The sequence below is a fragment of the Epinephelus fuscoguttatus genome, linkage group LG16 (assembly GCF_011397635.1).
Source record: "Epinephelus fuscoguttatus linkage group LG16, E.fuscoguttatus.final_Chr_v1".
Taxonomy (NCBI): domain Eukaryota; kingdom Metazoa; phylum Chordata; class Actinopteri; order Perciformes; family Serranidae; genus Epinephelus; species Epinephelus fuscoguttatus.
Genome location: NC_064767.1, coordinates 23,219,484 through 23,732,223, shown reverse-complemented (window position 1 = coordinate 23,732,223; position 512,740 = coordinate 23,219,484). Strand labels below are relative to the sequence as shown.

At 40.3% G+C, this 512,740-nt stretch overlaps 13 protein-coding genes and 1 long non-coding RNA gene across 30 annotated transcripts; 7 read left to right on the top strand and 7 right to left on the bottom strand.

Annotated features, from left to right (window-relative positions):
• Nucleotides 1–2,726: 2,726 nt before the first annotated feature.
• Nucleotides 2,727–10,327, bottom strand: si:dkey-103j14.5 (isoaspartyl peptidase/L-asparaginase). Its single transcript, XM_049600512.1, has 7 exons — nt 10,237–10,327; nt 9,132–9,328; nt 6,847–6,989; nt 6,484–6,647; nt 6,111–6,229; nt 4,715–4,825; nt 2,727–3,209 (listed from the first exon to the last, which is right to left on the bottom strand). The coding sequence occupies exons 1-7, from the start codon at nt 10,272–10,274 to the stop codon at nt 3,001–3,003; spliced, it is 981 nt and encodes a 326-aa protein (XP_049456469.1). The 5' UTR covers nt 10,275–10,327; the 3' UTR covers nt 2,727–3,000.
• A 7,060-nt stretch (nt 10,328–17,387) lies between these two features.
• On the top strand, nt 17,388–109,588 carry khdrbs2 (KH domain containing, RNA binding, signal transduction associated 2). Of its 5 annotated transcripts, XR_007451347.1 has the most exons (13): nt 17,388–17,748; nt 34,431–34,558; nt 52,062–52,178; nt 60,598–60,744; nt 76,301–76,428; nt 79,344–79,527; nt 94,216–94,298; nt 95,063–95,121; nt 97,718–97,801; nt 101,840–101,892; nt 105,279–105,372; nt 106,427–106,485; nt 109,431–109,588. XR_007451347.1 is itself a non-coding variant. In XM_049601137.1 (9 exons), the coding sequence occupies exons 1-9, from the start codon at nt 17,658–17,660 to the stop codon at nt 97,810–97,812; spliced, it is 1,032 nt and encodes a 343-aa protein (XP_049457094.1). In that variant the 5' UTR covers nt 17,536–17,657; the 3' UTR covers nt 97,813–98,830. The 5 variants fall into 5 exon arrangements, 1 of the variants encoding a protein (XP_049457094.1); XR_007451344.1 differs by lacking the exon at nt 109,431–109,588 and having other exon boundaries at nt 17,536–17,748; nt 106,427–106,770; XR_007451346.1 differs by lacking the exons at nt 106,427–106,485; nt 109,431–109,588 and having other exon boundaries at nt 17,536–17,748; nt 97,718–97,814; nt 105,284–105,348.
• A 21,933-nt stretch (nt 109,589–131,521) lies between these two features.
• prim2 (DNA primase subunit 2) lies at nt 131,522–171,422 on the bottom strand. Of its 2 annotated transcripts, none has more exons than XM_049601095.1 (14): nt 171,296–171,422; nt 170,119–170,271; nt 169,877–169,989; nt 169,467–169,561; nt 169,238–169,358; nt 167,954–168,049; nt 162,564–162,701; nt 157,371–157,438; nt 155,189–155,261; nt 154,715–154,900; nt 139,994–140,120; nt 139,648–139,730; nt 134,995–135,063; nt 131,522–132,214 (listed from the first exon to the last, which is right to left on the bottom strand). In XM_049601095.1, exons 2-14 carry the CDS (start codon nt 170,264–170,266, stop codon nt 131,981–131,983), a joined length of 1,551 nt encoding a protein of 516 aa, XP_049457052.1. In that variant the 5' UTR covers nt 170,267–170,271; nt 171,296–171,422; the 3' UTR covers nt 131,522–131,980. The 2 variants fall into 2 exon arrangements, with proteins under 2 accessions (XP_049457052.1, XP_049457054.1); XM_049601097.1 differs by having other exon boundaries at nt 171,291–171,331.
• Nucleotides 171,423–172,694: 1,272 nt separating this feature from the next.
• On the top strand, nt 172,695–179,990 carry rab23 (RAB23, member RAS oncogene family). 4 transcript variants are annotated; one of them, XM_049600782.1, is made up of 8 exons: nt 172,695–173,098; nt 173,446–173,501; nt 175,639–175,872; nt 175,957–176,042; nt 176,366–176,522; nt 177,209–177,291; nt 177,391–177,483; nt 177,579–179,990. In XM_049600782.1, exons 3-8 carry the CDS (start codon nt 175,718–175,720, stop codon nt 177,710–177,712), a joined length of 708 nt encoding a protein of 235 aa, XP_049456739.1. In that variant the 5' UTR covers nt 172,695–173,098; nt 173,446–173,501; nt 175,639–175,717; the 3' UTR covers nt 177,713–179,990. The 4 variants fall into 4 exon arrangements, with proteins under 4 accessions (XP_049456739.1, XP_049456741.1, XP_049456740.1 ...); XM_049600784.1 differs by lacking the exon at nt 173,446–173,501 and having other exon boundaries at nt 175,683–175,872; XM_049600783.1 differs by lacking the exon at nt 173,446–173,501 and having other exon boundaries at nt 175,679–175,872.
• Nucleotides 179,991–180,746: 756 nt separating this feature from the next.
• Nucleotides 180,747–184,973, bottom strand: bag2 (BCL2 associated athanogene 2). The gene is made up of 3 exons (XM_049601083.1): nt 184,483–184,973; nt 184,099–184,208; nt 180,747–181,717 (listed from the first exon to the last, which is right to left on the bottom strand). The coding sequence occupies exons 1-3, from the start codon at nt 184,602–184,604 to the stop codon at nt 181,323–181,325; spliced, it is 627 nt and encodes a 208-aa protein (XP_049457040.1). The 5' UTR covers nt 184,605–184,973; the 3' UTR covers nt 180,747–181,322.
• A 2,494-nt stretch (nt 184,974–187,467) lies between these two features.
• Nucleotides 187,468–196,407, bottom strand: znf451 (zinc finger protein 451). 3 transcript variants are annotated; one of them, XM_049600775.1, is made up of 14 exons: nt 196,295–196,407; nt 194,274–194,334; nt 193,973–194,056; nt 193,771–193,884; nt 192,860–192,971; nt 192,555–192,705; nt 192,329–192,455; nt 192,064–192,223; nt 191,739–191,886; nt 190,042–191,543; nt 189,887–189,958; nt 188,398–188,460; nt 187,731–187,799; nt 187,468–187,609 (listed from the first exon to the last, which is right to left on the bottom strand). In XM_049600775.1, the coding sequence occupies exons 2-13, from the start codon at nt 194,328–194,330 to the stop codon at nt 187,759–187,761; spliced, it is 2,631 nt and encodes an 876-aa protein (XP_049456732.1). In that variant the 5' UTR covers nt 194,331–194,334; nt 196,295–196,407; the 3' UTR covers nt 187,468–187,609; nt 187,731–187,758. The 3 variants fall into 3 exon arrangements, with proteins under 3 accessions (XP_049456732.1, XP_049456731.1, XP_049456733.1); XM_049600774.1 differs by lacking the exon at nt 187,731–187,799; XM_049600776.1 differs by lacking the exon at nt 187,731–187,799 and having other exon boundaries at nt 196,299–196,396.
• Nucleotides 196,408–199,431: 3,024 nt separating this feature from the next.
• On the top strand, nt 199,432–332,061 carry dst (dystonin). 4 transcript variants are annotated; one of them, XM_049600887.1, is made up of 105 exons: nt 199,432–199,752; nt 200,055–200,086; nt 201,365–201,553; nt 209,075–209,288; nt 227,710–227,771; nt 231,191–231,280; nt 234,593–234,628; nt 235,892–235,969; nt 238,329–238,421; nt 248,268–248,434; nt 248,784–248,896; nt 249,061–249,167; nt 249,266–249,385; nt 249,745–249,840; nt 249,943–250,070; nt 251,608–251,701; nt 252,632–252,786; nt 252,876–253,344; nt 253,447–253,575; nt 254,190–254,267; nt 254,354–254,515; nt 254,803–254,907; nt 255,070–255,165; nt 255,254–255,379; nt 255,471–255,623; nt 255,715–255,869; nt 256,460–256,586; nt 256,689–256,872; nt 257,561–257,718; nt 257,804–257,982; nt 258,092–258,230; nt 258,317–258,510; nt 258,627–258,789; nt 258,880–258,963; nt 259,101–259,208; nt 259,303–259,401; nt 266,250–266,396; nt 268,134–268,222; nt 268,309–268,417; nt 268,998–273,122; nt 273,592–273,738; nt 273,831–274,046; nt 274,122–274,265; nt 274,353–274,589; nt 275,357–275,509; nt 276,291–276,524; nt 276,635–276,919; nt 277,397–277,945; nt 278,183–278,359; nt 280,198–280,321; nt 280,955–281,163; nt 281,303–281,620; nt 281,710–281,876; nt 282,006–282,162; nt 283,540–283,666; nt 283,855–283,905; nt 285,202–285,437; nt 285,565–285,694; nt 286,093–286,292; nt 287,177–287,675; nt 288,029–289,497; nt 296,947–297,108; nt 297,314–297,484; nt 297,774–297,940; nt 299,550–299,709; nt 299,927–300,253; nt 300,414–300,498; nt 303,695–303,936; nt 304,070–304,276; nt 304,425–304,544; nt 304,700–304,807; nt 304,894–305,112; nt 305,195–305,398; nt 306,174–306,405; nt 306,910–307,136; nt 307,488–307,610; nt 307,722–307,823; nt 308,380–308,481; nt 308,778–308,951; nt 309,378–309,533; nt 309,685–309,882; nt 310,510–310,638; nt 312,507–312,677; nt 313,818–313,973; nt 315,450–315,656; nt 315,933–316,052; nt 316,677–316,846; nt 317,585–317,744; nt 318,312–318,506; nt 318,588–318,716; nt 319,009–319,152; nt 319,337–319,525; nt 320,038–320,167; nt 320,360–320,523; nt 320,637–320,799; nt 320,889–321,043; nt 321,133–321,207; nt 321,408–321,425; nt 322,855–322,971; nt 325,009–325,126; nt 326,520–326,633; nt 328,687–328,877; nt 329,084–329,194; nt 329,776–329,902; nt 330,976–332,061. In XM_049600887.1, exons 1-105 carry the CDS (start codon nt 199,569–199,571, stop codon nt 331,230–331,232), a joined length of 22,161 nt encoding a protein of 7,386 aa, XP_049456844.1. In that variant the 5' UTR covers nt 199,432–199,568; the 3' UTR covers nt 331,233–332,061. The 4 variants fall into 4 exon arrangements, with proteins under 4 accessions (XP_049456844.1, XP_049456843.1, XP_049456846.1 ...); XM_049600886.1 differs by having other exon boundaries at nt 234,593–234,691; XM_049600889.1 differs by lacking the exons at nt 268,998–273,122; nt 273,592–273,738; nt 273,831–274,046; nt 274,122–274,265; nt 274,353–274,589 and having other exon boundaries at nt 199,508–199,752; nt 234,593–234,691.
• A 2,129-nt stretch (nt 332,062–334,190) lies between these two features.
• zmp:0000000760 (collagen alpha-1(IX) chain) lies at nt 334,191–351,748 on the top strand. Its single transcript, XM_049600513.1, has 27 exons — nt 334,191–334,251; nt 334,763–334,874; nt 336,086–336,209; nt 337,689–338,082; nt 338,169–338,246; nt 338,329–338,424; nt 338,504–338,557; nt 342,470–342,523; nt 342,613–342,666; nt 342,749–342,802; nt 342,952–343,005; nt 343,088–343,141; nt 343,223–343,276; nt 343,657–343,710; nt 343,836–343,880; nt 343,967–344,020; nt 344,102–344,155; nt 344,249–344,302; nt 344,431–344,502; nt 344,588–344,623; nt 344,964–345,008; nt 345,108–345,140; nt 347,806–347,952; nt 348,401–348,577; nt 349,271–349,361; nt 350,832–350,909; nt 351,205–351,748. The coding sequence occupies exons 2-27, from the start codon at nt 334,796–334,798 to the stop codon at nt 351,405–351,407; spliced, it is 2,292 nt and encodes a 763-aa protein (XP_049456470.1). The 5' UTR covers nt 334,191–334,251; nt 334,763–334,795; the 3' UTR covers nt 351,408–351,748.
• A 7,443-nt stretch (nt 351,749–359,191) lies between these two features.
• On the top strand, nt 359,192–394,217 carry col21a1 (collagen, type XXI, alpha 1). 3 transcript variants are annotated; one of them, XM_049600787.1, is made up of 29 exons: nt 359,198–359,459; nt 365,903–366,030; nt 366,231–366,791; nt 366,991–367,156; nt 367,235–367,463; nt 369,494–369,664; nt 372,039–372,116; nt 374,007–374,090; nt 375,809–375,871; nt 376,279–376,332; nt 376,420–376,473; nt 376,572–376,625; nt 383,654–383,707; nt 383,801–383,854; nt 383,940–383,993; nt 384,372–384,425; nt 386,882–386,926; nt 387,023–387,076; nt 387,179–387,232; nt 388,279–388,332; nt 388,535–388,606; nt 389,117–389,152; nt 389,825–389,869; nt 390,801–390,833; nt 390,924–391,070; nt 391,187–391,241; nt 391,325–391,516; nt 391,597–391,674; nt 392,442–394,215. In XM_049600787.1, the coding sequence occupies exons 2-29, from the start codon at nt 365,934–365,936 to the stop codon at nt 392,627–392,629; spliced, it is 2,880 nt and encodes a 959-aa protein (XP_049456744.1). In that variant the 5' UTR covers nt 359,198–359,459; nt 365,903–365,933; the 3' UTR covers nt 392,630–394,215. The 3 variants fall into 3 exon arrangements, with proteins under 3 accessions (XP_049456746.1, XP_049456745.1, XP_049456744.1); XM_049600788.1 differs by lacking the exon at nt 365,903–366,030 and having other exon boundaries at nt 359,196–359,459; nt 392,442–394,217; XM_049600789.1 differs by lacking the exons at nt 391,597–391,674; nt 392,442–394,215 and having other exon boundaries at nt 359,192–359,459; nt 390,928–391,070; nt 391,325–391,488.
• Nucleotides 394,218–396,934: 2,717 nt separating this feature from the next.
• bmp5 (bone morphogenetic protein 5) lies at nt 396,935–408,333 on the top strand. Its single transcript, XM_049600908.1, has 7 exons — nt 396,935–398,105; nt 400,680–400,872; nt 404,797–404,945; nt 405,283–405,480; nt 406,086–406,162; nt 406,280–406,390; nt 406,535–408,333. Exons 1-7 carry the CDS (start codon nt 397,601–397,603, stop codon nt 406,682–406,684), a joined length of 1,383 nt encoding a protein of 460 aa, XP_049456865.1. The 5' UTR covers nt 396,935–397,600; the 3' UTR covers nt 406,685–408,333.
• LOC125903772 (uncharacterized) lies at nt 401,291–405,403 on the bottom strand. The gene is made up of 3 exons (XR_007451334.1): nt 405,267–405,403; nt 404,791–404,968; nt 401,291–401,534 (listed from the first exon to the last, which is right to left on the bottom strand). It is a non-coding gene; the product is annotated as an uncharacterized LOC125903772 (long non-coding RNA).
• Nucleotides 408,334–414,586: 6,253 nt separating the features above from the next.
• hmgcll1 (3-hydroxymethyl-3-methylglutaryl-CoA lyase-like 1) lies at nt 414,587–437,542 on the top strand. 2 transcript variants are annotated; one of them, XM_049601109.1, is made up of 10 exons: nt 414,587–414,640; nt 422,619–422,959; nt 424,786–424,863; nt 425,346–425,453; nt 425,831–425,926; nt 426,119–426,267; nt 427,520–427,583; nt 427,838–428,026; nt 436,086–436,211; nt 436,606–437,542. In XM_049601109.1, the coding sequence occupies exons 2-10, from the start codon at nt 422,864–422,866 to the stop codon at nt 436,708–436,710; spliced, it is 1,011 nt and encodes a 336-aa protein (XP_049457066.1). In that variant the 5' UTR covers nt 414,587–414,640; nt 422,619–422,863; the 3' UTR covers nt 436,711–437,542. The 2 variants fall into 2 exon arrangements, with proteins under 2 accessions (XP_049457066.1, XP_049457065.1); XM_049601108.1 differs by lacking the exon at nt 414,587–414,640 and having other exon boundaries at nt 422,618–422,959.
• A 6,932-nt stretch (nt 437,543–444,474) lies between these two features.
• gfral (GDNF family receptor alpha like) lies at nt 444,475–452,175 on the bottom strand. Its single transcript, XM_049600455.1, has 9 exons — nt 452,104–452,175; nt 451,706–451,837; nt 451,123–451,278; nt 450,890–450,949; nt 450,463–450,775; nt 448,101–448,360; nt 447,940–448,020; nt 447,479–447,560; nt 444,475–447,392 (listed from the first exon to the last, which is right to left on the bottom strand). The coding sequence occupies exons 1-9, from the start codon at nt 452,138–452,140 to the stop codon at nt 447,317–447,319; spliced, it is 1,197 nt and encodes a 398-aa protein (XP_049456412.1). The 5' UTR covers nt 452,141–452,175; the 3' UTR covers nt 444,475–447,316.
• Nucleotides 452,176–456,757: 4,582 nt separating this feature from the next.
• On the bottom strand, nt 456,758–496,989 carry hcrtr2 (hypocretin (orexin) receptor 2). The gene is made up of 7 exons (XM_049600585.1): nt 496,773–496,989; nt 472,300–472,478; nt 468,863–469,106; nt 458,461–458,576; nt 458,125–458,345; nt 457,770–457,891; nt 456,758–457,525 (listed from the first exon to the last, which is right to left on the bottom strand). The coding sequence occupies exons 1-7, from the start codon at nt 496,987–496,989 to the stop codon at nt 457,356–457,358; spliced, it is 1,269 nt and encodes a 422-aa protein (XP_049456542.1). The 3' UTR covers nt 456,758–457,355.
• Between the last annotated feature and the right edge of the window lie 15,751 nt (nt 496,990–512,740).

Here is a 512,740-nt window from a genome sequence, read left to right as displayed (position 1 = left end):
GATGTATCCAGTCTAGGAGGATACTGCTGTGCTATGAAAACATAAGTCTTCTCTGTCTCCACTTTTTAAATGTCAAACCACATGAATCAACCATTCAAAGCTGCCCCTGTGTCTTAAAGGGTAACCTGTATTTTTCAACCTGGATCCATTTTCCCTTGTTTTTGTGTCTAAGTGACTCATGAGAACAACAATTTTTAAAATTGTTGTTTTTTGGTCCAGTACTAAGCAAAAGGCTGCATTATGGAAAGGATCCCTACATAGGTAGACCTTTTGTTATATCCTGTATGTTTAAACCCACCAGACTCCATTTAAATAAACAGTCATTTTTTCCATCATAAAACTCAATTCATTCAAAGTCAGGAGAAGCAAATTACATCTCACAAATACAGGTTTTCTTCATCCCTCCACTGTTACAATAATCACTGACTCTGGTTTGGTTGAAAAAAACTCTTAACTCACCCAATTAGATGTGAAAATATAATGGCTCTATACGTGTAAAATTACTGTTTACTTAAATGGGGTCTGGTGGGTTTGGCGCTAGCGATTTTGGGGCTGTGTGTACAAAAATGATCTTATTCATTTAACCTCTATTTAACCGGGAAGTCCCATTGAGATTGAAAATCTTTTACTGGAGAGACCTGGCCAAGGTCGCAGCCAATCAAAACACATTAAAATGAAACAAATAAAACATATAATACAAAAATTCACCATAAAACAACAACTATTCAAACATAGTAGCCTCTCAAGAAAAACAAGCACGTGTCTCTGTCACCACATTCTTTATGATGCCCTTAAATTCCTTGATGGATGTAAGTGTTTCTAATTATAGATCTTTTTGGAGATTGTTCCATGTCCAAGGTGCAGAGTAGGAAAATTAAGTTTTCCCAGATCTGTTAAAACCTGGGGTACATTGAAAAGCAACCACCTGGAGGAGTGTAGCTGCTAACTACCAGAACTGACACACAGTGGGGTGCAATGGTACTGTAGGCTGGAAGTTTGCCTAAGGTCTATCTCTGTAGAGTCAGACACTTTTTAACAATTTGAGCCAGTAAGTGGCAAAACGAGCTCTTTTAGTAGACAAACTGGTGGTGGAAAATGCCATGATGTTTGAAGGGGCTCTCTCAAAACTGGGCCAATTTCAAAATTGTTGGTCCCATTGGTCACTTGTGTGTCCAGATTGAAAAAATACCAAAGTTACCCTTTAAATCACAGTGGGAGCACATATCATTAGAATTCAGGAACAGGTTTGTATAGAGTGGATGTCTCTGCTTGAGCAGCCATTGTTTCAAATGATGAAGCAAAGCCAACAACACTGCTGGCCAAATGAGGAGGCAGCTCATGAATGTGGCTTTTGTTATGTTAACAAGCCCCTAATAGTCCATTTTTACTAGAGGTGCTTGAAAAGCCCTGAAAACCAAACAACTTTTGGTGAAACTGAAAAAAGGAGTCAAATACATTTCAGAGACAAACGCTATTTATATCAATTCATTGTAAGAGCTCATTTTAGTAAATAACAACCAATCAAACATGATTCTTAAAATAGGAGCAGGATAGCTTGCCATCCTATCCACTAGTTCACAGATGGCAGCACTAAAAACCACTAATCATAGGTCTTTAAACTGAATTTAAAAGACACACTATGATTAGATGGAGCCATATAAAATGTCTATGAATACTAGTGTAACCTGACAGTCGATCAAAGTGGAGTGTTAACACATTTACACAGATACATCTTGAAATACTTTCACATTAGTTGTAGTTGTATTGTCCACGTTCTTTAGCTTTATTCTTGCAGCCACAATCTGGCAAAACAAGTCCATCCTATTACGGTCTCTAGTCCTGGAATGATCTGCAGGCCAAGCTCAAACTCAAAACCCTTATCTCTTTACATGACTCTAAACTTAGAATAAAGGAATCAGTCATGGCTAGCTGAAGCTGCTTCATTTAACAAAAAAATCTAGGTTAACTGTTGCTGTCTTTTGAACATACCTTTTGCCGCTGTTGTAATTTGTTGTTATTGTCTTGTTAGTTTTATTTCTGTCTTGACTAGGTCCCACTTGTGAAAGATGTTTTAATCTCAATGTGAATTCCTAGTCAAATAAAGGTTATATATATTTAAGGCAGTCTTTCAAAAACGAGATGTCCAGAGACCTCCTCAGAACAGGTTGTCCTTTGATCACCAAGGTTGGCGGTTCTATCTGCAGCTCCTCCTGTCCACATGTTGATGTGTCCTTGAGTGAGACATTGAACTCAAAGTTACTCCCTAAAGGCAGGCCTGCGCCTCGTATAGCAGCTTCACCACCATTGGAGTATGAATAAGAATGGGTGAATGAGAGGCAAAATGTAAAGCACATTGTCAAGCAAGGCAGAGAGGTGCCTTGGACAGTTTTGGGTGGAGAAACACACATGGAGAAATAAACTAACACAACCCCAGAGAGATTTAAAAAAAAAAATAAACCAGACATCCAATATGCTGGTGAAGATTCTCAGTCACCTAGGTCATGGCAATCCTAAGTGCTACATCATAGGCAGCTGGACTTCACTGGGTTTCTTGAAGACGTTTCACCTCTCATCCAAGAGGCTTCTTCAGTTCACTGAAGAGAAGAGAAGAGAACTGAAGAAGCCTCTTGGATGAGAGGTGAAACACATCTTCAAGAAACTCAAGCAAGTCCAGTTGCCTAAAATAAAGCACTTGGGACAAACATCCAACATTAGCTTATATAAAATACAATCCAGAGTTTAGGGAATAAGGCAAACTAGTTAAATGTATGCACTAGCTGCTCAAATTACAGAGATCTTGAAACTTCTATACTCATATATTTCCACCTTCTCCATCTTTACAGTTTAAATTTCACTGTACATTCATAAAATACATAACTGTGACATCACAGATTAGCAAGATAAAAAAAACACTATTCATTGAACAGTAAATTAGTAGAAATATAGTTTTCTATTATGTGGCTTCACACTATTCAAGGATTAAAAACAGTGTTAAAATGGTTATTGGGCTAACTGCTCTTTAAATCTTTCGCCTGGGTTTAATCCATAACACAGAACATCACCATCCACTGCTGCCCAAGCCATTCGCACTGTGGTAAAGGCGACTGCCCACTGTCCTGACGGAGAAACTGCAATAGCACCTCCTGCACCCTGAACACGGTCTCCCATGTACTTCAGAGACAACTGGGAAGAATCAGCCAGTGATTTACCTGCGTAGGAGAGGAGGAAACATGGACATAGATGGAAAGTAGTAATAAATGAAATCTACACTGAACAAAAATATAAACACAACACTTCTGTTTTTGCTCTCATTTTTCATGAACTGAACTCAAAGATCTAAAACATTTTCTATACACACAAAAGACCATTTCCTCACAAATATTGTTCACAAATCTGTCTAAATCTGTGTTAGTGAGCACTTCTCCTTTGCCGAGATAATCCATCCCACCTCACAGGTGTGGCATATCAAGATGTTGATTAGACAGCATGATTATTGCACAGGTGTGCCTTAGGCTGGCCACAATAAAAGGCCACTCTAAAATGTTCAGTTTTATCACACCGCACAATGCCACAGATGTCGCAAGTTTTGAGGGAGCGTGCAATTGGCATGCTGACTGCAGGAATGTCCACCAGAGATGTTGCCCGTGAATTGAATGTTCATTTCTCTACCATAAGCCATCTCCAAAGGCGTTTCAGACAATTTGGCAGTACATCCAACCGGCCTCACAACCGCAGACAACGTGTAACCACACCAGCCCAGGACCTCACATCCAGCATGTTCACCTCCAGGATTGTCTGAGACCAGCCACCCGGACAGCTGTTGCAACAATCGGTTTGCATAACCAAAGAATTTCTGCACGAACTGTCAGAAACGGTCTCAGGGAAGCTCATCTACGTGCTTGTCGTCCTCATCAGGGTCTCGACCTGACTGTAGTTCGTCGTCGTAACCAATTGAACATGTTTGGGATGCTCTGGGTCGGCGTATACGACAGCGTGTTCCAGTTCCTGCCAATATCCAGCAACTTCACACAGCCATTGAATAGGAGTGGACCAACATTCCACAGGCCACAATCAACAACCTGATCAACTCTATGTGAAGGAGGTGTGTTGCACTACGTGAGGCAAATGGTGGTCACACCAGATACTGACTGGTTTTCTGACCCCCCCAGACTCCCCCAGTAAAGCAAAACTGCACATTTCAGAGTGGCCTTTTATTGTGGCCAGCCTAAGGCACACCTGTGCAATAATCATGCTGTCTAATCAGCATCTTGATATGCCACACCTGTGAGGTGGGATGGATTATCTCGGCAAAGGAGAAGTGCTCACTAGCACAGATTTAGACAGATTTGTGAACAACATTTGTGAGGAAATGGTCTTTTGTGTATATAGAATATGTTTTAGATCTTTGAGTTCAGCTCATGAAAAATGAGAGCAAAAACGAAAGTGTTGCGTTTATATTTTTGTTCAGTGTATAAATGCTATTTTCAGATAAATAAGACCTAAAAACTTGTTTTAACTGCTAAATTTAAATCAAAGTGGGAACTTGGAGTAAACAGAAGCTCACATTTCATTCTATCTGTCCTAAAGTATCTAATTAATGTTATTATTTATTACAGCATGAAACAGACATAGTGACATCAAATTATATTCACTCGATAAAGTCAGATATATGCGGTTTGTCTTGATGTAGAGTATTCAAAGTGTGATACTTCACCTTGTGCAACGTGTGAAAGAATGAGTCTGGCCAGTGTGACTTTAAGGATAGACTCTCCATGACCGGTACAAGACACTGCACCAGTGAAGTTGTCTGCATATGCTCCAGAGCCTTATTTACATGAGGGAACGTTGAAAAACACAACATTAATCAACTTCTTTTCTTTCTTTCTTTTATTTTTCAGTTGCTCAATTTCACACATTGGTGTCCGTAAATACTAGAAAAATTTAATTATAATCAGGAAACAGAAGTGCTAAATAAACTGTAATTTTAGCGTGAATAGAGCCAGCATATCTTTACATCTAACTCTATGAATTCAGGGGTTTTTTTCAGCCGAACTAGAGTTGGTGAGTGTCAGAATAGTGGAAAGACAAACCAAGACTCTCCATTTAAACAAAAAGTAATTTTGTCATTGTAAAACCCACTTTATTCAAAGTCAACAGGAACAAAATGAAACTTAAAAAGCCATCTTGATTCGTCTTTCCACTGTTCCAACAATCACTACTCAGGTTTGGTTGAAATAAACCCTTAACTCAACCTCATCAGATGTGATAATATGCTGGCTCTAAACACACTAACATTACAGTTTATTTAAATTGAGTTTGTTGGGTTTGGTGATAAAAATTTCAGGGCTGTGTTTTATGAAACCAAAAGGATCGTATTCTAAAAAAGGTTGCTCTCTGTAGAGTTCTATCCGAAACGTTGTCAGATACTTAAAGTAACAAGCTAAACCTGTTAGTGACATGCACGCACTTTGAGATACATACATTGATGGTGTGTGATTGCCTCGAGGGATTACAATGAATCATGTTCCTTAATTAAAAATCTGTGCAAGAAAAGCTAAAACATGTTCGGTTTGAAATTCAGTAGGTCGTCATGAGCATGTCTGCATACCTAAATGCATTGAGTTGCTGCCACGTGATTGGCTGATGAGCTGTTTGTGTTGACTAGCAAGTCAAACAGCTGTACCTAATAAAGTGGCTGGTGAGTGTATGCTGGCTCTATACATGCTAATATTACTGTTTATTTAAATGGAGTCTTGGGGTTTGGCGATAGCAATTTCGGGGCTGCTTTTGGTTAAACAAAAAGGATCTTACTCTTTAAGAAAATGGTCTGTCTCTGTAAGGATCCTTTCCATAATGACACTTAAAATAACAATTTAACCTCATCAGTGGCAAAACAAGCACTTTTAGAAGACATACACTAACAGTGCATATGCCCTAAGAGGTTACATCAGAGCCTGTTTTGCTGCTACAGCTGCAGCCCTCTCAGTGGTCATGTAGACACAAAAATATGGGAAAACACGGTCTAGTTTGAAAACACTGAAGTTAGCCTTTGACTGCAGCTCACAGTGTAAAAAATGCTATTTGAGACAGAGCAAGAAATGAGGTCATACCGATGATCGGAGAGTCTCCCACTCTGCCAACCATTTTATGTCTGATCCCTCCAGTTGATGTTGCACATGCAACATTACCAGCACAGTCCAAAGCAACCGCCCCAACAGTATCATGGGCCCTAGGATGAGAACATAAGGTGATAAAGGTGAACATATTTCACTTTTTATGTAGCTAACATTTCCTCTCACTCTCCAATACACACACACACCCACATTCTCTACCAAGCAGGCCCCAGAGTTTCTGTTTATTTTATTTCAGGTTAGAGTCACACTGGGTTATTAAGCCTGAAAAGATGCTGTGAAGAGATGAATGAGGAAATCTGAGTCCAGACTTGAAGGGGTCAAAATAAAGTCAAACACTGCAGGTACTCACCACTGAGAGTTGAAATCCTCCATAACTCCAGTAACATAAGCCTTGCGCCTCTCCCACTCTTTCCTCTCATACACAGACACCAGTGTGTCAGTGGGAACTGTGGCCATGCCAATGCTCTCTGCAAACAGGTTTGCACCTCTGCTCGTCAAGACGACGTTGGTGGTCTGAAGTTTTCAGTGGCAGCGAACATGTAAGTAAAAATTCAGCGGGAAAATGGATTTTAAGACATTTTTATTGATAGGTAATATAAGTCAGTTTATTGCACACAGATGCTGCTTCACATTAGAGACATTTATAAACCAATCAGTGGTCTCTGACTGTTTCTTTTAAAGAGAGACAAAAACAAAGAATTTAAGACGACACCTTCTCCATCACTGCCCGTGCCAGTGACACAGGGTTGGTAATGTTCTTCACTGCGGACACGGCGCCACTGGAAAGCGTCTTTCCATCCATGATAATGGCATCCATCTCCACTTCTCCAGCGGCATTTAGCGTTGCTCCGTGCCCTACAATCACAACCAGTGACTTACTTATACAGCAGCTCTAGGGCTGGGAGACATGAAGAAAATCAAATATCACAATATTTTTGACCACATACCTCGATATTATTATTGCAACAATATTGTAGGGTTGACTATTGGTGTGTTCAGTGAGCGCCCGTGTAAACTGGACGGCCTTAACCAGCCCTGAGAAACTAAATTAAATCTAACAACAGCAGACAGAGGGAGTGCGAGAAGGACACACTGGAGATTTCCTTAGTGTGCACAGGTTTTATGCTGCCTGCTACATCATCACAAGTCCACAGGGTGGTGACAAAAGAGTGCAAAAGAGCACATTTTGGTTGTGGTTCGCTTTGTTTGGCACTTAAAATGCAGGCACCATAAGACCTTCAAGATTCACTAGGTGTTCATGTATAATTAAAAAGCTTTGAAAGGTTAAAAATCTAGTTTTAATGTAGCTTTATTGTAGAAAAACACTTGTCTATGTGTCCATGTGAGCCATGGCGCCAGTGAACAGACACCACCTCACATCACCATGAAGTTACAACACATTATACAGATTTACAGATTTTGGTTGCGATTCCATCTGTGATCAATGTCTGATCATGCAGATAAGCCCCATAATCAGAAAGCAACCTCACCTCCTCTAACCATCATTACTCTGACTCTGACTGTACATGTATGTCGGCATTGCCACCAGCAGATGGAGACAGTGAGCTTCAGACAAATCCAGCTGAATTAATAAAGAGGATAGTGATTATACGTGATGGGCTTCTGTGGGGACAGGTGGGAGTTGGCTTTTTAAACTGATGTATGAATGAATAAAAGCCAAGAGTTGTAGCTTTAAGACCTTTTTCTAAAATTTCACCACGTTTGAAACACCTTCCACCTACAATGCAGTTTGCTTCGTAAACATTTCCAGGCACTGGCTTTAATCATCATGAGTAATTGCTGTTATTCTTTTAAGCTTTTTGTCCTTTTTTTCCCATTTTTCATAGCTTGTAAGGTCTAAGTTTACTGATGCAGACTCATTGCGTGATCTAAGTGCATTGAAGGGACAAAAAAGGGGCCTTGCACACATACAGGTGTCGTGTCGAGGTCTGGTAAAATTGTCGAATAGTGTTTCCCTCCTGTTAAAATTATGTTTCCTATAGCACCAACACCAAAAATTACATTTGTGATGTGACTAAAAAAACAATTGAGACCCATGGCCACCCTGCTGTTTGGTCAATAAATGTTGGTAAGGATAACTGTATAGAGCAGGGACACTCAATTTCCTTTATCAGATGGCCAAGGGCCACTACATAAAGAAACAATGACAATATTTATCAGTATATTTAATTACTGACTTGGCCAATTTCAACCTTTGAACATTTGTTGTCGTCACTGAACTTTGCCAAGAGGTCAATCCAGTTGCAGCAGCCCTGCACACTTCAGGTGTATGCAGGGAAGTTTCTAGGCTTTGAGGACATTTGGGGCTGTTAGGGGGTCCCCAGGTTCCTCCCCTGGCACTTCTTTTTGATAAACAAACTCTATTTTGATGCTTATTTATGCACTCTGGCACCTTGTTTACAGTCAAAGCTTAAATCAGTGTGAATCCGTTTATTTTCATTGTGAATTTAATTCAATTTCAATTCAATTTTATTTATAAAGCCCAATATCACAAATCACAATTTGCCTCACAGGGCTTTACAGCATACGACATCCCTCTGTCCTTATGACCCTCACAGCAGATAAGGAAAAACTCCCCCCAAAAAAACCCTTTAACGGGGGAAAAAAACGGTAGAAACCTCAGGAAGAGCAACTGAGGAGGGATCCCTCTTCCAGGACGGACAGACGTGCAATAGATGTCGTACAGAACAGATCAGCATAACAAATTAACAGTAATCCACATGACACAATGAGACAGAGAAAGAGAGAGAGAGAGAGAGAGAGAGAGATGCAGGTAATGACAGTAGCTTACAACAACATTATTGAAAGTAATAATATTATAGTTATAGTTCTGGCTACTGTGGTACAATATGTTGAAAGTATGTATTAATATCTGGCAGTATACAAGTATACAAGTATACAATGAGAAAATAGTCTGTGAGCCACACAGCACTTAAGCATGAGCTGTTAGCTGAGTGTCCCTGGTGTAGAGTATACCTGCATTAAACTCAGTGTTATCCTCCATAGACCTCACAGCCGCCTCGACAGCATCAAGTGCACTTCCTCCTCCTTTCAGCACCTTAGACCCTTCACATGCTGCAAACTTGACTCCATCAACACTGGACTCAGCCAGCTCATCCGGTATGGCCCATGCTCCACCATGCACAACCATGATGGTTGACATCTTTGAGTCCCTGCAGGAAAAAGAAAAAAGAAAAGGAAGTGGTTTATGGAGTCTCAGAAAAGATATAGATGAGGAAATATATTATACATGAGAATCAATATGACTGTATCAAGTCATATATGTAAATACCTTTCAAGTGTTTTTCAGGTCTTTGTTTCATAATTTGTTGACATTTTTGGAAGATTTTCTGATGTTTTTATTGCTCTCTAACTGTTGTCTTATGATCTATGAATTAGTTGGGGGGGTTTTTTTTGCAATAAAAGGGGCCAAAGTGAATCAGTAAATGACGTTGAATAATTTTCAGCATGTGCCATCAAAATGTGTGCAGTAGAGGGATCTGATCATCAATATTATTGATGTTCTTCTCCAGTCCACATTAAGCTTTTATTGTTCATAATTTACCTGCCTGGGTAAATAAAATGCAAACATATACTTTACTTTGATGAATCACTGTACCCTGCTGTATTAGCTATCTTTGCATAACATATTTATTCAAGTGGCTGCAGCAACTACAAACTATAATAAATCAGTACAGCTGTAACTGCCCTCTGCTTTTTGCCATTTAAACCTGTGTGCTTGCGTGTATTGGGTGCAAATAAAAAATTAGATTATTTCTATGGTTGGATGATTCATTCATTCATTCATTCATTCATTTGATGCAGCCTTCAGCTGATCCATACATATTTTCAAGTGTTGATCTGAGTTAAGGACTAAACTGTAGGACACGTGTTGATCCCTCAGGCAGTGTGTGTGTGTGTGTGTGTGTGTGTGTGTGTGTGTGTGTGTGTGTGTGTGCGCACAGCCTCCTCGGACACACTGATTACTCTAAGCAGACAATAATTGTTTGACATAGTTTTGTGCATCCGGTTGAAAAACATGATGTAGCAACACTGAATTAAGTATTTGGACTTTTCTTACCTCTCCCGGTCTCCTGGCTTCAAGACACCGTCCGCCATGTTCACGTGACTCGTCGGATTTGTGAAGTGTTTTGCTCCTGTACATTCCCACCATAGACCAGCGCCTGCACACTGACGTCAAGTTTAGTACAAGTCAAGGTGAGACTTCCGGTGAAACCTTTCAAAATAAAACCCTAATAAAAGTTGTAAGAAAAACAATCTTAAAATAAAGTGGACAGATGAATGGACTTTCTGTTTCCTGCTGTTCTTTTGACAGCACACTTATTAAAGCATTCATATTCACACATTCAAAAAATCTCACCCAAACGTCACACAGGAGATTTTGCTTTAAAACAGAATGTCTTTTTATTTTTTGAATGCCTCTCTCAGGCCCCATCTTACCTTCTGGCTTGCACTAAAATATTGGAGTTTTGATGTTGTTGTTTGTTTCTGTTTATATTTTACATACCAAACATAAGAGCAATATACCTTTGGTGGTGAAATCTATAGCTATCTAAGTTTTTTTCTAGGTTTTTTCAAACCTGCTGTATCTACTGTCACATCACTGTGAGGGTATAACACATTTTACATGTTTACAGATTTTGCTTGAGACTCCATCTGGGATTTATGTTGGATTATGAGGATGAGCCCCATAATCAGACAGCAACCTCCCCTGCTAACCATCATCACTCTGTATGTCAGCTTTGCCACCAGCAGATGGAGACAGTGAGCTTCAGATAAACCCAGCTGAATTAATAAAGAAGACAGTGACTATAAGTGATGGGCTTCTGTGGGGACACGTGGGAGTTGGCTTTTTAAATTGATGTATGAATGAATAAAGGCCAAGAGTTGTGGCTTTAAGACCTTTTTCTAAAATGCATTTCAAATGATTACAGTGCAGATAGACACTCAGTTGCCAGTGTATTAGGTACTTGTGGCTAAAATGAATGCAGTCTAATACAACAGTCAACAACTGAGTGTATAACCCTGTTGTTCAATATAATGGAGAATTCAAATCTAGATTTTTGCATGTGGGGATGTGTCTATACAGGGTGTCTACAGGTATAAAGAAGTTAAATTTAAGACTTTTTAACACAACTTTTAATTAAATTAAAGACCAAACTTGTGATGGACATACACATCACAAGTTAAAGTATACTCCCACGAGTCATCCATCTACCATCTAGAAGAATGTACTGCCCTTTCTGAACAGTGTACAGGATCTTGTGTGTCCATAGTGCTCCTAATATCTCCCTCCTCCTCCTCCTCTGACTTGACTTTAGCGTAGATGCTACAGCTCTGTTACATGCATATTGTCTTGTGTAACACATGTACAGTTTATTGTACCCCCACTCTGTTTTGTATGTCAGGTTTACGTAGTTTTATTTTGAAAGCAAAGTTTGAATCCCTTTTGGGATTCTTGTGTTTGACTTGACGGAGGTGGAGCTAACAGGGGGCAGGGAGAGGACAGAATTTATCAACTGGCCAAGCAATCATAATAGGAATACAGGCATGTTTACAGCATTGCTGCCCACTTAGTAATCACTACCATCCTGTTAATAGATCAGTTATCTTTCATATTCTAGGGTGGGCAGATTTTAGAGGGATTGTTAATATTTGTGGCCTAAAACAAAAGATTGTTGGGTTTGTTAATTGTTGATCTGTGTCTGAAGCTTTAGGCAGGAAACTTAATTTGGGCAATAAACAGAAGTTTAACAGAGGAAACTTGGTGTTAGGAACAACACAACTAAACTCTGTGGGGTGTAGGAGAACCATAAGTAACAAAGTTCGACACTGAGAAGAATCTGCTGTTAATGTCAGTGCTGTTTCAAGGGCGCCATTTTGTTACATCTTGATGCATGTTTACCTGCCTCCCAATAACAAAGTCATCGTAGTTTGCTAACCTTCTCTCTGTCGTCCTTTAACCTGAACTGTATTTTCCCATAATATTCTGTGATACACAACAAACTCCTGCAAAGTCAAGCAGCACCGACCCTTTAAATGTGCCAAAAATGTATAAACAGGTAAAGTCAATGTTAGCATCATCTTTCCTGTCATATAAATCTTCATCTACACACAGATTAACACCAGTAAATAAAGTGTACTAGTGTAAAATATCCCTCAAAGACTTTTATTAAATGCACAAGGCAAACAAATATTGCAAATAAAAGACTCACATTGCATTGAGAGCAGGAAACCAAAACCAAGAAGCACGACCACATCACACCAGTTTTGGCCTTGGCTCCCTGTTTGTTTAAGCATCGATTTTGAAATCTTATCAATTACTTTAAAGGCTCTTCATGGCCTGGCTTCAGACTACATTTCAGACCTGTTAGTCCCTTATGAACCTCTGTGTAGTTTGAAGTCTTCTTCTTGTCCCAGAGTTCAGACTGAGGACCAAAGGGGACAGAGCTTTTGCCACCAGGGCCCTGAGGCTCTGAAATGACCTGCCTGAGGATATAAGGCTGTCTGAGTCACTGGCTTCGTTAAAGTCTCTCTGAAAAATATACTTCTACCAGAAAGCTTATCCTGACTCTGTCTGAGCTGTGTGTCTATTTAATTGCTATCTTACTGATTTTAATGACATTTTATTATTTTGATTTTAGTTTTGCCTTCCTTATTTTATCTTTTGCTAGACAACATTTTATGACATTATTTATTTTATTCTTTTTGTGTGCTAATTGTGTTTAGTTTGATTGTACAGCACATTTATGTTTTGAAAGGTACCATATAAATAAAGTTTATTATTATTATTATCATCTTCCGTCTCATGTACTTTTGTGTGGATGTAGTGACAGTTACTGCAAATATGACAAAAAGTTATGTTATTTTTTATAAAAGTAACCAACTGTATATATTAACAGATACTGAATAAAAGAGATTTGAACATGTATACACCTTCAGAGGCAATGCGGATATAGAAAATGAAAAGACAGGAAAAAAACACAACACTAGATGACAGCACAAAATAAAATGGCCTTAAGATCCTCTTTTAATTAAAGAAAAGATTATTACTTAACCTGTGGCCCCACTGTTTTAGAAAATATTTTAAAATAAAGAAATCCATGAATCTGCATTAGATGCAGCGGTGAAATATGCGATGTTGCACTCTGACCACTAGAGAGCTGCAAGAATGCATCAAATCCAAGTTGAAACACTTTGAATAGTTTCGGTGTTGGCACAGAGTGTTAAAGTTAAAATCAACTGTCCATCACTGCAGCAGTCTGATAAAAGTCTTCTCTCTGCACTGATAAACATCACCGTACAAACTGTTTCCCAATCCAGATTTCCTTTCCCTCTTTCCTGTAACGTCTTGGTGAAGGAGCACATTGTGCGTTTGTCTGGTTTTTTTTGACAAATCTCAGCCTTCCTGCTTTGGTCCAAATGCAAAATCATACTAAAGGATTACAAGATTAAACCACATTAACAGTCATAGTCATCATCACCATTAGTAGCCAGTGTAACAGCGGTGGGATTATCATCATTGTCATGAATCATTTCACTGAATTAAATTAAATCAGTAAAGGTTCAGCAAGCATGAAATACAGAGACAGTACTGGGCGACATGGGCCCAGTTACTGACTGTATTTTAGGATTTCAAGCAGAAAAATAAAATTGCGCCTCATTTCAGAGAGACATTAATCGTTAATTATAAAAAAAAGTAATGGTGAAGACATGCAAGTTGTGATCAACATTGGCTCCTTGGAGGACGGGTTGCCATTTCATAAATGAGCGGAAATAGCAATTAGCAAGAGCTGTAATGCCAAATAAGATCAAATTTAAAAGAAAAAAAGTCTAAATTCTCTGATTCCAGCTTCTTATATGTGAATATTTTCTGGTTTCTTTGCTCCTCTATGACAGTAAACTGAATATCTTTGGGTTGCGTACAAAACAGTGGAGGATGTTACCTTGTGCTTTGGGACACACTGATTGACATTTTTCACCCTTTTCTGACATTTAATAGACCGAACAACTAATCGATTTGTCAAGAAAATAAACAACAGATTAATCAACATGAAAATAATCATTAGTCGCAGCTCTTTTACTGTCTTATGATATTATTTCTGTTTTTAACAGTAACTAATTCATCAAAATCGGTGCCTATAAAGGGAAAAGAAACATGAATGACATAAAAATTAACTGTCTCTCTAGCCTTACACCAGTGTCTGTAGTTCCCCCCACAGTCCTTATGATTCTTATCAGTGCCTGAATCAACTCTAAAGGTCAAGTGGCGCTAAACTTGGACAATCACCAGCCTCTCCTGCTCAAATTGAATAGTGAGTAAGTAAAGCTGCCTGCATGCTGCGCCGCCGATGACTTTAGGATTCCAGTCAATATCACAGCTACGGGACAAGAGAGCTGTTTCATATGAGGTGCATTGCTGACACCGGCAGTGTAAGCATGCATGCTTCATAAAGACCTAATGAAGCATTCACTTGACATTGGATTTTTTTTTTTAAGTAGTGCCCTATAATTCACTTTAAGATGAGAAGACTCCTCTTGACCTGACTGCCTTGAGTCCCTGAAAGAATGTGAAGTGAAATCTTACTTTATTCTCACTCTTATTTTAGGATTGCAGCTCTGCTCTTTAAAAATATAGGGTGTTAAACATCTTATTGTATTGCTCTGTATAGCTAATATATATGCAGAGTGGAAAAACAAATGACTGATAATCTCAAATACAAAGTCAAATCCACATCAAACAGGAAACAAGACATTACAGCATTGATATCACTCCCTCCCCTTCCCATATGGCATATGCTGCAATTCAAAAACAAACTACTGGGCATAGTTTTGCAGAGCTTTACAAATAACATTCTACACAGTGATTTATTCCACATTAACACAGTCAAATTCAGATTTCAGTTCAGGTCTTGTACCCCATGAGGGTGAACAATGTTGTTCTCCAAAGGCCTCCACGACCCAAGAGCAGTAGTATTAAGGGAAGAGGGAGCCGTATGAATGACCCGTAGAGTGCCTAATTAAAGAAATAAATTGCTTTATGTTGTATACTCCCGTGGTATACTTTCATTTAGAGTACATGTAATGAAAATAATGGCTTCAGAAATTACCACATCTGCACAACCAGCCAGAGTTTCCAGCACCGCAGGCAGTGTTCAGCACCATGGACAGCAACACAGAGTGTTATGGTCCCTCAGGTTATTCTGTACACTGTTACAGTTTTCACACTTTACTACAGGTACAAGCTACGCCAGAGACTCTAACAGAAACTCACAGGCCACCATACATTAAGGTTTTCCTGGGCTGAATCCAAAAACGAATAAGTTAAGAAATGTTTTTCTTGGAGGTAAGGTGCTATCTCTTACTAGTATGACATTACTGGTTTAGCAGTAATTAAACTTATATCATAAGCTATGATTCAAGCAGTGTGACTGGCACTCACAGGTAGCTAATGAGACACTGGGCCCCTGCAGAGGGCCCCACCACGTCTACGAGCAAGATATGCTGACTTTAAAGAGTTTGCCTATTTTTTGCATGCATGTTTGTTTGTTTGTTTTGTTGTCGTTGTTGCCTCTCATTGTAGCCACTATGCTTTCCTCTGTGTTTTTTTCTTTCTCTGTAGTTATTCTCTGTCTCTTTGTAGTTGTTTTGTGTCTCTTTTGGGTAATTTGTTTTTCTTTGTAGTGGCTTTGCATCTCTTTGTAGTCATTTTGTGTTTCTTTTGTCTCTCTTTGTAGTCATTTTGCATCTCTTTGTAGTCATTTTGTGTCTCTTTGAAGTCATTTTGTGTCTCGTTGTAGTCATTTTGCTTCTCTTTGTAGTCATTTTGTGTCTTTGTAGTCATTTTGCATCTCTTTGTAGTCATTTTGCATCTTTTTGAAGTTATTTTGTGTCTCTTTGTAGTCATTTTGCTTCTCTTTTAAGTCATTTTGTGTCTCTTTGTAGTCATTTTGTCTCTTTGAAGTCATTTTGTGTCTCGTAGTCATTTTGCATCTCTTCGTAGTAATTTTGCATCGCTTTGAAGTCATTTTGTGTCTCTTTGTAGTCATTTTGTGTCTCTTTGTAGTCATTTTGCATCTCTTTGAAGTCATTTTGTGTCTCTTTGTAGTCATTTTGTGTCTCTTTGTAGTCATTTTGCATCTCTTTGAAGTCATTTTGTGTCTCTTTGTAGTCATTTTGTGTTTCTTTGTAGTTGTTGTACCCCTTTCCCCGGTCATTGTGAGTCTTTTTGTGTCTCTTCCCTGCTTGCTGGATGTCAAATTGACATCAGAAAGACATCAGACTCTTATGTCAGACAGACATCAAATAGTTAGAACTTCATGTAGTGTGGACGTTACCATAAGGACATTGTGCAGATGTTTTGTTCTCCATACCTTACAACTAAATGTGTATTCTATGTCAAGATGATGTTGGCGTGAGACATTTGGAGAATGTTGGGTTTTGATTACTCAACAACACAATTTAAAACCAACACAATATCAATGTCATCTGTCGCCAGTATTCTACTTTGATTAACACTGGCATTTAAACATTGTCCTGACATTGAATTTTGGTCGCCTGATGTCACAAACTAAATTCAACCACATATCAGTGTTTAAAGACGTTGGTGTCCAGCTGGATTTGCATAATTTTGCACCTCTTTCTCTGTCCCTTTGTGGTCACTCTGAGTCTATTTCAAGTCAGTGCATGTCTCTTTAGGTGACATTTTGCAGATGAAGGCAAGGAGGCCCTTGACTCTTACGGCCCCTGGGTCTGTGCCTGGTAAACCTGTTTAGTAATCTATCCATGCTGGCTCTGAATAACGAGTTTACAGTGGCCGGTGATGATGCACCTATAAGCCTATTTCTGTTTTAAACGAAGCCACACAACATTGATATTGCATTCCCAAATACATTTCTTACTTATTTTTCATAAGGGACTGTTTATAAGCTGCAGAAAACTTTCATCTCCTATATTGGAGTGAGATTATTGCAGGGACCAGTGTCAGCCCCGACCAAGTACAACCACAACTTTTTTTAATCCATTCCCTCCGAGCACATCGCCCAATTGGTATGCGCTCAGCGGGGACCGTCTTTGTTTTCCAGCAGCGCCAGTTCCAGAATATGGCCAATAATGATGCTGAGGGGCGGGGAGCAGCGCGGGCTGCAGACCCACTGAGTCTGAGAGTCTGGCGGGGTGCCGAGGAGAGGCAGCAGGCAGCGGTGGCGGAGATGGGCTCACACCTCTGAATCACAACTCAACCTCGAGTCGCTCACACCTCTGAATCACATCTCAACCTCCAGTCAAGCATCTCGGAGACCCGGGACGACAATTATTTTTTTTTTTTTTTTGGAGGGGGTTTTGCTTGTGGCGCTTATTATAAAGACTGGTAGACTGAAGCTACCAGAAAGCAGGAGCAGGAAGGTTTACAGTTGCATTCCGACGCTCAGCACTCCTGTCGCCTCACCTGCACGGCCGGTGAAGAGGTCCGCTGTGGTGATAATGCATCCAGATAAGTACTTACCTGAACTGGTGGCCGAGAAAAACAGCTTGGACCCCTCCTTCGTGCATGCGGTGCGTCTGCTTGCAGAAGGTAAGTCAGGTATTTTTCAAGTCTCATCTACTCTCAGCTTTGTGGACTTGTTTATCACAGGCATTCACCATGTTCCCCTGCAACTGGGAGCACCGTTGCATTGCATTCTGGTGGAGCAGAGTGACCTAATGGGAGCTTATTTGAACACATTGCCCTTGACTCTTAATGCCAGCTTAATGGCAGTGGATTCACTGTGCGGTGTGTTTAATGGAGGGAGCTCCTCTTTGGCTCCAGTGCAGAACTTTTCTGAGGGATTCTACCATCATGGGAGGAAATGCAGCGAGCACAGAAAGTAAAGTGTGTGCAAAGTCAGAGAGTCAGCACCTCTTATCGTAACCCACTGCCCTCCAAGGTCAAGCTCTGGCACACAACAAGCAGGAAACAAACTGAAAGTGTACACAGAGCAGTTATCCAGAATAAAAGGGACTAATTGCCTTAATTATATGACTGACTGGATTTAAACTGCTGTTAATCTTTGCACTGTGTAGCCCAGTGCCAGCATTTATTAGTTTAGTATAAAGTGAAATCAGAATTTATCAGACCTGAACGCTGCATGTTGTCAGAAAGGACCGAGTTTTCTTGATAAAAAAATAAGCACTCGGATCTAATATCTCAGTCTGATATTTTGAAGAACTCTACCTGAGTGCCTGAGGAGTCATAGATCATAATATGGCAAAGAAAACTGTTTAATACACCGTGTAGATGAATGTAGTTTAATAAGACATTCACCTCTTCTTTATATCACTATTTATACTAACTGATAACTGATAACTGCCATGAAGGTCACAGAAGGGACTCCATTCAATTGAGACAGATGTTCTACAGTTTCTCTTCTGATTTAATGTTACAGTATGTCTAACCGGGCGGCATAATCAGCTTCCACCTGCAGCATATAAAGTAGTCCTTCATACTGCAGGTAGCCTTGGTGTCATTCACATGCTGAGAATGTGTCACTTTTGATAGGAAGCTCACCGTCGCAAAGCAAACACCAGAAACTCAGCTCAGCTCATATCATTGGGTCTGCAGATGTAACTTTTGCATTCCTCCTGTGCAAATACGGACTGTGTGCTTTGAAGGTTTGAGTGAAGTGCTTTTGTGGATGAACGGACGAATGGATGTACTTTTATTCTGGTGTCATAGACCCAAAGGTGCTCGGAGTCCACATGGACTTGCAGGACACTACTCCCATTACATACAGAGCGAGAGGAAACAAACAGTGCTGTATCGTTGTAGAAAAACATAATATCAGATGTAAAATGACCACATTTAACACAGGATGCTTTCATATTGTGACTGTAAACCTGCTACATCATTGACTCAGTGCAAACATTTACTGTAATCTATATTAATCAGTCATTTTCAGTAACATTTTGCACACTTTGAAGGAACAATCTGAGCCCATTCAATCATTTTTGTTATGCGCACAAATTAAACACCAAAATCTTGCCTGAGCGATTATTTCTAACCGTTTCTGACATGTTTGCTAAAAGAGATTCAGTCAAACTGTGTGTTAGATTAATATGCTCTGATTGGACTGGGGGGAGGTTGTGCATTGGTGCTTTTTTGCCCCTTGAGCTTTCCTGTTGAAATGTGTTGATGAGACACCTGACAGTCCTGCTCTTGTCGCTAACTGTGATGCAGATGGGATCATCTGTCACACAGTACACTTTGCCAAATTTACTCAAGGCTGACTCACAAAGCCGGGGAACAAACAAAAAAAAAAATGTCATCTTTATCGCATCGGCAGCAACTCACTCGCATGTTAAAATGTGTTGTGTGTTTACCTTGTTGTTCATGTTTATTTTCTTATTTGCAATTCATTTGCAGCTCCCCATAGTATACAATACCGTAGAGTCTGCCTCAATACAGTATAATACTGTATACAAAAATTCAATAGGCTACAGTAGATAGTAATACATGGCAGTAGAATAGTATGTTTTCTGTTTGCAAGGTCAACTCAAAAGAGTATGCATGCATCATACACAATCAGTATAATAAACTGTCAGTTCAGACTGTCAACTCTGAAAATGTCCAACACAGTCATCCGTGGGCAGCATGTTTAATACTCGGCTCATAATTGTAACCACTTTCCAGCAGTTGTTATCAATTTTGTGAGTCCATGCTCATGGATAATGCAGAATCATACATATCAGTGGACACAGCCAGAAAAACAGCCAGATTTATAGATTCACAGCTATTTATCACTGAATAGGAAATCATGTATGTAATCCTGCATTATTCACATCGTGCACAATAAACAGCATAGCATGGAATTACCATGGTCCCAGCTGACGGCTCCATATTTACGAAGTGAGTCTGTGTTTAAATTATGATGCCGCCTAAAAAATCATTTGTCTTTCTTTGAGCGGATTTAAAGCTGTGTGGGACAAAGGGGGGTGGGTGGGGATAAGTCTCCTTTAGAGCGGGGTGTGAGCTCCTTGTTTCCTTTGATTGTAAAAGTAATGATAAAACAGAGAAGATAATTTGAAAAACTTTGAATTATATACATTAAAAAGAATGTGTATAAAACTTTGTGTATTAGTTGTCAAGCAGTCATGTGCAGGTAATGAGTTAGGATTAGGTTTGGCAGAGTCATATATATAAAAGCTGTAAGATGCCACCATTGTTGTCAATGTTAACTTGTCCTTTGTTCTTTTTTGGACATTAAAGTGGATCAAGTTACCCAGAGAAGCTGTCCCCTGTGCAACTTCACCCACAGCCATTTGATAGTTAATTCAGGCAGTAGTAAGTTTATAGGCAAGACAGGAGAGAGAAACCTGCCTTACAGTTGCTTATATTGCAGCCCTCTCCCACTAAAAAAAAATCGCAACGACATAGGTCAAATGTGCAGGCAGCTTATTACGACCCATACTTACATTTATTGTAAGCTGGCACCCTTAAATGGCTGTAGTAATTATTACAGGAGCAGAGGAGGAAGTGATGAGACGTAGCGTAAAAGCGATAAAGTCTATGTGATGTGCAAATATTAAGAAGCTGCTGTAGTCTGGGCAGGATGTGCAGTCGATGGGTCAGATGAACTTTCACCCAGGAGACTGGTGTTCATGTCCTGAAGTCATGGTTGACTTCTTTTGATGACAACATTGCCTAGTGTGCTAATATGTGTTGCATACTATGCTAGTGACCTATGTGACATGATGTGTGTGATGTATAACCATGTGCTGGAGAACATAATTTTGCTGAGGGGTGCTGCACAGTGTAAATGTGCATGCATGACTATGTATGTGCACCCCCTTACTGCTCAGACGTACTTACATGTGTGGTTCCATCAGCTGTTCTAAACCATTCACTCGCCTTCTTGGTGGGAGAAATGTTCCAGGCTGGCATCACCACTCCTTTCTCCACGACTTCTTTAAACTTAGATCGAGTCATTTTTGGCTCAAACAGAGGGACGGCCTCGGTCTTGTTGATGGCAGCTTTCATTATGGTCACCACGTGTTTGTTGGTGATCGCTTCGTGGATGATGTTTCGGGCGTTGACTGTGGTCAGGTTGTGCTGTTTAGACTTGGTCTCCAGGGATTGGTCCAGCTGCCTGTCAATCTCCACCTCTACCTCCGCCTACTCATTCTCCTCCTGTCGCTCTCTGAGGCCCCTGGTGTCAGACATCCAGTTGTCTCGTTGCTAACCGCACTATTGATTAGCTCCCCACTGCAAATCACTCCACAACTTTAGATGACCTCACCTGACGTGATGATGTTGGCATGTCAGATCTGGAGAAATTAATTAAAAAATATATACATTTTTACCATATCTTTTCTAACAGGGACCTTAAATGCTGTACAAAATTTAAAATAAATGTTCAGATGGACCATTAGTTATGGTAAAATAGCCAACTATTAACAGACTGTGTTGTTCCGCCCCTTGTCAACTGGGGGTGCTGCACATGTTATGTTAGGTTAGTAACAGAAGTACTTATTTACAACCAAACCATGATGTTTTTTCCTGAATCTTATCACCTAGCTTTGTCACCTATCCCTGACCAGGAGGCTTTATAGTGTAACTGTGACCATTTCATAAGATTAAGGACGTGTTTGAAACTGCGACGGTTATTTTGGGGATGATCTTAAAGGTTATTTTGGAAGTCAGTGGGAACCGTCCTGCTCTGTTGCTTTTAGGTATAAGAGAGTGTTATTTAAAAGTGAGTTGAAGTTCGAGTCAAGAAAAGGAAGCCTTTAATAGATCCCAGTGGTTTTTCCACATGCCACGTAGCCCAGCCCTGCCATGAAAACAAAATGGGATTCCTAATGAGGTGAAAAGAAAGAGAGGCAGAAGAGAAACAACAACACTGCTTGCTGAGAAAAACAAAAGGCAGGTGTGCGCCATGTTTCCATTTTTAGGGTGAAGGGGACATCTCTCCACGTTGCTAGTGCAATCACAGGATCTAGTTTATATTGTCACTAAGCATTTTGACAGGGTATGTTCTATATCAAATGCCCTCACAAATGCTGCTGGGCACAGTGACAATACAAACAAATCTGCATAGATTTGAAGGATGTGGGCTTCTCTGAATAAAAGATGAGTATAGATATGGAGGAGGACCAACACCGTGACTCATGTCAAGTAAGAGAGCAAGAACATAGGAAAATCCTTACATCTGTTGCCTGATCGTGCCAGTTTAATGCCTATGGAGTTAGATAATTGGAGCTTAAACTGCTTTTGTCTTGAAACCCCCCATTGTCTGAGCTCAAAACACCCTTAATCCACATAATATATTAGTTCTGTACATCATGTCCATATCCTCCTTGTGTTTGGCCCAACTGTTTGAGCCCAACTTGGGCACTGAGCTGCACTTTCTTGTGATTTTCATGTGTACACACAGGAGGAAGTACTCTCAGAAAGAGAGGAACCAGCAATTAATTACAGCACTGGTCAGTTTTGCTTCCTAACATTGTATATGTACAAGTAAATTCTGCGCCACATGCTCTAGGCTGATGAAAATGCTCAATCAAGACTACATTTTGGGCAATGACCCTTTAACTTTAATTAAAATGTATCAGAGAATGCATGAACCCCTGTGATGCACTGCAGCCGTTTTAGCCTTAGTTTCAGTCAGCCGGTAATAAGGAGCTATAATTAAATAAAGTAAGCTTCAATGAGTGACTGGTAAGAAGATATAAATCTTATAAACTATGAATATATGAGGCTTTACATGCAACAAGAGTCGCCGGTTTTGCATGGTGCAGAATAACACCAAGGCTTTCCTCACCACATGCATACACATGCTCAGTCCAGGAAGAAAACTTCTATTAAGTCTCATGTTCTTACAATTGATTCGGACGATACTTCACCTCAGAGTGCAGTTCTCTCTCTTGAAGAATTGATTTGCATTTAATCTCTCTCTCTCTCTTCTTTATAAATTGTTGCTCACACTTTCAGTGTATCCATTATGCCCCGCTCGGCATCCAGCAGTGACCCGCCTCATAGCGGCAGATAAACAACAGCCCATGTGGTATGACCTATCAAAAGGACACAAAAATTACATTTCGGGAAAGTGAGACATTGCATTAAATTTCGGGCATTTAGCCGACGCTCTTATCGAGAGTGACTTAAAATGAGTGCACGGGTCGAATAAGATTAGACTCCAAGGTCATGAGCATTTCAAGCGACTGAAATGAGTGGATGAGCCGAAGCAGCAGCACTCAGACAAAAGATATGAGGTATCAGATTATGTTACTGCGCCTCCTGAATTTTCACACATAAAAGAAATGGTCTAAATAAAGAAATAGAAATGGGATTTTTTTTTAAGTCAAAACAAGCAAAATCAAGGGGAAGTACAGGAGTAACACTGGCATGAGGTGTTTGGTAGAGAAGCTATATTACTGTCTTTATGGTGCTCATAAAACAAGTCCTTTCAGATACCGTGGTTACTTTGAAATGTGTTTGGTAAAATCACTTTCAATTCACTTGCAAGTCATGACTGATTTGAAGTAGCTGCCAGCTACTGGAGCAAGATATATCTGATCTTTTAATCACATTGTCACACAATATGTTAGTGTGGAGGACAAATGGAAGAAAAAACTACCAATTTATCAATTATTATGTTGTAAAATGTGATTGGTGGTTTGGTTTCATTCTTAGGGTTTGTCTCTTCAGGTGTGCTTCTACTCCGGCTCTGCTCAGGGTTTTTTTTCCGAATCATTAAAGAGCTACATGCTGATAGAGGCTAATGTGCTGTTTCATCCAACATACCAGTAATTAAATTTACACAGATTGTCCCTTCAGACAAGGAAATAAAGTGCTGCAGGGAGCAGGATGCCAAGCTAACACATTTAGGACTGGAAAAAGGAGAGATATACATACTGATCATGAAGCAGCAAATGAATGAACACATCAGTCAATCATTAGTGTACATTTTTTTGCACAAATATTCATCACAACTGTGCAATGATATACAGCGTTAACAGTTATTAATAATTATGTAGAATATGTGAATTTATTTATACCAAACAAAATAATACACTATAATAGACAGCTGAAATAAATCCAACAACGTACATGTCAAACATTCAAATACAGATATATCTCATTCATGTTTCTCTGCTGAAATTGGCAGCTAACATCAACAGGGCTGAAGAGAAAGCATGCACCACTCATCAGAATACTTTGCCATGCTCCATGCTGTCTTTCTTTCTGAATATTTTTACATTTTCTTTACCCAAATTCAACAGCACCAAGTGTTCATCCAAACAAAAATATATCGCCTTTGTCCCCTTCTCCACCGCCTACCTTATGTCCATTTGCTCCTTATCAAAGCCATACCTTCACTCTGCTCACCAAACAACTCCAACTGTAAGATAACGTGTAAAAGGAATAAATAAAACTTGTCAAATAACAGACAGCAGAGTGGCTGTGGTTGTTTATAATGCCCACAGGCCAAAAAACTTAGTCAAAGCAAGCATACAACATATAGAAATGTTAAAAAATGCACTCTATACCAACACAGTCACAAGCACACATTGGTGCAAATATACAACATGCACCTAGAGACTAAACCAACAGTATAAATATTAAAATAAAAATCAGAAACACAGTACAAAAAGTATAAAATATAAGGACATAATAGAATAGACTAAGATAAAATAAAAATGAAAAATAACAAAGTAAAATAAAATAAAAAATTAAATAATGATGAAATAATTATAATTATTATAGTAATAACAATATAAACTCAGTGCACAAGTATAAACATATAATAAAACAAAATAGAATAAAATGAAAATAATAATAAAGTAAAATAAAATAAAAATTAAATTAAATTAAATAATAATGATAATAATTATAGTAATAACAATATAAACTCAATGCAAAAGTATAAAGACACAATAGAATAAAATAAAATAATAATAATAAGAACAAGAATAAGAACTAAATAAATGAAATAAATAAAATATATGACATTATATGACAATGAAATTGCAAACTCTCTGTGATGCACAATATACAGAAATAAATACATACATTATAATAATAGAATAGGCACAATAATAATAACTCATATTAATTGTAAATAAATAAATAAAATATGTGTATAACAGCCAAAATGCTGCATGTTTAACACAAATACAACACTCTATTGAAGCAAACTGCAGCATTTGATGTGTCCTCAGATATAATAAAGCGTACTAGTTAAAGTATAAGTGTAGATCATATGTGTATTTAAGTAACACGACATATATCACAATGTATATACAAAATAGAAACAGACCCTATGCTGCACATATAATATTGCATATGAGAAAGAGAAACAGATCCTACATATATATATATATATAATAATGTATATCGTACCTATCAGATCATGGTCCATGTTGTCTACCAAAGCTGAATGTTGGGACTGTTTTCCATCCTGTCTGGCTTGTAAGTAGTTGTAATAAATACATGATTATTAAAACACCATCATGATTAAAATGTGTATAATTTGCTTGCTTTTTAATATGTAATTTGTATGAATAGTAATTAGTTTTTCACTTCACTGTCCATCGCACACTCAGCAGAGAATTTGAAGATGGCATTATAATTAGATTGAAGATTTAATACTTTATCACCATGTCAACGGGCTGAATGTAATTTTTGCTTTGGTACAGCTCCGTTAAAAACACATAAACAGCATGTGGCCAAGCAGTGGCACATATTTCCGACCCCGTGCATTTACACTCATGAGTCCGGAGTGGAATAAGGACAAAAGCTAATTGCACATCTTGTGGTCCATTCCCCCCACCAGGTCCACTCTGCGAAGCGCCACGTTATTACTTCCTCTTTATGTGTTTGATGTGAACAAGCAATTAGGTATTGGAGAGTAATTAGATTGATTCATTTTCGCTCCCATTGCGAGGTCGTTATTGTAGATATACCAGTCAGTAGGTAGAAGAAATCAGTGAATAATTTAGCTGTCTAAAGGCTAATGGCACTCAACAAGCCTTTGTGTTCTGACCTCTTACTGCAGTAACTGCCCGCAGCACAATAAAGCATATAAATGATAATCTCAATTCAGTATCGACTGCGTCAGCACTGCGTAAATCAAAACATTTTGGATGAGCATATTAATATCAACCAGCAATATAGAGACTCTCTAAATGTACAGTAATGAAATGCTTTCACAGATTCTTAGGGATTTTATTGGAAGCATAAAAACAAACAAGAGTACCTTATCAAAAACAGAAATGTACAGCCAAAATATAACTCCCCGCATCTAAACCTGACAGAAGTGAGGATTTTGTTTTTCCAGCAATTTACTATCTGCAGTTTTTCTTTAATGCTCATCCATCAGTTTGCGGGTTATTCGAGGTTTCCAGTCTTTCAGCCAGCTTTGCAAAATCAAAGGTGAGCAGAGTGAAAAGAAAGATGGGGAGGATGCTTACTGTGTGCATTATTTGTCTACACAGAGCACATGCCAGACATCGGGACATCCTGAGTTTGCTCTCTTGGGTGTGATAAGGTTCATCTTCATGCTCTGTTTTATCTCATCAAATCCCTCAGTGGCACGACAGCCCAACGGTGTGCGGATTAATCAAGCCTGTGTTGGAAGAATTAATTTTAATTGGATTTAATTATTATAGTGACCTGTTTTATCGCTGTACCACGTTCATTTAGTGTGTGAGTTTTCTCCACATCCACGTTCCTCCTTTGACCCGTCAAAAAAACCCACCAGCAGCGTTGCAGACAATTTGATCTCGCCAACATCATCTCAGTGTTGAAAGCACACATTTCACAAACAGCTCCTATTCAGCAACAAAGTGCATGCTTTAGCAGCATGGACTGTATGGCAAACAACAGCTGAAATCCAATAAAGCTACGATGTGAGGATAAACAGCCGAGCAGTAAACATATTATCTCCAACAAATGGTACAACTCCCATTCCCCCCTTCCTCTGATGTTACTATACTGCATACATGCTCTAGTATTTTGAAGTGAAAGTAGTTCAAATATTGTGGGGCATTCATGTTTTCTTTTTAGTAAACTATACTAGAGCTTTAAGTGAATTTTATATGGCTGGAATTATAGTCAGTGTAAGCAGTCAAAGACTTCACTCGATCAGTGCAACACAACCCATTATAATAAACCCCACAGCTTAAGGCAAGTTAGATTTAAGACTTTTTTAATGCCACTCGGAATCAAACTAAGGACTAATTTTGTAGAAGCCAAAACTAAACAGAAAAAAACCCAACCATGAATCGACATCAGTTACTCAGGGTCAAATCGCCTAAATGACCAGAAGTGGAAATACCTGGGCATTTTTTTGGCAGCTTTTCTTGGCGATTTTGTGTTTCTCACTCTGCATGTGGGAATCCACCACCTTGATTTCAATCACACTGAGACTGAAAAACATTTTGCATTAAATACACTGCATGCATTGCTTCATACCAGTTTGAGCCATGGCGGAAAATGCTGGTTAAATTGTTTTAGTTGAGTTTGCTCTTCCCCATGTTGTGCAGGGTACAGTGAAGGCCAGCTTGCAGACAGTGGATCACCTGTGCGGAGCATCCCAGTTGAAAAACAACACATTCTCACTCTGACCTCGTCACATATTGACGTTTGGTCATGGATTTTCCACGTCCACACACAATGTGCAAGGTGCTCTGGGTATGTTGGTTGTTGACGTTCTGGGACACCATGTCAAGTTCTGCCTGTTACATGCATTGTCTTCATGCATTGTCTTCTTTCAAAATACACAGGAAATTTACAGTTTACATACAGTCTCTTTCAAAATAAACGCACTACAACAGTACAACACTGTGAATTGACATTTTTTTCCCTTCAAGTTCAAATGCATGTGGTTAGGTTTGGGAAAAAAGAACAGGGTTTGGCTTTATAATCACGGGATGCAAACACCGCTCACTCGGATGAAAGACGGTGTTTGTTGGACCATCCTCCACTCCTCCTGCCCAGCCCAATCCAACTTTCACCACATTAACTTTTGTCCTTGTTCTGCTGCATTTCCCCCTGATGCTGCCAGGCTGTTAAACTATAATGGCAAAGTTAAAGGAAGCCTTTTTTGGTTGGTTTCTGGTGCCGCAAGTCATTGCCCAAGTGCCGGATTTCGACAACCTCAGAGTGAGAAAATAAAGTATGACCAGGCGGCTGTGGCTCAGAGATAGAGCGGGTCATCGTCCACCAATCGGAAGATTAGCAGTTCAATTGCCAGCTCCTCCAGTCTGCATGTCGAAGTATCCTTGAGCAAGACACTGAACCCCAAAAAGCTCCCGACGATACTTCCATTGGTGTATGTGTGTGTGTGTGTGAAAAACTGAGTAGCAGGTGGCACCTTGTGTGGTAGCCTCGGCCACCTGTGTATGAATGTGTGTGTGAATGGGTGAATGTTAGTGTAAAAGCACTTTGAGTGGTCAGATGACTAGAAAGGCGCTATACAAACACAGGTCCATTTACAATTCCATTACTGTTGATGGGTCCACCATCCTGATCTGCGTGACATTAATACAAGAGGAATTTTAAAAAATGAATATCGTATCATCACACAGTGCCAATTATAAATACAAATTAAACTTTAGGAAGCCTATTTGAAAACTGCTTTTTCCAGCCCTCAAACTACATTCCCTTCAAATAAAATGCTTTTAGTGAGATGAACAGACTGAGAACTTTACCTTATTAGAAAAAACAGATGCTGACAAGGTTTCCCTTCGGGGACATAATTTACCGTTTAAAAAAGGTTAATGAATCGCAATATATTTTATCACAATTCTCAGCATATTGCAACACGTTTAAAATTGCAATAATATTGTACCGTGGCTTAAGTATCGTGACAATAACGTATTGTGGATCCTCTGGTGATTCCCACCCCTAGTGTCAGCTGGGATAGGCTCCAGCCCCCGTGACCCCTAACAGGATAAGTGGTTATGGAACATGAATGATTTTAGGATTTCATAATGCAACTTCAGAAAAAGATTCATTAACTCCCACTTCTCATGTCTTAGTATTTTTAAGACTCTTGAAATATTGGTTTAAATCATTTTAATGCCAATTATTGCCTTATTTTTGGGTTAATTAAATCAGTGCTTTTTAAGACTTATTAAGGATCCACGGGAACCCTCAGAAATGTATTCATGGCAAATCTCAATGGCAAAATGATGAAGAATACCCTGTTTAGTATCTGAACATTTTGCGGTGGTGCAGCTGGTTTACTGACGACAGAAAGGAGCCTTATTTTTCCAAAGATCCCTCTTAAAAAATTAAATCAAAATGCTTCTGAATCTGATGTCTGGATTTCTCATAGAACCTAATTTACTGTAATTGAAAACCCTTTTGTGTATTTTTATTGACAACTTGCTGGAGTCGAGGATAAGTGAACTTCAAGCTGTTTCTCGGTCCGTGTTGAGGCTCTGTGTTGCTGCATACAGACCAAAGCAGATGTATTTAACCTTAAGCCATGGCAGGCTGACTGAGCACATTTTCTCTTTTTTCAGCAGAATTCATACAGTTGCACACATTTATCTGTTAGCTGCCCAGTTAAACCACAGTTGTTGTTTTTTTTTTTTTTTTTTTTTTTTCCCCCATTCTTGGCCGTTGAGCGGCTCCGCTGAAGCAGTTTGGCAGTGCAATAGAGGGGATCAAGAGCACCAGAATAGTCGCTGAGAGTGTTTTACTCATTCAATTCTCCCAATGAGATTTTTTTTCATCCTGTGTGAGGAATGAAACCAGTGACCTTCAAAGCAAATTCTCACTCCTCTGATGTTTAGGCTCACGTCGCTCGCTGCCACATATTTGACAACGATGGTATTGGTGTGAACGTTTCCAGAGATTTATACATTGTAAGCTCATTTTCCTCTTCTTCTCCCCCTTTCCCTGTCTCTCATCCTCCCTCTCTTCCTCACACAATCTTCTTCTGAGTTCACTGGCAGGCTGCAGACCAGAATAAAGGTGTTTCCCATTATGCACTGTTCCAGAGTATAATCATCTTCACGGGCTAGAAAAACATCATTACTCTATTCAAATGATATGAAAGTGAGGCACTCCACAATGGAAACATAGCCTAAAACAAATTCCCTCCCACATGCAGGAGACCGGAACTGATCTTTGAGGAAATCGAGAAACAAATGCTTCATGAAACCTGGAACTAAAATCAGTAAAAATCCAAATGAGCTTTTTTCGATGGCATGACTAACATCATATGCTGTGACTATAGGTGCACTCATGCAGTAATCCACATATAGGGTGATTCATCATGCATGCCTCATTTTGCACTGAGGACACACCGACTGAGACGTTTGCACTTTTGCACATTATTTTCCACTGTGTGTTCAGTTCTGATGTAAAAGAAGCATTTAAAATACAAACTCTAGTCTGAATCGCTTTTGTTGTTTAAGTGTGAGTCCTTTGCTGCACAATACATTCTGCCTGAATACAGCACCATAGAAGAAGACAAAGGACAGTTTTTAAAGGTGAAGCTGAACCTTTGTGAACCAAACGACTAACAAAACACACATGAAAATGTACTCAATGACCCAAACTTTAACAGGCAACAAGTCCTTGGAATCGAAGAACAAAACATGACTCACCCTCTAGAACTGAACAGAAGAAGTTGTCTACTGATTGATTCGTTTTTCTGCTCATTTTGTGTGCTTCTTGTTGTCACATATTTGTTGTATATTAATAAATGATGTGAGCTGATTTTCTTCTTCTTTTTTTATTTTTATTATTTGTTTTCTCCACAAGCTGAGGAGAGGTCAGTTGTATACTGCCACCAAGACCCTCTTGACCACTCCTGACATTTCTTGTATTTCATTATCTGGACTGTACGCAGTCTAATGTGGGTGCAAGTAAAATAAATTAAAATTAAATAGAATGATGCACAGAAGTGTTCTGATGTGAAGTCTCAGGTCCAGTGTTTGGTTGACCCATCAGTCCATCCAATGCTATTCTGGACATTGTGGCTCTATAACAAGGTCACTACTACTACTCCCACCTTGCTGCTAGTAGGCTTTGTCACTTGAACATGAAAATTGGGAGCGTGATGATACATTGATCAGTGATTAATGATGCAAAATGAAAACGCTGCAACAAATCATCATCTGTAAGATACACCTTTACTTAGACTATTCCCATGGCACGTCTGTGTTACCATTTCCATCCAAGTGCACCTACTTCCTAAATTCAAACAGTGCTAGTAGCTTAGCACCAGGCAGACAATGGCAAGCAGCCATGAAAGAGACAATAAGGACATTTACTCATATTATGTCACATTGATCACGGGGCCCTGAATTGAATTGAATCAAAGTTGCACTGCGTTAGATCAGTGGTTCCCAACTGGTTGGTCGTGGTCCATTCTGAATGGACCACAAGTGACTTGCGAATGTGTCAAGTTTGTAAAAACCACACTTTATTTTGAAGTGCAGTGAAATTCTGGCACAGAGCTTTTATTTTTAAGTGTGGTTTCCAGCTGTAGAGTGAGTAAGAGAATGGACAGCTTCTTGTCAGAGACAGCAAACTAGCTTGACGGCATAGCCAAATGACGCTGAATATATTAAATTGTGCAAACCTTGAACTAATGACTAAGGAGAAATCCGGACCCCTTGGCTGAACCAGTTGGGAACCACTGTGTAAGACTTTGTCATCGACAAAGATTGTATCGTTGTCCAAAGAATCGATATAATATTGTTTTGTGATTAAACTTGTGATTTAAACCCCTAATAAAAACATATTGTTCTGGGGTGTTTGCCAGAGATGACTGGGGCTGTCCTTCTCGGGGGGACAGTCTTGTCAATAGCCATGCTAACAGTTGAGGTTGATAAAAGAGTCAATAGCTTTGCAGGTATTAAGTCATAACCCAAAATATGGAGGAAAGGTCAGGGGATTTCCAAAGTTCTTACATTATATCCTCTGTGGACAACAAATGTCTGTACCAAATGTCATGGCAATCCATAATATAGTTGTAGAGAAATACAGTTTGTGATGGACCTATTGACAGACTTCGACATCCCCAGAGCCCCATCAGTGCCTTGCTGAATACACATTCTCTTTCTTATGTACATATACTGTTGTTATATTTTCAGCTACTCACCACAGAGTACCCCATCTACTGTATATAGAACAGAACGAGTTCAAAATATTCATGTGTTTGCACACCACAGGTTGTGTTTGATTTACCTCCTCAGGCAAGAATACATAAATACTATTTTTAAAAGCCGCATTTTGTAAGCTCCTGCTATCCTGGGACACCTGTCTTGTGTAAAGTGTCACATAAGCGAGTGTGAATCAGCATTGTTGATAGGAATAAAAGGTTGGAGGGGTCTCTCAATCTGTGATTCTGCAAGAGTTTTCAGGCACAGTCTGTACCCAGAGGCAGACGGTGGTGGTGTCAGAGTTCACCGAGTTTACCTGATATAGTCCTTTCTGTTACGGCCTCACTGTGGGGAGTTAAAATACACTTATTACGGTGTATTTTTGCAAGTAATGCACAAAACTTTCTAAAGTAAATGTTAGTTAAGGCTCTTCCATTTGGCACTGACTTTGACATACTTAAAAACTTAAAAGGCATTTTTAAACACGCACCCCCATTTTGACAAACTCATTTTTTGGCAGTTTTGCAGCTTTGGTGAAAGTCATCTCACAGAGAAGCTTCACAAAAAAAGCAGAGACAGAATGTTCCAATTTAAACCATCTTCCTCGGACAATCAGGCACAATCAGAGAGACTGTGTCACGCTGGAGGAAATCTGTGCATTTCAAGCTGTTGGAGTTTTGTCTTGGTGATTTCACAGATAATAGCAATATCAAACAAATGAACCTTAATGTATGGTGTAAAACTGAAACCACAGGCCATTAGGAAGTGTAGTGAGTGAATGCTGGAGCTGCCTGGAACAAAGGGATCATTAAGTTGGAGTTATGAACGTCCAGAAGGTCACGTCAAGGAAAAGTCTCAGAAGGACCCTTTGCTGCAGAATGCTGTTCCAACAAAGCAGCATCATTACCACAAACTGATAACTAGTCAAATTCTGAGACATGTGCCATGGATTTTAAGGTGGATTTAACCGCTTATAAGGACGTATTTCCATCCGTAGTCAATCTCCTGCTTTAGTGAACAGAAAACAGAGAAATGCATTCATTCAAATTTAATACGTTGTTCAGGGATAACACATTTAAGCCATCTATTTGTCCAAAGTTGTGCTCCGTAATGAAACGTCCGTTTGGTCGGGGATGTTTTTAACCTCACAGCTTTGTCCGCTGGTGGTTGACAGCTCAGATAAGGGTGAAGTGCTCCTCTCTAAATGAACTCTTGAGTTTCAATATAGCAGCTCAGGAGCGATCTGCGACTTGTTCTCGGTCTTGTTCGGTAACATCTTTTATTGTCCAGCCAGTGTGTTGCAGACTGATAATTGTAAATCCAGTGGGTATTAATTAGCGGCAGAGGAGGATCCCCGCTAGGTGGACAACAGATAGCTTAATTTCTAGAGCACTTAATGTATTGCCAGTAGTTGAGCACAAGTGCCATAAAATGCATCCATCAAGAAATAGCAGTGTCCAGGGTGTTCCTGTCGAGCTGAGCCGGACAGTTAATATCCACCTCTCATCTCTCATGTTATTGCATTAAGGCCGGGGACACAAGAGCACTATTGGCCCAATTTACACAAGCTTTGCCCATTTTTGCAAATTATTAGGAGAGGCTGCAGTTTGATTGGAATCAACGATCTGCAAATATGATCTTAATGTGAGAGTTCACAGATCCAATCTTTACCACCCCAGTTGACTTTTACCCGATAACATCAAGCGATTTTTTCATGTTTAATCCGCCGTCTGCGAGAGTCCCGTGCTGTGTGGGGACCAAAGACTGCTGACAGCTCTCAAGAGCTCAGTTTGCAGCGAAGTGAAGCACAGCGAGCTGAGTGTGACTGTTTGCCTCTGTTGTTGTTTTGATTGGAATTACTGGATCATGAGATTACAGGCCCCGATGTAAAAGGACGTATCAGGAGTCAGAGGGATAATCTCATATCATTAAAGTTTGCAGCGTGAGCATATTTACAGCTGAGACATAAAATAATCAGCAAAATATTTACTGTGTAATGCAAGGCATAGTTAAATTTCTCCGGATGTGTCCTCAGCCTGTTGGTTTGTCTGCTCCGCTGCAGACTGATGAAGATGTTGACTGATGTTTTTGCAATTACATTACAAACTAATAATCTTCTTATCTGTTTTTATCCATTTTGTTTTTCTGCAGAGATTGAAAAGAATGAAGGTGACGAATTGAGAAAAGATGGTGACATGAAGAAATACCTAGATATCATCAGCAATAAAAATATCAAGCTCTCCGAAAGAGTTCTCATCCCGATCCAGCAGTATCCAAAGGTAAGAGACACATCAGCCACGTCTTGCTCTGACAACAGCACATTATTAGCTCCTATTTAGGGTCCTATTTTTTGCCTCTGCGCCACTGACACCTGGAGGGATTATGTTTTTGGGTTGTTCGTTGTGATATCTCAAGAATGCCTTTAGGGAATTTCTTTAACTTTGGCACAAATGTCCACTTGGACTCAGTGATGTACAGATTAGAATTTGATGGTCAAAGGTCACTGTGCCCTCACAAACATGTTTTTGGCCATAGCTCAAGAATTCATACGCTAATTTTGACAAAATTTCACACACATTTAATAGGATGAAATGAAGTGACGACATATAATCTCCAAAAGGTCAAAGGTCAGTTTCACTGTAACATCATGATGTTTTGCAGGAACACTTCTCTGAGCATTATTCAACTCCATAACTCAGGAACAGGAAGGGGTAGAAATTTTGTAGGATACTGAATTGGTGACACTTCTGTTTGGTATCCACCTTGAAACTGTGCTTATTGCATGGGGGGATAATTAGACAATGGGCCCCTGAGCACAGATCTAAAAAAGGCCCCATTGCCTCAAGACACAAGGATCTTGTGGTTTTGTGTCTCTTTGAGGCCATTTTGTGTCTTGTTGTGCCCTTTTTGTACTTACTTTGTGTCCCTTTGCAGTTTATTTGCACCTCTTTGTGGTCATTTTGAGTCTCCTCCTGGTCGCTAAGTGAGTATGGTCAGTAAGTCCAGGCCCTGACATATGGCCCTTTCAGTAATACCTCCATGGGTGATTGTATAGATCTTTAGTGCTGCCGGGTTGAAGATGTGTGTGAAGCAACAACATTTTAGAAGTTGTAACTTCTTTGCAGCAGCATTTATATTTGAAGCATCATCTGTTCATTCATTCATTCATTTTCTGTAACTGCTATCCCGTTAGGGGTCGCGGGGGGTGGAGCTTGTCCCAGTGAGCGGCGGGGTACACCCTGGAAAGGTCGCCAGACTATCACAGGGCTAACACATAGACAGACAACTATTCACACTCACATTCACACCTACGGGCAATTTAGAGTCACCAGTTTATCTAACCTGCATGTCTTTGGACTGTGGGAGGAAGCCAGAGTACCCAGAGAAAACCCATGCTGGCACAGGGAGAACACGCAAACTCCACACAGAAGGGCTCCCCCACCCCAGGCTTACAACCATGTCCGGGTTCAAAGCAGGAACCCTCTTGCTGTGAGGTGATACTAACTACTGCACCACTGTGCCGTCTACTGTCATGGCTAAATATAAGTCTGGACAGACGTTGATGTAAACTGCAGCTGGTTGGCGGAGACATACAACCACGAGGCAGGAAATCTAGTTTATTTTCTGTAAAAAAAAAGAAATGGAAATTTACGGTATTTTTAAAATGACCAGAACTACAAACTGAAAGTCAAGGTACATTATGCAAGGGCCACATTTGAAAAACAGTGTGTGTGTGAAAATAATTCATCATTAATTTTAGTTGTCAATTGGGGAACGGGGCCTCTTAGTGTAATCTGGGCTCTCCTGCTTCACCTCTTTGCACAAATACTTTTGGCACTGAAAAATCCCACTGAGCTTCGAACAGGCTAATAGAAAGTCACTAGGCAGTGTCTGCTTATTTTCATGTAGTCATCAAAAAAACAAAGTTTTTAGTGCACTAAAGCACTCAAGGGCACAGTGAAGAACAATGACCATAAATCACCATGTGACACAGTACGCCTTATTCTGACTTATGAAATGTCAGTCGTGACAAAGTTTGAAACGCAGCCTAATGAGGCTGCTCCATCAGGCAGCTAAGCAACGACACGCAGCTGCTTGTGGGGAACCAAAAGGCTTTACTGCCACTGTAATCAAGGAAACCTGCTCCACTGAGTTTGAATTCACACAGTCATGCAACAGGCAGCTAAGAATAATGACATCAGTGTAGCAATATAGATTGCAACAAAACATATTTTGATATAGTGTATTGATTATTTGTCCCGCTCTGCAGGTACAGTTTATACTGCATTCACTTTGGAACTATAGGTACACAGACAGATCACGAGGGAGTAGTTTATTTCTGGGCTTTATTGTATGTATCATGTTTTTCTTTTAAATGCAGTATATCTGTGTCCAGCTTTTATACAATGTTACAAAATTATTTTTAAATCAAATCATTTTAAATCTCATCTGAAAATAATTTCTACTCACTGGTCACTTTATTAGGTACACCTTGCAAGTACCAGGTTGGACCCCCTTTTGCCTTCAGAACTGCCTTAATTCTTGGTGGCACAGATTCAACAAGATGCTCGAGACATTCCTCAGAGATTTTCTGCTGCTGTAGCCCATCTGCTTCAAGGTTCAACGTATTGTTCGTTCAGAGATGGTCTTCTGCATAGGCTATCTTGGTTGTAATGAGTGGTTATTTGAGTTACTGTTGCCTTTCTATCATCCTGAATCAATCTGGCCATTCTCCTCTGACCTCTGTCATCAACAAGGCATTTTCACCCAGAGAACTGCTGCTCACTGGATATTTATTTCTTTTTCGGACCATCCTCTGTAAACCTTAGAGATGGTTTACAGCCATGCCACGTTAAAAATCACTTAAATCACCTTTCTTCCCCATTCTGATGCTCGGTGTGAACTTCAGCAGTTTGTCTTGACCATGTCTACATGCCTAAATGCGTTGCTGCAACGTGATTGGCTAATTAGCTACTTGTGTTAATGAGCAGTTGAACAGGTGTACCTAATAAAGTGGCCGGTGAGTGTATCAGGATAGTTAACTGATGCTTGCTGCAGGTGCTTTTTATTACATGGTAGCCTAATGAAAATAAGGATATATGATTAAGGACACTTGGCATCCATGAGTAGCTTAGACTATTAATTTTAAGGTTCCATAAAACAATACTGCAACTCCCGTGTTGTTGCGTTGAGTCCCTGGGTAGTGTTTCACTGTCTATGCAACATTTTCTGTATGCCAAAAAAATCTTGTGCTGATGCATCTTGTTTTGGAGGATGCAAACTCTTTAAAACTTCTGTCTGCTGATCATAGGTTTTTGGTGTGACCTTGCCGGCGCCCCCATCATACCAAACCTACAGGATCTGTTCTTCGCGGTCAGTTTAAAATCTCAAACATATATGGCCGACTGTTGCTCAGCTCTCTGCTTCCACACTCTGACACTTTTTGTCTCCAAGCAGTCATTTGAAATGAATCACTTGTGGTCACTTTTCCTCTTGTTGTCGCTGCAGGTTTTGAGTGCTCAGTAAAGGAGTTATGGGGAAGAGATCGTCAACACAACACTGACCACATCCATTTTTCAGTCTTTGTCCTGCGAGTCACGTCCCTCTCCTTTCCCAAGTCTTACCCCCAATGTCTTGTTGCATGATCTCACAGCGATTTCATTTCAGTCATATGATGTTTTAAATGCTGATTACCAATTTTGTCTGTCTCATTAGAGACAAACCAGAGAAAAGACGATGTCATGAGGGCAGAGCAACATTTAACTGCACCTCAGGAGCACAGGCGGTGTGCTTTAGTCCAGTGAGCCCCTCAGGACACTCCATAGAAATCAATTTGCTGTTTCCTCCTCAGGATCAGTGTTGAGAAAGTAATTAAGCTGTGCTCAGGAACTCCTCACTCTATTAAATAGATTTTGAATCTATAAAAAAATGCCAATTGAGATAGTTTCTTGGGAACAGCAGACCCACAATGACTTAGGGATATCTTTCTGTCCTTGTGTTTCTGCCTCATTAAGTGCATTTGCTGAACAAAAAAATAAAACCATTTTTCATTCAGCAGTACTTTCTAAATGCAAACACTGAGTTTTCCTTGAACTGAACTGTCTTCAGAATAAATGTTGTATTATAAGTTTCTACAAACTACGGATATTTAACATTTGTACATTATTATGTCGCAGATACGTTGAGACCTTGCATTTCTTTACTCTTCATCAGTGCAGTGGTTAAAGTGTGGTTATGTTTAGGCACAAAAACCACTTAGTTATGGTCAGAAAAAGATCGTGTTTTGGCTTAAATACCCAGTTTTGATGGCACACTCACTGCTGGAAAAAACCTTGTGGTGGTACAGTCAATGCAGGAAATTGCTGCTGATATCTCGCTAAAAACACCTGCCTTTGCTGGCAAAGTTGCTGCTGGAAATGCCACCAATGTGTAGCAAAAAAAGGTGTCTCACCATCCACCACCCCCTCCACCTACTGTTGACAAAGTCAGCTCATATACTCACACTGGCCACTTCATTAGGTACACCTGCTCAACTGTTCATTAACACAAATAGCTAAATAGCCAAACACGCGCATGCAATGCATTTAGGCATGTCGACATGGTCAAGACGACCTGCTGAAGTTCAAACCGAGCATCAGAATGGGGAAATCAAATAACCGCTTGTTACAACCAAGGTATGCAGAAGAGGCCACAATTCACACGGGCTCACCAAAACTGGACAATAGAGTCTGACGAGTCTCAATTTCTGCTGCGACCTTCAGATGGTGGGGTTGGCGTAAACAACATGAAAGCATGGATCCATCCAGCCTTGTATCAACGGTTCAGGCTGGTGGTGGTGTAATGGTGTGAGGGATGTTTTCTTGGCACACTTTGGGCCCCTTAGTACCAACTGAGCATGGTGTAAACACCACAGCCTACCTGAGTGTTGTTGCTGACCGTGTCCATCCCTTTATGACCACAGTGTACCCATCTTCTGATGGCTACTTCCAGCAGGATAACGCACCACGTCACAAAGCTCAAATCATCTCAAACTGGTTTCTTGAACATGACAATGAGTTCACTGTACTCCAATGGCCTCCACAGTCACCAGATCTCAATCCTATAGAACACCTATGGGATGTGGTGGAATGGGAGATTCACGTCATGGATATGCAGTGGACAAATCAGCAGCAACTGTGTGATGCTATCATGTCAATATGGACCAAAATCTCTGAGAAATGTTTCCAGCACCTTGTTGAATCTACGCCACAAAGAATGAAGGCAGTTCAAAGGCAAAAGGGGTCCAACCCGGTACTAGCAAGTGTCCCTAATAAAGTGGCTGGTGAGTGTACATGTAATCAGAATGTGTCACTTTAGAAATGTTGATATGATATGTTTGAAACATACAAATGTAACACATCTGTGGTTTGCAGAAACGTACAATGCCAACACTGTCTTCTGGTGACTGGCTGGTATGTTTCATACTCTCAGAGGGTTAGGGTAAGGATAGATATGAAGTACAAGTGGTATACACACATACAGTCCCTGTACTTTAGGCAAATAGTCAGTATACTGATTTTGCAGAGACACCCATTTTCCTCTTAGAGATGACAAATTAGGACTAAAAGGAAATTATTGTGGAATAGTGGAGTACCCATTTTCTATCCTGCCTGCTGGTTTGTTGCACTCACCTGGTGTCCTGTTATAAGTGAGTCAGTTCCTGATTAGATGGTTAATGAAAACCAGTGGAGTCAAAAACAACCAACCCTGAGAACCACTGTGCTAGATAATGGAGATATAAAAAAATGTATTAAATAATATACTCATGATCATGAACAGAAAATTCACAGGCACAATCCTCAGGCTGAAAGTCCTGGTTCTTTGTAATGAACATAATGGTGTCGGCTCTGCAAAGTAAGCAAAGCAGTGCAGTCCAGAGGGACGGAGCAGTTGTCCAACAACAACTTCTGTGACCTAATTGCACAGTCAGCACCCCACAAGACACTGCAGTGTCACTATCTTAAACATCTTGGTAACACTGCACTTTCAGTTAATGGTAATTAGCCACATGAAGCAAGTCTTTGATCGAGTGCACGGCCCGCAAAGAGGATGGGAGGAAAGACAAGAAACGCAGAGCTTAGAAAGATGAGTGAGATGAAGCATGCAGCAAATAAAAGTTCAAAAGAGATTTACTTGACACAAATTGACACCGACAGATGTTTTCAGACAGAAACATTACCATATTTATATCTTGATTTTTTGATAATACTGTGTGAGAATGCATGTTAACATATTCATAAACACCTCCAAGACGTTTTTTAACAGCTACATGACAGATCAAAGATCACAAGTTACTTTTTCTATCAGTTTTCTCTAGCGCTTTAAAAAACATTTGTTCTTGAGCTAGAGCAGATAAACATTAATAGTGGGCTGCTGTGAAAAATGTTTGTACATTGTTGCCACACAGATATGAATTCACTGACTTATATATTTGATTTTTCACTCTGACAACATCTGTCCCCACTGAGAGGCACAAACACATTTTACTTCACTTTGTGTCACAGCTATTTTCCAACGCTGACTATTCAGTAATGTCCAGTCTGTCTTTCTGTCTCTTGTGACAAAGTATAAAATGTCATAAATCTGTCCTTTCACGTCTCAGCAGCTTAACAGTGCTTGTTTGTGCCTACAGCTGCCATCTTGCTGCAACGTAATTAAATGCAAAGTAATTAAATTATTACTTGTGAGAATTCTTCTGCATGGTTTCGGATTTGACGACATGACACAGGAAGATTGATGTCGTGCAGTGAAACAAACACTACTGATGAAATCATTCTTTATGGTACACGGACAGACGTATACTGTCGCCTGTAAAGACATGTCATAGCAGGAAAGGCGCAGGTGTGTTAATAACATTAATGAAGACTGCATTTAATTGGCCAGTTACAGGGCTATTAATATGCATGCTGGTTTACTGTCGCACCTTCATGTACGATCTTGTTAATGTCTTCAGTTCCTCCTGTGCTTCTACTGTAACGACACGTCAGAAAGTCTGCCCAATTTAGTCCTGTTCTGTGATGCTACGTAGTATCAGGCAGAATTTTATTGATGGTGATTTTCAACAAAACAAGCTCCAGGCCCATAAATATCTCAGTTGTGCTGAGAAGTTAATCAATGTTGTTACAAAACAACAAACTATGTGACTGAAACTTTTTTAAGCTTTGAGTCAGAGAAAGAGAAACTCTATGACATCACACAATATATGATACCATAGCCTCCTAACACCCGAACTTTTGTTTGGTATGCATTTTTAATTGTCAACGATAATAAAGTCCCAATGTCCTCAAATGAGACGATGATTAAGTCCTAATGCCTTCAAATGAGTACTTCCTAATTAACAGTGTCTTAGCTTGATACTGACACTAAAATTGGTCAAATCTGTTGCCATATCAAACTATAAACATTATTCATCATGAATAAACAACATAAACATTAAATGTGATCAGGTTTTGGTCTTGTCCATTTTTGTGTCAGGATCAGCTGCAGACTGACTTGGCACAGATGGCTGCCATCTTCTTTTCAGATTGGTGCATTGTGCTCTTACTACCACTAGATGGCACAAACAAATGTCCACGACCGAGGACAGCAGGTCTAAGTTAAGTAGAATTATAAGGTCAAGTATACCCAAAACGTAATGTCCTCAGATAACGACACAGGGTCTCAGGAGGACAGTGGCTCGGCGTCCTGAGCAGCTCAGGAGGTAGTGCAGGCTGTCCACTAATCAGAAGACTGGGGATTCAAACCCAGGCTCTGCTGGTCTGCATGTTTTAGTATCCTTGGGCAAGACACTGAACCCAAATTGCTCCTGATGGCTTTGCATTGGTGTGCAAATGCGTGTGAATGGTTAGCCTTGGCTACCAGTGTGTGAATGGATGAAGGTGACTCACAGTGTGAAAGCACTTTGAGATGTTGGAAGACTAGAAAAGTGCTACACAAGTGCAGTCCATTTACCATTTAAAAGCAGTTAAAATATTACTATTTGGCATCAGCAGACAAAACTATTAAGCATATGCCAACAAAGCATATTGTAAAAATATTTAATTTAACTTACTTAGCAGGGACAATTCAGACATTTATTGCATCAAATATAGCTAAAGACACAGTTTCATTTATGGCCTCTGCATGGGCAGGACCTGCCAGCAACACATGATGCAATAAAAGCTTAAACATTACTAACGGGCAGTTTTAGTGAATAATATTATTATTACAACAGGCATTAGAAATGGATATAAGTTCCTGTAGCTGACAGGGAAAATCAAATTAACCCTGACTACGAACCTCAGCGCACTCATTATCCTGTTTACTCAACACAAATGCAGAACTAAAAAAAGCATAATTAATCATTTTAATGTATAATTGAATATAAACTGTAGATATTGGAGCCTAAGCATACTGTAAAGTCAGTGTTAGGGTTTTCACTGTAATGTCATGATTGGCTTATTATATTTTTCTCTGTATTTTCTCAGAAAATCATCCCTCAATCAGCTGCAAAGCATTTGTAAACCAATATTAGATTGCACATGGCACACTACCCTCCCTTACAGAAGCCCTGAGAGGCCAGATAGATTTTTTTTTTCCAAGTAATGATTTTCACCTGTTTCCATCTGTGAAAACAGGTGAAATTTTGATGACTAGAAGAAAATTTCTCACATGCGGGCGTCCCTATTGCCTCGCTGAATAATAATAATTCAATTTCAGCTGTCATCTGAAATTCATCGTTAGCTACGTGCTTAGGAGTTGACAAGGAGCATTCAGGTGTGTTCTCAAAATAGGATCAATGCTTAACCTAACCTGCCAGTAAAACCATATTTAACTCCGTACGACAGTATTTCTCAAATTAAAGGTTAATAGTTTTATTATTTTGTGTTTCTAAAGTGTGTTTTGTTGTATGGAGTTGGTTGGGCTAGAATTGCAAAAGCTGCAGCTACTACGCCTCCGATCTATGTGGATAAAACCTGGAGGGATGATGCATCTTGTTACAGAGCGGCCCTAGCTGTATGCATTATTCACAGGGGACGACTTGTGTGTTTTGTGCACCATTCTCTGTAAAATCTACATTAGGTCTGTTGTCGTTTTATAGCCTGTCAAGATAAAGATAGTTGGCCTTGGCGTTTTGCTCCAGTGACCTTACCATCACTTTCTTTAATCTCCTCTGGAAAAAAAGGGGAATGAAACCTTGAAAAGAGGGTTGATCTTGGTTAACGGGGGAAGAGGCAGTACATCTGTACCTGTCCTCTTTTGACATCTGAACAAATGATACACTCACAGCGTGATTTTGGAAGCCTCGGAATTGTACGCTGAGATCACTATTTACTCTGCAAAAAATATGATTAAGCAGCATAGTCATTTTCATTATCGCTTAACTAGAATTTATCCTCTGCTGTTTAATGAGACAGCTTGATTAGCATCTCATAACCTTGGGGCATGAAATGGATTTTCAATGGCTGATACTGTCTGCATGTCTGAGTCCAGTGCTGGGACTTCTCTGTATGTCTGTGTATGAGAATGTAAAATGATTTCTGCCCTTTTAATTAGCAGCACTTTGATTTGGTTGGAAACAAAATGGACATATTTCCACTCTTGTCACATTTAAACAAGCTTGTTTCAATAGTATTACCTCTGTTGGGTACATGCTTTAACTATCCATTCTGCAGGTACATACAGTACACAGCCCACAACACATTAAATTGTATTTTGTCCTTGCGGGTGCCACAATTTTGAGCTTATCAGTCTTGGGTTATTGTGACCTTTAAATAGTGCGGCAGCTGTGCTCTCCCCAAAGAGGAATTCCATTTTTGTCCGCCCAGAGATGTCAGTGTCCCAAAGAAAGGCCTATCATGTGGAAAAGGTGTTTTGCTTAGATAAGTGCTGAATACAGTAGAGGCAGGACAGAGTGTGAATTAAAATTAAGTACGATAGCATCACAGCTCCACTCTGGGATTCCACTGAGTCAGTGTGTTTGTGTGATGACTTCGTCTGCCACAATGCTGCTCATGAGATATAATAATGATTAAAATGCTTCCCCATGTTAAAAATTGCCCCACATAAACAGTGACCCAGCTCTACACTGGATAATCATTCTAACAGGGTTTTCTGTATGGAGTCCATTCATTCTGGAAATGTGTCAGAGTCTTGTTAAATGTCAGCATGCGGCATATATTCACTTGATTTTTAAGTGTGCTGTTGACTGACACTATTGTCCTACGATGCAGTTTAAAACAGAAATGGAGGAGCTGCTCACAGCCGGAGAAAATTAAGCCAATTGTAATTCTTGGTGAGAGAGCTACAGGAGGACCTGAGGGAAACAAAAATAAAGGAATATATGTTTATATATATATATGTGTCTGCTTGGTTGGTCGTAACAACTTTATAATATAGGGTTTGACTACATTACGGTATTTACCAGGCGACGATAGAGATTTGGCAATACAGTTTCTACCATGGGAGCTATTTGATGCAGGCTATATGTGGCAAATCAGGGCTGTATTCTCATGTAATCTTGATCGTAATCGTGATTTTGCTATCTCATGATATCGCCAATTCAGCTGCCTCGCAATGTAATGTGATTTTGGACAGACATGGTGGAGAGTGAAGTTGTGAATACAGAAACCTGTTACACTTTACAAAACTTCCATTTTGAAAGAATTTTAATTTTACTGTCTTTTTTTTTCTTTCTTTTAGTGTTATTAACCTTAACCCTAACCCTTTTCATGAATTTTAGTGTGTACTTTAAATTATTTCTTTATAGCACTTATTTATTCATGGTGGAGGAAGCTGCATTTTATTTAAATATGAATTTAACTCTTGTTTTTTTTTAGATTATCTATCTGTTTATTAATTAATTATTTATTTACTCTATTCAATTATTATTTATTTCTTTAATTATTCTATTTATTTATTTTTTATTTATTAACTCATTCATTTTTTATCTGTTGCATTAGGATTTTATACCAGCTTTTTGCCCGCAGCTGGAGTCCCTACTAGCCTCTACTGTTTTAATAAACTTCCTTTGAAAATCTGGGGTGAGCTATTTTTATTCACAATATTTATCAACCAGAGCAAGTTTTATATTGGGGGTTGGAATTTTACACACATAAGTTACCCGACATTAAGAATTGCATGTTTTAAGATTACCTATTTATATTTTATGAATTTTCATGAACTTTTATTATTCCTTTTCCTGATTTTTATTGGTTTTATTGTTCTATGCATTATTATTGACTTTTTATAAGCACTTATTTTATGCACCTTATTTTAGCACTTACTAACCTTCCTTCTTTTATGTCGGCTTTCTTAATCCAATCCTAGCACTTATTTTATAATATTTTACCTTGCTCCTTTTAATTGATAGTAACCCCAAGATGTCAATTTAGAGACCCTGGGAAGCTGCAGTACTTTCTTTAAAACCTACTTCCTACTGCCAAACTGCCCAGTGGCCCAATCTACTTTGCATTTTACAAATTTTAGCAGGGCTTTTAAGGACCCATTTGGTTTTTAACAAAAAATCATTTTAAGTATCTAGTGGATACATATAGCCCCCCGGAGTGCTCCCTTCAGAGCACTGCGCTTTTATCCTAACCTAACTTTATGCTAAGACAATAATCCAGTGTGGTGATGATGCACCTACAGTTTGTCTAAGTATATATTTTTTAAACCATTTCTTAATTGAATTAATAGAACAATTACCATATTAGGATATATACTGTTACTGTGATATGTTCCAATGCCCAAACTGCCAAACATAAAAACTGGTACATTAGTATTGGTACTGATGTATACATTATAATATTATAGCATTATATAAAGCATGAACTTTAGATGCAGTAACAGTGTTGACTATATTCTTCTATTCCGTTGCATTTTCAGCAGGATGTATAAAGCTCTGTCTCTCCATTTGCTGTAAAAGCGGAAGAGATTTAATTTAAAAGGTGTTTGTCGTTAGTCATTTAAAGGCCATAGCTTGTTAGAGACTCGCAGGGAAAGATTGCATAAATTGATTTTTCTTTGCTCCAACAGGAAGGCTGTGTAGCTGCTGCTCTGACAGCAAAACACAGCTTGTCTGGAAGAGTTTCATGGTCTTAAACAGCTTTTGTAGCGTCGCGGCACTTTGGCATTTCTGGCTGCTCGTCTGTATTGATCTTGGCTCAAGTTGTTTGTCACCTGTTAAAATATACAGGGATCATGATATTTGTTGTGTTTACTCTGTGTGTGTGTGTGTGTGTGTGTGTGAGAGAGAGAGAGAGAGAGGAGGGGGGGACCATCTGGGTGACGGTACATATTAATGGGAATTGTTACATTTTTATCAGAACATTCTGCTCCTCTTTGTTGGGATGAAGATGTTGCATTAGGAAAGGGAAGACTGAGGTCAATTTGCCACCCAAATTGTAACAGGTTTCATTCTTTCATTCTCCTCCTCTTTCTTCAAAAAACTGATGTTTTGATGTTGTTTTTGTAATGTTTTGACCAAAGACAACATCCTCATATCCCAGTATCTGACACCACTGATGCAGGTGAACAGTAAATCTCCTCCCTCCCACTAAACAACCACTCATCTGCTTCCTTTAATGTTTGTGGAGCTGATAGAACACACTCTGACATGCTCACAGCCCGGTCATCCATAGCTGTCATTAAAGCATAAACCTCTACCTGAGGCTTTAATCCTCCTATCATACAGGACCTGGACTTCCCCAATAGCACAGCTCGCTAACCTGGCAGTAAGTGCCTCAGGACATCTGCAAATCTTGCCTGGCCCCAGTGCACTGCATTAAAGGGTACCACCATGCACATTTTCCAACTCAAAAGCCGAAAAGGTTTTTGTGTTATTAGCTCTGCAGTCCCACTTGACAAGTTGCAAAAATGTTCTATATTTCCATGCTTAACATGGAGCTGACCTCATACTGAAGCTGTGAAACACAGGCTAGTCTGGTGCATAAAATCACCCAGAGGTTGCTTTGATTTTTATTAATGCTCGTGCTTTTTTTGTTCTTTGCTTTTTTTGTTTAGCTTCTCTCATGTTATGACTTTTATTACTTGCTGCATTATAGAATCAGGGCCGCGAGAGTGTAAAATATTCACAAGTATCATTATTTTGAATGTATGGAAAAATATTCTTGTGTGCAGCTCTGACACCCAGCTGGGATGCTGGACTGTGTGTTCATGGAGATCTCGGGTCTTGTAGGGCAGAGAAGCGACGTGGTATGAAATAAAGATAAAATGCAACAGCCTGCAGCAGAAACTTCTTTCATCAAACAAATAAATCCTCTTGTAGACAACAGGGATTGTATTGTTTTTCCTAATGTTTGATAAGCTACATGTGGTCAGACTTCACTCACCAAAGCCCATATGAATATTAACTTCACACTCGCAGATTTTTTGGTGCATAAGGGGTGCAAAACTGTTTCATAAAAAGATTAGTCACTGTGCTTCTACATTTTTCTCAAACAAGCCTTAGAAGAGGGATGTTGTATACATGTAGTATCGTGCATGGTGGAGGAATGACATTATGTTACACTGCATTACTTGAGCTCAGTAGGGTCACCTGAGTGTGTGTCAGTCACCATGGTTTTCCAAACTGAGAAGAAGATGGTTTATGTGTTTTCATGGCAGCTATATCGAGTCCCATGTCAAGATTTAGAGACATTTGTGCCAAAATCTTTAAATATTTTGCCTCTACTCATTTCAAATTTAGCTATACAGAAGCCAGACACCAGCGTAGGAGGATACATATGGGTTACACATACTGACTCAGGACGTACCTGCCCACGTGTGAAAGCTGCACTCTGTTTCCAGTGCTCAAAGTAGGTCCTGTCTACAGTGGCTTTGAGACCTAAATGTACTACACCTTAAGAGAGTACTCATCCGATTTAGCACTGCACTCCTATAACACTGTGCCATAGTTGCCTCACAGGGAAAAGACTCTGGGTTTATACCTGCTGGCCAGCTGTGGCCTTTTAATGTGGAGTTTGCATTTTCTCCCTGTGGCGGCGTTTCTTTTCGCTGTGTGCTCTGGATTCCTCCCACATGCAAAAGATGCATGCAGATGAGGTCAATTAGCAACTCTAAATTGCCTGTAGGTGTAAGCATGAACAGTTTTGTGTAAATATTCACTTGTAGATCATGAGCATGGCATTTCTGTATGTTTTTTGTATTTGGTTGTGTTTTCTGCTTTGTGTTATATCCCATTGCATTCAAGTGTTGTCAGACTGATGAATGTGTTCCTCAGTTTTCTTGCATTTTGTCTATTTGCATGTGTTTTCTTGGAGGAATTCTTCACCCACAAATTGATAATTGTGTACCAAATATTCACCACGTTCTGTTCAAAGTGTTTTGCTCACATGCCTCCGCAGTGAACGAAGAATGCAAAATCAGAGAGAAGTCTTGATGAATTGACCTTTTGTTAAGCCCCACCTCTTTGTGATGGTCCGACAAGCTGTCGGAGTAAGCATGTAGCCCACACTGTAACTAACTGCACTCCCTGATGAAATATTATCATATTTTTGGAAAAATGAAATAGTGATTCCAGAGAGAAGCAGACAGAGGGGTCTACAGTCTGTGTTTGAATGATATATCCAGGATGTCAAACTGACTCAGCAGCAACAACAGGTTAAAAAGACAAAGATAGTTAGAAGCTAAAGCCGAACTATAGGCTACAGATCACAGTGTAAAAGTGAACCACCACATCACTGCTGATCGCCACAGAAGACAATGAATATAAAGGGAAACTTCGCCCATACTGAACCAGCTGTGTGGCATCACAGTGTGTGCAGATGAACAGTGTTTGGCTTCACTCCTGTGCTGCCACCAGCACCTGGACCTCTGCCACCGGACGGGCAGGGATCTCAAGAGGAAATCAAACAGCGTTCATCTGCGCACACTGCGATGACACACAGCTGGTTGAATATCAGCAAAGTTTCCCTGCTTCCCTTCACTGGTTCCTGTACAACAGGGTCGGTCTTTTTTTCACTGTTATAATCATTAAAAAGCAAAAGCAGCATGTGTATACATTCAGTAGGCTATATCTTCAGTAGCTAGCTAGCTAACCCTACACTTTTCAGGGTTTGATTTTGGTTTTGGAACAGGGAAGAAACGTATATCTTTTTCCAACCTCTCCAGGTAACCAGTATCGTTAATACACGACGTACCCCAGACACAACATTTAGCTCCAAATCCACAATACCAGCCTGAAAATGAAGGGAATCTGAAACGATTGCATTAGAGTCAATGGAGCACAGCTGTGTTGTTGTCAGACCCTGGTCTGAGCCATCCCGATGCTACATTATGATTGGCCTGTCTGCGTCTGAGGGCGGGACTTAGCAAAGGGTCAAGTGGAGTAAAGACAGCAAAACTATATCAACACAGCCATTTACAAACTCTTTCACAACTCTTGCTGTTTGATCTAAGTCTCATCGATCTCATATGCTCAGCCTGAACAGGCCTGCTACTTGTATGCAGAAGTGTTTTAAATAGAGAGGTTTTAGAAAAATGCATGTGTTTGGGAAGTACTGAGCATACCACTGGATTCAGGAGCCTTTGATTATACTGCACAAGTTGTGTGTGAGTTTGTAAACAGATGTTCTGATGTAGTTTTGATATTATTGAGTGCGGCCCCCATTTACTCCAATTCATCAAAAGTTTTCTTAGTTTTCGAATTCTTAGTTCACTGTGGAGGCGTGTGAGAAAAACAAAGTTTTATTCATGAATTCAGTAAAACATGGGGAGAGTAACTGATGTACAGATAATCATTTTGTGGGTGAACTGTTCCTATAAGTTGCAGTGCACTGAGTTTGTAAGGCCACTTTCTGTCAGTTGTGAGGAGATTTTTAAGAGATCATTGTAATCTTGATAATCTTGATCAGAAGTGCAATTAAGGGACAGGCCTCAGTCACTGAGGGTCTTGTGAAAAGTTCTTTGCTCAGCTTCATTAGCAGCTCTACAGACTCACATTAGTGTGACCTGACTCAACCTTCAACTCCTGCTTTAAAACCTGTAGACTTGTACGACACAGGACCTGACAAAAATGACTTTAAAGAATTCATACGGAGACTCACACATTAGAATTCATTCCGCACAAAAGCTCCCAATTAAGTATGTGCCCTTCATGTAGGAATTACACTTTTTTGAAATACAAAAAGAAAAGATCACTGCACCCACTTTATCACTATTTCTCCAACGTCTGAAACGTCTTTGTACGCAATTGTTGTATTCACAACACCCTTCCGTCTAATATCTGCATAGTTATCAGTGTTGAGACTGCAGGGGGCACATTGCATCATTTCAAACCTCATTTAACACCGAACCGTGCCCCTTTCTAAAGCCCAAATTGCTCGCCATGGAGCTGCAGAGTGGCTCCAGACATTCATTAGCTTAATGAAAACAGGCCACTCTTCTTCTACCGCCCAGCGAGCGCGTTCTCGACTTAGCCGCAACGACCATCTGCTCTCAAGCTCCCTGCCAGCTATAGGATAGTCCTGTCAAAGCAACCCCTGTGAAGAAAGGCATCCACAAAGGTGCCTTAATCATTCAGATCAGAGGACAGGCAAGGACAGTAGGGTTGCTTTTTTTTTTTTTTTTTTTTTAAAAGATAGTCTCATCTCTGCGTCCCCTGGCGCCTCCCTAACCTGAGATGTGGCGTTGACTCGTGATGTTAATGATGCTCATGAAATAAGCTGAGTGTGCAGTTGTCTGAGTTGAGTTGCAGCAGCCACACAGCTGGCACTGAAGTTATTATCCGCCCAGCCACAGTGGGAGAAGCTGCTTTGTGAAAAGGTTAATATCATTTTAGGGTTGGCCAGAGTGTGTTGTGGTGGGCGGCTGACCACCTGTTCAGCTCTGGAGGTGGTCTCTTATCATCTCATCCAGCAGCAAACATTTGAAGGTCGAACCATTTATTACAATTAAAAAAAGTAGTGTGCGAGATATTTTAAGCGGCCTTTATGTGCTTGTTTTAAGAAGCGGAAGATGCTCTTGTTTTCTAATTGATCTTCGGCTCATATTTTCTTCAGAAACAACCCATTCGACTACAGTTGTGAGTTTTACCTCATGGATTAATCACCACTAATCTCAGCTGTGTTGCGCCTTCAACAACCCAGAGCTACTTTTCTCAATATGAACACTAGCTGGTGCACAGCGAGAGGGAAATGATAGTCAGAGCCCCGAGGCTTGAATCTGATAGTTTGTCATCTGGATAGTATTACTTAATTTCCCACTGGGAAGAAACTCATTATTTCTGACTTTATCTCAGCACTGACCTCTGGAACAGTCTCAGGAACGTTATTGGTTTGAGCCCATGTTCCCTTTCCCTTCTTTTTTCTTTTTCTCGGCACGACATGGATGACCCTAAATGCCAATAAGACACATGACTAGGAAGGGCACAGTTCAAGCAAATGGATGGATGCGTAAGTTATGCCGGGCCGCAGCTGAGAGTCCCTTTCACCATTAATGTGCTACATACAGAGCACGATTCTATTGATTTATCACAGGCTACATTACAGCTTTTCCTCACATGATGAATGGTGAATGGAATGTGAGATTATATTGATAATAATGACTAACAGCCAGCCGACATCTTTCATGCTTAACCTTTTCTTCAAACGGATCAAATTCCTTAAACATCGAACACATAAAGACTGTCTTTAGAAACATTTCTCTTTACACATCAGAGCTTTTTCATTTTTTGTCCTCTTACATATGTTGGAAGCATTGATAAGGCATCTGATTGCTTTTTTCCCCCCTCCTGTGTCACAGTTTAATTTTGTCGGGAAGCTGCTGGGACCACGGGGAAATTCCATGAAACGATTACAAGAGGAGACAGGAGTGAAGATGTCCATCCTCGGCAAAGGGTCCATGAGGGACAAAGGCAAGGTAAGATATTGATTTGTGATGAAATACAGTCGTCGGCCTGGTCCAAGATATGGATCAAATGGAAATATTTACAGGAACGAAGTGCTTGAAATTCCACCAAAGCACAGAAGAATATTCTATTCATCAATATCAGAGCTGAAACTGAGATGAATAACACCAGAGTAGAATTAATAGCTTTCGGTTGACAAACATATGTAGCAGAAAATGGGAATGTTTTTCTGTGTGTTGTTTAATAGCATATTCTGTAATAGTCAATTATAAATGCCAAGTAATGAATCTCTTTGCCAAAGTCATTTATCCTGCTGACTTGTGGTCCCCTGGAGCCAAACTTATCCGAGCGTGTACACTGACAGTCTGCTGTTCACGCTTTTAACAGGTCTCAGTGTGCTGCTATAGAGTTACAATGCTATCATTACTGTAGCCTCCAATCCAGACATCTAGACATGACAGACAAGACTTGAAGTGTTACCACGTCTTTGGCGAAACTGGAGCTGCATTTCAATACATCGGGAAAATGATGGAAGGTAAAATAATGCAGAGGTTGTTACAACTTCTTTAAAGCGTCTGTAATAAATATTTTTATGATAAAAATATATCAGGCTGACAATGTGACAGAGTTCCCTCAGAGAATTATCACCCAAATCTGCAGCGTCCCTCAGCTTTACAGAGCTTTGCAGTGAGCTTCAGCTCACTACAGGGCCGGACTGGCAACAAAAAGCAGCTGGGAATTTGCTGTCAAGAGGCCCCAGTTTGATACAACAAACTTGAACTGACACAACATGTTTGTGGATCAACGAATCATTAATTTAAAAATCGCCTGGTGGCCCACAAGGAGCCAATGACTCGCCCACAGGGCATGTTCTAAAAATAACTTCGGTCAAGTCAGCTGTCACTTGCATCTCTGTGGTCAAATGAGCCAACGCTACAACTGTAGTGCACCCATATACTGACACTCATGGTAAATGCATTCATACGACCCAGACTGTAAGCGAAGGGATAGACGTGTGACTACAGTTTTCAAAATAAGGTCATAAGAAAATGTTTATGATGCCGGAGTTAGGGGAAAAAAGAGCCCAGAAACTTCCTGATGGCAAGTCCATGCCTGGCTCATTGTTCAGCAGCACGTCCTGCAACTATACTGTACACTACCTATTTAACACCAAACTGAAGACACACAGTTAACGACTAGCTAGTGAACACAGTGGAGCATTTAGCAGCTAAAGAGCCAGATATTTCCCTCAGGAGTTGGTAGAGACCAAAACCAGAGCGAAAAGAGAGTGGATATTGGTGTTACATTCGCCTGATTGACAGAAAGACAGCTCCAAATGAACCATAATGTTTCTGTGTTACTGTTGTGTTCATAATTTGTTTCAGCTGCCCTCGAGTGGCCACAAAAATCAGTTACTGCGTGTCAGTATATTGGTCATTTGTACCAATATACTTTGCTCAAGTTGAGCAAACAATCTCAATTTAAGCCTTTAAGCCCCGTTTCCACCAAAAACTTTAGGTATGGTACCTTTGAAATCAAGAGTAACCCTTCAGACAAGGTGCCTAGACCCTAGTGTTTCCACCGCAAACAGAACTCTTAAATGTGGGCAGGGTTGTCGTCACTCACTGCTCCGTCCAGCACTCACTGTATTTCCTCATTACCGGTGGCACAGATGGAAGTCTGCACCTCGTTTATCATCCACAGAATGAGGCTGCACACCGACATTTTCAGAACAAAATAAAACAGGCTGCAGTGAGAGTCTCTCTCAGTGAGATATTTGAAAATACCAGGTTTGTGTATTTAGTCCTTCTCAGGCAAGCTGGGGGGTTTAGTGTTGCCGGATCCCACAGAAACGACACTCTGCAACACTTTTTTGCTCTCTGAGGGAGGATTAGAACATATGCCGTTGACATAACCCTGCCAAAATTAATATACACTATCAATTTCGGCAAGCTTGAGGATCCACTCATTTCTAAAAGTGTCTGTCATAAAAACTAAAGTAATGGTCAAAGTTGTCAGTGAAATGTAAGGTGATTCACGTTGCCAACTCATGCATTGAGTAACATTACAAGTTAGCGTTCCACCTTAAAAGTCGCGGGCATTCGGCCCAGTGAATTAAGTTATTTTTCTCAGACTACAGCTGCTGCAAGAGGCAGCAAGACAAACTCTCCACAGTATGAACAGTGGTTACGTGAGCCTTAAAACCAGCCACAACTCAGCCCTGAGCAGAGTGACCGTTGTCACTGACCAATCAATGGAGTGCAGTGTTCACAGCTCCACCTTCTAGTACCAGATCTGTGTGCTCAGTACCAAAAGGGGTGACCAAAAATAGGTATGGTACAGAACGGTCCCAGCGGTAAAATCCACAACTTTTCACACTGGAGATGGAAAAATGCGTACCGAACTGAACCGTACTGAACTGCTCGGTGGAAACGAGGCTTTAATTGCTATTCTGGAGCTTTCAACCATATCACATGATTTTAATCAGCATACACAGTTTGTCCAGTTATTTCTATCTTTGACACTTCGTGAAACAAAATATAAGACAGTAAGAAACACCATTTTCATTAATAATTAAGTGAGACTGAGAGCTCATTCTTGAACTTCAACATCAGATGACAAAAACAATTTCAAGGTCCATTCAGTTGTTTTTCCGCAGCTTGTGATCACATAACAGGACTCTCCTCAGCAGATGGAGAAGTTCTCATAGAAGTATAAAGAAGGTGCAGTAGGCTAATGATGTATATGTACAGTGATAAAGTACAGTAGTTTATTACTATAATTGCTATGTACTGTGGTTATAAATCTGTTCCAGCATCCCATCATATTGGCCTGCAAAATGTTCAATTTTGAGCCATGTAATCTTCTGGATGACTAAGCTTTTGTATAAGTCAACTTAATAAAGCCCCCAATTCATCAACAACTGTACGGCTTTATAATTAGAAATTACTGGTAATACCTTTTTCACATGGATTTCCATCCAGGCCTAATTGTGAGGCTCTGACGAAGACGAAAGGCACTGAGACGTTTCTTTACCACCACATTTTTGAATGTGCCTTGGCTGGTGCTAGAGTTCATTTAAAACTTTGGCTTCCTGCCACTAAATCCATTCAGTTTACTCATGTGCTGCATTCACTTGTCTGCAGTGTGTAAAAATAAGTAAAGAGGTACTAAAATGTATGCAAAATTAATGGTTTATTTACCTGCATGCAGTGCTTCGGTTATGATACTGCACTGTACACTGCAGCATGACTTTTTAATATTTAATAAATCAATTACTAGGTACTTCTATCACTAACATGGTGTCTGTTTCACTTGGAGTGTCAGTCTGAGGGAGAATCATAGTGCTGTGTGCAGCACAAAGAAAAGCAAGAGACCCCTCACAGTTTCTTAAGAAATGCCGGCCATGTAACGATCTGCTTTAGCTCGGTGTTTTCTGTGTGCCATATTGATTTTGTGTACAGTCTGACCAAGTCTGAAGGACTCTGTGATGAGACTGACACCTAAAGGTCGTGACTGAAAGGCTGCCTGCCACTTGAGGCAGCTGGGCTGTACCAGTGAGGTACAGACATTGCACAAGTCCCATTACAAGCAAAAGTTGTCATCACACATTTCTGCCATCTCATCCAGTTCGTCAGCGGGGTGCATCTGTCTTGCCGTAGGGTGATATCTCAGGTTTGGAAATTTTATATCAGAGCAGCCCACCCACACGTATTAAACCATATGCTCAATATAACACCTTGTGCACAGATATTAGCCTGGTTAACATGGTGCTGAGTCATAGCGCTAAAGCAGAGAGTCCTTATTCCACCTCTCTGACTCTAGATTGTTTACCAAAGCAAACACCGCAAGGTTAGAGAGAATTTTATTTCTGAGTTCTTGAAGTCCTTACAGCAAAGTGAGCAAACCTAATATTGATCGATTAAACACAGGCATACTGCAGCCATGGAAACTGATGTATAGAACGGAAAACATGAAGGCTGTATCCCCTCTTTGTGGGATAGAAAACAGAGATCCCATAGATGTCAATACAATTTGACATGTGTTTGGATTATAATTTTAACATGTTTGTGTGCATTTCTTGTCTTTAACAAAGATTTGTTTTATTAGTTTTTCATTATTAGACATGTCTAAAAATTGTTTGGTTGATCGTAGTTATGTCCCTTTAGTCTTCCCTCATCCAGGTGGGTCAATGACCCAACACAGTGGCGGGATATTGCTTATCTGGACATCTGGACATATTTGTTAGAATCACCAGGTATTGTTGGGTCAAGTGTTGTAATAAGTAGTTAAAAACATCATGTTTTAGGTTAAAGAACGTAACGTAATGCAAATGTGTCACACACCTATGTAACGTTATGTTTAAACAGTGTTGACTTTTGGTTTCACATGGGACACAAACAGTGGTCTCCTGGGTGAAAGTCCATGTTTGTTTGACCCATCCAACACAATGTGGAGTTTTTCCACGCTATATATGGCATCTGTTGCTCTAAGTGGCAAATATTTGGGAAGGAGAACAGGTGACAGTCTGGTGACTGTACTGCAGCAGCCTCCTTTTCAAGCTAGCTATCCGTCAGTTGTAACTGTCGGCATCACCATTTAGTGATTAACCACACTGACAGTGAATATTCATATCCTTAAATGCCTCAAATCTCAGTGTGATAGCCTTGGTTACCCCAACACACAACAGCTTTCTGGCCTTTTTCTGTTTCTCTCCTGATGTGACAGCTGGTTTCTTTCACCCAAAAGGTGGCGACGCCTGTCTGGTCTAAAGCTCTGTGTGTGCTGCTCCTGCTGTCAAACTTTGCCAAACATCTCAGTAACAAACTATTGAAACAACTCAGAGACACAGTCGTCCACCCACATGGATGTTTTGATCTGATCCATAATGACTTAGGCTCCCTGACAGTGACTGTGAAGCCTGCTGAAATTTTCAGAGTGATTTTTTAATTAAAGCTGATTTCTCCTGGAGGGTGGAGAATGGCCCTGTGATGCAAGGACAAAAGTTTGAATTCCCAGATTGGCTGGGTGAGTGGCACTCTCGCCTGTCTTAACAGCCACCATTAAGGTGTCCTTGAGCAAAGCACTCAGCCCCCAACTGTTACAGCGCAGAGTAAATGAACGCACGTTAAAAGAATATATATATATATATACACACATATATATATATATGGAGATTATTAAATAATCAATACATTGTTAGACGGGTAGCAGCTGCATTTGTAATATAAGTAGAAAAAACGTCTTTACTGCAGGTCTGACATCACTTCCAATTTTTTGCTCAGTGTAGAATTGATTTTACAATGTAACTGGCTCATTTTAAAACACAGTTAGGACTGGCTTCGAGCTATATTACAGATCTTTTAAGCCTTTAAAGCCAGTGTGAAGCCTCAGGCGGGGGCCCCCTCAGGGCCTGGGTTAAGACTGAAGGGTGATTGGGCTTTTCTTGTCATCAGACTTTGGAAGAGTTTGCATGACTAGCTTGAATCGACATCTTTTGTTTACTTCAGTGGTTTCTTGTAGACTTGCTTTAACTCAATGCCCCCTATCCAGCATGAGCAGTCACCTCTTTGCATTCCTAATTTTTTGCTCTGTGTTTTAACCATTTATCCCGTGGAGCTGTCTGTGCACCACACAGTAATGTAAGGATGAACTCAGGAGCTGCACTAAAACAATAATCCAGCAGCGAGAGACGCTCAGCCAGTCAGAAACTCTTTTTTGACTGAAAATCTCTTTTGTTTTATTTTTGCAATTTTTATAGAGTGCTTTTGTTTTGTTTTGTTTAGCACCATCTGTGGGGATGATTAAGGAATTTCTAATCAGATAAAGAGAACCTGTAAACCTCGCCAAACTTTTTCTCAATGCTTTTGTTCCTGTGATGTAGAGAGAGTAGTTTTATAATTAATGTAGAAAGAGAAATCACACTGCACCTGCTGTTTGTTTCTGTCATGGTGACACCTGCATCATTTCCCTCTCCTTTCTCTTCTGTCTCCCACACAGACAGAAGGATCTCTGTGTATGTCAGCTGTTTTATCTATCAGACCTGTCATGCCTCACCTGTCCACCAGATGTCCTCAGTGTGTCTCCTTGCACACCTGTCCCTTATCTGCTAATTATTCTGCTGCCTCCCCAGCTGCACCTTGTTGGTCTTTTTTGAATGTATAGTTGATATTCTAGACTGCAGACTTCTCTTACCGTTTGCATGACTTGTTTGTGATACAGAACTTTAATTTTGTTGTCTATAGGATGTCCCTTTTAAGCCTTTTGAAAGGGCACTATTTTTGTCATTTTGTTGTTTGATATCTGCTCTTGTGGAACTTCAAATCCATTTGGCAAAGGCGGTCACCAATTCATTCACTGACCATCAAGATTACTTGAACTAGCCCATAGCTTACGCCATGTCTGGGTCACCAGATTTCAATCCATTTAAGCATTTCTGGGAGATGATTTGGAGCAGAGCCTGCAAGGCTTTCTTCACAACAAATCACAAAATGCAATTTCTGTCTGAAAATAAAAACATTCACTGGTGCCAAGCTCTACTATCTAGTCTGTTATTCTTATTTTTTTTCTGCGGTTGTCAGATGAGCGGTAATTATTCTGTAGAAGTTAAGTTATTCCTTACACAAGTGAGGGAAAGGCCACATATCATTCAGAAATGTTTTTGTGTGGTACAAGTGTCTTCCGGTGATGAATGTAGTGATCGCTCAAGTGTCTCCTTGTCTCGAAACTAAATCAAAAATGTTTCTGTTGTATTCTGCCTTTCCAAAAGATGTTTATGATGAAAGAGGGAAAAAAGGCAGTGTTGAGTATTACAGCAAAATGTCTTCATTCAGATTTTAGAGCAGGAATACTTACATCGGCTGAATGTAGGTGTTTAACCAAGCTAGCAGCATGGCTCTGACAGTGACGGTCTGTTTGTTGGGCAGTCAACCACTTTGGTCTAAACTCAAATACTTTGACAACTACTGAAGTGAAATTTGTGCAGACATCCATGGTAGAGGGTGAAACCTACTTTCCTAAGGTGATATTTTAAAATAAAATAACATTTAGTCCTTTTTAAGCTCAGGGGTTTAGTGTTGCCAGGGTTTAGTGTTGTTCTGAAACTTGAGTGGTATTCCTTCAAATTAAAGCTGTATTGTCTATTTAAGGAAAAGGACATCTAGCCAATTTCTTGGGCATTTTTCTTTTCTATTTGAGGGATGACAGTGAGGAGGCAGACTGGAAATGGGGGGAGAGGGGTATGACATGCAAGGTCCCCAGGTTAGAATCAAATCCAGCAACACCTCTACCTTCAGTAGGTAGAGCAAAGAACATTAGTCCAAACTGTCTAGGCATAATTAAACATTATATGGGCACATAATTAAAGCTACAGTCAGTAACTTTAAAAAAAAATAACTTTGGTTAATAATTTCTGGAAATGTTCCTTTGTTCTGAAATAAGTACATGAGACTGATAGTTCCTGAAAAAAAATCATGTCCTTTCTCCTCTTCCCACTGCCTCTTATGGTATTTGCTATAATCTGACCACAGACTGGCAGGACCAACCAATCAAATCCAAGGAGAGTCTCTAACGCAGCTGGCAATCATGTCAATTGCTCTGTGTTCTGCAAACTGTCAAACTAGACAGCGCTGATCAAATCTAAATCAAGATTCTGCTACTGCATTGTGTTTCTCACCTCAAATGTTTCCAGAAACATATTTTAGTGTACTGTTTAGCTGTAAAATGAGAACGTTGGTCCAGCTGGTGGAAGGTGCTTGGTACTCCAGTCGGTTGTATCCAACATGGTTACAAACGTTCTCATTTCTCAACAGTACACTAAAATATCTTTGTGAAATCATGTGAGGCAATGCATTTACAGATAATTATTTGATCAGTGCTGCCTAGTTTGTCAGTTTGACTGCAGTTTAATAGCAGTGACTGACATGATTGACAACTGCTTTAGAGACTACTCAGCTCTGATTGGTGGTTCCCTTTCACATGCATTAAGGCAATTAGAAGTGCTAACAGGCAACAGAGATGGCAAAAGAGAATGTATCTGTCTCATTTAGTGCTGTATGAAGATAGTGACAGTTTCGGCAAATGTTTTGTTTTAATTTTTTTTTTTTTTTCAATAAAAGTCATCAACTGTAGCTTTAAATGAAATAATCTATCATATGTTTAGCTTTTGTAGTAGAAATATTGAAGATAAAAAGTCATTAGCAAAGATAACCTACTTCATTCTGACAACCTGAAATTTACAAACAGATAAAACTGACTTCCAAATCAATACCTCATTGATATATCATTATGCATTACTGTACTTGCTACAAGTTATTCCAAACAAGTGTGAAATGTGCCGCTGTTAAAATTTGCATAATAATATCAAACAACATGCACCTTGGCTTCTCTTTTATGAATACAAGTCCTTCACTTGCTTTCTTTTCTTCACAGGAGGAAGAATTAAGGAAAAGCGGGGAGGCCAAATACGCCCATCTGAGTAACGATCTCCACGTTTTAATTGAAGTCTTTGCTCCACCTGGAGAAGCCTATTCCCGCATGAGTCACGCCTTGGAGGAGATAAAGAAATTCCTAGTTCCAGTAAGTTTAATACTTCACCTTATTTTTCCCCCTTATTTTCATTCCAGTGTGGTATATGAACATTAGACATTACCGCTGACTTGATCATTTCTCCACCAGGCTTATGAACACAAAGACTTTACAGTATCCAAGGTTTGTTAACATAAGAGTAAAATATAAGTGTGACATTTTTCTCTGCCCTACAACCACTACCCTGCACTACATCCTCTCACTTACAAACCAAAAATAATGTATTCAGCAATTAAAGTGCAGTATGGAAAAACTTGGAAGACTCCAGCAACTTAGAGCCTGGAGAACTTAGCAATAATTAATGTGTGTGTTGTGTACTCTTGCTGAGTCTAAGCTGTAAATATTAATCAAGCTTTGCAAATGTGACAAGCCTAATAGAGGAATTGTGCTGCATGAGTCTACTTTATGGAGTTCATGCTTCTTCCTAGTTCGCAACGATGTTCTCACAAGCATTGGCACTGAGCAGTTCATACCCTGCAAAATACAAATAACTTAACACTGTCTGCCAAAAAGCAAAAAGAAATACAGGGTTATTAATCTACTCCTGACATTTCTGTGTGTTAGATTTCAGGAGTATTACTCTATATAATCACTGCACGTCTCCAGAATCAGATTTTCTTCAATAAGATGGCAAATATTTCATAGAAAGGATAGTTATCATATTAGTTTCCCTGTTTGCAGGCTGTTAGACAGTTTAGATTTACTGTAGTAAAGTGAAAACAAGGATGAGGGCAATGTTGACACCATCAGACTCGCTCGAGTTTTCCCCATTCTTGTTTCCACCCCTCAGTGCCTTCATGCCTCTCCCAACATCAACTCATGATCGTCATTATCTGCTGGTGCAAACAATTATGGTGAGAAGTCAGGCCTGACAAACAGAACAAGCCCCTGCTGTACAATGATGCATGCATCCAGAGTGCATATTGGAACCGTTAACACGCTCATACAGTATGTTGAAGTAACTTTTGTGAAATCCTATGCTGAGGTAACATTCGGCAGATCAGTGGTGTAAATGCCCACCAGGTGTACATTTTCTCAGAAATGCTAATTTGCTTCGGCGTCCCATTTGCGCTCTGATGCGCTTTGCACTGTGCGATCCACACCAGCCTGTTCTAGTAATAAAAGGGTCAGATCAGCAGGGGCTTTTATGTATTGGCGGTGGTGGGAAAGTAACTGTATAAACTGCAGTAAATATGACGCTTTACTTGCACACACACAGTCTTTCCAAGAATATAAATATACTGCTGGCAGAGTCTCAGCTCTCGCCTCGCTGCAGTACCTTGAGAAAAGCTGAGGTATTGTGTATTCTGAATTATTCTAATAACAGTGCAAGGTTTTCTAATTAGTGAACACACAGGATTGGCTGTAATACATTTCTTTTTAAATAGGTCCACACAGTCAGTGAGCACAGACAGTTTAGGCTAGACAGTTTGAGTCTTTTGTGAAAATGTGCCAGCAGAACTAATGATGCAGGGTGACTAGGAAGGAAGAGATTCAGTGAGATTTAACTAAGTGACAAAAGGGCTGAAAATCATTACTGCGGATGAGAATGCACTGTCTGCCATATCTGGGGAGAAAACCAGTTAGTGACAGGTGGAAGTGGACCATAAACCCTCCAAATGCTGACATATTATTATAAATGCTAATCCCGACAGCGAGGATAGGTGCTGAATACTGGGGGGAAAAACATCACATTGATTTAACTTTTATCTTGCTGCTTAATCAGATCTTTTATCTCCTTTCTTACCTTGTCTTTCATAGTATGGATGAAATCCTAGAATATTTTAGAAAATGGGAAATGTGCCTTTGTCCCTAAATTCAGCCTATACCATGTCCACATCCATTAAAATACATAAAAAATAAAGACCATGCTGTCTATTTTATTGCTTGCTGCCGCAGGGATCTTATGGATTTGCAAATAAACTGCACATAATGTATCACAACAGGCATCTGTCAGTATCCATAGTGACAGATGTTTCCTGCCTCTGGTGGAGAGTGGCAAGTGCGTCCTGCTGTTTATTCTGTTTTTATTGCTGCAGTGTGTATTAGCAGAGATGGTTACTGTGCTGTCACAGCGCAACTTCAAGTGAATAGCTATTGGGAATTGGTTTGGTTGAAAATAATAATCAGCATGGGTTTAACAACTTGTAAATATTGTTAATTTAGCTGCTAATGTTTATATTTCCAAAAGGCAGAATAATGTTAAGTTGTTTTTCTTTGATTTTAATTAAAGGGGAACTCCACCATTTTTACACATCAAAGTCGGTTTGCTGGTGTTGAGGAGTACTACTGCATATATATATATTAAAAAAAATGTATAAAGCCTTTTGTGGCTCCAGAGGAAGATGTGTGAAGTAGGGTTGCACACAAAAAGTTGTTTTTTATCTTCACCGTGACATCAACTTGCGCGATAAACACGAATATTGAATATTGTGACAATGTGTTAAATCACATTTTGTGTGTAGGAGCTTTTTCTTTTGATGTACACCAAGCAGTTAACTCTCTGGCCAGTCAAACAGAGGCCAGAGGCATTAGGTATCATCTGATTGGTCAGAATCTGAACATGCAAGTGAGCTATTTTAGACAAGTGCTGTTGTACTACTTTGGATGTTTGAAGGAGGAAAGTGTGACAAGGTGTGTTTCTTAAAGTCAAAGAATGATCCTTAAAGGATAACTTCAATATTTTTCAACCTGGGCGTATGATTCATAGGTACAACTCGTTCTAAAATTGGTTCAGTATTGAGGGAAGCAGATGCAACCGGGAGCCGCGAAAACGAGCTAAAATGGTAACGGGGGCAAATGTGTCCCGTATAAGTTTGCGCATTAAAAGTGCTTTTTTTCGCCACTGACCGGTTCAGATCGCCAGTGCTATCTCTGTAAATAGCATAGTAAACGTTTCCCTTACCTCTGGGCTGTGTGACGTCATCTCGCGAGAGCTTTGCTCCACTGTGTCTGTAGCTCTCTCTACTCGTGGGACAGCTGTTTTCTTGAGGAAGAGGTGTTTCGGGATTGGATGTCTTCCCTTCTTCGGCTGGCAGTAGTCATCTTGGGAGAAGTGAGCACTGCAGACCCGATGGTCTGCAAGGCGCAGTGTCTGGACACAAGTGTTAACATCCATTTGTAGCACAACTAGCCACAACTTCAACATCTCGCCGTCCGACAAAGGCAGCCTATGAAAGCTGTATGGGGTGTTGCGTGACATCCTGTTCTTGTAATTCAGATAAGCACAAACACAAACCATTGTTTTCAATCAATGCAGTAAAACTCTCAGCTGTACTCTGGGACAAGGGGTGCGGTGTTTAAAAGAAGTAAACCAACCTGACTTCTGTAGCCCGCTCCTCATCTCTGTATCAGGCTAACACGCCGGCAGTGTTGGGCTTGTTACTCTAAAAATGTAATATATTATTTATTACTCGTTACTCTGTTCAAAAGTACTATTATTTTACCTGTTACTCCCGGCAAACAATAATTTGTTACACTACTTGTTATATTTCTTTTCCATTACACCCCATAAAACTGGTAACTGCATATCTCCCCAGAATGCAGATGTTTGCCTCTGTATGAATGTCAGGGTAGTTGCCGCTAAGTGCAGCTAAGGCTGCAAATTATTATTATTATTATTATTATTATTATTATCATCATTATTATTATTATTATTATTATTATTTTATTCTTTACCTGGAGGCCTTTAGTTGCCTGTGACAGGTATTTTTCCAAGGCTCTGCCTGAAAGACAGAGTCACTCATGGACAAACATTCCATCCACAAAATGTCCAGCCACAAGCTTAATTACTTCTTTGCAGCCTGCAGCTGTGTAGGTCTATGGCCAACGTCTGCTGCCAAGGCGAGCTCATTTTTGGTGGGGTATATTTCCTGGAGCTTCACGTTGCAGTGCTTTTGGTCGTAGTAGGTGTTTCAGACGGGAAGGATTTTGTCTTTCCACCCGACAAAATCAATGTATAAGGGGAATATTTGCAGCTGCTAAGATACGAGTTTCCATCCTCCTAATTAGCTTAATGCTTTGTGGTGTGCCTGTTGTAATATTGCAACGTGTTGTAACGAGTTGTCTGGTATTGGAGTAACTGTAATACTACGACTGAAATTCTGTTAGTAATTAGTTACCCTACTTGTTACTGGAAAAAGTAGAAATGTATTACTGCCACACACTGCACACCAAAACCTCCAGCAGTTGAGTTGCATGGTGGGAAATGCAGGCAAAAGGTATGACAAGGATGAAAGAATGTGTTTGATTAATCATGAGTTTGATAACGTTATAAGAGAGCAATTCTAAAGTGGTGCACCACTTTCTTTAATGTACAAGACATCAGTTTGCTGTCAGCTCGGCATATGAAATGTAGAATGCACCAAACAAAAGTGGCCCAGGAGGAAAGATGGACTGAATTTATGATCCAGATACAAACATGCCTGATTCAAGCCAGCTGGTGTGCAACACTATTGCTTCTCTCTGCCGGCCCACCAGGAAAACTAGCACTGTTCCTGTGGCCAGCCTACCCCTGCTGGTGTGACATTATGCTTCAGAAACCAAAGTGATGCGGTCGGCAGGATCACAGAGATGGGTAGCTGTCTCCCACAATGCCACATGTGTAGTTAAGTGACTTACGCTGCTGGTTGCAGCTGAAAATCTAAGTATGTACCAGAGCATGTGAGCTGAGGTGAGTGACTGTATACCGCTCTCATTTTTTCCCTTCACTTACACTCCTCTCTGTTCTCATCTATCCTTCACATCTCAAATGTGTTCCATCTCCCACCAAAGTAAAATCCATTTTAATGTGGCATCACGCCTGTGATGTCTGAAAATAAATGTCTTAGCCCTGTAATTTAACAAAACCTGCCTCCCACTGAGCCCATATCTGCAAAACAGGAAAAAATAATATTCATTTCTTTTCTTCTGTTATAAAAAACTCCCCGTATGTGGTGTGTGCACATCTCATCTAATATAATCACATTTATCAAAAAAAATCACAATCACACAAGCAGGCTTTGTGACCATTTCCAATTACAATTTCACATGCATAATTAGTGTATGTTGTGTTATTCATTTAGTCCTCCTGAGCAGAAACAGAACACACAGGCCGCCAAGAAGTACAGTTTGTCTGACTGTGGGCTTTATCAGACACTGAAGCGACTGAGGAGAGAAAGCTTGTCTGAACGGAAACCCTCAGATCTGCCGTGAAGCAAAATCTGACTACAGAAATACTGTCAGCGCTGTCAGCTCACAGTTATGCACCCTAGGAAAGAAATAAAAAGCTGCAAACAGGAACCTAATCAGTGGAATACTATACATGCAGGCTGAGAAGCTCTGGAGAAGGACACAAGCTCCTGCTTTTGGCTGGATGAGTTTGTGGCCTTCATCTCTGGCCAAACTGCATTGCATTTTGGCAGACAGAGGGTGACACAGATGCTCGAACAACATGTGGTGGTAATTTGTTTTTGCATAAAGTCAAACGTGAAGTCAAGCTGAAATATTCACGCCATTAAAACTGACTGTTTTGTGTTTGAATTTAATGTAAGCTATTTGATCCATGTGATCCCAAAGAATGAGTCTGAGCACTATCGCTGCAGATTAGCCTGGTGTTGCAGAGGTATGCACTTAGGTACAATCATCTGCATTATTAGCTTCAGCAAAGATCAAGACTGCGCAGGTGTTCTTAACAATGCAGGGCCAATTCAACTGTGGAAGTGACGGAGGTGCAATTTGTGTTGAGCTGAAAGAAGTCAACGAAAGAGCACATTTTTTTTTAGTATGAAATAGTTAATTTTTTTCTATAATAGTGCATCACACTGTACTTATATGCAGTTGTCAGGTGTAGGTAGTGATTTACTTATGCTTTGCTGCATCAGGACCTCGATAGTAGCATTTACTGTAGACCCCAATCAGACAGAGTGCATTTTAGCAGCTTGGGGCAGCTTTTTGTAATTGTTTTCAATAGTGAGGCATTTTGCCTTTTTGAGTGCCTCGCATGTTTGCAAGGGCACCTTGTGTTGAAAAAATTGTAACTCAGAGCAGAAAAGCGCTTGACGTCATCAGCTTTTTTCTCATTATCCAATTAGATGAATTGTGAGCCCTCTGTGGTGGCTATGATGACAAGTGTGAAGCTGACGTTAGTTCACTTTCAGCATGACTGTGGGCAAGCTGCAAGACATATCTGAACAAACTGTAGCCTCAACTAGGTTCTAATGTTTGACCAATTGTAATTAGGCCAGACGATTCACAGCAGATTGTCAAACTGTCCCCAACTCATCCTAAAATACCCCCAATTATCCAGGCGAAGCTCCTGGACCAGCAGGTGGTACTCTTGAGGATTTCTCCTCTTTCTGAGGGTCTCATGTTTCCACACAGATCTCTGTTTCCCTGTGTTCAGTCTCCAAGTGCCCTCTGCCTGTCCATGTTTTTAATACAGATTTTAAGGTACAGATCCATGCAGCAAAATAGAAGTTAAGCTAAGGACAGGTGATTTGATGGTTGCCTAGCAACAATAAAAAAAGACAGCAAACTGGAAAAAGCTCTGTGTATGATTGGTGCAGGCTTCAACAAAAAGCCAGTGTGGTGCGCCTTGTGTTTTGTAACCTACAAAACGCGCTCTGACTGACTGAGGCCTCAGTCTTCTCTGTATTCAGTACTAAGCCACCCATGGCCATGAAGCTGCACAATAAAGTGAAATGCATGGGCAGAGGCCCAAGTAATAACCATTTATAAATGTAAAAGTTTGGTAACACTAAATACAGAATTAAAGTCCTGATCTGCACCCAGGAACTGATGTGAGTAGCTCATGCTGAAATATGTTCAGTACAAAACTTGACAAACATTATATCAAGATGCAGATTAACAGCTGCTGCAGCTGCTTCTGTGCCTCTGGATCAACTGGCCTGATGTGCTTTGGGAGGAGAAGAACATCTTTCAGTAGGTTGTTATGCAGGACAGCATGTACTGTAATGGTTTTTCAAAAAAGAAAAATAGTGCTTAGACGCAGCATGTGCTGTAGGAATTTACATTGTTTTGAAGAGGTGTGAAGTGAAAAATCTGATTTTACCATCTGTCTTACACCTCATTCTAAAAGCAGTACACTCACCATGCACTGGTCTTCTGATAAATAATAAAATGTGGCCTGTTAGTCAGAACCATTTGTGTGTATTTGGAAGTTGACGCAGATTAAATATTTTTGGGTGGTTGTGAAATAAACTCATCGTCCAAGGGGCCCATTTCTGCAATATGAGTGCATGTTTGTAAAGCCATATGTCCCTGCAAATTGACCCGTGTGCCTGCTGTGTAAGGGAGCATGATGTATCACACACTTAAATTCTGCCCATCCAGCAGTGCGAACACGACACTTTGTGAGAGCTTTTTTTCTGAAACATCCCATTTATCAGATATGAAAGGGTTGTGAGGTCATCTAGACAGATGAAGATGGTGTGAGTCCTTTGCGTTTGCTGATCTAACACAAGATACATTTCAGCACACATTTTGTCAGCTCCTGGAAATTGAAATGGGTTCATTCACATCAGCAGGTGCCATAAATCAGAATCTCTGAGTATGCTGTGTGTTACCACTGAATTCTTAACTCTGAACTCCAAAGAAACCAACACATCTCCTGACACACATCCATCTGACATCCTCTCTAGTGATCTCAGTGTAGTGATTTTAATAGTTGGGGTCAAAAAGTAGCAGAAAACGTTTATTTTGACAAGCTAAAAGATATTTACACCACAAATTGCTGCATAAAAATTCACCGGAAAACAGGAAATTAAGTGATTGAGGGCCAAAATTCTCTGGCAGACGCTGTGTTTCATATGTGCCCCCTCAATTTTAAAAGCAAACCTATGTCCTTGCCCCTGCAGCTACCTTGAGTTAAGCATAATAGCAGTCCTACAAAGGCCATAAGACCGATTCAAAAACTGGGATGGATTTTTTTTGTCTTTGCTTATCTCCTTTATATTTTGTTTCCATTGGAAGATTTATTTACTCAGTAAAACCATGTCACTAGATGTCTGAAGGTCTCGGAGGAGATCAAGACGGGAGATTGATTTTCCAAAAATTCTGAACTCATTTTTATGTGGCACTGTGGCCAGAAAAAATGTCTGAGAATATAGAAGCAGTTCTTTCATAAATGGTCCTGCAGCCAACACACTCGTATCGCTGAGATAAATGAAAGATAAAATGCACAAGGCAAGAAATCAGTCAACGCAGCCGGCAACAGAGACGTGTAGCAGGTAGACCCAAACACAAGAATGATTGGTATCACCATGCTGCGTGTGCCGGCCCCTTAGAGTCTAACTTTAGCTCTGTGAAGGGCATCGTGTGTGTACAAGGTCATGCATGGTCAGAATTAATCTCAGTGAGTAAACAGCCTGACCCGAGAAGCCTCAGCGTGGGGTTTATCTCTGTATACTCATGTTAACGCCTCTGTCAACAGTCAACTTTTACAAGCTCTGGCAGATTTGTTGTGCTTTGGATAAGCTGCCAGCTTTCCAATTAAAAGCCCTGCCAGTCTCCTTCAAACCATCAGAACACTGTAGGCCTTATTAATTCATTTACAAGAGCTGCACATGTGTGCAATGTGTCAAGTGTTTTAGACATCTACCGTGGGGAGGTTTTTTTTTCGTCTTCTTCTTCTGTGACATGTGGGTGTCAAAATCTGTTCTTCATATGGTGCCTGCATGACACATATCCTATTACTGTAAATGGAGAGCTGCAACAATGTGACAGGAGAATGAGGAAAATGATGATGAAGTTTGGTGTTATGTGCATGGTGCACAAATATGCAGTTCTTGGAGCGTTGTGGTGGACTAGTGGTTAAGATGCAGATCACATACAGTATACTCTGATGTCCCAGGTTTGGTTCCAGCTGGGGACCTCTCATTTCCCCTCTCACGCCCAGCATTTCTTTTACATATCTACATTTCTACTGGATAAAAAACACTTTGGAATATATTCATGTGACAAAATATACTGTATTTTATGAAATGATACTTTAAGTGTTTTCCTTTATTAGTACCTGAATAATTTGGCTTTGTTGAACCATGATTCTGCTCTGTGTAGCAGAATATTAAACTGTCTGTGGCAATAAAATGAACTGAAACACATGTACAAATGTTTCTAAATGGCTAGTTGAAGTTCCAAAAATATGCCATTGTGGTATCATCTAGTCCACGATCAAAGCTGAGATCTTAAAAATCCCCTCCAGGCATGTTTTAGGACATATATCTGCTTGAAATGAATCTGTTTGCAGTAATTTGTCAGTTATAGTTCTTCCTCAGTGAACATTCTGAATCTAAAATATGGAAAATTTAAAGGTGCCCTGCAGAGATTTCTTGTAAACAAACAAAATTTCTGTTTACATTCAGCGTTAGTCACAACACACTGCGCGTCTCCTTGAGATTTAAACAAACATGTTGAGTGCATTGCCGTCCTCATAAAACATTTGCAAACCGTTGTGTGCATCCAGGCTTCTTTCTCACTGCCTTTTTTGCCACAGTGGACACACACACATAAAAACATTTCTCCATAGCATTCATAGTAGTCAAAAACTCCACAGGGAGCCTTTAACTGTTGGATACAAAATGTTTCCTACTTTACTGAAAAGTCCAATCTCACTCTATATCCATGGGGGGGCGAGTTTCCACATCGCACTCAGATGTTAAAACGTAATTGGCTACCCAACTAGTTTTGATGTCACAAAATCATCCTCTTATATACACAACTTACACTCAGGTTTAAAGAGAAAGTTCGGATGTTTTGAAGTGGGTTTGTATGGGGTACTTATCTATAGTCAGTTTATTCCATACAGTAGATGTCAATCAGCACGACTGCAGTTTGAAGAAGCAGGCAGGAGTCCAACACGGGAGCTGAGCAATGTACTGCTGTGGATGGGGTCAGCAATAAAACATACTTTAGCCTCCCTTTAGATTTTCATTGCTACGCAGACGATACGCAGCTGTACGTCCTGTTAAAGCCTGGCACCACCAATGTTTCTGGTTTTATGTCCTGCTTCAATAAAATGACTCTAAATCTGGAATAATTATAATTACCCCCTCTGGTCCCAGCGCAATGACCATTACCAGTATATCTCGTAGTCTTGGTGCCCTATCTAATAACATCAAATAAGAGGCCCATAACCTGGGAGTCATCTTTGACTCAGCACTTTCTTTTGATGCCCAGGTGATTTAAGTTGTGCAGTCCTGCTTTGCCCATCTGAGACATTTAATGAAGATCAGGGCATTTCTTTTCTCTGCAGATTTAGAAAAGGTGATCCAGGCCGTTATCTCCTCCAGACTTGATTACTGTAATGTACTTTATTCTGGCATCGGCAGGTGAAACATTCAGAGATTCCAACTCTTACAAAACCTTTAACTTGTTCTGAGAGACGCGACCACATCACACCAATCCCTGCTGCCCTTCACAGTCTGGCTTTGAAGAGAGCAATATAACAGCTTCATGTTCCTGTTAGAAATCACCGTCTGAGTGCAAGGTAAAGCGCTGAAAATATTCTCAAAATAGGGCACACTTATACTGATATTTATTTTTTTCAGTTGAACTCTTTCTAGGAAGCTAAAACACGTTTTATTGCTGACCCCTCCACAGCAGTAGATTGCTTAGTTTCTGTGTTGGACTCCTGCCTGCTCCTCCAAACTGTGGGCGTGCCGACTGACATCTACTGTATGTAATATACTGTCTGTATAAGTACCCCATACAACCCCACTATTCCTTTAAGGTAATCACAGAGGAGCTCTCCCTCTTCAGCACATGAATGTGAAAACAGCCTTCAAGTGTCAAACTGAAAATCATTTGGCACAGTTAAGGTCAAACATCCAAGTGAAGTAGCAAAAAAGCTAAATCATGTTTGAGTGGAGGGGGACTTTAACCTTTTTGACATACCGTGGCAAAAGTTGTAAATGAGCAGCTGATGCTGAAACAAGCCACCAACATTATCCAGCTGATGAATTATTACACTAAACGTGTGATTGCACATTTGGCTGCTAAAGTTGTCGCCTGATAATGAGTCGACAAGAATTTTATACTTTCCACATATTTAGGCAATAAATGAATTTCACACATTTTTGCTGCTCCCACTGAATAATTCAAATCTAATAATAGGCTTTTATTGAAGATCTGATTACATTCAATGTCAAAACTATGCAAATCACAGAGTGGGCAAACACTCTGCTGTGATATCCTTACGACTTAGTGGTGTGGTGTAGGTGGGCTTATAGATGTAACACAATGGAAATACTCAGAGAAGCATGAAAAGATGGTGTAAGGATAATACAAAGGTGACACAATTCACCAGATTAAGAGATTATACTGTATGTGTGAGTTGTAATCTGACTCATGCAGGGCCTGCACACCCATTAATGTTCTGTCCTTAATTAGCAATGCACTCTACACAGAGTCATATCTCATGGACAGTGATGATGATGAATTATTACACTGAGTGTGTGCGCCTAGTGGCACACTAGACAGATTGGGAGGAGCTTGCTATTTATCTTCTCTGGCTTGACTAACCCTAACATTGGCCGTTTGGAAAGCTGGTTATCAACTAGTTCAGTCAACTCTGTTTTTTCCTATCCTGACACAAGCGCGTTCATGTGAAATACAGACCCTTTCCAAAAAATTAGAATATCATGGAAAAGTTGTTTCATTTCCATAATTCCATTCAAAAAGTTAAACTTTCATAGATTATAGATTCAGGGCCCACAATTTAAATTTCAAGTATTTATTTGTTTATTTTTACATAATTTGGGCTTCCAGCTCATAAAACCCATGAAAACAGGAATTCAAAAAATTAGAATACTGTGAAGAAATCACCATTTACTTCTCAGTTTTTGGAGAAAAAAAAGAAAGAAATTAGGATCACATCAAATCAATCAAAATATGGTACTTTCAAAACGATATGTCAATCTTCAATACTTGGTTGGGAATCCCTTTGCCTTAATCACTGCCTCGATGCGCCGTGGCATTGAGGCAATCAGCCTGTGGCATTGCCTGGGAGTTATGGAAGCCCAGATTTCCTTGATGCTTGCTGTCAGCCCTTCTTTGTTTTTGGGTCTGGTGTCCCTCATTTTCCTCTTGATAATACCCCATAGATTCTCAATGGGGTTTAGGTCCGGCGAGTTGGCTGGCCAGTTAAGCACTGTGATGGCATGGGCATCAAACCAGGTTTTGGTGCTTCTGGTGGTATGGGCAGGGGCCAGGTCCTGCTGGAAGATGAAATCTGCATCTCCATACAGATCCTCAGCAGAAGGAATCATGAAGTCCTCTAAAACATTCTGGTAGACTGTTGCGGCGACCTTGGATTTAAGAAAGCAGAGTTTACCAACACCTGCACCGGACACTGCACCCCAAATCATGACTGACTGTGGATATTTCACACTGGACCTCAAGCAGCTTGGGTTCTGTTCCTCACCCGTCTTCCTCCAAACCCTTGGACCTTGATTCCCGAATGAAAGGCACACTTTACTTTCATCGGAAAAGAGGACCTTGGACCACTGGCCAACAGTCCAGTCCTTCTTCTCCTTGGCCCAGTTGAGACGCTTCAGGCTCAGAAGTGGCTTGACCCGAGGAACCCGACAGTTGTAGCCCATCTCCTGGATGCGTCTGAATGTGGTGGTTTTTGAAGCTGTGACTCCCGCCTCATTCCACTCTTTCTGGATCTCTGCCAGATTCTTGAATCTTCTCTGTTTGACAATCCGCTGAAGCCCACGGTCATCTCTTTTGCTGGTGCATCTTCTCCTGCCACATTTTGCTCTTCCACTAGACTTTCCATTGATATGCTTGGACACAGCACTCTGTGAACAGCCAGCCTCCTTAGCTATGAACTTTTGTGGCTTACCCATCCTATTGAGGGTATCAGTGATGGTCTTCTGGCCAGTTGTCAAGTCTGCAGTCTTCCCCATATTGAACCGAACTGAGACAATTGAACCAAACTGAAGCAATTTAATGACACCTGGGGAAACGTGTGCAGGTGCTTTGAGTTTAGTAGATGATTAGTGTGTGACACTCACTTTAAAACATTCATGCCCTGCAAAATTTGGGCTGATTTCTTCACAGTATTCTAATTTTTTGAATTCCTGTTTTCGTGGGTTTTATGAGCTGGAAGCCCAAATTATGTAAAAATAAACAAATAAATACTTGAAATTGTTTAAATTGTGGGCCCTGAATCTATAATCTATGAAAGTTTAACTTTTTGAATGGAATTATGGAAATGAAACAACTTTTCCATGATATTCTAATTTTTTAGAAAGGTTCTGTAAGTGAGGCCGGTCTCGCTCCATAGTTGTCGAAATCCGGTGCTTGGGCAGTGACTCACGGCATCAGACACTGACGGAAAAGCCGTCCTTTAACGTCTGCATGATACACGGCCAGTTGCCATTATAGTTTAACGACTTCACCCAGGAGAGAGGTGTTCGCGTCCCATAAGATTATAAAACCAAACCCAGTTCTTTTTTCCTAAACCCAACCACGTGCTTTTGTTGTTGGAGGGAGGAAAAAAAAAACAAAACATCAGTTTGCATTGTTGTACTGACGTAGTGTGTTTAAAGTTCCTGTGAAAACTGAAGTGTATCTTGAAAGAAGACAATGCATGTTACAGGCAGAGCTTGACACGGCGTCCCAGAATGTCAACAACCAACGCACCCAGGGTACCTTTCATGTTGTATGTGGACGTGGAAAGTCCATGACCAAACGTCAATATGTGACAAGGTCAGAGTGAGAATGTGTTGAAGAGGCGGGGGTGGTAATTACAAGCGACATCATCTCAACCATGAATGAAGGAGGCCACTTCATATGATAGGGAGTGTGAGACAGTAAAATGTCAATGGCGTGGGATGTAAAAGATACTCTGTAATCGTATATTGGAAAATGCAGAAACAGTGAAAATACCATCCAGAAATTCACCGTCAGCTGAGACTTAAATTACGTTTAGGTATCACTAGGCTATATTTGACATAGTATGCAGTATTTTTTGCTGTATAGTTGAATAATTATGAATATTTCACATAAAACACTTTAAAGTAATGCCACACTGTTTCTGCTACCGAAGTAAAGGCTGGAAAAGTAGCCAAGTTAAAGACTGATGAGGTCTATCTGACTGAAATGTTGTACTGATAATAGCGGGAGCCAGTTAACAGTGTGTGAATTATTTCTGCAATAAAGTATTACCTTGTTTTCCAGTTCTCACGACACAGGTGTCTCGTGTAATTTTGAGCTGCAGTGATGGAATCAGAGTGTAAAATAGCAACACTATCACTGTGGACTAAAATAAACTTTGCAAAAGTTAAATTGAAGCTAAAATAATTTGTTTAGTGTTGTAAATGATCTCTGCATTTGTTAGAAGCTGTTTTAAAACCAGTGGAAATACAGCCCTGGAACAATGAAATGCCTCTACTGACCGATAACAGTATATAGACTACACTCTTTTTCTTTTTTTACCTGAGACTTTTGTTAATGGATACTTTTTTCTTCAGTGATCAGCTTGATCAGAGGTCGGGGTGTTGCCAGACTGTGATCCGATGATAGCAAGTTACCATGGTGATTTACCCTGGTAAAAAGACAGCCAGCTTCATAGTGCTGAAAACCCAGAGTTAACCCTGATGTTACCTCGCTAACTCCAAATCCTGCATCGCAATACAGGCCTCTGGTCTAAGTTGAAATGATATGAACTTCTTTTTATTTGAAAATCTGTTCTGGATGACACAAGATTTTTGGGCTTTTTGCTCTCCTTTCAGTTCACTGACACCCAGTCATACAGTCAGAGAGAGAAAAGCCAAACAAAGTCACAAACTGTGGCTGTCACAAAACACAGACGATAACCAAAGAATTCAGTTTCTGCCTCTGTTGCTTTGTTGTCATTACAAAAACACTCTGCCCGGGGTACCAAATCTTCTGGGCTTTGCTCATGTGTTTCTGAGAAATAAGCCTGTTTATCTGTCAGCAATGACAAGATAATGAATACTGCTTTGTCCACTCCCTTATCTGCTTCGTAATGATCTATATCATGTTTGATAATGGGTTGAGGAAAAATGGTTTGTAATCACAAGATAACGATATTCCACACAAAGTTGTGGAAACTGTCAATTATGGGCCGTGTGTGCTGAAAAAGTAAGGAATTTTTTATGTTGCTTTAAAGTGAGAGGAAGGGTTTTTGATTTAGTTTTCCTTCTATGTCCTCTTTCTTCTCAGCATACAGGTTTGGGAAGTTATCTGGAAATCTTGTTCTGATCTTGTTAGTTATTTTGTCTTTTATCAGAAAAATAGTTTTTCTTCTTTTCCCTTTTTGTTATCACACAAACTGAATCCGCTGCTCTTTTCATAAATATTTTTGTATTTAATCTCTTCCCTGCATTTTTTTGTCTCAACATAAGCAAAACAAGATGTTCTTTATTGAGCATTCAACACTGAGCAATGCCGCACATTTCCTGGGGGCGTCAAGATAATTTTGATTAGATGACATTTACTGCTGTTCGGAGCATCTGTTGCAGTCAGAAGACAAATGTCCTTGTTTTTGAGACATGCTGTATTTTGTTTCCCACAGGACTACAATGACGAGATCAGACAGGAGCAACTGAGAGAGCTCTCCCTGCTGAATGGCTCTGACGAGTCGAGCAGAGGGAGGACTGCGCCGGGGAGGAGCGTACGACCAGCAACCACAATATCCACGAGGTAAAGTAGTAAATACAGCTGCGTGAAAGGAAAGGGCTCTGAAGAGGTCGAGTTTTTGTGTGAATATAATAATCAGGGCTTCTTGAAGTTGAATTCTGAAGGTTTTTTGAAAAAAAAAAGGAGATTTTGAAACTTTTGAATAATTTTTTTTGTCTTGCAGGTTAAGACAACTTACAGTTGTAATTGCAGTTTACATAATGGAAAAAAATCACCAGTGTTATTTTCTCAGACTTTAGAAAGCTCCTTTTTAAAATTGTTTTACTGCCGATAAAGAACAATTATGATGATAAACAGAAGCAACAATAAATGTATTTAATTAACTGAATCATAATATTGGCAAAATACTATATCCACAAATCTAAATGTGCAAACTCACAGCCTGGTCTCACTCCCAGTGCATCAAAAACTGCTATTGCTTGGCTTCATGCCCTCAGCTTCAGATATGGACGTGCAATGCACCCTTTAGCACTGTTTGCAATGCACCTGGCTTTCAACAAAGTCTAATGTAAATCCATCAGTGTGATTATTAGATGGTCACAGAAACTGAACGTAAAGAGCGGGAAAGTCCGCTTAGGACAAGGGTCGTAGTTGTGCTGCTGCCGTGGTCCTGCCTGATACCTACTACTACTACTGCTATTATTAGTCATACTTCTACTATTATACACATATGATTATTATTGTCACATACATATACTAACATACGTATATTTAAATAAACTTACAATATATGCTACCAAAATTACTGTTATCATTACAATATCATTACTAAATAAACGTTATTGTAGCTATTGTCATCACTGTTTGCCGTGCATCTCTCTCTTGATCTGTTCTGGCTGTGAGGCTCCAAGGACAGAAGAATGTCGTATGCTGTAAAGCTCTCTGAGGCCAATTGTGACATGTGATATTGGACTTTATACATAAAAATGAAATTTAAAATCAAATTGAAACTGAAATTAGGTTAGCGGGGAGGTAGATGGTTCCAACAAACACAGGACTTTTACCCAGAGGACCAGTGTATGTGTCCTGTGTGAAACAAAAACTCAGCAGTGTTATTTTGTTATGTCGTTTTGTGACTTTACTAGCATAAACAACAATCTTTTCCTATCATTTGATGCCTAAACCTAACCGCAGACCCCTTCTGCTTAAACATATAGCACAAAAAGCTGTCCCTGGTGTAATTATAGCGATGCCCAAGCTTCTATAGCACAACAAATCCTTACTTTTTCCACCTTACTTGCTAGGAAACTCAGTCTCCTTAAATGGACGCACTCCTCTCCTCCTGCTCATGATACTGTAGATGGATTCATGAGATACTGCAGTGGATTAGGCTTGAGAGCATCCGATTCTTTCTGAGGGGATCCCGTAAGACAAAATTTGGCAACCCTTCTCAATATATATTGACTATTTAGTCTCTTTAGTAGTGAAGTAACTGATAAATAACTGAATAAATTAATGAACAACCTTCATGTGTAAAACCAGTGGAATGTCCCTTTAATTGTGTTCTATAGTCAACTTTACACTCATTTGTGATTCACTGCAATGTGATGCATACTAAAGCTAAATCTTGGTGTGCAGTGGTGTGTTGTGAATTACAAATACATAATTTATTAATAAAGAAGGAAGTAGCCACTGTCATGGTGCATTTTCAGATTAATTGGTTCACTGGCAAACACTTCAATATTTCACATAAACTTATTCTAAGTTCTCTTCCTCAGGTTGAATTTAATAGTTTCGAACAGTGGTTCCTTTTCAATTTTTCCAGCTATGTCTTCTCCTTCATAACTCCAATATTAGTTGATTTCCATGTACTGTAGCTTAAGGGGATTTTGGGATGCAGGCTGGACAAGCTACAGAAAAAACTCACTGTTAGAGAGCATTTGATTGGCTTAGCCATGCGTGCAATTGCTGGTGTGAGACGCCTGCCTCTTCCACTCTCCTTTTAAGTTAGTTTTTAGAGCAAATTGTCTGTAATCTACCTGAGCCGTGGCGGTCCCTCGGGAGTAACCAGGTAGAGTTTTCCATGACAGCCTGGCCTAATTCAGGCACCACATGTATATGAGCTAAATCCTGCGGTAACATGGGACGCTCCCAATTTTAAGTCAACACCACCACCACTTCCCTACCTAGATTCTCTCCTTATGGCGCAACGATAAGCGATTATTGTAAATCTCCATGAAAAATATGCACCAGTAATTCCCCTTTGAGTGTCTGTATTTTTGGATCACAATGGGCTGCTACCTAGTGAAGGATGTGTCTGAGGAAGAAAGGGTATCCTAGCCCACCTACATCATGCTGCTGTTAAAATGCTAAGTTAGCAGACAATAGACGGCTTTATGATGCTAAATCCACCCCTCAATCCCTGTGGTGTTCATGTGGTTCTGCTACTGGACAGTCACACCTCCATAAAAGAAACAATCCATCTTAAATTCCTCGTGGCTGCCTGAGTCCTTTGGCCTTTAATGTGTCTCTGCTGGACAGTGGTGAATAAGTCTTTGTATCTCACTAACCTGAATGCACTCTGCAGCTTCAGGCAGATGGAGGTGTGATTCTGTACAAGCACAGGCTAGGCGCTGCTCCATCGTGCTATTGAAATATCCACGCTGTGTCCCACAGGCATGTTTGCAGAGCTGAGAAAGACACAAAGTGACACTCTTGAGCCCTGTGATCATTACAAGATCTACCTCAGTGCCAGCGGAGGTTATGCTTATCTTGCGTTTCACCCGAGCACACTGTACAACAACCACCAGCTGAGGCAGCCCGCACATATGCAGCGATAAGAGGGATTTAACACATTCCTTAATGTCTTGACTCCACTTTTTTCGCTGAAATCACTGCGGCTTATTCTGCAAATGTTGTGGAGTAAAGATTCTTGAGGCAAATTGACGCCATGTTTGTCTGCTTGTTTGCTTTGCCAGGGGCCACAGAGGCACAGGAAGGAGTGCAGCAGCGCCTCGGGGGACAGCGGCAGCGACACACAGCAAACTTCCCACGACTGTTTTAACACGGGAGGCACAAGCTCCCAGAGCCAGGGGGGCAGCGGGGAGCGCGGCGTACAGGCCCCCGCTGTTAGCAGTCACACATGAATCATACGACGACTATGTAAGTCCAATCCTCTTTGCTCAGACTGAAAAGTGTAGCTGATAATAATTTTACTTGAACTGTGTGTAAATATGACTTGGCTTAATCCCCTTTCATGTTATCTGGATGAGTCCTGCTCTACATGGAGAGGTAGGGCATTCAGGGACATGGGGCTGAAAATTAAAAAAAAGAAAATTACTACAATTTATTTTTATTGAATTAACTTCGATTTTATACTTTTTATAATCATTTTGAATCTTCTAGTCAGCCACTGGTTTCCAATTCTATCAGGTTAAATCAATTTACTTGACTTAAATGTTGCTCAGGATACATCATCTTCTTCTTTTGTTAGTATGTTTAGGGTATCATTGAGTCTAATGTACTTGCATGCAGGAATTAATTTCTCTTCCCCTTTTAAAACTTCCTAAAACCATAGTTGCCACTTTTGCCCCACAGATGAGGCACTTTGTTGTGGGACAGCTAGCTCTCACTTTCCACAAAAAGCTGAAAGCCAATATCTTCCAGTGTAGAGCCAGAGTTTAGTTTTATTGCTTGGCTCAGGTTCCTGTATCTGTGTCGATAGCAGTTTTTGTAACTGTGCAGAAACTCTTATTTTGGCACTGTCCTAATGCAGAATCTGCAGGTTTGACTACACTGAGGGCTGTGATGTATCAGCTCTGAGCTCTACTTGCTGTGGCAAATCTGTCCGTTATTTCCTCTGACAGCTGCCCACCTGAATACATGCAGTAAATGTGAATGTTACCTCACATTTTGATGTGGTGAAAACTTTTTGATACAGTAAAATACAACCATGGTGTGAAATGACGGTTGAAAAGCCAGTGGTTAATCTCAAAGCATTCACATTATGAAGTCTTAGAGTCAACTCCATAGGATGACTGACAAGCAAACATGTTTTGGTATGATGAGAATATGGTCACTTGTGCATTAAAATTGCACCTGCACCAGATGCCAGTGCCTGGGGGGAGCTTTAAAGTCCTTGCTCGTAGCTGGTAGATTTTCAGTCTGTGTTGAATTAAATGGATAAAAATGGCTGCCTGAAAAGTAGCAGCTGCAGTAAAGTGAATGTGGTTTGTAGTTTATTAAATCCTACAAAACGCCAGTGGGGACCATAGTTTGTAAGAACATTTCTGACAGTGTGGCCAAAAAACACAAATAAAGAAAATAATAAATTCCTGAGAGTCATTATAATAACAAGTTTCCTCAAATAAGTATAAAAAAAAATTAGTAAGTATCTCAAAATAATGAAAACCTTTTTAAAATAATGATTAACCTATCTCAAAATAATGACACATTTATCTAAAAGTAATGACTTACTAGAGTAAAAATAATGACTTGGTATCTAAAAATAATGACTGAATTACCTGAATTACAATAATGACTCAGAGAAATGACCGAGTATCTCAAAATAATGAGAAACATTCCAAAAATAATATCATAATCTCAAAATGAATTAGTATCTTTAAGATACAGTGACTTATCTCAAAATAATGACTTAATATCTTAAACAATGAGAAAGTTTTTCAAAATACTGACTTGTGTATCTTAAAATGACTTAGTATCTCAAAAAATGGTTACTCAATACTACTAGTCCTTCTAACAATATAATGACTAAACTTTCAAATAATGCATTAGTATCTCAAAAATAATGAAACACTTGCAAAAATAACATAATTAGCTCAAAATAATGACTTAGTATCTTGAAATATTAAAAAAAAATAAGAAACTTACCTAGTATCTCGGAGAAATGACCTAGTATCTCAAAATAATGAGAAACTTTCTCAAAATAATGACCTATTTACTTACCATATCAAAAACAGTGACTCACAAATGTTAAAATAATGACTTAGTATATCAAAATAATGACTTACTTACCTCAAAGTAATGTCTTAGGATCTCAGAGAAATACTGACTTATTTGTCTCAAAATGACTTAGGATCTCAAAATCATACTACTTAATACTACTAGTACCCAAAAAATAACTAAATATTAAAAATAATACATTAGTATCTTAAAAATAACTTCATAACTCATCTCAAAACAATGGTTAAGTATCTGAAAGTAATAAAAAACTCTCATAATAATGACTTAGCATTATTTCTCATTTCTTTGACGTATTACGTCATTATGTAAAAAAAATATATATATTAATTTACAGTTTATTTAATCACACTGACTGAAATGTGTTTCCATGGGGATTTGCAAAGAAAACAAATCTACTATAAACATAAAACATGTGCTGTGAGTAATGAGTAAAGGTCACCTTGAGGAAAAAAGTCATAAAAATATAAAGTTATTCTGTGTAATGGCACACCCACGAGGCTCCGCATTGTGAAGAGCTGCACTATTTACATGCAAAAAGAGAATACTCCACTTGTAAGAGTCATCAGCGCCTTGACCAGTGGTCTATAAAATCTTTGTTCACATCACTTTAAACAACGCTGGGATTCATATCAAAAAATATTCAAGGCCCTAGTTAAAAGTACGCCTGCACTCAGATCTTGGGAATTTCTCAAGGTCATTTTGAAAAGACTACACAAGGTGAGCTCTAAGTTTCATCAAAATGAAAAAAGCAACACTTTTACCAGTCTATTTCCTCAGAGCCTTCCTGCTAAGCAAAGCCCCCATGTGTGCTGGCAATTGAAGATTGGGCTGTCTGCATGGGGAAATGCACAAGCGCAGTCTCATTACCAAACCAAATTGAGTTCTGATGTAGAGCCTGTGTATTTCTGAGGAGTAAAAAGCGAGGCATTTCTTCTCTTTGTAATTGGAGGTTGGAAAGAAGGGTGGGAGCACAGAGACTAGGGGATTATGGAAAGATGAGTTTGTCCTGAACATTTTCTTCCCTCATATCTCACTTTGCTAGTTTTTTTCCTTCTACATTACACAATTTTCGTTGAGCATGTTTCCAGAATGTAGCACGGCCTCTTTATACAAAGGTCCAGGTATGTTTGTTTTTTTCAACACTGAGCATACAAGATGTTGTTATTCCGCTACAAGCATCCTGCACTGTACAATCTGCTGAAACACAATATTAGATCAGCGGTGGCTGATGGGTCTTTGTTGCTACATCCTGTATTTGTCTTTGGGAAAAAAGTACAGTAGCGTGGATGGGTATCATGTCGCTATCTCCAGAGACCGCTGATTGATGGACTCTGTCAAACTGTCAGCCCGTCTCATAAAAGTGATACTGTGAGAATGTCCATAATTGTATCTAATCGAGGGTGGTATTGATTTAAAAACTTCAATGGAAAGCTGCTAGTTATCATGTATCGTTTTTGCTTTATAATTTATGAATGGAACTTTTATCTTTCTCCCACAAATCTCACCTTGCTATATCCTTTACATCACCACTCTTTATTCTCAGTTTTATTCGTTCCCTTCAGAGTGAAGTTGTTTATGCAATGACTGAAGGTGGGCTTTACTATTCAGGTGCAGAATGCTGCGAGACTTCACTTGTCCAACACTGTTTAAACCATAAAGCAGCCCTGCCAAAAGCAAGGACAGATTCGCACTCCCAAGTCTTATTTGATATTAAACTGTAAGAAAAATCCAAGGCCAAACTGACTGAGATCTGATGGATGTTTAAGGATAAGGCTGTTTTATTTTTGTGTTGCTGTCAACAAATCCCATTGAAAAACCAAAACCAGAAATGAAATAATAATACCAACAAGTATCATCTGTGTAGCCAGAGCCTGAAATATACCATATTCACAAGTGGCAACCTCCAGGGCTAAAATGAAGCCAATGTCAAAGTGCCAAAAACTACAGTTCCTGGAACGGCCACTTGAGGCTGTCCCCAGAAGTGAGTCAATACCGACAGACCGCCATGTTAAAATCCCTAAATCTACAGCAGAAATAAACATGTTTACAGCCTGGTACAAAAAAGGTTTTGGTCTTTAAAGTCAAATTTCAACATTCATGACAAATGTATCAGGGGTTAGTATTTATATAATGCACCCATTTACATTTTATTAAGGCTTAAAGTTATGCGCAATTAAGGTCATAGTGGCCTGAGTCACAGGCTGTCTTTGAAGCGTCAACACCGTCTATGAGTCAGATCCACCCCTCACTTCTCCAAAGCTCCTTTCTTTTGGATTTGGGGCATCAGTAGCTCAGTCTCTAGGGACTTGGGTTGGGAACCATATATAGAGTGTGGACTGGTAGCTGAAAAGGTGCCAGTGTGCGTCCTAGGAACTGCCAAAGTGCCCTTGAGCAAGGCACAAAACACCTTACTGCTCAGGGTGCTTGTCCGTTGGCAGCCCCCTCATTCTGACGTCTCCTCATTTAATGCATGTTTAGGTCCTGTTTGTGCATGCGTGTGTGTATTTCCTGTGTGTATATGACAGAGTGAAAAAATTTACAGAGGAAATGCCAAACAAGGCATCCACAAACCAATGGGTGACATCAGGGTAGCTACGTCCTTAATTTTTTTACAGTCTATTTTGTTGTCCAAAAAGTAGTTAAACACATCGGTGAGCCACACTGTTGCAACTAGTGTTGTCACGATACCAAAATCTTTGTTTCGGTACCAATACCAATATGAATTTCGATACTTTTCGATACTCTTCGGTACTTTTCCTAAGGAAAAGTCCTTTTGGATACAAACCTTTAGAACAATAAATAGTAAGGGTGTAACGGTACCAAAAAAATCATGGTTCGGTAAGTACCTCGGTACGGACGTCACGGTTTGGTAACTCAAATGTCCCACCAAGTTTGTGTTGTCTCGTGTTGTCTCCCTTTGCGAGGCAGACTTTCTCTTGTCTTTTTTCACGTGCGCCAGCTGCAAATGTTGATACAGGTGTTGTCATACACACCACTTGTGCAATCTGTGCTCCAATAGGAACAAGAAAGGCGTTTGTGTAAACCCCCCCCCCCCGCCCCCAGAGCCATGCACACAGAGATCCATTCATCATTACGGCCGGACTCACACGTCACGTCAGCGTAGCGTTGCGGCGTATTCATTTAGGCTCCACTGACTGCGTACGGAAGCGACACGTAGAGAAGCCAGCGGGGTTGTTTACCGTTTGCTGAGCCGAGAGGCTGCATGTAGGCTGCATGAAATGTTAAAGCATTTTCCACCTAAGTTATTACATATATTTGAGTTATCTACAAGTTTACTGTACTGTTTGTCATCTGCTCGCTTTTAAATGTCCGCCACGGACATTTACACAATGTCACGGATAAACATGGGTAAATGCATGAAAAAAAATCATCACATATCACCTCTGATAATGGTTTATTCATTTAAAAACACATTGTGCACGTTTAGCACACTATTTCATGTAGTTTTTATCTGCTGGAGGGTCACGTAGGGGAGCGTAGCGCGACAAAAATAGAAGAGCCGCCTAAAATAGAGAGTTGTCGCGCGACAGACGGGGGTTGTCGTGCTGCTCCCGTTGCCGGTGGAGCTGCTGTAATTGATTAACAGGGGGGCGAGCTGCTACGGGACTCGTGCTGCAGACGTGTCACGCCGCTGAGCCTGACCGTACAGTCCCTCGCCGCCTCCTGCGTGCCTCACTCTCAAATGACTGTGCATACTTGTTGTAGACTTGTGATACGCAAGCTTTGCCTCACAGAGTTTGCACTGCACCTCATTTTTGTTTATTTTGTCGAAGTTGTTCCACACGGAACTTTTTGATGACTGTAGTAGTCTCTGCATGTTTCTCCTGTTTGTAGAAGAGCATCATACTAGCTGGTAGCCCATCTCACACCGCTGTGGCAATCATATACTGCCCTTGTACGGTTAGGAGCTGAATTGCATGTCAAATAAAGGGGGGAAATAAGACGGCGAATGGTAATAGTCGCGTTAAAAAAAAAATTGATTTTTCAAAATAAAACGACTATTCGAAAATTTGAAAATTGTGACCCATCCCTACCACAAACAGTACCTTTAAATGTGGGCGGGGTTGTTGTCACTCACTGCTCCGTCCAGCACTCACTGTATTTCCTCCTTTATTAGTCTGCGCCTCAAAGAACAGGCTGCACGCCAACATCTTCAGAATAAAATCTAAAAGGCTGCAGTGAGTCTCTCTCCATGGGATATTTAAAAATGCAGGTTTGTGCATTTAGTCCTTCTCAGGCAAGCTCAGGGGTTTAGTGTTGCCGGAGCCCACAGAAAGACATCCACGATGCTCTTTTTTTTTTCTCCAACTGAGGAGTAGAATATGCCATTCACATAACCCAGTAGAAATTAATATTTTTAAATGCTTGAAGAGCCACTCATTACTAAGTGTATGTCATCCAAGAGAGACAATAAAAACTAATGGAATGGTCAAAGTTGACACATTGAAATTTAAGGTGTGCTGATGGATTCACATTCAAGTAAATGTTCCACCGTAAACGTCGCCAGCAGTCGGTCCACTGAATTATTTTTCTCAGACTACAGCTGCTGCAAGAGGCAGCAAAACATTTTATAATTACAGCTAATAAAACTCTCCACAATATGAACAATGGTTACATGAGCCTCAAAACCAGCCACAACTCAGCCCTGAGCAGAGTGACCGTCCGCTATTGACCAATCAACAGACTGCAGTGTTCACAGCTCCACCTTTTAGTACCACATCTGTGTGCTAGGTACCCCAACAGAGGTGGGACCAAAAATGGAAACGGTACAGAACGGTTCCATTGGTACCATCCACAGTGGATACAGCAAAAAAAAAAAAAGTGTACTGAACTGAGCTGTTCTAATAAATTATTCAGCCTTTTCAAAAAAACAAAATATGAAGTTTTACATTTTCTGTAAAAACCAATAGACTCTGGGCCACGGGAGATTGTAGGAAATACACCAAGTACTGAGAAATGTGGACTTGTAAATTAATGGTTTTGGTCTCTCTTCTGGATTTCTTGACAATAAGAAGAAACACAACAGCCACATCCTTCAGTAGGTGACAACCAGTGTCTCACAGGCACTCATGGCACTCACTGTAAGCAGAGTTATTGAGAGGTAGGAATCAGGTAAATTAGGGTTTATTAAAATTCTGTGACAGCACACTAATTGGCAGTTTGTAAATAATTAATCACCAGTAATTAACAATAAGTAATTTTTTGCATGAACAATTTTCATTAGTCCATAATTAGTGGAGAATATCTTGCTTTTCCACCTTCTACTTATATGTATCTAAACACTGGTAGCTTTATGTAAATACATGTTTTAGGAAACACTTTTTATTTTTTCTTTATAAGGGTTTGAATAATGTTTTACTACGGGGTTTTATCAGTATATGGAACAGGGATTAACTTTATCAAATAAAATAATAAAAGAAACATCAGGCGCTGTTCAGCATTTTGGAGGTCCATTGTCCCACATCCTTTTATGCAGTCAACACAAGTTATTAACATCGCTGCACAATCTTCTGCCAGACTCCGATTTGCATAGGATTGCTTATCTTTAACCGGCGCATGCAGTAACGCATGCATCTTCGCAGTCATTGTGTTTAGTGAATGAATGACGGACTATTTATACGATTGAGGTGAGGTTCCCATAAACACTTCCTGTGTTTCTGCTGTGGAGCAGGTCATCATGTAACAGGGATTCCTCTGGAGACTGTGGTGATTAATGGACTCTGTCACACTGTCAGTGTTGTAAAACTAATACAGTGACAGTGACCATTACTGTACCTCTTAAAGGATAGCAGCGATTTGGAAGAGAAGTGGATTGCAGGATATAAATTTAGGTGTCACCTCCATGCAATGTGCTGCAAATATTTTTATAAGCTCAAGTCAGCATTATTGTGTTAGTTTCATTGTTTGGGGCTGATACACTTTTGTAAGAGATTCTTCACATGGTGTCATATAAAATCCACCTAATCTAGAATTTGATTGCTGTCAGGCTTTCAGTTGTGAGGAAAGATGTTAGTGGGCTTTTAGTATCATTTCAGATAATTTGATAAGCCTTTTGGTGATTTACTAATCCATAAAGGATCAATTGATTATAGGCTAATTTGAAAATGTGAATGAAAATAGAAAAATGCTCAATTCAGTCCTTTAAAGGACTTAATAATTTGAAACACATCATATTTTCACAAACACATGGTGGGCCACCTAAGCATGAGACTGTCTCTTAACTGTCTGACAGTGAAAGTGCTTGAAAAGCAGATCTGTCACCGAGTGAAAAGACATCTGTTTTCAAGTGATAAGTGAAATGCTAGCTCAGCAATCAGCCAGTTTCTTCTCTGTGAAATTGTATTTTTAATTGTTTTACATTTGCACAAGACTAAATTTCCTCTCATGTTGAACTCTCAAAGTACAGTATTCGATCTGATGTGGCATGACTTTTCAGAATGTGTGTATTTTATGCCTTCAAACACAGTTGGAATAGGTATAGTACTTACAGTTGTTGCAGGTCTTTAGCTTTGCACAGTTTGTGATGCTGCCAAGGTGCTAAAATTACCAGTGTTGACCAGGATTTTGTGACTTTTAAACAAGCTTTAATGATGGAATGTTGCTAATGCCCCAGAAAGAGCAGCACTGAGACATTTCACTGTAATCATCAGCATAAGTTCCTCCATGAGAGAAGTGCAAAGGGAGAGCAGAGGGAGATTAAAGATGTGATTGATGGCATTTTGTATAGACTGGGACCATGGCCTCAGTTTAATGTTAAAGATCAAATCCCATCTGGATCAAATCTTATCTTTTAATGTCAGGGCTGATGATAGAAGAGAGGAATCTGGGGAGTGATGCAGAACTCGGTCCCTGACGGCAGACCATGAATCGTACGAATTGCTGGTAAAAATTGAAACGCATAGCTTGGTTTTTAAACCTGAGCCCTGCAACCATACCGAGGCAGTGCGGGAAATGCCATAATGTGATTAAACACAGAGCTTTGGGAGGCTTTGAAGAAAAAAAAAGTCTAATCTATCTACTGTGGAAAAAGCAAAAGGACACCCTTTTGAAACGGGGGGGAAATTCTCCCTATATCATCTATTTCATGAACATAAAAGATGCGTGAGATTTGTGAGATTCTGTGTATTTCTTGAAGGAGAGCGGTTTCTCAGGCCACCTTTGTGCACATCTGCTGTAATTGCTTTGTAACAATGGGCTCAGACACTGCTGAGTTCACATTTGTTTGATTAATTATGGAAATTCTCCATGCAGAACTCTCCTGTTTATTAAAACAGATGTATGACATACACTTCCACTCGATTATTTAATAGAAGAAAAACTCAGGTAGAATGCATAATGGCCTCAGCCGTATCACCGGGGACTGGAGCCGTGTGTGAGGGACAAAGCAGATGCAGTTATATTTAATGCTAAACCAACGAGCACACCGAGTACAACAATAACATCTGGAGTTTATTTTATTCTTGAGCCTCCGTTCAGTCAATATGACAAACGTGATACTATTTAATGTCACATTCTTGAAAGCAATCAAGGTTCAATCTTGTCATTATGTCATGTGGTGAAATTTGTCCTTTTCTCATATTCAACCCTAACGCAAGTTGACTAAATGCTATATTCAAAAGTAAACTCATATTTTAAGTGTGTAACTGACAACAAAGGGCACCTGCTGATTGAATTTGCACAGGTAAAAGCAGTGAAGAGCAGCATCTATTCACTGAGACAAAGGGCTGCAAATCTCATTTTCCTCCCCATTCTGCAGCGTGGAGAGGCATTCACAGGCAGCTCCCTATGAAGATCAGTCACTGTCAGGGGACATACAGGTTGTCAATTGATAATGAAGCACAGTGCTAAGGGCCTTTAGGTTCTCGCTGTCCTAATTACACTGAGCGAGGACTCTCCACCCTTGTGTTAACATTTGATTTATTTCCTCTGCCTTGTTAAAAAGGACCAGTGTTAATTGTTTTTACAGATGAGAGTCAAACTGGAGGAATCAAGCCTCATTAATTAGGGGCTGGACTATTTACACACGACACCTTGTTGAATATGAATGCAGCCTGTGTTGTGGGTCAAACTAATACTGAGGCCAGCGGGGGAGATAAGCGAGAGTGTGATGAACGTTTGTTATGTTTTCTTTGAGCTGACATCGTATTAAAGGCTTCATTATTCATTACATATGTTGTATGGCTTCTCCCTAACCATGCTTATCTGTATTGTCCCTGTTAAACAATTTAACAAATAAATAAACAATTTCAAAATTAATTTTAACACAAATCCTGTCATCTAGAACCATACATATATAGTTTGAAAAATATAAATGTAACTCAAGGCCAACCTTTATAATAGCTTTTCTGAGTTTTCAGCTGCATTGTCTTCCTCAGTCTGACAGCTGCTTGGTTGTCATGGAGATAGCTCGGTTGTCATCACACATGCCACCACTTTAAAGGCGCTGTATGTAAGAATGTGGCCAAAACGGTTACTGCACTCATGTTCAAAATACTGCCTTATATTCTCTCCATTATAACATCAATATCCAGTAATGCTCCTATTACAGAGTCAGTTGATATTACAACATGTAACACTACAAACGTGCAGAACTGATAAGTAACTCATCTCGATAGGTAGCACATATTGACAGAGCACCGGTAGACCTATCAGTTGTTTCGCCGGGCGTGATAATGGCTTACAATAGACCAGATAAACACAGTTTAAATCGGTCCGTAAATTTTTGTTCTCATACTTTTGGTTTCGGAAAGACACCATCCTTCAAACTTTAGCTGTGCTCCTTCTACAGCTCTATAGGCCCACAGTCAATTGACCGTCACATATCCTGCAGTAAACTCAACAGTATGACACAAAGCTTCTTCAGAAGAACCTTTATTGTTACACGAATAATACTATTTAAAAAAAAAAAATAGTTTAACTTTAAACATTTTCTAGATGGGAAAGTAAAAACCAGACAGCTGCTGTGTTATAACATGTAAACAGCATCACAACACTGAGATAACTTTATCAATACTTTGCTCATGGTGAGCTGAGCACGCGCGCGCACACACACACACACACACACACACACACACACACACACACACACACACACACACACACACACACACACACAATTCCAGTAAACAAACAGCTACAAACAATATGCTGGAAAAACAGTAGGTTTAAATGAGTTCAGTGTCTCTATCGTTTATATAGTCGGTTTTTCTTTCACATCTAAGAACAACAACATCTTTATCCGCTTAAGGCAGCACAGAATGTTACTACAGGTCATTGGTCAAATTCATCCTCTTAATAAGTATACTGTGAGGAACTCAAGTTTTACATGACCTCTCATTGCTGTAATTCTTTATCATGACTGAAGGTTTATTTTTATAATACATGTGACTGAAATTAATCCAGTGATTGCTTTACATTTATGGTCCAGTGTGGAGCGATTTGTCATATGGGATTGCTAACAAAACAGTCAATTACTGAGATACGCAGGTCTCCGACTCAGCCTTTGTCGGGTAAGACTCATGCAAGAAAAGGAGAAGTATTGGATCCTCTGAACAACTTAATCCCTGACATAATCCCTAACTTTAATTTAGTCAAATTCATGTTCACACAAATAGAGGCACACAGAAACCAGAGCTGGTTGTATCGGTGTTACCCGACAAGAGAGGGAGAGTGCGCCTTAAATATAATTTCTTTTGTGTTGCTGCACTTGATGTCCTTCACACTGATGTGTCTGCCTAGGTGTCACAAAGCATTTCCAATAGCAGCCATACTAAAAGCAAGATGACATTACTCTATTGTTAGAGGCAGACAGGAATAACACACTGCTGAGGTCACTTCAGGCATGAACCAGCTTCACTGAAGCTTTCACACATTTCATTCGGCTGATTTCGATTTCGAACCAAACACTTGTATGCATCAGCTTGATTTGAAATAGCAAGCTCGCAGAGGATTAGAAGAGATTAGATCGTGATGAGACAGACGCATGAGCACTTTAAACTCCACTAAATATCTTTCAATGAGCGAGATCCAACAATTACAAGAGCAGAGAAAAGCTTACTGTTCTGCACACGTGTTGGCCTCACTCCAGTTAAGGTGTTATGCAGGTTAAGCTGTTTACGTGCACCTTTGGTCTGCTGAGATTGATTATCCCCGCTGTCATGAATAAACCATCTAACAGAATATTATGTGGAGTACCTTCTTGGGACGCATCAGTCCACACAAGGGCGTAGGTTTAGTTTCAGTGGGGCGAATCAAATGAAGTCAGGTGTTCACTGTTTTCTGCATTGATATTAATCTAGCAAAAACAAATTATGATGAAGCTGGTTATTGTGCTTTCCACACCTTATTTTTATTCTTTATTAAACCTTTATTTAATCAGAAAGTCTCTTAAAAACTCAAAGACAAAAAAAAACACACCGCAGCGCTCACTTCTGCTCATCAAACTTAATTGCTGTGAGTGTAATTGAAAGCAACTCTGACGAGCATATCACCTCCTCTCCTCTCTGATCTGGGTTTTGGCAGCTGGGCAGTCAAAGGATATTGGTCTGTTTACAGCGATTTTTGGAGTAAATCAACTCAAACTGAAAAAAAAGTGACAAGGACAAAAATAGATATTGAAAATCGAGCGGGACATGTCCTCCCTATATCCCCCGTGGAAACGACACCCTTGAGTCCACCAGTGATAAAAAGATGAAAAGAAGCAGCAACCTTCTCAGCATCTAATATGTGATGGGAAAGAGCTGATGATGATGAGATTATGTGAATATCTATGCAGGTGGCAAAACAAAGTGAAAGGAATGAGATGTTTACATGCATCTTGGTATCTATCCTTTATACAGCTGTGCAAGATGAAAAGGTGGACACTTCTCATGTAAGAGAGAAATGGTATTAGCCGCTCTAATACACTGTTATATAATGTGCCCTAAGACGACTTATCAACCATTTCCTTTTGTCAGCTAAGAAACGTTTGCTGATGTTGTGTAGGGGTAAAAAGATCCCTAATCTGAACATGTGGCTTGATGATGCTGTCAGTACTCTTGAGTTGGAGAGGATCAGATATATTAGAATTGAGCAGGTGAATGTATTTGACGCCATCTGGCAAACCTTTATCCAATATCTGGAGAAGATATCAGTGTAATGCCATTTGCAGACTCTTGTTAACAGTTTAATGTGTGTGTTTTTCTATATTCTAAAAGACTAGGCGTCATCAGTTTTGTAAATGCATTAATTATTTTGATATTGCATTTGTATATTACCAATAATTTCCTTATTTATTTTTATATATTTTCTTATGATCTGCGCAAACTGACACCACTCTCAATAAAATGCTTTAACTAGAATATTTGACCATCAGAGGTGGGCGTAAGTCACACATGTGCAAGTAGGACAGTAACATGCTCATGTTTAACCCAAGCAAAGATTGTAATGTGACTGCAGTTGGTTCGGATCGAGGTCGGAACACGTTCTCACCACAAACAAACTGCACCTGAGTTCCTTTGTAGAGAAGACCTCCTCAAGAAGGTCTCGGTCCAGTTGTTTTGGTGCGTACCCAGGTGCGATTGCTGTGTTCGCACCTGCCCAAATGAATTGCGCTTAGGGGGCAAATGAACTTGAGTTTGATTGAACTGAACCAAACAGGGCAGGTGTGAAAGCACCCTTCACCTTCCAAGTATCAAGCGAGTCCCAAGTTAGTGTATTGAGAATCAAGCAAATTGAGTTCCTCCTAGTCAAGCAAAACAAGTCATATGAAATTCTGATGATTTAATAAGCTAATAAGCTAGCTAAATATATACTGTAGATTCGTGTGCCTTTCTTTGTGGGTTTTAGTGATGAATAAAGCTGGATGTTGTGGTGGTCGTGTCAGTGATTTTAGAGCTGCAGACCTTGCACACTGCTGTCCTCTTCTTACTACCATCATCAGTGAATCATTGAACCCAAATTTTAGTGTTTTTTAGACTAGCCCCCTCCATGATAGCCACCTCATGCTTTGGCATCTACTGGTTTTGCTGCTGGTTGCCAGGTTTGCACTATAAATCATCCAATTATGTTTCAAAAAGAAAACATACATTTTTAATATCTAGAAAAATTCAAGTATTTACTAAAAAAAATGTCAAGTCCTCTCAAGCCAACTGTCTCAAGTGTCGAGTCCCTCACATCTGCTGATAACCGAAGTTTCTTAGAGTTATCATGTTTATTTGCACAGACAGTTCTGTCCCTGAAAGCTTATTGTCATTATTACAGTACACTGCAGAACTGATACCATCAAACACAATAAAGGATCTTCCTTCTGTGCTGGAAAAGGACAATAGTGCTTTGTGTTTATGAGAAATATACAAACAAGGGCAATAAATCGATGCTTCACCTGCCTCACAGCTGCACAGAATGGAGGCTTATTGTTTTAATGTGGTTACTAAAACTTACAGGAGGAAACGTCGGAGGAGAGACATTCTGCAAAGCATTTATTCAACTGTACATAAATCTCACAAGTCTTTACTGTGTGCTGCATGCTGCTTGGCCATTTTTATTTATCATGACTGTAGTTACTTGCTGGCTTTTTCTGCTTCATTCTCAAGCAGCGACTTATCAATAGTTGAGATCCATATTGCAGTTTAAGTCTGAGAAGGTGTCTATTAGGCTCCACTAGTGAGACATGCTCCCCTGCAAGCCTTAATCAATAATCTCTGTTGGACATGAATTTTTCCTGTTTCCTCTCCTATTATAGACACAAAGTAATGGACTTTGCCTGCGGAGCCGAGTATTGATTGTTTTTATATTCATCTGTAACCAGTTAGACGAAGAGACGAAGAGATGAGGAGACTTTAATGCTTCCTGCGTGTTTCCTCGCAGGGCTACGATGATGGGTATGGTGGGGAATATGATGACGAGAGTTACGAAGCTTATGAGGATAACTACAGCAATCAGTCAAAGAGGTAATGTTTATACACGTACACAAAAATGCTGGATAAACAAAAAGGGACTTTATTTTAATCACCATCTGTCTGCTGTCACCTAGAATACAGCATGTGAAGGGTCAACTGTGAGCAGCTGTCATATGGGCCATCCCTGCTATACATTTCAGCTTTACATATGTTCATTAATAAAAAGTTAAGATATCCACTTAACTTTATTTGTTTACTCACAACATTTAGCCTGAACCATGAATTAATACCTTTATCTCTAATTTGACAAAAGGACAAGTCTGATGATATTTCTATTTTTCTTACTGTCAACAAATCTCATAAAAAGACCAAACCAACACTGAACTGATCCCACTAACAAGTGTCATGTAACAAGCTGTGTATCCACAGCCTGATAGTGTATCATGATGTGACTATAAAGCTCCACTGTCATCCAAGAACTATTAAAAACACATCAGTGAGCAACATGGGCACTGAAGTTAATGCCACATACATCGTCCTGCTGCTGTAAATACTCACTAGAGCACCAAATGTGTATTCATCCGCAGCTAAAACTAGTCCCCAACAAATGTGCTATTTACACTGGTCTGAGCAATGTTTGCTATAAACCACAGTGCCCAGCTGCTACAGGAAAAAGTCCTTTCTCAAATAGTAAAAAAAAAACAAAAAAAAAACAAAAAAAAAACATACATGTGACCTCTTTTTAAACATGGTATTTGATAAGAAACATATAAACGTGCCAGCCTATTTTTACCCTTCCTCTCTGTCTGATTTAGCATTTCAGATTACTATGAATACGGACATGGAACCAGTGATGAATCCTACAACAACTACAGTAAGTACGACTTATTTTCTGTTTAGCAGAACATTGTTTTTGTGACCTGAACACTGATCCAAACATGAGTCGCACTCTTTTTCATTTGTCGTCCACCCTCTCTCTACCTGCTCACACTGTCAGTTGTCTATCGTAGCAGAAAAGTATTTGGCAGCTGGATAACCAATTCACCATTTTAAGTCTTACAAGCAAAAATGCCAAATATTCTCTGATTACAATTTCTTAATTGTGAGAGTAGCAGATTTTCTTTGTTTTACATCATTAGTCATTTTTGGACCAGAGAACCCCCTTTTCTCTTGTTTCTGCTCCGCAAGAACTATGAATTATTGTAGAGCGCCATTTTGAGGGAGTTTTTTCAGAGTAGGTACACTCCCAGCACATGTGCAACTGTGATTGACCCAAGTGTTCGATGATTGGTCAAACACAAGCCAATGCAGCACCAGCAAACACCATTTTTTAAAAACGCAAAACACAAACAACTGTTTGTTTGTGACAGGAAAAAAAAATGGGAGAAAACATGAACAAATGGACTGACAATGAAGTTAATGCTTTAGTAAAGGTGCTCACAGACTCGGGCGTATTATAAGCGGAATGGACTCCGCGAGGAATGTCCACAGTCATTCGGGCTTCCATAGTTGAGCGCACTTCCGCATTGTAGTTTCCTGTAAAAATGTCTGTGAAAAATGCCCGCGATGTGAAAAATACATGCCGAGCAGTCTTTTGTGTACACTGGTGCACGGAGCGGAGTCCGCGCGGTCGTAAAATTTAGAGTCACCAATTAATCTACATGTCTTTGTACTGTGGGAGGAAGCCGGAGTACCCGGAGAAAACCTATGCTGACACGGGGAGAACATGCAAACTCCACACAGAAGGCCATAGTTTGTATGATATCTTATGAATTAGTGGCCCTACCAGTTAGATCAGGTATAGGAAAAGAATTATGGTGATGTGACAACGTGATGAAGTGATTGTGTGACGTTATGGGTGTACGCAACTTAAAATAGCTCAATGCTAACTTCTGGTTTCACATGACACGCAGGCCCCGGTCTCCTGGGTCATAGTCTTGCTTTTGTTTGACCCATCCAACACCCCAAACTATAGACTATATCGCCTGTTCTTAGGGGAGCTCTCCAGAGGGCATTTCCTCTCAGGGAGTCCCCAGAACGTTTTGGTCTGAAAACACTTTTTATAAATTGAACATCTTTGGGGTTTTGAATGTTGGTCAGAAGGTTTTGCCATTGGCTTTCGGAAACAGTATTTTATTTTATTTTTTAACTTTATTTTAATGTTTTCACAAAATTAATCAAGGAGATAATTGTCAGGTTTTTCCAAAAATGAAAATAATGCTGGTTGCAGCTCTACACACTACTTAGAAAAGGACAGCACTGGTTGTACAATATGTAGTAGCAACAACTCCTCTCCTAAAACATTTCCCAGTGCCATCCTTGTACCAAACTTTAAACCAGTACTTTTACAAAAGCAACAGTAATGTGCCTCTTTCGCTGGAGGTAATTAGTCACATTCGTAGCGTGTATGATTTTAAAAGCAGACTTTTTTTTTTTTTAGAAAAAAAACAAAAACATCCTTGTATTTAAATTCAATCCTGACCAGAAAAAAAGTCTTGGCCGCACAATCCTGGCTGCTGCTGCACTGATATTTAAAAGATGTTGTGAAGCAGAGGAACAAAAGGAAAAGCCTTGTGGTTCCAACCCACTTCTAATCGTCCTCACCCAGGGGGCTGCTCCTGCATGCACCACATGACCTGCATGAGCTGCATTTGACTAGAGCAGTAAATGTGCCAGTGGAAGCTCAGGGGGCTAACCGATGCCCGTTGTAAAGGTGGAGTGTTTTGCCTTTTGGATATGTGCCCTCGTAGGCTTGTTCCAGAAAAGCTGTTACTATTGGCTTAGTAACCTCTGCTGTGCACACAACACTGCTGTCAGGTAAACACAATCTTGTATCTCCAAAAACACCAACTGTTTTGGAAGTTTTATTCAATCCTCCAAAGACTGTGTTAGGTTTCAAAAGAAAAAGGGTATTCAAATTGCATCTGACTATTGATTAAAACATTTAAAGCTTCAGTTGCAGCAAAAACATTGAAAATCACCATGAGTGGAGTTACAATGTTGTCACATGACGGCGGCGATAAGCTGGTTGCCACAGCCGGTTTGCAGGCTCATTCATTTTCAGCACAATGAACTGTGCACTGGGGTGTTGAGGTCGGACCAAACCAAAAACCAAGGGGGCAATGATTTGATTTTCTGCTCCATAAACACTTTCTTATTTGGAAGCAGTGCAATGTGCCATGCAGCAGAGGTGGCTATCTTTATGTAATTTGGCTCTAAGGAAAGAGCTGCTGACAGTCACATCTCCGTACTGGTCCAACAGAGGGCAAAGTGCTTATGAAAATCATTTTCTGTGGAGAGAAACCTCTATAGTCGCTGGGATAGAATTTGCTCGCTTGAGTTTTCTTGTCTTTGGTTAAATGGGTTGTGAGAGGGAAAGTATACGATACCCAAGCTCACAGTTTGACTTTGTGATAGCACAGGGGACGCAGCAGCTTTCTACAATGTGTTTTTTTTAACTGTCTTTGCAGAGGAGGAGTGGGCCGCTACCCGTCCCAGTCTCAAAGCCCCAGTTTTACGGCTGACAAGAGGGGGCTACAGAAAACATCCCTATGGTAGATACTGAAGGTGCTCCAGATATGTGACCTCCAATTTCAAACTTTTTATATATTTTTTAAATTCCTCATAAAATGTTGTAACGTTTGCTTCTTTTGTTCCGTCTCTTTCAGAAATTGAAATAAAAAATAACCCCATTAAAGCGCATAAAACCACAAACCTTAACATTACTGCAGTATTCAGATTGCTTTATTCATTCAGGAAAGAGTCATTTTTTTTTGAAAAATACAGAGAGGAAATGAAAAGTGACTTTCACCCATGCTCATCCATGTACAGGAAGGTTGTTCTTAAAATTGGCTGTTTAAATGCCTTTCATTCCCCCTCTGCCGCCCCACAAAAAAAGTAGTTATTTCAGATTTTTGACATTAAACTATAGATATTTTTCATATAAATTATGTATCAGACTTTGACAAACTAGTTTCCATTCATTGTCTTTAATGCAATGATTATCACAGCTTACTAGCCAAGCGCTGTAACGGCAGCAAGATGTTTGCCCTTCGACATGCTCAGATCAGGCATTCACAGTTTTAATTCGTTTGATCCTATGGGTCAGCGTCACAGAGCACATCTTTGCAGTTGTTAGATTGTGATTCTGACATGATTTTCTTTTTGTCAGGATATTGTGAGACATCCATGTCAGTCCTGTCCTACAAAGGCTAATGACAGTAACTACAGTGTTGGTCAGAAATGAGTAATGACTGAAATTAAACATTTGGATATCTGTTATGTCTTGTGGCCAAATTTCCTGGTTCATTCTTGTTCTGTTGTAGAGAAAATAGGACTCAAAAACTGCAGTAACTCCAAAATCCAACTAAAATCCAAGGTAAACCGCAGTAATTGGAGTTACAGCGCTCTGCCTTGGGTTCCCAGAGATTTGGGATTCTGTCATGCCAAGGAAAACCACAATGTATTAAGGCTAATGGTGACTGTGAGAATGTCAATGACGACAATGACCATAGCAAGATTAGCAATGAAAATGATGATTATGTAATCTTAATTTAGGTCAAATCCAATGAAATGAAGATAAAGACGAGAACAAAATGATAATTAAGGGTTGTTTAAAATGTTCTCCGTTATCTATAAATGAAACAAATACAAATTTGACTCTTGGAAAAAAAAAACAGTTTATCTAAAAAGATAAGACACTAAAACTTGCATTACCTAATTATCTGTTTAAAGTGAAACTGACAATTTTAGTGCATTTTGGGAATTATAGGTTACATCACTGATCCTAGATTTTAGACAAAAATATTACTCTATAAATACCTATTTAATAAATACATTACTGTATACCTATAACACATTTGACTGGACAGGCAAACAAATGTGTAGCCACTTTTTTCACTTTTAGTGTTAGCGTAGTTCCTGTAGTTAGCCTTTGTAGGGCAGAGCTGTCTTTCACGATGAACCTACAAGACCCACAAAACAAGCAAAATTATAATTTTTCTTACATTTGAGTTGCCCCTGCAGTTTGACAAACACCCTAGAGCAGTGGTTTTCAAACTTTTCGTGGCCAAGGCACACCAAAGGGAATGCCAAAATCCTAAGGCACACCTGTATTTATTTCTGTGCACAATAGCCTCCATAATGTGCGTCTAATCACGACATAAGTGTTTATTCACTAATATCAAAATACAATTGACAACCAACTACTACTTATGAAATATTCACAAATGAAATGATTCAAAATTACATCAAAGCATCAATAACCCATCCATTTAAACGGTAAAATAAGACAATGTAAGATAATGTGATGTGTCACACACTGATAATGCCCCCGTGCAAACGTCAAAAAATAGGTTCCCCTTGAAGGTTTTTTAAAAATTAAATTATATCTTTAGATTAGAGTTTGCCTCTTTATTAGAAAATTGGTGCGCATACCATACTGATACATACAGTCAATTAAAAATCAACTCATGGCTTTTTGTATAGGCCCAGTTTAATATTGCAATAATAATGTGTGGTTATCACAAAATCCCATGGCCACGGCACACCATTCGAGAACCACTGCCCTAGAGTGTGCCCTTGTGAGGGTGAAAAGCAGGTAGAAATGACTTTTATGAACTTGGGTTTTTTAATTGCTGTTTAAAACATATTGGCAGGTTTTTTTCCCTTATCTTTCATAGTTTAAGAAAATAGCGCACACACGGCTTGGCTCATTGTGGTTCACCCAAAATGACTTTCCAGGCAGGATGAGTCTTTAACCAGCCAGAGCCGCAGAGCAAATGTGACTTAAAATTTAAAATGAGCTTTTTTCAACCTGCACCGCCTTTCTCCACAGTTCACTGATTTGTGTGGCTGAGGGCTGACTGGTTTAAGTGGATCTTTGCCAGACTAACACTTATGGCGAAGATTTAACCTTGTGAGATTCAGACTGACTTCTTTAAGACAAAATTGTTTTCTGCAAATGTATTCATTATTTTGCTTAGTTAAGATAAATCAAGAGCAGTTTCGTGGTTGATAATTTGTCCCTCGGAGCATCTGCAGATCTGTTTTGGTCTGCAGAAGCTTCACATCCTGTTTAATTCCAATTGTGACTTTAACTTGCTGCATGATTTATGCCAACTGCTCTGAACACAAATGACCTAATACACTTTATTAAAGGCAACAAATGGAAACTTTTCCAGGATTGAAGACCTGAACACCAAGTGACTAAATGATCTGAACATTTCTTATAAAAAATAAAGTTTAATGTTCAGAAATCTAAATCGAGCCTCGAGTTTCCCCATAACTGACTGCTATATGAACCTCTGATGACTTCATGGTAAAACTGAGTTGATACCACAGACTAAAGTTAGCCTAAGTTATATTGTGACTTTAAATGATATAAGATGTGAGATCGTAATCGTGCAAAAATTTTCTTTGTTTGGGTTGAAAGCAATCAGCAATGTACAGTGTGTAATTTATAATGCGTGCTTTGTTCTGTGTGTAATCTGTATTTGTACATAAAGCATTTAATAAAAACAACATAAACCTCAACACAGTGTGTAAGACTCTCTAAATAGGAGGCTATGGAGCTATAAATTGGTCTTTGTTTGTTAACATTAACATCTGCTTGCAGGTAACAGCTAACTCGTTTCATAAAGAAAGCCCACCAACCGGTCCCTAATGACTCATTTGTTAAATAATTTATATTCCTGCTCAATCGTCCTTGAATCTTTGATCACGTTCTTATTTGGAAACTAATAAATTTCTTTCCTTAATCCATTCTGTGACGTTTTACATCATTAAACAGACACTGATTGACTCTGAGAATGATATGGAGTAAAAAGAGGTAAGAAGTCCTCATATATTATCATAATAATGCGCTCGGCGTTTGAAGCTGGCTCGTGAAGAGCATAATGGGCCATACAGGATGTACTAGATCTTGGTATTCACCCTCTGATAGTATGCACTCAGTGTGCTGTGTCTTTTATCTGCGACTCATCAATGTCTCTGCTAACCTCTTTCTGCATTTCTGTCATTTAACCTGAGAAAGTTGTATATATATATATATGCACTGCAACTTTCCGTGCTTTAAACATCAAAGCTGAAGTCCATTTTAGCCATTTGAATTCTCTTCTGTGATTAGTACACCTGAAGCCTGGCTCTCATTAAGAGTGTAGATCACGGGACTGAAAGGAAGACTAAACACTAAGCAGGTAACCCTAATAATAATGCTAATTTAATCGGACAATGCTAACTTCCACCTAAAAAAAAGTAAACCTGCCCTTTTTAACCCCAAATAAAATCCCTTCATGTCGCTAACTAAATAGCCCATAAGGAATTCAGCTAAACTGTGATAAAAGGAATAATAATAAAAGACACTAAAATAATGTCCGGCAAACTAAACATCACATCAGTGATATAAATAAATGCCAAAAATTTGCTCAAAACTTCTCATAAAATTTCATATTTATAACACCTTGAATTGGTTTACTTTTTTCACAGTGATGGAATGTAATGACTGTTGTGTGCTACGTGTTGCATGCAGTCTGTCAGTGTTGTTTATTATTGACGATACATCGGAGTGACATGTTGTTTTGTTTTCTCTGTAGTTAAAGAAACACACTATTGTGTGATTTGGTCAAAGCAGAGACGAATGGAGCAGGTGAGTGGAAACATTCACCAGAGATGTTCTTACATTGTCACACTTAATAATGTCACATTTACTTTTAACATTTAAATGAGACATTATTAACAGAAAATGAGCAAGTTTGGCTCATTCCACCTCCTTGATTGATTTCATTTTCCAACCAATTAGCAAAGACTCACAGCTAAGAGTTTAAAGCAGCCTGAAACTTCCTTTGTGTTAATGAGTATGAGTTTGTGTTATTACTAATCCTCCTTTACAGCTGAACTTGTCCATTTTATGTTTTGTGATTAAGAGTAATACTTTCTTGTGTCTCACTGTGTGCACACTGTCAAAGGAGTGAAATATAATTTCCACCTCGCTGCACAGTCTCATGAATCCACCATTAAAGCTCATTTACATCAACTACAAGTGTTACAGTGTGCAGTTTTCATAACTCTGACATCTCATTAAAAACATAATAAAGCACAGACATGCAATTAAAATAATGGAAACAAAAGGGATAAAGGAAAGGAAATCTTACTAAAACTGCAGTGCGTTTAGAAGTAATCAATCATCTGATTAACACAGGAGAGTAGGGACTATATGAGGCTGGGTTGCAGTGTGGAGGACTTTAAGATTAATCACACATAATGTAGAAAAACAAACTGCTAGTAAACATTAATGATATTTACTGTACCTACATTAGCTATTATTACAAACCTTCTTTTCTGTCAAACAAATGTGTTTTTCTTCTTTCGTCTGCACCACCTATTTGCATCTTTTCTTCCTGCTGTTTCCGCTATAAATCCTATTTGCGTGTATTTTTCCCCCCAACCTGTGTTTCATAGCTGTGCAAACACGGATACACTTAATCCCAAAGGACAGATACCATACCTGCTGGTCTATTCATAATTCATGCTCCTCTTCTGACATTGTTCCAAAGGTGCAATTCTTTTGGAAAATGTATTCAAAGGCGTAACACCTTAATTGCACACTTGTGCTGTTAATGCATGACAAGATTTATGAACAAAGCTGACCCAGAAGAGCAAGATACAGCACCAATAGTTGTTTATATTGGTGCTTAATTGTTAAGAGATAGATTTCTCCTACGAGGCAGCAATAAATCACGATTTTTCATTTGTTACACGCACAAATACGCTATGATTTTTCCCTAAGATAATTTATTTTTTACTCGTCGCTCTTAATGGGCTGTAGCAATGGCTGCAAAGCATATTAATAGGATTGACTGAGACAGGCAAGGCACCTCTAAAAGCTAAAGTAACTTCTTTCCAAACTATTTAACTTGAATAGCTTCTGATCCGTGTTTTTTTTTTTTTTTTTTTTGGTGCTGTATGTGACATTCATAAACTTTATATAGCAACAAACCACTGTTTGCTATGTAAAGATATAGTGGAGTCATGGCGTCTTGAGCAGAGAATGAAGTCACGCTACCTCTGTATGTGTTATAGTCTGAGCTATTCTGTTGTTTATTGTAGTGAACCTGTCCGGCCACGCGTGCATGCTTGTGCATGTGTATCCCACTGGATAGCTTGTCGCCACTACTCTGCACTGTGCTCATACGACTGTTACTTTTTATACAGCCTGCTCTCACTGAAAAAATGACCAAATAGGTGGACTGTGCAAGCAGCTTATTAAAACCAATACATCCATTTATTGTAAGGCTGTAGTAATTGTTACAGAAGCAAAGGAGGAAGTGGTGTGACATTGCATGAAAAGTGAAAAAAATCTGTACACTGTACAAATATTGAAGAGGCACCTAAAGTGACTGACACTAACTTCTTCAAATAACAACGTAGCCTAGTATGCTAGTAGGTGTAGCATCCTACGCTTGTGACATGTTGTATGTGACATACCGTAAAACTTCAATCAATAGCCCGGGCTCTTATTTTCTTAAATCACTGATATCAGCTGGCCTACATTAGGGACAGGCCTCTATATGGGACAGGCCTTTAACTCCTTTCACACAAAACTGTTTGCTCAGCAAAAATGGGAAATACAATCAAATTGTTTATTTAAACCAGCATGAATATTACTTGTATAAAATTAGGCCTCACAAGAAAGAGAGTGTTATAGCACTCGAGGATTACAGCACCCAGCATACTGACACAACACAACTTCATCCCATTAAAACAATACTCACACCTTGGATTAATTTCTATGAAGAACCCTTTTGATTCTCTTGATCTGAGGACCCTCAACGGACTAAAGGAATATGAATAACTTATAGGATAATCGAGGAATGGACATATAATTTGAGGTAGCCAACATCCCAAGAACTTCTATTAAAAAAATGAACTGCTTGGCAACCAGACCAGGCGTCTAAGACAGGTGTTTATTTGTCAATATGTGTAGCCACAGCGAGCTAGTAAAAAGGGTCTGGGTGTTTAATTGGGACTAGATTTTTAACTGAAGTTTTGCAGCATGTCCAGAGATGCATCACACTATGTAAGTGACAAAAATAATCAGGTAGTTTTGGAATCAAACTGCAGCAGTTTCATAATGGTAGCGTTTAAAACAGCGACTGTTAAGGTAAATTCTGTCATTGTGGGGCCTATTATACAAGTTATTTCGAAAGTTGTCATTTAGGTTAAAGTAGGAGAGTGTTGATACCAGGACGGCATCATCGCCACTACCCCATTCCGCCTGGTTGTTCAGCACTGTTTAGAGTTAACTGTTAGCCACTGACTCAGCCACCTCCATGTTGAGAACTGTGTCGAACTCAAATGACTCATGTGTTCTCAATTTCACATAGGGCCCCTTGCAAATGAAGAGCTGGGAACTTTTTTGTTTTCGAGCAGGTTTCACTGGAAATACTTCATTCAGTGACAAGAAATACTTCACAAAAAACAAAGAGTCAGTCAATAGTCAGCTGCAAACATGAACACATTACAGTCCCAAGTGTCTCATGAGAAAGCGTGTGTACTTTGGAGTTATTCTCAGCTTGGGAAACAAAAGAGATTACTTTCTGCAAAAGAAACAGAATTTTAATTAACGAACAAGTTCAGGAGGAACAATCTGTTTTTGTCTGAATCCACAAAACTTCAGATATAATGAAAGCACTTTTCTCCAAACTTTATAAAACAAATCGTGCTTTTAAACTGGGATGAAAGCATGGCAGCTCCCATTTATATCCAACAGACTTTTTCCTTATATTATTATATAATGATGGGCCAGTTGCTTTAACATGGTGGCCAAAATAATAGACACACATAGTGGGTTGAGGGTTTTTTTTTTTCCTCCACAGTAATGCTGAGATCGCACTGGCAGCTGGAGTGCTGTTCAGCTGTACGGTACAATTACTAGACAGCCTAACTCTGCAGCTCTGTAACACGACTCACATCATGCTCCCTTTGCCTTTCTGCAAAATAGCATTTTCTACTTGTACTTGTGCTTCTTTCCAGAGCAGAAGGCACGGGAATCTGCTCCCAGAGGACTGAAGATTGTGTTCAGCCATCAGACACGTTCGGGCCCTTCATCAGTCAGGAAAGCAGCTCGGTGCGTATTTCAAGTTGTTCTACATAAAGCATCTAACTATAAAGCTGTCTGCATTTTGCCTTGGTACTGAGTTGTGAAAGATTACTTGTTAAGGTTACATGAATAATTGCTGAGTCAAAGATGCAAAAAGAGTTTGCGCTTCATGAGAAATGTCACACTATCATGTACTATATTTTTCAGGGCAGTTTTCTCAGGTAGCTTTTTGTAAATCAACAATTTGATAAACAAATATGAAGAAAACAACATATTCAAGGAAAAACAAAGCAGCTCAGACGGCGAATTGGAGAGATTCGTGTCATTTAAGGATCATCAGTGATTCAATCCAAGTCCACTGCTATATTATAAAACTGCCAAGAATTAAAAGGATGGTGATTAAATAGCTGTAATTGAATAATTGTGAATAGTTGTAATTATAATTCCCTATTTTCAGTGTTCCCCCCACCCTTTCTCAAAACTAACTCCCATGTTTATTTGCACCTACGAGTTGGAAGTGATCAGTGTTGCTTGAAACTCAGTGTATGCCAGTGATGTTGTGCAGCCTTTGCCAGAAGCGCTCTCAGATCCATTTTCATAACAAGCCCGCCGCCAGCTCAAAACCAGCCAAGAGCCGAAATCCCAAAGCCTGCTGCGGATGTTGATGCGTTTCTTAAAGTGAATGCCACTGATAAAACTCTCACATTCAGATTACAAAAAGGGGATCCATTACTCATTGTGCCTTTCTCTTGTTTTCCACAAAGAATAGAGTCCGAGGTGCTTAAAGACTTTGCAGCTGTCTTCACATTTCTCTGCCATTAGTCCACACATGGATCCACTGTGATTCTTGTCCATTAGGCAGTCCTGGGCTGCAGCCTCGGGCGCAATAAAAAAACTGGCAGCTGTTTGTTTTTGTTGGTTTACCAAGTTTATCACCTCTGGCAACGTTGTTTATGCAGCCACAACACTCTTAATAGAATACACATTAGTTTATTTAGTGAATACTCTCTGCTTATGCATCTCTTCCTGTGGAAAATAAACATAAATTCTGGTTGTATTAACTTTTATGTATTGTATGCAGAGATGCGAGGAGAGATGATGGAACATGAAAATATGATGGCAAAGACAAATGACTCGCAGGTAAGGAGGTGATTGTGTGTATCAGCTCTTATTTTTCGCTGTTAGTCAGTGGGCGATTTGAGGGGGGATAATGAGGGATGCCATCCCTCTTGTTATTAAAATGACCAAAATGCATCCCCCCTGTTAACCTGCCATGTCCCTCGAGGTCACTAATAGATGGATCCACCTATAAATTACTGAGAATTATTAAACTTTGACATCTCACATGATGTGATTCAGCCAATTAAAACTGTGCATGGTGATAAACATTGTAACTCGAGTCAGTCAGTGTGTGGGATACAAACACACGGGAGAGACGAGACAAGAGACAACAGTCAGAGAATAAGTGAGTCACAGAAAAGTAATTTCACATGGCTCGCTCTAAAAAGAGAAAAGTAGACGTAATAACAGAGCTTTGAATCAAGAGTGGACCAATTCTTTCATGTTCATTCTTCCCACTGATACAAATTAACACATTGCTTACTGACTAGAACTGCCCCGACCAAAAATATTCCTGGTCAACTAACAGTCGTCATTTAGGGCCATTAGTCGACTAGTCGCCCACATGTTAATTTATATTTTATATATATATATATATATATATATATATATATATATATATATATATATATATATATATATATATATATATATATATATATATATATATTAATTTATTAAATTACACACACACACACACACACACACACACCAAATATTTGAGTTGAAGGTGTGAGAAAGAATAGTATCAATAACATTGTTAACACTGTGCTACATTACAGAGAAGTAAAGAAGTAATGATTGTGCTAAGTGGCTAATGGGCATGTAGCTACTCGCATGTTTCAGATGATACGTCATGTTTGTAGTCGACCAATGAAGATGAGTTTACATATCACCTTGGGTTCGTCCTTCACCTTCTCAAAATGATCCCGACATGTTATTTACCAGCCTGTGTAATAAACGCAGGTACCAGCCCTGGAAATTAACGTGACTCCTGTCTGACTGCTGAGCGTGGCCACTTCCTGTGTCTGTCCATTCAAATTAAATTCCCACATGGTCTAGTCATATAGGTTTTGATTTATTTATTTTTTCCTGCGACTTAGTGACCAGTGAAATCTTGCCTTTCTAATAATCTTTCTGGTTGACTGAGGTTTGGTCAACTATCAGGGGAAAGCCCTATTACTGACTATTAAAATAACATACATGCAGTTAATCTTTGCCTATGTATTATTAGAAAAAAGGTTGTACTTCAAGAGAATTTTTTTTTTGTTTGTTTCTTTTTTGGAAGAGAAGATCAATATTCACTGAAATGAAGGAAATTAAGTTTGACACTCAAATCTCCATCAGACTACACTATCATTAGTATTAGACTATTTGATTCCAGTAGTGGCAGCATAGGATTGTTTCTAATGTGATCTAAACATTTTCAATAACTCTAGACAATTGTGAAGTCCAAAAGCCAAATTTTTGAGAACAAAAGTAGATATAATCATTTCCAAAATTCACAACATGCTTTAATTTAATTAAATATTCTGCTTCAGTTCATATTTTTGGGTGTTTAGTCTTTCAAAATCATTTGCTCTCCCACTTGTTGCACACAAAGGGAAGCACAGACCTGTATTAACAGGACATCACCATAACTAACATTTATTCATTAAAGAATGTTGATTTGATTAAAAAGACTGACTCATACAATGTGATAAATTGCTTTATTTAAATTGAGGATTTTGTTGGAGGTTTTTTAAGGGTGATGACATAAAAAAAAGACATTCAAAGCTTTATTTGAAAATCTCAATAGAAGCTTTGAATGTTTAAAAAAACGAGAGAATAGAAGACATTCAGCCCAGCCCTGTCTTCTGGTGCTGTCACTGACTTAGTAATGAGACAAGAAAAATAGAAAAATAAATATGCATGATTGAGAAAAGAGGTTGCACAACTCGAGCTGATACGAACACATTCTGCAGTCATGTAATGATACCATCTGCTTGTGGGTTCACAGTGGCTGAGAGGAAGAGGGGGAGAGGCAAACTCAGATATTCAACGCGCTGTACTCGCTAATTCAGTCAACGGCTGTGTGAACAAATAAATGATGGCTGCCAACTCCCATGCTTAGTGCCTTATTTTCTCCAATAATTGCACCTATTTGTTCTTAACAAGACAATAAAAGCTCATTTGAAAAGGTGGAGGTGAGAGTGGGAAGGTCTATCTGCTTCCATCTCCATCTCAAGGACGAGCTGATTGTCTCTGGCTAAGAGCTGCATCTCCATACAGAACGTCACCCTGGATGTCAGATGAGTGTTGACAGATTATAACTGGGGGATTCATAAAGAGACAGCCGGTGGATCGAGGGGAATTACTGTACTGCATTTGATGCACACCCAGCCAAAATGTCAGACGCGGGGCTCAAAGGCTCGCTGCATATACAAACTACTGTGCATCAAGGACACACTGTCATTTGTCATACATCCTCAGAATCCATTCAGACAGATGACAACATGCCTGTCACATGAATATGTCTACAGATTATTATAAAGACTGAAAGGAACAGAAATAGAATTTTGAAATAAACATTTTGGATTTGCTTTCTCGCTAAGATTTAGATCTGACCTTCAAATATGGAGCTACAGCCTGGAGACAGTGAGCTTAACTTAGCATTTTTTTGTAGGACTTAAGCCCACTAATAATACATTGTTTTATTTGATTAAGAGGTGCTTGTAGGCAGTTTTTATTTTCTTTTGTACAGAGCTAAGCTATCTGTTTCCAGTCTTTATGCTAAGCTAAAGCAAGCATCTCCTGTATCTAGATTCATATTTAGCATGCAGTCACGAGAGTGGCGTCGATCTTCTCAATTAATCCATGACAAGAAGGAAGATAAGCATATTTCCCCAAAATGTCTCCCTATTCTTTAAAATATTTACATTTATGTTGCTCTAGTGTATGTTTCTCTTTTCTTTTTTGTGTTGCAGGTTTTTGAATGCTACGAAGACAACAACAAGTCGCATTCCTGGTGGACAATAAAAGTAAAAACTTGTGCTAAAGAATCTAAGTGTTATATTTTCTTGACTTGTAATAATGTCTTCAGGTTAGCAAATATTCAATAATGTCGTCACACCTGAGCTGACTGCGTTCCAGTACAAGAGGTCGAAAAACCAAGATGTTGTTAGCATTAGCAGTTCTAGCCATATTAGCTATTGTTAGCAATTCCAGTTGATAACACGATTAGCCTACGCTGTAATTTGTGCGTACAAACACTGCAGCAACATGTCCAGAGATAGAATTTGGATAGTACTGTGTGTATGACTGTTTAAATGAGACACAATTAAGGCAAAGGTGCTAATAAACAGTATTACTGCAGCTTTTACTACTGTTGATGCACCTTCTGTGTCATAACATCTGACTTCAGGGGGCGTTTCAGTTGAAATATCCATGTGGGAACTTGGAAATTTCAACTTCCCAGTGCAAATGGAGCACACAAATAGTCCATGCTGTCCTTGCAGCAGAAAAAAAAAATTCCTCTGATGTTTGAAATGTGTTTTTAGCATAATGTCACTTATGTTCACATTTATCACAACATTTTGTATCTTGTACGATGTTATGGCCTCAAGTAAAAGCACTTGACTCTGGAAATATACAAGCACATCTCAACACGACTGCACCTTATTCTAGCCGTGTTGTCATCTGGCGGCTGCTGTCATTACCAACCCGAGTGCACCCTGTGTCTGTTCCCAGCTCACTAATAAATGGTTCACTTAGTGCTGCCAACATGAACATGTTAGTTCATTAAGCAAGTCGAGCCCACTGCTGGCGTTCTGGCCAACTGTCACAGCTACTTTACGAGCCCAACCCGTCAGTGCCGCCGGAATATACTTCAGCAGCCAGACACAGCTCACACCTCGTGTCAGTTTCTGAGTGGTAGTCATAATGGATGGCGCCGTCTGCATCTCTACATATGGTACGCAGTGATTAACACTTGAGATTGATAGAAGCAATACAAGTATCCCACTGTTCAAATAAATGTTCACAAATCACGTCTTTCTGAATTTGTTTGTTCATATTCGATTTACAAAACAATAAATCGATGGCCTCGTAAACTGGGCACATCTCAGCTCCTCGCAACACGCTCAACTTGAACAGCTTGCAGGGCTAACGACTCAGATTTGAGGCAGAAGATCATCCATTGCTTATCTTTTTGGGTGGAAAGGGATTTCATGAATCTGCTCAATTGTATAGCAGAGTCATTTCATCAAAAACATCCCACCCCTGATTCTGGCATTTGTTTAATTCATTTGCTCCATGACATACACTCCACGCAGCCTGTCAGCCGGCGCAGCGTTTATCTTCCTCGATATCACTTGATCTAAGTATTGGAAACACAAAGACACCAAAGTGGGTCAGGATCTAGGCGAGTACCCAGAAATGTTCAATGATGCAAAACAGTGCATGGTTATAACTCTAACACACAGCATTTCCCCCCAGCCAGAGACGGGTACCTGAGCAAACTCAGCTCTGTTTAGACAGCTGCTTGATGAGCCAGAATAGAAAATGAGGGCTTATAATCACCCGAGTCGAAAAGGGCCTCTTCACCGGCGTAGCACTTGTGATGAAATGGTGTGCAGAGTCAGAGTCCTTGACGTGTTTTGATGATTCTCATGTTGTTCGCCTTGCGACAGCAGGCTGGGATCTAAGCCAGGTGACAGAAGGTGAGGATATATAGCTTGAGCTGCAGTTTTAAAGAAGTTGTGTGCTACTGTAGACAGGACTACTATATCTGATCTTAGCTCCCCTTTTTGTGCACAAAAACAGCCCCCTCCAGCTCATTAGAGCTTTTTTTTGGAGAGATGATGAGTTCTGACATGTTGTGCTGCTTTGTGCATGTGGATAAACAAAGCAGCAAGTGAATTGAGCTAACTATGTTTTCTACTGATGAGGTCATCGAGGACACAAAACGTCTCCAGAATTACAGAGCTGCTTTGACGCACAAGATTTTGTTTGGTTCAAAACATTGTGGGAAATGTTTTGCAGGATGTTGCTTTCCTTGAAACATTTGTAACAAGATTACATAGCCTGTTCTAAAAAAAAACATGTTCCCCAAGAAATACAATATTTCCACCCGAAAAGACAAAATCGACATCCATTATCATAACTGTTTGGGCTCAAGGTGTGACTTTGCATGAGTCCGTCTCAAGGAAAAGTAAACCATTTCTCTCTGAATAATGTCTTCTAACAAACACCAGAGTCTGAATCTTTTCCCAATGAGTGTTTTCATGCATAATGCAGATACAAGCTGCTAAATACATCTCCATATTCAGATTACAAATAGCTATTTATGAATAAACATAATATTTCCTTGGCAACTGAGCTTCTGTAGACCACAAAAGGCAGAAATAAACAGGATAAAATGTTTATGTGCCACAGTGTCCTTGATAATAATGGCAGACAATCCATTGCTTATGTATATTTACCACTAAATCAAACAGGATCAGACGTATATGTGTAACACCAAATCTGAACATGATTTGCTGTGACGTTAGTGTTACATGTCTGCTCTTTGCCCTACTAAATGTCCTTTGTGTGATCACTGAGTATACATAATTTAACTTGAGATTCAGTAGTTCTCTGTGTTTTATTCCTCATTTGTCAACATTATATATGAAATCATGTGTACTCAAAAAGCCTTCAATGGAACTGCATATGACTCATAACCAGCTGTCTACTTGAAGAAGTTTATTTTGGAGCAACAGCTGCTGTTTTATTTTATCTGCATGTTGTTTTTAAATCGTTAAAACTTCATTAACACAACTATGCACCATTGCAAGAGTGAAAATGAGCTCTAGTTTAAAAGGGACAATTCATCCCCAAATCAAAGGTACTTATATTCCCTCTCACATGTAGTGCTGTTTATCAATGTAGACAGTTTTGGTGTGAGTCGTCAAGTGTTAGAGATATCAGCCATAGAGATTTCTGCCCTCTTTCAAATATAATGGAACTAGATGGCTCTCGACTTGTGGTGCTCAAAACACCAAAGAAATGCATTTGAAAAACTCAACAGCAATGTCGCTTTTCAGAAATTTCTGCATTCTGCACAGAGATAATTCATCGCTGTGTCCTGTGTGCTCAGATTGGGTGGCTGTCCTAACAATTTTGTGGACTTTTTTTATTGGCATTCTCTTTTTTATAAAGCTATTCTTTGCCTACTTCCAGCATATTTATTTGTGTGCATGAAGCCAAAAATTGAAAGTGGCTGTGCTCTTCATTACATGCTTTTAATATAACCTTTAATATCAAGGAGCCATTTTGGCCAAAACAAAAATCTGTCTGGGGCTGCAAAACATATTAGAGCCTCATATTAAAAGAAAAAACAGCCTTTAAAGTCATATTTAACCTATCAACATTACTAATAGATCTAAATGGGCATTCATTATTTGTTTTAGCACAAGGAGGCTGTACTTTAACTTTGCAGCGTTGCTGATGAAAGCAAACAAATCTGTCCACGCACTATTAAATTCTCTAGTTTACCCAGAGACTTTCTACTTTTTGGATTTGGAATCCACAGCTAGCCTAGCAAGGAAGACTCAGGACTACTGTAGCCATCAATAATGATGTTTTTAGAGGAAAAAGCACCAGGCCATAGAGGTTGACAAAATGTGAAAACTTTTTTTAAATTTGTGTATGGGCAAAACATTTTTACAGTTGAAGAATCACTTTAGGCCTACAACAATAAATGAAACTTAAAATGTTAAAAAACCAAAACAAAACAGTTACTCCTTTCCATATAATTTTCTGTCAAAGCCACAGGGAGCCACTGGAGAGGGCCTACAGAGCTTCACACAGCTTTGGTACCGCAGGTTGCCAACCCCTGACCAAGAGTACCTGCGGAGTTTGGCAAATGAGCATTTATGTATGTAGCATCTTATGTGAAATCTTTTGCAGAGGGATTTAAAGTTGCAGTCATTAGTCCCTCTAACCCATTGCAAAGCACTGTTGTGGGAAATTTGTATTCAATCATCTATATGCCAATGTCGGTGTATTTTAACTGGTCTTTTTTTAATTATTTGTGATAGTTGCCCCTGTTTTTTTTGTTTTTTTTTTTTTTTAATTGTTCACTGTTATTATATACTGTATATATGTAAGCGTACTCTTTGGTTTTTCTTTGTAGTAATGCCATTTTGTGTTTCATACTGCTTGTTTTCGAGTTGCATATTTTATATTTTGCATTTTTGTCCTGTGTTTTGTCACTGTAACTTTATGTTGCTGCCTGTCTTGGCCTGGACACTGTTTAAAAAGAATTTTTTAATCTTGAGGTTTTCCAGGTTAAATAAAGGTTAAATAAAAAATAAATAATGACCCGATTGCTCAAAATAATCCATAGACCTTGTTGTGAGCAGTTTCACGAAGGAACTATTTCCTCTCTACAAAACAACACCTGCCAACTGTATCACTGTGCAGACAGAAGTGTAGCCTATATCCACTGTTACTAACCTAGCGCCACTGAGCCAGCTAACATTACAGCTTAGCTGAGGAGGACGCCATTAAATTTTACATCTTATGCTGTCACTAGAACAAGCCTCTCATCCATGAGTACATGCACACTCATTTATGCACGGTGATTCGGTTGGCAGGTAGAAAGTAAAATAGTTCTCACAATAATGGATTATCTTTAGTATCATGATTTTTAAAAAGAGACATTCCTGTTGAGTTTTTCAAATGTATTTTTTTGGTGCTTTGAGTTCCACAAACTGAGTGCCAGACATCTCTACAGCCAACATCTCCAGTGTGTGGCAATTCTCACCAGAACCATCTAGACTGATAGCTCTACAGGTAAGAGGAAAACATGTATTTTTGATTTTTTTGGGTGAACTGTCCCTTTAACAGCCAACATTTGTGACATCCTCTCATATTTTGTGTGCTTTTCCATCTCATTCACTGTTGTATGTTATGGCCTGAGTACACAACCAATTGATCTTTTTTCTTATGGTTTCACAATGCAGAGTAAATTCATGTTATTATTCCAAGTGAGCCACACCAATCATGGAAATCCAAAAGTCCAATCAGCTTACAAAATACATCTAAGATTGTTGTAAAAGATGAGGGCACCTCAGGTATCACTCTTTGGTTTTCCAGCTCTTTTCTGCTGCACATAGCCCCATGAGTTACAGCACAAGATGCTACGCTGGATAAATGTATCCGACAGGCGAGACTGTGATGTAGCTGTCAAGATTCAGAGTCACGGACATCCCCAATGAAGCCTTTTTGTTTTGCCTAGATTGTATTTCTTTTCACAGCCGAGGAAATGATACACAGTTGTTGAATTCGATCTGGATGACAAAAAGACCTACAGCAACTATTGCTCAGGGGGCAAGGTGATCCTTCTAGCCCACATGAAAACAGCGGGATATTGATTCAGCCGCCGGTTGTCAATCAAGGTCATGTTTGAGTCTTACTGTCTCTCTGTAGTTTAATGAAAGGCATATGACAAGAGTGTGAACTTCCTATAGGGAACTCTTTACAGCAGAACAAGGGAAACTCGTTAGACCTGACAAATCTCTGCAAAGGACACAGAGGGCTTTTCACAATAACTGACAGTCAACGACTAATGGGCACACCACACTCATACTATAGGCGAACATGCAGCATGCAATGAGAGCAGTGACAGCCAGATAATGACAAATTGCTTGAGCTATTTTCAAAAGACTTAATGTGTCAACTCTGTCACATTTAATGTGTGAGAGCATGTGACAAGAAGAAGCTGATATCCGCTTTACATTTCACAGACTGAATATGCAGGTTCAGCCATTACATCATCCATTACCATATTATTCATAAGTCATGCTGTCACTTGTTAAGTAAGGCTGGGCAATATATCGATAATATGTCGATATCATGATATGAGACTAGACATCATCTTAGATTTTGGATAATAAAATATAGAAAGTGTTGAGCTTTCCTGATTTTAAAGGCTGCATTAGAGTAAAGTGATGGAATTTTCTGAATTTACCAGACTGACTTCCAGTAATGCAAGCATCTGAGTAGGTCCTGCGACATTGCTTTTATTATCCTTGCTGGCGATAAATATAAAGCAGAGTGGAGTATTTACTCTAGGTAATGTCCTTGGATCAATTCTGGAGAAAACCTGTGGGCAAAATGCCTCTTGAACAACTTTCTAAAAAGAAAGAGTCACCAGCAGCCACCCCTCAAGACAACAATGCTATTCTAGCAGCTAACACAGCTAGCTCGGAAGCTGACCCGAGTCTGTCCAAAGCTCATGAGGTAATGACGGCTGATATAACTGCTATCATGGACAAAAAATTAGGGAAGATGTTACGTTACATGACATTAACATGAATATATCTCAGGGTTAAAAAGAAGTCTCTGAACTTACTAGACTGTTTTAGCTGTTTAATTATTTGCCTTTACCTACATAGTCATTACAGATGCAAATTTTGGGCACCCTGATCAAAATATCATTTACTTTTTATAGCTAAGTAAGTAAAAGATGACCCAATTTCCCAAAAGGTAAATTGTTTATGATGACACATTTCTCCAGTATTTTCAACAAAATTACTTTTTTTATGTCACTCTTACAATTTCAAAATAACAAAAATGAAAAGGACCTGAAGCAAAAGTTTGGGCACCCTGCATGGTCAGTACTTAGCAGTGCCCCCTTTGGCAAGTATCACAGCATCTGAACACTTTATGTAGTCAGCTAAGAGCCTTTCTGTTCTTGTTTGGAGGATTTCAACCCATTCTTCCTGTAAAAGGCTTCAAGATATGCAAGATTCTTGGGCCATCCTGCATGCACTGCTCTTCTGAGGTCAATCCACACATTTTTATTGATGTTTAGGACGGGGGACTGTGAGAACCATGGCAAACCTTCAGCTAGCACCTCTTGAGGTAATCCATTGTGGATCTTGAGGTGTGCTTAGGCTCACTGTCAGTTGTAGAATCCACCCTCTCTTGATCCTCAGCTTTTTTACAGATGATATGATGTTTGCTTCCAGAATTTGCTACAATTTAACTGAATCCATTCTTCGTGCTACCCGTGAAATGTGCCTCATGTCACTGGCTGCGAGACAAGCCCAAAGCATGATCAGTCCACAGGACTTTCCAAAAAGCATCAGGCTTGTTAAGATGTTCCTTTGCAAACTTCTGATGCCTAATTTTATGGTGAGGACGCCGGAAAGGTTTTCTTCTGATGACTCATCCATGAAGGTCATATTTGCACAGGTGTCACTACACAGTCGAACAGTGCACCACCACTTTAGAGTCTGGTAAATCTTCCTGTAGGTCTTCTGCAGTCAAACAGGGATATTAATTTGCCTTTCTAGCAAACCTAAGAGCAGCCCTCTCAGAAAGTTTTCTTGGTCTTCCAGACCTCAATTTTACTTCCAGTTCCTTTTAACCGCCATTTCTTAATTACATTATGAACTGAGGAAACAGGTACCTGAAAACACTTTGCTATCTTCTTATCGCCTTCTCCTGCATTGGGGACATCAGTTATTTCAGAGGGCTAGGCAGCTGTTTAGAGGAGCCCACTGCTGCTGATTGCTGGGACAAGGATTCAGGAGTGTTTATAAAGCTTTGATATTTGCATCACCTGGCCTTTCCTAACAAAGACTGAACAAGCCAGAGCCGTAACAAGCTAATTACAGTCTGAGACCCTGGTAACAGTTGTCTGGGAGCTCAAATGTCTTGGGGTGCGCAAACTCATGCATGGTGCGCCTTTCCTTTTTTTTTTTTTCACTCTAAAAAAATTGCACAAAACAAAAATACTCTTAATCTTGCTTGAAATGAAGAGAAGCATGTTTAATCTTTAACTTCATGCCTTTTGGAGATCAGTTCATCCTCTACTTACATAACTATTTACAGTAAAATACAGTTTTGACCAGGGATGCTCAAGCTTTTGCATGCCACTGTATATTCACATTACTAATAATTATTTATCAAACATGTCATTGTGTAAATATTCAGTGAAAACACCAATAGACAACCCTACAATATTGTTGCAATATCAACAGAGATATTTAGTTAAAAAATATTATGATATTTGATTTCCTCCAAATCGCCCAGCCCTACTATGAAGCTAGTCTCTTACACAGACACCGATGATGTCAGCACCGTGGCTGACTCTGTCATTTGTGGACATTCCCATAGGAAAGTTGTAATAGAACTAGCGCTGACTCCCAGCAGCAGTGATGTGACTGGATCCAAATCTGTGTACTTCCGTACTTCCTTGACCAATGGCTGATTAGCTTTGCCTTACACCCACCTACACCGGAATTGCTGTTCCCCGAATTGTTGTCCGTAGTACAACAGAAAAGGAAGTGTTCAGTGCATCGCAAGAAGAGATTAAAATGGATATGATTTCATTTGATTCAGCTATATTGCAGAGCTGCAACATCCACAAGATTGGAGAAATTAAGGATTTACAACAGACGTTTACGTGCCGTACCTATGGCAACGCTGTCACGTGGTCTGAATATCCCTGCCCATTTCTATTACAAAACGAATGTCCCCAGACTCCCATTCCGAAGTAAGGGAGGCTGGTCACGCAAGACTACTATGGAGCCAAAAAAGTAATATTGTTAATTAAATGATTAAACAGAGAAATAAAGTAAGTAAAAAAAATGTCAATAACTGACCAAAAGCTTTTTTTTTTCTTTTTACCCTTCACTACATCTTGTTAGTTTTTGGGCTCCACAGTAACTGTAATTTGGATGGAGTCATTAACAGCAACAATACTCCACAGCCACAGTTCAGACATAACTGAATTATTACTCCACTGCTGCTTTGTTTCTTTGCTAAAGTGCCTGAAGAGTTGCTGCAGTAAGCCGCTGAAGCCGATAACGAGCTTACATTGACCTCACCTTATCAGTGTGGCAACCCGTGGAGCTGTATTAGCGCTTTGTCTCAAGTGAAAGTAGTCCACATCATTTCCAGGATCAAATGAAAGCCAACTATTTAAGAACGGCATACAGAGCCACTCTGACACTTTCTAATTAACGCTCTTCTCAGTCCTGCATTTAAGACCTTTTCGACTATAATGCGTGAATGGGAAGAAAATGTTAATAGGCTTTGAAAAGGAAATATGTTGTGATGTCAGCGTAATTACTTGATTATTTTAAAATGTCAGTTTTGCAGGTTCTTGTTGCCTGATTTGATTGTCTTGAACACATTTTCTTCTTCTGCACAAAGGGCTGAAGCCAAAATAGATTCTGTTGCTCTGAGGCAACCCTATATAAAACACGATTACAAAAAAACAAGGAGTCATCAGTCAGTGTGTATACAATCTAAGCCCTGTGAGGTGTTGACATTATGCCAGGGGGTCACACTGATGTAATTCTGAAAGAAAGAAAAAAAATTCTCTTTGCAGCTCGCTCAGAAGTTGCTGGCTCAAATGTGCACACGTGTGCAGCCCACCACAGCTAAGACATCAAACTAAAGACAATTACGGGTCTTGGGAAAACTGCAGTTCTCTATAGTGAGTGCTGCTGTAGACCCTGTGAAGATGAAAAATGCATGTCAGTAGTGAAAACCCCCAGCTCCCCGAGGGGTGCTGAAGCTATGAACCACAAGAAAGAGATTAACCAATGCAGCGGTGAGAGGGAGAGGTGAGCTCCCTCTTCTCCCCTGCTCTCCCTCGCAAACAGATTGTTTCTAAAATGATTTGTTTTTTAATAAATGTTCAATGACAGGTCTGATTTAATGGAGCAAATAATTTGTGTCAGCTTGAAGGGCCCAATGAAAGGTTTGTTCTCACAATGGCAAATCCAGTGCTTTTGAAAGTACAAAAGCAGAGAATCTCAGAACCTGATGCATTAAAACAAAACACTAACGCTGCATTTTATGATACTGTTTTTGTCACCATGTCTCATGGTCATGCCCACAAGATGGAGCATTACATTCCTTTGTTATTGCATTTGGCAGAGTTTGCCTGATAATACTTTACAGAGATGATATGAAATTGAAGCAGCTACATGCTCTGGTTCTTGTAACAGCAACTTATGAGCTGTAACCAAAACAAGAGATCAGGAACACTATTCATCTAAATGTTGGTCTCAAATCAGAATGGATGGTGCGAGACAAAATGCACCTTTAAAGCCTTTTATCTGGCTAGAACTTAACAAGCTCTACCTTTTTAAGAAGGTGTCAACATTGAATATAAGAGCGGAAAAAAACTTCTTTTATCATTAATCTCAAGGGGGCAATCTGGTGAACCGCTGTGAGCTCCGGCTCATCAATCGATCAACGTCAAAGACGAAATCCAGGGGATTGCTCTTAACTCTGGTTCCCCAACACTCCCATCTTTTGAATTCTTATCTCTTGTCTGTTCAGAGCTGACACAGACCTAACTCTGTGTCAGCTCATGAAGCATCAACAAGCTCCAGCTCTCTGTCTCCGCCGACACTCCCTGCAGGGAAAAAGGACGGGCACTCAGCTGGTTGATTGTCAGGGCCATTATGTCCCCCCAACATCCCACAGTCCCTGCTTCCACAATTCCCTCCATTAACAAGGGGTTTGCTTTCCACTTCCCCTTTGATGTGTCACACTCTGCTGCAGATTTGTTTTTAATATGTGTGACTGAATCCACTTAACTGGTTGTGAGAGGAAGTGAGAAGACATTTTTTTCCTGCGGAGCAGCCATTCATTGCCAGTACTGCATCCACATTCTAGTTTGTGACTGAATGTTATGTTAAACCACATTTAATTAAATGAATCATCATCATCAGAGAGGCAGCCATTAATATGTATAAAATCAACAGTATGCTGCACACACAAGGGACAAATCTGACAATGACTTCTAACAGATAGTCTGTATTTTAACTTAAAGAGATAGACATTTTGGGAAACACACTTCTTTGCGTTATTGCCAAGGGTAAGATAAGAAGATCAGTACTGCTCTCATCTGTCAGCTAGATACGAAGCTACAGCCAGTAGACAGCAAGTTGCCTCAGATACTCTAAAGCTCACTAATAGACCCTTTTACTGTTAGTAAACAGCATGACTTTTATGGTGGGCGTGGCTTAACTGAAGGCAAAATAATTCTCCACAGACATTAACTAATGCTATTTAGCAAGTTCTGTTGGCTTGTTTTAGACAGTGGCAAAGATAATACGAGTAGTGCATTCAGAAATACTCATTCTGAGTGCCGGATTGCACTCTGGCACAAACTGGATCGTTGGTAAATTCGGAGTGCTGTGGGAATGTACCATTCAGTTATCCAGAGCACCACACTCTCAGAGTGGCAGAGCACACTCTGGGCACTCTGTCTGAGGAGATTCATTCAAGATTCATTTGTTAATTTATGTCGCAGAATGGCTACCGCTCCACCTGGCTCAGTCTTGGCAAGGTGCTGAAAAACATCAATGAGTCCAAAATGGTAAATAAAGATTTCCGCACACTTGCATCTATGCAGTGTCTCGCTTTATTTGTTAAGCTTTCAGTCTACTTGACCTCCATCACAGCATAGCAGAGTATGCATACCAGAGCATAGCAGAGTTTTTTTCGACCAACAGATCTCTCATTTTAGTGTAGAGCATCGGACTGAATTTACGAATGCACTATGTCAGGTCACTCACTCTCTGGGACAGCAAGTGTTTCTTGAATAAGTAAACATTGACCAGTATGACCAGACTGGCCAACCTGTATGCTCTCACTCAGTGGATGGATGATTGACAGGATTGCCAAAGGTGGGATGGTTGGCTTTGTGGTTGATTTCTATGACAATCTTATGACACCAGTTTGTTTTGTCATCGCAGCTACCATTAGCTAATGTGCTAAAAAGTTTACGTTACTGAGAAATCCAATATTCTTCTTAATACCTCCCCATTTCTGATGAGGTGGACATAATAACCCTTAAAACATAACATTATACATCCCTAAATAGGAAATACTTTTTCCCTAACCTGATATGAAGCGTGCGCTGCACATGGGAGCATCTTTGATGATGGCCTCCGTCCAGTCCTTACGTATTATCACATTTAAGCATAGCTGTTTCATTTTTGTTGACGGGCAGTGGTGGCTGGTCTGAGATAAAATGTAAGTTTTGAGCCATGACTCCTTCTATTCTGGCTCCCAATAACACAACAAGACGACATTTTAAGACTCCTACGTAGCCTTCAGCCCCGTGGTGGCGACTCATGTTTTGCCTACAGCTAAAAGGGTCTATAAACAAGTTATGTTTGTTTAACCTGTAGAAAACCCAATGTGTAATTACAAGTTGTGGATTTACTGGGGGATTGTGCGCTAGATGATTTCTTGGCTGGGCACAGTAACTTCCTGGAGACTTGTCCTCTCTTGTAAAGCCACAATTTTTAGAAGGAAAGAGTACTACAATATTGTATTCATGTAAAAGTAGCCAAAATGAATTTCAGTGAAAGTAAAAAGCAGGACGGCTAGCATTCTCTGTGTAAACATTGTTACAGTTTTAAAGGGGGTACTATGAAGCAAAGTACACTGTTAAATTAAACGTCTTTGGGCTACAAAATGTATTAGATTCAATATCAATCTTTACACTAGAGGAACAACATTAGCAACAAAGCAACAAGAGCCCTGATGTCCAAACCAACATTTTTTTTTTAAAGGGCACTTTACAGCTTGAGCATACGACTAATTATCAGTTATAGAAATATACAACTGTTTTTCTCCAGAATTAACCAGAAAAGAGACAAAATTCAAACTATTAAACTAAACTTAGCACAATAAATAAAATGCCTATGGATGCTGCGATGGGTGCACAATCCACTAAATAGTCAAGTCATCACCAAAGCAGACAATGTAGAGCCGTACAAACAATATAAACTTCACAGCTGCTGCAGCCACAAGCATACATACTAAAGCAAAAGAGAGACCCTGTAGCGTGTACACACAAGGTTGTTGACATTCTCATTTCAAGAGTGAGTTTAATGAGTGTGTTACTGTATTCATCTGTCTGTCTGAACTGCTTTGTGTGAGTTACGTTCACTGCAAAGTCCATAGTCTGCTCCAAGTTCAACCTCTCTGCTCGTCCACTCACATTATATACACAACTAGTCCACTGGGCCTCTCTGTCCCACTGTGCTCCTTAACGTTTTCAATTATTTTGAGCTGAATGAGACTCTGCAGTCACATTAAAAAATGTCCTGACAAAAAATGTCCTCACACACCTCACTGTGGAGAAATGTTCTTCAGTGAATGCAATAATCATCGCTGGAGGATCCACCATGAGCATTTAGTGTAGCACTGCAGGTATTAACAGATAGACAGGACCAGAGTCTAGGTCCAGAGAAAAGGTTTATAACAAGCACTCAGGAATTCTTTCACCTACAGTGACATCACGCACTACCCAAAATTCAGCACAAATAAGCTGCCAGTGTGTTTCAGGTGCAAACAAACAGGCTGTTGGCACTGAGATCACCAAGATTGATGATCACTCTTAAATACTGCTATTTTCTTTAGTGCCAGTGCATATCTATGGCGAAGTGGTGTAGTGCAGGACCTGCTGAACCCTTATTTCATGAAACTTTCATGAAACGTGAGGACGGGAGATCCAAATATTCTTTTTTAAATTCCTGAGCACTGAAAAATAGCCTGAGAGCAGAGCACTCTGGGTGAAGGGCTGTGCAGAAACACAGTGGAATATAGAACCCATTCTTTTTTTCTCACATCTGCCAAATTAGCCCCTTTCAGGACAAATAATCATAAGTGAGAAAGAGTAGGTGTAGGCTACTTAGTAGTTTGTCTAAAACAGGTCTAACTCTGATGTAATGTATTGTACAACATATTTTTAAAGGTCAGTAGAATTTTTTTTTTTTGTTCCAGGCTCACTATTTCCATTCTGTTTTTAAAATAGAGCTTCTAACAAATTGAGAGATCGTTTGAGCCAATAAACATCTACATTTTTAGCTGCATTTTAATTGTGTTAAGGTTTATTTCATCTCTAAAGTGAGAAACGAAAGCGTGGCTGATTTTACATTCTGTACAGAATTAGAACAACACAAGACATCTGTATGACAAAAGTTGGAATTAAAAACCAACAAAAAACAACACCACTTGGCTCCCGTGATTATAAATGCAACATTTCTGTCGTCTTGATCTCATCATTCACCAACTCCTTTTCCAAACTTTGCTTCCGCAGCAGAAACAGTCAGTGGCATAAGCCTACTCACAGTATTTTTATTGTGACAACATAATAACTTGCTTCGACTTGTATCAGGATATCTATCAGGAAAATGTAAATGTTTCCAAAATCAACTGGTGGCCTCTCATTTATTCATATATGATTCAACCCAACATCACCACGCAATCCGTACTGACAATCCTTCAGTCCACAAAGCTTCAGCTTCTGTTTATTTATAGCTCGCTGAAGCACTTGGTATGAGCTGAGAAATGTGATCAGATGATACTTACACTACCAAAGGAAAAAAAAAAAAACCAGCACTTAAAAAATGCCTTTTTATATCCACATCAAACAGTTTGCAATTTGCACCTTCGTCACCAGTGTTTGCAACTCCGAAAGCATAGTTGGTTGGTTGCCACCTCCAAATGCCCATACGTGTGTATGAAAGAATAGTAGTACACCAGAGAATATGTTTTAACAGCCAGCTTATTATTGTATGAAAATTTGTAGTAGCTAGAGGCATAAATTGGTACCAAAATATCACATCTCACACTCAGAAAAACCGGGCATTAAAATCCCTTGAAACAATCCAGAGTAAAACCCAAATCTTGCAAAAAAAAAAGAAAAAAAATCTCACTTTGGTTTCATTTAAAGTCTTTGAAGTGGTTATTTAGTTTCTCATTTCTCTTTGAGTTCACTCAGTCCTAACTCCACCTTTTAGCTTAGTTGGGCCAATTTAGGCCTTTCGACTCCCTTGTGATCTTAGATCCTCAAGCCTATCCTTGTTAGTCATCCCTGGGTCAAGGCTGGTAACTAAAGGTGACAGGGCTTTTGCCCTCAGGGCCCTTACAGGCTCCCGAATTCTCTGCCTGAGGAGATGAGGCAGGCTTTTTTTTTTTCAGTCATTGCTTAACACATATTTTTATAGAAAAACTTTTCCTTTTAATGCCTGATTTGTAATGTTTGTGTTTCATTTCCTTTTGTTCTGTTTTTGCCTTTCTATTATTTTGTGTTTTATTTTCATGCACTCTGTGAAGCACTTTGTGACCTTGTTCAGACACGTGTGTTATGTTATACAAATAAAGTTACTATTAATATTATTTAAATAATTTATTTCTACCTTCTCTTTAGTTTACTGAACCAATACAAAAGTTTTAAGTTTACAATGACACCACCTGTTAGCATTACCCACTGGGCGAAAAACAAATGGAAAATAAAATACAATTTAAGTCAGAATCAAGACTTAAATTTCACATACCAATAAACTTAAATTTCATAACTCGGTGTAAGTACCACTGCATACTGCAGCAATATACTGAAATGAAAGTTTAGTCCTACCATGACTCAGGTGTATCAGTGTCCTTATCCTCAGAGCGGTGGTCGGTTCTGCAGAAGCAAACACCTATCCAACATGATGTCTCCCATGGGTGGCTCCCATCTTCCTTCTCCATGCTTGTTGTGTGCCATCACCAAACGATGCTCACAACTAAAACCTGGCCTGTTTAATAACAGTGTAAAATACATAGGCTACAAATGTTTTAGTCGCACATATGTCGTAATAAAATAAAGTACTTGAGGACTAGCACCACACTGAGGCACCACTCACCTTACTAATGAGGCTAAACATGACCATGTCCGTCACAAATAGCTTCTCAATTCGCGTTACACAAATAAAAACAAAAACTTCATAATATAGGCTAAACGTATTCACACTGTCTTGGCTTAGCTACAGGCGACAGACCTTCCTCACGGCAGACATTTTGACACATCAGAGTAGGAGCAGCACAGGTGTGTTCAATAACACTAATGACAGCTGTGTTCCATTTAGCACAGACCCTGGTATTGTCCATGTTAGCTATCTGTGCTTACTGGCACACTGAATGGAACGCAGCCATCCTTAATGTTATCAATTTCACCTGTACTTTTCCTACTGACACAAGTCAAAATGTCTGCTGTTTCCTTCCCTCATTTATTGGCATCTTCTCTCACTCTTCTGCTGTCTGATATTCTCTGTTTTCCCAGCATGCACCTGAAATGGGTGTGTTTGATTTGGGTGACTTGGGGTGCTAACTGGTGGTGCATTATAATAGTGATTAGTTATGGTAGATGCAACCTTTTCTTTTAACTATGGTAAGCTACAGTGATGGTAGTCTGTTAATTACAGTGTTTTTACCATTGTACACACATTACACATGCCTGTATCCTTGTGATACATATTTAAAAAAAAAAAAAAAAAAAATCTTTATGACTTTATTAATTTTAAATAAATTAATACGCTTTTAACATAAACCTAAAATTTATTTGCTTTTGACACATAAATGAATTAAATTTTGACATATACCACATTAAGATTATTACACCCCTTCAAATCATGAGGGCTTTGCATAGATATGTTTGAAAAATACTAAGCAAGTGGGGCATAAATATGTGTGGGAACCCTGTTTGAAACAAAAGCTAATTTTAGGCCTAAGTGTTGAGGTGATCGAAGGCATCCAAGTTAAGATGTGAACTGGCAATAGGCTTTTGATCTTTAAAATGTTACATATTTAAAACATCTCTTCCTCGCATTTTAAGGAAGGAGGGTAAAAGCGCAAACAACCAAATGGGTGATTAACCTTAAACAAAGATCCAAAATGAAAATGTTAACTAAAACTCTAAGGTGTTACTTATTTTTTTTTACCAACTACTTTGCTGTCAAAGGGATGTGTATTTAAAGATAATGGCAAGGGGTGACATTTAGTTCCTCTTTTCTGCAGATTCTCCCAAATGTCATCCGTGAGTATTTTCCCATCTACAACCCAAAGTCCCATTGGGATGTATTAAACACACAGCTCTTGGATGTTTACTTGGCTGGCAAAGACAGCAGAACAAAAACTATTTACCATAACAAACATTGCTGGTATCTGCTAACAACAGCCTGAAGATTGTATTTGCAAAATTATGTAAAATAAAAACTTGACCTTTCACTTTGAACAATTTCAATTTCCCCCCAAGGACTCATATGACTCAGTAGAAATTGTGACATTTGTTAAAGAAATTGTGCGGGCAGATTACTTTGCAAAGGTGAAGATGAGAGTAGCACAAGTCGTTGCAAGACTGATGATAGGAATTGTGTTAAAAGCACATTTCCTGCTACAAAGCACTTTGTTTCAAAGATTAAGAGCCTTGATTACCATTTATATTTAATTTCCTCTTCATAATGGCTTTCAAGTAAAGTAGCGTGATGGCATTTTATTGTGTCACAAACACTGGAAATCCATTACTGAAAAGTATGTGCAGTAGATGCATTAAGAAAGTGAACACAGGTATTCACTCAGTTTGGTGCCCAACTATTAGCTGTCTTTCTTTAATTATCTGGTTAATAATAACATGTCTAAATACATGATTATTGTTGGTGCAGAGAAGAACCAAATTCAGAGCTCTTCAGTTCACTTGCTTGTTCATTTCCATCTTAACTGGTGGCTAGATTTTCTCCCCAGCTCACAGACAGCAGAGTTTCCTTCTATTTGACTTGCATGCTTTTGGGATGCAGAGGAAAACCAGTGCAAACACAAGGTGAGCATGCAAACTCTACATGTGGCAGGGGATTGATTTTTTTGTTCTTGCTGGGAGGCAGCATTGATGCCGCCATTGGCTTGAAATATAAAAGAGAATTTAGCAAGAAAGTCAGCCACTACAAGGTGGTTTCAGAGAAGCTGTGTGGGCATGTGTCCTTCCTACAAGGGTTTACACAGTACGGCAAGGATGCACCTGTTGGCGCCATTCCATCGGTCTAAATATGGAGATCCACCAGTGTCCATTACTGTCTCTTGATGATGTTGTTGTTTGGTATTGATCGTAACAACAGATGGAAGCATCGGTTACACTCCCATCAGCCTTTTTGTCCAGTTCTTCTGAAACCTGGCAGTTGTTATGATGCAGAGTGTGATGTTGGTCTGCTCATGTTAAAGAAAAATTGTCAAACAATACATCTATCATTAAGCCTTCTCTCCGAACACAAAATTAGCGAGGATATGTGACAACCCAGTTGATTGTAAAATTGGAAGCAAACGTCCTGCAGCTGTATGTAAACTCATCATAATTTCCCCGGGCGTTGTCTCATTAACCTGACAGATGTGTGAGCCGCTGCTCGTGTGATTAACTTTGCTCACAAACTCTTCACTCTTTCTAAGCTTCACCTGCAGCCATGCTGTCACTTCATGTTAGACTTTACCTTGGACAAAACCTGTGGAAGAGGAGAATTAGTTGCTAAAAACATCCCCGATCCTGCTTTGCTTTTGGTAAACAGGTTTTAATCACTGCACCACACATGCAAGTTGTTGTTTTTCACCCTTCTGCACATTGTTGTGGATCAGACTGCTTAGTAAACACTGACCATCTATTTGATCCCCATAAAGTTTGTCTGACTGAGGAGGGAGCTTATGTTTTCATCTTCCTCTCTGCAGTTGTTTTTCCCATGAGTTATTTGAGCTTTGAAGACAGAATTTAATGAGATCACACTGTTGTATATCCACATTTGACTTGAAAAATAACTTGGCTATATTTATCCATGCCTGTGTTTACATTGCTCTCCTTCTTTATTGCCTGTCTGGACATCGTGGCAAATCATCCCAGTGTGAGTTTAAATACTTAAACTCATTTCTGACTGAATCTATAAGATAAGTCACACGTAGGCTCCTATCACAGCCAGAGAAGGCAAAGTAAATAACATCTAAAAATAGGGGAGTTTGAGCCTTGGAAAGTTGGAGCATGAGATGGATCAGCAGTTTGGTGCTTCGTCCACAGTGATGTGGGCGCTGCGCCGGACCGTTGTTGTGAAGAGCGAGCTGAGCCTGAAGGCGAAGCTTTCTATTTACTGCTCCATCTACGTCCCAACCCTCACCTATGGTCATGAGCTCTGGGTAGTGACTGAAAGAATGAGCTCATGGATAGTGGTCTAAATGAGTTTCCTCCATGGGGTGGGTGGGCTCAGCCTTAAGGCCTGTTTCCACTGAAGAAGTTCCTGGTACTATTTGGGGGGCAGGAACTACTACAGGAACGTCCTCTCGCTCAGCCCTCTCAACCACCGTGTCTCCACTGAGAGAGCGGAGTACGAGGAAGGTTCCTGTAAAGTTACGTGCTGCCTCTGGATGTGACGTAATCGTTGCGCGACCATTTTGGGCAATGTAGGGACGCCGTTAGCTGATAGCGATGTCTCTAATAACTCACTAAATGGCCCGTGAAGAAAATATTTTTTCCAGTGGATGTCTTAGTTACAACATGACTGAGCTAACTGGAGTAGTTTCATGTCGTATCCGACAACGGGAGGCTTTTAACAGATGACGTCCTGATGTTAGCTTTGCTGCTAGTGTTAGCTGTCCCTGTCAGCTGCAGCCACTGATGCTTTCTAGACATCGTGATTTCCCAAAACTGAATAAATACCACACATAGCAACACAAAACTGCTTTGCTAGCTCAATCATGTTGTAACTAAGATATCCGCTGGAAAAAATATTTTTTTCACAGGCCATTTAGTGAGTTTTTTTTTTTAGATGGCAGCGGAAGCTATATGAACGAGCTAACCCTCGTCTGCTGAGTTTTAAAAATGCCGGCTATTTTGTTGCTTTCTGTTGACATCACATGGTTCCTGCGGTGGAGACACGCACCAACGGCCCCGGCCCCGTAAAATTACCCCGAAGTTCCTGCAGTGGAAACAGGCCTTTAGAGATAGGGTAAGGAGGAAAGACATCCGGAGGGAGCTCGGAGTAGAGCCGCTGCTCCTTCACATCAAAAGGGGTTAGTTGAGGTGGTTCAGGTATCTGATCAGGATGCCTCCTGGGTGCCCCCTGCTGGAGGTGTTTCAGGCACGTCCCACTGGTAGGAGGCCCCGGGGCAGACCCAGAACACACTGGAGGGATTACATATCTCATTTGGCCTGGGAACACCTTTGGTCACTACCCTGGAAAGCGTTGCTGGGGAGAGGGACGTCTGGGGTGCTTTGCTTGGCCTGCTGCCCACACGACCCGGCCCCGGATGAAAATGGATGGCTGAATGGAGTTTCATTATATTTGAGAGAAGGTAGATATCTACGGCCAATATCTTTAAGATGCAGCAACTCACATCAAAACAATCTAGACTGATAAATAGCTCTACAGGTAAGAGGAAAAATGTTTTTGATTTGGGGGTGAACTGTCCCTTTAAGCTCTGTCCTCCACACTCGAGCTTAACCCAAGATGTTACTAATTTAACCTCAATCAGGCTTTACTTCGGATCTGCTCAAACTTTTATTGCCCTGTAAAAAAAATAGCATTTCCTAAAAGTGTGGCAGCGACTCGGGCGCAGTGAGGATAAAGTTTGTGACTGCAGTGCAGCTAATTTGACAAGAATCCACTAAAACCCTCAAAATAATCTGCTCTTCCTCCCACTGAAAGCTAATACTCCATCATGCCTGCACAACCTTTTATGAGATCTGAAATGAGGAATGAGACAGTTATCAAATAAATTGTGCTCATTTTTGTAATGCTCGAGGGCAAGATGTACAAGTGTACGTTATGGGATGTATGAATCGCTAAAAATAAACAGAAAACAAAATGCACACAAATTCCAATATTAAGCAGAGCTGTTTCTGGTGAAGCATATTGAATAACAAATCAAACTGCTGCACATTTGGTCCCCAGGGTGAAATTATATTAGGGAAAGGACAAAGAGAAACATCATGCTGTGAATAGAAATGTACAATGGAATCAATGTTGAGTATTCAATACTACTGACAGACAACCTTACAATTGGTTCTGGTGCATTTTCACCAGCCAGGTGATAATTGTATTCTGTAACTCTCCTTTAAAATACCTTAAGTTTTGCTTTCTATTATTTGAATTGATATAACTCGTCTACGGATACGATGCAAATGAACCAGAGGTTGTTGTGTTTGCAGCATTTACAAGCTCAAGATTGCAACACACTCACAAAGCTTCACTCCAGCTACACGGCACATCCCTGCATACAGATTCACCCTGCATGTCAGCTTCCATACGAGATTCATGGAACAAATGTTGCGGTTCAGTCTTGGATTAAATTTCTTGCCCTTTCGGATAATGCACCATCCCCAGAACACCTCTCTCCCATGTAATGAGCAAGGGGAGAGAACAAATTGCACGACGAAAAAGCAAGCAAGTTCATGACTAATGATTGTAAATCCATTCGGAGGAGATAAACACCGTCCTAGTCAACTGCCTGCCCACAGTCTAAGAAAGTGCCAGCTTTGTCAAATGTAGTCATGCACGACCAAATATTAAACATCAAGGGTGTCTTGCTGACAGCAGCCCAGCTGCGCTCTGTTATCCAGTTGCCTTATTATGCTGGATAAATCCTCTCTGTGTCAAGCACCATGCCTGGATTTTAAGACCTAATTTAATTCAAGCTATGTGTAGCTCTGGTGCAGGCCATGTGTTTGCGCTCTGACGTTACAGGCTTGAGACAGTGATGAACTGTGGTGTGAGTGTCACAAAGTCTTAAAAGAAAAGCCTGCGGAGCAAATGTGCATAACTGGTATGAATTTTTTTTTTCATTTGGCACTCTCAGGGAGACCAAATTTGATTTTTCTAATCATTAAATTACAGGAGGTTTTCATTCATACATTCAACATTTCCCTGACCTCCTGGAAAACACATTTGTATTCATGCAATTCAGGGCTGCCTGTTCGCTTCCTCTAATTGGATCTAAAGTTAGTAATCTTATAAAATGCATATAGTAATAGTGGAGATAAGGGCGCACCACTGTACCTCCTAAAGAACAAAGAAGAGCAGCCTGTGTCACCACTCTAGTGCGAAAGGTTCCTGACTTTCAGACAGCCATTTCTCACAAATTACTGCAGACAGAAGTTGGAGAGAAGAAGGAGGAAATATCTCCTGACCACGTATGCTTTGAATAAATTGCATTGTGCATTATGAGGCAATATTCCAAGGCGACATAATACAACTGTGGAAATTGTTTATTTTCATCCGTCCTCCTGCCACCATTCATCCATACTCCTGCCAGCAAATACAATGACATTGTTTCTGAGACAGCTGGGAAATGTTCTAGTCATCACCCCCACAACCACGTCCCTGCCAAAACTCTGTGCACTGAGACTGGGCATAAGCCATCTGAGTTCAGACCAGAGGGAAAACAAAGAAAGAAAAACTGAGAGACCGCTTTTAACACTCGACTGCAGCAGCGAAATGTCACTAACATAACGAGGAATTTTAAGGTGGAAAACTCTGCTTTGGTCTCAAGTTTATAATAATGTCAAGTCAAGGTTAACACAAAGTCTGCTGTGTTGAGATAGACACTAGACAAATCGGGGAGAAATAACTGATATGCAACTTTAATACTCAAAAAGTCATGTACATTTAGATTCCACCCCAATCTCCAGTCCTCATATGAAAAAATGTATAAAATTACATCAGGCATCTTGAAAGTAAGAGTCTAGGTCCTCCGTGTTTTCAGCCAAACCCTGAGAGGCGTTTGCTGCTGCTGCTGCTTCACGAGTTGCGCCGGATCCTCTGGCGGCTGAGTTTTCCTGCGACCTCTGTGGAACGTCCATCTCTCGCTTTATGTCCTTGCCTCCTCCCAGAAGTCTCTGGCTCTCTATAAAGTACTGGTTGGGGTGATTGAGCGAGAAATTGGAGTCCTCGATCTGCTCAATAAAATAAAGGAAACACAGGAGAATGTAACAGTCTTTGTTGTCACAGAAGTCGCAGCTTGGTAAAATACTGACTGACTGATTCAATGCTTTGTCACCTTTTATGAGATGGTGGTGTAACATCTGCTTGGTTTACTAATTTACCAACAATTTACTAATTTATTAACAATAATGAGGACAGCAGGCTTTCATGGACAAATTAGCGAGCTAATTCTGTGAAAAGATGAAATGCCCTTTCAGGAAATAAAATGTCAAAATCACTCACGAGGAGTAAAAACCTATGAATCAATTAACAGATGGGGTTTGAGCTCTTTCCATGACCTTTTCATCGTTTTTAAACCATTATGTGATTGTGATTGATATTTTCAAAACCATTGAATGGGAGTAAATGTTTTAAATGACAGTGACAGATCTGTACACAACAGTATCAGCGTCCTCCATGTGCCAAATGAAGGTCGGACATTTCACTTTGCTGTTTTCATTTGTTGAAGCACGAGAGTGAAGAAACTTATTGTATAAAAAAATGTTTTGGTCCCATTTAAGGGCAGTTATAATAGGGATTTCACTGCTTCTTCGAAAAGCTGAAAGGGTTGTTTATCAAAACTGACAAAACATAATACACGACATACTTCAGCTGAAAGTTAGCTTTAATCACCTTGTAGCTTCACAAGAATTCTGCACAACACATATTTGGGTTTTTCGTCAGTGAGCAAACATGCGACCCCAACATTTTCCATTCTAGTCAACAACCAGCGTTGTTGTTGTGTTTACTCACCACCGAACTGAAAGGTTAAAAGGAACTAAAGGAATACTTTAACATTTTGAGGAAAACTCTTACTTGCTTGCTTTTGTGTTGAAAGTTACTGTGGACATTAAGCTGGAGCCCAGAGTGTATTAGCTTTGTTTATGTCCTTGTCATTTTTACTCTTACATGTGTATGTTTGCGTACAAAACCAACAAGAGGGTTTGTCAATTAGTGACCTTTAGAGGTGCTGGCACTGTAGGTGGATTTTTTATTTTTTTTTCCCACTATGGAAAGAGCCAAGCTGTTGTTTTCCCTGTTTCCAGTCTTTATGCTATGTACAGGGTTTCCACACAAATGTTGTATGGATGACATTTCTAAACTTTTACATGACTTTTCCCCTCTTGCCCAATGTTTTTCATACATCAAACACTATTGAAAATACATAATTTCAGATAGCTGGCATACATGAAGGGAGAGATGACACATTGACACATATTAGTGCTACATTTTGTCGACAGCTACAGAAAATAAATTCGCTGTTACGTTACATTATGTGGAAGGTTATCCACAAAGGATTACTGTAGCAATGTAAGTACACACAACAAAGTTCCATGACTCTCCCAGGCCTGGAAAACGTGATTGTGAAATTCCATGACTTTTCCAGGTTTTCCATGACTATGGGAGTCCTGTACATAGGGCTGGGTATCGTTTAAAAAAAAATGACAATACCAGTACCTTTAAAGTGATAGCAATACCAATAGAGTACTTCTTTTGTAATCCATAATATAAATGGGGTGGTGTGTAGTGTAGCCATACTTTCAAATGTTTTGTTGGCATCTTGGCAAGCTGAACTGCCAACTCCACCCAGCCACACGCACACAGTGAAAGGGCTAAAACACATCTACCGTTAGTTACAGTTATTAACGGGTTTAATGACATAGTCGAGCTGTTTGGGCGTCAGTGTGAGTTTGATCCTACTGTTTAATGGTTCGGATTTGGATGTTAGCTGCTGCTGTTGTGTTAGCTCGTGCTAACCAGGCAGACTTTGAACTAGCAGCGGCTACAGAGACGGCAGCAACAGAAAGTTTGCTGATCCAACGGGGAGTCGAGACCGTCCAGAATCACAATCAGCGGGAAAAGGATCGAATGCAGATATTCCTTTACTGCAGACATTTTTATACTATTTAATACTGGGTTATTTCAGTCAATACCTTACTGCTCTTGAGTACCAATACCTGGCCCTGACGCTATGCCAAGTGTCATCTAGTTTCATACTTTGTGTATAGACATGATACTGAATCAATCTTCTCATCCAGCTCTCAGTGAATAAGTGTAGTTCAGTGCACATATGACAGTAAAAATGTAATGATACACAAAGCAAGCCTGTTTCGTGACTGTAGTTTCTGTAGATTGACCTCCCCACCCTCACCCTAAAACACGTTTAATGCTGTGCTTTAAAAGCGTGTATTATTTGCAATTGATTTTTCTGAACCTGACTTGTAACAGCAAAGGCACTTCTTTCCAGACAATCACAGTAGTTACAAAATGGTGCTTTCAAGTGATTCATGGTTTTTACACTGCTTTAATACTATGGAGGAACATTATCAACTGATGCTCACTTCACCCTTGAATTTATATAACCCCATCCAACATCTTGACTGTACCAAACTCTGCTGAATGTCAAGCATTTGAAGTCACAAATATGTTTTGGGTTCAAGACCTTGTTCTTTTCTTCCCCAATCCCTGCTTTTCTCTAAAACAAGGTCATTGAGTGTGACTGAAAGGGATGATGACTCAAGCATCCAAACTAAAACAGATTAAATTAAATAAGTAACCACGGGGGACAAAACAGATCTAAATGCTATAATAAACCTAAAAAAATTAAGTGGCTATGACAGCCAGCTAATGATGGAGCCAGTGACAGTTCTGGGTCTCCTGAGCCTTCATGCATGAGATGTGAGGACCAAGCCACTGCGTCTGACACAGGTAGCCCCAGTTACTACATGCTTCAAATTAAATCTGCACTTACATTGTGTGTCAGCTCAAAGTACTTCTGGCACGCCAGCTGATAGTGCATCCCTTTAACCAGCTCCAGGATCTGCAACAAAAACGGTAGAGGATAGAAAAAGAGAAGACAGCAGGTTAGGCTTTAATTTGACTTTTCCTCTACTGTTCAACTGTTACACCTCAGATACGGACACAGTACATTTACAGGGGGTAATGTCAACATTCTGGGTTGAGCAGCCCCATATTCAAAATTGTTTTAACTGGCTTTCGGTCAGTTACCTACACAAACATTCCTCATGAATCATAATGTCAGCAGTGAAAACATCCTTCAAGACATCTTTGCAAATGCAGTGAAAACAGATCACAGGCTTATTTGGGCTAATTTAAATATTTACGCCCTGAGTCAACTCTGCTGCTAACTGCTGGCACCTCTAACACCTTCTGAAACACCTCGGTGGTGGGATCCCCTGTTTTCTCTTATTTTCTGAAGCTAAGTTAAAAAGAGAGGATGTGAGTAGATATTTTCAAGCCCAGGCTTTGGTTGGGTCACATAAGAACTCTCCCATTCTTGCACTAAAAGCGCTGTGGTGTTGGCGTGACTGCATACTCAGGGTGACTGACCTGCTAAAAAATAAATCCAAGTTCTTCTGCAGCACTCACTAAGAGAGAGACTCTTCTGAGGAATCCGCCTGTATTCGGCTCCTTCATTATTCTCTATATTCCTGAAGGCTGCCTGCAGCGTGATACTGCCACTAGCATGCTCAACACTGGAGCTGCTATTAGATCAGTGATGAGCTGTTCTTAGTCTCTACCGGATATTGCAGTCTTTATTATTTTGTTTAGGGGAATACCAGGAACGTTTGCAAAAATGCAAAGAAAACACTGATTAGAATGGGCAAACACTTGCTGTGCTGCAACTAATTATTTTTTCTCTCATGAAAAAGGGCAAATATCACACTGATGTGATATTAGTACTTCACATCCAATTAGTGAGCTTTACTCTGGACTGGAAGGTTGTTAGGGATTTAAATAAACAACATGTCAAACATCCAAAAGACACTTGGTTGTACTATTACACTCTTAACTGTTTCTACATTTCAGGTCTTATTAGAAATAAACCACTACTGTAGGAAGTAAATTGTGGGTTTTACTGTGGAAACAGTATCTTTATTTTAATTTTTAATACTTGTGTGTCTGTGGATTGCTGCAGACATTCATGAATGAGTCCTAATCACTTTGGTGATCCTGAGTTTTCAACTAGCACCACCAACAGGTCAAAGTTTCACAGATCATGTGAAATATAACCTCCTGTTTATTCTTTATACTGTAGATACGGTGAATACAAAGACAATGGGCTCTAGTTTCCCAGCGCGGTTCAGGGTGGTGAACCCCGCGCAGAGCTAGTTTTGAGCAGCACAACCCGAGGTGCGCTCAGTTCGGTAGTTTGGCAGACCGAGGTGCGCTGAGATGGGTGTGGCGACGCAGCAGGGGGAGGTGTCGACAGATCCAGCTTGGCACAGTGACAGTTTCGTGCCAAAAGGCTTCGCCGAAGGTGCGCTAAAAGCTCGCCAGCTGAAACCAGGTCTACTGTCAGCGCAGGCGGAGCACAGCCGGTGTAAGTACAAGTTTGGCTGACCGGCGGGCAGTGCGCACGTCACCAAAACCTCACAGGCAGGTTTCCAGAATGTCAGGCACATTAATGATGCAATAAATAGCCACAAAACCACTATTCAATGCAACTATCTGCAATCAGCACACAAATGTACAGTGGTGGAAAAAAGTTTTCGGACACCCTTAAAATTTTTCACACAATCTCAAATATTATCATGAAATATTTGTGGAAAAATCTTTTTTGTGTTTCAAAAGGTGTGGCCGCATTAGACAGATACAAACAAATACGAATTATATTTTTTTGTTTATTGTTTACAAGAAAAACTAACAAAACTAAATTCTTGACAGTTTCAATATGTCAGTTCTCAACATTGTCGGTATCAAAGTCAACAAATAACAGAGAATGTGTTCAAAACTGAACAAAAAATAAATAAACCATCACATCATCAAATTAATATTTAGTAGTCCTGCCATTGGCACGTAGTAGAGCTCTAATCCTGGCTGGCATGTTCCCCACGAACCTTTCACACTGTTGAGGGGTAATCTTGTCCCATTCTTCTTGAATTACTGCTTTTAATTCTTCTAAATTCTTTGGTTTATGCTTTGAAACAGACCTTTTGATAATCCACCACAGATTTTCAATGGGGCTCATGTCCGGGGATTGAGCTGGCCACTCTAAGACCTGGATACTGTGCTCCTGCAGCCAAGTTCTACTGGCCTTGGATGTGTGGCAAGGGGCATTATCTTGTTGAAACATCCAGTTTTTACCTCGACGGAACAGTGCACGCGCAGAAGGGAGCACGTGGGTTTCGAGAATGGTACAATACTTGGTAGAGTTCAATGTGCCATCACAGACAGTGAGATGACCAACACCAGCAGCACTCATGCATCCCCAAACCATGATACTGCCTCCACCATGCTTGACAGTAGGTACTGTACATGCTGGAGATAATGCCTGGCCTTCTGCACCCTCACATTAGTAGGAGGAAGATAAAGCTGGAAACTGGACTCATCTGACCACAAAATCTTCTTCCAATTCCTGGCTGTCCAGTTCTCGTGTGCCTGGGCCCAACAACGCCGGGCTAACCTCTGTCTCTCATTGATCAGGGGCTTCTTGATAGCCTTGTAGGACCTTAAGCCATGATCTAAAAGTCGGCCATGTACAGTGCGGGTGGAACACTGGACACCAGTTTGGTTTGACTGCTGCTGCTGAAGCTCCTGTGATGTCATTCAGCGGTTTTGCCTGCACATGCGGATCAGGATGCGGTCATTTCTTGCTGAAGAAACCCTTGGACGCCCAGATCTTGGTTTGTCTTCCAAGCTGTTGGTTTGTCTGTATTTCTGCAGAGTGTATCCAACTGCTGAAGGACTGCATCTGCACTTCCTGGCTATCTGGCGGCAGCTGTACCTTTCCTGGCTGAGAATCTTTATCTTCAGGCGTGTTTCCTGCGTTAGGTTCGGTAATAAAAAGAACGACCTTCATCACTGGTACCAAAATGACCCACTCAAAATTTCTTATGTATTTTTATGGAACCAATCAATTTTAAGTTTTTAATGGCTTTTTTAGGATTTATTTAGTATTTTGGCTGTGACTGTACTAAAAGAAATTGCACTTGAAGACCTAAGAGTGATTCTTAATGCAACATTTCACAAATGCATGGGGTGTCCGAAAACTTTTTTCCCCACCACTGTATATCTATATCGACTGTCCCGACTGTGACTGTCCCGTCACATCTGATGTCAGATCAAAGGGGATTGGCACCGTTTGGCACCGTTTGGCACGGGTAATGGAAACCCAACCTGATTTGATTAAACAGCTGCAAACTAATGAGTTCATATCCCTCTCAGGCAACCACAAACAGCCACAGCATCAGATAGGGAGTATATATTCAGCATCTGTCATCTTAGAAAAGCCAAAAGAAAAGAAACAGAGCAAGACTGCGAGAGAAAAAGAGAGAGCGCACGCGCGCACGAGAGAGACGCAACATTGATTTACGATTGTGGTGACCTCCTCCCGGGCTACCTTTGCATCATCAGCCCGTGGAGGTCTGCTCACAGTTCTGTATATTCGGACACTGCGAGCTTGGACCTCCCGGACCAAAACATCAGTTTCCTCCTGGGAGAAGTTTGGCTGTCTGACGCTGCTGCTCTCTTCTGCCACGGCGAATTGAGTAAACTCTCATTACGCCTTCGCATGGCGCATTTAAGGGCGAGGAGAGGGGCTCATTTGATTGGTGTGATGTGTGTAAAACCCACTCCACGCCTTCTCTCCTCCCTCTTTCTGACTTGCATAGGTAGGAGGGACGGAGGTGGGAAAGAGGAGTTGCTGCGCCAGCGCGCACGGTGTGCCAAACTTGCAAAATCTGTCTGACCACACCCAGTTGGCGAAGCGCAGGTGCGCTGCGCCTCCGCCTTGCCCGGTCTACAAAACTAGAGTTCTATGTCTGAAGGCCCAGACACACCAAGCCGACAGTCAGCTGGCAGCTGTTGGTGAGCATCTGCCAGCCTTTTTAGTGCAGTGTGTCCTGCACTGTTAGCTCTAGTTAGCGCTAGATGTTTTTTTTTTTTTTTTTTTTTCATAGATTCAGCATGTTGATACGGTGTTGGCAACAGTGGATCCCGCTGGTGAATGAAATCACTGTGATTGGCAGTTCAGCTCAGCGCAGAAGTAGAGAAATGGAAGTGAGGAACGTGAACAAAAAACTAACATCCAGAGGGAGTAAGGTTGAAACAAACTTGTTATGAGGTAAGACTGTCTCATCAAAAAAGGAAAACAAACACTGCTGAGATGGCTACTATGATCTAACTTAGGTTGCGTGGCCGAATGGAGCTATTTCGTCTCACCGTAACTCGTCAGGGCACAATAAACGAAATTTTGCCATAATTTTTTATGTCAATTTAAAAAAAAATAAATAAATTTTAGTTATAAAATAAAATAATGCAGTGAGTAGTTATTGGCACAATTGTCTTGCCAAAACAACACTGCCCCGTTAGAAGCAGATAATGGTAGCTAGAGAGCTTTCCGACCATTCGGGAGGGCTACAGAAGACAGGAGGGCACCCACCTGACTGATCCCGTTGGGAGACACCTTGTAGAACTGAAGCTTCTGCTTCAGCAGCTCTGGGTCACTGTGGCGGAAAGGACACCCTACAAACACAAAATTAAAGTTAATTAGAATAAATGGATATATAAGTAAGCAATTAACACAGCACATTAGTTGTTCCACTGATGGGAGGAGACGGAAATACTCAGCATGTTAAACTACATATGCAAAGATGTTTGTAATGACAATGTCTACAGTCAGCTGTGTCACGATTTCCGGGCAAAGTACTTTAACTAAAAAGCCTGATAATGACAGTAGAGTGGCTCATCACATGGGTAATGGCTTCTCTCAACAGCCATCAACTCACCATGATGGTCGCCTTGGCTGGGTGCGTTTGATAAAATCACCTTCATGCAACTGTAGGGGGTGTAGTCTGTTCGCTTGCCTTCTTTGCCAAACATGTGGCGGATGCTGTATGCGTATGCTTTGTCAAACTACAGAGAGATGGAGAGAGGAGAGGGGAGAGGAAGCATTAGCGAGGATGAGAGTGTAAGAGGGACAAGGTTGGGGTGAAAAGAGACATCGTCATACATCATGTCAGTTTTGACAGGGTGTTTTCCTCTATGAAATATAGAGCTATTAGAGAGAACCTGCTGTAGAGGTGTCGTCACACTCGAGATAGCTGAATTATTCTAGAATAGCCATCTTTTCCTCTCATTTCTTTTGCCCCTTGTCCTGCAGAGTCCCTTAGTACAATAATATCAAGAGTGGGCTTTAAATTAAATAATAAATGTAGGAAATCCCAATACAACATACCAGTAGTCACTGCAATGTGCCCACTGTTCCTACCTAACCAGCCAGCAATTCCAATCCCAATTCCACTTTTATAATACTTCATAATTCTACTCTACTTCTTTGCAGGGGAGTGGGGGATGTGGTGGGGGGCTGCAGGCTGGAATTGAACCTGCGGCCGCCGCAGCAAAGACGTTGCCTTCGTGTATGGGATGCCTACTCTACCCGCTAAATCGCCAGGCACCTCATGTTGAACAATATAAAACAGATGGTTGTGGTTCTTTATTGATTGGCTGTGCCGTGTTCTAAGCCATCGCAAAATACTCTATAAACAGTATTACTGCACCAATTAGTCATGTATTGTCAAATGGGACGCAGAGCTAAAGAGGGCAACCGCCAACTGGAGACCGAACCATTCATCATCCACCAGGACGAGAAAGGTCAGAGGTACGCAACGCTGTCTTTCAATGAATGCACAAAAAAAACCATTAAGATGCAGCGACAGAAACAAAGGCTAATGATACATATACTAGAGCACACAGAGGTGAACTTTTTTGGCTCCACATTGCCACAGATTTGTAAAGCACCTGGTAATTTTTGGTATTTAATAATTTCTGGTAATCTGTGTGTTGCTTGGCAAACTTTGCCGAATTCTGTAATAACATGACAGCACAATATTTTCTGAGACAGTTACGATACCGTGAAAATATCACACCGTTGGATCCCTAATATGTAGTAACGGCTAAGGGGCGTTCTTAGTAGGGATGAGCGAGTACACCATTATCTGTATCTGTTCAACCAACTACACTATCAGTATCTGTACTAAAAGTGGGTGGAGTTTAATTTGAAAGTGGGTTAAGCCTAATCAGAAGTTGCTTTTTTAAGCCTGAAATTTATGAATTGATCAGAAGTTGCAATACTTACTGATGAGAAAAGTATTTACAGAGCAGCCTCTGAACAGAGCTTCAGATCATCTTTTAATCACAAGAATAAAGATTAAAAAACACTACCAAAATGAGTATTTTCCGTACAGATAACGACACATTTTACTCTCATGATACCTACAATTGTAAAAAGTACATCATCTATACCAGACACTTTCACCCAAGTATTCAGCTCAACCTCACACAAAGCGAGTCACTATAAACCATGGCTTCTCGTGGCTCATTGCTTAAAGGGATAGTGCACCCAAAAATGAAAATTCAGCCATTATCTACTCAACCATATACCGACGGAGGCCCTGGTGAAGTTTTAGAGTGCTCACATCCCTTGCAGAGATCAGCGGGTGGAGCGGCTAGCACACCTAATGGTAGACGGAGCCCCAGACTAACGTCCAAGAACACAAAATTGAATCCACAAAGTATCTCCATACTGCTCATCCATAGTGATCCAAGTGTCCTGAAGCCCCGACATAAAAAGTTGTTTCGAAAAACGTCATGTGAACTCTGTTTTTAGCCTCACTGTAGCCTGTAGCTCTGACTGCTTCTCTGTACTCCGCGCTCACGTGTGTGCGCCTGCACAAGACCAGCGAAAGCATGAGCTTTGCTCACCCGTGTTTACATCACGTGACACGCGCACCGCAGGGAGAGACAACGTAACCACAGTAGCTAAAAGATAATTTGCACTACGGTCTTTTAGCAAAGGACAGCCCAACATGTCTGAAGACTTTGAAACTGAGGAGGAACAGCATTTCTTTGTTGAGCCGTATTTGTTTGAGCGAGCCGAGTCGAGCACTGGAAACCTGGTGGTGTAGTTGTTTCAAATGCAAAGCAATGCCAATGGATGAGGAAAGTCTTTGCTGCTCAGACTGGGAATTGGCGATGCCTGCACTTGAGAATCTAGAAATCAGTACTGACAAGACTGCTACTTTTCAGAGATCACCGATCACCCTGAGCACGCACACGTGAGCGCAAAGCACAGAGAAGCAGTCAGAGCTACAGGCTACAGTGAGGCTAAAAACAGAGTTCACATGACGTTTTTCGAAACAACTTTTTATGTCGGGGCTGCAGCACACTTGGATCACTACGGATGAGCAGTATGAAGATACTTTGTGGATTCAATTTTGTGTTCTTGGACGTTAGTCTGGGGCACCGTCTACCATTAGGTATGCTAGCTGCTCCACCCGCCGATCTCCGCAAGGGATGTGAGCACTCTAAAACTTCACCAGGGCCTCCGTCGGCATATGGGTGAGTAGATAATGGCTGAATTTTCATTTTTGGGTGCACTATCCCTTTAATTTTACTCTACTACAACTATAGTTACAGGTTACAAAAAGAAGCTGTGTAAAGCCGAGGTTGTCAGTAATTTCATCAAAGAGATATTTCTCATCTAAATGTCTTTGATGATGTAATTTAATTACAGTAAAAGGTAAGAGGTAAAATTATCCAACATTTCTCAAAGACAGAGGCTCCAAAACATGATTTCAGAATTTCGTTTTTTTTTTTTTTCTTCTTCTTCTTTCTTTTCCCATCTGACAACCCTTCAGATTCATTTTAAAACTCACAGGAGGGGGGCTGACCTTTCAGTTGGACTTGAATTCAGTTAAACTATGCGAGTCTCTGATTTAATATCTGGAAAAATCGTTATATGGTCTCTCAAAAAAGCAAAATATCAAAGTCAAGGACACAAGTGAACTCTTTCAATAAAATGTCAAGTGCTAAACATCTGCAGACCTTCACATTTTCCTCTGTCCAGTTTGTTCCAAACCTAAAAACCCTCATACTTTCTTTGATGGGGGTCATTCCACACAATCTTCACAGTGAGCTCTTTTTATATGTACAGAGCTCATGTGCAACCGTTAAAAATGATTTACAGGGACCCTGCCTCTGAAAATCAAACGGTAAAATACACACAGCGTGCTTCAGCAGTGGCAGAACACAATCACCGCGACTGCTCCCGTCATAACACGTTAATGTTGCAATAAAACCCTTGAACTTGCTAATGTGACAAGTTGCAGCGGCAATTCACAAATCCATAAAATCTTCTTTAAGTACAATAAATCAAATATTAATTATGTAGAGCTTCGAAGGATTCAAGAGGCAGTTTTCTGATTTAAGACCCCCCTACTCTATTAAAACGGATCTTGGAACTCCGCTGGCACTAAAGTGTGTTTAATATGTATTATGTGAAATAATTAGGGCATAAAAAGATCCTATGTGGTCCAAAAGAAGTGATACTAAGACTGTGAAATGATATATTAAACTTTCTTCCTTCAGGTAAGCCAGAGGGGGTCTGACTTTTATTTGCTAAAAATGGAGACTGAAGATAGAATTTAACAAGAACAGATTATAAAACTCTTTCTTGAATTCTGAGATTAAACACAAACAGGTTTTTGACTTGCCATTTTCTAAAGACATTTCATTTGTGTCCTCAAAAACAGTATTCAGATTCCCCTAAATGCAGCTCGCAGTTTGTTCACAACTCGTCCTATTTTTACTTGTACTGAATGCAACTCCTCTAAATATAATATGATATTTTCGGCATTCCTTTTAATCACCAACTGTGTTCCTACACTTCAGCCCACACTTCAGATAATCCTGGATATACTCTAACACAGCTGACCTCCAAACTGAGGGAATTCAGAAAAATCACAGTCGAGAGTCTGAGCACAAGCACAAAAGCTGCATTAAAGGAGCAGAGCCACAGCTCTTCTAGTGCACAGCTTGGCTCATGGGGCTACATCACTGTAACATCCCCCCACACTCTAGGACACATTCACAAAAACCTGCGGCGATGGAGACAGAGAAATAGGACACAATCAAAGGGATTACGTACGTGTGTGCGCGTCTATGTGTGTAAACTTGGCATGGCTTCTTAGGCTCAGTCCATAGTGACTGATGTGCCTGCAGCTCCAATTTCTCTTATATGTAATACCATTAAAATACTTCCCATTTTAAGCGGCACTACAGGCATTTTCAGAGCCTAAAAACAATAAAAAGGTGAGGGAACTATAAAAGACTGCAAGTGTGCACAAGTTAAGAGGTTTGATGTTGCAGACAGAAAAAAGGGACGGCTTTTTAAAAAGGTCATTTACACCCAGTGCACAAATAGAATTCTAAATTAAAAGGCAGTGGAGACAAATTAGAACTGCAAAGGCCCTAAAATGCTGTCACAAGCCTGCTGCACACGTTAAAAGCTGCACTGTGCATCACACCCAATAAAAGAGCCACAACGTCGCTGAAAAAAATTAACATTCTGTCGTTTGGTCTTATAAATCATACTTGTTGTTACGCAATTACACATCAACAGCAAAAACAAGTCAGTGCTTTCCGGTGCATGTAAAAACACTGTTTCTAAATTACCTTAAGCATGTCGTTGATATTTCTGTAGTAAAATCTCTTCATACTAATCAGCCAACATGTGGCGATACAGATATATCTATATGATAAGCTATACCATCAGTTATATAATTACCTGGTGTTAGTGTGTATCTCTCAGTGAAAGTAAATGGCACTTGTACAAGTAGCATGAGTAGTAAAAATTAAGCTTGGTTACATCCTCTGTACGATTTGAGCCCATTTTAGAAATTATTTCTGTGTTATTCCAACTCCTACTGTGTGAGCAAATCATCTGCGATGTTAAATCAAAGCTCACGAGTTATCTGCTCATACTGTATGATCTAATTATCAGGCTACGACCTGAGTGCTCACACTGTACATGTAAAATTGAAAATAAAAGAAACCTGTTAGCTCCTGCTGACCGTTGCAGCTATTGACATGTTTTGATTAGGCTGGTTTGAAAAGGTGGCACGGTGATACAGTGGTTAGCACTGTTCCTTGTACAAACCCTGGGTGGGGGAGCCCTTCTGTGCAGAGTCTGGGTACTCCAGCTTCCTCCCACAGTCCAAAGACATGCAGGTTAATTGGTGACTCTAAATTGTCCGTAGGTGTGAATGCAAGTGTGAATGGTTGTCTGTCTCTATGTGTCAGCCCTGTGATAGTCTGGCGACCTGTCCAGGGTGTACCCCACCCCTCGCCCAGTGTCAGCAGGGATAAGCTCCAGCCCCCCGTGACCTCCAACAGGATAAGCAGTTACGGAAAATGAATGAATGAAAGCTCTGAGGTAGGTAGGAGTTTGTTAGCTAGTGGAGGTCTCTAACGTTACACCTGTACAGTTCACAATAATACACCAACATTTCTCTCCTTCATATCGGTCTTGATATGAGGAGGAAACATCAAAGAATCAAAGAGGAACATATGCTGTTGCCACAGCTTGACCAACCTGGTCTCCATATTTTACGTCCATATGACGCATCGTGTTGCTATGGTACTTTCAGGCACAGTGAGAGTAAAAAGGCATCGAAATGTGGCTCTGGTTCAAGTGTGCAAGAGCCTGGTGACAGCCAAACAAAATTTCTTATGTGTGAGAAAATGATTTGAACATTGGATAGTCAGTCGGGAGCACCTAATGGACCATGATCAGTTCTTGCCCCCCAGTACACTGCATGACCAACAATGCCAGATGAAGCTGAAATTCTGGCCAACTCTAAAATGAGTCATGTGGCTTAAAGAATTTGGGTCAGAAATGGGCTCAAATCGTAAAGCGTATGCCCAGCTTAAGCACAATTCTCTACACATTTCAGTTTTAATCATTTATGTCAGATAAATAGTGTATTTGGCGATTTTCTGTTTAATTAGGGACATGGATCATGTGTGTCAAATGTTGAAACAGTAGCACAACTCCGCAAGCAACTCAGTGTAGAAGATAAATGACACAAAGCCTTGGTAAGAGTCTCAATGAATTCCTAGATCTTAATGAAAGAATGACCCTTCTTTCTAATTACCACCAAACTGCCTCTGTTGTATCTCTTTAAGAAGAAAAAAAAAACTTGTATTCTGAAGGGGAAAAATCAGGATATATTTTTATACAGGGTCACAGAAGGCACTCTGGGCTATTTTCAAAATGTGCTGGAAGGACCAGTAATAAAACAATAACATGGTATACCTCTGTAAGCAAACTTCCAGAGCAGTTAATATAAAGTGTCGTCCCATAAAAATCTGCCATTGTTGGAAAAGACCCCAGAGCAAACCAAAACTATAATGTGAAAAATGATGTCAGTTAGTGGAAATTAATTAACCTGAAGTTAACATCTGTAAAACAAGCAGTTCAAAAGCAGCCCGACCCCCAAGGCAATACAACACACTCAATGTGGTTCAAATAGACACTCCTCCAAATGAATAGGCTAACTTCTGTGGCAAGAAAAATGGATAGATCAAGTTGATTTCATCAATTTTCTCTCTCCCTCTAGTCTAATATTACATCGCCTCTTCCTCCAGGCCTCCCTCTCGGCATCGCTGCCTCCCATCTTTTTCCTCTGTGCCTGTCGCATACTAATGAGCAGGCTTTGTGCAGCATGCCACAAAGTGCAGTCCCTGACTTAACACATACATCATTGTGAGAGCTGCGATCTGGTCAGCACCATTCTGCTGCCTCTGCTGAGGAACAAGAGCTGGGCTTTGTGCAGAACCCATCACACTTTCTCAGAGAGCTTGTACATGGGAACCAAGCCACCTCGGAAATGGGGCATCGAAGAGGGCTGTAACACGAATCTACTGCACTGTAGTTGCCACGAGGCTTACTGAGGGCCAACAGCAGATACTGGGACAGCAGAGACTGAAGGCAGAGTGGTTGGACACTGCTTCATTAGTCTAACAACATGCTTTAAAAGGTGTCAGTGGCAAGGCTGCACAAAAGATAGGAAATCTTTAGATGCTTCAACTAAATGTAGGCACACACACAAACATTTTTTAACAAATCTTTAGAGAGTAAAGAAAACCACAACTCAAAAATAACCATCCTGACTTTTAACATATTTTTGCTGCAGTGCGAAACCATTTCAAAGAGCTCCTCCACAAATTACTGGTGATATTTTTGTTTACGTTTCATCTCAGATTAGTAATGCAACCTTATTAGTTCTCTGTATCATTTCCCCTTCCAGTATTTTCCCCCAGTCTTAAACACAGGTGCTCACTGCATTTAACAGCTAACGCAGCAGGATACTTGTTTTTTATAAATATAGAAGGATATATTTGCATTTTACGGTTTGATTTTTTAGAGGCAGGGTACCTGTGAATCATTTCTAATGGTTGCACATGAGCTCTGTACACATAAAAGTTCACTGTGAAGATTGTGCAAAATGACTCCCATCAAGAAAGTATGTTTTTTTTTTTTGGTTCAGAGCAAATCGTCGACCAAACGTTAGTTGACCAGAAAGGTCATTAGTCGGCAAGATTTCATTGGTCTCTCAGTCTCAGAGAAAAAAATAAATAAATAAGAAAACATGAAACTCTATTAGGAGCTGCAAGTTGTCAAAATAAATCAAAACCTATATGACTGGACCATGTGGGAATTTAATTTGAAAGGACAGACACAGGAAGAGGCCATGCTCAGCAGTCAGACAGGAGTCACGTTACAAACCAATCACAGCCGACATATATCTTTCCCTTCTTCTGTAAATTTTCAGTCTGATAAACCGAGAAATGTTGATCATGTTAGTCAGCGCTCGACAGTGCGAGCGTTTCACTCGCATTTGCGACTAAAAATAGGTGTGTGCGAACTGTAAAAAAATATTTAGGGGCACATGTGCGCATAAAAAAAAAAATCAGCCGAAGTAGCCTGTATTTTTGTCAATAAAAAAATATGATAATCTAACCGCAAATGTTGGAGGAACTCCAGCCGCCTTCCCTCTTCCCTATTCCCTGTGTGACACGGTTATGGGCGGTTTTCAAAGCCACTGTCGGCACAATGAATATAAGTCCCACTGTCGGCTGGGTGGAAATAAGTCAAAGTGTGGCGGAGGAGACGGACCAGGTTAAGCGGCGGACCTCCGGGGAAGCCCTCTCCCCTCTCCCCGCAGTGATGGACCGTTCTCCAAGCTACCACTGCTGGGCAGCGTGGAAATAAGTCAAAGTGTGGAGGAGACAGACCGGGTTAAGCGGCAGACCTCCGGGGAGGCCTGCTGCGTTCTCCCCGCAGTTAGGGACTGTTCTCCACGGTACCGCTGCTGGGGAGGGTGGAAATAAGTCCTGCAGAGTTTCAGAGGACCTGGAGAATGTTTTAGGATAGTAATAACATTATATAAGATAATCAAATTGCAAAGATAACATATATAAGAAAATAACATTAAAGACAAAATTAAATTGCAATACTTTTTCAAAACTTGATGATTTTACCTTTCTGTACATTTTGTATACAAATTCATTAAATAATTTTGCTTGTAAATGTCTATTTGCATCACGTTTATTACTGAAAACACATTATTTGATCAATTTACATTGTGCCCCTAAAGTTCTTTATGCGCTCCTTACTTTTTCAACTTAGGAGCACATGTGCTCCTTGGGAAAAAAGCGTAAAGCCCTGTTAGTGCAGGGCTACCCAGAGCTTTACATCTGTCCTGTGGATGATAGGCCTACACACTTATAAACAGCACCTGGAAGGAGATCAGCTCTGCACTCAAGATTTCAAAATAGGCTATATGGTGCTTGTTAAGGTTGCTTAGCAACCTCAGACGCAACTTCCCACCATGCTCTTAAAAGTTGGCACAGAAAAGGGACAAGAGTAGCACCCAGTGCCCGACCTCATGTTTTCCAGGGTGTTAAAGATGCAACGCTGGTACCTGCTGTTATTCCACAGGTTAGTTGATAACATGTTGGGCATGAAATCCAAAGTGTGGGATCATTTTGAGAAGGTGAAGGACAAACCCAAGGTGATATGTAAACTCATCTTCATTGGTCGACTACAAACATGACATATCATCTGAAGCATGTAAGTAGCTACTAGGGATGGGCAAACGATCAAAATTCATTATTCGATCATCAAAAAATTAACGATCAATTATCAATTAATTGATAAGCGAGTATTTCAAAAGAGAGACAACAAAAGAGTGGCGGGGGGTCTCGTTTGCACGGCGGCTCGCCAGACCTATGCCAGGCATTGTAGGGGAAATACTGCGACTATCGATCAAAATTATTTGTGATCGATCAAAAGCCTTAACAATCAATCATCGATAATCTAAAACTGATGCCCATCCCTAGCAGCTACATGCCCATTAGCCACTTAGCACAAACACTACTGCTTTGCCGACAGCTTCATTAACAGGCGGCTCGCTCAGTATGTGACGTACACTTGTAGATAAAATATAGGCCTATATTAATGAAGGTTCATTGATACGGTTTGTATTTCTCTGTAATGTAGCACAGTGTTAACAATGTTACTGATACTATTCTTTCTCACACCTTCAACTCAAACCATTGTGTTGCCCCGCCCAAAATATGATTTAATAATTAAATTAATATGGTAAACATGCGGGCAACTAGTGGACTAATGGCTCTAAATGACGACTACTGGTCGACAAGGAAAATTCTTCGTCAGGGGCAGCCTTAGACTGGACAGAAGATGGTGAGCGTTTGCAGCCTTCTGGCTCTTATTGATACACTTCACTCATGTCCTTGAATTTGATGTTTTGCTTTCTGGGAGATTTTTCTATTAGGTACATTTTTTATTTGATTGAAAACTGAAAAAGTTTTGAACACATTTTAGATTTTTTTGTGGCTTTTATGGTTTAATTTTCCACAATTAGCGACACAGCACAGTTCAGGTCAACATTGTCTGCTCAATTAATGTTAGACATCAGACTTGCTAATTTCATTTTCTATTCACACCACGTTCACTGAGGATTTTGGGCATGGTTTAATGCTTTAACCTCTTGTCACTCACATTATTCCTGTATAAAAAATCTGCTTCGCACTAATTGTGTATTAGTACACTCTTTTCCCTCCTCTCTACACACTTATTCTTTTGCACTGAGCAAAAAGATGTGAAAACCTCACAAGCGACACTGTATCAGATTTTTGAACAGTTAAAACATGAAGGACTCTCCGTGTAACATTGTGCATCAGAGACTAGTCAGAATTCTTTGATGTGTGCTCTCATTACATCTGAAACTGAGGCACCAGCAGGAAACAGAGGCTCAAGATATGCCCACAACATGCCAGGATACTTTGTCTGGCTGATGCAACACGTGTTTCCGCACTGGAAAGAGTGCAGACAACCTGGAGTGATGTGCCAGCCATGTGATCTGCTACCACAAATTATTATCTGAGGACAACACAGCCCGGGGATCAAGGCCCACTATGCGTACATACTTTGCCAGACTGCTGCACAGGGTGTCCATTCAGCTCACAGTGAAATTATTTCTTGGCACTCACCTTGCACCCTGTTAATACTGCAGCTTCTGATGAGCACCCAAAAATGAAGCACACTTATGTGTGAGATTAGTATGTGTTTATCGGTGTGGGTCTGATGGAACATTTTTCTTGCGCTTGTACTTTTCAAATATAAATTACAAAATGAAAATTATTATTAAAACAGCTTACGTGGCTGATAACTGTGTCACAGTGCAGTCAGATCATGCTGATTTGATGAGTGTCAAATACTCCTAACCAGAGCTGGGCAGTAAACACTCACTCACACTCACACACAAATACAAAACTACATGATGACAACCAGATGAGAACGATAGATATCTGAATAAAGACCAAACAGTTTCCCTACCAAGAAAAGACTTAAGCGACACATCTAATTCAGTCCCTTCAGGATTTTGCGGGCTGTTTTTGGGATTGTTGCAGCCTAATTTCAGGGCAGCTTTTCAAAAAAGTTGCAGTGCATGTTGCGATGTTTATAGGCGTTTTTTGTGATACATTGCAGGGGCAAGTAAAATCTGCAAAAATAGTTGCGATACCATCTAGGATTCAGAGCATAGTATTATGAGCATTCAGTGTTTCTCACAGAATTAGAATCTATTTGTGATGGCAGTGACAGCTGCTCCTGCTTTTTGACACGGCGCTGAAGGACTGTCCCCATGTGACGTTCTCCTCCTGCTCTCTCTGCCTGGTTCACACAAGCTAACACACCCCAACATGATCTCATCACTACTCATCACATTTTGCTGCTTGGGCAGATGCCCAAATAGCAGGTGTTAATATCAGTCACCAAGCCGTTAATCTCACACTGACATCAAAATGGATTGGGTAACATTAGCTTTGTGATGCTAACAGTTAGCCCTGTCACTGTGCGTGTGTGTGTGAGAATATGTCCCAAGCACAGAACTCTAGTCCTGCAGCAGAAGTCTCGTGATAAACAGAGAGAAAGTGAGGGGCTGAGTGAATCCTACATTGCGCGCAGCTCTACAATGAAATGAGATTTTAGCCCTTTAAATAGTCAAATTTTCTGTATAGTTGCAGTGACTTAACAAAAGTGCAAGGTCGTACACAATTCATGGAGACTGGCTGAATTTGCGTTAATTGTAGCGATCACAGCATCGCAAAATCCTGGAGACACATTAGAAATGTAAGTTTTCAAAGTAAAAATCTGATACTTATACCTTTAAAATTAAGAAATATACCACGATATATTTCACAAATCTATTAGACATGTCAAGCAAATTATGCTGTTTCAGAAAGAAAGAAAAAAAAAATCCTGGAATGTGTGTGTGTTGCGTTCAGGGAACCTTTGAGAACAAAGTTACTGTTTTGCTGAGAAGGGAAAACATAAACCGTTGTAAGTCAGAGCTGAAACTGCCACGATTTTACTTGTCAAAATCCTTAAAGTTTAACATTAAAATTTATTTTTTTAATGCCTGGATTTAGTTTTTACTGCTGCAGATGATGTCAGAGAATTAAGTTAACTCACTTAAATTCAAAGTTCATTTTCACATTTCATGAGCTTAGAGTGCATGATATCTTGACAACATATTCCTAAGTGGCTGCAGAGAGGATAAAAACTACTCAAAAACCTCAGTGAACTTTGAATCCTCCATATCTCTTAGATAGGCCAGCCGAGGCGAGGAGGCATACAGGGATGTTCTAACAGCCTTTAGTGGATACGATACACTCATATCTGTAAAAGCAAATCAATATGAGCCGAGCAATTATCTATTTAACAGGCAGTTATTTTCATGACAGCTTTGCTTGAGTACATGGTTCAGAAGTCTGACCTTATAAATGTTAATGCATTTCCTTATTGACTAAGGCTGTGTAACAACATATCTGCAGCTATCTAATGACCTGAGAGAGGAAACAAAACCTAATGCTTCTGAATGTTAACAACATCCTGTCAGAGCTGTTAAATAAATGTTGCTGTAGTCCAGGCTCGTTTAAAATGCATTTATATTAAAATCGTTACAGCAAGAATCCGCAGCATGAAATCCTGTCTGTTCTAGCCGAACTGTTCCATCACGCAGAGTCTCCTGTCACTATCGTCTGTGACTCACATAAAGAGTAGTGGCTCTCCTCATGCAGAACAAATGTTAATGTCTTTACTGTGTCTCTGTCTTCTATTGAGAGACACAATATCTGAACCCACAACCACTTAAGTCTTCATTAGCCTCAACACAGTGCTGCGTGCAAATAATGATACCAGTGAACTTTCTTTTAATCAATACAGCTTTGATGGGGTCACTCTGTCATGAATGAAACAGCACCACCCATTTAAGTGTTGAATAGCACTCTGGAGAGGGAGACGCATTCAGACATAAAGACTGCTGTCCTATTGTCCACGGATCTTATGTTCAAGGATAAACTTTCAAAAAAATTAACAATAAAACTTGCTGGGTATTTTGTCAGGTTGTATATCATTTAGAAAAGCTGTTAAAGGTCTAGTGTGGAGGATTTAGTGGTGATGTTGCAGATTGCAACCGACTGAGATACTTCAGCCCCGTTTCCACCGAGCAGCACAGTACGGTTCGGTTCAGTTTGGTACACTACTGAGAAAAGTTGTAGATGGTAGCAATGAAACCGTTCTGTACCATTTCCATTTTTGGTCCCCCCTCTGTTGGGGTACCTAGCACACAGATCTGGTCCTAAAAGGTGGAGCTGTGAACACTGCAGTCTGTTGATTGGTCAGTAGTGGACGGTCACTCTGCTCAGGGCTGAGTTGTGGCTGGTTTTGAAACTCATATAACCACTGTTCATATCATGGAGTTTTACACATATTAGTAAACTGTAACTATAAAAAGAAAGGATGTTTTGCTGCCTCTTGCAGCAGCTGTAGTCTGAGAAAAATGATTCAGTAGGCCGACTGCCGGCAACTTTTAAATAGGAACGTTTACTTGTAATGATACTTAATGCATGAGTTGACAACGTGAATCCATCAACACAGCTTAAATTTCAATGTGACAACTTGACCTTTACTTTAGTTCTTATTCTCTCTCTTGGGTGAAATAGACTTTTAGTAATAAGTGGATCTTCAAGCGTTTATATATATTCATTTCAACTGTGGGAAGTGCATATATTCTAATCTGAGAAGAAAAAAAAAGGCGGAGCCCACAGGCTTCGTTCCTGTGGGCTCCAGAAACACTAAACCCCCAAGCTTGCCTTAGAAGAACTAAATGCACAAACCTGGTATTTTAAAATATCACATCAAGAGACACTTTTTCTGCAGCCTGTTTTATTTGGTTCTGAAAACCTTGTTGTGTGGACAATAACTGGGGACCAGACTTCCATCTGTGAGTGCTGGACGGAGCAGTGAGTGACAACAACCCCGCCCACATTTAAGAGGACTGCCTGAGGTGGAAACGCTAGGATCTAGGTACTGAAGGGTTACTTTGGCTTCCAACGGTAGCACGCCAAAAGTGTCTGATGGAAGTAAAGAAAACAAGCGAGTTTAAACTAATAAAAACATAGTCAGAAATATTTTATTTCATTTCTGCCAATACACTTGCCTAATCCAACACACTGGACTTTTACAAATAAATGGGCTTTTAAAACCAAGTATTTGATAAGAGATTTTAAAAAAAGGGGTTATTTTGACCAAACCATAGACTAACTAACTAAATGACTAACATGACTAAACAAGATGGTTTTGGTGAGTTTTATTTTGTGTGTTTAAAGTGTGTCTTATGATCAGGTAACAGGCAATTAAGCTAACAATAGTTGTAGTTTCGTGAAAGAGAGACATTTAGGAAGTGCATGGTTGTATTTCTCTGTTTATTATGGGCAATGAATCTAATAATATTAAGTTTCTTGTCATTTTGTGAGTTTATATTGTTGGGGTGAGGTTGTGCTGCACACTAATATCATCCTACTGTATATTGTACCTCAGTGAAATTTCAAGAAATATAGATACTGCCCAAGCCTATTAACATTTACAGTCTCAAATGAGGAATTAAAAAATAGTGGCATCTGCTCATGTCTTTTATGATATGAGTGAACTAGGATATTGCAGAAGTCACATTCAAATCAACATTAACAGGAATTTCAAAGTAAAAAATATATGCAAGTTTTCATGTTGTCAGTATTACCTTGTCTGCATCCACTTTGCCTCTGATGAACTCTGACCTCCAGAACTGCAGCGCTTGCTCCAGAGAGAGGCCGATACCTTTGAGGAAGAGGCCGTACTGCATGCGGCCGCCATGGCGGAGATGGTGGTTCTCTCTGAGGCTCTGGTGGAGCTGCCTCATGCAGAGCGGGAATGACTTTCCTGAAAGCTGGAGGCAGGCAACAATTAATGTCTAACATGCAGATAAGGACTACTACAATCCTTGTATTCCTGTAAATACCTATTTAGCTTCTTGTTTATTTTTTCATCTTATATTTTAAACCATACCTTCCTTTTCTAAGCGGCACATGTTACATAATGTGAACTGATTGGTCCTAGCTCTGGGCCACCAAAATTACCAGTCAAACCTCATTTCTTCCCTTCTACACCTCCCATTCGAGGGCGAAATTGCACCTTGAGCTTGACATTTTAAGAATAAATGGTCGATGCAACTTACCGAATCAATTTGTTCCAAGGAGATTTTCCCAACATTCTTCTGGATGCTGTAATCCTGTCCCACGTAGGCATGGCTACAATAAGAAAAATACATTTTTTTAATAATAAATCATCAAGACTGTAACAAAAAGGCAATGGTAATGCAATTTTAGAAGCAATCATGGCTGCCATGAAATCTGATTATATTGTTTCCTTAATGTAATTAATTCTTTTGTTAGAAAATTAGACCTTACACTATTGAGCGGACATTTAAGACCAGACACAATCATTTCAAAATAAATACAAAACATGCCCTGTGCCCTCCTGCCAAACAAACTTAAACCCACTAAGCTGCTATCATCAGATCTTTTAAAATCGATGACTTTGGAAACCCACTGAGTCCTGTATGGCACTGCTTTACATCACATTGTGTTCCCCCTACCAAAGAGATTAGTGGCTGGCCCACTAATCTCAACAACCTGCCCACTAATCCCCATCAACAATCACACAACACGACTTCTTCCACCCCTATATTCATGTTCTTACTTCTATCTAAAGTAAGATAAACACCCTCACTGTGATCTGAGCTGCTCCCCTCTGCTATTGAAGCTGAAATGAAGGCTGCTGCTATTAAGCCTCTCTTTAATGCAAACTCGTGCACTGTGGCTGATTCACATTAAGTTTCTATGGTGAACAAGTGTAAGGTTTTCACATTAAAAGGCATCTACAGGAGGTGCAGCCTTAGCAAGAGGAGTCAGAGGCGGTTCTGATAACTTTCATGACATTTCAGGTGCTTTGCTGTTGTTGGGTACAGTTTTTAATATTGGATGTTTTTTGTGAAGTACATGAAGCAGCAGGTTTGTATTCCATTTGAGATGAAATGTAGCCCTCCTACACATCAAGAAAAGCAACAGCTTTTACAGCACCTTCCCTGTCCTGGAACACCTCTAGCACTGTGTTCACATCACTGGCTCTGATCCCAACATCAAGTAGGTACCAAACTGGGGCTGAAAGGATTCCTCGAGGAACTTGAGTAACTCGATTACCAAGACTAATCAATGCAAATTCGTTGCACTGAAGCTTTGATTAATCCAGATAATTATATACAGCGCAGTGTGTTTTGCACAGATGATTATTATTGTCACACAACGTGAACGTGCCAACGCTGTGGACAGGTGATGTGATGTCATGGTGCGGGAATGCAAAATGGAGAAAGAGAAAATAGCGAGGCGAAGAGAAGAGACGGGCAGCAAGCATCCAAAGTTTGGGACCATTTCAAGCTCCGTACAGTACATCTATTAAACTAGCCTACCACAACAGCACATCATGCTTCAGTATCTCATCAGAAAGCATCCAATCCAAAGAGTGGACCTGACACAGGGTAACGTTAACGCTAGAATTTAACGTAAACCAATATGACTGCTAGTTAGGATGACAGTCCCCTAGTGCTGGGGTTTGCGCTTGTTGAATTGAAGTTGCTACAGCTGCTAACTCAAGGTCTGTCACCGTGGCTGGTGTCCCTTTTCCTCCCAGCAAAGTAGTCTCCAAGCAGCAGGAAGAGAGGTGGCATGCTACTACAAAACTCTCCCTTTCTCTCACACACACCCCCACATACACACCTGACCTGTCTGACCTGTCTTATTTTCTCCTTTTTATATTTACTACTGCTTTTTATGAAACAAATGTATTTCCTGTCCCATTACTCGATGGAATAATACGTAAAGTATTCCATAGCTGCAGCTCTAATCCAAACAAAGTGGAACTTCTTATTCAGGGCGCACACTGAGCCCTGTTTGTATTATTTTCACCATGAAAATGCACCACTGTACATACATGTTCATAATATAAATTAAGTAATGTATCCCAAAAACAGCTACCGGGGAAAGCATGGCCCCAAAACTCAACCAATAATACAGATACACAATACAGTGCATGTGAAATTGTAGGAGGAACAATGCACATGTTGCGTAGTCCTAATCACCGAAAGACTGAGTAACAATAGGAATAGATGATGCTACACACGTACCCAGGCATCGCAAATTCCCTCAACATCTGGACTTGTCTACATGGACAGATGGGGTTTACTCAGACCAGAAACAAGCCCCCAATGTTCTCTGGTGCCAAAGGATCAATCCTGCTAAATCTCTTTTTCAACCGAGTCCTGGCAAAGTGGCAGCAAAGTTATCAATCGTGCCGCTGCTTACCTGAGGTGGTTAAGGAGCGGTTGGAGCCGTTCATCAGACTGCACTGCTGGTAGCGAGCGGGCTGTCAGCTGCAGATAAGATGGACATCACATGAGTAATGGTAAATAGTTGTAGGTCACTGTCAGTATAGCCCAATATTACAGGTTAAAGATTAAAGATTAAGTACTACATGGAACAATCAATAAAATACAAGGTAACGGCTCAGTGACTGAAGCAAGAGGAGTAAAAGAAGAAAGAAAGATGTTTTATTTATCGATTCACACAAGCAGTTTGACACAATGCAGCTGAAATGTTAGAACTCTCTTTACACACACATGCTCATTCAAAGGGGTAGCACAGGGTCAGCCATATTAAACGTCCCTGGAGCTTTCTGGGTGTCTGGTGCCTTGCTGAAGGGCAACTCGGCAGTGCTCAGGAGGCAAACTGACACCTCTTCAACTAACAGTCCATGTGGGAGGAAGCAGGAGAACCCACAGACGGGGAAAACATGCAAGGTGGCTCCCCGACCTTCGAACCAGGAACCGTTTTTGCTGAGGCAACAATGCTAACCACGGCTCCTCGTGCTGCCTAGAGGAATACTTCACCCACACAATGACCATTTGTATATCAATAAGTAATGCCGTGTTACCTTGATTCATGCCTCCACAGAAAACTGCAAACATCATTGACTTCTTCATTGATTGGGGACCACATTCAACAACAGCAAGGGCATCCATTTAAAAACTCTCACACAACAGTATAATCCAAGTCTCATTTATCCAGTTGTATGCCCAGTACTTCCCATCATGCATTTTCACTGAAAAGCCTTAGTATTGGAGTCTGACTTTGAAGAGAGCAGCGATAAGGTCAGTTTTAAAAGGCAAAAGAATTTAGCAAAAATGCATGTGTTTGGGAAGAACTGAGCATACGACTGGATAAATGGGACTTGGATTATACTGCACGAGTTGTATGAGAGTTTGTAAAGAGATGGTTGTGCTGTTGTTAATTGTGGCCCCCAGTCAATCAATATGTTCGCCATTATATGTGGAGGCATGTGAGCAAAACAAAGATATCTTCACAAATTCAAGGTTACACAGCATGACTAAGTGATACGCAAACGATTATTTTGTGGGTGAAGTACTGCTTTAAAGGCTCGTGAACACACAGATGTCAGAGGAACAGCTTCCCAACTCAGGAAATGGGACCATCTGAGTAGCATGTGACTGCAGTATTAGTACTTTATGTTACTGAATGTTTGATGATGGTACCAGAAGGCCGACTGTCACCACGGTGTGAGGGGCCCTTTAAAGTGATGACGTTAAAATTAAATGACACCATTATGAAACATCTGTATGATATGAAACAACTGTCAAGCGCTCCTGACGTTTGGTTTTCACATCCTGTCTCAGTCTGAACACAGAGTTCAGCTCGATGTGAACTGTTTTAGCTGTCTGTCCGACTGTATGCGCATTAGTGCCAAACAAGCTTCACTTAGTTTAACAGCTTTATGAACATGACTCCCATCAGCAAAACAAGCAAGAGTCCACAGTCTGAACCATTTCAAGGTCTGCTTTACACAGACACAAAAAAAAAACAGCTTAACATACTATATTTCTGTTAAAATGAACATCCACCCAGTAACTGCAGTCATATGGAGAAGCAGCTTTCAATTTCATGCCTTTTTAATGACACATTTTCCGCAATGTCCCTTTGTTGTCCCCAGTGGAGGAGAATAACCATTATAGCAACACACAAACAGTCACAATGGCACAGTTACAAGAAAAATAGTTTTGGAGCATTATTCCATTCCAACAGTTAGTGGTCCGGATAATTACCAAGAAATGGGAGAATGGCAGAACTGGACCCAGTTGCTCTTTTTATTTGTTTTTCCTTTTGCAATTTGGAAAAGATGGTCCTGCCTGTCCCGTGATGGAGGACATGTGTTAAAGCAAATCACGTACATGGTGCCTGCTGTGCCAAGATTACGACAAAGGCAGTGACTTTCTATACTACACCATGAGCAACACACAATCTAGTGTCCAATCACTCTAGATTTAGTACATTGAACTCGGAGATTAGTAAGCCACATCCAAACTACTCAGCTATCACTATTTTCTAATTTTGTTAATTAGGTACATTCCATATTGTCAGTACCCACTTTTAGATGAGTGCTCCAATTTGCCAGTAGGCATTTTAGATCCCTGGCTAAACAGAGTCCACTCTGTGTCATGAACACAGGCATTACCTGCAGACGCACTGACTGAAAGTGACTACACAGTTAAACACAACGAGCGGGACGGCACAACAAAACCACATGACAAAAATGGACTTTTGTTCAAACTGCCAAATGATTGTCTGTGCACAAAGCAAAGGACTGCCGGTGATAAGGCAGACTCAAACAGCTGCTTTGTAAAGGTACTGCAATTGATGTGTCTTTTGATAGAGCACTCTGTGAATGGACGAATGACATATTGTAAAAACGCTGTCACCAAAGTTTGTCCACCAGAGAGCACGGACAAGTTGATCACAACTGAAAAACTAAAAAACAAATCAAGTGTTTGTGTTATGTGTTCATATTAAAACAATGATTTTATTAACTATCCTGTGACACGTATGACCATTCTTTCATTCATTTTCAGTAACTGCTTATCCTGTTGGGGGTAACGGGGGGGCTGGAGCCTATACCAGCCGCCATTGGGCGATAGGCAGGGTACACCCTGGACAGGTCACCAGACTATCACAGGGCTGACACATAGAGACAGACAACCACTCGCACTCAGAGGCTGTTTACACGTTGCAGGCTATTTTCATAAACGGACATTTCACCATCTCCGTTTTCAAAAAGATCTTCGTTTACACTTACCCGTGTATATATACACAAGAGCATGGCAAACCTGTAGGTGGCAGTGTTACGAGAAGCTCAAGCCTTCCATGTATCCATTGTCACCATAGCAACATAGGTTGCACTTTTGACACAGGCGCAAGTTCCGGTGCATACTGTGACGTCAGCTGCCTTTAACTCCGTTTATCTCAGTTTACATGCAAACGCGCAACCGGAGTTTTCCAAAATCTCCACTCTGACTGGAGTTTTTAGAAAGACTCGTTTTCAGAGGAGAAATCTCCGTTTGCGTGTAAACGAAGGGCACAAACGAAGGAAGATGTCTCCGTTTATCAAAATCACCGTGTACGTGTAAACGGCCTCTCACATTCACACCTACGGCCAATTTAGAGTCACTAATTAACCTGCATGTCTTTGGACTGTGGGAGGAAGCTGGAGTACCCGGAGAAAACCATCACTGACACAAGGAGAACATGCAAACTCTGCACAGGAGGGCCCCTCCACCCTGGAGTTCGAACCAGGAACCCTCTTGCTGTGAGGTGACAATGCTAAACACTGCCCCACCGTGCTGCTCCACACATATGACCAGTGCAGGAGTAATACACACAGATATATTGATCCCATATTTTTCCACTAAATTCAAAAGAAGTTTAACACATAGTGTTTTTCTTCAGAGACCTATGTACACTTCAAGCTTTTTATCTAAGGGGGCTTTCAAATCAAGGACCTGAGCCCGGGTCCAGCACACTTAAACCCAAGGTCCAGTTTGATTAGTGCAAATACTGAGAACTGTACCCAGGCATGCCAATCCATGCCCAAGTCCACTTGAAAAGGTGGTCCTGTTCATGTGTACTCTGGTCCGTTAAGTCTCAGGTGTGAACACCACCTGAACCTGACCATAACCATCTAACACAACTGCAAAGAGTTTTTAAGTGGTTATGAAACAGTCTCAGTTTAATACTGATGCCTCTATAACAGACGCCAGCAAAGCCTGCTGCAGCTTTGGTGCTGCCTTCAACCTGCAGTTGGGGCTCTGGTGGGAGGCAGAGAGCTCTGTGCCCGACAGCAGCGACTCCTCCTCTGGCCAGGAGCAGAGCTTTGCATTGCTGCTCTGCCGGTCCCTGCTGATGATGGTCCCCAGGGCAGCAGTGTCTGTCTACTGTGCCCTTTTCTACACTGAAGCACAACAAACATGTCACACAGTGACAAGTGTATTTGAGTACGAAACAACATTACTAATGTGAATGCTGAGCGGCGGCAGAGTGGAAAGGAGGGGCACTCGTACTCTGGCACGGTATCAGTCAATCATACCTAATATAAAAATGCCTTTAATGGCAAAGACATCATGGATCAGACTGAGGACACAATCTTCTCTTTGTCACTGTTATCACTACTGTTACAATAACCACTGTAATGCTTACATGATTACTTCAGGTGCAGCATTCACACATAACGCCGGCTGATGACACATGACATCTACATAACTGTATGTAGATTACAAAGGTTGAGACTCCAATCAGAACAGTAACGATTTGCAGGTCTTTATATTGGCATTTTCATCATTTCCTCTCTGTGGCTGTGAGTCATCCATATTGCAGATTTCTTCCACCTCATTAATAGGAAAAGTCTATTCATAAACCATTAAGTGCCACTGCCTATGGCTGTTAGGCATGCTTGTGCCTGCTCCCTAGTCAGGACCCCTCGCCACGATGTAACTCAACCTTGGCTGTCTTTTCACATGTATTATAAAGAATGCCTCTGGTCCCCAAAACACCATGTTCCACGTCCCTGAAGGCTTTCGACGATGCAATGCATGAGTATGCGGATACTGCGCCTTTACAGACCCCCTTCCACAGCCTTTAAAAAAAGAACATCATGCCTGTAGGGATAATGAGCACTTTCATACTTGCTGTCCTAAATCTTCCCTCTAGACAATTTATGTCATGTGTGCATACTTAATTCCCCTCATCTGAACCCTGCATTTTCCCAGTTTCCCTCAGGGCACAGAGAGAAACAACCACAGCTGAAATTTAATATTTTTTCTTGTGGACCCAGACTTACAGTATACACGGAATGTATTTACATAAACTACATATCGAAGGTGTAGAAGGGTCAGAAGGGTGTTTATTAAATCTCTCTTACTTGATTTTAGTTCAGAGTTGTTGTTGTATTGCAAGACATTTCTAGTCTTGATTTACAGTCCTGTACATACACATACAATATAAATTTGTTTCCATCATGAAACGCAGCAGAGAATGACTGGAGTTGTCACGTTAAGTTCAAAGGCAAATTCTCATTTGTCTTTGAGCTGTGTGTGATATTACAGGACTTATTATTCATCCTTTCTAAAACAGTGAAGAGCTGCAAACACTTACTGCGAGAGCTTTCGATAGCCGGGTGCGGAAATCGTTGAGTACGATGGTGACAATGTCCTGGTGAGGGATGTACACGTAGCCTGCTTTCAGGTACACTTTCCTCGCTCGCACTAGATCCAGGGCATCTTGAAATGGGACCTTTCAAATAAAACAAGAACCGGAGAGGAAAAAAAATGTTTAAATTATGAATGCATTTAAAAGATATAGATGTTAATATACCATTTGCATGCATAGTGAGTGTAAGGCCAACACTTTCATCATTTTAGCTGTGATATGAGGACTTACACTTACTCTAGTGCTGTTTAATAAAGGGTGTGTGATGATTTACATGCTCTCAACCACTAAGACTGTCAGTAAGAGGGCCTAAAATGTACATTCAAAGTCAAGTAGCAGACCGTGACATTTTCCCCCTTCATTTTCATTTTGTGAACAGACAAACTTTAGATTTAAATCCACTCAGCTGCGACGGGATATGACAGTAATCTGTCAATCAGCCCATTATTTTCCAGGCTTACCATTCATACTGATTCCTCCACTACATGAACATTCAGTGACTCAACGAAATTATGCCAAAACATTTCTTTAGAAGTAAGGCAAGGTACTCACGCAGAGTGGAAATTCTACATTTGGGGGAACATGAGTTCTCCAATAAGTTGATTTAAAACTGCCTCAGGGACCAATATTTTCTCACTTATTTCATATCATAAATGGTCTGTCTCCATCTGACAAAATAATGGCCCCGAAGGTAGGGGAGCTGAGGAAGAAAATAGAACTAAGCAGACAAATCAGTGTTTTACAGGCAGTTCACTGCCCTGCTTGGCTGGTCCTCTTGGGCATGTTAGGATTACACAGTGTGAGTGAAACGCATCAGAAAACTTGTGCAGTAATTAGTTCAAGACACTTGACACATGGCAGAAGTTACTCCAAACTATAGATGCAAGTTTTCCTGTAAATTCGATCCACATTGATTGACGTCACTGAAGACATTGTGCAAAGCCAGGTATACACTGTGTGATTTTGTTCTGTCCCAGAAGAAAGATGACCAGTGTGAAAGAACTGTGACAATATCTTTAGTCATGGCTCCAAAACGGTGGTCCTACGTCACACTATGCTGTGAGAGATGTTCAAGGCTGGCCGGCCTGGGATAAAATTCTGACAATGTCAGAAATTTGGGATGACCACTCACTGTGTGACTGCTGTTAAGGCCAACATCTACTAACCAACCTACAGAAACGCAGCATGAAATAACGCACTGGTGCTAAACACACACAAACAGATGGATAGCAGCTCACCATGGAGGCTAAATGTGCTAAAAGAAACGTGTGGGATTCCAGCAAAGAGGAAAACCTTATCGAGTTGTGGCAGCAGAAGCCTTGCCTGTAAGATGTGTCCTCCAGCTCGTGGTGGTGGTTGGTTTTACAAAGACGAAGAGGGTTTGCTGCCCAATTTTTGGCCAAGTAAACATTTAACCTGTTATCAGCATAGCGATGTGAAATACCGCACCTGTTCTGCTGCCACCTGCACATATGACCAATTAGTGTCACAAGCTGACCTGACCCGATCCGCCAACACGAGATCTGCGGCCTGACCAAGGTGGCAAATCCTCTGATACCCATGCACTGTTTCAATAATTTGGTCAGGCAACACGTCTAGTGTGATCATTTTGGGCCATTTCTTACATGTGAAACCAAAATAATAAATTTAAAAACGGAAGTAATTCAGAAAATACAATTTAAATTAATATTTTTTTGCATATTCTCATAACACTGAGCAGCACATCTCCACAGTTAACGTGCCTGTCCGAAACACTCCTGATTGAAGCAGCTCTCATATTCCAGCTGGCACAGAGAGGACAGAGCCAACAAGTAAAAAAGTCTGCCGTCAAGGGATTGAACGGTTAAAATATTCAATTAAATTATTATTTTCTTATTTACTTTTAATATATTTATCATCTGACACCAGCAGCCCGACCCATGTGTTCCTTGTTTAACCCAGAAGTGAACCCGGATATAAAATTAAGACAAAACACCACCCGCAATCACCTTTTTGGCAGATCACCAGCCGGGTGCCTGACCTGATGCAGGACTATGCCTGTTATAAGTTGGTTTGTAATGATCATAGAGGGGTGCTGCAGCAACTTAGCACTGCACCTCCATACAGCTGGGGGACTCGCAAGAGATGGATTTAAAAAGAAAAGGTCAAACTTGTAACAGCAGAGGCTGAGATACTCTGACTTTTAGTCCTCAGTATGGGTCAAGCTCCAAAAACACTCTGGAGCTCACGTTACCCATAATGGCACTCTAAATCAGTGGTTCCTAAACGGTGGGTCCTGGTCCCCCAAAGTGGGTTGAGGATCCATTCTGAATGGACCACAAGTGACTCGTGAACATGTCAAGTTTGTAAAAAACACTTTATTTTGAAGTATGGTGAATTTCCAGCACAGAGCTTTTATTTTGAAGTGCCGTTCTCTGCCGTAGAGTGAGTGACTAGCGGACAGCTTCTTGACAGATGGTGCTTCTCAAAGTTGAGGAAGGATCCTTCAATTTCGGCTGAATTTCAAGGATGCTACGTCATCGAATCCCACAGAAGGACTGTCAAGGATCAGTGTCAAGAATCCTTTGAATTCTGCCGAGGACTGAGTCAGAGAATTTTCAAGGATGCATGTTTGTATTCTCAGTGGGCATGAAGCACCTACAATTCTTTGTGCATGATTTGCTAGAATTAAAGGCAGGGCCTTGTCAAAGACGCACACCTGGGCACTCGCTAGCTCGTGTGTGTTCACTGAATGCTAGGAGAGAGTCTTGCCTAGCCTCTGAAGGACCTCACTTGGAAGGACCTGTCCTACCAAGGAAGTACCCTTGACTCTGAGAGGCACTTGAGGGACAGCAAACCTGCTTGACGACATGGCCAAAAGCAAGAATGATGCTGAGTATATTAAACCGTGTGGACCTTGAACTAATGACTAAGGAGAAATCTGGACCCTGAAGCTGGAGCCACTGCTCTGAAGCATCTTTTGTTTGACCTTCAATGACTAGTAAACACTACAACTTTTAAAATCCACACCTTCAGTGTGTAACGCAGCCTTCCCGTTAAAAATCTGTCTGATGACATCATCAGGTTATTCTTTCAAACCGAGTGCTCTATCCAGAGTTTCAACAGGCCGACTAGTAACCAGTGATCTTAACACCATGTGTAAAACTGCCCCTTTAACTAGTGCTGCATGATTAATCTAATCGCAGTTGCAATCGCGATGTCAGGCTGTGCGATTACATAACCGCATAAAAGGCTGCAATTTAATGTAAATGACTGTTAACGTGTGTGCCTGTGGACGTGACTGCCTCTCCTGTAGTGTGTGGAGTTTGTTGACATCACGCCCACAAGTTATCCTGGTGTGTGCAGCAGTGACCAACACAGATACTGAAGAAGAGCATGAGCACGACCAAGAACAGGCTGAGTTGGTAGCAAAAAATAACCCAACGCCTATTATATGGCGATACTTTGGATTCAGGTACGGCAGCGCTGACCAGAAAGACGTGCTGTGTAAAACTTAAAAAGTTAAAGTCGCCTCGACCCGCGGCAACACGACCAATCTATATCAGCACTTGAGACAGCACAGAGAAAAGTAGGAAGAATGCATGCGAGAGAAAGACAAGCTGAGTAACTTTAAAGACAAAGAGACAACTGAGACCCTCATAAAACAACAACAAAGCACAATTACACATACATTTGTAAGTGTCACGTCATACAACAAGACCTCAAAGAGACACAGGGAAATCATGGACTCTGTAACAATCTATGTAATAACAAATGAAAAATTGAGCAATTTTGCTCGGTTTCGGCCCACATGACATGCTGCTGTGTTGTGCAACGGCCTATTCACATGCTGGAATTTGTCATTTATGTGACAACGCCTGAACACAACACAGGCTCTGCTCCGCTGTAGGTACAGTGCCGTGCTGCGCTGCTGTGCGAGAGCCATGTTTGACTGTGCGTAACAGCAGTCTGTTGATGGTCATTTACACACTGTCCATAACAATAACTATGTCAGCTCAGGTCAGTGCCCCCCCTCATATAATGTAGGGGAAACACTGAATCAAGCAAGAAGACTCATGGTACCATTTATTTATTAAATTTTATACAACAGTTAGTTCCGGCCCTGCAATCTGATTGGTCGAGACTCAGTAAAACCGTGACGATATTGGAGTACAACATCACGGTTATTTCACTGTGTATGTATCACTCCGCCTCACAGCTGATTGCAATCAACAATCAAATCAAAACTGACGGTTAGTGTCAGTTAGGTCAGCAGTTGCGTTGTAGGCTAATTAATTCATCCACTGTCAAACAGCCTAAAATAAGTTTTGAATTGAACTATGAATGGTCATCAGAGGAAGATGAGGGAGAGGAGAAGCTGAATCCATCTGAGCACACATCCAGGTTTGTCAGTGTTTCATCAGCGGAGCTCAATGACTTGGAGAAAAGCAACATACTGTCAGATCAGAAGGCAGAGTCAGATGTGCCTGTGAAGCCACAGTCCACCATGCAGTCACCACAGACTTATTTCACCGGCTGCACAATTAATGGAAATGTGCAGATAAACGTGTATAAAGAGTAAGTGCCTGGCGCACCATGTCTGCGTTACATAGCAACGGTGATAGCGGAGTCCTGAGGGAACTATTTTTGTTAGTGGAAGACAAATAAAATGCTTAAATTATCTATTTTGTCCTCATTTTTCAACATTTCTTAATCAGCCTTGCTTATTTAACTGTTGAACTGTTGTATAAAAGCAATATCACACTCGAGCTTGTGATGTTATACTCGTATATCGTCACGGCTGTGATTCAGTCATAGGCACGAGCTCGAGTGTGATATTGCTTAAGTAATTGCAACCGCAATGGCGATATTGTCCTCAAAATCGCAATCGCACATTTTTATCAAATCGTGCGGCACTACCTTTAACATGAAAATCCACAGTGCAGAGTTGCTGTTGTTTCATGATTCTGGACACGTCTTTGTCAAACTGAGCATTAACAACTCAAAAGTAGCCCAATAATGGACTCATGGGGGAAACACTAGAGCATTTGATGGTAAATGCAGATAATAATCACTGAAGATAATTACAGGGTGATTTTAACAGAAGAACATTTTCTTGTCTGTGAAGATACCAATGCTAACACTGCCTTTTCTTTTTCAAAGTTCTGACATTTAGAACACAAAACAATGAGTTAACAGCACTATGTCTCGATGGCTTGCTTCTTCATTCACTGTGGGAACTACAGGAATATAAATCGTAGAATAATGGTGTACATAAAATGTGTTTTGTGGAAGCATAGGCACTTAAACATTCTTAGTGGTCTCAGTGGAGAGAAAGAGAGAAATGAGTAACTCACTTTGTAGAAGTCCTGGTTCTCCACGGTGATTCCACTGACGGCGTAACTGGAGTTGACAAGTTTATCCGACAGGGCCTTCTTCTCCTCGACACTAATCTGAAAAGTTATTGATGAGAGTGATGAATTTCAGCGAAGAGCTGCACAGACAGAACTGCGCCAGTGTTTAGACACTGAAGGCTGAGGCTCACATCGTTTATCAGATGAACGCGCCGTTTTCGTCCTTGCTTGACACATTATGTTTGGATAAATTATTGAATAGCTTTTTTCCATTTTTCCTTTTAGGAGTCACCTCCATTTCATGGAAACCTGTCGCAGTGCCTTCCCGGAGTGGGTCTAAAGATACACTTAAAAGTAAAAGACACTAAAAACAGAAATTCACATTTAATCAGGATTACTACGAATGTTAAAAATCGCACGTGTGTATATTTATCACCTTGGAAACACTGTTTGTTCACACATTAAAACAACTATAGTGCAAGACAAATGCTTTTAACATTAAAACTTTTTTTTTTAAATCACCCTTCAAGGAAACCCTCAGCATTCATGGGTCCTGTTACAGTGATCAAACAGCTCCACCTAGTGAGCATGCAGCTGAGCACAAATGTTCCTTTCCCTGCCGTTTCTGGTTTTCTTTTCCTAATATCCACCAATACATGAGATTCTGTGTCGGCTTCTTTGTCAGTCAGATTTTTAATTATTCCACAGTTACAACAGAAATTAGAAATTAGAAATCATTTTAGCTGATATAAAACCTCAACTCTGCTCATTACTTTCAGAATCTAAACACAGTTTTGCTCATATTTGAAGGTTTGTAAAAATACATATTCTAAAAACACTTTCATATAGTGCCCTGTTCAGATCAGTCCACAAGCCTTTACATTTACAGATGTGGAGAGAGGTGAACAACAACAGTACGGGAGTTGTAAGTAAGTCTCAGGTAGCAAAGAAGAAAATGAAGACTTTATTTGTAAAATCAGATAAGAGATATTCTTAAAATGAATAACCACTAATTTGATTGATATTTATTTGATCGTACAAGAAAAACCTGCTTTATAGAAATGTAAAAACTCTGAAATATCTTATGAAAACATCCAACATCAGCTTGACTGATATTTCCTGGCTTGCGAATACACACATATGGCAAATATGGAAAATAAATAAAAATTGAGTTATCTGTTTTTCAAATAAACCCTTCAAATATTGCAGTAATTTTTAAGCAATAAATTAACATTTTGAGTCAAAGTATTTTTCTACATCAAAGTAAAAAGTGGTGTTAAAACTTACCGTGTCATACTGCAGATTATTTCTGTGCAGGAATTCAAGCTTTTGTTCGGGATACAGCTCGTTGAAGCGGTAGCGGAAAAGATCGACTTCCTGTTGGATAAACCACCGTCTCAAGTCCTCCCTTTAAGATGTAATTACAAATAAACATTTATTCAGACACTCATTTTCACAGCAGGTTTATTCTTTTTTTTTATTAACAACAATCATTCTTCAGAAGCTACAGACTTACGTTTGGCAGTAGGCAAGTCTGAGGATGAAGTGGGAGATATGGTCCTTTCTTCGTTTCTCGAATTCAGTTGGTCCAGTCTGAGTTTTTCGGTCATCCTTAATGGGTTAAGGTACAGTATTTTTATGACATATTTGTTGTCATGATTCACAACTTCTTAACTTGTGTTGGCTTGTTGGGCATAATTTTACTTGCAAGGTAAAATACAAGATTTTTAAAGAAGGTTTTGTGACCATATTCACAAGTCAAGAGCGTGTTGTATACTTTTTACAACAGTGATGTTTACAATACCTGTATGCCATCTTACATTAATTTAGGCTATGGGAATTCAGCTTTATTTTGGCAAGTAAGCAGCTTTTATGACTCATGACAGGCAGTAATGTGACAATGTGCATCCTGTTTAACATACTCACAGCATCTGATCTGTATGCGAAGTTCAGGGTTTTACACTCATGTTCCAGTTTCTTTGTGTACTGCTCTGACAGCTTCACATAGCTCACTCCCAAATTCTCAATTGTCTTCAGCACTGTAGTGGTAACAAAAACAGACATTATAAATATCAGGCCATTTTAAGCATATTACAAATGTATTTCATTACAGCAGTGAAAACACTAAATTTAAATATCATTAGACTGGAAAGAGACCTAGGTCTTACATTTCAGTCTGTCCACAGCAAACGCCTCAAATTCAGCAAGAGAGATGTTTTCAAGAGGAGGTTGCACATAGAACTGCAGAGGATGTCCATACAGCTCCGCCTGGCCTTCGTTGGCGGCGACCTTCCTTCTTCTGCCAGAAAACAGCATAGTTCCTGATGGTATAGGAAAATAAGAATGTCTTCTAATAAAGAAGCATCATGTATCACCAGACAATAGGATACAAGTCATCATCACCACACTGGCATGTTTGGTACAACTACAATTTTCAGTACAGACCAGTGGGAGCTTCAATATAAATTCATGAAAATGAAATAAGTAGCAAGCCTCTTCTCCAATGCACCATGCTGTATTTCTGTTTATAGAGGCTTCAGATATTTTGTCTTCATTAAATGGGTGCTGGCATTTGGGGGAAAAATAAAATGTATATATGTGTGTGTGTGTGTGTGTGTGTGTGTGTGTGTGTGTGTGTGTTTGAGACTAATTATTAGACGCCCCTCTTGTCAAAAATTAGCAATCCATTTACCTCATTTGGTCTGTCCTCTTTAAACACACAAAAACATTAAAAATGCTGCCTATTGTCTGAGCTGTATAACTTGGGCCCCTGTAAGATGGGCAGCAGATTACAGATGTGTTCACACACCACAAATCATAGTCCACCTGTTAAAAGAACATGTAAGGGTATAGAAAGAAAATATTCATGCAGAGAGCATTTTATCTATGTCAAAGTATGTTTTCATCTGCAACAACTTGGCTACAAAGCTGCTTACACTGAACAAGGTCTATTGTGCAGCTCATTGCACATAAGGCACAAACTCTGACAGGCATCAAACCATTGAAATGACCTGATAACATTAGCTAACGTTAGCAATTTATTGTGTTACAACACAACTAAAGTAAGTGGTATCCCCCTTTCCCATAAAACTAGCTGTACCCACACGACATAATTAAGCATGAAACGACTTCGCTAAAGCTAACAATACTGTATCTTCAGCGCAAAGTTAGTCAACAATAATGACACATTTCCCCAACGCAGACACAGATGCTAGCTAACACGCAGCAGTTAACTCCATGGAAACGGGGTGGACGAGGACCGACTAAAACTATTCCAGGGAGTATCACACAACTTGAAACAAGTACAATAGCAGCATTTAAACGGTTATATTGTCGTTACATTACCGCTTAGACGATGAAGCTGCTTCTTCTTAGTTCAATCCCGCCAAACAAAGTGGGTGGTTCAACTAACGCGGGTAAATGATGACGATTTTAGACAAACCAGGAAGAGAAACCTGTCACAGAGTGTGAGCGCTCGTTTAGTTGTTCCGGCCGGCCTGCCATGTCTCTGCCATTGATGAGCTATCCTTTGTGAAAGCATACAAGAAGAAAAGGCTTCTCAGTTTTCTATGATGACTACAAACCAGTCGTGCAGCTGAATATCTAAAATAAGCACTGCCTTATTTAGTGTGCGATTTTCATGACTTTTTTTCCCGCCGTCGACCTAAATGCAACAGCGGCTTTCGGGATTATCTGCACTACATAACAAACGCACCCAGAACTTGTGGTTTACCCATAACCTGAAATGCAGATTTGTGATTTCTAAAATGCAAAATGTAGGTACCAGTGTGTCTATTTAACGAGATGCTCCCTGCAGTTACTAATAAAAGTAAACAGAAGGTTTGAAAAACTATAAACTATTATATTGGTTGTTCTGTAATTAAGTGTGAATCCACGAACACAATAAATATTCATAACATTCCAACAGCTGCAGCAGGGGCTGTCAGAAATAGGCTGTAGTGGAAAGTAACTAAGTTTATAGACTCAAGAACTGTACCAAAGTACATGCACTTTACTTAAGTATTCAAATGTTCTGCTTTATTTTGCAAATTATTCCAACAGCAGTCAGACTCTTTAACAAGACAGCATAGATAGATAGATAGATAGAATATTTATTCATGAAATACATATAATACATATTCACATATATATATGTTCACATCCATATCCTTTGTATTTATACTGTGTAACATGCTTGTGCAATTTCATACTGTACAATACTTTACCACTACTGTGCAATAATATTAATAGGTGACATTTCTATATCTTTGCAGTAAATATACTACACACCATGAGTGTATTTCAGTTACCCTGTGCTACTATCAATCATGGACATACAGTATCTGTATAGGAGAAGGGTGTATATGTATTTAGATTTAATATAATTTAAATTTAATTTTATTTAATTTAATTTTATTTTATTTTATTATCTGTTTTGTCATTTTTTATGACGTAATCACATGTTTTACCTGCTTCTGACTCTTAAACTGCTGGGATTAATAAAGCCTTACTTATTATTATTATTATTATTATTAGTAGTAGTAGTAGTAGTAGTATCATTATTATTATTACTGAAAATATGCACATTTTATACCTTTACATCAGTTTCTCTGGAAAGCAATGTACACAGTATTGACATTTTATTTTTTATCATTATCACAGTATACCAGTTGGTGGCGGTAATGCGATACCTCAACACCGCCACAAACCAAACAGAAATAGAAGAAGAAGAAGACTCTCCTGCTGCTTAGCAACAAACATTAGCGAGCTAGCCAGTTGCCTGGCTGGCTAGTTACTCTCATGCGCAACGTAGTTAGCTGGAACGAAGGCTTGCGGATAGAAAGCAATGCGCTTTCATCTAGTAAATGTCACAGATTTTACTCAGTTGTCGACGTTAGTTAAACTTTACCCGACGTTTTGATGCAGAGAGCATTAGGTACGAGTAGTCATTAGCTTGGCATCATTAACGGGCGGAGCAGAGGGCTCTTTTCTCTGGGAAAAGTGGCTAACCTTAGCTAGGTAACCTTAGCACCGGAGTCACTGGCGTCTCCTCCTGCCACAGAGAAGAGCACAGGCAGGCTGGAGATATGTGAATGTGGGTTAGCTCATGTTGGCGGACACTGGATGATCTGAAACGTGAGTTTACAGGTAAGACATTGCTCACTCTGTGGGTCTGCTAGCTTTACATCTTTCCTCACCGGCACAGTCAGTCAGCCTTTCAGTCATCTCTAACGGGCTACACCAGCAGCTGCTTGGTACCTGGAGACCTTCCTGCCAGCTATTCAACAGGTCCTATCTTGACCAAGGCAAGGCACTGTGATTTGAGGATGTTAAAGCAGAATAAAAAGTTGACTTAATACTTAATTCCCCTCACAGACTTTGGAAATACCACCTGCAGCCACAGCAAGTCTCAACAGAAATAAGTACTACATCTTATAGCATTATAATAGTTTTATTCTCTGTAACATTGTCTCTTAACGGTGCCCCACCTTGAGGCCTGGGGGAAAGCAACGATGAGTCTGTGAAGATGACTCACAGTCCAGGAGGGGAGGTGGGTTGTCTTCTACATACTTATCAGAGCTCATTTATATGTGCATTGTAATGCATAGGATAACCTGCTATCTAAAATACAGGAGTGCATTTCAGATTGTCTGTCATGTTTTAATATGTGTAGCATCAAAGGGAAAATTGTCTCATTGTAGTGTTGTCACCATACTGGGATTTCTAACTTTGATACAATATCTAAAAAACCATTGATATTCAATACTATTTTTAACATCACAGGGAAAAATTGACATTCAGGGCATATAGTTTGAAATTCTTTATAAAAAGCTAAATAAAGCAAAGCTATAACATGACAACAACTATTCTTTTCTTGGCCAATAGCAGAGAACAGCAGAATAACTGAGGTTAACACTAACAAGAGAGAGGAGAAAGTGCAGCTGGTACCAGACCAATGTATCAGTACCGCAAAAAATTGAGTATCGACACAGTTTTAAATACTCAGAATCGATATGTATTGATATATCAATATTTTTGACAACAGTATCTCATCGTAGATAGAAAAATATAATAACTGGAAGACCCACAATATACACAGGATAGCTGTTTGTGCTGATACAGAAAATCAGTTGTTTAAATGTCTGATTGGTGTTTATCATACTGGTGTTGATGGTATTGGGGTGTCACACTGGAACTCTCATTTTCGGCTGCCAATCTCAGGTATTTTAGAAATGATTGTAGGAGAAGGTTGATGTCTTAATTTTAAATTTTCAGATTGAACTACACTTTGAGTAGAATATTCAAGATATAAAACGTGATAGACAGTAATTGATCATTACTTATTACCTGCCCACTCCTATTATTGATGTTAACATCATATATGTGTGTGTGTGTGTGTGTGTGTGTGTGTGTGTAGAGGTGGTGACACAAAATAGCAGCCAGAGTACATAGCCAGCCTTTGACTCCATTTCTGTCACTCTGTAACAAATTTCAGTAATGCATGTAGACATTATTACACAGAGAGAGGAGAGAATTGCAAATGTGTAACTTGGCTTGTGAATCAAACTGGAAAGAAAGAAGGGGGTCTTGAGTCATAACATGAGTTAGATATATATAAGAGATTGCAGAGATTAAATCAAAGCCCGAATGTATATTTTGCTGTAAACTAATTAAAAGATTTCATATCAAAAAGTCTATAAAAACAAGAGCACGCTGTTTATTTTAAGCCGCTCTTTGCCCACCTGTTCCAACAACTGCTGCGTCACACAGCTCAATTATAGTTGATGAATAATATCGTTGACTGCAATACATATTGTGACTCAAATCCAGACAGGCTGTTGGACACCACAGTCACACAGTAGGTTGTCAGTATCCACTGGGAACAGCTTTCCCACAATATGTTGTTTAGCATTGCACCCAGCAGCTACATGCATACAACTGTGGACGACCCAGTTGCTATGCGGAGTCTGCTGCTCTCACTGCTAATGGAAGAATAAACACATTGCACAGTCGCTGCAAACACGATCCTTGTAAAAATTTACAACGGTTAGTCCGACGCGAGCACACATGGTTAAAAGGACAACTCCAGTCATTGTGCATATAAAACCGTCTACTAGAGTGCAGTCCCTCAACAGTGCAGTTGTTGTCGTAAACTGTAGTGCTGATAGTAATAAATTTAGAATTTGGCAGGCTACATAAAATTTAAATTAAATACTTCAGAGTTTTCATATGTGTACAAAAAGATAAATGGAAAATTATGTTTCATATTATTGCCAGATCCACTGATTTGTGTGCTAATATGTCATCATATAAAAGCTGACTACTTTCAGTTATATCAGTTATTATAAATCATATTAATGGAAAGGAACTATTTTTATTTTTTTGTTGGCAAATCGGAGCAAAGTTTAGTAGAAGCACACATCTCACACATGGATTAATCAGTTTGGTGTCTCAAATTGGTTCAGTTTGGTGTCTAATAAAAGCTAAAGTAAGTAGATACAAGGGAGTAGTTTCATTGTAACTGTTCCTCTGATGATAATAAACAGAAATCCATATTGATTTATTGAGTAAAGAGAGCTTACATTGGAATACAATCTACAGTTAGTTTCCTGCTGTTTCTGCTGGATGCCTTTTACTTCTCCAAACATATGTCATACAATAATGTTTTGCTTATTTTACACTTCCAGGTGGTATATGTGTCCGTGTCACGTCACTGAAACTACCCAGACAGAGTGGAACTGAGTAAACCAGCCAAAGGTTGCCACCATGTTGGAGGAGGACATGGAAGTGGCCATCAAGGTGGTCGTGGTCGGCAATGGAGCTGTTGGCAAGTCCAGTATGATCCAACGGTACTGCAAGGGCATCTTCACTAAGGACTACAAAAAGACTATCGGAGTTGACTTCCTGGAAAGGCAGATAGTGTAAGCAGCTTGTTTCACAGATGTTTACATTCCTCTATCAATCATAGCCTATATTTCATCATCACTGCCTTCTCTTTGTTTTAGTGTAAATGACGAGGAGGTGCGGCTAATGCTGTGGGACACTGCTGGGCAGGAGGAGTTTGACGCTATTACCAAGGCCTACTACCGTGGTAAGACCCCTCCACCATGACAAATATAACACTGCTCCTCTGGCTCGCTGACCTCCCTGACCGCTGAAGTTAAGTTTAGATTCTTCACAGATTTTACGCTCCACTGGCAGCGTGGCTTTTAACCAGAGCACATGCACTGCACATGTTGCACTGTAAACATGTCTTTGAACTAAAAATGAATCTCCAGTAGGGTTGCTCTAACGTTGACCCAATGTTTTCTATCCTCAAGGTGGAGGATGAACTATATATTAGGTCAAAGTCATTTTTTTAAAGAATGACCAACTTGAAAACATGAATTGTTTCTGTGTTGTTTTACATTCTAGGGGCCCAAGCGTGTGTGCTAGTCTTCTCTACCACAGACAGGGAGTCGTTTCAGGCTATCGACAGTTGGAGGGAGAAGGTGGAGGCGGAGGTCGGAGACATTCCCACAGTTCTTGTGCAAAACAAAATTGACCTTCTGGAAGAAACCGTTATAAAAAAGTAAGTAGATGTGTCTTTTTTTTTTGTTGTTGCAAAAATCACACAGTAACAGTAATCCATTGAATGTTAAAGGTATACTTTGCAGTAAATGTTGGTCACTAAACACAACACAACATTCAAACGTGGCCCCTCCTCACTAATACACTGCTTTTACATACACTGCTTTGTTATAACAGAAACCAGATATTTTAGAAAGCTAACTAAGCTAACCGTTGGCACCTACCCATCCCACAGAAAACAAGCCAAGTCTGTGTCACTCCTCATCCTAACCTTCAGCGCTCACCAGTGAAAATGAAAGCCAACTTCAGATTCGCTCTTGTTTTGGAACAAACTTTGTCTGCTCAGTATTTCAAAGGCTATATTTGTTTTTTGTTTTTTGTAGCTGTGTCTGCAGGCATTTTTCACAGTTTTCTCTTGGATGCACGCTGTGACTCGTTACCTTTTTAGAAAATCTGCTGGCATTGGCTGGTAGCTACACACATAAACAAACATAGCAAAATGAGAAGATACAGGCAGAGGGCAGAGTCTCTGCAGATAAATACACCGCCACACTATTCTAGTGGATAAAAAGTGATGATTAAGAGGGATTTCTTTTGCATTTGTCTCATTTTTTTAATCCTGCGTAGTATACCTTTAAAGACAAATAGTACTGAGTCTGAATTGTATTTTCTTTATCTCAATTGCAGCGAGGAGGCAGAAGGTTTGGCTAAAAGGCTCAAGCTGAGATTTTACCGAGCTTCAGTAAAAGAGGACCTCAATGTCAACGAGGGTGGGTTACTGAAAATTTGGACAACTTGTCTAATGCAACTGAAACAGTCTCATTCTGGATGTTAGTATTGTAACATTTCTGCTGGTTCTCTCTTTTTAGTTTTTAAGTACTTAGCTGAGAAGTATCTCCAGAGACTCAAACAGCAAACGGCAGAAGAGACAGAGGTGCTCCACACAACAAGCAATAAAATAGGTGAGGAGTCTTGCTGTTTATCATTTTTTATGTTACACTTTAAGTTTTATTTTGTCAGTAGGGTGACATTACTGATATATTGTGTTTTTCCCAAGGTGTTTTTAATACCACGAGTAGTAACGTCTGCAACCAGAGCTCCAGCAACGGCAGAGAAGTCATCACTTTGCGACCTAACAAACAAAGGACCAAGAAGAGTAAAAATCCTTTTGGAAGCTGCAGTGTACTCTAGATAAGAATAATTTAGTTTTAGTGACTCACTATTGTTTCTGAGACTAAAATTGGTCATTATTTTTACTTTGTTGAGGTAGCCACATTTAGAGACCAAAGCCTAAACAGACTGGGAAACACAACTCCATACTACTTTAATAACCTGACGTTTAATCTGTAAGTTTTCTCCCCACACTGATGGCTGAATTTCCCTCAATTCAGCCTCGGCTCTCCGGCAATGATCTGCGCACAAACCTTTGTATCTTTGTATCCTTGTGGCTGCCTTCAGTAACAGCAGCAGCTACAGTACCTGTTTGTTATTTAGATACGACTCGACATACAATCCTGTCGTCAAAGCAGCAAAGGTTGCACTCCTGATCTATGAAAACTCCTCTTTATGATTTCGACAGTCTCCCCTTCCTGTGTTTGACATTTCAACTGTGCAATATGTTTGCGTGTATTGTAGGGTACAAAAAAAAGTACCAGCTGTCAGCACAATATGGTTCAAACTTTTATTGTGGACAAAACACTATCGAATCCACAGTTAATTCTCTGTGCAGAAGTATTTTTGTACGAATCAAAACAGTGTTGGGTGATATTTTCACTAAAGTGTTGACATAGTGCCAAATTTCCTCTTTCTGAACGTAACACTGCAGTGATGATGGATGTAACATGAAATGAATAGAATGTGCTTTTATCTATAACCAAATATGAATAACTATCGACACAAAATATTCCTCTATATGTCTGCTCACACGCTTATTTACAGATTTGCTAATCGGGACTTTCACAAAGTTTCAGACTTTGTGATGTAAAACACGAGTTGAAGTCAAAGTCAGTTATAGCGTTATGTTTTTAATTGCAGTTGTTTACATTTTACATATGTAAATGCTTTTCTTTAACTTTGGTACAGCTTTTCCAGAGTAAGCAAATATCAGTATCTATGTTTTCACGTTTCACTTTATTTCTAACATTTCAAACACTAAACGTGGTACAAGATTTTGGATTTTATTTCTTGGTTTTGCTTCTGTAGTATCTAATCAATTTCTACTTTGTAAATATTATTCTGCTCCTTTTTGATGGGTTAAAAAAAGGAGGAGGAGTGGGACTAGAAAGTTGAAAAGCTCACTGCTCAGTAATGAGTGACCTCATGATACGGAGTTTTGAGCGGAATGTGAACCCCAGCTCTCTGAACGTACAAAAAGCTGACCTTCAGGGTGGGACATTTTGCTTGTGTGTGCCTGAATATGCAAGAAGATTCAGTTTCTCCTCACTATTTGAGGGCCCTCCAAAACAGATCTCCCAAATGAATGCTCAATACTCAGTACATATCTGTGAACTGTGTCACTGCCTTGTCTGCACCATGCCTTTTATTTTCTTCCCCCCCCCAAATCTTATGAAGACACCGGTTTACTAAGCACAACAAAATTATCAACATTTCCATATTAATAGTATTTTACATGCATTTAGAAAACACGGGGCATCTGGGAATACATGTGCATGCATTTTGTCCTTTTAAAAAGTTTTACAACTTATCTCAGATCTGTTTTAAATGAACTTTATTTTTGAGATGTTAAAGATGGGACTGTTGTGAAAATCCCAACAGGTGCTTAAACTATGTTCCAATTCTACCATTGGTACGAAGATTATGTCACATTTCAAGCTCTCTCATTAGGTTGTCTGTAAACCGTGCTGTTTTGTAAAAAAGAAAAAAAAGTGGCATAACTGTAATGCATGCAAGCCTTTTTTCCACATCGGTGAATGTGCAGCCACGGCTGCAACGCCATAATGCCTTGTCTTTGTTTACATTCTCCCCCTCTGACCACCAGTAAGCATTTCAGTCCCTCCTCTTGCTGTTTGTTTTAATTGCCTGCACAGTAAATCTGTACATAATTATTTCCCTAAGCTTTCTTTTATTTGTAACATTGTGTTCACTTTGCCTTTTTTGCTTTTTTGACTGAATGGATTTAGCGCACTTTATCTTGACGATGGCATGTAATCTTAAGAGAACCGTTAAGTAAAAACTAACCATACTTATGTGCTGTCACTCAGGTGTTGTAATGATCTCTGTGTCTTACTGTTACACTGCTTCTTCACAAATCAATTTCACACATTTAGATAGACAAACCGTATGTATGCTCTCACTCTGACAAAAACAACACTCATTGTTGGATTTTTTTTTTAACAATAAAAAATATATCACTTTAACTTTAAGCGTGCCACACTGCTGTGCACCTGATGTTATGTTTGGGGGGGGAGTTGATGGTAATCTGATATAAATAAAACTTTACTTTTTTTTTCTTGGGCATCCAGTGTGTAATTTCAAATGACAATATTCCTCTGCCAGTACAATCAAATTACACTGCACTCTTATTCTGGAATAAAGGCAAAATGTGTAGAGCTTTGAAAACATGATCAACATTAACATGATTGCTTGACTGCAGACTGATTATAGATAATAAGGTAGGTGTGTTGGGAGCCACTAGATGCCACTATATCCTGCACACTAGACCTTTTATAAGTTTTAGTGTTCAAATGACAAATTTTAATTCTAGTGTCAAATTAAATGCTGTTCTGGCTCCATTGTTCTTTTAAACAGAATCTTTTGGCTGCATGTATGTATTTTTGCTCACAGTATTTCAGCTACATTTGCATTGCCTCTTTTTTATCTACAGACCTTTATTTTGTTTATATTTGATCATGTATAAGTATAGGTAACTTAAGTTAACTTAAGGTAACTTAAGTTGTGATAAAAAAGTAAAGATTCCTCAATAAGCTGCATATTCTCTTCTAAAATTACAACACTTTAATTATAAAGGAAGCAAGACACTTGTATTTAAAAACTACTTTATGTAGCATGTGGTTCATGATCCAACAAACTGTTTATAAGCCTGCCATTTTGCAAGTTCAGGTTTAAGACTTGTTGCTCTAACAACAGTTTCAGATATTAATTAAGACAGCTTGAAGGACCCCCCCCCCCCAATAAATAAATGTAGCTGCTTCATCTACTGTATTTGTGTTCACATGACAACAAAAGGCCACCCTTGTCAGAGGACTTATTTTATGTTTTTTTTATTAATGTAAATTACACATAATCTGACACCAAAACTGCTTTGTGCAAAATGTGAACTACAATCTACAGCTTAATGTGATCAGTGTCGCCTTCACACAAAGAGGTAGTGTATGCACATCCAAAAACATTACAGAGTGTCTATTTTAAGAAGTGGGACAATAAAAGGAAAAGATACTTCATCACTGGGTTCACTGTATGTCAAGCACTGGATTTAACAAGAAACTGTGACCAAACCTGCAACGGTGCACTATGCAATTGAATCTTTTCCTCAGTGCACATGTGAGCACACATTGTGAAGTGGGAATACACATTTTAAAAAATAATATTTAGTAGGGATATGATAGTAATCTAAAGGTACAACTTGATTATGTCCAGAAATCACTGTAACATTCCTTCTGGTTCAGTTGTGCTTTGTATTTTTGGCCCAAAGGTTCAGCATTAATGTAATTTCCCCAGAAGACCTGGACTTGCTGCTACGTTTAGAGTCCCTCTAAAAGTTAGTACACGAACAGTTCTTGGTGAGGTTAGTGGTATTTAAGACATGTTTTGGTGATGGGTCTTATTTACAGCCGTTGGCTTTTGGGATCTCCACTTTTTGGTGATCCATAATCTTGATGTTCTTTTCAGCATTTTCAGTGTTCCTCAACAAAGTCTCCAGCCTCCGCTTGATCTTCTTCTGGTCCTCCAGAGCACAGCTGATCACTATGGCCTGAAACTTCTGGTCGATGGGGACGGGCGGGGCCTCTGTCACACAGGCCGCGTGCAGGGCCAGGAGCCGCTGCCGGCCGCTCTCCATGTCATCCAGTAACTTTTTCACTATTTCATCGATGAGAGCTGTGGCCTTGTTTAGAGCCTCCTCCTGCTGGGAGTTTCTGATTGTGTTAACACAGACCTCCACAGCCAGCGTCCGGCCCATCAGACGGTTTGCAGTCAAATTTAACTCCTCTCTCTCCCCTAGAAAATACAACACAAGAAAGAAATCAGTGCTGCATCTTCAGAGAACACTGGCTATACAGTGGTGGTCACAATAAGATCACCTATACGATGTAATGCAAGGGGTAGCGCATTAGCTCAGTGTCACCTCAGGGCACAGAGATTCTGGTTTCAAATTATTGCCCTTTTCTCATGTGTGTGGAATTTCAATTGTGCTGCAGCCTCCTCCCTCCTCCACCCTTCAATATAATGCAATATAGCAATACAACAGTGCAAAACTATAGTTTCCACAAAACTGATTTTAAGGTTCACAGTGGTGGTATTTACAGCAAGGTTACTGCACTGGATTGTACCAGAATACTGTACTGATGTACACAGAGGAAAATGTTGGTTTCTCATCTGTTCTATAGCATGATGCTATAGCACAACTGCCACACAAAGAAATTTTTAAGCCCTTGTATGGTTCTTTAGATGTGCTCCACTGGTTCTTTTCTCACCAAACTAAAGTAAACTAAACTAAAGAACCAGTAAAGGACCTTTTAAGCCCCCGTATTGTTCTTGAGAGGTCCATCAGTGGCACTTTCCTCACCAAACTAAACTAAACCAAACCGAAGAACTAGTAGAGAACCTTTTAAGCCCCTGGATTGTTCTTTAGAGGTTCTCCACTGGTTCTTTCACTACTAAACTATACTAAACTAAACTAAACTTGAAGAACCAGTAAAGAACCTTTTAAGTCTCTGTATTATTTTTTGGAGGTTCTCCACTGTTCTTTCCCTACCAAACTAAACTAAACAACCAGTAAAGGACCTTTAAAGCCCCCATATTGTTCTTGAGAGATTCTACACTGGCTCTTTCTTTAGTAAACTAGACTTAACTAAACTAAACTACACTTAACTTAACTTAACTTAACTTAAGGGCATGGGTGGTATTTGGCTTTCCCTGTTTTGTTGCTAGACCTGCCAGGAGAGCCTCTTTTCTTTTCCTCTGAGGCCATTCCACCTCGCAAGCTAGCGGGCTAAATGAGCGAGTTGTCCGTTAGCTAATGCTAGACAGGTGTGGAAATAGCTGAATAATTTGTTAGTGGGGCTAAACAAATATCTGTTAGCGGAGCTAAAGGGCAGAGAGTGCGGCTAGTTAGCACAACGCAGAAACCATCCTCGATAGGGACGTCCTGGGTAGGGAACTAGCTCACCTACTGTCGGACAGTTAAGTCTCTAGCGAGGGTTCTGCTGGTTGAGGACATGAGACTGTACAGGGTATTTATAGTCCTAACAGTCTCACTGGCCTTTACAGACATTTTGAAAAAGGTTCTTCAGGTTGGTCATGTGAGGACACATGTGCATGACCAAAAGGGAACCAGTACAGAACCTTTTAAGCCCCCCGTAATGTTCTTGAGAGTTTCTCCACTGGCTCTTTCCTCACGAAACTAAGCTAAACTAAACTAAACTAAACTAAAGAGCCAGCAGATAACCATAAGCCCTTGTCTTGTTCTTTAGAGGTTCTCCACTGGTTATTTCCCCAGTAAACTAAACTAAACTAAACTAAACTAAACTGAAGAACCTGTAGAGAACCTTTTAAGGCCCTGTATTTTCTTTTGTGGCTCCCTGCCAATTCTTCAGCCTAGTTTATTTTTCTAGGGAAAAAAAGAATGAAAACGCTACATAAAAATAGCCTACAAACACTGCATTTCCTGAGGATAACACATCAGAGCACAGACTCTCAACCCTTTAGCCTCCATGTGCACAGATATCCCAGTTCTCAAAGGTGACGTGTTTGTCAGCGAGCTTTTCGATTAGAACTTTTAAGCCAATAGTTCATAAGAAATGACTAGTAATCATTCACATTTCAAGTAAAAGAGTCTTTTAAAAGTATACTGACTCCTAAGTGGTATCATCTGGCATCATATAGGGCCCACTAGGCTCAAAAATGTAATTTTATGGGTGCCTACTTTATGGAACCTTTCATGGTCCTATTGACAAATGCATCGTTTAGCACCTTTCCTGTGATTATATGCCAAAGAACCATCTTTGGTCACTGTTTAGCACCATTTTCTTTTAAATGAGGACATACTGATCATTTGAATGTAAATAACTTTTGTATTCTATAATGTAAAATATAGGAGGAAAATAAACTCCATGAACTCGGGTGGGGTGCAATAACTATCATGTTGCCTCCCTACTGAGTTCCCTGATGTTCTTGAATGACACCACCCAACTACAAAGCAGCATTCAAAACATAACCTCACTGGATCACAATGTTACAGTGAAACCAAAGCAGCTGCAGAAACACGTGGATTACTGACACATTACTGAGTACTACACAGTCAAACAGGGTGGATCTGACTCTGTAATAGTTTTTTTCTGTAATGTCAGCCTTAAATTCACAGTAAACTTGTGACTCACCGGCGCTGATGTTTCTCAGTTCCTGGCCATTCTGAATGGACTGGATCATTTCCAGGATGCTCTCCCTTTCCTGCTCCATGGCCGATGCTGTCTCGCGGAGAGCCTCCACTCTGACAGAGACAACAGGACATGACCACAACCATCCATTCAAAACCACATCCTTTCACATGAAAAATAACAAACTAGTGTAAAAACATAGGACTATTATAATGATTTGAGTATCATAATATATCCAGATGGTAAAGTACTATATGAATACAATACCTACATATTGTAATTGAATTAGATGTGATCGGCTGCCTCCAATAATATTTCTGTAACACATAATGTGCGCAGCACCACAGTAGTGCCATGCCTGTATAATGCACATGGTGGGCCTCTTACCTCATTTCCAGCTGATCCAAACTTTCCAGGAGTTGTCCGGCGCGATCTGCCATGGACAGCGTCCTGCTGAACTTGCTGCACGTAGCCTCGTTCATTTTCGCTTGTATTTTAGCCTGAGCCATGATGGTAAATTATTAGTACTATTATTATTATTATTATTATTATTATTATCGTTATTATTATTATGATTCGTCTCGGAGAGAGATCCCGTGCGCGATCACCACCCTGAGCTGTCCGGTTGACTGCAGCAGAGCCTCAGGGAGAAGATTTCCTAACATGGGCTGCGACTTCCTTCACTCACTCCTCACAGAAGCTTCCCGAGGAGACCAGAACACTGGTTCTCAATGTCGGGTGCGAGGACCCCCTACAGGTCCCTGAGGAGCTCCAGCTGGTCGCAGAAGTACTTGGATTAAGCTGTATTAAAATTTAAGTAAAACTTTGCCATTTCTTTATAACAAATATCAGTAGCTGATGTTTTTTAAGCACAAGGCATCAGAAAATAGGTACTTATTACAACTTTTTGAGATCCCTGGTTTAGAGTGGACCTGTTTTGTATTTTAAGTGGTTAATTTTTAACATAACTGGCAAATAAGATAAAAGAGCAAACACAAATGGCAGGGCAAAGGCACCTGACACAAGAGCTACATGACACAATGCGGTATGCAGCTATGTGCACCTGTTCAAATCCGAGTGTTAATCTGGGTTGATGTGTCAGGAAGTTAGTCTTTCATGCCGCAAAACACTTGCACCTAAATAACACTTAAATCTACTTGTGAAACATTTCAGTTATATTTACTTCCATTAGTGACTAGAATATTATAAAAGACTGTATATTTTATGTATACTGTAAAACTTCAATTAAAAGCCCAGTCCCTTTTGCTAGCCTGGTGTGGTTAAATTTTTTGACATTTGACAATAAATGACTGTTTCAATTAGACGCCTGGTCTGGCTGCAAAGCAGTTCATTTTTTTTCTATGTATAAAACCATGTTGTTGGCTACTTCAAATTATGTGTCCATTCCTTGATTACCCTGCAAGTTATTCATATTCCTTTAGTCCATAAGGGTCCTCAGATCGAGAGAATCAAAATGGTTTTGTGAGAGTTGTTTTAAGAGGATAAAGTGGTGGTGTGTCGGTATGCCTGGTGCTGTAATCCTTGAGTGCTGTAACTCTCTCTAAAGCCCTGCCTGTCGGAGCTAGATCAAATGAATGATTCATTATTGATATATTATCTGAAGCCTAATTTTTGTACAAGTAATATTCATACAGGTTTAAATAAATAATTTGATTGTATTTCCCATCTTTGCTGAGCAACAGTTTTGCATGAAAGGAATTAAAGGCCTTTCCCATATAAACGCCTGTCCCTAATGTAGGCCTGTTGATTTCAGTAATTTAATTGGTTGCCATGTTCAACACAACTTGCTGAAGGCTCTGTAGTCTTCCCATCTAAATGAGAATTGCAGGGCTTCCCTCATCACATTCAGTCTTAGAGGAAACTTCACCTCTGAAGCTGTTGTTAGATGGTAGCTGCCAAATTCTACAACCAGGAGGCTCCAGTCCCAAGTAACTTGTTCCATGAGTGCATAAACATTCGCTGTTTCCCATCTGTCACTATCTCAAACTATTTTAGTACATTGGAGTGTCCTCCATTTTCCAGTTGATCTATAATTAAACTAGCAACAATCACAAATTAAAAACAGACAAGTGAGTAAGAAGACATGGAATAGCAAAACCTTTTTTTCTTTTAAATGTATGTACCAGTTACAAAGGCAGCAACCCAAAATACATCTGACTGCCAGTTTGTAGTGTGAACTCACTATAAAAGGAATCTGTCAGAGATGTTCTAATGATTTTGGAGACAACATGAGGAAACTAATAGAGCCCAAAGAGCTGTTGCCAGAATTGCAGCTGCGCTTAAACACTTCCACTTTATCTTTTAGAGCAGGGGGGTCAAACATACGACCTGGAGGCCAGAACAGGCCCGCCAAAGGGTCCCACTGGATGAATTTTAATATCGATGAACTTCTGAAGGCTAAGAGGAGCCAGGTTTAAACAGTGAGTAGATACTTAATGTAAAATGCTGCCTCAGAGGCTTCTCCACCCCGACCAGACCACAGCTCTCTGAAATAACAATGAATACCTCACTGTGGTCAGATTTAAAGACACTGAACATTGTGCAAAATATTGTCAACCAGAGGCTTCAGTACAAAAGAAATCTGTATCAGACTATCTTAAAAACCTGCTGCTGAGGCACTGACAAAACTTCAGTCTAAATGGTTTATAAGGCAGAGGATGACTTCATCTGCTGCTTCAACAGCTGACTTCAGTGGAAAATTATTTTAAAAAGTCTCTTGTAATGACAGTGAGTAGTAGACTGACTGAATGTGGAAAAACTGAGACATACTGTTGACTTTGTTCATATTTTTCTGAGGATATCACAGGCTGTTCATCATTTGTTTTGTAAATGGATGAACATTTTCAGAATGAACTTTACACTGAAGGGAAAAAATTGAAGGGCTTGTTTTACTGGTCTGGCCCATTTGAGATCAAACTAGGCTGTGTGAACTAAAATGAGTTTGACAGCCCTGTTTCAGAGGAGTGGTCTAATACCCTATCACCAAAAAATCTGGATCTACATGACAGCACTTCAACGACATACAAAGGTTGTCCCTGTTCCTTACAGTGCCTACAATACATGCATTTCAAGTCTGCAATGACAACAGACTGCAGTTGGAGATTCAGTGAGCAGTGTGGTCACAAGTTCAGCCTCGGCATTTTGCAGTGTCATCGATGCCATCTATAGCACATGTGTCAACACACCAAAGTGTTGGCTCTTCAAAGCAGAGGAAATAAATCCACAGCCACAACCAACCTCCTACCAACTGAGTGGTTCCCTGTTATGGGAATGCCCTATGTTTATTTTATTATATTTATTATGTATTCACATACTGATACATTTATAAAAATGATTAAAAGCTCAGAAAACTTAGAATAGCAACTGTTTATTCAATATATTCTGAACACAAATACCTGGTACAAAACATCTCAGTTGACATTGCATCACAAAAACCGAATCAGATCACGTCCTTAGAACTCCACAAGACTTCTTTTAAGAGCTTCTTCCAACTCTGTGAGAAAATAAAACAAAACAAATAGAAGGATCAAAGTTACACTATATCCCCAAAACATACGCTGCAGGGACTGACTGATCTTATAAAGCACTTTCTCAACATTTTCAATCACACTTACATATTGAGTTGTTAAATGTATATCCTCATTAAGTTCCACATTCATGTAAACATGTTGTCACTGCAAAGACTAGGCAAGGCAAGACAACAGTAAGTATATAGCACAATTCATCTGCAGTGCTGTACAGAGTAATGATAATACAGTTAAGATAAAAGGCTTATAATTAAGTGTGCAGACAACAGATACAAAAGATAAGGACAAACCTATCAATCCAGTAAAATGAAGGCTGCTTAAAAGCTAAGCTGAGCTAAGTTTTAAGCCACTATAGAGTAGAGTGCGTAGCGTAGAGGAGGAAAGTTTTTAGCTTTGACTTTTGACTTAAAGTTGGTCAGACTCAGGGCTTGTCTAATATTATTTGGAATAATAAATATTTATTTATTTTTATTTTATTTTAAAATTTATTCCAGGTCTGTGTTGCATGGTGGCAAAACGGTGCCTAACCGTGTTTTGTTCTAACTCTTAGGACAGCCAGTAGGCAAAGCCCCAAATGTTCGATTAAACTTATTGTCTTCAGTTTATCCTCGACTAGCCCATTTCAGATCATTGTACCCTGACTTATCACATATTTCAAATTTGTAAACAGCAGAGCAACCATAACAAGTACTCAACACATATTAGATTTTTACTAGAGTTTAACTGTCTCTGTATCAGCCATATAAACACATACCTGCTGACTCTCTTTCCTCTGCACTCAAAGATGGTTCATGGTTCATCTCATCATCTGATTCATCTGTGACAGAGCACAATATATATGAGCAGCTGATATATGAAAATAAGTATGAAGACACTGGTTCCCATAATGGTGGTACACAAGCCCCCTTTAGTGATACAGAGGAATCTCCAAAATATTAAAAAAACAGTAAAACATTCATTTAAGTAAATATGATGCTATCAAAAACTACAACAACTCAAATGAAAATGCTTTTAAACTTAGAAATATGAAACAATTTAAAATAAGTTTTGCCTTTTCAGTAATATTTCTGTTTTGATAATAGCCTGCTATGTAGTCATGTTCATGAACATAGCGTGCAAATATATCCATAATTAGTTATAAGCTAAGCTTTGATTGCATGATAGTAAGGGAAGGTAAAATAAATGGTTGAATGGCTATTAACCAAACTATTAGAAAGTGAAATGTAGATCAGGAGGGGAATATTTCAAGCAGCCCTGTTGAAACTGAAGTGGATGACAATCAACTGAGGTCATGAGCTACTGGCTACGTAAGCAGTGTCAATTAAGTTGCCACAGAAACTGATGAGTTTCGTGGAAGAATGTACGTGGTAGTTATAGTGCTCATCCTTTACGCAGTTTGGCTCTAGCTGACAACAGTCAACAATAAATAATCTTGTGACTAGGAATACATCTGTCTCCTGTGGCTGAATAGTTTGCCTACACTACTGTATTATAATGTTGGTCACAGTAATGGTAAATGGATGGTACATGGACCTGCATTTGTATAGCGCCTGTCTAGTCATCTGACCACTCAAAGCGCTTTTTACACTATGAATCACATTCACCCATTCACACACACACACTGGTGGCTGAGGCTACCATACAAGGTGCCACCTGCTACTCAGTTTTTCACACACTCACACACCGATGGAACAGCCATTGGGAGCAATTTGGAGTTCAGTATCTTGCTCAAGGATACTGCAACATGCAGACTGGAGGAGTCGGGGATCGAACCGCTGATCTTTCAATTGGTGGATGATGATTGGTGGACGACCACCTCACAGCCGCCCCACAGTGGTGGTACTTGGAGAGCTTAATATTTTGTGAGGTGGTACTCGGTGTAAAAAGTATGACAATCACTGAATTAAGATATCCAAACACTATTTTTTTTTATAAAAAAAAGGCATTACACATATATTCACAATCTTCACCTTCAGATGTAATACAGTATGCCTGTCTTATATCAGTAGCTGAGCCATATGCCTATTAGATGAAATTACAGATATTTGAGTTTCATGATGGACACCATTTCTAGCTTTTTAAATCTATTTAAATAAAGTTATTTAAAAGAACAAAAAGTCAAATAAAGTGTAATAATAATATTCTGTATATATGTTAAAGTAAGCTACGCTGTGCATTTGCTTGCTACCTATTTGTTTATATTGCATGAGTGACACGGTGGTAATGCATTGTTACCAGCCTACTTTCACATGCTTCACTCTCTTTGTTGGCCTGATCCATCTCCAATAACGTCACCAGTGTTTCATCTTTGATCTCTGAAATGACAATATGAAAACAGGATTAAATGCTGCACGCAAAAATAGTTAATAAATATTAAAAAAAATTGTAACTGATTTACCAGTGGTGTCTGCTCTGATCTCCACAGCATTGAGCACTTTTACATTGGTGGGTTCTGCTATCATGTCTTTCCTGCAGGTCCTGGAGCTCATGCAAGGCTCCAATGTACAGTGCAGGGAGTGATAGTGTTTATGGAAACTTGGTACACCCATAAAACTCTCCTGGCAAGCTTTACATTCTACATTAAAGGTCTTGTCCAGGTTCAAGGCTGCATGCTTTGTGTGGATGTGAGTCTTCATCTGTGCGTAGGAGGGCACAGATACGTCACAAGGAGCGCACACATACTGACATTTTCCCTCAGCGGACAGATTCCTCATGCATTGTGTATACGTAGCTTTCATTTCCTTGTTGCTCTTTTCTGGACCCATGCATGGGCATGTAGGCTCGCTGGTGCTTTCAGTGACAGCAGGCTGAACGACTTCAGCATCATCCATACAGTAGTAGTCCTTACTGTGAAGACTCTTATAGTGCTCCAAGAACTCGCCCTCGGTTTCAAACTGCATGCTGTCGCAGAGGCCGCAGAAGTGGGAGCTCTGTATCTGCCCGTCATGCTCGTTCATACAGTGTCTGCGTACAGTGGACTCTTTAAAGAACTTCTGCGGGCAGTGTCCACAGATGAATCTCTGAAAGCTGTGACTGCTCACATCACTGCAGTGTTTGCGGACGGCCTGTTCGGAGTCAAAGATGTCCTCACACATACGACACATCCAAGTCTGCTCTGCTTTTACAGAGGACGTCTCTACTGTGTTCTGCTGGACTCTGGACTTGGAGGATGAATGCAGGGTGACTTCTGTGCTGGTGGACGGCTTGGCATCAATGACTGTGGTGAGCTCCTCTGGCACTTCCTGCTCGGCGAAGAAGGTGTGGCCGCTGTGAGTGTCTGATACGTGTGACAGGATATCTTCATACCGAGGCATTTCCACTTTGCACTTGCGGCAGTAGAAGAGGAAGTTGGAGAGATGAGCTCCCCCGTGGAAGCGACTCATATGCAGGCGGGTAATTGAGGACTCTCCCATGTGTTTGCCGCACACGCCACACTGATGGAAAATTTGGTTCGCAGCCAAGAGATGCTTACTAGCTGCAGTCTCCTCTGAGAACTGTATGCCACACTCGCAGAACCATGCCGTTACCGAATTTCTGCTGAGGCTACCATTCACACTCTGTCTCCTCTGTTTGGCTGGAAATTCCTCACCATCACTCCCCTTCTTGTGTCTTTTTTGAAAAGGAGCTTCAAGGCCAGCGGATTGTCTTTTCCTCCGCGCCTCTCTATCCCTCTGGGTGTGTTGAATTTCACTAAACCTGCAGTATTGAAGCAGGGCTTTCTCCATTGTTTGGTTGACCTCCACATCATGCTGGGTCGATTCTTTGTGTTTCTCAATTTCAGCTTGGCTGAAGAAGATTTCGCAGCAGAGGGAGCACTGCCCTCGCACCTGCAGCTGTTTCATCACCTGCACTACAGTTTTATCTGCCTTTGCCACCGCACAGCCCTGTCTGCAGTGCACACTGGGAAAAAGAAAGGAAAAATCAGTTCAACAAAACATCTGAACAAAATCTGTGTCAACAAAAGGTAATATCAAAAGACATTAATACATTTGCGTGGTACTGAATTGGGTATGGACAACTATGGAATTTCACTGGTACTGGTATCGACTACTGAATTTCCAGTATTGTGACATCCCTAATCACAGTTTAACTTACTTAAAGTGAGCTTGAGCTGCCTGATGTGACACCAGCACTTTGTGGCATAAAGAGCACCGGACACTGAACGTTGCATCCTTGCACAAAGTGATGAGACGATTCTTAACGTATTGTGAGATGGGAACTGGCAGCGCTCTTCCTCTGGGTTCTTAAACAGGAGAAAGTAAAGGGTACATATTACTTGCTCATATCATATTTCTTACGTGCTTCTTTTAAGATGATCTTGTGTAAAATAAAGCTTAAACTGACAAGAAACATTTGAGATTTGAATGTAAGAGATCTAAATGAGGATGTATAGAAAATAAAGATGTTGAATAAACCTTACCAGTCATGGCGAGTGACTCTGTGAAGTGGTTTTTGGCCGACATGTGCTGAAGACACTCATCTCTGAGGTTGAAGAGGAAGTAGCAGGCAGGACAGGCAAAACACACAATCCGCTGATAGTTCTGATTGATGCTGTGACCATCGGCAGTAGATGAGGACACCTGGTGATCAAAAGAACATCATTCAAAACATGTATCTTCTCAAATTGATTAGTGCACTACTGTCAATCAATAGTTTGTCATAGCACAGTCACAAAATGCACAAACCTTAGATTTCACATGTTTCCTCCACGCTTCTTCAGTCTGAAAATGCTGACCACAGGCAACACAGGCAAAGAGCTCAGATGGGCATCCTTTAAGGTTGATGGTGGGGTCACAAGGGGAGTGATCAAACCTACACGAGACATGTTATTGCAAAATATGCAATATTCATACTCAGGGAAATGGTTAAATAAGTATTACACCTACACTGAGATGAAGAGAAAAGGATTACCTTTTTAAATGGCCATCGAGGAGGGACGCATTGTCATAAACTCGACCACAGTTGATCACTGGACAGGTGTGTCTAGTTGAAATATTTGGAGGGAAAGAAGCAGGTCTGTGTCTTCTTCCAAAACCAGCATTGATCACTCCAGGTTTAGGACCTACATAAAAACAAAGGTACAGTATGATAAGTTGACACAACATGTAGCATCACTGTGAAAGGATGACATGACAGAACCGTGCTTTTAAAGTTGTTAACTGGCTTGAATCACCTCCAACACTGACATATTTACAAGTGAGAGATCAATAATATACCTGGCATCTTTAACCACATGTCTACACAGTGTTTTGCTTCCTGGTTAATTCCATTTGTAGAACTGAAAGCAAGCTCCTGTTGTCCATGAGCTCTTTGTAGTATTTGCTTCTCCTGAAAGAGAGACATAAAGAGATGTACTGTAAGGCACTATATTCTCCATCTGTTTCACACTTGCCTTATGTAAGAGATGTCAGAAAAACCTACAGACACTGTCGCAAACTGTATGATCCTGTATGGAGTGAATACACCCCTGTATTTATTCTAGTGCTGCAGGTTGTCACAGTTATTTGTTTTCTATGCCTTCTGCCCACAAGGTGGCACCATTGCTAAGACAACTGACCTTATTTGACCCCTTGTACCAATATACCACACAAAACAATTCTACTGTGCATTTAAAGTCACATTTACTCTAAAAATGAAACAAATAAACAAACAAAAACAAAAAGCAGCGGTTATATCCTTGTTTGTGTGGTTTTGGTTTCACTGAAGCTGCATGCAAAAATAGATAAGGACCTGTTAAGAATACAAACACGTTATTTGCAGAGTAGTTTATGAATAAAATATTACGTATTGATAATATAGCAGTTGTAATTCAAGGTAGATCCCTCAGACTGCTTAAGGCAGTGGCCTCTTTCCTTTGCCAGTGATGATGTCGCAGATTTGGATGGATACACTGAGAGAATATCTCAGCACTGATTACATCAAATTTGAATGTGGAAACCTTATAGCATACATTACAACATTTTTTTGCTTTTCAATGCCATTCTGTGTGAGTCATTGTGCTTTTCAATGCAAGATGATGAAACCAACTGCAGACAATGGTCTAATATAGATTAAATATGTAATAGCTATTTCACGGTCTAACAAGCAACAACTTATAACAGCTCATATCATTCTGAAGCATCCATACCTTGAACGCTCTGCATTTATCTGATCTCTCCTTTTTCTCGAGGGCCACCTGGTGTGCAAGTCTGTCCAGTGTAGATGTGACATGCGCTTTATGACGGCTGATTTTATCCTCAATCTACAGGTGAATAAAACATACAACAATTTCAGAAATCTCTGGTAAGACAATATCTAATATGAAAAAAATATTCTTTACAGCAACTTACTGTGCCTGCCAGTGATGAACAGCCCTCATCCTCACTATCACTCAGCAGATCAATACAGTCCACTACTGGTCGGAGTGGGCCCTCCTGAAGCAAGTGGAAGACACCATGATATTTAGTGTTATAAAACACACCCACATTCCTAAGACTCAAATACATCTGCAAAAACTGCATGATGTAAAAGGGGGGTTTATTCATTTTAACAATTCAGTCTGATTATCTAAGTTTAAGATTTTACACAGTTAGTCAAGAAGAGACTAAGAGTAGGCAAATTTCTGTTAAATAAATTGTACTCGTGACTTACTGATACAAACTCCACTTCTTCCACCTCATCATCGTCCGCTTGAGCTGGAGAAGACATTTATCTGTGGAAAAACAAACTGATGTCACTGTTGAAGCTGCAGCCCTTACTCTGAACATGCATGTAAGAGGAGGGTGTGTGTGTACTAGGTGGTGTGGACCATAGTGTCAGTAACAGTATTGCTCCAACTATAGCTTTGGTGTAAGACCTGCTGACTTGAAATCCATTAAAATTAGGACATATGTCAGTAGCAGTATTTTAATAGGCATATGACCAGTTACATTATGATTTAGCTAACCATGAACAATAGCACAAAAACTAATGTTTAGTTAGTTGCAGGTAATTTGGCCACATTTTGAGTCAACAGGTGTATCACTTGTTCAGCTGGTTGCCCCACTATAGTTCTCATATAGAGCAAATGTAGCTAGAATAAAAGAAACTAAGCTTGCTCAAAGAACAATATTAATATAACTGTAATAAATGGAAACCGCTGGCTTGCCCCCTTCAGGTTAGGAGAGAGTTACTGCCTCAAGAGAGGGAGTTCAAGTATCTCGGGGTCCTGAGATGGATCGGCGGTTTGGTGCGGCTTCTACAGTGATGCGGTCAACTGGTCCATCTAAGTCCAAACCCTCACCTATGGTTATGAGCTCTGGGTAGTGACCGAAAGAATGAGATCGCGGATACAAGTGAGCGAAATGAGTTTCCTCCGTTGGGTGGCTGGGCTCAGCCTTAGAGATAGGGTAAGGAGCTCGGACATCCAGAGGGAGCTCAGAGTAGAACCGCTCCTCCTTCGTGTCAAAAGGGGTCAGCTTAGGAGTTTCGGGCACGTCCCATGGGTAAAAGGCCCCAGGGCAGACCCAAAGAACGGTAGAGGGATTACATATCTCATCTGCCCTGAGAACACTTTTGGGTTCCCCAGGAGTGAACTGGAAAGCGTTGCTGGGGAGAGGGAAGTCTGGGGTGCTTTGCTTGGCCTGCTGCCCCCGTGACCCGGCCCCGGATAAGTGGATGAAAATGGATGGATGGATGTGAGATACATCAGAGGGCAGTTATTAAACTCAGCAACCGTTGGGGAGATTTCGCATTGATGTGACACTTCAGTAAGGTAACAAAACACAACTTACTTTGATATAATACAACAATATAATATAACATTGGGTGTATTTTATTTCATTGCCTACCCACCCGAGTACTGGCGGTGATGACGAGTGAGTCAAATCTGGCCAGCAACCATTTTCTAATTCACAATAAAAAATAAGTTGATTGAAAATGGGAATTTCTTTTTCACTTTTAACATAACTAGCATACCAGGGGGCATAAAGAGAGCTTGTTTATTAATAAAGTGCTGGAGGAGGATCCCCCTGGCCCCCGACAGGAGTCCAGGCAAAGCCCCGGATGTCCTCAAATCCTAAACACGCCCCTGCGTAAACCTGCCCTGTGAACGGCTTCTGCACCTGGCCCCTAGCCACCTGTCATTTTGCAAAAGTGGCCCCTGGACAGCGAGTTGAGTATCTCTTGTCTATGCACTTAAATCGCGGTGTTGTTGCACTACATCATTTGGCCACCTGTAGCAGCACTGAGAGCAGAGCTGCTGCATAGCACCCCAACCGTCGAGAAGTTAGCGCCACTGCAATTCCTATGGTCTGTATTGAGTTCAGCGTTAAAAGTCACATAGCTAGCTGCAACCCATCGGCTTAAGTCGTATTTCTGCTACTTGACATCGGTGTGAAACATCCTACTCCGTCCCTGAGAAGTTCAACTGCCTTCTGATGTGTTTGTATTATCAACCGTCTCCTGTTTAGCAACTTTAATAGCAGCGAAATCTTGTAATGAGCGTTTCAGTCTGACGGAAGTGGCGCCTAACGTCCAGGCTTTGGGTAAGCTAACGTTAGCTTTCTTACGTTAGCGGTTGCAACGTCTTCACCTCAAGGTAACGCACGGCAAACACGCTAAGTTCGACTTGGGTTGGCTATATTGAAATATGGTTGAAATCAACAGATGAGTGAAGCTGAGCATCACATTACCTACTGCTTACTGTGTTGGCTCCTCAGTTTGACGGAGTGGTAGCTAGCTACAACATCGCAAATCAAAGCAAACGCAGCTTGTCTGGTCTGCAACGTCACATGGGAGTGAAGCGCTCCTTTTCTATGCGGAGTGTGCCGCACGGGCGGGGTTACTGGTCGTTGAGACAAAACAAATAAGAGAAGAACTCCGCCCGTCTGGTCATACATTGTCCGGGCTGAAGTGTGAAACCATCGCAAACTATCACTCTGAATAACTTAAAGCTGTACTTACCGTACACTATTAACAGAAAACTGCATGTAATTTAAACGCAACATAGATGCGTGGTCATGCTGGAATAATAACTGCAGGTTCAAAAATATTTTAATAATGTTTATTTATAAATACATTGTGATTGTGTGGGCATAACTTTTATGGTGCAACTGTAGTCCTTAAACACAACATTCATGTCTTTAAGTAATTCGCAGTGTCCAATCCAAGTCTCTTTCATTAGGTTTTACAGTCTTAAAGTCTCTTTACAGTCACATAGACATATATATATATATATTGACATACTCAAAACTCACCACTCTTGGCAGTTAATTGTATGGATATATATTAACATATGTAGTACAAACTTAACAGGTAGATACAGGTACCCATATGCTGACATAGAGAATCATTCATATTTTGTTATGGCTTGTATGCAAATATATAAATAGCAATAACATCTATTTATTACATTTAATACTACTATACAAGGCAACGTATGGTATATCCTCCTGAGACCCCAGCTTTTGTTTGGTATGTATTTTTAATTTCTCAGAGCTATTTGGGAATGTAGGACCTGATAAGTATAAAAATTTAAGTATTGCCTTTGAACAGGAGAAAGTTTTTGGAAAAAAGGATGTCCTCATATGGGGACACTGGGTTTATTTTTAATAGTCAAGTGTGTAATAAAGTAAAAAAAAACTGTTAATTTAAATACTTGACCACTGTCGTGCAAAAACAAAATTACAAACAATGCAATAATTGTTTAATGTCTTGTAACTGAATGGGTTAGAGGTCACTGTCCACATCTACAACTGTTGATTTCAATGCCTGAACATGGCTGTGCAAAACAAAATTGCAAATAATGCAAAATATCTAAAAGCTCTGTATTATATTTTCTCTGCTCTGTACTCCAGTCTATGAATGTCCTTTTTATCTGTGGGAACAGTCACGCCTATTTGGACTGTGTGAAATGATGGGATAGTACAATAATAAAGTCCCAGTGTTCTCAAATGAGATGATAATTAAGTTTCATAGTCCTCAAATGAGTACTTCCTAATTAACAGCACTTTAGCTTGTTGCTAAAATTTGTCAAATGTGTATTCCATATCAAACTACAGACAGTTATTTAGCACAAATAAACTAATTTCAACCATAAAATCTGATCAGCTTTTGTACCTTGTCCACTTTTGTGTCAGCTGTAGACTGATCATAAAGGTCCCCTCAAAGGAGGACAACCGGTCTAAGTTGAGCAAAATGAAGTATGAGGTGCAGGAAACCCAAAATGTGATGTCCTCATATGAGGATGCTGTGTCTAAGGAGGATATAAACATTCCAGTAGTTTAAATGTATGGTAACATACATGTATGGTTGTAGCAGTATACCGGTTGTAGAGCTTGATATGAAAGTTAACAGTTTTCACACCATGTACATTTACTTACCCACAATATTTGAGAAAAAAAGTAACTTGACAGAGAATCCCACCTTTATTTTAGTCATTTCCAAAAGGAAGACTTTTTACACATACTTAAAACATGGTTTCAAGTTTCAGTTATAATAATAAAATGTATCTTTCAACCAAAAATAACTCCTCCATTTCCTCTTAAAGGGTCATTCTGACTGATAATAATAATGATTCTGACATACTGTGAAACTGCGAAATTGCAACATTTTCTGAGACGGTTGTTGTACTGTGAAAATGTTGCATTGTTGCAACCCTACATACATGACAATCATTTATTTTGTCATCATGTAAAATATATATTGACACATGCAATGTATGGTATATTGGTTTACTGTATATAAAGACACATTCACAGACACAAACAGTATGGCTGTTGCATATTAGGTAGGGGCGGGGGAAAAAAGCGAGATAGCGTAGTATCAAGATCTATTGTGTGGCAATATTGTATTGTTAGACGGACACTAAGTATACATTTTTTAAAATTAAATTATTGATATTACAAATACAAATTAAACTTTAGGTAGCCTACTAGAATAGTATTACTAGTTGCTTTGAGTTGAGATGAACAGACTGTTAATTTATTTTATTCATAAAACTGTTTATGTTTGGGTATAATATGCCACTGAAACAAGGTAATAAATCACAATATATTGTAGTATATACTGCAATACTCAGCATATTGTAACAAGTTTAAAATTGCAATAGTATTGTATCACGACTTAAGTATCCTGATAATATTGTATCGTGGGGTCTCTGGTGATTCCCACCCCTAGTAGACACATGTTAACATACATACCTACAGATTGTTTGTTTGGATGCAAAATTGGTCTTTTTAATACTATGAATAAAATGTTTTTCTCGTCACACTTTGCTTGCCTGTGTCTTTTATTTGACTGAAGAAAAAACAAACGCTCTAAATGACATCAGTTCATCCCAAAAAATTACATAACCCATGTTGGATTATGATTAGAGTTGGTTCCTATTTTTTGCTCTAATCCTAAAAGGATCTGTTCATTGCACCTGCCTCATTTCAGAGCCTTTTAGAACAACAGAGTACATTTCACTACTTAAAATGAATTATGTCAGACATACATATTGCATTACTAATGATATATTGTAGTAACATTGTTGGTGTATTATAGGATGGAAATGCACATTACGTTCCCTATAAACTGTGTCACTGTACTGTTGAGCTTCACAGAAACACATAGGTCTGTAATAGTAGTTAATAGTATGACAGCATCATGGTTTGGTCAGCCGACTCTGCAGCAGATTACTGCGATGCTCAGCTGAATCTGCTGACTCTCCCTGCCCCTGTTAGAAAAAAATAAATAAATAAAACTTGCGTCTCTGCTGAGTCATGCATTGTACCCTACAATAATGATATCAATAGTCTGGGCTGTCTTCTTTGAACCTGTGCGCTTTACGCGGTGTGGTGTGCGATGCTTCACGTATGTCAGTCAGTGTCTTTCTCCTCGTCTTGAGCTCTCAGCAGCAGCGACACATCGGCAGGAGAGGAGCCTGCTGTCTGAGGCTGCGGGATCTGTCCTACATCTCGCCTTATGATGATTGCTGCGGCGTTTTTGGTGCTGTTAAGGCCGTACAGTATCCAATGTGTGCTGCTCTTATTGTTGCTTTTGCTCGGGACTATAGCGACTATTTTGTTTTTCTGCTGCTGGCATCGCAGGCTCCGTAATGGGAAACATCCAATAAAATCAGTGCTCTCCGGACGCACCAAGAGCCGCGGTGAGTAACGCAGGCCAGCCGCATCTCCTCATCCTGACAGCTCATGTCTGTAACTGCATATTCTGGATGTATTCAGTCTGTTTTATATCATATAGCAAGCTGTAAAGTCTACCCATATCTGCAGTATGGGCTGTAGGTGACAACATATGCGCACTCATATTGACTGTGAAGAGGGTGTTATTAGTTTGTAGCTTAAAATATCTGTATTTATTATTGATTATATAACAGTCTATAGTTGGTATCTGCCATGTCATACTTTAATGTAAATGTTCTCATACTAACATCTGTTATCTGTCCCATAGTGGGCCTCCGGTCACATCATTTTCGATCAGAGGTAGGATGAACTTTTTTAATTATGAGCCTGACTCAGTCCCCTGTGATATCAAACAGCTAGAATGACATCAGGAGTTAGATACGTGAACGCCTCATGCAGTTATGAGCTTCCAGAATAATACGAGAGATGCTTCACCCAAAAGCCTGCTTCTTTGGACTTTTACAGTTAACTGCATGACTATTTTAAGGACCGTGATGTGCGCAATGCGCATGTGTTACCATCAATAAATAATGTAGGAGATTCTGCAGTTTCATTCTTTGAGGAGAGTTGAATATCTGTGCAGTGTTCTCAGAAAGGCATAGGTTAAATCTGAGGTGTAAGCAAGCCAGGAGAAAAGCAAACTATTTTATGATACATAGCCTAAGCTATTTACAGTATGTCATCATGTTTGATGCCAAAATGTGTTAAGTAGAGATTCAGCCGCTCTGTTTCCGTTTTACGTACTTTGCTTTCAAAATAAAACTAGGAAAATGAAGTCTTATTAAAATGCATGGAAAGAACTTAAAACCACAACCACCTCCAAATAAAAAAACATATATCATGGCAAAAGCTGTCTTAGTAAACATAAGTATTTCAATAATTGATCTTCCTTGCAGGGTATCATTTATTTTTTAAATTTTCTGTAATTTAATTCAATCTAAAAAGGGGTTTGTGAAAAGTAATGTGGCATATTTCAATTAACTTTAAGCAAACTCATTATTTATTGATATTGAAAGTGCCATACACTGTAGGCCTTTGAGTTTTGTTACTGTATATTGCATTTGCATTTAATACACCTAAAAATAAAACTCACTGTGCTAAAGTTATTATGTGAATCTCTGTGGTTTTGAAGTTCTAAATGTAAAAGTTTCAAATAGTTACCTTCCTTTGTAGGTTATGTTATTGAACCATAGGACAATGAATCCCCACCGGCTCAGTACTGTAGCCGGTCAGGATTCAGTATCATGTTCAAGGGCACAACAGCATGACAGCTGCTGAGCCTACATGTTGAAGAACAGTCTCCCATCATTACCTTCAAAAATGTTCAGTGAAGGAAAACTATATGTCAATCTGTGAGATTGCATAGTTTGTTTTTCCTTTTCCTGTCGTGATTGGAGTTGCTGACTCATCTTCCTCTAACACTTCTGACTCTGAAATCTAGGTCATATACTACAACAGTGCCTCCCCAGCCCGAATCACAATTAGTATTCATATTATGTTCAGAGCTGTTAATTTCTCTTGCCATGTCTGCTGACAGTATAATCTGTTCCCAGTCTGACATTTGCTCATGTTTCCCAGGGCTTCAGGCACAGTCCACGTCACGCGAGAAGGAGCATACATGCTCGAGTGACAGAGGAAAAGCCCAATCTGGTCGAGATTCCTGAGAGTGAACCCGAGTCATCGTTGACTCTGAGAAAACGCAAAGTAAAGAAGAGAGTCCTGCCAGAATTTTACCAGTCTGTACAAGTCACCCCCACACGCAAACCTGTAGGTATCCCCCTTTTAACTGTACCCATGAAAAATACTGATGCTATTTTTTGCTTGCTCCCCTCCACAGGGACCTCAGTGTGCCTTTGAACCTGGTGGATTCAGTAGGTTGCTCAAGGATGCAGGGCAAGTGTTTGTCTACACAGTGAAATCACTGTTTGTTTGTTTTGTTTTAAAGGATGAGATCACTCCCAGGTAAAAAATACATATTTTTATTCTTACCTGTAGTGCTATTTATCAATCTAGACTGTTCTGGTTTGAGTTACAGAGTGTTGGAGATATTGGCTGCAGAGATGTCTGCCTTCTCTCCAATATAATGGCACTAGATGGCACTCGGCTTGTGGTGCTTAAAGTGCCAAAAATACATTTGAAAAACTCAATAGCAATGTCTCTTTCCAGAAATCATGAGCTGGTTACTCAAGATAATCCACAGACCTTTTTGTGAGCAGTTTCATGTAGGAACGATTTTCTTTCTACAAAACTCCACCCACCAACCACATCACCAAGGAGAGGAAAGTGTGCATTTACTACTAGCTCACCTAGCACGACTGAGCTAGCAAATACAGCTCAGTCAAGGATGACACCATTAATGTTTCATCTTGCACTGTCACAAGCACGAGCCTCTCCTCCATGAGAAGATGCACACTTCTTTCTGCGTGGCGATACGGCTGGTGGATGTAGTTCGGTAGAAAGAAAATACACTCACTGGCCACTTTATGAGGTACACCTTGCTAGTACCTGGTTGGACCCCTTTTGCCTTAATAACTGCCTTAATTCCTCATGGTGTAGATTCAACAAGATGGTGGAAACATTCCCCAGGGATTTTGGTCCATATTGACATGATAGCATCACACAGTTGCTGCAGATTTGTCGGCTGCACGTCCATGATGTGAATCTCCCGTTCCACCACATCCCAAAGGTGCTCTATTGGACTGAGATCTGAGAGCTTTGTGACATGGTGCGTTATGCTGCTGGAAGTAACCATCAGAAGATGGGTACACTGTGGCCATAAAGGGATGGACGCGGTCAGCAACAATACTCAGGTAGGCTGTGGTGTTCAAACCATGCTCAGTTGGTACTAAGGGGCCCAAAGTGTGCCAAGAAAATCTCCCCCACACCGTTACACCACCACCAGCAGCCTGAACCGTTGATACAAGGCAGGATGGATCCATGCTTTCATGTTGTTTACGCCTAATTCTGACCCTACGTTCTGAATGTCACAGCAGAAATCGAGACTCATCAGACCCAGCAACGTTTTTCCAATCTTCTATTGTCCAGTTTTGGTGAGCCTGTGTGAATTGTAGCCTTGTTCCTAGCTGACAGGAGTGACACCTGGCGTGGTCTTCTGCTGCTGTAGCCCAGCTCAAGTTCGACATGTTGGTCTTCTGCATACCTCAGACAAGAGAATTGATGCTTACTGGATATTTTCTCTTTTTCGGACCATCCTCTGATATCCCTTGATAAATAGCACTACAGATGAGAGGATATGTATTTCTGATTTGGGGCTGCACTGTCCCTTTAAAGACAGATTCCATGTATACACTAATTTAGGACGGACAATTTAACATTTCTGCAATAGGTAATCTAATTTTGCTTTAATTTTCTTTTAAAGCCAAATACAAGTTTGTGTCATTAGAAATATTTGTTCATTACCAAATGAAACTATAAATTTGGCTTAGATTCAAAGTGAGACACCATACTGTAGTTAAAACTCAAAACAACTTAATTAATCCCACTGGGAGAATTAGTTATGTCTCTAAAGGTTTCTAAAGGTGTTGCAGCTTTGCATTAAAAAAGAAAGTAATATATATATATATATATATATATATATATATGTATATATATATATATATATATATATAATAGCATCATTTATTAATATAAATATATATACATATATTAATATGTGTCAGCTGTGTATCATACATATATATATATATATATATATATATATATATATATATATATACATATATATATCACCGATTTCCAGTGTGAATGTCAAATGATAATCCTCTATTTGAACAGACTCAATTATATCTTTTCATGTTGCCTTATTGTAGTGATCTAAGTTGACATGCTGGTACAGGTCCTCTCTAATCCATTCAAGTCTGTTAACAATTTACTATGTTGGCATGGGAACATATCCTCATATGGATCAACAGCTCAGCTCTTTGTTAACAAGAGTAAGGCCTTCAGTGATCCTTTCTGTATCTTTGTTTCCTCGTGAATTAGCTGCTCTGCTTCCAAACAGGAGTGTGCTCACCATCCTTCAGTTGCTGCACCAGTTTGTTTCAGATGGTGCTGTTAAAAAGTAATGTGTGGAAACAGACAGTGTAACATCTGACCCATGTATTGATCATTTTCTTCCTGGAAGTGAATGTATAAACGTGCAGGAACAGAGAACAGAGAGCCGAGGAATCACAGGGCCTCAGCAGGACTTGTGTACTTATGGGAACATAAGACATAACCACACTGGCCCCCTTTGGTTTGTCAGGTTTACTGTATGTGTTGCTGCTCTAATCTGAGAATATATTTTTCTTGTTCCAGAGAAAAGAATCCTGATCCCACACTCACAGAATCACAAAATCTGTGGGTGTTTCATTTTGAATGTCATTTATTGTGTCCAGAACATTAAAAATCCTTCTCTCTCTACTGTAAGGGCTGTAGCTGTTACTGCTGTATAAAGTCCTAGTTTAGGACAAGACTTGACATGACAGTGATGTTTGAACTGACTGTGTTCAGAGGAAATTATTGATCTGTGTGAAAGTGTTGCAACTCGCTGCTTCCATTAGTGGTGTTGCATCACTGTAGATAACAGGGTAGATAACAGGCTCAGTAACAAAACAGCCGTTTTGGGCTTTTTGTTATTGACATTGTGAGCAAACAGCATACATATCAACTTGACCAGAGTTATGTCAATGTGTTAAAGTCACTTCTGATGATTCTAAACCAAATGTTTTGTTGCCATGTGTGAAACAAAATCCACTTAAAGCTACAGTTGGTAACTTTTATGAAAAGTACCTTTTTGTCATATTTGCTGAAACGTTTATTGCATCCTGACAGCAGTACACATAGAGACAGATAATCTGTGGAACAAAAGCATGTTCCTTTGCTTCCTCCTAGTGCTTCCGGTGGCATTTACAAAAAATATACCGCACCTGAACTAAAACAACCAATCAGAGCTGAGGAGGAATTGATAATAAGGTCATATCAATTGCTGCTAATGAACTGCGCTCATACTAGGCAATACTGATCAAATATGAATCAAGTTTCTGTTACTGCATTACCTATTCATCACCCCAGATGTTTTCAGAGACATATTTTAGTGTACTGTTTGGCTGTAATATAAGAGAGTTTGCTCCAGCCAGTGGGCGGTGCTTAATTTTCAGTTTGAATATTTTCAGTATGGCAGCTGGGTCACAAACATTCTCATTTTACAGCTAAACAGAACACTAAAATATGTTTCTGAAAACCATTTGAGGTGAGAAATAGGCAATATAGAAACACAATCTTGATTCGCATTTGGTAAGAGTTACCAACTACAGCTTTAATGTTTAAAATTGTATTGATTTGTTGTGCAAGTGAAATACTTAACGTGGCAGTGAGCAAAGATAAACAATACTCTGCCTGCCAATATTGTTATTCTTATCATACAAATGGCAGAGGAGTTTCACATATTACTTTAACCACAAGACGAATAGCAACCTGAAAATGTATGGACTCATGAGAGCTCGAAGATGTGCAGTATGTGAGGAGACTTTAATATGTAATAGTCCTTCATATACTAGCGCAGGCCTAGATTGGTCCACCATGCATCATTCATGATATATTAGCATGTGTAGCCTACACAAAACTGTGCAAAATGAATAATCCAGAGTGTTTGCCTTGTCTCAGTGAAACCATATTCTGTGTTTTTAACTTATAATCTCTTTGAATGACCCTGACTAGTGGAAAGGAATCACTGACTACTTCACATATTCTATTCACAGCAGGTCGAGTGGTTGCAGTCTTGTTTTCAATTCATGTTCAACACTAAAACACAGTGTGCAACGCCGATGAATCTGGTCATGAATGAAATATTTTATATATGCATCTGGAGGTGATATTTTAATGTGACATTTACTGAATAAGAACTGCACATATTTAAAGTATTTTGTCAGGGCTTGATCACATTTTATTTTTCACTGATAACCTGTAGCCACTGTGTTTTCAGATTTTACTGACAATGATATTCAGATAGATGACGATGATGCCCTTATGTCCATTTTTAACAGTAACAGCTCCTGAGCAAAGAATACTAGGTGTTAACAAAGAATAAAGAATTGTGTTCATCCCCTATTGGAGAGGATAAACCCTGTATGAAGTGAGGGGAGGAAGGGCCTTTAATGTTTCAGCTTTTCTTATCCCTGTACAGTTTGCTCCTTATATGAAACATACAGTTATTCCTATAGCAGCCCAATTAATAATTATTTCATAATAGGGAGCATTAACTTTCCTTGAGTCATGTAGTTTTTCTCACTTTTAGTGGTAGGAATTATGAATAAGCTTTCTAGCTGATAAAAACTGCAACACTAAGCTGCCCTTTCGGCTCTGCACTTTTTATCCTGATGAAAAGGCTGCTTATATTAACAGCATGTTGCTTTTTATCAGCTCTGACCGAGCATCGGGAACAGATTTTCACTACTACTACCATTTAAAAATAGAAATGATTTTCTGTACTGTCAGAAGCTTTTAAGTTCGTCTTCCATCTTTGCATTCATGAAGGTTTACCAAGACAATCCTGCAGAGTCATTCCTTAATGGTCATTAGTATGGGAGACTGGGTATGGTTTTAACAGGACCACTTTCACCAAGAGGGGAGAACCTATGAGTCATTAAATACATTTATTGTGTGACCACAATGGACTTATGTAACATGCATTTAGATTAGAGTGTATACTCTTTAATCTTTGGGTAAAATGTTAAGTATTTCACCTTTGCTCATTTCATACGACCATACAGCTACAGCTAGCTAAACAATGGCCAAAAGGGGTGGGGTTGTAACACTTTTTTTGAAAAGTGTCACAGCTGACCTCAGTGGCAGCTAAACATGTTTTATCTTTCTATCTCACTCCTTTTTTCAGCACATCAAGGGAGTTGGTGGAAAACTGAACTTCTACAGTCATCAAATAAAGTGAGGCAGGGAAAGACAGTAAGGTCAGTCCTCAAAGAATACTCTATGTGACGCTGAGCAGATACTGCAAGAACTGAATCAACACAGCTGCCCCTGTGTGGGCTATCAGAGCTGTCAAAAAGTCGTCAGTGCCCAGCAAGAGTATGTCTTGATTGGTTCCTTGACTTTGGCAGCAGACAGGTTAGCGATTTAGACCTTAGTAGGAAATAGTTATTAGTGTATGCAATAGTTTTTTATATATATATTTTTTTTGTAAGTGTGTCATTTTAAATTCCACATTCTGATTGATACAGTTTTAGAGTTAAACTTAACCTGGTTTTTACACAGAGATTATGCTTTATTGCCGTTATGAAGTTCTGTCTTAATGCTGCCTTTGCATCTTTACACAGAACCAAGCAACAGCAGCATCATGCCATCTCAGTTGTGTGATTTTAGGTATCATGCTGGCATCACGCAAGCAACAAAGGCGTGATAGGCGTGATGTGTAACACAACAGCGTTGGCCTCTAGTGTGACACACAACATGGGTGTCTGCAGTGCTTTCTAAACACTAACAATGGCACTAACATGGCAATAGCAATCATTTTACCGTCTCTGTTATATGGCGGCTGAGCTCATCCTCTCAGAGGGTAATGAGCTCCCAGACATCACTGTTTTCCCCAATGTGCAATGTTTTTGGCTGATGTTCTACTTTTAGTTCTTTTAGTTAGCTGCTAACTGCTATTATCTGCTTTTTAAATCTCCAGGGAGTAGGTTACACATAATACATCGTGAAAACATCACACCTGTCCCTTCTATGGGTCCATCCTGCTGGCTGTTCCTTTTACACATCAATTGGGCACTGTTTTGACCTCCACTGCCAATAATAGCATGGCATTCCTGTCTTAAACACTCCTTGTATTTGAGAGCAATTAATTGAAGAAGTTGGAAACATTGCTATTTGTAGTAGACAGATAAGGGTAATTTGGGTCAAATTTGAGAGCCCTTATACAAAAAGTTACAGGTGCTAAGACAAAAAGTGTTACAACCACACCCGGTCTCCCCTACTTACCTTTCAGGATCATAGCAGTCTGTATTATGTTGCATTTGCCCTTTAAATACTCTTTTATCATTAATCAAATGAAGCGTCATTATACAGGTATTTTGTGCCTCACCCTTTTCCTCCATGTGTTTACCTGCATTTGTTCTGTTGCTCAATCCCAGGTGTGTCAGGGTGCAGCAGGACATTGCAACAGAAAGTCAGTCACTCCTAATTTTCTGTATTGGGATTGTGTTGCAGCAAGTTAGAAAGAAGACATCAAAGATTCAAGAAAGAATAACTAATCTGATATAATCCCCACAAGGATGCGTTTAATGGCATTAAGAGTTTTCTTATTTGATTTTGGTTATATTGGTTTAAATTTAAACCTGGTTAAACCTATTTAAACTCGGTTTAATCCTTTTTTGTGCTCCCATGGTCCTCCCCATCCTCTCAGGTAATTAGCTCAACATATGTGGATGCTTTCACTGCACCCTATGTGGATAAAACCCATCTACGGTCAGTTATGTAATTGCATCCAAGGTCCACTCAGCAGTCTACTCTCAGTGGGTATTGTGTACATCTGTTGTGAAGCCCCCGCCACGAGAAAGTGTGGCAGCCCTTGTCCTCTCATTACCCCCGCGTTTGATGTATTTGTAGCCACCCAGCACCTTTTGTGCAGGGATGGCGCTCTAACACCGCCGTCGCTGTTGGTAGCTGCTGTTGTTGGCTACCGGGTATGACGCGGAGACACATGCAGTCTGCTCTCCCATCACAGTCCAGCTCTGCCTCGACTGCACACAGCGTACCATCCGCTCAGCCCTCTGGAGATCTGACATCACCTCACATCCTTAATGCTCAGATAAGGAGACGAACTCGTGGCCGGAGCATCCCTCAAAGGGCGTGGCACCCTCCTTTTTGGAATTGACGCACAAAATGTGTGACTGAAGGGTGGGAGGCTAATAACGCGCAAATAGGATTGTTATTCTTTTTCTTCCAGCTGACAGCTCTCCATGTATACAGTGGTAAGTCTTGTTGTTGACCTGGCGGGGGAGCCAGATACTATTGATTTCACATTGCCTTCATTTGGTTCAATCTTTTTATTGTTATGGATTATTGCGAGTCGGCGGCGTCCTCACACCTGTGCTCGCATTACGCACTTTGACCCGCGATGGTGAGAAAGAAAGAGATATGTTGCGTGTTATTTCTGCGCTGTGCTCTTAATCATTTTAGCTGTGTGTGTGTGTGTGTGTGTGTGTGTGTGTGTGTGTGTGTAACCAAGACAAGCATTGTTCCTTTTCCTTATCCCCGTTTTCTTTTGTCTCACAGAGCTCTAGTTCGGGGAACCCTTCCCTGCACTGCTCCATGTCTTCCTCGGCGGATTTCTCAGACGAGGATGATTACAGTGCGAAATCTGGGTCGGCATCACCTGCACCCGGGGACACATTACCCTGGAATCTACCCAGGCATGAGCGATCCAAGAGGAAAATTCAGGGAGGATCCGTGCTGGATCCGGCGGAGAGAGCCGTGCTCAGGATCGCAGGTAAGGGGCAGTCTCCTTGTTGTCCGGTTATCACATGGTAATGCGCCGTGACGAGAAAAACAATGAGCGAATATGGGGTGATATACGGTGCACAAGCTGGCTGCATGAGATTATAGCACTTGTTAAGATATATCTCCCCCTATAGCATATCCACAGTTTTATTTAGGAATATAGGGTCTACATTTGTGGCACATGTGACAGTATTTTGGTTTTGCTTTCATTTTGGATATGATATATTTTAAAAGTAGCTCTTATTTGTTTTTGTTTTTCATCAAATCAGTGCGTAAACACCCATTTGAATACATTAAAAATGCATTATCACAACATTAGTCAATAATTAACATTGCGCACGGTGTCTGATTATAATCTGGATTTATTATTTACTGTCTTTACTTTGCTTTGTCATTTGTTGGCTAACATTGTTTATTAATGTGTTAAAATATTCCCAAAAAGTTGATAATAAAAGTCAGGTTGGTAGAATTAAGCAGATGAAATCACATAAATCCTTCTGACTTGGAATTTAAGTTTGTTTCACTTTTGATAAAATGCTTGGATGACTGAAGTTTTACAGCACTTAACTGTGTTATAATGAGACTTTGACTCTATTTGATGTTGTAAAATCGATAAGGGGGGTGTTGTGGGCGCAGTTTGGCACCTTACTGTTATCTGTGTGACATCGGTGGCAGCTGATGGGCCTCTGTGAGCAGAGACACAGATATAATATCAAACAGTGGTCTTGTAAATCTGCCAAAGTTGTCTGAAGTCTCTGGCAGGTGGAGTACAATGAAAAAGATCGTGGTCCATGTTACGAGCCGGTACAGAGACGCCTGACAAGGAAAAGCGTTTATTATTACACACTGTAAAAAGTAGGCGCTCATTCAGTCTGGTTTGGACACCTTATTTACGCACTCATGCGATTTCGTGCGTAATTGGGTTAGACTTTTGGAGATTTAGCCTCTTGTGTTAAGAGACTAGGATTCAATTTTTATTTTAAGGACATTTAAGACTTATATTGGCTCAATGGAGTTTATAAGTCAGACATTTTTTGCAGCGCAGCGCGTCCGGCAGTCCTTCCTATCAATCTGGTGAACTCCAGGGAGGAAGTGTCGCCTATTGGACAGAGCGCAGACAAGGGAGGGATGTAGGGCGTTTCCTTCAGTGCAACAACAGCGCCGATCACTCTTGAGTCCTCAGCACATACACATGCACACAAACACACACACACATTCACATACACACACACACACACTGACACACGCTGTGTCCCTGTCCGCTGCTGGTGAATGTCCAGTTTGTGGAGCCCGGGTTATGGCTCAGTACGTACCGCAGGGTTATGGTCTCTCGGACGAACAGGAATACCTCCAAGCCTATGAGGATGTTTTGGAAAAATACAAAGGTAGGATTGATGCTGATTGGATCTTGTTTAGGCTGTTGGGACGTTGGAGGAATTGCCTGGGTTTTGTTTGACAGCTCAGTGACTGTCAGCCTGCCCCCACTCTCTCTGTGGTGACTGGCTGGTCTTAGTGTCTTTATCCCTGCAGTGGAAAAGTGGGAATATTTCCTGCATGACATCACAATTAGGCTGCATTTTAGTAGCCAGGACAAAGGCTTTATTATGATTTTTTTTATGATCTTATTAGATGAGAGGATTGTTTCTCCTGTTGAGCAGTTATATGGAAATACCGAGCTTGAAATATGTCTGTCAGACCAGATAATTACAGCTTTCTTTGTCCTCAAATTGAGAGGTTGACATAGAGAAATCAAGTCTGTTGTTGAGTAAATCATGCTGTCATAATATAAATGATCTATTTGTGTATTTTTAGGGTGAATATCATTGACTGAACACTCCTCAGCTGACCTATGTGGTCTCAAGGCAGGCAGGACAATGACATAGCAGGGTGAGGCGTTAGCTCATAGCTCATGTCACTTCACATTGCTGCTCCTTTTAGGTCCATACATCTCATTAATTATACCAAATCCATCACACATACGAGGTCCACGTTATTCAGCGTCCCTCTGACAGCTAGAGCTCGCTGACAAAAAAAATCATTCACATGCACTCTGAGGCCAGGCCTGTGGAGATCCACTGGGGCTGAATACAAACTGACAGCAGCGGTTTTAACTCCCATGTCTCCACAATAGAAACCAAAGTAAAACAATAAATGGCATAAACTGTGCAGTATTGTGCTGAATGCTCTGCCGCGAGCGTGTTCTCTCAGCTGTCGGAGCATTGTAGCCAGCAGGGCCAGTCAGCTGTGGTATAAGGCTTAAACTCCCTGATTGGGCTCTAACAGGATCATATGATGTAGCATCATTAGGAATCTGTAGCTGTTGTCTTCAGGCAGAGGAGCTGTGACTCACAATGAGCTTCTATCACTAACTGATCAGTTTTTACATGCTATATATTGAGTTTTGGGGATATTTGATTCCCTGACAGTTGAATAATGGACTTTTCAAAGAAGGGTAAGGCTTTGTTTTGTATTTCATTTGATAATTTCAACAACAAATTTTGAAGTTTATGGAAGCATTGCAGCCTCGTAATAATGCTACTGATTTTTTTTCTGTTACTCAGAAGCAAACCTGACTCCATGTAATGTCTTTTTCTCTTGCTCGTCAATACTCCACTCATGAATGAGTGATCATGGTAGAAACTGGAGATCAGCTAATCATTACTTCCAGCAAATTCACCTCCAACCCCCTGTTTCCATCAGCTTTGTGTACATCAGTCCTTTCACGGCAGGAATAACATTCCAGCTTTGACCATTAAGGCAGAAAGAATGTATCAACATTTATTTACTAGAGGTCAGTTAAGGAGCGATGTTAACCAGTTCATAGCTCATTTGCAAAGTTGCAGGCTGTTTGTGTGAGAATGGATGAGTGAGATGACGATTTATGCATTAAGATTTACAAAAACAAACAAAAATCATATCATGGGAGAGGACAGCTTTAGAAGGTTAAATCGTAGTCTGTAGAAGTTATTGGTATGCAGTGTATTTGAGTATATCTGATTAATTAAGGCTCAGAAAAGTATGTTCACATCTGTGTACATCTTCTACTTTCTTAAAACAGCTTAGTTCTTAACGTAATACAAAAAAAAGTTTGTTTGCTTCTTCACAGCCGTGATGTTTGTCAGTAGGGCGCTGGCTAAGTGCTGGAAAAATCACTGTTGTTATTGTCACTTTAGTTTTATTTGCAGTTAACAGGATCACCTAGAGCCCCGAGCTTCAGTCCATGTGATACGTAGAGAATCACAGGGAGACATTTTCGTAACAGAATCATCAACAGTAACCAAACAAACACAAGCAAACAGCCAGTGGCCCAGTTATAAAGTGCGAAACAGGACTGTCTTTGTCTTGCCAAATCAAGATGTTGCATTGGATCATTTTCATATGCATTTACCTTTGATAGCAAATGGACTGTAGCTTATTGTTATTGTCTGTGTCTGTGTTGGGAGCTTGTCACTTGATGTATTTCAGTCATCAAGCACCTCTGAGGTAATGTCAGCTGACAGTTTGAGAGAAAACACAGTCACTGTAGGAAGAATATGTCCAGGCTCCATTGTGGGGAGTGAGTAACACCACCACTGTGACCTTTGGTGACCTCTAACCGACATAAGTAAATTGGGAAAACCACAGAAATGCTGGATGAAGTTCTGAACCGCGTTGGTCAGAAATGTGAGTTCAGGAATTTTGGTGACTAAGCATAAATAGTACCATTGACTGGGAGCATGCATGTTGTTCTTGTCACTCTAGCTGTAAGAATGCCACGCTAATTAGGCATTAGAGTAAATAGTACACTTAACAGAGGATTTGCTGTAATTCAATGCAGGCTTTACAAAAGAGTGTAAACTCGAGGAATGAGTTAAAGACACGGTTTCTTAGACGCGCACAACAGTTAATGGCAGTGGGCAGCGGCCGTGTGGGATCACAGTGTTCCAGCAGAGCCTGCTCGGTCAGCCATCAGCATGAAGGGCCACTGAGTTTATCAACAGTTGATCATCCTCTGACATCAAGACAGATTGAACGGATTAGATATTTGGTTCGGTCAGCTCTTCTTGCAGTTCATTTTGTTTTTAAGATGCCATATGGTGTGAATTGGTTCATCATATTTAAGTATGACACATTTATAGAGATGAACCCATGTAAACACATCTCTGCAAATAATACCCCAAAATATTTTAATTCAAGCTGGAGAAACAAATTATTTTAATATTTTTTCTTTCATTTTTCTTGAAAATTGTGTCCAAAACTGATCTTAAGAAGGACTGCTATGATAAAAACATTTAAATAAAATGTATTGTACATTGCACTAGCTAAAGCTATGTCTGTGTAAGGACACTGCAGCCCATGAAATATTCACTAGGGATGGGACAATATATGAATTAAACATGAACCGCCATAAAAAACACTCACAAAAAGTTGATTGTGTTGAATTTCTATCATGGGAATAATCGTGAACATCATGTCCAGCAGCTTCCAAAGAGACTGCCAGGCAACCAACGATAATAGAGACACTGCCAAACAGGCTGCATACACACCAAGCACAAAAAACACAAAAGATCTTAATCAGCACAGGCATATTTCATCAAAAGATATAATGCTATTTTAAATACATGAAAGGCCTGTTGTTGTTTTTTTAGGTAGTTTGTTTTTCACTTAAAAGGATGCTCATTAAAAAAAAGATGTTTTATATCTGTGATGCAATAAAAATATTTGTGTCTTAACAAAATGTAAGTTTTAAAGTGATTCCAGTATGTTTTAATGTCATTTTAAGAGTTTGAGAGCATATTTGGATGATTATTGATACAACATGAATCACAATTTTTAATTTCCATACTGTCTCATGCTTAATAGACACCCAAAAATATGTTTCTGCTCAGTAACATTAACATTAAAACATTCATGAAACTCATTTTCTGAGCATAATATGATAAAAAGGTTTGATTTATATCCTTTTATCTGAGTGCTGTTAAGTAATCTTCCTTAAAAAAAAGACAGACATGAATATAAGTAACTCATAGACGTATATACAACCTATTGACTGTTTTATTTCTTTAAGAAGCATCACATGACAGACAGCCATACACAGCCAGCACAGAGCCAGTCTTTAGGATGAGATGGGTGTGGTCATTGCAGTCTGCATTATGACTTAATCTCTCATGACAAGCAGGATTTCTGTAGATACATGAAGGACAGGTATAATTATTCAAATCAACCTCCCACACTTGTATCATCTTGCGTTATCAAACACAACATGGAGTGAGAGAGCATTGTGGTTTTTTGCACAGTCACTGCCTTTGTCCATCCTCCTGGGCCGTGCCCAGCCCAACCCCTCTGCTCTATGTCGACAGCCCACTCATCACATTCAAATGGCCCAGCGGCCCACACACACAGCAGGCTGCCTCTATGGAGACGGTCTGCAACCGCACAAAAGACACTTTGTTTTTACGAGAGCAGCACCCAAGTTCCAGAGACTTGTTCATGTGTCAGTTTGATGGTAGTGACACTCCTTTTTTTCACCTTTTCATTCAATGTCAAGGAGCCTCACTTTGAAAGTGGTCTCTGCCCACCCACCTCAGCCCGCGGATTAACATTCCACACTGAATATTTTACATGCACAGTTTAGAGCCCCAAAAATGGAGCACTAATCCAACAATTTACACTGTTCAAAACAATAGGAAAGGTGCTTAAATTAAACTTAGTTTTACAGGTCAGTTAATCATCTTAAAAGGAGAAAATACACAAACATATTACATGAAATCAAAAGTCTTGAAATTTGTTAAGTTCATTCTGTAAATATGAGGCCTTAAAAGTCATTTAATAGGAGTTAAATTGGTATAACAGGCGCCCCATGTACAAAGGCAATGTTCTTGCTGCATTGGCCACAGGTTTGATTCTAATCTGCTACCCTTTGCTGCATGTCATCCCTACTTTCACCCTCTTTCACTCTAAATGCTGTCCTATCTAATAAAAGCAAAATGCCCAAAATAATCTTAAAAAATGTCATTTGATAGTCTTAAATTAGAATTTGTGATGTCTTATTTGCCACAAAATAATTACATTTGTCCATATTTTAATTTGTTTTTGTCAAAATGAGTCAAGTTCTTCTGCATGAAGCTCCATGTCTGATGTGAAAAATCTTATTGAACCTAATACTGTCTTTTTACTTCACTGCATTTTCCTTTTGGCAGATGTAGATTAATTTTACACACTCACAGTAATCATATTCCTACATAAAACTTACCTCCGTAGAGGATTACATATATACTTACCTTTATATTTAACTTTAATGCTTGAATAAATCATAATTTGTCCAAAAGTCAGTCTTGAATTTGGTTTAAATGATCTTGAAAAGGTCTTAAAAACATTAGATATTACTGTCTTGTCACCTGTAGACACCCTGGTAGTAAATAACACAGCCAACCAATGATTTTTCACTGTAATTAAACAGTTTTTATTTAAAGCACGTGGCATTATATTTTTATTTCCTCATGAAGAGATTATCAGAAAAAAAAATTGGGCTTGGTATATTATTTATTTGATAGCTGGACAAATGGAACGATATGGTTTAGCAAGTCTGTAAACAAATATTTAGATATAATAATCACAAGGCTATCTAATTATTAAGGGTCAATTCACAGCTACCACAGCCAGAATCCTAAGTGCTAATGAATAATTAAGCGCCTTAGATTTTTTTTGATCCAACTCCAGCTCCACTTGGTGCTGCCTTATTTCACAATAACGTTTAGCAGCAGCTGCTCGTGGTTTTAATTTACAGGGTTTCCCCACAGTAGATGTTTCCTCAGGTCACTTTACATCTGAGATGTTGTTTTGCTGTTATGGTCCATCAGTTTGTCAAGATTTTATATGAAAAACAAAATGTTAGAAAACGAAAACCTTCTACAGTAAATGCACCGCACTTATGCTAAACCATAATATTGTTGTTGTGGCCAAGCCCTTATTGATCTAATCAATAGACTTCATTGAAAATGGGCGGTGTAATCCAAACCAGCAGAGCTCTCAGAGAGCTTTTTACTGCTCCATCGGTCTGTAGCTACAGAAATATGTCTGTGTTTTAGTCACATATTCGTGTTACATTCATCATTTCGATATATACATGCCCTGTCCCTCTGGAATATATGTAATTAATTGAAATATAACTTTAACGCACTCCCATGCGTCAGCATTGAATGTGCGTCTGAGTGTGATGCCTGCTCACTGTTGTAATTCAAATGTTGTATTTACGTATATGCTGTCATGGTGATAGGAAGAGCAGCATGACTGAATCTCATTCCACAGCTTTGCTTAGCTCCTCTTACCATGAGATCATCCAGTGCGTCTCTGTCCCACCCCTGACTCATGCTCTGTAGCCTCTCCTCTCTCGCTCCGGCAGCACCACCCTTCTTTCCCGATTGCAGCAGATGCTGGGAAGCAGTCCCACACCAGCAGTAGGAAACAGATTTCTCCACTGTTTCAAAGGTGGCCAGGAAATGAGTGCTTCCATCTGTTTTTGCGTGAACTCTAAAAGCCTTTCAGTTTAAAACCATTGCTATAGTCTCGAGAATTGTGTGATACCAATCGTGACTTGTGAATAGAGCGATAAGAGAGGGAGAGCTGTGTGAAGATACAGATAAACATGACGATTGCAAATGCTTCCATACAGAGCAAGAGAGGTCACCGATTGGTTTGATTAGTATGAAAATAATGTGACATGTCACATACTATGGCCTTCACTATCTTGAACACCTATTGTAGATTCTGGATGGCCGTGTTTGACAGCACTCCTCACCACTGTCATCAAGCCCCCAAATGAGGCAACATCTCTTGGAGAACTTATGTTTATCAGTTCAGAAGAGTTTCAGAGACTTGTGCAATAGATGTCAAGAAGCACTGGAGCTTTCTTGCAGTTTGTGGTGGCCTAGCACCTTATTGAAACATTATTTTGGGTTGCTGAATTGGGCTGGTCAAGAAAAGCTCTGCCTGAAAACGATGAATTCTCATAGACAGTTGCTTTTAGTAGTTGTTATGCAAACGTCAGCAAGTGGAACGATTCCAAAATAATTCACCATGAATGAAAAGTGTAACTTGCAAGCATTTTTCAAAAAACTTAACATTTGCTGTGTCTCAAATCGCGTAATTCTGTACTTACACTTATTATTTTGAGTGCATGTGCATAAGTGTGTTCACACTGAGAAGTATGGAAAAATGCAGTGCGCGATGAGTACCCAGATGGTGCAATCAAAACAGACAAGAAGTTGAGAGTGGAACTATGGACACTTCTCGCCCTCAATGGTTGCCATCTTGGCTACGTAGCGGAAGGGGAAGGACCACTTTTCAAACTGGAAATAGCGACCGAGGCTTGTGTGACCGTGAACGTCGCTGCATTGTTCAAATTCACGTGTTTTTTGCTCTAAGCACCACTATACTGTTGTCGGGTATAAGCCAGCAGTATGTTTATTGGGTTAATATAGCAGTCTGTAATGATTTGGTACCACGAACGATAACGCAAATGCTAATGCTAGTTTGCTAACTAGCTAATTTGCGGTCGTCATTTGGTTTGAGACAACACTACCCTGTCGAAATTTGCGCACTACGCAAGTAAGTAAGTACATAGTGCACATAGTATACTACATAGAAGTATACTAACGGAAGTATGTGTTTTGAGACACACCTATTATTTTGTTATATTTTGAAGTGAATTTCTGCAGTTTTTGGTTTTTGTATTTTTGGCAGTTTTCAGCAATGATAACTGTTTTTTTGTTGATGTTGAATCTCAAAAAATGTTTCCATGTTAGCTTTGCTGAGACGTTGCTCAAAACGTTCCTATGATCATATGAAATTTGACTGCACAATATTGTAAATATGGTTGGATCTGGCTGCAGCAGTGGCAGAATTTTTGGATAAAGAAGGACAAACACAACAAATGTGCCATGAAAAAAAATGGTGAAGGTAAAATAGAAAAAAAATGGCGATTGTGATTTTAAAAGTTACATTCATCAGCACATGCGCACAGAAAAAACAAATCCGACACCTGCTGTTATGAATGCAGCAAGTATTTATTCAGGATTCCCTTTAAATCCTGATACGGATTCTCCGTAATGTCAGTGAGTCTCTGGGGAGGAAAACAAGATTTCCTTGCATGCACAAATACTCACTCAAATGTGCCAGTTGCAGCTGTTGCACATATGCAGGCTTGTAATGGATTGTCAGCAACTGTGTGCGTGTGTGTGTGTGTTCATGCTTGTAGTGTGTATGACAGTATGTATCATTAGCTGTCATTAATGCTTCCTCCTTTCCTCTTTACAGAGTGCCTTTACAGTGATCAGTACTCGTGCCTGAGGGCACCTTCACCTTCGTTTACCGTTTGCTTTTGATCAAAGGTCGTACAGTAATTCAACTTCACATGTGGGGAAATGAGTATTACATCCTCACAACCAGAAAATTAATCTCTTGATTGATACAGTCCTTCTTCCGTGTATGCTGCCTGTTTCCTCAGAAGCCTACTTTGCATGTATCACCACACAGACACTCAGACATTGTCTTTGTTTCTTTGCTTTGTCTAAAGCCTGGAGGTTAAATCAAACACTGACTGGAAGGGCTGCTTTAAGGCTTGGCAACCTGTTTCAGTTACTGAGTTGTTCCAGTCACATATTTCAGATGCTGCCCTGCCCTTCTGAGACTGACTGACTGTCTGTAGTATTCTCACTCACAAAGAATGGCAAAAATGCACCTGTAAGTATCCCCCCCCCACTTATCTTATCATCGCACTTGTATTTTTGTTTACCACCTATCCGGATACCATGTTCATAGCATGCCTATTATAAGGCAGTGGGAGAGGGTAGCCATATTGAGCTGAGTCATCACCTCAGTGGGCCTCTGTGCATAACAAACCCCTAATGTGTCATCTGACAGTGGTTGAATAATAACATCAGAGGTTGCTCTAAGTAGCAACAGACCATTTTTGATGTGCTGTTGGCATTTTTATACTTGATAAACATCTTGGCGTTGTCACTGTGAGCATATTAGCATGCTTGTGTTAGCATTTAGCTCCTTAGCCGTACAGACCAGCTGTCATGGTTGTAGACTTGTAGTTTGTGTTCTGAACGAAAAGGATTGCGACACATCAAATTTTAGATCCAGACCTAGGCCTGCTCAACGAAATTAATTTGAGTGTTTTCACATCTGATACCGATACTGGGCTGATACTGACCTAAGTAGCTGATGACATTGAGGCCAAGCTATTCAATTCATTTCTGTTTATGTCTGATTACACATGCGTACACTATGTCATGCCTCAGCAGCGAGCCACGAGGCTGCAATTTGTTCTTATTTTATGCAGTTGTATCTTTGGCACGGTCACATGTGAGCAGATGCACGCAAGTGACCATCGCCTGCCGAGAATGTGGGCAGTGCAGGGTGTGATGCACATGAATCGTTGGCTTGCTAGCTAATGTTAGCTAGCTTGCTAATAAATACAGTGAAATATGATGTTATTGGTACATTTCCCATATTCTTAAGTTACATGCCTGTCTCCTGGCTCACTGCTAGCCAAGCAGCATCTCTCATGTGGGGTTTGATGTCATGGCCATACAATATCAGTTGGTGAAACATGGCAACCATTTGTGTCTCCTCTATACTCAACTTTTTGCTATTGGTTGAGGCTGTGACTTTGCTGGCTAAAGTTTGCCAGGGTTTAACTCCACGTGATGCAAAGATGTGAATCTGCTCTGCCCCTGGAGCCAAATGTCTTTTTAGCCCTTTCACTCACATTTAATGGAAGTGAACAGAAGGCGGATATTTTGTGTTAATTTTATTCATGTGCCCTTATACTGAAATTTTAATTCCTCTTTATGTTTTAATCAAGGTTGCATTTAAAAGGGTTGCACTTGAATTGAAATACTTGGTAGTTTTAAGTTAAGTTTCTGATGCACAATTTATTACTTAAATAATAAATAACACTTAAGTAAATTTGTATCTATGAATGTGCTTGTTGCATGTTATGTTACAAAGTTAGGAAAGGAGTGTTTAAGTCAAGCCAGATGTTGCCTAAAAGAATGATAACAGTCACTTCCACACAGTGAGGTATGCAGCTTATTTATTGAACATTGGTATCTGATTGGCACTCAGTATTGTTTATGGCATTAGAACTGAAAATGTTGGATCGGTGACACCCTAATTATTACCTAATTATACCCTATTGTTACAAGTACTGAGAGAGGGAACAATGTGCTGATGATGGGTCTTGTGTAAGTTTTGGGGCACGGCAAACTTTTTCCATATTGGATGCTTTTTATATTTCCTGTTTGTGAGCAGGATCAGATGTTGCTCTGCTGTGCAGGACACTCATTCAGTGATCAGAATCAGAAATACTTTACTGATCCCTGAGGGGAACTTGGGATTGGTTACAGCTGCTCCGATGTAAAGATTAGAGAATTATAAAAAGCGATGGTTTGAGTGGTTCATATCCTGTCAGTGTGTGCAATTTCAGAACTTTGTTATTCTATCATGATATGTTTACTTAGATCAAGAACACAGTGATGTACAGTAGACATGTGTTTCAAAATCTGTCACTGCTATGCAATAGACAGCCTTGTATTCAAAACAAAGCTAAGGTGCACACACACATGCCTTTGCATTCTGAGCTGGTTGTGACACAAGAGATGTGAAATGAAAGCTGTTCAGCAAGAATGTTTAGCGAGTCCTTGTCATGGGGCTGGAAGGTCCAAGGCTTTTCAGTTTAGTCTTTATGTCTGTTTTGATTCCCCTCCCATACGAGGTCAAGAGGATTACACCGGCTGGATTTTGATTGCTAGGACTTTTTGACTCTGCTCTGCTCAGAATGGGAGGATATTTTAGGCATCCTGACGTAACAAGACGCCAAAGGGTGTCACCGCTCCCCTGTGCCAGGCATTCTGTGGAAAACAACAATTTATCCGTTCTCCTGTTCATGGAGGCGTGAGAAAATCTAGGAATGAAAGTGTGAAGTGCTGCAGACTGTTGCATTTCCAAGTCTGGCTGTGTGTTGTCGCAGGCAGTTTAGTGCCATTCATGCAGATGTCCAACCAGTGCCCTGAATTTCCAGTTTTTGAAATCAATACTGGCTATCCTAACGTCTGAAAAACATTCCTTTTGGGATGGATAAATCACATTCACAAACCAATAAGACCAGGAAAAAGACTTCAGTCCATTTCCACAAATACAAATAGATTAACTCCACAAATTCAACTCAACCACGAGCATTTTCTTCATCAGTCATATTTGTTGTATGTAAGGAAATGAAAGACGTCACCTAAGTGGTACAGATTATGTGGCCTGCAGTTGCAGGGGCAGTGTGGTTTAGGGGTAGGGCTATTTATAGCACATGCACATGTGCTTTGCTGAGGTCTACAAATAAGTGTCTCAGGAGCTCTGTGCTGTCTGTTTGAACGCTGCAGTAGACTCTTGGATGTCACTTGGCTCAGACTGTAGACAGGGTCACGAAACGTTTCCTTTTATACAAGACTGGCTGCTGTGTCATGATTTTTAGTGTTTGCTGTCATTCTTAAATAAAGCAATGCGCTTGAATGTCCACAAATACTCTGCAAATAATTACAGAAGACTGTACAGTGAATGACAAGTAATACTTAATTACTGCCAGTTTAACTTCCGATCATGGTGTTACTTATTTTTATGGTCATTGCGATGTCAACTTGAGCAATAAACTCATTGTAAAAGACTGATATTGTCGTGATGGATATTTTGAGTTAGTTGAAAGAGAATATCAGTGAAAAAACACTTTAAAATGATAATATTCTTTTTTATTGTTGCCTTTTGTTTCTTAGTTCAATGTTCACTTTGTTCAATATAGGAGTGTTGGAAATTATTACCTTTATTTTTGTTAACGAGCAACAGCAACAAGCATGCTGTGACATGAATTTCCCAAGTGTGGGATCAATAAAGTTTATCTTATCTAATCTTATCTTATCTTATCTTATCTTTTTTGTACAAGTAAGTAATGTCATTAAAGAGATATTCAAAACCTTATCACATATTGCATAATTTTCTCATATTGTGCAGCCCTAGTGTAAACTTTCACCTCTTCAGGAAGCTTTATTGGCTAAATTTTCCTCACAGCCATTAAGGCTTAAATGTCAAGACGTTAAAATGTAATATGAGACAGAGGTGGTTAGTCAGGCTCTCGTGATCCTTCAAACATCAACCCATTAAAGTCATAGGTCACGAGCTGCTGGTTAACATATTTTAAAGTGTTCCCAAACCTCAAGTGGACGTGAATCTGAATTTAAAGTGAGAATATTAAAATATCATAAGAAAATGTGTGTGTTATCCCTAAATACTGAAGTGTTCCTGGTAAAATCATACTAGCTCTTTTTGTCTATTCTCACGATGTGGAGGATTTCACAGTATAAGCAAGCTATTACAATTAAATAAACATCACATATTTACTGTCATCAAGTGTGAGATGATGTGTTAATGTTATTATTAGAAAAAAAAATCCCCCCGAGTATAAAACCAGAGCCAAAATAAGTTGGTCACTCAGTCACTGTTTAATTTGCACCTCAGCAGTTTCTTTATAGCAGCCATGTCTGTGCTCCAGGCTTCTGCAGAGACATCTTAATACTGTGTGAAATACATTTTTCCCTTCAACTGAAAAGAAGTAAAACTAGACCCTGGATTTGAAACTGGCTAAGAAGTTAAAATGGATGTTTTTTTTTTAATTCAGGTCCTCTGTGTTTTGGGGCTCAGTTTTTGTTAACAGTAATGTAGTTTGTGTTAAACTTGCAGTTACATGCCAGAATTACCTTGCTAGAGATGCTGTTTTGGCTTGCTGGTGAAGCTGAATGGGTAATATAATGTTAAATAGACATATGAAACAAAAAGAAATCTAAATAATGAGACAGGATGCAGATGCAGCTTTTCAGTAATAAATAACCTATCTGCATGATTAGCTGTTGTACCAGTTTTATGTAAAATCAAATATGTGTCAGTCTTATAATTGCTTAATTTATTAGATGTGATAAGTAGAATGAAATTGATTGAGCTGATAAAGTTGTGCAGCATCAAGAGAAAAGCTCATATGGTATTCAATGTGACATTATGCCATTGTTATTGTTATGGTAACAGAGCTGTTTGTTTTCTGTCTGATATCTGATCTTTATTAATCTTTACAACTGCATTCCTGCTCTGACCAGATAGTGTACAACTACTGTTTTAAAGGTCAGTGTCTTTTGGACTAATAACAAACCAAAGTTCAAGTTCACTTTTTATTCGCATAAGATCCTCCAGAGGGCACCATACTGTTAAACACACACCCTCATTTTTGGGAGGCACAGGTACAGAAATAACCTGTCTCATAACATATTCAAACCATCTCACTAGTGCTGCTTCAACATGAAGAGCAGAGATGATTGAAACTGGTTTTCATACCACCTGACTGTGGCTGATGCTGATCTGAGTCTGTTAAGTGGGGCTGTTATCCGTAATCTGCGCAGTATGTGAAGTACAGTTATTGCTGACCACGTCTGCTAGCTGGTTGACGATGCCCTCTTTCATCTCCTGTCTTTTGCTCTGAGCTGCAGAGTTTCCTGGAAAGCTCAGCCAATCTATATTAATGAGTTTTCTCTGGAGAGGTTTATATATTATGCAGCAAAGAGCTTAGATACGGGCATTACAAACCAAATTGGAGTCCTACTGCAGACTGCATTATTCCTGTAACTCAGCTGCGGAGTCACAGGGACAGATCAGCAATGACACAGCAGCTCTGACAGACTGCTTTCTGCGGGGATTCTTTTATCGATGGGTGATGTTTCAGGAAGACTCGGATGTGATAGGCTGATGGGCCGCTACCTTTATGTGATGTGTGGCCTCATGTCAGATCTTGATCTAGATGTGTGGATCATCACACAAAATAATTGTCAGAGCAACCCACTTTCCAATTCTCTGCAGATTCTTACAATTAGTTCATCTAAAAATAGTGCGTGTGTAAAAGCTGCAGAGAGTACAGTCACAGGGCTCTTAAGGTACTGCTGTTAGTCTGGAAATGCATGTTTCAGACTTATAATTCAAAAGCCGACAGTATGTTAGAATAAACTATGGCAGCAAACGTCAAATGCATGGGATATGATGTCATTAAGAGCTCCTAATTGTCATCTGTTCAGTGTACAGACATCCATACTTTATGATAAACTAAGGCTTGCAAGATGATGATTACTGTAGATTTTTGCTTCACTGTCCTGCACCCGAGGACAGGAGCGCTTTTATTTTCTGTAACCATCTTATGTAACTGGTATCCTCCATATAATTTACAAAAAAAAGTAAGATTCCACAAAAAACTCCAAGCTGAATAACTTCCATGGAGAGACAGCTCGTCCTTATTTGGTATTTTTCATGCCGTATCATGAAGGGTGTTGATTGTTATTTGCCTGGATGTGTTCTCAGCGGTTTCTGCTGATGTAAACATTGTGGTGAGTCTTGGCAGCCGCACAATAGAAAGATAATTATCTGGAAATGTTTGCAACCTTAAAAATCAAGGTCTGTACGGTCACTCAAGATACATAGATAAGAGTTTTTTGCATTAATCAAGTGATGCATGCTGTCATTTGAAGCTATGGTGCATGGCTCTGTGATTGCAGCTTGAACAAACCGGCTGTATCCTGCTGTGGTGCTGTGAGTTGGACCCAATTGGAAACATGTTAACAAGGAACTTTTCTTCTTTTTTCCTTTTTTTTTGTAAGAAGCGCAGATTTTTTTCTGTGGTTTAGAACGCCACTGCTAGATAAACACAAAACCGCGTGGAAACTCAAAATAGTGAGCAGCCATGGAAAACCTGACAGGACTCGTTCTGGATGCTTGATGAGAAAGAGAGTCACGGCTGCCCTAGAGGCTGGAAAGGCAGGCAGGCAAAAAAGAGGGAGACTGTTAGTGCTTCCTCAGTCGCTTATCCACATGGCATCCGTCTACCTGAACCACGATCCTCTCGACAGCCCTCAGGAGCTAGCTCACAGGATGAAGTACTTGCTTAAGGCAGAGAGGGAGCGTAGAGCTCACCTGGTAACTCTCATGTGCTGCATGGGTCAGTATTTTACCTTACTTGTTCTTCTTGTAATTTCCTTGTAAGGTTAGTCAAGTCTGTGCTCGCTCATTAGTAATTGTAGGCAAGATATCCTTGAGCTAAACTTGTTCTGTAACTGAGGTTATTAAAGGGAGGAGGTTATCTGTGCTGTTTGTCCTGTGGTCAAAGTACTGATCGTCCACGGTGTTGCTATCCTTAGCAGTGGAGTGAATGTGACCAAGCCGGCAGATCGCTGTCAGTGCTGTTGACTGTGAGTGTGAGTTTTTTGGTGTTCACTGTGGATGTTTCAGAGGAGTTGTGTCAGGCAGACTGGGAGACGTGGAAGCAGGGAAATGAGTCACAACTGTGGTGACTGGCCCGAGTCCTGCTCTGCTCTGACACTGGATGGAGGCCAATGTTAAGGAAGGATGGAAGCAAGGAAAATTACAAGTTGTTCGTAGTGTTGACAAGGAAACATAATAATTCAAGTGTAGTTTTTCTTTTTCTTTATTATACTACTTCTCCTCGGGGTACATAATTAGCACCATCTATTATCTAAATGCTTGTAACATCTGCATGTAGCGGGTACATTTGTTTCAGTCATCAGCCAAGAAACCATGGTAATCTACTAAGTGGCTGGTAAAATGTGAGCATTAACTAGCAATGTGAACGGCGGACAGAAAAAGTTAATCTTGCATCCTGCTACTCAGTTTCCCTTTCCTTTTTAATTGCATCCATTTGCGTCCTGGTTTCACATACTGGCCGCAAGGAAACTATGAAAACGGAACAGTCATGATGACAGTGACAGTGTCAGTCAGAGCTCAGAGCTATGATCTGTTGGGAGACCAATAATGAGAAAGTTAACATGCACATTTAGATAAAAAAAAATAAGTAAGCATCACATAATGTGTGTTTTATAATCTGGTGAAAGTATTTTCAATCAAAGTTGAAACAACAGAGATATGATGGGTTACAGTGTGATTTACAGTGCCCGCCACATTGACTCCAACACGACTGACACCAGAGTCTGGCGCCTCGAACTCTGTCACTGTCATCATGACTGGTCCTTCTTTATAGCTTCCTTGACTGGCTGCAGGAAGTCCGGTTGCCATGGTAATAGGAAAAAAACATAATGTGGCTTGCAGGAGAGAGTTATGTCATTTCAGCCTCTGGGAAATGACATCCGTCTTTGGAGCTATTGGGATTTGTGGTCTTCACATGTCCTTACTTTTTTACATCACTTTCACTGAAAGTATAAATCCCAAAATAACACTGCACATAGAGATGAGAGAAAATCAAATACCGCAGTGCTTTTGACAAAGTACCTTGACACTGATATTGCAGCAACACTGGAGGGCTGACTATTGATGCTTTCACAAAATATTTACACAATGGGATTTTTGATAAATCACCATCAGTAATGACTAAGTGGGTAGAGACGAGCTAGAACAGTCTGGTAAGTTCAGGAGCTTGCATCACTTTTGAAAAATAGTTGGAACTGGTTGAGGAATATTTCGGATTGCACTCGCTCTAAGGTGTCGGTCAGGACACAGAAACAGGCGACAGGATTTAGATTTGACCATTTAATGGCTCATAAACACAGCACAGCAGTACAATACACCAAATGTGAGAGATTTCAAATGCAGGTGTGTGTGGTCTGAAACACATAGGAAATAAAACTCACATGCATCAGGTTATACTTCAACAATTTCTCTAGGCCTTGCTGATACGGTTATTAACAGGGTAAACTTAAACAGTAATAATCAAACCAATAATCCCATTAATATGAATGCTACTCTTATAAACACTCAAGTGCCCAAAGTATTAACATCAAACACCCGCAGGTGTTAAACAAACAGAGGTGTGATTAGCCACAGCTTAAACATGCTAATGTTGTCTGGAGTTTATCACTTAAAGTCCATTTTCAGTCTCAACATTAGTGAAGAAGAATAGAACTTACTGGTTGAACACTGATGCCAGATGATGATGATGTCAGATTCAGTCTTGGGGTAGCCCAGCCCTGTTGTCCATGGTCAAAACAATTATAATAAAAATAACTTTATGAGTATGTTGAATGTTGTTGCAAGCAATATTATAAGGTTTAACACTCTCCAAAAATGAACTGCTAAATGCTTCCAAACTTGAGTGAGGAGAATTTAATTGTTAACCCATCAGAAAAGAGCTGCTGTTTCCTTGTCGCCTCCGTTTTCAGTTACCACTAAACATAATAAGCTCCATAACAGGCTTATAAAAAGGGGAATTAGGTTCTCTAATGACAGCCTTCTTCAAAAGAGATTTGTTTTGCCCAAACACCTGTGTGGTGATTGCTTTATAATGACAGAAACTCACTGGTTTTCTTTTTTCTCTTCCTCAGATGAAAGAGACAGAGTGCAGAAGAAGACATTTACAAAATGGATAAACCAGCATCTCATGAAGGTAAGAACGTCTGTATGTAAAAACTGATCTCATTCATCTGTGTCCATTGTGTTACTATGGAAACCATCCTCGTCAATAAATAGATGAACCCTAAATAACACTTAAAATTCCAGCATTTCTTTCCACAACAATCAGCAAACCATTTTCCTCTAACATAAACAACCCATTGGAGAAGTATTGGCGGTGATAACAATTACCACTCTGCGTGTTAAGTCCCAACATGCTAACATTCCTCCCCAGATATTATTAAAGCTGGTTAAAAGTCGTTTAGCGCGACATGTGCTGCAAGGCTGCAGAAACAGGTTGTCTTTTGTTGCCAGGAATTTAAATCGTTCACTGTGGCACTTCATGTGTTAGTGTGGAATCGAATGAAACACTTTAGACAGACAGACAAGCACTGGCAAGTCTCATCTAATGTGTCTTTGTGAAAATGAATCACGAACCGGGAATCATGCGTGATGTTATACTTTATAGGAGTCATGTCTCAGTGGTGCATTAATCACTGCTATCAGTAGAAATCACACTCATTTCTGTCACGTAAGGCATAAACATGTACTTATGTGATATAGGAATTAAGGGGTGTTCATTCTTTCACTTTCTTCACTGTTTTTTAAAAGCATAAACAGACATGACATAGTGTGAGCTGCCTCTTAATGCTGATAAAGATGCATTAGTTGATGCCATGAGTCCTGCAAACTGGATATCTTCCAGGGAGCGAGTGGCTTGCCAGATAAATATGAGCAGCAGCAAATATGGCAGAACCAACAGAAACATTTTAAGACCTAGTAGTTCCCAAACATAAACAAACTCTCAAAAACGATGGTAGAAGTTCAGCTGAATTTGTGTAAGCTGACTCAGCGAGGAGAGTCCAGAAAGTCCATTCACCACATGACCCTGAAAAACCCACAGTAACAAAAAATCAGTTTATCCGTACTGTAATATCCTTTGGTTAGTTATCATGAGTTATACACATTTTATATGTTTCAGTTCTGCCATTTTATGTGCAGGTTTGTCACAATATATAACCATTCTTATTTTATTTCACTGTTTACTTTTTATTTGACATTGAACCTTTTTTCTTGTTACTATATATCTTAATTATTTATAGTATACCTTCATGTCATTTTCATTTGCAATATCTGTCAATGTGGTTTATTGTCTAGTAGGGCAACACCAATATATGCTGTGACCTGTGTCACATGACCCTCACATGAGCTCTTAAATTGCACACCTGTTTCCAGTGCATTTTACACCCTGATGAAGACTCTTTAGTTGAAACACACTGGTTTATCCATGTACTAATAAAGGATTTTAAACTGCAGTTAGAGTGCTTGGGATGGATTTTTGGACTGCCCGCCTGTACTATGAACTTTTACACTGAGTGAGCTGGCCAGTTATTGTTTTTATCTTTAAAGCCACAGTGTGTAGGAATTTCGAGGATTCCATCTCCTGTGATGCTGCATATGCATGATGCTGCATTATGCTCAAAGAGTGGGACTTTGTTATGCTGCAGTAGTGCCGGGGTAGTAGTGAAGCGCCTCTTGCTCCTCTCCTTCGGCTTCTCAGTCAGGCAGTGCTGGCCTGGCTCTCAACTAAAACACTGAAGGCGGTGCTGTATGTCCCTTGCTGGCGGATGTATTCAAAGAGAGGGCGAAACGTTATGGAGCCCCCCAGACGACTGACCCGCACAATGTACAAACAAATCCGAAATTCTCCTTTTACGAGAATAAGTCAGATTATTGGTGGAGGTAATAGTGCACCAATGATTACATATTTATGAATGCAGACATTGATTTTTGCCAATAAACAACCGAAAATGTTACACAATGTCCCTTTAAGTCAATCAAAAATGATCGTATGCTTTGGAAAATGGACAACAGTGCTCTGAAGCATATTCAATGTTTAGCCATGCTCACAGTGTGGATCTAGGGATGGTAGTGTTGGTAATACAGCTGTATGGCTGCTACATCCTTACCTTTCTCCCGCAGAAATGCAAACAAAGGGCCACTGTGTTTACAGTCTTGTTCTCTTACATGACACAGTGGACCATTTTTTTTTTACCCCGATCATGTTGTATTTATTGTTTAGCTTCTGAGGGAATATTTGTTCTTTGATCATCATCTTCAAAGTGTGGTGTGAGCCATAAACCCGTCCTGAGGGGTCAATATAAGTATCAGTCCTTTTCTGCTGATCAGTGCTGATGTCTAGTTTTATGATCAGTGGCATGTGATGTTTTAAAACAGGAATGTATTTATTATTTCCAGTATTAAAGTAATCATAAGACAGATGCATGAGTCTCTAAGGAGCTTCCAGTTTTGCCTTAAAGAAGTACCTGCTACAGCTCACACTGATTTACATTATATAAACTTTGTCACATTCAGAAGACAGACGGAAATAATGTCTATAGCACTGCAATAAAACATGACGATGCACAGAGTAACAGCCACATGTGTGTAAAAACAATATGCCAGGTACTGTAAATGTTTGAACCTGTTGAACTTGAGTTTATAGGTTTGAATATTTGTGTTTTATTTCACGTTTGACAGACAGATGTAAGTCCCCTTAAGCTTGTCATAAAGTCTGTTTCATCCATGAAAAATCAGAGGTGCTGAGTAATAGTTGGGGATCTGCTTTGTTGACCCAATAACACAAGGGTGCAGGTCTATTTTGGCTCCACAGCTGTGACCACTATCTGGGATTACAGTGCTGAAAGCCCTGTGTGAAAGCAGGTCAACGGGCAGCGGGGTGATTTCAGAGGCGCGGTATTTAGGACAGGAAGGAGAGATGGGCCTGCTGGAAGGACCAGAGTTGTTAAGTGCTTCGCTCAAGTGCTTAGATAAGGTGTCACAATGATACCCTGAGTGTTTTATGCCACATTAATTACAGTTTAGAGAGAACAAAGAGGAAAAAAAGTTTGTCATAAAGTGTGTAAAACAATTTTTTTCTATAACTATAAAGTAAACATGCATGATACCATTTTCTGAGACAGAGAGCCTGCACATATATCGGTATAAAAGATTACGCATTAAAGCAGGTTAGGTAGGCACACCAACAGGTATAAACATTTGGCTGGCTCTGCACCATCGTGGAAGTTTAAGAAGCAGTCTCATTCCATCATTAAAGGTCTCCTCCTGTGGGATCGCCACAAGTGGGCACTATACAGTGGAGTACAAAATGCTCTAAAAAGAGCTATCTTCACATTAACTGAACACGTACTGAATTTGCGAGCAAGCCTATTAGCTTGAGCATACAACTTGTGACATATATATACTGGGAGCACTGGGCCCAGGTGCCAGCAGAAAGTCCTGATTACTGGCCAATCCCACTCTCAAACCAGTTCAACACACTGACACTGTTGAACATAATGAGCATGATATTTGCAGTTTGCTCACATTCTGCTCTCTTCCTCACGTCCGCAGGTACGAAAGCATATAAATGACCTGTATGAAGACTTACGAGATGGACATAACCTGATCTCACTGCTGGAGGTTTTGTCTGGAGACACACTGGTGAGTGAACGTTTTTTTTGTTGTCTTAACTGTCATTGTCAGTGTTTCTTTAAGAGATAAGCTCCTAAAACAACAACAACAAGTTATGGAACACTGATGATGTTTTGGCACATATGGGCATGTCGTTTGATCCTGTTGAGCTCTTAGCGTCATTGCCATTTAGGGCAGTCTTACGAAATCACAAAACATTTAGATTTTCATTAGATACCAGTAGGAAAATCTGTTCATCCTCCCATAGAGCAACCTGTCACACCTTTACATGACTGTTACACTTGGTACTTCTCCTTTTCTCTTACATAACTGCTGATGAGAGGGAATCCTGGGATTTGATGGTCTGTAATCAGATCTGCTGCGATTTTACATCCACCAAATCCCACTCAGTAAAGTCACATTTTTTTGTGTACTGTACGCAGGTTTCGAACACATCAAAATACCTTGTCTTTTTTGTGTCTTTTTCCTCATCCATTCAGGGAGCTCTGACACTGACTGATGTCTTCATCACTGTGATTAGTCATGCTGTGCTGTTAGATCAGGGGGTAGGCTGAGGGGTGGGGCGCTTTGAGCTACAGCGGTAGTGGTGCTCAAGTAGCAACATGTTCGAGTGCGATATTAAATACTCTGATTATCCGCAAAAGGTTGTTGTCTTTAAGTCAGTAAAATGTAAGCATATTAGCGAAAAGCTAGCAAGAAGGATAACAAGCTCTTTTTATTGCCCACTGGAGTTTCTGGCGAGTTCTTGGCAGCTGATAATTATAATTAACAAAGTTAACTTGCTAACTAGCTTTTTTGTAATGCACTAACGGCCAAAGGCTTCTTTCATTCTTTATTTGGATCCTCAAACAAGAGCTAACCAGAACATTAAAGCTTGGCAATAAGAGTATGACATCAGAAAGCTGCATATTAGAATAAGAAACATGAACTGCTAGTATAATATGTCCCATTCAGAATACAGTAGGTAAGAAAAAACAGCACCAATGTATTAGCTGTGCAAGAAATTGAACATCATATTGCTACAGAGTCTCTGTGTGTGCTCCCACTGGAGAACATATTTATACACCACAATTACATAAGCAGTTATTTAAAACTTCTGTATGTAAATGCCTGTCTGTCCCCAGCTGGTCACAGCTGTGTCCTGAACTCTATGACCCTCAGGAGACAAACATTGCCTCTGTACATGAAATTCATGTCACGTCTTATTGAGGCTGCTCTTTCATGAATATTAAGCTAACAGGACAAACATTACTGCACATGACACATAGCCAGCATGAAAATGTGGTATTGTTTTTACAAAACTGCAATGTGATGGAGTAATATTACAATCATGAGCAGTTTGTCTTTTGAGTGCAGGAAGCTGTGCTGTAATGGTGATTAAAACACAGCTGGAGTGATCGCTGTTACAGTGGCTCTGTCAAAACTAGAAGCTGATTGTTTTTTACATTTTTAAGATGCTAAGAAACCAAAACCTTTCACGATTATGAAGGTGTACTGGTACAGTGTTAATCCAGGTGCCCAACAGGTTACTTTCAAGCGGCCATTCAACCAAGCAGTTAAACCAAGGATTGTAGAAATGTGCAACATGTAAAGAGAAACTAAATTGAAAGACAATTTTAATTTTAATATAGTAATGAAATACAGAAACAATAGCTTCTTCAGGGACAATTCTGTAGTATTATAATTTAATAAACAACCTCCAAATCACACTTTATGTTAACCGAACAGAGGAAACTGTCATGACGTTTAGATTTTGGTTTGTGGCGTTGTTATAAAAGTATAAGCAGGCTTAAATTTCTACCATTTTTCCCTGTTAAAGGGTTTTTTGGGGATATTTTCCTTATCCACTGTGAGGGTCCAAGGACAGAGGGAAGTCGTATGCTGTAAAGCCCTCTGAGGCAAATTGTGATTTATGATAATGGGCTTTAGAAGTAAAACTGAAATTGAAAATGAAATAAAATCTGGTATAGTTCACTCTGTATATGAGTATAATCCCTCACATATAAAGCACATAGGTGCACAGAGTATGTAGCTGGCCTAAGACAGTAGTTACTGAGGTGCTGCATGTTATCAGCAGGCTATGTGCAGTATTATTTCATTTCTCTGTTAACATGTCATTCTTTCATCTTATATTGAAGTATGTTGATACTGTCTTTGTGCAGTCCTGAGTTCCTTAAAGGAAAACTTCACCATCCAAATGACCATCTGTGTATCAAGTTACTTGTGTTTCATTGAATTCTTGGAGAAAACTTTGTTTTTCATGCACGCCTACCGTGAATGAAGAATCCAAAAACGAAAAATTCTTGACGAATTTCAGTCATGGGGGCTACGATTAACATCATCAAACTCTAACACAACTCATGCAGTATAATCCAAGTCTCATTTATGCAGTTATATGCTTGTTACTTTCAAAACAAACAACCTTTTCTGACACGAAACTTCATAGAAAGTGAAACTCCTCTCTTCAGAGCCAGTTTCCATTGACAAAAACAGCAATTTTACCTTGCTGAACACGGGAGCTGCTGGTCTACCACTTTCCCAATTGTTAGTTTGTATGTATTAATGTGTGACTTTAGTGTTTTAAAGGGTTAGCTGAAATTCACGTAAGTCACACAATAACACAAACAAACTTACTGATCAAGGCAGTGGTCGATCAGGAGCTATTGAGCTCAGCAAGGTAAAATTACTGTTTTTGTCAATGGAGTCTGGCTCTGACTGGAGCATAGATAAATGTCACTTTTAGTTTACTTCCCTGTCAGAAAAGGTTGTCTGTTGCAGCAGTGCTGAGCATATGACTGGATAAATGAGACTTGGCTTATACTGCAGAAGTTGTGTGAGAGTTTGTAAACGGACATTTTGCTATAGTCCTTATGTTGTTAAGTGTGGACCCCTATGACTTCAATTCATCAAGACTTCTTTGTTTTTGGTTCTTCATTCACCAGAGGCATGTAAGAAAATGTTTTCTTTATGTTTTCAGTGCAACATTGGATGAGTAATTGATACACAAATGGTGATTTGGGGGGTGAAGTATTCCTTTGATGATATCATGCTGTGATGTCCCTTACTGTATTTAAACTGCATGTATTCCTGTGCAAGGAGCCCCAGCAGTTACTCCCTTCTTCAGTGTGACTAACTTTCATCCTCTTAAGGATCTATCTGTTTTCTGTTTACATCTTGTTTCCCCTTCTACTTTCCCCCCTTCTTCTGTTCTCCTCTCTTTCATTGGTTTCTGTCCATTGTCTAACTTCCTTTTGATTTGGCCGCCCGTGTGTGTCCATGTCTTCCTTTCTCCCCCCCATGTGTTGCCTTTTCGGTGATAAGCCGAGGGAGCGTGATTTTCTGAAGACATTGCGGTTGGTGAGTGGGACAGAAGCATGTGCAGTTGAGCAGCATGAGGACACGGTGGATGATGATAAGGGGGTACGTGTGGCTTGCCCCTCCGCCCCCTTTTAACAAACTAATTCAGAGCTGTGCTGTGGCCAGTTAACAGGAGTGTAGAAACAATCCCACTGGATGATTTGTCTTTTTGTAGTCTTACATAATTGCTCTAGCAGATATTGTAGTTCTTCTATATGCCTGTAGAGTTTCTCCTTTTCCTGATTTAGATACATCTGTGATTTCTATGCAACAGTACATTCCATAATGCTGCTTCTTTTGATCAGGAAATAAAATCAGAATCCTTGTTTACATGACCGGATGATACCGATGGTGCAGAGGGATGTGCACATGATCTAAAGACCCAGGCATCCTCCTGCTCAAATTTTCTTTTGAACATGCATCAACAGCAAATTTGGCACTTTAACCTTCCAAAGACATTAAGGATATTGCCCATAAAGCTTGGGTCTTTATATCCATCTCACTAGCTTTGCCCATCATTGAGCCATAAAATCAAAGCGCTCCAAACCTTCGTGAGCATCAGGACATTTTTCATCTGCTGCTTTGACGCCTCAAAAGGGCTCCATAAGAGTATGGGATTCACTGAATGAAGGCTGTGGGAGATGGGTTCATTAAATATTCTTCATTAAATATTGTTGCTTTGTTATTGAGATGAGCAATAGTTGTCTCTCAGCTATTATAATCTTAGAGATATGGCTAAATGCAGCACAAGTCTTCTGCTGCTGCCGCTGCATCCTGGCTTTAACGCATTTTCCATTTCATTACCTCATGCTGTGGCCCCTGACTGTCCACGTGCATTTGCCACATGAGATTGGATTCGTACTCGAACAATGCAGCATTATTTTTAATATTTGACATTTAATTTCTCCAGCACAGTATTAAAATGTTTTATGTATACTTTAGCTGTTAGCGTGTGCTAACCAGCAGGGTGACTTGGTTTGTTATTACACTGTAAGAGCACAGTTCTAGGGATGCAAATGGTGGAAAATGTTCTGTATATGCACAGATTTTGAGTGGGCCTGCAGAAATGGTCACTCGCACTACTTGTGGGTAGAGTTTTTGTGTGTGTCTGTACCTCACCAGATCAGCGGGTAAGAACCTGGAAGCATGTCCAGTGTCCACCATGTTACTAATCTTTTTTTTTTTTTTAAATTTATTTGTCCACTGATATTGAAAAGAACTGGATTACCATACATGTCCCTTCTTCCCTCTTTATGTCCACAGCCTCGGGAGAGAGGGAGGATGCGCTTCCACAGACTCCAGAATGTACAAATAGCACTGGATTATTTAAAGAGGCGGCAGGTAAGGATCAATCTAAACACACTCTCAAGCTATTGTTCAGTCACACTTTTGATTGGAATAAATTTGAACCAACATTGTCATAAACAGGGGTCAGTGTGAATGTGTGTTTTTTTTTTTTCTATTGTCACTTGCCCGGTCAGGCAAGAGGGTCAGAAATCCACTCATCCAGTGTCATTTTTTACTTGCCCCCTATAAAAATTGCTCAATCTGTTATTAGTTATGTGGGCCTCACAGCAAGAGGGTTTCTGGCTTGAACTTGGGGTTGGGGGTTCAAGCCCAGGATGTTCTCAGTATGTCAGCATAGGTTTTCTCCAGGTACTCCAGCTTCCTCCCACAGTCCAAAGAAATGCAGGGTAAATGGTGACTCTAAATTGGCCGTACGTAGGTGTAAATGTGAGTGTGAATGGTTGTCTGTCTCTATGTGTCAGCCCTGTGATAGTCTGGCGACCTGACCAGGGTGTACCCCGCCTCTCGCCCAGTGTCAGCTGGGATAGGCTCCAGCAGCCCTGCAACACCCAACAGGATAAGCAGTTATAGAAAATGAATGAATATTAGTGGTTATCAACAACAACAAATAAATTTGATGTCATAGTTTAAGAAACCTGACTTGTCTTTGATTAATGGGCCAGTTTTGTCTGCCTCGCTCTCAAACTTGAAACAAAGTACACATTGTAAAGTTTGAGTTTCCCCCATTTTCTCAAACGCCACTCAACTAAACCCAGGATAATTTTTTATTTATTTCTTTTTTTTTATGTATTGACAAGATACAAACAAAGCAAACAATACACACCCAAATTACACAATTAAACAAAAAAACAACAACAAAAATAAAACAAAAAACAACCAAGCAAAAAATAAATAAATAAATAAAAAACAGGATAATTGAAGTGCTCGCTTGCGCTTTAGCTCATAAAATGTGTCTTTACCATAACCGTTTTCACCACGAGCTCCTGATTCTGGCTCTGCATATGTGCAACTCTCAACAGAGATGAGAAGAAAGCTCAATCCTTTAGCTACTTCCATCATTAGCTCTAAAAAAAACTACGTTCTTAATTCATTTTAAATACATGCCAAATTGGTTTTGTGAGTTGGTAGTTTTACAGCCCAATCCTTATTGTTGAGCCCGAAACCTTTCGAAGTTAAGCTTGTTTGAGACGCTGGGTGTCAGCCTTCAGTCAGAGTCCCATCCATCATACAGTGATGCAACAGCAAAAACAATTTTATGTTTCTGCCTTTCCTGTCCTCTCATGGATTTATAGCAGCATCTAAAGCCCACATAATAATTAGGTATTTTCACACCTTGATACAGAATAGCAGCTGAATGACTCATGTAAATGCATCAGCTCGTGTGTGCAGCTACTGTCTATCTTGGGTGCTGCATCATATTATGAGACATTTGTTCACTCGCAACCAGTAAGGCAGACAAATGCAAGCGAAGGGACAAATGTAATTGAAATGGGAATGCAAGTGGCACACTGTGTCTGAATGTCTGGGCTCAGACACAAAGTGCCACATTGTGTGGGACGGCTCCATTCAGCGGTGATTACCTAGACACAGCCTCCAACATCACACACTGTTGGACTCCAGGCATTTTCCATCTTTCTTGATGAACCAATTCACTACCCACAAACAGTAATAGCAGCATTTAGGAGCGCTGACTACAAATCCCATCAGTGGGGTTTTGGGAGAGTGCTTTGATTGCCCTCCCCTCCCCCACTGCTCAGGATGTGATGAAGAACACAGCCTGGTTGAGCCATAGCCAGATGTGACGTAAGGCTTGAGACAAAGGAATCATAGATGGTCACAAATGAGTTGTTCTTTTGTTTTAGCTGCAGTACATACCAGACACATCCATGAATCCTCTGTAGTCATTAAACGTAAACCAACTGCGTAAACTTCCTTAAATCTCCCCCCGCAGCTTATTGATTACGGCTATTACAGATAATCAGGCCGACACCGGAGCGATGAATGAACAGCTCCATTAAAACAACAATGTGTTCAACTCTGCTTTCTGGTTCCTGTTTGTTTGTGTGTGTGAGTTTATTAAATTCACATCATTTTTCACTGATATGTGGCAGATTCAACAGTTTTAGCAGGTTTACAGCATTTAATTAGTAGCAAGCATTTTTCTCTCTGTCACCTCAGACCCATGTGATCATAGTTGTTTCCCTGAAATAATATCATGACAATTGTGCCACCTTGTGGTGCTTGTTAAATGACAGGCATATGAGTCAATAGACACAGTCACACTCATATTTTGTGCTTGATCTGAATAAATGTAAAGCTTTTAATTAAAAGTTTGGACAATTAGAGATATTGTAAATATGCAGTAATTTAATGATGTGTTTCCTGTCATCAGGTCAAACTTGTAAATATCAGGAATGACGACATCACAGACGGCAACCCAAAACTTACCCTGGGATTGATCTGGACCATAATTCTGCACTTTCAGGTCAGTGTTGTCATCTCATGGTTTCCTTTTATGAGCCACGATATCAAGATGATTTATCACCCAGATACTGCATGATTGCTTACTTTCATTTCTGTGTATTATATGTTATGTGATGAGCTCATGCCAATAAGAGCTGATGATTTGAAACTGTTTTTTTTTTTACATCCTACTCAGTGTTGATCTGTTAGATATTTGAATGCAGCAGATTTTCAACCGTTGCCTTTGTCTGTGCGGAGTTAAAAGATATTTCAGTGCGACAGAGATGCTGCCATGTTTTGGGATTGAGTTACATAATAGCGTGTCAAATGCGTTCAGATTAATGCTTTTAAAATGAGTTCACACAGGTGTCAGAGCTGTGCAGCATGTATTATGCTGAATGTTGTGGTTGCCGGGGTTTCTTTTCACGTTTGATTTGTCTCGAGTTGTAATTTGACAAGGTAACATCAGGTAGCTTGTAGGAGCTGGTACTCACAAGATGTATTGAGAAATGGAAAATGTCCTTGCACGCAGGTCTGATGAGTCTGGTGTTGCGTTCCAAATCGCATACTTTTTCTTTTTATTCAAATTTGGAGCTGCAGACTGTGACTGATTTTTGCAAGAGGGTCAAAGTTCAAGGTGCAGTATTGTGACAAAGTGTCCTAGTATTGTGCATACTGCATGCGACAGTACGTACTTTGTAAGGGCAGGTGCGGGACATGGTTAAAGCAAAAAGAAAAAATATACAGTTTGGAATGCAGCTAATGTTTGAATACAGCAGGAAATGGCTTGAAAGTAGGGTTTTTTGTGTCAGTGCAATCCAAAAAATGTTGTGTTTCCTAGAATCTACAGGGTTTTATAGAGGCTTTAAGATCTGTAGCATCTACTTCTGAGTGTTTGTGCACAGATCAAGCTTTGCAGTTTGGAGGGTTGGGATTGTTTTCAACATTTTATGCGCTCTGGGCTAAGTTTTTATTCCCCCCTGAATGTTCTCAAAATATTCTTTCCAGGAATGTTTTTCATTTTATTGCTGGAATGACACAAATCATGTCAAGTGGGTTAGTCTGCATGTGCATGCCAGCAGAATCTGTCGACCCAAGTTTCTATCCAAAATCAAACAGCATGCGGAAACTTCATACTTGAACTACTTCTCACCCACACTCTCTCCTCCCTTCTCTCCGACTGTTTCACATTGGATTATTAATATCTTTGACACATGTGACTCACGTGACTCAGTGGTTGGTCAGGGACGGGAGTGTTGCAGTAGTCTTTCATGTTTGGTGCTTTGATTGAGATGAAACTGAGTTAGGATTTGATACTGGAACAAGAATGCATCTGTCTGACTAACGCCCTCTGTGAAATGATGGTGAATAAAGTAGTTAAAATAATTTTGCCTGGACTCGCTGACAGGTATCATTGATGATGGTGCCAACACCTGCTGTTGTCAGTCTCACGCAAGCCCTTGAGCAGGGCAATGGGCCTGTTTCTTCTTGATTCAGAGGGATGGCAGGGCAGGAGAAAATGTTGCCCTTCAGTCACAGTATACACCTTTGGCTTTTTTATTTAAGCACAGCTGACAGCAGATTGACATGTATGGAATGTTTTTATCATACATGCTTTGATATGACTGCTTAAAGTATTCAGGATCTGTTCCTGTTTAAAGGACAGAGTTGATTTAAGGACATATTTTACGGGCTTTTATTATTGCTGCTGGCTAATTTTTTATGTATTAGAGAGAACTGACAGGGCGTGTTTTCTGTACTGACTGACCTCAATTCGCTTGCTCATACTGTAGCTGTTTAAGTTTTGTTAAATGATAACTTTGGTGTTTTTCAATCCTCACCCTATTTTTGCATGTTTTTCTGTCTAAGTGACGAATGGGAACAAGAATTTTTGAAATTGGTCCAGTGTTGATAGAGACAAAACAGGCTAAAATGTAATCACTCAGGGCAATTGTGCACAGTCAGTTTACGCCCAATAAAAGTGCTTGTTTTTGCGACTGACAGGCTCAGATTGTTATCCTAAATTTGTGTCAACGTTATAGAAATTATCCCTACAGAGACAGACCTTGATAAAGAGAAAGATCCTTTTTGTTTAAGGAGAAACAGCCCCAAAATCACACCAAACTCACCAGACTCCATTTAAATAAACAGTAGTTGTATAATCGTAAAACACACTTCATTTAAAGTCAACAAAAACAAAATAAAACTCACAAAATCCTTCTTGGTTTGTCTTTCCACCGCTCCAACAATCAACTCTGCTTTGGTTGAAATAAACCCTTCATTCACCCGGTTAGATGTAAATATATGCTGCCTCTGTACACACTATAATTACTGTTTATTTAAATAGAATTTGGCAAAAGCGATTTTGGGCTGTTTCTAGTTAAACAAAAAAGATCTGGTCACTTCTGGGGTTGTCATGGGCTACACTGTCATGGGCTACACTTGATGTATTTTCAATATGTATACTGTGTACATCTTGTGTCTTCTGTATTGTGTCTACGTGGTCGCCATGAATTTTAACTCTGTCTGTTGTCGCCGCTGTTCACTACATTTTTTACATCAACCTGCCTATAGGGATAGTTGATGGAAATTAGCTGTGGGCTATTTACATATACTCATGTATTTGTTCATTAATATGCATTGTCCCTATTTCTAAATAAATAAATAAATAAATCTCACTCTTTAACAAAAGGTCTGTCTCCGTAGGGATGCTTTCTTTGATATTGTCAGACACTTACATTAACAATCTGAGCCTGTCAGTGGCAAAAACAAACACTTTTAGTGGACATAAATCGATGATGCACAATTGCCCCAAGTGTTTACATTGCAGCCTGTTTCTGTGCAGCCAGCTGCAGTTCCCATGCTTAATCCTGAACCAAAAATTGTGGTTCCTATTAATCACTTGGGCAAAAATTATAGGAAAACAGGGTCCAGGTTGAAAAACACAAAAGTTGCCCTTTAAGGTGTTTCAGTCACCATCTATTGTTTGATCATATCTGTACAGATAAGAAGCTGATTTCATCGCACCATGCTGTATTTCACCCGGAACGTGCTGTTGAAAACACTAATGTTTATTTTAGTCCAGCTGGTGACAATGCACCACCATGGCAATGCACTGTGGTCAGGGGTTTCTCTACTCGTTTGTCTTGCTTGTTTGTTTTGCCCTGATTTAGTGTCACTGTTTCTGTGATGGCCACTGCTTTGCACACAAACACAGTGTTTTGATTTATCCGTTTCACACTTGGAAAAAACATTAAAATCCTGTACCAAGTAAGGCTATATAAATCATGTTAAATAAGGCATCATAATCTAATGCTGCCGTAATACCAGTAATTGATAGGTTGGTGCTAAGTAGCAGAGTGAGTAATGATACACTGTAGGTTGAACTGTGTTGGCTGTCAGGTGACTTTGACCTTCAGGGAAACTTCATTGGTGTACAGATAGCTGGCACTGGCTCAGTGTTATTTTTAGTGGAGCTGTGTGGTGACATATTTACTCTTTCACACACTTATGTCTTTTTTTGCCATGTCATAAAAGTATTGATAGATTCCTCTACAGTGGACATGTGCCACACGTTGTCAGGCAATGTTATGTGGTTTTATGTGGTGAATCACTTCCTGGTCAGAGCATTTGCCCTGTTGTGAACTGCGGTGTTGGTGATCTGTCTAGATAATAGTGTTTGTTTAAACCATTGGACTCACGCCCCACCTCTGGCTCCAGCATTGTACGTAGCTTGATTAATAGACAAAGTGAAAGCACTTTGTTGTCCAGCATGGATTTGCCCGTGCTTCTGCCGCTCTCGTTGACCTACGCTGTCCTGTTTTTCAAAGCCTGGGACTCTGTCTGGTTCGCGCAGCCAAACTTGCTGAGCCAAAATTTCTCACAGCATAATAGGTGGCCATCAGCTGTCATCTGCTTACAGTTGAAACCTCCCTTCCATCTATGATTACAGACACAAATATTAGGAAACCTAAGAGGCGTCTCTGGCGTGGTCATGTTGTGTGTGTAACCTGCACAAAACAGGTCTGTCCACAAGTCTCCCATTCTTGCTCAGCTGAGAACTATAAGCACATGGGCCACGTCTGTGTGTGCATTTATGGTGTTTGTGCTGGATTAGTGAAGCCGGTAAACATTTCAAAGGTCAGAAAGGATTCCAGTGTCAGAGGAGAGACTCGCCAGAGAGCACGCAGGCAAAAGAGGGAGGGAGAGAGGCTGACCATTTCTCAGCTGTGAGTCAACGCAGGGAAAAAGTCAACTCTGCTGTGAGTGGAGCGAGCTCTCCGTCTGGCTGCCGGCTCGTCTGTCACTGTTTATTGTGTGGTAGTCGCACAGCATGAAAATGGCTTTCTGTCAATGGGATAGTGGCTCTTCAGATCAAGCGGAGCTCACTGGATACTTTGCCTGAAAAGCAGCTTGCTGTCGGGAGTTCAGCACTGTCAATGGGTAACAGACTGTATGACTGTCAGCCATGGGAAACATCTGTGGATGTGTTCGAGGCCCTAAAGAGGAATGCTATGTTGACCCTAAGAAAGCTCCACTGAGCCTTGAAGCTAAAGAGCGCAAAGGTCGCCGCTATTTTCAGAGGAAGAAGAGGAAATCAGGGGACTTTCAGCCTGCTGGATCTCTCAAGAGTCCTGGAAGTGAGGCTGTTACAACTGAGGCCATCTGCAGTAGTGCACAACCTCAAGGTGGCCAAGATGGGAAGGCAGAGGAGTCCCAAGCAGAGCTGGATAAACCACCAGAGGTGGAGACACATCTTTCCAGGCAGGGCAGCATCAGCAAAGGTGTCTACGTTGGAGAGGTACCAGTTATAATCCTCAGAGATCCCTGTAATCAGACAACCAGGAGGTTACCTTACAGGCCGGCGAGGTTTTCCATAGAGCAAACAGATGATGACAGAAGCAGGTCCAGTGTAGAAGAAAAGCTTCACTGTATAAGCACGACTTCCAGAGGCATCTCAGCGAAGGATGGTCTCCTTGTGAAGAAGCTGCTGCAGCGCCAGTTAAGGAGGGCTGTCAGTTTTGGAGCAGTGGAGCACACGCTGCGGACTCTGAGGGGTAATGACAGACCTGGGAGTGAGGAAACGTTTGCCAAGATTATATGGGGCACTCAGGCACACAGGAGGAGGACACGGAGGGCCCACACCTGCTCTGGTTACGCAGAAGATCTTCCTGCTCCTGCCAAATGTATTTCCGACGAACGGGAGGTAAACCAAGAGCGTGCTATTTGTAGCTGTTATTGGTGTGATTCATGATAGATTAATTAGGGGTTTGAGTGGGGGTGTACTGTGACTGGAACATTGCAGGGCTGGTGTTCAAATCATGGAAGTGTAGCACTACGATGAAAATATTCTTATGTTCTTTAGAGCAATGCCAGTTCACTTGTTTGTCTAATTTCCTCTTCACATAATTTTACACCCAGTCAGTATTATGTCATCACTGCTGTCCTTCTGTCTGTGTTCACTTCATTCTTGGACGTACAGTAACTCAAACATCACACTCTGTAGAATGTATACACACTACAGGCATCTCCATGTGCAGAAGATTGTGTACTTTGCCTGCATAATTTTGCATTATTTATCTGAAGCCTGTGTGCAAATATTTACACTGCTTGTCGTGTATGTAGAGACAGGAACATTATGTTGACATATTTTTTTTTTGTTAGCGCCCAATTAACAGTTCACAGGTGTTCAGAAAGAATGGTAGCTTAATGTAGGCGCCGGTGGGGCGTTGGTTTGTGGATGAAGAACATCAGTGATCTTGTTACAACACTTGGTTTTGTTTGATATTATAGTGATTACTGTGGGTCTATAGGAGGCTGAAATGTGTGACAGTAAATGGTGCTCTTTTATTATATATTTGAAATCCTCCAACCCACATACGGCTGCTGTTTGTCCCCCTTTCTTTATATTTTGTTCACCAATGGCTGCCAGGGTTTGTGTGAAAGAATCCCCTGATGATACAGTGATTGTCGATCTTCCTCAGCAGCAGGAACAGTTAATGAGTTTGTATCGTGGTGTCATTCCTTCATTTTTATGCCGACAGAACAAGAGACGTTATTGTTGATTTCAGGAAATATCTCCCTTGTTCAACATTAACTGTAGTACAGCTCGTTGAAATCACCCTGGTAGATAATTACAAATATCTGGGGACAGTTACCGACACCAAACTAATTTTGCTGAAACAAAGAAAGCACAGCAGCATCTTTTCACGCCTGTGGGTCCATAATGACTCTCAGTTGTATTACCCCCACCTCCGAGGTTATGTTTGTTTGATTGTCTGTCAGCAGGATTATGGAAAGACTATGGGCCCATTTTCATGAACCTTGGTAGACGGATGTATGATAGGCAAAGGAAGAACCCATTAGATTTTGGAGTGGATCTGAATCACATTGTGGATACACAAATTGCAAGATAGGGCGTTTGGCCTTTGCGGAGGTCTGATCTGTTATATCTTTTTTCTTTGTGGTGTGTTCTTGAAACCTCAGCCTGTCTAGTTGAAAGAGATGCAACAATCATGTCAAAGTGTTCAGTACAATCCAACTTTTTGATATTTATATTAAGTGTGTTCTTTGGAAGGCTGAGGCTAAGGCAGTTAAAGTCATTGTATAGAGTTCCAGCTGGACAGACTAAAACGATTAAATCGGTGGCCACTTAAACTCCTGGGACAGGTTGCACAAAACACCTTAAGTTTTCTCATTAAGTATGACATTTAAGACTTAATTTCTACTTAGCTGTGCTGCTTACACAGTTGCACAGAATCCCTTAAAAGGTTTTCTTGGTAAAGGAAAAACGTTAACTCATTTACTGCCTTGAAAATAGATTTTACAGCGGTAAAAGTGGAGATTGTTTGTTTGCTTGGACTCACGCTTGTGATGCCTGTTATCATCTCACAAGAGGAGGAAAAGACGATACTTCTGGAGGAATACAATCATAGACAGCTCATAATACAAAGTGAATGTGATCCCCAGTTACCAGAAATAGAAAACAACTGTAGGAAGAAATTGCAATGAAAATGAATTCAGTCAAATCTATGATGTAAAATCAAAAGCGTATCCATTTGGTGTGTTAGTTTTTTTCTTTTATCACCATAAACCTGCTCATGTTGTAGTAAGATAGAGTTAGAGGTACCTAGGTTTATTTTTTTAACTTTGGTTGCTAAGGTCTTTTGTGTAATGGTCCTGAGATTCCTTCAGTATTAGACCAAGACAAGGATGAAACCATAAATACTTAAGTGAACATATTAAATAAATGTTAGGGAGAAGACTTTAGGGTGCTTTGTGCGACCAATTTTATTTTGAGGCAACCTTAACTAGGAAAATCTTAACTTAAGGTGTTTTGTGCAGCCGGCCCCTGTCATACTTTCTCTTAACTGGACTATAGACATGTGTCAGCCTTTGGAAGTTGTACAATCTGTATGAGGCTGAGGCTCTGGGCTGACACACTGATGTCACCGAGCTGGCTGGCTTTCCTCTCTGGAAAAGATTGATTGATTAGTTTATTGATTCATTGGTTGATTCATTGATTGACTGAAGTTCATCTTGTAAAATCCACTCTGCTATTGTGCTTCTTGGTTTTGTTCGACTCATGTTGTGACGTAAAATTCTTTGTGATATGGTAAAAAGACGCAAACCTTTTAAAAGTTACCAGAATTACAGTATTTCTGACATGTTTTGTCGCCATAATTTTAGTTGTTTGGGATGTGTGTCACAGGAAAACAAAGGCTTTGATCAACAATACTGAATGCTATGTAAGATAGAAACTCTTGCACAGTCATAAATGTGCTTTGAACCCAGTGCGCCAACAGTGCTGTGGAGCTCAACCTGTGAAGTGGCACTGTTTGTTTGAGGTCGTCTTAATCTATAACACGTCGTTAAACAATTAAGTCATCTGTTACACAACTCTATCTCACACTTCTGACCTGCTGACATTTTCCATGCCTTCAAGGAAACTATTACCCAATTTACACTTAATGCACACTTGAATCTTTCCAAATAGATGCCATATATACATTACATATTTTTTATTCACTTTGCCCAATAGATTATATTTTTGTGGAGCTCAAAATGTCCAGTCTTTGTTGGGACATGAAGGGGGTTGACTGTGGGGTTGACTATTGGTGCTTTCACAAAATACTGACACGAGATTCTTGATGAATAATCATCAGTAATGTGGAGATAATAAATAGGTGGGTAAATGAAAAACCCACAGCTAGAACAGTCTGGTAAGTTCAGAAAAGTACATCACTTTACTGCAATGAAGCCTTTTTCTGGAGACAGTGGACACAGAAGTGAAAATGTTAAAATGTTGGTTTGATATTAAAAAGTTGTTAAATTTAAATAAAACCAAATTCATAATATTTGGATGTCGAAAAATGAATAAGCCAGCACAAATTGTGATAGACAATGTTGAAATAGAAGGAGTGCATGAAAATAGATTTTCGGGAGTTGTAATAGACCATAAATTATCCTGGAAACTACATATAAATCACATAAAGTCAAAACTGTCAACGTGTCTTGTATTACACTGAGGCTGCCACAGCTGAGGCTCAAGTTTTTATTTCAGAAACAAGTCTTGTTTCTCCTTTGAGGACAGAAAAAGTCTGGTTGCTGCTACATTTTTACTGGTTCTGGATTACGGTGATCTGTTGTACATGAATGCATCTGCACATTGTTTGCACATGTTAGATCAGAGTGCACTGAGATTTGTTACAAACTGTAAATCTCTCACTCATCACTGTACGCTTTATTCCAGGGCTGGTTGAACATCTTTAACCCTTCATAGGCTCAGTATTCATTAATTTATAAAGCCATACTGAGCAAACTCCCTTCATAAAGTTGTATGACAATTAGTGTTGTTGTCTGTTCCTGGTGCACGGACTGTGCTGGGGAAGAAAGCCTTTATGTGCTCTGCTCCTCTTCTCTCCTCTGAAACTATGTAAATTGTTCTCTCTGCCTGACTCTGCCTTACCTGGTTAAATATGGGTTAAATGAAAAATAAAAAGAAAGAAATCCAAATTGCACAAAACAAAAACAGCTGGTCACTATGAACCAACCAACAGGTTATTCATAAACTCACATGCTCTCAGGTTTAGAGATTTGGTGGACTTAAAAAATGCACAAATAATGTATAAAATAAAAAATAAGATGCTTCCAGACTGTATCCAGAAGAAAATTGAGTCTCTATGAACAAAGAGGAACTTATATGTTTATAAAGACAAATATTAGAACAAATGCATAACAAATATGTGTAACAGTCAAAGGAGTTCATTTCTGGAATAGTTTTGAAAAGGAAACACTTCAAAGATTTAGAAAATATTAAAGATAAGATGAGTAACAAATACAAAACAGAGTTATGAATGCCAGTGTGTGTATATGAATATTTGTGTGGGACTTTAGGATGTATAGAACATATTGTGTTTTGCTTGTTTTCTTTTATTTTCATTGTATAAATCTAAAGAGAACATTATAAAACTCTTAATGTAAAAAGGGTAGGCGCAAAAAGCTACACCTTTTCTGTCAGCTTAACATACTTTAGTTTGTCACAGCTTCAAAAATAATGATTTATTATTGTTATTAATATTATTAATGTTATTATTTCTTTTTTTCCTTGTGTATATTTGGTATAAGTTGGAAAATTACTGAAATAAACTGCAACTACTACTCCTAAAACCAGGAAAAGACAGCACTTACGATATCCAAAATCTAAGATGATATCTAGACTGATATTTTAATGAGTCTAGATGATATCTAGACTCATATTAAAATATCAATTTGATATTGATATATTGCCCAGCCCTACTCTGAACCCAGCTCACATTTTACATCAGTGCATCTTGTATTTAATATCCTGTACGTCTCTTTGTGACAGATCTCGGAGGTCCATGTGATTGGGGAGTCCGAGGACATGACAGCCAAGGAGAGGCTACTGTTCTGGTCCAGGCAGATGACAGAGGGCTACGTAGGTGTACGATGTGACAACTTCACAACATCGTGGAGGGACGGGAGGCTATTTAACGCCATCATTCATAAATACAGGTACTTTAACACTAAAAGAACTGCAGGGTTTTTGTAGAAAAGAAAAACACTATGCTGAGTTGCCCTTGGCCCGATGCACTGAACCACCAACTACTCAGGGTGCCTGTCCATTGGCAGCCCACTCACTCTGACATCTCTCCATTTAATGCATGATAGGTCCTGTTTGTGCATGTGTGTGTATTTCTGGCCTGTGTATGTATGACAGCAAAGTGAAAAAACTGAATTTCTCCTGGGGATTAATAAATATATCTTCTTCTTCTTCTTCTTCCTCTATATCCTGATTTTTCCCTTTAGTTGGTATGCCTTGTTTTTCAGGCCTTACTTACTTAACTCTTTCTCTCTATTGCAGGCCAGACCTGGTTGACATGAGCCGTGTGTCGGCACAGGCCAACCGGTCCAATTTAGAGCACGCGTTCTGTGTAGCTGAACAGCTGGGGGTGGCCAGGCTGCTGGACCCGGAGGGTGAGATCCATACACACTGTTATGTTTGGCTTAATTCTGAAAACATTTTGAGATCATGTTGAGTGAAGCTGAGATATTTTTGGCTTGAGGAATAATTCCTTTGAGCACAGCTCACTGCCACGTTGCTATGTTTGTGACCTTCTGGTTTTTACTTTTCCTACCAGACGTAGACGTTCAGTCCCCTGATGAAAAATCAGTCATCACATACGTCTCAACACTGTACGATGCCTTCCCCAAAGTACCAGATGGTGTTGAAGGAATCAGTCCTAATGTAAGTTGATGGCATTGGTCCACCAGTAACTCCACCCCAGTCTGAGTGAAAGTGCTGAGAGGTGCATCATGTGCTGATGATCCTTTTTCTCTGAACAGGATGTGGATATCAAATGGGTGGAGTACCAGAACATGATCAAATACCTCAGTCAGTGGATCAAACACAACGTGGCCATAATGTCAGATAGATCATTCCCCAACAACCCTGTGGAACTCAAGGTATTAAAGATTTATCATTATTAGCTTTAGTTTGCATAAGCTGAACATCAGCTGCCTCATTTTAGGGAGTGCTTACAATCTGCATGTAGCGTCAGGGAGGATAAGTGTCTCCTTCAGATAGATCACGTGCAGCCTCTATCTGCTGTAACTGAGACTTAAAGTGATATTGATGGATATGAGAGAGGCGCAGCATCCATTTGCTGCAAGAACTTGATAGCTTCTAACAGTGCAGGCACTTTTATGCAGTTGTTTTAAAGACAAGGGGACTGACAAATGTTTAAAGATCCTGGTTAATATCTGCTCTCATGCTTTGTATAAGATTAAAACATTTTTATTATGATCTCTGCTTTCCTTTACAGGCACTTTATACACAGTATCTGCAGTTTAAAGAACATGAAATCCCGCTCAAAGAGAACGAGAAGACAAAAATCAATAATCTCTATAAAATGCTTGAGGTATGCAAATCCAAAAAACAGAAGATCATGTTGCTTTGATTCACACATCACAGCGTTGGTAGTGTAGTGTTAACAAATCTGTGTTTGTGGCTTATCTGACAGATGTGGATTGAGTTTGGGCGTATTCAGTTACCCCCGGGTCATCATCCTAATGACGTGGAGAAGGAATGGGGTAAATTGATTGTTGCCATGCTGGAGAGAGAAAAGAGCCTGAGGCCAGAGGTGGAAAGGTATGTGAGGGCAGTGAGAGTATGTCTTGCCTCGCTCCACATAATGGAATTTAAAGGTCTAATCTTTATGGCCTTAATAACCTAATATTATGGGTTATTTGTTAGCCAAAAGTCAATAGTTAACTGACACATGTAGACACTTAGCTTGTATTTTGATAGGATGAAATGTGTGACTGTTTGAGGCTAAATATAAGGATTAAAAGCAAGAAACAGATAGATGGGTAGATGCAGATTTTCCCAGTGTATTCATCCACAGCAGCAGCAAATGAACCATAAAAAATCGTGATCATGAGCTGCTTTTCGAAGCTTATATGCTACATGAGTCAGCATAACATTTTCTGAGGCTGGTGCAGGCTGAGTGCTTCAGCATCACATTGCAAGCGTACTAATGTCTCTGCTGCTACAACCTAACACTGAGGGTCAGTGTTTAGTTTTCCTTATCAAAGAAGAAATCCCCTCACTTAACCACTGCACGCTCTGATGTGATTTCTATCAACATATTTATGAGCTGCTGTACATAATATTTCTTGATTAGATTTATTGCAGCCAAAGTGCTCGGTTTGCATATGATAAGGTTGAGTTTTGCTCCACTTGGATGATCAGGTGACAAAATAAAGAGAGAACAAATTCATCTTGTGTAATAAAACAGTGAGAAAAATAGGTGCTTTCAGTTCAGGAATAAAATCATGACTAATCGAGTGTCTAGTTACTTTAGAAAGGCAGAAACTTGCAAATGCTAAAAACAAAAAGAGTTTCTGTTTTGTTATGGCAAGCTCTGTCACGTTTTTGGGCTCTATCTGGTGCTCTGTTCATCAGTATTTATTTGCAGCGTAGATCTTATTTCTATGGAAACTAGATGCCAAAACCAAAGACGTCTCTGTTGATAATAGTTTAGACAAGTTTCCCCCCTCATTCCTGCTGTCGTGGTCTATGAACACAACATATTTACAGCATTAATGTAGGGTGTGGTGGCAGAAACAGCAATCCCAGCAGTTTGGCAGCGCTTTATACAGTCTCAGTTGGTACAAAGGCGTACTGTCTCAACCTGCTGTTTAATTTTTATCCCCTAAGGACAGCACATTATTTCAGGGTGGGAGTCACTTTACACGCTCCGCACCTGGCTGCGCTGCTATAAATATGAGCAAGTTGAAAGCCGCTCCATCAGTTAGGTCTGCGAATGCTCGCAGTCAAACTGTCAGGGCTGGGTTGAGGCTGGGATCCTCTCATGATCAGGATGAGAAATGTAGCGGTGGTTGTTTGAGGGGTTTGGAATAGCAGCAGCAGTGGTGGTTTGCCACGTGAAGTAAGATGGCCTATTTAGGCGGGTTCTCGTCTGTTAGCAACAGCAGCTTCACCAGCTTCGGCTCCAATGATACGATTCACACTGAGCCGTTACAAATTAACAGCTCAGTCTTTCTCAATAACAACATAGCCTATGGATCCAGGTGAGGTTACAGTGTGAATTGTGAAGATGATTTTGTTTTTATCAAAGGGATAACAACTGTAAAGTAACAACTGAATCTTTCTGTTTTTGCAGGCTCGAGACGTTGCAGCAGATTGCCAACAGGGTCCAGCGGGATTGTGTCAATGGAGAGGACAAGATTGCACTGGCAAGAATTGCCCTGCAGTCTGTAAGTTTTGTACAATCCATATTTGACTTAATGCAAGTTGTCATGAAGTGGGACTCCTTAAAAACTTGGTATTTGGCTCGGATTGGCATGACTTTGCAGGATGCAGCAGTGCACCCTTCAGCGAGCTCTGTGACTGTCTCAACCTCTGCTCTAAGTGCACGTTCATACTTCATACGATAATTGAAATGATCCTTTGTAAGAATGCAGAACAAAAATCCTGAATTATTTTAGTTTGAAAAAAATAAGGAGTTGGACTGAGTGGCAAAGTATGAGCTAGTTTTATTTGTAAAGCTTGGAAAAGTAGGCAAACTAGACTGACTAATATATGCATACAATATAAGACCATTTTATTTGATGCATGTCAAGTATGAAGGCATACAGAATATACTTATCATGGTTCACATAATTTGTATATTTTCCTGTATGCATGGAAACTGACAAGTCTCTCTTGTAAGCCTGTTTGAGCATCTGTTGATCCAAGATACTACATTTATATCAGAATACAGAGACCCCTCCATCTGAGTGGATTTTTGTAGTTGGGCATAATCTAGTTGGTGTAACTGAATATATTTTAGCAGTATTTAGTAAGTCTATTTGCTGTTGCAGCCATGCCAGCAGTATAAGGAACAATAATAAAGTAGGGCTGGGCAATACTGTATATCAATGTTTTTCATCAATACTGTGATATGAGAGTAGATATTATCTTAGATTTTGGATATCAGAATATAAGAAGTGTTGTCTTTTCCTGATTTTAAGTGCTGCATACTATAAAATTTTAGTAAACAGTAGGCTATATAATACTCTGTGTTGCAGGACGTGAGGCACCGCCCCTGGGTGAAATACTAAGTTTTTAGGGAGTCCTGTGGTAAAGTATCACTGAGTGTACATTCTGTATCTTGAGTTTTAAGTCTTTGCTTCCCCTCTGCTAAGGATGCAAAACGTCTTGAGTCTGGCATCCAGTTCCTACATGAAGCTGAGATTGCCGGCTACCTTCTGGAGTGTGAGAACATCCTCCGACAGCAAGTGGTGGACATCCAAATTCTTCTGGATGGGAAATTCCCTTTTGCAGATCAACTGGTCCAAAGGTAGAAAATATATCCTCCTGCAAAGGTAACACGCTGAATACTCTCATACATCGAAGATATCTCATAATGTCTTTACTTTTTGAATACAGGGTGTCAAAACTCCGAGATGACCTCCTGGCGATGCGAGCAGAGTGTTCCTCTGTATACAGCAAAGGTCGCACCCTGACGACAGAACAAACCAAAATGATGATCTCAGGCATCACGCAGAGCCTGAACTCCGGCTTCTCCCAGAACATCAACACAAGCCTGACACCAGCCCTTACTCCTGCACTCACCCCAGGGGGGTTAGGTACCCCTGGGTCCACATTCACCTCTAGCCTTACACCGTGCCTCACCCCGTCCTTGACCCCTGCCTTGACCCCCGGCCTGCAGCCTGCTTCAGTCCAGAGCTACATGGGGAGCGGTGGTGGCATGGACCCAGGCAGCCTCAGGCATTTGAAACACATGCAGATCCGCAAGCCATTACTGAAATCCTCCCTGGCAGACTCCAACATGACAGAAGAGGAGGTCAACATGAAATTTGTCCAGGACCTCTTGAACTGGGTGGACGAGATGCAGGTAAGTAGTCACTATCAGTGTGTTTATAATGCACTATAGCTTTATTTGTACACACTTAAAATAAGACGCTGATTATTTTATTATTATTTTCCCATATTAAAGGTGCAGCTGGATCGTTCAGAGTGGGGATCAGATTTACCAAGTGTGGAAATGCATTTAGAGAACCACAAAAGTGTACACAGAGCCATTGAAGAATTTCAAATGAGTCTTAAAGATGCCAAGCTGAGTGAGGTAAGCAGGTTTTGGAAGTTCTCTCTGTCTTTCTCATGATCTAAGTGGAAACATTAACAACCCTACATACTCTATCGTTAGTCTGAAATGGTGCTGCAGTTTCCTGCCACAACTATGAGTTCAGCCCAGTTGCCAGATAAAAAATGCTGGCATTGTGCATTTCTGCAAACCACTGATATGTTACATTTTTTGGTTTCATAAGTATCATATCAAGTGACAGTTCTGATTACATGTGTTAAGAGCTGACTATGTCGTCAGGAGGAGGAGGGGATGGTGGATGGTATGATACTTAGGCGAGACAGCCGCTAAGCAGCAGACCACTGTCCGAGACAAACAAACAACAAAAGCGGGTGTTTATTTAGCATCACATAGCAGCATTTTCAGCTGTGATTATGGCACCAAAATTGTTTTTTTGCAGCAAAAACATGATCTTTATTAACCGTAATCAAGTTGTTTTTGTGCCTAAACATAACCACATGCTAAACACAGCATTGTTGAAATACAATTGTAAAGTAACAAATGTCAAATATCAGTAGCTTGCATAAAGATAAAGAATAGGTTGCTTAGTTTCTGCAGAGAAAATATGAGAACTAAAATTGTTTTTCCCTCCTCAGATTCAGATGACCCTCCCACTGAAACTAACTTATTCAGACAAACTGACCAAACTAGAGAAGCAGTATGAAAGGCTATTGGTAAGTGATCTGTTGAACTCTAAAATCTGAGCTGCCATTAATGCTATAAATTACTGATGCACTTTCATGAATGCCTGTTCCCTCAGAGCTGTTCAAGAGAGCGACAGAGCCACCTGGAAAGCCTGCATGAACTGGTGTCGCAGGCAACTCAGGAGCTCATCTGGCTGAATGAGAAGGAGGAGGAGGAAGTTGCCTTTGACTGGAGCGATCGTAACAGCAACATCTCCAAGAAAAGAGACTACCATGCTGTATGTTTAGTCCTTTTAATTAACTGTAACTCTATCCGTAAAATCTTTCATGCAGACAGAATAATAAGGGCTTGTTCAGACATTTCTTTTGGGTGTATAGGTTTGGCTGCGTTACAGCTGCATTCATTGAACAGAACAATAATCTCCTTGAAGGGATTTGTTTATTGTGGCCTGAGTGATTAACTTCATACTCCGAGACAGGATATAAGATTCTGTGAGAGGATGGAGTGACTGGGTTTTTGCCACGGCTGGATGCCAGAGATACTCAGCCTAATGTCTCTATACAGGACCTGATGAGAGAGCTGGATGAAAAGGAGGAAGTGATCAAGTCTGTGCAGGACAAGGCAGAGCGGCTTATGCTTAAGAACCACCCAGCCAGGCTCACTATTGAAGTAAGCCCTGTGTTTTATGCTCTGCGGTCAGCATGACAGCAGCGTCTCCACCCTGCATACGACTCCCATAATTAAAGATGCTGAAGTCCTGTAATCTTGTAATTTTCCAGGTAATTATACCTGGCTATTGTGTTTCTTATTCATGAGTTGTGTGTCTTCCAGGCGTACAAGGCCGCCATGCAGACGCAATGGAGCTGGATTTTACAGCTCTGCTCATGTGTGGAGCAACATCTCAAAGAGAATGCTGTTTATTTTGAGGTGAGTTGCTGCCTGTTTTCTGTCAGCGCGGCAAAGTGCATTTGTTTGTCACATCTAATTATTTCTGGTTCACTTCCCCCCCGTGCAGTATTTCCGTGATGCCAAAGAGTCCATGGACTACCTTAAGAGCCTGCAAGATGCCATTCAAAGAAAATACAGCTGTGATCGATCGAGCAGCCTACACAGACTGGAGGACCTCATCCAGGAGTCCATGGTAAACTGAGAGGAAGATATGTAGTGTGTGTGTTCATATGGAGGTGGCTGCAAATATTTGTCTATTTATTTTTGTATGATGTGTCCCCCAGGATGAGAAAGAGCAGCTCCTTCAGTACCGCAGCACTGTAGCAGGTCTAGTGGGCAGGGCCAAGAACATTGTGCAGCTCAGGCCCAGGAACCCTGAAAGCCCAGTGAGATCCTCCATCCCCGTGAAAGCCATCTGTGATTATCGTCAAATAGAGGTATGTATAGGTGCCGTATGCCACGTTACACCACATTTAATCTCATTTCAAAGCTTCATGTTATGCTGTGTGTTTTTCACTCCTCTCCCAGATTACCATTTATAAAGATGATGAGTGCGTACTGGCCAGTAACTCTCACCGGGCCAAGTGGAAGGTCATCAACCCAGCAGGGAATGAGGCCATGGTGCCCTCTGTCTGTTTCACTGTGCCTCCACCCAACAAAGAGGCTGTTGATATGGCTGCAAGGTAAGATGCTAGGATTCATTTTGTGTCCTTTAAAGGTTCAGTAGGTAAAATTTAAAAACATGACTGTCGTATTTGCCGAAACTGTCCTTGTATACTGACAATAATACACGAGACAGGTAATCTATGAAAAAAGAATGTTTTTCAGGTTCCTCCTAGGCTCCTACTGGCATCTGGAAGAATCCACAGCGCATGAACAAAAACAACCAGTCACAACCAGGAGGTGTCTTTAATGCCAATGCTTGTGCGCACACTGCTCAGCCCCACTTCCCCACGCATATTCTCACTCAGGTCTTCTTCTGTTTATTTGTCTTCGCCATGTAAGTTGTTGTTGGCAGCACAGTGTATGCAAGAGCAGTGATTGACGTGCGTCAGAGACTCCTTGGCTCTGATTGGTTGTTTTCGTTCAGGCACGTTGGAGGAGCCAGAAGAACATGATTTTTCTGTCTTATATATTACTGTCAGGATACAGTAAGAGTTTCAGTTATTTTTTATAAAAGTTACCAGCTGAAGCTTTAAAGTAAAGTTTCCTCTTGACTTCAAATGACCTGACTTTGACGGGATGAATTATTTATGTCTGGCTTTTCCTGCAGAATCGAGCAGTTATACCAGAATGTCCTGGCTCTCTGGCATCACTCCCACATCAACATGAAGAGCGTGGTGTCCTGGCATTACCTAATGGCTGACATACGAGCCATCCGCAACTGGAATGTGTCCTCAGTATGTCTGAATTACTTTTTCACCACCAACTGATGATCATTTTCGTTAATCCTGCTCAGTTTTGATGATCATGTTCGTTTAATCCCACTGTTATTTCTCCAGATTAAGACCATGCTACCAGGCGAGCATCAGCAGGTCTTGAGCAACCTGCAGTCCCACTTTGACGAGTTCCTGGAAGACAGTGAGGAGTCGGAGATATTCACAGTGGCGGACTGCGCCCAGCTAGAGAGAGACGTGACAGGCTGCAAGGAGTACTACCAGGAACTGCTCAGATCTGCAGAAAGAGGCAAGGCTCAGATCCCCTTCTTGTCCCTCCCAACACAGAGCTGCTGGTATACATAGAGCACAACACACGAGGGAAACACATGGCTCTTTAAGCCTTTTAAGCCTTAAGTTAATGCCTTTTGGAATTATGTTGTTGTTGTTTTACAAATTAAGTAGAGTTTTTAAAGAGACGGTCGGCTTTGCTGTGAATGTAAATCACTTGGACGTTGCTGATGTGCAGTTATGGTTTTGAAATAGGGTGGAATATCTGGAGAAAAAAAATCCAGAATACTTACTTGTTACGATGTTGCATAGCAGACAAATATACATCTGTATGAGGTCATTTATTTATGCTGCCTACCCTTTTCTAAAATAAGTTCATCTTATTTAAACAATCATTTCGTGTATGACTTCATTTTAGCAGTGTGCACAGTGCCTTTGATTTAGCTGCATTGTAACAGGTCCTACTTGGGGTTATACTGTGATGATGATGCCACCTAGAGGTGCACTTGAGCGCTATCAGTTAATGTGTGCGACACTGTCTGTAGGTTTAATGTTCCCTTTGTTTTATCGTGTAGTTTTGACCATCAATACAAGCAAACTTTTACATTGTTTTTATTTTATTTTATTTCTTTTTACAAAAAAAGAACAATTAAATTTCTATAAATTTTATATGATTATTTGTACTTTTTTTTAAATCTGGTAAACAGAGGAACACGAGGAGTCGGTGTACAATCATTACATCTCAGAAATACGCAACTTCCGAATGCACCTAGAAGCCCATGAAGAACACCTCATCAGGCAACTCCGCACACCGCTGGAGAGAGACGACCTGGAGCAGAGTCTGCAGCGCATCACAGAACACGAGGTACACGTCTGGGCAGCTAAAATCATTTTATATAGGAACTTACTGGTGGGTTTTTTTATCCTGATTTCTCCATGCCACTTTGCAGAAGAAGACGGCGGAACTGAATAAGCTAAAGGAGGACCTCGACGTCATGAAGGAGAAGTGCGAGCTGTTCCTCAGACAGGCTGCAGGTTCTCCTTCTGTGCCGACACTTTCCTCAGAACTCACCGTCCTCGTCCAGAACATGAGCCAAGTGTACTCCATGTCTTCGATCTATATGGACAAGTAAGTCATCATGTCTTGAAGTAATTATATTGGCATTTTAATATTTTTAATAGATAGATATTTGCTTTAAATGTACCTGGACTGAAGGTGTGTTCCCTTTGTGTGGCAGACTGAAAACAGTGAGCCTGGTGGTAAGGCACAGCCAGAATGCAGAGGCGCTAGTTAAGGCCTACGAATCCAAACTCTATGAGGAGGACGCTATGAACTCTGACATCAAGTCCATCGAGGCTGTCATTTCAACACTGAAGGTAACACACTGTTGGATTCAACATTTCACCAACACTGGCAGGGTTTTTTGTTCATTTTGAGTAATCATTCCCCTTTCTGATCGTAGCAATGGCGGTCAGAGATTGACGAGAAGCAGGAGGTGTTCCATGACATGGAGGATGAGCTGCAGAAAGCACGCGTCATCAGCGACCGCATGTTTAAGGCACATAACGAGCGTGACTTTGACCTGGACTGGCACAAGGAGAAAGCTGATCAGCTGAGTGAGAGATGGCAGAACATTCACTCCCAGATTGACAGCAGGTTAGCGCTTATTACTTTAACATTAAATTTTTGCACCAGAACAAGTAATTTACAAGTAAAGTGTGCAAGTATTATAAGCATAATTGTACTCATGAATGTTAACTGTTCAATTTCAGGCTTCGGGAGCTTGATGGTATCAGCAAATCTCTGAAACACTACAGAGACTCCTACAATAGTCTTGATGAATGGATTAAAGACATGGAAGCAGAGCAGCTAAAGGCCCAAGAAAACAAACCTGAAGATAGCAAGGCGCTGGCTGAGCTGTTAAACAAACAGAAGGTATGACAAGAATGAACTTCCTCACAATAAGATAAACAAACTATACATATAGATGTCTGAATATGTATTTAAAATATCTGTGTTTTTCAGGTCCTTGTTGCGGAAATTGATCAAAAACAGAATAGAATTGATGAGTGTCAGAAGCACTCGGAGCAGTACTCATCTGCCATTAAGGTAAGCTAGCGTATCTTAAATGTCCTCCTGGTTTCTTTTTACATATGATCAGCAGTCAATGGCATTTCCTCTTAAGCTTTGTTGGGCAAAGACCAAGGAACTGTGTTGTAAACTTACACATAAATCACTTTTTGCAGGATTATGAACTTCAGCTGATGACCTTCAGAGCGATGGTCGACTCCCAACACAAATCCCCTCTCAAGAAACGGAGGATGCAGAGCTCCTCTGATGCCATTCAGCAAGAGGTACAACTACAGTTAAATTCTGGTAGAGCAGGACATTTGTGGTGTATGTAGAGTACGTCGCAATAATACGATTGTTTTTCTTTGTCCTGCACAGTTTATGGATCTCCGAACCCGCTACACTGCGCTTGTGACTCTCATGACACAATATGTCAAGTTTGCCAGTGAAACACTGAAGAGAACTGAAGACGAGGAGGTGAGATCCACGTTTTCAATACTTACGGGCTTTTTGCTTTCACATTAGCTTATGCAGCACAATTTAGACTCTTGGGGCAATGTGGGTGCTTAAACTTATAGTGCCTATATTGACTTTACCTTCATATCTTTGCATGGTTACTAGATCCTCTGTTTTGCATCAACATATTTCACTGCCTGACTCAGAAACAGTGCATTGTAAGTTGTTGACTTCCTCCGAGGGTTGTTTCTATTACCATGTATGTTCAGCTCATTACAAGTGAAGACATTTGCTTCATTGCGCAAAAGAAGCAAAGGAAATGTGCAAATGCGGTTCATGTCTGCAAGTACAGTAACTACTTAGTGCTGGTGATGGTGATCTGCTGGGAGGAGAGATTTCTTTTTCTTTTTTTTTTTCTTTGACAGTAAGTCTTTCTCATTGGGCCTGTCTGTGGGAAAATCAAGCCTCTCCAGGAGTTTGTGTAGTATTTCACAAGTATTGGCAAAGGCAGAAGTGCAGTGATCAAATCAGTGGCAAGTGCTATTAAAGGGATAGTTCTGATCTTTTGAAGTGGGGTTGCGGTATACAGTAGATGTCAGTTGACACACCCCCAGTTTGGAGAAGCAGTAGGAGTACCACCACAGAAGCTAAGCAGTGTACTGCTGTGGACAGGGGGTCAGCAGCAAAACATATTTTAGCCAACTAAGAAAAAGTCCCACCAAAAAATATCACTTACAGTTTGAGTGTGCACAATATTGTGAGTGATTTTCACAGTTTTACCTTTCCGTCAGGCAGCCCGTTCGGATGGGGAACTGGAGTCATATCATTTCAGCGATGTTAAATCACTGTTTTTCTCAATGAAGTCTGGCTTTGAAGACAGCGATACAAAAGCTTCAGTTCCCTATCAGAAATCACTGTCTGACGGCAAGGTAAAGCAATGAAAATATTCTAATTACAGCACTTAAACTGATATTGTTTTTTACCGTTTTGTTGCTGCACCACCCCTCCATGTCAGACTCCAGCCTGTTTCTCCAAACTGGGGGTGTGCAGACTAAATCTACTGTATGTTATACACTGACTATGGATGAGTACCTCATACAATTCCACTCTAAAAGATTCCAACTGTCCCTTTAAGATCATCTAAAATCAAGCTTACATCTTGGTGTTAAATGTGTTTTAACACTCCATAACATTTCTTGAATTTGCAAATTCCTGGAGAGATTGTAAGAAGTAAAACACTGATGCAATTTCTTCTAAAATCTCTAATTTAAAGTGAAACAGTGGATGACTAATTTTTTTGCATTATAGACCAGAAAGGCTTTTGAGAGAGCAGAGAATACAAAATGGACAGAGAGCGCGGAGCTCCAAAAAGCTGCAGGGGAATTAGAGATTAGTCAACTTAAACAACGGGTCCAGGAACAGGAGGCTCTGCTGGTTGAAAGACAAGCACAGCTGGAGAAGTTGGAAGGAGATGTAGAGACTCAAGAGAAGACAATTGATGATCTGTCCTTCCAGAAATCACAGCTGGAGCACGACATTAATCAGTATCGCACCAAGTTAGAAATAGCAGTGAAAGACAAAGCCGCCAGTGAGGAGGAATTAAGTCACACCAAACAGTTAGTTGAGCAGGCCGAGGCCAAGTGGTCAGTGGCTCAGAAGAAACTCGAGGAGCTCTTAAAGAAAACTAATGATGGCCAAGATCTTACACAGAGCCCCAAACTTCAGAGAAAGGTAAAGGTGGAGGAAGTTATTGAGGAACAAGTGCAAAGTGTCCAGGTTGAAGTAAAGGATCTGGCTCAGCAGCTTTTGGCAGTAGAAAGACAGCTGAAGGTTGACAGTGAGCGCGAGTTAGCTGCAGTCAGAGAAAATGAGAAAATGATGGCGGATGCCCTGCAACAGAAAGTAGAGGAACTAGTCCTGATCCAGAAAAGGGCAGAGGTGGCTGAGGAGAAAGCACAAGGTTATAAAAAGCTGTTGGATGACAGCAACAACAGACTAAAGAAACTTCAGATGGACATGGAGACTGACAGAAACAACATGAGGCAGAAATCAGAGGATCTCCAGCAGGAAGCACTGATCCAGAAGAAATCAATCAATGAACTTCAAGAGGAAATCAGATCTCTCCAAAGAGCAAAATCCTCCTTGGAACAAAACGCCTTTTTCCAAAGCACTGAAGTCGAAGGCCTGAAAGAGCAGCTGAAGATCACCCAAGGAGAGCTGCAAAAGAAAAACTCCATGGAGCAGGAAAACATTCACAAGATTAACAACTTAGAAGAAGAGGTAGCTTCCAAGCAGGCAGTAGTAGATCAGCTGAAGTTCAAATGCGACGAGCTGACAAGGATAAATGCCTCGTCTGACAGTGATATTAGAGGTCTGCAGATCCAAGCAGAATCATTGGAAAAAGACAGATCATTTTCTGAACAAAAGATCAAGTCTTTAAAGAGTGAGTTAGAGAGCTGGAAACAGCAGCTTCAGACAGTTAAGGACGAAAACAACTTAATAAAGAGATCTGAGCAGGGGTCGCAGCTTCAGTGTAAAAACCTCAAAGCAGAACTTCAAAAAAGTGAATTACTTGCTTCTCAGTTGCAGAAAAGGGTAGATGAGTTGAAACAGATAAATACAGAGATGGAAAAGAATCTGAAGAACGTAAAAGCTAAACTCGATCAGGTGACAGCGGAAATCGACAGCAAGGATCAGCAAATTAAAATCTTTAAGTCGCAGGCGGAGGGCACCAAATCGCAGGTTAAAATTATTGAGGAGGAGCTAAATAAGAAATCTCAGACCTCCCATGAGCTTCAAATGAAACTGCAGGATTACAGTGAGGAGGTGAGGAAAATGACCGAACTTCAGCAGAAAATCGTAATACTAAATTCAAAAATTAACAATTACGAGAAAGAAATGACAGCCCTGAAATCAGAGCTGAAATCGGCATTTGCTGAGCAAAATACTGCAAATGAAAAGATCCAAAGGCAAAATGCTGAAATTAATGATCTGAACGCAATGCTCAAGAAAAGAAATGCAGAACTGCAAAAAGAAACTGTAGAGAGCCAAAAACATCTCAATAAAGTCAAGGCATTAGAAGACGAGCTTTTCAAACATAAGCACAACATTATAGGCTTAACTAGCAGCTCGGAGAAAATGACAGAAACCCTAAAGCAGGAGATGTATTCTCTTCAGAACGACAAGAGAGCAACAGACAGGAAGATAGAGAGCTTAAATGCTAAAATCTCAGAGCTCAACTCTTCCTTACAAAGAACTAAAGATGAATTGCTGAAAGAGACCAGAGAGAGGAAAGCCAAAGAATCAAAAATATTGCAGATGGAGACTGAGCTTCAGAAAAATAAAGCAGCTATGAAAGAAATAGCGTCGAATTCTGACAAATCCCGATCAAATCTGCAACATGAAAATACGATCCTTAAGAAAGAGAAAGCTGAGGTGCTAGAGAAAAGCATCACATTGGGATCTGAAGTCAGAACGCTGAAAGAAAAGCTGCAGCGCTCCCAAGCAGAGGCTGAACTAAAGCAGAAAGAAAACTCTGTGCTTCAGCAGAGGTCCCAGCAGATGGAAGAGCAACTTGAGAAGTGCAAGAAAATGCTAGAGGAGTTGAAGAGTAAACTAGAACTTCAAAAAGAGGGCTATGAGAGGCAGTTGTTGCTAGTGAAGACTGAAATAGAGAAAAAACTTATTTTACTACAATCTGAAATATCAAGTGAAAGTGGGAAGTCAAAACATAGCACAGAGTTAGCAGAGATGCTGAACAAGTATTTCAAACAAGAAGTCAAAGAGATAAAAACAGTACATCACACCATTGTGGAGACAAAGCCACAATCTGATCAACTGCTGCAGCAGCAGATCAAACTGGACAAACTGCAGCAAGAAAGAACGAAGCTCGAACACGACCTCTCAAAGGCAAAATCACAAATTGCCCTACTTGAGGAAGACAGACTTAGACTCAACACGAAAGTAAGCGCTCTACAAAGCCTCTGCAATGAAAAGTCAAACGAGGCAGCCAGGGTGACAGATAGTGAGTGGAAACTGACACTGAGGGAAAAAGAAGCGAGATCTCTCCGGGACCAAATCGAGTCGTACGTCAAAGAGGTGAAAACTCTTCAGGAGAAGCTTTTGACGCTCGAGGTGAGGATGAAGACTGAAAACCAGAGGATAAACAAACAGGAAATCATTGAAACCAGTCGTCAATATGTCAAGGACAACGAGACGGCTTTGTTGAAGACAGAACACACGGCGAGGCAGAAGATGGTGCCCTCGTATGAGTGTGCAAAATGCAACCTGGAGGACGAGATTCTCAAAATGAAAGTGTCCTCAGAGGTATGGATGAAGTTAGTTCAACATTACCACAGCACAGTATTATATTTATAAACTTTAATATAGTTTTACAAATTGCTTGTTTTTCTATTTATTACAATATCTATGTAGCAATTGTAGCTATCAGAAACAGTGAAGTATAGTCTTCCATTACTTAAAAGTTCTTCCAATGTCACATCTACAGATGGCAACAATGGAGAAAGAAAACACTGGAGTGAAACAAGTCAAACAAGATAAAATGGAAGTCACTCACAGCCAAAGCATCCACGATTCACCAACAAAGAATATCTTGAATAGCTCTACTTACCAAACTCCCTCTCTCCTACAAAAAGACGTGCAAATTGTGACCTGTAAGAGCCAAATCAAACCTGATGAGGCCATGGCTGTGACGACACATGGATACATGGCCTTGTGTGGACTCACTGACCAACAGCCTGGTGACACACGTAGCATCATTAAGACAAGAATGTATCAGATCAAAGAAATACGTGAAACTGTAAACACATCAGACAGTGAGGGGAAACTGAGTGCGATATATGCAACTTCACAAAAGCTCCCAGAACTCAAAAGCAGCACAAGTATTCAAACCTTAATCAAGTACAAGCTCCTGGATGAAGAGGTTTGGCGTAAGTTTGAGATGGGTCACATCACAATGGAAGAGTTGCAAGCATCGCTCGCTCAGTACACTGGCAAACCAACTGCTATTGCTGGAGTGTACGTGGAGTCAAGTAAGAAAAAGATATCCTTCCTAGAAGCTGCTGAGAAGGGCTTCTTAGCAAAGACGTACGCCGTAGAGTTTCTGGAGGCTCAGGCTGCAACAGGAAGCCTTACAGATCTGTCCACAGGGCAAACATACTCAGTTGCTGAGGCTCTGGAGAGAGGTATTGTGGAGACAGGCCTGAAAGATAAACTGATAGAGGCAGAGAGAGCTGTTAGCGGCTACATCCATGCAGGCAAAAAACTGTCTGTGTTTCAGGCAATGCAGGAAAGAGTTCTTGATAGATACAAAGGCAAGAAGATTCTTGAGATCCAGGTAGCCACTGGAGGGCTGATCAACCCAGAGATTGGTGTCAGGGTGCCAGTTAGCATCGCTGTTGATCAGGGTCTATTAAACAAAGAGACTCTACAGGGTCTGTACGATCCAGTCAGTAACCCCAAAGGTTTCCACAACCCTGACAGTGGACTGAAAGCATACTACTCTGATATACTGAAGGAGTGCCTTTATGACATTGATGGTGGTGTGTTTCTCTTCCCGTTCGGTGAGAAGCATCTCACAAACACCTCACCCACAAGTTCTCACAGAGTGTCTGTTGTCAGCAGCAGCAGCGGCATCGAAATGTCAGCGTATGAGGCATTCAAGGCGAGACACATTGACAAGAGGACGTATCTGTTTCTGTCACAGCAGGAGAGTGAATGGCAGGAAAAGTCCACCTCTGACGCCAGTGGAAACACACTTCACATCATTGCCGATGTCAAAGGTGGCCGACAGCTTTGTCTAGAGTCTGCTCTCAGTCAGAGGTTTCTTGAAATATCCGAGCTTGAAAGCTACGGCAGTGGGGATCTTAGCATCTATGAAATTGCAGACATCATATTTTCAAGGATGGTCGTTGTGGAAGATATCAACAGCCCCATTGCTGGTCTCTGGGACGTCACGCGGAGGAAGAGGCTCTCTGTGCTTCAGGGGTTTCAACAGGGCTTTACTGACAGAATCTCTGCCTTAAGGCTGTTGGAGGCCCAGGCCTGCACTGGAGGTATTTGCGACCCTTCTTCAGGGGAGAAAGTTGGTCTTGCTGAGGCTCTCAAAAGAGGTCTTTTAGATGAGGCATTGAATCAACAGCTCCAACAGTTTGAGCAGGTATTTAACGGCATCCTTCACCCCAAGACCTCCAAGACTTTGTCCATCTCCCAGGCTATTCAGGAAAATCTCCTCCCAAAGGATGTCGGTTTTCGCTGTATCGAATTCCAGCTCCTGACTGGAGGACTGATAAGCCCTGACACTCACGATAGAGTCTCACTCGAAGAAGTCATTCAGAGCGGCCTTGTCGACAAAGTGACGGCCTCTGCACTTAAAGATGAGAGGTTCCACACCAAAAGCCTCACCTGTCCAAAGACCAAGAGAAGAATCACGTTCAGGGAGGCACTTGAAAGAAGTGTGTACGACTGCCACACAGGGTTAAGGTTACTAGAGGCGACAAAAAGTCATGGGTTTGGAGCCAAATCAACATTTCATTATGTTTGGGCGTATAAGTAATAAGCATTTGTAAATATATGCTTGTCCATAGCATATAAACAACAGCAGCAAATTCCTGTGGTTTTGTAATTGGCTGCAAAGTTACAGCGACTTAACTATTGAATGTCTTTTTGTTTTGGTTTATACATTTTAACACAGTGGTTGATGCAACTAACACTAGTTCTTGAGCTTTGTTGTTTTTATTCTGATTGTAAATGTATTATTGCAATGCCCCTTTCCTTTTAGGATTCCTCGCTCTAGTGTTTTTTGTAACAAAGTTAACTATTTGTCAAAAACCCATCTGTTTAAATTGTAGAGATCTGTTGATGAGGAGAAGAGAGAGCATGGTGATAAAGTTAGCAAACTGTTGCACTGGATGTCCAATGTGAAACAGACCCCAAACAATGCCGCGAATGCTCTGACAGATAGCAATGCCAACACAGACGCTTCTAATAAGCCCCAGGTAAATGACATAGTATGTACTGTTGTGGTGTTTTCTGGTGTTTTAATATCCTGCCACATATTTGTTGTACATTAGAGATGCTTTGGTTTAATGGTGAAGAGTATTTTTCTATTCAAAATGATATTGCAGCCTTTTTGCTGTCACAGCAGTGTTTGAGTTCTAATAAAAACACACTGTTTTACTTTCTGATTCATGTAATTCCATATATTTCCCACAATAGGTAGTGGGCGTTATTACTTTATCTTATCACACAAAAGCATGGCTTACATGGATTTCATGATATTTTTGGTAATATCAGTCACCCCCAACTGATTCAGTACCACCAAATGGTTGCACAAGCACTCACATTTCAGAACGTCAGTGACTAATAAATTGAATCAGCCCAACAGGTTAATAATAAAATATCAAATACATTTCAGATTTATGCCCCTGTGTTAACACTGAAACATGGTGTAGTATACAGACGGTCCAAAGCTGACATTATTAAATTGGAATTTGAGAGAAATTTGAAATGTCCCTTAAGTGTACTGTATTTCACATAGTGTTGTAAAAGTGATAGAATAGTGCTAAGAAGCTGTTTGGTGATTCACAAGGGATGGGTTGTCAATCATTGATGGTTTATGTAATGTAAGAAAATAGGAAAGAGAAAAGCTGGATGAATTACAGGAATCATTACTCATTTACTGTAGTCACTTAAAACAAGAACATACCAGTAACCAAAAATTAGGGAATTAGAGACTTGTTTTACATGTTGCTTTTTATGTAGAGGTTGTTTTACATCTCTGTGGCCAGTTCAGATCAGTGATTAGAGATGAGCTGAACTGTGTACAATAAACGATTTAAAAAGCACACTGTATATGTAAGCAGTTGTGCTGTCATCTGGGCCACGAGCAATAACATTACACTAACATTATTTATTTATTTATTTTTGTAAATATGACAACCTTAGTTGAAATACAATGCAGCAATATAAATGAGATGTTTGATTGTTATCATTAGAATTTTTTTTATGATTTTAGGACACATAAAAATATGTCAATGAGGGCTGTTTGATAAATTGTTTTTATGTTATTATTTAATCTAGTTTAATTTAATTTAATTTATTTTTATTTTATTTTATTTTAATTCTTTTGTTTATTATTTACATTTTCTTGTGCATTATGCAAACAAACATAGAAATACAATTCCAATTCCAACAATAACGATGTAATAATGACAGCTTTGGACTACCCTTTTTTCTCCTTAAATTTTTTCCAAGTTATGAAACTGCCTCTCCTAACATGGACCTATTCTGTCCCTCCATGTAAGGGACTGAATAAGTAATGCATAAATCAGTCAAATGAAACCATACCACAAATAACAGCCCGAAAATGACCATAGAGTCACATGTGACACATACTGAACTTTTAAGTTTGACAAAGTTAATATTTATTACATAGCTGTTTGTTGGATGGCATTATTTTGTAGGGAGATTTACACTGAATCTAGTCATTGGACTGCACAGCATGTCTTTATTCATTAATTAATATATTTTATAGAAATTAGTCAATGGAAAAATGTAAATTTATCTTTCAAAACAGCACAAGTGTGTGAATATGTGTGAGTATCTGTAACCTTCATGTCTTTACTATAGTCTTACTGGCTACAACAGTATTTTATGATGATTAGTCCTGTGAAGTAAAGAGGAATAATTTCACTCCATATAAAGTATTAATATGCCACTGTTTGATGTTGTAGGTGTCAGTGGAGGAAATGGTCACTAAGAAGGAACAAATTGCAGAAGCACTGAGAGCCACTCAGATGATGCTGAACAAACACAGTGACAAGTAGGTCAAGTTCCTGTGACTAACATCCACAATACTGTTTCCACTGTTTACAGTCACAGCCTCATTCTGTGTGTTATGTCTTTCAGAATGACAGAAGAGGAACGAGAAAAGGCTCAGGAGCAGCTGAAGGCACTCAATCAGGCCTACAGTGAACTCTCCCAGCACTGCTCAGATCAGACAACCTCTGCAGAAGAGGTTGGACACTACGCTGTTCCTTCTGTTGAGTGGTTTGCGTTTGTGTCTTCTGATGTGTTAGAAAACAGTGCCACCTGATGTTCAACTGCATGACTAACCTTTGTCCTCTCCTCCTTAGTACAGTGTGAGCAGCTGTCTTTTGTTCCTCTCTTTTTAGTCTCTTACATTAGGGGAGTGAAAACTGAAATTATACAGTTGAAGCCCAGAAAATCAGAGTATGCTGTAAACATGCTTAGTGTCACCCAGCTTTGGTCTGACATTTCACCACTGTTAATATGGATAACAGATATGACACGTAACCCTTTACCTACAGTATGTGATGTGACTAACTACCCTCTTTTTGCAAGATGCTGGACACTGCATTCCCAGATGCATGATAGCTTTAAATGTATTATCCATCGCTCTCCTGTTGCAACCCTGATGCAGTCTTGCACTTGTGCACATGATGTTTTAACATGCCCATGTTTGTCTGGTGGTGAGTACACATTTTGTCTTGCTTTGAATACTTGGCACACAATTGATTATACAGATTTTTATGCTGAAATCAGTTCAGTAATTTGTTTAATTTATATTTTTTTAGGATTTAAAATCCAGTGATGTGAGGCTCGGGACTGGACCCATGAGTGGCCCGATCGATCAGATGACTGGGGTCAAATCTGTGACCTCCAACCTCTTGCTGCCTGAGCCGCGTGTCTGTCTGGACTGGGACGACACTTTCACACAAGATCTCGTTTATAAATCCAACCTGAACTGCTTGCCAAAGTTAAAGGAAGACAGCAAGTGTGTAGAGAGGTCCCATGCCTCCCCTGTGTCGCTCTCTGACATAGCAGCAGCGAGGGAAGGAGCCACGTGCGAAGACCCGATCATCAAGATGATCGAGGTCAAAGAAGTCAGTGATGGATTGGAGGTGTGCTACACAGGGGACACGCTGACCCTGGAGAGGGCTTTCCAGAGTGGTTTGATACCTGCTTCTGTCTATGCAGAGATTCTTCAGGAGCAAAAGACCTGTCAGGATATGATGAATCCCAGTGGTGCTGAACAGCCCGTGCAGGACGTTGAACCCCATGAGGTCAACAGACTGATATTAAAGTGCCTCAGCCAGAATAAATCACTGACATCAGGGAGGGGTGTTAACACTCTGAGGTCTTTTTGTCATGGTTTAAGTGATCAGGAGGCAGGGTCAGAGGATGTTATGAGAGATAGGCTAAAGGTTGATGCAGCAGTTCAATGTGATTTGATGAGATCCAGCAGCACGCTCATTGTGCTTGAAAATCAGCAGCACTTTATTGGACTCGTGTTGCCTCCTTCTGGCGGCATCCACACTGTGTCCACCTCATTTCAGTACGACCAACAAATCACTACAGATGAGTTCACCAGCACTCTGTTCAGTAATCGGGAAAAGATAGCAGCTTTTTACATTCCAGAAATGTCAGAGGTGGTAGACATCAGCTCCGCCATTCAAAACGGTTTGATTGACACTTACACAGCGGATATTTTGAAATCTGTGGAAATTCCTGATGTGTTTCCTGATGCTGATTACCTTAATGACAAGTTTTCATCTTGGCTTATGTACAAAAAACTCATAGTTGATGGATGCCATCACGCTGCAAGCTGCTTAAAAGTTGATAACATCCCTACTGACGCAGAAGCGAAGCAGCTATTCATCTCCTACCTGATGTTAAACAGTTATATAGATCCTGAGTCAGGGCAGAGGGTCCTGATTCTTGATAAACAGATGAGTAAAATGATTAAAATGTTTCTTGAAGACCCAATATTTTCTGAAAACACTGAGAAAAATGTAACTTCCATGACTTTAAATGTCAGTGATCTTTCAGAAGAGGACGATTTAGAGATACCGCTGCACATAAATGAGGAAGAAGAGGAATTAATGGAATACACGCAACACACATTTGATCCTCAATATTTTATTTCATCAGAAAATGGAAGAATTAGCTTTGGTGAGAAAACATATGCAAATGAAGAGGCTCTAAAACAGGAATTTTTAGTAGATGATGACATTGACATGGACGCTACACAGTCTGGTGTAGCAGAGGACATCATGTGTCAAAACAACACAAATTGGACAAAATCAGATGAATTTGCTGACAGAATTTGCAGGAATAGTTCCCAGATTGATGTCGGAGGTGATGATAATGAAGATCTTTCATATTTTCCAGTGACGTCAGTCCTTCACACTTCGTGCCCTGTAAACAAAATAAATATTAGCTCACCGTCAAGGATGTTCGACTCTGAGTCTCCAGTAAATTCCAGCCGTCAAACACTACCATACTACGATGCGGAGTCACTTTGTAGTGATAAAGAAGGTACAGATATGACCCAAGATGAGTTTTTATGCTCTGAGGACATGGAGAGTGAAAATGAACGAGGTGCTGCTATTCATCTACTCAAAGCACAAATGGATGAAGGGGTAGATGTCCCCTTAGGGAGCCGTTATGACCTGGAGGCAGCTCTCAGTCAGGGCATAGTCGATGAGACAACAGTACTGAAAATACTTGACCTACAGTCAGATGAAAAAGGAAGTGTTGCAGGAAGTGAAGAGGACACAATGTCTGTGTCAAATGGATCCATGTCCTCAAATATTGCTCTGCGTGTAATGGAACAGCAGATCCTATTGAAGTCTGGTTGCACCATTAGTGTAAGTCAGTCTGAGATTGAACATGTCTATTTAGAGCCTGAAGCCAGCATATACCCAGAAGACAACTGCACTCACTCCGTCTCCTACGATCATGATCTGCGTTTAAATAATAATGAAGCTGAAACCACGCAGACTGAGAGGAGAGTTGCTGTCATGGTGCTCGATCTGACCAGTGAGGATGCTAATAACAGAGAGACAGACAGCGAGAATGGAGATACAAAGGTAGATTGTGAGACAACAGGAAATGTAGGAGAGATGAGTAATTACCTACATCATTCCCCCGCTGCAGTTAGCGGCCACGAGTCTCTGATGATCTCACCCTCCTCACGGAGTTCGGTGACTGCTCAGTCTATTCATCACGTTGACAAATCACCTTTACAGTCTGAAGACAGTGACTCACAGGGTGGAATCAATAGCTGCCTGACAGAAACGGCTATTGTTGGAGAAAACGCTGCTTCAGCTACACCGCCACGTCCATCTAGTTTGAGTGACAGAACCTCCACTGATCCAGAAAGCCAGACTCAACACACCACCTCTATTAATCACTCTAAATCTGACAGCTCAACCACCGATAATGATTTCCCCATTGCTGGATATGATGCCCAAGTGGGAAATCAGACATTTAGTGAGAGTGACTTAGACGTGTCCTCATCACATGGTAATGCGTTGACTGAGGAGAGTAGAATGGAGAATGACAGGAGTGCAGTTCAGTCACCTTTGGACGACAAGCCAACTCCAAATACAGATTACTCATCGCCCAGGGAGTCAGTCAAAGGTGCAGTCATCTCAGAATCCAGGGGTAATGGTAACTATGACAGCAACATTACAGAAGATGGCAGCAGAATCGCATTACCTCAGCAAGCAGCGCTTCATTCACAAAGTGATTTTAGTGTTGGATCTGAGCCCAGCTGCTCTCCAAATGGTCAGAGAGTGCTTGTTGGTGAGAGGTCTCCACAGTTGCCCGTTGTTTCCGATGAAGTCACCGCAACAAACACTATCAATCTTAAGTGTTTTGATGGAGGAGATTCAGAGCGCTACACTCCAACTACCATCAGAGTTTCACTTGAAACAGGGCTGGCTGATGAAGATTTGTCAGGCTCACAGCACAGTGCTGCAGGGGGTGTTGAGTTAAGCACAGAGAGGCAACATGAGGACATTTGCACAGTCACCAGAGACACTGAAGAGATGTCTGTGTCAAGAAATGCACAGACAGCAGACAGAGTAGAGACAAGTGGTACGGAAAATGCAGATATTGGTAGAAATGTGTCAGGAAAGTCTGAAACTATAACAGGAGTAGAGTTTGGATCTGATATTGTGCCAGAGGAAAAAAGATTAGATGTGTGTGCTTCTGAGCGTCCCCAGGTAGACTTCCTGTCAGACAGCTGCATTACATCTGATGCTACCTCTTCAGATTCATCAGTGTTTTCTAATGCTGTAAGGACAGGTGTGGATGATGAGGGGGAAATAGTAACAAAAGGGGCTGATGTCAGTGATTTGCAAAAGGCACAAACTGGAGACATTGAAAGCACCATTGCAGTTGTTCAGAATACTCAACAACCTTTAGACGAAGGTGGTTGTCATGACGAAGACACAGCTCATGGACTTATAGAGAGCAGTCACCCAGACCTTCTCATGGATTTGCTGAAGCAAAACGCCCTCAGTGTGAAGACCAAAGAAACAGGAAGCTCAGAACTGATAATGCAGGAAGAGAAAGTCGAAGAAAAGACAGAGAAGTCTGATGCTCCAAACATCCAGCTGCAGCTGCTGCAGGTTCTTAAGACTGTCTCCACGAGCCAAGACCTTTCAGTGCTTCAGGAAGTGATGGACACCCTGAACAGTGCTCTGGGGGGCGACTCTCTGGGCGCTGGCTTTCAGGAGGAGCGGCGGCACACACTGGAGAGCATCAAGGAGGAGAGCTCAGAGGGAGAAGATGAGGGTTCAGCAGAGGAAGATGAGGGTCTCTGTCGCTCTGCAGCAGGCAGTCACCAAACGTCCACTCAGTTGTCTGGCAGCTCAGATGCCTGCAAAGTTGAGGAGGTGAAAAAAAAGGTACATTTGATTTTATGTTGTTTCTGTGTTAAGGGAATACTTCACCTCCTGTATGATCTTTTGTACATCAATTATTCATCCTATGATACATTTAATTTGAAAACTGTTTTTCTTATGAGCGAGGTAAAATTACTGTTATCGTTAATGGGGTCTGGCTTTGATGAGACCATAGATAAGCTTTATTAATGCAGTTACCCATTGGAAAGAGTTGTCTGTGTTTTGGGAAGTACTGAGCATAGTTTTGCTGTTGTTAAATGCAGCCCCCCCTTTACTTAAGAATTTACTATGTATTTGGATTCTGGGTTCCCTATAGAGGCATGCAAGAAGAAAGTTTTCTACACAAATTTAACGCAACAAGTGGTGAGCAAATCGTCATTTGGGGGATGAAGTATTTCTTTAAGATAGCCACATCCCTCAGTTTGTGACACAAGTAACATCTTCTCCACTTTTGTGTTTTCCTTTCCCACAGCTGTTCTCCATCCAGGATTATTTGGAGTGTGTTGGGAGACTGCAAGACCACGCTGATGTTTTAGAAGATGTCAGAAAAGAAATTTTAATCTTGGCACCTGTGAGTAGCAACATGGAAGAACTGCAGATCCAATCAGAGGATTTTCAGGTTAGAAAATAACAATATTAAACAATATTATTTCTTCTCAGTTTTTAACTTTACGCATTAGTTCCTGACATTTTTTTTTTTTTTTTGTCCAGTCTCTTGAGTCCCAACTTTCTAGACTGGGGGGTATTATAACAGTAGATATGGAAAAAGCCAAACAGCTCTTAAATTCTGCTGATGAGCACATTCCCATACAAATCCACCAAGACTTGGCCTCGACATATCTCGATTTAGAGCCAAACTTTACTGCTGTTTCCCAAATGTGTGCAGAGAGGAGTCACTCCCTAATTCAAGCAATGAAAACAGGAAAGGTCAGTGCTCACTTCTAGTAATTCACATGATGTAACAGTTGCATCAGCCATTGACTACTTCAAATGTGATTTCAGGCACAGTTGGAATCAACATACCTGAAACACCTCAGTGATCTTGATGAACTCGCAGCCCTCATCCAAAACAGCTCTGAGACGTGTGACGTGGATTTGAACCCATGTGATGTGGACGCACTGAAACACTTGATTCAGCAGAACAGGGTATCTATAAATACATTTAATTAAAACCATCCAGTATCTACAGCGACTACAGAAACTTATTCCGCATGTTTCCATCTTTCCTTCCAGGACTCGGAGAGCAGTCTGCAAAAAGAAGCCAAGCTCAAGTTAGAGGATGTCACGTTTGATATCCAGTGCTTTATTTCTGAGCACGCTCAGTTCCTAAGTCCAGCTCAGAGCAGCTACCTCCTAAAGTTCCTCAGCACCACACAGCGAGCGTTCAGGGACCAGACAGAGAAGCTTGTTACCCAAAGGAGCGCCTTAGATGTCCTACTGGACACCAGGGAGAGGGAGAGCCAGGAGAAGGTCTGCCTGTGGATAGACAGATAGCTGTGTATACATGTTTTGTTTGCTGAGTAATAACGAATGCTTTCAGCGCATGTAGGGTGGGCTGTGTAAGCCATGGTACGATTTAAACATTGGTAGTATTATTTGTGGATTGTGACAAGTGATTTATGACAAGACATTTAACATAATGTGGTTTCTCATTATTGTATTGAGTACTGGCTTTTGTTTCCAGGATTCAGATTGAGGAGCTTCTACTGTGATGTCTGAATGTTTAGGAAAAATAACAACGCTGCATGCTCGAGTGCCCGATCGCTCCTGCAGACTAACTCTGTGTGCTGGTTGTATCCTGCAGGCCTTCAAGACACCAGTGAACGATTAACAGTGGACAAAATGCACCTTCTCTATTGGAAAATGTTCACCCACAACAACCCCATTAACACACCAAACATAATGTTCTTATTACCATCACGAGACCAAAGTAGCGAATGACAAGACAGCATGTTTACAGCATACTAGATTTTCACACTGTTATGATGATATGAAATGTATCCTAAAGCTGATTTTGCATGTAACCTTTAAGTGCTTGAGTAATTTCTTGTCCCTTGTTTTGATGTTTGTGTTGCCAAATATTGACTGGGCTGTTCACACCATAGGAATAACCATTTGTGCAGCTGCTGTAGGGTTTTGTTTCATGTCACTGTTATATGGAGTGAGGATGTGAATGTGTTTAATGACAGCCTCATGTTGTGATATTTACTGGTGTCTTTTTAATTCCTGTTTGGCAGTCTTTGTTGGAGAAACACAAGGCGTTTACAGAGAAGTTGGAGGAAGTGTGTGACAATCTCACCCTGACAGAAAACCAGCTGATTGGTCATCAGCAACAGGCTGAGAACGCTGAGAGTGTGACAGACCTGCAGCAGTACCAGCAGGAGCACCAGGTTTGAAATACAGTTCCTTTGCTTTTAAGTAGCATAGTGTGTGTGTGTGCGTCCAAGTTTTTATTACGTCCATTCCAGTGGGTAGATTATGAGATAATGGGCCCCTGGACACAGGCATGCAAACGGCCCCACCACATTTCCTACACAGGAGCAAGACACCGATTTTGTGCTGTTTTGCTTCTTTTCAATGTTGTTGTTTTGTGTCTTGTTATAGTTGTGAGCATCTTTTTGTAGTTTTGTGTCTCTTTGTGGTAATGTTGTGTGTCCTCGTGGTTGTTTTGTGGTTCTTTGTTGTCAATTGTGTCTCATAGGGAACATTGTATGTCTTTTTTGGTAATTTTCCTTCTCTTTGAAGTTGTTTTTGATCTATTTGTAGTCAGTTTGCATGTTTTTGTACTTCCTTTATATCTCTCTGTAGATGTTTTGTGTCTCTATGAGGTATAGTTGTGTCTTTTCGTCATTTTGTTTCTCTTTGTGGTCGTTTTTTGTCACTGTGGTTCCTTTGCATGTATTTAGTGTCATTTTGTGTCTCTTTAAAAGTTAAATTGTGTCTCTTTGAGGTATACTTATGTCTTTTTTGTCATTTTGTGCCTCTTTGTAGTTCCTTTGAATCTCTTTGTAGTCCTTTGAGTCTCATCCTGGCCAATACTTGTTAATTTGTGTGACATTTTGTAGGTGAAGGCTGGAGGTCCTGAACATTTTGGGCCCCTGGGCCTGTGCCCTGTAGGCCCGCTCAGTAATCCAACCATGTCTGTTCTTATTTCTCCTGTCTGATCCTAAGGCTCTGCAAAAAGACGTATTGACTAATGCCAGTGCCTTGAATGAGGTCATCAGCAGCACTAAAAAGTTTCTGGATGAAAACCGGAGCAAGTTGATGCCCGATCAAATCGCCGTCATCGAGAGCAAGTTGGAAGAGGCTAAGAGCAAAGCCAAGCTCATCAACCAGCGGGCTGAGGAGTCCAGGAAAGATTTGGAGAAGGTTGTTACCACAGCCATAAAACAGGAGAGTGAAAAGGTCAGAGTTCAGATTACCTCATTTGTAGTATCCATGTAATGCATTGTAGCGTGTGGATTTTGTTCAGGACTCAGTGTTTTGTTAATATGTTTATGCATCTGTCTTTTCAGGCAGCAGCTGTTGAGCGGCTTGAAGAAAGTAAGAACAAAATCGAAGGTCTGCTTGACTGGATATCCAACATAGGGAATGAAAACGAGAAGATTCTGGATCAAAGTGACCGTATAAGTAAAGAGAATGGAAACCTGCCAGAAGAAACGTCAGCCATGGGACTGATAGGAGAGGATGACGATGCCAATGGAAACGCTTTGCAGACCACTGAGAACGATTTTGGCAGAGAAAGTAGCGAGAAGAAAGACGCCTCCCTGGACCTCGATAAGCAGTATGACAGGGTCAAGGTAGAGTTGGTTTGTTGCTTAAATGTAGAGAGAGAATTCTCTGAAGTAGTCCATACTTACATGTCGGAGTTTTCTTTCAGGCACTGACTTTGTTTACCAAAAGTGCACTAGTTAATAAAGATCCCAGGGCATTATTTGAGGCAGATCATCATGCATCAATCTAAAGTTGAATCTAAAGACAGAAGCAGCAAAGAAATGACAAAGAAGAAGAGATGGAGATGAAGAGATAGATTCCACTGTGAAATGTACTTTAGATATAGGTTATGTAATATGTCAAAAAGTTGCTAACACTTTAGTTTAATAATATTTAGCAGACTTGAAATTTGCAAATTAAGAAATGGGACAAGGGACTGGAATATTAAAGCTGATACTGCAGACCAGCATTTAAAGCCACTAAAGACAAAAAGCAAGAAATGGTAGAGAATAAAATGAGTATAAATTGTGTATTGTTTCCTCAAGCCTTTATTGTTCCCGCAGGCCCGTCACCAGGAGATCCTGTCCCAGCAGCAGGATCTGATCATGGCCACCCAGTCGGCTCAGGCTCTCCTCGAGAAGCAGGCTAACGTTCTGTCCCCAGAGGAGAAGGAGAAACTTCAGAAGAACATCCAAGAGCTGAAGGGGCGCTACGAGGCCTCGCTGACGCAGGCCGAGCAGCAGATGAAGCAGGTGCAGTGTGTCCAGGAGGAGCTGAAGAAGTTCCAGGGTGACTGTGAGGAGTTCGAGGGCTGGTTAGACCAGGCGGAGGGAGAGATAGAGAAGCTGGGTGCTCCTGCAGATTCGCTTAATATCCTCAGTGATAAACTCCAGAGACAGAAAAGCTTCTCAGAGGATGTGATTTCCCACAAAGGGGACCTTCGCTTCATCACCATGTCGGGGCAGAAAGTGCTGGATGTGGCTAACGCCTGTGGGTTGGCTAACTCTGCAGCTAAGAACGCTCTGCTGGACGTGGATACTTCAGGAACCTGTTCTGCTGTCAAGGACAAGTTGGATTCAGCAGCCAGCAGATACAAAACACTACATTCTCAGGTATTTAGTCTGCAGATAATCAGATGGAGCTTAAGAGGTTGCAGTGACTTATTCTTGCCACTGGGTGGGAGCATTAGTCTTGAAAACAAGGTGTCACACTTCAGTGAAAGTAACTGCCAGAGAAAGTGACTGTTTCCCATTAAATTGTTGTCCTCACACATTGCACCTGTGCACTTAATCATTTGTTTTCATGATACATATTACTCATACAGTATATTTTAATGTCCTTTTTTTTAGTGCAATCAGCTCGGCAACAACCTCAAAGACGTTGTTGACAAATACAAGAAATATGACGACTCTAGTGCCGGTCTTTTGAAGTGGCTCAACAGCTCGGAGGAGGAGGCGAGACGGCAGCAATCAGAGACCATAGCAGCTGACCCACAAACCCTACAGAAACAGCTGGAGGAGACCAAGGCAAGGAAAACTGTAAATCAGGGCTGTCGGGCCCAAGGCCCAAGTCCAAAGCTCAGAGACTGTTGCCTTTTTTTTATCTTGTTGTACATTTTTTTTTTCATGTTTCTGTGACGCCTCCATAATTCTTGAGGCCAACACAGAAGTCATGTGAAAAAGCCCTTTTGAGCTTTACTGCCATGGAATGCATATCACAATGATGAAAATTAGATTGTTACAGTTAATGTTAAAAACTGTCTTTCATGTGTTAGATGGTGTCCTTAAGATGAGATAAGATGTTATATTATACTGCTTATCCCAAAGGAAATTTCTGTGCAGCAACACAATGCAACACAAAGTAGGAAACTACAACTCTAATCAACTCAATCTGTATATTAAAGGGATAGTTCAAATCTTTTGAAGTGGGGTTGTATGAGGGACTTATCCATAGTCAGTGTATTACCAACAACGGGTGTTTGGAGATGCAAGCACGAGTGCTGCCGCAGAAGTTAAGCACTGTATGGCAGCAGCAAAATGTGTTAGCCACTTAAAAATAGTCCCACCACAAAAAAATCAATATCACTTTAAATGTGCACTATATTTAGAATATTTGCACCACTTTATCATACTGTCAGACAATCATTTTCAACGGGGAACTAAAGCAATTATGCCACTCTCTTCAAAGCCAGACTCTATTGAGAAAAACAGTACTTTAACATCGCTGAATACAGGAGTTGCTGGTCTACCGCTGCCTTGAACAGTTAGTTTGTGTAATTGTGTGCCTGTGGCGTTTAAAGTGGTTAGTTCGGATTCACTAAACTCTCACAATAGCGCAAACAAGCTAACTAGTTGAGGCAGCAATAGAATAGCAGCTCCTGGGTGCAGCGAGCTTAACAGCTTTGACAAGAGCATAAATGGGGAACTGGAAATGTTAACGGCTTACTCATTGGAAAGGACTCAGTGCTGCAAGGTGAGTGATGAAAATGTCAATAAGCTCAATATAGCAGACACTTTTTTTAGCTGTCTAAAATATGCCTTAATGCTGCCCCCATCCACAGCTGTACATTGCTTAGCCTCTGTGGCGGTACTCCTGTTTGCTTCTCAAACCTTGGGGTGCACCGACTGACAACTACTGTAGGTAATACACTGGCTATGGATAAGTTCCCCATAAAATCCCACTTCAAAATATTGGAACTATCCCTTTAATGGATGTCAAGTTTTGAATAATGGATGTAAAGAAATAAGAATAGCTTTATTAAGAAATAACACGTGCAGGACTCAAAGCATCGACTGGGTTAGAAGACCTTGCACGACAGACCTGCCTTACCATATACAGTGTTTCCACTGACTTAAGTACAGCATGGCTATTTTTAGCTCTGTGTTCAAATTCAGGCCCACATGTGAATAGTTTAACTGTGGTTATTTGTAGCCTGCGTACTCCTACAGGAGGATAAGAAACGATGCTGTCTCTGTCAAAGCTTTTGGCAGCAGTTAGCTTAAACATTGCTCTGTGGGGAGGTAGTGACTTTCGGCATTGATATGCCCAGATAAGAGGCGCCTGTGGGCCAACCAGGGAAAGCTGTACTTTCAGCTTCGGTTACAAATCACTGCAAAGAGTCCTAAGCCTTTCTCTAAGTGTTACAGTCGAGGCAGACAGGTACTTCTAAACATATCTGTGGCATGACTCAATATTTCCATAAATGCTGTCCAGATGGTCTTGTGCATCATCATTTTTTATCTGCAATCTACTACAAAGTTATACACATAATCTGAGAGTACAGTATAAATGTCAGCAGAGGACTGTTATCTATGTGGATGCTTTTATTTTCTCTGACTTCCACTTCTTGCGTATTGATCCACAGGCCCTGCAAGGTCAGATGACGGGACATCAGACTGCTATTGACACACTACGCAAAGCAGCTGAGTCCTTGATAACATCTGAAGGAGACCTGCTGAGCAACTCAGATGACATCCAGGAGACAGTAGGTGAGGGAAATAAATCAAAACAGGGAGCACATTTTGCACCCTCAACAGAATATCTGAGTTTAAATGATACTATGTGTTGTCATTGACACTTCAATAGTGGGATTAAGACTTTTAATATGCAAATTGCAAGATGCCAGATATTGAAATACTGTTTCAAAAATTAAAGATCCCAACCTAGCACAAGCAGGGCAGATGCTAGATCTAGAATTTCTCAGTGAGGGAGACAGAGCAGATCTGCTTCCAGAAAGTGCAGTTTAAAGTTAATCTCATAGCTCTGCAAAATGTTAGCCTTGCAGCTTGTTGCTTGTAACTAGGTAGGTTGTTACGCAAGCATACTCTCCAAGTGTCCACAATCCCATTTCTAAAATTTGAAAACAGGTTTTCAATGTGAAATTTGGCTTTTAATGTGTCTTATTTGTATCACTTCTCTCTAAACACTGGTTTCTTGGCTTACAATTAAAACTGCATTTACTCTACCGAAATCTTAGCAAGTATAATCTTTAGCCTCAAGAAACTCATAAATGTCAAATGAGTTTCTGCTTTGATTTGAAATGTTTATCTCACAATGTGTCCCCAAACAATGAGAAATTGTTCAGTTTTAAACACAACCCGATCTGTTTTCCTGCGTTATAGACGACATTGTCGAGCGCTACGACAACCTGTCCAAGTCTGTAAGTGATCGAAATGAGAAGCTGCAAATCACCCTGACTCGCTCCATGAGTGTCCAGGATGGTTTGGATGAGATGATGGGATGGATGGAGGGAGTGGAGGCCAGTGTGAAAGAGAAAGGACAAATTCCCCTGGACTCTGCATCCATTGGAGACATCCTCAGCAAAGAAGTGGTATGTATTCCTGTCAGCGTGTCAGCCGTCCACTAACTAGATCCTGTATCTATTATTTTATGCATTCAGTGGTTCATTCTTTTTTACCATATTCACTTTATTTAGCTTTTAAAACAGTTTTCCCTCCTGTGTTTTCAAGGCGTTAGAGCAGGACATAGCAAGTCGACAGAGCAGCATCTCAGCCATGAAAGCCAAGGTGAAGAAGTTTGTGGAGACGGCAGATCCCGCCGCTGCTGCGCTTCTACAGTCTAAGATGGACGTTCTTTCCCAACGATTCTCTGATGCATGTGACAAGCATAAGCAAAAAGTCTCCCAGCTGGAGCAGCTGAAGGACAAGGTGGAAGAGTTTGAGAACGTCGCAGATAAAGTTCAGCAGTTTGTCGTGAAGCGTTCGCAAGATCTGCACGAGACAGACGGGCCGGGGAAAACTTTCAGTGAACTGTCTCAGCTAATGCAGGTAACTGTAGCGCAACCAATGCGATGTTTTCATCCAAAAATGTATTTTATGCTGCAAAGAATGACTGACAATTATATATTTCACTGTAGACCACTAAAGCTGAGATGGCTGAACATGCCAGTGATCTGGAGAAGCTGCAGACCCTGTCCAAGGAGCTGTCTGAAATAAGCCCAGATGGAAACAAAGCCCAGATCCAGAGCAAGATGGACAGTCTCTCGAATATTTTCAGCACATTCACAGACACCGTCAAAGAAAAGTAAGTTCGGACGGGGGAGGGTTAAAAAAAGGTCTTTGTATCTCCACTTAAACATCCCCTTTCCTTAACAGTTGTGTTTGTATACTGTATAGATGGATGCATGATATGACTGATTCTTGTCTACCACAGGGAAGAGGAGGTATCATCCTGTCAGGACCAGCTGGAAGAGTTCAGATCTGCAGCCAGCGCTCTCACCAAGTGGCTGGAGCAGACCAATGAGAAAGTGCCTGCGGTTCAGCCGAGCTGCAGCGTGAAGAGTCTGGAAAAGGACCTGCAGATAGTCAATGTGAGTCAGGAGATAAACAGAAAGTCTTTTCCAGTTCTATCTCACACATGATATCTGCTGGACTCTATTGGTAGTACTCTCCTCCAATCACAAGCACGCATTCACAGAGAGAGAGTGACTGACTAGGAAGGCAGTACCTTTATGCCCTCTGGGAGCCCCATCCAGATGGGCAGGTATGACCAGATGACCCTCCCAGCTCCACCCACCAGCATCTGCAAACATAAACAGCAGATAACAGGCAGAATGGAAGGGGTCGTCACACCACTGATCAGCTTTCTGCATGGCGACTAACCATTAGCTGGTCAGAATTAGTGTGACTGGGCTGATGTTATGTCATCCATCAGGCTCCACCCACTCTTCATATAGTCCAGTAGAGGGCGGAGCCTGTGTGAGATAGAACTAAGGTTATGATCCTGTAACCCTAGTTCTATTAGCACTGGTGAAGCCCTGTACAAAGGGGACCTGGCGTTCCTATGCTGTTCACTGAGGAGGATGTAGGGTGATGACAGGACATATGGCTCCTATATACACTGTGGGTTCCACACATATTCGTGTGGGCACGCCCTGATTTTTTTCCTCCTTAAAGGGATTTTTTGCAGGGACTTTCTCCTTATCAGCTATGAGGGTACAGGGACAAAGGAGTGTTGTGTGCTGCCCTCTAAGGCTAATTGTGATTTATGTTATTGGACTTCATAGATCAAACTGAAACTGAGGCGTGCTTTGTGATTGGGCTATAATAAATTTTGGGTTGCCAAAGTGGGTTGGTATGAAATGTGCTATTTAGATAAACAAGCCTTGCCTTGCCTAATTGGCTGGCTGTGTTCATGCACATTACAGTAGGCAAATGCATGCTCGTGATTGGAGGAGAGAATTACCCATAGAGTCCATTAGAGGGCTCCGCCTGTGCTAACAGAACTAGGGTTACAATATCGTGGTTATTCCCATATATATTATGTCTAACTGCACTTTAAGTGCTGGAACAGAAGTCATTGGTGTTACACTTTGCACCTGGCACAGTGGAGGAGTCTGTGTGTTTTGCAATAGATAAATGTAAGTGTGCTTTTATAGATTAGAGGCCCATCCTCCCTTAACTCCCCAACATCCCAGCCTTGCTTTCTCTGCCAGCTAATGACAGATGGATGGTATGTATTTATACAGGACAGATCTGGGAGTGAAACACTATGTTGTCCAGCAGAGACTAAGATGTTACAGAAAGATCACAGAAGTAGATCCTAAATCCAGTGTGAAAAGCCAAAAATATTAAAGGAACTTAATTATAATTTTTTTTCACACATCTCTCATGTGAATTTTTAAACATCAACTTTTGCTTTTATGTGTTATAAATGGAACGCTCCATTTACTTGTCTGGTTATTCAGGGTTTGTTAGACGAGTGGACATCCAAAGATCCCGCTGTCCAAGACCTGAACAGTAAAGGATCAGAGCTATGCAGCCTCATGACGTTCCTCACATCCCCTGCCAAGACAAAGACCCCGAACAAATCAGGTAAACATCAGCACACCTAACCTCATGTGTTTGAATCATTGGCTGGAATGGGAAGCATGGTGTTTGGGCGCACTTCTGAGTACTGTAGACTCACTAACCATTAGAGGTCATGGAAAGATCTTGTGCCAACAATCCTAGACAGTCTGCCTGTCCTTTACACAAGCTTTGTCTTTATGTCTTTGCATCAGCTCTTACTAATGGTGGTGGTCCAGCGAGCCATTCCTACCTAACCAATAAAGGTAAACAAGTGTGTGTGTGGATGCTGCTGTGGAAATTAAATGTTTGTGGTGAGCTGTTTAGGTATAATGGCTGGTTTTTGAAAACTCTGCTATGGCTGTGGTGCCTCTGTGTCAAACAAATAGCAACTGTTGGAGATGACTGAAACAGCATGTTCAGATTATGAGTAATACAGTTACAGAACAGCTAACAAATATATTACTGTGTCCCAACTGAGCAATGAAACCTCAGCTCCATAGGGAGTAAGTTATTTCATCATTTTCCATCGAGCTTTTTCAAAAATTAATCGACATTTAAAGGGCCAAACATCCCTTTACACACACAGGGAGGACATATAATTAGATTAGATAGGAGCTATATTCGTTAGGCCACTTGCAAGAACATTCATTGATACCTCTCTTGCTTTGTGCTGTGAGGCTTGTTCCAAATGGGATCAACAGAACAGCTCGTAGCTGCACAAAATCGTTTTAAACTGATGAATGCCACCTGTTTATGACGAGATGGATGTCGCTAAGATTTGATTATATGCAAACTCAATGCCCCTAAATATCTAGTATACAGGACTCCAAGTTTTGCTCCATTTTTTGGCAGGTTTCATTCACAAATATATCTTAGGGCGGTCATGCAGATGTTCCTGAGAATACACTCTGTTATAATCGATGCAGCAGAGGATGCTCACCTGGACAATAACCTGCTTAAGGATTCTGAGACAGCTGTTGGAGTGTGAGCGCAGTTCATTAGTGTGACACTGATGACCTGCAGAAGTTGTTGTGCCAAAATACATACTTGTAGCAGTACATCATGCACATCACATTGATGCAGGAAACAAAATATTAATTTTATATGAAGTTTTTTTTTATTTTTAAATGTCCATTTTTGTTGATTTCATTATTATTTAAACTTGAAATTTATTCTTATTAAGGCATTATAATTCTTCAGTCAAACAACAGTTTTCCCCCCTGCAGAGAAAGTCAGACTAACATGACTTGTGCATGACTTGTACAACTCGTATTGGCAAATGCACAAGTTCTCTTAAGTCACTTATATGTGCGACTTACCTACATCTGTTCATATGAGCGGCTCTTGAATGAGTCCCAGTATTTTATTGAACTCATCATTTACTGTAATAAAAGCTGATGATTTCCACAAATGCTGCTACTTTCCTCACTCATATTCTGAACATACTGTACCACAGAGCTACTATATTACGTGTGCCTAACTGTTATGATAACCTCATGATGACACTCTGACTATAAACCCCTGGTAAGAAATGATTGAATTACGTTTAATGTCTTCAGAGCTGATGATAATTCAGCAGAACACGTCATTCGTCAACGAGGGTTACGCGAGCCTGGGAGAAACGCTGAAGAGTCGAGCGGCAGAGCTGAGTGGTTCTGTGCAGGAGGTGAAAGAGGCCCAAAAGGAGACGGACAACATGATGACTTGGCTGAAAGACATGAAAAAGACTGCAGCATCCTGGAACAAAGCAGCTACAGAGAAAGATTCAGTGAAAACACAGCTTGAACAGCAGAAGGTACAGTAGTCTGTTTAACTCTCTTCTGAAACCGCAACCATTTGTTCTGCTGTGAATGAGATAGTCATATGACACTTAAGTTGGGAATCACAAGATTGAGCGCTTATAATTTCTTTGATTCTCTCAGGCATTTGAGGATGACATGAAGCAGAAGCAGGAGCAGCTCCAGAAGCTGAGAGAGACGCTCCTCAACTTGATTAAGACTCATTCGAATTCCCCTGAGGCAGCAAAGTGGAAGCAGATGCTGGCAGAAATAGGTATGCACCAAGGTGTTGGCTCCAGCTGGCCCTGTGTAATTTATGTCACTGAAACTGTCAGAGGTATGCTGAATCCCGCTGATGAAAAATGTATCTCATTATGGCACTGGCCTTTGAGTAAAGGCTTTTACAAAATGACATATATGATATGAGACATTAGACCAGCTGTATTAGTACAGTAGTGTTCATGTAGTCATCCACCCACAACATACATGCAGCACATGTCAACAGAACGTGTCTCAGTACCTGCTCTCTGCCACAGCAGTTAAATTAACACGTTCATAATGCCAAGTCCTGCACAGTGGCAGGTTTGCTGTCAGAACAGTAGGACAGTGGATAGAAAGGTGCTGTTTTGCTGACTAATATAGACTGGTGTGATTGTTCTGCCCCCTGTTCAGATGCTGCTTGGGCTGATATCAGCGGCTCTGTAGAGGAGAGGAAGCAGCACCTGGAGCAGTCCAACAAGAACCTGGACATCTTCCAAACAACTGAGCTGCAGCTTGGTCAGTGGCTCTCAGAGAAGGAGCTTATGATGAGTGTCCTCGGACCCCTCTCCATAGACCCCAACATGCTTAAGATGCAGAAGCAACAAGTTCAGGTAAGCATAGTGCATGTTGTTGGATAACCTGAGGCTTGTGTATCCCCAAAATCAAAAAGAAATATTTTTCCTCTTACATATGGTGCTATTTATCGAGAATGTTTTGATGTGAGTTGCCGAGTGTTGGAGATATCGACCGTAGAGATGTCTGTCTGCTCTCCAATATAATGGAATTAGACAGCACTTGGCTTGTGGTGCTCCAAGCACTAAAAAATACATTTGAAAAACAGCAATGTCTCTTCACAGAAATCATGACCTGGTTACTCAAGATGAGCCACAGACCTTGTTTTAAGCAGTTTTGTACTGCCGAACTACACCCACCAACCATATCATCGCGCAGAAGGAAGCGTGCATATACTGCCAGCTCACCTAGCACCACTGAGCTAGCTAATGTTACAGCTCAACTGAGGAAAGCCATTAATACTTACATCTTGTGCCGTCACAAGCACGAGCCTCTTGTTCATGAGTAGATGCACACTTCTTTCTGCGCGCTGATACTGTTGGCAAATGTAGCTTGGTAAAAAAAAGAAAAAAGCTCCTACATGAAACTTTTCACAAGGTCTGTGGATTTTTTTGGGTAACTGGGTCATGATCTCTGGAAAGAGACATTGCTGTTGAGTTTTTCAAATGTATTTTTTGGTGCTTTGAGCACCACAAGCCGAGTGCCATCTAGTTCCATTATATTCAAAAGAAGGCAGACATCTCTACAGCCGATATTTCCAACACTCGGCAACTCACACAAAAGCAATCTAGGTTGACAAATGGCACTACAGGTAAGAGAAAAAAATCTGTTTTTGATTTTGGGGTGAACTGTCCCTTTAAGAACCAGAATATCCTATGGCTTTCTGAAATAATGTTCATCTTGACTGATTTGTGCCTTCCAGATCCTCCAGAACGAATTTAAGAGCCGCAAACCTCAATACGAGCAACTCGAGGAAGCTGCCTCTGCCATCCTGAGCTCCTCAGGCAACCAGGACCCCTCGAGTGGGAAGCTGGTGAGGGAGCAGCTCGGTGCCGTCACCCAGAAATGGCAAGGCCTCACAGGACAGCTTGACCAGCGAGACAGCCTCATCGACCAGGCCGTGGTGAAGACGGGCAAGTTTCAAGAGTTGCTGAGGAGTGTCAGTCAGACTGCCACTCAGCTGGAGAATCAGCTCACCAACCACCAGGGCCAAAGCACCCAGCCCGATGCTGTGAAGAAGCAGCTGGAGGACGTCCAGAACATCTCAGCGCAACTGAGAGAAGAGAGGAAGAAGCTGAAGGAGGCTGAGGCCATTAATGCAGAGCTCACAGCGATGGTGACTGAGGACTATCTCAAAGCAGACCTGGCCAGGCAGCTGGAGAGTGTCAGCAAGCCTTTCAAACAGTTGGAAGAGAAAGCAGGTTGGCTTTTAAACTTAACCTAATAATGCAGTGTTGTAATGTTTGGAAAGAAAGCATCATTCTATTTGTGTTGAATCACACTAAAATATATTCATGCTATGACAACAACTTCGCAGCAGGCTAAATTGTAGTAATCACATTTGCTCTCCAGGGGGAATCAAACCATGGCTATATTTTCTTTGTCAAAAAATTTGGCATCTGGTATAGTTAACTGAAATTGTCCACTAAATTATTTCAGACATGTAGAATGAAAGGTCACCTGCAACAATATCCCAGCTACCCTTTGGTTCCACTTTTTGCATGAGCGGTATTGAAGCATTTAACTTGCTAATTGTCACATTTCTCTGTTGTAGCAAAACGGATCGAGCAGCTCAACTCAACCTTCGCCAGCTCTCAGCAGTTCCATCAGACCTCCAAAGACTTCCAGTCGTGGCTGGGTGAGAAGCTCCAAGACCAGTCTAAGCCCCAGCCCATCTCTGCCAAAGTGGACGTCCTGCAACAATCCCTGGAGGAGCACAGTAAGCTCCAAAAGGCTCTCAGCGAACATGAAGAAACTTACAACAAAATCACAGGGGAAGGCGAGATGCTTCTGCAGAATACTAACGGTGCAGAGAAGTTGGCACTACAAGGTCAGCTTACTACACTTTCCTCCAACTGGGAGGAGGTGAAGAAGAGCTCCGCAGAGCAAGCTGACAAACTCCAGACTGCTCTGCAGAAATCCCTGAAGTATCAGGAGCACGCAGAGAAGCTCAGCTCTTGGATTCAAGAGTGTGAAGCTAGCGAGGGCCGAGTCAAACTCACTGTCGATCCTGTTGCAGTGGAGAGCTCCATTTCTCAGGTGAAAGCTCTCCAGAAGGATGTGGACAAACACAGAGGGATGGTAGAGCAGCTCAACACGGCTGCAGATAGCCTCCTTGACGTGGCCAACGCAGACACTGACGCCATCAAAGAGGAGACGGCTAGCATTTGTAAAAGAGTGGACAATATAGTGGAAGGTCTGCAGAGCAAGAGGGAGTCCCTGGAGAAGATCTCACACACTGTTAAGGAATTTAATGATACCTACAAAGAGGCAAAGGGTCAGCTTGAGGGAGCTAAGAAGCAGGTGGATACCTATGAATCACAGGGAGTGCAGGCACACAGCAACAAGAACCTGACCAACATGAAAGCTCAACATAAGAGTTTAGAGGGAGTGCAGAACCAAATAGAGCACCTGAAGACCTTGGCCAGAGACCTTGTGGTTGATGTCCCAGATGCTGACGGGGTGACAGACCTCCTACTGCAGGCTGACAGCATGGAAACAGACTACAGCACCCTTGACAAGAAACTAGAGGACACGTGCCAAGTCTTGGAGGGTAAGCTGCAGGGTATCGGGCAGTTCCAAAACAACATCCGTGAGATGTTCACCCGTTTCACAGACCTGGATGATGAACTGGACAGCATGGCTCCTGTGGATCTGGACTTGGCAACACTTAAAGAACAGCAAGACAGAATTCAGAGCTTTGTGGCCAAGCTGCAAGAGCTGATAGCCAACACGGCCAACGCTGGAGACAGCTGTAAGAAGATGCTGGAGACGGAATCCTCACCTGACCTGTTGGGCCTGAAGAGAGACTTGGACGCTCTGAGTAAGCAGTGTGGTAAACTGCTGGACAGGGCTAAAGGCAGAGAGGTGCAGGTGCAGAGCACTCTCACCAAACTGGAGGAGTTGTACAATAAACTACACCAAGCAGAAGATAAACTTTGCAGAGCTGTGGACAAGGAGGCGTCGCAGGAGGCTGTTGGCATGGAGACGGACGTCATCAACCAACAGCTGGAGGCTTTCAAGGTAAGGTATCCCAGATTTAACATTTATTTTATTGTTTAGACCTAAACATGGAATTTCACTTAATTTGACTGGTTGAAGGAGCTCTATATGATGTTCAGAGTATATCTGTGATTCAGAGATTGTCTGCACATGGCTCTCAACATGGAGGTAGCTGAGTTGGCAACTAGCAAGAAACAAGAATGTGCTTCACTGACTACAATAACCTTTTGGGTGTTTCCCTAATACAAAAAGTGTGCTATTCAAGTTGCTGTGAGCAGGACGGTGGCAATGAGTTAGCCAGTGGGATACACACACTGAAATCACATGCAAGTGCGGTCGGACGGTCAACAACAAACAGAGAAGCTCAGATTACAACACACAGAGGGACCGTGACATCATTCTCTGCTCAGGACGCCATTACTCCACTATATCTTTACATGACAATAATTTTTTGCTGTTATGTTAGTGCTCTGAATGTCACACAGAGCTCCTTTGAATAAGGTTAACATGTAGACATGCATGATAAAATCACAGCAGCCTCTACCCTTGTTATTGCCTTTTTTTAGCATCAGCAGTATTTACTGCAAACAATTATTTACACAACTGACTAATTGGCTGATTATTTTCGCAATTAATCGTTTTTCTTATATAACATTTAAAAAACAGTTAAAAATGTCCATCACAATATCTGAGAGCCAAAGGCGATGTCATTAAATGTCTTTATTTTGTCTGACTAACTGTTTTTCACAGCAACGTTTAATTAGAGTGAATATGTTGCACAAACATAATTACTGACACGTATGGTCTGACATTTTGGTTACATACAGTGAAACTGAAGCTCACTTGAGAAAAACCTTTTTTGAAAAATTAAACAGTAGAAAATGGAACTTGCATACATGTGATATGCAGATAGAGAAGTCTTATCATAATCTTTTTTATTTTTATCCAGATTGTGATCAGTGTGACAAATGTATTCACAGTGGCAGTGACTGACAAATGCTGCTTTTATTATTACTATGACTTAATCTCGGTTAAAAGCTACATGCTCAAAGCTTTATTCTCTCCTGGGTTTCACATATATTTCAAAAACTTACAATTAGTATTTTAGATGCTGTCTATCCACAAAAACCTTGCACCAGGGCATAGAACCAACAGGCCCTGAGCACTCTCGCTCTATACATGGCAATCCTCTGGGGACTGCTGGTTCATTAAGGGCATCTGGTGTTAACAAAGGAGCTGTGGCCCATACACAGTGATGGTGCAGGAGGAATGGACTGTCACAGCCAGGTGGTCGCCAGCAGGGCGTCACTTGATTCAATGGTCTCAATAATGAAGCTGGGCCTGCGTCTGATCTCTTAACATCGATATTATTGCTACGCCTGAACCTTCACCGTCAGACATTATGTCAGGCTCTAAGCTTAGAGTAGCCTGGTGTTAATGTGACCATCTTGACATAGACACCGGTTAGTACGGTGATGCTTAGTAGTTATTAGTATGTCCTAAAACCTTTATAGTATTCACTGCTGGGCTGAGTGTCTATTAGGGCTTGTGGTAATATGAAGACACACACTAGTGTAGATTGTAGATTGTAGTTTAAACTTGGACTACTTGACTAGTCTAATAGTAACAGAAAACTCAGCCAAAATTGAGCACAATTTAATCTATAATCTTAAATATTGTCCAAAAAAATATTGTGTATATTATTATATGACAAGTAGATAAATTGCACCCATCCCTGGTACAAATCAGCCTGAATGCTATTGCTAATGCTAACATTATTGTCCCAAATGCTTTCGATTATGTTATTATGCTTTTGTCTATTGTATTATAAATGCTTGGACTAAGTAAATTTAGTTTAAGTAATTGCAAACAACAACAAACACACCCACCCACAGCGTCCTAATTGTCCTAATGGTCTGTCTTAATTCCTTTAACTCCCCATGTTGTCTCTGAAAATGTAAAGGCCTTTGTCAGTTTCAGTGAGGGATAGCACAAAGGGGTAGCCATTAGTAAGATTCACAGACAGATGCAAAATATTTTAAAAGCCTATAAATTCCTGTAGAGATGTCCAAAAGAGGATTAACCTATATTTAGAGGTGGGTAATTTATAGTATTAGATAGTATTATGATAAAACAATGTAAACAGCCGGGTATAGGCAAATGACACAGATCAGTCCTAAGATGTAGGTCAAGGGATTTTTGTTTTTGCAATTAACGGGGTGCTGCACACCCGCAGGAGGGCTCCGTCCAAACCTCCAGTCGAGATACATGGATTAAAATATCATCGGGTCGCAGGGGCAGGAGGGTGTCAGTTTGGTTTAAAGGCCTCTCAGGGAAACTATTAAAAAAGTGATTGATTCAAATTGTTGCTGAGCAGCGTTGTCATGGTGCATGTTTTTACCCCCTCTTTGTCCTGTCATCAGTCCGTGTTGAGAGGGCATATCCAGCCTCAGCTGCTGCTGGAAAGCCCCCTTTGTACTCACTCGTACCAATGCTTAGCATGAGGAGGAAAAACTGCCGAAAACAAAGCAAAGCTTGACTCTTTATTTAGCTGCAGCATGAAAACATAGATGATTGTGTCATATTGTGTTTTATGTTCAGTGGATCTTGTTTCTGTAGGTAAGTGGGCTTTATTGGCAGCTGTTGGGAGAGAAATAAACAGAGAAAGACAGCGCTTTGGATTCGTCTCTTTCATGTGCTCTTACCATTTTAGGTCAAGTTTTGAAGGAGACATGCCTGACTTCATGTGTTTACTCTCGTTTTTCACATGAGGTTTGCAGCAGCCCGGCTGAGGGGAGTCCTGGTGTATGTATATCTTTATGTGTACCTTAAAGGGCAGCTCTGGTGACTCAACGCCACTGGGGGCTGGCGTGGGCGTCTTTTCTCTCAGACATTACATCAGTGTCTCTTGCACACTTGGAAAGGAGTTTCTATCGTCTGAATCATATTGCAGCTAACGCAGTTCATTGAAGTAAACGAGGGCAAAAAGTGTCACTGTGACGACGTAGTGTTGCTGACTCACTGCCACATAGCAGTGATACACTGTTTTTAAAGTGAAACATGAGACATGTGTGGGACAGTTGCTATAGAGGTAGAGTGCTCATTGTTTGGCTGTAAGGCGATTATGGTGAGTTTGCTATTCATCAGAGGTTTCTAGTCTTTGTTTCCAGTGCAGACCTGATTCTCAAGTGTTAAAGCAGTCCTCAACTGCACCTGAAGGCCAGAAGACAAGTTTGGAGACAATACTCTGTACAGTCTCACAGCACATTTAGTCACAGTGACATGAAAATCCCTTAATTAACAGTAGAAAGTTGTCTCAGACCCCTGGCTCCTCAGTCAATCAGCTGACTTTATCTCTTTTATAGTAAATATGATGTCATTTTGACAACACTGAAGACATTTACACTATAAATCGATGCAGAAATGGAGAAAACTGGTGCATAAATCTTCACCAAAATGCTGGAAACAAAGTGTTTGATGCTCAAAATGTCCTGGGGTAGCACCCCCACCATAAAGTTGAAACAAAACCTGTCTTTGAATACATCAGTCAGCTTGGTTTGCTGGGTAACAGCTGAATCGATCTTAACAAGTATTCAATCTAGTTGGCAGAAAATGCATCAGCAACAGACATGATCATTTATTTATCAAAGTAATTCCTAAAGCAAAAATTCCCAGGATTTTTGGCTTCTAAGTTTGTAACAGTTTGCTGGTTTTCTTAGTCTTCTCTGATGTTGAATCGAATATCTTTGGCTTTCGGACTGTTGACATTTGTCACTTTTTTCAGGCATTTTTATTTCAAAAGATTAATGGATTAATAATGAAAATAATTAGCACATTTAATTGATGAGGAATGTTATTGTATTTCAGAATCCATGCAAACAAGTCAGTTAATAATCCAGGAAGCGCTCTCCCTATTTTTCTTTCATTTTCTGTAAAGTTACAAAAAGAACAACGGTAAAATATTTGATTTAAAGATTATTTATCAGTAGTAAGATTTGACAATGCTCAGAGAGCACATCTTTCTCCCTGTGTGTTTAGCTGTTGTGTTGTTGTATGCTTACATTAAACGTGGCATTAACAATTTATGTAAAGTTCACATAGTATCAAAGATATATGGGACAGTGGGGACAAAGGGATCTGCAGCAGCCAGGAAGATGACTAGAAGTGTAATTTGTATTCATACATACAAAAGCCTGAATATTTAAAACGTCTTCAGGTTTCAGTGGCTGAACATCCCCATTTTAAAACCCCACCAGATCTCAGCTGCTTATTTATCTCTGCCAGCGTCCCCTTTCCGTCTCCTCTCATGCGTGCAGATCTGGACAAAGAAGTTGGGATTGTTTAGCCCCTCACGGAGCTACTGTGGTGTAGACAATCCAGGAAACAAAAATAAATTCCTTTGATTATCTCCCCTATTCTCCTTTCTTCTCCTATCCCCGGTCACTGGACATAAAAAGCGCCTTCATGCACTTGGCAGAGCCGTCGGTGTTAAATTACCTGGGACCTGTGCCTCCCTCAGCATTCCACAGTAATTAAGAATATCTGCAGGGTTCACAGCAACCGTCCACGAGGAGCCAACAGAGGGCATAGAGAAAGAAAAAAGGAAAATGTGTATCTATTTCAGCCTAGTGTGATGTCATCAGAGTGGGAGCTGTTGCTGCCTGCTGGTTTACGTTTTTTTTTTTTCATTTGTTTTTTTATATGAAGTAGAAAAGCTGGTGCGTATCTCTTCCCCTCCCCGTTCCCTCAGTCAGTGAAAGAAAAAAAAAAAGTAGAAAAGTGAGTGATTGTGTCAGGATGCAGGAGATGGCTTAGAAGTGAAGTCATATGGGCCATGCTGACATAAGGGGGAATTAGAAAGGAGGAGGAAAAAAAAAAAAGGGTCATGTGTCCACCAATCAACATGTGCCGGAGCGGCTCTCAGCACAAATGGAGTTGTGGCAGATGTTGTCTGAATAATGAGCGGGGGCGGGGCATGAAACCCTCTGCCAGGAGGGTGTCTGTCATTGCGAGGGAGCGATGAGAGAGAGAAAGGGCAGGCTTTTTTGTTTATCCAAGAGTACCAGCTCTCCTCAGAACTGCCCACAGTTTTCGGTCGAGCCTGCTGGATTTGCCCTGTGGATATTTTCACTTTGCACTGAAGCTTTTTCCTTTGGCTCGCCTGGATGCTGTGAGGATTTCAGGGAAAAAGAAGCACTTTGGAACAGGGGAACGGTGATAAGTTTTGGCAAGGCACAGAGAAGAGCCTGGGGGAATATATTTGGGATCGGTGACTGTATTGAAAGACTGGATTTTCATTCCTGATATGGAGTATGAAGCTGCTATATAGTCCTAGCATTTGTTTGGGATTTTTTTAATATTGTTTTACATATATTATTTCTAAAGCCTTTATTTTTAAAATGTAGATCAACTTAATTGTGTCCATATTTTTAAAAGGAAGCCTCCATGAGTGGTTGATTTTATTTGAATAATAGGTGGAAACATTTAGTATTTATTTGATATTTAAGAGAGGATTATTTTGCACACAGCTTCTTGCGTAAATTGGTGACATTGTACTTCTTCTTAAACTACTCAGTGTGCACTAAAGCAACATATACCTCAGGGGATTTCACTACATCCTTAATTTTCTCTTTGTAGTGAATAAGTGGCAATTGTTTTAGCATGGGCAAACCGCTGAGCAGACCAGATTGCCTCAGACAAAACCCTTCCTGTGTCGGGAAGGGGGAGGAGGAGGACCTGAACATTGATGACTGCTATGTACCCCAGAGGTCCATTTATGACACCGTCAGGCTCAATGAACAAATAGACTCAGGCTCTAAAGGCAGCCTTTCCTCCCGGCACTTCACAGGCACCCTACCTTACACTCACCGCACGTTAGACCTCAGCACCCTGTGTGGAAATGGAGCTCTCTCTGCTTCCAGTTCGTTTGAGCTCCGAACCCGCAAACCTGCCCTGCTGGATGAACGTGCGGTCTTTGATGGGCTTAAACTCAACGGGCACATAATCAGGGCGACTGACACAGTGCTGCCAAAGTCGCGTCTCCAGGGAGGAGAGAAGAAGGATCATCCGCATCACAGACGTTCATGGCGGACTTTTGCCCCAACTAATTTGGGGGAGTATGTGAGCCGCAGTGGCACCTTGTGCTCCGGGAGTGCTGAGAGGCCGGGGTTGATCAATGGCAGGAGAGGGCAGAGTATGACCAGCTCGCTGACATCTGAAGAAGACTCGGGTCTGTACAGCCCGACTGTTGAGAGGGAGCGACATGCCCATAGATCCCACAAAAGAGCAGGGCCCGGCACCAGGAGCCTCTCATCTTCGGAGGCGATGCATATGTCTGGGGATCTGAGAACTGGGCGATCTCTTAGCTCAGGGCAGGAGGAGTTTCCTTTCTCACCTGCGAGGGACAACCGGTCTCTTTACCACAGCAGCAGCTTGGTCCAGGAGCTGCGACAAACAGAATCTGGTGTGGTGCATCTAAACGAAAAGGACTCCCTCAGCAATGGAGAATACAAACACTCCACCGGGAGGTCATCCTCAGGGTCAGCCTCCCGGACTCAAAACGAAAGCTCTGGGTGGCGTTCAAGGACTTTAACAGACTACGATGAGCTGTCCACTGCCGAGCTGTTGGAGGATGTGTCATGTCAGGGCGACTGTGAGTTGGTCAGTGTGGTGGTGACGCAGCCTGAGACGTATGGAAACTCTGTAACTCTACCCATAGAGAGCTGCCAGCACACAAAACCATGTACTGTCCAACAAGGAGCGTCCAAGTACAACATGGAGGAGCTGGAGGAGTTTTTGCAATCAGTGGAGGCCTGTCTGCCTAAAAGTTTACAGACGTTCCAGCACGCAGGAGAGCAGGAGATAGAGGCCTTACTGAGTGCCATCGCCGCGTGTCCTGAAATGGACCCAATGGGTTATTTCTCCCCACAGGTGCCCACAAATAGCCTATTTCTTCATTTCTGAGTCTTTTCGAGTTCATTAGCTGGTCCAGCACATTTCACGAGATCATATGCCTCTTTATGAGTTTTTCACAGTTGCTGGCTTGATATTTTTCTATCCGATCACATCATGAGTTTTGCTCATGAGCTCAGCCATGAAGTCGGTCTGTGTGATTATGCACAGCTGTGTTGCAACTGTTAATTCTGCTTTTCTAGAAGCTGCTGACTGTCTAGAGTGTTTATGTCAGCTGGATTTTTAACCCCAAAACCGAGGTGGTGTCGTGGCAATGGTGCCTCTAGATTTGGTAACTTCCCGGCATCATTTTGGACTTTTTCCTATTAAATCTTGATCTAAATCATCCAATTTTAAAGATGTTTATTGTTAAATTTTTGATATGTTTCAAAGAACGGGTGTGTATTCAGCTGTGTAACACAAAATGAGTTTTAGACGACATGACAGGGAGCAATAAATTGTAATTGTGATTTGAGCACTTATAAAACATTTACTGTGATTTGTTTCATTTGTGTGTAGGCCTTCCAGAAAGAGGACATTGATCCGTTACAGACACAGCTTCAAGACATCAGCTCCCTCGGCCAGAGCCTAATCCAGAACGCAACCAAAGGCACCAGCACCAAGAAGCTTGAGGATGACCTGGAGGAAGTCAACACAAAGTGGAATACCCTCAGTAAAAAGGTTATTTGTTTTATACTCCCTGTCTGACTGGTTTAGCTTTGCTTTTAAATAGTGGTTATTAATGAAACCATTGAGAAGTATCGCGTGTGTAATGAGTCATCCGCTCTTAGTATTTGTTATAGTGCTGTTCTTTGATGAGCTACTGGGTGCAGTTTGAAGTTGGCTTTCAAACAGGTGACCTCTATGTTTGCCATGTGGTTTGCAGATTGCTGAGCGTTCAGCCCAGCTGCACGAAGCCCTGTTGCATTGTGGGAGGTTCCAGGATGCTCTTGAGTCACTGCTCAGCTGGCTGACTGACACAGAGGAGCTCATTGCCAATCAAAAACCTCCGTCTGCAGAGTTCAAAGTGGTCAAGGCACAGATACAAGAGCAGAAAGTAAGCCAGTCTCACACGGTACAAACACATAAACACACACACACACTTCAGTTCTATTTTAATCTTTCCACCTCAACGCTAGAAAATCCACACAACGTTATTACTTTGCCATTCATCTTATTTAATTGACATCCATTGTTAAACTTGAGTGTGGTACACAAAGCTTTTCCTTTAGCGGCCACTTAATTTGTGCCCGTTAGATTTACTGTTTTTTACCACCAAGCAATGCTTGTGGTCAGAGCATGTTAAAGGCGCCCAATAACTCTTCTCCTTTGTTTGCCTTTGACAGCTCTTACAGAGACTGCTGGATGACAGAAAGCCAACAGTGGAGCTGATAAAAAAGGAAGGAGAGAAGGTTGCAGAGCTGGCAGAGTCTGTGGATAAAGACAAGGTTGCAAAAGAGATCGAATGCCTGGGGCAGAGGTGGGACACTCTGCTCAAGAAGGCTGAAAACAGGTCTGTATAAAACACCTGTAATGGTAAACCTCCTTGTTAACGCAAAGCGTCAGTGCGGTTAAGAATTAAATGTTCCTGATGAAAAGATTTCCTAAGAATCAAAGCACTGTTTTTCCCCATAATTGAATTTGTGTTTTTGCCTTGATTTAGATCTGGGTACATTCAAAACTTCATAAGAATGTCAGACTCCTAAAGTCAGCTTTACTTTCCTCCGCATGAGCTTAAAGGACTAGTTCAACAAATTAGATGGGAGGATCGATACCTGCCTAATGTTTGTACTGTAAATATGAAACTAGTTGGGAGCTTGTTAGCTAAGCTTAGCACAAAGGAAACAGAGAGAAACAGCCTGCCTGTCTCTTTCCAAAGGTATTAAGATCCACGCCCTGGCACCAGCACGAGATATAAAATGCTAATTGATGATATTAAGAGGTGCCTGCATGCAGATTTTGTTACCTTTGGATGTTGCCAGGCTAGCTGTTTCCCCCTGTTTCCAGTCATTTTGCAAAGCTAAGCTAACTGGCTGCTGGAGATAGGGTAGCTTTGTGCAGACTGTACAGACATGAGGGTGATATCAGTCTTCTCTTCTAAAGGCCCAGACACACCAACCTGACGTCAAAGAATTTGTGGCTACAAAGGCTGACTGTTGCTTGTGTCTCGGCCAAAAAGTTACCCTGACCACACTGCAAAGACTACAGATCAAAACCAGCTAGAACGCAAAGATAGTCTGTATTCGTCATTCAAAAAGGGAGACTGACAGGACAGATTCAAGACTCTAGCTAGCCAGTTAACACGTTAACACAACCTGATGTTGAAAGAACAAATGATATTTACTGTGTGTAAGAGAACAGTAACATAACCAATTACAAACCACCAGCTCAATACAGAATTTTTTTTTTAGCCAAAATAACGTTTGTTTCGAGCTCACGCCCTCTTGACTTGAGCCGTTTCTTTCTTTTTCTCACTTAATTTTTTTTCTTGTGCACTGAGCTGAACTGCCAATCAGAGTGATTTCTCTCAACAATGGGCTCCGATGGCTCAGACACCGATTAAACATGCTGAATCGGCCCCCAAAAAAAAACAAGCCGACAAAGGCTCACAAGTGCTAATAGTGCAAGACACACCGCAAATACAGGGGCAACAGATGCCCACTGAGGGCCCCACATTGACTGCCGGCTGATTGTTGGCTTGGTTTGTCAGGGTCCTAACTCTCAGGGTCCATTTCCAGAAATGTTGGACTATTCCTTTAAATGTTGCCAAGGAAGGTTTGCCAAGTCTTTCCATTTTTATCTTTTTTTTTTTTTTTTTTGCCTAATTTTGTGTGTTGCGTTGGTTTGGATCTGGGAATATTTGAAACTTAAGACTGTAAAACTCCCAAATTCACTTCTTCTTTCCTCCAAGTGAATAAAGAGAGGTCAGTTTTGAAGGGTCAGGCCACTATGCAGAGCAAACCTACAGCTACCTTACATTTCTCTCAGCTCAAGTTCAGAAAAGAGCTGTAAAACATTATAAGGTCCAAACATTTCCCCAAAACACATTTTTAATAGGTTTTATTGGAATAAACTTTCCTGCTTCTAATCCATTTCTGTTACTATCTGCATAAATGTCTCAGGCACAAGCAACTAGAGAGCATCTTAGTGGTCACTCAGCAGTTTCACGAGACCCTGGAGCCCCTGAGCGAGTGGCTCGCTGCTACAGAGAAACACCTCGTCAACTCTGAACCTATCGGCACTGAGACGTCTAAGCTGGAAGATCAGATCTCTCAGCATAAGGTAATATTCATCACCTCACATCATTACCATGTGTTTTTATGACACAATCACTTCTGTCCAGCTGAATTCACTTTTATTCATTTTGCTCGTTACTTTGAGTTTGTGCTTTTCATTATTTCCCCTTCCGTTTTTCATTAACTTTCATATTTTTGTTTTATGTGTGTGTTTTCTGTTTGTATCACTTTTCCTTGGTTTGTTTCCCATCCCCCGTGGTCAGGCCTTAGAGGAGGAGATTATGAATCACAGTAAAGACCTGTTACAGGCTGTCAGTCTGGGTCAGATGCTCAAAACTGTGAGCTCAGTCGAAGAAAAGGAGTTTGTTCAGTCCAAACTGGACGCCACCCAGGCCGGTTACATAGAGCTCCAGGAGCGATGCAGGAGGAAAGCCGAGATGCTGCAGCAGGCTCTGGCAAACGCCCAGCTCTTTGGAGAGGATGAGGTGGCCCTCATGAACTGGCTCAACGAGGTGCACACGAAGCTGGGCGAAGTGTCCGTGGCTGACTACAAAGTAGATGTTCTTGAAAAGCAACTGGCAGAACAACGGGTATACACTCCTCCTCAGGCCATGCATTATGCTTTTCCTTCATTTAAGTTGCATCCTTTATGTTTCACTTGATTTAAGTCATTTCTGTGTCGTACTTTGTTTACAGTAGAAAGTTTCTTGTCACTCCGAATGACTTTCTAAGATTGTGTTTTCCTTATAGGCACTGCAAAGTGATATTGAGTTGAGGAAGAAGAATGTTGACCAAGCCATCTCTAATGGGATGGAGCTTCTGAAACAAACAACAGGCATGTCTGACTTCATCACTCTCCTTTCACAATTCATGTACTTTCATCTCAGCAAACAGTTGTGTCTTTGTAAGACATCATCATAAGATTTTTGGCCTTATTAGGCAGTGGCTCAACAGACAAAGTCTTTATCAAATTCATAAATGACAAACATTGTTGTTCAGAAGTTCTTTAAGGCTTATGAAAGTGACATTTTTTTGCTTTCTTACTGAGAGTTAAATGAGAAGATGCCACCATCTATGTTGTCGCAGTGAAGACTAGAGAAGACTTCAGGAAGTTACCTTGCTTGGATGAGAAATAGTCTGGCACGTTACCTATGTAAAACCAAAATGTGTTGTTTGTTCACTTTGTTTTTTGCACACAATAACAAATAAGATATAACATGTTAGTGAGCTTTAGAGATGCTTGTAAGCATATTTAGCCAGGCTAGCTGTTTCCCCTCTGTTTACAGTCTTTATGCTTAGCTAAGCTAACTGGCAGCATTGACCTTCTCACCTAACTGTCAGCAAGAAAGCAAATAAACTATTTCCCAAAACATAAAACTCTTTCTTAAGAAGCTGTATCCAACATTCAGAGCATGTTTATGATTCAGAGTCTGGTCTTTGATTGCTTGCACACAGTTCTCAACATGGAGAGGGCTGAGCCGACGGCCAGCAGCTAACATTGCTAACAGTGAGAGCAATGGTAACAACAGCAACAGTGCTGGCAGAGTTAATGCTGCCAACCTAGGGGGAAACTGAAGGGTGGGTGTTGCGCTTTTGCAATAATGCCGTTTCACAACTGCGGGTCAGGATGGCATTATCAGCAGTAACCATCGTATGAGTGCTGTGTAGAGTGACGGCAATTAGCTAGCCAGCCGGACAGTCCGCCACAACAACTAACAGAGAAGCTTGGATTACAACACACACAGAGGAAGCGTGACTTCAGTCTCTACTCAGGACCCCATTACTCTATTATATCTTTACATAGTAAATTTTTGTTTGGTGCTATATTAATGCTCTGAATGTTACAGCTAATTGTAAAATGGTGTAAACCAGTGGTTCCCAACTGGTCCAGTCACAGGGACCAGATTTCTCCTTAGCCATTTCAAGGTCCACACAGTTTAATACATTCAGTGTCATACTTGCCCTTAGCAATGTGTTTGTTCTCATTTGCTGTCTCTGTCAAGTGGCTGTCTGTTAGTCACTCACTCTACAGCTGGAAACACTTTAAAATAAAAGCTCTGTGCTGGAAATACACTGTACTTAAAAATTCTGACACATGTGCGAGTCACTCGCGGTCCAGTCAGAATGGACCCACGACTAGCTTTTGGACCACGACCCACCACTTGGGAACCACTGGTGTAAAACATGCAGTTGGTTGTAAGCATGCATTCTTTTTTATTTTGGATGTTCCAAGATATATGACATTTAAATGTGTGGCCTCAAACATAATGTTGTCTCAAATACATCACTGACAGAATTTCTGCAGGATGCTGCATACATGAATCTGTCTCTGTGTTAAGACAACTGAACAGCATACTGTACTTCCCCTCACTAAAGCAGAAATACAAAACTCCTTGAATCAATGTACAAAACCCAAAACCAGTGAAGTTGGCACGTTGTGTAAACCGTAAATAAAAACAGAATACAATGATTTGCAAATTATTTTCAACCTATATTCAATTGAATACACTGCAAAGACAAGTTACTTAATGTTCGAACAGGTAAACTTTGTAATTTTTTGCAAATATTAGCTCATTTGGAATTTGATGCCTGCAACATGTTTCAAAAAAGCTGGCACAAGTGGCAAAAAAAGACTGAGAAAGTTGAGGAATGCTCATCAAACACTTATTTGGAACATCCCACAGGTGAACGGGCTAATTGGGAACAGGTGGGTGCCATGATTGGGTATAAAAGCAGCTTCCCTGAAATGCTCAGTCATTCACAAACAAGGATGGGGCGAGGGTCACCACTTAGTGAACAAATGCGTGAGCTGATTGTTGAACAGTTTAAGAACAACATTCCTCAATGAGCTATTGCAAGAAATTTAGGGATTTCATCATCTACGGTCCGTAATATCGTCAAAAGGTTCAGAGAATCTGGAGAAATCACTGCACGTAAGCGACAAGGCCGAAAACCAACATTGAATGCCCGTGACCTTGATCCCTCAGGTGGTACTGCATCAAAACCGACATCAGTGTGTAAAGGACATCACCACATGGGCTCAGGAACACTTCAGAAAACCACTGTCAGTAACTACAGTTCGTCGCTACATCTGCAAGTGCAAGTTAAAACTCTACAATGCAAAGCGAAAGCCATTTATCAACAGCACCCAGAAAGCGCCGCCCGGCCGGCTGGGCCAGCTCATCTAAGATGGACTGATGCAAAGTGGAAAAGTGTTCTGTGGTCTGAGTCCACATTTCAAATTGTTTTTGGAAACTGTGGGCGTCGTGTCCTCCGGACAAAGAGGAAAAGAACCATCCGGACTGTTATAGGCGCAAAGTTCAAAAGCCAGCATCTGTGATGGTATGGGGTGTATTAGTGTCCAAGGCATGGGCAACTTACACATATGTGAAGGCACCATTAATGCTGAAAGGTACATACAGGTTTTGGAGCAACATATGTTGCCATCCAAGCAACGTCTTTTTCATGGACGCCCCTGCTTATTTCAGCAAGACAATGCCAAGCCACATTCTGCACGTGTTACAACAGCATGGCTCCATAGTAAAAGAGTGCGGGTACTAGACTGGCCTGCCTGTAGTCCAGACCTGTCTCCCATTGAAAATGTGTGGCGCATTATGAAGCGTAAAATACGACAACGGAGACCCCGGACTGTTGAACAACTTAAGCTGTACATCAAGCAAGAATGGGAAAGAGTTCCACCTGAAAAGCTTCAAAAATTGGTCTCCTCAGTTCCCAAACGTTTACTGAGTGTCGTTAAAAGGAAAGGCGATGTAACACAGTGGTAAAAAGGCCCCTGTGCCAACTTTTTTGCAATGTGTTGCTGCCTTTAAATTCTAAGTTAATGATTATTTGCAAAAAAAAAAATAAAGTTTCTCAGTTTGAACATTAAACATCTTGTCTTTGCAGTGTATTCAATTGAATATAAGTTGAAAAGGATTTGCAAATCATTGTATTCTGTTTTTATCTACGATTTACATAACGTGCCAACTTCACTGGTTTTGGGTTTTGTATAATTTACTTTCTATTTATAGGTGATGAGGTGGTTGTGATCCAAGGCAAGCTGGATGGAATAAAAGCAAAGTATGCTGAGATCAACTCTATGAGTGACGGCGTTTTGAAGACATTGGAACGGGTTTTGAGTCTGTCCACTAAGCTGCAGCATACTCATGAGGACCTGAGCTCATGGCTCGAGAAAGTGGAGGCTGAGGTCAGCGCTTTTGCTGATCAGGAGCCAGTGGGCGAACAGCTCGTTCATGCACAAAACAGGCAGAAGGTAAGAGTGTCGACAATAAAATACAATCTTTAACATAAAGTACCTCTAACAGTCAGTGAACTGCTTTATAAAAACACGTCTGTGTATTCATTATGCTGCTTATGTTTTCTTAATGTCATGTCATCATGTCCAGGCCTTGTTGAAGGAAAGCAAAGACCAAAAACCAGTCATGGACAAGCTGAATGAGTTGAGCAGCTCTCTTCTGGATCTGATCCCTTGGCACACTCGTGAGGGTCTGGACAAACTGGTGACAGAGGATAATGAGCGGTACAGAGCCGTGTGCGACACTGTCACCCAGCAGGTCGACCAGATCAACGCTGATATACTCAAGTCACAGCAGGTAAACTGATAAACAGCTTTTTCTCCTTTGGCTTTTTCCTTGTCTTTTTTTTCCTATTTTAATTGTTCCCCTTCTACTTTAATTTCCGTATTTAATTAGGAGTTGTTTTCAGCGACGGAAAATGTCAATGATCTCTGTCTGTTTCCAGTTTGAACAGGCTGCAGACACCGAACTCTCCTGGCTGACCGAAGCTGAGGGGAAGTTGCAGTCGATGGGCGAGATCAGGCTGGAGCAGGATCAAACCACAGCCCAACTCCAAGCACAGAAGGTTAGCCTATCATACTGTATGTATGTGTGTGTGTGTGTGTGTGTGTGCGCGCGCGTGGGTGTGGGTGTGGGTGTGTATGGTTAGACTACAAAGTACAGTAAACACAGCGGCTTGTTTTGTAACGCCCAGCCCAACTCACTCTACCGGTTTTCCAGATCTTCTCCATGGACATCATGAGGCACAAAGATGCTGTGGATGATATTGTGAAAACAGGAAAGGCCATAATGAACAGCAAAAACCCAGAGGAGAAAGAAATCTTGAAGGTGAAATCAAATTTCCAATTTGAAATGGGTAATTATTCATTTAGCATGTGCACATGAGTAAAAGGACCTTCTTGGTTTTCCATCAGGCTCGGACCGAGACACTCTTGGAGAAGTACGGCGTCGTCAGTCAGCTGAACTCTGAGCGCTGTCTGCAGCTGGAGCGAGCCCAGTCTCTGGCCAGTCAGTTCTGGGAGACCTATGAGGAGATGTGGCCATGGCTCCAGGAAACCTTGAGCACCTTCAGCCAGCTGCCTCCGCCTTCAATCGAGTATGAAACTCTCAGGCAGCAGCAAGAGGAGCTCAGGGTAAGATGCCAACAGAAGCAGGTGTCCGGTACAATACTTTTATTTGAGCAATGAAAAACCTAATGTGTCATATCCTCTCCAGCAAATGCGAGAACTGATTGCCGAACACAAGCCTCACATTGACAAGATGAATAAGACCGGGCCTCAGCTGCTTGAGATCAGCCCGGTAGAGGGAGTGCCTATCAGAGAGAAGTACACCGCCACAGACCAACTCTACACTAAACTCAAGGCTGATGTCAAGCAGAGAGCTGCGACTCTGGATGAATCCATCTCCAAATCCACCCAGGTGAGCAGCACTTATTCACTGGGTTGTTCTAAGGCAACGTTTCTTGCCTTTTTTTTATATGTATATTTGAAATATTCAATTTAATGTCATAATAAAGTTAAAAGAACCGTCTACTTCCTATCATGGTCCCCATCGTGTCTATCCATGATAAAATTCGGAAGAAATTAAATTTTTAAATGTTGACTATCAGCCAATGAAGGTCCAGTGTGTAGGATTAAGGGGCATATATTGGCAGAAATGAAAAATAAAATAAAAAAAGTGCATTTTATTTGGTGTATTATCACCTAAAGGTAGGAATCCTCATATTTTCGTTGCCTTAGAATGAGCTGTTGACATCTACGTAAGGAGTGGGTCCCTATTTATGGAGATTGCCATGATGTACTGCCATGTTTCTACAGTAGCCCAGAACAGACAAACCAAACACTGGGTCTAGACAAGGCCATTTACGTATTCCCATCGGCCACAGTAGTTAGCAGCCCCTCCACGATAAGCTAACCAGCATAGGAAAAACATTGATTTTAACGGCTTTATTCAGTGTTTTTACCGGGTTAAGTCACCGGGTCACTTTGTTTTGGAGAAGAATAAACCTCTGCGGATAATTCGTCTCCCAGTAAAAACCTCCTGAACCTCTGGATCTTGAGTGTTCAGAGAAAAAAAGTTAGCAAACATTAGCTAGTGCTCAGCTAGTGGCCGTCTGCAATGAGCTGAATGAGTGAGATTGTTGTATAAAGTATAATTACAAACTGAGGTGTTTCCTCTCTTCATTCTCCTCCAGTTCCACGATAAAATTGACCCAATGCTGGAATCCCTGGAGCGGATCGCTGAGCGCCTGCGGCAGCCTCCGTCCATCTCAGTGGAGGTGGAGAAGATCAAGGAGCAGATTACTGAAAATAAAGCTGTTTCTGTGGATTTGGAGAAGCTGCAGCCCTCTTATGAGACACTGAGGCAGCGGGGCGAGGAGATGATCGCACGATCCGAAGGAGCAGACAAGGACATATCTGCCAAAGGTATGGTATATGTTATATCATCTTATTTGTTTGACTTTATTCCCTTTCTTTTTTTATTTCACTGAATCCAGTTACAAGGGTCATACCATAATAGGGCTTTGGGCTGATTATAAGAAGTAATAAGACAAATAGTTTAATGAAAAGTCAACAGTAGGAAAACTATCAGAGGCCAGATCTTTAATTCTCCACCTATCAAAACATGTGCAATCACTCTTGAAATCCTTGGCTTTAGGTCTTAGTTTGAGTGTTGGATCAGACGTTTTTGTTCGCTGGATTGCGAAAGCTTTCCTCCAGGTGTGGCTTTAATGGGGATGCCATTCTTTTTTTAGGTACACGGAAAAAATCAAAGCACTAAATAGTTTCTCATAAAACCTGTGAATGTGTGAGACGTGTTCCCGAGAGCTCACAGCTGATGAACACAGGTCGATTGTTGTTGTCTGCTGTTTGTAGCCCACATTTTATGGTAATTGATTTATTTATTTATTATTTATTTTCCACCACAAGTTGTACAAGACAAACTGGACCAGATGGTGTTCCTCTGGAACGACATCCAGGCCTTGATGGAGGAGCGGGAGGCGAAGCTGCTGGATGTGATGGACCTGGCAGACAAGTTCTGGTGCGACCACTGCGCTCTCATCGTCACCATCAAAGACAGTCAGGACCTGCTGAAAGAGCTGGAGGAGCCTGGAGTCGATCCCTCGGTTGTCAAACAGCAGCAGGAGTTTGTCGAGGTAGACAGATCTCCAAAATAAAACAATTGAAATGACCAATGGGTAATTAAGACTTAAAGAGGCCTTCTTTCAGGGGCTAGATCCTTTTAACTCTTCCACTCCAACGTAACAACATATCATTGGCTTAAACACAAAGAACAAGGGCCTGTGATACAGGCAGAGTCATAAATGGCGCAACACGAGCTCCTAAAATCAGATTTTAAAAAAATCACAATCCATCGCCTTGCTTATAGTATCACGATATATCACAGTATACTGAATCGTAACCCCTGTATTGTGATATGTAATGTATTACCAGATTCTTGCCAAGTCCTAATCTATTTGTTTTAAAACTGCTATTTATTTCTGCAGGGATTCAAAGAGGAGATCGATGGGCTGCAGGAAGAGCTTGACGTGGTTCAAAACCAGGGTGCAGAGCTGTTGACTGCCTGCGGGGAACCTGATAAACCTGTGATAAAGAAAAGTCTTGATGAGGTAACAGATAACACTCAAAATCATCTTTACAAAGACAGTTTCTTTATACTTGTGTGTCAGTTTCTTTGCCTGCATATGGCTTGTGGTGAAGTACTGGTGTCGTTTTTCCAGGTGAACTCAGCGTGGGAAAATCTCAATAAGACCTGGAAGGAGAGAGTGGAGAGACTGGAAGAAGCCATGCAGGCTGCTGTGCAGTTTCAGGACGGCCTGCAGGTACTTTGATCTTCGCTTTGTTGTATTTAAAGGGAATCATGAATGAAATGAGGTGTGACACAGTAAGATGTACTCTAAATTCTGATATTACTCATCAAACAGACTTTTTCATTACTGTTACTTATTATTTGTCTTCATTGTAGAACTTATAATAGAGTAAACTTGCTCACTGATTTTACATGAAACCACAGATTACAGTGCTTTTTTTATTGCGCTTGAATGAAGTGATGCAACAGTTTATGAGAGACCTATTAATTCTGAAACAATAAACACCGACCACAGTGCTTCACTATATTTAGCTCAAACTTTGCCTCGAGTGTATAAAGTTCTGCTAAGATGTTTTCATGCCGGGGAAGGAAGAGTCCTCTTCACGCCTGCTTTAAGGATCACACTCCTCTAAGATGATTTTCATTTTTAGTGTTTGTCTGTCAGCCATATAGCTTTACTGCAGAGTAGCTGTAAGATTCAGGGCATAACATGACACTAGATGTGAAACTTGACTCCCTGTGCACTAAGCTTTTCTCACAGTAACAATGGTTTCCCACGTTGTGCGCAGGGTATGTTTGACTGGGTGGATATTCTGGAGAACAAACTGGATTCGATGTCACCCGTAGGCACAGACCTGGAAACTGTCAAGCAGCAGATTGTAGAACTCAAGGTAAAGTGTGAGATTTGTTTTTATGAATAATCTTCTTCTCCTCTTTAACTTTACTGCAGCATCCACTGTTACAGCGCCTCTGTCATATAACAGCTGTGTTTATGTTCAGTGATTCATAACCTGCTCTCGTTAGTACAAAAACTTTATAAATATAGCTTTATAAAGTAGTCACAATGTCTTTGATGTACAATAAGACAAATCTAGCGCTGAAAGGACGTAGTCAGTAGGGCCAGATGTAATACCTACAAAGCTTTGTACTTCTGTTGACTGACTGGGTGTACCAATATGTGTTTCAGGAGTTCAAAGGAGAGGCGTACCAGCTACAGATTGAGATGGAGCGCTTGAACCACCAGGCAGGCCTCCTGCTGAAGAAGGTGACAGAGGAGGCTGATCGCTGCGCAATCCAGGAGCCGATGTCCGAGCTCAAGATGCTGTGGGACAACTTGGACGAGAAGATCATCAGCCGACAGGTAAGAAAAGGGAAAGAGGGTAGAGGAAGAGCTTCAATTCAAAATTAAAAGTTTTACTGTACATCCAAATTTTTGTCTTTTTTTTTTGTATTTTTAGAAATTTTGTTTTGTTTCCTTTGTTATAGTTTGTTTTTGTCACTGAATTGAGGGGAGGTCCGTTGTATAAGCCTACATAAAAAGAAATCATGGCTAATTTATATTTTGCAGTTCAGAAATGAATCTATTTACACCATTCAGTGTGGCTGTTAATACAATATATAATAAGTCTCTATGGGTTGTATTTATATCATACCTCTACAGCTCCTAGTGGACTAGCAAACAGACTCAACAATGGATCAATCAGGCTGTAAAATGTGTTGTGTTGTATGCATGTCATGTGCTTTTGCGTGCTGCAATATCGAATGGTTTAATCTGTCATTAATCCAGCACAAACTGGAGGGAGGCCTTCTGGCACTGGGCCAGTTCCAGCATGCACTGGACGAGCTTCTGGCCTGGATGAGCCACACCGAGGAGCTGCTCAACGACCAGAGGAAGACCGGAGGAGACCCCAAAGCCATCGAGATAGAGCTCGCCAAGCATCATGTACGACAAAAGATATTTTTTTTTCCATTCAAATTCAGTGTTACATTTCATTTAATCCATAGAAACAGAAGAAGGCAGTTGAATCATCGTCCTTTTGTTTTATAGTTAATTCCAAAATGAACTTTGGCTATCCAATGAACTATCTCTACAGGTTCTCCAGAATGACGTGTTGGCTCACAAGGCAACAGTCGAGACAGTCAATAAGGCCGGTAATGATCTGGTGGAGTCCACAGCTGGAGAGGAAGCTTCAGGTCTGCAGAGCAAACTGGAGAATCTCAACCAGCGGTGGAAAGCCATCCTGGAGAAGACAGAGCAGAGAAAGCAACAGCTGGAGAGCTCTCTGCTTCAGGTATTAAAATCGTTTTCATCACAACTTAATGGCCTCATTTGTCATTTTTCATTGTTTAATAAGCTGTGATTGATTCTTTTCTCCCAGGGGAGCGATTAAGTTATGTCAAAGTCATAAATTGTTTTTGGAGGAGTGATCCTTATCGCTGCCCCCTCCTCATTCCTTTTCTATTCATAACTTTGACCTTTAGCGGGGTGCTTTGATGCGAGAGGGGAAGAAACAAAAATATGTCCTGGATTTAGATTTTATTCAAGAAATATTTGAAAAGTTTCTCCAGAAAATACAAAATCTGTTCCAGGTTGAGACTGTTTTATAGATGAGAGGATTTATCAGAAAGGAAGTGCCAAAAAATCCTGTCATAGGATTTATTTGGTAGCCAGTTAATTTACAAAGTTTAACAGTTTTAAAAGTTAATTTAACATAAAAGCAACACCTTCTTATCTTGCAATTTTTTTATTAACATTTCAGGCTTCTTAATTTGTGCTGCTGAATACCACAGATAGTCACTTCTCTCCAAATGAATCCAAGGAATTAATAACTCAGACATCCTCCTGTCTGAGCCGTAGGTTGCTAACAATGAGTGTGTGTGACACCTTTTGTCCTGACTCAGGTTGTATTGTGTTGTAGGCCCAAGGTTTCCATGGTGAGATAGAAGATATGCAGCAATGGCTGAAAGACACAGAACGTCAGCTGTTGGCATCAAAGGCTGTGGGAGGCTTACCAGACACGGCCCGGGAGCAGCTTAACGCCCATCTGGTATGTGTTTAACAATATGAAAGGCCGCATACAGATGGCAGGCTTGTAAGGAGACGACGATGTCTTTTCTGTGTTTTATCTGAAGTGTGAAAATTAAATGACACTGCAAAGTACACTACTTGCATCCCCCTGCAGAAAACGACAAAAAGCCTTTAAAGTGTTTCAAATTGATTAAGCCGTGTCAGGCTATAATGAATTTAGGAATGTTTCCCGTCTTTGTTTTCCTTCTCTCTAATGGAGAAACCCAAGACACTTTCACAACAAACTCTCCCTGAAGGAGCATCAGTAGTGACATTTTATGGAACCAAAAACAGAGGGATTACTGGTGGGAACATGCCTCTGAGAGCCTAATTCTTTCACCATTTTTGGACTAGATTTGGAGTAACACAAAAATAAAGTGTACTGACTGGTCCCTTACATGCACGTCAGACACTTCAGACTCTTATATTGTTATCCAAAATTAAAGCAGAGGCATCATTACAGAAACTTCCTAAGCTTTTTATTGAATATTATTACATTACCTCACTTTGGGATTACGAGATTTAGGATTTTGGGCATTACAGAAACATGTTTTCTGACTGCATTCATAGGGGAAAAATCCTATCTTATCTTAGGATAAGAAATTAGCTATTACAGAACCATCTTAACTTAGAATGTTGCCAAAAATGGCAACAGCAGTGTTTTTAGGTCTTTATGACAGTGACAGTGAAGATGACAAACATGAACATCGATAAGAGGGCTGTTCAAACTGTATAATGATGCTTAAAACTTTGACCATGTGTTAATGGGTTTATATCAGCTGCCAAGATGATTCATTTTTAATTGGACTGTCATGCTATATGTGGTTTTAGAGAGGCCTACAATGAGGCATTGTTGTCTGCCAGTGGCAACAAGTAGGGGCTCTTTTTATTATGGCTCGAGTAGGCTACTGGTACTAATCAAAGATACAGGCATGACAGGTCGATTGAAGAATCAAATTTACAGTTAAAAGCCCTGTTTGCACAGGACTTATGTGACCTGGGCACCTCTCGTGTTTTGTCAAAATTGCAGAGGTTGTCTGTGGTCTTAATCACATGCAAATCTGCCATGGAAGTAAAAATTCAACTGCAAATAACCTACCATATTTCACCAAATGAGAATGAGAATAGTCTCGTGCGAATGGGCATCTCTGTGATTTGGGGTGGTATATAGGTTTTCTGTTTTCCCTGCCCCTGGTTTCCGCCTCTTTCCCAGTGGAGAATTATGGAGGCTGCATTGGCAATTATGAATGAATGTTTTGAAAGCATTTTGGATGCAGGAGCTCATGTCGCTACACAGCATTCATCAGGAAAGCAAAATCTCGAAAGACGATAAGAAAGATCACGTGTGGTAAAATCGGTTCTGTTTATTTATCCCACATTTTTTGAGAAAGAAAAGAAAAAAAAAAGGGGGTTAATACTGTACGTCTCTGCTCGTAGTGCTGTCTGATGTTTCTGTGTTGTGTAGAGTGGAGTTACAAATGACTGCGTATCATACCAGGGGGAAAATATCAGACTTTTCTTATCTTGTGTGAAGGTGCTGAACAAAACTCAGATGTGGGAGGGTTGTTTCAACTTCACTTCAGGTCCCCAGGTGATACTAGTCCAGTGTAAAAAGGGCTATAGTTGAGATTTCTTTAGTTAGGATAAGAGGTCTGAGATAGGATAGAACACAGCCATGAGTTTGGGAATTGCCTCTGTAGTAGAAAGATTTTTCCTATCTTTGAAACTCAAGTTAAGATAGGACAAGCAGTCGGGATATTTTCCTGTAATGAGGCCCCAGAGCTGTAATGTAGTCCATTTGACGAAAGCATCGCTCCCCTCATGTCTTTGTGTCTTGTTTTCTTGCAGGAGTTGTGTTCTGCCTTCGAGGTGAAGGAGGAGCTGTATCAGGAGCTGATGAACAAGGGCCACCAGCTGCTCGCCTTAACACCCGAAGGTCCAGACAGCAACACAGAGCAGGACCTCGCCAACCTGAAGGACAAATGGGAAGCGGTGCAGGGGAAGGTCGCTGAGAGAAAGGTATGGAGTTAAGAGTTGCGGTGAAGCTGCGTTGCTCTCAGTTTAATGATTCACAACTTGAGCGTTGGGTCTCAGTGAGAGATCTTTGACATACACTTGAGCCATGACTCTGTATGTGTAAGCCTCTAATCCCGGTGCTGATAATGAATGGTGTCAGGAAAGCGTGCTGGCAGGGACACACAGGATGCGGTTTACGGTGTAGATCACAGCAGGCGAGTTACCATCTGAGTCAGCGTGGAACAACTGCGGTCTTGTCTCATGTGTTTCCACAGTGAGCAGTTGACAAGTGCATAAAATAAATAATCGAGCTAAGCTAATAATTGAGCCAAAATAAAGACTCATCAGTCACTGTGTTGCTCTTTTGGAAATCTTATTTATGTTTTATGCCTTTGTGGCATTTTCTCACTTTTGTTGCTACGATAAATAAACATCGTTTTACGTCACAAAAAGAGAGATAAATCTTCTCTCCTTTACCGCTCTCACTCCAGATATGGAGCTGCTCATTCTGGCTGCTTAAGAGTTTGCTTTTGCTTCCTATTTACTTTGGTCCAGTTCCCAGGAATTCAAAGTCTGGTAAATCTTGGAGCCGCACAGAGTTTGCAGCTGCCAGCCAAACTCTCCTCAGCAATGTGACACTTCTCTGGTCTAGTGAGTCAAAACCAAGACTTTATTCAAATAATAAAATAAGTAGAGACGACTACACTGCAGTTCCATATTTAGCAAGACTCTCAACATGACCCACAATGCATGAGAGGAACACATTATTATTAAACCCTCATCAGGTTTGTAATGTCATTAACGCAGCGTTTACAGTCATGTGATGAGTCCCGGCTGTAGCAAATGGATGTTTTCCAGCGATGGAGTCACTGTGGATGTTTCTCTCATTCAATTAAAAGCTCATCATTCCCCTTTCTGCTCCACCACCAGCCTCTCCAGAGATGTTAACTTCCCCCGTTTAAACTGAGGTCATGTTCGGCACAGTTGAAGTGTAATTCCCCCCCCCCCGTCTTTATCTAGTGTTGTGGCAACCCAGCATTTTGTTTTCAGCATCATGATACAGGTTATAATTGTGATCTGTTTAGAGAGAAAGGATTATTTCCATCGCTACAAATGGAGCCTGATGATGTGTCCTGTCTGCAGGTGAAACTAGAAGAAGCCTTGACGCTGGCTACAGATTTCCACAACTCTCTGCAGGACTTCATCAACTGGCTGACCCAGGCTGAGCAGACGCTGAACATGGTTTCCCCCGCTTCCCTCATACTGGAGACCATCATGTTTCAGATTGATGAGCATAAGGTAATGTTTGTACAGAGACACGGCCTCTAAAGTGAAATGAAATGCTGATGACATGATTTATGTTTTTTTTAATGTTTGCACATGACTGCTGTTACTGGCTTTTTTTCCTGATGCTAAGTGGAAGTGTTTTATGCTGTGTCTGTTAGCCAACATCAACTTAAAGGAATCTTTGCAGCTTTAAATCCTAACAACGTTGGTAAAATGTGTAAATGAACTGTGGTAAACTTCCCCACATCTTGCCAGGGCCCAGATCTCCCTGCTCATTTGCCAGCAGATTGTTGCTGCCTCTTGGGGTCTTGAACTCCAGATTGTACTTCCTCATTTTTGGCAGCCCTCCGCCATCACAGACCAAGCCCCTAGGAATAGTGCCGGACTTTAAAGCCAATTTACATAATAGCCAAAAGTGGAATTACACCATCTGGGTCCGTCAAGTGATGCCATGAGGCCCAAAAAGAGTTTTTCGCATAGACTTCCATTGTAAAAGAGATGTCTGTAAATCAGTGGATACTTTTTTTTTTTTTTTTTTTTACATCAGAGCCTGTCCACTTGTTTCTCGATTAGAATTTTAAAAGTTAGCCACTCAGCCGCCCTCGGCCCGCTGTAAGTCTGTAGTGTGCTGTCTGTGTGGGCCCCATAATGTGGAAGATCTACTGTAACACGTCATGCAGTGGAAACAGAGCACTAAGCAGCTTTTATCAGAATGAACGGGGGCTGGTCTTCAGTGTGACCACGTCTCTTAATACATCCATGCCACGGACACAAAAATTATAGAAGCAGATCAGACTGTGAAGCTAAGCAGTGCTGATCAAATAGAAACCATGATTATGTCACTGTGTCGTCTTTTTGTCACCTAAAATGTCTGCAGAAACATATTTTAGTGCACTGTTTGGCTGTAATATGAGAATTTGTGAAAAGGGAGCACCACAGAAGCCACACAGTTTCCTGTATTGAAATACGGAGGCTGAAAATACTGACATCAAACGGTAAAACTAAGCAGTGCTGATCAAATATGAACCAAGATTCTGTTTGTGTGTTGCCTGTTTCTTGCCTCAAATGTTTTCAGAAACATATTTTAGTGTACTGTTAACCTGTAATTTGAGATTGTTTGGTACATACTCTTTTTCTGACAAGCACCTTGCATTCGTCACCCCCCAGCGGGAGTGTTTATTTATAGGTTTTCTATTTCATAAACAAAACAAATGTCACAGTCTTTTTTCTCTGTCTTCACTGGTCATATAGCAACAGTTTCAAAAGTATTAGTGTCATTTTGCATTGACAGCCGAGTTTTGTGAAAAGACCACCGTTCCAGCAGTGGAATTCTTCATTAATGACTCCATCTGTTGCATCATGTAGAACAAAGCTCATTAGCACATCAATGAGATGAATCACATTACCTCTGCTGTCAATTAAAAAGCCTGTTCCCCCTTTTGATACTATAACAGCTGACCTAAAGCTCTCTCCTCTCGCTCTGTGCAGATGTTTGTGACAGAGGTGAACTCCCACAGGGAACACATCATTGACCTGGACAAGACAGGAACACATTTGAAGTACTTCAGCCAGAAACAGGATGTGGTCCTGATCAAGAACCTGCTGCTCAGTGTGCAAGGCCGCTGGGAGAAGCTGGTGCAGCGGTCTGTTGAGCGAGGGCGTCTACTGGATGACGCCAGGAAGAGGGCCAAACAGGTACTGATATGTGCATATTTATACTGGGTTTGAATCAGGCTTTGGTTCACTGCTGTTGGGACTTTTTTATTATCTTTGGAAAGCTCTGGAAATAGTATATTAAGCCTGTTTCATATTCAGTCTGCATCTTATTACAGTGTTTTCATTAGTGTGAACCCTTTCTGTTCTCTGGGCCTGAAAAGTTAATCATTTGAACATTTAACAGGACTCGGCCATTAATCAAGTGAAATCATACCTTCTTCAAAATGCTTTGTTTGTTTCTTTATCCTTCATTAGTTCCATGAGACTTGGAATAAACTGATGGAGTGGTTGGACGAATCCGAGAAGACTCTGGACTCGGAGGTGGAAATTGCCAACGATCCAGACAAAATCAAGACGCAGCTGGCGCAGCACAAGGTGACTGCGAGTCGTCTTATCATGATTTATTACCAGGAAAAGAATGAAAGTTGACATAACCAAGCACCTTTTGGCAGTAGTTTCATTCATTTCTGCATCCAAGCTATTTTTAAGTCAGAATAATGAGACAGCTGTTTAAACGCCATGTTTACTGCGTGATATGTGAGTGTTGGACGTAGAAGATTCCAACAGCAAAATCTATTTATGGGACTTACAGTATATACAGAATGCATTAGTCGCGCATTTGCTTGCGTTACAGAAAGTCCTGTCTTGTTGTCTCTGCAGTGTTATGCAGGGATATTGTGCTAATCCTATCATAATCCTGGGATGGACCAAATGTATCATGAGTGACCTTGCTTTTGGATACTTTTAATCTCTGTGAAGCAGTGGCTCTGGAGTTTTGACCTCTTTTTTGTTTCCCTCACAGAATACAGTCTCCTTAATCCCAAAACACACACATACAGATTAGGATCTGACATGCCAATAGTATTAAGGCGAAAATCTGAGAAGGATCACTGTAACCCTGTGCATCTGAAACTACAGAGTCTGAACAATCCACTAAACTTGACTATTGTCTGCTTGTTCATTTTCCCAATTTTCTTTTACAATGTTTCTCAAACACAGGAGTTCCAAAAAGCTGTGGGCAGCAAACACTCTGTGTATGACACCACCATTCGAACAGGGCGGGCGCTGAAGGACAAGACCTCCCTTCAGGATGATAATCAGAAGCTGGACGACATGCTGAGTGAGCTGAGGGATAAATGGGACACTGTTTGTGGCAAGTCAGTGGAACGGTAAGGATATGTCCTCTTGTATTTGTTGCTGTATTTTACATCATAAACTACTCTCCAGACTGTTTGTAGTAAGACTATTCACTCACTTTTTAAGGGCACCTATTATGCTGTTCCTTATTTTTCTGTCATGTATATATATATATTTATATATACTCTTACAATGTTGGGTGTACATATTAACCATGGCCAAAGTTTTAAATAATGAGGTAAATGTGTAAAATGAATCCCTTTGAGCAAAAACCTCAGGCTTCAGACTGTTTGAATACTCTGTTTCCAATTATGTTTTTCTACTTCAACACAAACCGATGTCAGCTCTTGATGGATTTGGTTGTATGCTTATCTGTTCCAGGCACGCACTGCAAGTGTTTACATCACGTAGACGCTACATGCTAACGTCAGGAAAACATGTAATCTCTGTTGCCAATGTTGTAAATTTCCCTCCCGCCTGCTGGAACATGTCCAGTTGTGTTAGAAGCTTTTATTGGTGATTTTAAACAGGAGAAAGTTCCACTATAGTCAGTCCCCTCAACCAATCATAGCAGAGGGCATTTTCAGGAGGGCCGCTTAAAAAGATGGGCGCTAAACTGAGCTTCTCAGACAGAGGGTGAATACAGCTGTCCAGCACAGACAGTATGAGGAAAATAAAGTGTTTCTTGAACCTTAAAGCATGTAAACATGAGCAGAAACCCAAAAGTATGAACCTGAAAACGACCACTTTCCATTCATGCTCTCCTGCAGACAAAACAAGCTGGAGGAGGCCCTGTTGTTCTCCGGCCAGTTCACAGACGCTCTCCAGGCTCTCATCGACTGGCTGTACAGAGTGGAGCCTCAATTGGCTGAGGACCAGCCCGTACATGGAGACATAGACCTCGTTCTCAACCTGATAGACAACCACAAGGTAGGCGACAACACCAGACCACATAACAGCACGACCCAAAGCTGTGTTGCTCTGCAAGTTGAACACAGGTCAAAGACGTCTTTAGTGGCAGCATCGAAACCCAACTTCAAAAGCTTAGAAGTTTTCACTGCTGCATCGACACCACCCTCTCTTTTTATCACTCATTGTTTCTCGTCACAATAGGAAACAAAGGACACTTAAACCTCACCAGGGTTGGACTATTAATTCAAACAACAAAAGCACTAGCATTGGAGTACCTTTCCACTGAGAGTCCCTGTTCTTTGAAGTTTTTCTTTCCCGCAGGCGTGTCTGGAAAACTGATGTTACTGCATGTTTGCTCATCTGCAATGTTGTCATCAATAATAACTGCACGATATCAGCAACACAAGTGCCCTGTTTTTTGTTGCACCGACAGCTGTGATTGTGACCAAAGATGTAATCCACAAGTAGAATTCCCCTCTGTTTTTTCTCTCTGAAGTTATAAATAGCAGAAATATGCTTGAATCTTATAATAGTAAGCATGCTATCTGTGGGTTTAGATTGTACTTATCTGATTGGCTGCCGCAGGTTTTCCAGAAGGAGTTGGGAAAGAGGACAGTAAGCGTTCAAGCCCTCAAACGTTCAGCCCGGGAGCTGATCGAGAGCAGTCATGATGACTCGTCCTGGGTCAAAGTCCAGATGCAGGAGCTGAGCACTCGCTGGGAGACGGTGTGCAATCTCTCGGTGTCCAAACAGGCACGCCTGGAGCAGGCCCTGTGTCAGGTACTGTCGAGCACCTACAGACTTTAAATAAAAGGTATAATGAATCTGTGAACCTGACTGATTTGTGTCCTGTGGCTGCAGGCTGAGGAGTTTCACTCGACTGTTCATATCCTGCTGGAGTGGCTGGCTGAGGCGGAGCAGAGTTTGCGTTTCCATGGCAGCCTGCCTGATGATGAGGAAGCTCTGCAAGCACTTATTGAACAACACAAGGCAAGCAATGCATTTATCTTTTGTTTCATCTTGACTGAAACTTGTTTTAATAAATACATTTCACATGTTGACATCTTTTTGTACTTTATTTGATTCTGTAGTTGCGGCATGTCTAAAAGTACATGCCATGTCATCTTTCATGCCAAAACGCAGTCTTGCAGATATTTTACTTAGCAATGATTTCATCTTATTGAGCAAGCTCTGCCTTGCTTAGACATCGAAACGACTTCATGAGCAATCCTTCAATTATCCAACCATAAATCTAAACTCGCTCCCATTTGCTGTGTTTTAGGAGTTCATGAAGAAACTGGAGGAAAAGCGAGTGGCTCTAAATAAAGCAACAAGTATGGGGGAGGCGATTCTGGTCATCTGCCACCCAGACTCTATCACAACCATCAAACACTGGAACACCATCATTAAAGCCCGGTTTGAAGAGGTCAGTTCACAGCTGCATACATGCCTTTCATACCCACACGTATGACCGAGCACACAATTTGGATGCTTCAAGCTACAAAGAGGAAGACTTCCTCAAAATTTACATTTTGTGGTGGCACGTGTGTGCCTCTTCACACAAAAGGAATTGCTGTGTGTGAGTAATGTGTGTGATGTTACTGTTACAGGTACAGGCTTGGGCCAGGCAGCACCAGCAGCGGCTGGCCACGGCCCTCACTGAGCTGTTGGCCACTCAGGAGCTGCTGGAGAATCTGCTGACCTGGCTACAGTGGGCCGAGACCAACCTCAACGATAAGGACAAGGAGCAGCTGCCGCAAGAGCTCGAGGAGGTCAAAGGCCTCATAGCAGAGCACCAGGTAAACTAAAGCTGCAGATAAAAAGAATCCTTGTGTAGTTTTCAGTCTCTTAAAGGAATTCTTAATCCCCTAAATTTGTATATCAATTAATTGCCCCGTTTTAAGTGGAATTTGAATAAAACTTTGATTTTTAGCATAGATAAGTTTTGATTTTAGTTCAGTTCCTCGTTGGAAAGGGCTGTCTGTTTGAGAAGTACTGAGGATACAGGATAAATGAGACTTTTACGGATTATACTGCACAGATTGTTTGAGAGTTTGTATTTGGATATTTTTGACATAGTTTTGCTGTTGTTAAATGTTGACCCCTATTATTTCAATTCATCTCGAATTTTCTTGATTCACCGTAGTGGCATGCACAGTATGGATTCAATGTAACACAGGTGAATTATTGATATACATGTTGCCATTTGGGGGGTTAAGTATTTCTTTAAACTGTTACATTTTATTTACAGTAGCTGACTGTAGGTGTATATGAACCAATCTGGAGGCATACATGTTGCTTTTCCCTGCAGGCATTCATGGAGGAAATGACCAGGAAGCAACCCGATGTTGACAAAATCACCAAGACACACAAAAGGAAAGCTGCTGTGGAACCCCCAGTCCAGTCACAGATCCCCGTGCTCGAAAAAGGAAGAACTGGAAGTACGTATCCCACAAATACCCCTCAGAGAGCGTGACCTGAGCCATCTGGCCCAGTGTTTAGTCACTGCAGGGTGACTCCACATCCTCATCTTGTCCATTTTAACACCTGGAATGATGTCATCGCTAATCTATTCCTCCTCATTACATGGTGCGAGCACAGTCACTGTGAAGGTTTTTGTCTCTCACCAACAGGAAAACGTTCTCCCACACAAACGATATATGCGTCAGCAACGCAGCCTCCCATTGAAACCAAGAACCCCCGGGTTAACCTGCTGGTCACTAAGTGGCAGCACGTGTGGCTGCTGGCTTTGGACAGAAGGAGGAAACTCAATGATGCTTTGGACAGACTGGAGGAGGTAATCAAACACTAAGTTTTTACACACACTTGCTCTCAGTATAATTGCAAGCATTTTTTCTGAAAATTTGTCCTTTTCTGGCTGATATCACCCCGTGTTTTTTTCCTATGCAGTTGAAGGAGTTTGCCAACTTTGACTTTGATGTGTGGCGGAAGCGCTACATGCGCTGGATGAACCATAAAAAGTCTCGTGTCATGGACTTTTTCCGCCGCATTGACAAAGATCAAGATGGCAAGGTGACCCGACAGGAGTTCATAGAGGGCATCCTCTCCTCCAGTAAGTGGCCAACATACAAACTCACAACTGAACAGCATGTACCCCAGCCAGCAATGCTCATTTGTAACACTTAAATGACTTTCCAATAGAATTCCCCACCAGCCGTCTGGAGATGAGCGCTGTGGCAGACATATTTGACAGAGACGGTGACGGCTACATTGACTACTACGAGTTTGTGGCAGCTCTTCATCCCAACAAGGACGCTTACAAACCACTAACAGATGCTGACAAAATAGAAGATGAGGTTATTTGAACTCCCATGCCCAGAATTTTGAAATAAAAATCTAGATGTGTTGAGGAATTATGGTTCAATAATATGTTGTCTGTTTGTAGGTAACACGACAAGTAGCAAAATGTAAATGTCCAAAACGATTCCAAGTGGAGCAAATAGGTGCCAACAAGTACCGGGTAAGCAGATTTTAATTTCTTACACTCACAAAAAGAGCAAATGTTTCAACAATTACAAGCAATTGCATAATTATAAAATGTTTTAAATATGAGCAGCTCAATTTCACAGAGAGGTAAGTGCTGCAAAAAGTGTCAGTGCAAACCAATACATGGTAAAAACTTTAACCTCTCTTTATTTTTATTGTTCCTCACATCACCAGTTCTACCTTGGAAACCAGGTACATGTGAAAGCCCTCTTCTGTTTTTACCCTTCTGTTCTGTGCCTTATCAAGCCTTATGTCCTTTTTCATTTACCATGTTTGCTTTCCAATTAACACTCTCTGCCCAGACTCCTGGCTGATGTTTACAGACTGAAACTCAGAAGTAGAAATAAAGATCTATGGCCTTTTGATTTAATCCATAAGGAACGCTGGCCTAAAATGTGTTTTCAGTCCAGCGTAAAATTTTGTTTAAAATGACAAATGAAGGCCCTGTATTTAAAGGAGCAGTGTGTAGGATGTAGTGGCATCTAGTCGTGAGCTTTGCAGATTGCAACCAACTGAAACTTCTCCCATGTGCTAAGCGTGAGCTCCTGTTTAGGATTCCTGAAGTGTTTTTTTTTTTTTTTCATTCAGGGGGTTTTTAGCGGGAGGTGAACTATCTGCGGAGGTCAGCATTTCTCCGACACTATTTAGCTGGTGTCTCATAATTTAAGATTCAGCCATTCAGGAGGTTTTTACTGGGAGCCAAACTATCCACAGAGGTCTCTTCCTCTCTAAAACTAACACCCACAGTGATTTAAATCAGTGAAAACACAGAATAGAGCAGTTACATGTTAAAAATCTACATTTTTTTGATGATGTTTGGCTTGTCGCGGAGGGGCTGCTCACTACGGTGGCAGACAGGAAAACGCAAATGGCCTTATCTAGAGCCACTGTTTGGTTTGTCTTTTCTGGGCTACTGTAGAAACACGGCAGTGCAACATATCTCCATAAATAAGGACCTGCTCCCTCTGTAGATATAAACAGCATTTTAAGTTAACAAACATGCGAGGATTCCTATTTTCCTAAATCCTACACACTGGACCTTTAAGTTTTATCTGATTCTTCACTGATTCTGACGACAGTAATTTTTGTTTTGTTAAGAGATAAGACAAACCAGGTGAAATAAGTGTAGTAAATATTTCTAAATCTGCTTTTGAGTTTCAGAAAATACAATATTACAAGCCAATACCATTTCAGCCCATATTTTTTATTAGTCCACGGGCATAAATTCATCTGCTGGGCAGTTTGGAGAATAATGCTTTCTGTGTGCTTGCCTTTGGCGCTTCAGTGTCATGGGAATGATTTACCTCAACATTGGCTGACATACTTTTGTGTAACTGACACTGTTTATTCATTTATTTTCATAGTCGGGCAGCCTTGATGATTTCAATGAATACTTTGCTTTTCATTTTACCTACTGAGTTAATATGTCTTGACAAATTGCATGTTGCAATTTTAAAACTCATTCCTGATATGTGTTCATATGCCACATGCTTCCTGAAGCTTGTGTGGATTAATGACGGGAGGTGTTAGTAGGAGGGGATAGGGGCTGTAGGGTTGGTTTATGAATTTAGTTTGTATTGATGTGTCACACAACATTGAATTGAAATAATTCTTTTGACAGTTTGGTCTGGTTCACTGCTTACATGACTCCTTAATCGGCGATGAGACAATAGCAAACAGGGAAAATCAAAATCTTACCCCCCACCTACACGTTGCAGTTTTGGAAAGCTGTATTCTGGTAAATGGTTATTCTTAAGATGTTTCTTGTGCCTCTTTTTCCTCCAGATCATCATCACCTTTTAATGTATTTGATCACTAAAATCACCAGTGGCATTAAATCATTATAATAATCATACAAGATTTCTTACCAGCTGAAGAGACATCATAAGACAATAGGCACCTAGCGGAGGGTCATCATTGTTTGGTCATGTCTGCGTGTCACACTGTGGTGGATTAGACAGAAATGATCTGAACCATTCCTCATGTTGTTCTCGGTGTGTCAGCTGCATCGGATCTGCATCAGTGTCAATGCATCCCGAGCATTTGAGTCGTAGTCGTAGAAAGTGCAACAAAGTGCTGGATTGCAGGAGATTGCTGTCTGTCCGCTTGATCATGATGTGGAATTGTTTTATTGACAGAAAGCATGCGGCTGTGATCGTCCTGTGTGAATTACGTCTTTGTGCTAATGCTCGTGATCACATCCAACTGGCTGACTTCCTGTCACCTCATAAAGCCTGAACCATTTGCATCCATAACATGCTCAGTGTCGTTATGTTTGGTCTGTGTGGTACTGTGAGATGAAGGCAGATTATTATACACTAGCACCCCCTTGTGGTAGAATAATGTGCCTTTGTTAATGTTTTTTTCACAGGCTCAACCTGCAGTAATGGCAAAACTGAAGCCACTGTGGGGATAAAGTCAGACATTACAACATGAAGACAAACACTAGCTGAAATTATTCAACTTCAGATAACATCCACTGATACAGGCTTTAAAGGTTGTGTGACTGCTGTTTAAACTGTACAGCTTTACAATACAAAACAGGAGCTCCATTTAAATTAGCTATAAACTGTAACAGATTTTAATGTAGAGCCTGACTGATACTGTAGTTTTTTGCCTGATTATGTGATAAAAGCACTGTTTTTAAGTTACCTGACGTGCTTTTTTTGGCATTTTATTGTGTGATTTTGTTTCTTATTGGCCAAAATTGCATATGCAGATTCCAATATACAGTATCTGCTGCAAGCCAAGATCAGCTAATAAGTTTGACCCAACAATAAATGAGTCAGGCTCAACATCAGATGATTGTATGTATGACGAAATGTTACTTATGAGTAGGGCTGGGTATCAGTAATCAATAACCTTTAAGGTATCAAATGAAATAACCCAGAATCAAGTAGTATCAAAACCTCTGCAAGCAAACGATACCTGCATTTGATCCTTTTTGTACCGAGATCTAGAAAAAAAATGATTATTTGTATGGATTTGCTCACAGCCAATCACTACAAGCATTCTTTGATTTAATGCAACATGTGACTGGCCCACTACCACAGTGGCTACAACCCATATGGTCAGCGATGTGGTGAAGTCGAGCACAGTGTATTTGCCACTGATACGTATCGTTCTAACACACGCCTGCAGTGTCTGGTGGCATTTTACCCAACTGGCTGCTTCCATTCACATGATGGGTATCAAATGAAGTAGAAAAAAGTTTTGAATGAAGTAATCTATTGGTACTGGTATCACTTTAAGGGTACTGGTAACATAATTTTTAAACGACACCTGGCCCTAGTTATGAAAAAATTAAACAATTTAGCATGAGCTCATTCAGGATTAATGGACAATAGCAATTTAGGAACAATTTAGGAGCACACATAGACACTAGCACAGACTACTAGAAGAAACCCAGTTGGATTGACATTTGTGTAATTTGTGTCTTTGAGAATGAAAACTGAAAATGTATATTTTTGTGTCATAATCCTGTTTGTGTTCATTTGTGCACCATAGAGAGTAAATCAGCACTGACGTGGACACAAAGTATCTTTGATGGATATTTGATTTTTGCACTGAAATATTTTGATTGAATTTTCTAATTCCACAATATATATGTATATATAAATAAATCAATGAAAAAGTAAATGAAGTGAATTGGAATAAATGTGATTGTCCAGACCAGTCTGGTTTCCAGTGTTGCACAGCAGTAAGAACAAGTGTTCATACACAGGTCAGTGTTTTCACATGTCCCCTCTCTGTTTTCCTTCCCCTCCTGCCGTAGTTTGGAGACTCTCAGCAGCTTCGCCTCGTACGGATTTTACGCAGCACTGTGATGGTGCGGGTGGGAGGTGGCTGGATGGCTCTGGATGAGTTCCTGGTGAAGAACGACCCGTGTCGAGGTGAGTTCAAAAGTTCACCACAAGAAGTCACCACCCAGGGCTGATAGATTAAATCATGAGAAGTGTGCACACCCGATTTAGTCTGAAATCTGTTTCAATCTGTTTTGTACTCATATTTTTCTCTGTTATTGTGTGATAAAATGATTTGGTTGACTTTGATTGTCCAATTTCTGATGTACAACAACTATTTCTATTGCTTTGCACTATTACTGTATGAATAGTTACTCTTGATGAAGGTTATTATCATCATTTAGATTATTTGCTTATTATTTTAACAGATACAGAGTGAAAGCATTAACTAATTTGAAATCATCACAGCTTGTTTAGGGTGAGAAATACACAAGTATCCTATACATAAAGCCAACTAATCCATCTCTCTATTAGGGACACTGACATTCTTTTCACCAAGATGACATGATAAATATTATTAGTGTCCATTAGTTAATATGTTAACTCAGAAAAATGGATTGTAAACCGATTAGTATTTCTCCAGTTCTAAATCCAGCAAAGGCTTTGGAGAAGCTTAAGAATCTAATCCTCAGTTTGAATATAAGTGGAAGTTACCACTTTGACCGTCTTTTCTTTTTCTTTTTGTTGGACCGTGGAACTAATTTGAAATCATGTCAGTGGTTGTTTTACTTTTCTATTATAGGAGTACTTTCCCCAATCGGTTAGTCATGCCATGTTACCTTGAATCTGTGAAGAAAACTTTTATTGCATGCCTCCACAGGAAAACAGTGAACATATTGATTTATTGATTGAGCGGGGACCACATTTAGTTTTTTAGTTTTGGAGTCTGGCTTTGAAGAGAGTATAGATAAGTTTCACTTAGTTAAGTGTTGAATAGCAAAAGTTTTAGCGAAGTTTATAGGAAGTACTGAGCATATGACTGGGAGCCCAACTCTCTTTTCTTATTCTTCATTTTCTAGCTAATTTTCAGATCATTTTCTTCTTCACCTTTTAGAAATTTCTTGTAATTTACAGGACATTTTATACCAAATTGCTGATTGCCTTTTTAAAAAAAATGAAATCAAACTAATTTGCTCAGGTATCAAAGGTTTAAATCCTTGTGAAAGACAAAAAACAAAAGTGATGTTTCAAAGAGTTAAAGTCTCTTAAAGCTATCTTAACACAACACCAAAAATAACTAAATGAAAGAAAACAACAAGGCTCAATTTACCTTCCAGAAAATATATTTATAGCTATAATGCAGAGTACAATTACTGCTCACCACCTACATATGTATATCAGTATGAGACCATCCTCACTGTGCCACATCTACTGCAATAGCTTTATGTTCTCTGCTTGTTTCTGCTCTCTTCTGTATTGATTATCAGTTCCTGTATTTCCTGCTTAACCTTCCTCCTGCTGAACATGATATCATTTCTTCTAGTTCATCACCACGGGAGCAAAATGTTGCGCTCGGAATCAAACTCTTCAATTACTCAGTCTCCTATAGGTTGGCAAATCTCAAATTTACTCACCATGCTCCATGAACCCACCTGTGGTATGTGTGTCTGCACATCCGAGTGTGTGCCGCTTGTGTTGTGCTACTGTAGCTGTGTGAGTGTGAGCGCTCATGGTGAATGGCCTTCTCATAAACCGGATTCACTCACAATCAACATGTCATTCAGCTCCGGCTGGTTTTCATGCATGCAGTTGTTTTGTGTGAGTCATATATCCCGCTGTCACTTTCTCCGAGGCACTGTTTTGGGACTTGACGCGTCAAATGAGCTCTTTGGTCTCTCTCAGCATGTCAGCGGTGCTCAGCTGAGCTTCTTTTGCAGTTTTCAGGTTTGCTTGACAATCAAACAAACAAAAACCCTCTGAGAGGCTCAAGAGATGCTTTAGCTGAATATATGAATGAACTAACATCATCATTTGGGGAAACCATGAAGTCGTCTCTATAACACACACAGCAAAACTGAAACAGTATTGATTGCACTGTTTGCTCTGTTTGACAGTGTGGCTCAGTGATTTCATCTGCATGTAAGCTAGTTTGTTTTTAACACAACTGGTGCGAGGTCTGTTTGGTTTACTCTAAGTAGTTTATGTTTCCTTGGTTTTGTAATTCCTCTCATTTTGGGCCGTCTTGGTTTGGGAGTGTTTGGACGCACTTTGGGTCATTTTAATCTTTTTTGCCATTTGTTTGCAGTCCGAGCAAACAAAGACGTGTTGCTGGTTGAGAAACAAAATGTTTATTCCACATCTGTTGCCGCAGTGTGGATGGGATGTGAAACAGCATGAGTCTTGTGTTTTCGTTGTTTATTTGGAACCCAACTTTTATTTGAATTCATTTTAAACATTCAGCTTTATTTCAAATTAGACTGTCACATCTTTGTAACACTTTACTTTCCATATTTCCCTAATGATTTCCCAGAAGGTTATTTAGAAGTTTCATTGGAATAACTATGTGATGCGCTGCTGATTATGGGGGAAACAGTGTGCAACTGGTATGTTTCCAATTAATTAATAACAGTTATTTGAGTGAATTCCAACCGTGATTACAAAAAAGTTGGGACGCAGTGTAAAACGTAATTAAAAACCAGAATGCAGTTGCAAATTGCAAATCCTTTTTTGATCCAAATTCAATTGAATACACCACAAAGGCAAGATAATCAGTGTTCACACTCCAGAAACGTTAAGACAGGGGCGTCTACCACTATGTGACATCACCCATCTTTTCACAACACCCAGTAAGCATTTGGGAACTGGGGAAACCCATTTTTGAAGTTTTAAAACTGAAATTATTTCTCAAGATTCACAACTGTGTCTCCCAAAATCTTAGAGATTTTAAGACTGGCTGTGTGAAAGAATGGGCCAAAATCCCACCTGAACACTGTGAGACATTAGTTCAGTCAGGGACACTTAGTCAAAGAAACTTTATTTCCATTTGCAGTATCATATTTGGCGCTATGGCTCTGTTCTGGGGCCTCTGCCTTTCCTCGGTCCTACACAGAAAGCCTGAGGCAGAGAAGGCAAACCTCTCTGCCCTTCCTTGCGCCTACATGGAAAGCCTAAGGCAGAAAGAGCAGAAGCCCCCTCAGGAACAGAACAGAGCAGCATCAATGACAAACAGAAATGACACACAAGTCAGACACAGCATGAAAAGGAGGAGCTGGGGTGGAGGCTGGTTGCAGAGGAAGCAGCAACAGTAACCAGATCAGAGCAGTTTAAATAGGAATGGATGAGATTCGCCAACTGGTTGCATGTGATCTATCAGCTGAAAAAATTACATGTTGAACACTTATTTCCCCCACTGCATGTGGTAAAGGAGTTGCAAATCATTGCATTCTGATTTTATGTATGTTTTACACAGCGTCCTAACTATTTTGGAAGTGAGGTCGTATTATCTGCTTGAGTAAAATGGAGCAGTTCTTTTAAGGAAATTTCTGTTTTGCCTTTGATTTGTACCAAATTACATAGTTATTAAGAAATTAGGGACCAAAGTGGGAAATAAAGTGTTACCTCGCATCATCATCATCATCAACACAAAATAGGTGATGAAAATGATCCCTGTTGTATTTATGTAATGGCTCATTTGGACTGTCATCTCTCAGCTAAAGGCAGGACCAACATGGAGCTGCGAGAGAAGTTCATCCTCCCGGAGGGAACCACTCAGGTGATGGCAAGCTTCCGCTACCGAGGCCGGAGATCTCGGCCGTCATCCAGAGGAGCTTCTCCCAACAGATCCACCTCCAGTCAGAGCTGTGCGGTCCCATCAAACCCAGCAGTGACCAGTACACCCAAGGTGAGAGATATTCCACTTCTCCACACGTTTGATCAACCACTCCCCACCATGATTTTCCTTTCATCTATCTGCCTTAGTTGACTTATTTTACATTATTTGATCACTTTCTTGTTTATTTATTTTGTGTTTCTTCCATTTAGTGTTTCTGGTAGTTTTTTGATTTTTGAATCCATGTCTGTGTTTTTTGATTTGCCATTGTTCCCCAGACTCCCCAACACATAACCCGCAATTATGATAAGCCCTGGCTTACAAACAGCAAACCCTCCACTCCTCTTAAATCATCAGACTCCTTTGGGAGCCAAGGTTCATCTTCAGAGGTATAGTCATATAGTATGGTCATATACAGCACATGATGTGGAACGCTTCAGATTTACGACCCAACTGAAATCTACTGCGTAATTATCAAAACAGAGACTATATATAAATATGTATCTTACCAGTCAGCCTCAGCAGAGCTCATAGTTTGTAAAAGGTGCGTTTGTTCCTGGTATATATTTCTGATTTAGCTGATATTCATGCAGACTTCAGTTGGGTCTAAAAGCTCTAACTTCTGCAATTAATAATGGGCTGAATATGTAATTCTTGTCTGACAAAAATGTCCGTCTCATTTTAATGCTACTATTCAGCTTTATGTGTGATCAGTGCATGTGTGAGTGTTTAATGGCTTTCTAGTGACAGGTTTAACATATAATTAAAATACTAACTGCTTCTAAAAGAGATTTTTAAGCATTTTTAAAATTGAATTTACAACTAACTCTGCAACATCTGTGGTGCTTTCTGGTACAACTTGTGCTCTATGTCAGCTGATAAGGACCATTTTCTAAAACACTGTCACTGTAGTGTGCAGTTAACTCCCATTGATTGCAAATAAAAGTAATTAAAGTTCTGTCTTTTGCAGAGTACACCAGTTCAAGGCAGCAAATTACGTCTTCCTGGGTACTTGTCGGGAAAAGGATTCCAGTCAAGTGAGGAGGGAACCTTGATCAGTGCTGCCGTACTCAAAGCTCGAACACAGACAATAGGCGGTGAGTGGAGAACAACTGCAGGGACTCCCAGCGGTGCCAAATGGGAAATGTTTATGATTATCCTTTTTAGAGGAAATTTAGCAAACGTGAGTTATAGCCAAGAGAACAAACAGGTGTAATGTGTAATTGCAGAGAACACTTCCTGTTGCCACTACCTGTGCTGGCTGATGTGTGCTTTCATAAAGTCCCACTTTGATTAAAAAAAAATCTTACTTACTAACATAAAATGTCTTATCAGTTGAGGCATAATGGGGAACAAAACATGCATGTTTGAAGCTGTTTTGACAGTGTGATGTTTATAGATGTTGCTTTGGACATCTAGACCACTGTCCAGTTTGTGTCTTTCCTCTGTGCTCTAGTTGTGTTTTTAATTTGCCGCAGCACTGGAAGGCAGCAATTAAAGTAGCACATACAGTTTGCTCTGTATCAAGTGTCACAAAATGATCAAATTATCATGCATCATGCGACTTTGGGCATTATTAATTGTACAAAGTACAGAGGGCAAAAGCATCGTACAAATACAATAATATATCTGGCAATGCTGATGACTCTTTGCATTATATTTTGAAGAAAATATGTTTTTATTTGCTGTTTGGGGCAGACTCACAGCTCCTTTAAGTATGTGAATGTTTAACTTAAAAAAAAAAACCAAAACATGTTGAGGTTGCAGTAACCTTTTCAGGGGTGTAAGGAATGATTTCCAGTCTGTAAGAAATGAATAATGAAGCATCTGAGATGTCGTTCTGAGGTCACTGAGGGTGTTGCAGAAATTGCAAAACAGTATTGGACAGAATATTACAAGTTCACATTCACTTTACCTACAAGGCTACACGTGAACCTTGCTTGTCTATTAGCACTAAACTGAAATTTCAAACAGCAGTCAGTAGGCAGTATGTATTGATAACAGTCCACAAAGTGCAGATAAAGGATGCTAATTAGTATTTATGTAAGTTATGCACCTCTGAAAGTAGCAGCCAGTGGCACAACATTGATACCCTCTACTGTTTAGGCTCATTCTTAGTAGCTCATTAGTTCATTATTATTAATTATTGTCTTTGATTTTAACCTTCTAGAGTCAAGAAAAAATTCCAGCCGACCTGGAAGTAAAGCCGGAAGCAGAGGGAGCAGTCGCAGAGGAAGTGACGCCTCTGACTTTGACATCTCAGACATCCAGTCTGTGTGCTCAGACGTGTCCGAGACAGTTGGCGACTCGTCCCGAGCGACGCCACGCTCTGCGTCCCGTCAACACGGAGGAAAACCCTCTAAGATCCCCACACCTCAGAGAAGAACCACTCCCACGAGCAAACTGGCCAAGGGATCCAAGCGATAGTCAGTGGCCTTGAAAACAAACAACCCAGGAGCTAGTTGCACCCTAAACACGTAACGGACACTGGAGATATCTAACTTAAGAGACTGCAAATGTGTTGAGTGTTATTTAAATTGTTGCGAAGATGTAAAATATTCTGTTGAGAGGCAATATGGTTTAATATTATGTGAGAATGGAATGTTAATGGCCTTGTGTATTTGTTTTTAATGTATTTTATTTTTTGTGAAAAATGTCAAATTGTTTTTATTGTATTTTATTTTATTGATGCAAAACCTGTAGAGGTTTGACGAACACTAGAAAACCCGGGAATGACTATGTCGTACGGTTAGCTAACATTTCTAAACACACTAATGAAGGGCAACATGTGGGGTAGCGCTCTGAGAGTTACTGAATGTACTGTAATTTATGTTTGCTGATGTTTGGAGTAGATGGTGCATTATGGTACCATTTGAGGCACTGCAATTATCTATTTAAGTGCTATGATATACTGCCAACACGCATTTAAAGGGCAATGCAATATACTACAATAAATCCCAGTAAGCACTGCAGCAACCTTTGAAAAAACACTATTTAAGGCAAGTAGCAGAAACCTCGTAATCATGAAGCTTTTAAGTCCTGTTTGTTTGTGAGCAGCTGAAGTCCCTGTTTTGTTTGACCACTTCACCGCAGTGTGTGCATTGACCTCAAAGAGGTGCCACTCCATGTAGACATTCTCTTGTGCATCCATGTCAATGTATGGTTAATTTCGGTAGAGCTGAAATTGTTACTGTAACATTACTTTGTAATAAACCTGCTTGCAGAAAGCCACCAGAGACTGGTGTGGACCACAAAATCCTCTGTGCTTCGCTTTTGGCTCATTTCATTAGCCGTGCTAGCAGCAAGCTGTCGGTTGGTCAATCTGTCCACCATTTTGGTTCAGACCACAGACTGGATATGCTTTACACAGTCTGTGGTTCAGACTGAATTATCGCAACAACTGTCAGATGGATTGCTGTGAAATTTCGTACAGACGCTCATGGTTCCCAGAGCATGTATCCTGACGATTGTGATCCCTGACAATTCTTCTACCACCACCATGGGGTTGACATTTTGGGTTTTTAGTGACAAATTTCTACAACTTTTGAATGGATTGCCATGAAAATTGCTAAATATGATCATGGTCCCTTAAGGGTGAATCCTAATAGTAATGTAGCAGCTGTGGCTCAGGTGGTAGAGTGGTGGAAGATCAGTGGTTCAATTTCTGGGCAAAACACTGAACCCTAGATTTCTCCTGATGGCTGTGCCACCAGTGTGTGAGTGCATGTGAATGTTCCAGCTGAGCAGGCGGCTCCTTGTATGGTAGCCTCGGCCTCCAGTGTGTAAATGTGACGTAGTGTAAAAGCACTTTGAATGGTTGAAAGACGGGAAAGGCACCATAAGTGCAAGCCCATTTTACCGTCCCCTGACTTTTCCTCTTGGGCAGTGGTACTCTCGTGGGCTGCAATTGGGTGCTGGGGGGCCCGTCAACCACTTTCTAATTCACAATGACAAAAAAATTGATTCACACTAGGAATTTCCTCCATAAAAAAGTGTGTAAAAAATAATCAAAATAGAGCTTGTTAGATTAAAAAAAGTGTTCCCTGAACCCCCTGACAGATGTCCAGGGCCTGGCTAATTATTTATATATTAATTCTTAATGTTTGTTTATTAACTGACCCCTGGCCTCCTGTCATTTTGCAAAAGTGGCCCCCAGGCCAAACAAGTTGAGTATCTCTGCTCTAGTACCATCATGATTTAAAACTTTTAACATCCAGTGAAATATCACTGCTTGATGGATTGTACAGGTTGCTGATCCCAGAATATTTTATATCGCACCATCAGGTCTAAATTTTGTTCTTCGTCAATACTGCTGGTTGAACACCCTTCAAACATTCGCCATATCCTCAGCTGGACTTTGTGTTTAGTGCAAGATTAGCAAATGTGATGCATACAAGTTGACTAAGATGTATACAGTAAACATATAGTATTGTCACTGTGAAGACATTAGCATGCTGACATCAGCATTCAGCTTTAGTGCAGCCTCACAGAGCAGCTAGCATGGCTGTAAACTGTAGTTTTATTTCCTCCTCATCTCATGTCCCCCTCTTAAAGTCTCTGTCTCCTGTGTCTCTGTCTGTCATGCTGCTGAACTAATGTAATTTGATGAGCATTAAAGGTCGACATGCTGCTTCACACAGGTTTAATAAAGTAAAAAGCAACTGTTCAGTAATTGGACAATTAAATCAGTAGCTCTTATCTCTTGTATCCATGAGCTGAAGCATTTTTTTCACTGTATATGTGTGTTATTCAGAAGTCTTTCCCACAGTGTCCCTATAGCCTGGTTGTTAGCTGCAGTGTGGAGGGTCAGATCGAAGGTGTGGTCTCCTCTGGGTGGAATGTTTGCAGAGCATCTTGTGTGTAGCTGTGACATACTACATCTTTCTCTCAGTGAGACTCTGCAGATGGTAAAACACAGTCCTGAATGAACATACACTAAAATTGTGTTGCTGTTTTTTAAAGCAATTATAGTCTAAGTTTTTTTAACAGCGCCCACAAAGGTCTTTTTTTCAAATTGTACCAGTGGCTGTGATTGGAGACGTGTAAAACCTCTGCACAGTAAAACTCAAAATACTCTTTCCTGAGAAGTGCGCTGAACAAACCTTTGCTAAAATATAGACTCACTCTTTGACAATACCATTATTATCTTCTGTCTGTAGCTACATAAAAGCCCTTGTATGTTATATTTCCCTCATGTGATGACTCAGTTTACTGGACTAGGTGTAACTGGCCTATGAGGAGAGACAGATCCCCTGGGGACCAAAGGTGGAGTGGAGCTCAGGGGTCAAGCTCCTCAGGGACCCAGAGTGTGTAGTTTGAATGGTCCTCCTGTTCAGCTCAAACACTGGGCCGCCGATGGCACTTTAGAGCGGGATACATCCTCACACCAGGGACTGATAGAGAGACCCGTCTGCAGGAGTCAAGGGACTTTCTTTTTCAGGAATATGTAAGTAATACCTTTCTCTTTCACTTTCCCTTATTTTTTTAAATACATTTTTATATAAATTGGGGTTGTATGTGATGTCAGGTTGCTAATCAAAAGGAGGGTGATGAGGGTTTGATCAGCTGGTTATGTTATCTAGTGATTTGTGTATTGTTTTTCTCTAATTTGGTGAAAAATAAGAATATTTGCATGGACAAATATTTGTTTTGTAGAAAGATAATCTTGTAGAGGTCAAAGAAATTAAAATATTTAGCCGATTAAAAAAACGTTAAAAGGCAATTTCACCAGTTTTGCTTTGCTACACCATTAGGTTAGGTGTAGAAATTTAACAGCACATGTGTCTTTATAGGTTTTTCTTCCTTCAGTCTTTCTAAACCTTTAACATCTCTGCATTTAAATGTATAGTTAGGAACGAGTTTGAATGCATGACTTCAATTTAACAGCCTACTGTACACTCATATATCAGAGGATCTGATTTATTGAATGACTGATTCATATAATTGCTCCACTGCAGGCACTTATAGCCTCTGACTTCAAACATTTGAAAATGCCAGCTTCCAAAGAAATGCTGGTGTTTGCAGCACTCTGTGCCTTCCTGGGACTCACCCAGTGTCAAAAGCTGCCAAGTAAGTTTTAATAATTTTTTTTTTCATCTTATTTGATGACAAAAGCATAATTCTCACTGCATAAAAGTAACACTGGAACATTACCCACACAATTAGCTGGTTCTGTATAGTTGGACTTGTTAAACATGTTGCTGCTATCTTTGCCAACACACTGTGGTTAAAGAGATTTTTAATCTCAGTGAGGTGTTACTTTGTTAAATAAATTTAATAATAACCTACATAAAGGTGGCACGGTGGTGTGGTCCAAAGACATGCAGATTGGGGACTAGGTTAATTGGTGACTCTAAATTGTCCATAGGTGTGAATGTGAGCGTGAATGGTTGTTTGTCTCTATGTGTCAGCCCTGCGATAGTCTGGCGACCTGTCCAGGGTGTACCATGCCTCCAGCCCCCCCTCGACCCTCAAGAGGATGAAGCGGTTAGAAGATGGATGAATGAATGAATGAATGAATAACCTACATAATCTCATACATCACATTTATAATGTGCTATAGTTTAAAGGTTGGATACTGTAATGTGGCACTATGACCAGCAGATGTCAGTGTTTGTCAGTTCACAGTCCATTGTTTGCCTCACAGCAGTCGACCCTGTATTGTATTTCCTGCTTTCAGTGCCTATGTGGACACTTAGAGGTCAAGAGGTCAGCCTGGGGTTAATCTGGGTACATGAACTTTGAAGCCCTGCCATCAAGTCACCCTGTTTATCTAAATAAACCAGTCTCTATCTGAAGTTGTCCTGCTTAAAGATAAAACAGACAGTACTAAGCTATAATAATTCCAGTTGTAATGGGTTTCAATGCTGTCACTTTTACTTAAATATGTATTAGAGCAGTTTTCTGACTTATTTTCTACTTGAGTCATAAAATTTCTAATCATAATCTTTCACCAGCTTTCACTCTTACATTTTATCCTCAGAGGAAACACCACAGCCACGCTGATCTCATTCAAACTGCAGCACAAAGCACCCAGTGTTTAGGATTCAGTAGCCAAAACCACCAATGACAGAAAATAAACAGCCTCTAGGTGTTAATGGGTTTCATAAATTACCTCACTGTACCTGTGAAGTGATGGTGTTATTAATGACAATGACTAATGCAACAATTTAGAAATAAATAAGTGATATTAGCGCTGATGTAAGATCTAGAAGCAGTCCAAGCACCTTTGATGCTGAATCACTGTGACGTCAAACTAAGCTCAGTGTTTGTGCTGTGAGGTTTTGATCTGCTGGAGGAGTTTCGTGTGCCCGAGTCGAGAGGAGTGAGGAGAGTGGACGGCTCTCAACCAGAGGCGGTGGCCTACCGTGTCAACCCCTCTATACATCTACGGAGATCCATGAGGTAAGACAGTAGACTGTATGAGCCCAGTTAATTCCAATGAAGCTGGAAATATGAATAAAGAGTAACTTAATTCCACCTCAAAATCTTGTTTATGCTTCTGACCTGGTTGCAGTGACATAGAAGTGTACTCTAGGGTGTGTCAGTACCATAGACTGTGCAAAACTAATAAACGTAGCAACCATGACATCATTCATGGGCTCATTAAGTCCCATTCTGAAGCCTCAAGTTTGGCAATTTGCCAAACGCCATTTTGGATTTTTCCAGACAGAAGTGACCAAATTTGGACAAGAGGGTGGAGCTGATTTGGCTCTGGTGACACCTTGCAGACAGTCTGTCACACATAGCAGCCTCACCCTTAGTTATGCATAACTTTGAACCCTTACAAATGTAATCAGGTGAATTTCACTCCCCCATACAGTCAGCATAAATTTGATTCTGAGACCAAACGGGGGTCCATGGGGGTCGATAGGGATAGGGATTGACTCACTTCTGGTTCCAGCCTCAAGTGGCCATTCAAGGAATTGCAGGCCTGGGTGTTGCCACTGGGTGTGATATCAGTGATGGGTGTGGTTACAGGTGCAACCAAAGTGCAACAAAACACTGCCTTTCATCCTGGTATTAAGTTACTCTTTAAAGGGACACTTAACACCAGGCAGAAAAGCAGTTTTGCACCTGTAATCCCAACCAGCACTGATGTCACAGGTTGTTGAAGTACACTTGTGCTTCACTACAGCAAGGAAAGCACTGAAAGCACTGGAGGTCTGCAAAAACAAGATTTTCAGATGTAATAAGTTGGTCATGAGTTCTAATAGCACGTCTAGATGCAAATGGCATATTTGATATCTTGAAAGTTAATCTATAATTAGTCACATGATTGGAAATGTATAACAATATACACAAAAAGGTATGAAAAGGTCTCTCTGATGGGCACTGATTGAGTTTTTAGCCATACTACCTGCCTAATTCTGTTATTAGATGGATTGCATTTGCATGCTAACATGCTAATATAAGTTGGTAAACATGGTAATATTACACCTGCTCATCATCAGTATATTAGCATTGTATTGTGAGCATGTCTTCGTGTTAGCGTTTAGCTCAAAGCACCACTTTGGCTCGCAGAACTGCTAGCATGGCTGTAAACTCCTCTTCCTTGAGTTCTCATACCTTGACAATGAAAACAGCATTGCCTTTTGAGTTTGAGTTAAGTAAATATGTGCTTGTTCAAGTTAAAGAAACAAAGAATGGTTGTCTGCTAAATAGTACAAGATCAAAAAAAGGTTTCACAAAGTAACAAAGAAATGTGTCATACGCTAAAGTGGAATTTATGCATAAAATTCAAGGAGCTCTGTTTCTACTTATTCGTGTTCTTATAAAATAAAACCCTTTTGTTCCTACAAAAGCCCTTAATTATGTTTTGTGAGGAAAGCCGCCGGTCTCTGATGATACCCAGATCTCTAAACCTCACTCTTTTGCCACAAGCGATGTGTATCCAGATGGACTTCCTTCCGACTACTCTGTCATCGCAACATTTAAAGTGACCAAGGACACAGCCAGAAAATCCTGGGACCTGTGGCAGGTCAGTGACCCCAAAGGACGAGAGCAAGTCGGCTTGCGTTTCCAGGGTGACACACGTTCTTTAGACTTCTTCTACACCAGCCCCCATGGGAGCCAGATGCTGAGGACCTTCCACGGTGTGGAAAAGTTGTTTGACGGAGAGTGGCACAAGTTGGCGCTGAGTGTGAAGGGCAGCCAGGTGAAGCTGCTGATAGACTGTGAAGAGGTCAGCGTGGAGTCCATTGATGAGCCAAGGCCAGTCATCCACCGAGGGTACACCTCCATCGTCAAGCGGGCCGCAGGAGATCGCTCTGTGTCTGTATGTTCACAGCTCTGATTCTCATACATTTCAACTTCCTTTGATTTTGGATTCAACTTTAATGTCTCTTATTGTCCCCTTTCCAGGTGGACCTCCAGCAGATGGAGGTGTCATGTGACCCAGAGCAGGCTTACTCAGAGGGCTGCTGCGAGCTCTCCAGTGTGGTGAGTCACCTCCCATTTAACATAGTTTCACTCTCTCCCATGGAGTGTGTGATTACAATACTTGCCTTTCTGTCCATGGCAGTGTGGTGGGTACGCAGAGATCGGCCTAACAGCTGGAAGAGCGTCTTGCAAATGTATGCATGGACAACCAGGCGTTCAGGGACCTCCAGGGCCACAGGTTAATGCACCTATAAATCAGTAAAACACTGATAAGACAAGTTGAATCTGTGTTTACACATTTTTCTATTCCTCTGCAGGGTCACAGAGGGCTTCCAGGAAAAGCCGGAGACCCAGGAAGACAAGGAAACTGGGTAAATAAATATACAATACGTCTCTCGGTCATGCAGATATTCAACCTTGTGAAACAGTGGATGAATGGTGTTTACTTGGTGTATTCTTAGCGTTAGCAGCCTCCACTTCCTCTCATTGCAGCACAGTCTCCGGAAGAAAATGTTGGCATTCTACATCTCTGCAAATCACTGATAAGTTACATTTGCTTGTTTCAAATGCTTCTAAAGTTATATTATATATGAGCTCCCTCTGTCATCTGGGGGTGGAGGGAATAGCGGATGGCGTGTCACCCAGGTGAGAAGCCTGCTGAGCTGCAGACAACTGTTTAAGGCCAACAAAAAACAAAATCCATTGTGATTTAGTGACCTGTTACTGTTTTAGAAGCGACTTTTAAGTCCCCAAATGTGGATGTTCTGTGGTGATCCACAGACAAGGATAGTGCCATGAAAAGCAGCTGTTTTTTACCAAGACATCCCTGCTAATCCTGCTAGGATTGTGCTCCCAATACTTGGTATTTTGAGCCCAAACATGATCTTTTCCTAACCAAAACCAAGTGTTTTTTGTGTCTAAATCTAACCACACTTTAACCCAAAGTATCAGGTATCCACTACAACATAATGAGCAAATGTGACATATCCATGGTTCCCAGAAATGTACAATGCCAACATCTTTTTCTGCAGATTGGGTTGCTTGCTGTACATTAAAGAGTTAAACTGAAGCGTGGGTGAGTGACATTGTAAAACTTTTATTCGTGAGACAGCAGTGAAGCTGTGGAAAATGGCAACAGGAGTACAACTGAGACACGACAGGATGGAAACAGATCTGGAAGCAGAAGTGCTTAGCGATAGTAAACATAGAGGCTCCTTTCATAGTTTTGAAAACTTGTGTCTGCTTTGCAAAAGATCTAAGAGGAAGCCAAGACAAACACGAACCAATACGGATGTGACAATAAATTTGTTTTCATCGCTCTGAAATAGCCATTTGCTTCTCAAAACACAGGCCCTGTTTAGAATATAGGATTTAACTCAAACTGGCAAGAGATCACAGGATCTCTAATGGTTTTGCTTTTCCATTTGAGAGACACTGAGCCAAATGTAATGAATCCCACACACACAGGAAAACCAGGCCGTTGAGCAATACCCTCCAAGTGACTGGTAATGAGTGGCATTAGTGTGCCTAACTGTTGTGTGAAACCTGTCTCTTAAAACACTTTTATTTTTGTGGACAAGGCTGATTAATTCCCCACGGGAAGAGAAGAGGTTTGAGAAAATGATAATGAACAAAGTATTGTGCTGCAGGAGCCAGTTACACACGCATCAATGAATGAACACTCACATTTGTATCGTTCAGGGAGCTGCAGACGTGATTATTTCCACTTTAAATTTATGACTTGTTAATCTCTTTCATGCTTAGCAGTCGGTGTTACGTCGAAGCAGATCTGAGAATCTTTTAAAAACAGTCCGGAGAACATGTGTTTAAAGATGGAGGATTATTTTTTTTATACATGATCGTTTGACATTTAACATGCCCTTTGCACTCAAGGAAATCCCCCATGCTGCCTGAGCAAACACATGTACGCCTCCAGACCCACGTACATTCAAAGCACATTTCCAGAGTTCTACGTGCTACATATTCATGTCCTGCGTTGCAGCTGTAGCTCATCTGGGAATAAACATCTGTCTTGTGTAACTCGTTAGAGTTTTGACCTCCTGCCAGCTTGTGAATCACGGAGCCCCAACATGTTTATCTCCTCCCCTGCTGGCATCAGTGGAGGGCATTTCCTGGCACAGATATATGAACTGTCCATCTCAGGTGGTGGGTGGTCTTGTGCTTCTCGGAGCTATACCGCCTAAGAAACGTCGTAAAATTCACGGTCGTGCCTCTCGCCGCACTGTCGGCCATCTCTGAGGTTAACCTTAGCCCAGCTGACTCTGCGTAAAGTTAGGTGAGATGGTCACATAAACTGACAACACAAAGGCATCCTGGAACTTGTTTGTTGACTCAGTAAAATACAGCCAAGTGGAAAACACTTTTCCTTCTACTACTGAGGAAGTCAGCATCTGTGCAAACAATACGGCTCCATTTTGTTGTCTTTATGACTAATGTTTCCTAAATCCGGCTGAACATGCTTGTATATATTTTCCGCTAATGTGAGTGTGCCCAAAACTTATACCATGTTCACACTTTAAACCTAACTTTCCTCACTTTGACACTATTTGTAGAGCTTACGTCAAAGGGATAGTCTGATCGTTTTCTTGCAGAGAGTTTGATGAGACTGTTGGTAACACTACCATATTTGTGCTGGCTAACAGCCAGGAGATTGTTAGCATTAGCTTAGCATGAAGAGTGGAAACAGGAAAGAATATCAAGCCTAGTTGCCTGGGTCCCGACCATGTACTGTAAAGTGATCGACGTAGCTTGTGACATCACCCATATGTTTGTGGACCCTCATTTTAAGACAAGAGGGTAGAGCTGTGGAGAAGAGAGGGCTGGATCTGACTTAATTATAGGCAACTCTAAGCCTTTATTAAAAAGTAAACAGGTGCTATATACAATTTCTCCCCTGGTACAATTGTCATGTAGAGACCAAGACTGTTTTTTGTACCAGGCTGTTAAGATCGTCATTTTAACATGGGGGTCAATGAGTATTGACTGGCTTCTGGAGCCAGCCTCAAGTGGCCGTTATAGGAACTGCAGTTTTTGGCATTTCTGCATTAGCTTCACTTTTCAACGCAGGAAGTTACCGCTTGATCCAGACCTTGGAATCTGTCCACTCCACCAAGTCGACCTATTCATCTGGCATCACGACATGAAACAGTGGTTTGATTTGATGAGCACTACAGGGGGACTAACAATTAGCCAGTCAGTGCCATGCGTGGGACTAATGCCATTGTTAAACTGTTGTTGAGCATTGTGAAGCTGTGTGATGGAGCTAATGAGGAGTAATACAGAAAGACAGTGGCTGCTATAGAGGCAGGTCTAAATCGACATGTCCCTTCAATAGGGCTGGGCAATATATCGATATTGTACCGAAATGGTGATACGAGACTATCGTATTAGAATTTGGAAATAGTAATATCATAAGTGTTGTCTTTTCTTGAAAGGCTACTTTACAGTAAAATAATGTAATTTTGTAAACTTATCCAACTGTTCTAGCTGTCCTGATATATTATATCCACATTACTGATGATTATTTACCAGAAATCTCACTGTGTAGTTGTTTTGTGAAAGCTCCAATAGTCAACCCTGCAATATCACTGCAATATTGATATTGAGGTATTAGTTCAAAGATACTGCAATATTTAATTTTCTCAATATTATTCAGAAAAACTTCTCAATATCGCCTGGCATTGTAGTGTGTTTTTACTCCACTCTACCCTTACAACCCCAGCAAAACTAGCAAGTTGGCATGACTACACATCAGTATAGACTTAAAATGCTGTTAGATTCAGGCACTTACTTTGGTCTCTAGTGGCTCCAAAGTTGACAGATTAACATGTAGTATCTCATTTTTTTGTTTTATACTTGAACTTTAGAGCAGCTGATTTTGCTACCATTGGACAACTGTTTCCTCCTGCTTCCAGTCTTTATGCTTACCGAAGATAATCTGTCCTGGCCTGAGTTCTACATTTACCCTTCAAGCATGACAGGGCTTCTCTCATGTCTTTATCCCCTGTCTGTCTTATCACGAACACTGCAGAAAAGCCATCATCTAATATCTCAGTGTTCAACTAAGGAGCCAATGCTGTCATGTCAAAACAGTTTCTCCATGTGATGCATCCAAAGTTTAATCTCCCAGAAGTCGTTAGTGTCAACTTTCTCTGTGGAAACACTCGCTACCGTTTACATTTTACGCTCTGTTTCTCAGGCTGGTTGGTTTACAAACAAATAGCTGCAGTCTTGCTTGTGATTGACTCAAACTTGTCTTGTAGGGAATCCGAGGAAACACAGGAGCATATGGCAACATTGGTGAGACAGGCCCAAAGGTAAGATCTACTACACGCTCCCATCAGGGTTACACTTCAGTTTGGCTCCTTCTCAAAACACATTAATGAAACCTCACGCGTGTCCTCAGGGTGAAGAGGGAATCAAAGGCGAGAAAGGAATGAGAGGACTCTGGGGCCAAGTGGTAATTTATCACACTCAGATTAATCATTTTCTTTACCCCTGAAATGATGCAAATCTGGATTATTGACATGTTGTGTTAACAGGGAGACAGAGGTCCTAAGGGGCTGAAAGGATTAAAGGGGGCAGCGGGCTTCAAGGTAAACTCTTACGCCGGGTTCAGGCTTTAATTTGACTTTAATTTGGCAGCCAGCTAATGAAGTTGCAGACTTTTCATTGGATTTCTGTGCAGTTTGCTCTTAAAGTTGTAAGACTTTATAGATAACACTTAATGTGGATGTTGTTAAAGGGAGTTCGTGGACCACCTGGAGATATTGGAGAGACTGGGAAACTAGGCGAAATTGTAAGTTAACCTTTCAGACACTGTAATAAACCCTTTTTTGCAATGTAATTATTGTATTACTAACATTTTGGCCTCCTTGAAGGGTACTAAAGGCGAAATAGGATATGAAGGGATTCCGGGATTTCAAGGAGTTAAGGTATTCATGTTCCCTTCCTTTCTCCATCTTATTTTAAATCTGTATATTATGATTTAACTCCATCGTGCTTTTATTTTTAAGGGAGAAAAAGGAACCTCTGGTGTAGCAGGGCGTGCTGGGCCCAGAGGAAAGCAGGTGGGTCGTTGTGGGATTCCCTTTTCCATAATCCATGATGAGACGCTCTTAATTCTTTGTCCGCTATACCTTTGAAATCCCCTCATGTGAGCGTGGAGGCCAGTGAATCATTTTTAATGTGGTAAAACAGTGGAATACAGCTATGTTTTTGGCATATGTGCTGTCTCCATAAACAACATTAGTTCATGTGGCTGGATTTTGGCTGCGATCTGAGGGCCTGAACTGTATCAACATAAGCTGGTGAGTCACTGAAAGAGAAGCCCCAACCGCAACGATAACCTACTCTATTGTTTACGAAGGAAGGCTCCCTGCATCAGCATGTTGCTGCAATCCTGGGATATAATGTATAACTTATGTTGCTTCCAATGATGATCTGACAGGGTATTGTGGGAGATCCTGGAGAGACGGGAACTCCTGGAGAGAAGGGGATGCCTGTATGTATCACACATTCATCACAGTCTCTTTTGTTTGTTTTAATTTACACAGACATCACAAATATTTAAAGCTGCTTTATTTTGAAATTATTTTGAACTTTTTTGTCTGTACTTGTGAAAACTAGGGGATCCAAGGACCTGTGGGCAGAGCTGGCACCATCGGACCGAAGGTGATTAACTGCTGACACGCCTGAGTGCTCGCTTACATTCCCCAAAATCATGTGTCTGTCTTATAATAATGATATCGTTTTCCTAGGGCATTATTGGAGATCCGGGCTTGCCTGGCAGAGACGGTGATCCAGGAATAGAGGTATTATATTCTGCTGATGATAATATCTTAATGAAGAACCAGTGCAGTTGTGTTATTATGAGTGTCGTCTATTCCTCACAGGCTTATCAAGGGCCACAGGGTCTCAGTGGAAGACTCGGGAGAAGTGGAGCAAAGGTAACCCCCTGATCTTGTGTGTTTCTTTGTAAATATATGCACAATTGAGTTGTTTTTGGCAGATTCATTTGTTGTGGTTTGGGGCTTTTACAGGGAGAGAAAGGCCAACTTGGGCCAGCGGGAGAAATGGGTCCCCAAGGCCAAACTGTAAGTCACTTTTTCAGAGGACACACACATAATACATTTTCTATGTAAAGTAGTTTGCCATCTTAAAGGAAAACGACAAAGAATAAAGCCGTCCCTTAGGTCGGTTTAATAAATGTTTTATTCTCGAGGGCCCAAGAGGTTACAAGGGTTCTGCAGGGAAGCCAGGAAGACCTGGATTTATCGGCCCGCCGGGACCTACTGTAAGCACTCCAGATGAATTTTCTGTACTCCTCCAAACACTAGTTCATTTTCCTCAGGCCATTAAACCATGTCATCTCTTCACAGGGACACGTGGGTGTGCCTGGAAAACCAGGGTCCAAGGTAATACATCCTCATCCATTACCCATTAGAAATAAAAGATGACGGCAAAATACCATTTAATGCCACAATTAGCTATTCAAGAAATATTTAGTGATTCATGAGCTGAATGCTCAGGATCTGTAGATGTTTTCTGGTAGAAAAAAAAATCCCAGACTGTCAAAAGCTGTATAATGTCCAACCTGAGGCCCTGAAATTACTTTCAGCATTGCTGTGTGGATTTGATAGAAGCTCTAATTTATCAGCGAATGAATCATCAATCTGTTCATGCATCAGGGCACCTGTGGAATTCTGATATTTGCAAGCTTCTAAATACTGGTTATTTTTCATCTGCCTCGTGCAGGGTGACACAGGAATCCAGGGAATTCAAGGAGTTAAAGGTGGACAGGTACTGCCTGAAATATTTTATCCTCTGCTCCTCATTGCAGCTGCTTTTTTCTGTGGCGATCCCTTACATTAACATAAATGTTTCTCTTGTTTTTTAAAGGGGGAAAAAGGAGTTAAGGGCCCCAAAGGAAAGGTGAGCTATGATTCAGTTGTTAGAGCTTTACTGATAAATACAATAATGTTTCCAACACATACCAGCACTCAAAAGTCTTGGTACACCCTGTTTACTTTCCTCAGCAAATTGATATGTTTCTGACTGAATTCAATAAGTCCAATCCTCTGATTTAAAGGTCCAGTGTGTAGGATTAAGTGGCATCTAGCAGTGAGGTAACAGAACTGAAAATTCTCCCATGTGCCAAGCATGTAGGAGAGCTACAGTGGCTAACATGCAAATGCAGATGACCCTGAGTCAGTGGTTTTTCCATATGGGCCACTGTACAAACCATGGCGCACTCTCTAACAGAGGACCTGCTCCGTATGTAGATATAAATGACTCATTCTAAGGTAACAAAAACACATTTATTTTTTTTTCTTTACTGACGTAGTTATGAATATTACGTACTGTTTCTATAGACGCTCCTAAATCCTACACACTGGACCTTTTAAAGATAATTTGTAACTTGGCTGTAATGATTTGGGTCACTAAATAGAGCAGTCATACCAGACTATCAACATTTTATGCTACAGTATCACATTCTCAGTCTGAATGAACTAATAAATGAAGAAATGAAACCGGTATTGCCTTAAGGGGAATTTGCCCTGCACAACTGAGCATAACAGAAAATCAATAAAACATATTACCAACATAAGCACAAAAAAACCCCAAAATGCGATAAAATCAGTAGGGAAATTAAAAAAGGACATCAAGTTCAGGATTCCAATTCCAGACCATGTGAGCTTGGTAAGCAGCAAAATGCTTTGTGGGACAAATAATGTGATGCTTCTTTTAGTCCTTATCTTGGACATGTTGTACTTACACCCTGAAGGTAGGAGTGCATATTCAGACCACAGAGTGTGCAGTGACTCTGCTATGATCTTGTGAGCTAGATTCATGGTGTACTAGTCTGTCATGTGAGTAAAGCTCCTTTCCCACTGCACAAAAAAAACGCTAACATCTGGCTTTTTAATGCAATGGGAAAGGCTTTAATTGGCATTCACTACCGGGTCAAATAACTCTGCATAGTCACGGGTATTTATCGTCTTTGGCTCCGATTGGCATTGATGGAAACAAAACACCCAGGTGAAAGCACTAATTTGAACCACTTTACCTGCAAGATGCAATGATAAGCCACCACAAAATACCCTTCACCTCCGCCTAACCAAGGCTCAAACATCGTTCCAAATTAGTCTGCACTTAGATTAAAAGAGAGACTAAGTATAAAAAAAGAAAGCACTGTCAAGTTGTCACAGGCCTCCATGCTCCTCGCTGCTCTTTATCTGTTCTTCAGCCTGTCTGTGTCATTGAACGTGACACACCAAAAAATAGAATATTAACAAAAAACCCACACAGAAAGGCATACTCATCTGCTGCGGAGCTGAATACGCAGCGCTGATCTGCTGCCAATGGGAAAGGAGTCATTTGCCAATGTTCAGTGGGTTTACCCTTGTTTAAAAAACCCACATACACACACTAATTTTGATGGAAAAGGGGTATAATACTGCACATTTGGTTTCCCAGTTATCTTTCCTCCCACTCTAACATCCCCGTTCAATTTGTATTTGTTTTGCACAGACCCTCCCAACACTAAATACGAAAGGTCAATATGATCTAGATGAAGGTCTTGTAAAACAGCATAGATTTGCTCTCCTCTGGAAACCACCACATGTGCTTACAATCTCAAAGTGGATTAATACTTACATTGAGGTAATTAATATGGAGCCTACTCATGGCGCCAATGGCAAGACTATCTCTTCCTGGGCAGAGACACTAACTCATGTGGAATGATTACAAATTACCTGTGAGTAAAGATAATGAACTAGCCAACAACTGTTTGCTTTTATTTATGTTTGCTTTGTTTTGTGGTTATTTTACACTCATTAATGTTGATGGTGAGTGACAGTGTTAAAGAGACAGTCACTCAGCATCACAGACTGATATGCTATTGCCTTTATCTCACAATTTACAGCCATGACTATAAATCTGAAAGAAGATAAAGACTCAGAAAGTGTAATTCTGAATCTCTTTTTTGTGCTTTATATATGAGTAAACACCAGTTACAATGTAACTCTTGGATAATATAATACATGCTGCATGAGTGTGAAAATCAAAAAAAAGCATTTGACCCCAAAAAGCACAGCTCTGTCCACATTAAAACGTCTAGGTTTCCTTAAAAAATAGATGTCACTGGGTTTTGCAAACTGAATAGTGAAATAACATTCCAAACATATTTGAAGCATCTGTAGATGTGATAAAAGCGGTAACACCCACAATTGTACCAAAATGAATATTGCACATTTCCCAAATGTTCTCTGCCAGATATGATTTGTTTTATGTGAACATTTACCTTTTCTTCCACTGCAAGTTTTGTATTTTTCATTTCTTTTTCTTTTCACATTTTTTAAAAGTACTTCCATTTTGCATGTCTACTAATATTTGCCTTTGAGAGTGTATAACTTGCTACTTTGCCTAACTGTATGTGACTGTCGGCTACTATGTTTTACTATTCACATGACATAATAAGCATTTCAAGCCGTTTCTGCTTTCAATTAAAGTTTGTGTCCATGCTGAACTCATTTCTCATTGTCCTCTGATGGACACACTGGCTCTGTCCTGCTGATGCTGTTAACCTGCTCTGTAGGTTGGAGACAGGGGTGCGCAGGGTCCTCAGGGAGGACGGGGGAAGCGTGGCCCCGTAGGCCCACCTGGACGTGCAGGCCCTGTCGGAGTCAAGGGGATCCGAGGTGAAGGAGGACCAGATGGCTTTCAGGGGCCCCCGGGGCCACCGGTAAGTAAAATACAAGCCTCTGGCTTTTTTTTTGGCTGATAGAACACACATTACACAGTTGCAGCATAGTAGTGCTGCTCTCCAGTCTCTACTATAATTGACACTTCATTTATCTGTGAATGATGGCACAGAAACAGCAGAGTAATCACTTGCACCAGCAGTTACACTGGCACACACACAGTGTTTGCTAACAGCTCTGGTGTCAAGAACACATTTAAAGAGTTTCACATTAGCCCGTAGTTATAAGTGACTCACAGCAAGGGTTTCATTTAGTGTGGCTATAAATCCATAATGAGCCTAAGGAAATATTGTTGGCTTCATTTCTTCATTGCATTTCCTCTGAGAGGCAGCCATTGCTTCAGCATGCCCCGTCCTGTAATATTCCTCATTACATGTCCCACAGTTGGGTCCCTTCCAGTGATGGATGTGGTAATGATTTGTTACGCAGGGCCCAACCTTGCCTGCCCAACATGTGATCGAGGTTTGTCAGAAAGTGGTCCTGGAGCAGATGTCCACCTTTGCCAACTCAGTGAAGAGGACGTGTGCTGCAGTTTGTCCTCTATATGGGGACGTGCCCATGGGTGCCCCTGGTCCTCCCGGACAGAAAGGACCCCCTGGACCTCCTGTGAGTTTTACAGTTTGGGTGTTAATTGTTCACAGTGTCACCTCGCCTCCTGTTGACCTTTACATCAGACACACTGCCGGAGCGCTGTACAGTCTCCATACATTGTTCGCCTTTGTCTCCCTGGCTGAGTAAAATGCAAACACATTGTGAGGGTCTGGACTGGACTAAGAGAGCTGAAGTATTTGGCAGAAAAGCTTGGAATGAAAACATTACGATTTTCCACGTCTCCATGCGGACAAATAAGGAGTCACAGACTAGACACTTGGTCTGTGTTGAATGGTTTTTGGAGAGTATCAAGGCTGTCGTTGGATTGGAAAGCCTTTTCCACATTATTATGCAGAACTGATACATGTTCCACAACTTCTTTAATCACAATGACTCTCTGGTTGATAAATGCTCTTGAAGCCATGACTATATAAAAATATTCCACTCTATTAGATTATGACCGGTAAGCCTCATGTTGTGGCGTTTAATGCCAAACCAAGAACAGTGATGTACCAGTACTGTACAGTGTTTTCCCAACAAAGTCTTACATAATCTTCAAATAAATCTTAGTTTCTGTGCAGGTCAGAGGTGAGTGGAACGTTAATTCATGACTTGAAACGAACACCTGAGAAGAAAACACACTGCAAGGTTTATACATAAAACACACAAAAGATTAATGATGTGTTTTCCTATTGATGATGTTGTCAGGGTGACCCTGGTAATGATGGTGTTGATGGAGAAGCTGGCCTGCCGGGATTCTTTGGAGAAGCCGGGGAACTGGGCCGAAAAGGAGAAACAGGTGTGAAAAACAAACCTGACAGATTATATTTATGCATGTGATGAACACCAAAACTATAATTCACCAGTGCTTGTTTTGGGATGCACCAGTTCTGGTAAAAAAGAAATGAAATCTTTTGCTGAAACCTGCATTAATTGATTTTTCTAGGCCTCTTAGGGGCAAAATAACAAGCTGCAACCAAATCACTAACAAAGCTGAGCACACAGTTGCTTATTTACACATCCAGCAGACATGCATTGACATTACTATTCATTTTAAGTTGTTTTTCTGGATACCTGATGAATTAGGTCCCAAATTCACTTGTACTGTTTTTGCCGAAATACTCTGCTATGTTCACCAGCTAGTTGCTAACTTCTGTTAGCAGGTAGAGTACACAAAAAACAGAAGCATCCTGAGAGTGGTGTCAGTGAACTAAAACAGTGAATTAAAGGGACAGTTCACCCCCATATCAAAAATACATATTTTTCCTCTTACCTGTAGTGCTATTTATCAGTCTAGATTGTTTTGGTGTGAGTTGCCGAGTGTTGGAGATATCTGCCGTAGAGATGTCTGCCTTCTCTCTAATATAATGGAACTAGATGGCACTCAGCTTGTGGTGCTCAAAGTACCAAAAAAAATTCATGCGAAAAACTCAGCAGCAATGTCTCTTTCCAGAAATCATGACCCAGTTACTCAAGATAATCCACAGACCTTGTTGTGAGCAGTTCATTTAGGAACTATTTTCTCTCTACCCAACTATACCCACCAACCATATCGCAATGCAAAAAGAAGTGCAGATCTGTCATATAGTTCCATTAGATTCAATATTCAATGATTTTTGAGGTGAACTGTCCCTTTAAAAGGTGCTAAAATGCCCAGTAGCGCTGAAAGGGACTGCAGAGTTGGATGATAATGCCCTGTAGGATAGATAGATGGATAGATAGATAGACTGAGTGAGCCTAAGTAGCAGCACAATCAATGCTCTATTCTGAGTAAAGGTCCAGCATTAAAAATAAATTTCGTGGAGTAAAATTACAATATTTCTCCTGTGATGTGATGGAGCAGAGGGCTCGTCAAGTCAGACTCACTTGCTTCAAGGCCCTTTTAAAGTTGCACGTTCAGACAAAATGTTCTTCTTCTTTCCACCACTGGAAAGAACACACTCAACTACCTTTCATCATGAACCGCACTGTAAGAAAACTGCCGAATCAAACTACTGTGAAACTCGTAGATGAACGTGTACATTCTCTAATTTATGGTCAGAGGCCCGACCATGATGTCACACTCATGCCACATTCCCGTGCCAGGCCAATGAAATCGAAGAATATTTACAAGGTGTTTTAAACGTTTATTTAACAATGATCTCAGTAACACATATGGTCTTTAATCAACATGTACAGCCTGTTCTTGAGTGGAGCTCACTCCTGTGGGAATGGCATTTCGGTCTGTCTGCAGTCGAGACCAATGTGTGTGTCTGTGTCTGGCTGGCAGGTGACCGAGGAGAGCAAGGTGATAAAGGACCAAAAGGTTACGGCCTACCTGGCTACTTTGGAGACCAGGGACCAAAGGGTAAATTAATCTTGGAATACTTAATATTGTTTGATCACTTGGTTAAAATTAGGCACTAATAGACGTCCACATCTGGGTGTCATTTTCCAAACTATATTCAGCTGAGTCCGTGCCTCATATCCAAGGAAAGGGGAGAGGAGATGTGTTACTGTAAGAAGAGTGTATTATTTGCCAGAAAAGAAACTATTTGTCTCTGTAAATGCTCTGTTCTTGGAATCTGTGAAGCAGTCTTAGTCAGCTAACTGAGCAGACTGAGAGGCCTGAAGACTAAACAACATTTTTGTCTTAATCGCAGGTCAACGTGGACGTCCCAGCCGAGCCTTTCATGGTCAGCCAGGGAAGCAGGGTGAGAGGGGACACGTGGGCAGGCCTGGACTCAGGGGCCACGCAGGTCTCAGAGGACCTCCAGGTGTTTGTGTCACCTCTGGGTGTGCTCAGCTGAACTCCACCAGTGGGACTCCTCAGCCTGCACCGCGGAGGTTGAGGAATCGCCCATAGCGGGAAAAAAGGAGGCTGTGTGGACGGTGAATTGAATATTGAGCTTAAAGGAGGAAAACACGGTAGATTGTTTTTGTTAATATGTGTTTGTTCAAATAAATTGAAATTTTCATGTAAATATGCAACCCAATTGGAACCTGAACTGAACTTCTGGGAAGACAAAGACAGCACCTCTGTGATTAACAAACAAAATATATTTGTAAAAAACAACGGTCTTCATTTGAAAGTTTTATTTAAACAGATTTCACAAGTCTGAGTTGTCTTCAAACATCTGTTCTTTATAATAAAAATCCAAAATTTATACTGATGTTTTTTAGACCATTGTGTAAAAGCCTGATTACCTCCCCCAAGGAGGTTATGTTTTCTGTACAGTTTGTTTGTTTGTCAGCAGGATCTGGCCTGTTTTATAGTGGTGGAGGAGCAGCTCCCTGCTCATCTCTCAGCTCAAATCCGCCAAGTGACACATTTTCACTGGCTCTAGGGCAGTTGCTAGAACTAAACATTGTACTTCCTCATATTTGAATGCCTGCCACCGGGATACAGAGTATAGAAGCGGATCAAGAGAGAGACCCGCTCCTCTCTTGAATTTATACCAAACTCAGTTCAAACTGTAAAACTAGGCATCACTGATCAAACACAAGCCGAGATTCTGTTATATTGCTGTTTATTTTATATACAAATGTCTTCAGAAGAATATTTTAGTGCACTGTTTGGCTGTAAAACAAGAATTTGCGAACAGAAAGTGGGTTTCATTCTGTTTCCTGTATTGTCAAAACTGAGGCTTAAAATAATGAGATCAAACTGTAAAAATTAGCAGAACCGATCAAACAAGATTCTTTTACAACACTGGCTATTTCTCGCCTAAAATGATTAAAAAAACATATTTTGCTTACCGAACTGTAATTTGAGATTGTTTGTTACAAGCCAGGCGTCCTGGTCAAAATGGGCAAGCTCCAAATATGTTACCCACCAGAGAGAATGTTTACTGGTCCAGTGTGGTGCAGTGTGGTGCAGTGCGGCGCAGTGCATGCTGTAGTTGAAGATTTTCTACCTCTTGAGACCAAACGAATGCCACAGACCTTTTTCTCTGTTTTCTCTGGTCATATAACAACAATTTTAAAAGTATTTGCATCTTTTGAGTGCATAGAAAGACATTTTCTATGAAGAGACCATCTTTCCAGCAGTGAAATACTTCTTTAAGTATGTTTACATTCAAATTCATCATAATTTGGATGTGATACAGTGGTGATATTGTTGTGTTAAGGAACAGCAATGAATCCGGCCTCTGGGTTGGGAGAGGATTTTAGTTTAGCAGTCACATCCTGTTTTGCAGTATCATGTGATGCATATTTGCCAAAAAACACTTCATTCCACTTACAACCATTACCATTAGAATCACTGTAAAATGCCAAATGCATTTCTCTGACTGCCACAAAGACCCCAAAATGACTTCAGAATGTAATCCATTCAGTACGATAGAATAGCCAGAAAGTTATTTTGCATTTTTGATCAGAAAAAAATGATCAGGAGACTGTACTCCTCCAAAATACAACCACATACTGTATGTTGTTTGCACAAGCAGCTTATTGCAACCCATGTTTACCTTTCTTGCTAGGCAGCAAGCTGTAGCTGTAGTAATTATGACAGGAAAGAAGAAGTAGGAGGATAATGTAGTACAAAGAGCGAGAAAGTCTGCATAGGAAGGAATTATGGGTTAATGGGTGGCTTAAAGAACACAGGACTTTCAAACAGGAGACTGCTGTTTGTGTCCCGTGTGAAACCAAAATTCAGTGTTCAGTTATTTCAACTACTTTTAACCCAAATCATGATCTTTTTTCTAAACCTAGCCACGTAGTTTTGGTGCAACTGCAACGACTTCAACAATTTCACAACACGTGTTTAAAACTGTGACTTCAAGGGTCATAAACAAGCTGCTCAGTCATTTAAGCATGATACCAGTGGGGGCACAACTTTAGGAAATACTTCTGTGAGTCGTATTAGAGGCTAGGAAAAATGGCTTATGTGGTTGTGTAAGTTGGAGGACTTGTTGGAGTGAAAAAACCTCTAATGTGCATGTTCTCAAACAATATGAAAGGCTGACACAAGTTTTACACTGCCATTTTTTTAATAACCCCCACTATTGGCCCCACATTACTGAATTTTAAGATCTGGGGTTCAACTGTGTACTATAGTAATATAGGGAATGTCTTTATAACTCTTAATGTTTGACAAGCTTAGAATTACTCTGCATTTCCCTGAGTGGAAGGTTTGTAAATTCCATATGTAATGCTTTCTGGTTACACTCCAACTGCTTGCAAATCTTCATTATGTTTCATCGGACTGCTGGGATTACACACGAGTTCAGCTGTCAACAAAAAACTTAATGACCTACAACCTGCGCTCAGTCTTTTTTTAGACGTTGTTGTAGCGATGAGAACAAACAATGACACAAACAGCAATGTTTCCCATATGGTGGCTCGGAAGATACTGTTGTAGCGCTGTTGCACACAGCAACACAGAGCTGGTTTGATTCCTGGCCTGTGTCAACTTTCCAGCTGAAAAACCTGCTGGTCAAGTGGAATAGAGACTCTAAATTGCTTGAGGTGCCGCATCTGTCTATCTGTATTAGCTGTGCAGTGGACCACCGCCCTGTCCGGGGCATTTCCCCGCTTTGTGATCAATGCATGCTGAGGAGAAAGGAGAAAAATGATGATTGAGTGTTTTCCACTGCTCCAATCTAGTGGAGAAACACTTCTAAAGGGGGAAACTCACAGGGAACTCTGCGTGTGGCTCTTCTCAGTGTCTTTCCTGGCGCACATGTGTTTCCCTTGAGAAGCCCATCGACTGCAGATCGTCATCCTCCACCCCCTCTGCGACTGCAACATCATGTGCCATGCTGCTCTGGATGCTACGGTCACCTCTGTCATGGAAACTATTACTAATCCACGATTATCCTCTGATTTTTCTTTCTGGGCTCAACCACTTGCTTCAGACATGCTCACTATTTATCTCTGTGGCAAACCATACAAGTGATCAAGATAAATGCAGCTTAATGCATGTGAGCTGATTAAAACGACCCAGGACGGTTGGGCTTCAAAGTGATGGCACAGAATCAGAGGTTATTAGAGAGAGGTTTTATGTTGTCCTCAGGCAGTTCTTTAAAAAGTTTCAGAGGAACTGCCAGATACTGTAAATGTTAGTTGATGTAAGTAATAAGCCAAATATGTTATTGTGTAGAAGTGACAGTGAGCAGAGCGCTGGTGCTGTTAGGCCCAACTGTAGACTTCATTAATATCCTGACACAACTGTTTACCACATTCACGTTTTAATATACTGGCTGAATGAGATGCTGCTCTGTCGGCGGATGACAAACTTTTTCTGGTTCATTTGATTCCACATTATATGGATGTACAATTTTCTCATTTGTTCTAACCAACTGCATATTTGCTTTAAGCATTTGATTATTTTAGCATATTAGTAGACTTCAAACTGTTTTGAGAACAATTGTCAGAGATTCTTGGGTTGCGTTTTGTACCAAAATGTTCTCTTGTGATCATGTGGGGAAAAGACTTTAAGGGCAGTGCAAGAAGAATCTGTTAAAAGGCCTTTATTCCTTTTGTCCGACACTGTGGGGCCACATCATGGGAGCAGTTATTAACTCCCAGTTATGAATAGCCACATATAAAAGAGGCTTTTTACTAATTTTAGAGTGTCTTTGATCTGTATTTTCCCCTCACGATTGCCTGAAGGCAATTTTGTACAAAAAAAAAGTTTAGTCATCATCAGCCCACTTCTTCATGACGAAAGCAGGCTGCCAGACGTCAAGGCCCGATGATTGGCCCCCAGCTTTCTGCTCGCCAAAGCCATTCAAAGAGACTGTTGCTAGCTAGCAAGCACACCCTGCAGTCCCTCAGCATCATCATTGCTTGGAAGCTCCAAAGCCGGAAAGTTTACTTATCCACGACAGCTACATTAGCGTGGAAATAGTGTTGTGAGTAGTTACACAGAGACTTTGAAAATTTTCAACCAGCTTTACATCATTGCAGGTTAGGCAGTGTGTGCAGATGAGCAGTTTTTAGCTTTTGCAGCAGATGAGCAGGGAACCCCAGGTGTTAGTGGTATGGGAGGGAGCCACACACCCAGAGCTCCCCGCTCACTATCCAGCAAAAGTCTGACAGAACTCCTGCATGGTTGAGCGGGGGATAAGAGCGCTGGCGACACAGGGGAAGCCAAACACCTTCGATCTGCACACACTGTGATGACAGAGCTGGTCAAAAATCAGCTCGAATTCAGCCAGCGAATGTCAGTAAAACCAGATAAACACAGGGGAAGTATACACATGTAAACAAGACACAGCGATACATAAAGATGGTAGAGGAGCATCAAAACCTAATTTCCTGCCTCTTAGGAGACAGATGAGAGGGGGTAGAGTTATTCAGTGTTTTTTGGCAAGGGTGGTGTTCAAAGCCACTGATGAACTCTAGCTGTGTTGTCTCACAGGGTGCCCAATTCTAAAATGCCTCTTTGAGCCAGCACCTAAATTACTGCATGCCACAGCAGCAGGCTGGCAGCCAATCACTGTGCATTGACGTCTGGAAAAACGATTGACACCTATAACAACATATCCATGAACGGGGGTCAGTACATTTGTTGATTTGCCCCGACTTTATATATTTGCAAATTTTACATCAATTTTAATACTGTGTATGCCACAGAAGTGCATGTTTTATTCATCATTAACATTCAGGACCTCACCAATGAGTCGCAATAGGAGTGGCATAATGATTACCAAGGTAGAAAATAATAGAATCTAAATTCAGTTACACAAATTTCAGCTTATATTAAAGTCTTTTTGTCAAATCGTCGCTTCTTTCCTGTCAATCAACGGATGGTTTTCCCCCTGTCACAGGTGATCTAAAGCAGGCACTGCCTTGTATCAAGAGATCACAAGAAAAAAGCACTGGGAAACACTGCTGTAGGCTGCCACTGGATCACAAAACCCTGGAGGGATTGAAAAAATAGAAAGAAAAGTATTTTTGAGGCCCCAATTGCACCTAATTGACAATGACAAAAAAATTTAGCTTGCTGGTCCTGTCAGGATTTGATTCCACAAGACATTTGTAGCTGTCTTGTTTGCTACTTTCATTGCTTTAATAAAATTGCGATGACATTATTTATGTGAACAAATTATTTCACCTGTTTCCACAAATTAATATAATGAGCCGTTAAATTGTGTCTATATAGTTAGTTTTAAACTGACATTCCTTGATTACAAAACTGTTTTATTTCATATTGCGGCAACTTATTTTAATGACATCAGACTTGCTGCAGTTTTTTTGGGTGCAGTTTAAACTATGGCAATTAATACAGTGTTTCCTGCTCTCCAGCCAAACATATTTATTATGTAATCTCGATCAGCTCACTGCTAAATATAACCGATGTCACATTTCCAGATATGACCACAGTCATATTGATCAATGGGCCTCTGAGGACAACTAAAGTGGCTTCTTGTAGGAAAATAAGAAGAGAGATTTTCTGCCGCGGGGTTTCCTTCATGTTGGTTACAAACCAGAGAGCAGTAAATAGAGACAGAAGATTAGTCAGCATTGGAAAGTCTACTCTCACCAGCAGGTCGGCCACTCCCAGGCTCCAAACACCAGCTCAGTATTTGCCTGTGTGAGCCACCAGAGTGTGCTGAGGCTCAGGGTCAACCAGGCCGTCATCAGGAAACCACTGCTGATCAATCTCAGCATGAGATGAAAGCTGATGACATCTATCTATAATTATCTATATCTGCATCTATAATTCATCACATAACTGTTTGATGATTTTTGTTCACTATGTGCATGAGAGAAACGACATAAGCAGCAGTAGAAAAAGTTCTCTCTAAATGAAGGTAGCAGTACCCAGTTTAAAAACTCTGTAAGTCCTACACTTAAAACAGAGGTATAGATGTTATTAGCAAGAAAATCCACTTAAAGTTTTAAATGTAAAAGTGTTTATTTTTATAGAGAATGGCTCCATTCAAATGGTCAGTATTTTATTTACTTTAACAATGCATGCTTTTGTGGATTGACCATGTACTGTTAAAATGTAAAGTAATTAGTAGTAGCAATTTAGCTGTCAAGATACATGTAGTGGAGTGAAAAGTTCAACATCTCTCTTAAAACATATGGTTATATTTCACGGGGAGGGGACACAATATTTAGAATATGGGCATTTGTCCCTCCCAAACACAATAAAATCATGAAAGTAGCTTTTATTTTTACAAAATTTAAGACATTTACACCATAATTTGATGCAGCAAATGCAGAAATTGGTCCCTAAAAATTCACCAGAATGCAGGAAATGAATAGCCTGGTAGGACCATCCTAATGATGTGAGCTCAGCATTCTGTTTTGGCCCTTCTGTCGGAGGGGAGACACACTACTTCAACCAATCCATAACAGAACACCAAGGATCCTTACCACCAACGTAGCCAGTTGATAAATCAAGATTTTGCCAAATCCAGTCGGAAGAATGTCAAAAAACATCTTCCGAGTGCATACTCTTGTTTTTGTTTAATTGTTATTGACTCTATTTCTTCAATAACTTAACTTATTGCTTATTTACTCTACTAGAGAGCTGTAGCCACCATTACTGTTCTGCAAGCTGCTGCCTGCATTTTACGTCATCAGCTACAACGCAGTGCCCGATTGGCTGCATACGGTGTCAACAACAGTGAGGACCCTTGATTGGCCCAGTCTGGATTTTAATTCCTGGAAAGTGTTTAGGGCGGCAGTAGGGACAGACTGATAGAGACAGAATGTTAAGTGCATGTCATCAGGATGGTCTTACCAGGGTAGGAAACTGAGTGTTTGATGCTCAAAATTTTCTGGCAACAGACCCCCAAAGCCCTGTTTCATTTATCATCCCTTGTCAACATACACACTTGCCCTGCGGTATAGCGGAGTATAAGCATAAAGTGGCAGAATATTAAAAGTCCAAAGCACAAATAAGTTCAAAAACAAGTACCTAAGTTCTTATAATTGAGTGTAATTGGAGTAATTTCCTCTCTTGGATAAAAGCTTACTGAATATTTCACATAAGGAACAAAACACTCACTCAAAACACAAAACTTTTACTGAATAAAATTTGTCATACAAGCAAGTGGCTGCATTCAAGCTCCTACTACACTGTAGTTAGCCTAACTCCTAACTCTTCATCTTAAACTGTGCTCAGTGCACTATCAGGGAGCTTTAAGAGAGCCTTCAAACACTGGAGCTGCTGTGAGTTGATGCAGAGCAGGCTGCCACTGAGTACAAACATGATAAAACTTGTTAGAGTGGATCAAACTGAGATCTGCCTGCTCTACAGATAGCAGATTCAGTTCGGCATTTCTAACGACTTCCAGCTGCTCATGCAGAAAAAAGCGCTGCAGTAGCTCTTCGCACCTTGTTCATTGCTGACTTGTAAGAACATAATCTGCTGTCCATTTGGGGTGATGAAGTGGAATTCAGACAGGAGTAGTGTAATGCAATGCTGAGCGCTCTGGGTCCTGCTGAGGGTACCGTAAACAGTACAGTATATGTGTTCCTGTATACTAAATCTCGTTGGCTGATCTGGTGCTTGTCTTGCATCCAGAAAACTCCATGTTCTCTGGTTATGCCCCTAGCAACCCACACACGATCCAAACCCTCAACACTTGGAAGGAGGCTGTGCTCATTGCTATTATTTTCCTTTTGGACTGTCAGAGATGGGCTGTCTGCTTCACTATTTCATGCTCTCCTTATCTGCTTCTCTTTCCACCCATGGTAATTGAGGGTGGCTGTAGGCCAGTAAAAGTCCGGAGTGAGGGTGGAGGGCGGAGGGGGCGGCAGTGAAGAGGAAGAAGGACAGAAACAGAGGAGACAGAGAGAGCTGCTGGAAAGGGCAGGCTTTCATTCAGCAGAGAAACATGTGCACTTCTCCCTTAATCTGGTTTCTGTAAACCCAGGGCTGTGAACAATATTGATCACTGGCTCTAAATGAGAGGACTAACAGGAATTCACACAAAGGCTCGGACGCTTACTGGTAACTTTTTGCTTACTTTGTGTCTTTTTTGTGAGGCAATGTACTGTATTTCTGAATTTAAGACAATTTTGTTTTGCATTTACAAGTTTAGAGTGTCTTTTTATGCACAAATATGTCATGTTTATTTATTTAGTAGGTGACTGAACAATTAGAATTGACTCAGTCAGTTTTTGATTATTCAAGTGAACCTGCTGGACTGATTTCAATGTTTTAATTTCTTTTTTCATGATGCCGTGTGTTTAGATTATCAACAGTTTTGCACTGTCTCAATTTTTACTTAAGTGTCTGTGCTGCAGCAGTTGCATATTGAAGACATTAAGCTCAGTTATATCAGTCCCTTGTTTGTGCTACTGTCATGCAAAGAATGAATGGAATCAGCTCAGGACTTTTTTTTCCTGGCTATTTCACTTCTCGTAAAAAGGATTTTTCTTTCATATTCCCCAAATCCACGCGAGAACACTGCATAGTGACCCACGGCATTGCATGTACTGTACTCATGCAGTTTTTATAAATGTAAGAATTGCATGTATGTGAAGAACGATAATCTTTGTGAGTAGAGTAGGAGATATCTGACAGCATCTGACAGTGGACGTGCGATGAGACTCCCATGAGCAGACGTTTTACAAGACATTATTTAACTGTTTGGATTAGGTGAGCACATTTCCACAGAGTATAACTGATAGGGCTCGCCTTTCCCTTGTTGCTTGAAGAATTTGGCAGAAATAAATTCCCCTGATATTGGCAACCGTTCAGTATGAACAGCAGTTGTTGCTTCTGGAATGGGATAACTTCCTTTTTGCCAAATTTACAACAGATAAGTATAACTTCAGCAGGTCAAGTGGAGTTAAAGCCTGCAGTTGTATTACATAAGCGTCAGACACAAAACAAATAGAAAACTCATTTTTGTCTTTGTGAACTCAACAATTAATTATGGTTTCTGCTAAATGAAAAATGTCAGATTTGAAGGGGAGTGTAACCTGTTCAGCAAGAAATCTGTGGGCTGATACCATTTTAAAAATCTGTGTGATGACTTAGTGTCGCCCACCCTGAACAAGTGAAATGTTATCTGGTGAAAAGGGAGAAATCATTTGTTCAGCAGCTTCCTGAACAGCATTTCCAGCTGGAACTACACTGCAAATAAAGTGCAAAGTCTCACATAAATCTTATTAGGTTTGCAAAGTATTGCAACAAACAACTGGCTCAACCCGGAATTAATTCCATGTGGTATTCATATTCACAGCTAGAAAGTCTTCAGACTTGTTTTTTCATACTTATACCTGTGTTACAGTTCTGCCATTCATCATCAAAACCTGCAGCTACGAAGTGTCTGTGCTGTCCCAATAACATCAGAGATCAGTGGAGTCTGGTACTAACCTGCGTCACAAGTGCACCTGTTAATTCTGCTACATTATGCATGCATTCCAAGCATTATAGCGTAGCACGTGTAATGTTGCGTTTTTATTCCTGGATGAAGATTGCTTCCCTTCATCATGACTACATGTGTTTGGTCACAGTCCACAGGCGGAATTTCACTGTCTGATGGTGTAAATGAATTCCATGTGGCTCGAGCAGAGGTGTAGAAACACTGCGTTTGGGGAAAGTCAGTCGAGGGGAAAGTCATCCTGACTGGACCCTGCCAGTGAGGGGGTTTTCCAGCTAACTCCTCCAGCTCTCTAGTGGGGAAAAATTCTGAAGAAAACGGCTTGCACAACTATGGCAGCTAAACGCCTCCTTCAACTGTGTTGCTTCAGCGCTGAGTTTACATGGTGGAAAAATGCAGTCATGTTAAAGAGTGTGACCCCCCTCTCTGGCTGCACCGGAGTAAAAGCCTTTGGGAGGCCAAGGGTTACGTCCCAGCCACTGTTTCGTTGACCTTCACGTGTCACAATCAGAAATAGCTCTGGTCAGTTCCTTCCTATCAAATTCCTTCCACAAGTCCTGCTACTTATATGCAGCATATCTGGTCTTCATTTGCAACTGCCTCCTTTTAGGATGTCAGCAGTTTCTTTCTTTCACGTGTTGGAAACTACTGTAGAAGATAATTTTGATGGAGCAGCCGCAGAAACAACACACGATAAGAACTCTACCCTCTGCTCACATGCACAATGTAAACACACTCTTTTCATTGTTTCACCTGGAACTTAATATCCCATTTCATCTCTAATTCCATCAGCATGAACGTAACCATCATTGTACTCCACTGTATGTTGTTTGCAGCACATGCAATGATAATATTGTTCACCTGTTACTGAAATGACCTTGCAAAATACAGTACATAGCACGTATGTAACATGCCATTGTTTTGTGTTTGTCATTAATCAATGTTAAAGGGTAATTTCCGCATTTTTCAACTTGGATCCTATTTTCCCATGGCTTTGTGTCTAAGTAGCTAATGTGAACAATGATTGTTGAAATTGGATCAGTATTGAGAGAGAGGGCTGCTGCAGCACAACACTCTCATTGTTGCCAGATGGGGCAATTGTGCAATGTCGCTGTACGTCCATTGAAAGTGGTTATTTTGGCCACAGTTAGGCTCAGGTTGTTATTTTAAGTGTCTAAAGTGTTTCTTTTCTTTCTGCTTAATCCAGTCTGGTTGTTAGTGTATCTAAGTCTCACTTAAGGAGAAGTCTCGTTCTGAGATCTCACAGGGCGTGACTTGCTGGGAAGACAACGTTTAAACTCTTTTAGATAAGCTTCACCTTCTGTACTCCAACATAAAACATGTTTCATTTTCACTCATCTTTCCAGTATTGTCCATGCTGTCACATCTTGTCAAATTTTAGGACATCTCTTTGAGCAAGACTTAGACACAGTAGCAAACAGACCAGATCTAGTGAAAGGTAAAGACACACTTCAGACACTTATAATAACGATCTAAGCCTGCCTGTAGCAAAAAGAACCACTTTTAATGGATGTACAGTGCACAACTGCCCCATCTGGTTACACTGTGGGTGTTGCTCAGCTGCTAGCTGCAGTCCTCTCTCTCGATACTGGACCAAGTTCAAAAACTGAACTGACACAAAAACATGAAACAGGATCAAGGTTAAAAAATATCGAAGTTATCCTTCAAAGGACAAACTCTGCATTTTGTCGTGTGTTGCACTTGCCTTGACATCGCTTCATTAAAATCTGAGTGGGATTCATTTGCCATTTCTGAGTTGGTGGCAAGGCATTTTCAAGACTAAAAAAAGAATAGATTTGGTTAATGGTTCAGTTGGCTTGAAATGGTCCTGTTGTGGTATTGTGAAGACTACGAGTTTAGAGCCATGCTAAATTTAAGTTAAATGCTAGTTTGAGCATACTAACATGCTCATGTTGGCAGGTTCACCATATTCACCATCTTAGTTTGGCATGTTAGCATGCTAACATTTGAATTAAATCATGCAATGTACAGCTGAGGCTGACGGTAATATTGTTAGCCTTGAAGGTATATGGTCATAAATCAAAGTATTAGACAAATTGAAATTTGACCTCATGGTGGCAGTAGATTAAAAAGTCAGAGGACCACAAGAGTCATTGGGATTCATGGCTTCATACAACCTTGATATATGTACCAAATGTTATGGCAACTTTTAATGATAATTTTTCATGGCAAATCCAAAAGTCCAGAGACATTCAACTGAAAAAACAAAAACAATTTCAGATGCAAGACAAAAAAAGCACTGTGAGTGTCTTTTTGTTCCACTTGTGGGGGCGTCAGATCAGGAAAAACCTCACGTGGGTTATTTTGGGATGCATTGAAAATGTGTTGTTAGGATAAGCTAGATAGATGGGTCAGGTTCTTCAGAAAACCACAATTTGATCTAATTACCACATGACATGAGGTTATATTGGGACACCAGCTTCTATGTTTGGACATCTTTGTTTTGAGTTCCTGCCCTGCAGTGCAGAAGCAGCATTTCAACAGTCAGCACTCAGCCATATAGCCAGGATGTTGCTGTGCAGGTGTAGAGTACAGAGCCCTTAGGGCTGGGCACATGCAGCGAAATCATTACGGATTAAGTCAATCCTAAAAAGGTTGCAGGGCAAAACATTAGCACAAGGGAGACTGTTTTGGCAGATCTGACACAGTGGATAAATTAATAAAATATAGAAGAGCTGCAGGGAGTTGAAAGGTGCTGAAGCAAACCAAAAGAGATTAATCATATGTATAAATTGTTTCACTAACATCTTCTCAAAATGTCAGTTTCCCATACGCTCAAACTTGCCAATGTTTTGAAACATTTTGCCAGAATAATCTAAAGAATGACACACCTGCTGACATAACTACTGTAAGTGCTTCAGCAGCACGTGACAGCAAGTGGTTAAAACTACTTCATCCGCTAATGGGAAGGAAGGTTTTCGAATTGGTTTAATCCACGAGGGAGGAAAAGTGTAGGAGTGAAGCTTTTCTGGGCAGGCGTGTTGTATTTGGGCCAAGGGCGGGCAGAGATTGGCAAATGGCAGCAGATTTGAGGAAACAGCTGATAATCCCACAGGAAACAGTGAGCACTGGTTTAAGGGCAGTTGTGGTCAGAGGTTCAGTGAGTTGTTTATTTAGTAAAGCTGACAGTGCCATGTGAGGATGTGGTAGATGAGGCTTGAAAGGAAAATGCTTAGGTGTGCTGAGGCTGTGAAGCACGATTGGAAAGGTAGAGTGCGCCACATAGAAGTTGGATGCAGAGCTTTGAGCATAACTTTGTGGTACAAGTAATTGAATAAGGGATCTGTGGGTAGTACAGTAGTGTCTGTGGTGGCAGTGGGAGGTAGAGCTATAACTTAGGGGTAAAGAAAGCATAGTCTGATGGGATTTGCACTTGATAGCCCCAGTGACAGCTATCTGCAGTTGATTTCTTTTGCCCTGTAAGTGCAGTTCGTTTGGGCAGGTGTAAACACAGCCTTATCACTCGGGTGTGCTCCAGAACAACCAGACCGAGACCTTTTTGAAGAGGTGGTCACAGTCCAGTAACAAATGAACTCCGTTGCGGTTCATTTGTGGTGAGAAAGTGTTCCGACCTTGATCCAAACCAACTGCAGTTGCATTACACATTGTTTGGGTTAAACAAACATGAGCATGTTAAAGTCCTGGAGGATTATTAATGTGCGCCTCCTCCTGTACTGCCTCAATGTGCGCATTCGGCACATCCAATGCATGAAAACATTGTTTTCTAGTTGGTGTCGCACCTCGTTTCCAAACTGTATAGTAAAGTGTATGGTAAAAAACAATCACGTTTCATAGCACTAACCCCACCAAGGGGTCACTACCAAACACCCACAACTGGGTTTTGTTGTTTGTTTGTCTCAAACAGTAGTCTGCAGTTTGGCAGCCATCTGGCCTAGGTGACTCGCCATCTGCCATATCCTCCACCTCATGATGACAAAGTGATCTCATATATTACGTCACTTTAAAGACGTTGATATCATAAGTATGACATGTGTACACGTAAAATTTTCATTAATATTTGCCAACATTTTGCCGTATCAGCTTTATAAGGTAATAATATGTCAATGTTGTTGCACTACCCCTAAGTGGCCAAATAATCAAAAAATTCAGTTTTTACATACTTTTTGTCAGACCTGTTGATTAAACCGTAAGTAGTCAAGCTATTTTGTTCAGTCTCAAATTAATTATTTAGATTTCTTCTCAATTATTTTCACATTTGGCAGCCATTTTTTTTAGTTTCTTTAGTTTTCAAACCACAAATGGACTGTCTGTTCTGTGCTTGACTTGGGCTTTGACCTAAGTGCAATGCATACAGTATTGTTTGCACCAAGTCAGCTTGTATGTGTGTCTCCTCTGTACTAATGCCAATCCTGGAGATAGTAAGACGTCTGCAAAATGCATAGCTAAGTTGAGGAAAGATTTAAATCTTTGTACAGTATGATTAATACAGATCAATATTAAATGCATTAACCAAGATATGACCCCGTTGAGTCACAAAACCTAATCAGCAATTGATCACAGTGGGAATGTGTGCATGGACTGTTGGACCTGTTATGCTTGAATCATACACATTCACACGAAGCTGAATCAGATCACCCTCATCTAACACTTAGGCTGAACTTCGGTGCATCTTTCAGAGAGACAACATGATCATTACAGCACAAATGCTGCTAATTTGCATGTGTATACAATTCTTAAACGTTTTGGTGTATGAATTCATTCATATTTTGCAGAGCCTGGCGGCGTCCTAGTCACGTAACTCCAGGGATCACACACCATTTAAAATTATTTATGTGTGAAATTGCAGGTAGCATGATCATTTTGTGTTTAAAGTCTATGGAAAAGGGATGAGCCAGAATAAATGGCGGCCAAACATCTCAATAATGGAAAAACAATAGTCTGAGACATTAACTTCTGTCAAGGCAAGAATAACACAGGGACCACATTTCACAAATGCTTGCATTGTCCTTTTTCTTTTTTTCCCCTGCAATACAAAGCATGTTTTTCCCTTTCCCTGTAGGTGCACAATTGGAACTTGGTACTGCTGCATAATGGGTTACAAAGCGACATCCATGCATTGTGTCTTAAGATGCCTGTGCTTCATGCTTCTCCATTTGTTTAGTGCAGCTCAAGATGAAGACTTAAGAAGTAAGAGTGCTTCTGTCTTCATTTTCTCACACTTTGTTATGCCTGTTGTCCATACATTAAAAACTGTCAAATGCATACAACTGGCAAAGGTGATTTCATGTACTGTAAATGCATTTAATTACACGTATTCCACCAGACTAGACAGGATGTTTTAAACCATTATTTTACACTACTGATGGTTTATTTTCTGTCTGCTTCAGGTTGTAGGACTGCACCATGTGATTTGGTCTTTATTCTAGATGGCTCGTGGAGTGTTGAAGATGTCAATTTTGAAATAGTGAAACGATGGCTCGTCAACATAACGACAAGCTTCAACATTGGACAGAAGTTTACCCAGGTTGGTGTCGTCCAGTACAGCGACGACCCTGTTTTAGAAATACCTCTGGGGAAGTACTCCTCCACCAAAGACCTCATCAAAGCAATGGAGTCCATTGAGTACATGGGTGGAAACACAAGAACAGGGACAGCCATTAAGTTTGCTACAGAGAAACTGTTTGGCCTCTCTGAGCGCGGCCCGTTCGGCATTTCCAGAATTGCTGTTGTCCTCACAGATGGGAAGTCTCAAGATGAAGTCTTGAAAGCAGCAGAGGCAGCGAGGAAAAAAGGAGTAATTTTGTTTGCAATCGGTGTTGGGCCGGAGACTGAAGCGGCCGAGTTGAATGACATTGCAAACAAGCCATTTACAACTTACGTCTTCTCTGTTGAGGACTACAAAGGTATTTCCAGGATCATACAGGTCATACGACAGAAACTGTGCGAAGGTAAGCAACTGCTGATCAGTGTCTGGGACTAAAGTGTTCTGCTCAAATATTATGAGATCCAATGAGGTCAAATATTATTATTATCAGTGGTATCTCTTTACCTCAGGCTTCTCCATTTGTCCTTTTGTCTCTTGTACTATTATTCTCTATTAGTCCCTATGTTTGTCTGTTTTTCTATTTTACTGTTTGTCTGTTGCAGAGACGGTTTGCCCAGCAAGAATTCCCATAGACTCCCGTGATGAAAAGGGTTTTGATATCCTGTTACATTTAAATCTGGCTAAAAAAACAAAGAAGACACAAGGGGCATTTTACGGGAGTAGGGCCTATGAAGTAACATCTCGGGTCGACTTGAGTGAAGCTACGCGGTAATAGCCTTACTTTTATTCTTTCTTCATCATCCCCGGTATTTACAAGTTGACTGACTTTTATATTTGTTCATCCAGGAGCCTTTTTCCTGATGGCCTGCCTCCATCATATGTTTTTGTGGCCACACTGAGGTATAAAGGGTCAGTGGCAATAGAGGAGTGGGACTTGTGGAGAATACAGACGCGTGACGGAAGACCTCAGATGGCAGTAACTCTAAATGGAGAAGAGCGCACCGTCATGTTCACCACAACCAGTAATGCAGCAAGTGGAATTCAAACGGTTAAATTTTCACAGCAGACAGCGAGGGTAGGGTAACACTGAGTAATATTTCTTTGTATTATTTCTTTGAAATAGTCTTTCAAGGACACCCCACTGATTTTACGAGACTATCCTCCAAAAATTGTTAGGTGGCGACCACTAGTGGCTATAATAATTATTAGGGGAGCAAAGGAGGAAGTTAGGTGACATAGTATAAAGAACAAGAAAATCCACTTATTGTGGGAGGGATAGAGACAGAAGGAATGGTTGGTGAATGGGCCAAACCAACATCGGACTTTCATCCAGATGAGGTGTTTGTGTCCCATGTGAAACCAGAAGTCACCGTAGAATTTTTTTTAACAGTTTGTCAGCATGTCATGTAATTGATTTTACCTAAGTAGACATTTTATGTGAGATCCGTTTCATTGCCTTAGTAACAAACAGACTTACATTGAGCCAAACCATTATTTTTTTCTAAACCTAACCACATAGTTTTGGTGCAACTGCACCCATTTTACATTAGCGATCACACAAGCTACTCTGTTGTCCACCCACTGGTGCGCTAATGTAGTATTCATAGACTTACATAGTGGTATGCGTTGGAAAACTTGTTGGATCTTACACATTAAGATCATTTTAGCATTCTAAGACAGTACTACACAGTTGCATAATGTCTTCTGTGGCTGTGTGGGAGCTTTGTCAAGTCCAAGTGACTCACAATGTGGGTGTTTTCCAGGCAGAGGGTCAAATTAAGAGACACAATGAGTTGCAATATGGGAAATGAAGCACCCAGAATACTGACTAGATACTAAAAGTTGGGATATGTCAACCTCTAATGTTCAGTTGTGACCACTCTTCTTTTAATCTGTCTCTCAGAGTCCCCAAACTTCATGACAGTGCAATGCTAAATTGCTGGAGTACACCTCTTAGAGTCCGATTGGTGCATTTAGACTGTGAATTCTCAGTATAAGCCTTATATTCTGTCCAAGAGAAAGCACACTCATACTGTATGATACAGGTAATCAAAGGGTAGTCTTCTGTTCATTATTTCACATAATGCAACTCGGGCACAAACTGTTTTAGATCAATGCAACTCCAAGGCTTCAGCATTTTCTTTCAACCATCAATCCTAATCCTCCTATTCACACATCCAGATGGCTTGTATAAACGTGTAGAGCTCCAGAAGTCTATTCAACCTTCACAAAAGTAGACGCTACTGTACATCTCTCTGATTAGCAGATTTTGTTCCTTGAATAAATAGCACTACCATATAAATGAACTCTTTTAGACAGACAAAAGACTCCACTATTCAAAAGCTGCAAAAGCACATAGAGTCTTTCTCTGGAAACTGGTTGCTGTGTAACCCCGATATTCATCTGGTAAATGATACAACACAAATCTTCTGAATCAAAGTGGGCATATTACCAAAAAAGGGTTTAAAGGGGACCTATCATGCTTTTGTAGAAACCCAGAATACAAATCTGAACCTTAAAATGAACATGTTTATATGCTTTGATTTTCAAAAACACTTTATTACTCTCACACCGTTTGTGCTGGAACACCTGTATTTACCCTCTGTCTGAGATGCTTAGGTTTACTAACTGCCTTTATGGCGAAGGGGCATGGTCCGCCCCACTGTCCCTCTGATTGGCTAGTACTTGTGGCCTTTGTTGCCTGGATTGGTTAGGTTTAGGAAAGAGAATTTACATTGGCTAAGGGTATCATGCCTTACTTTTACAAAAGTTCACCTCATTATTTGAAACTCTGGCCACATTATTATCTATCACAAAATATGGACAGCATTATAGGTCCTCTTTAAAACGCCACAATATTTTCGATAGATGTTTTGTAACCATGACTCCTTTTCTATTGTCCAGGTCTAAACTATCCAAATGCCCCAATCAGTGACTGATTTCCTCTTGCTTCCTGCTCTTAACAATATTTATACCAATGTACACACCCTCTTTGGGAGGCATATTGTTTTATTGTTTGTTTTGTTAATGTCCTTATCAGCACACTGCCAGCATGCATCTCTTTATTAATGACCTTTTCCTGTTCTTTTCCTTTGACAAAAAAAGCTGTTTGACGAGCAATGGCACCAGCTGCGGCTGTTGGTCACCGAGGAGGACGTTACTCTTTATGTTGATGACCTGGAAATTGAAACCCAAGCCCTGGAGCCCCCTGTTGGTATTTTCATCAATGGAAAAACACAAGTTGGAAAATATGTCAGAAAGGAAACAACGGTGCCAGTAAGTTTATTAACATCACCATCTTTATTTTCATGAAAATACATGTTCCCAGAAAAGTAATCTGGCAGTACATCAACTTATAGAAAGAGAGACCAGTTTGTTTAATGAGTCAGACTCAGTGCTGATATATGTTTTAAACAGCATCACACAGTTTATTGCTGCCCCCTGAGAGACATGCTTGACTCTGTGGATAATAATTCCTTGGCAAAAATGAGCCTATTTCTCCACGAGGTCTTATTAATCGCTGTTTTATTTGTCTCAATTGGCACATTATGAGCCAAAAATGCTGCATTTGTAATAAATCATAATTGTGCTGTGTTGTAATTTGCTCTGCAGAAGACTATATAGTATGCACTTCCTTGACCATTGATGCAGATATAGTATATTTAATGTAATGATAACAGCGTGGGAAAGATGAATACTGTGTTCTGCACATTTCTTCCTTTTATTGTAATTGTTAATGAGATGTAACACCCTTTTTATTGTGAAACAATGGCACAAATAGACAATTTAAAATAAAAAGGCACATTTGTGAGCAATTAGGCAGATCTGTCATTGTTGCATTTGTAGCAACAATGATGGTCAAGGATAAACAATAAAATACATGTTAAAAATGCATCAAAATTAAATAATGTAGCCATTTTTTAAAACTCAAATCCTGAGTACAGCTGTATTTAAAACAATATGATTTAAAGGTCTAGTGTGTAGGTTTTACTGGCATCTAGCGGTGAGGTTGCAGAACCGAGACATCTCCCTTTGTGCCAAACATGCTACTCTGGCCGATGTGAAAACGGGTATGGCCCTATCTAGAGCCAGTGTTTGGTTTGTCCATTCTGGGCTACTGTACAAAAAAATGGCAGACTTCATGGAAGAGAGGCTGCTCTGTATGTAGGTAGAAGCCTTTTTTACACAGAGATCAAGCGAAGTCCCTTCATTAAGTCACCTTTGCTCTTCCATACAGAATCAAACAATGCAGGCATAATGCTGCCCCTTCGTGTTATTTTAGACAGCATGTTGGCATCCCGGAAGTAAAGAGTAAGTAAGTGAGAATCCTTTGCTGTCCATGTCATATGGCAGCTGATCTCGTCCTCTGCCTGAAGGGTAAGGAGCTCCTGGACCTTCTTGTCTCCCCAGTTCACTGGCATTTTTCGGTTGCTGTTCTTCTTCTTGGAGTTAGCTGCTAACTGCTATCGGCTGCTTTTTAAATTTCTTCATCAAAATGTCACACCAGTCCCGTCCATGGTCCCATCCTGCCGGCTCTCCCTTTTACACATATGTCGATTTGGAGTTATTACTACCCTGCTGCTGACTTATAGTGAGTCAACTCTGGCAGCCCATTCCACATTTCTGCCTTTAATAGGCAGTGTAAAAGGGGCTATAAATGCCTAATTCTAAGTTAACAAAAACACAACTTGTGTTTTTTTTCAAATGAAAACATAGTCATGAGTATTATAATCCACTTCTGCCAATAGATGTCCCTTTATCCCACACACTGGACCTCACTAACAGGATTACATACCAAAAGAAATAATAGGAGTCTGTGCACAAAATCCTTTGTTTGAAAAGAAAGATGGAAAAATCATAACTCATTCATGACTTTAACATATCTTATGCCAATCAGTATGTTGACACATCATTATAGCTGTGGATATTAACATGAGCCGCAGCTCTGCAGTGAATGTTATTGTGCATACTGATCCATTGCTATAAGGATCATGTAGTTTTAAGCCATTTAACAGAGTGAATGCATTTATGTGAGTATAATAAACACACTTGTAATTGGAAACACATTTTTTTGTAATTAGAAGTCTAAAATTACCACAATGCAATTTCAAATAACACTGAATTGGCATGAACCACCAAACCACAACACAGATTCTTATCATGTTTAAGTACACACATACGAACCATCATTATCATTAACAGAATGTAAACTTTGTTGTATTACATTGATTTATGCTCCAGGCTCATTCTAATGTTTTCATGAGGCTGGAAATAACATAAATCATACATCTGGATCATCTTTCTGCTCACATGGTAACTGACGTGAAACAGTCTATGGGACACTCTGGAGCCATTTTACCACCAGCATCAACAAAATACCAAATAATGGAAGAATAGTGTAACGTTGCAGCAGAGTGCTTCCAGCACTGAGGGAGGTCTGGCAAAATGGAGCTGCTCAGTGCCCAATGAGGGCAATTTAACAGTTGTACAATAGCAATTTCAATTCATTAGTGGCAAAGCACTGATAAAACCAAACTAAACATTGCAAAATTACCCCCATATTACAATGTGTTTGTTTTGTTACCTTGTTTGTCTCTAACAGCTAAGGTTGTATTTTTAACAAGAGTTTCCTCTTTTAAATCTTGTGTAGTTTGAAATCCAGAAACTTCGCATTTACTGTGACCCCGAGCAGAACAACCGAGAGACTGCGTGTGAAATACCCGGTGTTGTAAGTACAAGAGTCTGCTTGGCTCTAAACTTGTTTGTTCAGGCCAAAAGCAACAAAGATAACTTCTTCTCACCTACTTGTCACCTTGTCCTGCCACATCTGTTTGTGCTCTGAGACTCGCAATTTCACCATCAGTTACCTCCACACCTCATACTGCATGAAATAAAGTGGTTTTCTCACTTTGTATCTCATCAGCACAGTCTATTGTAGCATTGTGTAGTGAAAGTGTAAAGTCAGCATATTAATTTCAAGTCACATCTGTTTATGCATAAAATAATTTGTTGGAGGCGGACCCGTGGCTGAGCTTCAAACATTTTGCACTCAGTATATTTTTTTATAGTCGGCTGGCTCTCACTGTGTTTGCGAAGCAGTGGCCCATTGTTATGTTGGCTTCGAAAATGCTATAACCACAAAGCTGGTGCCAAATCACTGCTTTTAATGTGAGGAAGTGGGAATAAAATATCAAAAGAGACAAGATGAGTAGCCTAAAATTACAAACGCTTGCCAAGTATACCAACGCTCATCTCCTCTGTCTGTGTGCTTTTTAGTGGCTTATTTGCAATGGGATCTAAAAGTTCAGTTATCAATTTCCTTTGGATGGAGGATCAGATGCCTCTCTGGCAAACTCACACCCTTTGATTTAAAAACAGAAGACTATTCAGTTTACAGCGTGCATGTTAGCAGATAAACCTGCTTATTCAAGTAAAATACAGACTCATTTTGACACACACAGCAGGTCAGGTAAGCTTTTGTGTTGACAATGGCTAATATTAAAAAAAAGGAAGAATGTATTAATTTAGCTCTATGCACATTCAGAGCATATCTATGATTCAGAGTCTGGGGTGGCATATTCTGGACACAACATGGAGGTGGCTGAACTGCTTGATAGCAGCTAACGGTGCTAACTCCATAAAAAGCGCTTCAACAGAAAGAGCGCTAAAGCTAATAGTGTTAATCAGAGTGAAAACTGAAGGGTGGATGCTACACCTTTGGAATGACGCCATCCCGATATCAGTGGTAACCGCTATATGAGTGCAGTGCAGAGTGGGGCTACTTAGCCGAGATACAAAGACGGGACTCACATGCACTAACATGCTGGCACAGCCAGACCAGCTACCAAAACAGAGAAGCTCACATTAGGCCCTACAACACATACAGAGGGAGTGCGACTGGACGCTATTACTCCATCATATCTTTGTATAGCAAATAGTGGTTTGCTGCTATATGAATCAATCAATCAATCAATTTTATTTATATCACAAGTATCACAAATCACAGTTTGCCTCACAGGGCTTTACAGCATACGACATCCCTCTGTCCCTAGGACCCTCGCAGCACATAAGGAAAAACTCCCCCCAAAAAAAACCCTTTAACGGGGGAAAAAACGGTAGAAACCTCAGGAAGAGCAACTGAGGAGGGATCCCTCTTCCAGGACGGACAGACGTGCAATAGATGTCGTACAGAACAGAATGCTCTGAATCTCGCATACAGAACCTTAATCGTTTTCAGGCTTCAGTTTTGGATTTTGAGACTTTACAATCATTCATTGCTAAATGTCAGAAATGGTTAAAAATGTCCAAAGGTACAGCTTCATCTGCTTGTTTTGTCCAACCAGCAATCAAAAACCTAAAGATATTGAGTTAACAATTGTAAAAGTCTAGGGAGAGGATAAGATAAGCCAGCTATTTTTCACATTTAAGAAGCAGGAACAAGACAATTGTGGCATTTTTCCTAGCAAACATGACTCAGAAAGATTGGTTATTAAAATAGTTGCTGATAACTTTCTATCTACTAAATTAACTGACCAATCCTTGCAGCTCTGATTCTGTAAATGCACTCAATGTCTGGTCCTGTATACTATCTATTAGAGCCTAATTTTGTTCATTGCAGTGCTCCAACAGTCCTGATTACCCTGAACCAACTCAAGAACCTTGTGTCTGTCCTCCCGGACCTCCCGGACTTCCAGGAATAAAGGTCAGTTATTTTTTTAAAAAAAAGTTACCTTTCATTCTTTGTCTTGTGTCATTTTGTTGTTGTGTATACAGCCCTTACTGCCACACTAAAAACTAGACTACAAGCAAAACTAGCCTGTAGTTTGCCAGTCGCTGGAAGCAAATGTTGGCATTGTATGCTTCTGCAAACCACAGATGTGTCACACTTGCACGTTTCATACATATTACATCATTTCTAAAGTAAGGTCGCTCTGATTGAATGTATATGAGCTGACGTCATTCTCGGAAAGCAGAGGGGATGGTGTATGGTGTGACCCCTGTGCGAGATGGCTACCAATCTGCAGACCAATACAACTAACAAAACTGTTTGTTTTTTGACATCAGTGGCATTTCAGCTGTGATCATGCCACCAAAACTGGGTATTTTAAGCCAAAACATGATCTCTTCCTAACCACCTGGTTTTTGAGCCTAAACATAACCACACATTATCCACAGCATTGCGTTAAGTTTCAGTATATCCGCTACATAATAACGTACAAATGTAACATATCTATTGTTTACAGACATGTCAAATGCCGGCATTTATTGTGGCTATGGGTTTCCTGTAGAGGTGAATGCTAAAATGCCCACACTGCTGTGAGATGTCAGAGTGTAGAGCCTGTACCTGGTTTGGCACAAAGCTCTACTTCGTCCAGCTCCACAGTGTTCAGACAGTTGGCTAAATATTTACTTTCAACAGTGGTATTCTGTTGAGATTAAATGACAGAAAAATAATTAATCTTTAACAAGGTTGGTTTATGCGTTAACTCAACAGTGTCACAGAGTGACAAAGAGACTAAGTGGCTCCTGTGTGGAGACAGAGCACAAATGCACTCTTCTTCACAGCTTAGCCTTGAGGGAATGTGTGCTGAATTCTCAAGTGATGTCTAAATGCTGCTCTTTGTGTTGTATAATTATGGGATGAACACAAGAAGTTGCACATTATCAATAGGGCAAATCCAAGTACAGTCATTACAGCCTGTACACACAGATTTCCTTCGTGCCAGACACACTGCTGTGTAGGTGTTAGCACTTAATCATCTGTTAAATATACAGTTACCTGCTGAAAACTACAAATTGTGGACGCAGCAAATGACCTATTTTCTCCAGTTAGACAAATTGTGGCTTGCTGTTGTGAGGAAGTTATGGTTAGCCTTGTAAGATCTTGTTGTAATGGGCTGTTTGCATGAAGGAAACCAGACCACTGCAGAAGATAAACACTGGTTAGAGTGGAAAATTACCAAAGTAGGAAATAAAACCTACATGTTGCTCTTTATTGATCACAGGGTATCAACCAAATAATAGCAGCCCTGGTCATAAAAGCCTTTACACAGAGACCACAGAGAGATATTACCTTAGCAACAAAGCTCTTTGTTAATAAAACCTACATGGGTTCAGGCATGTTTGTGTTTATAATGTCCCAGCGATGCTTTTACTACATTTACTAATAGATCCAAAATGCTGGGACCATTGCAGGCAGATGTTCCTTATACCCCCACATACTGTAGTGTTCAAGAGCATCTTACACTACATTCAGATGGTTTATAGGTAAATTAAATCAACACTCTAAGCCAGAAAAAGCATACTGTTACCAGAGATGTTATTAAATGGATTCATTTATGCTGCTTCAAGGTTGCACGATAGATGTGCAAACAATTTGTTTTAGTTACATATTAAATAACCTCATTCCACCTTCTTTAGGGAGATCAAGGAAACACTGGCAAACCTGGTCAGCCTGGAGCTGGTGGTGCTGATGGTAAGCCTGTGAGTACTACATAGTTCAATATACAAACATACAGATCATATCCGCCAGCAACACTGTCACAGCAACATCCAACAGCATCTGAGAAATACCAAAAACAATTGAGTTAATGTGCCCGCTAAGTCATGACAGTTTGTTCATTCTATGTGGTCGGCCTGCTTCGGTGGTAAATATACTTATTTACTTCTTTTTCCGAAGGGTAAATAAAAAACATCTCTGATTATACCACTGCTGGCAACACAGTGGTGATTTTGTGTGATGAAAACTATCCAAAAGTGAACCACATGTTCTACAGCATGATCAAACACTCACCCCGCAGCCTAAACCTCTTTGAGAACATGCACACAGTTGAGGGGGTTCAAAATGTTTAACTGAATGTGTGCATCTATTGTCTTTTTCCCATTTTAAGGGTGTCCCTGGTATTAGAGGAAGTCCAGGGCCGCCAGGTCCACCAGGAGCAGAGGTAAAGAAAATCTTACTTCATTTGCCTAAACGTTAAACTCTGCAAAAGAATTGAAGATTTAAAGCTGGTTGCCTTCGTTTCTTTCAGGGTCCACGTGGGTCAGACGGGTACAAAGGCGAGCAAGGGAGGCCTGGTGTTTCGGTAGGAAGGTCAAAAAGCACAACTGGTTTAATTATCATGCTGTTGCACTAATTTGTGACCACTGTGAGCGCATTTGTAACACATGTCTGTTCTTTCAGGGCGAGAGGGGTAGGCCTGGATTACCAGGAGCGCCTGGACAACCAGGAGAGAAGGTGGTGATGTTAATTATTCAAATACTCGATAATACAGTTTCCAGATGTTCAGTATTATTTATAAAAGGTTTAGCTGAAGCATGTAAAATTTCCGAATGCACCGACTGACCAACGCTGAGAGAAAAATGACTTCCGTAGAAAACAAGTGAGACTTAAAAAGTACAAAACACACATTGAATTGTCAAGGTAAATCTTCCTTTTATGAGATCAAATGTAGGATTAACAGGAAATCCCTGCTAGACACATTAACTTGATCCGTTTGAACATCATCGCATCAATCACTCTAGAAACCATATGTTATGAATATAAAGCCAGATCCCCTGGGGGAGTAAAAAAAAAATACAACTTCTATACGGTAGGACATGAGGGAGAGCGCAAGGGCTGTCTGAGACTTTTTAAATGTGTTCATATTTCCTGACTTTTGTTCTGCCCTTTCTTTAGAAAGCTCAAACAGTTCTCTGCTATTTTTAGAGAGCCAGTATCTTGCATGTCTTGTTGCCTTTTTTATCCCCTCACTTGCATCTCCGCCTCACTCCTTAGTTTCCCAGTTACAGATGTGAGGTGGTGATGCAAGGAAGGCATGAAGGTAGAAAACCCAATAGAGTCTAACAAAACAGATCACACCCCTACAGAGAGTAATATATGTCTCACAAGGCTAACAGTGAGAAATAAAACCTTGTAATTCAGTGTGACAGTGCCCCAGACCCTCTACTATATAGCCGCGAAGGCGTGATCGTGAATGAATCTGCTTGATAAAACCTGACAGCTCGACATCTTTCACATTCAAGGCGAGGATTAGAATCTTCAAAGCCCATGCAAAGTGTCAAAATGTTAAGGGATCAATACACTATTAAAAGATAGACTAGTCTACATTGAGCGGTGTCCTCAGATGGATAACTGCCTCTTGCACTGTTCAGTCACACAGACTGGAAAACATGCATGCAGTTGATGCTGCATGTTACTAGCATTCGTCATAGATGACTATGGCTCAAGACGTAGAGCAGCTTGTCCCCTAATTTGAGGATTGAGGGTTCAATCCCCAGCTCCTCCAGGCTGAAGTATCCTTGGGTGAGATACTGCACCAGAAAACACTCCTTACGGCTATGCAATCGGCATGTGACCATGTGTGATGTGTGAGTGATTGGGTAGGGTATTTATCATGTCAAAATATAAGAGCTGAGCCACTTATGTCATTTCTTTGCATCAGTTTTCCATAGGTGGCAGACTTGTTTGACTGTGTGAACAGAGCCGCATCGCGCATGTCCAAAAACCCGCTGATATCCAAGCCTTTCATAGTGTTTGAAAATTAGCTCGTTTTTCTCCCTCTGATGAGAAATGTGGGCTTTTCTTTTGAGCATGCATCTCTACCCCACAACCTTGCAAGCTGTTGGCGAAATGATTTGTGTACAACACATCCCCAGTGTTTTCATGCACAGGGCTGACGGTAAACAGGCAAGAGGGCTTGTGTTGCAAACTGAGGTAGTAATTCAGAATATCGAAATGGAATATGATGTTTACATGACTGCTATCAAATACAGAATATCGTCATATTCAGAATAATATTGGAATATTAGTGTAGTCAATATGCAAGAAGGTGAAAAGCATGTGAGCCACAAGAGGAAACCACCTGTAAGATGAAATATGTTAGCTGCCACAGCCAGTTCAAATTAAAGTAGAGCAAATTAATTCAATAATCCATACAGAGCAGCCCGACAGTCCCACAGCTTATCAAGAACTGTTTTGCTCTGACTCCTGTGACCATTTTGCTTTCATCGTTATTTTGAGGCACAGTGAGGTAATACATCCTCTCTAGATTGCATCACCTCTGTCATATCATCCCACCTTGTAATCAGTGTGACCACAGGAGGTTCATGCCAGCTGGCTGAAGTGGAGAACAATTCAAGCAGTTAATGTCATTTTGAAATTTGTCTCAGCTGTCTGCAGACACATGTCTGCACCTGGAGCAAATCTCCCCGTACCATCTGTCTCATTATTAGAGTTTCACTCACAGGTCCAGGATGTATCAAATTAAGTTTTTACTAGTGCTTGGACTGTCCGCTCAACTTTGTTTGATTTGGTGAAACACTTTGGAATGTTGCCACGAACAAAAAAAGGAGAGAGAACACAATGATAGAGTGCACTGCTTAAGATCAGGTGGATTAACGAATCTTTTGATATCCTATTTCCAGTAATGCTTACAAGATGATATGATCGTAACTTTTAATGATCTGTCAAAGTGCTCTTTTAGAATCCCATAATTACACATCTAATTAGTGTAATGGTCTGATGCATCATGAATGATGAGATGAGCGTCTAGAGAATGTGCACTGCTAGTGATTTTCCACCACTTCTTACATGGCAAAGCGAGACAGCTGCCAAACATGTTAAATAGGTTAAATAGGTTCTGAAAAGAGATGAAAATTTTACAGTGCTGTAGATAAGACGGTAAATATTCTCATACCACTACTCACATGTGGTCAGCTCACATTCAGAATTAACTGTATTCTTATTATCTGTATTGTGAAGTCTACAGTCATGCAAGCAGATCATTAAAGTTGTACTTATGCTGAGTTCCAGACAAGTTGGAACAGGAAAATTTCTAATCTCCTACTAGTAAAAGTACAATGGAACACCACTCAAAGTCAGAGTTCCTACTTGTAATCTCGGGGCAAATCCATTCACCCCGACATCATGGAGAAGCAGTTGTCACACAAAAATGTAAGCACCCATGGTAGCGCACATTCTACATGGCAAACCATCAACTAGCAGGCCATGTAAAGCATATTTAATTAAAGTGTTACATATAGAAATATATGTAAACTGATGTCAGTATATAGTGGGAATGTTATAAGGTCGCTGGTTACAGGAAACAGTCTCTGAACGTTATCATCTCCCCAAAGTTATTCAAGCCAAAATGCCAAAAAAGGTGAAAACATACTGAAGATACTGCACTGCATTGCTGAAAGTTGCAGTGTATGTAGACTTGCCAAAGAAACATCAGTTTGTCTTGTTCAGCCATGTTGTTTTGTTTACTTTTGGCATCATGCACCTGGCATGTCGGAAGTTGGAAATTTCACCAGGGAAATTCCAACCTCCTACTTGGACTGGAACAAAGCATAAATCACAGTAGTGCTCTGACCTAATGCTACCATCACAAACATGCTAAGGTGCTCACAATGAGCAGGCTAACATGCTGATGATTAACAAGATTACCTATCTTAGTTTGTTGAGATATTTTAACTTGGATCAACCAACCGGCCAACTTACAGATGACGTTGTCTTCCATAAAGCCATGCTGCTACCATGGCTAAAAATACGTAAAGCAATCCCCTTTGTATAACATAGCAAAGAACTCAGATGCCTTTTGCTCTCCACTATTCAAAGTCTAGCCATTTGACATTCATCTTTAAATTATTCTCAGTAGAGCCTAAAGGGAAAAAAAATTACAAAAGTTTTAGTCTTGGTAACTAAAAACCTGTCATGTCTGGGTCAAGAGGTGCTTGCACCCCAGGAAAGCTTAAAACCCTGCATGCACCACAGAAGAACAACCAGCAGGGAGCCACTTAAGCTTCTCTTAAAGTCAGAGGGAATCCTCATTTAGTAGGGCATAAGATTTTTTTTGGAAAGAAACGCATTTACATCTACCTTTCCAAATCGTTCCTATGTTGTAAGACCACCCAAGGGTGTAGTCTCATTTTCCTGGCATCTATAGAGAGCGGAAACACGAGACGTCTGCTAAATTAAGTCTGAGGTACATAATTCAAGGACACAAGAGGAAGAAGGAGTGTTAGCTGCATCGCCATATATTGGCAGTGTTTGTATATGCACAGTCTGCAAAACGTGGTCATGAACACAGCAATATATCACCTTTGAAGGAACATTTTATTGCTAATTATGTTATATTATATCATTACATCCAGTCTGTGCTAATGATCTCTGTGGGTCATTAAAACTGTAACTACATTCATTTTGACAGAAATCTGTGTTCCTGGAGAGATATCTGATACATGTTTTCATACCAGTGGAACATGAACACATGTTCCTGGGACCTGCTTGTTAACTGAAAACTGATTTTAGCTCAAACTGAAAGAAACAGACTGTCGACACTTTTTACAAAACATTTTTGCACACAAAGCAGCGATAAAAATGTTCCCTGATCCAGCCAGTGATTAAAACATCATTTGGTTTTACACTGTAGCTAGAGTAATTTGTTCCCTTGTGAGTTGATTAGCATATTTCTGAATGATGGAACGCAAAATTTGAGAAAACAAATGATGTAACGTCCCGCCTTGTTTCCAAATGCTGTTTTATTTTTTTCATTCTGAAAAAGTGAAAATGCATCATTCCCCTGAGTTCTGGCACCATTCAACAGATAGCTGACGAACGTCTAGCTTTAGGTCAACCAGTGCAATCTTAAGAATGCCAGAATGAGACAGTAAAACTCGTCCCTCCCTTAAGTTTCAGTCCAAGTTGTTGCAAAATTCATTGTCTATCCCAGAAGACAAGACCACTGCTGGCTAATGCCAAACACTGACTGCATATTTGTGACCGTGTTAACTTTACAGTGGGTCTGTGACGTGCTCTTGTCCCTCACTGTATAACTTGTGCCCCCTGATCTGACTGATATTGAGTTGTTAAAGGGCCAATTCACCCAAAAAAATGTACCTGTAGTGCTTTTTATCAGTTTATATGGTTTTGGTGTGAGCTGTTGAGTGTTGGGGATATTGACCATAGAGATGTCTGCCTTCTCTCAAATATTATGGAACTAGATAGCACTCCACCTGTGGTGCTCAAAACACACAACATTATATACTACACTCTGAAACTCATACCTAAATCAGGGGTGTCAAACATTCGAGAGCAAGTTAAACAATGTGCTGCCTACTTCATGTAAAATTCTGCTTTAGAGGCTTTTCCACCCTGACAAGGATACAGTTCATTGATACAACAATGAATACTTACTGTGGCCATATTTAAACAGGGTATCTACAGGTTTCAGTAAGTTAAATTTAAGACTTTTTAAGACCTTTTTAATGCCACTTTGAATGGAATTTAAGACCGAAAAACTATAAATATAAGCGATGGTGGTTGGGGGGATCCCACTGTACTATAACCAGTGCTTAATTTGTAAAATTAGAAGTAGGGGAACACTTTTGGCCTCTGAAAGAGCAGTGTTCCCCCACTCCCAAAAGTGGGGGAACACTTTTTTAAGCGACACCAGAGCCACTTCACTGTGCAACTCCGAATGGAATGGTTGTGACATCTAGTGTTGTCACGGTACCAAAATTGGGACCCACGGTACGATACCAGTATCACGGTTCTGAGTAGTATTACAATACCACAGCAAAAATAAGGCAGATGTGCCTTTTGTCATTTATAAAAAGATAAATCACTTTTCTATAATACATCAATGATATTTCAGTGGAATAAATTACTTATTGACTTATTCATACTTCAAAAACAGCATCAATAAATGATTAACATAAACACAAAATAAAATAAATAAATAAAATAAGAATCAACCAGCCACCCTCCTCCCCTGACAAGTAAAGAACAGTCCCTTCATAAGTAAAGAACAGTCCCTAAAGTGTGGTGAGGTTTGTGGACTGTTACCTGCCACAGAGAGAAATGTGAACGGCTCGTTTCTCCTCTGACACATCACATGCCTGTGTGCCGCCACAGCTCGGCTGTCCAGGTACTACTGGGCAGTCATGACGCCAACGAAAGAGGAAATTAGGCTACTGGACCTAGAGTCGGACTTCTCTGTTGCCGGTAAGCCGTTATTTTGTGCCGCGGAGCCGCCGTAGGCTATTTGACCGCTGTATTCCTGTCTGTGACCCCATTCAACCCACAACAAGCAGGATTCGCCTTTCGTTTCTGCTGCTGGTTGAAATCTGGACTCGCACAGCGTGCAGAATGATTTATTTTGCTGGCACAAAACTATTTTTAGTCGCAAATGCGAGTAAAATGCTCGCACATAGAGCTCTGTGGAAAACAAATCACTGCCGACAAGTAAAAAGACATAATAAATAATAACTTTCACTGCTCAAAGATACTCACATGTCTGGAAAACAAACCACTACAGCAGCATATTGAGTGCCAGGTGGCCAGCGCGCGCGTTAAGCCCTTTTCACACAGCGCAGACCTCCGCCGACGAACCCATTCATTGTGTATGTGCTACCACCAGCGCGCGCCATTATTTGGACGGTGCATGGATACTCACAGAAAAGTGCCGCGAGAAAAAAAAAAGAAAAGAAAGAAAGTCAGATTAAATATTCCTGCCGCAACAATTTTAAGACCTTTGAGTAATGAATTTAAGACCAATTTAAGACATTTCTAATGAATGTAAGACATTTTAGGCCTTAATTTTAGATACATGAATTTAAGACTTTTTAAAACTTTTCAAGGATCCGCGGATACCCTGTTAAAGATACTGAACATTGTGCAAAATATTGTCAATCAGCAGCTTCACTTCAAAAGAATCTGTATCAAGAAATGTATGGATAAATGCACATGTAATGACAGTGAGAAGTAGACTGAATGTGGAAAAACTGAGACATACTGTTGAAATTGCACTTATTTTTCTGAAGACATCTGAAGCTGTTCATCTGTTTTGTAAAAGGATCAACTTCTACAGAATGTACTTGTAATTCTTTACACAAAAGAAGGGAAAATATTGGAGCTGATGGTACTTACAGGTTATTGTACAATGGTTTTATTGGTCCGGCCCATCTGAGATCAAATTGGGCTGCATGTGGCCCATGAACTAAAATAGGTTTGACACCCCTGATCTAAATTGATAATTAGCTCTACATCTAAGAGGGGAAGTCATAATTTTTGATGTGGGGGTGAATTGTTCCTTTAAGTGTTTTGCTACCTACTGTATATTGAAAGAACCTGTCAAATGAGTTCCAGACTCATAACTGTCTTAAAGACAGGCCAGCATTGACAATGGAGCTTTTGTAGGAGCTTTTGTTGACCATGTCTGATGATGAATGCCTCATTGAAAATCTTTTAACTTTTCTCAGGGCCTAAAAGGATCCACTGGTGTCCCAGGGTTACCAGGAAAAGTTGGTCAAGCGGTAAGGGTGCAGACTGTCCCAAACTTATCGCTCAGTCACTGAACATGACACAAGAAATATAACAATTTTGATTGGACTGTGTGATGTTTCCAGGGAGAAAAGGGAGGTTTGGGGCCTCCTGGGCCACCAGGTTATCCAGGAGACGCTGTATGTATAAAACAATTCAGAATCAGATCCAGAGCTCATGTGATGTTATTATTACTGTGAGTAAAATCCTTTCCTCTGGTTTCAGGGCCTGCCCGGAAGAGATGGAAAGGTTGGACTTCCTGGGAGACCTGGTCAAAAGGTCTGTTTGTTTTGACAGCGTAGAACTGTATGTTACAAAAGTCATTCAAGGATCAGGAGAATAAAAGAGGCATGGGGCTGGCTAAGCGTGCACATTCTTAAAAGACTTTGCTGTTCCCAAGAGTTGTGTTGTTGATGTTTGGCAACCATGGAAATAGAGTCGTAGAGTGCTGGTGTCTCCCTTGTCTTTTTCCAAACCCCGTTTTTTAAACTTTGTACACATGAAAGTTCAGATAGATGCCTATGTCATAAATCCAACATGACTTGTCAACATTATGAGAGAGTGTGTATGATGGTGTGTCAAATTAAGAGCTCATCACTAGGGACTGGATGAAAATGAAATGTATTAACAATGTTTTTGTTTCTCCGATGTGTTAAGGGAGAAGTTGGAGCTATGGGTATTCCTGGTGTTGATGGAAGAGAAGGCCATCCTGTGAGTCAAAAACACAGATCACTCATTGTGCATGTTTGTGAGCTGTTGGATCTTTCCTCAGACTTCTAGAAATTGAGGATTTGATGCAAATTGTGCATGACTGAAATATGACATACTGTCATACTGAATTAACATTGAAGGGAAAGAAAAGATGAGCTTTATGTATGTAGTACTTTGCATTACGGTTTACAAATTGTAGTTGACGTGAAATTATACTGTAAGTAACAGAGGATTAAAACGGCCAAATACCGTACAAGACCTGATTTTATGGATCATGTAGATTTGCATGCATAACGTGTTTTACTGTAGCAAGACTGCAGTGTGTTAACATACTGTCAGCAGTACAGAGAGCACCCCTGACAGCCAGTAAATTAGGGGTATTTCCCCTGTAGTTCATCCCAGGATAACCCTGTTATGTAACAAGCAGGCTATAATCTAAGGCAGTGAAAGTAACTCAGCGAGGGAATGCTGCGGTGCTCTGGCAAATCTGTTTTAGGAAGAAAGTGTTTCAACTGGGCAGCCACCCCACTGATCATGATTATAAGTGTTGTCCAAAAGTTTGCGATGGGTCTACAAAAGATGAGTCAGTTGCTCCACAAGGCTGTAAGCCATTTTTCCCCACCAGAACAATAGAGTTAGCGCTGTATCCAAGGAGACAGGATTAGTACTGTACTTCCTCAAGTTAAAACAAGATGAACTTAGCGTTGCAGTGTCTGCCCCAAGACGGGGATTTCTCCACTTATAGGTAGAGGATGAGTCTCTGGGTGGCTCTATCTATATCTCTGTCTCTCTGCCTGCCTGTCTCATCTATTCACTAAGAACATATGTTACTCAAACTTCAGTCTGAGGCAACCACTGAGCATCTGCAAACATTTATCTCAGAAGAAAAAAACGTCAAAACAAAAAACTAAAGAGGCTCTCCAGGGTAGTTTTGCTGCATGTGTTGAACCACATAAACTTTCAATGTATTAAACCACTTATTCATACATTTGGATCTAATTTACTTCTTTTTCCTATGTGCAACTCCTTTTTTCTCTTATTGCATTGATCAGCAAATAATACATGTGCACAGTTCAACTGCAGCACAAAGATTCATCTCAAGATCGTACACTTTGACACACAGATGAAACTTTAGACAGTGCTGCAGTTTAAAGAAGGAAATAAACTGAAATATTCTTTCAGAAATCCCCAAACCATGTTTCTCCACTTATGTGTACAACTAGCCAACCGTAGCTGGGGAGTGTAACATTTTGGTAGACATTTCTTGGTGCACCGTGTCAGTTCAATCAGTTCCTTTTATTGAGCAATTGGCTACAATTGTTACAAACACAATGAAGTAATTCTTTCATTGTGAGAGGACACAGACTGGAACCTGTGGTGCTTCATGCTGCTGTTAGTCTCAGTTCAGAAACCCTGCATATGAAAATATGCGGTTACACTGAAAGAACTGTAGTTCTGTTAAATATTGTGAACCTCTAGCAGTAGATAATGATAGTATATATTTAAAGACATTAGTCAGGAGTCGAATAAGAGACAAACAGAAACGTTAAAAGAACAGTTCACCCCAAAATCAAAAACACATATTACCTCAGTGTCTGAGGCACAGAGGCACCCTTTGCGAACGTATGCTATGTACCGGGCGGTGGCTATCTGTGACGCAGTGGGCAACAACTATAGTATTAAGAGCGATGGTTGGGTCAAACAAACTCTGCAGAACTGCTTTTGTTGCCTAAATCTAACCATGGACTTTTGTTGCTTAAACTTAAGGAAGTAAACCTAAAATGAAGTATTTTACCTACGTTGTCAGTTTATTTTGAAAAAGACTTTTGACGTGTAGGTCCGTTGACAAAGCGGCAGTAGGCTACTTGACGAGATGGGATGAGAACGTGTTGGTGGCGCTCAAAGCACCGAAAAAATTAACTCAACAGCACTGTCACTTTCTAGAAATCATGATCCGGTCACTCAAGATAATCTACAGACCTTGTTGTGAGCAGTTTCATGTAGGAACTATTTCCTTTCTACCAAACTACACCCGCCAATGGTATCACCGCTCATACAGATGTGTGCATCTACTCATTGACGAGAGGCTCGTGCTCGTGACATGAAACATGAAACTGCTTACAACACGGTCTGTGGATTATACTAAGTGACTGAGTCATTATTTCTGGAAGTAGACATTGCTGTAAAGTCCTTCAAATGTATTTTTTGGGGCTCTGACGAGTGCCATTTGGTTCCAATACAGAGAAGGCAGACATTTCAATGGCTCATCCCTTCAACACTCTGCAACTCACACCAAAACAATCTAGAATGATGAATAGCACTTAGGTATGAGAAAAAAAAAAGTTTTTATGATTTGGAGGTGAACTGGTTCTTTAAAAACAATTCCATGTCATATTTTTTTGTCATTCTTGAATAAATTGATCTGTAATTCAGTATAATGTGTTTCTTGCTCCCAGGGTATGCCTGGTTTGCCAGGAATTGCAGGCCAGACTGGACTAAAGGTGAGCTCCTGTTCCTAATGTATGTTCGAAATAACTGAACAATGGTTTGGCGTCATTCCTTGTGAACATGTTTTACTGAAATGTTTTTCATTTAAGGGGGAAACTGGTTTGCCTGGGTCCAGAGGCTTCACAGGATTGCCTGGACCACCTGTAAGTGAACAGCCGTTGGACTTGTGTGTCGGTGCAGAGCACACTAAAGTACTAATATTGAATCTGGAGAGTTACTATGTCGATTTCTTTCTTCTCCTGTAGGGTGAGATGGGTTTACCTGGTGCACCTGGTTTAAAAGGATCAATTGGACCCAAGGTAATCATTTATGCCTGTCAGAAAATCTGCTTTCAAACAGCTGCACTGTCAGTGATGCAGACCTAAAACGAAGCTAGCAGAAATAATCACCGACTTTCTTCTTACCGATAGTCATCAAAAGATTTATTTAAGTATTTAAAATGGATAAAGTGTGCTCTAAATATAATATGAGTTTATCCCCTCCGCAACCTTGGAGCTGTGAGTGCACTGGCTCACCCTGTGACCCAGAAGAGTCAATACTGCATATCACTCCACACAAGCTGGCATTAGCAGCTGCAGGCCGAGCCATGTCATGATTATGGTTCAAAAACAATGTAGTACAGCTAAACAGCTGTCAGCAAGTACAGTGGATCAGTGTGGCATCATATGACATTACTTTACTAATCCTTGTATCATTCAGTCTATGAAACATGCATTGCAGTTGGACAGAGTGCCTTGAGTGTGGATAACATCTTTGAAGCCTTCTAACCAACAAGTTGATTGAAATGCAGTGAGCTGCTTGTGTCAGCGGCATTGCATGTTTTGTTTGGTCACTGTTTTTCTAAAATACACTTTAGCACAAGTAACGATCTCTTGGCCACACCGGCAGAGCTAAATTAAGCGCTGATCCGGCCCTACTGCTTTCGTCAGTGGAATTTTAGTGGAAATGTAAGCAGTCTGGGCTTGTCTGGTCTGGACGCTCTGTCTCCTAATCACTTTTCATTAGCTGATCCGGCTTTAACAGGCCAATGTGTATTGGTAAATGGCACACGAGAGAAAAGCTTTATGGACAGGCAGGCAAAACTTTGATTTTATGGCTGAGCTTCAGACTGCAATTACTGAGGCTTGTTTAACTCAAAAAGAAAGCACATGATTAGACATAATTAAACGTCAAGCTGCAGTACACCAAAACCTCGTGAAAATATGCTAAAACTATTGCACGCATCAATGAAAATGAAATATAATAAGGAAGTGTAAACTGCAGTCCAGTGAGTGATGTGGTGTGGTTTGGATGTTATATCGTTGTATGTTTTCCGTAACATGAGATGTTTTATGTCTTAATCAAGGGGAATAAGGGCGGAAGTGGAAGTCCAGGAAGTCCAGGAAAACCAGGGCCTGTGGTAGGTTTCCATTTAGATACTATAATATGAACCAGGTGGCTTTATTACTGATTTAAAGTGTTGTAATAATTTATTGACTCAGCAAAGCTGCGAGTAAGTAAACATGTGTTTATCCAGTGTAAGAAAATACTGTTTTTATGTCGTGCAGTTTGAAAGGTGTTCTTGTTTTTGATGACTGGTGTTAAATTTAATGCTACTTAAGGGGACTGCAGGGGAACCAGGAAGCGCAGGCCAGCCGGGGCACCCGGGCATGCCAGGCCTGAAGGGCAGCAAGGTATTTTTACTTACATTTTTTTCTGGCAATGTTGTGACACTGTTGTCTCTCCCCCTTTCATCCTGCCGAAATCTTTTCAGACATATGATTTATGACAATGGATATTCCTAATTTGAGCTGTTTACTTGTCAGGGTTTATCAACTCTGGTTAAACTAAAATTAATTGATATTTAGTCATGAATGTTACATTGCCGGAAATTTTAGTTGTAATAATGACTCGACTTCCATATCAGCAACAGACCTACATCACAATCAGTATTTTTAGGCAAGAATATTCCTAGTTTTCTCAGGAAATGTATTACCACATGAAGATTTGTACAAAACTAAGCCAAATGTGAGAAGTCTTCACTGTGCTATAAAATATAGATAGATAGATAGATAGATAGATGTACTCTGACAATATTTTTTGTTTTCTGCAAATCATTTGGATCTTGTGTTTGTTTAACCTGCCACAAAACATACTATAACATCATAATCCTGGCCTTAATGTTTTTCTTTTCCTTAAATCAGGGACAAAGAGGAAATCCAGGTGATAAAGGAGAGATGGTAAGATTCACAACAAAAATAGATTAGTCACACAAGCAGATTGTCCTATGATAGTGATGACCTGTGTAATGCTAAGCTTCAAATTAGATCTTTAAATAATTGCGACTGAGTGTCGTTTATCTTATAAACACTGAGCGCTGGACTGAAACTTTGGTCCAAAAGAAACTGCTACCACTTATCTGTTTAATTCAATTCACAGTGTAGAACTTATCCAGTAACTGTTTCAACACCGTATGCTGTCTTTACTCTAAGTATGTATGTTAGTGAGGGAACATACAATCTTTAATTCATTTCATATAGAAATCAAGAATCCAGTGGAAATATAGCCTCACTTATCGCCTATTGATTGTGGGTTTGGAAAAAACATTTGTGTCTTTTGGAAGTGTAACTTGAGATTTGGTGTTCTTCTGAATTCTGACATGATTTTCTCCATTACACTACACCGGATCAACTTCATGTCATGACAGCATAATCAACTGCTGAACATTACAATGAAGTGTTATCATGAGGCTGCATTCAAAACACATTATCACCCATAAAAACTGCTTCAAATATGCATCAATCATAATGTTTTCAAATGGATGTTCTAATCTGCAACACAGTACTATATGCTGCAGTACAGAGCTGATTTCAGATGCTTTCATGACGATAATCTAGTAATTTTCTCACCAGGGAATGAAAGGTGGAAAAGGAGAGCCTGGTCGGCGGGGGGAACATGTGAGTTACTTTGATCATCTTTGTTGGGTGCTGACAAACACAAGTAGTGCAAAAAAAAAATGCACAATAAAATCTCTCTTATATTTTATTGGATATTTTACTGATGCCTTTTGAACTTGTTTTCTGTCAATGTCAATGCTGAGCAAATTAAGAAAAACCTGAACAATACATTAATTACTTCCCCAAAGAATGGTCCATGTCTGTTTCTGTTACATGGCAGGATGGCTCAAAAACGGAAACTTCATTTTTAAGGTGAATAGCGCCCCCATGTGGCAATTTGTTCAGAACTTTAAATCATCACTCATTAACTCCTTACCTGGGAGGCTTAGCAATCAAATTATTTTTGCTTAGAGTAAGAAGTAATGAGGAGCCGGGGCAAAGCATATCTAATCTATCCATATAGTCCATACCAGCTTTTATGTACAATTAATTTATTTCCATTTACATTTTGTTTTTTTAAGCACTCCTCATCCATGCCATGTTTTGTATATATTTGTATGACATTGTAAGGATGATATTTTTACTGACTTGTTGTTAACTTCTTGGAGTCATGGCCTGCCTGACATAAAGTCATATAATTTCCGAACACATGAAGGTGGGGGTTTGATTAAATTTAGATGCCACAGGCAAATATCAGTGACACAATCATTGACACAATGTGATGCTATTTAACCTATAGGTGGTGCTACAACAGCTTGACACCCACTCAGTAGTCATGAGTCTGACATGCTTTACATTTTTGTGCATATTATGCTCTTTTGATTTCAGGATTTACGCATGCTCCAAAAATCTGCAAATCAGATCCTACCTAGAAGCTGTTTTTCTGTTACTACAAAATAACACACTTTGGGGTTTGTGCAGCCCTGATTGAGATGCATGCCCTTCGAATGCTTTCTAGTTTTTGATGACCTATTCTGACTTTCATCAACAGGGCTCAGCTGGTCCAGTGGGACTGAAAGGAGAGGTATGTTCAGCTGAATAATTTAATGAATGTTCTTCCATCCAACCTGAACCGCTCTGTGTAGCGCTAACCTTGCGGTGGTATTTTTGCCAGAAAGGGACAGCAGGGGATTCGGGGCAGAGAGGACAAGAAGGTGCAATGGGACGGCCCGGACAGCCGGGTCAGTCAGGCCCAGCTGGCCCTCGAGGGCTGCAGGGGGAGAGTGGTCCACCTGGCCCACCTGGACCTGAAGGAAGATCTGTATGTTTGCTACACATTGTGCTAACTTCAATGCAGATGATGTTTTTTATTGTGATGTTATATCTGATATGATGGAGTCACTGAAAATCCATACGATCCATCACTTTTCATTCCAGGCAAGCCAAATGTCGGACCATCACATTCGGCAAATCTGCAGAGAAATTCTTCAGTGTGAGTATCACTGTAGACTGATTGACATGTCTCCGTGTGTTTTCACCACACATCTGAAATATTCTCATTGTCATTCATCCTAGCTGAGCTGCCTTTATTGTTGCTGAGCAACCAGCAGAGTAGCTGTACCAGATGTCAAACCCGGCCTGGATCTCCTGGTCCTCCAGGTCAAACTGGGCCCCAGGGACTTAGGGGTCTTCCTGGACTTAGTGGCTCCAGGGGACAACCAGGCCACCCTGGTCGGCCAGGGCACCCAGGTCTTCATGGGTTGAAAGGTAAAACCTGGGTCAAAGTCTACAGTATGTTATTAAGGCTGTGTTGCAGAATGCTCAAACAGGTACACCTGTGTTTGCAGGAGAACCAGGTTTACAGGGCGAGAAAGGGAGCCCGGGTCGAACCACTATCGGAGACCAAGGGCCACCAGGGCCTCCAGGTAATTAATGTGACCAGTTATTCAGTGTCACTAATCATTCACGAAGCCATGTGGAAGCTAATTTTCTGTGATACTTGAAAAAGATTTCATGGGAGGATGCTTAGCTATGACTTTTTAAATTTTATTTTTACTATTTAAAGAGGATAAAAACGTAAGTAATTGTAGAGCTGCATGTAGCTTATTGGTTTACTCAGTGCCTCTTTTCTTTTGCTCTCTTTGTTTATCCTGACATTACTGCTACGTCAGGGGCGTTGAGAATCCACCTGCACTGAATATACAGCGACAGGGCTAACTGTTGGCATCACAGAGCTAACATTACCTGACAGGTTTAACCACAGAGTCGAACCATTTCAGTGTGAGTTTGTTGGGACCATTTAACAGCTCGGTTTTGGATGTTAACTCAGGGTAACTGGGCGTATGTTGAGCTGACTTATCCTTTTCATCAGTGAAGAGGGTTAGCACCCAATGAGCAAGGAATTGTCTCTCACATAGGTGTCAAACTCTGCCTCGGGGTCATCAGCTAGTTGAAGGGTGCTTTAGTCTTCTCTCAGGAGCGACTCTGCGGTCTCATTATCTCCCCCTCAGCGCCAGTGATTTACTATATAAAATACATATTTAACTGTTTAACTGATAGTATCAATCGGTCAAAATTCTTATAGTCAGTTTGTCTCTGCGACGACTGATTATCAACATCTCTAATTTCATGCTTTTACTACTGTGTGCAGCTCCTTTGAACTGATCATGGCTTTGTATTTTTTTCTCCACAGGTCCAATGGGTCCGCAGGGGTACGGTAAGCCAGGAGCGCCAGGAAAGCCTGGACACCCCGGTCTAAACGGAGCAGAGGGCAAAAGTGGTAATCCTGGCATCCCTGGTCAGCCTGGGGTGTGTGATCCATCCATGTGCTACGGTAGCATGATGAGGCGGGATCCTTACAGCAAAGGGCCAAACTATTGACGTAACACAGCGTCACTGCAGGCACCAGTCTCGAGCTGATGTGGAACAAACAGCCATTCTCAGGAAGATCTCATCTTTACAGTTTTTTCTCTGTCGTGGAAACAAAACGGACCTCTTCTTACAGCTTCTATGTGATCTCAGACAGTCAACAGAACTAGATCCTATCACATTTTCTCTGATGGTATTTTTGAATTATTATTCATGTCTTTGAACATGCTTTGAGGTGTTATCAATGGTATAAGGAGAATTAATAATTGGCTCCATTTCATACCTCTCATCTGAGCACCTTGACCTTGTGTACTTCATGTATGTCTGGATCTCTCTCTGGGCAGTGTGGCTGGTGCTTTTTCCCAGATTGCCCCCTGGTGTTGCCTCACTGCATGTTGCTCTCTAAATTTTCACTACACATTAGATGGGTGCTATATCGTCTGTTCAAAAAACACGTAACTTCTATGATCGACAGATTCCATCCAATAAATTATTCCATTATGCCTTATATCATGTTTCAAGCAAAGACTGTGACTTCCTGTAGCTAATTATAAGCTGCTGTAAGCCTTTATGTTCCTAAAGCATTCAGTTTGACTGTTTCGCACTTATTATGAAAAAACTTTTACAACAGCTAATATTGTGTATCACCCAAGATAAACGAATATTTTACGCCCTATCACAATAAGCAAAATGTTTAAAAGTATACTATGCAGGATTTACCTTAACACAGTGTATAGACTCATACAAAAGTAATCCCTCTCAACCATCAATTATGACCCACTAGAAGTGTGTGGCAATGTAATCTGTGGAGACTCTGCCCTCTGCCTGTATTTTCTTATTTCCTTCTTGTTTTGCTATGTTCAGGACTTTCCTATGCACAGCGCGCAGGTGAGGTCAGGATAAAAAGGTGGCGACCAGGTGCCACACCGTACCAGCACTTATTCAAAAATAAGCTACGAAAATTGCAGACAAAGCACATAAAAAAAGACTGTTCTAGCTGTTCTGTTATTTGTCTTTACCCACTTCACCATTATACCCACATTACTGATGATTATTAAGACATTTGATTTTCTCCGTTTCACCTAACCCTGGCTTTTACTTCAATTTTTGCTGGCAATACTGTTCACAAACACTAGTCGACAATTCCTGCATAGTGCACCTTTAAAGTTTCACCATCAAAGAACATGCTGACATTTTACTTTGAAATATGATGTCACTTATGTTCCCGAGGCTTACCTTTCATTACTGTAGCTGGTATTTTATTGTTATTTATAAAAGAGTCATAACTGTGTGTTTCAGCAGTGACATGTCTTAAAAAGCTTTTGTAATTTTATTATTTTGTGTTAAGGTGACTTTTGTATGAATCTCTCTCTCTCACTTTTTCTTTTTTTTTAAACTAGAATTAAAACATCTTATTGATTTGTGATGTTTATTCCAGGACTCCATCACATTATTGATCTCATCTTTCTGCTGGGTTATTAGTAGTAGTAGTATCCATATTATTGTGAACATTTCCATCTGCAGCATCACACAGGATGAAGTGTGAAACAAAAAAGAGTTCATCACCTGGGTCCTGTAAGGACTGGGGGTGTAGCATCAAATTCTTGGCCCTATTCATAAGCAGTCTCTGTGTCCCTTTGCTTCTTTCCCGGTAAGACCACCCCATTGACGAGAGCTCAACATTCTGTTTCACTCTCTGTATAATTCTTGACTCCCTGCCGGCCCTTAACAATTTTAGTGGCCTTGACAAACAAACTCCCTCAGCCAATCAGTGTAACAAAACATGGGGGAACATCTTGTTGTTGTTCTTCCTCTAATTAAATTGTTGTTATTAATTCTTTTTCTGCAATTATTTCACTTAGTAAACACTCGCTGTGTTTACTCTACTAATGTTAGAGTTGGCACTTGTTGCTTTGGAAGCTGCCATTACTGCAAGCTGCAGACTGCATTTTATGTCATCAGCTACGGTGATTGGCTGCTTATGTTGTCAGCTACAGTGCAGATCCCAAATTGACCCTTCGTTGACCAATCATAGCGTTGTATCAGGCTGGCTCAGACCAGGGTCTGACAACAACACAGCTGTGCTCTGTTTACTCTAATGCAATTGTTTTAGATTTCCCTCATTTTCAGGCTGGTATTGTGGATTTGGAGCTAAATGTTGTGCCTGGGGCACATCGTGTATTAACGATACTCGTTACCTGGAGAGGTTGGAAAAAGATATACGTTTCTTCCCTGTTTCAAAACCAAAATCAAACCCTGAAAAATGTAGGGTTAGCCAGCTAGCTACTGAAGATATAGCCTACTGAATGTATGCTGCTTTTGCTTTTTTAATGATTATAACAGTGAAAAAAGACCAACCCTGCTGTACAGGAACCAGTGAAGGGAAGCAGGGAAACTTTCCTGATACACTGCAAAAACTCAAAATCTTACCAAGAATATTTGTCTTATTTCTAGTCAAAATGTCTCATTTCTAGTCAAAAAAATCTCATTACACTTAAAATAAGACTCATCACCTAAAAAGTTACTTGTTTTTAGGCAATTTTCACTTGTTTCAAGTAAATTTTCACTTGAAATAAGTAGAAAAATCTGTCAGTGGAGCAAGTTTTTTTTTTTTTTTTTTTTCTTATTTTTTTTCTTATTACAAGCAAAAAAAACTTGCTCCACTGACAGATTTACTTGAAACAAGCTAGCTACTGAAGATATAGCCTACTGAATGTATGCTGCTTTTGCTTTTTTAATGATTATAACAGTGAAAAAAGACCAACCCTGCTGTACAGGAACCAGTGAAGGGAAGCAGGGAAACTTTCCTGATATACTTTGCTGTTTGACTTCCCCCGGAGCTCCCCGACAGTCCGGCAGCAGAGGTTTGACCGCTGGCGGTGGCACACGGGCGGAACCAAACACTGTTCATCTGCACACACTGTGATGCCACACAACTGGTTCAATATCAGCAAAGTTTCCCTTTATATTCATTGTCTTCTGTGGCGGTCAGCAGTGATGTGGTGGTTCACTTTTACACTGTGATCTGTAGCCTATAGTTCGGCTTTAGTTTCTAACTATCTTTGTCTTTTTAACATGTTGTTGCTGCTGAGTCAGTTTGACATCCTGGATATATCATTTAAACACAGACTGTAGACCCCTCTGTCTGCTTCTCTCTGGAATCACTATTTCATTTTTCCAAAAATGTGACAATACTTCATCAGGGAGTGCAGTTAGTTACAGTGTGGGCTTCATGCTTACTCCGACAGCTTGTCAGACCATCACAAAGGGGCGGAGTTTAGCGAGGGGTCAGTTGGCCCTGATTGGATTTTAACTTCTAGTCCAGACTGATACAGAGAGCAAAACAGAGTCTCCTTGCCTTTCTTTCCTTTTTTTGGAACCCCAATTTCCTTTTCTTGGGAAACAACTTGACTTTTGTGCCTTTCAGGGGTCAGCGGGGCCTCAGAGAGCTTCCACTATTTTTTTTATACAATGTTCAGTCTTTTAACCACTTAATTCAGACAATTATATTTATGGTACTAAACACTCGTAAATGTAATATTGCAAACAAATCCAAAGTTTTCACTCCAGGCTTTTCGAGGCCCCCCTCCCTCCCTTTAGCAACCTGCATAATCAGTCCCTCTTCCCCCCTCCTATGACGCCCCTGCTAAGGACACAGCAGCAGGAAACTTGGATACAAGTGCAGCGAGAAAGTTTTTGTAGGCGGTGTCTGAGTGTTTCAGAGGGATTTCAGAAATACCAATTTAAGAATCATGGCTTTGCACACTAGATGGCGCTGTGTGGTAACATCCCAGCATGTCAATGAGTTACTTCACCTCAGAGGGACGCTTCCCTTTTTTTCATTTTGGACAGCAGCCACCCATCACATGGAAACCTCTGAGTATTTATGTTTTTAATTATCCCACCATATACTTACCTCAACATGATGTTTACTTAATGCTCCTCTGAGAGTGGAGCTTTCTAGGCTCCAGCTTTAAATGAACTTTTCTATACTTTCTATGAACTTCTCTTTGGGGTATTTTTGTTTATAATCATGAGGATGGAAATCATTGTACAGTAGAGACCCGCAGAATGTCTGAGGCTCGTTATAATGAATGTGTACTATCCTTACAAATCTTTGTGTAATTTTTTATCTCTGTTCATCACAAGCTGGCCCACTTGTTTGCTAGTACATTTAATAAAATAATAATTGACAGCATCCCAGTGGATAATGTTTAAGCCCATACAGAATAAAAACAGGATCCTTGTTGGTGGTGAATGCAGCTGGAGTCCTCTCCCATAAACACGCGGACTTCAATAAGTTGAGGTGATTAAAAGGCTCTGTCATTATTCTTTCACTCGTTAAGACGGCCTCTCGGATTTCAAGTGTCTCCTTTTACACTCCCTGAGCCGCCACATTCATCATGGGACTGGGCTGAAGTTTTATTGCTGCCGCTAGAGGTGGATGCAAAAACAAAAGTTAAGTGTGGGATGGACTCAGAGGGCAACTAGACCCAGTACTCTCTCTGGGGGGAGAGGGGGGGAAAGAAAGAAGAATGCGAGCCGGGGCATGAGTCGATCTCCTCTCTGTTCTTTTTTGACACAGCTCAACACATTTCATCCACTGGAAACTCCGGGTTATCCCTTGACGTTATGGGCGTACCTACGTGTTTCTGCATCACAGAAGAGTAAGGTGAGGGACGGGGTCATAGCTCCATAAATACTTGGTGTGGCTGAGGCTTTGGATGGACCCTGGAGGAGTACATACTGCTGGAGGAGCTTTACGCACAGGAGAGGAGCGCCGACTTTTCTGCAAGCTGATACCTCATTTGTAGAAGCGCTGACTGGTAAAAAGCCTCCTCAGTTACCACCGGGAAAGTTGTGGTGCCTCTGTCCAATATGGAAAGTCTATGATTCTGTATTTAGCAGAGATACAAGTGGTTTTACTTTTCTCACAGAGTGCGATGTAGTTCAACTTCACACCCCCAAAGTGAACTTGTCAAGATGACAGCGTTTACACCCCTGAGCCGTGCTGTGCTTGGACTCGCGTGGAGCTGCTTGAGTTTTCTGTCGTGCGCTCATTGCGGCTTAAGTGACAACCATGTGCACTCCAGTTTTATTTACAGGAGGTTGCGCAATCACGAACGCAGGGAGATCCAGAGAGAGATCCTCTCCATCCTGGGCTTGCCTCACCGTCCGAGGCCCTTCTCTCCCGGTAAGCAGGCGTCCTCCGCGCCGCTCTTCATGCTCGACCTGTACAACGCCATGGCCGTGGAGGCGGAGGAGGAGGAGGAGGAGGGAGCGCAGCACGGCGCGGGGAAGAGCTTCAGTGCCAAGGCTCAAGGGCACTCCAGGAAAGGTTACTACAGCCCACAGCAGGCCGGCTACTCCCGTGTGGCACAGCCTTACCGAGCGGCCCCTCTGTTAGGCCACAGCCCCGCACTCACCACAGCGCACGACACCAACTTTCTCAATGATGCCGACATGGTCATGAGCTTTGTCAATTTAGGTAAGTGGCATTAAAGTGACATAGTGTCTCATCATGTTTCCTTAAATCTATATTAAGTGAAACAAAATGAGGATGCAGGTCAGGTTTCAGTATAATTTAGAGAGATCTCTCAGTTTTAAAAACTCTATCTCCAGCTCATCTTCATCCCCTTCCACTGTAAAGGAAATTAATAAGGTATAATAAGGATTTTAACTGAATGGGCTCTATCTGTGTACTTAATGAAAAGCCTCATATGTTCCACATTAAGTGCAATTTTTGTCCAATCACCCCCTGCAGACAAGGAACAATAAAATACAAGAACATTAAAATTATGTGTTTAAGAGTTCAAGAATAAAGCCTATTTTAATTCATTAAGGCAAATCTGTAGAGAGATTAAGTCTAAGTTAATTAAGTCTAATTAAATACTTAAGTAATTAAGCCTGCTGTGTTGGTATCAGCACATGCAGTTAATTTTGTGAAAATAATTTGACATGTGTAGCTTTTGTTTGAATAATCTGAGCTATGTTGTCCTATTAAGAAAAATCTAACAGTATTAGTTATGTTTTCCAGTTGCTGACTTCATCCCAGTATCATTGTTTTTTCCCCCTCTAAATTACTACATCTGAATTTGAACATGTAGGTACATTTTCAGACTCAGTTGCTTTGGTCTTGCGTGAAATATTTAGTATTTAACAGAATTAGGCCCAACATTTTGACCTTTTCAATTTGTGCTGCTTCCTATTAAAAAGCAGCTGATCTGTATAATGATTGTGTTTGTTCAGTAGCAGCGACCCTTAACCCAGCAGTTCAGAGCACCTTATCAGATGACTGTCTGACCTTGAGAAAATTGGTCTAAATTATTTCCTGTTGTTAAAAGAGGAGTGATATTGACGGATGCCTTTATGTCTTGAGGTTCTGTCACCAAGAGAAAGCTCTGTTCCTCATATTTGTGTTATCTGTAGCATTCATAGTTCTTTGATGAGAATTAAAATATTAGGCATGCTACATCAAGAGTTATTAAAAAATGTGATATGATGCAGCATTGCAGGATCCCAAATGAAAGTTTTAAAAAATGTCACTGTAAATGAACTTGTTGGTGTTGTAGTTTTAGGGCTTTTATTTTCTTAAATAAAGAGCAAAACATGTAAAAGTGAATTTGTATAGAGTTGCTTGGGAGTATAATCCCTCACCTTGGCCTGAGCCCATCTGTTTCCACTTACCACTATAGCAGGGCATGTACACTGTCAGCCTTGAAAGCTCTGCTCTCGTTCTGGGGACTGTCAGTAAAGTGTTCAATGGGGCTCTGTCTTTATTACAGTACACTCAAATATAGCTACTGATCTCAACTGTTTTACAAATGTCTATGTGGCATTTCGTGCAGTTTAATATGCTTACTGTAACCATTCGACCTTTCAGTGTGTACAGCTATTGAAAGATCCATGCATGAGGCTGTTTGCAGTGGGAGTAGAGATGAAACACACAGGTCATTTGTTAATCTTGTTAACAAAATACTTTCCTTGTAAGTACGCATGCTGCTCTCCCTTACCAGATGAGAAGTCATTATTATTTAATCTTTGATTTTAAAGCTAAATGCTCTGTGCTCTCAGTGGCACCTCTGCTTCAGATTACTGCCTGTGGCTAATATAATGGAACACGCACAGTGGGTAAAAGTCAGACCTGACCTCTGACCTGTTTGTGCTAAGTAACCACAGGCGTTCTCCCCCGATAAAATATCAGGGAAACGCACCGCATGGTATCACCACGGATGATAGAAAATCCACTGACCTCAGCCGCATGCCGCTTTTCTGCCACCAGGCAGGGGTGTGAGACAGTTAGTAGCCGCTTTTTTTAGTAGTATCAAAGTATCTTTTGTCAGCAATGTTGATCCACAGTGAGGCTTTGATTATTTAAGTCACTGCTTTAAGGGGGTTTATCTTTTCTACAAAAATAGATGCCACCTCTTGAAAAAAAAACTGCACATATCTTTTATTTATTTCCATGCAGTGAAATATGAAATGACCACTCATGTATTCAGTTTTTAAACAGTTTCAAAAATGACAGGCCTATAGATGTCTCATTATATTAGAAATATTTAGTTTTAAAGGTTAAGGGTCATTAAACACTCTTTGTATGAAACCTACAGGAGGTCAGCAAAAGGTCAGAAATGAGGTCAGAGTAGACGCTCACATGACGTTGAAGAATCCTGTCTGGTCTTTTCTCTCACTTGAGGAGCAGACGAAAGTGTCTTTAATTGAAATCAGCCTGTTTTTCTTAACTGACAGCCCATTCATCATGGCCAGAGAATGCAGTTAGGCACACAGTAGAGGGCCTGTCTGGGAACTGCTACCTGTATTCAGTTGACTGATTTAATGAACTGGAAAGTGCTTTTGTTGGTAGTCAAAATGTTTGGATTGGACCTGGAATGTAAAAGAAGATGTGATAAATTACTCTTTTTCTGTGCGTTAATGCTGGCATATTTTCTCCTTAGAGCAACGCACGCAGAGGTTCAGGAGTTGAAGTCATATTTTTTGATCAGTGTGTGAGCTTTGCTGCCAGTAAAAATGAAATTCTTCATAAAATATATTTCCTTCCCAGTGGAGAAAGATAAAGATTTTTCTCACCAACGGAGGCACTACAAGGAGTTCCGCTTCGATCTGACTCAGATCCCGGACGGAGAGGCGGTGACTGCTGCAGAGTTTCGGATCTATAAGGACCGCAGCCATGCTCGCTACGACAATGTTACTCTGAAGGTTACCATATATCAAGTCATCAAGGAATATCAGAACAAGTAAGTACCTAATCCACCATAACCAAACATTAAAGGCGGTGGTGGATTGTAACAAAGTACAATTTTGAGGCACTTGAGCTTGAGTATTTTCATTTAATTTTTTATTACACTGCATTTATCTGACAAAAGTATTAGAAGTTACATAAAATCAAGAGTTTACATACAAAACATATGACGAGTTCCCATTGTTACAACTACTAAAAATATATAAAGTAGTTAAAATAAGTTCTCCCTACACCAGCTAAAAGCTTAGATTGCTGCTTTTTGAACAGAACTTTTAGTCCACAACACTCTGACAGGGGCCCAGTGAGTACTTGTACCCCATGCAGTTATCTTATTTCACAGTTAAAAAGGCAAACAGTCCAACAGCTATTGTCTTGCACAGTTAAAACTTTCCACTCGCACAGAGCGCCTTTCTATCTCCAACTCTGTTCTCCTTCATTCGCACCATGTCTGCCTTACAAATATAGTTCTCGGATAAAGAGAACTCCATTAGCAAGTTGGCCACTTATGAAGCTTGGAAGGTCCATCAGTTATCACTCGTCTTGTGTTGCCTGCCAAGCTGGCCGCGTCCCAGATGAAACCATGAGGGCCCACAACAGGGGGGGAAGGGGCTCCCTCGGGTGCTCCCGTGGTCACTGTTATGCCCGCCACCTGCCTGTCTTAACAATATTCCGGAAGTTTAAACCATGACATAGCTGAATACACAAGGGTGTACTTAAAAGTGGGCCCACATTTGCTTGCCAAAAATGTGTGTGGGTGATTGAAGGGGAGATATGGCCCTCTTGGGCTTTGAAAAGGTCCAAGTCAATGGACTCTGCCATCTTAAAGGGGAAGACTGCTCAGTTTAGGTTTTCACACACTGCTTTATGGGGAACAGTGTGTTTGAGGTAGCATTCACAAAGAAGAACTAGTTTGTCCCAGTGCAAGAAATATTGCAGTGTGTGATTTAAAAGTTTGCTTAAGTTTTTCCTCAACTTAAAAAGCCACAGTGGGTTTAAATTATATGAGTACCATTAGTTTGTAAGCCAAACTTCAGTTTCTACAAAGTTCACTTGTGCACCAATTTGAGTATGGCAAAGTAAGAAGATACTTAGTGGGTTTAAGTGAAAAATTAAGCCACTTTGTTTGAGGCATATGAAGGCTTTAAGATGACCATGAACACTAATAGCAATGTCCGCAGCTTAAATCAATCAATCAATCAATCAATCAATCAATTTTATTTATAAAGCCCAATATCACAAATCACAATTTGCCTCACAGGGCTTTACAGCATACGACATCCCTCTGTCCTTAAGACCCTCGCAGCGGATAAGGAAAAACTCCCCAAATACACCCAGGGCGCCTCTTCCCTCACTTCCTGTTAACAGTACTTTAAACAGTGGTTCCCAAATGGTGGGTCACCGTCCAAAAATTGTGACTCATGACTGTGTCAAGTTGCTGATCATTTCAAGATACAACCACCATAGCAGGCTTAACAAACCCTTCTGCTGGACAAAGAAACAAACAAATAAAAGATTATGATTTACCTATGAAGCGTTATCCTAATCCACAGATCCATATTATCCAGACTGACTCACAGTATACACAGCCCCCATTTTATTTCTAACACACTGCCAAATCCCCAATCATCTAAATCCAATGAAATATTTAGTCTAAACACATCAATGCATCCATAAATATCCACAAACTGACATTGCACCGTCTCAAATGTTCATATTTCTCTTCATATCATTCATAATTTCTCCCATTCTGCACAAACAAACCGACTGATATAGAGGGGGACTCCTGACCTTTCCAGCGACACCTCACTTGAGCAAATCGGAGCTTCCAATGCTGTTGTTATGGCCTTGATAGCCAACCAAGGCTTGAGCTGAAGGACCACTTTTCCTGTAGTGTAGAGGTATTTAAAGAGGCAGTGATTGGCCAACCCAAACTTGAGGTTTATCACTTACAGTGGTTCTGACTGTTAGTATTACTTTTAAAATAAGATCATGCACGTACATGTACTAAATACGGAACAAGAACAGTTTTCAATTCACTTTCAGTATGCTTTGAAAAGGTGTTGTAGGGGAGTTTAGGTGAATTTTACAGGACATTAAAGAGGATTTCTACTATGTAATCACTGCAGATGGGTTAACATTAGTGTTAGTTTAAAGCCCTGTGTGTCTCAGGCAGACGCTAAAACGGTGCATTGTGCATTGGTATCACACGCCAAGGGCCACTGACCAAGCTGCTGTATTTTTACGCCCCGTGAATGAGAGTGGGTCGTTACCTCCATGTTTGCTTGCTAGCAGTTTCCTCCTTCACTGTTGTTCTTTGCATATTGCAAGATGTTTTGGTACTTTATTGTCACTTACAGTCGATTAGGGAAACCATCGTCCTTGAGCACATGAATGGAACAAAACAAGGACCTCTTCAAAACATATTGCTTCATATATCTACAGTTCTAGTGGTCAAAAACCCTACAGGGTGCCTTTAAAACCAGACGACTCCGCACCACCCTGACCTTCTTTCACTCCACTATATCAACGTCAGAAGACACCCTGCACTGCTACTGAACTTCGCTGCCCAACATAAATTACTATTGGAAAATAGTGGCACATGAATATAATTTGCAGGAGACAGACTTGTCTAAAAAGAGAGGTTACTGCTTTCCCTAGTTTCGACTCACTTTAACTCACTCTCTGTGGAACAGTACATCCAGTAATCACAGATGAAGGGGCAGGATAAGTACTTTCCTCTTGGATATGGCTATGGGAATAATGAATTCTTACCTACACAAACTAAATTATCACAGGATATGAGCTTAATACTGTACTTTTCAAAGAGGAAGTTCACCAGCATGTCACTCATAAAGATTGACCTCATGTGGAATTCCACATGAGGTTGAGTTTTATTACACCTGTAATAAACACATGAATAATTCTTGAACTATTGAGGCCACATGGAAACTCTTGGTTCTCTCCCACCAGCACCGTGTAACCACAAAAACTGAACAGGCGCTGCCTTATCCGATCTGCCACTTGAAAGGAATCCAATGCAAATTGCGAAGCGGGGCTTTTTCAACTTAGCATTGATCGATACCTTATGTCAGGCTCATGTTAAAAATACACCAGGGCTGATATACATGATTCATAACTCCTGAAATGTTTTGCCCATCAAATAGCCGAAATCTTGGCACATGTTTAATACCACACAACTCTGCAGTTTATTACAAGTCACAGCTTCTTCAACAATTGCCCCGCTGCTTTCTTTTTTATCTCCAGTACAAAACCAGAGCACAAAAATGACTAAATTACTCTAACACACCAAATCAACAGTTTTTAATACCGAAGGCCTTTTTTAGAGAAGAATGTTTCAAAAGGATAAAGAGATCAAGAAACTAATAAAAGCCACTCAGATTGTTGGCTTCTGCTACACAGTTTGGGCGAAGCATTCATTCATGATCAGTCAGTGATACCTCGTTTATCTGTTCCAGTCTAACTGGTTGAGACCTCTTGGACTCAGTTTAAATGCCCTCAAAGAAGCATATGGTTTCTTTTTTGTGTCCCATTAAAGCTATGCAACATTAAGGTGCACAGACAGTTTTAATTTGTTCTAGGGCTTAACGTTCTGTAGCAGGCACTGGGGTTTTGTAATATGTTTATAATGAAGCAGTAAAGTGACCACACTGATTTCACTAGCACCTCTCTGAAATGCATGAGTAATAATCTTGAAAACCAACATACCCACAGAGCCTAAAAATTAAGTACATTTTCAATGGATTATGAAATATTTTAGAAAATTATAAGACATAACATATGTTGTTTTGTTGTGTAATAGCAGGTGCTGCTTTCATGTATGTCCTGGCTCTTTGAGAGTGCATCATTCTAACTGCGGTTTATTTAATGCAGATGTCTCATTGTTTTTTCATACCTTCAGAGATGCAGAGACGTTCCTGCTTGACTCCAAAAAGGTCCAGGCATCCGATGGGGGCTGGCTTGTGTTTGACATCACGGCCACCAGTAACCACTGGGTGATGAACCCGCAGCAGAACCTGGGCCTGCAGCTCTGCGTGGAGACTGCGGATGGCAAGTGAAGTCAGCCTCACCTTCTGTGAATTTGTAACAGACTCTTGGAACTTAGAAAGGGTCAGGAAGTTTAAGAAGTTCATGACAACACAATGTCTGCATTTGATACAAAACTCATGTTTTCATTGACCTGGGGACAAATGTGACTTGTGCCTTTGACAGTAATGAATTATTTTGTTATTTACCACAAATAAATGGCCTTAAATCCATCAAAAAGATCAATAGGTTGACCTAGTATTTTTAAAGATACTGGACCAACCTTTTAAGCATAAAATGATACAAAATCCCTTTTTTTTCTTCTTTTTTTATCGTTTTATTTACCTCCTGTTTTTTACAGGCCGAAGTATCAACATAAAGTCTGCTGGAATCATTGGGAGAAATGGGCCCCAGTCCAAACAGCCTTTCCTGGTTGCTTTCTTCAAGGCCAGTGGGGTGTTGCTTCGCTCTGTCAGAGCTGCTGGTGGGAAAAAAAAGAACCACAATCGCAATAAATCTACAAATCAACAAGAATCATCTAGGGCACCAAAAACTGGAGGTATGTGTACTTTTATGATGTAGTTAAGGTGCTATATTTTTTTTCCTATTGACATCCGATATCTTAATAGGATACATTTTAATGACATCCTTTCACTCTGCTTGTGACCATCGTTCCATGAGACCGTCATCCATTAGTGAAACAAACCTTCATTTGCAGCAGCAAGATATCTCTACAATTACCACCCAGATTACCAGTAATTAAAAATAATTGGATAGTGGCACAGCCGTATAATACACTGCCCTGTATGTGTCATTAATCATTTATTATTTCAAGAAATAATTAATGAACGAGTAAAGGTTTTTGGATTATTACGATCCTCTTAATTAATCAGCCTGTTGTATGGATATATGACCTTTAAGAAAACACCTGCAACTCCAAATTTAATGTAACATCCATTATTTTTTAATAGTATAAAATTTACAAGAAATATATATGCTATTATGGGATGATCTTTTGTACCACCAAAAGTCTGTATTTATGAACTTTATTTGTGGTGCATTTGTTCAGACGCTTTCTATTTCACTCTCATGCTAACTTTATACAGTAAGCAATTAAATATGCATTACTTTCTGTTATGATTAATAATGTTTTGTCTTTTTCAGATTACAACACAAGTGAACAGAAGCAAGCCTGCAAGAAGCATGAACTCTATGTCAGTTTTCGAGACTTAGGCTGGCAGGTAAAGCAACATTATTCTGCATCACAAAACATTTAAAACACCAACAAATGGTGGTATCACAATGAGCAACACATTATAAGGTTTCATAAATAAAGAGAGCTAATTTTTTTCCTCAAGGATTGGATCATTGCACCTGAGGGCTATGCTGCTTTTTACTGTGATGGTGAATGCTCTTTTCCACTCAACGCACACATGAATGCAACAAATCATGCGATTGTGCAAACCCTGGTAAGTGTTCTTCAGAGTGTTGGATGTGTGTATTGCAATAAAAATTGTGTTATGAGCTACCATAATGTTCTTAGCAGTTATAATTCATTTGAAACACACTGCTGTTGCACCTCTTTTAAACTGACTTCATGCTCTCATTTATAGGTCCATTTAATGTTTCCTGACAACGTGCCAAAGCCATGCTGTGCCCCGACCAAGCTCAACGCAATATCAGTGCTTTACTTTGATGACAGCTCGAACGTCATCCTCAAGAAATATAGAAATATGGTAGTTAGGTCTTGTGGTTGCCATTAGTGGCTGGGCTAACTTTAATTTATGCTATCTGGTAAGGGAATCGCTGGAAAACACATCTGCTGCAGGTGTGATGTGATGTACAGTATTATGTATATAAAGTTTTATTATCTAATTTATTTTCTTTTTTAAAAAAAATAGCACTGAATATTGTGATATTTAAATGATTAGGACAAAATGTTGATTTTACCTTACGTCAGTTATCAGTTAACTTTTGTGTCCGTTGGCATATACTCCCTCTTAGTTACGTCCATATAACTTTTATGAGTTAACTATTCACTGGAGTCATCATGATACATAAGATCGCTTCCCCTTCTGCTGGTTTTTCCCCTTTTACAATGCGCTTGTGCTATAAATGCTCACTGAGCTTTTGTCTATTAGTTTGTCTCCATTATTGACCAACGATTATAAAGACAGATACATACAGAGAAATGTTCCAAAATGCAGCATGACAACTAAATCTGATGAAAAAACAAAAAGGGAGACCGCAGGGTGCAGTGGTGCCCTCAAGGGTGGCTGAGGGGGGCCATGGCCCCTTTAAGTATTTGCTGGCCCCCCCATTAACCCTCTAGCAAAAATAAGACCGAAGTTACTGTGTTCAAGAGGCTGTGGCACGCTCATTTTTTAAGCTATTGTGCAAAGGTAGGGGTATCTTGTGAACCTAGAAACCTAAAGCATCCATTGGTACAACCCATATTGGCATTGCTTGTCAGTAAGGGAGCTAAATAATGCTCCGAAGTGAGGCTAAATTTTGGTGAGGGAACAACTGGCAGGGCCATTTTTATTTTTGTCCCTCGAAGTTTCACCTCAAGATACCTGAATAAAAATCGGTTCTATGGGTACCCAGGAGTCTCTTCTAAACTTGAGAATGTTTGTTTCCAGTAAATATTTTGTTCAATGTACTCCTTTGAATTGAAGTTGTACTTTTGTCTTTAATAGGAAAAGGACAACCAGCCTATTTGAAGAACAATGAATCACCTAACATGCATACAGATTCGTAACACATTGAAACAGGATTATTGTGGAACTTAAAATGTTAACTATAGACTGCTGGTATTAGTTGAAGCACATCAGACAATTAGTAACATTAACTTTCCATATCAACATAGTTTTCAACTAGCATATATAGTTCAACAACCTGAGTGGATACCTGAATTTCACTTATGACTTCTGATGATTTTCAGTGGCCTCATCTGGCCACCACTATGAAAAAATTCTGGGGGCGCCACTGACGAGATCATGCTATTAGCACTAATGTCACAACTTCAACAGGCTGTTGGAATAAATCAAATTGGATCAGTGGAAAAAAAAAAGTGAGTGTTCTCTGATGTGAACAAAACTGCCCAAAGCTATTTTCAAGCTGCCACTGCTTTTCAGCACTGATACTGTTTCACCTTTTCCAAGCCAGCTTTTTTTATGTATAAGAGTGTGTTCACAGAAGGGGATTATGTCAGTCTGGAATGAAACTCTTATAACACTGTGTGTTTGCTTATGAATGCTTTGCAAAACTTGTCATTTTTAAAACAATGTTTATGTAACTCTCCTCCATAAACACTGTCGTCTCATTCCTCTGTGGACTAGCTTTGCACCACAGAAATTCTTATGTTTGGGGAAAGTATATCTTAATGTAGAGTGTTGTGTATTTTAATAAATGTACCACTTGAAAACTCTTATCTTCTACTTTGCCTTTACTTGACCTTATAGCTTGTCTTGCTCCATTTATTACCCTAAACTATAAGCAGAAATGCATTTTATCTTGGAGCTTTTTCCCCCTCCTCCAGCTGCAGCCTTTTCAAATTGAAGTTCTCCTTTTGTGTTTCTGTTTGGAGCTCTGCGGATGTTTTACACACTGTTGCCGGACTACCGTCTCAGTTTTATAAATGTTTGACAAGTATGATATAAACTAGGGGTCCACCCACGGAGCCTGTTGACATGCTCTTGGGGAGTGGTAATGCTAGTGGTACAGTGCTAGCAGTAAAGCAGTGCCGTGTCCTCCAAAAACAGCCCAAAAGGGTGATTATCATAAGGCTGCCAGCAGAGAACGGTATATCATTTGGTAAGCAATCCCTTCCTGATTATGGGGAAAGACACCATCCATCACATGATTTATGTTATGTGTATGGCACACCTCTGCTTGCTTGCATTCTCATATTTTGGATGTTGCCATCCGCTCAGAGCTGAGATTCACCCCCAGACACAAAGTGAAGATCATAAACTAAACTGAGGGAGTGTTGCTGCATTTCCTCCTCATTCAGGACGAGCAGACTTTCCAGAAAACTGCGAGCAAACGTGCTATTTCCAGAAAAGTCCTCTGGTTAAGCAGGGATTTTCGATGGCCTTGGAAATCTAGGGATTAGGTTAAGGATTAATATTTATTTACACAACTGTGTTGACCTTCACTGAACACAGGATATGTACTGTTGCACTTTTTCTCCCCCCCTACCCTCCCACTTCTATAACATTTTTTTTCTCTGACATGGCAGAACATTGAGTGACTGTATTTCACTTAATTAAAAGCAGTGGCTGCCGGCCTGCCCAGATGTTATGTGGGCTCCATCTAAAAGGAGTGTTGACATTCAGTGAATAGAGAAGGCCACCTGCTAACTTAACTCTTGGCTTGAGGGGTGATTTGCATTCCTGCGGCCTGTTGCCTGGCATGATTACTCCTAGCACTTCACAATCCCATCTACTGTTTAATATCATGGATTCTTTCCAATTCAGCTACATTTCTTCCTTTTCTGTAACGCAGGAGCTGCTATGAATGAGCTCCTATTTAAGTGCTCCAAAACTACACGACCCTCTCGACAGCAACCTCATGACCACATGAAAGGGAAGGGCAACAATTGCCGCACTGAGGGCAGATTAATATAGTGGCCCCTTCTCTTCTTGAGACCCCCGTGGTCAAAAAACAGGCTGCAGTGAGTCAGAGGTGCCTTGACATTTATCAGATCAGCACTTCCACTTCTGAAACATACTCGAAAAAGGTCACAACCCATCACAGTTTACTTTTCATCAAGGGTTTCTTGTGAATTATTCATGCATCACGCTCTCAGGTTTATAGTGTATGTCACAACATACTGTTGGCTTCACCTAAACACAGTTACATAATGTCAGCATGTTGTTCCAGGTGCTGATATGAAGATTTTTTTTCCACCACAAACATGTTTATTCTCCTAACCTGATTGAGAAAACAGACAAGTCCACGTGAGCGGCTGTTAAGAACATGTTCTTTTGTTCAGTAAATGTGATATATTTAGTGAGGTGAGATCATCTTGAGGCTCTCAGCAGGCTGGGGCTGGCTGGCTGTCAAGAGGTGCAAATGTTTGATGATTCAGGTCTTTTTAAAAAACCTAATATGAACCATCACGAGCGGGAAATACTGCAAAACAAAAACACAGAGGTGATCATGTCATACCACTGACAGACAGCGGTGGGCAGAGTATTGACAATCTAAGTAAAAGTAAAAAAGTACCTGCTTAATAAATCACTCGAACAAATTACTTTACTTTTTAATATTTTTTAAGGTTTATGGGCCTGTGGGAAAAAAAGGGAAAAAACAGCACTTGTTGACCTTTTCTGAGCAGTCTTCCACTCTACCTCCATCTCTTCCTCTATACCCCTTTCTTTCTCAGCATAACATCAAAGATTAACATTACAAATGAAACATTAGCAAACCTAATTTTAGCTAGCTAACTACAGTTGCACCTACAGTATGTGCAACTTACTTTAACGTGCTGTTGGAGGGTAGAAGAGGAGCTGCTTGCACAGACTAGTTGTAACGAAGGTGCAAATAGCAAATGTAGTGCAGTAAAAACTATATTGTTGGCTCAAAAATATACTCAAGTAAAGAGTAGAAGTACATTAAAAAAAGAAGCATGAAGAGTATTTCTCCCCTTAAAAAAGCACATATGTACTTATGTGCGTTACCACCCACCCCTGCTGTCAGAGGGTTTCGTGCTTTAGACATCCTCAAAATGTTCTCAGACTAATTCACAGAGGCTGCAATATTTACAAGTCTGTTTTCTTTTTCCAATAATGATTAAAGCCCACTTTTAGTCAAGTGATGCTTCAGTCATCCATGTTAAATAGTCCATAAACTTCAAAGATTCAAAGCAACTCAAGATAATTGGCAACAGTTTCTGAGTTTGTGAAAGCATGCAACAAAACTGATCTGGATATACTGAGAGGGGAAAGTATCTTTTCCTTATTATGTATGAGCAACAAGAATAAAAACTCTACTTCTCATTTTAAACTATGCATATTTTCCTCTGCAAACGCTTCTAAACCTCTTTAAGGCTTCCCAGCCTTGTAGAACACTTCCCATAATGATTTATTTATAGTGTATTTTGAGTAGTTATTGATTTTATAAACAAGTGTTCTGAATGGGAACATTTGTGTATGAAATAAATATCAAATGCGGTCCATGAAGGAAAATTTGGGTTTTACACAAACATACACATAAACTGTGAAACTAAACATTTGTTCACAGTCTTAATGGAGTCTAATATTATTGTACAGCACATCCAGTTAAAAGTTATATTTGTGACTGTCATTAATGTGCTCAATTAGTGGTACAGTCAATGTTAATGCAGGCAGGTTAGATGACTGACATGACGCTCATGTTTATCACGTACTGGTCATTCTAAAACAAGTACAAACCATAATAGTTATTGTTCATTTGGTTAACTTAGCCTGTGTATTATCGATTTAGCCTCAGAGGTCTTTTTCTTTCTAAGGCTTAAAGTTTATTTTCAAAGTGTCACCTTGCAGTCCATCCACAAGGCAAGTGAAATTGTATCTAATAAAAATGTTGTGCAGTTTACCTAATTCATCTCCCCACATATGGTTCTCCTTATTTGTATTCTGTGGGTGGGCTATGACTTCCATACAGCTCAATCAGTCCCTCTTGAGAAGGGAGACCATATGGGTCGCATTTTTACATGTTGTTTGGTATGACAAGGCTGCAGCAGGACCGGCGAGGAATGTGTCCCGGCAGAGGGCAACGCTGAAACCCAGTTATATTTGCTTGTTATTCACATATGCACATTAGCTTCCCCAGCCAGAGAGGAGAGGGTTTTGGGTTCTCGGAGTTACAACAGGCTGTTTGTGAAGTCAACTGCCACTTCCCATTACTACTAGAGGTGGCACCTGTGCATTTAGAAGTCTTGTATTTTTTGTCTAAATTAAACACATGCATTAAAATATATGGCTGAATTTCATCATTAAAAACAGTTATGCAGTGTTTTTCTGAGATGATTTAATAAATAAACTAGAATCCTAAATTGAAGCCTTCTGTTTACTTTGTATAACTGAATAAAATGTATTTCGGCGCAGTTGTTTTTAAAGTAAATCTCAGTCGAGCGTCCCGTCTATTGCATGCAGCATTTATGAAACATATTTTCCACAAGAATCCAGAAAAAAACATGTGAGTTTTTTAAGATGCTTTTGTGGGTTTGTCTCAGTAGAAATAAAGCTTATGACATGATATGCTAACAATGTCCGCTGTCTTTTTTTTTCTGCAGGTAAATTATGTCCTCCTGTCACCCATATCGTACAATTTATGTCAAAGAACACATAAAATGAGAAAAAAAAAGTTTAAAGGAAAAATACAAACCGAAGCAGATGCACAGGATATTAACCTGATTCTAAGGTCAAGGATGTCTCTATCCTGTACTAATCATGCTGATTTACTGTATCACTGAGCTTTTTAACCAGTGTTTAAAATGCTGCCAAGAAAACAGGGCACATCAGAAGAATCTGGGCACAATTACGAACTAAGGGAAGACAGAAAGAACAAAAAAAGCACAATTCACTCCATAAAGGTAAAGTCTTTCTATTAAAACCTGCTGCTCTGTTATTTTCAATGGTGAAAACACTCCAAAAAATAGTTTTTTGTCCAAGTATTTAAATTTAACATAGAGTTAATCATCGTCCTTGTGGTGGCCAAGACAGTTAAGGTATCTAATAGTGTTTATACTGTAATACCTTTTTCAGCAGAGCTACAACATTGTGTCTTGGTAACCTCTCTGCAGCAGCTGATTAAAGAAAGACAATAGCACATCTACTCATACCACTATTATTTCAATAAACCTCTTGATTCAATAGCTCTTGGAAATTACTTGAAACCCCCTTACATTATGTATGTCTAAACATAATTAAGATTGAATATCTTAAACACAATATTGGGATTATCTGAAGGTCCAGTCAGTCCAGTGTTTTCTATAAATACTGTGTATTGTACCTCATTTTGGTACCAACTGAGTTTGAAGCAGTGGTGTAAAGAAACTTCACATATTTATTCAAGTACTGTACTTAAGTATGATTATGGTTATGATATGATTGTACTTGAGTATTTCCATTTGAGGCTAGTTTCTACTTCCACGACATCTTGCACTTTTCACTCCACTACATTTTTCTGACAGTTTATTTATTTATTTTTTTAAAGATATTTTTTGGGGCATTTTAGCCTTTAATTGATAGGACAGTCAAGTGTGAAGGGGGGAGAGAGAGGGAGTGACATGCAGCAAAGGGCCATGGTGGAGTCAAACCCAGGCCGTTGCGGCAACAGCCTTGTACATGGGGCGCTGGCTCTCTCCACCAAGCCACCGACACCCCCTGACAACTTTAGTTACTAGTTACTTTTAAGATCAAGGTTTTACACACAGAATATATGCTCAGTTTATGAAATATGATGCATTATAGATAAACTGTTACAGATTAAAATACCAAACGGTATAAAAAGTTCTTACATTTTGCCTAATTTTGACAAGTTACAGCATAAAATGCTGCTTACACAAAAATGCAAACATAATATAACCCAGTAATATCACGTCTCACCGACAGATCTGCTGCTTTGTGAGTAAATACATTTTGCTGCAGTGAAAGATCGAATATTCCCTTTACAAGTGGTTTGAAGCACCAAGGATCAAAGCCGTCAAGTACTGAAAGCTGGTATCAAATGTCTGGTCTGATTCAGAATCTCCTTAATTTCTTTTTTGATGGTTCATTTGCTGACTTAAATCACGATTTTACCAAACTGACACTATTTTATCCAGGCATATTGTATGGCTGCTTGCCTACAACAATGATCTTTTGAGAATTTTGGCTTTCTTGGTTAAATAAAAGCAGGGTCATGTAGACAAAAGAAATGGTATCTAAAAAAAATGTTGGTATCTGTACAAAAACTACTGTATTGTATTTACACTATAAAATAGTCAGCCCTAGACCAAGATACTTGTGACTTTACCAGCTTGATGTTTATCTGTCCTGTCATCGTCTTGCACCACTGTCAAAATAATGAACAAAACACGCTTCGGCGCCAATTTAGAGAGCAAATAGAGATGTCAACAGCCACCACTTAACCCAGTTCATGTATATTCTGGCTGCTGTAAATTCTGCTGTGAAATTCAATTTCTCCCACCAAGGAAAGGGATACACTGAAGGAAATCTCGATACTTTATGATCCAGTCGGAGCAGTAATTCAGCTGTGAAGTCCTCTGCGGTACAATATAAAAATCTGCACAATAAATATCTGGCTGCTTAGGAACATCCGCTTGAATGTGTCTGTAATAAAGCGGTGTTAACTAGTGCCTGGTGATTGAGGCATGTCAGAATAAATGATGCCGTAGCTAAGTGATTATTAAGTGATGAGGTTTTAATCTTTTTGCTCACACTCCTGATTAAATTTAGATTAATATTCATCATTCTGAACAGCTGTCTACCACACTGTTACTTTAGGCTGCGTGTACAGAGCCAGAGAAATTGTATTTTACACATCAGTGCTCAACACTCATGATTGTGTGTGGACACAACACACAGGTCAGTGGCTTTTGTGACTGAAAGCCGCAGGGCGCTCTGTGGTGTGATTACTGTGAGGATAATCTTTAACACACATGCTGTCTCTAAGGGGAGCTGTGGAAAGTTGGCTCAGAGCGGCAGCCTTCCTGAAGAAACTGTAAGGTAGGCTGCTATTTTTATCAAGGCTTTACATTTTATTTTTAAAAAAGTGTCTGTGGGGTTTTTTTTCTTGGTACTTAGTGGAAATGAGATGGGGTGGTGATGCCTTTCCTTCCACAACTGCAAGATTATTTATACATGTTCATTCTTTGCCTTTTTTGTTGTCTTACACATGATTCAGTTTCAATTACACACCAAAGTGGTCTGTTTCTGCGGGACTGGGTGTAATTATTCTAACTATATATCCAACAAACCCTTCCATCTTCTCTATGAAAGACTGTGTCATCATGATTATTGCTTTCAGGGTGATGATCATGTGCTATTCGCTCAGCATCAGGACTCTCTTGTTGTTGCAGTTCAGTTAGATCCATGATGTAGAAATTGAAGACGGATGGAGGATGAAAATTGATTTAATCTGGTTCCTGTTTTCTTTCTCCCACTTTGTTTTCAGTCTATATCTGAGAGCTTAAAACCTCTTTCATGCCCTGCCGAAACCTGCACTCTATAAAGTGCTGTTTTTCACATCTGTTTCTTTCTTAGCACAAAAAGAGAAAAGTCTCTTTCTTTTATATGCAACCTTTTCCAGTTCAGAAACACGTTGTGACATTTGCACTGTTTGATTTTTATTTAATATTTTGAAGCATTCATCATGTGCTTGGTCTCCAAAATCCTCATGTGTAAAATTTATTGCTCTCATGAGACAGCTTACAAACTAGAGCAGAGACATCCCTTTTCCTGTCAGGGCGTATCTGTTTGCCTAATCTACACAAACATAAAGAGTATTGTCCCGTTACAGAGTTTAACCTAGTAGGAAACATCTCTTACGACTGTGTAGTTGTTTTATTTGTTAGTAGCCTGATAATTAAACTGAACTGCCATTTTGTTTCACTTCATTATTCTGTACTATTTTCTTGGAACAAATCAAACACGTGGGCAGTGATCTCTGAGCTCGAGGCTATTTTGTTAATGCTGTTGTGATGTTAAAATTCTCTATTTGATTTGATTGCCAAATGCCAAATTTGTGCATCTTGTGTACACTCTAAAAAACTGAAATTTATTTATTTATTTATTTTTAATAATTATTTATTTGATTTTGAAAATCATCTGTACATAGCGCAATGTAAATAAAGAACCAAAAATAAAAAAAAAAAACATGAAAACAAACAAACAAACAAACAACCAAAACAAATGAACAAAGCAAAAATTGTATGTTGTTTCATATGGTAGAACAAAGAAAAAAATGTATGCTGTTTCACATAGTCAATAGCAAATTAAAACATTCACCAATGAAGTATATGCAATTAAGTAAGGGTCACCCAAACAAATGCAAACAAGAAGAAAAACATAATTCTAAGCAAGTATAAGTCTCCTGAAAAAAAGAAAAATAAAGAACAATAGTTAAAAAAAAAAAAAAAAAAAAAAAAGTATGTTAGAACAGCCTGGGAATATCGGCAATAGTATGAGACCAAGTGGATAATGTGTCAAATTTTGCACCATTAACTTTGGCTGTAGATTTTTCTAAAAGACAGATATCATAAAACAATGCAACCCAGACTATTTTCATTACAATACTTGGTTCGAACCAACTTTTAAGAATAGGCAGCAAGAATGATTCGTTTCCATGCATGTGGTAATGTAACATTTGTGTTGTAACCAAAAAGCCAAAAGGCTGGGCAAAATGGGAGATGTTTATCCAACAAATCTGACAGTGTTTGAGCAACATAGACCCAAAGAGTTTTTACTATTACACAATCCCAAAACATATGTAAGTAAGTTCCTAGTTCTGAATGGGGGCACCTATCACAAAGATCGCTACTTGACAGTTTCAGTCTAAATCTGCATTCGGGAGCAAAATAAACTCTGTGAACAAATTTAAAATGAATAAGCTGATAAGCTTAGAAAAGTAGAAGAAAAGACGTAATTCCAGATCTTAGGCCAGTCCAATTCAAAACCAAGCTCATGCAGGTCTCCATCCCAGACCAATGTAATAAGTAGAGGATTAATATTATGTTTTAATAACCGGTCATAAAAAGAGGTAACAAACCCAGACTTTGAAGCAGAAAAAAGATGATTTACAATAGGATGTGAGCTTAAAGGATGGTCCCACGGTACTCCATACGTTTTTAAAGCAGTACAAAGTCTGAGATAGAGAAACCAGGAGGAGCCTGGTAATGAATAAGATTCCCTCAGGTCCTGGAAGGAACGGAGACCTTGTTGATTAAAAATGTCACCAAGAACATTTATACCCTGATGAGCCCTTTTAGGGAAGTGGAAAGGCATGGAATCAGTTAAAAGATTAGTTAGTTAAATTATTATTAGTTAAAAGTTATTATTCCATATGGGGGTCAAATCATGAAACCTACAATTACTACACTGTAAATATTTAACTATTTGATACCAGACAGTCAGAAAATTTGGCATAATAGACCCCATATGTAGCCGTGTCGTCCTAATCTTTGCGCCGCAAAATGGCAGATCTTGAAGTCTAAAAGGATGACATAAAGTATTCTCAAGAGTTCGCCATGGAACAGAGGAGGAAGAATCGAGCCATACCATCAGAGATCTTAGCTGGAAAGACCAGTAGTACATTTTAAAATTGGGTAGAGAGAGTCCACCTAGTGTTCTGGGACCTGTTAAGGTGGAAAAACTAATTAAGGGGCCCTTACCTTTCCAAAGAAAATTTCTACAAATTGCCTCCAAGTCCTTCAAAAACTTACAAGGAGGTGAAAGTGGAAGCATGGAGAAAAGAAAGTTAATACGGGGGAGGATATTCATTTTAATAACTGAGATATGGCCATGGAGAGTCATGTGCAAGGGAGACCATTTGATTAGGTCGCTATTAATTTTTGCCAATACTGTGGTGTAATTATCCTTAACAATAGAAGGAAGGCTGGGACGGATTGTTATTCCCAAATAGGTAAAAGCATTACACTCCAAAGTCACTGGTAGTGAAGAAGGGGTAATTTTACTAACTGTAGGATTAAGGGGCATTAAAAGGGATTTCGACCAGTTAATTCTATAGCCAGAAAATGTCCCAAAAACCTTAAACAGACTTAGCACATGGGGGATAGAAGCAGTCCATTTGGACAAATACAGTAAAATATCATCAGCGTAAAGAGAAATAGAATGAGCTGTTCCTTTAACTGCGATAGGTGATATATGTTGATGTTGTCTGACAGCTTGTGCCAAGGGTTCTAAAGAAAGTGCAAAGAGGCCAGGTGAGAGAGGACAGCTCTGTCTAGTCGATCTGTATAGTCTAAACTCAGGTGAACCAGGGTGGCCAGTTTGAACGTGTGCAGTGGGACTGGCATACAAGGTACACACCATATTAATAAAGTTGGGACCAAATCCAAAATGTTTTAAAACTGCCCATAGGTAGTCCCACTCCACGTGGTCAAAAGCCTTTTCTGCATCCAGAGAAAGTATGGCAGATGGCTGTTCCAGAGACAGTGCTGCTTCAATAATATGAAATAATCGACGGATATTATCAGAAGCCAAGCGGCCTTTAATGAAGCCAGCTTGGTCTGGATGAACCAAGGACGAGATACAAGTGTCCAGTCGTCTTGATAAAACTTTTGCATATAGTTTGATATCACAATTTAAGATTGATATGGGCCTATAGCTGGAACATTCCAACGGGTCTTTACCTTTTTTTAAAAGAAGAGAAATAAGTGCAGTTTTTTGATCCTGATGGAAGCCTCCAACCACAAGTGAAAAATTAAAAGAGTCCAAGATGACTGGACCAACCAGGTCCCATAAAGCCACAAGAAGCTCTGGTGGAATGCCATCTAAGCCTGGTGATTTTGCTTTTTGCATTAAGTCCAGAGCATCTTTCATCTCAGTTAGGGTAAAAGGGTCCTCAAGCTTAGAAATCCGCTCTGCTGAAAGAGTGGGTAGATTCATGGAGTTTAGAAATGACAATATTGCCGAATTATCTTTGTGAGACTCAGATGTATATAGTTTAGAGTAATAGGAAGAAAAACTTTGATTAATTTGTGAAGGAAGTGTACATAATTCTCCATTAGTATTTTTGATCATATCTATGGAGTTCGTTGGTGATTTTGTTCAGGAAATCAGCGTTCTGCAACAGAGCAGTATTGAAACGCCACCTTTTGAACCAAGAGTGTCCAGCCATAGTTTCAAAAGAAATAAGGACAGGTGAATGATCAGCGATAAGCATTGATAGGATGGACGCATGTGAGATGCATTTTAAAAAAGTTGAAGAGATTAATATATGGTCTATTCTAGAGAATGAATGATGGTGAGATGAGTAAAAGGTGTAATCCTTAATAGTTGGATTTTGGATACACCAGACATCAACAATATTCAAATCCTGTAAGAATGAACTAAAGTAAGAAGAATATGTTTTTCGTGCAGAGGAATCAGGATTAGTTGAGTCAATAGAGGGGTCTGCTAATAGATTAAAATCTCCCCCTATAATGTGTACTAAGTCAGCAAAATCCAACAATTTCAGCTTCACACCATCAAGGAATATAGGATTAAACACATTAGGTGCATAAACTGAGGACACACAGATCTTTGTTCCATTGAGGATTAAGGTTGCATAGCAAAACCTTCCCTCTACATCTCCACCAGATACCTATTTTTATGTTAAATTTTCTTTTGACAACAATTAATACACCCTTTGATTTATTAGGGGCACAGGAATATGATATAATATTATACATTTTATTATTAAATCTACTTATATCTACCTGTTTCAAATGAGTCTCTTGCAAAAAAGCCAAATCCACATGCTTGAGTTTTAAAAAGTCAAGGCATTTCAATCTTTTCACTAGTGAGTTCAAACCTCTTACATTCAGAGTCATAAAATTGAAGTTAACCATAAAGTGGAGATGTAAAAGGATGATGAAAGATTATGTAGATCGTATACCATATTTGGATACAGCATACACAAAAAACAAAACACAAGGCAAATAAGGCAAAATGGAGTAAAAGTAAAGCATAAACTAAAATTAAAAATTAAAAAAGTGAATAAAAGTGTGCAGTATAGGCTATGTACCCATAAATAGCTGATTAGCTGTGGAAAACAAACAATACAAAACCGGTATGCCAGGGAACAGCACTGAGAAGCCCCTGTGAAGGCACTGGTAAATGAGAGCATATAAGAGCTCCTTGGGATACTGACACAGCAAGGAGGACCGATCTACAAACTAGTAAAGGTAAATAAATTGTTTACAGTGTTTAATTTTCTACTTTATATTCACACACAATAAGTCAGCCAAAAAAAATATATATATGTGGCCTGCAAAGTGTTTAATTAGACTGCATTTATTTATTTCAATCATTTATCAAACGGCCAAACACAATGAAGTAGAGGGGCAATAATAGGAATAAATCCGCCTCCTAATAGGCTCGTTTGGACTAAATAAATAAATTTAAAAAAAAAAAAAAAAAGGGAAATCAAAGAGTAGGCTACTTGTAAAGAAAATAGCCTCTATATTAAATTAGGTATTTCTGAGCGACAGTATACAGGTGGAGGCTAGGCTATAAATTGTCCAAAAAGCACGAAAAGTGCGGCCTTAGTCCAGGTAACTGTCACCATGATGTTATCCATTCATAAATCAAGTTAAGCACTGGGATCAGACATATAAAGTCACCGTTTCTGAGCATTGTAGCAATGTGGTGATCCCAAGTTGAGAGTGAAAAGGTGAGGAAATGTAAGCTTGTGTGTATGCGTTGGTCCCACTGGAAGTGCGCGCACGTAAACTGAAATTTATAACATCAAAAGTGCCAACCCAATTGCCAGAAAAAGCCTGGCATTATATGTTTCCGCAAACTAAAGACGCATTACATATGCATGTTATTATGTAGCAAATTTATTGAAACTTTATGCTTCAACAACGCTACCAAGGGGTTAACACGCAGTTATGTTAAGGCACCAAAGCACTTGGTTATGGTAAGGAAAAGATCATGTTTTGGCTTCAAATACCCACTGATGGGGCATAATCTCTGCTGTCTGTCTCTGTAAAAAAGCAATTGCTTTTCATGGCACTATCCCCGCTAGAAAAACAGCGATATGCCGCTACAGAACACAAGTTTTGTTGTTCATTGGTCTGGAACAGCATACTGCAGCTTGACAGGCATCTTGCTGCCACATCTGATGACGGCAGAGTCAGCTCATATACTACATTATTTCAGAAACATTGATGTGATACCTATGAAACATACAATTGTAACTTACTTATGGTTTGCAGAAATGTATGCTAACATTTTCTTCTGACAACTGGGCTGAAAAAGCTACAACTTATAGATGATTTTGTAAGTAAGACTCTATTACCTTAGAACTACTTTTGACAATTTGTGTATGTTTATGTTCTACATTATTATTGATATTTCACATTTCAGTGCTAGCTTTAAACCACATCCAAGTTTTTCCTATAATATCTTACAAAAAAGCTTTCCTCCCTTCTCTTACAGATGGCAGATGACCCGTTCTATGAAGCTATTTTTTGTAAAATGTCAAATCTTACTCTACTTACATACCATTTTAGACTTTAAAGTTTCCACTCACCTGCATTACATTGACTCCTAAAAGCAGGAAAGCCCCTGAAGGCCGGTTCTTTAAAGTGACCCTCTGCAGCTGGTATTTGTCAAGATAAACTGAAGCTGCCGAGTCTCCTTGAAAGAAAGAAATGTGAAGAGGCCAGTTAGGGTTAATTGGTTGATGCAGTTATCATTGGTTGAGAAAGAGCCATCGAGAATGCAACTTTTCCTTGGAAAGTCCTCGTTTTTCTGACAATAGACAACAAACACAAATGCTGAAGTACTTTTGTTATGGTGATAATGAAAACAGACATTACAGGAAATTTGTGCATTAAATTTAGTTCTATAACATATTCATTTTAAGGGTTATACACACAGTATACATACCCAACACTGTGTAGCACACTTGTTAATAAGTTGCACTAGCTTAGTGCTTGCAAAATGCAGTTTTCATTATTTCTGTACTGCGACACATTTAAAGCACAGATTTACAGACATCTGAAAAGAATTTATAGGCCAACGAACCACCGAAACCGTGAAATTATTTTGAAATGAATTCATTTCATTCATGCAAATATAGCTTGAAGAGAAAATTCCTTTCGTTAAATTTTTTGGCAGAAATAACGTTCAGCACTGATTTAATTTCATGTAAAAAGCTAAATAAAATTTGTTAAAACTAAAAAACTTTTATTTAAAAGCCATATATTTCAAAATTCCACCATTAACATCCACTGCACTGTTTTCTTTACCTCAGAGGACCATGAATAAGTGATTAGAGGCAATACAATGTTTTTTAGGGGGTGGCAACTGATAGACATCAACCTTGAAGTCTGCTACAAAAAAGGCTTTTTCAGGGCTGATCATATGAGTCGCCCTCCTCCCCTGGGACAGAGGTAGAGGTCTCTCATCACAGAGCAGTTTAGCGTGGTGAGATGGTTGAGTGCTAGGACTTCATTAAGCCCCTCTATTGTTAACATCTGGGTTCAGAAGAATGGCTCTTTCTCTGGTAAATGTTGCCCTGGCTTAACAAGGGATTTTATTACACCATGCAGTTGACATTGGCAGCAGTGGCATGTCTGGCAATGGAAACCCTTCAACTGTTCAGGTCACAGGAGATCAATCAAAGCAGCCTGCTTCCCTGAAGCCTTCCATTCTCACTAGCACGGGGAGTTGAATGTGTATCTAATCTCATTGTTTAATCAAGATATAAAACATCGGCTGCAATACTTTTAACGGATACTGCTTATAATGCTGCAGCAGTGAAGAAAGTACTCAATTTGAAGTTGTACAAACTCTTCTTTTCTGATGGTGTGTTTCTTCTGTTCTGCACCTGCATTCCCTTTATGGATGCACATATCATTATATCATTCAAAATGTAAAATGTTTCCACAAGAATCCCCAGTCTAAATTGCACCACTTATTTCCCATATCACTCCATTTGCCACTTTGCTTCACACCATTTCCTCTCTCTCAGCCTCCATCCCCCCAACCCCTCTGTTTTGGTCCCCTCCCAGGTAGGGATGTGGTTGCCACGGCAACTGCTGAATCATCCTCCACCATCCGCGGCCATCCTCTGATTCCATCTCCCCACGCAGCCAAGCCCAGGCCTGCATTAGCATACTGATCTGATGCTTCCATTTGCTGTATTAGCTGCAGCAGCCTGTGCAGGATCGTCTCGTAGGACGCAGAGGTGCAGCGGGCTGAACGGCAGTCATTCGGATGGGTAACGTACCCTCTACAGTGAAGCACTGCCTGAGCTATGAGCAACTCATCCAGGACTACCCATGGCTGAAACGCTGGCTGCTGGAGGAGAAGGTGGGCGTTGTTTTCCTTGTTTCTAATGTGCTGCACATGCTCTGCCACATGACTCTATCAGGACAGAGAGGATGCACAGCAGCCAGACACTGATGACAGCCCTGATGCTGCATGATGCTTATGTAATGGTCCTCTTCAATGGGAATTCTGCTCTGCCTTTACATGTTGCTGTATTTTTAAGGTTGCATCTGCCTGAAAAATGATGAAGCATTCACATATTTTAATCCCCCTGAATTGACTGTATGAGACAAAAGATGCACACTGGATGCTTCTGTTTCTTTTGTGTTGTGTAACTGTAAGGATTATTTGATGATATCTGTTTAATTCAAGTGCCCATAGTGATTATTTACATTCAATAATACTCACTACTCACATCCTGAGCTTGTATTAATTAATAGAATTGAGTGAATTAAATCACTCAAGAAGCATCTACAGAACAGTTTGTACCTTTATAGCCTCTTATACCTCATTGTTTAAGTCTTATGGCCTGCAAATTTCTTGCACGTCTGATCTGTTCTTATTAACACCTGTAGGATTTGTTTTCAATTTTACCCTCAAAAAATAGAAATACCAAAGTGTAAAGTACAAGCCATGTGTTCAAAATGTGACTACAAAGCACATAAGTAGTCTATAATAGAAAGTAGTACTTGTGCCATAAGTAAAAGTACTGTATGCAGCAATAAGCAGCAGGTTGTAATGTTATTTGGTGGAGTTAATTCAATCAATGTCTATCTATGTATTTTAGGTGGCCTTATATAACCTCTTGGCCAAGGGACTACAGATGGAAAATAGCCTTTTGGCTAATTTTGTCACTTTTATACCATGTGTATTTATTAATTTGCGATGTCCCTTCTTAAATATACTAAACTATACTACTTTATAATACTGTTAGGTGGTTAAATCTATGACAAATTTCATATAATATGCAAATATTGTGGATTAAAATGTATGTTATTTCCCTCTTAAACATAATTAAGTATAAAGTATAATAATAATAAAGTAACATAAAATGCAACTACTTAAGTATAGTAGAAGCACCTCAACAGCTAGCTAACAGCTAATGGCTAACATTAGTTACTGTAAGCTAGTTTAGCTAACGGCTAACCAAAGAAGTTTATGACTTGTTAGCAAGTAGTTTTAGATAGTTTAATGTGTAGCAAGCTAAAAACACAAATATTTTTGTCACAGAATTTGACAGAGATTAAAATGGAGGAAAAGGTAACATGATGGCAGTGTGATAAAAAATATTTTCCGTTTTTATAGAGCTGTTATGAAACAAAGGCAGTGTTTACTAGCACGTTAGCCACAACAGCTTTATAGCTAGCTGCTATAACCGTTAGCTTGTTTTGTGTCTCTGCTGCCCCTAAAAACATTAGATAACATTACAAGAGCTGGTCAGGTTGGTGGTTTTCCTTTTAAATGTCACTCACTTTAAGTAGCTAGCTAAAGTTAATATATAAATTAATCATCTTTAATCTTTGCCGAAGTTTTATATTTAATCCCAGCAGGGTTTTCCTCTAGAATTACCAGGTTCAGACCAGAAAAATACCCTGATCCTGAGAATATCCCTTGTGGTTTGTGTGGAGTTACCCTTACCTTCTCTCCCAGTCTTTTCTCCCTGAGACATATCCTTAGTTTGCATCCTAATGTCATGACAGGCTTATGTTTTGGTTCTCAGGTTTCACCTGGCTTTGAGGTCGACAGTTGCTCATGTTAGAAATAACATGTCCCACGCCAAAGGGATGACTGACTGCCTGTGTTCAGTGTGCTGTCTCCTGTGTACTTCTCCTTATTCCCTGTTCTGGTTCTCTCTGAAATTTCTCCAGAGTGTTGCAGGACACGAGTATCCAGAGTTTGTCAAAGTAGTTGAAGTTGGGCCGAGAGATGGACTTCAGAATGAAAAGGTATGCACTGTCATTTCAGTCAGGAATCTCATTTATATTTATAAATACACACTCTTGTTTTGTATCACCTTGGGAATCCCCCAGTTTTCATACAGAAAGCAATCCATAACATATGGTTTGTGTGCCATAATTGCCAGGAGCATATGTTTCACATTTTCTTTGAAATTGAATAGGAAAGATGACACGGCTTCTGGCTTAGTTTACTCTGCTTAGCATGTCACTGTTTTATCATTTCCTTATTGCACGCCTGTAGTTTTACAGATTGTACTGGATGCAGGGATAATTTTATTTACCACAATGTGTTACTATGAGGAATATTGAGGGATCTCAAAATATTCAGCAAGTGCACGGCTCAGCATATGAATAAAAGATAGTAATGTGATTGGCAAGAAAAAAAATCTGCCAGATATGTGCTTGTTGTACCTCCCATCTTGAGTGGAATCAAATCCAGAAAGAGCAGTTTCAGTTTCATTGTTCCCCAGGAAATTGTTCCGACAGAGGTGAAAATCCAGCTGATAGACATGCTCTCAGGAACAGGCCTGCCTGTGATCGAGGCCACCAGCTTTGTGTCTTCAAAGTGGGTACCGCAGGTAATAACTCTTCTTTGTGCATAGCAAAAGAGTGCTGAGTGATTTATTAGACTCTCTTTCTTGTCTGCGTAACTACTGAGGAAAAATCCGCTCCTCAAGAATCCTTGTTGGACACGCAGACGCTCTTGGAAAAAGTATTTTAAGATATTCTTCATATAGTCACCCTCTCATTCACTGTCATAAATTGTACCGCTATTTACTTCCTGAAAAAAAAAACATGAACATGTCCCATTTTATTTATACTGAGAATTGTAAGATGAATAAATATAGAATGTCTGCTGCCAAACATGTGAAAACATCTGTGCAGGGTGATGTATTCTCAGATGATGTTAAAGGTTTATTTTTCTACATCATATGTTTTCCCCCCCTTCATTCAGATGGCAGACCACACTGATGTACTCAAAGGAATCCAGAGGGTGCCTCATGTTCAGTACCCTGTTTTGACACCTAACATGCAAGGCTTCCAGGACGCTGTAAGCATTAATTTACAATCCTGCGTGATGATCTCTGCTATAAACTATAGCTTTTTACCCGTGCTTGTCCATTTGAGTTAACTGTTGCGCTACATTCTTTTTTTTCCAGATAATTCCTGCACTTACGTAAGTGTGACTCCAGCACAGTGTTCAAAACAGTTTTACAAGTTCATTTTTCTCTCCTGTTTTAAGGTTGCAGCTGGTGCTACTGAAGTGGCGGTGTTTGGGTCAGCGTCTGAAAGCTTCAGTAAAAAAAATATTAACTGCTCTATTGATGAAAGCATGCTGAGGTTTGAGGAAGTCATTAACACTGCCAAGGAGCGACAAATTCCAGTCCGTGGGTTAGTACTCTGGATATTAATTCTCACTTACAATGAGTGAAAACACATATCTAACACAGTTGAAAATATTGCAGTTTCCATATGAAGGGGAAAACACACAATTCAGTAATGATAGCTTTATAGCACACTTCCAGATGTTCACCAGGTTACATCTATGCATAAGTGAACCACAAGTCCAGATGGTCATTAAAGCAAACCAAACAGGGTATGTACTTGTTCAATTGTAATGCATGTTTTCTTAGATTATAAAATGAACCTCTCTGTTTAAAAAGGATTAACACTTCATGACAACAGTGGATTAGTGTAATCACTGTGACATTCCGAGTGCCAAATACTGTTTGAGAGTTAACAAATGGGAAATAAAGATCTGAATAAACACCCAAATCCCCAATCTGTCATCCTAATATCATGTAAATCTTTCTGTGTGCCTTTGAGACATCTCACTGACAAACACATGAACAGCCAAAATAACAAAAATACACCAGAATAAAATCAAACGCCCTCATTTAAACTGAGTTTGTCTTTCTAACAACAACAGGCAATGGTGAAATAATGTTAATTTTTATTTCAGTAAATGTTCTTTCCATATTTGTTATCAGGAATACAGAAACCACAATACCAACATAATCATTTAAGTTCTACATGTTACAGTGACGTGTTGCTACATTACAACACAGTCTCACAGAAATATGTGAAATGGATATGATCTCTCAACAATGCATTACGTGGTGATAAGCAGAAAGGTAGGCACAAAATGTGTTAAAATTACTAAGTTTAGAGGCCTAAGAAACATTTGGTTAAGTTTAGGAAAAGATTGAGGTTTCCTTTGAAATAACTACATACGAGACATAAGTTACATAAATGTACGTACTTTACATAGTTACATAAAGTACCCACGTAATTGCGTAGTGTAGGTAAAGTCCAGAAAGTAACAAATCGTGTTCAATTTTGGTTTCACACTGGACACGAACAGCAGTCCCCTGGTTGAAAGTCTGTGTTTGTCTTATCCTATGCAGACTCTCTTGCCCTTGTGTCTACCACAACAAAAGATCCTCATTGACTTTGCATTGGCATTATTTTTGTGTTGTCAGCATGTAATTTTAACACATTTTGTGCCCACCACCATGTAAAATGTTGTTAAGACTTTGTGTTAAGACTGTACATTAACAGAAGTTTAGTTTTTTATAGTTCATCAAATGCTATCAAATGTTGCCTTAACACTAAAATTCTCACAAATGTCGTCCCATTTCAGATATGTTTCTTGTGCCCTTGGATGCCCCCACGAGGGACACATTGAACCTTCCAAAGTTGCTGAGGTAAGATAAATCTTCTACATTGTTATTATACTTTCATGTTTACGGAAGCATTCAACTGAGAAAATATTGATGAATGGTCATATTGAAATTGTATCACATGGCACTGACAAAGTACATTAGTAAACATATACAAAACACAGATTTGTAGACATTAACATTGGAAGATGACATTGGTTAAGCCCAGTTATTTTACTGTATGATTTCCTGTTAATGAGTGCATTTTAACATTTAACTGTATTTTCAATATTCTTTAGGTGGCAAAGAGGTTATATAAATTAGGCTGCTATGAGATTTCCCTGGGGGATACCATCGGTGTTGGTACTCCAGGTTCCATGTTAAAGATGCTGGAGAGTGTGATGAAGGAGGTGCCCTCCAGCGCTTTAGCAGTTCACTGCCATGACACTTATGGGCAAGCACTGCCCAACATCCTGACTGCACTTCAGGTAAGAACTCATAATGTACGGTATGAAGCGTAATTTGAAAACTACCACCTCTGACCATGATGATTTATTATGATATGATCATTGTCATTGTTGTAATTATTATCATCAATAGCAGAAGAAGTAGTGTGTTTAGGGAGTATTGTAATAGCAAAAGTATTGGTAAATAAATGCGCTCAATATGCTGTATCATTTGAGGCTCATAAACAAGAGCTTACGTTTATGGTTTTCACAACAAAAATAAGACAATAGCCAAACTATGAATCATTACATTTTGCTGCATGTTGCAAAGCTGCATCAACTTATTCAACTTTGACTCTCTGTACTTCATAGTTGCGCATTTAAGGAGGATATTTTGTAAAGTATGATTATAAAAACTAAAGACGAACTAAAGACGAATTAAAAACTAAGTTGAAGGCACCCCAAAATATTTAAAACCTAGAGGATACAACCCCTGAGCGACTCATTTCTCTTTCAAGACGGCCCCTAGACACAAAAGACAAACTTTAACAGTGAAAGTAAAAGAGAAAAACAAGGGTTTCAAACACATTATAAACACACACACACACACACACACACACACACACACACACACACACACACACAAACAAGGGCTCAACCCCAAATCCAGATCTATAACAACCCATCCATCTTTCTAAAATACACTGTGGTAAAGGTTCACAAGGTGCTGTTCTCTCTGGCAAGACTGTACTCCCCTTCTCTTGGTAAAAATTGCTCAAGGCACTCGGCATTTTTAGAAGTTCTTAAAATGAAGGGGAGCGGCTCTAAAACTGCTCCAAAAGTTGGGTGGAGGGACCTGTGAATTCTGAGTAATGTACAGGAAGGAGTTTGAAAAATTCTCAAACCCCAGCAGACATCAAACAGACATCTTTGAAGATGGAGCGAAGGGGAGACTTGACATCTCTGCAAATTTGATGAAGAAACGTGGGATCTCTGAAAGAGAAGAGAAACTCTTGGGTTTCTCTAAAGGAAAAAGGAAGACATGAGATCTGATAATTCTGGGAGGAGTGTGAGTCATACTTCTCGTCTGAGAAGAAAAGTATGAAAAAACATCCTGAGCTTTGTGTGAGGGGTGTGAAAAGTGTCTGTACTTTCTTTAGCAAAGGTCTGTGTTGGGCTTACAAATACTGGCATGGATTATAGAGGAGGCCCATTCACCTCAGAGTTCTCCTTTGTACAAGCACAAGACAGTAATGCATCATCCTCTTGATCCGCACATCCTCTCATGTTAAATTGTTTGACAGCTTTACTCTCTGCAGTGGCTTGGCAAGAATTCTCCGGGCACCTTCTCCTTCACATGCACATCTTTCTCCTCATGATGAATATGAACACTCTTGCGGAGAACCGCAGGCCGATTATGGATAAATGCCCAGCCTTTGCATAAATCAATGTTCTTACTCATGATGACATGAAGAGGAGCAACCAGATGTGGAAGCAAAGTCGAGGTGGTGATTCTTGTTCCAGGACATCTTTCAACTTCCTTAAGTAACTGCCAACATTGTAGAGATCACAAGTCTTTTCTGAGGCTTTAAATCATTATTCCTGCTGGGGATAATCGTATGTTAGGCTGCTCCCAATCCATCTCCGCTGACAATATTCGGCAGAAGTCACAATGGATTCAATGACAGCGTCTTTTCTTCATTTTTTACAAAGAGCAAAGGATAAGTAGTGTTTATTTTTCACATTTTCCACTGGAATCAGGCAAAAGGAATTTAAATTCTCATCAAAATGTTGAAGTGGGCTGATTTTTGGGCCATTTTAGGTTGTTGGAAATCAGATCAAATTTAGGTACTTTAGAGCTTACACATACAGGTGTTCATCTAATATAAATCTTAAAACATACTATTGACATTCTTCTCTTAAAGGGCCACTATGTAGGATTTAGGGGAATATATTGGCAAAAATGGAATATAATAGAATAAGTATATTTGTAAGTTGAATATATAAACATGTTGTATATAACTATGTTTCTATGGTAGCCCAAAATGGACAAACTAAATGCTGACTCTATAGATAGGGCCATTGCTTTTTCACATTTTGTTTTAGAAAAATACTTATTTGTTATGTGAAACAGCTTTATTCAGTTTCCATTTGTTTTGGGGAGGAAGAGACCTCTGCGGATAATTTAGCTCCCGGTAAAAACCTTTTGAACGTCTGCATCAGAAAATAGCACACATGAACACCAAAGGAATTCTAACCAGGAGAAGTTTCAGCTGGTTGCAATCTACAATCCTCACTGAAAGATGCCGCTAGATTCCCCTAAATGTTACACATTATTTAGTCCAACAAACATTGTAAGGTATGGCTGTTGAAGTGTTTATTAACCTGACTGTAAACCTGATTCTTCCATGACATTGTGTGTCAGTTTACAACATAATGAATGTATCCTCTGTTTTGGGGAGTACTGAGGAGGCACAAAACAAATGTGTAGGTTACAATGGGACACACAGAAAAAGCAGGAACCATCCGTCAACAAGGAAGAGGGACATTAAGAAACATGATCTAAGCCTCCCTCCTCAAAGCAAGATGATTCACAAACTGCCCACTGAAAAAAAAATCCCAGAATCTTAATGAACATAAGATATTTCCAATGGGCCCTTCCATCACAGTGCACATGTATTGTGGTGAGGAAAAAAAAGTTCACGTACTATTACAGTAATAAACTCTGCTTCTATACGCAGCTCACAAAAATGTAATTAGGTTGTAAATCCCTGCGGAGGAGCTCTTGTCGGGGTGTTTTTCACCGCTTTGCCCGTAGTGTAAAACGGACATAAATCCAGACATAAAACAGGTAACACAGATATGGCTGTATCAGTTCTCCGGAGCACATTGTCATTGCCGAGGAGGAAGCTCATTGGGGGCTGGGTGGGTCAACAGATGTGAGGGGGTCAGCACAAAGGCTCACCTATTCAGTGTCTGTTGGACAAAGCAACTGAGAGCTAGGTGGATAGAAGGGCCCTGGGGGGCTCCTAACTCATCTGTCGCTTGGCTGTTGAACTCTCTGACAATGCTGTGCTTAAAGGCCAGTGGAAAATGATCCTTTCATTCGCTCGCTGTGGAGCACGTGATGAATGGCGCTGCAGCTGCAGACCCAACTCTAGAAACTTTGATAGCACTTATATATCTGGTGTGCAGGATATAATTATGGTTTGACTTTGAGTTTGTAATGACATTCATTTACAGTGTCACCGAAGAATGGCAAAGACCTGGTTTTAATTCTATTTAATGAACAAGAGTTAAACTCCCAGCAAAGACAAAGCACCGTGATGTTAATGCTAGTAATCAAAATAATTAGTTACCACCATGTGTAGGTGGTATTTTTCACATATTACACACATTTATGTCCTAGTATTTTATTTAAAGGAGTACCACTTATCAGACTTGTACTTGAGTCAGACTTGAAATTAGACAACTTAAAACACAACTTGCAACCTGACTCAGCCTTTAACACCAATGACTTGTGACTTCACTTGGACTTGAGCCTTTTGTCTTCAAAGTACTTGATACCTTTCCCCAAATTGGTTGAATCAATCCAACATAAATTGGTCAACAAATATTGCACAATGCAAAACCTGCACATCAAAAATGACGGAATGACGGAAATGCAATAACTTCCAGCAAACTTGTTTTAACATGTAAATACACATTTTTAAAGAGCATTCATGATGTTTGTAAATTATATATATTATTAATCTGTTGTTAAAACGGCGTTACATTTGGTGAAGAGCTCAATATGACTTATCTAGGACTCAAAGTTTAGGACTTGGGATATGAGTCAAGGCTTGCCTGTCTTGACTTGGGACTTGATTGCAAACCTTGGTATTACTTGTGACTAGCATTCTTGTCTACTTACGCTATCCCATTCATATGTAGCATATATAGATAAATAAATATTATCTCAATGGACATTACTGATAAAATTATGAAGAATAAATACATGGTGCTTCATAGTATTATAACTTGAGACAGCAGGTGCTTGCCGTCTAACAGATTGGTAAAAAATAATTAATAGTTTTCAAATGTTTAACAAAAATTTACGGCAATAGAACATGTTTCAGTACAGCCCAAAAATAAAAAACATGACTTCTAGTAACATCTGTCAGGACAGAACACAGTAAGACATTTACAGTATTTGAAAGAACTGAGGGTTTGATTTGATTATTTACAGTGCTACTCAACCCTGAAACATCGTGCTACAGAAAACCTCAACAATTTCTGTGTGTAGAGTAGCAAATAGTTTTAGACTTAGCTTTGATTTTGGATAGTGAAGTGAAAAAGCGCCGAGGGACAGTTAAATTCCTCTGTGGATCATATTTAGAATGATTCATCACAGCTGCCCCGTGGCCACAGAAAATAATAGCAGCCGGGGATATTTTGCCTACCATTTGCTCGCCCATAAACAAGATGGAAATGAAAGATTTTATCATAGCTTTTCATTACTGTGTGCCAGAAGTCCACACCACCAACTGGGAGAGAAATGAATTCCCCCAGCGCTGTCAGCCCTGAGTCACCTCTATTGTTCTTGATAAAGACATTCCTCAGTCTTTGTACCTTTTCTCTTTTTTTTTCTTTTTTTTTCTCAGGAGGTCTGGGGGGGCTTTGTTACTAACCTACTCCTGGCAGGTCACACAATGACAACGTATGTACTTAGATTTCACAGGCTTGGCAAGGAAAATTATTTATTCTCACCCGCAATTTTGGTGTATTGTGCACGGCTGCAGCTGGGGGATACAGTATAACCTGTTTGTGCTCACACTTGAGCTCTCCACTAACAACAACATTCATCTTCAGTATTTTCTTTTGTCTCTGGCCATGAGGCGCTGTTCAACCACGACAGGCTGAGCCAGCTCAAAAACTTTGTTTCACAAAGTTAAAGATGTACTGTAAGAGTGTTCACAACTTCAGTACAACTTTGTGTTGATTTTACATTGGTAGATGTTGATAGGACGATGTTATAATTGACCTTTACTGTACAACATTATCATATTCTGACTATCAGCATCATCTTCATCACTATTATCAGTTATCAGTGGTGATGTGCTGTTTGTCAGAGGAGAACTCAAAAAATAAAATTGTAATAATCATAATAAAAAATAATAAAAAAGTTACAGAACAACTACTATTAATTCATTGTATTTTCAGGACAAACTAGATAAGTAAAAAAAACATGATATGACAATACAGGTGCAATATATTATAATATTAGAGTATAGGATATACATCAAACATTAAAAGCAGTTTTAAAAAGATGGATACAGTCACACATGTAGAATATGTGACATATAGTCATATTATCGAGGTTGTGAACCACATTGCATGTGTGCCCTTTACCTCACTTTATTCATTTACTTATGAACACAAATTTCTTATCATTAATATGATGTAAATGTGTGAGAATTGGCCCTTAAGCTACTTTTCATTTGCAGCTCCTGCAGGTTGATGAAATACACTGAAAGTTAAGACAAACAGCATCAAAGCACATTCGAGAGGATACATCATGAATGGATGTATCCATGGTAAAAAGCATTTCAGAGCAGACACACAGAAGCACATACAGGACAACATTCAGAACCTTACAATAACTAGCAAGACCAAACATAACAAGGAGCCAACGTATAAGCTTTTAAATTTTGATTTTATTTTTTTGAAGATATTTTTACTGTGACTAAGACTTGGTTAATAAGAATAGGTGTATTCAGCATTGTCTGAGGTTTGTCCCTGTTACTTTTTTTCTGTATTTTTGGCAGCTCTGTCCAAATTAAATTCCCTTTTTAGGCGGTGGTTTGATTATATAATATATTTTGCCGATTACAGACCACACAGCTTCCACCTGCACATAAAAGTTTTAAATCACCAGGATTTGAGATTAGGATCAGAATTTTTCAGCTATATTCAGACTGACTGTCGTGGTTATTGGTTGTTCAGTATTCATGAAACTCAGTAATACAAAAAGTGGTTGATATTGAAGGTGAATGATGTGATTATATGGTTCAGAATTGTTCTCAAATAAATCATGAAGTAAAAATGTCATTTATTTTTTCTTAATATGTTTGTTTTGTCTATCTCCAAGCTGCCTAATGTGCAGTGGCTAGCTTATTTATGCATTCCTGAGAAGAGGTGATATATGTGTCAGCGGTGGATCTGTGACAGTTTCTTTCAGCTTCCCAGTTTATGTAGCAGTGGGTAAAGCATCACTGCTTCATACGCTTCAGTGAATGCACACTCTCTCTTTCTCTCTCTCTCTCTCTCTCTGACGCAGTTATAAAACCAAAATGGGAGCATGTCCATCTTCAGCCTTGTCCACTCGGGGTGTAGAATGTCAACAAGCTTATCCCAAGCCATGCGAGTTTGAAAACGCACTGTGTCTTTACCCAGGAATGCATTGTTTTTATATGGCCACAGCTCACTGAATATGGCTTTTTAACACTGAGTGCACATCTGGTTTCTGGGCAGTGTGAATCAAACTGAGCATTGGCAAGCTCGAGCTGCTGACCACCAATTCCTGCACGATTAGGGTCCAGAGGAGCAGGGCACGCTGTTGAAGGGTCCGTTTTGTTCCTCTCGGAAACAGTATGCTGAAGACCCCTGGCCTTACACGGTTAGCAGCTGAAAGCGAGAGGATTGGCATGGTAGATTACAACTCTGTGTTTATACTACAAAAAATTCTGCCTAGTACAATATCCTGCTCTGGCTTTATCCAAGGTCTGGAAATCTCGTGCGCTGCACACACCGGAGTAGATCTCCTCCTTCTACCCCACCTCCTCCTCTTCCCTTGCCAACACAAACAGCAATTACGGCTGGCTCAGACGGCCCCTGAAAGAAGTAGGCTCTTGTCTGGAGGAAAAGCAACCAATTAGCAGCATTGTTAAAAAAGAAAAAAAAAAGGCAATAGAGGTTCTTTTAATTTAGCTCGCTTGGTTCTGCTCCATGGGGTGAAAGTCCTTCATGACCCAGTGCCACTGAGAGGATCAGCGTGTTAATTTTCTCTCACTGTGGGATCCTCTGACATCTGGCTCTGCCACGGAAGCTGGAAAACATCTTTAATATTCTCATGACGATCCCAGGGACATGTGGAAAACATCCCGAGACCTTAGTCCATAATGACTGAAAACCTGAAGGTTTGGCTTCATAATTTTTTTGGTGTGAAAACAAAGGTTATACTGCCAGTTAGGTTGCTGTTTCTGGATAATATGTGCATTCAGAAACTGAAAAAATATATGTTTTTAAAGTGAAATACAGCTACATGAGTTATCTCTTCTTGTAGCCCTAACATCAAAGCAAAAGCTGCAAACTATTATTTCCCAAGACGTCCAAAAAAAGTATTAAAATTCAGAAAAACAACTGAGAACGCATCATTAATTTTCATATGGAGGACACTTGGTGCTGGCAGCTGAAAAAGTTTTGAAAAAACCCCAGAAAAGTTTCCCAGAAAATATTATGCATGCATGTAACAAAGTAAATAACCTTAAAATTAATCTTTTGCTGGCAGCAGAGCAAAGCAACCTTTCTGACAAAAGGTCATCAGTCAAATAACTCACGGCATTAATGATTATTTATAGCAACTGCACATTTATGTATTAATGCCACAGTTCCTGTATTGTTGGCACGGTGTAAGAGGACACCGTCCAGCCAAGGAAAAAAATGTCTTCTCAGTGTGGCAAGAAAGTGAATCCCCATGGTTAAGGGCAGAGTAGTGCTGTAAAAACATGAGTAACCCAGAGAATCAGAAACATATGAAATACTCTGTTCAGCATTTATAATGTTCCTCTCATATGAACAGGGCTGTAATTATGTGGTGCTTGCGGTTGAAGCTGACAAAGAGGATGACTAAGCCATACTGTGGGACATTCTGTGCCCACTCATCCTCAGGACATAAGCCCACAGTTCTCCTAAACAGCTGTAAAACACGACCGCAGGCCTGGCAAGGCAGGCTGCAGCGGGCAGAACAATCCAACAGAACAAGGATCTTTGTTCCTGGATTTTTACCTGAGGTGTAGTCCGTGTGGAGGTGCTGAATGTCTCTGTTGTATGTCCCTTGCAGATGGGGGTCTGTGTGGTGGACTCTGCAGTAGCTGGTCTGGGAGGTTGCCCATACGCTCAGGGTTCATCTGGCAATGTTTCAACAGAGGATGTTCTCTATATGCTCCACGGCATGGGCATCCAAACTGTGAGTGTGTCTTTACAGTGCACTTTGTATTTTATGCCTCGATAATCCCAACAGATCAACCAAACTCAACAATCTTAGAGCTCATTTACATAAACAGACCGCTCTGCAAATATACAGCTCTGTAAATGTTTATTTTTTTTAATATCAGCGGTTTTACACAACTTGCACAAGCCCACAGTGTTGCATGCCTGTCTCAGGAACAATTTATTTAACAATCTCTACCCCTGCTGGTGGAATATTTCCACTACACTTTTTTATCACCTGTTGTGCACATTCATGTAAATTCATGAGAAGCCTGCCTTAAAGTTGACTTTTAGTTTGTCGTGAAGACAAATCCCCTTGCAGACATTGCATTTGAACTGATACTACAATATTTTCTTTTTTTTTGTTGCAGGGTGTGAACCTTGCCAAAGTCATCGAGGCTGGTGACTTCATCTGCAGTGCTTTGCATCGCAAGACAAACTCCAAGGTTGCTCAGGCAATCTGCAGAGCTCTGTGATCTGTTTCCTTAAAGGAATATATTTAAATATATGACTCTGCTCCCTCTAAAGTGCTTCCCCTGCTGTTGCTGCCTTCGGATTTGTTGCCTATGCTTCTGTATTTCAAGTGAATTGTTCCTTTTTTTAAGCTGTCAGGAGGTGTCTCTTTGAAATAATCTGAAAAATTATAAGAGGATTTCAATGCTGTTTACTTTCCTACCTTTCTGTTCATTTCTACATCCTGTGACTTGAAGGAAAAAGGACTCAAAGGACCATTATGATCAAATGAATCATCGTTTTATGTGATATTCTGGTCGTCTTATTTTCTCTGCATGGTTGTAAATTACTAAAACAAACTATAAAGAAAAGCATTTATTTGTGATAAATGTCCAGATTGATGACTTGATGGGTCATAAATACTTACTGGCCTTTTTAAAAGCTGATTTATCCACCTCTATAACTTTCTCATGTTTATTTGACTCAGACAAACCAAGTTAAACTTAGTCACTTTTATTACTGTGGGGTAGCTCAGAGGCCTTGTGAAATAAAGTAACATTGTAAGTGTAGTCTGTTTTGGCAACTCTCTGAACTCAATTTATTTGCACGACAGGCGCGGTAAACAGTGAAAAGAAAAAGCTTCATGCTTTGACTATCTTTAAATGCACTTTACTCCTCTGAAAATCTTTAAGCTTTTCCTACTCCTTTGAACTACTGCAAAAATAACAATTTAAAAGCCAGCTCCGAAAAGTTTTTACCCTCAGGTTTGCCAAAGATCACTTGAGAAGTGCCCCTTGATCATGGGAGGACTGTCAAATGTACTTTTATCCTGTCAGTGTGTGTTTATATTATACTCTGCAATCTGTAAAACATAAAAAATATTAACATTAAAATGGGATATAAACCATACGTTGAATGTGATTTTTTTGAAATCAAGATGGCAAAGAACAAATGCCGTACATATAAAGTCCATTTTGGACATCTCTGTCTAGGTAATTAGGACTCAGTGTACCCCTGGTTTTCTATACAGCTTTGCCGTTAATTGCAGTCACCTTATTTCCCAGTTGTGAAAGTCTAATTAGAATGCAACAGTGAAGGCCATCAGGACTCTGGGTGTGAACAGGGACTAAAAAAAATCTTGACACTAATGAATAGATGTGGGCGAGAACTGGCACATTTGCCTAACTGTATTAAAATATGATAATTGCCTACTCGCAGTTGTCCATCTTCATCACACATGCAAACATTTACGCATTCAAGTGCAGCCACACATGCTCTGTGATACGTTTAGGGAAAGAGCTGATTGTAGACGGAGAGAAATCAGCTGGCAGCAAGAGTTTGCGACTGAAACTTGGGAGCAAGAAATCTCAAAAAGTTTCACTGGATGAATAATTTGAAAGACAAAACCGTATTACTGCTATTGTGGTAAAGATCTGCCACTATTTCCTATAACTGCATGCATAATTAGCTTACTTCTCTCAGTTGCTGATGGCAATAACACGTTACTGAAAAACTTTCACCGTAGTGTCATTTAATCGAAGTGCGTTTCCTGTCTGCTGGGAAGGTTATTTAAAAGTGCTTTATCTAGGCATGTTTAAGAGGCGGGGGATTAGCATTTAGACACAAGTTCTCAAGTGTTGTTTTGATTCAGACTTGAATGGAAATGAGGAATATGTTTCTTCTTAAGATCCTAAAAAACTGTGAGTGTGTTGACCCCATGGCTATAGCTGATAAAAAAAATAACACAATGTTGGTGGCCTGATTTATATTAAAACAGTACCTTTGTGCTTAAGCTACAAAGATGAAAACTTTGATGTCATTTTAGCACTACATGAAAAATAAGGGGATCTCAGAGGTCATTAGGGTTCATTCTCTGTGAACCATGTAAAGCTGTACCAAATTCCAATCCATTCAGTAGCTGCTGAGATATTTCAATCTCTGCAGTTTGTTGTAGGCTCCCGACTGATTGTGGTTGCAAGTCCTAGGGACAGTTTCTGTATGGTAAAAGAATACCCCATCTCTCCATCACTGCTTCAAGAACCCCATTAGCGTCCCTGTCCTGGCCTCATTGGCGGCACAGACCTTCAGGACCACTGCACTGAGTGTCTTGTGACCAGCCTGCAAGGCCTACCCTGCCCACATTTAGACGTCAGCAGCACTAGGATCACCTCTGATGTTTCGACGTGACGCTTCACTGCAGCCAGAGCTATTGATAATGTTGAGACCCTTGCCAACCTTTAGCTAGTCAGAATCAGTGTGGCTGGGTTGTCGTTATGTTGCTACACAGTGTTTATTCAACAGGCACCACCCAATCTGCCCATAGAATCTAGTACAGGGCAGAGCCTGTGTGAGAAATGATGAAGGTTACCATATTTTAACCATAGTTCTAGGGGCTCTGTTGCTCCTATACCACTTACTGAAGTGAGCATATAGCAGACAGCAGAGTGTGTTGCCTTCAGTACTGTGGGGTCTGTACATATTCAGGTAGACATATTCTGATTGGCCAACTAACGCCCAGAACATGCTGCCTGTCTGAATGGCATGTGTGGGTCACAGAACCTTTTGTATTTTTTCTACACCCATGTTAACAGGTTTAAGCAGCCATGCTGCCCGCATGAACAACACTGCTTACTCGCGGTTTTGCTGCTGCCCAGCCGCGGAACATCTAGAGAATAGGAGTCTCGCCTGTTTTTTTCCGTGTGACGACATGATGACAACACTTTCTGTCTCAGTTTCAAAACAAACGCCTTTTGACAGAGTGGAGTAAATGAGTGGAGTATTGGCTTTTAATTGTGGAAATGCGGTACTCACAGCAGCAGGCAGCTCTGCAGCAGCACCGCAGCAACAACGCTGTCAGTGTGAACAACACGTGTGTGAGCCACAGCAGCTCAGGGTTGCCGGGAAAGGGTTGTCGTCACACACTGCTCATGCAGGCTGTGTGTTCTGGGTGTAACTTTATGCATATATCAGTGGGTGCATGTGTGTTCACTAATAAAACTAGAGTTACATTATTGTGACCTTTGTTATAATAAGTGAGGGTGGGAATTGCAAAACACTTAGTGTATATTTCTGCCTTCCAGCCAAAGGGCTATAAAAGTGGACACACAAGCTCCCCTTGTGCTGCCAATAGCCACCATTATACAACATGAAGTGATACGGGATCATGGTGAGGAACTGAATGTCTCAAACAGACTTGCAGACACTTGGAAAAACAATAACCCAACCTCTCAGAACATCATCCTGTAGGATGACAATGCAAGGCAAACCAGCTAAGGTCTCAGCACCTATGAAATCCTCCCAGGAAACTCTAGTCTCAGAGGAAGTACAAAGTCCTTAATGACTTTGAGAGAGACAAGAGAAGATCAGATTCACTCTCTCAGACCTGAGGTGGTGGAAATGATGAGAAAAAAATAAGAGCTTACAAAAAAAGTTAATTTATCACCAGAATACCAAAAACCTTGAGAAGGCTTTCAAGAACACAATTATGGCAAACAGAAGAAAAGTTGACAAAAAAGCCCTTCCCCATCCAGCCTGTCCTATATTTACATCCACATCTTCATGGTTGACTCAGTATGCAGCACAGCGGCCTCACAGCAGGAATGTTCTGGCTTCCAACCAGCGGGGCTCTGTCTGTGTGCAGCAGCATGTGTTTGCATGTGGTTGTGTGTTTACTTATAGTCACAATCTCTCCCATGTCTATGTGGGTTTCCTCTCTCCCACAGTTCAGACATGTTGGTCAGTTTAAACACTGAATGTAAACAGATTATAGCTGTGGAGCCTGTCCAACTTTGCTTCTCTTCACCATTAGCATTGAAATGAAAACTTGACCATACTTGCCTTTTTTATTAAACATATAAAAAATGCAGTTCGGAACCTACTTATTTTTTATAAAATGCCCAGTGCCCAATATCAAATAGTCCGCTGCCTCAGCAGACAGCAGCACAACTCCTTAATGACCTTTGTCACTATCTACTGATAAAATGGCGTAGCTTGTGTTTTCATATTATGACAAAAAAATGCTGCAGGACAGTTTTTTATTTAAGCACTCGAAGATCCAATCATATTCTCTTTCTTACGTCTCTTGCCTATGTCATGCAATTTCTGCGCTCTAGGTGCCTGGCGTTTTTGCTGGACTGCTCTCAGCTCCTCGAATTGAAAAAACTTCAACTCAGAGCTGAAAAACACCCCATGTCATCTCTTTTTTTGTCATCTTTTTTCCCATTGTCCAATTGGATAACTTGAGAGGCGGGCCCTCTGTGGTGGTAACCACAACAAGTTTAAGTTTGTAAACAATGGAGGAGAAACTGGTGGTAGTGGTTGCGATACCCAGAGCTATGCGACTCGATGATAGACAGCAGGTTGTCAAACTGCCCCCAAGTCATCCCTATTAACATATGCCTGGAAATGGCCAGCATGGAGGCGAAACTCCTGGACCAACTGATGGTACTCCCTTTGATCCACCTTCTTTTTTAGGGTCTCATGTACCCACACAGATCTCTGTTTCCCTGTGCCCAACAAACTTTTGCTGACAGCCTCTCAATCTCAACCACAGCTACAGCAAGTACTCTCTAACTGAACATTTTAGGATCTACATACTAATTACTGTGAAAAAAACAGTCAAAAAAACAGTAGATTGATTACACGTGAAGGTTAGGGTAAGGATGTGATGGGGTGGTTGCCTGGAAACAATAAAAAGGTGCAACAAGTGTTTTTTTTTCTGCAAGTAGCATTCAATTTATAATGCTTTCTGTGTGCTCAGGGCCTAAGAGCTTCAGAATTCACAGAAGGAGTATTTACATGCAGTAGAGCAGAACGTGAAAGTCTCTTAAGCTTGTGTCAGCCACAGACTTTATTTCAGGCATCTTAACAAAATGCATACTCATGTCACTCACGTCAATCACTGCTCATAAACTGTGGTCACACTTTCAAACTAGGCAGCGCTGATGAAATATGAAGCAAGATTTGCTTACTGCATTACCTATTTCTTTCCTCAAATGTTTCCAGAAACATATTTTATTGTACTGTTGAGCTGTAAAATGAGCAGGTTGGTCTGGCTGGTGGGCGATGCTACATCAGTGGGCTGTTTTCAACCTGGCAACTGGGTCATAAACTTTCACTCATGCAGCCCACACTACTGCACTGTCTGAGGCAAAGAACTGCAGGCTGTTGTGGAAGTTTTATTACACTGGAATGAATGTGTTTTGTATTTTTCACAACATTTCAGTTAACCAGTAGCCGAAAGCCAACTTGCTATCTGCCAGTTTTGCTAATACTAGGTGTTACCATATGGGACTACGTGATTGAGCATGCTAATTACAAAGTTTTAATTCTATCTATTTCCATTTAGTCTTAGTCTTAGTTAGTTGTTGACTTTAAACTGTTTGCACACAGTCCTTGTTGTTGGCTCAAATTTTCAAAGAACCTTTCCTGCTTGTTGCTAGCTAGTAGTTAGCCTAACTCACCACATGGCACATTTCACAATCTATTATACAAATGAATGCATTTATTCGACAAATTAATGTATTATGTCTGCTAATGTGAAAGGTTTGTTTCTATCAGCTTATCATGATAACAGCCTGGGTAGGTAACACCTATATTTCCATTTTATTCATGTTATTTCCTGGTTATTCCTAAGGAAAGTGTCCACCTTGAAGATTTTTAGAATTTAAGGGCATTCAAGCCATTCCTTGACACTCCCTATGTATCTTGAAGTACATTTCTGATGTTCATCAGCCTGGTAAAGACAAAGACAGACAGAGACGCTGAACAGACGTTGGAGTAAAAAGTAGACTAAACAGCTGGATGCCTTATGTGTTTACATGTCGGTGAAGATTCTCAGTCATCCAGGTCATGGTAATCATAAGTGCTATGTTGCAGGCAACTGGACTTGCTTGCGTTTCTGGAAGACGTTTCTTGGATGAGAGGCGAAACGTCTGCTTTTAGTGTGGATGTGGTGATTGATTTTCTTCCTATTAGGGTGCTGCAAGGATGACATTTGTTTGTAGGCCAGTCCAGAAGTTAACATTGTCCTGGTTCCCTCAACAAAAAGCAGATGGGAGTTTTCCATTGGACTTTGGATTATTGCAGAAAATAAGCTCTGAGGCAATCAAATGTTTATGATAGCGTTTATGATAACCCGTTTAGTTCAGCAAGATAATCTTCACATATAATCATGTCAGGCGATAAACAAACTACACCAAGCTTTACAATACTTGGTGGCCCTTGACACCAAAATATGCCACGCTAGGTACAGCTTCAGTTTTAGACATACAGGGACATATGTCAATTTATGCATTGTTACATACATTGCCCCCCCACCCCCCCCCCCCCCCCCACCCACACACACACACACACACACACACACACACACACACACACACATTTATATTTCTACCAGCATGTGAAAGAAGTCTGCAGCTGTATTTTAACTGTGTTGTTTTTTAAATGTGTAGTATGGTACCTCGAGTGGAAGCGTGGAGCAGATGCCCCAGGATTAAGAAACACCTCATTCACTCACGTTAGAACTGACTGCACACATTTCTATCCATCACCGCTGCTTGTGTCAGTATGTGTATGGTAGTTTTGCTGCTGTACATGTAAATCCAGTAAAGAAGTGAAATCACTTTGGTTTCTGTGTTGTTCTGCAGGAGACGAGGTTAGAATATAATTGTGAGCATGGCACCACTACTTTAGGCCAGCACTCCTCATTTCTGACCCTGCCAGGGTAAGAGACATGACATCCATCACAAAAAAAACAAAACAAATTACTGACCACAGTGCTCAGTGATGGAATTAGTGATAGGAGTGAATTTGAAGAATTAAATATAAGAATTCCAATAGAAAGAGGACATAATACCATATTTTTCTGTAACACTTGGTGCTTTTATTATTTTCTTCCTGTGCTGGTCTTGCACCTGAAGTTCTTTAGGTGCACTCCATCCTTCCAGCTTAAAAAGATCCACGACCCTGTGATCCTCTTCAGAGATCTGGTGGTGTCCTCCAACCAAGTAAAGAAAAATTGAATAACCTGATAGCAAACAAAAGCATCAGACTGGGCAGATAATAGATAAGTGTGTGGACTGTGTGTGCAGTAACAATTCTTAACTCTGTTACTTCTCAGGGTGGTGTCTGCTACAGCCTGGCCAGCACCATCAAACACAACTGCGCCACAGCAATGAGTGGTAACATAATTATTTTACTTACACTCACAAGAAGAAGATTTTTTTTTTCTTTGTTTGACCACAGCTCTCTGCCACTAGTGAAAATTTACATTGTAAAACATTATGTAATGTACAGCTTTTTTTCTTATTGAGAAAGTCTGACACAATTTAAATTATTCCTGATTTTGACACTGAATCACTGTTATCTGCTATCAGATAAAGTTAGTTAAACTACATGACGTCCACTGAGTTTTAAGACAACAGTTTTAAAACTAGATGGTGGGACACTTGACTTAAACCCATCGGCAGGAGAAGGTACCCAAAGTCACCAAATGCTGTGTCAGGGTCCGGACCAACGGTGGGGTGTGTCAAGGTAAGTGTCAGTGGCACAGTCTAATATAGCACAGCACACACAGCTTGAGCCAGAGGATGAATGCTGCTCTGTAGCGACAGACTGTTATTAACTTACCTAACCTCTTGCTAACCCAGTGGCACAAATAATTTATATGATAATTTAAATAATAATGTTTTAATCTTGTGCGCACAGCATATCATCTTATCTTGACAACAAAGTCAGACTTCAAAATGTTCAGAGTTAATTTTATTGTTACACACATTCAAAGCCTAGAGCACCAATGAATCATCACAATCAACCAATGAAATAAAGGAATCTCGAATGTGCACCAAGATGGACGGCATGACAGCTCTCCAAAAGTGAAGCTAAAACTAGCTGGTTACAGTAGGTCATAACCCCCCCAGCCCTCCATGCTAGTGGATGGGAGCCAAACTAAAATCTCAAAGTGGTCAAAAAAAGATGGTTTCTGTCATTCTCAGTAGTTCCCATCAGGCTGATGTTTGTTCAAGTGTTTCTCTGATATGTTCTAGTTTTAATTAGTTATTTGATACTATAAAAAGGGGGTGTGATGTCATGATAGCCAGCTGTGTGTCATTCGGTATTCTTGCAATCAATGGTACTGCCCGCCAATGGGACAGAAAGGTGTATGGTTGGGAATCAATACTGTATAAGAGAACTGAATATGGTGCTGCCTCTCAGCCTTGCTTCCAATTTTTTCTAGTGGCCACTGGTGGAATTGCAGGTGAGATGTCTCCCAAACCAATAGTATGTCTCTGCAGACCTGGAGACTGCAGATTCAGACCCGCAGTTCTGGACCCGCAGTTCTAGACCCCTTGTTTTTCGTCCCCTACTGGACGGCTGTATAATTGCAACTAAATCAGCATCTCAAACACCACTGTTTGAAAGAAGTTGGACTTTTAATGCTTTACTACAATTTACAGTTTTAAAATTTTATTACACCTGAATAAAAATACCAAGATTTAATTGTTGATTTATGCCTGGGTGCTGTTCTGCATCATTATTGTTTGCTGGTTGTTCTGTATGGCTTGATCCAACTATTTTAGTTCTTTATTTCTTAATATTCATCAGACTGCTCTGACTAGCACGCCAAAAACTTGCACTGCATTGATCAAACCTGCTACAACATATAATAGGAAATGTCTGGTCTTGGGTGTCCAGTGCTCACTTTTGTTGTGGGAATTTGAAACAAAGGCTGTTAAATACTGAAATGGTTTGAAATGTTTTATTGTGTGCAGTGGTTACATCACACATCAGGGAGATCTGCAGAGAAAAAAAAGAAATCAAACATATCACAAAATTGAAAACAGAAACTCTTAAAAAAATTAAATACCTATCACAGTCTACACTGAAATACTGAAGATTCTGGAGCATAGCAAATACATTATTATATCGACATATTAATAATAGTGCCCCTTCCTTCCTCATCTGCCTTTCGATCCTCCACAAAACTCCTCCACTTCACTGTGGTTTCCCCTTTCTGGATTGTTATGTGCACCTTATAAAGAGAGTCCCTAATTATTCAAAGTTAAGATTTTTCAACCGTTTTACACACATAAACAAGGCCAAAACCTAATAATAGACAAAAATACATTTCTGATCATCTGCGCTGGATGAGCTTAATTTCTATCCACAAAATCTCTAAATATATGGTATAGAGTAATATCAGTGTAGTGATATAAGCACACGTGATATATAATATTAAGAATAATAAAGGAAAAATGTGTGTAGGTGTATTACATGATATACATGAATACAAAATTAACTTTTAGCATAAAGTATACTAATTGCCAATATGTAAACAGTTTCATGCTTGTATGAAAACGTAAGCCTATAGATGTTTTTCTCATATCATCCACTTCATTGCTTTAATCATTTATTCATGTTTAATTTAAAGCACATGCTAAAATTATTCGTCATCGCGCTTCGGTTTCATGAAACAAAATGTGCAGGTCAAACAGTTCATTGCTAACAAGCTAAACTATTACCTACTACTTTAACCCATATTTGACGTGCCTTTCAGACTATCGTGGTCAAGACAGTCATATCATTTTAAACGTATCACTGTAAAACATGAAATTCGCTCTCTAATTCAAGTCAACCAAATAGTTTGATGGCATTAAACAAATAATGTGATTCACATTCAATACTCACACTCGGATCGTCGTCGGCCATATTCAATAGTTGTAATAGTATGTTGGCTTCCAATGAAATAGAGGGCGCTGTCGCGAAATACAAGGGGTCTAGAACTGCGGGTCCAGATCTGCAGGTCTGAATCTGCGGTCTCCAGGTCTGCAGATACACCCTCCACTCCCAAACTGTTGACAGGACACCTCAAACTACAAACAAGGTCAATTATGACTATTTCTATTACGAATTTTTGATAATAATAATACTACTAATACACTATTATTTATTAATACTACTGCATGGAAGTAAACCTGGAAGCTCGAAAATTTTTGTCAAATGCACCAGGCGAATGATTCTCATTAGACAGAAAAGGCTCAAAGTATCCAAATCTAATCATGCATCCATGATGGGATACCATGGCTTCCCCTCCCAAGTGCTACAGCACAGACTCTGGCTCCAAATGACCAGCCCAAGATGGGAGTGCATGTATCCAGGATATTTTGACTTCATTTTTGTACAGTAGGAGGAAGTGGAGATGTGTAGTTGAACTTTATATACAGTACTCGAAGATTCTGAAGATCGATCATTTATAGCTAAAGGACTGTTTCTTTTGTAATTCAGCAAGAAAACCTGAGTTCATGTATAATCATCCATCTTAAAAAAACTGCCAAAAAAGCATTTTACATGTGAAACATTTATAACTGTAAGAATAAAGGTTTTAATCAACCCCTAAATACATTGTCTTTAATGAAGCACTAGCATTCAGACTGGTTACTCTTATAGCAACACTGTAATCTGTTACAAAGACCAAGGTACAAGTATGAAATAAATATGGTTTTTTTTTGTTAAACATGTATATTACTATCAACACTGTGAAAAACAAATATCTATGCAACATCTAAAACAACAACAACAAAGTGTAAATTAATTACTTTCAGCTATGTACATTTAACAGATGAATAAACATCAGAGAATCAGAGTAACAACACCATTGCTTTTCTGCTCTTGGTAATATTTCGTCTTGTCTCTTCCTCTCAGCATCCTACAAGACAAAAGAAATAACAGTAAAAACTAAACTATTATTAGATATCAGAGAGACCTGACATATATTAATGTTGACGTACTTACCATATTTTACTGACAACAGCCACAGGCATTAATATAACAACTCCGACAAGCAGCACTGTTGCAAAAGCATACAGCAGATAATCTGAAAAGACAAAATATTCAACATTCTGTATTTCAAAAACATTATTGACATCTGTCCATTTATTTGCTTATCCTTGAGGTTTGTGGGCAGCTGGAGCCCATGCGAGTAGACAGTGGGCGAGATGCGGAGGAGTTCACTCTGGAGGGGTTGCCAGTCAATCACACAGCTGACACAAAGAGACAGACAACCATTCACACTTTGAAGTAATTTAGAGTCGCCAATTACGCTGCATGTCTTTTCAGTGTCGGAGGATGCTGGGACCTTCTTGTTGGGAGCTAACAGTGCTAACCACTGTGCAGCACTCTATACTGATGTATTGGATTTTATTTTGGCAGTATCACAATTGGTATAAAGTGCTGAATTTCAAATGGAAAATTACCGTGTGACCATGTGTAACCTTTCTCAGATTCATCGAGTTCAGGAGGTTTCGAGGGATCACTGCTGCTTTTCCAAGATGTCTCTGAAATACACAAAAAAAGCTTTGCAACAAACAAATTCAACTATGAAAATGCCTTTCTTGTAAATAAAAATTCGACTTACTGAAGTGTGATCTGTTATGAAGCACATCATAAATCCTGTTGCATGTCAGAAGATCATCTCTGTGCATTCCCTCACATGTACAAGGATAGTGGAGTGGTGTGCCCAGAGTGGCTAGGAAGGCAATTTTACATTCATTATCTGCACCAAGCATGAGAGCTGGATCCATCTGGGTGATGCATTCATCCTTTTGGAGGTCACTGTCGCTGCATTGTGCTTCTTCAGGGCTCCAGCACTTGGCTCGGAAAGTTTCCAATAAGTCTCTGGTGAATGAGAGAAAACATGCTGTAGGTGCGATCACTGCGTGCTTTGCTTTATGGGTGCTTGGGGAAAAAACACAAAGCACATTCACCATCCTCAACATCCTGTGATAGACCATTGTTTTGATGATACTCCCACATTAATTTGTTATTAGATATAAAATTTTGGGAAACTGGGCTATGGGGAAACACAAAACAAGCCTCTCCAACTACACTGGTGATATAAAGGTTGTGAATGTGTGACAACATGACATTTTGCATGTGTACATTACATGTCAGCTTTATTTGGTGCAAAAACCACTGTGACAAGCCAGCATTGAAGCATGTGGGAATATGTGCTGAGCCACTAATTAAAGTGTTCACCTGTAATTTTTATGGGCCGTGCTCACAGTCAGTTCATCACTTTGGTCCAGACTGAATTATCTCAACAATTTGCCCACAGGATGGATTGCCATGAAATTTTGTACAGAGCTGTTTTCCAGGTAATGAATCCTACTGCAATGACTCTCTTGTAGAGGACTGAATTTGCTACTCTCTGTTGAATTTCTGTTCACCAATTTGTGCATTTTGTGCCTCAATTTAAGGTGTTTTTTTTTCCTAACTAAAAGCCCTCTGCTACTTCATGTTTTTATGGAGAGGGTTGAATGCCTGGTGTCCTCGTGTGTCCCCCCTGAAATCTATGCCTATGGGTTTCTCATTAGCAGTGATCATGACAAAAACGCATGAGTGCGATGAGTGTGAGTAACTTGCGTGATTATTAGGCTGACATAGGATCATATTACAAGAGTAAAAGTAAGGTTTAAAAAAAAGTTAGGATAGCAAGCCTAAGAATAGTCACATCTCTCTCCTCTTGGACTTGCACCTTGTTGGGTTTTTAATATCTTGGGCAAAAATGGGTTACGTAAATATATTTTTTAAAACTACTGGGTCCAGTTAGATCTTGAAACAAATTTCCCATGTCCATTAGGGCTTGGGTCCATCATTTTTGGCCTGCGAAGACCCCTACTTTGACCCCAGTCCTACAGGAAGTGCACCAGGCTTTGAAGCCAGTGTTTGTGGTGGCCAAACATTGGAATTAAAACATAGGAATGAATGGGGCCCCGCCTCTTATGCTGTATCCAGGTCTCTTAATACATCTATGAGTGATCCCCTGACCTTTTCTTGACGTACATTTGGTACATTCATGCCCCACTCAGGGTGAATTGTAATAACTTAAGTCAACCCTAAAATTTTCGTCGAGTACTTTCATCAGGTCAGCATTTCAGTTTGTCCAATAATTTGGCTCATCTCTGCTTTGTGTTAAGTGCTTATTATTATTAAATGTTAGCATGCTAACAAGCTAAACTAAGACCGCAAACATAAATTTTACTCGTTCAACATCAGCATTTAGCTCAAAGCTGGCCTACGTACTGCCTCATTTATATAACGTTAAAAACAATTCTATGATCATCCAGAGTGCTCAACCTCAGTGCTCAAATAATTCTCCTGTTCACAACTAGGGTTCAACTGTCCTGTTATATAAGGAGTCACTGGAACCTACAAGACATGTTCTGTATTGAACTGATACAGGATGCGCTTTTTTGAGAGTTAATTCAGTGCATATCAATGGGAGAGAAATATAATAGGTTAGACTCTGAAGACAGGAAGATTTCTGTGAGGTAGAAGGAAGCCCTCGTGATGTCAAATAGAGAATGTGCAGTGAGTCACGACCAGTGAGAAGCAGCTGTCAGGCACAACATTGTCATTCATGAGCGACAAGTGACAGCGTTGCTACAATACGCGATTTTAAAAATGGCAACCTACGTGCATAGTTTGTCGGCAACAAATAAACAGAAACTACAGGAACACAGAGGGAAATGGGAAAATGATTACCGATAGCTCAGGTGCATAAGTGCAAATGTGCACAAGGCCAACTGCACAGTTTTCTTTATTAGTCCCAGAGGAATTTGTGACATCAAACAACATGCATCAGCAGATATATAGTCATATAGTCTCCCCCTGTTCCCTATTTCCCTTTCAGAAAGTTGGCAACTCTATTTTTATAGCATTAAGTCATTTCTTCTGTGATGTCATACACACTGTAGAGTGACAGCGTAGCAACACACCTGCAGGAAATGTCCTCAACACACTGGTTAACTGTATCCTGGCAGAACCAGGTCTCTTCTCTGCATGTGCCGCTGTGCAGGGCAGTTTTGGTAGATTGACAGATCTGATCTGAAGCCTCACACTCGCACATGACCAGCATCTCTGCAACATTGTGCGGCATGCTGCCATAGAACTGCTGGGTCAAGTGCTGACAGTGGTCGTGGTCACACTGCTCCATGCATGCCTTGAGAACAGGGGCTAGGTACCTGTTGCACACTGCATCATCAATACAAACAATCACTTGGTCCCAGCAGGATGCAGCACTATCGTGTACTGCAGAAAGAAATGTAGTGAGTGAGTTTTTAGATTATAGAAATATCACTTTATATTGATAGAATTATTTCCTCATTATTTTTTGGTTAGGTTAAACAGTAACGAAATAATTACCATAGTCTAACAAACTGCTTGACTGCCAGTCCATTATCGTGCTCCTCCTCTGCTGAGCCCCTGTAGAGTAATTGCAAACATAATCAGCTCCTCTCCAACAAATGCCTATTAAAGCCAGTCTGTTGTTCATTCCCCAGCACAATCGTGCTTGTTCACATCAGATCGCCTTTGGTAAACAAAAATGCAATTTCACCTATAAAAGCTTATCTCAAAGCCGACTGAGAATACTGCACCTGGCTTTTGGTGGCATTGTGTGGCCAGCACTTGTATAGAGCCACAGAGCTCCTCCTCCCAGGCACACACACACCCACGCAGAGAGGGAAATTGGTCCAGTACATTGTGGATGGTCAAGTTACAGACCTGTGAGCCTTTTATTTGGCACCCTTCATCTTGAATAACAAACACAAGAGGGAGGCAGAAAAACAGGATTTTCCATAAGCGAGTGAGGTCTCGTTTGTGCAACAGGTGTTTCCTACGTGCCTGCTGCTCCGATCGTCTCTCTCCTGATGACTTTATATGCAAAGAATTAACAGATCTCAATGTCAAGACAGATAAATATCTTAAAAGGCACTTGACAGCCTATATATTATTTATCTATTTATTCAGTTATGTGAAATTTGCTCCAGGCTATTGCCTCGGTTATTACATTTAAGCCATACTCCAAGAAGTTAAATTTAATTAGGCAGCCTCTGGTCCTGAGCCTCCTGGGGAAATGAAAGCATTACTTTTATAATGCCACCAGAGAACATGATGATAACACCACGTTGCAGTCGCTCCTGTAGCAGAAATAGTGAATCTGTAATGTGTCATTTTTACCCTCACAGACGCCTCCATAAAATGCTTCTTTACTCCGCGTGCATAGATTTGACATGCATGTGTCCTCAGTAGCCAAACAGTCAGAAGGTGGAGATGAAATGCTGATGCCCGATATCTGAGAAATAACAATCCCTGAAATACAGGAACATTACAAAAAGTTTTCCACCCTTTAAAACTGATTTTATGTGAATTTATTGCTCCTAAGCAACACAACACATCAACATCACTGATTGTAGACACACTTAAGTTCACTACATGCATCATAGACTACAAGACATGCAGCTCTACTTTAAAGCCTTACTTTTAGTTACATTGCCCAACAGCACACCGCTACATTAGGAAGAATTGAACAAACTCAAGCTTTTACTAAAAAATAAAATAGGTTTTATTTGACTCACCAAGTGTGACTGCAGCTTCCAGATGTGTAAGTTGCATGATAGCTGTTGTAAAGCTGTCAGCAGACAACTGAAGCTCTCCTGCAGCTGATCCCTGCCTCTCATGGTGAAGGCTCTTAAGCTGGGAAACACCTCCCACAGTCAACAGGATGTAACACATTTACTGGAAGTTGCACCATGTACCATGTAATGCAATGACACATGCAATTCAAGAACAAAACAGAGTTAGGAGAACAACAAAAACAAATCTTTTGTTCTTGAATTGCATGTGATAGTGTGTAACTTTCTGAATGTATCTAAAGATCTTATTTTTCTAATGTCCAATCACTGTATTTTTTACTGGCAGAAATTTAACTACCAGATTTGGACGGATGTTTGAGATAAAAATGTTTTTGCATAAAGGAATATGATATTTCTACATAATTCAGATGATGGAGATTGCAAGCAGAGCATGGAAGCCAGTTTTTGACCTGTGATGTGCTGATTTAATATTTCAAAATAAAAATTGTGTCTGTATTTGTAATCTGTATTTTTTGCATCAATAATTTAAAGTGGATATATTTGAGATTTTTTTTAATCACCAGTGAATTATATTAACACTTGTATGTGAAAGAGATTGCTTGTAGAGAGGTATTAATAGGCAGCACAATCGCCAGAAAAAATGTTGGCATTGTCTGTTTCTGCGAACCACAAATGCATCAGATTTGCACGTTATTTTGTAACGGATACTTTGAAATGTAATGTTTTAACAACACTGTGGTGTGGATAGACTCAGGCACAAAACCCACTTGGTAATGGTTAGCAGGAGATCATGTTTTGGCTTAAAATACCCAATTTGGGGGCATGAGCCTGGCAGGAAAAGCAGCAATGTCTCATTAAAAAAAATCAAGCACTTTGTGCCTAAAAAGTTGCTGGTTTGGTGTCAATAAAGGCGACGGAAACACAGCAACTACTCGCTAAATCACAACCTGTTCTGTTGTTTGTTGGTTTAAAACAGTGGTCTACAGTCGTCTAAAGCTTTGGCAGCTGTCTTGCCAAGGTGTCACATCATCGATCACTTCGTGATGATGGTAAAGTCAGCTTATATACTATGTCACTTTAGAAATTTGATATGATATGAAATGTGCAAATGTGACATATTCTTGCTGTGCACAAATATACAATGCCAACATTTTCTTCTGGTGACTGTGCTGGCACTTCCCCTAAGGTCTGCAGAGCAATTACTGTGTTTCAGCTCACTGTTTTGTTTCACTCTCACACTTCTTATCATCCTGTTTCCAGTCACAGAATGCAGCTGTTTCCCAAGACCAAAAAACTGCTGTAAAGGAGGGCAAATGCTGGACTTAGATTTGTTTATTTGCCAAAAACACGACTCTAAATCAGTGCTGTTGTTGTTTTATCGAGGCAACTGTTTGCTAACAAGTTCACCATATCAGCTTAAACAGGTTGTACCCCCAATTCTCCAAAAAAGTAGAGGTTTCCACACATAAAGCTTTTTTTGTTTTGTTTTGTTTTTAATCCAAAGAAAGTGGACTTGATGTTACCATCAGTGATTACAACACTTGGACACAATGTCAACATCCTCAGGGTGTCTAGGTGGTAGAAAAACCTCACTTTCATTTTATCAATTTTCCGAAATCATATTCTGTAAGTTAGTGAAGCAGACATCTTATCTAACTTCTGGGCCTCCACTGCCATGAACATGTATGCCACTGATGCACTGATGGTGTATTTCTACTGAACATTTGATTTTTAAGAAGAGATTAGACCCAAAGATAAGAGACAGCAGAAATACGCTATGTAGTACAATATAGTTTATTGATAAAATATGTGAAGAATTACACACACTGTGAGGAATAAACAATGAAATAATACACTTTGGAATCTCACCATAGAAACAAAGAATTAGAAAAGTCAAAAGAGGTCAAGCTGAGGACACATGAGATAACCAGGTGAAGCTCTGATAGGTGACACTCAAATCACATATAAAGTGTTTCTAAAAATAAAAAAATAAATTAATTAATAAATAAGTAAATACATACATACATACATGCATTAAACATAACCCCAAAAATATTAAATAATATAAAAATAAAAACACAAATTCAACTTTTGCACATTCCTCGGTCAATACTTTGCACAATCAATTCATTTCAAAAACTGATTCTTTTCACATATTGTTTTATAACTTTCCTATTTTTTATTGTACATTTTTCTATTTTAAATATTCAAGTCTTTTCAACTGTATGTGACGACAGCCTGTAAAACCAAAAGCCATGTGATATCATAGTGTCACTAGTTAGCAGCCATGACTACACTGAACTAAATTAGCATTCATCAACAAATATAAACACATTCACAAATGTATTTTTTTTTTGTAAAGATACAAAAATAACAAACTATACAGTATTTTTCTTGAAAATGGAGACACAAGGAGGGTCCAGTTACAGAGATGCTAAATCATCACAAAGCATCGACAGGCAGGTGAAATAATACTGAAATGCTTATTGGAAACAAAGTCAAATGTTGCTGAATTGTTGTTGGAGCTTTGGGGTTTCTATTGTAAAAAAGCTACATCTGCATCACAGCACTGTGAGTAGATATGTTCATGTTCAGAAACCATAATCACTGCTGTTTTAAAGCACATGCATTTTGAATTATACATGCTTTTACACACATGGTTCTCAGTTCAAGTGTGTTTTTAGTGTCAGAGTTTGAAAACTTAAAATTTAACAATTTGACAAAGATAGTTTAAATGAAGAAGAGTAACGGTTAATTGATTTAAAGTGGGAAAATCAAAAATGCTAGAAAAATGCTAATTTGTATGCTCTGTAAGAAATATATCAAAACACACTCACTTTGATCACTGTCCCTATACACTTAGTGAGTCTTAAAATACCTAAGGCATGTTATGTCATGATCAAACTGCAGCACCATGAAGTAAAAAGACTGAAATAACTAAGGAGAACAAGCTTAAAGACGTGTAAAAATGTAAAGTTAATATACACAAAAATATGTATGCATGAAAGAGAATGTAATGAAGTGCTTTCATGTGGACATACAGACAGGAGAAAAGGATTTTGTAAACTGTTCTTGCCTGGACAATGATGGACTAAGGAAGGGAAGTAAATGCCAGTTAATTTCTATTAGCCACCCTGTCTTCTACATACGACCACTGGGGGGCACAAATCTCAGATATTTCCCTCACATGCAGGTCGCTTTATGGACAGCATGTTCATGTTCCAGTGTAGTGTACATATGAAATAAACTGTGATTGAATAAGACGTATCTCTGATGTACAAAGATCTCACATTCAAGCCAAGAATCAATACAACCCTGTCAAACAGTCCACCATTTGATACCAGATGTGCCCTGGATGATGTTGAGCAATATTTCCCATGTGACCAGGCGCATTAGAGTTCAATGCATCTGCAGTATTGTCTCAGTGATTTGCCCTGATGAAAAGGTCCCCAGGCAGAAAGTTTGTTTTTGTTATTAAATTTTCATGTGTCGGTGTGCAGAAGCTGCTTTAATATTCTTTCTCTCTTTGTTTTTGTGTCTTCTGCCACCATAAACACCACCCGCTCCATGCAGCCAATATTACTAATGAATCAGTCTGAGGTTCAGCATCTGGGGGTGCAAACAAAATAAATTGTGCACGGGTAACTTTGTTTCACTTTGCTATTATGCCTAAATTGCACTTATATGCTGGTGTATTAGCTGCACATAAACTTAAATAGTTATGTGCTGGTTGTGAATATTCATGAGAGTAAAATATGTGCAGTATCCCTCATCACGGGGATTTTGTGCTTTTATCCTCTCAGCACGCCTAGAACTCAGCATAGGAATAACTGTGGTGGAGTTTCACTGGCCTCCTTGACACTGGGTGGTTGCCCATTCAGTCCTTGGGCCAGCAGGATGACTTTCTAGACAGTGAAAGAGCATTGCCTCTTACTGCTTAATTACCACCAGTGAGATGCCCTTGAGCAAGGCCCTTAGCCCAGAACTGCTCTAATGAAGCTGCTCAGTGGCAGATAATACTGTGGTTGTACTGGGCGGCTTCCAGGCATGATAAAACACACACACACAAAAGAAAGTGAATATCAGTAGAAGTCAGTTAATGTACGAGGGAAGCAGTGTACACACTGCAGATTATAAAAGTATTTAAGAAACTGGGAAAGTTCATCATTTGTGCCAATAAATCCATATGTTGCCATACTATTTTTCTGACCTAATATTGATTTATTTAGATAATCCCTGCAATATTGAATTGAACAGAAATACATTTAGTTCATAAGGCTGATGGCTCTGCAGCTGCAAGGCAGGGTTTTTACTGGGAATAATAAACAGTTGACGAGGGCTTGAAACAAAACTGTTGTCAATGTACATCTCCGGAGCACTTTTCAAGACTTTTCTTAACTGCAGAGTGTAGTTTGGTTTCAGTATAAAAATAGATCTCACGGCATCCTCTGGTTTTCTGACAGGACACGTCTCTGGGCTCTGAAGCTGTCAGTAAAAGTGACTGACAGACACATTTCAAATAGGAAACGCGCCCTTTGAGTGGACCGTTTTGCTTTGGTGCTTTAAATAGTAGGCAAGTGTGCAGCTACATTAAAGTCCACTTTTCTGATGTTGTTCAGAAGAAACTCAGCGTGTGTGTAGAGTGAAGAAAGATATAATGAAGTCCACCAGGACACATACAGTACGTGCAGGTATCATGTTGAATATTTTGAGGTGTGATGGAAACTTGTGATGTTTGAACTGGGACATTTGCAGACAGTGTATGCACAGAGTTATACATTCAAGGGCAACGGCACTGAAGACTGACTGACTCAGGATGGACATCTGATAAAGAGGGAGACAAACTACAAATCTGAAGACTGCTCTTCTGTCGTAAATAAATAAATAAATAATCAAAATATTACACTTACAGTATAATAATCCATGTATGATATAAAACAGACAGTACAGGTTATTAAATACTCAACATTCAAATGATGTCCTTTGATAATAAATATACAGTTTCTGTGAATTACAGGTGATTGCTGTGTCCGTCTATGTCCGTGATTATTAAACGAGGTCAGAAGGTCTTCAGTGGTCAGCTCTCTTGTGTCTCGTGTCCTCATAAAACCAATCATAAAACAATAACTTCGAGACCTTCTTCTCCGTTCCAGCGTCTGGAACAGAGGTATGAACACTTCAATGTCAAACTTGATGATAAGTGTGTCAAAGAACTCCCCACTTGGATTTTAAGATTACACTATCTGATCTGATATGCGCGACACATTGTCCATGTTGTTGACTTGAGTTGACAGGGACTTTCGGCTGTCTGTGCTCGCTCTGGGCCTCGTTCTTTGTGTTCGATTCTCCCCTTGGCCACAACAATGGCAAGAGAAGGCTGCTTTGAACTCCCCACGAAACTTCCCTGGTGAAAACAGAAACACGAAACCCACTGAAAAACAACTCAAAGAGATGAGATGCAGATGTCATTATCAGGGCCATAGAAAAACATCTTCAAACAACTTTAAAATACAACTTTATAGGCACAACATATTATCAGATGAGAAATTGAAACCAGTGAGCTTTATTGTTGTGGCCACACTGTCCACCAGAGGACAGTAATGAGCCCACACAACAGGTCTAAGTGATGAAGCAGGTTACGAACTTACCGCTGAGGAAATTGTAGATGATGGGATTTGCTGCACTGTTGGCATATATGAGCCAATGTGAGAATGTGAACCATGCATACACTGTCTCTCTGTCATTTGTCTTCTTGAACGTCCCAAAGACTCTGCAGGGAAAGCATGACATGCATCTGTTAAAGATTGATTTACGATGCGTCATTGTAGTTTAAATCCAGATTGCAAAAAACAAGCAGCAATTTGGTTCTGCAAATATACTGTGTCAGCCATTATTGAATTTTAAACTACCAAGGTGAGCTCCTAATGTAAAGAAGAAATTCATAATATGCAGCGTCTGTGTTTGAATGGCTTTTGATCCTTGATCCATTCGAAGTAATTTTACCTTTTCATGACATTGAGCACGCTGATCGGCAGGTAACACAGGGCGAAAACAAAGAGGACCACCATCAGCATGCGAGCTGTCTTGCGCCTGGCTCGCATCTGTTTGATCTCAGCACACACCGTACTGGTCCTCACCCTCATGGGCTCTCCTGACCCCGCAGCTGGAGCTGAGCACTGCATGGACCTCCACTTCCTCTGCAACACTGATGTGTTTCCAGGAATCTGTTGATAAAGTATGTGCATGTATCAGACATTGTAAGCTTGTCAAAGGAAGATTCATTTAAACATGACCTTTGTAAGAGCTGATGTAAAAGCTTTAAAGCACTGGAATACACACCTGTTGACACCACAGCTTGTGACATATCTGGATATACGCCAGGACCATGAGACATAATGGTGCAAAGTATGTGACGATGAAGAAACAAGTGTGGTAAACCTTTGGGTAAATCTCAGCTGTTGAAAGAATAAAAAGCATCATTATATTTTCATTAAAAACTGTCTGGATAGTAACCATTAGCTAAGACATTTTTTTGGTTTGTCACTTGAATGAGCAGTCACAGAGAAGTAAACAAGAGCAGGTGTCTCATTTCTGGCTTCATGTTAAAACCATATTTTTTACTTTTACAAGACATAATTAGAGGAGGATGAGGAATAACTACTAACAGCACCTGACGCTATCTACCTCAAGTTCGGCTGAAGCTGTAAAACCCAAAACAAGCAAAATTTGGCACAGACCTTCTACACAATGGGTGTCTTAAACGTAAAGATTTATTGATTTATTTTTTACACATTTTTTAAAACAAATTTTTTATGTCAGCGTCAGCATCCTATGCAAAGAATACATTTTTATTTGCGGTGGAATTAACTGAGATTCAAAGTGACTACCGGTACACTTATAAGTAAGAAGAGAATAAGAGAAGAAATGTAAATAATATAAGTAAACTTAAAAATATCACAGTGGGATGGGAATAGGAGGGGGTTACGGATTCTGCACTAACAAACTCATTACAGGACTCCACCTCTTTATCAATTTAGGTCTTTGCAACCTCAGTGCATATGTGATTTGTTCCATCTCATACAGTTCCCTTTTTTTTGATCCACATGTTGTATGTTGGAGGTTCAGGATTCAACCATCTAATTGTGATACCTTTTCACACGTTTTTCAAACAAGGTTTTGCACATCTGCATGCCCTTTGCTGAAGTGTGCACAGATGGGTAAACATACAAGGCGGGTGAAACTAGATGTTGTACTGGTTTCTCAGTACAGTTTAAGTTTATGAACATTTAGAGTCATCAATGTTTTATTGGACTCAGCAGACGTAATTTTTCCTTGATATTAACGGTCTGAAATGTGCAAGGTTTGCTTGTTTAATCTCTTAATATTTCTGAAGGTGAACTCTTGGGAGTTCTTTATTGATATGTTTTTTTTTTTTTAGCATTTCAGACATTTGTACTTACGCGTAATTCTAAAATTAGGTTTTTAAATGCAGAAAAATTAATATCAGGTTTCAAATTTACTCTTTTGAGTCAAAGTCAAACAAATATAATATGTTCAAATAACATCTTAGCCATCTGGATCATTGTTAATGTATGAAAATCCAATTTGTTGAGCCAAAATCACCCAAAATATGTGTAGATCAAACCATCTGATTTTTACATTTTCAGACATAAAGTTATATTATGGATGCATTATTCAGCAGAGGTGTTCCTTACAACCTGTCAAGAATTAACTCTGAAGTGGAAAGTTAACCAGTTAACCAGTTTACAACATGCCATTAGGGTCTCAAAATAAATAATTTAAAAAAAAATCATTAATTTTGTGTGATGCTTAATTACAGTTTTATGTCTGTGTGTGTTTCACAACGTTATGTCATGTTTCTTTTGATTTCAATACGCAGTATTTTGACCGTCTATAGAGCTGTATGACAGAGCTGTGAACTGGTATTGAACTAAAAGGGTAAAGATGTCAAAGCCCCAGCAAGTCTGACACAGTCGGTTCATCTGAGGTGCCACATCATGAAAAGTGCAAACAAAATGTCATCACTCATGTGCATAATGATGACGGTAAACTTTCAGTCTGTGTGACTGAAAAGCTCTCCAACAAAAGCATAATGCATGGAAGCATGGAATCAAAACTCTTCAGCAGGAATAATAAAGTAACACAGATAACAGTAATTTTGTTTTAGGATTGTTTGCCAAATATAACCTTGCACATTCACATTCCCTTTTCATTCTGGGCCAGAAAAATGTCTTTGCAAATTGCATCCTTTTCTTGCTGCTATGTGCCTCTAAAAATCTATTAAAATGGCTTCCTCTACACCACAAAACACTTTTGTTGTGGTGTCCTCATCGGTCACTTGATGTACTGTAATCACCTTGATACAACAAAAGATAAATTACAAGATAAATGAACTGAGGAACCAACTTGAGTTTTCTGGTCAAGTGAAAAATTTGCTCCTTGAGTAATTAATTACAGTAAATTATACAAAAACACTTTTTCAAATTTGATAGTCATACAATCAGAATCACGGTACAAGCAAATTAGAAGAACTTGACTTGAGCTGACTCCAGTGTCAGAGGCTGCATGTTCCAACATGAAGTGGCAAACAAACCTGAACCTGCAGTTGCTTTACAATCCAAATAGATAGCCAAGCAAATAAATTTGTACTAGTGATAGACAGCATGCAGAAGCAAAAATACAGAGTCTACAGTTGTATTGTTATGTGCAAAAGGAAAACAGTTCTTATTTGTGTACAGAAAGCCAAGTATTGTTTTCAGTTTGGCAGTCAGAATACCAATATGGTGCTTCAAATTAAGGTTGTCGTTCAGCCAGGTACCAAGGTATTTATACTGTTGGACTCTCTCTATGGATGTGCCATTTGCAGAATGAATATTGAAAGATTCAATATGAGTAGCCATATAAAAGTGAACTGACAAGAGCACAAAAGTCAGAAACTCAATGAAAATCTCCAATATCATATTGAAGGTTATTACTAAGGCTGACTGACTTACTGGAGGAATTCAGATGAGGAGTTTTGCTATTCCTCACCACCAACTTGCTCGTCTCTAACCATTATGTGCCACCAGGACTCTTGTATTCAGTACTGTGTAACTAATTCACCTGTATGTGAAGTGGGTGAAGCAGTTACACACTATACATACATAAGTAAGTTATACAGTTGGTAAATGAGTAAGTAAAATTTATCTGCAAAGCGCTTTTTGCAGACATAGGTCACAAAGTGCAAGAAATAAATAAATCGTAGAGACGAAGTGACTACATGAGCCACATCATGAAAAGTGCACAACCAGCAAAACTATTTGCGCACACACACAACAAAAAATAGGAATTCACACTACACAACAACAACACACAGTCTTTGAAAATACACAGCTCTGGTACATACAAGTTACCCAAACGACTGTCTGAATAGGTGAGTCTTCAGCTGGCTTTTAAAAGAAACCACAGAGTCAGCAGATCGTAAAGGAGCAGGCAGATGATTCCAAAATGTATGTGCTACAAAAGCTCGATCACCACGTGTCTTGAGGTGAGTGTGAGGGACAGACAATGAATGTAGCATTTTTGGTTGGAGAGCGAGCTGAAGAATATGGGTGAGGTAGTTCAGCTACAGCCTGACCATGTAATGCTCTGTACCTAGGAATGAGAATTTTGAACTGCATTTTAAACTCAACAGGAAGTGAATGAAGGGATTTCAGTATAGGGGTAATAAGAGAGCACTTGTTGGACCCATCCACCACCCCTCCTGCTGCCCCAATTGGACCTTTGCCACCTTAACTTTCCCCCTGGTGCCGCCAGGTGCTGTTTATTTCATTTCATTTCATCATGCTGTTATTAAAGGACGCCCTTTTTTCGTTGGTTTCTGATGCCTCAAGTCACTGCCCGAGCACCGGATTTCGACAACTTTGGAGTGAGACTGGGTCTCGGTGGCACATAAGGTTTGGATACGAACAAGCTGGTGGCGAGAAATAGCAAAACTCCTAATTTGAATTCCCCAAGTAAGTGAGTCAGCCTTAGTAATAACCTTCAATATGATACTTTGAAGATTTTCATTGAGTTTCCGACTTTTGTGCTCTTGTCAGTTCACTTTCATATGGCTACTCATTCTGAATCTATCAATATTCATTCTGCAAAGGGCACATCCATTGAGAGAGTCCAGCAGTATAAAAACCTTGGTACCTGGCTGGACGACAGTCTTAATTTTAAGCACTATATTGAAATTCTGACTGCCAAATTGAGGACAATACTTGGCTTTCTGTACACAAATAAGAACTGTTTCCCTTTCGTACATAGAAATACAATTGTAGAATTTTATCTTTTGTCTGTTTTGGATTATGGGGGTGTTTCATACGCTAAAAGCTGCTGCCTCTACACTGAAATCACTGAATGCTGTCTACCACTCAGCCCTCAGGTTCAAAGCAGGTGATTCTTACAGCACCCATCACTGCCACCTTTGCCAAAAGGTTGGCTGGCCACATCTGTGGGAACAGCATTGGTATTTGTTCATTTCTAAAGCTTTGATGCAGACGCTTCCACCTAATATTTCATCCGTTTTAAGTCTGACCTCAAATAATTTTGGTACTCGCTCACAGAATAGGTTGTTGCTTCACACTCTCTTAGTCAGAACTGAACTAAGAAAAATGTCATTCACTCACAGTGCTCTTTATACATGGATTCATCTGCAAAGGACCTTAAACTTGGACACTCTGCCACCTTTATGGCTGTTTAAATGCCTTAGGACTGATCTTGTTTTAATTGGGTGCAAATGCTTTTAACTATACATCTACACCTTTGCACTTTCACCATCCTACACCTAAATATCTTGTTTCTTTCATTCTGTCTTTCATTTTTATGCCTAAATCAGTATAATTCAAATTTAATTACTTCATATTAGTCTAATGATGGAATGAAGTCATCTGCTTTTATTGTTGTAATCTCTGAGAAACGTGTCAAATATATTTCAGGAAGACAAAGGAAAAAAGCAGAAAAAGGCAGACAAATACTTAAAAACATGTGATGTGCATTGTTTTTTGATGTCTCATGATTTACAGTCTCTTGAAGTGTATAATGACGCTTTTTTGCAAAATCACAATAAATCACAATATCAAATTGCAATACTGGTACAACTGCAATACGTAAAAATCCCAGTGAATATCTATTTAGACCCCAAGTATTATGATTGTATCAAATCAGGATATAAGCATAATGTCCCTGCCCTATAAATCAGCAACACTTGTGTAAATCACTTGTGTCATTTGCTGTAATGAACCTGCATGCTGCATGCAGGAGATAAGATAAGTGCAGTATAATACTAACAATGATCATGGTGATAATATCATGATAGACCTGATCACATTAGTGATACAATTACAAGCCGATGTGCCTAAGGACAGATTATGTAAATGCAATAGCATCACAGTCTTGCAATATGCAGCTGCAAAACATTACAGATGCGTAGCTGAGATGAAAATGAAGGTTGAGTTTACAGATGGAGATGGTCTGAGCAAGAAAATCCTCTGCTTGTCGTCATCACTGATCGTGCCAGCAAGCTTTTCATCCTCCAAAACTGAGTTCATGTTGAAAGTACATGACTCCAGGCTGTTCTTAGCAGATACCATGTCACGCTGGACATCATCTCCAGCTTTGTAGGAAGTAGGGGAGTGGGATATAGGGAGGGGGGCATTGTACCCCAGCTCTCACCCCTGCTGCACATTCCTTTTAAGTCGCAGATCTCTGCATTGCTGCTGGAGTGATTTCATCATAAAATAGTTTCTGGTCTATAATCTTGTTTGATTATTTTCTTTCAGTCTAAAAGAGTGATGAAGATTAAGGCCCCGAACAGACAGAAAACATTTTGCAGGTTGCAAAACACAAGATGCATTACCTTGTTGTTTTTTTGTTTTTTTTTTAAATTGAATGTCACTGTAAAAAAACTCTTGCTGTGCCTATTTATTGTTGCCACGCAACCACCCCATTATCCCCTTACCCTAATCTTCCCATGTAATCAATCTACCATTTTCTCTTTGATTTTTGATGTTAATCTTTATTTATTTCCCAGTAATCAGTATTGAGTTCCTAAAATGGACAGGCAGAGGGGTTTTGCTGCAGCTCTGGGTTGAGGATGAGAAGTTGTCAGCAAAAAGTTTGGGCACAGGGAAAGGGAGATCTGTGTGGGTACACGAGACTCTAAAAAAGAGGGTGAATCACAAGGAGTACCACCAGTTGGTCCAGCTTTGCCTCCATGATGGCTGTTTCAAGTACTGCACTTATATGCTTCAAGGCTTGCTAGTTTTCATTGAGACTGTAGTAAATGTGGTTTGTAAAGTTGTATAGCTCTGAGTATCCAGCAAACGCTATCACCAGTTTCTCCTCCGTTGATTACCACTGTAAACTTGTTGTCGTGACCACCACAGTCTCTAATCATCAGATTGGACAATGGGAAAAAGTGGAGATGACGGGGTATGCTTTTCTGCTCTGAGTTGAATTTTTTTCAACTTGCTGAGTTCAGGGTGCTCTGGCAAGAATGCCAGGCACCTAGAGCACAGAAATGCTGGGCGTGTAGCAATGCAAAGACAGCGAGCGATAAGCTTAATTCTCATGAAAAACAAAAAACAGACACCTCCAGATGCTAAAATGCTTTCTCTGTGATCAGGGCCCATGACTCCACCATAGCTAACAGACCCACTTCACATTCTCATTTATTTTGCCTCCTTCTATCAGCAGAGAGCTATACACTGTAATTATTTCCTTCATTATGTGTTTTATTGCCGCACAAATAAATCTGCTCCAATTAAAGAAAAAAGTGTATGGTTGCATTAGCAGTTATTTAGGCATTATAATAAATAGTGTGCTGTTTGACACATTCACCAAAGACCTTGAAAGTTTTGCTTTTTAACAAGTTTATGTGTGTAGTTATAGTGCTTCAAGAGCTAAAGCCATTTAATTTGACTGACCATAGACCTTTGTGGGGCCCCTGGAGATAATTTAGCCAGACTCCTACCCAATTATGAAGTGTGGCCCTGATGACCTCAGCTCAGAAATGTTTAAATGTAAATGACTTTTTGAAGTTGTTGGCTCTGTTTGTGTGAGAGAGGAAGGGATGCATTTCTCAGGAGCTAAAAAATCAGCTTCTCTGAATCATGCATCCACCCCTAAGAAATCAAATGTGTTTTTAGTGCTTGGCAGTTTAAATCAGATGCAAGCCACATGTTCCTGGTCAAAGATTAGCGGGAATACATTTCTCGCTAGCTGTCACAAATCGAGCAGCAACTGGTGTCTACCCAGTTTTAGACACTGTGACGGTTGGTTAAGTCAAAGGCATTAACTGAGTACAAAATTCGTTCAACAGGAGTACAGTTGGCAGGCAGTCAAATCAGGCAAAAACATCCAAAGGCAATGGTGCAGGAAGGGATGTTAATCAGACTGACAGCAGGATGTTGACAACAGGTAGTCTAGCAGGTTGTTAGACATAATCAGCAAAGAAAAACAGATTTCATGCAGGTAACAAACAAGTAGGACTAGGAATGGATAGAGCTCTGAGGCACAAGGATTACGCAGACAATCTGTAAAACCCTGGCTGTGTGAACTGCCCTGTATAAATACTGGGGCTGATAGCTGATGGGATGCAGCGAGGGAGGCAGATGGCTGAGTTAAATGGAGGCTGACTCATTGGAGGCAACTGGTGGACAGGTGAATGGAAAAGAAGAAGCGGATGCACCATGACAGACTGAACAATGTCTGCAGGATACCGCAACCACGCACTTTCTCTCTGGAGACACAGGAGTAAAGTAAATTCAACAGCTCTTACATTTTGGCCCGACACTGAAAATTGAATACATGTAACACTTACCTACAGTGAGAAATACCTTTGAAGAATGATGCATAGAAACTGTGACTTAATTTCTTAAGATGTATGACTCAAACAATTTTATCAGCACATATTTTTGGCTTGACAGCATGAATTCATCCCTTTAACAATAACCTAAGCTTAAATCATAGAAGATACATTACTTGGCAGCTACAAGCAAGCATCCACCCCTTAACTCTCTGTAAGAACACTTTATATCAAACTTTGAGCTGTTATATTTAACAAATTAAACCATGACAATGTTTGACCAATGGTATCAAGGAAATGCTACTCCCACTGAGTCTAATAAACACTTATGACTCCAAACCTTTTTCAAGATCATTCATCATTGTTGGTTGAACTGACAGAGAAGATTATGTATTAGAATATTGGATTTAAACAGGATTTTGCCTCAGACATCTTCACAGTGTGCTTTAGCTTTATGAGGTCCCACCAGGAACATGCAGTTCTCAGCGGCAGTGTTTTGAAAACTACCACTTTATGCATACACAACGATTCTGAATATTTCAAACTGTTTCAGTGCTCATTTTCCCCAGTTATGATACACCAGCACCAGCTACGCTTTCTCGTTCTGTCTTGCTGATAATGTTTGCTACAATCTGCTGTTCTCTGCTGCCAACCAAGAAAACACAAGTCTTTGTTGTCATGTTATAAGTTTAAAAAACGGTATCAAACATCACTTAGTGAAAAGCTCTAGTGAAAGTTAAGTCAGGAAGACAATATTTTCATGCTCAGACTGTAAGTTTCTTTCTCACCCTGCCATTTACTCCTTGCACGTATGCTCACTTACTATCTCTAGGTGTCATTGCCTGGGTCTATCAACTGAGTCATCAGCTGATTAACAATCAACCGATAGCACAGCGACACACCTTCTCTGTCAGCCTATCATCTTAGTGCTCCTCAATTTAAACGTGGTCTGTTCTCTGCCGTAGTTCTGTCTTGCTGCACGCCCTCCACCTCCTCATCACCACCTAGTCTTTACAGATTCATCAACCTCATCCACCTCAGCAGTCAGCAGCCTCAGAGTCATCAGCCACCACCACCACCATTGTCTAGACTCCATGGGGGGATTTATCCTGCTGTCGCTCAGATGTCCCTCAATCATAAAATATCCAAGCAACGAAGACTGTTAAAACTTAATGAGCACAAATCACCTGTTCATCTGTACACTTATATTCTGTATATTTAAGCAATATCACACGAGAGGGAGTGATGTTGTACTGTGATATCGTCACGGCTGTGATTCGGTCGTGGCCGAAGACAATTACAGCCGTGACGATATCACAGTACAACATCACTCCCTCTCGTGTGATATTGCTTTTATACAACAGTTCAACAGTTAAATAAGCAAGGCTGATTAAGAAATGTTGAAAAATGAGGACAAAATAGATAATTTAAGCATTTTATTTGTCTTCCGCCAACAAAAATAGTTCCCTCAGGACTCTGCTGTCACCATTGCTATGTAACGCAGACATGGTGCGCCAGGCACTTACTCTTTATACACATTTATCTGCACATTTCCATTAATTGTGCAGCCGGTGAAATAAGTCTCTGGTGACTGCATGGTGGACTGTCGCTTCACAGGCACATCTGACTCTGCCTTCTGATCTGACAGTATGTTGCTTTTCTCCAAGTCATTGAGCTCCGCTGATGAAACACTGACAAACCTGGATGTGTGCTCAGATGGATTCAGCTTCTCCTCTCCCTCATCTTCCTCTGATGATCATTCATAGTTCAATTCAAAACTTATTTTAGGAAATAAATCCATATTTTTGGCTGTTTGACAGTGGATGAATTAATTAGCCTCTCCTTATTGAAATATAAGTAGTAAACTAGTTAGCTTGGCCTGCTAATATGTTTGTAGCTTACAACAGGCGCACTGTTTGATCCATTCCTTACACGTTTGCTCTTGTGTTTTCGGTCATGCCCTGTCTCCTAGAAATTAATTAATAATATATGACTAATCTGAAACAGGAAAAACGTTTTTGAGGGAAACATAATGCCAAGCAAATTAAGTTTTCTGTTAACATAATGAGGAAATGCTTCTAACATATTTGGTAAATCCCAAAAATGATGATAGTGAATGTAAAACATTCTCAACTCCTGCAACACAGTATTCACTTGTAATGACAACAGCATTGTAATTTTTATTATAAACATTAAATTAACATTTGACTGTAATCATGATCTTTCTCTGAGCTTAACCAGAGTGCTTTTGTTGCCTAAATGTACCGACAGACAGGAGTCTGGGTGCAAACCTGAGGTTCTGCGTCACAGTCGACACTTTGCGTATTCACCACCCACCCGACCTTCTCTCTGCACGGGTACATAAATGTAGTGTTTCATAAACTCAAAGAGTCGACTAAGGGCACTAAACTTGTTTGACAGTTACAATGTATTCAGTTATCCCTGTAAGCTTTTCATTAACCTTCCTGTGTCAGTAAAGTAAGCAATCAGTGTTTTATAGCTTTTTAATCAATAGCTTGCCTCAATTACTGTAACCTAACGAAGGTGAGGTGGTTGAAAAGCTTTTTCTCTTGCACAGTTCTTTCCCTTAGTCATAGACTTGCTTATCTGGACTCAGCAAGTCGTTCATCATACTTTATTAATCCTTTCAAACCCTGTGAAATGTGCTCTAAAAATTCTAAAACGGCAGCTAAATGGCACCAGCCTCGCTCACTGATTTGCTCTCTAAAGGGTTGTGTGCCTTTGCCAAAGAAACATTTCACTGAAATTCATTCTTTTTTTTTTGTCTTTTATTTAGTGATTTGATCTCAGTTTAACCCGTGCATCTGGCAACAAGTGAGAGATTTGGCAAATTGCTGTCATGTTTGAGAGAGATTTGTGCAAACTAACCTCCCCAGTGTTCATCGCACACTGTGAACAGGCTGGTCTTGTTTGTGAGCTCAGGCAGCAGGCTGCTGCACTCCATCACAATGGCCTGAGGGATCATGATGATGCACGACACAACCCAGATGACAACAATACTCTTGCGGGCCCTCTTGGCTGTGCTCTTAAACATCAGCGGGTGGCAGATAGCATACCAACGGTCCTGGGCGATGCAGCTCAGTGTTAGGACTGATACAGAAACAGAGATGGTCTGGAGAAAAAGAAAACAGTTATACAGATGAAACCAGTCTATCTATTCATTACTTTCTAGACCTGGGGTGTTTAGAGATAAACAGAGAGATGACAAAGCATTACATTTCTTGTTTCTTGGAAGATTAAATCGATTTGCTTTCCATGGTAAAGGTTAGGCAGATCTAAAATGTCTGTTTTTAAGGCTTTTAATCATCACACGTTTTGTCTGCAATAAGAATAAGTTCAAACAGATATTCAGAATTAAAAAGCCTCGCTGCCAAAACATCCTTCATCTATTTGTCAACATGATGAGTCTAACCTTGACCGGAGGCATCAGGGGGATATGGAGCACCACAATGACTGATTTAATCAAGGTTTGTTTTTTTTTCATTACAAAGGAGTCAGAATATCAATCACTCACAATCACCAAAATACAATGGCTGCACTTGCTTTCACAATACAGGATTGATCCCCTGTGGAGGTCAAGAACATGCTGAATTATTTCAGTGTATCCGAACTGTAGTGGCATTATGCTGATCAAACCGTGATAGGGCAGGTGGGGATCACAGACAATCTTCTTTGTCTCCTTGATGGAGAGCAGTCTGCTCTCATCATTATCTGAATCACAAACCTGCCTTGTTCTTAACGAGATTTTGGAGAAGGAAGCCATACCAGATGAAATGAGATTTCAGTTACATGTAAAAACTGACTATTCTGGTGATGCTGTCATCCCATTTCAGCGTGGTGTCTACCGGAATTTCAATGAGTACAATTGGTTCACAGAGGCGCCACCAATTTCATGTGGGAGATAAAAATCTGTGGGATTTGGTGAGTTCAAGTCCTGTGGGAAATAAGCACTCAGCCCCAGCATTTGACATGTTCAGCTTAAGGATGTCAGAGGTGAAGTAAATCACCTTTGCCGACTAATTTCCTTCATTTGAAAGGTCTGAAAAAGAGGTGAGAAAACAGTGCCTTGTCAGCAGAAAGGGAGAAATCCTCACATAATTGTCCTCTGCTGGACAGAAAATTAATCGAACATTGGCAGGTACTTTGGGCTTGTATGATAGCCTCGAAATTGGTGGTGACCTTAAAGGCTGAGTACACTGAACGTGAGGTGAACACAGAAACCACTGGGAGTGGACAAGCCTGTAGGATATGATAATCAAGAGCAGCCAACTCTGTAGGCACACTGTGATCTTGTCCTTCTTTGGAGAGGAATTTAAATATGAGCCTGGTGATTTTATACAGATATCATATGTTACATATAAGCTGGGGACACATGTCCACATTTTGAGAGGGTCATATGAACTGACAGCACTATATCCGCCGCAGATATCAGATTAAAAAGATAATGTTCAGCTCTGTCAGTCCTGGTCAGATATCTGATCACATGTAGGCACAATGTGATCACAAGCAGCAGATGTCCATTTACAAAGAAGCTGAAAATGGAGAAAATTCTTGATGAATAGAAGTGAAAGGAGGCTTCCCAAACAAATGCATTTTTACACCTGGGCAAGGGCATGTCTTTGAACTCTGCTCAGTGGTGTGAAAATGCATGTGTTTGGGAAGTGAGCATAAGACTGGATAAATAAGACTTGGATTATACTGCACAAAGTTGTGTGAGAGTTTGTGAATGTATGTTTTGATATAGTTTTGCTTTTGTTAATGCAGACCCCCATGACTTAATTTATTGAGAATTTTCTCAGTCTTTGAATAATTCATTCACTGTGGAGACATATAAGGAAAACAACCTTTTTTCCCCCATAAATTCAATGTACCAGAAGCTGAGTAATAGATATGAAAATATATTCTTATTTTAGCAATTTATTTTTCTTGTGCTGCCTTAAGTCAATCCCTCCTGTTTGCTACAAAATTCGATTACCTGCAATTGCAAACCCAATACCTAAACTATGTGACTGCAGTTTCAAAAAGTCAGCATTTATTCATGACACGATTTTGTGGAACGTTTCACAAGTTCTTTCAGGAATCAGTTGTGTCATTGGGTGTACAACATACTGTGCTGCAGATGGAGGTAGCAGTACAGTTTCACTTCTGGGGTATTGTCCCCCCTGAGGTGATGTAGCACTGCAGCATGGAAACAACTTGCAAAATGTCACATGAAATACAGGAAGAACTGAAGTAATTCCCAAGTGGGAATTCATTTGGGGGGGAAAATGAAAATAGAATGAGATGGCCCTGGTGAATTTTGTAGCTGAAAAAGTTACAGTCTGTGATTAGAACACATCAGCAGAGTGAATGTAACCATGAAGGACTTTAAATAGGCTGCTAATGCAGTGCTGCCCTGTCACAGTCCAGGGTGTACCCTGCCCCTCACCCAATGTCAGCTGGGATAGGCTCCAGCACTCCCACGACCCATAACAGGATAAGCAGTTATGGAAAATGAATGAATGAATTCAGTGCCATGTGGTGTGATGTGTTTGGCAAGCTGGCAGCCAGTGCAGCAGAATAAATTCTAAAGTTTTTGTTTACAGCTGCATCCATCCAGATCATGTTGTGCACACCACACAATTCTTTGTGATATGATGGAGGTTCTCAGTTTGATACAGGTGTGTGAACTGAAGATAATAGGATTTGTTGTTGTATAGGATGTGGGCTTTGTGCAGTATAATGTAGGATTTCACTCCACTCCTTCAACACTGAGGTACTGCACACATCGTCGAAGCCTGCAGTGTGATATCAAATGGATGCTTGTTTGTGGCAGATGTGTTGGCACGGTGGATGTAATGGAATTTAAAAAATGTGGAAAGCAAAAGATTTGCCCAAGGCACTCATTAAATCACCAAGAGATAACATCAAAGGTCTCACACAGTGCATGTCCCATGGGATTTGAAAAAATATAGATATATATTTTTCCCTCATAAATACAGAAAAAAAATGTAAGAATAATAGAAACACAGGTCTTGTATTGTCTGATGATCCCCCCTGACCTCCAGCTTTGAGGAGAAGCCAGATGGAGTGGAGGGCATCAGTGAGAGGAGGTTCACCTGAGCTGCTGGGCTGGGAAGCCTTTAAAGCTTGCCTGCATTATCCTTCTCTTCCTCCCCTTCTTTGTTTGGTTTGCTTTGTTGCATTGTAACAATCACTCACCTTTGCACACACCTACTTTACTGATTTACGCACAAGTGTTTTAGATCAGATCAAGATTTCAAATATACTGTTTGAAAAAGCAGATTTCAAAGTGGATCTCTTACCTGCAAATAAGGCACAATTTTGCAAAGAGTCTTTCCAAAGAACCACGTCTCTGTGATGTCTACCACGAGACTCGCAGGCAGGCAGATGATGGTGACCAGGACATCAGCGAAGGAGAGATTCACTATGAAGTAGTTGGTCACAGTGCGCATGTGGCGGTTTTTCCAAACTGCAAAACAAACTGAAAATGATGCAAAATCAAAGACCGCCTGAGGACTCAATTACAGCAAACATTTATCAGACAAGTGCAGAGTATTTAATGGTAACCACCACTGTCAATCATAGTTTGAATTAAGAATCAGTGTTTACGTTGTTGTTCCCATTGGCAAATTAATTTATCAGGAACTGACATTCAGACAAGCCAACTAAAACTGAATGTGTAAAGGTGAATTACATCCTGAGACTGTCAGATTTTTTAATTCACAGAGGAGAATCTGCATCACATATCTCAGTCCATCTCTCACCCAGAACTGGAACATTATGGTTTCAAAGTTACATAACACCATCAGAGAATGTCAAATACATCCACTGTGTCTAATATACCACACATGGTATAAAGACAGTACTTTAAATGTTAACTGGCTCGCCTGGTGAAGCACACAGCTTTTTTTAAGCAAATTTAAAAGTCATGTACAGTAATTTGAAAAAGAAGAATAAGGGAATATGTGGATTTTATGACTTCAAGGTTAGATATGACAATTTCTCCACAATTTTTTTAACAACAATACATGCAGTTTACTCTGTACCTAATGCCTGCTGGTTGGATGATTGCAGCACATTTATAAATAAATTACATATTTGGCATCATTTTTAAAGGTCTCAGAAAAATATTTAAGAATGTAGCTCAGTGGTGTGCCCAGTGAATAGTGCTTGTCTGCATATCACAAGTTTGCAGTTTAAATGTATGTTGTTTAAATATACATATTTCTTTTAGAATATATTAAGCTTCAATACTACATTTTGTTTCTGACCCTTTCTGCTCTAAAAAAGACTGATCAGATGACTGAGTGTGTTCAATTGTAGCTCAGAGGATGCCATTTGGATGGTCTCAGAACACAATAAAATAGCTACAACAAAGTCCGATGGGGCAAGAAACACAACTATGGTAGGTTCAATCATTCATTTTCAGTAACTGTTATCCTGTTGGGGGTCGCAGGGGGCTGGAGCCTATCCCAGCTGACATTGGGCAAGAGGCAGGGTACACACTGAACAGGTCACCAGACTATCACAGGGCTGACACATAGAGACACAACCGAACCATTCACACTCACATTCACACCTACAGCCAAATTTAGAGTCACTAATTAACCTGCGTGTCTTTGGACTGTGGGAGGATGCAAACTCCGCACAGAAGGGCTCCCCCACCACCCCAGGGTCAGAGCTCCCATCCCGGGTTCAGACCAGGAATCCTGTTGCTGTGAGGCAACATTGCCAACCACTGCACAACCATGTCGCCTGCTATGGTAAGTAATTGTTCTCTAAGTTATGCATAAATGCCTGTTTCCCCTATAGGATCTCAGCAATCTCACAAACTTGGTCTATACAATAAGACCCAAGTTGTTATAAACTAACTGGATAGTTTCAAGGATAGACAAAGAAAAACTGTTTGTAAAAGCATTTTGCCCTCTCTTTTTTCTGTGTACACAGCTGAAATTGGTAGTGTTTTTTATAATTTCAGTAAAGTACTTTGCTTTCTCCTGCAGAAACAGAATTGTGAAGATGAGTACATGATGTATAATTTTAGTAAATGTAGTGTGCAACTGGGGCACAGCTGTTGTTTCTGAAATTCTTGAGTAATCATTCATACATGGCGTAACCTGTCTGCAATGTCAGTGTTTAAAATGACAGAGAGAATCTGGATGGTGGGCAGGAAAACTATGCCTACACTGAGAAATATACACGCTTCTGAAAAGAAAAGTATTTTTATAAAGGTATTTTAGGTGGCTTGTGATAAAGTGCTGGTGAGCAGCTCCCGAGAGGGCACCACTGTGACTGAAGTGGCTGCAGGATTGAGAACTACTGGTGGGCAGAGTGGAAAATACTTTACTGCCTGAGAGTTCAAACAAGTCAGACGACAGAGACCACTGTGGGTCCCAGGTGTTCCAGTGATCAAGAGACGGAGAGAAGAGGCCCACTTTGGGGAAGAAAGCCCTCCACTTAAGCATCTACCACTCTTCCTGTATGTACTAAATGCTTCAGAGGATATCACTTCCCTGGATGGCATTTAAAAGCCCCCATATAGCTGTTTTCAGGGGCTGTGTTCCATTTGACCGTGCCAAGATGTCGCTTGTTATGCAGTAGCAAGGGGAGGAAAACCCACTTATGAAGAGTGCAGACAGTGCTGAAGTGCCGCAACACATATGCTGCCAGCACAGTCGCCAGGAGAAAATGTTGGCATTGAATGTTTCTGCAAACCATGGACATGTTATCTCACACTATCACACAACTATATTGTGGTTAACATGTGGTTAAATTTAGGCACAAAAAACATTTGGTTATGGTTTGAAAAAGATCATATTTTGGCTATTTGGGGGGCACAATCCTGGCAAGAAAAGCAGCAACATCTTGGTGAAAAATAATAGCTTTTTGTGCCACTATCTCCGCCAACAGGTTGCCACAAAACACCCACATTTGAAGCATAAAAAGCAGATGGAAACAAGCTGATAGGTTGCTACACAACACCTATAATTGGACATTAAAAGCTAAAGCAAACACAGCAATGTCTTGCAAAAATACAACTGGTTTTGTTCGTCTCAAGCAGTGGTCTGCAGCTTGGCAGTTTTTCATCTGGAGGTGGAGAGAATTGTGAATGAATGGCCAGACTACTGCCAAGCTGCAAACCACTGCAGACCATTGTTTGAGACCAAAGACCAACAACACTATTTTTTTATAGCGAGCTTGTGTGTGATTGTGGTGCGATATTTTAGGCTAAGACATGCTCTTTTTAGAAGCATAACCAAGTGTTTTTGTGCCTAAAAAAACACACATTTACCACAGTGTTGCTGAAACATAAAGTTTCAACATATTTGCAACATAATAATGTACAAATGTTGCATATTTGTGGTTTGCAGGAACATAAAGCCAACATTTCTTCTGGTGGTTGGGTTGCTGCTGCCTAGGGTATGGAGAAAGCATGTCACCACTAGTTGAAAGGGAAAGCCAGATTGCAACTCTTTACGTGTGCACAGAACAGAGCCTTTTTCTTTAGATCCAGCCACTACAACCATGTGAAATATATGTATTTTTCTAGCCTGTGTTGTACACATCACTCTTGCTTCATCTGGTATATTGTTTACTTGCTGTGAGCCATCAATTCAAGTTGACTCAACCGACATGTGCCATTTTTCAAGACTATAAAATTGAAGCAGCTGCGTGAAATTCAGCAATCATTCATTTTATCGATTACACTTGTGCTCGTTCTACCTCGCTGTGTCAAGATGTTGTACAGCCTCGCAATTTTGCTAGTCAATCAGACAGAATCCGTGAGGTGAATATTGTTGGACAGTTCACCATCAGAATAACATTTTCTGCCTCTGTTCATCATTGAATCGAATACCAAGCACAATTTGTCTGATTGCACCTTTATACCAGGTCATCAAACACAACAAACCAATAAGAATGGTCAGAGTTTGGCAGACATAATAACTGTAACAGACATTTATTCATTAATTAATATATTGCGTGTAGGACATGTTGATCAGTAGGCCCGTTTCCACTGCAGGAACTTCGGGGTAATTTTACGGGGTGCGTTGGTGCGTGTCTCCACCGCAGGAACCACCCCCGAAGGACAGAGTTCCGGAACTTTTACGGGGACTAAACAAGTCCCTGCCTCGGGGTAGGTACTCAGAACGGCCTGAAAGGCTCCTGGCTGGGGCTTGGGGATTACTTGGTGCTGATTGGATATACTGAAGGAGGGATGTGATGTCAACAGAAAGCAACAAAATAGCCGGCATTTCTAAAACGAGGATTAGCTCGTTCATTTAGCTCGTTCATATAGCTTCCTCCGCCATGTAAAAAAAAAAAAAACCTCACTAAATGGCCCGTGAAAATTTTTTTTTTTCCAGTGGATATCTTAGTTGCAACATGATTGAGCTAGCAAAGCAGTCTTGTTTTGCTATGTGTGGTATTTATTCAGTTTTGGGAAATCACGATGTCTAGAAAGCATCAGTGGCTGCCGCTGACAGGGACAGCTAACAGCAGCAAAGCTAACATCAGGACGTCATCTGTTAAAAGCCTCCCATTATCGGATACGACATGAAACTACTCCAGTTAGCTCAATCATATTGTAACTAAGACATCTGCTGGATTTTTTTTTTTTTTTTTCACGGGCCATTTAGTGAGTTATTACAGACACTGCTAAGGGCTATCAGCTAACGGCGTCCCTACGTCACCCCAGTAAATGGTCGCGCAACGATTACGTCACATCCAGAGCCCGTAACTTTACAGGAACCTTCCTCCTACTCCGCTCTCTCAGTGGAGACATGGCGGTTGAGAGGGCTGAGCGAGAGGACGTTCCTGTAGTAGTTCCTGCCCCCCAAATAGTGCCAGGAACTTCTTCAGTGGAAACGGGCCTAATAATAGTCCTGAGAAGAGGTCTTATCAGGCAACAGAAGTGTGTAGGGTGGACCAGGGGTGCACAGGGCTCATAAAGGGACAGTTCATCCCAAAATCAAAAATACATATTTTTCCTCTTAGTGCTATTTATTTATGTAGATCGTTTTGGTGTGAGCTGCCGAGTGTTGGAGATATCAGCTGTAGAGATGTCTGCCTTCTCTTTAATTCAATGGAACTGATGGTACTGGGCTTGTGATGCTCAAAGAAAGCCAAGAAAAAGTCATCGACTGATGGTGAAGTTTAGTCGTCAGAGACTAAATATATGTAGTCTATTATATATTAAAATTTGACTGTTAAGTTATTGAAGTATTTAGCAAAACAGAGACTTGTGGTCAGTGGGATGTGAGAATCTGTACAGATGTGAAGCCCTGACTATATCTGACTGATCTTTAATAAAAGCTGTTGTCCTGTTTTGTTTTTTTGTCTGTGTAGTTGAGGGGACAGCACTGCTCTGCGGCAGCAAACTGATATGATGCTGATTTACATGAGAATTCATGTACAGTGGAGGCTGAACCATGAACATTAATTACAGATAATCTGTAAAGCATTTTAATAAAACTGTCGGACTTCACTGCAGCTTTTGGTCGCCTGATCTTGTCTACTTTCCAGGCAAGGCGCAGTTCATCCCGAACGAGCCTACTGATGACAAAAGCTTTCCTTTAACAACGACATGATACGTGGGCGGTCGCTGTTACAGTTTAACGGCGCTCGGCCGGATCAGAATGAAAGTTAAGGTGGCGAAAGTCCAGGTTCGGAGAGGTGGTGGATGGGTCCAACAAACACCTACTTCACCTGGGAGAGCAATGTTCGTGTCACGTCGATTTGCGGTGTTAAACTGACATAGTGTGTTTATTTCAAAAGAGACTACTGTATATGTAAATGTTAAATTTCCTGTGAAAACGGAAGTGTATTTTGAAAGAAGACAGTGCATGTAACAAGCAGTACTTAACATGATGTCCCAGAACGCCAGCAACCAATGCGCCCAGGGTACCTTGCTTGTCGTATCTGGACATGGAAAGTGCATGACCAAACGTCAATATGTGACAAGGTCAGAGTGACAATATGTTGAGGAACTATTTTCTTTCTATAGGCTCAGTGGTGCTAGGTGAGCTAGCAAAAGATAGATGCTTCCTTCTGTGCAGTGATATGGTTGGCGGGTGCTGTTCGTTAGAGAGAAAAAAGTTCCTACTGAAACTGCTCACAGCAAGGTCTGTGGATTATTTTAGGTAACCGGATCATGATTTCTGCTATTGAGTTTTTCAAATGTATTATCTATTTGGCGCTTTGAGCACCACAAGCTGAGTGCCATCTAGTCCCATTATATTCATAAGAAGGCAGACATCTCTACAGCCGATATCTCCAACACTCGGCAACTCCCACCACAACAATCTAGACTGATGAATAACACTGCATGTGAGAGGAAAAATATGTATTTTTGATTTGGGTGTGAACTGTCCCTTTAAGCTGGTGTTGACTGACTGCTGTCTGATTAAATGTTGAAAGTTTTTTCTTATGTTTCCTGTTTCTTCTTCAAGCCTTATATGTGATATCATCACTATAAAATGCAGACGTGATACTGTAGACCTGCAGTGGATTACATAAGCAGAATGAAAAGTCTAGACCATGACTATAACTATGCACAACATCAAAGACAGCGTCAAGTCAAGTGAAATGATCTTTTTGAGCATTTCTGATCAGTGCTGGGACTATGAGAAGTTGTTATAATTCCACAATTCAATCACTGAAACTCTAATTAAGACTTAAAAGTTACTAATACCATAAAAGAGTATTATTAATTATGTCTGCTGCAATATAAACAAACCTTCTGGCAACACTTCCTCCTTTTGTATTTCAGTTAGTGTAGGCTACTGAAGTTGGATACACATGTTGTTTCCCCGCTGGGAGAAAGACATGAGTAAGCTGCTTTGGATCTACCATGTCTCCCTTACAGCTCCGCATGCTACTAAAGGAACCAAGCATCTACAGGCACTATCACAAAAACACAGACAAACTAGACCATGTCTCATCTCTCAAAAACCAAACATGAAAGAGCGGCACATCTACATAAATCCCTGGATAGCTGGATCCACATTAATGCGAGCAGCATTAGCAGCGCGACCACCCATACTCACCATTCAATCAAAATTATGAATGAGACAGAAATAACTGTAGGTACCTGCTTCCACCCTGAGTTGTTCCGTTTGTTGCTTTGTTTCCTCTTTTGTAGTTGTGCTCACTATCTGCTTCTCCCCATTTCTCCCCAGAGGCGGCCTTTGGTATCAGGGGGCCCGTTTCAATACTTAATATGGGGCCCTACCATGTAAAACATAAACATAATTATGTTTGCCAGCTACACGTCCTGCGTGACGCATTATAAGCTGAAAGAACGCAGTAAAGTCATCCATGCATCCCAAGGACACACATATAAACAATACATTGTGACCAAGTGTTAAAATCATAACCAGGGCAAGAAACTGGGACTCAGCAGAAAAGGCAAGAATTCAGGTTGGTTTGCAACAAATAAGGATATGGATACTTTATTGTCCCTTACAATCCCCTCAAATTAAATTAACAACAAAAATAATGAGTGCTCCGTATTATTTTTGTCCAGTTGTGGTCAGAGCACTCTCTCGGTCAGAGAAACGGAAATAAAAGAGAAACAACTTTCTACAGATTTGTTTTCAAAAAAACAAATCCAAAAAATCAAAAATTCAAAATTCTCAACTTAAATTAACAACAAAAATAATGAGTGCTCTGTGTCATTTCAGCACCATGGACAACTCACTACCTGCATGAAAAGACAGAGACAGACGGAGGGAAAAAAGAAAGGTTTCGTTCTGCAAGGTGACAGACTATTGCAATTATCCTTTTCATGACGTCGTTCCAGTGTTTTTTCTCCAGCATTTGTATTTCTTGGTGTGTTTTCTCAATGGCACTGTGCGTTCTTACGCACGTCTCCAGCTTGCGCCAGCTGTCCATGTTGGAACGGTGTGCATTTGATTTCTCATGATCCTGGAGTGTGAGTGTGAGCCGTTCCCACATTCTGAAACCCCCGTCAGCGAGACTGTGATTTCGCTTGCCAAATAGGGTACAGCAGAAACAGAAAACTGAATCTGATGATTTTGAATACACTAACCATGACCTGCGTATTTTTTCTCCATTTTTCATCCTTATGAAATATCTGTCATTAGTAAAACGGCGGTGTGTTTGACTCTGTGGGAAGTTAAAGTCCTCTATCTGAAGGGGACCTCTCCGAACAATATCGATCCGTTGGTCACTGCTAATATGCTCTGGCCAACATGCCGGGTCTGTCTCTGTGAATGGCAGTGGGACTTTCTCCCTGGCTACAGTGCTGGTGGTGGCATCTCCCTCACCTGTCTCAGTTGTGGGACTATCATCATGTGGTGCTTCAAACGATAATGTTTGGTCATCATTATCACCAGCTGTTTCAGTAGAAAGGTCTTTATTTTCACCTTCTCCCGTATTTGTTGTTTGGCTGGCGTTATGTGAGTGGGCGGCAGCCGCTGCTGTAGTCGGTGCAGCTGTTATAGATGCAGGACCAAAGAAAGAGGTCACTTTTTGGAAGACTACTCACAGCTTTCCTTTTGATGTCTGCTAGTTTTCGCTTTTCAGCACCACTCTGGTATGTGCGTTTCATTTTGTAACGTTAGGAATGTTAGCTAGCTAGTTAGGTGATGGCAGGCAGTGATTTATTATTGTGTCTTCATTTATTTTTTTGTCAGTCAGTTGGGGGCCCCCTGGTGGCCGGGGCCCGTTTCAACTGAAACAGTTGAAACATAGGTAAGGCTGCCTATGATCTGCCCAATGCCTATAGAGCACTTACTGTAACTATGATTTGATGACTTAAGGAGTGAGACTATTACGTGCAAAACACTGGAATGTATGCGTACAAATACACATGAGTACACCGTTATAAGTACACAGTTTTGAGGTAGGGTGCTTGTAGAGTACTTCAAGTGGTTCCATTTTAGGCTATACTGCTTTGTACTTCTACTCCACCACATCTCAGAGGAAAGTATTGTACTTTTTACTCCACTAAATTCAATAAGCTTGGTATGGGCTCCAGCAGCTCAGTCCATACGGACTTGGCTTGCAAATCACTCGGGGCGCCTGTCCAAGGCAGCCCCCTCGCTCTGACATCTCTTCATTTAATGCATGCATAGGTCCTGTTTGCGTTTGTGTGTGTGTGTGTGTGTGTGTGTGTGTGTGTGTGTGCGTGTGTGTGTATTTCAGGCCTGTGTGTATGGCAACAGAGCGAAGAAAACTGTTCCCCCTCTGGATTAACAAAGTATATCTTCTCCTTCTTCTCCATCTTCTTCTTCTTCTTCTCCTCCTCCTTCTTTTTAAAATACTTTTTATTGTCATCATTTCATTTCATGTGTCTTACTCATTGCCAAGCCCCTCGTTACATATTGATGTTGTGGTCATGGACATTCCACGTCCACATACAATGTGCAAGGTACCCTGGGTGCTTTGGTTGTTGATGTTGCCTGTTACATGTATTGTCTTCTTTCAAAATACACTTCAGTTTTCACAGGAAATTTACCATTTACATATAGTCTCTTTCACAATAATTGCACTATGTCTTTATCACAGCACAAATTGACGTTTTCTTCGCTTCAACAACAAACATACATTGTTGGTTTAGGCAACAAAAGTACGTGGTTAGATTTAGGAAAACAGAACAGGGTTTGGCTTTGGAATCTTCCCCATCTACCACCACTCCCGCCCGCCCCAGTTGGACTTTTACCGTCTTAACTTTCGTCCCTGTCCTGCCGCGTTTCCCCCTAACGCCACTGGCGCTGTTAAACTATACAGTACCAGCAACTGGCTGTGTATCATGCCGACGTTCAAGGACACCTTTTTTGTTGGCTTCTGACGCTGTAAATCACTGCCCAAGCGCCAGATTTCGACAACCTCGGAGTGAAACCGGGCACGAAGCTCATGTACTGATGCCATTTCTTTGTTTATTCTTTTATTTTTAATGAGAAATCATTCAAATTAATGTGTCACCCAGTGATACATCAGAATAACAAACTACTGGGACGTCGGTAGTGGAGTGGATAGTGCCGGTGCTCCATGTACATAGGCAATGCCTCAACGCAGTGGTCGCAGGTTTGAGTCCGGCTTGCAACCATTTACTGCATGTCACCCCCCTGCTCTCTCTCTCACCCCATTTCACGCTGTCCTGTACATTAAAGGCAAAAAAAAAGCCAGAAAAAATACTCTTTAAAAAAAAAAAAAAAAAAACAAACTATTGATGTACAATGATAACTAAATATAGATAACAACAATAGTTATGGTACAGGTTTGAATTTTAAAGTATGTATTAGAGAATGTGTGATCCTAAAGCTTGAAGAATTAGTGCAAAGAGTAGTGACTCTCTGTCATTGTTGTGAAGTGTTATTTCTAGGATGAAGGAGTGAGAGTTTCATGTCCAATTGTTTTTATTGATTTATAATGATGCCTTAATTCTGAAGCTCATAAAGAATGTTACTGAAAACATTTATGAACAAAAGAAATTTTGTTTCAGCACACTATGCTTTAAAAAGATTCAGTTGTTAAACTGCTGCAATGTTATGAGAGTCCATCACATGCTCATTATAATGTCATGTGCATTGCTCTAACATGTCCAGTTCATGATTTGACTGAGTTAAATAGCCTCTTTAAATTTAAGGCTTTCTGGTAGCAAGTAGAGTAGTAATGTAGAGTACAATTATATGGTTCATAATAAGTTTTACTTCTTACAGTATTTCAACCTTCCTGTACAGCAACATAAGGCTAAAATTAGTAAAAGAGGAAAGAAAGAAGAAAAAAAAACCAAACACACAAAAAAGAAAAATGAATACATAAAGTTAAAAAAATAAAAAGATTAAAAAAGTGCTTGAGCTACCCGTTAAAATGAACTCCACTTTTACCAGCTGCAACATTAGAGACGTTTGAATAGTAATGTGTCAATAATTATAATCCAATAATATAATATTTATTATTCTGAAATGGACTGTTCAGTGTCGTTTTACTTTTGGTTCATTTAGCATGTTCTAATGCTATTACTTTTGTACTTTTATTTAAGTACCATTTTTAATTTAGGGCTTTCACTTGTCACACAGTATTTTTACACTGCGGTATTGCTAGTAAAAGTAAAGTAAGTAAAGTAAAAGATCTGAGTGCATCTTCCACTGCTGTACACAGGTGATGTAAACATTTACCACAAAAACACAAATTCATCAAGATTTACGAACTGGACACATTATATTTACTGTCTGTGTCCTTGCTGGGAGTTTTATTGTCATGTGTCAATCAATATCAAGATTTATACTCAATATAACCACAGGTACTGTATTTTGGCATGTCATACAGAGGTGTAACCAGTGGCTGAATTTCATTTAGGTGTGCCAGTGTCCTCTGGTATTGTTGTCTTACTGGTGTGGCTGCAACGAAGCCATCATTAGGCTAATGCTTTTAATTACACCTGTACTCCACCTGCTATAACGAGTTTAAATGTTTGCCATGAGAAAGTCAAGATTTCTGCAGTGACCTGCAGCTAATTCAACTACACTACACACCTGCTGCTCACTATGATCAGTTTAGATGTCGTGTATGAGCCGTCAGATGTAGCCAGCTGTCAGTGTATTGTAACATGTTCAGCAATGATATGATACAAAGGTGCAGGTTTCTTTCAACGTTTAAGGGGACATTTTAATGTCAAGACATATTGAAGAGGGGCTCGAAGAGGAGGGGATACAAAGACTATCACATTTTTGCATCACCATAGTAACTTTCTCCTGCCTGCTTGTGAGAGAGGAGAGGGAAAGATGTTACTCTGAGCAGCCGGCAAGTTGCTAAAAGGGTGTGAAAAGTCCAGGTCAAAAAAAATACTTCCGACCTGCAATTTCTCTGCACCTCCCGTGTGTCTTGTATTATTCATTTTGGCACACTTGTTGTTGCAGAGGCTGTTTGATGAAGGCGCTGAGCCCAGAGGGGGAAGGGGTTTCAAAATGTGATTGGGTCAGCCCAGTGTCAATTAAGAAAATATACAAAGAGCAGGACTTCAAGTTAAATCAACAATAACAAAGACTTAGCAAATAAAAAGGAAGTTCGGTGCAGCTGCCATTAAAGCGCCATAAGGGAGTGTTTCACATTGAATAAAATGACTCCCTCTAACATGAACGGGTTGCTTGCAGATTTTATTGAGAAACCTGTGATAAACAACTATTTGTAGATCCACTGCTACTTTTGTGTATGTCCTTGTTAGTTCTTTGTAATACTAGCTGGTTTTAAACTAGTGATTTTCCCAGCTGGCATCAGAGAGACATCAAAAAGATGTATATTGGACAGAAAATGCTGTATGACATTGGATTTCATGATGTTGTGTGCAGAAGTTCGGTTTGTTCTAGATACCTTACAACTTAATGTTAATGACGTTTGCATGAGACGTTTCAAAGACATTAGATTTTGGTTGCTTAACAACAACTTAAAACCAACAAAGCATCAGCATCATCTGTCATCAGTATTTTACGTCAAATTGATGTTGGCAGTAGATGTCCTGACATTTAACTTTGGTCACCAATCATCATGACCTAAATTCAAGCAGCAATGTTGGTGGCCAGCTGGGTTACACAACAGCTCCTAAAACATAAGAAATATAGTAAAGACTCACCATCACAAGCTATAATAACTTCATAAATAGCAGTTCAAGGGGCCAAGAAATATAATAAACTTAAGTGCCAGTCCTTCGTAAATATAGTTAGTGCTTTGCTTTATTAATGTCCTGGCTGAATATGTTTCAGAGTTAGTAATATTAATGCTTCCTGGAATAAGAAGGAGATTGATAAAATACTGTTACGTAATTGTAACTGGAAAAAAATGTAATTATTAAACATACCTAACCAATAATGTTCAACTTTTAAAATGTTACTGCTGTGTGATTTAATAAATCAGTAGTTTGAAACTGGCAAGTGATGACGAGGAACTTAGGAGCAACTTTACACACAAACTTAGTGACGGATTTACAAATAACTGAGCAGCTCTCACAAGCACACATGCAAATGGTGGTTGGACAAAGTAAGAGTCGCTGGTTAAGAAACTTGAAGATGTAGCATGCCAAAAAGACTAAAAGGGTATTGGCAAACAATACCAAGTTAAAGGGAAGTGACAGCCCATGGCCAGAAACACAATCTGCCTTTCTCATAAACCAGGTTAGTGGGTTGACTTGCTGAAAAAGGAGCTGTTGCGGGCTTTTTAGTCTCCCTAAGGTTTTTACAGCATCCCATTATAATGAACAAAAACACTGCATCACATATTGTCAAAAATATGGAATATTGTCAGCGCAAATAAAAAACATTTGACTCATTCTGGCAACCCGCTGTTTGTTCGACGCCCAGTTTTATAGCCTGAGTGGGACATCGATTGTATTTCCATTATAATAAATGTCACTGCAAACCTCTAAAGCACTCACTATGTCACAGAAGCTCAGATGTGAACTGCTGCATTTTTAATCCATCAGTACATGTCTAGGGAACATGGACCAACTTATAAAACAGTTTTAGTCAACAGTATGACAGTATGAGATATAGAAAATGTATTCACGTGTGCGCTAATGACAGACAGTGATCAGCCTTTAAATTCTGAATTCAGGAATGAAGGAATTTGCAATACACAATGGAAAATGGTGCCAATATTGGCATTCTTTTCTTCAAGCATTTTTATTTTTGCATTTTTCATAATCTTGCAGATCCAAAATACTTCAATTCTCAACATCAGCAGGAACAGTGCCACCACTGTTAGCAGTTTAAATTTTTAATTTCCTGTTGTATTTGTCATGCTGCAAAAACCAACTGCCCTTCAGGGACAAATAGTTTGAAGAAAGGTATTTGCACATCCAACTATTTTAGACACAGGTGCATTGGAAAATATTACTTTGAGCAGAAAATCCTGCACACTGCTCTTGCTCAGTTTCACAATTTATTAGTAGATTGTTGGTAAAACATCACGTGCACTGAAGCAGAGAATAAGTGAACTCAAGAGCTCCATAAGGAGAAATGATGGAGATTACCCAGTAGCAGTTTAATGACTTAAAACATGATATCATATCATTTAGGTTCCAGGGCACTGAAAAAGTGACTCTGTCAGAGAGAGGTGGTATCATTGTAGTAATATGTAGCAGAAGAGAAGTGTACTGGATGTTTAATCTGCAAACATGATCTCCCAAAGTATTAAATGATGAGATACCATGGCATGTCATGCTATAATGGATTTGGGGACCTCAAAAGACCAATTTATGATACACAGCATAAGGATGTACAATGTTGCAACATTTGAATAATTTATGAAAGCTTTAAGGCTGATGTTTTCATTCATAAGATCAACATTTTTTTGCAGATAATTTTGTAAATAGGCTTTATTGTGTAAGGAGCTTGAGTTTTTTTTTTGTTTTTCTTGTTCCCTTGTCCATTCGTTTGTAAGACATGTGACATATGGTGCACAGGCTGTTGTCAGTTATCGAAAAACACACCCACAGCTGATTAATTCCCTCACACCTGCTTGCACTGGTTAACACCTGTGAAATGGGTGGTGCAGTTTTAATGTAAGCTCAATGTTTTAAAGAACATTTAAAAGTAAAACAGTTTAAAACATGGATTAGCTGATTCATAAAATCATAGTGTTGTAAAGCTATAAATCATAAAAGCAAGTAATATTTTAAAAGAGTTGCACCAGCGTGTTACTGGACAACTGATTGCAGTGAGATCCATGTGGTTTTGTTTGTATTTTTTACTTGTTAAAGTTTTAATAATTATAGTTTTCTTAATAAGAGCACAAGAATTATGAGTTCATTTCTTTCCATGCTTATTTTATGGTACTTAACATGTTAAAAGTATTGATAGCACAGCTTATATGGTGATTACACACATATTTCCTATGTCTTTGATTTGATTGATACATTTTTTGCATTATAGTGCATTAGTCCTTTTGATTATTTATCTATTCTGCTTTAGTGCTAATATCTTCTGATTTTAGTATTTTTTATCCCCTCTGTAATCCACAGTTTTCTCTCATATCTCTCATATTATATGTTCTGTTCACTCAACTTTTAATACTTCATGATGTTGGATGTTATTAACCGCTTGTAACAAACTCAAACTCTTTCATGTGAGCATAATGATTATGAAACAAGTAAAGACAGGGAAGTGACACAGCTCACTCTGATAGGCTGAAAGCATTGTGTCTTTATGAGAATGACTTCCTGTTAGAAGTAATGACACAATTTTTACTGTAAAGTCTCAGTTGGGATTCGGTTATTATTTAAAAATGCTGTTTGATTTTCGGTAAGTGAGCCACACCTGAAATTTTTGCACGCACACAAAAAGAATGACGTAATGAACTCATCACTACTTAGTAAATAATTGGCCTAAATCAACTTATGACTTTTGTAGGTGTGCCGTGGCCCACAGCAACAGTTCTGTACACCTACTTCAAAGACACGAGCCCTCTCTGATCTGTTATTGTGATCATAATTAAATGAATGCAGTTTAGCACTAAACCCAAAACAAAGCCAAAGGCATGCATCTCAAGCTGAGATGTGCTGCTGGCTGAACGAGGTGATGTCACCATCTATAAAATGCAACAGGTGGTCGTCAGCTTGCAGCTTTAGTGGTATAACGTAAACATAAACATAAACATTAATAAATAACTCATTACCTACAGTATCATGCTAAGAGGCTCACCAGAGGTGGCCAATCAGATACCAGTAGGAGCTATATGCTGCCCTGCCAAGGCCCGTCAGCCAAGATGTTAGGTGTCATTGGCATGAGCTTCCAACTGGCATCTGATTGGCACCCGCTGGCCTCCCCCACTGGAATCTCAACATATAAGTAATTTGCTTGTTATTATAAAACCTTAATTAACTTTTTTTCAGCTCCCTGAGGGCAGCAGAAACAAACAGAATACACAACATTTACATATCGTCACCCCACAGAGTCGATATGGTAAAAAAGTGTTAGCAATTAGTGTTAGCAAACAGACACAAGGGGCTCTAGTTTCCTGGTGTGGCACAGGGTGGTGAACCCCGCGCAGAGCTAGTTTCGAGCAGCACAACCCGAGGCGCGCTCAGTTTGGTAGTTTGGCAGACCGAGGTGCACTGAGATGGGTGTGGCGACGCAGCAGGGGGAGGTGTCGACAGATCCAGCTTGGCGCAGTGACAGTTTTGTGCCAAAAGGCTTCGCCGAAGGTGCGCTAAAAGCTCGCCAGCTGAAACCAGGTCTACTGTCAGCGCAGGCGGAGCGTAACCGGTATAAGCCGAAGTTTGGCTGACCAGCGGACAGTGCGCACACGTCACCAAAACCTCACAGGCAGGTTTCCAGAATATCAGGCACATTAATGATGCAATAAATAGCCACAAAACCACTATTCAATGCAACTATCTGCAATCAGCACATAAATGTATCTCTATACCGACTGTCCCGTCACATCTGATGTCAGATCAAAGGGGATTGGCACCGTTTGGCACGTTTGGCATGTGTAATGGAAACCCAACCTGATTAACACAGCTGCTAATTGATGAGTTCACATCCCTCTCAGCCAACCACAAACAGCCACAGCATCAGATAGGGAGTATATATTCAGCATCTGTCATCTTAGAAAAGCCAAAAGAAAAGAAACAGAGCAAGACTGCGAGAGAAAAAGAGAGAGCGCACGCGCGCACAAGAGAGACGCAACATTGATTTATGATTGTGGTGACCTCCTCCCAGGCTACCTTTGCATCATCAGCCCGTGGAGGTCTGCTCGCAGTTCCGTATATTCGGACACTGCGAGCTTGGACCTCCCGGACCAAAACATCAGTTTCCTCCTGGGAGAAGTTTGGCCGTCTGACACTGCCGCTCTCTTCTGCCATGGCGAATTGAGTAAACTCTCATTACGCCTTCGCGCACCGCATTTAAGGGCGAGGAGAAGGGCTCATTTGATTGGTGTGATGTGAATGGGCTGTGTAAAACCCACTCCACGCCTTCTCTCCTCCCTCTTTCCGACTTGCGCAGGTAGGAGGGACGGAGGTGGGAAAGAGGAGTAGCGGCGCCAGCGTGCACGGTATGCCAAACTTGCAAAATCCGCCTGGCCACACCCAGATGGCGAAGCACAGGCCCCCCGCCTTGCCCGGTCTGCGAAACTAGAGCCCATGGTGTCAATTGTTTTCATTAGGAGTTGTGTTTGTGTCTGCCCAATGAATTATAAGTCCAATATTCACTCTCTTTTAACTTTGTTTTTGGCCTTCACCAAGTCCTGAGGATAGGATAGGATCAGGATAGGTCCAAAAGCCAGGCCACTCGTCCTCAAACGGGTAGCAGTGACATCTTGCCGACCCCACTTCTCCCCCCGAAACAAGTATGTGCATTGTGAGACTCCACTCATCTCTGTCTGTGTGTTTAGCTCTCAGTACGTTTATAGCTTGACTGAATCTCTGTGATTTGGAGTTTAGTTTCTCTTTCTGTGCCCTGTTATTACTTTAGATCTGCTTTATTTTACTGTTTCATGTCCACTATTCTCCATATTAGAAGTCATGTGAAGTTGCTGCTCGAAAACGCAATATTTCCTTATTTTGGTGCTTCACAATAAAACTTTTTACATAACAAAATAATGGGGGGGGGGGAGCTTAGTTAGCGGTTTGTCTTTAGGGAGCAAGACTAAAAACAGTCACAGTGGGATGTTGATAAAGAGCTGTTGACAACAGGCTCTTACTGCAGCTCTGCAAACAGCTCACCTCCAACAGGTAAACTTCTTTCACCTGCCCTGCTGTAAAAAAACACATGCAGCAAAAATAACAGGGGATTTTAACCATGGATCAGCACTCTGCTTTTAAACGTCATCACTCAAGACAAGCCATCATCAGTTTAAGACATACCTTCAAGAAGGTAGCCCTGTTGTAATGGCATTGCAAATCCCTGCTGTGCTGGACTGATGGCCCAAACCCAGGCCAAGTCAAGCTAAGCCAGCCCATGGCTGTCGAAAAGGGGTTCGACAGTCGCAAGTCACTAACTTGTTTTAACCAAAACAGTGAAGTAATGGGCTGTAAAACCAAAACAATAAGCTGAAAGATGCTAAAACGCTCCATAGAGCTGAGGGGGACTGTAGAGTGGAGTGATAATTTAATAAAGTGGAGGTTAATTCTTCCGATAAAAAAGTGCAAGTTTGAAGTTGACCATACTATCGTGTGATGTCACCGCCCTACTTCCATCTTATAGGAGCAGAGGAAGCAACCACCCCAAGACCTCCCCACACCATCAGACCAAATTAGCTCAATACATAAGTTAAGTTCTTTGCCATAAATCCCCCTGAATTACCTTTTCCAGCTTAAAAGAAGGATAAGGAACAGGATAAATATAAGAAGTAAATATAAGTAAATATAAGAAGTTGCGCTTGATGTGTGTATGCATTTAGTTTTTTTTTCTTTTTATTCTGGTGAAGTTGTTGAGGTCGGTGGCTCTGCTCATGCCCAAACTTATATAACTATGAAAAAGCTAAACCAAAGAGACTCTTTAAAATGCTTTCTTTCAGTAACCGTTAAGATGGAGAGTGTTGCAAACAGCAATAGAAAACAAAGCCTGGGGCACAAAATCATAAAGAAATAGAAGCTAAGATGACTTTAAAAACGTTGCATGTTTCTGTTTATAGTTGCTTCAGAAGTTCTTTATCTAATGGAGACAACTATAATGAGAACCTGTCATCTCTGGCTCTGAAACTACTGATGAAGCATGCAAGGACACCCTCAAAATACCCTCAATCTGTTAGACAAACAAATGCAAATGTCATATAGGCAACCTCTGCAAAGTGGAGTGTGGTGTATGGAGTTATGAGGCATAGCTTGTCATATTCTGTGGGAGAAAGAAGATAAACAGGTGTGTTTGCTCCCTATTTGTTGCTCTCATATCTTCCAATTTTAGTATAAAGTACAAGCTTGCAGTGTTCCTGTGTAAGTTGTGCTTAACGAGCCAAATGGTGTACCTGCTGACCTTACAACGCTGATATGAAAATGTTAAATGATTAGTCTGGAAATGCTGGAATGATCAATACTAGTGTCTGATTACTGTTACTGCAATAACAACATGTGCAGACACATGTTATGCACAGTCTGTCCATTAGACTAAGAGACCTGCTGGACTGAGCTGTTTTGCAGAATGGATTATTGCTGCGAGTTGTCTGCAACATTTAGCATGTGTGGTTACTAAAAGATTTACTGCTGATGAATCAACCAGTGTTCCTTATAAAATACCTTTTCTCCCCTGACTCCTATCTGGAAGTGGGATGGTTTCTGGTTTCACACTAAAAACAGTGGTTAAAATTAGCATTTCAATTTTTAATTATCATTAAAGCTGTGTTTGATTACCAAGCTTTAGAATACTGTCCTGCATCAACCAAAGATAGCAACAGTCTCTCAGACAAAGGCGCAGCATGCAACAGCAGGAAAACCCCAAACACTTAAGCAAGCGACTGGCTATATTAATGCACATTTGATATGGTTGTCATCTTCTGTTATGATTAAGGACTTGGCCCTTTCTGATCCCTTGTTTGTCTTCTTTGATGTACTGTTTGCACCAGTTTTTCCAATAAGTCCTGTTTCTGTTGAGACAAGGCAATATTAACGGCAGTACAAGTGCTCACTTTCTGGAGGCTATGTCACTGACCATGAATGTAGAGACAGTTGCTCCACTCCGCAACTTTAACTTGAATATTTTGAATGTCATTGTTGCACTGGTAAAAGTCAAGAGAACTTTGAGCAAACAGAAAGAGCCATGGAGAAATACCATGATGGTAAAAGCACTGAAAAGGACAGACAGGAAAGCCAAATGTTAGTGGAGAAAAACTAAACTTCAAATCCACTATGACCTACATAAACAAAGCCTTTGTAGTTTTAACTATGAGTCATGCAGGCTTGACAGCTACATTTCTCTGAGATGATTACCATGAACAATAAAACCTTCACTCTATTTGCCACAAGCTGACAAATCCCCCAAAACAGATAACCCCAGAATTCCTTTCCACTGAGAAATGTAATGACTTTGTTTGTTTATCAGTGAAAGAATCTAAACTATTAGACCGGCCACTTATACCACACACTCAGACAATGACAATATCCTGTCTCTATGACCACCTAGAAATAGTCTGACGTCTGTGGTACAATTTAATTTGCTTTTAAATTTACTATCGACCAAAAATCTCTACAGGAAACAACTCATAGTTAATATCTCACTGCTATCAGGCACTTTCCCGGTCTTTAAAAATATCTGCCTTCATTTCACAGTTAAGATTATTGACAAAGTCATTTTTAATCAACTCAGCATTATTTTTAACTGAGGAGGTATTTTTACAAATTTCAATCAGGCTTCCGACCTCAGTACTGAAACAGCTCTTAAAAAGTGTGAGGTGAATTCTGGCTAAATATTGATGCAGGAAAAATATCAGCTCTAGTTTTACTATATCTCAGTGTGGTGTTTGACACTGTAGGGCAGGTCTTTCTGGGACAGTCCTTAAAGACATACGTTACTTTTTGGCATTAAATGTCTAAATTTCTTGTTCGAGTTGTGTACTTTCAAATTCAGAGAAATCTATAATTTCAATTAACAACACAGTCTATGTCATTTGGTCGCTGGTCAGTGGTGTCATATCCCCATTGCCCATGCATCAAGGTTGAGATTTCCTGCCAAAAGCTTTCATAGGCTGACTTTTTAGCCAGTTTTGAGCCACATTTTTCCAATGTTCCAATGTTTTAGATCTTGGTCATTTTTAACTATATATTTTAACCAGATGAAGAATTTTAGTCATCGGACATCTGGATCTTAAGTTATCAGAGAATAAAGCACATCAGCAGGAGTTGGGGCACCAGACCCTCCACAACCAGCCAAACAGCATCTAAGAAACACTGATTTTAACCTCAATGGATGATTTGACTCCTGGTAAAAGTTCCTGAAGAATAAACATTGAAGGAATCCTAATTGGGAGAAACTTACAGCAATGACGGCATTGCTCCATTTTTTGTAATTTTTTTGATTCAGAGACCCCTGTTGGCCAAAAACTACACATTGCAGACGGACGGCAGAGGGCGCATAATCCATGTTGCAAGTGTCATTGCTATTTAGATGCAGGCGCAGTTGTCGTCTAACTAGCAAATGAACTTGCGCTTCTCTGGGTGTGTTGGTCTAAAAATGGTGGTCAGGCGCAGTCATGGCGCATTGCTAGTTAGATGACGTAAAAAGCAAATGCACCAGTGACCAACAAAAACCTGGTCTAAAGTCAACGCCGCAGTATTTCGTTGTTAAACAAGTTAGTAATATGCGTCTCTAGGCGGGTGCACAACACGCATGCACTCTGCTCAGACACACACGGAGCAGCCACACATATGCAAAAGATAACAAATAAAAATACGATTACAATGTGAAAGGTTATTATTGTGCACATTAAAATATTTATCAGAAACACGGCTTAATGGTCAATCATTAATCAGAATGATCTAATCGCAGTAATAATGATCATCATAATTTGTATTAATGACAAATGAAATTGTGAAATTATTTGACCAATCATGGTCATGTCCCCATAGATCTGGTTCTGACAGGCCTTCACCTCCCGCACGAGGAGATCCAGAGTTCATTTTTCACCATTGGCAGTTGATAATCTAATAGAGTGGCTATTACATGTGGGAGCCCCCCAGGGATCAGTCCTAGGACCGCTAATGTTTATCTTTACATGGACTTTAAACAATAATTACCATGGTCATGCTGATGATACTCAGATATATGAATAAAAATAAAAACTCAACTCACAGGCTCTAAAAACCAAAGACCAAGTGTGAAATCTAGGTGTTCTAAAAGCATCAGATCTTTCAGTAGCCATTTCAAAGCAATTAATAAAAAAGCCTTTTATCATCTTACAAATGTAGCCACAGTCAAGAGTGTGGTGTCCCAAAATGACCAAGAGAAGCTCTTCCATGCTGTCATCTCCAGTGGGGTCGACCACTGTAATGGTCTCTCCACTCGTCTCCCAAAGGGACCAATAAAAAGATGCAGCTTGTCCAGAGTGCTGCTACTGGAGATTTGTCTTGGACCAAGACAGCAGAGCACACGACTCCAGTTCTGAAATTGAAAATCTTTACGCTGGCTTCTAGTTTGTTACAAAATAGACTTTTTAACATGCTGCTACTAGCCCACAAAAACATCTGTGATATGCTTAAAGAATAACTCAGTCAGCACAGCGCAGAGTCAAATCTAAACCTGGTGAAGCTGCATTTAGCTGTTACACTGTGTGCAGCTGGAACCAACTACCATAAGATCTTCGACATTCTCCCTATATAACAACTTTCAAACCCAGGTTGAAAACATTTTTCTTTTACCTATGGATATGTTACATTTGTATGTTATTATTTAGCAGATATGTTGTTTACAACTCTTTACATTTCACTGGGGTTAACATGGCAGAACAAACATGGTTGGGAATAGATCATGATTTGTCCTAAAATACCTGCTTTTGATGCTAATCCAAGCTGAAAAGACAGCAGAGTCTCAGTAAAAATGGATTGTTTTCTTATGGCACTATCCCCCTCAATGACCCTCTCATAAACAACCTGTTTTGTTGTTTGTTTGTGTCGAACAATGTTCTGCAGCTTGGCAGATGTCTCGCCTAGGTGACACACCATCCATCATCCCCTCCACCTTCAGATGACAAGCCAATTCATAAACTACATTCATAGTTTTACAGATACATCAAAGATACAATTCATAGACTCACAGGTTGCAGAAATAGACAATGCCAGCATTTTCTTTTAGAGACTGAGCTGTTTAAATGAAGCACAGTGGAAGTTTAATCAGGAAAACTTTCTTTACGCTGCATTCATTCAAAATTCTCTCTCTATCTCACTGCCCTCTCCAATCAGCTGATGATGGGCGTTTGCTCCTCTAATTATCCTATCAAACTTTGCCACAATCTCTTTCAGCCAATCATGTTGTTACTGTCAGACTTCAAATGTGTTCCCCTTTCTGCTGCTGTCAGCTGTCATTTGAGGTGGAATGGTCGCGCCTTCCTCACCCCATTAACTTAGGACCTAGGAGCCTAGGACAAGCTGATCAAACACCCACACCTCTTCACATCGGGATATTTAGCCCCCTCTTAATCTCATCAGCACCACTACCACCACCACCAGAGCCTAGACTCCGCAGGGAGTCCAATAGGGCTGGCTTCACCACCCACCTTAAATATGACATCCTAATAGGGTCTATTTGCCAAAAGACTGTTCACATTTCTCATACTTATGTGCACATATAAAAAGTCTTTTCCCTCAGAATGAGTCTCTCCTGACTGAATTAATATTCTATGTACAGTCTACTTTACTTCAATTATATTTACAAATAGATGTTTCTTTTGCTTTTATCTGTGTAAAGCACACTTAATATTTCCTGTGTACAAATTGTGTTATAGAAATAATTTGCTACTGCTATCTGTTCAAATATGGGACTTGGCTATGTTGTCATTTTAATGTTTATGCAAACATGATGAAGGACAACCATAGTTCCGCCCAGCTTAGTCTTGGCAAGGTGCTGGAAACCTCAGCAAGTGCAAACTGGTCAAAAAGATTTTTGCACACAACAGTGTTCACTCTAATGCGAAGGTTTGTGCAAACAAAAAGTGCTGCTTATTGTTGCTAAACAAAATGAAAATTGGTGAAATTATGTCAGAGTGTATATTAGTGCTTTTGAACATTTTCATCACATTGGGATAATTCTGATAATGTTGGTCACCATAACTGTGATCTGAAGCTTTTAATTATGGTAATATAGTTATTTTATTTAAAGTAAGAGAAGGTTTTAAATCAGGTAAAAATTGCAGAATGCAAGATTTCATCCAAACCATAGGTAGTACGATCACATACTTCTCATGTACTATATTGCACCTCCTCTGTCTCACAAGCTGAGGCAATACATTTAGTTTCAACTACTTCGTATTTTAAAAAGTTGAACTGTCTGCACAGCTGTAATCGAGGGACCTGCTGAGAGAGCAATTATGACCAAAATGTTTGAGAGATAAAAAAAATGGCTCCAGTGAATTAAAATAGCTCCAGCTGATAAAAAAAAAGAGGGCGCAATCCTGCTGTGACATTAAAAAAATGAATTTGCAAGACAAGCCACTGGGAGTTGAGGTTGAGATGGATCAAATTAAGCAGGATGTGATGACTGTAAAATGAAAGCTTTTCCTGGGCGCCACCATGACTGCTACAACTAAAGAGGCAGTTTCTTGCAAAAATATTTCACAGTAGTTCCTCAGTGAATCGCCTCCATATCTGTTTGAAGTACTGTCAATAAAGGTCAGGCTGCATGGTCACTTTGAGTCTCCTTGAAGTTAAATAAATTGAAAGCAGTCTAAAAAGCGGAAAATGATGAAGAACAGACAACATGGCAGTGCATTATGACCTGAATCTGTGCGCGCAAAAAAGCTTTTTTTTCCCTTATCTCTTGTACTGACAGCCAAGTATAAATAAAGTGACATAATTTGCACAGTCCGTATCTTCAAACATATCAGTGGGGGGTCTAGTTCTGTGCGTTTGCAGCTGCACTTGGCTGCGCTGAGAGACGCGCACTGGCTTGATGCTTCTCCATCAGCAGCTGCGATTCCGCTTAACATCAAAAGAAAAACTGGACTACTTTATATTTTCCATCACTTTGGCTTTAAGCGATATTATCCTTGTAGAAAATATGCTCATTCACATTCCCTAAAAGTTGTCCAAAGTGTACTCCAGTGTGATTTTTGCAGGACTGAATGTGCATGAATGGGAAAAGACATTAAATATATCAAAGACGCAACTTACCCAGCGAGTTTCCAATGAGTGAGACGAAGAACACAATAATGTAAGCCACGATGAGAACCCATTCATACTGCTTGGGGTGTAAGTACTCCCTCCAGATGTATCTTAGAAGTTCGTCGTCCTCATCCACAGTGAAGTGCGGATGTAACTCCGTGTTGTTGGCCACATGTGCCGAAGGTACACACTCCTCGCAATCCAGATTCCCAGTGATCCCAGACATCCTCCGAGGTCTTTGTGTGTCTGTTGTATTCCTGCTGTTAATGTCTGGCTGCAGTGACCGCAGGTTGGAGAGCACACTGCCAATAAAGACGCGGCACTGTCCGCGGTGCGATAATAACGCGCTTCACAGACCTCGTCAGTGTGACGCTGATTTGTCCTCAGTCTTCATGCACGACCACTGCAGGGTCACACACAAACACAGCTGATTATAGGGAGCAAGGAGCCACGAGCTGCTTCAGTAACCCACCCCTTCATAAGCAATGGGAAGAAGGATGGAGACAAGCCTGCGTGAAACAGAGATTAGAGGGACACTCAGTGCCTTGTTTGTGTGTTTATTAGTATCATTACATTAAAATATTTCTACTTGGCCACTCTATGAGACTCAATGTACATCATATCCTAATTTCAGGATTTTATTTTGTCGTCTTATGTCTTTTTTAATTTTGATATTAAATGCAAGCTTGGATTTTTGTTAAGATTTCATCCTCCACAGGGCAAAATGAATGGAGTCAGCTTGACTGGATAATGAGCTGCAGCGATGCAGAAATCTATTAGGAGCCTGTGATTGAGGAACGGATGCTCCAAGGACGAGTTGGGTCCCTCAAATACCTCATTAACCAGTACAATCGAACTGCATGAGCTGTTAACAAAGGTGCTTTATCAAAAATAAATAGGGCAAACCGGATGTTCTCTTTTCGACGAATACTATTTTTGATCATACATCACCTAAAAATAGTATTCATTGTGTTTTACCTAAGAATGACCCGTTTATGGGGACGTACACATGCCGCGTTTTTGCGCCCTCAAATCCATTGTTTTCTATGTATAGCCTACGTGCAGCAGGCGCGCGTGAAAGTCAGAGTGACGGCATTGCGGCAGGCAAACGTTCCCAAGCCTTATTTTGTCAAGGTAAAAAGATTCAGCTTGTGCAACTCACCTGACGAGGAGCAGATTTATTTCCCTTTTATTATACAGTAAATGTCAGTCTGTGCTAAATATGGAGAAGTAGGCTAGTTGATGATTTTAGTGCAGGGCTACCAAGAGCTTTACATCTGTCCCACTGACAATATTTTAGGCCTACAAAACAAGGCCTGGAAGAGGACCAGCTCTGTACACATGCGCATTTTTTGCGCCGTAAAATTCATTGTTTTAAAATGTAGACAGGAGGCAGGTGCGCTCAAATGTGTTCCCCAGCACCTAGGCTATTTTTTTAGGGTGCAATGGCTGCACTTTTGGAACGCAGCAGCGCGCACCGCACATCATGTGATGATGACCAACCAATCACAGTCAGGAGATATATCTTTCCTGTCATCTATAAAAATCTGTCTGTGATAAATATGGAAAAAAAGTTTATCATTTTAGCGCAGAGCTGCCAGAGCCTCACATCTGTTCCACGGACAACAAAGCGTAGAGTAGCACCCAGCACCCAACCTCTAGATTTCCAGGTGGTTAAAAAGGCAGCAAAAGGCAGCACGGACAAACCAAACACTGCCAAGATAGGGCCATCGCGTTTCGGTGAAGGCCACCATGGTTAGCAGTCCCTCTGTAACAAGCAGTGTTGGAAACACTCTCATTTTTTTAACGTTAAACTGCTTTATTCAGTGTTTTGACAGATTTAAATCACCTGGGCCCAGTATTTCAAAACTTTTAATCTGGATCAGACTGGTCTGGATAGGATTAAATCTCAAAATTGGGTATTTCAAACCAGGATATCAGATCCTGATCCTAGTAAAATTGGGATATGGATTTGGTAATCCAGTCCTACCCAGAATCCTGATCAAATGCTGGTATTGGGTATTTCAAAATTCTAAGGTGGAGATTGGGATAGTTTTGAAGCTGAAAATCAGGATTATCCTGATCTCACTGGAAGGGTGGATCAAGCATGGATTCAAGGTGGATGTAGAGGGATGTAGGACACATGGCACATTGCAGAGTGTACTAATGCCGACCGTCAGGCTGGACAGAGGGATACTGATGCCATTCAATTTGTTTTCTTAACTTTACTGGGAAACTGAAGTTTGCGAAACCAGAATGTCAGATTACAAAATATAGTCTAGGCTACATTAATTCTCATCATAAGAGCTGCCGGACAAAATCAATAGTAAACAAAATACATGTTAATATACACAAAGCACAATAAATACCAAAGCACGTTATCACATCCTAGATATTCCTACTGATCACTACACCCAACCAATTCCCACATGTAACTCAAAATAATTTTACTTTGTTTTTTCTTTTTAACTCTTTTTTATTTTATTCCAGACAGCCAAGACAAAACTCATCAATTGAGCAAACAGAAAATGTATAACTGCTGTCCTTTCATACATAGTTAACACCATACAAAAAAAAAAAAAATCAACCAAAAAACACAACAGAGCCAAAATGAAAAAGAAAAAAAGGGGGAGGGACAGTACCCACATGTCAATCATTCTTTTTTAACCTATTAAAGAGGTGATCATTCACAGACCCAAGATGTCCCTGACCCGCCACTGCCAGGACTGCATCCAGATGGACCAAATGGACGGTCATTGAGAGAAGCCATAGTCAACCACTACTTTACTTAGACTCTTTTGATCAATAAAAACAGTTGTGTGGTGACAAAAGCTTTGTGGTCAACTTTTTTCAGTGAGAATAATACATGACACAAGTGCTTCACATAGGATAAAACAAAATAACTTTAAAGCAATAGTTAGAACAGACTGATGGTTATGACCAACTCAAATCATGCAATTCTGGCTTTATATGTATTGTGTACCTTATAATATTGTGTATTATAAAGCAACTAGATGGATATGAATCATTATGGAAACTGACTTATATTTCCCAACATTCTAACATCTGTGTTAATAAAATGTTGTGTAGTAGTTTGAACAACATAGACATTTCATTAGTCATTTAGTTGATACTTTCATCCAAAGCAACTTTGAATTGCTTTTGTAGTGAATTCACAATTGCATCTATTGTCTAAAACAAGTGACAAACAACATAATCTTGTGCTGTAGACAACATGAAAAACAGCAAAATAAAAATAGATGAGGGGTAAAAATACAAGTGGGATGATCATGGTAGTCAGCCTATATCCAAAGACATCAAATCCAGATTCTGTAATCCTGATCTTGTGGTATCTGGATCAGAATGATCCTATCTGAAAATTCTTTGAAAAACCAGGACCAAATCTACAAGATCAATTTGATCTGGGATAGCAAAAAGGAGGACTACAAAATCCGGATCATTCTGATCCAGATTAAAAGTTTTGAAATACTGGGCCCAGGTCTGTTTGATTCGGAGATGAAGAGAACTCTGCAGATAATTCAGCTCCTGTCAATAATAGCAGTCATTATTCCCATTTCTAGTGTGTTCACTGTCAGAGGCTAAAGAATACCACTGCAGTGGAACTGATGAAAATAACATGTTTCATGAAGCTTTTCACAACACCCCACTGTATCCCTGGGTCTTGTTGTTTGACAGCAGAAAGAAAACGCGCCTGTGTTTGTCAGTTTGGGCAAAATATGATGTTATTGATGACAGTATGGTTTCAGTGAGCGAAGAAGCCTCAGATGATAAAAGTGCTGGAAACCTGCAGTGAGACAAACAAGACAAAACTGCACAAATGGCTGCTGGGAGTTGAGATCAAAATGGATCAAATCACAAATTTGAATGTTTTGTTCATCCTTGCATGGTGTCACCTTTTGTTGCACTGGTGAACACACTGTGATATTAGAGTGGTGGATTCCACCAGTTTTGGGCTGACAAACCCCAGAGTCCCACCCACTGTCTCTCCAATGTCTTTTGTTCTTTTAATTGATTTGAAACTAAATTATATTAATGGGGGCCTATGACTTCCCCCCCACCCCCACCCACCCACCAATTCCATGTTGCACCCATCCATCTGCTGAAGTTTCAAATAAAAATAAAACAAATGTGTTTATATTTGAGATTATACAGATAAAACCTTTAACTGTGGATTTAGCACCCTAATGTAGGAGGAAGACAGTCAATCAAATCTCAGACATACTTTGAGATTAAGGATGACCCACGATGCTAAGAGTTAAATGCACAGTACAAACAATTTTAGGATTGTGGGAGCTTGCACTAGCAAATAGTGATATATAGTATCATATATAGTATGGTTGTTGTTGTTTATGGATATAGTAGCTTAATGTAAAAGGAAACTCAACCACAAACATGAAGATGTATGTCCAGCTTGGAGTCAGAAGAAAGACAAGTTGTGGAAGGAGGACCACAACTTCAGTCACCAGATGATCTTGAAAGTGAGAACAAATTCACTCTCAGTATTTAGGAATATCTTCACTAACGAGCTTTGGTCCATACACCATGCACGTAAAGTTAAGGTGCAGTTGACCTCATAGAGACCTCGGCTGACTGATCAGAGAGACGAGGTCCTGCGCTGAGACATGTGGCTCGCAGCTCTTCAAACAGTGAGTCCCGTAGTGTAACATTAAAACCTGTTTAGTTTTAAACAGGTTTTAAAGTCCCCCCAGTTGGGGGACTTTGAGAACAACTTTGCAAGCACAGTGTGAAACAATACACTGATCATGAAGAACATAACATTAGTGATGCTGCACATCAAATTAAACAGCAGAACCTGGGCTACAAGGCTGTAAAAACCGTTTTACATGCCCCAAACACAGCTCAAACAACAACTAAATAAACAACAACAAATCCAGCTCCCTACAGCACCGAAATCCCGACCAACTCGGTATATTTCGGGCTCTAACTTGACCACACGTTATTCACAACACACGCCATTCATCTCAAATGAAAGCTGAGACTTCGCTCGTTTTGGTGGGTGTAGCATCATTCTATCGGCTCTAACGAATCAAATGAGGTGTCAATCACTCAAATCGGCCAAGCCGTCGTGGAGATACGGGCCTCCAAAGGTGTGTATTGGTCAGTTTGGAGTGGGAAATAGAGGAAAAAAACGAAACAGGCAGTTGTATATGTATACCCTAAACATCAGTAGGGATTTACAGAAACAAAAAATGAAAGATATAGGATATGACATGCAAACATGGTGCAATTTTGGAGAGCTCGCCTGAATTTTCTGTACTAAAACCAAAATATTTCATTTGTGCTGTGTGCCAGCTTCATTCACTCTTCACATATAACACATATACTGATATTTCAATCAATCAATCAATCAATCAATTTTATTTATAAAGCCCAATATCACAAATCACAATTTGCCTCACAGGGCTTTACAGCATACGACATCCCTCTGTCCTTCAGACCCTCACAGAGGATAAGGAAAAACTCCCCAAAAAAACCTTTAACAGGGAAAAAAAAACGGTAGAAACCTCAGGAAGAGCAACTGAGGAGGGATCCCTCTTCCAGGACGGACAGACGTGCAATAGATGTCGTACAGAACAGATCAGCATAACAAATTAACAGTAATCCACATGACACAATGAGACAGAGAAAGAGAGAGAGAGAGAGAGAGAGAGAGAGAGAGAGAGAGAGAGAGAGAGAGAGAGAGAGAGAGAGAGAGAGAGATGCAGGTAATGACAGTAGCTTACAACAACATTATTGAAAGTAATAATATTATATATATATTTCTGGCTACTGCGGTAGAATATGTTGAAAGTATGTATTAATATCTGGCAGTCTACATGTGTGACAATTGTATAATAACAGTAGAAGTATGACTAATGACTAATGATGGCAGCAGCAGCAGCAGGAGGCATCTGGCGGGACCACGGCAGCAGCACAACCACACACGTCACGCTGTCCAGGCACCGCTGCGATATGAGTTAATCTGAGAGACAGTGGAGCACAAAGGCTCCGGAGAAGAAGCCGAGTTAGTGACATCCAGAATGGCCGAGTTAGCAAGATGCAGTAATAGAATACGAGAGAGAGAGAGAGAGAGAGAGAGAGAGAGAGAGAGAGAGAGAAGGAGAGAAGGGGCCTGGTGTATTATAGAGGGGTCCTCCAGCAGACTAGGCCTAAGTCAGCCTAACTAAGGGCTGGTACAGGGCAAGCCTGAGCCAGCCCTAACTATAAGCTTTATCAAAGAGGAAAGTCTTAAGTCTAGTCTTAAATGTGGAGACGGTGTCTGCCTCCCGGACCGTAACAGGAAGATGATTCCACAGGAGAGGAGCCTGATAGCTAAAGGCTCTGGCTCCTGATCTACTTTTGGAGACTTTAGGGACCACGAGTAACCCTGCGTTCTCAGAGCGCAGTGTTCTGGTGGGATAATATGGCACTATGAGCTCTCTAAGATATGACGGAGCTTGACCATTTAGAGCTTTATAAGTTAACAGTAGGATTTTAAATTCAATTCTGGATTTTACAGGGAGCCAGTACAGAGAAGCTAAAACAGGAGAAATATGATCGCGTTTCTTATTTACACATCTACACATCTTAACAAATCTCACAAGTGTTCCTTTTACCATGACACCAAAAGTATTCAAATAGACCTTGTGGTTGCAGAGATATATTCATTTCATTATGGGTATGCAATTTTCGAGCAGAGGCCTATAAAATAGGCTTAGCTTTTTCAACACAGATTTGCATACTGGCTGTATGAAAGTCTGCATAAAGGCTTTATGAGAACGATCAGGATTGTCAGTGGTGGTTAAATTCAGGCTTGTGAGTAATGTTGTGGCACTTGGAAAATGTTCGTGCTGTGATGAACTGTGACACAGACGTTGACTGAGTGAGTTTTTTTCTGTCAAGGCTGCAGTTTTTGATTAGCAGTCTTATACTGATGTATTAGCTGTCTGTTTTTTTTTTTTTGTAATGTAGTAGTGCTGGCATTTTACCACATTTGTTGTCATGTTTTGTTTTGTTCCTGACCCCTATTTAATTTGTTCTTGCAAGAGGGCTACTTAGAGCGACAGTGTGACGGATTTAGAGGCATCTAAGTGAGGATTTCAGATTGCAGCCAGTTGAAACTTCTCCCATGTGCCAAGCATGAATGCTTGGCAAGGATTCCTTTGGTGTTCATTGTTAAGAAGACGTTTACTGTGAATTATCTGCAGAGTTCTGTCCCCCTCCCAAAAAGAAAAAGAAAAAAGAAAAACAGCACAGATGATTAAAAGTAGTAAAAACACTGAATAAAGCCGTTTCACCTGCTCTACCCTGATCCAGACATTCAGGGGTTTTTTTCTGGAGGCCTAATTATCCGCAGAGGTCTCCTCCTCTCCAAAACAAACAAACCCGGTGAATTGAACTGGTAAAAAAAAAAACACTAAATGAAGCAGTTTAATGTTTCTCTGATGCTGTTTGGCTTGTCAGAAATAAGCCGCTAACCCAGCACCTGCTAATGTGTGCACATCTTTTTTCTCTGATAACTTAAAGCCATAGTTGGTAATCCTGTTCAGAAACACTTCTTGGTATACTGGGTGAAATGGTCCTTCGATCCTGAGAGTAGTCAATACATAATGTGTTCACAAAAAGGAATGAAAAAAATCTGACCTCTGTGGCAGCTGCAGGCCTGTAAAAACTCTGACCAATCCCTGCCATTCGGTGCGAATGGAAAGAACCAATCAGATGCCTTCATGTCTCGTATTGCCTGAGCCCCCCTCCGTCCCTCCCTCCCTCCTCCCTGCGTGCACTCATCACGTGTCACCGTTGCCGGAAATATTCAGCACACTCCTCAGCAGAAATACTGAGTTAGCAGGAGTTTGCTGCACAATGGCAGAGAAAATGCAGCCAAAACTATCACTTCCAGTGTTACTTGGAATGGCTCACCCCGCTGAACAGGCTGAGAAGAGAAAGTCAGAGGTAGAAAAGGCTGCAACGAAAAAGGCTTTGGATAAAGTGAGAGGACAAACCAGACATCAACATCCGTGCAGCTTTTGAATGGTGGAGACAACTGAGGGAGCTGAAGGCCCTGAAAAGTGATGCAGAGGTTCCTGTCCTTCTGTACTCAGCTCTCCTCTGCTCTGCTGACTGTAGGATGCGCATTCAGGCATGTCTGGACTCGTGGCTTTGGACGGAGCACTGATGGGAGGGGGAGCAGGGGGTGGAGCTTAGAGGAGGTGCCGCTTTCAAATCTTGCTAGCTCTCCAACATTACCAACTATAGCTTTAAGATCCAGACTTTGCGGAAGTTTTTACCCAGAGCCAAATTATCTGCAGAGGTGTCTTCCTCTCCAAAACAAATGGACCTTAAATTATTACTGATAAAAACACTACGTAAAGCAGTTTTATGTAAAAAGAAAATCAGTGTACTTCTGATGCTGCTCATCGCAGAGCTGTTGATGCAAAAATGCAAATGGCCTTATCCAGAGCCAGTGCCTGGTTTGTCCGTGCTGGGCTACTTTAGAGACAAGGCGGTGCAACATGGCGATTGCCTTCGACAAGGACCCGCTCCGGATGTAAATATACAGCTCATTCTAAAGCAATAAAAACACAACGATTCTTATTTTCAGATTATTTGTACACTGAACAAAACATACTTATCATATTATATTCTATAATATATCCATTTAAATTATTATTTTTAATGATAGAAAAGTGGATATTGTTGCGATATTGTGGTGAACATTTACTGTGACAGCTCTTTGGTGGTGCTGAATCTCCTTATTTTGTGTAAAAAAATCTGTCCAGCAACATGATTCATGTTATAATTTTACAGCAAACTGATTTATAGATATGTTGATGTCCTTATTGTCACTAATAGTAGTAAAGATAAAATAATAAAATTCTCTGCTTGCTCACTGTTTGTATGTGTTCAATGAATAGATTGGCTTTTAGGGAAATCTGATTATTCTTTGTTTTACCCAGAATTAAATGAGAAGATTAATACCACTGTCAAACATGAGAGTGGTATTGATCTTCTCATCTAAGTCTCGGCAGGAAAGAGAAACAAAACGCTGAACTATTTCTTGGTTCTAAAGGTGTTACATCAAATTAGTTCAGTGAGGGGCGTCTAATAATTGCTTTATTTGAAGCACTGTCAATGTAAGCCAGAGCAGCAGAAATTAAACATGAATGGGATCTGGCAGATCTTTATTCTTTGAGTTCAATTTATATTCACAACAACATTAACAACCAAAAGCAAATCTCATTAGGAAACAATCCTCCAGCTGAATAAAGATGTCAAGCACAATGCAGATAAATGTCCATTAGAGCTCACAGCAGGACTGGAGGAAAAAATGATTGCAGTTTGTTCTGAAACTAAATAAAGATTTGCACTCACTCGCACACAGCTGTGAAATCGTGATTTTGTGGATTTTGCTTCGTTATTTATGTGACGTAAAATGAACGTGCTGCCTTCAGTGACAAGTCAGTTTAATTGCTTTTTTGACTTATGTACAGTACATGGTTGCCATGACACTTCAGTCTGTGGGTCTGTGGGCTGTCTGTCAGTCCATCCTTCTGTCCCACATTTTCATAAATATGATGTCTCAGGAAAGGCCTTTCTCAAATTTGGCACAAATGTCCACTTGAACTCACGCATGAACTGACTGGATTTTTGGTATTCAAAGGTCACTGTGACCTCACAAAACCTGTTTTAGACCATAGCTCAAAAATTCATACCCTAATTATGACACACAAATCTCACACAAGTGTCTAACAGGATAAAATCATGAGGTGATAACATTTAAAATCCAAAAGGTCAAATGATGTTCTGCAAAAACACTTTTTCTGGCTATTTTTCAACACCATAACTCAGGAACAGAGGGAGAGACATTTGGTCAGATACTGAATTAGTGACAATTATTTTGGGTGTCCACTTTTAAACTGTGCTGATTGTATAGATCCTCAGTCTGTAATGTAAACCACATCCTCTATCCTTTTAATATCTACAATTTTGGGAAGAACTCAGGAAGAGCTACAGAGGAGGGATCTGTCTCTGCGGATGGACAGACATGCAATAGATGATGCATGTACAGAATAGACGAGCATTATGGCAAACATCAAAATATCACAATTACATTTAGATGGTGACTACAAGAATGGATGCAAGAGGACAATGAGCAACCCCAGGTGTCATCAAACAGACCTGAGCCACACAGTTTCCACTGCACCATCGAAATCTGGACGGACTAACAAGAGCAAAGCTCAGGCACATCACTGACACAGGAAGTAAAACACACAGCGGGAGAAGGAGTCGAAAAGTACATGCATAAAAATAGACAGAGAGAGACAAGATGAAATGCCGAACTGCAACTTGACTGGTTTGCAAAGGCACACAACTACAAGGCGGTGATTCTAGTTTCTGAGTGAGATCCAATCTTTGTCCAATCATTTCTATTGATTCCCTCATCTTGGTATCAATCTTCATTCAAACACCTGACAGAGTCGAGTTGTTTTTATAAATCGTACCGTCAACAATCGGTCTATGTTCTGTTATTTGTGTCTGACATGAAGCAGTGTTACATAGACTAGTATTGCTGTGTTAGTAATGAGGTTAAACCCCTGTCATGTCAAAAGTAATTTTTAATTTAGTGTTTCATATGAATATTATCAGATTCAGTGCCCAATTTCCAGATTTATCTGCCTGTTGAATTCGTTTAAGCCCAGGTAATTAATTTCCTGCTGTGCTTTGTGGGGTTTTTGTGTTGGCTGCTGCTCAAATATCTGCGACTGAAGCTCCTGAAACTTATACCCCTTTGACACCAAAATTAGTGCATGCATGCAAGTTTTTGAAACATGAAAACGGCTAAAAATAAGCAATAGACTCTATTCCATTACCAGTAGATCAGAGCTGTGTACATGCTCTGCAGCAGATAAGTATGCCTCTCTGTTTTGTTTTTGTTTTTGCTTTTTTCCCTACTGGTTTTGTCACATTTGACGTCACAGATAGGCTGGAAAAAGATTAGTAAACAGTAGAAAGCAGCAAGAAACACAGTGAAAATGTCACAGTGGCTGCTTCTTTTTTTATATATCTCTTACTCATTCAGTCTCTTTCCCACTCAGTGCTGTCTAATTGTGAACAATGTTGGAGCGTTGCTTGGGCACAGACGGATGGTATTGTGTGGTGGTGGTGCATCATTGAATCTCACCGGTAAAGGTGCTGAAAATAGCGTGTTGCTCAGGTGTTGTGTGATTGGGACCATAGGCGATAAATACTCATGACTACTGCAGAGTCTTTACCCTGGTGTGAACGCTGATTGTAACCTTTCATTGCATACAAAAGCCGGATGTTAGCGGTTGTAAGTGTTTTTTTGTGCAGTGGGAAACAGGCTTTTTAGCACCAAGGATACCACTGCTTTTCCTGTGAGTTTGCAACTGATCAATACTCCCCATTAAAGTATCATGACTGGGATAAGATAACAAAAATGACTCAGCAGCACTGAATTTGAAGTCAAGCGTTCTCCCTCGGGGGTTCGTCTCAGCTGATGAGATGAAGTCCAGCATTATAAAGATGATTACAAATAGGCAGCGATTTGTTTCTGTCTTCTATTTGAGTAATGCTTTTGGGCTCTAGAATCCCACATCTCACATGAGGCGAAAACACAAAACTCCAAAAACTTATTATGAACAAGAAAGTAACCCACCAAAGCTTTTTATTTAAGAAACAGGAACATCCTTTTGATTCCTTTTATGTTATTTCCTCATATTTATTTGCATTTAAAGAGTCAAGAGTGTTATCCAGTCACAGAGATTGCCAGGACAATTATGAAGATCCCCACACAATATCTGAAATATCTGAAAGGAACAACAGCAAATGGTTCTGTGAAAAAGCTGCACCCAGACACTTGGAGCTGCAGGTATCATGCTGTGAAAATGGTGAAATCACGGCAGTATTCTGGTTTTGATTTCTTGGCATGATTTGCAGGTTGGGTTGACTCTGACACACACACTGACCTCATTGTTTGTCATCTCCGTCAGTGAGCAGGATATGCTTCCACACAAGAGCTCATAGACATGATGTTAACTTTTAAATGATAAATGGTACATGGACCTGCACTTGTATGGCACTCGTCTACTCTTCTGACTACTCAAAGTGCTTTTACACTACATGTCACATTCACCCATTCACAAACATTCACCAATGGGTGGCCGAGGCAACCAGACAGGGTGCCACCTGCTACTCAGTAACCATTCACATGCACTCACGCATCAATCGAACAGCCATTGGGAGCACTTTGGGCTTCAGTATTGCCCAGGGATACTTACATGCGGATGGGACCGCCTATCTTCCAATTAGCGGACGACCCTCTCCAGCTCTGAGCCACAGACACCCCAGATTCGCCATATATGATTTTCCAGGGTGGCCGTATGATGTATTCTTTTTTTTTAAGCATCATCTCCTTCATTGCTTAGCACATCTCAGACACCTAATCACACTGCAGGCTGTGAAACTAAATCAGTATCTCACAGACCTCTGACTCAACTTAAACCTTTGCCTTTTGTCTTATCATGCTACAATTTGAGTTTGTCATTTCAGTTTCACACCAGCCAGTTTACCCTCACTATTAGTGACAGTATGTTACATACATGTGCGTATCAGTCCTATGTGAATCTGTAGGATCTACTGAAACATAATGATTAAAATGTAGAGATACCCAGACAGTAATTGTCAAAGCGTCAGTGTGAACAACTTGGATGAGAGGATGAAACAGAACTATCCTTCTCGTCACTAGAAGAGGAAAAAACACCATTAGAGTGAATTGCGGGCATGGCGAACAGATAAACTAGCGTTCTCTCTTCTTCGAGTTTGATGTCAGCAGATTACTGTAATGCTAAGTTGATGCGTTAGCTTGCAGTGCATATCTTGGTCTGTCTGTCTGTCTGTGTCTTGCTGGCCAGCCACTTCCTGAGCTGTGTTCTGTTCATGATAAAACTGAGAGTGAAATACAACTATTCATCACATTTGATAAACACCAACAGACAACGGTGTTCCCTGCAGCCTGTAAAAGATAGCCACATTGCACGTGAACATGGTTTTATATGTGCATGCACCATATCCTCTTGGGTCCCAGAAGAAAAGGTGTTTATTGTCGAGATCTTAATGTAATTTATTGATGTTTTATAACATGTCCCTTGTAGTGGACATCAAGTTAATCTAAAAAAAAAAAAGAATACACATTTATATTAACATTAACATGATTAACTTCACATTTAAGAAATGTATTATTGAAGCAACACAATGTAGGACTGCTCTTTTTACCTCACGGGGTCCCTCTACAGACAAAAACGGTATTGTCTGTTACAACTGTCGCAAAAATCTTTCTGCATTTGTTGACAAGCCAACGATACCGGTGAACTTCCGTAAGCTGGCCGTGTAATGCGTGATCATCATGTCTTCAGAACAGGTGAAGTAGCCTTATAGCATTTTGTACATACATGATTAGGCCGAAACTCAGAAATGAGTTGCTCTCTGCATGTCAGGGCTGACCTCCTCCTCCTCCTCACAGCGCGTGCACGCACACGCAGACACATAAACTCAGAGTGAAGTCGGACAACAGCAGAGAGGCTGCCGGTGCAGATGAAGGGAATATAACTCCAAGATTACTCTAGTTGACAAGAGCTACACTTGTTACTGTAAGTAAGTGTGATAAAACCTCTGCCAGCCAAGCCAATACTTTATCAATACATGTGATCAGCATGTAGAAAGCCATATTTCAGTATGGGGTATATGACATATGCCGTAAAGCAGCCAAATTTTGTATTCTTTTTTGTGTCTGGGTTCCTACCCGAACCACGAAACTGCATAGTGCCAGTGCAAGTGAAACACACACTCTCAAGCAATGACGGAGGTGTCATCCAACCTATAGTGAGTTGATGTACCATCACAAGGATCTTGGATATATATTTTGAGGGCTCAAAAACTCCATTGTGTTGCTTTAAAGGTATTTTGCATGCTTTTAAGTGGCTATACATACAGTAGTGTGTGTGCATGTGCGTATTTTCAAGACAAATAATCTGACTTATTAATAAATTTCAACAAAATCTTTTCTGACTCCTTCAGTGTTGTTCTCTGAAGTATGAAAAGAAGTAAGTCCCACTGTCCCCAAAAGGCCATGGGTTAAAATGTGTACTCTGAAAGGCTTATAATTAACTTACACTTCTAAAGACTTATTGTAGTATAGTCACGGCTCTCATAAAAAAAACCATCATCTTTATGAGGAACAGAAACAGTTTCTCTTTATAAATATGACCACTTAATTTCCTTAGTTCCATTAACATTTTTGCTGCAATTCTCCCTTTTGAAAAGACAAACCTGAACCGATGGTTGATGCATTATTGTGTGCAAAGTAAGCATGGCTGATGTTTGTGAAGGTTGGACGGGACAGTAGTTGAGTCATGATGGTGCTTGGGGGAGTAGGGAAGGGACCCTGAAAATATCCTAGCCCGGGGTCCATGGTACTTTAATGCGGCCTTGGTTATGTTATCAGCTTTTTTAATGTGCTGTTCTGACACACTTTATAAATTCCCAACAACCCTGTGGGGCTGCAAATTTTAATGTAAGACAAATATGCAAAATATCACAGAGAATGGATCAGTTCTGTGGAAGAAAAAAGCTCCAGGTTGTGTCTAATATTGCCCTTTAGCTGCTCCACAATCACTGTCAACTTGTCGTTTAATTCTGTTGCACTACCCACTGCTGCTTTCACTGACCTCTCCCAGGCATCAGCAACACTAAATCAAAGTTGGCCTTCGAAGCGAGGGTCCATCAAAGTGGCCTCATGGAGGGAGTTTTGATTGCCTTCATCCTGTAATGAAAATGTGACAATTTAATTTTCTTATTTTTCCAAATCTCCCGAGACCTTCTTTTTCACAACAGTAATAAACAGTGTCCTCTTCAGGCTATGTGAAGTGCACCTTCAGCTCTGTCAGGATGGGGACAGATTGGTCACATGTGGGGGACCTGTCACTAGATGCACTGGGGGATGATGTTAACAATCTCCTCTGCTTTTTGGAGGTCGTCATCCAGCCTTTCCAGTGTGGGGAATAATGACAATATGAAGAGAAGAATAAAATATCAACAAAATTATTTAACAGCTGATCTTCCTGTCCATCACCTGTCTTCCTCCACTGGCTTCTTGAGTTGTTAATCAAGTGATGCTGCCTGCATGACTGGGCGCTGCTCCAAAAGCCTCTCCACCACCAGGAAAAGGCAGCTCCACTGTGCTCCGACATTCAGACTCATGTTGAGCTCTGGCTGATCTGAGAAACAAAGCTGCAATTTATATGACAATCTACATTGCTGAAGATGTTTTGAAACAACTTTTTGAAATTTATAAAGCCACGCTACTTACTGAAATGTTGCTGCTTCTCTGGCAGGACACTTTAGGCCATGGTGGACCTCTCCAGTCTCTTGATAACTCAAAATCTGGCACGCCACTTTGTAGTGGCACTAATGCTGTGAACCCTCTATGCTGCCAGGTGTAGAGAATGGGCAAAGATCCCTGATGCTGTTCACTGTGGCAGCTACAGCTTCAGCCTTTAGCTGGAATTCCCCCAGAATGCCATTAATCTCATCTGCCACTACTAGACCTGTCTGTGACTCATACACTGACTTGGTGTTAAGCACCTTCTGGTTAATGTGGCCATGACTGGTGTAGTACACAGTAACTGTTAGTGGTCCTGTGCCACAATGGTCCACCCATCAAATGTAACAGCAGCCTTGTACACTTGTGCTAGATTCTGGAGGTAGAAGGTACAGGTAGAAAATCAAAAAAACGACTTCAACATTACTAGTAAAATAAAATACAAGAACATCTATGCCAGAATTCTGCTAGTTGATTTTAGCTTGGCTTTTAATACCATCTTTCCACAGCAGCTGGTTGAGAAACTGCAGTTGCTGGGAGTGGGCACCAGCACTTGCAA

What these genes read in the sequence shown, in the direction of transcription:
- si:dkey-103j14.5 (XM_049600512.1), bottom strand. Translation starts at nt 10,274, where the DNA reads ATGGCGGACGGTGTCTTGAAGCCAGGAGACCGGGAGAG. An exon ending in AAGCCAGGAGACCGGGAGAG is followed by an intron (nt 9,329 to 10,236) that starts GTAAGAAAAGTC and finishes TTTTTCCTGCAG; the next exon opens with GGACTCAAAGATGTCAACCA. An exon ending in TAACACTGAGTTTAATGCAG is followed by an intron (nt 6,990 to 9,131) that starts GTATACTCTACA and finishes TTGTGATTGTAG; the next exon opens with GGCACGGAGCAACGCTAAAT.
- khdrbs2 (XM_049601137.1), top strand. Translation starts at nt 17,658, where the DNA reads ATGCATCCAGATAAGTACTTACCTGAACTGGTGGCCGAGAAAAACAGC. An exon ending in TAAAGAAATTCCTAGTTCCA is followed by an intron (nt 60,745 to 76,300) that starts GTAAGTTTAATA and finishes TGTTTCCCACAG; the next exon opens with GACTACAATGACGAGATCAG. An exon ending in ATGAATCATACGACGACTAT is followed by an intron (nt 79,528 to 94,215) that starts GTAAGTCCAATC and finishes GTTTCCTCGCAG; the next exon opens with GGCTACGATGATGGGTATGG.
- prim2 (XM_049601095.1), bottom strand. Translation starts at nt 170,266, where the DNA reads ATGCTGTTTTCTGGCAGAAGAAGGAAGGTCGCCGCCAACGAAGGCCAG. An exon ending in CCTTGGAACAAATTGATTCG is followed by an intron (nt 154,901 to 155,188) that starts GTAAGTTGCATC and finishes GCCTGCCTCCAG; the next exon opens with CTTTCAGGAAAGTCATTCCC. An exon ending in CTCCCAACGGGATCAGTCAG is followed by an intron (nt 135,064 to 139,647) that starts GTGGGTGCCCTC and finishes TTTTTGTTGCAG; the next exon opens with ATCCTGGAGCTGGTTAAAGG.
- rab23 (XM_049600784.1), top strand. Translation starts at nt 175,718, where the DNA reads ATGTTGGAGGAGGACATGGAAGTGGCCATCAAGGTGGTCGTGGTCGGC. An exon ending in TACCAAGGCCTACTACCGTG is followed by an intron (nt 176,043 to 176,365) that starts GTAAGACCCCTC and finishes TTTACATTCTAG; the next exon opens with GGGCCCAAGCGTGTGTGCTA. An exon ending in CACAACAAGCAATAAAATAG is followed by an intron (nt 177,484 to 177,578) that starts GTGAGGAGTCTT and finishes GTTTTTCCCAAG; the next exon opens with GTGTTTTTAATACCACGAGT.
- bag2 (XM_049601083.1), bottom strand. Translation starts at nt 184,604, where the DNA reads ATGGCTCAGGCTAAAATACAAGCGAAAATGAACGAGGCTACGTGCAGC. An exon ending in TTGGATCAGCTGGAAATGAG is followed by an intron (nt 184,209 to 184,482) that starts GTAAGAGGCCCA and finishes TGTCTCTGTCAG; the next exon opens with AGTGGAGGCTCTCCGCGAGA. An exon ending in ACTGAGAAACATCAGCGCCG is followed by an intron (nt 181,718 to 184,098) that starts GTGAGTCACAAG and finishes TGTATTTTCTAG; the next exon opens with GGGAGAGAGAGGAGTTAAAT.
- znf451 (XM_049600775.1), bottom strand. Translation starts at nt 194,330, where the DNA reads ATGTCTTCTCCAGCTCAAGCGGACGATGATGAGGTGGAAGAAGTGGAG. An exon ending in AAGAAGTGGAGTTTGTATCA is followed by an intron (nt 194,057 to 194,273) that starts GTAAGTCACGAG and finishes CACTTGCTTCAG; the next exon opens with GAGGGCCCACTCCGACCAGT. An exon ending in GCAGCTCAAGCTCACTTTAA is followed by an intron (nt 191,544 to 191,738) that starts GTAAGTTAAACT and finishes TCTTTTTCCCAG; the next exon opens with TGTGCACTGCAGACAGGGCT.
- dst (XM_049600886.1), top strand. Translation starts at nt 199,569, where the DNA reads ATGATGATTGCTGCGGCGTTTTTGGTGCTGTTAAGGCCGTACAGTATC. An exon ending in TTGAGGAGGTGAAAAAAAAG is followed by an intron (nt 273,123 to 273,591) that starts GTACATTTGATT and finishes CCTTTCCCACAG; the next exon opens with CTGTTCTCCATCCAGGATTA. An exon ending in ACAGACACCGTCAAAGAAAA is followed by an intron (nt 281,877 to 282,005) that starts GTAAGTTCGGAC and finishes TGTCTACCACAG; the next exon opens with GGAAGAGGAGGTATCATCCT.
- zmp:0000000760 (XM_049600513.1), top strand. Translation starts at nt 334,796, where the DNA reads ATGCCAGCTTCCAAAGAAATGCTGGTGTTTGCAGCACTCTGTGCCTTC. An exon ending in CAGGAAGACAAGGAAACTGG is followed by an intron (nt 338,558 to 342,469) that starts GTAAATAAATAT and finishes CTTGTCTTGTAG; the next exon opens with GGAATCCGAGGAAACACAGG. An exon ending in AGGGGGCAGCGGGCTTCAAG is followed by an intron (nt 342,803 to 342,951) that starts GTAAACTCTTAC and finishes ATGTTGTTAAAG; the next exon opens with GGAGTTCGTGGACCACCTGG.
- col21a1 (XM_049600787.1), top strand. Translation starts at nt 365,934, where the DNA reads ATGGGTTACAAAGCGACATCCATGCATTGTGTCTTAAGATGCCTGTGC. An exon ending in CTGGGAGACCTGGTCAAAAG is followed by an intron (nt 383,994 to 384,371) that starts GTCTGTTTGTTT and finishes CGATGTGTTAAG; the next exon opens with GGAGAAGTTGGAGCTATGGG. An exon ending in CAGGCCAGACTGGACTAAAG is followed by an intron (nt 386,927 to 387,022) that starts GTGAGCTCCTGT and finishes TTTTCATTTAAG; the next exon opens with GGGGAAACTGGTTTGCCTGG.
- bmp5 (XM_049600908.1), top strand. Translation starts at nt 397,601, where the DNA reads ATGACAGCGTTTACACCCCTGAGCCGTGCTGTGCTTGGACTCGCGTGG. An exon ending in ATCAAGGAATATCAGAACAA is followed by an intron (nt 400,873 to 404,796) that starts GTAAGTACCTAA and finishes TCATACCTTCAG; the next exon opens with AGATGCAGAGACGTTCCTGC. An exon ending in TAGGGCACCAAAAACTGGAG is followed by an intron (nt 405,481 to 406,085) that starts GTATGTGTACTT and finishes TGTCTTTTTCAG; the next exon opens with ATTACAACACAAGTGAACAG.
- hmgcll1 (XM_049601109.1), top strand. Translation starts at nt 422,864, where the DNA reads ATGGGTAACGTACCCTCTACAGTGAAGCACTGCCTGAGCTATGAGCAA. An exon ending in CGACAAATTCCAGTCCGTGG is followed by an intron (nt 426,268 to 427,519) that starts GTTAGTACTCTG and finishes GTCCCATTTCAG; the next exon opens with ATATGTTTCTTGTGCCCTTG. An exon ending in AACCTTCCAAAGTTGCTGAG is followed by an intron (nt 427,584 to 427,837) that starts GTAAGATAAATC and finishes AATATTCTTTAG; the next exon opens with GTGGCAAAGAGGTTATATAA.
- gfral (XM_049600455.1), bottom strand. Translation starts at nt 452,140, where the DNA reads ATGCAACTTACACATCTGGAAGCTGCAGTCACACTTG. An exon ending in ACAATGCCACCAAAAGCCAG is followed by an intron (nt 450,950 to 451,122) that starts GTGCAGTATTCT and finishes ATTACTCTACAG; the next exon opens with GGGCTCAGCAGAGGAGGAGC. An exon ending in AAGCAGTTTGTTAGACTATG is followed by an intron (nt 450,776 to 450,889) that starts GTAATTATTTCG and finishes TTCTTTCTGCAG; the next exon opens with TACACGATAGTGCTGCATCC.
- hcrtr2 (XM_049600585.1), bottom strand. Translation starts at nt 496,989, where the DNA reads ATGTCTGGGATCACTGGGAATCTGGATTGCGAGGAGTGTGTACCTTCG. An exon ending in AAATTGTGCCTTATTTGCAG is followed by an intron (nt 469,107 to 472,299) that starts GTAAGAGATCCA and finishes CTTTTTCTCCAG; the next exon opens with ACCATCTCTGTTTCTGTATC. An exon ending in GTGCTCAATGTCATGAAAAG is followed by an intron (nt 457,892 to 458,124) that starts GTAAAATTACTT and finishes CTTTCCCTGCAG; the next exon opens with AGTCTTTGGGACGTTCAAGA.